Source organism: Ambystoma mexicanum, chromosome 10 (genome assembly GCF_040938575.1).
Source record: "Ambystoma mexicanum isolate Mex_15411 chromosome 10, UKY_AmexF1_1, whole genome shotgun sequence".
NCBI lineage: Eukaryota > Metazoa > Chordata > Amphibia > Caudata > Ambystomatidae > Ambystoma > Ambystoma mexicanum.
In genome coordinates, this window is record NC_090932.1 from 1351221606 (window position 1) to 1351798321 (window position 576716).

The window sequence follows — 576716 nt, forward strand, 5'->3', positions numbered from 1 at the left end:
CTACAGCAGGATATCAGGAAATTGCCCACACCATCTCTGCCACCTGATATCCCGCTTTTACCAGGATATTACCGGTGGCAGAGATGGCTGTAAGTTCCCATTATATAGGACTCCATGGGATTGCTGGAATGACCGACACTGGTATTACCAGTGCCAGTGATCCCGGTATTTCTTTGCTGGTAGGGCCTGATCTACTGGCATATCAGAGTCCCCAATGACAAAAATGCCAGTGCCGATATTACCAGCAATTTCCCAGCATTTTTCCTAGACCGTGAACATCCTAATGAGGCCCATAGTCTTCTAACTATGTCACCACCCCTAGAGGAGCATTTTACAACTTCTAAAATCACAAAGCGCATCTGTGAGATGTAATAGCATTTTTCTACAAAACGCCTTGCAACTGGTCATTTTTGATTGTGTTTCTACTGGAAAGTAGTCTTTGCAGGAAAGTAAACCAAGTGGGCCGGTTCAAAGAAGAAGAGAAAACAGGATCTGGGACCGGAAGCAAGAAAGTAATAAGAGTCATCTTCCTTGTGGTAGTAATTGGCAGGGACATGAGCCAAGTGGCTAGATCAAAGAAGAAGAGAAGCCAGGGTCATGGACCCTCCTAATACTCAGAGTTAGGAGTTCTAGGTGTGAAGTATAATGAAAAGAAGACATGGGGAAGGGGTTAATTTCCCGTGGTAACCCAGACCGGCAGGAAGGTCTAAGAAAGCATGGCGAAGGGAGTCATTCCACGGGGCTATCTGAGAATGGACATCAGGAGAAGGGAGTCATTCTCCTGGCCCACCAAGAAAGTAATGTTCAGAACATTTCTGTCAGGGGAAGAACCCATTCCCCCTGACAACGTATGAGAAAGTATTGTTTAGAACTTTACTATCAAGGGAAGTTAGCCACTCCCCCTGACAACGTGTGAGACACGAGAATGTTCTAAGAATTGGGAACTGTTTCAACAAACCACAAACCATAACTCAGGAGAATGAAATCATTCTACTGGGATGGCAACATGACTTCCTTATTCTTTAGTATCTGGTGCAAGGGACAGAAGTAAGGTTTTCTTGCCACAGGACGGCAGACACTTCTGGGTTGACAGACATCCTGAAAGACCCCTTATCTTTAGTCGAGGCAGGGAAACACCTCTTAGTAATAGGGACAGATAGGTGTTCTCTTGCATTCTTAGTTAATAAAAGTATTTAGCCCCAAACATGCCACCTTTGTGCTAGCCTCCTTCTTCTGCACCCTTCCAGGGGTCATGATCTAATTGTACATATGAAGGCTTCTCACATAAATGTGTGAGACAGCTTTTCTTATAAAAGCTTGTTTCCATAACTACCAATGCCCTGCCTTTATCAGCAGGCTAAATAGTAAGATCCAAATCTCTGGAGAGATTCTCCATTGTTATAAACTGTTTATGCTTAATGTTATATGAAGTATTTTTAGAATAGTTAATATGCCTGAAATGAATCAGAACTCAAGATTCAAACATATTCAGTGCAATGTGGTTAATAGTGGGATCAAATGTACTTTTAGGTCGCAGCTCCAAAAAGTCAGAAGACGTTATATCACTCTCCTCAATAGGGACCATATAAAAAAACATCTATTGTCTCATTGTATGTAAAGGTTTAAAGAGGCATACCCGTTCTGAAAAAAGTTGGTGTTTTATGTAGTTACAAAGGAAAGTCCTCTATTAAGAAGGGAGAGTTGTCTGTGGTTTCGAGATTTGTACTGGAGATGTTAACTATACTAAGTAACGTTTTGTCTTTGGCCTTACATTTCTTTTGTCCCCTTTGGGTCTTTTTCTTTGGTGTAAAAAAGAGGAGGGATCTAAAGAGGCTGAGGGAGTTGTAGGATGAGTCAAAGATACCTAGGTTGTTTATCTAGGTTCTTCTAACTCTGAATCACCTATTAATTCTGTTTCTTCTGTGGATACACCCAACTGTGCCCCACTGTTACCAGCACGACTGTCACTGCTAGGCTCTGTGCTACCTCGTTCTTTATTATATTTACTTTATTTATTTTAACATTTGTAGAGCGCACAAAACCCAAAGACATCTATGTGCTGGTTACAGAAAAGCGCAGTTAGGTTTAACTTGGAGCACAATTAATATTAGTACAGGTCAGTAGCAATTACATGAGCACAGAGGCAACTAGGCGCTGGTTACAGAGGTACAGTTGATTTTAACTAAAAGCAGTAACAGTGTTAGTAAAGGTGTATTTGCCATTGATTGAAGTATCTTACCTAAGTACACTGCATTGACTAAACTGAAAGGGGACTCGAAGGAAGCTATGTGTCAAGAGTCAAGTTTTGAGGCCTTTATGGAAAGAATAGAGTAAGGTTTCACCTCTTAAGTGAGATGGTAGGGCTGCGGCCTCCGGATTTTTGGTGTTTAAATATAGGTATGGATAGGCATTGGGAGACTCTGGTTGGTCTGTTAGATTGAGATTTGATGATTTTATTGGCCAGGTATTTCAGGGCAGTGTGAGCCAGACATTTGTGTGCTAGGGTGAAGGTTTTGAATTGAATTTGATCCCGGATAGGGTGCCAATGGGCATTTCTCTAGCAGCGGAGATAGGATCTCTTTTGGGATGCGCAGTGCTGCTCTAAATGCATTATTTTGAATGACTTGTAATTTATTTATTTTGCCTATAGTAGTTCCAGCAAAGAGTGAGTTGCAATAGTCTAATCTGGAGACAATGAGGGCCCTGGTTAGGGTGAGGTAGCTATTAACTGAGAGGAAGGGTCTTATTGATGAGCCTAGTTGTGTAGGCTGCAGATGTGGCTATGGCATTGACTTGTCTAATTAGCATGCAGGTAGTGTCCAGATAGACTTCCAGGTTTTTAAGTTCTTTAGAGACTGTGATGGAGTTGCTGTCGATAATGAAAGATGAGTAGCCACTGTCAAGTTTTTTAGGAGCTTTTGGGATCCGATGAGCAGCAGCTCAGTTTTCTCATTGTTCAAACACAGGGAGTGCATGGCCAGCCATGCTTGGATGTTCTGATAAATAGTATTCAATAAGTTGGAGTCAGCGTCATAATTGCCTGGTATAGGCAAAAGAATCTGGAGATCATCTGCGTAATTGGTGTACGAGATACCCTTTGAGTCCAGGAGGTCAAATAGCGGCTTTGTGAAAATATTGTAAAGCGTGGGTGGAACAGAGGAATCTTGGGGCACTCCACAGGTGACTGGGGATGGTGGGGCTGAGGCCATAGGTGAGAAGACCCTCATGGTTCTGTTGGAGAGGAAGGATTCCACCCAAGTTATGGCTCTCGGGGGGAAGTGGGCAGACAAAGCAAGGTGATGACAAAGGATTTTATGATCTAACAGGTCGAAGGCTGCCGAGAGATCGAGCATCAGAAGGATGGCTAGTTTGCCATGGTCTTTAGTTTCGTCCATCTGTATTTTGAGGTCGAGGAGAGCAGATTATGTTCTATGCCTGGGACAGAAGCCCGAATGGAGCAGTCCTAGAAGCTTATATGTTTCAAGGTCGTTTTGGATCTGTAAGTACCATGCTCCGTCCAAGATTTTGAGGAGAAAAGGAACAGTTGTGAAAGTGCGATAGTTGGTAGGTATGCATGTGTCGAGTGTTGGCTTCATAAGGAGTGGGAGGACCCAAGCGTCTTTAAGGTTGATGGGTACCATACCAGTGGTAAATGATGTGTTGATCAGTGAGGTGGTGAAGGGGGCTAATTCGTTTATGCAGTCTTTAATGGCAGCGTCTGGACAAATGTCGCCTTGACATCTGGAGGGTTTTAGCAATTTCTGCATTAGAGACTTGGGAGAATTCAAATGGGGGTGATACGGTCATGGGACACTGGGGTTGGTTCGGAAGGTATTGCATGGGTGATGATATTGTTTTTCTTTTGCTAGGATTTTCTTTTGGAGTAAGGAGATTTTGTCTAGTAGTGCGTTTTGGGTATTGGCGCACCAGGTGACATCTTTTATGCACATGGCGGTAGGGGCAACTGGTGTCTCGAGTTTGCGCAGTATAGCAAATAACTCTCTTATTCCAGATTGAGCTTCAAGATCCTCTCATTATAGGTGGCCTTTTTTTGCTTGGAGTATGGCCTGTTTGTCCCAGCAGCTCATTTGGTGGTGCAAATAGATTTAAGCTTTGAGGTGAACCACGTGTTCACCTGGGCTGGTGGTTTGGGTTTACGTAGGTCCAGTGGAGCCACTTTGTCAATAGCTTGGGTGAGCAAATTGTTGTAAAGGTAGAGGCGTGGTAGAGGCGTCACTAAACTGAGGTTGGGAGGAGGTGAGGGGGATGAGTAACAGGAGGATGTTGGCAAGAAGTGATGCATGTTTTTCTCAAGTGGATGGCAGGCAGCACCTAGGCAACTTGCATTGGTGAGTTGCTCCCCAGGATGGAGAAGGAGATCACGTTATGATCTGACCAAGGGCATGACTGATTAGCAAGAATCTTGATATTGCTATTGCATTATGCAAGCCAGTCCAAGGTGCAGCCTTTGTTGTCGGTGGGTTCAAGAATGCATTGGGAGAACCACAGTGCTTCTAAGGATTTGGTGAGTAAATGTGCATGGACATCTGGGGGGTCGTTCAGGCCTAGGTTAAGGTCACCTAGGAGAGTGATTCTAGTGGGGAGCATGGCCTCTAGTGAGAGGAGTTGTAGGATGTCTCCTCGAAGGACAGTATTGGTCCAGGGGGTCTGTAGATGAGGTGAAGATTCAGTGTTGCTGTGTGGGATAGGCTAGGCTTGTTTCTCTAATGGTCAGTACTTTTTTCGCAATGATGGCTACTCCCCCGCATTGGTTCTATCTTTCCTGTAGATAGTTTAGTTGTCAGGGACAGCTAAAGAGAGCAACGGACCAGAGGCAGGGTGTAGCCAGGTTTCTGTAATGACTAAGAAGTCTGGTGTTTCGACGTGATAAGGTCAGAAATGTCTAGTGCATGTGCCAGTAGCAATCTAGCATTAATAAGGCTACTGTAGTGTTAGGCGAGACTGAGTGAGCTAAATGCAGTGATGGTAAGGGAGTCATCTGTGACGATGTTGACAAAGGTAGCACGCAAGGCAGAGGTAGCAAGGGTAGCAGTGGTATCAATTGCAGAACTAACAATAGTAGTATGCACGGCACGGCAGGGGTAACAGGGTTAGCAGTAGTATCAATTGCAGAGATAGCAATAGTATTATGCACGGCAGGGGTAACATGGTTAGCAGTAGTATTAATTGCAGAGCTAACAATAGTAGTATGCACGGCAGGGGTAATAGGGTTAGCAGTAGTATCAATTGCAGAGCTAATAATAGTAGTATGCACGGCATGGGTAACAGGGTTAGCAGTAGTGTCAATTGCAGAGCTAACAATAGTAGTATGTACGGCAAGGGTAACAGGGTTAGCAGTAGTAACAGTTTCAATATATGTAGTGTTGGTAAGGTGGATCTTAGGTACACCAACGTCCAAGCATGAGCATGTGGGTGTCGAGCTGATCGTAGAAGAACCTTCATGGGAGGATGGGCCCTGGGTGTCAGTCTTTTGAGACGCATTGGTGATGAAGTGGTGGTATACTGTGATAAGAAAAGACTAGGGCTGATGGTGTTGGTGAGATGGTTGTTTAATGCAGGGAGCGGCAGTCCAGGAGCCGATCCGCATATTTTTCTTATGGCTGGGTAAGGGAATAGTAGGCCCCAAATTAGAGTAAATGTGACATTGGATCTAACTTTGTGCATAGGTATGTGGGGATCGGGTGGATGCTTACCCAGAGTGCCAAAGATAGGAAGGCGAAGCGTAGGACACATGTGTGGTCAGGCAGCTTCTGTGCCATGCTGATGAGCCTCAGGTAGGCAAATGGAAGGGGAGGTAGCGGATTGGATGAGGGTGTGTGACCAGAGTCTGGGTGGTGCCGGTGGGTGCTGCTGAGGAGGAGCCAGGGTGATTGAGTGGGGCGTTGGGCATAGGGATAGTGATGGCCGGCATCAACCATGATCTGGTATGAATTGGCAAGGCTGGAATATAGGAGAACTTTCATTGTAGGGCAAACTTGTAGTGAGGAGGGGCCATAGGGGGCTTACCTTCATTGCAGTTGGCTAACTTCTAATAGACCCCGAGGTGAGTGGAGCCAGTGGTTGCTTCAGCACAGCTGCCGATCCTAGTGCGGTTATTATTGGAACACAGTTTGCAGCTGGCGGCAGTGTGCAGCTGTGAAACTAAAGGGAGAACTCCAGCGAGAACTGGGAACTTGGAGAGTTAACGTACACACAAGTGGGGGGTGTTCCCATTCCGTATAACTTACAAAAAGCAGATCACAACAAATTCAACATCAACAGGATGCTCAGTGACAGTGAATCATATTATTGGGGGTATGCAGTGTGCAGCTGAGCAGTTTCTTCAATCAGCACCAATGCATAGGGTGCGGAGCAGTCCCGGCAGAGACCGGCAGAGACATTCAGGATCAACTCTCTTCACTTTAGGTGGTGGCCTTGAGGGGTGGCCGGCATCGCCTGGCGGCTAGGTGCCGGAGGTCCATAGGATGTACACATCATTAGCCAATCGGCTGAAGGCTGGCGTATCTGGTGCTGCTGGGGGTTCTGCTGAACAAGCACTGCTGCGGCAGCTATCTTACTGGAGGTTGTTTCTATTTCGGATTGTGGGACAGCAGCCCCTGTTGTAGACAGTGGTAGTTGCTGAGCAGGCACAAGGAGCAGCCTCATGTGTGACGATGTTGCAGGGAGCCAGGTCAGACCGGCAGAGACGTTCAGGCTCAACTCCTTGGGCCCTAGGTGGTGGCCTTGTGGGGGGCGGGCTTCACCTGCTGGCTAGGTGCCGGAGGTCCATAGGATGCACGCATTAGCCAATCAGCTGAAGGCTGTCACATCTGGTGTTACTGAAGGCTCTGCTGAACAAGCGCCACTGTGGCGGCCATCTTACTGGAGGGTGTTTCTAATTCGGATTGTGGTACAGCGGTCCCTGTTGTAGGCATCATTGGTTTGCTGGGCAGGCACAAGGAGCAACCTCATGTGCAAAGGTGTTGAAGGCGGCCAGGTCAGACTGGCAGAGACGTTCAGGCTCAACTCCCATGGCCTTAGGTGGTGCCTTGTGGGGTGGCCGGCGTTGCCTGCCTGCTAGGTGCTGGAGGTCCATAGGATGCACACATTAGCCAATCGGCTGAAGGCTGGTGCATCTGGTGCTGCTGGAGGTTCTGCTGAACAAGCGCTGCTGCCGCGGCATCTTACTGAAGGTTGTTTCTATTTCAAATCGTGCAACTCAGTCCCTGTTGTAGGCATCAGTGATTGCTGTCATTCACAAGGAGCAGCCTCATGTGTGACGGTGTTGCAGGGGGCCTCACCAGACCGGCAGAGACGTTCAGGCTAAACTCCCTTGGCCTTAGGTGGTGGCCTTGTAGAGTGGCCAGCGTCGCCTGCCGGCGAGGTGCCGGAGGTCCATAGGATGACCCATTGCATTTAAACTCCTGATCAGAGTTTCTGGTCTGATAATACCGTTGATAATTATAGACTATAAAATGAAGGTTCTTCCGTAACGCGCCCATGATGTGAGTCTGACACCAGTTTCTGAGGAATAGGCACTTATAGAGATGCTGCATCTGGCAACTATCGGAAGCAAGCTTTAGGAGCTAGGAAGCAGAATGTAGCTGACTGTTATGGTGCGGAATGAGGAGTGGACATTGCAATGAAATGGTCACACATACTTAAATGATGGCCGGAGATGATATTGACGTGCAAGTCAACTGTCTTTCCCCAGAGAGTTGATGATGTCTGCATTGATCAGAGCTAATCCGTGTGCTTGCTCTAATAACCACACCATCTGTGATTTATTGCACAGATCTGGTGGCTTCTTTGCCATACTCTTTTAAGATGAAGTCACAGTCTCATGTCCTGATGAAAACTACTGCATATACAGCCACAGGTTGAAACTAGACAGGAGGATACATTGCTTTTAGTGCCCCCTGAACAAGCACATATCAGAAGAAGCCTAGTATTGGTCTTGTTGTCTCATCTAGTAGACTGGACCTTGCTCATTTGATTTCCTTCATGTGATCTTATTTGTAATCAAATTCTTTCATTCAACCATTTTACACAATGGTTCTTGTTAGAAATTGTATTTTGCTTTAGTACATTTATTGTTTTTTCACTTTTGGTGTAATTCTGAGTTTATTACGCACAACAATTTATGGGTTTTAGATGAGATTCACTCATATAGGTGATGTGTGGTCATTTTCTGATATTTGGCATGTGTTATGAATTTTTGTTTGATTTTTATAGACACCAGAATTAGTGCATCTTGTATTCAGCCATGTTATTTCATTGGCACAGTCATGGTCTTAAAAAAAGTTCTCAAATTATTTATTTGATGCAAGTATGATATAAATGAAAAGCTGCTGTATGTTCATAACTTTCATGGCCTACACGTGATTGTTTATGTGAGAGCTAATTTTTGATAGCTACTTTAGGTATCATCATGTAATTGACCTTTTGTCAAGGAGTTCCCCCCTTCTCACCTGGGTCCGATGTTTGCCGGTGACTTCGATCGATGCCTTCTTGCGAATGCTCCTGGTCTTGAACAGCGCTGCTCGAGATTCGTCTGGTTCCAGGTTGCGTTTAGTTCCGGGATCAAGGAGTCCAGAAATCCGGGAGACTGGAAAAGGCTAGAAAAGCTCGGAACCAGGAAGGGGGAAAGGAAAAGGAATGGGTAATAGCACTGGGACAAGGGAAACAATACCGCGAGCTACGAACACACGTCTGGGCTACTCTGCAATAGCATTGAGACGCGCGGAGCTGTGGAAGACGTGGTCTATAAACAGACCACGCCGCGTTCAGCCCATGGAGCGAGCAAGGGCTTCAGCTCTGGACGGCCATGTTGGAAGTAGTACGGAATGCAAGCCCTGTTGAGACAAGGACAAGGAGGATCAAACGGATACGGATCAAATGGTAGGCACCCCTGAGATCCAATTTGGTGAATATTACGGCTCCTCTCACAGCTTCCAGGATATCCGAGATCAGGGGCAGTGGGTACCGATCCTTGAGAGTGCATTGATTTAAGCCTCTATAGTCGAGGCAAGGTCTGAGTTCTTTGGTATCCTTCTTGGGAACGAAGAACAATGAAGCACCTACTAGAGATTTCGAGGGTCTTATGGTGCCATTTTAAAGATTAGTGTCTAGGTATTCCCGAAGGGCCTTTTTCTCGGGTTCGGAAAGAATGAACATTCTGCCGAAAGGAATTACAGCTGAGGGATCAGTATCTATGGCACAGTCTTCGGGCCTGTGAGGGGGTAAGGCCTGGACGATGGCAGTAGAGAATACATGAGCATATCCCTGATAGGCCTCTGGAACTTGTATGATATTGGAAACCATGAGTGGTGTTTCTTGATCTCTTGGTGGTTCCTTAGGAGTTACCGAGGAGGGATCCAGGGACAGACAGTGGGACATGCAGAACTCTGAGCCCAGGAATAATGATCCTGCTGTCCAATTGATATACGGATTGTGCTTTTGTAACCAGGGCATTCCCAAAACCATGGGGTAATGGGCTGGCTTAATGATGTTGAATGTAATCCGCTCTTGATGATGGTTCATGGAAAGTTGGATCTCTTTAGTCTGCAGGCTTATGGGTCCTGAAGAAAGTGGTCTTCCGTCTATTGCTTCCACCGGCTGCATGGTGTTTCAGGTCTTGTACGGAATATGATGACTAACCACCCAGTCTTGATCAATGAAGATTCCCATAGCTCCGCAGTCCACCAAGGCCAGAATGGGATAGATCTTGTCTTTGGAGGGCGACAGGAAAGCCTGTAGTATCACCAAACTGTTTTGTCCAGGAGAGTTCAAGGATGGAATTGATGTGGAGCAAACATCTCGCTCCCGAATCTCTGCTCCATTTAAGATTGGGAGCTGGTGTTTCCCGAATGCCGAGGAGGTGCCAGAGGACATTCCCTGACTAAATGTTTGTCTGAGCACAATACATACACAAACCCGTATGGATCCTTCTCAATCTTTCTTGAGGTGATATGGGTCCACGAAAGGCTCCAATTTGCATGGGTTGAGGTTCTGGGGCTGGACTTGGGTTTGCGTCCGATCTGGCTGTGCTCTCAAAGGACGTCTTGGGTGGGTTTCCCTTGGATTTCTTTCTTTCAGCCTTCCTTTCCTGGATGCGAAAGTCTATTTGCAAGGCCAGGTCCATTAGTGCTTGGAATGAATTTGGTCTGGCCACCCTGGCCAGTTCATCCTTGATCTCTTTGTTTAGTCCTCGCCTGAACAGGGTAAAACTAGCCTCAGGGGACCAGTCTGCTTCCTTGGCCAATTGTTTAAATCTGGTCACATAAGTGAGCATATCTTGGGAGCCTTGTTGAAAGTCCAGCAAGCGTTCTTGGGCAGTATAGACCTGCTCTGGACGGTCAAACATGCCTTTAAGGGCCTGTATGAACCCATTGTAGTCGTCTAGGAGGGCATCGCCAGAGTTGACAAGGGGTGTTGCCCAAGTTAAGGCGTTGCCGGAAAGGTGGGATATGATGAAACCCACCTTAGCCCTAGGAGTCGAAAAATAATAGGGCTTGAAGGTAAAGTGGACCAGGCATGAATCCAGGAATCCGCGGAGTGTTTTTTCCGAACCATCATACTTGTCAACAATACCACCCAACAGGGCACCCTTCTTTGTAGCAGAATCCCAGGATAAGACCAATTGTTTGAGCGCAGCGTTTTCCGCCTTAAGATTTTGAACCTCGGTTGATAGTTCTTGCATGCGTAGCATTAAGTCCTGCACGGCGGCTTCCATCTCGTTTTTAGGTTTGGTCGGGTGGCGTCTCAAACTGGCAAGGAGTTCCCCCCTTCTCACCTGGGTCCGATGTTTGCCGGTGACTTCGATCGCTGCCTTCTTGCGAACGCTCCTGGTCTTGAACAGTGCTGCTCGAGATTCATCTGGTTCCAGGTTGCGTTTAGTTCCGGGATCAAGGAGTCCAGAAATCCGGGAGACTGGAAAAGGCTAGAAAAGCTCGGAACCAGGAAGGGGGAAAGGAAAAGGAATGGGTAATAGCACAAGAACAGGGGAAACAATGCCGCAAGCTATGAACACACGTCTGGGCTACTCTGCAATAGCATTGAGACGCACAGAGCCGCGGAAAGCGTAGTCTATAAATAGACCACGCCGCGTTCAGCGCATGGAGCGAGCAAGGGCTTCAGCTCTGGACGGCCATGTTGGAAGTAGTACGGAATGCAAGCCCCATTTAGACAAGGACCAGGAGGTCCAAAAGAGGCGTGATCTGAAGTTCATGACACCTTTATCTCAGTTATATTGACTTATTTTCTTCACACACCTTGTTTGGATTTAGAATAAAGCACATCATGCCTGAATCTATACACCTTGCACTGTCCCTCATATAGGAATCTAGTTTAGTGCTGATGTCCTCAAGAAGTTAATTAATCTCTGTGGCAGATTGAAAAGTCACCAATTGTATTTTTAGATGAGTGATTTCCTTATCTATAGATGTAAGTGATTTAGAAAGTTTTCCAATTGTTAATAACATTGATCTAGAGAACATTTGTTCAGGATTTGTTGCCACTTCTGTAAGAAGCTAAGCCTTTCTGTATACCAAGTTGGACACAAATAAATGCATAGACCTTTGGTAATTCTTTGTAATTTAAAGTATTGTGCCAATGTAGACACATGTAACCTTTGTAATATTTCGCTCCTCAGTAGTTTCTCTAGTTATGACACTAGTTTTGTGCGGTCATCCTTAACACCTAGTGGAGATCAGGCCTTTGATGGTTTTGGATGAGAATCTATCAATTGTATCATGGAATATAATTGCTCTAAATGGGAAATTATAGGATTTGGACTGGAGGGATTGCGAGAAAAAGTTTGACATAATTTGCTTCAAAAAGATCTAGGCGAGGGATCTTCCCACAATCCAAAGATACCACAATTTTAGAATACCTTCCAGGCCTTGCAAATTCTTTAAAATCCCACTAGACCTACAGGGCGAGTTCCTTAGTTTCAATACACAACCTAAGAGAAATGCACTTGCCCCAAGGTGACTGGTGATAAAATATTTGCCAGTGCTTTTTGTAAAATGGTGCATGTAGCCATAAACGCACTTCATATTTGATGCAATGATGTCAAGGTTTCTAAGACTCAGGCCCGCTCAGCAGTGCTTTATGGTGCAGAACTCTGGGGGCAAACAGCATTGAGTCCCATTACTTTAGGTTAAATATGCTTTTTGAAAAATCTGCTAGGTTTACCCAAGAGTGCCGCCACAGTCCCACTATGTTCAGAGGCTGGTTTGCTGGTTGAAGCTGATTTTAATTTGGCTAAGCATTAACACAAACGAAGATCTAACGGTTCATAAAAGGGTTTTACATGAAATCAGCAAGCAAACAATGGAAATGGATTACATTAATTCATTCATTTTTATTTGAACTCTAACTTGGATATTTCTGGAATTATAACTTTGATGTGTCTATTGAAGAAAGCCTTTAAGGAATGGTGTGTATGGCATGTACATTTTGGGTCTAATTTGGGACCACAATTCTTAAACTTGTAATGCATAAATAAATCAAGGGGATGTGAGGAATCTCTGCGCTATATCACAAGTCTGTAAAAATGTGAACTTTAAGGTTTTAATGTAATATTCTGCAAGTGTTGCGGCTAAGTGGCATCAGACAATATGAAATAATTCCACTCTATGCTGTTTAGGAATAGAATGGCTGCTGATTTTCTTTTCTTTTGCCCTTTTCATACCAAGTATAGAAAAAGGTTTCTCATACCTCAGAATGTTAGATATAATATAGTATGTTGAATTGATGCATTAGTATTTTTTAAACTTCTGCTCATCTGGATGTAATTCATTCAGTGACTAATTTCTTGATTGCGACTGACATTTGTGTGAGATATATGTGAATTCAGCTATTTAATGTGATGAATTTATTGTATTTTGATATGCAGTTTTTTGTATTGTTTTTAAGTGTAATAATGTTATAATGTTGATGTTGCTATGCTTTTATGGATATGTATTTATTATCCAATTAAAGCATTATTATTTTTAAAAACATGTACAAATCAGGGGTTTTAACTGATATTTTAGATATATACCTAAATGCACAGGGGTTGTTATACTCACTCTTGGTTTGCCTTTAAAAGACACAGGAAATAAACAGCTTGAGGAGATTCACCAAGCTCTGCTCCCAGTCTGTCCCCTGCTTTCAGAATCCCTCTCAGGCAATCGGGTTCTGTCTTGGGAAATTTCCCAAGAACTCACTCTATTTCCTGTGTGTTTGGCCTTAAATACTTGATAAACTCCACCAACACAGTATCAGTTGATGCAGCATTTTCCCATTGGGTGGGGCATGTGAAAAGTTTTCCTCAGACACTTCCTATTTTCTTTCCCTTTATTTTGATTGACTAAATGTATTTTTCCATGTGCCAATGGGAGGTACTTCTCCCATCTGGAGTTATGATTAAATTGGATGGTAATGTATTTTGCTCTCATAATTTCTGTTTTGGGCCAGTACCATTATTAAGTGCTGTGTATTTGGAATCACAAGAAAATTCAGAATATGTAGGCATCCTTCATGTTTCATTAACAACTAATGTGAGAAAGTTATATAATTATGTACATTTATTAATAATTTGACATGTTACTATATTGTGTTTATACGCTTGTGATGTGGAGCAAGAATTCAAATTCTTTTATTTGTTTTTGAAATGAAGCAAAGTGTCCCACAGTTATAGACAATAATATGATTTAATTTCAGTGCCTTCTAAATGAATAATTAATTTATTTTTTTCAAATCTGCACATTGCATATTTCTGTGGGAGTTAACCATTAACCTATATGCTGAACTAAAGCCTCAGGCATCACAGGTCATGAAGCAGACACACAATGGATAATGGGTTATTATTGTCTCGGGAGGATAGCTTACGGTCTCGGGAGGTTAGCTCAGGGGCAAAGTGCTCGCCTTGGAAGCATAGACGACACGGTGCAACACTGGTTCGATCCCTGGGTGCGTGCTTAGAAACCTCTGGGTATCTGGGTATCAAGTGCGTTATAAATGACCTATCATATCATATTCTGCAATAGGTCAAACCGGTGCATGGAAATTTGGTCTTTTAAAGCATAGTTTCACTAAGAAGCAGACCTTTTGACTCTGTCCCTCAAAAACTGTAAAGTTTCCACAAAATGGGGATTTTCCTACTATATGGGCCTTCATTTGTTGTATTTTTAAGGTTGTACATATTTAATTTATTTTACATTTTTAAAGCGCTCACACAGCCCGCGGGCATCGAGGCGTTGTTACAGGAATTGTTTTTTAGTTGCGTAATTGTTTTTCTCTTTGTTGTGTATTTATAACGTGCTTAAACACCCAGAGGATTCTAAGCGCGGACTCAGGGATCGAACCTGTTTTGCTTCATGTCGTCTTGCTTCCAAAGCGCGCACGTTGCCGCTGAGCTATCCTCCCAGGACATATGCTCTGACTACCCACAGTTGTTCCTGTTTGGCTGAGCTAACGGATTAGTTACTGATTAATGGTGTGTCTTCTCAAATGAGAGAGCTGACCTCTGGATCCTTTGCCTTGATAACTGAGCTTTAATGAATAAAGGACATGTTTGCAAGATTCCACTTTCAAGTGACAAACATGCAAGTAGAAAATCAATGGTCATGTTGTGCTTTTCACTTCACCAGCACTACTACTGTATGTCTTATCAGCAATTGCATAGCACATGTTAATATGCTTTTCTTGCAGAATAGTAAAATATATTTTATGGGTCTTTATGTAACATGGATGCACAAAGGGACACTGTTTTTGCATTGAACCTTTACTTGGGACCATATTTCATGTTTTGAGATGAAAATGATAGGGATGAAAATACATATACAAATCAACTTATCTAGTGAATGTGTACTACATTTATATTAAAATAAGTGACACACTTCCTTGCATCCCACCCCTAAACACAGATGGGCAATAAAACCATAACAAACAATGCATCCCAACAATGTCCCCAACACCAGATACCTCAATAAACGACACACTGAACTAAACACCATCAGCCAAGCACAACACCCAACTAGTGCCATAACAGTGACAATACAATAAAGCCAATGACCACCAAAATAGTGATAGACTGGAACCAAGAACAATCTCCCAACTAACATCACCTGAAAAGCTAAAATGAGGATCACCACCTGGCCCTAAGATTCAGGTGGTAAATGTCCAATCAGCTGTCAAACACTTTCTAGTGAGCAAAAACCTCCACGAAGAATAAAGCTACAATATGATAGGCCTGATGGAAAAGCAATCATGAAAATAACCAGTTGAAAGCTAGAAACAATGTAAAATTACTGAAGCAATGATGACAGCATGTGCTGGAAAAGAGAGAAGTGTTACTATATAGATTATTACTGAGCAAAACAATCAGGATTAATCAGATCCACATGTCACATGAGTGAACGCTACAAGATTTACAGTGACATCACATAACTTGAGTTCCTCAAAAATTATTTCTTGCTCCAGTTCCTAACATTGCAATTATTTACTCAACTCAAAAGTTGGGAAGACGGATATCTCTCTCAAGACAGTCACAAAAAAAGACAGTTTAACTCCACCACAACCTATGTTGCAGTCAGAAATGTCATCATTTACACTTATGACGACCCTGTCTGAAGTCACTAGAATTACTGCTGTGAAACACCTGAAGGAATCTTCACACCAACTCACCTTGGATCCTCTTATCAGGTGGCCAGGGAAAGGCCATTGCTCTTGGATCCTGACCCTGGGGGTGGAGATAAGAGGCAGGATCACCTGCATGGGGGGTCCTTGTGGAGTGGGGAGAGGGTGTCTTTAGGCGAGACATGGTATCCACTTTCCCTCGTGATAGTAAACATTACCCTCCCCCTACCTTCATTGGCTGTTGCCATTCATTCCCTCTTATTTCCCCTCAGTCATACCACTCTAGCACTGGGACGAGAGAGGAAACTAAGAGTTGTACACACTAACATGCAGTTGCACCACTCTGGTACTGAGACGAGGATGAAGCCTGGAAACTATTGTGAATGTCAGGTATGTCCAGAGAACACCAGTTCACAGGTACATAAAAGGTGTTTTTATTACAATGAAGGTTGGCAGGTTAAGTCAAAGGTATCCACGGCGCTTGTGCAATGATTTAGAGTTAGCACCACTCGCGCCAGAGCCACTGAGTTCAGCATTCTATCTTGTCCTTCAGATACTTACCGCATCCTCGAAGCATTAGAGTTGGCACCAATTCAGGCAATTTATGCCTTAACAGGCTTCCGAATTACCTAATTCAAATACAAGCCTCGGATGAAGAGCTATGTTTGAGCTCGAAACACGTGTCAGGCTGTTCCGACCTTCTTGAATAAATATCAGACTGCAGTAAATGCTTGCACTTCCTCGGCGCAGCATGTCTGTGAACTCTCTGTTTTGTACATAAAAGGTGGAGTTGCTCACAAGGAAGGGGGAACGAGGCAGCAGAGAAGCTGGGCTGGGAGAGACGGGCCTGTGAAGGTGGAATTCCTGCCCAGAAGGGGGGCTACCTTGGAGAGTCCTGCCTGGAGGCCAAGACACCGGCAATTGCAGGAGGGAGACCGTGAGAGGGGCGAAGCCATTGAAGTCTCCTCTGCCTTGTGCCCACAGCTGGAGCTGTGTGGCATGGAAGACTTCCGAGAGCTGCAGACCACCGGTAGCATCCATAGGAGAAGAGCAGAGCTACCGGCAACCCACAATGACGATGGCTCCCAATCAGCGTGAGTTCAGCTGATGGAAGCCAGGAGAAAGAAGAGAGAGGACGCCCAGAGGAGCCGCCAAGGACAGGTGAGTGAAGTGAAGGGAGCACTCATACCAGGTCGCTCCTGGTGCTACAGTGGGGCATATGTTATTTCTGGATGAACTGGAAACGTTGTGCAAGTGACGGTGCACCCAAAGTGAGTAGTTTGAATATTGAGCAAACGCTGAGCTACAAGCTAAGGAAACCCTTGAATACCGAACTAAAGGAAAGCTTTGATAAGCCTACAGATTAAATGAAAGCATGTGTGAAACACACGTAATTAACAGTTAACGACAAAGAGTGAATCTTTATGAATAAAGTGAAGCAAGTGATGAACGCTTATGAAAAGGATGAAAGCAAAGTAGTGAAAGAGAGTGAGTACCACGGAGTAAATATTGTGGAAGAACACACTGTGGCAAAGCCAAGAGACTGACTGTCTGGAAAAGCCAAGGAAAGTGAAGATGAAGAATATCCTCTTGTGAATAACAATGCTGAAGTGAAGACAGAAATCTGTCTGAGCTATTGAAGAGCCTGAAGTATTGTAAAGTCGGCCTGGAACTGGTTTTGAGAATTAAGAGACTGGAACTGAGTGTGAGTTGGCAAGCTGGACAAGCTGTCATCTTGAGAAAGGGAACCCTAAAACGACATTGTGAACTGTGTTGTCACCTTGGGGAAAGGAATCCTGAGGACTTCTTGGAACTGTGTTGTCGCCCTGGGGAAAAAAACCTTGAGGCCTTTTTGGAATGGTTATCTTCTTGGGGAAGGGAACCCCAAGGTCTTTTGGAACTGCTTTGAACGTGGGGAAGGGGAGATGGGAAGTAAGCCAGGAGCTGGAAGAAGCTCTGAACTTTATTTGGAACACGATTTTCTTTGTTGCTGACATCCCGCCACACTGTTTAGCTTTAGTTGTGAGGGCAAGCATAGGGTTGGGACACAGGCAGACTTTTAAGTTGAACTTACTGACTTGGACAATCCTTAGTTTCTTTAGGTAGGGAAATCCCAACTTGGCATAGGGCAAGTTAGGCCTTACACCATCCTGACATGTAAGTTAGTAAAAGTATTTTGTTTGAACTTTGAATCTGTTGTCTGTGTCTTGCTTCATGATGCCTTCACACTGCCCCATCAAACAATTGTCCACCGTCTTCACAAAAGGAGCACTTTGAAACATTCACATCAGACATCAGACACCACAGGGATGCTTAATGCCCTTTTCTACATGTTTCTTCCCCGAATTCTTCAAAGATAATAAAACATGGAGCCTTGCTTTCCTGCTGTGTCCATTCAAGGATTTGACTCTCACTATGCTCTTCCCGTCTCAAAGACTTTTCTTTCTCTGGAGTTGCTGGTGCTTCTCTTTCCTGCCTGTAAGTGGATCTGCTCTTTGTTTCCATCGTGTTCTCTGCCTCCAGGCTGTCCTGTTGGTGCTGCCTTTCCTCCATTATTCCTTTCTCCTGTGCCTGGTAGTCCACTGTGTTTTCCTGGCTGCTGTCCTGCCTTTTTCTGTTCTTTCTATGTCTGTCTTCCTTCTTAGCCCTTGTTTCCTAGCTCCCAATCTTCTTATCTTCTTGTGGAACCTCTTCAGTGTGTCTCTTCCCCTCCCCCATCCATTACCAGTGCTTAGCACTGTCGTTCTACCACTTTAATTATGGTTAAGGTCTGTGCCATTGGATGGGGCGTGGCTACATGGCCACAGGCTACGATGTGATCTCACCAAGCTCCTGTCGATCCTCCAGTGATCCTGAGCATAAAAATGCACTATGAACCTCATGTAAGACACTGAGTTAAAGCTGTGGTGGAATGAATGGTAGGAGAATTGAGCAGTCTGGAGAAAAATGCAAAAAGAGCAGTAAACTAGGAGCTGCAGAAGTTACCAAGAACCAGCCCACGAACTACACAAGATGGCGCCCAGCTGAGAACAAAGGGATGAGCCATCGGTTCGTCGCACTATAGAGCTGAAGCACCGCACAGCTGTCCGGCAAGAACAGACCCTGCTAACGGAATGGAGTTGACAAAGGAATAAAAGCACCAGCGCTGGTGGACACAGCTGATGTGCACGTGAAAGCTTGCAAAGAGTGCGGTAAACGGCTGGCCGAGAAATACAAAGTATCGATGAACAACACAGAGATCGAGCGGTTATGACACTGGGAATGAAACAGTAGATTGCCGAGACTTTGGGATGCCCGCATGTGCGAAAGCAGGGATACTTTGGGTGAAGACCGGAGTCGCCTTGTCGCAGAGGGAGGAGAGCAGAATAGCCAGCCGGCACTGCGGAGGACCCCTGCACACATTAGCGAAAGCACCGTCGCAATTATAGATCGCGAGATATGCTAACAAACACAAGACGGCGGAAGGCGGAGCTGATACAATGCCGGTAATAACATCTTAACGGGGGGGAGAAGCCTGCAGGGCGGCGGAGGCGGAATGGACATATGGTGCGGTCAAGATAACAATGGGAGCAGAATATTAGAGGAGCAGCGCTGAAGTCGAAAGCCCGCAGGGGACCCCGACTATCACGGTGACGGGTGGCATATCCCAAGTGCTTAGTGCACACACGGACCAATATAGACATCAGGAATAAAGAGGCCATGTGCGTGTAAAAGCAGAGCCACAGTGTGCTGCCATTGGACTTCAGAGCATAGCACACCACCTGACACAGCCTACAACAGAGTGAAAGGTGGACAAAATTAAAAAATAAATTAAAAAGAAAGAGAAAGGAAAGTAAAAAATAATTGTTTTTTGAAAAACATGGCGCACTGCAGGCATTGGAGGAACGCATGGTAACCCCAGGATGGAACTATTGTAGCGAAGGCACCAGAGGGTCCGCAGAACTGCGCCCGGACCTGTAGGGAAATCGACCCTAGCGCCGAAGTCCCTAGAGTCGTTGAGGGACCTGGCAGAAAGCGGTGCTGCCCCGAACGTCGCATGAAGTGGGCCCCCGGCACTTATATGTGTGCCTGCAGCGAGAAGCCACAGGTGAGAGCATAGACCCATATATTATGATGTCTGCAGCGACTGAGGGAAGGTGGCTATAAACATTGGCGAAAGGGGGAGACCTGGGCGCTGGTACTGGGGACAAAGTGAAGAGGCACTGAGGCCAACAACGTTGTATATCGGACGCTGACGCACGCCTGAGGGCTCAGCCCCTACTGGAGCCCCGGATACTGTTAACGCAGAGTCAGCGCCCACATACCAGGCTAGGAAGGGCGGATAGGCCAACGGGCCACTGGAAGGGGGCCCCAGTCCTGAGGAACCCACATTGCTCACGGAAAACCCACATTGCTCACGGAACGGGGCAGAGCGGCACAGCCCACCTTTGGGCCTACTTTCAATACTCTGAGGCACGCCTGAAGCAGCTTGCACTCACATGGAGTGCTGTGAAACTGCCACGAGCATCACTGCTGGATGAGTAGCTGTGGGGCTTAGTCGAGGCCCATAGCTGATGAGTGCAGTGCCGTTTGACGTTTCCGGGCACAAGTGACCGGAAGAAACTGGATTAAAGCCCCAGTGAACCAGCTGAGTCCGCAGCAGCAAGCGTGTGGACAGGCCCACCCCAGAAGGTCCACACGCAATCAGCACACACCCCCGACACGGCCGACTTGGTTCCAAACACCGGACACCGTTCAATACGGAGAGGGACTGCAGGAGGAGGGCTGTCTTGTTGGCCCACACCTGGTCGGAACAGTACGATGTCTAACAAGCCCATAAGACCAAAGGGCAAGCAGCCCACGCTGGACGACTATGGCAAGACATCGCCAGGGGCAGAAGGTGCCAGGAGTAAGGATAATACTGCCGCAGGGAACGCAGAGGCGCCAGGCACAATCCAGGAGGTGTTTGCCGCGATTGCAGACTTGAAAGTCACCTGGCAAACTAAATTGGGACTGGCCATGAACAAACTTAAAGTGGCACTGGACCTTAAGTTTGGGGCGGTTCAGGAAGAAGTAAACCTCCTGAGGCAAGACGTTAGGACATTGGCAGAGTGCACCGGAGACCTGGAAAAGGAGATGGCCCCGAACACAGTGGATTGCGCCACCCACAAATCGGAACTTCATGCCCTGGTGCAGCGAGTGGGCAACCTGGAAAGCAGTGCGGAGGAGGCAGAAGGACGTGCCCGACGGAACAACATCCGCATTATAGGCTTGCCTGAGGGAGCCGAAGGGCCCAACCCAACAGAATACGTCGAAACTATGTTACTTCAAGAAATAACCAGAGGGGTGCTGTCCCAGGGGTTCGCTGTAGAGAAGGTGCATAGGGCTCTGATGAGGAAGCCACCACCCGGGAACTACTCCCAGGCCAATAATTGTGAAGATCCTGAATTACCGGGATCAGGAAAGGATACTTGAATTCTTCCGGAAGGGTGGAACAATTGAAAAGGGGACAGCGAAGATAACGGCATACCCAGACTACACCTTGCAGGTGCAGCGCAGCAGGATGAACTTTGGGACAGTGAAAAGACGACTGCGAGAAACAGGCCACAAATATATGCTGCTTTACCCGGCCAAACTAAAGGTGTTCCACAGGAACAAAACCCTTTTTTTTTTAAACCTCGGAGGATGCCATGGGGTGGCTGGATATGCAGAGCAGCCCCCAAGAATTGGGTATCCAGACAGGAGGCGAAGAAGGATAAGTAATATGCAGCAGCGGCACCTAGGGTGGCGTCACGCAAAACACTGGGACTGGAATATAGACAGGGAAGGTGTTGCTTGGGATGTACATGCATGTAGGATCCATTTGAACAAAATAATCCTAAATACAAACGCGGGATCTACTGGGAGCTAACCCTTGTACCCCCATAGCATTAGGCTTAGTTAGGTCGCTGGTAGTCCGGTGACACCCTGCTGGGTTCTTGTCCTCAGAAATTCTGAGGAGGGACCAAACACGGGCGGGCCTGAGATCCAGGGATGGAGCTGGGCACTTGTTGGGGCTGGGTGGGGAGGGGGGAGGGAAAGGGTTGTGTGCAGTGGGTTGTAGTTGGGGAAGGCAGGGGAGGGGTGGCTGTTGGGGTTGGGAGGGTAAGGAGCCAGACTCAGTGTTATCAGGAGCAAAAAGGGAAGCTAAGAGGAGAGGCAGGATACCATGTCAATGGCGTCGGGTAACCTCAGGGTGTATTTGTATTTGTATTTGTTTATTTATATTGCGCAGCCTGCCCAAGGGCATCAGGGCGCATGTTTGGAAGGGTTACAATGAGGAGTTACAGAGAGACAGTTACAGGAAGGCAGTTACATATTACAAAATATAAATATACATAAGGCAAAGAAATATACATATATTTACAAGGTTGTTAGTCGACCCAATATATACAGAGGTGATAGGATTGGTACAGCGTGCAGTGAGTGTTTACAAAAAGGAGGCTGAAGCTTCGTCTAGCTCATAAAGCCATTGTTTTGCTCTATTTTTGAAGGATTGAAGGGAGGGGACATTCCTGAGATCATTGGGAAGTGAGTTCCAGAGCTTGGCTGCCAGGACTGGGAAGCTCGAGCCACTGGCAGTCTGGAGCTTGAAGCTAGGAATGATGAGTGTATTAGCTTGTGCAGATCTTAGGGGTCTGTGGGCTGTGTGTTGTGTGAAGCGCTCTGACAGGTAGGCTGGTGCAGCGTTGTTCTGTGCTTTGTAACTAAGAACCAGAGTTTTGAGGGCAATGCGCCGTGAGATGGTGAGCCATCGTAAGTTGCGTCTAGTGGAGGAGATGTGTGTGCGCCTAGGTATGTTAAGAGCAGCCCTGATGGCGTTATTCTGGGTTACCTGAAGTTTGTCAATGTTTTTTTGACTGGTTCCCAAGTAAAGGGCATTGCAGTAATCAATTTTGGATAAGATGAGAGTTCTGGCAAGGATCAAGCAATTGTCCGTAGATAAGAAGGGTCTGCAAGCAGTGATTAGTTTGCACGTGTACGCAGATGCTGAGACTACTGAGTTGGTTTGTCTAGTGAGAGAGAGGGTCGAGTCTAGATAAATACCGAGTGTTTTAGTGACCTTAGTGACCTTGATAATGTTACCATCAATGATGAAGGCATCATATTTGCTGTCAAGTTTTGCAAGTTTGGATTGAGAACCGAGGATGAGTAGCTCGGTTTTCTCATCATTTAGGCAGAGACCGTGGTGGGCCATCCACGCCTGAATGACGGAGTAGACTGCATTAAGAGCTTTGACGTCAGTTACATAGTCACCAGTGATAGGGATGAGTATCTGGGTGTCATCCGCATAATTTGTGTAGGTGACACCCAGATGGTCAAGAATATCAAAGAGTGGTTTAGTAAATACATTGTAGAGCGTAGGTGATACGCATGAGCCTTGTGGGACTCCGCAAGGGACATGCGCTGGGTCAGCCGCGGCCAGAGGTGAGAAGACTCTCATGGATCTGTTGGCGAGGAATGAGCTTATCCAAGAGGTGGCTGCATCGGAGAAGTGGGCAGCCGTTTTGAGATGCTGGCAAAGGATTTGGTGGTCCACCAGATCGAAGGCGGCGGATAGATCTAAGAGGAGTAGGAGCGCTTGTTTGCCCTTGTCTTTTAGATCCTCAATTTGTGTTTTTAGATCTAATAGAGCTGTCTCAGTGCCGTGTCTCGGACGGAAACCAGATTGCCTGAGTCCTAATAGGTTATTTTTGTCAAGATAATCTTGAATTTGGAGATATGCAGCACGGTCCAGGATTTTTAGGAGGTAAGGTACCGTGGTGATGGGCCTATAGTTGGTGGGATTATTAGGGTCTAAGTTAGGTTTTTTGATTAAGGGGATTACCCAAGCATCCTTGAGGTTGTTAGGTACTATGCCAGATTTAAACGAAGAGTTGATGAAGGATGTTATGAAGGGAGCGAGCTCAGGTGCTGCTTCCTTTATGATTGGTGCTGGGCAGGCGTCGCCTTGACAGTTAGAGGGTTTTAGCTTCTTGATGATATTTTCCACTTCCCTAGTGGTAAGCGGTGAGAAGCTAAAAGGTTTGAATGGATGAATGGGGGAAGAGATGTTGGAGGGTTGGGGGTTTCCTGCTGAGTCGCGGAGATGGGTTTTTTTTGTGTTAATTTTAGCTTGGAGTGTCGTGATTTTGTTGAGTAATGCTTTTTGTATGTTGGCGCACCAATCTGTGTCAGGGGTATAGGGTGGTGACCTGGAATGTGCGGGGCCTCAATAGTTACCTGAAACGGAATAAAGTGATGATGTATCTCAGGAGGATGAGGATCGACATCGCTTTATTGCAGGAAACCCACCTCACTAAAGAAAAACTGGAGGTGGTTAAGAGAAAATGGAGGGGAAGCATCACGGGTGCCACATACTCAGCATACGCGAGAGGAGTTGTTATATGGGTGGCCCAGCGTGTGCAGTTTCAGCTGCTTAGGTCCACTATAGACCCGGAGGGGAGAATGGTGGTGGTGGAGGGGCTCCTGGAGAATCGAGAAGTGAACATTATAAACCTATATGCCCCTAACCAGGACACAGCGGCTTATTTTAGGTCTTCATATGGAAAAATCTGCCCGCTGCTGGCCGGAGCGATACTGTGGGGGGGCGTGATTTCAATTGGACCCTGAACCCCAGGATAGACAGGTCAGATGGTAAGCTGGACAAACCAACCCCAGCAACCAAAGCACTTTGGGCACTGTCATCAGACCTCAAACTGGTGGATGTATGGAGGCGGTTGCACCCAACAGACAGGCAGTATTTGCATTACGCAGCGCCGCATGACCTGCACACTAGGTTGGATTATGTGTTCGCTCCCGAGAAGGTAGCAGGAGAAATGGTGGGAGTAGAATATAAGGCCTGGGTGCTCTTGGACCATTACCCCTTGGTCCTGGAGTGGCGATACCACCCCCCCAGGGAGCGTATCCTGACGTGGAGGCTTAGAGCTGAGGCCCTACAGGACCCAGGATTCTGAGAGGACCTAAGGGAGGCCATCACGGAATACTTCGACATTAATACTGGTAGTGTGCAATCAGTGGGAACGGTATGGGAGGCATTCAAGGTGGTGGTATGAGGGGTTTCCATATCTAAATCCAGGGGGGTCCAAGGGGGTATAGAACGGGAGTTACAGGATACGGAAAGGGAGCTAGAGGATTTGATGCATAAAGGGGGGACCACCCAGGAAGACGGGGTAAGGATAAGGGAGCTGCAGGGTGCTAGTGGAGAGCTCTGGGACAGGCCATGCAAGTTGAATTATAAGAAATACATGGAGAGGCAACATGCGGGCGGGGACAACCCGGGAAGATTGCTGGCCTGGTTATATAAAAATGAGACACCCCGATCAGTACTTAGAGTAATTAGGGGGAAGAGGAACAGATTAATGATACCCATGACAGTGTGAATGAAGAGTTCCTCAGGTATTATAACCACTTTTACGAGGATACAGGCGGAGACATGGGCCAAGAAATTTCGGAAACATTAAAGGATATGTGCCTGCCCACCCTAGACGACCTGGAACGAGTGGGCCTAGAGGCCCCAATCACTGAGGACGAACTAAACGCAGTGATCCAGCATCTGCCCACGTGTAAGGCGCCTGGGTCAGATGGACTCCGCAGCAAATTTTACAAACCGTACAGGCAGGAGCTGCTCCAGCCGCTGCTGACCATGTTCAACGAGGCCTACGAACGGGAGGAGCTGCCAGAGACCCTGCGAGAAGGTGTGATTATCCCGCTCTTGAAACCATGCAAGCCGGAATCAAACTGTGGGTCGTATAGGCCCTTATCGATGCTTAACCAGGGTAGAAAAATACTCACAGCGGGGGCTCGCCAATAGGCTCAAGCGAGTGATTCGCAAACTGATACACCCAGACCAAACAGGTTACGTCCCCGGCAGAAACATCACTGACAATCATAGGAGGCTACATCATATTACCCGAGCGAACTGGACATTGTGTCGTTGGACGCGGTCAAAGCCTTCGACTCAGTTAGGTGGCCATGGTTGATGGCGACCCTGAGAGGGTTCGGGATGGGGCCGGGGTACATGAGATGGATCAAGATGTTATACAGTACCCCGATCGCCAGGGTTAAAACAGGCACCATGATATTCGACAAATGGCAACTCAGTAGAGGAACCAGACAGGGATGCCCATGGTCGCCCATGTTATATATCCTTGCGCTGGAACCGTTGGCAGTTTGCCTTAGGCAACAATATGGGAAGGTGGGGATACAAACGGTAGGAGGCACACACTTTATATCGTTGTATGTTGATGACATGTCACTCTATTTGCGCTTCCCGGAAGAGAACCTGCAATATGTCCTGGAGGTGATAGATCGCTACGCCACCCTCTTGGGCATATCGGTAAACCCAGGGATGTCCAGCGTGTTCCCCTTAGGGAGATACAGGGGCATTCCAACAGATAAGTTGCCTATTTTGCAGATACCCTGGCAGACCGAGACATCCCGATACCTAGGCATAAATGTATACCACAGTATAGAGGCAGAGCATAAACACAACATGGAGAAGGCGATTGAAGGCATCAGAAACAGTATGGTGTTCTGGTCTAGATTGCCCCTGGCCATGATGGGAAGAGCAGCTTTGCTTAAGATGGTTGTGTTGCCCAGACTGCTACACTTTTTCGTGAATGTCCCGTAACTGATTCCTAAACGCTTCTATGTCAAACTTCATGGCATGTACAGGGGCTTCATATGGCCCTCTGGAAATTACAAGACTCGTGTGAAAAGGGGGGTATTAACCTGCCGAACTTTGAATTATATTACCTGGCGGGACAGCTATTATACGTGGCCAGGTGGTTGTTGGAAAATGAGTCGGCAGAAGTCAGGCATTTGCGGGGAGGTCTGGCCCCGTACTTTCTTAGGGAGACAGTGTGGTTGCCCTAGGCTAAGGTGGCAGGGAGGGGAAGGTTGCTGGTGTTTGGCTGGGAGGTCTGGCACAGAGCGTGGCGGACTGTGGGTGACCCGGACCCGCTCCCTCAACAGGTCCCGTTGGTGGTGCTATGCGGGGGAGACTCCCAGTTGATAAAAGGGGTTTGCAGATACTGGGAACCGGTGGGCCTGGCCACCCTAGGTGATATATGGCAGGAGGGGGAGGCAGTAGGATTCCAGAGATTGATGGAGGAGACCGAGGTGCATAAAGGCCAACATATAACGTACACTAGAATTATGAAATGGGTGAGGGAAAGGCGGCCCGAAACAGTACTGGCAGAACAACCTGACGCCACCATAGAAATGATGTACGATGTCTCGGAGGGCGGGCACGAAATATCCCGGATATATGAGTTACTGAGCACGAAGGCGGGAAGGGAGCTGCTCCAGCTGAGGCACGATTGGGAGGAGGAGGTGGGGGAACCCATGACAGACGGCCAATGGGACAGAGCCCAGAGGTACCACAGGAAATTGTTGCGGAATGCGAGACTTCAGCAGATCCAGCTGTACGTCACCCATAGGGCATATTTGACCCCCGGCAGAATAGCTAGGTTTGGGGGCTTGGCTGCACAGAAATGTCCCAGGTGCGGGGAGGAGGATGCTGGGCTGCTGCATACGATCTGGGTCTGCCCAGAAGTGAGAAGATTCTGGATAGAATTGAAAACGAGACTGGCTAGCAGTGGGATGGTGTTTGACGTTGGATCTGCTTGGGCATGCATGCTCGGGAGCTTTCCCAGGCCCCGTAACCTAAAGCATATTAGCAAGATGAGGGATCTGGCTTACATTGTGGCCAAGCGCAGAATTGCAATGGGCTAGAAGGCAGCCCACCGGCCCAGACTGGAGATGTGGTGGGCGGACCTCCTGAAGTGGGCGGAGGCAGAATCGGTGGCCTGGTATGAAGCAGCCACTAGAGGAGGGGAGGAGGAGGTAGGTCCCCTGATAGCCTGGAGACAACTGGTGGCTTCAATGGTAAACCCCCACCAGACCGAGGGCGAAACAGAGGACATGGATGAGATGATGTCAGAGATACATGAAGAGGCTCAGGTGGATGACACTGGTGGAACGGCTCAAGTTAATGGGGGGCAGGAGGGAGTACAGTAAAGTGTATTTAATAATGGAACGCTTTAATATTGATTGTGAATGTCCTAAATGGTTGTAATGTTTGGAGTGTTGTTTGATAAAAATAAAAAAAAGTTTTTTAAAAAAAGGTCTCTGCCATTGTATGGGGAGTCTGCACCATCCTTGGCTAGGTGTTGATATAGCAAGTCGTGGCAGGTCAGTATCCCTCTATGCTACACCATTCACCATGTCTGTGAACCTGATGCCACAACGTGGGCTCGCCAGGACATCAAAAGGTCAAACAAGCGGGTATAAGGCTTCAGCGTGAAGCACAGCTTGACACTTGGAACATCATAATGCTGAGCCAAGATGATATCTAAAGTCCCCATGAAACTAGTGTCATTGGATTCTTGCTCTGCAATGAGCACAGCTACAAATGTGATGAGCACAGACACATCTGGATCTTGGACACCAGCACCTCTGGACCTCCTTTAGTCTTTAAACAGTAGGCACGAGTAATAATTGAACTTCTAACAAGCCCACATTAGATCCAACACGTTGAATGCTAGATTCAGAAAATGTATGTTTCATTCTGTTTTTCAAAATGCACCTTTCAGTCTTATAAGTTACATAAGTATTTAACAATTTGCAATGGTCCAAAGCACTCACAGCCCAACTTTGCAAAGTGTCCCAAGTTAACCTTTTTGTCCGATAGACAACATATCAGTAATTTAAGTAAATAAATATATATGATTTAAAATATCCATTGAATTTTTCAAGTGGTCATTACAAGTACTAGTTTCAAAATGGCAATGCCAACTCTCCAAATATTGTGTTGAATAAATCTTATTACAAATTCAATAATTATTTATTTACATATATTTTCGGCATGCTTACCAGACACCATCAATATTATTATTTTCCTGCATTTTTAAACTCATCATAATATTGATGTTGTTAGGTAAGCATGTCCCAATGACAAGGGTGTCAAACTGTATGACATTGGTGATTCTCAATTGGGGTGAAACACATATATGCGTGTTACATCCTTCAGAGCTGTTGTTTTTGATAGATCTAAATATAAAATATCGCTTGCCAATACATGTATTACACATGATGCTACCATGTAACCATTTCAGTGTATGCCCATACAGATAGTGCATTGCTCTGAGGCTCTGAAATGTAGATGAACTTCCAGCAATGGCTCCTGGGTGGCGTGTTCCACGTGTGTCTTGTTAACACATTTTTAATCTCTCTTGCGCGCGCTTTCTTTCCCTCTTGCTTTCTGTACAGCGTCTGCCACAATGGAGAGGAAATTACAGGTCAAGTGAGAGGGCTGCCTGGGGACGCCACATATGACCAAACTATGTCCATACAAGCACCAATTATCATAGGGCATGATGTTAAAGTGCTGGATCTTTGTCTTTCACGCGTTTACATCACATAGCATTGCAGCACCATTTAAAGCAGTAAAATAACTCTTAGATTAGAAATGCTTCTATGGCTGAATCTATACGATTCACTCACACGTAGTAAATGTATAACGAAGCATCACTGATGGTGGGACTGTGCGCATTTATATTTTTGCAGGTGAGTAAGTAGCCATCGTAGGAGTGAATGATTCCGTTTTTGGTCAGGCCCTCAGAATTGTATTTCCTCTCAGATTAATCATATTGTTCTAGCTTGTGGCATTTGGGAAATGGATAAAGGAAGACGAGTCATCTGTTTTATAAGTTTCCAGACAGGTAGTTTGGCTCCAGTAAAAGATTGGATTCTTCAGCCCTAGAGCAGCCATGTGATGTAAAGCTGGCTGACTGAAAAGAGAATGGCAGTGCTACACTGGTTTTATGCATTTGATATGTCCTCAGAAATCAGCTATATTTCGGATAATTGTACAAAAATACTTTTCACATTAGCACGAGTATTGTAAGGGCTTCCTGTGCCGAGGTTTAGCACAGTGAAAAATGGGTCCAATGAATTTGTACACCACATTTTAAGATAGGCAAACCATCTGCTGAAGAGGCAGGCTTCGCACCTGAAATGTTCACCATAGAATTTTCAAAAAGGCTGCCCCCCTCCAGCCCCTGGACCCTCTACACCCCCAAATTCACCCCCACCGAAGCTGACACACCATAAGGTTAGTATTGAGACTCGAAAATTCAGCTTCTGAAATCAGTCACTCGGATCACAGAAAATTCCAGACTTCGATTGGCTACAAAGTGCATTAGCCGGCACCACATCCTGTTTCTGGGCTGCCCCAATCTCAGATAAAACATTGAGGATTCTGCCATAAGATTGGCTACAAAGTGCAAGAGCGAGCACCACAGCCTGTTTTTCTGATTGGGCTGACTGCCTCTGTTTCTCTGATTGGGCTGACTGCACCAATCTCAGATAAAACGACAGGATTCTGCTATAAGATTGGCTACAAAGTACACGAGCCAGCACCACATCCTGTTTCTATGATTGAGCTGACTGCCTCAATCTCAGATAAAACGACAACGATTCTGCTATAAAATCTTGTACCAAAGACGTTCTGCCCATGCTGCCATTCGCTTCAGCTGTACTGTGGGTGGACAATCCCCCATCCCTACTTTCATGATGTAACTGAGTTGTATAAATCAAACATGCTTTACTTTCAAATAAGTTAAAAGGGGTTCTCTATGGGAACATCTAAGTACTTTGCAATGTGAAAATGTAATACATGAAATGTATTCACGATTGTTGGGGGTGTGTCCAGATCCCCGGCGATTCCCGTAAGCCCCCAGCACATGAAGGACTCACACACAAACGTCCTTCTGGCTCGGGCTTCCCGGTCGCACTAAGCGGCCGGGAACGCCCCGTTTATTTATACTGCACGTGGCGGCGTGCAACGTCACGCCGCCGCGTGCGCGTCCCATCATCGGGCAGCGCCACACTCCTCCTTGTTCGGGAGGACAAACAACAAAGCATTTAAGAACTACACACTGCAAACCAACACAACAATACAACTTTAACACCCAACTTCAAGAACACCCCTTTATTCACATACGCCCGGGTCCCCTTACTTAATTGTCCTCAGCCTCGGGCCGACCAAATAAGTGTCCCAATACGTAGTCGCTGAGGTGAGCAGGTTTCTCTTGGCCAGTCCTCGGGGGTACCTCCCGCTCACCTCCGGCACGGGTGATCTGTCCATGGCCGTTCCCCAGGCCGGGGATCCAGGCAGGCTAGGTGCATTTCCTCTGTCCTCCGGGACCACCAATAAGTCCGGATCGGTGGGTGGGTCAGTCCTCGAGTCCCCTAGCTTCTTGAAGAAGCTCACATTGCGTCGGAAGCAGTTACCATAGAACCCTTGACTGCAATGACGTCCAGTGGCTCCGGCTCATATCGAAGGGACAGCTTTCCATGGGGGTGTCTATTTCGGATGAGGACCTCATCGCCCGGCTCCAGCCGCTGCGGTCGAAGCCCTCGCCGGATGTTTTCCTGCTCGATCTTCGCTTGCTGGTCTGCCTCAACCTGCTGGTTGTCGATCACCCCCGGCTCCTTCTCACCCACTTCTGGTAACAGTCCCCGAGGGCACCGCTTGAATAACACCTCAGCCGGTGCCACCCCGGTGGAGGCATGGGGAGTGGTGCGGTATACCCTCAGGAACTGATAGAGAGCCCTTTGGAGGGACTGTCCCTGGCCTTGGGCAATTCTGACGGTCTTGTTTAGGGTTCTCATTAGCCGCTCGGCTTCTCCGTTGGCCCTCGGCCAGAGGGGCTTTATCTCCGGCAGATTACCCAGCAGCTCTCCATCCTAGAACCGCTCGCTTTGGAATGTTGACTCGTTGTCCGAGCACAGTGTGTGGGGGAATCCGTGGGCCGCAAACACCTTTTCCACGGCCACCACGACATGTTCAAACGCCACCGACTCCACAAACTCCACCTCCGGGTATCGAGAGTATTCGTCATCCAGCACCAGGAAGTGGGTGCCCATCGTGGTGGAGCCAAAGTCTGCATGAACGACTTCCCATGGTCACGTCCCTCGAAGCATGGCTTCGATGACTGGCTCACGCTGCAGAGGAGACGCCGCCTGACACCAGATGCAGGCCGCCACAAAGTCATCCACTTTCCTTTTCAGTTCCGGGAACCATACTTTCAGCCGGAGGTGTGCCTTGGTCTTGGCGGCACCCTGGTGACCACGGTGGGCAAGAGTAATCACATCCTTCACCTTTGCCTGAGGCACAACAATGCGGTCTCCTCTGAGCAGAAGGCTGGAGGCTAAAAAGGAGAGCTTCTCCCGGACCTTCCACAGCTGTTCCAGACTGGTTCTGGCCTCCTGTGTGCGACCCGCCAGAGCCTCCAGCACTGACTTCCAGGATCCCTGCTGCATGGAGTGCCTCCACCACCACACGAACATGTTCATCTGCCTCTTCTGCACATGTGTCCTGGTCTCCCTGGACTCCTTCCCCAGGCACACCGGGGTGTCGCGAAAGATAGTCCGCTGCATTGTTCGCGCTGGGCCGATACACCAGTGTGTCTCCACCGCTCAATCCTTGCCGGCGGCTTGGATGATGACCACACCAGGATGGGAATCAGCGGCTTGTGGTCCGTCACCACCATCACTGGGCGTCCAAGAACATAGAGCCGGAAGTGTCTGCAGCTCCAGAGCACCGCCAGCGCCACACGCGAGTAGCGCTGCTCGGTGTCTGACAGTGGCCCTCATTACAACTCAGGCGGTAAGGGGTTTACGGCGCCGTAAACAGCGCCGACCCTTACCGCCTGAGTACGAGGTCCCTTAGCGCCATGGCGGATTTAACACCTGCTTTTAGCAGGTGTTAAAATCCATGGCGCTAAGGGACCATGGAGTTAATTACGCCACCGTAATTTACGGTGGCGTAATTAACGCCTTCCCCACTCCCATTATGCCCTATGGGGCAAAAATGGGAATGGGGAAGGGTAAATGGGGATTGGGGACTTACCGCCCCGCCAAGGTCGGAATGGGGCGGTAAGTCCGCCAACCACCATGGCGTAAACGTAGTTTACGCCATGGTGGTAAAGTCACGGCCCAGGCGGTAAGTTACCGCCTGGGTCGTAATGAGGCCCAGTGTCTTGCTTGCATAGGCCACCGGGCGGACACCCCCATCGCGATCAATCTTCATCAGCACGGCACCCAGGCCAAATGGGCTAGCATCCACAATGATCTCCGATGGTAACGCAGGGTCAAAGAACGACATGGTGTCCTCTGCAGTTAGCGCACTCCTGATGTCGTCAAAGGCCGTCTGCTCAAGCGGGCCCCAGTTCCAGGTGGACTCTTTCCTTGTCAGGGCTCTGAGCGGTTCCGACCTGGAGGCGAGATTCTGGATGAATTGTCCACAGTATGTAACCATACCCAGGAAGCTCCGCACATCAGACACGGATTCCGGCGGCTGCGCCTTTTTAATGTCTCGGACTTTCTTTGGATCAGGTGACACCCCACCCTCTTTGAAGACGAAGCCAAAGAATTCTATTGATGGTCGCAGAAATTAGCATTTTTCTTTATGGAGGGTGAGGCCCAGTGACTGCAACCTCTCAAACGTTTTCGCCAGCCGCTGCAGGTGGTCCACCTCAGTCTTTACAAACACCAGGATGTCATCACTGATGTTCAAGACGCCCTCCAGATCTGCCAGGGCGCCCCGGATGATGTTTTGGAAAACTTCAGCCACCGAGGACACACCAAAACTCAGTCTTTTGGAGCGGTAAAGTCCTCGGTGTGTGGTAAAGGTGGTTATATACCTCGACTCGGAGTGAAGAACCACCTGGTGATAGCCTGCACAGAGGTCCAACTTTGAAAAAACACGAGCGCCCTGCACCTCTGCAATGATGTCATCGATTGTCGGGGTGAGGTGCCTCTCTCTCTTGATCGCTTTATTCAGCAACCTCATGTCGAAACAAATTCTGACGGCATCTGGCTGTTTGGGCTTCCGTGCCACCACAATCGGGGACGCCCAGGGAGTCGGACCCTCCACCTTCTCAATTATGTCCAAATCGACCAAGTTGTCCAACTCCTTGTCCACCAGTTCACGAAGGTGAAAGGGTACCCTGCAATGTTTCAGGGCGATGGGCTGCACGGATTCATCAATATGCAGTCTTACTGGATCACCAGCCATCTGTCCAATCCCACTGAACAATGCGGCATACTTCTCCAGCAGGTCATTAATGTCCTCCAGGTAGATGGAATATGCAAAACTTACGATGCCGAGGGCCTCTGCCGCTGCACAATTTTGCAGAGTGTTGGTGCTCACCGGCGTCACGTAGAAGCGTGCCGTGATCTGCGAGCCGTCGTGTTTCACTTTCGCCACAAAAGCACCGTCCAGAGGGATGGTGTCCAGAACACCGAAGGCGAATATGCGCGCCTTCGGTGCAACCAGCTTGGGGGGCAGGACCATGGTGTCGTAATGTCCCCGGGCCATTACGTTGACTGACGCCCCTGTGTCCACCAAGACTGGGACTGGAGACCGGTTAACCTCCACCATGCACCTCGGCTGTCGCCTGTTCTTTCCCTTCAGGACAGCCACACTGGAGACAAAGAAAATGTTCTCTTCCTCCTCTTTGTCTGCTTCCACTGCCTGGGCCTCCTCTTCAACCTGGTCCACCTGGGCAACATTCAGCGGTCTACCCTGACAAAGAAGCCCAGATCGGGGCGGGCCTCGCGGCACCAGCACAGGCATGGCCGCCCTGCATACCCTTGAGAAATGGTCCGGCAGCCCACACCTTCCGCATGTTCTTCCTGCTGCCGGGCACTCCGTCGGGTGGGGCAGGTCGTACCCACACTTTTGGCAGGGCTCCCCTGCCCTTCCAGCTCTGTCACGGGGTCCACCGCCAGGCCTTCTGGTACCTCTGCTGCCACGCCACATGGCACATACCTCCTCGGTCTTCATAGGGCACAACCCAGCCTCCATTCTGGCTCCCCTCATGGCACCGTCCCAGTTCGAGGATACGTTGGAGCGTGAGCCCGGGCTCCCTTAATACCTGACGTCTGAGCTTGCCGGAGGAGCACGCCTGGATGAGCATGGTCCTAATCATGTCGTCCGCATCTCCCCATGCACAGGCCAGCGACGCGCACCGCAGACATCCATAGAAAGTGTCCAAAGTCTCGTCCTCTTTCTGCCTGGCGGACAACATCACAAAACGTTCATAGTTCGCGTTGGCAAGAGGCAGAAAGTGAGCTTGAAGCGCGGCTTTTGCCTGACCGTATGACCCATCCCCTGGTGGAAGTGATTCAATGATTTCTTGGACTGAGGGCCCTGCCGAGTACAGCATGGTTGCCAGCATGCTGTCGTCGTCTGCCACCTGAGCAGCTCGAAAGTACATGCCCAGACGGTCCACCCGCCTCTTCCATCTGGGCCCCAAGCTAGAAGGCGGGCCCGAGACATCAAACTCCGGGATGGGCTGCAAGGCCGCATGAGCACGTACCTGGGCCATGGCAGGAAGTCCTGGCTGGGCAATAGGTGCAACCACCGGCTGCGCTGGAGGTGGAGGGCCTGGTTGAGCACGTAGAGGCTGCTGAATCGGAGGTTGCTGCACTGCTGCTGCTTGGCCGCCGTCCAAATCCTCAGTGACACTCATGAGTCTGAGCACACAGGCACCCCCAGCATGTGAAATGGGGGCCGAAAACAGCTGCAACACACCACATGACGATGAAAAGGACCAAAACAGCAGAGCCACCAGTCTGATGATGTGAAAAAACACAACTGCAACACACCTCCGTGATGATGAAGAAGATGAAGAAAGCCAGGGCCACCAGTCTGATGATGAAGAGTATGAAGAAGGCCCCAGCCCTCAGCTGGCTCAAAAATTGAGTCAAGCAAGGATTGTGGGCTATGCAGGCCCAGCCATTGTAGCCCTCCTTCTTGCTTGCACTCGACCGACGTAGGAGACCCATAATTTGAAGAAAAATCAAAAATCGGGCATAGGCATGCAGGTATAACTGCCTGCTAGCAGTGTGTCCAAAAATTAGGCCTGGATGCCCCTCACCGCCCAAACCGGAGCTCTGTGAAGTTCCACGGCCTTGTCTTCAAAATGGCCGCCAGCCGCGTGGGTGATGCATGGCCTACGGCACGAAACGAAGTTTCAGCAATACTCTGTTTCAGAGAGAAAAATTGCAGATTCGTCACCGCCAGGCCCAGGCATCACATCCCCACTCGTCGCCACTGTTGGGGGTGTGTCCAGACCCCCGGCGATTGACGTAAGCCCCCAGCACATGAAGGACTCACACACACACGTCCTTCTGGCTCGGGTTTCCCGGTCGCACTACACGGCCGGGAACGCCCCGTTTATTTATACTGCACGCGGCGGCGTGCAACGTCACGCCACCGCATGCATGTCCCGTCATCGGGCAGCGCCACAACGATGATCCTTACTTCATCGTAAAGGAGAACAAAACCTAAATTAAATGAATGAGTAGAAAGAAAAAGTGAGTTTTTTTAGAGCTTTGTGAACTGAAAGAGCAATGGAGACCAGCGAGCCATTGTTAGCAGTGATGAATATTGAACCCTAGTTATTGCGCCAACGATACTCCACAGATCCCAGCAGGTCTCTGAGCAGAGTAGTGTAGGCCAAAACGGACATCATATACAACATAGGTCTTTTGCTAAATGCCCATACAAATTATGCATACTTTGTTATGCGTTTTGTACCATGGAATTAAGTTCGTTTAAGCATACAATGCACCAGCTTGTCATGGAGATGACCCAAGATAACTGCAACTTACTCAGAGGCGTTCGAGGAACGTCAATAATAAAGATGCCCTCGGTAGATAACAAAACATATACAAAATTGATCTGGAAAGCAAACAAGGCTTCTTCTTTTTCAAGGAACTCCTTCTCTCCAGCGACAATAGGGGTCTTTTCCTTGCTGCAAATAAAATGAACACTTCTATGGCTTTGGCCAAGCTCGTCCCTTCTTCTCTTGTTTTACACGAGAACTTGTTCAACTACTTCACAAGGAAGATGGGCAAATTATGGGTTGAGATTATAGTGCAAATATCATTCTTTGACAAGTCCATGGCATGCATTGCTAAATAATTACCAAGAGACCGATTCGGAGCTGTGGAAAAAACAAGAGTGGAAAGTCGATATTTTCCCCCCAAGTTTCCAGGACCACCAATCTGAGGTGGGTGGAAGGACTGGAGGGGAGTTGTCATGCTTTCCAGCTTCAAAAGCTCATAACATTATCCGTTTTGGGAGCAATATGTGCACCAGTGTCCCTGCGAGGATTTCTAAAAGGTCTGCCACTAAAGTCTCGTTGAGCATTCAATAAATCAGAAAAGCTGTGCAGCTAGCCATGGAAAAGGGAAAAACTTAACTTGATAGGTACTTTAACTCCTTTTTTGGTTTGTGCCACAAAACTGGTGAGACCATTGTTCCAGAGGAGAGAGATGGAAGGGGGTTCTGAAGTGAGAATATCTAATTGGCATAGCAAGCCGCAATGCCACGGCATGAAAATGCCAAATAACTCAAGTTTCTTTTTCCAAACTCCTCTGCTATACTACCCAATGATGAATTCCCTAACAATATATGCTCCAATCAGGAGCTTTGTAAGAAGCAAGATGGGTGTGCAGCTGTTCATTTTCCAGTTGCTCAGTGATTTGCAGGGTTGCAATATTGGTTTATGTCCTGCTCAATTGGGCTATTTACCACCCAACTGAGCTATTTCCTGCACGCTTGGGTTATTAAAAACCTTATTTGAGGGATGGTTAGATTTTGGGCTGTTTTCGGCTACTTTTGACAGCAGGTCAGTCTTTTTAGTACTATGGAGGCTGCCTCTCTACTCCTAACCACACACTGTATGCCCACTCTCTCTATGCCAACCCCCACTCTCTCAAACCCCACCCCCACTCTATCTACACCCATCCACCCCCACCCTCATTATAGATGTGTGTGGGTTGTGTTTTTTGGGTTATTGTGGGCTACTTTCTATGGCTGACCTCTTTTTCGAGTCCTCCTAAGGCTGCATTATTCTTCATGTTTTCTGCCTCCACCCACATCATGCCCTACCTCCTCTTTATCTCTAGCCCAACCACCTACCTTACCCCTCTCTCTCTAACCTTACTCCCTGTCTGTTTACCTCCACCCAATCTAGCCCTCCCTCTTTACCTCCGGTCGTTGCCCCTACCTCCCTCTCTTTCTCTACCCCATCCACCCAACACCGACTCTCTCTAACCCCATCAACCCACTCTCTACCTCCACCTACTTACCCCCTCCTACTTTCTGTGACCCTCCCACCCCACCCCTACTCTCTCTACCCCCACCCACCCCACTCCCACTCTATACCCTCCCACCCCCACTCTCTTTGTCCCAACCTACCCACCCCACCAACACTCTCTCTACCCCAACATTCTCTTTATGCACATCCATCCACCCTCCCAACTCTCTCTACCCCCAGCCACTCTACTTCCACACACACAGACAAACCCAACTCTCTCTACACCTACCCACCCTACCCCGACTCTCTCTCCCACTACCCCACCCACCCTACCCCCATTCTTTCTACCTCCACCCATCATACCCAACTCTCTCTACTCCCACCTACCCAACTCTCTCTATCACTGCCCTTCCCCCCCACCCGGCCAACCACCTCTCTCTCTATCCCACCCACCTTATCCCCTCTCTCTATGTAGCCCAGCCACCCACCCTAGCCCCCTCTCGCTCTACCCCACCCTATCCTGCTATATCTTTAGCCTTAACCACTCTACCCCAACTCTAACCATGTACCCTACTCTCTCTCGCTCTCTTCCCCCACCCTGCTCCTCTCTCTCTACGGCACTGACCCTACATCCTTCTCTCTCTACCCCACCCACCATACCCCCTCTCTCTACCCCACCTACCATAACCCTTCACTCTCTAACCCAAACCTCCTCCAATCCTTACCCTCTCACTCTCAGCCTTGCTCATTAATATTTTATCTTGCTCATCATACATGGCATCCTCTCTCAATGGCTTCTTCTCTTGCTCTATTCCCCTTCTCATTCTCTTGTACATATGAATCCCTTCTTGCATCCTCCTTTGAAACTTTGCACTCTCCTCCTTGGACCCTGGTGACTATAAATGCAAAATGCAAAGAACAGCAGTGAATGCCAAAACTATTGGCTGTACCAATGCTTGTTTAACATGCAATAGTAGGGCTCTGCAAAGGAGAATGCCCTCACAGTGTCTGCCCTGCATCAATGACAGTCATTAGGGCCATTGTCAGGCTGTAAATCATGCACGTACAAGAGGTGAGGCTTTTGAAATGCACCACATTATTTAATTCACAGAATATAGTGTTTTTAAGAAAAGTGTGGTTTCTCCACGAAACAACAGTTTTCTAATTTTACACTGACCTCTGAATTGGGCCCTTACAAACGAGATTACTACCCGTCTGATCTCTCACTTGATGCGCCCATAAGCACAAGCTCATTATCATCACCTAATATCCTGTGCAGGGACGCATGCCCTGCCAAGTTGTGCTCACTTGAGCTTGGCAGGTATCGGATGAAGTAAAATCTCTTGGCGCCTTTTATGCCATCTGCTATTAACACCCCTCCTCATCCTAACTTACCTGGAATAGTTAGGAAACCGAGGTTTCTGTTTACAATGGATCATATCCTTCCCGTTTGACAGGACACAGTCTAGTGTCCTGATTTACAAATGCATTTTTCAGTGGGAGAAACGTTTGCCCTCGTGTTGGTAGTTGGCTATATTGGAATCTTTGAGGAGAGCGCCCGGGTCTCCATGTAAATGTTAAAAAGTATTGGTGAGAGGATGGAGCCTTGGGGGACTCTGCAGGATACCCGGAGTCAGTAAGAATGCAACACGTGCATTTTGACAGTCTGGTGTCTGCCCGAGAGGTAGGAGGTAAACCAATTCAGGACAGTGCCAGAGAATCCCCTTCTGTCGGCAAGGAGGGAGAGAAGGATGCAGTGGTTGATGGGGATAAATGCAGCTGAGAGGCCAAGGAGGATGATTAGGCATGAGTCGCCCTTATCCATTATTTGGAGGGCATCATCCGCCACCTGAATGGTGACTGTCTCAATGCTACATTTAGGGCGCAACTACATTTAGGGTGCAACCCTGACTGACAGTCATTTAGGAGGTTGAGTTGTTCGGTTCAGGCAAGTAATTGTTTGGTGACTACTTTTTCCAAGATTTTGACAGTAAACAGGAGACTCTTAATGGCTGGTAGTGGGCCAGGTGGTCTGGAACCAGGGTTGTTTTTTTCAAAAGAGGCTGTATGAGACCAGCCTTGAGGGTGTCCTGGAATGACCCTTCTGTAATGATGCTGAGGAGCGCGTTGAGCATCAGGCATGTCAATTATTTAATGATGGAGGCTGGGATGATATTGTAAGAGTAAGAGGTAGATTTGAGGGAGGCAATTATTTATAGGAGACAGAGAGGAAAGAATTCGGTCCAGAGGAGCAAGGAACATTTAGAGGTGCAGGGGCGCTAATGCTATCAGAGGTTGATTAAATGATCTCTCAGGTTTTGGCTATTTTATCGCTAAAAACATGTTGATTCTGTCATATTCTTATGACCCTGGTATCATGGGGATTGGAGAGGGTTTGGTACAATGCTCTACTACTTCAAAGAGGGCTTTCCTCCTGTTAGAGGCTGCTGCATTGGCAGTGGAGTAATAAGCAGCTTTGTCCTCGGTAATCAGAATCCTACAGTTGGTGCAGATAGATTTGAGGTTGGTGAGGTCTCGTAGGGTATGATTTTTGTGCCACCGTTTCTCTAGGGCTCTGATTGAGTGGTTGTTGGAGGCGATTTCAGGGGGTGCCAAGCATTGGATGGTTTGGACATATCCCAGCTGGTTTTTAATGGGGCGTGAGTGTCCACCAGTTTCATAGTAGAGTTTTTGAATAATTCTAGAAGGCCCGAGGCATTCCCTGTGGTGTGGAAGTCTGCAAAGTTTGCTTCTAACTCAATGACAGGGGAGGTTTTGAATGAATGGTGTTGAGTGAGGGGGCATTTAGCCTGACCTTTGTGGACCGAAGTTGAGTGGGTGACCGATAGAGGGATGGACACGTGGTCAGAGAGTCAAGTGGGATAGGGTTTGCACAGGTGATGAGGGGGGATGATGTGAAGACTACATCTAGGGTGTTTCCTTTGTTGTGCATGGGGGTGAGCACAATTTGCTTAAGTTCCATGTAACTGGTCGGTATGAAAAGCATGCTTTGAGTATGATTGACTCGGGTTGTTAACATCTCTAAGAAAGACATTATTAGAATGTGCTAATTTGGCAGAGGAGAATAAGTTGGAGATGTCAGCAATGAAAGAGTCACTCCTGTGAGGTAGACGGTGATAGATTTCTTGTGCAAAAAAGGGACCGTCAGGCTAGTGTTTCAAACAAGCTTGGTCTGGCAGAGGGGGTGATGGAGCATGGACAAATGCTCCTGTGGAGGATTGCCACTCCTTTCCAGAGTCATCCAGTTTTGAGGTGAAGACAGGTGTTCCAAGTCAAAGGCAAGCTCATCCCCATGACCATGCTGCTGGAACAAGACCTGCCTCTCTGCTAGCCACAGTGGTACCCAGGACCTCACTGTGGTGAAGGAACCCTGCAATTGTGTGCCAGCCTCCGCTCTGTTTGTCAGTCGAAGAACAAGGACTCATTTTGCCCCCTGGAGTGGAAGTCACAGGAACCTGAGGAGGGACCTGCTGCTGGAGCACAACCTGCCTCTCTGCCAGCCACTGTGGAACCCAGGACCTCATAGTGTTGAAGGAACCCTGCAGTTTTGTGCCAGCCTCTGCCGTGTTCTGGAGCATGGGAAATTACTTGTAATGTCCCTGATCCCCTGGATTGTGACTCACAGCACCCTGGGAGCCAAGAAGGTTGGAATCCAAGTGGCGTTGCCATTGAACTGCTCGGTACCATGTTTCAGGGTCCATTTGACACATTTGAACAACCAGGACCATCCGGTGCTGCCGTTTGTACTCTTCCGATCTTCTAATGACTCTCAAAGTGCCAAGAAATCTAGTTATGCTGGGTCCTTCAACACTGTGAGGTCCTGGATACCAAGAACTGAGAAAGGCATTATTGACTGCTTACTGCCCCCTTGGTCCATCATTGGGCCCTAGAGGTTTTTCAAAAAAAGAAAATATCCTTTTTCGAATATTGTGTTTTTTATTGTCTTTTCTGCCTTTTTCTACAGAGAGTGCTGAATCTTGCTATCTTGCATGTTCTGTTTTCTTTCTACAAGGGTGGGTTTTTGTAGTGCTTTCTATGTAGTTATTACTGTACATAGTCTGTTTAATTAAATTATATGTATATAGTACAATATAGTACAATACAATAGTATGATTAAAGTATATATATATTTACAGAACCTTGATTGGACATTTCTTCTTTTGGACTGTTATACTTTGCTGTTTGGGTTGCTACTGAACCACATTCCCACTCCTCTTGAGAGCATAGCCTTCCCTCGGCTCTCATTACCACAAGAGATGAAGGAGGTACATCACTTAGCTCAGTCTGTTTTCCCTTTGTGATTGTGTTGGGTCTTGGTTTGTAGAAGTGTGAGGGCTGAGTAGGTGTTTTAGCCTCTACTCTTCTTTATACTCCTTCAGCGCAAAAATCAATTTGTCACACTAATGGGTAGTGGTTAGGGGTTGGAACAGACTGTGGCTAGACCATAGTCAGCCAAAATAAGCGTGTACATTTAACGTTAGTTTCATTGTCAAGGCATTTTTTAAGTGAACAGTGGAACTTGCCATGAGCTCTGCAAACACCTTGTCAGTTGCCTGAGCTGTGTGAGCTTTGTCAAGCTAGGGTTCTCCCCTTTGGCAGTAAGGTGAAGATAACTGACATGCTGAAACGCCTCCAAGCTTTTGACGAAGCTAGGAGGCTGAAAGGTGTGTCATAGGCCATCAGCAGTGCTGAGCTTCAAACCCAAGATCCCATTTCTCTGGGGTCATGGAAGTGGACAAGGAGGGGAACAGTGATGATGACTCCCACCATTCATCCCATAGAACAGGCAGCATAATCACCCAGGGGTCCCAGAGGTCCCACAGGTCCCAGGCCTCAGACAGGTCTCAAGTTTCTATAATGTCCACGGCTTTCATTAGGTCAAGGTTGAGCCAACCTGCAGCAGACCTAACTGATAGGCAACTCTTCCTTTAGAAAAAGAAGTGGGCCATATAGGTATGAAAATAAAGGGATGTTGCTGTTCTAGAAAGACAGAAACTGAAGGATGCTGCTTCTCTAGAGGAGCTAAAACCGAAAGTTGCTGTTGAACTAGAATAGCAGAAGCAGCAGAATCGTGTGCTCCTGTGCAAGATTGAGATAGACCGTGTTTGATTGGATGGCATTCCATTAAGTTTTGTTATATATTATCATCACTAGAATAGGTGATATATATATATATATATATATATATATATATATATATATATAAATATTTTATATTTTTTTCATTTAAGTAACTACATCTTTGACCCACTAACCAACATGAGGACTGGGTATATATTTTCTTTAGTTCACTTCACACTGGATTATCCATTGGTTCAGTACATCATTTGCATTTACCGTTATGTTACATGAATCATTTTCACAACACTTTCTAAGGGAGCCCATGAAATAATACAACATTTCTATTAATTAGCTAGTTTCATTTCGAAACTGTGTGTTTGTCACCCTGCTACTCTGTCCTTGCAAACCCAATGTCTGAGAACTTGTACGTATAGTTATTACTATTGATGATTCTAACTATGGGAAACGTTGTTCATTTAATATTTCTCTCTTCTGGTTGCTTCCAACCGGCCTCTATGACCGCAATCAACCTCAACTATAATTGGGTACGTGATTGACAATACTTTCACAAATAGTTTTTTTATTTATTCTTTTTTTTATTTGAATTTACTTTGGTTTTAAATTCAAACAATGTGTGATTGACCATTATGTCAGCCTTGAGAACGACTTATAGTCGAAACACGTGTCGGCTGACCTTTTATTTACAGTGTCAAAAAACGATTGCTTTGAGCAAGATTGGGACATCATGAACAATCATTTATAATCATACTTGAGTCAGTTATAGGAAGAGTGCGATTTGCATGTCACTCCACTTTATAGAGTGTGGAAGAATAGAGATGTGGGTGGAGCCCTTATGAGTACTCACAAAGAAAAGAGGACATACTGTTGAGGTGTTTGTGCACCAATATCTAAACTATCTGAGCGGGTGGTTTACAGGTAACAAAGTGGAAACATTTTAGGGAATGTTTCGTTTGATTGCATGTGAGAATATCCTTCAAAAAATGTATATGAGTTTACACCAGCATTTAGGGGATAAGACTATCATAGGCCGTAGGGAGCTTGCAAAAGCTTCCGAAAGGTATGCAAGTACTTGAGTCCAGAAAAAGGCTCAGGCACATTCATCTAAGTCAGATGACAAAGGGAATGATAACAAACACAAGAACGGAAAGGACAGAGGTTCTGACTCTTCTTCAAAACCAGACCCCCAAAAACATAAAGGAAATCCCAGTCCCATGGTTGGTCAGCCCCTACAGAAAAAAAGAGTCAAGGCCCCTGTAACACTGAGAGCCCCCCCACCCGCTCACTACCAAGAGGTTGTCTTATGTGTGGGGAGATGAAACCTGAAATAGAGAAAAGGAGATCCATCTTGCAGGGGAAGACAAAAGCAAGTCATGGTAACTGTCGGACTCCTGGAAGAAGAGTGGCCGAATGTCCTGTCATTCCCGATGGGAAATATACTAGGTCCTTTTTGGAGGCCCCAGTTCCCGCCAATACTCAGATGTTTCCGGACTGTGTGTCCATAAATGGGAAGAAATCTCCTGCTTTCAATGATATTGTTGCGAGTATCACAGCTGTCAGGTGACAATGCATGAACAAAGGGCAGTATTTCCCAAGACCAAAACAACTGGTAAAAGAGTTTGATGGTCTGGCATACTGTTCCCTGGCCATGGGAAGAGCTTAGTTGGAGGAGGGACACCTCCCAGAACTGTGTTGCAGTCAAATATTCCCTTCCTATCGGGTGTTTGTTAGGTAATGACCTCCCTGACAAAGACATGATCGAAGCAGTCACTAGAGTGTGAGCTCTGAGAGCAGGACCGGGGGAAGCGATTAAGGGCTAAAGCCCTGAGCTATCCTCAGCTAGTGATTGTGAGAGAATAGTTTCGCTGGTAGCTCCCAGTTCGGCCTGAAGTCACTTGAGGATCCTACTCTTTCGAGAGAGGGTTCAGCAGCCACTTAGGCGACTATGGAGTTAGTTCCGTATTCAGTGATCTCAGGGTTGCCTATCGGTGTAGAGGAGAAACCTGAGATGGCAGACCGGTACGTTTCAGACCTGAAGGGCTTGTCAGAACTGGAAGAGTTGTCTTCAGCTGGAGTCCCAGGTCTGGTTGATTTTTGCCAGGAACAGAGGGACTGTCCAACTCTGGCGAGTCTTTTGATGCGGACACGAGGAGCCGGTGCAGGGCAGAGGTTCTGAACCCCTCCAAAAAAGGGAACAGGTGCAGAGCGAAAGCCCCGGTCTATTCCAAAACCAGGAACCGGTGCTAGGTGTAAGGCTAGACAGGGCAACACCAGGAGTTTGTTTTTCAACCAGGCCCTAGGTGTTTCTGACTGGACCTTGCTCCTGGGATACCTGCTGGTCATTTAGATGTGACTGGGACATCTCACAGTTTCTCAGATCATTTTTACAATCCCTCTGCAGATATAAAAATGGAAACCATATGCTCATTCCTGTTCTGTCTAGGCACTCACAGGACAGGAGAGGCACACCAGCCACCTTTAAATCCATTACAAGTGGTTGGGTGGTCTAGGGAGAAGAAAAGTAACTTCTCTCAAGTGGGATCTGTTATGAAGAGGCTGGCGCAGACAGGTAAGTGATACTTAAGATTTATTTAGTATATAACAGCATAAGAAGACCCCCAACATTGAGAGACTCCTCTCCTTCAGCTCTTTCTCCAACTGACAACATTAGAACATTTATTATACCTCAACAAGGAACACTGTCATCAACATTCCATGACATCATACTTGGGCTGCAGCACACAGAAGAGAAACACCATGGAGGACATTCTTCACTCACATCTCACAAGTCACTCCAACACATCTCCCCTTTTTTTTTTTAACTTCACTTATATAATCCAAATTCCGATAACACTAAATAACACAAAATAATTTAAGGGTCTCATGTTGATGACCTCAATAACACACTTAAATATGTCCAGTACTGGCACATGCTATATATGCCCTCTCTTGACCGCAGCAATTCTATCTTTATTCCACACTTGCCCTCCATTCACATGCACAGCCCCTTTCATGACCGCCACCACTCTGACTGGATCCGAATAAAGAGAATCTCCTTTCCTTTTTACAATTCCTTTCTTGATCCTAACCCAATCTCCACACTCTACGCGCAACTCTTTCTTACCTCTCTTCAGGTTTTCACGCGCCACCCATTCAGACTTCTTCCTCACCAACGACTTTCTTACCTCATCAATAACCAAATCAGTTTCCCCACTCCTACCCAGCCACGGCGGACACGCCATGGAATATGGTTTCCTGCCCCTCATAAGCTCAAACGGGCACAGCCCTGTCGTTGAATGAGGCGCCATTCTTAGGGCCCAGATCCTATTCTGTATTACAGCCAACTTATCCAATCCACATTCTTCCCCCATGCGAATACTCTCCATCACGCATCTATTCATCCTTTCAACAACACCGTTCGATTCGGGATGATATAATGAAGTCCTTTTGTGATGCACCCCACATTTCCTTAAATAGTTGGTGAAATCCCCCCCTACAAATTGGGGACCATTGTCCGTCAACAAACTCTCCGGCAGACCTTCATTGGAAAATATCTCCTGCAAGGTCTTTATCATGGTTTCTCCAGTGACATCTCTCACAATTTTATAATTCACCCACCTGGAGAACAGATCCACCACCAAGACTATGAACTTTCCACGCCCATACCCCAATTCCACAGGACCCAGGATATCCATGGCAAGGTCACTCCATATCCTGGACGGAAGACCCACGTCCACAAAAGGTTGCTTCTTAGCCACTGATCCTTCCCACTCTTGACACAAAATTGACAATTTTCTAAACAATTTTCTATTTCTCTGTCAAAGCCCGGCCACCAATAGTCTTCCCTCAACACCCCTTTGGTTTTGGTAACTCCTATGTGACCACTGTGTGCCAGTTCTATCACCCTCTTCCTCAGTCCAACTGGAACCACAGCCCTTCCCCATCTGAACAATACCCCACCGATGACCGACAATTCATCCTTCACTTCCCAATACGGCCTCGCGCCCTCTGCCACTTCCACTTTGTTGGGCCATGCGGCGGAAACAACATACGGAATTATTTTATTTATATTCACATCGCTCCTCATCCCTTCCAACCACTCCTGCTTGGACACTATACCATCTGTGTTAACGAACACTAATTCCAACTCTTCATCTTCCACAACATCAGAATCAACTACTCTCATCCTTGATAAATTGTCAGCCAATATATTTTCCTTCCCAGGAATAACCTCCATCTTGAAACAATGTGTTTGCATTCTGGTGACCCATCCTGCCACCCTGCGGGAAACCTTATCAAGGCCCTTGTTCTCAAATATGGCTTTAAGCGGTTTATGATCAGTCCGAACTACGAACTCTACACCCCACACAAAGTTTTTGAATCGCTCCACCGCCCAGAAACATGCCAACGCCTCCTTCTCGAGAACGGAATACCTCACTTCCGCTCCCTTGAGGCCCCTCGAGGCATGAGCTATCACCTCCTCGGACCCGTTGCCTTGTCTCTGAGATAACACCGCACCTAAACCTCTTTCACTAGCATCCACAGTGATGATGGATGGCTTTCTTGTGTCAAAACACCCCAAAGGCTGGGCTAAGTTTATCTCTTCTTTTATACCATTGAATTCCGCCTCACACTGACTATTCCACACAAATTCAGCACCCTTCCTCAGAATTTTTCTCATCTCATGTACTTTATCAGCATAATTTATCACAAATTTCTAATAAAACTCCGTCATTCCTAAAAAAGAGCGTAGTTCACTCTTATCAATAGGTCTTTCTATTCTCTTTATGGCATTCACCATCTCTTCCTTGGGTCTGATACCATTTCCCGATACCTCATGTCCCAAATAGTCCACTTTAGTCACTGCAAATTTGCATTTTTCTTCCTTAAGAGTGATTCCTCTTTCCTCGAATATCTTCAACACCTTACACAAATTCCTGTCATGCTCCTCCAATGTCAATCCGCTGACCAACACATCGTCCTGAAAACAGAACACACCCTTCACCCCCTTCAACAAGCGATCCATGATTTTCTGGAACACTGAGGAAGCAGAGGCTAACCCGAAGGGCATCCTCCTAAATTGAAACACTCCTTCATGTGTCACAAATGCCGTAACTTTCCTACATCCCTCCTCCAATTCCACCTGATGATATGCTGACGTCATATCCAGTTTAGAAAAGTACTTCCCTCCACCCACCATGGTCAACAATTCACCCATGTTGGGTAGTGGGTGTCTATCCACCAACACACACTTATTCAACTCGCGCATATCAACGCACAGCCTCAGATCCCCTGAACTTTTCTTCACAATGACGACCGGGGAAACCCACTCGACCCCCCCAGCTCTTTCAATCACACCTGATTTAAGAAGTTTCTCCAATTCCTTCTTTACTCTGTCCCTTAACACAAAAGGGACTGGCCTGAGTTTCGCCACGGTGGGAACACTGCCTCTTTTCAACAATATCTGGTGCTGAAAACCCTTCACCCTTCCCAATGTCTCGTCAAATACCTTCCCATGCTCTCTCACATACTTGCTACGTGATGAACATGCTTCTGACACTTGTAATACTTGATCTGGATGGTTGGGGTCCAATCTGATTCCCAAATTCTTTTGCTCTCTCCATCCTAGCAAGGATTGACCTTTCTTTGTCACATACACCTTCCCTTCACAGCATCGTCCTTTAAATTCAAACTTACTCCAGACATACCCCAGCAATTCAATTTTTTCTTGGTTGTATCCCCCTGGACAAATGTCTGGCACCGACAATGCCGACACTGCCCCCTTCAATTCATCCTCAAATGCGGATTTGGATATCAGCGTGATCTTCGACCCCGAATCAGCCATCATCGACACCTTGCATCCATTCACGGTCAACACAGTATAAGGGCGCTCACAATCCTCCAGGACATCATCCCTACCAACAACATTGACAGTGTTCACAATGACATTTTGCAAAGTCATTACGGTGTCATCTTCTGATGACCTCCCTTCCTCCTCTTCATTCACGTATAGGACTTTCCTTTGATTCACTTGGCTAAACTGATAGTTCTTGCAGCATGTCCCAAAGTGTCCTCTCCTTTTGCATTTATTGCATATCGCCTTCCGCCCTGGACAAACTACTGAAGAAGCAAAATGTGTCGCACTGGCACATCTATAGCACAATCTCTCATCTTTCTTTTCTTCTCTTTGCGTCGACTCTTGAGTTCTTCTTTCTTCCGCATTATTCCTCTCCTTTTGTTTGTTTCTTCCCTTCCTCTTATTCTTCCCTTCATTCACCTTCAATACTTCTGGCCTGGCTTCTTTGGAGTCCCCTCCTTCGGCCTTTGATAACTTGGCGACACATGCCAGCGAATGTTCTACTCGTTTGGCTAAGTCCAATACCTCGTCCAAGTTTGGCTCGTCCTTCAACCACAGTTCTTCGCGTATCTTGTTTGACCTACAATGTGTCATGAATTGATCACGGATGTGCTCGTCAAAACTTCCCTGAAACTTACACGTTAGGGCCAGATGACGGAGGGCAGTCACATAGTCTTCAACAGACTCCCCATGGGTTTGTACACGCATGCGGAAATTGTAACGTTCTAAAATCGTGCTTCTTTTTGGGTTGAAATGTTTGTCTAGTCTCATCAGAGCCGACTCGAAATCATTCAATTCATCCCCGCTTCCATCACTTGCCAAATGAGGGAGAGTCTCAAAAATTCTTTGGCCTTCGTAACCCAAAAAATGAAGCAATAACGCTACCTTCCTTTCGCTGGAATACGCCGTTCCCCCAGCCGCCTTCATATAATGCATAAAACCCTTGCGCCATTGGGGCCAGGCAATTTTTGCCGCCCCTGGCTTAGGCATAAATATGGGTGGTCCAGATATGCCGGGTAAAGCTGCCATGTCTTCAGTTGCAATTCTAGTTCAGAGTAGTGTTTTTTTTTTTTCTTTGTTGCACTTTTAAGGACTTTATGTACTTGCTGTAGCTAAAAAAAAACTCTTCTCTGCTGGGTCGACATACAAGGATTTTCCTATCTGATGCTGGGGTAATCTGATGCTGGGAACACCTTTGCTGTCACTGTAAACCCCTCTTTGCTGCAACAGTAGGGTTACCGCCCCCTCAAAGAACTTGCAGTAGCATTTCACACAGAGGAATGCTGAATTAGTCTTGATTTACCCCCTTCTACGTCTGTTGCGGTAAAGTCTTGGCCCCCTCCTGATGTAACTTGACCCTCTATTCAGGGGAATACGGTAAATTTGCTCGACTTGGGTTCCTTCTGTTCAAGTCGAACAACCGTGGGGATGGGTCCCGTGCAGGATCCGCGGCGGAAACAAAAACTTGCACTTACTTGGGCAAAGATGCAGGTGTCCGGTGGGCGCTCAACACCCGGGGCACAGCGGCAGACTGCACCTGCGAGGGTGGGCGGCCGCTCGACGCAGGAGTGGGGCGGAGCAACCTCCCTCGCGCCTCTGGTCCTGTCAGGGCCCGCTCGCCCCACTTTATCGCCACGTCTGCCCCAGTGGAGATGGATTAGTTCCTTGTGGGACTGGAGAGGCTCCAGACGGCCGTCCCGTCTTTCACAGTGGAGGGCCGCTCAACGCGCAAGCGACGCGGAGCAGCCCACGGCGACTCGCGACGGGCCGCTCAACGCACTTGCGATGCGGAGCAGCCCCTGGCAACTCGCGGCTCCTGCTGACTGGGGGGAAGCCACCACCTCACTTCACTGGGGTTCTGGGGCGGTAAGGTCGCGCTGGGAGTCTCTTCACGCCGATGGACCTCAGCGGTTGTCCTGTCGTTCGCGCTGGGGCCCGCTCAACGCACGGATGGTGCGGAGCAGCCCCCCCGGCGAACCGCGGCTCCAACTGGCTGGGATGGGGCCGCCGCTCCTCTTCACCTGGGCTCTGGGGCGGTGCAGACCGTTCCTCCGCGGGTCCTCAGAGGCCTTCCGGAGCTAAACAGATGTGGCTGGCTGCTGGGGGTCTCCTCTCACCTATCCGCTGTGGCCTCGACATCCCATCCTCGTCGCCATTGTTATGAAGAGGCTGGCGCAGACAGGTAAGTGATACTTAAGATTTATTTAGTATATAACAGCATAAGAAGACCCCCAACATTGAGAGACTCCTCTCCTTCAGCTCTTTCTCCAACTGACAACATTAGAACATTTATTATACCTCAACAAGGAACACTGTCATCAACATTCCATGACATCATACTTGGGCTGCAGCACACAGAAGAGAAACACCATGGAGGACATTCTTCACTCACATCTCACAAGTCACTCCAACAGGATCCTCCAAGATGTCATAGCGAACAGGGGACCCAATTTCATACCTTTGGTTGTGCGGACACCACAGAAATGTCAGCACACAGTGGTACCCAGAACCTCACTGTGTTGAAGGACCCCTGCAGTTATGTGCTAGCCTACCCCTGTTTGGCAGTTAAGGGCTCATCTTTTCCCTGAATTGGGACTCACAGCACACTGAGAGCCAAGACAGCCGGGATCCTAGTGTTGTTGGAGTTGAACTGCTTGGAGCTGTGTTTCAAAAACTGGTGCACATATTTGAACCAAAGGATTCTCTGGTGCTGCCTTTTGTACTCTCCTGATCTTCGAATAACTCAGAAAGCACCAAGAAGTCTTGTTCAGCTGTGCTGGACCACCAAAACTAAGAAATATATTTCTGACTACTAACTGCCCCCTTGGTCCATCTTTGGGCCCTAGAGACTGGCTACCTCACATTAATCCCTTTTTACAAAACAAGAACATGTCCTTGTTTGAAAATTGTGTTCTTATTGCCTTTTCTCCCCGTCTCATTGCCCATAGTGCTGCATTTTGTAACGTTGAGTCCTTAATGCGGGAAATGTAAAATTCAAGGGTGATTAACACAATGCATCCTCAAACATAGGGTGTTAAAAAAAAGTATAGATAAGCTATAAACATAGTCTTAATTGCAATCCAAACACCTTCCAAGCCCATCTTGAACCCTTAGATTTGATTTATTTCTTCCAAAAATGAAGGCACAAGCAAAAGCTTCAATAATGCCAATTTTACTTGGAACTACCAATCAAAAGCTTGGTTTCTATTAGTAAATACTGCATAATAGTATAGAAAATATATTGTGGATACCGCATTGTAACTTCCAATCTCGATTATAGCGATAGCAACATCATAGTGAAGTTCACATGACACTCTGCATAGGAAAATGAGACACCTTTTTCCTCTGACATCATCCATTAAAAAGGTGACCAAATTTGGCAAGCAACTGATCTGGCCACATCTGAAATCTCATGTCCAATTTTGTGAAGTTGCATGGACATTTATAGAACATATAGAAAGGGAATGTTATAAAAGTTGTTTTTTGCGTTGAATTTTTCCATTGAATGAAAAAATCTCCCTTTTGGGATGCATATTTTGAAATTGTCCACTTTGAAATTTGCAGACACGTAACACTTACCAAGGACTGGTGCATGCCAGAACCCAGCCTCTCTCATCCACTTTAAAACCAACTAATTTGCACTCTTACTCTTTCTGCCCACGAGCGTTAGGATATTTGGTGCCAGATTCGTATTTGTGAACAAGCACAGTGTCAGGTAATAATAGTTTAACTGACAAGTGCAAATCTTGCTAGACTGGCCAGGAAGATGTCTGCAATTTAAGCGCATCTCTCTCATGCTAATTTCACCCACTTGTCATTCGAATGAAGTCTAGTTCGAAGGGAAAAATGTTGCACTGGTTCCTTGCCTCTTATTTCAAGACTATTTCTATATCAAGTAAGAAGAATTCTTTGATGAGCCAATAACAATGTGTTGCACCAACTTACAGCAACACAATACACGGCTGCAAACGTCAATGTGTCCTAACCTCCAAATATTTGAATGCGTTGCCTTTGGGGAATCGAAGTGACACAGGCAATATGTCAATCAAAAGTCAATTGCATAGTCTATCTGTTTATATCTTGGTAATGGGCCTAGATGTGCTGGACGAATGTTTGCACTTCATAAATTCCAAAACCAAAATACCATGTGATGATTCTGTAAAATATGAAACTGAAATTAATATATTCCATTTAAAAATTCGGATTTCCCCCGATACTTTCTACTTTTAATCATGATTCTCAGCACCCCAGAGGCATCGGTTGGACAGCAAGAGTTGTAAGTCTTACTAAGCATTTGATTACACAGGAAGAAAACCCATTTTACAAATACAACATGAAATGAAACTGAAACTATTTTCACTTTTTGCAGCTGTTCATTGCATTTCAAATGTATAGGCTTGAATTGGTGTCTGCCTCTTAAAGACTGGGCCCAGCTCCAAAGCGGATGCAAGCTTCTGTGCTTGTCATCACTCGAATACATCATGTGAGGTCTTAGCCTCTGCTGGCTGCTTAAATACTTCTCACATATTTTTCACATTTTACATTGGCATCTGGGACAAGACTTCAGAGCTATGCACTGACAATGTTGCTAAAATATATACTGTTTCTGAAACCATATTTATTTCCTGATGCTCACTGACAACCATCCAACATTTTGCCCAAATATTCTAGGACTCGAGAGAGATTAGTAAATTAACCCACTCTTAAAATTCTTGGGAAGTACTTTTCTGACATCAGGGAATACATATTGTTTCTAAAACTCAATTTCTTGAAACCATATTAATGCCTGCAGCTTACACAGCCCACTACAGAGGCTCATAACATGCTTATTTACCCCATGTCACGTTGAATTCAATTGCATCTTGAATCTAGCTGCTGTTTTTGAGCCACTATCGTGCATCTTTCCCACAGGGATAGGATTGTAAGGATGTTATTTTTAGAGTTGATTGCATTTTGAATCTAGTTGCTGCTTTGTGCCACTACTCTGCATCTTTTCCCATAGGCATAGTGCTTTAGGGCTGTAATGTTTGAACTCATCAGCATCTTGAATATAGCTGCTGTTTTGTGACACAGCCCTGTAACTTTGGAGTTAATTACCATTTAAAGCTAGCTACTGTTTTGTACCACTACCCTGAATCTTTTCCCAAATGGATAGACGGGCAAGGCCGTATTGTTGAATTAAATTGCTTCTTGAATTTAGCTACTGTTCTGTGACACCACCTTGCATCTTTTCCCACAGGGATAGCGCTGTAGGGTTGCAATTTTAAAGTTAACAGCATTTTGAATATGGCTACTGTTTTGTACCACTACCTTGCCCTCTTCCTCCCCACACAAGCCTCCACATTACACCACATAATATATCCTACCACCTCACACAGCTAGCCCGGGCATCGCATTAGAATAAGGCTGGCCGTGCGTAGACTGCCGCCCTCGCCCCCACCCACTACACTCAGGGCTGAAGCAACTGATCATCCACCATGCCTAGCAGCTCCTAAGTTAGAGGGGCACTTTGGTGCTCCAGAAACCTCCCCACCCTCCCTGCCAGACCCCACCACTACTCACCTCCGCTCCCTCCTCATCCCGGCCCCTTGGTGAACACATAACCACCCCCCTGCCTTCCAAGACTGACCCCACTACCCTTCCTACACAGGCCCCCCTGTTCTCCTTCCCAGTCTGCCCGCACCCCTCCCAGCCGACTCGTAATTCAATCTACCTTTAGACCTCCCTTGCCCCTTTCACCCTCCTCCACTCTTCTGCTCAGCTATTTCCCACCCTTTGCATCCTCAAATGCTGCCTGTGCTTCCCTAGCAATTACCCCACAATCCTTTGGCGCGCCAGCCCCGGCACACACGCCACTGTCACCCCAGAATCCATTAAAACACAGACAATGCACTATCCAGGCCCTTTCATCTCTGAACAACTCCCCCTATATCTCTTCCGAACCAATGAGATCCCCTCTCACTTACAACCTCACCACCCCCCAATAAACCCAACCCAGTGAAATCATTCTTTAACCTATCCCACAATGTTCCTGGCACGGACACCAGATGCCCTCTGCCCGGTTCCCCTAGAAGTCAGCCTCTCGATCCTGTAGCCGTCCTTAGAAGTCACTCCTGTGACTTCTCCCTTTCAACATTAATCCCACATTACTGGCCCATTCACAGCCCGGCACCACCTCCAAATCATCCTCCATCCCAGCTTCCACTCTCCTTTCCACACCTCAAAACAGGGGCCTATACCACAACCTGCTACCCGCTCACACACCCCCTCCACCTTCCTCTGCCACACCCACTAACCCCCTAAGAGCCTTGGCCTGACAAGCCCTCTTCTCAGACACACCAGGAATACACTCATCATTCATCACACCTCCCCGTAACAGAGACCTTGGAACATCTCATGGTAACACCTCACCACACAACAACTACCACACTCCACCCACCCTGCACCCCGTAATCCTCCTCCATCTCTCTCTGCCCTCACCCCTGGGTCACCCTAAAGGGTTCCATTTCTTAATATCCCACCAAAATATTGCGATACAAAAATATTGCCATATTTTTGCAGCGATATTGAGGCATGGACCCTGCGAGGGGACACCCCTGCAACCGCAGCATTATTTTTAAATGTGCGGAGGACACCCCCGCAACCCCCGATCCCACAAATTATCCCTCCAAAAATATTGCCTATGGCGTTCCAGACGACCATATATACTGCAATATTTTTGGTGGGGATAATATGTAGGGATACCCCCTAAAGGGGATCTCAGCTCCAGCCTTCACTCACCTCCTCACACATCCCACCCCGGCACCTCCTTCCAATCGGCAGCCACCACCATCCTCCTGGTCCCCCCTCCCATCATCCTCACAGCATAAGCACATCTTTGCAGCAGACTTTCATGCATATTAATTCATGACAGATGCGTCGCTAAAATTACAAAACATACGACCTAATATCCTCTGAAGACCCTAACATCCTTTGTATCACAGAAACCTGGTTCTCCCAGGACGTACGACCCATGGCCCAAAAGATGTTTCCCCCAGGCCACATCATTATCATGCACAACAGAACCAGGAGGGAAGGAGGAATTGGCATTCGGTAGAGATCTCACCTCACCATTTCACACTCTGAGGTACAAGTCTGCAACGTAGACTGCAAATCTCTCCTAGTGAAATTTCTCATCACCCGCTCTCTTATACACAGCTTCTTACTTATATACAGACCCCAAGGCTACAATAGAAATGTTTGCATCAGAAGTGTGCCTGAAGTGTGCTGTTCGCTGGCGCTACTCTGGGGGTGCTGACAACATTGGACGGGCAGTTCATTATCTGCACTGGACTTATTCATACATCAAGATACACATCTGAGGCCCCGCCCCCCTTCCCGAGGCACTACCTTACTGGGTGCAATCACGCATTTGGCGTGGCCATCAGAATTGTGCCTGAAGTGTGCTGTTCGCTGGCGCTACTCTGGAGGTGCTGACAACGTTGGACCGGCAGTTCATTAGCTGCACTGGACTTATTCATATATCAAGGTTCGTTTGGATGTGCTCTTTTCACTGAACATTCTATGCTTATTACTGTACCAATACACAGTCTCATTCAACGTATTCTCCTTCTGCGCAAATCAGTGCGTGCCTGTAATGTGCTGTTCGCTGTTAGCTGCCTCTGCTTCTTCATTTGCCGGTTACACTGTATTTTACAGTTTCTGTTCTCTCACCAGTCATAACAGAATTTGAGGCAAAGACGCTACTTACGACTCGTCTGCCTTGGTGCCTTTGTACACGGCACTTGTAGGGTATGGTGTAGCGTTCTTAATGCTACCTCCTATGCGCTAACTACCCTGTGATTTGATTACAACTTGGCGTGCGCAAACAAATGACAATATGATCTGATCCATCAATTGAATTGTAGGCTTACATATCCATTTGATACCCTGTTACTTCAGTCTGTGTTTCCGTAAGCATATAAGAAGGCCCGATGCTCTCATGGCTGCATGTTACACTAGTTCCAACTTCACTGATTGTGTCATGTAACTCATAATTCGAATGACACTTCTCCGCAAGAAGGTGTGTGTCCACTAAGGTGTGCCACTTGAATTACTCCATGGATTTTGAAAGATCACAAGTCGCGCAGTATATCAGGATAGGTATGGTGTACCGCGTTTGGCTTGTTTCCGACGAATTTGTGCTGAATTGACACAAGTCCATAAACAGATGTCCACTTGCACACAAATGGTGTCAGTTTGGTGTAGCTGTATTGTAATGCATCAATGGGTGTATTAACTGTCACACTCGCCTATGTTTGCTACGTGTCTTTGAAGAGAACTCAGTTCTAGATCTAGTTAAGCGTTCTGTTCGTAGCAATAGTGTGCTTCTAATTTACAAACTTGACTATAGCCTCTATGCTCTCTTTAACTTCCTTTGTATACATAGGTTTTTGAAGCATGGAAATCATTTTGAAATTCTTGGTCTTCTGAGTAACACTGAATTCACAATCCCAGTTCATGCTCTCTTTTCTATAGCACCTCACGGAAAAGAGGAAGGTAGGAAAGAGGGGAGGAGAAAAGAAGGGGGAAAAAAGATCACTGTGGTGTTACATACAAAAGGTAGTGCAAACCCCTATTTGATTAATGTTTGTTTGTCTTAGAAGTGGCAGGTGTCTCTCTGAGTCTGCTGCTTCCATGACCACAAAAATGAACGTACTTCCAAAACCATCTGGTGCAGATAAGGACATTAGTGGAACACATGGTCATGATTTGAAGGAACCTATTTTGTTATCCAACCCTCTCTGCAAGCCTGACTAATGTGGCTCTGCGCCTGCTTCAGACCTAGTCTGTCAAGAACAGACACAAAAAGATGTTCTCGCAATGATCCAATACTCTTCTTCCATTCAAAACAGACCTACCATCTTACTCGCTGCATGAAGTCATTTAGTAGTGATAATGATGCAGTAACTGCTATGGCTGATGATGCTCTATCAGTCATTGATGTCTCCATGCTGGCACCAGAAGTTCCAGCAGAGCTGGGTAAACGGGTTAGACTATCTATAGGTCCCCCCACTCCTAGGGCATTGCTACCTCGTCCTATAGATGAGATGTGTCTCTACAACAACCCAAAATCCATGGCCTCGGCTGTGGTGGATCCCCTGTCTTCTACACTGGAAGTCAATCACATCTCAACTTCTCCTGTTGCTGGCTCCTCAACTCGATATGCTAATGATTATCATCAAGAGCTGTACTCATCCAAACATGCAAATGACCAGGAGTGCCAACTATTCCAAAAAGAGTGTCCCCAATCCAGCATTCAGAGAGCTGCCGGTCTTAACTAATCTGCACCTCGAACAGATATTTCACTAGACTCCAACTCTCCTGACATGTATTCTTTTCCTGTATGAACACAAATTCTAAAACTGTTGGACAAAGGACATGAGGTAACCCACTATGAGAGCTGCAAAATCAGGCCATCTCTCTCTGAAATCCTAATGTATAAATTAGAGGGCTTCATCTACTCACAAGAGAGCAGATTAAATCTAGCACCCAAGAAGGGAACTGATATTCAAAAGGTGGTCATGAAATCTAAAATGTCCCAAACCAACAAATGCTTCTCTTCCACTCAATCATATCAAACCACGGTCCCGCATGATTCTCCACTGTCTTTAGATCTGGTGAGAGTGAACCGCATTGGGGGCTTTAATGATGAATGGCAAAGTGCAACCAAGGACCTATGGGAAACTGTGAAATCTAACTTGGCAAAAATTGCAGAGCTCAAACTAAATCTTAAAGCACTTGCAGACGCAGAGGGGTATCATCTCAGTTCCAAAATGGAGGCATCTCAAATTACTGAGCAATATAATGGCTACGACGCTGACGCTCCAAATAGGCCATCTGTTCTGACAGAAATCATTGAACAAATGAAAAAGACCTCTGATTGTATTTCACCAAACAAATCTGCTTTGGATTCTTCACCTCATTGTTCACAGACTTCGGAGGTATATTTTTCTCGAAAGAGCAAACATAGAGAGCTCAGAGCCAAGAAAAGAAGAACCAACAGTACAAAGATGACTAACTTGCCTCAGAAGAAATCTAAACACCAGTCAAATAGCAACATCTCTGGACACAATTCCCTTGTTAAGAACCTATGTAATATATCCAAAAAGGACGAGATCATCGACCTCAATCAGCTTAATGAAGAAAGTAAAAACTACCTACAAGAATCAGAGGTATCAACTAAAAAGTCCACATCTGACACAACCAACAAAAGGAAAAACCTCCAACTTGGTAGGGGCAACAACTCCACAGAAATAGGTTCTGAACCCAATCCCCAGTCATGCTCTGTGGCAGTTGACTCGATTCCCTTTCCGAATCGACTGCTCAACGGCAGACAGGGAATAAAACAAACCACGTTGTCCAACTTTTTCCTTATTAATGATAAATCAAAAGCACATGTTGCTCCTTTGAATATAGGGTATTCTGTACCCTTGAACAATCACTCTACCACCCAAGAAGACTCGATCTCCAGCCCTATCACACTTGTAAGTAAGGTCACTGAGCCATCTTCGGTGAGTGGTACAAGATGTCTTGACACAAAAAAAAAGTGTACTTCTCAAACGACACACCGGACAAACTAGATCCAGTTGCCTTGAACATGCCAAACTCACCCTCTATGGATTCTGTGGCCTCCAAAATTCTTGGGTGGGAGAGCAACACTATTATCAATGGAACGGAGAGGATCAATCGGTCTTTCATCCTCAAAGTTTTTAAGCAAATTCCATCTTTAAGGATACTTAACTCCGATGACATGGACTGGATGACTTTGTCCCTGATAAATAACAACCGCATGATATGTCCAACTACACTCCCTCATTATTACGGAATTAATATGGGAACACTGGATGGACCTCTCGATATTAGGCCTGAAAATTACCATACTGAACTCCAAGGAAGCTTCTCAGGAGTTCATTGAATTTCACGAAAAAGTGATGGTGGAAACTAACGGAAATCAGCTAGCCACCTCAACTGCGGTTTCATTAATTGAAAATATGCTTAGACAACTTTCTTCATTGGCCTGTGCTGTCAAGGACTGGTCTTGGGTCAAACCCCTGATGAATACAGTTTATCTTTCAAACAGGGTAATTCGCAACCGTAGCATGGCTGAGGTGAGTTCTGCATCGTGAAATTCCTGTGGTTTCAGGAATGTATACACCTGGTTCAACTCTTTTGAAGCCCTCAATAAACCTACAATAATTTTGAATCAGGAAACCATGAAGCTAGAATCCTTTAATTTAAAAGGATATACTACCTATACCGCCACAGCCAAAGTGGGACTAGCTGGCAGGCCATATGGCAGACTTGCTATCTTGATAAACAATGACATCAAGGCAAACACTACTTTGATTTCATGCTCTGAGCTTCTAGTTATCGAATTGATTCTGCAAGCTAAAGTTTTCACCACTTTCCTCATTATTTGCTTGTACTGGAATCCATCAAAAGTGGCACAAGCTGTCATTGTGGAACAACTTACCCATATTCTCGAAGATGCCTTTCTTTGCAATCCGCAATACTTAACTGTTATTGGCAGCGATTTTAATTTTAATTGTGTAAGCAGTGCTGTTTTTAACCAAATCTCTAACATTTGCAAGCGTGACTCACCAGATGCCTCTCATGGTCAAACTTGGAAATCCATTTTTCTGGAATGGGACAGCCACATGGTGGAATTTGAAGAAGGTGATCTTGAATTCACTTGGCAAAGAGGCAATCTCAAATCTCACATTGAATATTACTATGTCTCTGCACATCTATTAAATAAATGTGAAAAAGTGAAAATGTCTTATCCGAGTATCAGTGATCATATGATCATCAAACTCAATGTCAATTGTAGGCAATGGATACACGAAATAGAGCCTGCCCTTTCGTTACTAGAAGTTGAGGGGTCTGGCTGGATGTTAGGTGGAACAAAAATGTATGTCACAAGTTTGTTGCCATACTTAGGAGTCAGTTAAAACATAGAGAAGGAGCAATTTGCTGTGAGAATGAAAATCAATTATTTGAAACCTCAATTAATCATGCTATTAAAAGCAGGCGTATTCAACTTGCCAGGTTTTCCAGCTCTAACCTCAAATGTAACAAGCACACATAAAATTCTGAGGTTGTACGTTTAAAGAGGATTAAAAATAAAAGAATCAGGGAACTACTAGCATGTGGGTTCCCAGTTGCACAACAGACACAGTACAAAAAAACAAATCATACAGAGGCACAAGAACAAAATAAAATCCCAAAATAATTGAGACTTACATCGCTGACAACCAGAGAATGGTAAAATATCTATGTAAAAATTATAGAAAATCAACCTGATTTCTTATCAGGGCAACCTCTTGTACTCCGGCTGTCACTCTGGAATCTTCAATTTCTGCGGAAGTATGGGTTACACAATACACGCACACTTATCAATTACCTCCGGCATATGATCATATTACTGGTCCATGTTATGATTCTTCAATTCTGGGATGTGGTCCTTGGAACATTAAAGATATACAGTGGGCCATTACCAAATTGAACTACTCAAAAGCGGTGGGTCTGGATTTCATCCCATCTTGCGTCTTGAAAATGCCCCATTGTTTTGGGTCTAGATCTTGAAAATCAAATATGATCTAATTTTCAAGGCAAAATGCATTCCTGAATCATGTCTACAATCCCTGATTGTTCCAATTTTCAAAAAAGGAAATACTACTAATCCGGATTGCTCTAATGGACGCCTCATCTAAAGTGTTCTCCATTTTAATATTAAATGGTTTGGACACATTCCTGAAGGCTTACCACACCTTGTCACGGTTTCAGATTGGTTTTCGCAAAAACATGGGCACTGCACTCAATGCAACCATTTTGTCTCATCTTCTTGAAACCACAAAAACATCTCAAAGTGGGCCAATATATATGGCATCGCTCGATATGGCACCTGCTTTCGATTGTGTCATTCAAGCACTACTTTGGCGCAAAATGGCAACTTGTGGCATTCCTCGTAGTACAATCTTGCTCATCTCGATGCTCCATCAAAACACCACCTATCATGTACGCATTAATCAGGAGGGCGCATTAACAGAAGCAACTCCAATGTCAATAGGGGACAAACAGGGTTGCAACTTGGCCTCAACCCTTTTTAACCTATACTTGAGTGATATGGATGAACTATGGAATGAACAGGAGACCTTTCCCGCAAATTTAGGCAAGCTACGCATTAATTGGATGGCATTTGCTGATGATTTAATCTTGTTCGACAAGACGCCTTTTAGCCTCCAGCGCAAACCACAGATCCTCATGATATAATCACACAAAAACAACTTATGTCTCAATGCTCAAAAATCAAAGATAGGTGTATATGCTGACCGGAAGAAAATCAAAACCATGAGATGGATGATGGAGGAGAATCAAAACTATGAGATGGATGATGGAGGAGGTTGCAGTAGAAGGTGTACCTCATATACGTTATCTTGGTTATAACCTGTGTGATATATCCTCAGCAACTATGTGGAGGAAATCACTCACTCTCAAGCTTAGACCACTCCTTTCTCAATTAAAAGTGTTATATAAAAAATTATGCAAATTCTCCCTCACTCCAGCAATTGAATTTTAGAACTTAAAAATTGAATCAATTCTACTTCATTAACTAGACATGGGTCTGGTTGACATGGACAATAATCTCTATCAGTTACAGGGTCTCATATTAAAGGAGACTCTAGGCCGTGCCAAATCTTTGCCTAACCCAATTGTTAGGCACGAACCAGGGACAAAACCCTTCGCTTCCAAACTTCATTGGAGGCTTCTAAACAACTACGCGAAACTGATTAATCCTCCTAACAACTCACTGTATGAAAATCTTGGTCAAATACTTAGTGAAGCTCCTACGCTGACCCTGCTTAAATATCGGGAAAGAATGTTATTCATTCTTGCAAAGATCAGCGCGGAGGAACAAGAACGGACATTACGCCTTGGTAACGCAAAAACAAAGCTATACTGCTTGGACTGGAACCATACAATTGACGCACTTGGCAAATATCGATTGCATCGGGAACATGCTCGTTTCACAAGAAAAAGAGCTACAAAGTGTGCATATCTACAGCGCTTCCCATGAGAAAAAACTTGAAACCTATATATGAGATTTCAATATAATTTATTCCATACCAGAGAGCGCACCAAATATTGGGACAGAAATGGCTCTAAAGGAGCTGACACCTCGGGTAATTTTTGCTGTGATGCCAATTCAGTGGAAACACTGTAACATCTCGTAATTGCATGTACTCACTTTGAATTCGACAGAATTAGGCTGCTTGGTAAAATCAACATTGGTGATACCAGCTTCTCGAGAAACCTTTTATGGATGAAATGCATGTGGGGCGAAAATATGTCTCTGACAATTTCACTCACCAACGAGTCGGGTAAATATAGATGATGAATGAGCACATACTCTCAGACACTTCGATGTGTAGTATTGTAGACCTGAGTATCTGAGGAGTACAAACTAAGTAATTTTCTGCACCCTTTTGTAAAGGTTTGTCTTGAATAAACAATATGCACATAAAATATATATATATTTTTTAAAAATGTTATAAAATAGAGGGCCTTCATTTTGAATACAGCATGTCATCAAGTGGCTCACTAGTGGATGTAATAGATCAGGAGTGACCAGTTTTCCTAAAGAGGTGGGAGTCAGTGGAAGAATCAGATGTCTCCCTTAAGTCACTCATTCTGACACATGCTCTGGTATATGTGTTGTGATGTTACACATTGCATACCAGGAGTGTCTTCACCAGTGTATGCTTGGGTGACAAGAGTCTTCCCACTGCAGCCAGACCACCCTGAAGCCAACCCTAACAACCTACCAGAGTTTTGGGATATTGCATGCTATGAAGAGTTCACTATTGGATATAATAAATTATAATAAATTAGGCGTGATCAGCTCTCCCTTCCCAATCTGAGATCCGATACTTTTTCTTAATTTCTTACCCAGTAGTGTTGCATTGCAAGTATGGGCACCTTCTTTGCCTTAGATCCTACACTAGCTGTGTTTATGTATTTTTAATCTGTCACTCAGGTATGAAGATGCAAAGTGATTCCCAGTTTCCTCATACCCTCAGCATGGGCGCATCCCCAGCAGTCCCTCAGGGATGTACTCACATATTTAGGCAATATGATCCGGGGGCGAGCATTACTGGTCGGGTAATGCCCCTGGGCCATAGTTAGAAGCCCCAGCAAACCGAGGGCTTTAATGGGGCCCTGGGGGCATTAGCCTGGTGTCTAAGCCCCCATGCCTAAATTTAGGGGTAGAGGCTGCTGGAGGCATGGCATTCTTATTTGATTTACCCTTGATGCACACAGTACCATCCATCAAGGGTAAAGCAAAAATGGTAACTGAAGTGTTCTAACGTGGATAGACTGGTCTACACCAGATGTAGGACAGGCTATCCAAGTAATATCATTTACCTTCCCTTTACCCCTGATTCACAGTTACTGTGCATCAAGAGTACAGAAAACATGAGTGTTATTACCCAGCTAGACTCTCAGCATACATCTTAACTTTGCTGTTGTTACCCATCTAGTGCGTGCCACAACGAACGAGTGTTCACAGGCATCAAGCTTCCCAGATCTGCCCAGATGTGAGATCAAGGCAAAATGATGAGGAATTCAGAATGTTGTCAGATTGCTGCAATGCACCTAGCTTGTATGACTCTGTGCGCACACCACCCAACCAATCAAAGGTCTTTTTCACTGGCCTTGGGGAAAGAACAGCAATTAGAGCATGTTTATATGGGACCTACATGGGTTTTTCCGTCCTCCTAAATTGCTGATTGAAAAGCTCTTTGTGCTCTGTGTTTTATAGAGACACTCTATGTTTTAAAGACGGTCATTCAAGGAGGGTGTCCATGCATAGTAGCTCTAGGTCGAACCACCAGACAACCAGACAATAACAAAACAATCCTCTGAGGAAAAAAGCTTGGTGCACCTCTTGCAAGGATTAAAAGGTTTTAATGGGTATACAAAAAGGAAAATAGTGTCAGTTATGAACCCAACTGTCACTGAGATTTCTGGCACTTCAAAGCAGACACAGCATTTTAAGAGTCGATGTTGTCACTGTGTAAGCAGTATACAGCATTCATTTCTCATTTTCATTGGCTATCCCCTATGTACATACTACCAGTCCTCTATGGTACATTGACCGATGGGCAACAGTTGGGCTATTCCGCTCCCCTGGCACGTGGTCTTCTGCCCCGCAACGTTGAGTCTCGAATACGTGATTAGCTCATGTGATGCGCACCTGGTCATTGACACGAGCTCAGTGGCTACTTTAAGTTCAAATTAGCCCTCTGGAATAACAGAGAGCTTCTTGTGATCCCAGACAGGCAGGTGCCTCCGCCATGCTACGCTGGTGCAGTGCTCGATTTGTTGGCATCACCCCTGGCACCTGGTAGTACAAATCGCAGGGCATCGTGCCCTTTGCTCCCGCCTTGTCAGCTGCCCCTCCCCAGGACTTCACCTGCAGTTCTCTGGGACCACACTAATCAACAAACTTGAGTGGGATTTAGGAATTCTGCTTGTGGGCATCTGGCAGTTCAAATATGCTGACCATTCTCCTGGGAGGGCGATAGTTCCCTAAATCTGGAATGAGATGTATTGGCAGCTCGGGACCTCTGCCCCAACTCCCATGGGTTTGGCCTGCAGGACAGGCACAGCCCTGCCAGAGCTTTGCCATTCACACTCCTTTCAGGTTTCACAGGCTGCAACATGATACAATTAAGGTGTACCTCTCAGGCCTGACAGTCTTCTTGTCTAATTGTCTTGCTGGGAAAGAGGGGATGGGAGAAAGTTCTGAGGACTCATGGCCATGATGCGCTGCTGCTTTTCACAGCGGCCTTTGGCAGACTAGGCCTTACTCACAATATGGCAGCACTTCAGTATTTCTCGCAGCGGGACTGGGGTTGGCTGCTACATGGGTCATTCGAATATACTACATAACTACACATACATGCCCCCTACATCTACGTTTCAGTCATGAATTGTAATCCACTACGCCTTGGCGCCCCCCACTGCTCCTATAATGCATATTTCACACCCCTTTCCCCTACAGCTACGCACATCCCTTCCCACGTGTATTTGATATATTTTTCTCAACCTTAAGTACTTCTGGGGACCTGGGAACTGGACATACATCCCAACGTTGTCCATAACTAGACTCAACACTCTCTATGACAAGACAGATCAGCGCCATTGCGTCCGCCTCTGCTCTCACCACCGAACTTAAGGTTTCCATAAAACCCTTTCTAACCACTCAAAACTGCTTAACCATCACCAGAGCCGCAATAGGAGCCAGCCTTGATTACTGCAATGCCCCTTTGGCAGGCACCTCAACTAAAAACATAAACAGGCTCCAAATTGTACAAAATAACGCACTCAGAGCCGCGCTACACATTCCCAAAAGTGACCGTATATCTCAGGCCAGACGTGATGCCCACTGCCTCCCAGTCAAGGAAAGGATCAACTTCAAAATCCTCACTCTTACGCATAAATGCATCAATCTCTCTGCACCATCCTACCTATCAAAAACAATAACCAAGAACATCTCTGACCGTCCCAAAAGGAGCCACCATGCTAACCAACTCCGCGTTCCCTCTATAAAAAGAGCCAACGTCAGTGGCATCAGTTTCCCTCACATAGCACATACACTCTGGAATGCCCTCCCCAATGCACTCAGAGCAGAACCCTCTCTTTATTCCTTCCGCAAATCCCTCAAAACCACACTCTTCACATAATCTCACACTACACCCTCAGCTTCTCCACACTCCCAGCCCTGCTTAACCCTAAATTGCTCCGCAAACCACAATGTCTATGTAACTCTATGATTAACCGTAAATGCAAATTTCAATGTAACCTCTGAGCCTTCCTCTGCAACCAGCAATGTATATCTGTAACAGCGCCACAATGCCCTATGGCTGAACTGTGTTTTAAAAATACGAATAAATAAATAAATACATAAATAACTGAATGGAGACAAATGTACTTCAAAGGGCAACCTTAATGGAGAATGTGGAACACGGCTGCATATGTTCGGTTGACACCTCGCTGTTAATCCAGCATCAATAGATGGAGGTAGAATGAAAGAACCTTTAAGTCAAGTTACTGTCGGGCATATCTGGAACTGTTATTTAGGGTTAGCATCAAAACCAGTTGTGGATGTGCCACTACTCCTTCAGACCAATTCTGAATGAACTCCATTCAAGTTGTGAGATGTTTTTGGAAATTAAATGGGTCATTGGTTACCTTAGATGAACTCCTGGAGTGGGGCATGCAACACAAAATACACAGGGACGTATGTTGCTAACGTTTTACATTAAATGCATTATTTGTGTTCTACTGGATCCAGTTTTTGAAAAATAGTACTGGCCAAAAATTATTTTGTTTGTTACTGCAAGTGTACCTTTTCGTTTTTATATTTAGATAGTTGTTAGAGACCATGAGTATGGGGTTTGACGGAATATTATAACTGCCACATGTACTAGAGCAGATTCTCAAACAGTTAGGCTCCAGTGTAGGTTGTGGGACGTTGTAGCGTAGAATGAGAGTTATAATGTGTGGCCCAAAAAGGTGTAGTATTTATTTGGACGGAGTTACCTGATGCGTCAGTTGCTGTTCCCATTGTTACTCAATACATATAGGGGACCCGTCCATTAATTCAGGATTTAGGGATACATACTTTTACCAAACAGAAACCATACGGATAGTATTTATAGTATACTGCATCGTGTACAATTATTTAACTTTCCAATGTTATGCAGGGTTTGTCAAAATATGTGATAGACTAGGTATATTAGCTTAATGGCCATACGTAATTGCAGATGAAATATACAGCATGTTCCCAAATGTTATTTAGGGTGTGCTTGATTTGAACAGAATTTAGGGGCATAAAAGTCTGATATATCAAATGTATAATACACATTCATTTACTGGAATGTCGGAAAGTTGTTTTTTTGAGCATTTCATGACAAAGTTTGTCATGGGAAACTGTGCCCAGAGTTGGTGTGGGCGTATAATTTGGGGGAAAATAATGTAGTGTCCCAGTCATGCTCGCCACAATCTTGTGTGAATAGCAGATGCAGAAAATTAGTAATACCCATGTTGCATGTTGTGGTTCACACACCGAGTGTTGGGCTTTTATGCACTGTTGTTGTGAGGTGCATATGCGGGAGTACTTGAGTGGTTAGCCTGGGTGGTTTTTTGCCTGCATGGTTGATGAGGTGTACGTGTGAATTTATATCCGGTGACAACATATAGGTGTGCATTTTCTCCATTGTTTGGTATTTTGGCTTAGATGTCACACTGCACAACTGTTGGTTTGGGTTCAGGGATGTCATTTAGGGGTCTGAGGTCTCCCTTGCGACCTCTAAAAAAATGAAAAAAAGGTTTTTTTTTTGCATGTTCCTATTCTGTTGCCAGCACCATGTGACTCTTTACTTCTTGAGTGGCTGGCTTTCTTGTTCAGGCCCCTTAAAAAAAATAAGAAAAATAAGAACTTAAGTGCCACAAGTCTAACACTTTCACCACTGACCCTAAATAAGAAAGAAAAGGAATGCCAAAACATGTGTCTTTCTGGAATTCTATACAATAATTGCTAGACTCATTAAAGGTTCATTTCAGGCACACTTCAGGGGGTGAGTCACTGAGTTAGTCTGTTCTTAAACGCCTCAACTCAGCCTTTCATCCTTCAAGGGGGTCGATAAATGAGTACGAACACAGTTTGGGTGATATCGGGTTTATATTTTTTCTATATAAAGCGCTTAAGCGTAAGTGCTATATAATAACACATCCTTCTCATTTGGTCATGGACGTATGCTTGCATTCACAGTAATTTGGTAATATGGGCCTATACACACTGATCTTAACGATACATATGGCGATCCATTCTTGTATGAAATGTACATCACATTATAGTGATATCGTAACCATATGTATGTAGTGTACAATGCTATGTGCCACTTCCTGTTTTGTCAACGGGTGAAAAGTTGTGTTCCATCGCTTCCCACGATATCACTTCAGGGTGGGGTCAAATGACATCACTTCCTGTGATGTCATCGGGGGTCATGGGTCGTGTGGTGTCACTTCCGCTAGCCCTGGCACTTTGGTGAAATGACGTCCCTGTTTGTGTTTCTGGTACACCATTGGTTGGCAGTCTGAGTGACTGCTTTTCAGCTTGTTGGCAAGGGGAAGCTCTTGGGACGTGGAAGGTGTGAGTGTGTCCGGTTGTGACCAGCCCAGGTGCATTTGAATGATGCAAGGTGTGACAGGACTAGTGCTGGTGAATATTGGCACATGGTGGTACCTGTTAGTGAGATGGTTTAGTGTGTAGAAAGATGGTGCATCCACTTAATGAAACCTGTGGTCCCCATATGTGAGGAGCATAAGCCCAACGTATGCCCTAGCCAGTGTACATGTGCGAGGGATTCTGGAAGGTTCTTCACTGTGTGGTTCTCTGCGGTAGGCAGGAGCATTAAGCGTGGCTGTATATTTCTTTATGTTTTCCTCTTAGTCGTTGCGATATGATAGTTTCATGCCTGTCATATGCTTGGAGGGGATTCCGCATGAGCCTGGAGTGAGACACTATGTTAAGTGCCATCCTGTTCCTGGTCTTCCTGTTTTCTCCTGACCAGTGTATCTGAGGCTGATAGGTTGATGCGTGATGATGTATGGAAGTCCACAGAATGTAACTGGTGGGTGTCTCCTATCGGTTATGTACTAGCCTTTAACATTCCAACACTTAGCTACTGCATGCAATCACTTAATAACAACTGGCTGCATCTTCATAGCTGAAGAAAGAAGGGACAGGAAAAAGTAAAATAATAACACAAGTAGGTACAGGGCAAAGCATTTAATTTGATGGGAATAATGATCCATTAAAAAAGGCAATGATCCAGGAGGGGACCAGTTCCCTGATGAAAGTGGGTTAATAGGTCACAGCAGGCAGCAGACAGGCCAGTCCAACAGCCTTTGGTTTGACCACCAAGCTGGTGATGGTGGTAAAGACAGACAAAAGGGACAGCATGGAAAAGGGCTGTAGATGCATGTTGACATAGGAAGGACTTTGGTGGGATTGATAATCAGGTCGGCAAACCAGTGAAGTTTGAAAGGGGGACATAGTGCCAGAGGAGTTGAAAGCACCTCTCTGAGGACAAAAATCATGCAGTTTCAAGAAGAATGTTAAGAGGTCCTTTCTTCAGACTGTGAAAAAGGATGAGGCTTGCCACTTGTTTAATGGAGACAGCTGAACATTTACCTAAGCTTTATAGCTAGGGTACCCCAACACACAGTAAATTATAACCTGTCGCCTTCTTATACCAGGTTATAATACATACGTGAGGAACAAGGCATCATTCTTGAGAAAGAAGGAGCATTACTCCTCAATATAGACTTTTCTTTTTTTTTAAACTTTCTTTATGAAAGACCTTGGATTGAAATATTGCGCAATATTGAGACAAGAGTTTCCGTCGGGCCAGAGTAGAGTGTATTGATAACTGTGTAAGACTTTACGCTTAGCACGGGGACATCGTAAGCATGGATACAGTTCCCATCCAGATACATGTTCCCCAGAGAGCTAAATACATTTTGAATCCATCGCTGATCAGTAATGGCATATACCCTGGGAATGGATGAAATACAGTTCCATAAAGAGAAGTTACCATGGTAAGGATGAGAAACCCCCAAAAGTTTCCACATTTTATACCAGGCCAGAGCAGTGATGTTAGCAGGGTCAAATGGGCAAGAGTCCACAAACATAGGGGACCAAAGATCTAATATCTCGCTCACCTGCTGAATACATTTCAAGTTTAACATGCGGTGAGATGCATTCCCCAAACACCAAAAAGCTGCATACTGCCCATGTGAAGCCATGTAGGTCACAGGGTTTGGTCACAGCGTCCATTAGAGGTAACATTTCTGACTTATTGAGGTTTACCCGAAGGCCAAACAGTTCCCCAAAAGCAAAGACATCTCCCATGATCGGGCTCAGGTGAGTCTGTGGATCCCTAATGATTTCAGTCTCGCCAGTCATCTGGGTGCCCCTGTTCTTGTGTTTATGCCTAATAAGATCAGCCAAAAGTTCTATTGCCATAGAAAATAGTAAAGGTAATAATGGACACCCTTGCCATGTGCCCCTAGTTATGCGGAATGGGGCCGACACCATCCCATTAGAGCAAACTCTAGAAACTAGAGAGGTGTAAAGTAGTCGCACATATGATGCAAAATTGGGACCAAATTTAAATTTCTCCAACAATGAATCAAAGGCCTTCCCTATGTCAAGTGTGGCCGCCACAACCTGAATTTCGGGATCTATTTCAGCAAGACTACTCAAAAGACGGTGCAAATTGAGTGCTGTAAAGCGCCCAGGTATGAAGCCCGACTAGTCGGGGTGCATGATGTCAAACGAGAATCTAAAATCTTAGCAAAGAACTTGTTGATGTAGACATCAGAGCAGGTTTCTTTACTCATGTGCAACTCAGAATGGAAGGTTTCAAAGACTTCATTAACCTCGGCCAACGTGTGTATCAAGATGCGTGATTCATTCCTAATGAGCGGAATACAGCAATTGCTACTCGCATGAGCCAGCAACCTGCCAGGCTGTTCCCCTTCACCATATCTCCTCACTGTCAATGGGGTTTCCAGGAACTTCAGCCCTCTCAACACATAATCTCTAAAGTTGTCCAATGCTTCCTTAACCTGTGAGAGCGTGGCAGAAGGAGGGTGAGCTACCTTACTATTCTTAATGTATTACCTGATTGTTTTGAGAACTCCAAACTCTGTGGACATTCCCATGCCACGAATATAAGCCTTGAAAGCTTCCCATTGGGTTCCTATTGAGGAGGCTAACCCTACAATTATCTCAAAGCAGAGTGTTACATGGTCATTGAGGTTGGTTTCAAAGGCAACATCTAAGAATGCCTGAGATTACAAAATCACCAATTGATAAGGGATTTGGGGAGCCCCTGAGGATGTAAAGTAACCAGCACAGGAGAATGGCCAGAGTATGTTCTGGGGAAACTTGAGATACTAATATAAAGCATCAATAAAAGCTTAAGAATCTCGAATAGGTGAAACTCAGGTATTGACTAACCCAGACATCTAGACAGGAGGTACTCATTGTCAACAACACAGTATCACCTGTTGTAATATCAAGTGGTTCAATCCTATTGTAAAAATGGAGACTTGAATAACTGAAAGCTGTTCATATTTTTATGCACATTTGAATTGAGATCTCTAAAGGAGAGATACTGTGAAATTGCGTTTTTTGTACAATTGAAGCACATTTTGCACATTAGTATTGATGTGACGAACATCGCTATGCACTTTAGAGCACTGGAGACTTTATGGTTTATGTGATGATTTTAACAACTCTATTTATTAAAAACTGTTTATGTTATTATAATACTGTTCTATGAAGTCAGGTTGTATTTTCCTTGAACTTCTACTTGTCTTTGTTTGAATTGTCGTTCACTAATGTGTGGATCCCTAATTCATCCAGTGAACTACATGCCATAAACCTAATTTAGGTGTGGGAGCTTTGTTGTTCTAATTATATACAGGTCAGGTTTGCTCCCCCTTAGCCTATTATTATACCTGATTTCCCCCACTTTTTAAACAGAGTATGTTCTGGACAATATACTCACCCTAGTAAACCCACTGAGAAAATCGTTAAAGATGAGCCACAAGTCTATACAGGAGAATGACTCGTGCACAGAGGAATAGAATGAGTATGCATGGTCGAATGGATTAAGAGCTCTCCACGTATCTACCATACTCAAATCAGGCATTCTACCCCGTATCATTTGAGCAGCCTTTTTTAAGTGCCAGAAGCGTCTAGCCAGACTTGTCTAGATCAGCATCCAAAATGGCGTTAAAGTTACTCCCCCACAATATGGGTATCAAGGAGTAGCGACCCAGCATGTCTGTGATTTCAGTATATAACTTGGGATCATCCACATTAGGACCATACTCATTCAGCAAAATCATATCCCTGTCTGTCAGTACCCCATAGACCACAACATACCATCCTAGAGGATCTGTGTGAACCATTTTGTGTCTGAAAGGCAGTGAACTGTGAAGCAAGGTCATTACCCCTCTGGATTGCATAGAATACCTGGTGTAAAACCTGTTTTTCCCCCAGCTTCTGACAAACCCCTCACAACCGGAAGCTAGAGCATGGGTCTCCAGTGGGAGCAAGAGTTTAGCTTTGTGGCACTCAATGTGAAGCCTAGGTTTCCATCGTTTAACAGGGTTCCTGAGCCCTCGCACATTCCAGCTCACACACGTAAACTCACCCATCACTGCTAAGTGGTACAACTATTTACACCAGTCTATAAGCCACCTCCACAGGGCATATCTCCAATTACTCCCCAAATATTTTCCACAAATCAATAGTGCTTCTTTGTCAGTACCAATTGCAATTTGAACCTCCTGTATAGCTCCACCCCCACCTTCATCCTTCCCAAATTAGGAAGATGGATTCCCCAGAACAACCGCCGAAACACTGCAACATTGCATGGATGGGCCAGCCCACGGGTGCCAGCCTGTGCTCTACAACAGCGATTGAAGTACACAGTGTAAAACAGCAATATGTCTCCTGTATTAGATAAAAGAAAAGTGATAGGGAGCGATACCCCCCCTACACATATGATGCAGCTGCATCTACCCAACATTGGGACCCACAATCGGGTAATGTCGAGAATTGCTACCGCTACACCATGGTTCTTTTGACAGGAGCATGGAAGTTGCCGTGGAGAGGGCATCAAAGAAAGTGGTGCATCACTATGTGCCGTTCCTATTGGCCCCATGACCGGCACCATTAGTCATGTGGAGCGTGATGACATCATCACCATCCTAGGAAGACGTCAGGTTGCCGGAAGACCACGATTCCCATGCATAAAGCATTGAATTACCCTTGGCTCACTTCTTCTCAACGTTTTCATGGAAGAGTGTCCAATTGCTGTTTTTTCCTACGTTTCCTTGGATTTTTCAACCTTGCTGCCTGCTTTTGGATTTTCTTCTTGTTTGCCCTTATTCTTCGGTGTTTTGGATTCTGCTACTGAAACTGGACGTTGGATCTGCATCTGGATTTTCCTTTGGTTTTGGCACTTTTTGTATTTTTCTTTTCGGATTTTGGATTTTCTTGGAACTTCCTTGTGTGTTGGTACTTTAGAATTTACTGTTTCCGGTGGAGACTGGAGAGACTGGTGAATAGGCTTTTTCCTGGACCTGGATTAGTTGTCCCTTAGCATTGTCCTCCTGCCATTCAGTTAGCTCCCTGCGTATCCACCTGTTTGCCAGACTGTTCAAGCTGCTAGATTGTGGACCTCTAGGCAGTTGCACCCTTGTGCCACCCGGGGTAGTTTGTACCTTTTTTCATCACTCTTGTGCTATGGACGGTTGCCTGGTCTATGGACATCCTGCAGGGTAGGTGTACCTTAGGTTTCCAGTATACTGGCCCCTTGACTCAAGTAAGAGTGGGAACTGGCGGATTGCTTGATCTGGGGAGTTCAGTTCTGAAAAGTTGGTCATCTGCTGGTTGTTCCAAAGGCTTCCTGGTGTACCTCTCCATTTTGCTTAAACCCTCGATATGAAAGTATTTTTTCATCATTGGTTGTGGTGATTTTAAAGGGAAAGTTCCCTGCAGGTTGGTCTTCACTACAGATCAAGGTGCATTCAATGGAAACTGATAGGAACCCCCCAGCCAAAGCAATTAGTAACACTGCCAGCCTAAGCTTGTCATACACAAAATAAAAGGTAGGTTAAGGAACCCTATGATGCAGCAGAGTGTTCATCCAGGAATTTCATTGTCTCTTCACGAATTGTAAAGAAATATGTGTTGCCACTACATTCAATGGGTAGCTTTGCAGGGTATAGCATTGCATTGCATAGTTCATGCCTTTCTCCCTGAGTCCCTGCGGCCCAGCTATGGAAAAGTCTGCTGGAGCCCAAGAAGACCTCAACTTTTTTGGGGGTAGCGTTCAGCATATCGTCCCTGTCTCGATAGTTTAATAACCGGCCAATTAACGGACGAGATGATGCTCCAGTCTTCCGCTTTGGGGCTATGGATGGTGGGCCTGCTCCACTGCAAACTGTGGCAAGAGTTTGGGCTTGACAAGTAGAGTTAAGATGGTGTGCTCCACAAAATCTTCCATAGAGCCATCCACGTTGTTTTCATGGACACCCACAATCAGGATATTGTTCTGGCGCGATATGTTATTCAAGTTCGTTATTCTTTTTGGTAAATGTTTGTACTTGTTTAGTTAAGGAGGCTACTGCTGCTTTTAATGAGGAGATGTCATCGTCCACTGCCCCCACTCTGTTTCCTGCCTCTGTAAGTCATAGGTCTGCTTTCTCCATTTGTGACTTGGTGGAGCCAATCGTGCCATTAATATCATCCAGCTTAGCATGGATAGCAGGGAATCCTTCCTGAATATAAGCCATCATACATTTCAGTTTTGTAGGCTCAGAGTGTTCCGGAAGTATCTTCTGGAGACGCAGCGCCACACGTAGCATCATGGAGTTCTGTTTTCTCCCAGCCCCCTTCATAATTTCTGGCCTCCGTGTTCACCGGTTCACCCCAACTAGCCCTATGGTGAGAAGGCACAAATCCCCATCCCCTATGGACCCTGGGACAATAGATCCAGGGGTCAGGGGACAACAGTACAGGCATCTACCTTCAGCAGGGAGGGGCAGAGTGCTGCTAATAGAAGAGGTAAGCTTCTGCTCTGATAGGTGACAAGCATGGGCAACGGCCTCACCGCACCTCTACAGTATTCACTGGGCGACCTGAGTCCTGCCACACACAATATCCAGCAGGGCAATACTTGTTAACTAGCACAGGCTCTACACAACGCCCACTTCACAAGGTGCTGCCACATAAATGTTAAATTGAGAGGCCGAACACAGCAGGGGCTGGATGCCCTCCAGAGCCCGCAATGTCAATTTTCACATGTGCATGGGATAGGAGAGCAGCACTGGATTAATTTGTACTCCAGTAACCTGGCTCACAAGAAGTACTCCATGTGATATCTAGTAAGCAGGAGCGTGGAGCTGTTGTCATTGACAGCAAAGGAAGAGGGTTACCTGCATACAGCAGTGCCCTGTTCCCGGCAGAGCTGCACATGTACCCAAACCTGGAGCCGTCCATCCCGGCCCACTATGGAACCGATGTGTGCACCGCTCTCTGCGTTGTAGATTAGGGCGCCGCAGATGCAGTGCGAATCCGACAGTCCCCACCTCAGGGGAAGTCATTCAGCCCTCATCCAGCGAATATGGCGGGGCAGAGCGTGCCAGCGGGGGAAGTGGCAACCCACCAACCTGTCTCCACATATATACCGGGGCCTCACAGAGTCCTCTGCACCCCCGTCGGCAGGGCCAATTGCTGCAAAGGGTCTCCACTCCACACTGGCTAAGCAGCGACCATTCCCGATGCTGGCTATATGGCGGCTGCCATCTTCAGTTGCAATTGCGCACCATGACTTCAGACGTGCAGATCGGGATGAGGAGGTGGATTATGCCAGCAATGAATAACGCAGACTGCTGCCCACACTTTCCGATCCCGAAATCTTTGTGCGGCCACAAGTTAGGAGCAAGTAGCAGTTGGGAGCTCTGGGTTGCGGGAGCTCTAATGCAGAGTGGCCATTTTAGCTTGTGCGCAAGAGTGCCTCCCCAAAATAGGCTTTTCAAAGGGTTTCAGCATCCTCCATAGGGGCAGAGAGAGTTCAGATGTGAAAGCTTTAGTGCAGCATTGGGCCTAGATAGACAGATAGAGGGTGATCTCTTCTCTTGTCATGTCCCTGTGACCACTCCTTCACATTATGGAATGTTACGACCATATGGCGAGTTGGTTATATATATATATATATATATATATATATATATATATATATATATATATACACAGTGAGGAGGGAGGATGGATTGCTGGTGAGATAAAACTCTCACACATACTCCTCTGGGACAAATCCAAGAGTGGTGGAGTTCAGGTGAGCCTAGAGTGGGTCTGATATTAATTACATGAGTAACCTTCCTGACATTGTACTGCATGTGCCAATGATTGGTTCTATGTCTATTTGTCGCAAGCTTCAGGCCGCTCCTAAAAAATGCATCTTTTTTGGCCACCTAGGAAAAGCCTCAAACCAGCCATTAATGGGCATAGAACCCTTTTATGTAGAATGTTTCACCCCTTAAAACCACCAGCCTGCCTTCCCTAACACGGCTTCTCCTCCTTCGTACACTGGTCTCCCACCAACCCAAAGCCTACATTCTTGGGTTACCCACCTCCTGGTGCCCAACTCACCACCCATCCTCAACCCCAACCATTTTCATGCGATCTTTGCCCTTATGGTTCTCCACCTAACTGTGCCGCCTACCTGCTGGTCCTTCCTGCATCCTCCCCTTCCATCTTTACAGTCATGGTCACCCCTCCTGCGCACTGTTATACCAACTTGGCAGGCTTCTGTGTGCAGCATTTCCTGTGCTGCCTTTTTTGTGTGCGGTATAGGAAATGCAGTTCGCAGGCCTATACAGAATGATCAAGGCCACCAAAAGGGCACAGAAAACAAAGGATTTTGGGGGGAAAGGATATTTACAGATACAATGTACACCCATAAGATAATATGCAAGGCAATGAGGAGATTGTGACTGGAAGTATCAATTCCCCCACACAGAGTGCATATATCATTAAACCTTACAAGCAATAAAACAGCAAGGTTAAGTATAGTAGTTTCCTTAGTATTGCTCTCTGTATTATATAACGTTTGCATGTTATAAACACTTTGTTACTGTCATTCCCTTCTTTTATTCCCTTAAGACTGTAACTGGCATGCCAATGCTCTTTTGATGAAGAGGTGTTGTTGAATGCCTCTATTTACAGTAACAAAGGGAGATCACTCCAATGATTTCCCTGTGACCGCATCTTCCCATCCTGCAATGTAATTACTTCATGGAGTGTTGGTTAGAATGAATGTCATGATGAATGTTGACAGTAGCTGCGATGACAGTGACAGGCAGGTTGACTTGGTCATGAAAAACATTTCTACCACTTACCTCTGTACTAGCCTTTGACGTACGAAGCGGCCAGACTTCACATGTGGATGCATTTGGCTCCTGATATCTGTGCATGTGTAAGGCCGTTTGCCCTGTTGCAGCACTGCAGCACCATAGAGTTGTGTTTCAAGAACCCAATGCATTCAGCCTGTATCCCTTGTTCCCAACACCTCAAATGTCTGACCTGCAGGGGACAGTTGCCATCACCTAAGCAGGATGAGGATGAAGGGCTTAGCAGTGCCTGCAGACATCCGAGATGCAATGTCTGTAATAGATTCTGTAGAAGAACGTCTACAGCTTGACCCAGGAGGCGGACATGGTGAGACAAAACTCATAGGGATGTGCACATGTTTTATCGGTCCAATTGAGCTGCCTGATTGGAAAGATCAGTTATTCCAAAGTTCCTAAAATGATTTAGGAGGCTCCGGGGTGCCTATATACTAAGCTTCCATAAGCCTACCCCCAAGAAGGGGTTCAGAAGGTCAACGGGAGACAAAAAAGGTACACAATGGGCTAGTAATAGGTCTGGCAGAAAGTTCCTCTAGCTCCTCTTGCTCCATTAACAACCAGCCAAATCAAATTGTAATTGATTTTAAAATCTCCACAATCACCTGTAAAAGAATTCTTCCATAACCTTTTCAGCCAATCACTTACAAGATAAACCTCTGAACCACTGTGACGAAATGACTCTGCTCTGCATGTGAACAAGGGTAAGTAGTGGCTAACTTCTCACCTCCTACACTTCTAAAAACCAAGAGTGATCCAAATCATAAAGGTAAAACAGGCACATGAATGTGAGCCAGGAGCAGCCCAAACAGCAATAGTACTACACTTCCAAAATAAAATAATGTCCAATCAAGGTTCTATAAAAAAAGATATGCTTTAATTACACAAATAAATTGTACACTTATCCATCAAAAACACGATCAAAAACCCCTCCCTGTAAAGGAAGACAGAGAAATACAGAATATAATGATGTAGCACGCAGGATACTTAGCAAAGAGGGGAACCAATTACATCTTTTGTAGGATAAAGGTGCAACAGGGCTTTAACCAGTCTCTATGGCACTAAAAGGTGCACCAAGGAACAGGGGCACTTCAAAGATTCAGATTCCATATCCAGGCAGTTAGATGGTATCGAGGCAGGCTTCAAGATGCTGCAGATGCGGGTCAAACCAGGTTTGGGTGCAGCAAATCATGTTAGTCTAACTAGCAAACTGGCATTGAGACGGTTTGAAGCAGGTGGCTGGTGCGGTCCAAAGACAGCAGTCGAGTGATGCAGGACAGATGGTTTACCAAGATTAGTTTGAAGGTCGAGTCAGTTCAAGACATTGGTAACCGCTGGTTCGGTTTGGCATCACAAGCAATGCTCCATCGTTTCAAGTAGAGATCTGGCAGTTCAAAGCAGTGAACATGATGGTCTGATGCAATGTTTGAGCAGCGGCAGTTCTGTGGGGAGAAGTAAAGGCAAATGAACACTGTCTGAATTGAAAGTGAAAGGTGTGGAAATAGTGATAATGATAATTATGTGTTATTTATATATCACTTACACCTAAGTGCTTTACATAGAGCATATATACATACCATATCACCAAACCCGTTTATTATATAGTTCTTCCATTGTTATGAATCAGATGCATTTGAGGGATGCAGGAATTCACCTGCACACCTGAGAGATGGCACTCAACACATGGTATGGATAGTGCCACAAACTAAACCATCTCAGGAACAACAATGGCCCTTGAGTACCTTTCAGCCAATTTAAAGTTAAAACAAGGGAATTGTGCCTGCCGCACTGGAAAATATGACTGACAGCAATATACAAACTTGAAGTACTGGAGAGATACAGAGCATCTTACATTGCAACAGATACTGCTCATCCCTTACAAATCATGGACGTGTACTATACTATATATATCTTCATTTTCGAAAAATGCAGTTTCCCTGCTGTACCTGAAAATGAATCCCTCACAAACTCTTTTTATTCAAAGTCTCAAAGTGTCAGGAATATTCCATTGTAAACATGGTATTTATTTAATCCAAAACTGTCAGATTATTGAACAAAGCTTTTAATAATATGGTGGGCTTTAAATAATATCTTACAATTTGTATTTATTTATTGCACATATAGTTAGAAAGACAAACCGTATTGAAATAGAAAGACACAAAATACAATTTCCCTAAAAAAGAAAGTTGACATAAATTTAAAACCACCACGATAACATGGCCAATTTACATAGGACCATTAACATGAATTACCACACATGCATAGATTCCATCAGGTTAATACCTTGGTTAAAACGTTTGAAACTGTAATACATAATGCAATATTGTGTGCATTTAAAATTTGAAACCAGATAAAGTAAGAAGTTAAAAGTTCATAATGCTGTACACATTTCTTAAAAGATTCAAATCTTATCTGCCAAAGACCAGGGCAAAAAAATATTAGATGGTGTAGAGTCTTCATTTGTGACAGAACCTTCCTTCCACCCTAACCATGTTCAAGCATGCTCCTATTGTTTCATTTGCCAAATACAAGTGTAACCGAAATCTGAGGAAGGTGTTCCTAAATGTCCTAGATGGACTTAAACTCCACTCCGACCAATTTCATTCTTGAGTGTACGAGATTGGCCATGTCTGAAAACTTCTTTCTGTTCCAGAACCAAATCTAAAAGCAAACAAAGGGAGTGAGTATGGGGGCCACTTTTGCCCCGGATATTGCTAATTTGTACATGTCGAGTTACGAAAAAAACAATGTATTTACAACAGAGAACCCTTTTTTGGAAAACATTTCCTTATGGAAACGATTCATTGATGACATCATCATCGTCTGCAAGGGCACATCCCACAACTACAAAGTTTCCACAGCTGGATCAACACAAGGAATCCACATATAAAATTCACGATGCATTGGGACCACCACCAAATAGATTTCTTGGACCTCCACATCTGCAGAACTGGTGACCTGCTAAAAACTGAACTATTTCGAAAAACCCACTGACCGCAACAGTCTATTGCATTTTCAAATTTACCACCCGATGGGTTTAAAGTACAATTTACCATAATGACAATTTCTACATGTATACGGAGAAACTGCACAGATCTAGACAAATTCCAACAACACACAGCGGGATTGACTGAACGACTTACAGAAAGAGGCTTCCCTAAAAAATCTATCAGCCAAGCAAAGAAAAGGGCCAGACATACACCAAGAGAAATCGGTCTAGAGAACAAAACCAAAAAGGATCTAGGCAGGATAGTCTGCGTCACCACCTTTGGACCACTGAGCCAATTGATCCAGAGGACCATCAAGAAGAATTGGCACCTGGTGAAACATCCCGGCACACTAAACAATGTGCTTTGTTTTGCTTTAAAAAAGAACAGGAATCTCAAGGACACATTGGTGCACACTTTCATAGAACCACCTCTGCAAGCACCCAACATGCTGTGGGAACTACCCCCGTTAGTTGGACACCACAAGTGTGGACACTGTGTGGCCTGCCCTCTGACCTTACAAAGAACATGACAAAGTGAAATGGAAAATGCAAGATTTCACCAACTGCAACACGAAGGGAGTTATATATATCATACAATGCCCCTACAGCCTGCTTTATGTAGGGAAAACAATACGCGCCATAAAAATGCGCATTTCAGAACATCTCTCCTGCATTAGGAATAAGGTAGCGGACAAGCCCTTAGTTGAACATTTCATCCATAAGAACCATAAGGATACTGATTTGAGATGGTTCGTCCTTCAAAAGGTTAAACCAGCAAAACCCAGTGGAGACCTGAATAAAACACTAACACAACTAATACAACGCTGGGTTCACAAACTCAATACTGTACAGGCCGGGCTGAACATCTCAGTGAAGTGGAAATCTTTCCTATGAAATCCCATTCCTTGGTGATAGAACAGAACTGTGATCCTATATATATGAGCATAACAAATTCTGTCTGTCCATCTACAGAAATCTAAAAATGAACATGAAAGAATGTATACTGTGGCAATTAAGAACAATAGTCACCTGATGTACGACTTCTATCTTTACAAAACAACATGTCCTAATGTTGTCTGACCATGCATCTGTACACGAAGTTATCTAAGACAATGCAAAAAGTAAATTGCACACATGTGTATTTGTTGTATTAGACTCCATATGGGACCCTTCTGTATTATCTAGTTGTGTTTTGCTGTGATGCTGCTTTAAGAACTTCACTGGTACTAGTTAAGCATACACGTACAGCATATCAGTGTCGGTTGCCATGGCAACCGTTACTAACTCAGTGTCTAAATCACACATTTGGACCCCGGAGACATGGGGATCCATGTAAATACGTTCTTTTTACAATCCGAGCGATTGATGGAACATTATTGCTTGTTTATTGCATCGGTGGCGACCCAACCCTATCTAAGATGGCCACCGTATAAATGATCATGGAGTCCTAGAAACAGCGTTACTAACGCCTCAGCCAGGTCTCTGTGAATCGTAGAATGACTCAGCAGTTCGAACGCTACAGCGGCAGACTGCGAGCAGGTCCTGCACCCTGACAGGTATGGCCATTTTGCGCGCACTCGGCAGACATTTAGAACCATTGAGGTGTCTTCAGTGCCACAAAATATTGACTAGATATTCCGCTACCTGAAAGAAAAAAGAGAGGTAAGAGTCTGTTTTATGAAAATAGCACCCGCCTTGACCGAGTTGTTTCCAATCCCTATGAAGGTGACCTTCATACCAATAAGAAACTCCATTCTTTCTGTTTTTTCACAATAGGTTCAGACAGTGATTAGCCCTTGTGGCTTATACAATTTACAAATAACAGAACCTGTGGAATTAATACACCCATAGGTAAGCTGTGTGTGTTTTCAATACTGCACAGCGCTTGATTTATTCTTCTTTAAATAATCGGAGCATGAATACTCCCCTGACAACTGTCTCCATTCCCCCTGCAGCGCAGACATCATACAGTACAGACCCCCGTCCTGATGAAGGCCGTACACCAGATGTGGCATATTAAGCACACCTAGAAACGGCTAAAACACCATGGTGTAGACGCACTATCCCCAACTGCAGTATATTTATGCTGCTTTGCACAGAGAAAATGACTTATTTTTGTTGAAATGTTGAAGTGATGTTATAAATGTCCAAATGTTTATATGTTGGCTATTCTCATGTGAACTTCATGACAAATGATACTTGAATTTGATTTTGTCTTGCACACACAAAGTTGTTTTACCAAGAAAACTTTCGGTCCTGTGTGTTGTAAATATTTTCTGTACTTCCGGTCAATGACCTCCCCCTTTCTTTGATGTTAACTCTGGAGCGTCCATTTTATATTGAACTGTATAACCTTAGATAAAGAATGAGATTGATTCTACAACAGAACTTGAATAAATGTTTTCTTTCTTTAAGCAGGGTGACAGAAAAACAGGAGTATTCTGAGAGCACCTTTTTTCTTGAACCTATTCAATTGTAATTATTGTTCCCTAGATGGATGCTTCAATGAATATGCTGGTAGAACGTTAAAAGCTTTTATATCCCGGTGAAAATGGTAAAAGAGGTGATAGTGGATTATCTGGGCCCTATTGTTGAGCCAATCCAATTCCTTAATTTTTTGTTTAACTGTGAGTGGAAAAGCTATCAACTCCCTCTCACTGGAATCCGCTGCAACAAGGCAAGCCTTACAATATCTCAACCACTCCTCCAAGGCTTGACAACTGTAAGCATTAATCTTCTTAATAAGCTTCTCAAACAGTGAAGCAGGAGGAGGGTCTAGAAATGTACCATATAGTTGCAGAACTTTCCAATCCCTGCAGGCTTTCAGGGATATCAACCCTAGCTTGTGCCAGATGACCTCTACAGGTACATCATGGGGCAAGACCAAGACTCTTTGCCATATAACTGCTTCTATTCTTGCCCCGTCAACTGTATTCAGAGAAGTCTCAGCCCCATACATTAATTTTGGACAAATTTTCTGCAAATAAAACGGCACCAAAGTAGCAATAGAACATTTCCCAGTTCTGCATTAAAAAAATACCCATTTGCAGGCTGCCATCCTTGCATTTGCATGTACGTTTTTAAAAAACATGACATTTGGATGTGACAGATTGAAAGGTCACGCCCAAATATCTAAAATGGCTAACTGTTTCAGTACAAGAATTATTGAAGAAGAAGTTAAACTTGGGAAGCATACCTCTGGACCTCACTGATTTCAGGATTCATGTTTTGGTTTTCACTACATTCATTGTAAGGTCCAATAATGTCAAATAGTATTCACACCAACTAATGCACGCTGAAGGCCAATTGTTGTTTGGTCACAAATGACCAAGTCATCGGCATACACCCTGTATTGAAAGGGCAACAGGATTAGTGTGAATATTTACAAAAGAATCAGCCAAATCGTGAATGCAACAGTTAAACAAAAAAGGAGCTAAACGCAGCCCTGTCTCAGGCCTCGATGTGTCCCGAAAAACCATTTTACATGTAAATTCTTAAGAGTAGGTAGGGGCACCAACTTTTTCGGTCCCAAGTACAGAAGTTATAATCATCCAATAAAGGTTTGGAGTGTGTGTATGCAGTAGGAGTATCTGACTAAGAGGCAGGCCAATGGAAAGAACAGGCCAATCACAAAGTGTGACATCATTATGACAAATGCACATGGGAATATCCATGCTTCAAAAAGTGTGAGCAAAGTTTCCTGACATTGGAAAAAGATGCAGGAAAGAACACCACCTGGAATTATGATTGTGGATGAATGAATCAAAGAGAGACCAATTTAAGGGCTGCAAAAAGGAAGATTCCTGTTACAGGGAATCTGAGGCAGTTCTAACTACATAGAAGCAGATCTCAGGAGGGGCCCTACTGACTGGGAGATTTCCAATCTAAGGGTTCAGGCATCTCCTAAAACTGAAAGTATATTCCCAAAAGTGAATGAGATTTCTGTAACTATTATTCTGCTACGTCCAGAAAGGTGGTGGTTTGGCAAGGTGTTGTCAAAATACATTGATATAAATATTGATACAATCTCATTGCATGTCAAATTAAGAGAGATGTCAATTTGCACCACCCAAAGTAAATTTTCGAGCTCGGTATGTAATGACACAGACAGTACTTCTGTGCAATCTGCGTGTAAGTCTTTGTAAATTAAAATCTCCCTAAATTGTACCAAATTTCTTTTTTTCACAGAAATAGTAATTGCTGAGCTGTTGTATGAAAACATCCATACCTGAGCCTAATGGGAATATATATTTGATCATTTGTGTTCATTGAAAGCCATATCTAGTTAATATGGAATGGTAAATGATGTGAATGTGTATCCCATGCAATTCCCTCACTCTTAAACATATTATACAGAAAAATGATATCACACCAGTTGTATTTAATCTGTGATATAAAAGGGGATGGAAACATATATATTACTTTTAAAAAAAATCATAAAACCATTCTCCCAGGTTGGGTGGGTAAACCTAAATTCTGTGCATTCTGGATCGATAGCCCAGTTTCCATAACCCAAAACCTGCAGAATTCTAATTCAAGTTATTGCATACATATTTTAGACTGCACACCCATGTTAGCAGTCCATAGAACCATACTTACATTGGAAGTATGAGACATGAAACAGTTCTTTGATTCTAGCATGTATTGGTGTTATTGGGGAAAGCAAAGTTATTTGTATAATTTTTAAATGTAACTTCTTTGTAACTTCTCTTTCGTAATCTGGAAATGTGTTGATGCAAAGGAAAAGTTGATATATTGACATATTGATAGACCGAAGTGAAGTTATAAGGCCTATTATAATTTAGATATTAATGCATATTTGTGTGTGAGAAATAGTGAAATTCAAGCAGGCAGGTTATTTTCATTTTTGTGGAAAAGCTTTCTGTGACTGTGTAATATTGTAGTGAATTCCCCAACATAAAGTTTGGGGAACACCTTAATGTATTTATATAAATTCAAGTTTGTATCAAATTGCCTGTTTCCCCAACATAATGTTTGGGGACCACCTTAATGTATTTACATAAATTCAAGTTTGTATCAAATTGCCTGTTTCTTACCCAAGATTGTGTGGTAGGGCTGTATATTAGGGGGTATTATATCAGGGTTCACACTTAATTAGCCACCAAATTATCAACATATTAATCAAAGCATATCTTACAGTCTGAAGTTGTCTGCAGCGGTTGCAAGATTTTAAAAGCCCGCTGAGAAGGGTTCAGCTTTTTAGGTTGGGCCTCTGCTTCAGGGTTCTGGAGTCTGGATATGGGTTTTGGAGTCTGGATCTTCCTTCAGAGTGCTTTGCCAGTCGTTCAGTGATGGGTGAATGTGTGTCTGTCTTGCCTGTCCTCAGCAGTCCCTATTTATCCATTTTCCAAAGGGGTGGGGAGGCTGATTATACTATGCCCAACCCTCTATGAATCTGATAGGTCAGAGAATTCCCTCTCCCCTGATTTGAGAAGGAACAGAGTGTCATGATGTGTCATGGTGAAGCTGCCATTTACAATCTAGGGAAGAACCTCCCCTTTGTTCCTAACCAGAAAATCTATTTTCCATGAAAAACATATTTCCAATACCCAACTTGTTAATATTACATATACACATCACAGATTAATTAAGGCACGTCTCTGTTCAAGTCCCATCTTCATAAGAGTTTTGGTTCCCAAATGACAATTTTTCACGCTTTTGGTGGGTTTCTCAATGTTAAATCTATACAGATTTTTCCCCATACATGCACATACCCTCTGGACATATTCCTGTAGATCTTCATATTTTTAGCATCATCACAACTTCTACAAAGTCCACATTTTGATAGTTCAGTCTCTGAACATCGCATAAATTCCAGAGCAGTTTCTACTTGTGAGCAATCTGTTCATTTTAATAATCTCTAAATTCCATATTTTTGCCAGTTCGGTACAATTTTTTATAAGTCTTTTCCAAAACAATATTTTCTGTGCTCTCTGAATACACACAATGGTTTGTCTCTGCCTCCAAGGTCTTGGCTGGGCTAGAGAGTCACATGGGCTTGACTTCCTGCCAGGGCGGGTTTCTGTTCACACCTGAATTAGCATTTCCATTCAGTTCAAGGGAGTCCTTTGTCTGCTAGCAGAACAACAGGCCAAAGTCCCCCTCCCAGTTCCTTTCACACCAGCCTTCCAGTTTCTTAACAGAGAGCAGGGGGAAGGATTCCTTTGTTGGGTAAAAGGGTGTGGAATGTCTTTGAAACCCAGTGTAGTTGGCTTTACTCACTTTGAAACCCAAGTTTAACAGTTTTGCCCTAAAATACAAATAACATTTTTAACAAATATCCACAAATCTCTTAATTGCAGCCTTCTTCAAATATAGGGATTGAATTATAGCAACCCATCTTGCTTTTGATAGGAAGTCTCTTCTTTGGCATATTTTGATTCAATGTACAACTTTAAAATGACAGGTTTAGAGATCGCCAGCTTCTGACAGAGGCGAGTAACGGTATTGCGCCCATTTTTGACATATTTCTTTCAAGCAAGCATCTTTAAATGTGGATTTTGTTCTGATAAAATATGTTTCTGCTAACATTGTGCTCAGGTGAATTGTTTATATAAAGTGATGTTTCACACCCAACAAGAAAGTTCGATCTCTTGTGATGTTTCAGAACCATGATTTTTGCACTTTTCACAGCCAAGGAAAAACGGATTTTTAAAGCAGTTCTGTGTTTCCCTTGCAATGATGTTGCTCAGTGGGCAGCCAAATGATAAGTTTTGGCAGTGGTCTTCTGTGTTACCACTGACATGGGCGAAAGTGGATTGGCGGCCTATTTTTCAGGTTCTCCTGCGCACTTCTGGGTGATTTTTAGCCAACATCATGCTTTCCAGCAGCCATTTCTGATGTTTCTGATGCAAGCAATGCACAGTGATGTTGCAGGGCATGGACTAGTGGGTTATAACATCCCACAGCCCAGGCTCCTGCATGTCCAGTTGACCTCACACTTCCTCCGGGCTCCCCAGCACTTAAGGGTCTGTATCTGCAACCCTACAGTCCCTTGTCTCTGCACTTATGAGCCACACGCTGCCTGCACTTGTGAGTTAACTGCACTTCTCCCCTTCCCTCTTCCCCCGCACTTGTGCAATCTGAATAACACAAGGCCTAGATAGTTATTTTGTCCTCCCTTTGTTTGCCCATCCTTGTCTTGTGGCGCCTAGAAACACTTGTGTACAGGCGTGTTATAAAGGCCATATCATATCATATACTGCGTGGCCATAGCATGGATATACCATCTACTGCTGGTAAAGCAATAAGTTGAGTTGGTGATTTTACTGTGGTTCCAATAGGAGCTAGGTCCTATGCTTTTACGCTTCCATTTTCAACTTTAATCTCTATGCCAAATGTTGCATCACCCGTGTTGTCTATCTTGCTAGATATTCCCTTGTTCTATTAGACCTTCGTTATGATGTTTGCTTGAAAAATAAATGAACTTGAGTCATACGGCTGCATTACCTGCATCTTCTAATAGTTTTATGACAATTAGTGCAAAGTGGTTTTGTCAAACCAAACAGATGTGTGATGATGAAAATATGATTATATGCCTGTTTTATTTCCCAAAGTCGTCCTAATGTTAGAGAACAATTGGTTTTAGAGAATAATGCCGTATGTGCATTCATTCCCTTTGAGGACTGTGCGCATAATGGGGACAAGAAAGGTTATATTAACGCTCTAAATTCGGGCCTTGAATCGCTGATTGTGAATTAATGTCGGACTGATTAAAGAAAATCGTTATGTGAACCAGGTAACAGCTTTGTATTTTTATCACACGTCTTTATCATATATTAACATAACATGCATATATTAGCATATATTGTTGATATTTATTAGGGAGCAGAGGAAAGTCAGATGTTGAACTAGAAAAGAGATGATATTGCAGATGGGAACACGTTCACATTCTAAGCTAGCAATGCCCTGTTTAAAACCGCTATGAAAAGGACTGAAATCTTCTTTTCGATAGTGAAAACTTTAAGTTCAAAGTGATCATTTTATAAAAATCATAAATTGCACTGGAGGGGCCCGTGAAAGATTACACTTAAGTGCAAAATGTACCCTCCGTGCTATTTGCATTTAGAAGTGCAAAAGAAGGTGAAAAAACAGACTAAATCACCTTTGCACCATTCTTTTACACTTCTGAATACAAATGAGTATACATGCCTGCCGCAATTAACGCTTGTGGCAGGCATTTACAATGAATTTCAATAATATTCACCTTCTTTTACCAGGTGGATTCTATTGAAATAAATTGGATCGCAACCAGCTTGAAAAGCTCATGCTGGTGGCAAGCATGGCGGATTTGCCATGGGCAGCGGGAAAGGGGTCGGGCATGTAACATCTGCACGGCTCCCCAACTCACCTGGCAAATCGGGTAAAATCCCCTGGAGTGGTAAAAGTGGTGCCAATCATTATCAGCACTTTTTACCTGTTTTGTGGTTTAAAAAAATACCTCAAAGGTTTATGTTTAAAACAATTGTGTTACGCAAAAAAGCAGCCAGCTATAGATTCAAGATGATCATGCAAGGAGCCGTACCTAATAAGTGGGAATATCTGAACAAAAACAGAAAACAATTGCAGCAGGGTTATTTTCAGGTTGGACCAAAACTGACTGTCAAAGCCAGCAGATATGTTCCTTCCAAAATATTTCGCTCTGTTAATGAGTCCTTGCTAACTAGTTCCCCTGGGTAAACCAAACACTGGAGAGAGAGGCCTGTCCCCTTCCTAGACCCCTCCATCTGGTACTCCTTTGCATGCTCACTTTACTTACTGTGTTCTCACCGCCAGCATTTTCATTGCTGTCCATCTTCTCGTTGCACTTTCAGTCCTCAATGGATTTCCTGGTCTTCCAAGCAACCACTGCACTTGCTCTTCTTCATGGAGTTCCTGGTCTTTCTCCCAATGCAAACTTCCTCGGCATCACTGCACTTGCTCTTCTTCATGGATGTCCTGGTCTTCCTCCTGATCCTTAATGTTTCACCCCACCACACTCCCTCTTCCTCATCTTTTGGTCATCTTCTTCATCGCAGTATTACGTATCAAGGTAACGCAAAGCAACGCATTTTAAGCTCTGTCTGGATTAATCAGAACATGGAGGAGCATGATGTGTGGACCATTTAGGACAAAATGCCTAGAAAGTTAGAGGGGCCTTACAAAGTGATTTATGGTTTGCACAAGGGGGGAGAATTCGTGTATTTCAGAGATGTGTGTAAGTGGGTGCGGTGGGGCCCCCCTGCTTATACAGGTCAGGGGTTACAATGTATGTTAATCATTGATCAACTTTTTCAGTGAAAAGACAACCTTACATACTGCCACGAGTAGAACCAACACTTTTAAAATGCTGTCGATGAAAACCCGTGGAACCGCTCACTTACATTCCAAGGTAATCTAGGGTTGCTTTGGGAATTTCAGATCTGGGTATTTTCTTGAGTAATTTCTGCTCCCTTATTCTGAGGTCTGTGCAATGGTCTTGCTGTCAACAAAACTTCTGGATACCCATCACATGCAAGTGCACCCTATAAATTTAATTAAATAAATGAAACGCAAATAAATAAAAGGGCGTCCGTTCTAACTGTTTTTACATTCGGAGACTGAATGACAGATGCTTGCATAATAATATGATAAAGATGATAGGAGAGCCAAGCAAGAGAAGGAAATTGGGGCTGAGAAGAGACGAGAGATACCTTGCTAGGTTATGCACTGAGTGTATGCAAGACCCGGATTATATATGGACATGTTATCATTAATTTTCAGTATGTTTAATTTTAATTTTAAATTTATATTTATTTGAAAATTTGAAAGAACATATGGGGAACATATTTGGAAAGGAGTGAATAGGTGCCCTCTAAAAGGCAGAGCTGATCCTGTCAAGTTTAGAACATGGATTTCTCAATCTGCATACAGGCCTCCCGCCACCGGGGATATCACACAGAGGCGGAGTCTGGAGAGAATTTCAAACACGTCTTTATTGATCAGCAGCATAACCATAACTGACATTTCTTTACCATCGCCCGCCCCTCCCCTTCCCGTGTTCCAGTTTCCCTCTCCATGTGACATGAGGTGGTGACGACCCCCCCCCGACCTCCCCGATACTAATTATGAAGTCCCACTTAAGTTAATTTCCTCAATGAGCCGGTGAGGTTTCTTGCGAGTTCTTTGTGGTCGTTGGTCCATCTGCTCCATGCATTCCTGAGATGGCCACGGTGGTGCTTCGGCGCTGGAGTCCTCTCGGTCCCCTTCATAGGATGCATCCTACTCAGTGAGAGGAGATGGTGAGGTGGGGTTTGTGAAGGGCACGATCCCAGGCATCCGCCTGAAATATGAGGAGTTCCTTGTTGTTGTCTTTCTGTCACCTTCGGCTGTGATGAGGGATCCCTTCAATTGGACGACAGTGAGGGGCTCTTCTCCAAAAGCAGCCATGTTTTTGTTTGTTTCACTATGAACACATCCCCTGGTTCAACGTCATTCTCCTTCACTCTCTTCCTTTCATTGGTTTCTCTTTTCATTTCAGATTTCCATTGAGAGTCCTGTTCTCGCATTTCCTGATCGCCGCTGTACCTTTCGTCTTCGTGCATTATGTGTGGGAGCCGGGTCCTTATGCTTCTCCCAAACATCATTTCGGAGGGCGCTTTTCCTGTGGTGCTGTGCGGGGTATTTCTGTAATCTTGCATTAATTGACATAGCATCTTTTCCACTGGTTCACCTGTCAGTCGAACAATTTGTGTTGTGTGTTTAATGTTGGTCATGAAGCGATCTACGGTGCCGTTTGCCTGAGGCCACAAAGGTGTTATTTTCCTGTGATGGAATCCCATGTATTCTGAGAATGTCTTGAAGTCTTGTCCCGTGAATGGGAGCCCATTGTCCGTTTTCACAACTTAAGGGATGCCATATGCGGCGAACATTCTGTCGAGAGCGGGAATGGTGTGGTATGCTGATGTGGACGGCACAATCTGGATGTCTGGGAATCAAGACTATTTGTCGACCGCTACTAGTATGTGCTCACCCCCTTCTAGTGGTCCGAAAAAGTTCACCGCGATTTCTTCCCAGGTTCCTTCCGGCAGTGTGTTCATGCACAGTGGCTCTGGTATAGTGTGTGGATTTATTACGGCACATGTGGGACAGTTTTTAAGTAGCTCTTCTACCTGGATGTCGAGATGAGGGAATCTGAGCATCCTTTTTGTCTGAGCATCCTTTTTGTGGACACTATGCTCCGCTGCCCTTCGTGTGCTAGTTCTAAGACCTTATGTCTTAGGCTGTGAGGGATCACTAGTTTGGCGCCCTTTAGCAGTAGTACTCCTTCGGGCTTTGTGAGTTCTTCTTTGACGGCTAGGACACAGGTGATATGTTATTTGGTATTCTACCCCGTGCTTTCTTTTAACTGCCGTGCTTGCTTCCAGTGTCCGGTCTCCAGGCATCTCAGGATGATCTGAAGTCCCTGATCGGCGATTGTTTCTAGGGCTATTTGTTGCATGTCAAGACCTCTTGGAGTGTTTCATTGTATCACATACCTAATGTACTGATCTGCTATGGATGGGTTGGACGAGCATTTCTTGCCTGGATGTCATGACAGGAAGTCCGCTCGGTTGTGTTCCTTCCCCGGCCTGTGAATTATGTTGAAGTGATAGTCTTGTAACCTCAGAGCCCATCTTGCGATTCGTGGAAGCATTTTGGGTTGAGTGTTACCGTAGATGAACAGTAAAGCCTGGTGATCCATGACGATAGTAAATGGTTTCCCGTACAGATAGAAGTGAACATTTTCACAGGCCCAAACTACTGCTAGTCCTTCCTTCTCGGCCTGTGAGTAGGCCTGTTCAGTTTTGGACAAGCTCCGGCTTGCGTAGGATATGATGTGCTTGGATTGGTTGTCCCTCTCATCAAGTTGGGTCAAGATGGCTCGAAGGCCTACTGGGCTTGCGTCCACTATTAGTTCCGTGTCCTTCCTGGGGTCGAAACATGCCATGTTCTTGGAGTCAGAGATGCAGTCCTTTATGATTTGGAACATCTGTTGGCACTTTTCAGACCACTTGAACTCTGCATTGTGTTTGGTGAGTGCCCTGAGGGGTTCACTGACAGACGCAAAGTCTTTTATGTATCGTGTGCAGTAACTAGCTAGTCCTAAGTAGGACCTGAGATTGGTTATGGAGCTTGGTGGTTCCTCGTCCGTGAGAGCGCTGACCTTTTCCGGATCAGGCGTCATTCCCTTAGAGGAAAAGATGTGGCCAAAGAAACAAAGTGTTTGTTTCCTCAATTCACATGTGTCCGTGTTTAGGGTAAGGTGGGCCTCTACTATTGCCATGCACACTCATGCAAACGTGTTGTCGTGTGGTTCTTGGGTCTGACCGAACACCAGAATGGCGTCACTGTAGTTCAGACAGTTGGGTATGTGTTTGATGACATTATGGATCTCTAACTGAAAAATGTCTGCCACTGACGAGACTCCGAAGCTAAGATGCTTCTATCTGTATAAACCCAGATGAGTGGCGAAAGTGCTGATATATCGGGACGCTTTGTGGAGCTCCAATTGATGGAACCCCTTGTTAAGGTCCAGCATGGAGAAAATAGTGGCCACGTTGAGGAGGTGAACCATGTCAGTGATGCGCGAAGCTTGGTGATGTTCTCTCATGATTGCCTCATTTGGCTGCCGCATGTCCACGCATATGCAAATGTCTGATGAGTCTCTTTTGGGCACAGCAACTATGGGGGACACCCATGGTGTGGGGCCCTCTGCTGGCTCACTGATGTCAGCTTCAAGCAACTTGGTTAGTTCTTCTTCTACTTGTCTTTGTATGTTGATGGGGAATCCCTGATAGTGTTGTGCCACAGGAGTGATCTTGGTGTCTATGTGCAATTTGATTTGGCAGCCTTTCAATTTTCCAAGACCTTTGAAGAGTGCTGGAAATACTTGTTCAATGTTTGTGGTGGGATCCAGGTATGTGTGCACCATGAGTCTATAGAGAACATGGATAAGGGCCATTTCAATTGCGGCCTTGTAGCTTAACATGCATCCGCTCTCAGTGGCAACTTCCAAGACGTGCATGGGGATGTCTCTGGCTTGTACTTTGTAGCTGCAGGACGCAGTGAAAAAACCCTTGCAGGCCAGGGGTATCTTCGAGCCGTAAGGGAATATCAGTGCTTTTGCGGGTTGTAGACATGGGTGTGGAGTATGTTGTTGTATAACTCTTCACTTATTACATTCACGGTGGCTCCAGTGTCCACCCAGAATTCTGTCGCTGCCTTGTTGATTGGTATGACAAGAGTCAGGCTGTGCACTTTGGCTGTCAGGTTGCTCAGTGCATATAGGCTGCGAGGGATCACTTTATCCACAGTTCTTCCCTTGTTTTCTCGCTTCTTCTGGCGTTTTCCTCTGAGGATGCACCTGAGGCGCTGTCTGACTGTGAGTGTTCAACTAGATACCTGACATATCTTCTGGGTCTTCTCCTTGGCCTGGATGTAGTGGGTTTACTGTCTATCCATTCACCCGAGGTACGTTCCCGTCTTTGGTCTGTCTTGTCGTCTCTGTACCTGTGATGGGCGGTGTCATACGTCTGGCTTATCATTCGGGGGTGGACTTTGCAGCATTTGGTCCCTTTCTTGTGTTGATCTTCTGCTTCTTCCTTCACCTGGTATCTTGCTGCAATATATGAGGCATACTGCTCTGTCTTGGTTCTCCCTCCCGCAGGCAGAACACTGTTGACCCATGCTGGACATTGTCCCTCATGCGGGTACAAATGGCCACATCTGTAGCAGAATGGGTCCGTGTTGCCTTTGGAGGCTCCTTCCAGCTTGTTGGCACATTCCTGCTTGCCATGGGTGATTTTGATGTCTTCCAGTCCTTCTACCTTTGATGACAATGCAGCGTCTGAGCGAGCCAAACGTAGGATTTCTTCTATTCTTCTAGGTTGCGTGGTTTCTGTACAGTCATTTTCTAAAATCTGCGCTCTCACACTCAACTCTGATTTGCGAGTGCAATGATTTTTCATTGGACTAATTGTTAAAGTCACAGTGCTTCATTTTAAGTTTCAAATGCATCACAAACGCGTCCATTGTCTCCCCTTTGGTTTGCTTGGTGGTGTGGAAGATGTGTCTTTCGTAATCTGCATTTTTGTGTGGCGTGAAGTAGTCCATGAGGGTTACCTTCAAATTTAGATATTTATGAATTTTAGGTAAAGAGTATATAGTTGGTATCAAGTACCTTAACACAGGAAAAAATAGATTTCTTTAAACTAATGAGGAAGTTGAAACTCAAGCTTTTCTCTGAAAATCTGGAATGGACAGATGAACCAGAATTACCTGAATTTTGGGAAATGAAACCGAAGAACTATTTTAGCCCCGAGTACAAAACCCGATTTGAGAAATGAGTCCTTGAGGATTTGAGCAAGATCAAATTTAGACAGAACACATGAATTTCACCAACAGAGAGAGAGAGACAGGCACTAAAGGCACTTTTGGATAATCAAGATATTATTTTCAGACCAGCTCACAAGGGTGGTGCAATAGTCCTCATGAATAAAAAAGACAATCTAAAGGAAATTCATAGTCAACTAGGTGATTAGGAGACATATAGAGAAGTGAAGTCTGACCCTACAGAACAAGTGAAAGCTCTAATAAAAGAAGTGGCAGAAGAGGCAGAGCAACAAATTGTGATAACGGAGCATACAAAAACCTTCCTGACTATGGATCACCCGATAATACCAGTGATATATATATGCTACCAAAGATTCATAAAAGCTTAACTGGCCCACCGAGAAGACCTATTATTGCAGCAATGGGTAGTGTACTGGAACCAATAGCACAGTATCTTCACAAAGCTATACAATCACTGATACAAAACAGCCCGACTTACCTTCGAGATACAAGTGCCTTTTTATTGAAACTTAAAGAGTTGGAATTTGTTCAAGGATGGGACATACTATTTACCATGGATGTCTCATCACTATATACGAACATTGGCCACGCAGCAGGATTGGAAGTGATGGAGTGGTTATTACTCTCGAATGGTGACTGCAGGGCGGATAAGGTATTCGTTCTGACGCTATTGAACTAGTACCCACCAATAACTTCTTCATGTTTGAGGATCGATACTTTGTACAAATATCTGGTACAAGTATGGGGGTAGCAATGGCCCTGAGCTATGCTAACAAGTACATGTATCTGGAGACAGAATTTGTTTTGAAATCAGAAAGGTGGCAAAGGAATCATACAGAGACGACATATTTGGTATCTGGAAGGGTCCGGTTAATGAGTTGGAAGATTTCTTCATGATGATGAATAATATACATCCTCTGATAAAATTCACAATAGCACACAGTCTAAACAAGGTCCATTTCCTGGATGTGGAAGTGTACTTAGAGAACAACAAGCTGAACACTAACATTTTTACAAAGAATACCGACAGGAACAGCTTACTCCTGGCTACAAGTTTTCACCCGAAACGTGCTCTTGAAAGTGTTCTAATCAGCCAATGTATGAGGTATAGAAGAAATATCATGTCAACAGAAGAATATAAAGTGCAGGCAAAGGAACTGAAAAGGAAATTTGTGGAGAAAAAGTATGACCCAGAACTAATTCGTATCAAGCAAGGTGGAACAAATATCTAGAGAAGATCTACTTAAATCCAAAGCAAGCAAAGAAAATCCAGCACTTGTGTATGTTACTACCTACTCGGTACAAAGCAGTAAGATCAAGGGGATCATCAAAAAGAATTGGAAAAGTATGAAATTAGACAACACACTAGAGAGACTGTTTCCAGAACCTCCGGTGTTTGCCTACAAGAGAAATCTTGCTTTAAGGAACATGTTGGTGAGAGCGGATTTTGAAGAACATTGGAACAAGGCCAAATTTACAGACACACAACCGTGCCACAACTGCCAGCATTGCAGTAACATTATAAAAGGAGATTATATTACACTCCCTACACAGAAAGGAAAATTGCCTTCAGACACTCAAGTACTTGTGACTCTGCCAACGTGATTTATGGCATAAAGTGCCCCTGTGGCCTTTATTATGTAGGAATGACAGCTCGAAAAGCCAAAACACGTTGGACAGAGCACAAATCAAATGTAAGAACTATGAATTTGAAATGCCCAGTAACAAGTATTTTTCTGGAAATGAAACATACCATAGCACAGATGAAGTTTGTGATATTAGAAAGAGTGACATAGGCAAAGAGAGGAGGAGATCTGAAGAAAATATTTCTGTAGAGAGAGATTAAGTGGATAGAGGATCTGGAGTCATTAACCCCAAAGGGGATGAATAAAGAATGGTACCTGTCATGCTTTCTCTAGATCGTGAACAGAAGAGTAAAGTACAAAGGTACATAATGTGATGGGACTATGGCTTGTGGAGCAGGACAATTAATATTAGAAGGCTAAGATTGTGACTGAAGTCCTGGTCTGGGAGATGAGCAAACTGTTATGTATCGCTGTATTGTGCCACTAAGATCAAGCAGGAAAGAGTGAGTATTGGTTTATAGTGAGAAATGTTAGGGACACAGGAAGAAAAGCCAAAAGGTGTGTGTTAAATGTAGAATGCAGTAATTTGTGTCTGAGAGAAGGGAAACAGTGTCAACGTACAAGAAAAATAGGCTCACAGAAGCTTTCCGGAAAACAGGCCCTTTGGTCCATTAGATGTGTACAGAGGTAAATGAAGTGTGTTGCATTAAAGGCACACATGAGAATGTACAAAGAAGAGTCTGAGAGCGCACAAGCCCGTAGGATTCTGCAATAAGAATAGGCGCAGCTGGTGCCAGGCTCCATCTGAGGACAACATAACGGGAATAACAGATGGTCAAACTATGAAATGCTAAAGACTGCATAAACATTTTGGGACACTCAAGTGTATTAAGTAAGTCTCTTCCAGAAAAACACCTTAAGAATAATGTGCAAAACATATAAGGACATTGAAGAGTTGTCTTGAATATTGCTGAAAAACGGCCTTTGGGGAAACGTATGGTTGTGTGACCTGTGATGGGTGGACTGTGTGGTTTGACAAATGCTCCTAGACAAGGAGATTTCCTAAACATTGACATTGCCAATATCAAGAGTCAAAGTGCAAACAAGGCATGTTGTTGCTGGTTGCGTGACCTGACACAGACTTTCCTTAGATTTATTTAGGCAAGGAAAATCCCACCATAGCAAAGGGTTAGTTAGGCATTACACCATTCTAATTATTAATAAAGTTTTGTTTAGAAATATACATCTGTTGTCTGTGTCACCTCTCTTGATACCAGGCCTGTCTCACATAAGGTATGCCGATCGTCAGGCACCGCAGTGAACCAATGACCACTCAATCCCGAAAACAGCACTGAAAAAAAAGAAACAGGCCAAAGCACGACAGGTCGAGGCCGAGAATGATTCCTCACCGGCCGTGTCAGATGATGAAAATGACAGAACAGTGGCAGCAATTGTAAATTAGCACCCTGGAAAAAGGAAAGGGAAGGTCCACCTGATATCCGTGCTGGAACGAGGAAAGGGGAAAACAAAGAAGACCTTGATGCACCATAAAGGTGCGTAATCAAGAGGTAACAATGGCCATTGACACGGGTGAATCAGTAAACGTTATGCCCCTGGAGACACTACTGAAAATGAAGCCAAATCCAACGTTAACGAACCCTAACACACAGCTGTGAGTGCCTACTCAACTGAAGATCAGTGGAGGACCTGGGGCTCATCATATTCTTCTGCGAAATCACAGACAACAATGACATACGTGACTTCTTGGCCAAACACCCAAACCTACTCTGGGGGATCGGGTGTCTCAAAGACAAAGTGGTCAAGATGCACATTGACACAACCATAAACCACAGGCGGTGAGACACCACAGAATGCCTTTCCACATGAGGGACCTACTGCCAAATAACTGCACAAATTAGAAAAGGCCTGAATAATTGAGGAAGTAACAGGTCCCACACCATGGGTCTCCCAATGGTTGTGACAAAAAAGCCCAAACAACCAGGGAAGATCCAGATCTACATTGATATGCACCTCCCAAATACCACAATTATCCAGGAGAGAAACGTTACCCCAACACTGGACGAAATCATTGCAGATCTAAAATGGTCCAATATGTTCACAAAGATAGACCTGAATGCAGGCTACAACCAACTCAAATTACACAAAAACTTGATGTACATCAAAACATTCTCAATGCACCTGTGGCTGAGGTGATATAAAAGGCTAAACTTTAGCATCTCCTCTGTAGCTGAAGTCTTCCGGCAGACAATACAGACAGTAGGAATTTCTCAAGGAAAAGTTGACCTTTTCCAGCTAGGTGTTCAACAGTAATGGTATATTGAGATCCCCTCAAGGTTGCCACATCAAGGGAGCAATACCCCCAGCACACCTACAGAGATGCACAGTTTCTTAGGGATGGCAATGTACTCCGGGAGGTTTATCAACATCCTGGCCACGATCTCAGAACCACTGCAGGCTTTGACCAAGTCGGCCGCCAACAGGGGAGTGGAGTAAAACATGCCAGGAAGCATTTTAATGCATCAAAGAATCTGTGTCAGCCAGCAACACCATGGCATACTACGAATCCCGCCTACAAACTGAGCTTTACATGGATGTGAGCCCAGCCGCACTGGGTGCCATTTTAGTACAAAACTCCCTCACAGGAGAGATTCAGCCAGTAGCATATGCCTCCCGGGCATTGACCCCCACAGAACAACGCTACTCTCACATTGAAAAGGAGACCATCGCCGTTCTGTGGGAGAGCAGGCACTTCCGCCTGTATCTGTACAGAAGGAATTTCAGGACATACACTGATCACAAACCTCTAATCCCAATCTTTACTGGCTCAGCACCTCACATGCTGGTGTGGGGTACATTGACCTACTCAGCAGAATTCCCATCCATGATGAAGGTGCACTTCAGCATCCAACAGCAAAATGGCTGTGCTGACCCCTTCAAGCACCATTACACCAAAACAGTGTTTTGCAGCTACAAATGGATGGCTGCACCATCTTGCGACACACCTATTGGGCGAGCTGGAACAGGGAGCACACTGAGAAAGGTGCCCGTGTATGTTCTTGTGTGCACCAAAAGAAGTGAATTAAAAAGCAGCGCTGCTCAGCTGCTTGCTTCCGATTGAAAAGGGAATATTTTACATGAAAACGGATGCTGCCCTGATGCTATTTTCATCTGTTCATCATCACACTACTTTTATCAGTGAGACCATGGCATGCCCTCCCATATCCAGATTGTGCTCCAGCAGAAGAAAGCCTTATCCCTGAATGACGGGCCATGTCAAGCCAAATATGAGAAATCAAAAGAAGCTTACTTACAGCCGCACAGGAAAACGCTTGACTTTTGAGTTACAAAATGTCAAAAATCAATGCTGCAAAAGAAACCCTGACTCTCTGGGCCTATGTCAATTTCAGTGGATCTGTGTCTTAAACAGATTGCTGCAAAAGAGAAACTGACTGGAGCTGCAGAACAATGTGGGAAATTCAGATGTAACTTTTTGAAAGGAACATGCCAGCAGGCTTCATTACGTGTTTAAATGTACTTTTGCAAATAAGAAAAATACCTGTTTCAAAAGTGTATGTTGGATAAGGCCCTGTCCTGGCGCCTAGCAATGTAAAGGGGTTTGTGCTGGTAAACACATATGGGATGTTTTATTCAACAGGCTTGCTTCTGATGCGAAACAAAATCAAATAAAATCAAGAAATAAAGGGATTGGCTACACTGGGGAAATCCGCCCAAACAGGTTTTTCTGCCATGGCTCAAGGGACATTTGGCTGACAACAGGAGTGGCCTAACCCCTGAAAGAAGGAGCCACAATAGATTCTAGGACATATGCATGTTAATTTCTACCTTTGGACAAATTTGAATGGGCCAGAAGGCTGCATTTCACAGGCTCATCAGACTTTTGTCTGTGCTCCAGGCTGAGACAATAGATTCTGGGCCACCTACCTGTAAAGTGGGGAAGTGGCAATAAACAGTCAATCAAACTGAGAAACCTCCATGGCCACCCTGGACTGAATTGACAGATGGTGGTAGCTGAGAAAAAATAATGGGCCGAGTTGAAGAACAAAGGCCAGCCCCATTTGGCTCAAGATACTATTTGATAAATAAACTTTTAAGACTGTTAATTCCATAACCGGACAGCTCAGAAATGTAAAAGTTGTACAGTTTAAATGTGATGTCCGTGGCTTTCAAACAATATATTGTGGCTGTCCATAACATGTATGGGACACAAACGCCAGAAGAATATGAATCATGGGGAAAGGACATATGATGGAAAGTTAAAAATTAATGGAAAGATGCCTTATGGTAATCTATACACATGTCTAAAGTTGTAGAATTTTAGGTCGAATATTTCTCACTAACAATTGTGAAAAATTATTAGACGGGTGAAACAAAGTCCTACAAACATGAGAATTGGACTGCCATGCTCTGCGTAAAATAGGTAATCTGCATATGTAATTTGTTAAAATGCCACAACTGTAAAAATGTGTCATGTATGTCAAAACTGGGTTGGGGCAAAATTAACTGTGGGAGGTTCTGGACATAGTAAACCCACATCATAAAGCTGATGTCATGTCTCTAAATGTCCAACCAACTGACAGGAAGGCGGTAACGATCACCCCTGTCCAATCCAGTTGTTAGAGGCCTGCCTAGCTTAAGCCTGCCCCACCATATAATCCTATGATGTCATCATGCCTTATAAATAAGGGAGCCTGACAGAACTCTGGAAACTCTCTTCTGAATTTTCCAGCGCCTGTGAATCCAGATATTCCACCTTCACTCTGCAAGATTCCAGACCCCACTGCCAGAAAAGGGATAGTTGACCCAGGCCTTCCTATCCAGGCAGAACCACCCTTCAGCACTAAAACCCCATAACAAATTCCCAGTAACTTCAGGGAACAAGGGAAAAGGTGGCTGAGCCCACTTTGGGATTCTCCAGTGCCGCCTGCTTGCCCTGCTTACCCACTCCATCCAGCTGGGGTGCCACTGTGCCGTGACCAGACCTTTGCCCAACTGTCTTTTGCCAGGAGAGCCCGCTATCCGGTGACCAGAACCTTTTGAGGGCAGAATTCAGTTGGCCTTCCCAAATTCCAAACTCCGGCACTGATTGTGAGTATTTCCCCATCCCATAACAACACATAGCATACCTCATCTTGACCCCTTTGTCTTTGCCCTATTTTCTAAGTAATCCTATCCATATCCTGATTACTTGTCTAAACTGTTCTAATTCTCTGTGCACCCTGTCCTTGTTTTTCTAGTGTTAGCGCCATTCTTTCAATCACCCCATCTTGTAACTCCTTAGCAATATTTTGATAAAATTAATACATTTTCCCTAAAGAAAAAGGGTACACTGCGTGAAGGGTTACAACTGCAGCATAACTTTTATATTCACGGGTAGCGTTCCTCTTTTCTAGCCATTAAATCTCATGTAAGTAAAACTTTTCCTTTCCTTCCAAACCGATTTTCGTTTTTAACTGCTTTATTTTCCTAAAACCGAACCTCATTCCACCTTGAAAATCTCATTCAATTCTTCAGCTATAGCCATCCATTCACTTCTATATTGTCCCAGTGATGTGCCTCTATCCCCAGCCCAAAAACTGCATTCCAATTCAGTATTTCACCCGTTTTTCTGAAAAAACATTTTTGACATTTAAAACTGCAAACTAGAAAGAATGCAATTTTTTCATGTGTGATTTGAATGCACTGTGTTTTCAATTTCAACCTGCTTTGTGAACTTTATGCCTTTGGTGATATCTTAACTTATAGTTGCTAGTGATATGACTCCCTGAGACTGCGATAAAACATACGTATATCATTATTTAATTACACATATAATTAATTATTTGTTAAAATCCAAGTGTCATTTTAGGCCATTGCAAAGGGTTTACAATCAATTTGTGCCTCTTATTTTGTGAGGGAAGACCGGATTGTGGGTTGAGGGAACATTAAAGGGGGAAATCGAAACTCTGGATCTATCTATCCTAATTCAAAAAGTGCTCCTATTCATTTGTGCTTTGGATATGTTCTTGTAGAAGGTTACCCAAGTGTATTTTTATCACCCCATTGGTGATTTCTGCCCAATATAAAAATTGTGTCATTTTCTTTGAAATTAAAATAAATAAATATTGTGTTACCACCCACTGGCCTGGTTCATGGTCCATAGTGAATTTGTAAAAGGGGGTGTGAGATGGGTCGGGTATCGGCTCAATTCGAATTTGTTGAAATTCAAGAAAAAGCATTCTAATCGCGTGCTACATCTAAGGCTGAGGGCAAAAGTCCTGGTCCGGTGTGTGACGCCCAATTGAAATCCTTAACAAACTTGGGGGCTCGTCTGGGATTGGGTCTGTTTATTCACCCCTGACAGCTTAACACAGCAGGCTAACCTTCAAGGTAGTGATACCTTGTGTGGTTGGAACACTGTGTTACTCTGCAGAAGTGCTTCCCCAAAACAAAAATCCTAAGTACCAGTCCTGTGTATAAAATGAAAACTAGACAAAAAGCAACAGAATACAGATTCCCCTTGCATAAAAAAATGAATAAAGAAAGAACACTTTCCAAAATGGCCACAGTAGAGATCAATATAGCTAGGGAGCACCTTCTGTGCAAATTATTTGTCAGGGGGGAATGGCCAGAACAAGATGAAAAAGTCTGGCTAGAAGAAATGACGCAACAGGTCACTGCCATAGACATGAACACATGGCAGGATGGTGGCCTTTTACATCAAGCTTTGAGCGAGTTATACCTGACTCCGAAAATTAAAGAGGAGCAGATTAAAATTGTCAGAATCACAGCCTACATGTATCTCCATATGGGTGTGATGCAGGAAAAGCATGAGGAAAATAGAACTCTTGCGCAAAATCAATCCGATGTTTTAGCTCAAATCCAGTCTGAACTAAAATTAGCGGGACAAAAATTGCAAAAGAGCCAAGATTCTGAGTCAGAATCTGGAAATTACATTAAAAAGCTAAAAGAGGACTTGGTTCTCCAGCAGCAAAATAATGTAGACCAAGAGGCACAATTAAATGCCTTAAGAATGGAGTGTCAAGAAAAGGTTAATTCTTTGGAAGAGAGTCAACTGAAATTAAAATAACAAATAAAATATAACAGAGCCTGTTCAGAGCAAGTAATTGCTTTACAAAAACAGGTTGACAAATTGGAAGAGGAGATTAAGGAATTAATAAATAGAGAGCTTCACCTCCAGACAAACCTTGATCAAGAACGCCAAAAACGAAATGCCATAAAGCAACAAAGGGATGACCTGGCCGAACAGAGGGGCACCTTAAATCAGGAGAAAGATGCCCTATGTCAGAAAGTAAGCCATTTAGAAACAGTTTTACAGGAAAGTGAGTTGGGCCTCCAGAAACTAAATGAACTCAAAACAGAATATGGAAGTTAGTGGAGCACACCCAACGGGTAGAAGGTGATCTGGAAGAGAACACCCAAACTAAAAATGCACAAACTCAGGAGGTGAGTCTCCTGCAACACAAATTGGCACAGTGTTCCCAAACTATACAGGCAGCACAAAGAGATAATGAGGCCCTCTGTGAGGAGAAAGATGGGCTCCACAAGGAAGTGGCAGCTCAAGAGCGGGTCATAGAGGCCAGTAAAGCCCTGATAGCCGAGCAAAAGGCTCAGATCTTTGCCTATTATCAAGAGATAGGGGCTGAAAAGGAAAAACAAGTGAGGTTGGAGAAAGAGTATCCTAGATCAAATCCAAACTGGAGGGACCCTGAACAGGTAGAAAGGGAAAGGGCAACCCCTGATCATAGTATGATGACCTCTGTACTAAGGGACTAGGGCCCATTTAATACTTTGTGCACTGCTGGCATCATGGCTACCAGTTCACATGAGCCAGAAACCATGAGGCCATCAGAATTAAATAGGCCTAGCATGATGGAGCTGACAGGTCAGCGCCCCGAAGAAATTGATAGAAGGGCATCCCTGGATAGATACAAAAATATAATGGCTGATGTCTCTGACCCGGAAACCTCCTATGAGTCAGGGAATTCGATCTGCAGAATCACTACCTCCAAAGGGACCAGTAGGTTCAATTTGCACAAGAACAACAGGAAAAGAGGCCCAAAAAGAGCATCCTGAAGCCCTCCACCCAATCATGGGTGCACCACTGAGACCTGAGCTGATGAAATCTGCCCTGAGAGGAACCTCGGTATGGGAAGCAGTCAGCATTGCTTTTCCACAGTACAAGAGGGGACCTACCTCTTTGTAGCTATCAACGAGTACTCCCGCTATCCTGAAGTGGAAGTAGTCTCCTCAAAGGCAACAGAGGCAGTGTTGCCGGCACTGGAGAAAATATTTACGACACAGGGTTATCCAAATCCATAAAAAGTGACAATGGGCCCCCGTTCCAAAGCAGAGAATTTGCGAGATACCTGGACGACCTCCACCCAATCAGGGCAGTGGGGGGGATACTCTGCCAACCCTGGAAGCAGGGAGGGTTCAGAAGACTTCCTGGACGACCTCCACATACACCACCACCTCATCACACCTCGATGACCCCAGGCAAATGGGGACACTAAGCGATCCATGAGGATGATCAACAAGGTCCTCCAGAATGCAAAAGCCCAGAATGCCCCCTGGAAAATGGAACCATACCGGTTCCTCAGGAACTACCGGGTAACACCCCATGCATCGACCAACACCTCCCCGGCAGACCTAATGTCCAGGACAGTGATACACTCATCCATACCGCATCACTGCTGCAAATGAGTGGATAAACTAGACAGCCGGTGCGTCAACGCAAAGAGAGTCCAGTCGATGAACAGATGAGCAACAAGCGACGGGTCAAGAAGTCCCACCACAAAGTCGGGGACCAGGTGCAGGAACTCAAGAACCAAATTATTGAGTCTGTTCGACACCATCCCCTTGACGAATCAATAACAAGAAAACGATTCTGGTTCAAGAGGATCCCAACGACAGTGTGGTATGAAAACCCAGACCAAACCGAAGGGAGAGGGTCTGGCGGAAAACAACCAATGGAAGGAAACCAATGCCAAGAGGAAGGATGGGGGCACACCCCTGGTCTAGAAGGCTGGGATGAGAGAACAGAGAGACCAGACCTGTCCCCAGAGGAAGCACAGCTGACCAACACTCACCTGGAGACAGAGACTCGACAGCATGTGTTAGGCGATCCTCTGCACACCAGGCCACGACACATCAGAACACTGCTCACATTCCCCCAACATCTCCTCCCAAGCTTCGAGGCTCAAGTGATTCGGTGAAGCCACAGAACCGAAAGCTCCGTACCGTTGTACGGGCTCGATTGCAACCCTTTCTGCATTGGCAACTGCCTTGGAGAACGTATTGCAGAAAGGGCGGCCTTACGTCTCCACGCCGGTCACGTGATACGCTATGGCGTTCCCCATGTGATCTTGGTGGACGTCACATGATCCAGAGAAGTCACGTGACCCAGGGGCGATCAGTATAAAGGTCTGAGAGACAGAACGCTCATTGCTTCTCAGCTGGCTTCGGACACTGTTTGGCGTTACATCTTGCTCCTTGTTACCTTGATCACGGAACTCTATCTCGGACTCCCTTGGACACCCCTTGGTACTTTTGCTTGGAACTGTTTACCTGTTGCCGGATATTTGGACTGCACCTCGACTTGTCTTTGGATCATCCCTTGGTACCTTGCTGATCTTCTATGCCTTTTCCCTACTGGGGATTCAAGTCAAGCCCTGACTCCCACAGGTGGCTACCCTTCATCCACGCTAACCTGCGGTTCTACTATTCCAGGGACCGCCGCATCTAATGAGCCTCGAACCTCCCTACTAGGTTACCTGGGTCTCCCTTACACCAGATAGGTAAGACACTTTAGATTCTCTTGTTTACCTGCCTGTATTGTGATTGCCTGGTGCTTAATCTCCTTCCTTCTTGACAGCAGCATCGGTGTTCCAGAGGCTCCGTGGATCTGGGAAGACATCTCTCACCTGTGGCCTCAAGGGTCGCACAGCGGGTTTCTATTTCGTTCCCCTGTGCGTCACTTGGGGACGGAGGTCTCATCGGTCTACACGACACTCAAGTCAGAACAGACTGAGAAGCCGTATAGTCGTGTTAGACGATGCAGGGATCCACGGACGAACCCATAACTGCTTTAGTTCAGGCAATTACAATACTAAGGGCAGACATGGCCGCCGCGAACACAGTGATCCACCAAAGGCTGGATACCATACAGAGCGTTCAGCATCCCCTTCCTGCAGACCCGGAGTTTGGAGAGGGCAGCTCCTCCCCTACACCGCCAGTACCGACTCCAATAGTCCTCCCAACTCCTTCCCCCCTGGCTGCTCCTGAACATTACCAGGGTGATCCCAAGACATTCAGAACCTTTGTTAACCAGTGCAAGTTACATTTCTTATGCAGGCCTTTGGCTTTTCCCACGTCCACTGCTAAGGCCGCCTTCGCCCTTTCCCATTTAGCTGGAACAGCTGCCGCTTGGGCTAATCCCCTGTTAGAAAACAATAGCCCGGTTCTTTATGACTTTGATTTGTTGGTCCTAGAAATGTCCCGAGTATTCGATACTCGGCACAAGGCACAGTCTAGGGATTTGGAGTTGTTGGAATTGACTCAGGGCAAAAGAACGCTGATAGATTACATCACCAGGTTTAATCAGCTAGTTGCGGAAACATCATGGCCAGAAAATAAGCGGGCGGTGGTCTTTTACAGGGGGTTGAGTAACACCATGAAAGACGCTTTAGCAGTAATCCCTTCTATGCCTACTCAGTACCAGGAATTGGTTGATCTCGTCCTGCAGGTAGATGCACGCCGAGCGGAGCGTAGAGCTGAATCGGGGGCCTCCTCCTCTCCTCCTCTTGTTAATACTCCCGTTTCCGTTACTGAAGAACCTATGCAGGTGGGAGGGGTACGCAGTCCTATTACAACATCCGAGAGGGAACGAAGAAGGGTTGATAATGCGTGCTTTTACTGTGGCACCACTGGACATTTCGTGAAAGAGTGTCCTCGACGTCCCAAGAAGAGTCAGGTTTTTCGGAGGGCTCGACCTTAGAACCGGAGACCAGGTCGAGTGTCCCATCTTCTTCTCCGGGAACCCCTCTTACCTTTGCTCGTGTTCAACCTATCTCTGTAAAGGCTACTCTATGTCCCTCTACTGGCCTTCTGCATGCAGTCAATATCGTTATTGATTCTGGTGCCACTGGTAATTACATAGATATTGATTTGGCCCATTCCCTCAATCTACCTTTAGTGGTAAAAACACGACCGGAACCTGTCCAAGCCGTAGACGGCTCCGCATTGATTTCTGGTCCTGTTAGACATCAAACCGCACCCCTCTTGTTGAACATACAGGACATACACACAGAAACCTTGAGTTTTGATTTGATCACCGCACCTCAATTCGGTATCATACTAGGGATACCTTGGTTGCGTGAACATAATCCATTGATCAATTGGCAAGCAGGCACTGTACTCTTTGAGTCCGATATTTGTCAGAATTATTGTCTTCCGATCCATCAAGCCCCTGACACACCCTCTCGGGTCTTGGGAGCCCTAGCACAACTCACACTGACGGTTGACGATCCAGAAGTCATACAGTCCCATACTGTTGGGGGGTTGGTGTCTGGGATCCCGCCAGAATATCTGGCTTTCGAATCTGTTTTCGATCAAGGCTCGTCTGAGGTACTTCCTCCACATAGACCTTATGACTGCCCAATCGAATTGCTTCCTGATTCCACCGTTCCTTCGGGCAGGATCTACTCTCTGTCTCCTTCGGAGGAACTGGTGTTAAAAGAATATGTACAGAATGCCCTGCGTTTAGGACACATCCGCCCCTCCACTTCACCAGCGGCAAGTCCTATCTTCTTTGTACCTAAGAAGGAGGGGGATTTACGTCCTTGTGTGGATTATCGGCGTCTTAACGCGATCACCAAGAAGGATAGATATCCCATCCCGTTAATCACTCCACTTTTAGATCATTTAACACATGCTACCGTTTTTACCAAACTTGATCTACGCGGCGCATACAATTTGGTACGCGTTCGTGAGGGAGACGAGTGGAAAACTGCTTTCTGTACACGTTACGGGTTGTACGAATATCTTGTCATGCCCTTTGGCTTATGTAACGCCCCGGCCACGTTCCAACGGTTCATGAATGACATTTTCAGGGATATTCTGGATGTGTACATGGTTGTATATTTGGACGACATCCTGATCTTCTCTCGTGACCTGGATGATCATGTAAAACACGTCCGAGAAGTATTAACCCGTTTAAGCAAACATTCCTTATTTGCCAAACCTGAGAAATGTCAGTTCCATAAGACCTCGGTTGAGTTTTTGGGTTTCCACATCACCCCTGGGGCGGTATCCATGAACGAGTCTAAGGTCAAAGCAGTCTTAGATTGGCCAGTACCTCAAACACTCAAGTCCTTGCAGGCCTTTTTAGGATTCGCCAACTTTTATAGGCGTTTCATCTCTTCCTTTTCCACGATTGTAGCCCCACTCACGGCCCTGACTAGTCCTCGGGTGCCATATCAGTGGCAGAGAGAACAGCAGGAGGCTTTTGTGACTCTGAAAACCGCCTTTACTACCGCACCGGTACTCCAACATCCCAATCCGGATCTTCCGTTCATAGTCGAGGCAGATGCCTCTTCCTTTGCCCTCGGGGCGGTGCTGTCACAAACGTGTCCTAATACCGGCAAGTTACATCCAGTGGCATTCCACTCCCGTAAGTTTTCCAGTACTGAGTCTCATTATACCGTTACGGAAAAAGAACTCTTGGCGGTCATGGACGCGTTCCGTGTTTGGCGTCATCATCTTCTGGGGGCTAAGTATCCTGTCACAGTATACTCCGATCATCGGAACCTACAGGATTTGGCCTCCCTGAAATGCATTAATAGCAGACAGGTCCGATGGCATCTTTTCTTTTCCTCCTTCGACTTCCGTATTATGCACCGTCCTGGAACGGCGCATGGGAAGGCGGATGCCTTGTCACGTTCCCCGGGGGGGGTCCAATTGCCTATTTTCCCCGACACTGTTCTCGAAAAGAGTCATGTGATTTGTCTCTGTACACCCTCATTGTCACTGATAGACTCGGTTCGATCCTGGACTAGCGATCATTCTGACCAGTTGCGAGAATGGGATCCGGTATATTCTGATGGTTTACCTTTCGTACATGAACGCCTGTTCCTTCCTACACCTGATACACGTAATCTTGCCCTTGAGTGGTCTCATGACGCCCCCTTTAATGCCCATCCCGGACAAGAGCGCACTTTAGACCTTCTCAAGCGTTGGTGTTGGTGGCCTTCTATGAAGCGCGATGTGGAGTGTTACGTCAGGTCTTGTGCGGTATGTGCTCAGGCTAAACATCAAAGGGGTCGACCGATTGGGTTGTTGCTTCCGCTTCCGGTACCTCCCAAGCCCTGGCATACATTAACGATGGATTTCGTTACCGATCTCCCCAAGTCGAAAGGCTTCGATACCATCTGGGTAGTGGTGGACACGTTCACAAAAATGGCCCGTTTTGTCCCTTGCAAAGGTGTCCCTTCGGCCCCTGTCTTGGCTGACTTGTTTTTTGAACATGTGTTTATGCTATTCGGCCTCCCTTCGGTCATTGTTTCCGATCGAGGTTCACAGTTCACCTCTCGGTTTTGGAGATCCTTGACGAAACTATTGGGCATTGATACGAGGTATTCTTCGGCCTACCATCCGGAGACCGATGGTCAGACCGAAAGGACGAATCAATCGATGGAACAGTACCTTCGTTGCCTCATATTGCAACACCAGTCCTCTTGGTTGGCCGTTTTGCGGCTTGCGGAGTTTGCGTATAACAATGCGGCTCATTCAGCTACTGGTTATTCTCCTTTTTACGCCCTCTATGGTCAACATCCCAAGGTTTTGCCGGTCCCTGATGCCTCTGGTTCTTCGAATCCTGCGGCCACGACGTGTCTTAGGGATCTTTCTGCTGTTCATGCGAGTACAGTGGTTCATCTCACTGAAGCAAAGGCCTCTATGAAGGCCCGTGTGGATGGCAAACGTCGTGCTGCTCCCCCTCTGGTGGTGGGTTCTAGGGTCTGGTTATCTTCCCGACATCTTCGCCTAGTGGGTTGCCGGAAATTGCTGCCTCGCTTTGTCGGGCCGTATGTGATCTCACAGGTTGTTAATCCGGTGGCTTTCCGTCTAGTCCTCCCCAGCTCTTGGCGTATCCATCCTGTGTTTCATGTCTCCCTCCTCAAACCCTGTCCTGACTCAGTCCGTCTTCGTACCCCTGTTGCGCCGGTGTCCTTGACCTCTCCTGATGTTTTTGAGGTATCGGCCATTTTGGGTTCTAGATGGTTTAGGGGCAGGCTCCAGTATCTGGTGGATTGGACGGGTTACGGCCCGGAGGAGCGTTCGTGGGTTTCCGCATCTGATGTGAACGCCCCGCGGTTGGTAGCCCGCTTCCATAGGGATCATCCGTCCTGCCCACGGGGTCGTGGGCCGTTAGGGGGGGGCTATGTTAGGCGATCCTCTGCACACCAGGCCACGACACATCAGAACACTGCTCACATTCCCCCAACATCTCCTCCCAAGCTTCGAGGCTCAAGTGATTCGGTGAAGCCACAGAACCGAAAGCTCCGTACCGTTGTACGGGCTCGATTGCAACCCTTTCTGCATTGGCAACTGCCTTGGAGAACGTATTGCAGAAAGGGCGGCCTTACGTCTCCACGCCGGTCACGTGATACGCTATGGCGTTCCCCATGTGATCTTGGTGGACGTCACATGATCCAGAGAAGTCACGTGACCCAGGGGCGATCAGTATAAAGGTCTGAGAGACAGAACGCTCATTGCTTCTCAGCTGGCTTCGGACACTGTTTGGCGTTACATCTTGCTCCTTGTTACCTTGATCACGGAACTCTATCTCGGACTCCCTTGGACACCCCTTGGTACTTTTGCTTGGAACTGTTTACCTGTTGCCGGATATTTGGACTGCACCTCGACTTGTCTTTGGATCATCCCTTGGTACCTTGCTGATCTTCTACGCCTTTTCCCTACTGGGGATTCAAGTCAAGCCCTGACTCCCACAGGTGGCTACCCTTCATCCACGCTAACCTGCGGTTCTACTATTCCAGGGACCGCCGCATCTAATGAGCCTCGAACCTCCCTACTAGGTTACCTGGGTCTCCCTTACACCAGATAGGTAAGACACTTTAGATTCTCTTGTTTACCTGCCTGTATTGTGATTGCCTGGTGCTTAATCTCCTTCCTTCTTGACAGCAGCATCGGTGTTCCAGAGGCTCCGTGGATCTGGGAAGACATCTCTCACCTGTGGCCTCAAGGGTCGCACAGCGGGTTTCTATTTCGTTCCCCTGTGCGTCACTTGGGGACGGAGGTCTCATCGGTCTACACGACACTCAAGTCAGAACAGCATGACAGGTACCACATGTGGGCGGTGCCGAGGCCTCCTAGAAAGCTAAGTGACTATACTACCAGCACAAATAGCATTACAGCTGCTCGGTCCGGCGCTGTTAGCGCCAGATCACAAGTAGCGGTACAGCAGTAAGTTCCCATTCCCCATTGGCTCCATTGGAATGGGAACTTACCACTGGGGTAGTACATTTCATTCTCCATATGCTTAAGAAGGCCAGAAGTGGTGCTGCAAATACATTGATTGATTGGATTATCTAACTATGACATATGGTATGTAGCTAGGGGTGTAACGTTTGCTGGAGTTTTCCCTTCTTGGTGCCTATCCTCCATTCAAGGCCTGTCAGCAGTTGCAAGTGTGGTAATGGACCCACAATCTCTGGAGACAATCAGGACAATCTAAACATATATATTTGTGAAAGTGTGTTTGTATGTTTGGGGTTTGGCCCAAGGTTGGCATACCAATCAGGGGTGTACTGGCGATCGTGAAATTTAACCAACCCCACCAATTAGGCCTGCACAGGGCGGTCCGGACCTGTGCTAGCAGTATAGGTGATTTCAGGAGATCGTCGATTTTGCAATTTTTGTCTCCAGCCCCACAACAGAAAGTGGGCTAAAATGTTGGCCTGAGGTCGGCATACCAGGCTGGGGTGTACTGGCAACAGTGAAATTTGAGCAATCCCACCCATTCGCCCTGCACAGGGGTGGAGCGGGGTCTGGTCCTGAGCTATCAGTATAGGCAATTCCGGGAGATTGACGATTTTTAAAAAATAGGCAGTTAGGACACAATATAACATATACAAGGCTATAGCAGGCCATCACGTGCATGTCAGTTACAGACCCGGGCAATGAGGGGGGTGGGGTATGGCTAGTATATCATACAGACTCCCGATTTGTCAGTGAAAAAAATGTATATTCTCCCGCCTAAATATAAATATATATAACCCCAATGGATTCCTATGGGAAATTAAGTTCTCCCGATTTCTTTGATGAATTCTCCCTCCTAGGTGCTTCAGAATGTTGGCATGTATGATATATGCAGTACAGTAATATCATATGCAGGAGCTATCACAGGCGTAGGAGGTGGTACATGTTCACTGATATGGAGGTGTAGGCCATTTGATGCAACTGTTGATGCGACCTATTGTGAACATGTATACTGGTTGCATACATGTCAACTCACTCCACACATACCATCTCTCCCGATTTAGACAGGAGACTCCTGCTTTTTCTTTTTAAAAAAAGTTGCTATTTTTTACTTTCTCCCTCCTGAAAGTTCTAACTCCAATGCAGTCCTATGTAAGAATTCAATTCTCCCACTTTCTGAGCTCACCAAAAAGTGCCTTGTATGTCACCCGCTTTTGCTGAGTGACATCCACAATACATTCAGTTCCCTCAAGCACCAATCACCTTGCCGGCCAGTGCACACCAGCAAAACGAAAACCGTGTTTTTTCACCCACATTTTCATTTCCAAAGTTTGACAAGTATGTGAAAGTGACAATTGAGGTTCCCCTTGGGGACAAAATAATCTGTGATAACTGATATGTGTGAACAGTGTATTGAGCTTTTAATATGCTGTGTCCCTCCCAAGTGTATTAGCCTTTTAAGATGGGCCATGCCTGCCTCATGGCCCGATCTAATCAAAGGAACAACTGCAGACACGTGCAACAGAACGGCTGCAGGCTCCAACAATGGAAGTCCTGTTGTGTCTGTCTCTCACTTTGGGCCTGACGGCCTACACTGTGTAATCACAGCCCTGAAGCTCTGGCCTGCAGGCCCCACACCAGGTGATCACAGTCCTGCAGGTCCCTGGTAGTCTGGGCCCCCCTGACCACCCTGGTTCCCTGGGTCCTGCCCAGGCACCCACCATTCCAGGATGCTGCCGGCATCCAAGGTGACTGTGGCACCCAGGCCGTGACCCCTGCAACCATAGCTCTCAACGCACACGCTTTTGGCGGGTGTCACCCGCCTTGTAAAGGGCTGACTCACCCGCCAAGCCTCCTGCACGCCCATTCATTCCAATGGGCGTCTCACCTGCCAAAAACAAAATCGGGTGATTTCACCCACCTTTGCGACACAAATGGTTGAGAGCTATGCCCGGCAACCCAAGTAAGTCCGGGTGACCCCGGCAATCCCAACATGGTGCTGGGCCCCCGAGCACCTGTAAGCCGGCCACGTGACCGCCGCTGGCCCCACAATAATAACTGCTGATGGTAACACTGTGCTCCATCTCCTGTTGTTTCTTTTTTCATTGCAGTGTGCCTAACATGCTTTTTTCTTGCAACTAGACTGGAGCAGGATATGTGTTATGTGTGGGTCTAGTGGTCTAATGCGAGAGAGCGTCATGACATCGTCATGATGCCGCTCTAATAAAAGGGGCCCTGCTGGCACGCACAAGGCAGTGCAGCAGAGCCCCAGGAAGCGGCAACTTGTGTCTGTGTGCAATCATTGGAGTACCTGTTGCCACGTGATCATGGCCTGTGGAAGCTGCTCGGCCCGGGTGACCCCAGTGCCGAGGCTGCCCAGCTTGGGGTGATCCCTGTTGTGTTCCGACAGGAGACGCATGCAGAAATAAATCAATACAACAGATCAAATGACGCAGATGCAATAATACATGGGAGCCGGCCAAGTAGCTTCTTATCTCTTTAATCATCGGCGCAAAACTGGCGCCTGAGGTGGTGACCCTGCCTTTTCCTACCTACCGTGGGGCGCGGCCCACAACAAAAGAACAACAATAGAAATGGGACTTAGCTCCCATTCAAACAGGGTCATTAACATGGATGAGGACACAACAATCCCCAAGCAGCTGGTACCTGGTCCGGTGATCCGGACGCTGCAGGGTGTTGCCTGCCCGCAGTCTGTTGGGTGCCCCTAGCGTGAATGCCTTGTCGGGTGATCCCGACACCATCAGTGGCCCGCCCCGGTGAGTAAGGGCCTCACAGCGCATACATGCCAACCCTCCCGATTTAGGCGGGAGACTCACGACTTTTAAGTAAAAAATGTATCTATTTTTCACATTCTCCCGCCTATAATCATTCTAGCCCTAATGTATTCCTATGGGGAAATTTACATCTCCCGATTTTCATGACGAAATCTCCCTAACAGGTGCGTCGGAATGTTGGCATGTATGTCACAGCGGGTCAGAGAAAATAAGCCTGGGCTATATCCAGCTAATGGAAACGTAATTTAATAAATCATACGATTAATAACCCATTTCTTAAAACAAGAACCATGCTGCCTACATGGAAAGTTGAAGCTGTAACAGCTGCTTTCTCAATCAGCATGGTGTCTAGCGAGGTAACATTACGAAAGCAAAATTACCCTTGCAGTTCTTTAGTAGAACTATGAGATGCTGTTTTCTATCCCTAAAAAATGAAGATGCCATGTTGGAAAGGGAGTGCTTATAATAAAACTAACACTTATATGTGTTAGTTTCATTTTCTAAATAATAATGGGCACTAACGCCCACCTATTTTACAAAGGTATACGTTAGTCATCATAACTATAACTGCAACGTGATTAAGACCAAACACGGTATTTAAATTGCGGCCAATGTCGCAACTAATCAGACGTTTTTAAAGGTAAAGATGATTAAATAAGAATACGAGATAAAACGTGTGTGAATTTAAAATACGAAAAGATGTCAGAAGCATACTGACTTCTTAACGCATTTTTCTTCTACAAAAAGATTTTTAATTGCTGCAGACACATTTAAAATTGCCTAATGTGAGTACAATAATTTTCTTCATCGAAGCTTTTAATTACAGCCTCGCTTCACTCGGTGTTCATTGTTTGAAAAAGACGTACCCATTTTCTAACATGGCGGATATATTCGTCTGCTTGAAATAAATGGCGTGTGCTTGTGTCCTCTGTCTCTTTCTCTTTTTAAGCGGGGGCGGCGGTTCATTATTTATACTGTGCCAGGGCTTTCCTTACAATCAAGCTTTTAGCTGGTAAAAATGGTTCAACTTTCGCGGATGTAGAAGGCAGACTGGTACTACGGGTTTTGCATCCCGTTATGGCAACGTAGGTTTCTGTAGACATTGACGCTTTCTACAATCCTTACAGTGTTAACAGAGATAGAAGCACGAACTGTTGTCTTGACAGCCAGTGACGTGGGCTCCGTAGCCTTGAGAAGGTACAACATAGAGTCTCCCTGTAAACACTTAAATATGGGGTTTTGCAATAAAATTAGCTATCGTTTTATTTTTACTTTGAAAGGAGGGTTATATTAGGGAACGGAACCTAAAAAACAAAAGTACAGAAATAGCAATATTTTAACTAAAATTTATATTCTCAGTTGTGATAATCCTCACCAAAGCCTTTGCCGCCCACTGCTAGGTTAACAAAGCAGAGGCCAGTGACAGGCTTGTTTACCTGTATGAGACTAAGCCTTGCATAGCCCTTGACATATGTAGTCTCCAAAGGAGGTGCAACCCCATTGAGATGCAGTGATCGAGGCATGTTTTGCCATTGACGCTGATACAGCCGTAAAGGGACACAATAAGTCTTGTGTGCAGCTTTAGCAAGATTGTGAAACTTGAATACTCCTCTGATAATGTAAACACTTGAACAATGTTAAACATTAAGTTTCGTCCAGTGTAAGCGGGTAGTCTATCACCCTAGGCTAAATGGCCAAGAGACTCTAATTGAATCTCAGGCCGCAGTAACACAAGTATTTCGTGCAAATGCAGGTTTAGGTCCAAACGCATCACATCGCACACCTGTGGGAACCGGACCTTCAGAATTCCTGGGTCACCATGTATGTCCTGGGGGCAGTGCTAGTTGCCCTCCTCTGTACCTTGCTGCTCAGGCACCTGAAGGCCAGGAGGATCTGCTTGGACATCAGGAGATTGGATGGGAAAACTGCCTTGATCACAGGTAAGATGATCAACTTTAATGGCATGGGTCTTAACGCGTTTGTACCTTCTCAAACACGCTTTGAGGTTGTTAGTTTGGAAGAAATAAGGTCGGTTTCAAAGGTATGCCTACATACGTGCGTGGATAAAGTTCTTTAGATTGTCTTTGAGTACATTAACGTGCTGATTTTGGTTTTCTTCACGCAGCATACATTTTTTTACGTGGGATAGCTAATTCGTTAAAATAATTCAGCATTTTTTTAATATTCAAGTTTGTGTACGTTTAAAAATATTAGATATGCATGGTTAATTTCACCCTAGAGTCGATAAAAACTATGATGCGTTAGCAATGGCTATGTTTTCCTAAATTCTGCCTGAATTGTATACACCTGCTGAAAATGTGTGCATTTGTATTTTTAGTTCATCGCCTGTGTAGATGCATGCTGGATTAAGTGCAGAATCTTAGTTGTTGGCATGCTATTCTGTGATATAAACTTATGAAACTTAGAATGACTAAGGTTTGCCCCTTTCAAAACTTTGAGCACGTATGTGTATCCTCTTCTTCTCCCCCTCCTTCAAGAGAGAGAACTTACCTTACGTATAAACAAGACTGCAGTGGACATGATCAGCAAAGAGTTAGGACCCAGATAGGCATCACGCTATACTAGTGGCTTTTTAACAACTGCATGAAAGCTTCAGCTCACATTGTTTAGTCCTTCTCAGAATAATTTCAGTTATACGCTGATTACTCCCAGATAACCTTTAACATAAGGACTGTTGTCATTGGTACCCAAGCCGTTACAGTCTGCACCATACAAAACCAGGATTGGATGAGTGACAACTTATGGTTAAACGTCTCTAAGCACACATTTCTTGTCCTGGGGATAGCAACTTCTCAGTCTCTCCCTTTCACTTAGCTGGACTCATTGGTCTTCCAACTATTCCCTGTCGAGCAAACCTAGAACCTTAGGAGGATTTTTGATGGGGAGCTAGTTTTTCTCCCACAGGTAAATGGTATGGCAAGAAAAACATGCTTCCAGTTACAACACATAAAATGCATCCTATCTGTTATGTCGTGTGAAGCGGGCAATAACGCTACAACACTCAGGTAGTGTTGTTCACAACCTCTTCCATTCTTCGTCTTACAGTGTACGGTCGCCACGTCACAGCCGGTCATGTGTTTCCTGTCAGTGTGATCATAGACCGTGAAACAGAGCCGCGTATGATGCCCCCTAAAACACTAGAGCGTTATATCTCCCCCCCTCCCCCCACGCACTTCAATCACTGCCTGGGCCAGTCATTCCATCTCTTCAGTCCACCTCCTAGATCTTGTTACCAATCACTTGGAAGGACTGCATTTATCTGGAACTCTTTCTGTCTCAAAGTTGCTGCTGTCAGTAGTATCCACGTTGCCATCTCTAAACTTTGAGTTGCTCTCCTGCGAGCTGGAGTCTTCAGAACTATCTGTGGGAAAGAATTAATTTGCACTGTCCTGTCCAATTTTCCAAAAGAATGACATGTTTCTAGTAACAGAATGCTCCTCATTCTCTACCAATATCATGCAGCCCTTAGTTTCCGTTACTCACAAAGGACTGGGGTTGAAGGCAGGTGTTTCTGTGACTGCTTCTGTCGTACCAGGACCATGTCCCCTACATGAATATTGGATCCTTTAGGCTTTCTTCGATCATCAACGTAAATCTTCATCTTTCGTTTGTTGACTTCGTCTCTCTCATGCCTTGCGAGTCAATGAGTTTTCTCCCAGATCTTGGGGTGTGAGTTCAGAGGGACATACACCCCTGATGTTGTGAGAGGTGTTTCTAGAGTCCCTGAAGAGTGTACTGATGGCTTGCATAAACAACCCTTTGATCATGGTGCAAATGTGTAGTGCGCTTGTTGGCCATGTAGCGTTCCACTGTGCCGTTGGCCTGTGCGAAACCAGGTGTCTCACCCACTAGTCCCTGGGATTTGTCATCCAGGTGGCCAGGACACAGCCATCTCTTTTGATTCCAGTTCTTGGAGGTGGACCAGTGTGTGAGGATCACCTGGATGAGGGGTTTTGTGGGAGTGGGACACTGGATTGTGAGACACTGTATCCCCTTCCCTGTAACACATTTTTCCCATCCTACCAGGTAGGATACTTAAGAACTCAACCACCCCACCCTGTTTCCCAAAACTAGCACTTTCTCATGGACAGCTCACCGTGAGCAAAAACGGACCTACACCAGAGCCGTATACCTGATATGTCCCAATACAATGGTCAGGAAAGGTCAGGCGATTACTGATTATTACACACACACCTAACTTTAATCACACTTCCCCACACGGATAAAAGGCAGAGCACAAAAGCGCACTCTGAGCAAGGCAAAGCACACAAGGAAGCAGCAGTTCCACGATGGCAGTTTAATATGAGGAGAAAGATGGCGAGACCAGAAAGGGTTGCAGGGAGGGAAAAGCCCTTGTCCTTTTCAGACCGTTACTTTCGTGAACCTTAGAAAGTAAGAAATCTGGGACTAAAGCTGAAGAAACCTGCATTGTGTGTCTAAGGTAACCGGGGCTCTCCCACATTGATAACCAAGGTGGGGAGGAGCATTTGCCACCATGGTACTGTTGTTGGCTCGTACAACAAAGCAGCGCCAGTAAAGACAGCACAACCGGTGAGTCGGAAAGACTGTTACCAGACCAGCCTGTGTTTGAACCAAGGTTGCAAGCGCCAAAAATGTATGAAGAAATCTAAGGAGAACAGTGTGTGAAGCAAATGTGACAAGCAACGTGATCATAATTGAAAACCAGAGGAGTGACAGAACTTTGGAGGCCAGGAAAGATACCGTAGACAGAGTGGTCCGGCGCAGGTGGTGCTCATTTGAAGGTCTCTGTTAGGTATCTAACTGGTTGGCAACTGTGAAAAAGAAACTTTGAGATCAAAGTGGTCCTACAACGGGTCAAGCTAAACCCTGTGCACATTCGAAAGTCTTCGATAATTTAATGCGAACTGAAATTGGTCCGAGCCAATTGTGTAAGAGGAAGGATTGGAGCCAGGCTGATGGGGATCCAGGGTGATCCATGAGTCACCCGAGAAAGAATAATCTCTGAACATTGTAAATAGGGGGATCTGAGCCCAGAAGAGGGGGATCCACAGTAACAATCGTGAAATAAAAGGGATATGAGCACGCTGAGGGGGATCCAGTGTGAATCACCTCAATTGAGTATTTATAAGAGGAGAAGGTACTTTTGTGTTTTGTTTTGGTACATCGACTCGGGGGATAGCTCAGGGGCAACAGGCTCGCCTTGGAAGCAAGGCGACACAGAGCAACACAGGCTCGACCCCCGCGTCCACTCTTAGAAACCTCTGGGTATTAAGCACGTTATAAATGACCAATCATAATCATTATCATAATCATACATCAGGCCCTCTGAATCAAGAGACTTTGATAAATAAAGAGACTTGGGCACAGAAGGCCCTGATGCTGGTAATGGAACTGTATCATCGTGCCGAAGAAGCCAGAGTGTGTGCTTTGTTCGAGTGAACCTCCTTGTCCCTTGCTGAAAACGTGGGGAAGGGAGGACAACAGCCTGAACATCCTGACAAATCATTTTGTGAACACTTCGTACTTTTTCATAAACCCTACCCCACACAATTTGTATTTAGCAGTAAGGATTGGCAATCGTTTTGTTTTAGTACATGCCCTTTCATTTTGACGAGTCTCCAGTATGACTGAATTATTATTATTTGATGGTCGTAGCTCGCTCCCATCTGTAGATTTAGGATTAGATAGGTGTTTATCAAACCCTTGTTGAAGTTCAATAACACCTTTGAACTGTGGTCACTTTTGTCTGTCTTACTTTTGATACTATGCCTTCCTTACAGGTCACAGTGGAGTGATCCGTCTATGTTGAAAACCTAGGTGTTCGGCGAACATGGCAAACTCCTGTCCACTGAAAGGAGGCCCGTTGTCGGATTTGACAAGGGTAGGAACCCCATAATCTGCAAACATCTTGTCAAGTGCAGGAATGACTGCAGGATCACTTGTGAATGACACTAGATGAACCTCATGGTACTGAGACACCTCATCCTCAGCGACTAGGACATATTTAACATTTGTGAGGTGTCCAAAGAAATCGACAGCTACCTTGTCCCACACCTTTAGTGGCATCACCATCATCTTCATTGTTTCTGGAAATGTGCGTGATGCCACTGACTTGCAGATGATGTACCTTGGCATCCATTTTAGGAAACCATACTTACTTTCGCTGTTGCCGTTTTGTGGACAGGATGCCCCTATGTCCTGCATGTGCAAGTTCAATTATGCGCTCTTGTAGCAAGCAGGGAATTACAATTATGTTTTGGTTCAACAGTAGGCCTTGCTAGGATATGGACAGCTCATCTTTCATGAGAGCAAAAGTGTGCCTTTTCCGACAACTCTGGGCTACCATCCATTAAATCATGCCATTTGCCTGAGAGCAGTTTCTTCTTTACCTGCGAGATGCAGGCATCTTTGTGTGACTCTTGTACCACTCACCAACCTGCAGATGTATGGCTCTGGGAAGGGCACTACTGATGAGATTGTTTACGTACTGATCAGCTTTAGAAGTTTAGGCCTCGACCACTACCGGCAATGGGAACCGGGACAGAAAGTCAGCCGGATTGTTGTCTTTCCCTGGTTTGTGAACAGTGTCAAAGCAGTATTCGTGTAGGCACAAATCCCAGCTTGTAATGCGGGGAGGCATTTTCGTGTTGGGCTTCCCATAGATGTTAGTAAGGGCTTGGTGATTGGCCATTATTGTGAATAATGTTTCTAACAGGATCAAGTGATAGTGCTCGCAAGCCCACACCGCAGCCCAACTTTCTTTTTCTGGTTGCGAGTAGGCACACTCGGTGGTAGAGAGACTTCTGCTTGCATAGGATATGCTTGATCGAGGTGGATTCCTGTTTGGATTGAGCCAGAATGCCCCCAAAACCAACAAGACTAGCATTCACTCAGGTCTGTGTCTAGTTCAGGCTCGTAGTATGCCATGCACGGGGCTGATGAGATGCGTGACTTTATTTCTCTAAATGCGGTCTCACATCCCTGGGATCAGTGAAATTCCTGTCCTTTACCTTTAAGCAGTCTCAAAGGTGTGCTGATATCAAATCTTTAATATATCTCATACAATAGCTGGCCATTCCCAGGAAGGACGGCACTGCAGAGATGGATGATGGTGGGCATGTTTCGACCAGCGCATGTACTTTGTCAGGGTCTGGTTGGAGTCCGTTGCCTGAGAAAATATGGCTAAAGAATTTTAGCGTTGATTTGCTGAATTCAAACTTTTTGACATTTAGTGTTAAATTTGTATCCTCCAGGGTCATGCATACTCTTCTTAATGTGTCGTCCTGAGCTTCTTGAGTGTCTCCGAAAACTAAAATATTATCGCTATAATTTAGACAGTGGGGAATATGACGAATTACTTGGTGTATTCATTCTGAAATATTTCAGCAGCTGATGAGATACCAAAAGTCTGTCTTTTGCAGTGAAAAAGTCCTATGTGAGTCGCAAAGGGGGTTATGTATAGACTATCCCGGTATAGCTCATATTGATGGTATCCCTTATTTAGATCTAGTTTCAAAAACACTTTGGCTCTGTGCAAGCGGTGCATGATATCCGTCATTCAAGGCAATACATGCCTTTCCCTTACTGTGGCATGATAAGGCCTCTGCATGTCTTCACAAAGACATATATTGTGTCAAGGTTTCTTTCTTGGGTGCAGGTACAATTGGGGAGACCAAAGGAGTCGCCCCTTTTACGTGTTCACTGATGTCCTCTGCGAGCAGTGACTGTAACTCGTCCTCTACCTGGGACTGACTTTTTAGGGGAATCCCTCTATAATGTTGTGCTGTCAGCTTAATTTCCTTGTTGATGTGTAATATGATTTGTCTCGCAGCTTTCTCAGCCCCTGAAACAGCAAAGGGATCAGCTTAACAACCATTTCCTTGGCACTTGACGTAAATGCCGACATCAATTTGTACATGATGTGCACCAGCCCCATTTTCATGGCTGATTTAAAACCATGTAGGCTCCTGACAGTTACGTCTCCTTTCATTACATATATCTTCAACTTCTCAGTTTTGTCTTTGTATGAGCATGATGCTTCAAACATGTCTTTACATGACAGTGAGGTACTTGCGCCATATGGGTATATGTCAGTATCTGGTATTCTTAATCGAGCAGTGTTCCGAAGACTGGCGTAGGTTTCTTCACTCATCACATTTACGATGGTGCCTGTGTCTATGAGGAACACTTGAGGCATTCCGTTTACTTGTAGAAGTAGAGCAGGGCTGAATTCCACTGCCGTCTTGATTCCGATGGCGTGCACTTAACCTCTTTTCCACTCTGCACTAGACGAGTCTGAGTCCGTTTGCCGCCTGAGATTCAGTTCAATGTAACGTATCTTGTGATGCGTTGATCTCTGCTTATGATTCTCTGGGGTTGCTGTTCAATGGCATTCTTGGCACCTTCCTGACAAACATTTGGGGCTTCTGTGTGATGTAGTATGTTTTTCCAGTGAACCTCATCTTTGTTATACCAGAGATCTTCATTTGTTCGATCGTTCTCTTTCCGAGTCTCGCCCTGAGTATCTTCTCTGTGGACTATGTTGTCTGTTTATTGTTGTTTTGCACATGGTTCTGAAATGGTTTTCTTCTCCACATCTGTCACATCTGTGTCCCATGGCTGGACACGTTCCTTCATCAGAAAAATCATAGCCGCATCTGAAACAGTTTAGTTACTCTTTCTTGTGTGGCTTGTCAGTCATCTGTACCTGACATATCGGGGTTGGTGTGGCTTGCAATATGGTTATATGATTATTTTTTACACATGGAGTCAGCAGCATTTTGTTTGCCATATCAGATCTTGCGAGCATTAGGATTTCTTCCAGTGATCTCCTATTTTTTAGTTTCTTCCGCAATTCGGCCACCACACAGCCTGCAATTGCTGATCTGAGTGCTTGCTCACTAGAATTGCTATAAAAGTCACAATATTTCACACTTTTTTAAAGTCTCATGGCAAACATGTCGAGAGTTTTACCCTTCTCTTGGGTGGAGGTGTGAAAACTGTGCCTCTCGTAGTCCATGTCTCTCTGAGGGACAAAATATGCATTTAGAGAGTCCGTTGCATCAGTATATGAGTCCATGGTGTCTTCTGGCATTTCATCCACAATATCCCGCACCATGGGGCCCAGGGAATACATCAATAGCCCCATGAAACGTTGTGGTTCACACACACCCATGAAATCTATGAATAAATAGAAGTCCTGCAGTCATCTGACCCATCTTGGAACTAAGCTGCTAGTATCTGTGATGTTGAATGGTGGCACCCTTGTAGTTGCAGGTTATCTTGTGGGTCCTCCAGGCAGATGGGCGTAACGGTCAGTGAGGTGGAAGACGTGGACGTCGCAGAATCTCTGCCGACATGGTCAGGCTACGGTACGCTTCTCACGTGGGTTTATTTATTCTCTTTTGTGGTGGACCACTCATGGATTGATCTCCACCACACAGTGTCCTCATGAGCCCAAGGTATGTGAAATCCTCTTGGGACTGCTGATGTGTCTTGGCTGGCACATGATTCAGGCCGTGCTGGTGAGGTTAGTGAGCCCTCCTGGGGCAGTGATGCACACTTAGAGCGGGTTAATTCGCTCTTGCAACCTAGAGGGCGCAGACCAACGTGACATCGTTTTTTTTATACTTCTCTTTATTTAGTTTAAGTTACACATTACGTAAAAAAACATAACATTTCGACTCTGACAGAGTCAACCAACCACAACAAAATGCACTGGATCCTGATCTAAAACTGTCACATACATTAAACATCATACAAGCTCTTGCAGTATTATCACTTTACTATTGCCGTTTGCACAGCATTCTTTTCTCATCAGTCTATTGGGCATCTTCCCATTTTTGCCATATCTTTCTAGTTTTTCCGGGGCAACCTCTGATATTGTATACTCTTTGCTCCATTGCTAGGGCCCTGTTCACATTTGTGATCCATTGTTCATGTCTCGGGTTTACATCAGATCCCCACAATTGCGCTATGTTCCGTTTAATTAGAGCTGTGGTGGTTGAAAAGAACATTTTTTCATAACGTGTCAGTGTTCCTTCCTCTTCTACCCCTAATAGCAAACTCTTTGGGTCTTTGGGGATCTCTTGTCCCAACACTCTTGAGAGTTCATCACAGCACTGCTGCCAGTACAGTTGGATCTGGGGATATTCCCATAATATATGAAAGAAGGTGCCCACTGCCTGTTTGCATCGCAAGCAATTTGGATCTGTAGTTTTGCCCCAGCGGTATAACGCCACTCTTGGGTAATATACCCTGTGCAGTATTTTAAATTGTATCAGCCGGAGTCTAGATGAAATGGCTATTTCTCTGGGGTACATCAACACTGTGACCCATTCCTCTGGCTGGATTGCGCCCACATCCCTTTCCCACTTAGTTTTCAGGCCTCGCAGTTCAGGTGTTGCAAAGGAAGTTATTGTGTTATACATCACCAAGGTGGTTTTCCTATCAATGTTTTCTAGAACTATGTTTCTCTCTATGGGGGTGTAGTCTGGCATGTCCGTGAGGTGAGTCTGTAATGCATGTTGTAGTTGTGTATACCGAAAGCGCTCTGTGTTTGGGAGGTGAAATCGTGTAACTAGGGTCTCTAAGGGTAGAAGTTTACCATCTGCGTTACGTCTTCTATTTTTGTTACACCCATCCGTACCCAGCTCGGCCATCTCAATACTTTGGTTACTTCAGGGAGGTTTTTGTTTCCCCATATGGGCTGTATTTGAGTGATTGTTCTTGCCCCAGCCAATGTAATTATGTGCTTCTGTTCATATTAGTTTTGAGTGTGCTCTCATGTTCCATTCGGATGTAGTGCGCATTGCTTGATATAAGTGTTCCCCCGGGTTCCCTCTGCCCTATTTATGACATCTGCTTTAATATGAGGCAGTGTTGCATCTCCATTTAGTATGTCATTAATCACTGCCATCTGGCTCGCCCAGTAGTATGTCTGCAGGCGGGGCAACCGTATACCTCCTTCACAGATTGATTTCTGAAGTGTGCTGAACGCTATACGCGGGTGTCCGTCTTCCCATAATAGTTTCCTGAGGGTACTTTAAATTTTGTGAAATTCGGCTGTCGGGATGTGTAGGGGGCATTCTGAAGAATATAAAGGAAACTAGGCAAAGCTATCATTTTGAACAACGCAGCCCTCCCCAACAATGTCAGTGGCAAGGAAGTCCAGTATCTTACAACCTCTGAAAATCTTTCCACGATTGGCCGTAGGTTTCTTATCGCGTATTTGTTCAGGTTGTGTGATATCTATATACCTAAATATTGGAAATGACTCGTCTCAGCCCGATAAGGGCAGTCAACCGGGACTGCATCCCCCACATTCCCAATTGGAAATAATATTGACTTGGCCCAGTTTACTCTTAGGCCACTAAATTGCCCATATCGCTCCAGCATTGGTGTCACAATGGGGCAGGAGTTAGCCGAGTGTTTCAGGTAGATCAGTAGGTTGTCACCATATAGGGAGACTTTATCTTCCCATTCTTCCGCCCACTGAAAACCCCTCCATGTGTGTGTGTCTCTTAATAATCCGCCAAGGGGTTCTATTGCTATCGCAAATAGCATTGCCGATAAGGGAAATCCCTGCCATGTTCCTTTCCCTAGTTTGAAGGGTTTCGATGACCATCTGTTTACCCTGGTTTCTGCCTCGGGGAGCTATAGAGGAGTTTGACCCATCCCATGTATTGTTCCCCGAAACACATTTGTCGCATTATCTCCCAGAGTGCCTCCCACACTACTGAATCGAAGGCTTTCTCAAAGTCTATTGCTAAGAGGGCCAGTGTGTCTTGAAGGGCCGGTGATCTTTCCAGTGCCGAGTGTAGTCTATGTAAGTTAATCCGTGTGGATCTCTGTGGCATAAATCCACATTGGTCCGGGTGGGTGAGTTATGTTATGACTTGCTGTAAGCGGTTTGATAGTGCTTTTGCTAATACGTTGGTTTCACTATTTATAAGGGAAATTGGCCTGTATGAGCTGCATTCTTCTGGTGGTTTATCTGGTTTGGGTATCACTATCATGGACGCTTTCCTAAGATCTGCAGGTAGCCGACCTTGTTGTTTCGAGTGTAGGTACATACTTAGTAGATGTGGAGCTAGCTCGTTTGTTTCTATCGGTTTCCAGGTTTCTATTGGGAAGCCGTTTGGCCCACGGGTCTTCCCAGACTGTAATTGTGTCATTGCCTGGGTCAGTTCCTCTTCGGTGATGTCTTGTTCTAATAGGGTCATTTGATTAGTATTGAGACGAGGAAGGTTAATCTCATCCAGTATTGCGTTGTCTATAGGATCAATTGGGGCCTTATACAGTTCTGCATAGTAGGCGGCAAAACCTTCTGCTATTTCCTGATCAGTTAGCAGCGGTTCCGCATTTTCACTATTCAGTTTCCTAATATGCCTGTGTGCTTCCTCTCTTTTGTGCAATCTAGGGTCACATTTTGCAGTCGTTTTTGGGCTAGTGTCAATGTTCGGTGTGTATCGGGTCTGTCAAATTTCAGATGGGCTTATTCTGCTCGTTTCACCTCAGTTTCTGCTTTGGCGAGTGATTCTTTGTGTTTTTTCTTATGAGCCGCGATCCAGGAGATAATTTCCCCCCTGAGCACCGGTTTATATGCTTCCCAGAGTTTCCCAGGGTCATCTTCCGATCCTGTGTTTATTTCGAAATATCTTTGTGTAGCTGTCTGTATATGTTCCACCAAGTCTGGAAAGCCCAAGTAATAACTATTGAGCTGCCATTTTGAAGGGGGGAGTGGTCTTGCTGTCTTCAGCCCCATCAAAAATGGGGAGTGATCTCAGATACCCCTTGGGAGCAGGGTCGCTGTGGTTGCTTTGTGTATATTTACTGTTGGCAGGAAAAAATAGTCCAACCTCGACATCGAGGCATGCGCTCCCGAGTTGAATGAGTATTCTCTTGTGTCAGGGTGCAAGTCATGCCAAACAACCCTTAGCCCAAATGCATTTGTGAAGGTAGCTAAATTGCTGTGGGTATTAGGGTTCCTCCCTGTTAGGTGTGATCGATCGAGTTCCACGTTCATTACTTCATTGAAGTCAGCCCCCAAAATCAACACTTCAGATGTATCATTGGTGATTATGTGTGTAATCTCCTCTAGCAGCCCTGTCATCAATGCTGGTGGTGAGTAGACCGCCACCATGGCCACGGTTTGGTTCCATAGTGTCCCTGTTATATAGACATTTATTTATTTATTCGCATTTGTTAAGCGCACATGCAGCCCGGAGGGCATCGTGGCGCTTGTTACAGACATGACTTGTTATACATACAATGAAGTCATTACTTAGTTGCAAGAGAGTAGTATGGAGAAGATAGGAGAGGAAGAGGAGATGATGTCGTAGGAGGAGCTAGTTGAACAAGGTGGTTTTCAGTTTTTTTCGGAAGGCAGTGAGAGAGGTTTCTGCTCTGAGTGTGCTAGGTAGTGCGTTCCATAGCTTCGGGGCAATGTATGGGAAGCTTATTCCACCTGCTCTAGCTCGTTTGATGCGTGGGACCCTAAGTTGGTTGGTGTGGCATTGTCTGGTTGGTCTAGTGGAGTGCGATCTGACTAGGGTATCAGACAGGTATGAGGGTGCGGATAGGTTAATACATTTGTGTGCAGTGGTAAGTATTTTGAATGTAATGCGCTCTTTGACAGGTAGCCAATGTGCTGCCTTTCTGGCTTGCGCGATGTGGTCCCGTTTAGGTATATTGAGGGCTGCTCTTAGTGCATTATTTTGTGTTGTTTGGAGTTTATTGCGATTGGTGTTCGAAGTGCCAGCCAATAGCGCATTACAATAATCTATCTTGGCTCCAATGGTGGCTCTGGCAATAGATAAGCAATTATCTTTGGTTAGGAAAGGTTTAATGGCATTAATGAGCTTAGTGCTCAGGGCGGAGGCAGAGACAATGGAGTTGAATTGCTTGTCCATGGATAGTGATGCGTCAATGTGGACTCCTAGTGTTTTAACAGAAGGTAGAACTGGGATGACACAATTGTCTATGCAGAAGTTTGTGTAGAGTGGGTCGAGGTTCTTGAGAGTGGATTTTTGGCCAAGGATGAGAATATCGGTCTTATCACCGTTAAGACATAGGCCGTTCGTGGCCATCCATGCTTGGATGGTGGCGTATATATTCTGGAGGGTGGCTTCGTCCTGAAGGTAGCGTCCTGTGAGCGGGAGGAGTACTTGGGTATCGTCAGCGTAGTTGGTGTATGTGATCCCAAGTGCGTCCAATTTATCAAAGAGAGGTTTGGTAAAAAGATTATAGAGGGTGGGAGCTGTACATGAGCCCTGAGGGACTCCATACCTGATGGTGGTAGGCTCTGCGTTGGCTATATTGGAAAACACTTTCATCACTCTACCTTCGAGGAAGGAGGTAATCCAGTTTGTGGCTTGTTTGGAGAAATGAGCGGCCTGAGTTAGGTGGTTCGTGAGAATGGCATGATCGACTAAATCAAATGCTGCCGAAAGGTCTAGGAGGAGCAAGAGGGCCGGCTTGCCTTTATCTAAGATTAGGGTGATTTGATTCTTCAGATCTAGTAAAGCGGTTTCAGTGCCATGACCTTTACGGAATCCAGACTGCCTTTTACCTAGGACAGAGTTGTTTTCCAGGTAGGCCTCTTATCTAGGATTTTTAGGAGAAATGGAACCGTTGTAATGGGCCGGTAATTGTTAGGTTGAGCGGGGTCCAGGGTTGGTTTCTTTAAGAGCGGGCGTACCCACGCCTCTTTAAGGCTGTCAGGGACATTACCCGTCTTAAATGAGGCATTAATGAATGCTGTGATGATCGGTGCGAGGGGTGCCGCACACTCTTTAATTATGTTGGGGGGGCATATGTCGCCTTTGCATTGAGATGGTTTGAGCTGTTTGAGGATGTGGAGAGTGTCCGACTCGTGATTGGCGAAAAATTGAATTTTGAGGTGTGCTTATCTTTGGCGGTATTGACAGAGAGGGTCTGTTGGGGGTGTAGAGCCTTAAAGTGTTCTGCTATTTTATTTTGGAGAAGGTCTATTTTATTTAACATCGCTGTTTGGATGCTATTGCACCAGGCTTCATCCTTAACAATCTCATCTGTGCAGATTGGGGGGATAGTGAGCTCTTTAAAGATGGTGAAAAGCTCTTTTGAGTGGGAGTTGGCTTCCATGATACGTTTATTGTAGGTTTCTGACTTCGCCTTGAATATGGCATTTTTGTATTTTTTAGAGATACAAAGAAAGTCTACTTTGGTGGCCTCACAGGGATTGACCTGCCATGTTTTGAGGGCTTGGCGCTTACATTGGCGAAGATTTAGTAGGTCGTCCGTGAACCATGAGTTAGAGTGAAACGATTTTTTTTCTTTTTTGTTTTCAAGAGGGGCTGCGGTATTGATGGCCAATGGGAGGGTGTTTTTGAAGATCTCTGCTAGAGTGTTGGGGTTGGAGGAGAACGGGGGTGGTAGGCATGGGGTGTTGAGAAAGGGACGTATATTGTCAGCTGTACGTTTTTTGGCACTTCTGGCTAGCGTGGCCGGAGCATGTTTTAGAGGTTTGGAGTAAGATGATATGGGGATGCAGAATTGGAGGCAGTTGTGATCAGACCATGGAAGGGCTGTGTTAGAGTTGAGAGTGGATCCACAGTTGTGATCTGCCACCCAGTCTAAGATACGGCCTTTATTATGGGTCGGGGCAGTGACTATTTGTGTGAATCCTAGATCTGTGAGGTTTCTTGCGAGAGTGGTAGCTTCTTTGTCAAGTTTATCATTATATCCAAGGTTTAGGTCTCCTAGAAATAGTGTTTTGGAAGTTTGTTTGATGTGTTTTCCAAGAAGATGGTTGACTATGCCTTTGAAGTTATTAGCAGGGCCTGGGGGTCTATATATGACGTGAATGTTTACAGTATTTTTGGGAGAGAGGGTAAGTTTGGCTGAGAGGATGTCAATGGTGTCTTCCCCGGAGGTGGGAGTCTGTCTTAAGGCTAAGATGTCTTTAAAAATCAGTGCAGCTCCACCTCCTATTTTGGTTAATCTATCCTGTCTTAGGATCGAGTATCCTGATGGTACAGCAAAGCTGATAGTCGGGCCAGCGGCCGAGTGCAGCCAAGTTTCTGTTATGGCGAACATATCTAGGTCCTGGTTGGTAATAATGTCATTAACTTCTAAAGCGTGGGCGTTGAGTGAGCGAACATTTAATAAAGCACATCTAAGGTGTTGGAACTTTTTTGGTTGTGGTGGCTTGAGGTCGGTAATAGTGATGGACTTTTTGGTAGTGTGTGTAGGCTTGCTAGTCAAGTGGTGTCTGACTTTACGCTGGTCATTTGAGGTTGGAGCGAGCGTTGGAGCACTGTTAGGGTTTTATGGGTGATAGTGTATGGTGGCCAGGTCTTGGTGTGAATGCGAGAGCTTATGCGTAAGTTCCTGAGTGTTACCTGCATTGGTGTTGAGGGGAATGCTAATGGGAATGTCCGTGTTCTAAGTCTGTACTGTCTGAGTATGATCTCGGGGGGAGTAGCGTGTGTGGTGGTGTATCTAGGTTCCATGATATGGTTGTTGGGTTGCCCTGCGGGCATAGAGTAGTCAGTAAGGTGTGGACTAAGCCTATGTGTGGCGTACATATTTAGGTGGGTAGGCGAGAGTGGGTTAGATGCAGTATCAGTTGGGCAACACAGTATCACAGTAGTCTCTGGCGACCATAAGGCACAGCACAATGTCACAGTAGTCTCTGGCGACCATAAGGCACAACACAATGTCACAGTGGTCTCTAAGCGACCATAAGGCACAACACAGTGGTCTCTAAGCGACCATAAGGCACAACACAGTGTCACAGTGGTCTCTAAGCGACCATAAGGCACAACACAGTGTCACAGTGGTCTCTATGGTAGACCGTACTGCAGATACAGTTATCAGAGGCAGCATACAGCAAGGCATGGCCAGGGCAGAATGCAGGTGATGATACATGTTGCTAATATGAAGCAGGAGAGGGTTGGATAATAATGCTAGTGCAGTGCTAAAACCATTACTAATGGCTGCACAGGACTAGTGGTCTGTAATTGGTTAGGTGGATGCAAGTATGGCACTGAAGCATTTTGTGGCAGATCAAGTGCACCACTTTGCAGTGGAGACCTCGGAGGTAGCAGTGATAAGAGGTTCATGTATACCGGGTCAGTGATGGCTTGAAACAGTTCAGTTCGCTGGCTAATGGGTTAGGAGAAGGTTGTTGAAAGGGGCAGTATGCTTACCCCAGAGAAGGTGGGCAGGGGTTCTAGCCCTATGCTCAACGGCGTAGACAGGCTAGAGACAGGCACAGTGCCTTTGTGTGCGCCTTCGTGGTGGGCCGGCTCGAAGCCTGCCGGCTTGTGGTTGGCTCCCAAGTAGGGGAGGGGGGCCAATCACGATGCTTGCAGGGCTGTGGGGCCGAGTAGAGGGGTGAAGATGTGACATATCTACCCCCTGTGTCTTTTGATACCTTGGATAGGGTAAAGGGAAGTTTCTTGTGAATAAGTATAAGCACCCCTCGAGAGCCCATGGTAAAGCCAGCATGAATTGATAATTGGAGGGTTTAAAGAAATTACAGGTTGTACCTGCTAGGTGAGTCTCAGTAAGGAATATTACATCAGGTTTATGCCTGTTCAGAAATTGCATGACCAGCCTCCTTTTCAGCCCATTGCCTAATCCATTCAGATTCCATGTCAGGAATTGTATGGATCTCTCGGCGTATCTAGGTATGGTCGTTTTCAATCGCATACAATATTGTCATTATTGCTTCGTGTTCACAATACGGACAAGGACCTGCCGTTTTATTGATGCTGTGCCGTTTTAAGGAACTATTTGTGTAGTGACATCTGGATCCCTGCATCGGAGTGGGTAATAAAACCTCTTCCCCATTCCTCAGTGCATCTAACCACCTCACACAATAAATCATGCAAACTTTTTCCTCTTTTCTATAATCCTCTTTCCTATTAACGGATTCAAACAAAAGATCAACTTGCTGTCCCCCGACCCCATACTCCTCCCCAACTTGAAGTATCTGTCGCCCAAACATTGCTAGCGACTAGGAACTTCGTTGCCAGCTCAAGTTAACTAACACAAACTGTCCCCACTCCAAGCAGACTTACTACTCTTGGTGAGGTTCTGAGGTCCTGGGGTGGGGGCCGTTGTGGCCGCTGGCACTGTAGTGGCTTGACAAGAACGGAATGTATTATCGTTTCTTTGGTGTCGAGGCCGAAGCTTCGTCTCTTGTCCATCTCTATAGACTCATTGTTCCCAGGAGTGGCATTGTTCGGTTGTTGACTTCAGGGATTCATTTGTCATTTCTGTCTGGGCTGTCGTGTGTTAATGATCGTTCTTAAGGACGTCAGGGGTCTGCTTCTTCACCTTGGTCGTTCTGCCCCTGCGGTATGGGTCGTCATGCCAATCGGTCCCGGTTCTGTCGGGCTCTGGGTCTTCCCTTGGGATTTGGATTATCCGCCGCGCAGTCCCCTTCAATGTGGTTTTCGGCCCATTTCCAGGCCACTTGCGGATCAGTAAAATGCACAGTGGTGCCGTTGTGCTGGATCCTTAACTTGGCCGGAAAGAGTAGCCCGTATTTAACATTCATCACATGGAGCTTCCTCTTCAGATGTTCAAACGACTGTCTGGCCTTCTGGATTTCATGGGTGTAGTCCGGAAAGAAGGTCATCCTAGTGCCGTTGTGTGTGATTGTTCCCTTCGTCCGGGCCGTTTGTAGAATTGCATCCCTGTCTCGATAGTTGAGAAGCTTAGCAATGTCTGTTCTTGGGGGGTGTCAGGGATTGGTCTGCCCGCCGGCATTCGATGGACTCTTTCTATCGAGAAGAAGTTTGAAAAGGATTTTGTCACAAACAGGTCTGCCAACCATTGCTCCAGGAAGAGCTCCATGCTGGACCTCTCCATCTGTTCAGGAAGGCTGAGGATCCGAATGTTATTGCGGCATGATCTACCTTCGCCCTCATCCACTCGTGCCTCCAGGGTTTTCAGCCGGGTTAGTGCTTGTGAGAGTTGTTGGCGCACCCCTCCGAGGTCATCTTCTACACCAGCTACTCGCTGTTAGGTCGTGATGATAGTTTCTGAAGATCATGACGGAGGAAGGATACCTCTGCTGAGATGCCGTCCATCTTCTTCTCAATCCACGAGCGAGAGTTGCCGATGGCGGCCATCACGTCCTTTAACGTTAGAGATTCAACCGTAGAAGAGGAGGCATTCTGTGGTTCTGTGTCCGCCATTACAATGGGGGTGCTAGTGGCGTATTGATCCATGATACTCTGTGTAGACGCATTTTTGTTTTTGTCTTTGCCCATGGTGTCGTCCAGTGCTATCCCGGGAGCTGAGTGCCTATGGTGGCGTCGTTCCAGGAGAGCTCAGCATAGTGGTGTGGCAGGGGTCAGGGTTCAAAGTGCTTTCCCAGTGTAGTCCCAGGCGTATCACTGTGTCTCAGGGGTATTTGCTTATCATTGTGGGCCACCCCGAGATGTTGAGTTGCCCCACCTGATTCCTCCGGGCACCTCTGCGTCCTCCTTGTCACACAGGTGAAATTGGGATGGGAGGGGGGGAGTTCCCTTCGTAACCGGGGTGCTGATATCGCCGGGCCCGGCGCTTCTGAGGTGGAGTAGCCCGTATCTTGTTGCCTCGCCTCGGTGCAGCTACTGTTGTAACGGGGCCAGTCCCTTTGTCCCACTTCTCTTTCTCTTGCTCTGCTATGCTGTGACGGCAGACTCACTCTGAGGAGTTATGTAAATAATTCTGCCCCAGGGAACAGTTTGGGCGTCTCAGGTGCTTAGCCTGTCTCCTGCACTTGGGGTGCACAATCTCAGCGCCTGCCGCGACTCCTTGCACTGCCATGCCGCTGGGTGCGGGGGTGGGAGGGGCGGTTGGAATTTGGGGCACTGACCTGCGGGTCTTCCAGCGGTATTCCGTTCGAGGCTGATAGTCCCCCTTTCTTGCTTTTCTGCTCCAATAATCCGCTCTGGGGTTGCAGTCTTTACTCTGTGCCGCTTCCCGGTCTTGGCCGTTCCTCTTCTCACTGCTCTCAGGTTGCGGCAGCCATTTTACTCTGGCACTTTCGCACTTGGGTGGCTCGGGCGCTCGCGTCTTGTATCTCTAGCAGAAGTTTGATTCAGGAGCTGCAACTTCGGTCGAGTGTTCAGCTTACGTTTTCTCTTCTATGGGTACATTTTCAGTACATTCTGTCTCACTTAGAAGGATGTTGTCCCAGGATATTTTCGGTGGCCCTCAGAGCTCTCAGGACTCGCGTCCTTACTGCTTGCATGCTGGCCACGCCCCCCCAACGTGGCATAGTTGATGGAGGAGCGCTGGGCCGCTCATGGGCGATGAAGATGCCCTGTAGAATGAGGTCCTCAGGCACGTCCTGCCGATACCAGTTTCAGACCTCCCGGACCTACTAAACACACATCATCCAGACCCACCAGAACAATCTACAGCCACTGTCTGACCACCCCATGATTTATGCGCACGAAAGCTGGAGGATCTAACTTCCCTACCATTGCAGCCTGTCTCTGGAACGCCTTGCAGCCACACCTGCGGGTCATAAAATCCTACTGGCCGTTCTGGAAACAACTCAAAACTAGACTGTTCAACTGAAACCACTCCTGTATCCTATGTATCTTGCTCTCCCTTACCTCCCCGCCCTCCTCATTCCCACACCCTTTCCGTAACCAGCGCCTGGATGCCTGCAGGCTTTGCATGCTTTACAAATGCAAAAGAAATAAAATAAATATGGACAATATAACACAATGCTTGTGGGGTGAAACCTGCAGGGGATTAGAAGAACAAGACAGCCATGCAGTGATCACAGTATTATTAATGCTCCTTGCCACCAGAACTAATGTGTTATACAATTGAATGAACACCCTCCGGAAAGACTACTTCAAATGCTTTCTTTAAACAATTGCTGGTAGTCGCACTTAAACAGTTATATCTTTATTCTGGAAGTTGCTGTAGATCTGGCAAAGGGAGACCTTTATGAGGTGCCTTCAAACATCTGAAAGGTGTACCCAATACTGTAACTCCTTTAGCTTAACAGCCAATGGTGTTGCATACACAACAGTGTAGGGCCCGTTAAATCTGTGTTGATTCCAATGCCTGGCAAAGTTCCTTACATAGATTGTGTTTCCAGGCAGGAGCTACAGGGATGGTAAGCTTATGTTGTTGGGCGCTTTGCCGTCCTTCTCTTTTTGGTGCTGTCGAGAGAGAAATTTTATGCATCTGGTTTGCTGACGCAAATACCTTGTACACCCGTTCCCCAAAATACTTGCAGACCTGTGAACATCAGATGCACTACCTGTAGGTGAAAGTGACATGTGCATTCTCCTCCCCGTCACAATTTCATGAGATGAGGGGTAATATTTGCAGGATTGCGTTCTTAAACTGAACAAAGCCAGGTGCAAACAGTGGACCAGTATTTTTTGAGGGTCACGCACAACTTAGACAATTCCCCTGAAGAAGTGCATTTATCTGTTCAACAATTCCGTTTGCATGAGGATGGTAAATGGAGCACACCTTAAGATGAATGCCTAACAATGCAGCTATCACATTAAATAGCTTGTTGAAGAAGTGAGTTCCATTATTATATTTAAGTAGTTTGCACTCTCCCCAGTGGGGGATCACTTCTCGAACTAGAAATATGGCCGCTGATTTAGCGACTGATGTGCACATGGTGCTGCCTCCAGCCACTGGGAGAAAGTATCCCAGGTTTTCCTTCACCTGAGGTGCAATATGTCCAAAGTTCCCAAAACAACACACCGTTCTTTTAAATTATATCTTTGGACCTCTCAGTGTTCCCTTCCCCAAGCTTAGGCCGCTTTCCAAAGAAAATATTGAAAGTTGTTCAAAAAAATTGTCTCAGCCACAAGTTCAAATAGACTCAGGGTTTCTCTTCCCCCAAGTCTCAGCTTATTCAACAAAGAAAATATTCTAAGATGTTCAAATAAATTGTCTTAGCCACAAGTTCAAACTGACTCAGGGGTTCCCTTCCTCAAGTCTCAGCTTATTCAACTCAAATTCATACAGCATACAGTTCCTGGAGGACAGGGTCTTGTCAGAGACTTTTGAGAACGCAGGGCATTTGTTTTCCTTCCTACGAAACCACTCTGACAGCTTATCACTGGTTATTCACCTCTCCTTTCCCTTCTTTTACTCTGGTGCTTCCTACATCTTTTCTCTTCTAACGGGCCACTTGCCCACCGTTACTTGTTTGTGCATTCCTACACCTAAAGGACACTTGCCCGTCCGGCCTTCCACTTTGCTTTTCCCTCGGTACCATTTGTGTTGAACCACACCTTTTTATACCTGCCTTGAAAGTTAGTTGGAGTCATGTGTGGATGATCAAGCTGAATTGCCTGACTCTGCGTGTCCTTGTTAAAGGGACAAAATGGAGAATGCCCATAGGAGTCCATTGCCCATTGATTCCTTTGGGTAATCCTCATTACTCCCAGCATGATGTTCTTTGTCCCAGTGATGTGAGAGAGTGAGAGAGAGAGAGATGCGCTTCGAGTGTAAGTAACCCCTGACAACTGTGGGAGGGGAGGGGATGGAGAAAAGGGATGGGAGGAATACCATGTCTCAACCTGAAGGAAATCTCCCACCAGTCCTCGGAAGTCCCCACTCAGGTGGTCCTCCCTCGCTTGTCCACCCCCAGGGTCGGGATCCAAATGCCATGGCCCTTCCCTGGCCACCTGAGAAGAAGGGAGAATACCTGCAGGTTTCTCACAGCTGCTGCTTTGGCTGCCTGATCTGCTGCCTCGTTGCCTAGGGAAATTGGGTCTGTGTTATTAGTATGGGCGGTGCACTTGACCGCTATAAGTGTGGGCCGCAAGAGGGCATAAATCAATCTGTCTAGTAGTTCTGCGTGTTGTACCGGGGACCCATCAGCACTTCGAAAACCTCTCCTCTTCCGTCAAGATAATCCACAGTGGTGGTGACATAAACTGAATTGTATATTGTCACTCGACCCCCTTGGGATGCTTTCAGCGCTTCAATTAGGACAATGAGCGCTGCAGCTTGGGTAGAGTAGTGCAAGGGCAATCTTTTCTGAACCAATACCTCATAGTCCGCATCTACTAAGCGGACCACTGCCTCGCCCATATGCCTTTTGCTGGTATCCTGGTCTATGGTCGCTGAACAAGAGCACAGTCCCTCGCCTTAGGTATGTCATCCTCTGGGCCCTCATAGGTAACTATGATTAATCTGAGGTGATTCACGCACGAAAGCTGGCCTTGGATCCCTCACATGAGGCAGGGAAAGGCAGACGCTTTTTGATCCTGACCTTTGGGGCGGTGTTATCTGGGAGGATCACATAGGAGGGGAAATAAGTCAGGAGAATTAGGAATTTTCCCCAAGACCCCAATCTCCTAATAGCTTATTGTGAAATAGAAGCAGTTAAAAGGTGTGACTTTTGTGTTAGGAACTTCAAGTCCCAGAATTCCCAGAGTGCTGAGACGAAGAAGAGGGCTGCAGAGGCACAAGTTTGCAGCGTGCAGCCCATTAGGGCTGATGACCCACACCTGAGGGTGTCTGAGGCATAAAAGGCCTCCTCAGTTGCAGGCCATAAGACCAAGGCGGAAGAAGGTGAGGAAGTCGAAGCAGAAGCAGCACAAGGGCAATAGTAGAAGTGTGTGAAGGAGTTTTGAAATCTCCATGAAGCAGCAGAGGAGGAAATCGCGTAAAAGCCAGGATGCCAGGAACAGAGTGGCGAGAGAAATGAATGCCGGTCCTGAGAGGATCATATGGGCTCGAGATTTCAGCTGCATAGGTCGCGCAGCGGAAAGAGCACTATTCTGTGACTTTCCCCATTGTGATGAGTTCAGCGGTGGCAGGCGGGTATCGCATCGCTGGGGGAGCCGCGCAGGCTATGAAAGTTGCGTCCGCGAGACTAGAGAAGCCGTGCAGGAGAACTGAAGCAAATGAGATGGAAGTAGTGAGGCATACAGATGCGCATGCCAAACCCGGTGAGCTCACTGTTTTATTGTGACCCTGTAGCGCTCCGTGACTGCTTGTTGCCAGAAACCAGACTCTTTTGAATACCATACTAATTTAAATCAAGTTAATAATTGTGATGCATACCAAGTTGTTGGCATACAGAGACTTTAAAGATTCCACCTGAAGGAGGTGATTGTTATATAGTGGGTAATAACAGCGAACCGCACGAAGGGGCAACATCTCGAAAAGGGAACCCAAACTACTATTGCCAAAGCCAAAAGAGATTCACACTAAGGCAATTGATAAACAACCAGGGTTGCCTAAACCAAGAGAAGATAACTGAGCATGTATGTGAAGAATATTGTCCTGGTGTAGAGAATGTCTTAAACCCTCATTGCCAAAGAAGTGAGGAGAAGAAAAGAGTTATCGGCATTTGGTTAACAATACAAAAGTGGAACAAGATTGGCAGGAGGGCTGCCCTTCTGATAAAAGAGGTTCAGGAGGAAGGAAGCATTGCCTGTCTTCCATGTGGCAAACACTTAGGTGTAGTACACAGAACCAGGGTGATTCTTGTTTCCCTTGAAAAATTCTCATACCTAATTGTGAGAAGCAGAAGACATTGTTAAAACCTTTTGAAGTTGACCCATACCACAGAAGTATTGAGAGTTGGCAGCTTAGCCTGACAAGGGAGTAAACCAGGTCCTAGAACTTTGTACCAATGGGTTCTGCTTGGGCAAGAAGTATACCCGAACAGAGAACTGCAGTAGTTTGTTTTGGCTGGCAGGAGATTATACCGAACAGAGAGTTTTTGTAACCATTGCTTCTGTTCTGGCAGGAGTACACCGCAGTTGTAGTAGTAGTAAACCTGGCATGAGAGTAAAGCAGGTGGAAATTCATGAAGTACTGTGGTAGGGTAAAGATTATGACAAAGAAATTGGAGAATCACTGAAGTGTTTTGGTGAAGTAGTGCTGAAACTAACATGGTGCCAAAAGGTCCTGACAAAGACATTGGTTTTGAAACTAGTGAAGTCCTGAAATATTCTTTGATGTTGACAAGAAACCGTTTTAATATCTTTAAGTATGCATTGTTAATGACAAGAAGCTGTCTCAAGACCTTGACTACAGGTAGAAAGAGGAAAGCTTGGTTAAGAATTGTGAATCACCTTTCGGATTCCAAATTGGAACTTTAGTTGGATTAGAAAAATAACTGAAGTGGACTTTTTGTTATAATACAGTATTTCCTTAATCTTTGTGAACTTTTAAAGAAAAGCCTGCTTGAATCTGGGGAAGGGGAATTCGCCCAGGTTATTAGAAGAAGAAGCTATGATGGTGTAAATTATACTGTTATATTTGTTGTTGTTAAACTGCCAATATATTTCCTTATTGATGTATTGTGTATGTAAGTGTGAGGGACAGAAGCCTTTTGTTAGTATTTCCTTTATTTTAGGCAGGAAAATCCTCATCAGGATAGAGATAGTGAGGCATTAATCCAACCTTTTGAGTTAATAAAATGGCAACATTTGGAAAACCTTCACAAAGTTGTCTGCCTCCCATTTCTGTCCCCTCACATAACACAGTCATGTACTTCATCCCACTCATTTATTGGTTCAGTGAAAAAAGAAGCTGGATTGACAGTTCTACACCTGACGATGTGAATGGATGGGCTTTATGAAACCACTTTGAAGCCTGAAGCTCTGTGTTGTCAGTGTGGATTTGGACCTCTCAAGAATTGCCAATACTGCATGTTCACACACAAAGTTACTGAGCACCCCATCGTAATTGTGGCAGATCTTTCAATGGCGAAAGTCGCTGCTGCTGCCGCTTCCAAAGCCTGCTCACGTGGTAACTGACCTTGCATCTCTGAATCCAGCATCCCAATATAATAGGCCAAGGGTTTGTGACCCATAGTACTTTTGTGTTTCAACACTGCTGTCATCATTTGTCCATTTGAATGGGAAAACAAATAACACTCCTGTGTGTAGTCGGGGGTTGCTAAAATGGGGGCATTACTGATGACACCTTTTCTTGGAAGCATGTGACCACCTCTTCTGTCCATGTAATGGGGCTTTCCGCCTTCTGGGCCTCCTTCAGTCCTTGTAATAATGCCCTTGCTTATGTGGTATAGTCAAAGATCCGTGCCCTGCAGTAATTGCACAACCCCAGGAACTTCTGCATGTCTTTAACTGTGACTGGCTGTGGGGTTCTGCCCACTGGATCTGCACGCTCAGGTATGACTCTCTTACCGGCAGCAGAAATAGGTTGTCCTAAATATTACACTTCCTGTTGACAGTATTGCATTTTATCCATGTCCACCTTGTATCCTTTGTCTGCTAACAATTTCAACAGTGTGAGGGAGTCCTCTCTGCACTGCTGTTGTCTTGCACTGCATATCAACACATTTTCAACATATTGGCTTATGATGCGGGGCATGTGTATGTATCCTAAGTCAGCATGGAGTAGCCTGTTGAAAATACTGGGGAACTTGCAGTACCCCTGTGGGAGCAGAGTATCCTGGAATCTCATCCCATGATAGGTAAACACAGTGAGATATTGGGAATCAGGATGCAATGGGATGGAGAAAAACTCATTCTTTAAGTTAATGACAGTGAAGTGGGTTGCTTTGATAGGTATGTTACAAAGGATAGTTGCTGGGTTCCGTACAACCAGGAATTCATCTTGAACCGCACTATTTAAGGGGCATATGTCCTGAATCATCCTCCAAATAGACTCCTTCAACTTCTTAGCAGGGTATGCAGCAGTGTTACAGGGGTACTCTGAGGGCACTATAATGCCCTGGTACAGTAGCGCGGTGATGGTGTTATATATTCCCTCTACTGCCTCCTTGGACAACGGGTACTGCTTTACTATTGGTAATGTTGCTCCTGGTTTGAGGGTTATGTGCACTGCCGCCACACTCTTTAACATTCCCAGATCATGAGGAATACTCGTCCATGGACCATCTGGTACTTGGGCCAAATGATGGCATACTTCCAGCTACCATGATGAGACTTGGGAAATTGTAATACTGGATCATTATTTCACATGGGACACATACTTCCAATATTACTTTCCCATCAATGTTAGCGTCCTCAAACGGTGCCCGTGTGGCACCCCCTCAGTGGTTGCATTGGGTCAATGCATAGAACCATGCACCACTCTCCTCCCTCTTCATCGTCCCCTATAAATACAGTGCTGTCTCCTGTGACCCCCACCCCTTCCAGATCTAATGTAAGGATTGTCCCTGCTTCATTTTCTTGGGGCATAGCTGGTCGAAATAAGAATTCAGATGGTACCCTTCACGGTCTACTGGCCTTACCTGGCACTGTATTAAGCAAAACTGTAACCCTGTATGTAAACAAATCTGGATGTACAGGTATTCCTCGGGTTGCTCCCTTATTTCCCAATACGTGCACAATGACCATGGCCCTCACACACCATATTCCTGGGGTCAAACACACATATTGAGTTTACTTAATACATTCTTCCCTAACAAATTCACAGGGGACGCGGTTGAAAACAACAATGGGGCATGTACTTATCTGTTACATACCTTTGTGGTTAATATGTGAGTGGAACAGATTTGATTGCCCCAGAGAACCCTTGCATGTCCATTACTTCACCAGATAAGGAAAGATGCTCCTCCCTGATACATGACTGTCGCTCCGCTGTCTACCATAAAAAAAATTCTTTGTTTCCTATCTACATGCCCACCAATGGTTCCTCTTCTGGGTTAGCAGTGACTGACAGGACTGGGCATGCTCTCTGTGGGCTGTCCTAATCTGGGTAGGTATTCGTTCCTGGAAATGTGAACGGGTTCCAACCCACCACACTGACACCTTGGTAGTTAGTGACCGTACCATGAGGTACCGAAATGTTATTTGGCACCTGAGGGACCTGCGCTGGCGGCTGATATATGGCATAAACTGCGGTGCTGTTGGTTGTTGTTATGGGCACCTGCGGATACTGGGGAAGGCATTAGGTGGGGTCGTGGGCAGTACACCATACGGAACATTCAGGGGCGCAATAGCATATGGCTGTGGATAAGGCAATGGTCCTTCTTGTGCGTATAGGGGCATGCATGGGTGATGTGCAGCTGCTTGTCTGCTCCTACATTCATGTGAGAAATGGCTCATTCTTCCTCATGTCCAACACTGCCCTGCGCTCCCAAACCTTGGGCACATTCTTCTAAATTCTCCTCTGCCCTCTCTGAATCGCACAACCCCCCTTCCACTTGGGTAGCTCCCCTTGGGGCCCTTCTTGGTATGATCTGCGATACCCATCATTCCAGTCATACCCTCCTCCCCAAGTGGGGGCTGCTCGTACCTCTCCCAGTATCGCCCTCTGCTCCATCTGTCCTCCTTGTGGTGCAGTTACTACTGCTCCGTCCACCCTCAACTTCGCTGACTTCTACTGTACAAGTTTTGCTTCTGCTTTCTGTGCCGTCTCTGCCACTTCCTTTGCCTTCTCCCTCACCCTTTTACAATGGTGCACAATGATTGACTTCATCTCTGCCCACCCTTTTGCTTCAATCCCTATCACCTTGTCTAAAGCTTTCTGTACCTCTTTGCAGGGCTTCCCAAATAGTAAAAGAATGCTATAGACCGGTCCCATGGCTCGACCGTTTCTGCCCACCACATATCATGTGTTTGCAATATATACTGCGCTGGGTCCTCATCATCTTGCATAGTTCATGCCATTATCAAATGAATTTCTAGTGTATAGGAGTACAAGCTCACCGCGCGCCCACACTCATGCCCTGCAGTCATTCAAATAGGCCCTGTCATGGCTGTCATCCACTATCTGTACTCAGGGATACCCTGCTTTGACCCAGATGTCCTCTGTTTGGTCTCCCAATACTGCGGCAAACAAACTTTTGAGATCGCCCACAGCTAGTGTAATTGCAACAGTCTATTTTTCAAAAGCATACATCTAGTGTGGCTGTGAGTGTGCAGTCTTTGGCAGTCACTCTACTCTTTCTACAGTTCCAGTGGGAGGTGTGCTGACTCCCTCCACCTTACAAAACCTTCACTCTCCCGCGGAGCGGCGGGGGAGTGTGGCTGCGAGTGTGCAGTCTTTGGCAGTCACTCTACTCTTTCTACAGTTCCAGTGGGAGGTGTCCTGACTCCCTCCTCCTTACAAAACCTTCACTCTCCCGCGGAGCGGGCTGCGGAATGTGGCTGCGAGTGTGCAGTCTTTGGCAGTCTGTGCATGGCTGCCATGGTGCCTATGCTGGAAATCACGCCTACTTTGGACTCTGAGCATGACTTTATGGAACCTGAGGAGGGCCGCTTGCTCAGAAGTGCGTGCCCGCGTATTGAAGTAAAAACTCATCAAAACCGCTGCGTGCAAAACCTGCACCCATCCGGCCCGACTCAAAGACAACTCAAGATTCCAACAGTCCAATCCCGCCTCAGGCGGGTGGAAAACAACGAACATCCATTCAGTAAAAGCAGTAAAAGCACTGCCATTATGAGGAGAAGTTGTTCAGCAGAAACGGAGGACGACCAGCCCGACGTACCTGTCTGTCCGCAGCCGGCGCTGGTGTCACCTCGTCTCTCGCCCGCGTTACACGCAGCCGCAGATTCCACCATCAGAGCTCTGGGACCCGGTGGCCTCTGGAGGGAGGACCGAGGCTCGTGAGCGGGGAGGGGGGGAGCCCGCGATGGAGTTGACAGAGGCTCGGCAGCCGCAGGCCGTTCCGGGGGAGGAGTCAGTGGACGTCTCTCCTCCCTCGGTCGAGGCTGATTCGAGCGCAGAGCGGCCAGGGGAGAGCGTGGCCATGTCCCCCTTCACGGACGTCTTAACCCAGCTGCAACTGCAGGCCAAACTGGTCCAAGGGCGCCCCCCGCGTGATAGGGGGGCCTCAGCAACTAAGGACCCAGCTGAAGCACCAATAATTAACGGACATAACTCCAGGATGCAAATTGAGGCTGAAGTCCACACAACGTGCCCAATCCAGCTCACCCCCTCCAAAATGACATACCGCCCCGGTCCCCCGCGGACTGCAGGGGTTTAGATCAACAAGTTAAGGAACTATCTGTCCCCAGTTTGGTAAAGCCCTTAGAGGCCTCCTAACCCCCCCCCACCCCCGTAGGAGTTCCAAACTCAAAAACACACCGCAGGAAGGAGGTGGAGTCTCCAGATACCAGAAAAACCAGAGCCCCCAGAAGGAAAGGGCCTCCAAAAACGAAAAACATAAAAACATTTTTTACGAGTCTACAGTCCTCTAAAAGCAAAATAGGTGGCCAAAGAGCCAATAAACCATGGAATCCAGAATCAATAAAGCCCTCGGTTGCAAGCCTAGTAACAGACTTTTTCCACGCTTTTGCCCCTGATCCACGAAACAGGCAAGAGGATCTCACCGATGAGAAAAACTTGGAGGCGGTAAAAACGTGCAAACCTCCGGATAAAGCAAGAAAATTGGCCCCGGCGACAGCAGCGCCCCACGGGACGCCACTAAGGCGCAAAAAGCTCCTTCTTCTCCAGCACGTTCTCCGGGGGTGACGACCCCAAAGCCAAATCCTCCTGCTCTCCAACGTGGCCCTTTACCTCCGGCCATCTCTGAAAAGGGCCCAGATTACCCACCAACTCCCCACCCCAATAGTGAGTCGGCCAAGGTGGCTTCCCTGGGAAACACTGCCCCCGCCCAACCAAAAACCACGCAAATTTCCATTCATAGTTCTCCGCACTCACACATGCTGACAAACAACGAGGTCCCAGTTATTCCAGATCTGGCCGGGACACAGAATCCCCAGGCATCAGCATCCCGAGTTCAAAGGGCGCCCCCTCCAATTGATAATGGACAGCCAGCTCGTCCCCTGCAGGATGGTGTGCCCCCTGACCACCACCTCAAACCGCTGCCGCCCGATCGGGCTAGTCGTGGCCCCTTAGACTTACCATCTATGCCTGTAGTCAGACGGCTTCTAAACGAGAGCCATATATCAACTCCTGCTCCTAAAAAGCGCCCTCAACCACCGGGCTCTCCAATGGATCCTCCTTCGCAAAACAAGCGGGACATCCTATCAATAATGTCTGCAGTCACCATTGCCTTGAACCCGTTCACTAAACTTTACGAAGGCATTAATGAAAACTTGAAAGATCACACCTCGATCCAAGCATCAATGTACTCTAAATTAACTTTTTTAGAAGGCTATATCACTGCCTTAGAAGGTCAACTAAAGTCCCTCAAGTCCGATGCGGAAAAAGGGCGCAAAGCTGCCCCGCCCATTCTTTCAACGAACTTAACGGAGGCTATAGTAGGTGCTCCAAACTCGCCCGTGCAACTTCAACCGCCAGCACCCTGCCCCGTTACCCAACTGTCAGCAGGATCCGGCAATTGCAGGCCAGTAAATCAAGTGGTCATTGACATTACGGACGACCCCCTGCAACTTCCTCCAACTCATAAAACAACCTTGAGGGTAGAAGACAGCGCATACCCTCTGTTCTCAACAATGAGATTAGGAAAGCCCAAATCAAGATGCTAGACCCAAATCCAAAAAGAAAAAACAGCTAAAGCCACCGGCTCCATGCTTAAACAAAAGAGCAGTGAAAGCAGGAAACTCAGTCCAAAGCTCGGACCTCCCACCCCCAGTTAACCGAAAGGGAAACAATGTTTCTCCTCGAACAACGGAAGACTTTTTTTTGCAGAAGAAGATCTGATGCATTTCTCAACACATCGATGACTCCCAAGACCCACTGTCCTGGGACCCCACTTTTCGGTCTCGCCTGTGGATTCCGGCCGCCAGGTCGAGCCGGAAATCATTGAAGATCCGATTGAAGAAGATACAGGCTACAATTTCATCACCCTGGAAGATCGTAGAAAAAATCTCCACCAGCGGCTAAAACGGACGTCCCTTAGCCCTCCCAGATTCCGAGTGGTGTCGTTTGCATCTTTGAGGACCCGCGACTCGCCAGGCCGTAAAAGGCTGTCCTCCCGCGACCAGTCCGCCCACCAGAAGTACGGGGGGCGGGAGTCTGATTGCTGCCCAAAGAAACGAGGGAGACAAACCACAGGGGCAAAGTCGAACGACAAAAGGGGGTCGTAATCTACTCTCCACTATACTTCGAGAACAGAGCAATATCGTAAGTAAAAACGAGTGAGTCCCCCATCAAGCTGGAACAACACATAGATAATGAAGACGATATAATTCTGAACAGAAGAGGTATCCTCACACTATTCAGCTTCATCCCAGCTTTACGTGGGACAAAATCCTCAGACTTAAAGATAGTGGACCCATAGCACTCGAACGACAGAGCTAAAGCCTATATTGATGCCGACTCTAAGAGTGCCAAAAAGGAAATTGCCCGAGCAAAGGAGGAATTGGCCTCTCTAGGTTATGTCGTGCATAACCAAAGTCAAAAACTCCATCTCCAGAAGCCAGGTTACTCGGAGAGAGAATTGGGTCGCCAGGCCAAAAATCCAGACAACTAGAATGGGTGTGAAAGCAGAACCACCACTGGTATCCACCGAACAGCCGATAAACACAACTCGGAGCTCTCAGCAACTTCTACCGCCACTTCACAGGAAAAACTAAGTTGACAAAAACCTTTCAGTCAGGCAGCCAACTCTTCTAGGCTCAACACCGAAAATGCTGCATCGGCCTCTGCCCTGCACTCTGCGCAGAGAAACAGGGAAAGGCCTCGAGCGATAAAAGAAAGCTCTGGCTCTAACTCAAAACCAAGAGATAAACTAGAGGGGCTCTGGGCTTGGCTTCCCAAGGCACTGACACAAACGAAAAAATAGCAATCCGCAAGTCGGCCCAAAGGGTCAACAGACCGTCTGACTGTCGACCACAACCCTTCCCCCCTTCATCTCTGCTCATGGAATACTCGTGGACATCTCCACCTGACAACGATGGGCGACACACACTTAACTTCATTTGACATCATCTGCCTACAAGAGACTTTGCTGCGGCAAACACCGGCAATGGATGGTTACGACATCATCTTGGCACCGCCAATAAAGGTCTATTGGGCCGTCTGACATCGGGCCTCCTCATGGCCTGCCGGCAGGGAATTGGACTGAAGTTCAAGGCCACACTTCAAGCAAATCTCTCAATCCTGGCAGTGTTACTCGACTGGGTAGAACAACCGCATTCCAGAATTTCGCAATTAGCAATTGTTAACACCTACTGGAACCCAGCAGCCATAAATCAACAGACTTATCTATCTATGATGGAGAACCTGGTAGACGATATCCAAGCTACACACCAGGTTCCTTCAATTATAATTTGTGGGGATTTGAATGCCCAATGCCTTGACAGGCTTGTAAAGCCGGATGCAATCTCAATCACGACGCCTGCCGCTAAAAGAGGGGGCCTTTGGTCCTCCCTAATGTCTTCCAGAAAATTGGAGAACCTGGTCTTGGCCTTCCCAAACGACCATCGCCTTCCTACTTGGGAACAAGGTTCCCTCCACGCCACCATCGATTACATCTTCGCCTCTCGACACCTCCTGGGAAAGGTGAAAGACTTTGAAGTCCGTAAGACAACAGCCAGCGACCACAACCAGCTTACCATGACCGTGGACAATAATTTTAAACAGCCTGCACCGTACGTCATGGGGGTTGAATCAAATTTTCGGGGAACCCCCTTGAACTTGACAGCGCAAGCAGTCACAACTCTGCTGGTAAAATACGTGTACGATGGACGCACAGAGGGAAACGGAATCTTGGATTATGTTCCCTTATTAGTCCAATACAGGGCAAAATCAAAATAGTCAGTCTTCACATTTATCGCGCCCAGACACACTTTTGATGCTACACCGGAAGCAACAAGACGTGAACTCTGCAGGCTGGTGAGGCGGCTTGCAAACCTTCCGCAAAACAAAGAACAACTAAAGCTGGCAATATCAACTTATAAAAACTGGGTGAAACACCATCGAGACCAAATCTATCAGCAGGATGCCAAAACTATGCTAAAGGCCATATGTGGAAATAAAGTGAAAGAGTTTTGGTCCCTGTTAAAATCTTCGGTACCCTCACACAACAATTCGACCATTAATGCCATGGCTGAGCAAAAATGGATAAACCATTTTACTTCCCTTTTTCAAGCCCCCGAAGCCAACGTTTCATTCGGAAAGAAATCGTTCGATGCAGATTGGCTGAAATTGGACGACCAAGCAGAAATCAGAGAACACGTTAAAAAGCTGAAGACCTCTAGAGCAGCGGGCCCGGACGGAATCTCAAACATAGATTTGAAATCAAACCAAGTGGAATGGGCCTCGCTGATTGCGTCAATCCTCAGGAAATGTTCGGATCAGAAATCCCTGCTGCCTTCATGGACTAAAGCCATCATCGTCCCGATTTACAAGAAGGGCGACATTACAGACCCATTAAACTATCGCCCCATAGCCCTCTTGGACTGCATTGGTAAAGTCTTTGGGAGTCTGCTTCTGAAATGATTCCAAGCGTGGGCAGAATCGCCCCCCTGTAACGACCGGTTCCAAACGGGCTTTAAAAGAAATATGGGCACGGCGGCAAACATTTTAACCATCAGCACCCTGAAAAGCAAGGTTTTGGGGGGCAAACCACGGATCTTTGTCGCTTTCATCGACCTCTCTCAGGCCTTTGACGTAGTCGATGGGCATTGCCTGTGGAAAAAACTAGAGGGGTGGTACTGCCCTCAGGAGATTCTGCAGCCAATCAAAGCCCTACATTCGGACACCACTCTCAGGGTCTGCCTGTCACAAAGGGGCAATCTCTCAGGCGCAATCCAGACCGGGCGAGGGGTAAAACAAGGTTGTCCCCTAGCCCCAGCTTTGTTCCTTGCCTACATCGGCGACTATGGGGCCTCAGAAGATCTGGCGCGCACCTTTCCACCGTCAGTTGCTACTGTCAAAATAAGCCGCCTACTGTATGCTGACGATCTCATTTTACTGGATCAGACCCAGATCGGCCTCCAGAGACAGTTATCCAACTTACTCATCTATACCGCGGAAAACAACTTAAAAATAAACAAAGAGAAAACTAAAATCATGATACTGGAAGCCGGCCAGAAAAAAAGCACAGACAAATACAAATGGTGCTTAGAGGAAAACGAGATTGAGAGGGTTACCGAATACAAATACTTGGGTGTTTCGTTAAACAGCTCGAAACACAAGTCTTCCATGCAGATAACCCTGCAAAACAAAATCAAGAAGCTGGCTTCTCAAGGCAAGGCGATCGACATAAAATTTGGAAACTTTTCATGCATCGCAGTGATAGAATTCTACAGGAAAAAAGTCGTCCCTTCTATCACCTATGGTTCTGAAGCCATGCCGTCGATCCCAACCAAAATCTGTCCGAAACTAGAAAGTCTGTTATGAAAGGTGGTCCTCTCTCTCTCTCTCAAAATCCACATCCATTGCTGCAATTCGTCGTGAGCTTAGTCTTGTGTCATTAAAGGCCACAGTAAACATCAATGCCCTCAGGTTATACAGAAAATGTATCATGGACGACAGCGATGACATTTATGGATTGATAAATAAAGAGCTACATTCTGGTAAGGTGAAAATGCTAGAATCTTGGAAAGAATCAAACAGGGCCTTCCTTCAGTCAGTCACCTGTTCGGAAGCCGACCTCAGTGCAAACCCGACTAGAGTATATAAGAAACTGAAAACTGGATCCAAACACAAGAGGCAGCAACCAACAACAAACTCCTCCTTCACCTGCCCCCATCGTTCTGTAAACTTAAAGAGCCAATGAAGTACCTTCAAAAATCTCCCAGCAGGGGGGCGAGAAACTCTCTGCTAAGGATAAGGATGAATCTGCTCGAGACAAACGAAATCTGCAACATCAGAGGCCTTTCCGTCACAATCACTTGCCGCTTGTGCGAGTCCGAAACCGAATCAATTCGACACCTGCTTTTGGCATGCCCGAAAACTTCAGCTTACCTCAAATACTTAATCGTGGATGAACAAGGGTGGGATGAAGAAAAATGGTGGATGAGACTGATCGGCGGAGACCGAACAACCTGGCTTCTAGCAACTATAAACATTTTAGAACACACAATGATTATGTTATCAGGTTCAGGGTCCCACCCTGTGTAGCAACTTTTGATCTTCAGTTTTTCTACTTCCTTTTTGTAAAGTTCTCTATTTGAACACATACAAATAAAACAAAAAAAACACAAAAAAAGCATACATCCATTTACCCGCACCTGCAGTGAGGGATTTTAGCGTCTTAATCAAATTGTTCCTGTCCATATGTGGCCAGGCGACGTATTGTGGCCTCCCTGGACCTTTTTTGCAATCACAAGAACTGTGCCCCTATCGGCCTTCCCATCGTCTCCCCCCCTCATTTCCCTTTTACTACCACCATGCGCCCATGCCATGATCTCAATCAGGGCCCCCACAAACTGGGCCTGGCCTCCCCCTGCTCCTGTGTCCCACTCTTTCTCTTCCGCAACTGAGGCAATATCGGCAGTGGACCGAACCAATCCATAATCCAAGCTCACCTCCTGTGGTCTTCCTCTATGCTGCCCTTCAGAGTACTACTCTTTAACTTCTGTCTCCAGATGCCATTCATCGGTCCCTACAGGGGCTCTCTGTCTATCTCCTTTGTTCAACTTCAACCTCACTAACCCTTTTCTGTCTTCCTTAAAGCTGCCTCTAAATCCCTCTGTGACCTCCGCTCTGGTTCCCTGTGCGCTTGAGCTCAAGCAGCTGCAGATGCTATAGGGTTTGGGATATTCTCATACTTCGCGAGCGCTGAAGAAGGAGGGTCAGTGGCAGGCAGTGGTACGTACGAAGGATTTGTGTACCCTGCCGCTGCAAGTGTGGGATAAGGCCCTAGTGGGGGAGGCAGCGCTGTGGTTAGTGTGCTCTGAGGGATGGGGTACCCCTGGATGCTTGGGCAATAGGAGTGAATTTCTTCCCCTTAGACTTGACTGCCATAAATGTGTACATGTGGCCCAAAACCTCTCTATGATTAGTTCCCTGCTCTGGTCATGTCTTGTACATGCCTCCTCTCCTCTCGGCCACCCACTCCTTCTGGTATTTCATAATTATCTCCTGATACCAAGGGAGAGCCGTACACATATACTCCAATAGAGTCGACGGCTCCATTTTGGTGGTCCCTATTCACTTCTAATCAACCCAGGCTCTGATCCAGCAGTGCCGTAACACCCCTTCCCATCCCTGTTTCTGTCCCCCGTTCCCCACTCGTCACTCTTCCCACACCTCGTTTCACCACACTACTGTCCTATACTCTTACACTAAACTCTCTCTCTCTCTCTCCCTCTCTCTCTCCCTCTCTCTCTCTCTCCCCCCCCCTAACCCTCCCTCCTTAGGTCTGCAGCGCTGCCCGGAGAGGATTCTGTTACTCTCTTATCATCCTTTAAGCTCATACTATATACCATGACGTCAATCCATATAACTAAAAACATATATAATACCACATAGTCTTTCCACTCCACATCCACTTCACCATCAGCACAAATCCACTCCCTACACTCTCACACCCTTTCCCCTTATTGTTTTCTCCCCGCAAAGGTACACTTACATTTGCGTGCTCTCCTGAGTTTCTCCATCACAGGGTCCCATCAACAGCCTCCACAGTCCGGGAGCAGCGCCCCGCTCCAAAGAACAGACAGTAATTCAGGCATCAAAGCTGTCTGTTTATGTATACGTCTTTTGTTGTTGTGTCTGCCCTTTCCTAGCTTGTTACTTTTCTTTTATTGGACCCTGCCTTTTGAGCCTGGAGGATACTGCATAGGTGTAAGTGCACGATATAGAGAGTTATGGTTGCTCTAGCTTTTGTATCTTGGAATGTTAAAGGGATTGGTAATGCTGTGAAGAGACACAAGGTTTTGGCAAGGTTATGGAGAAGTAGAGCTGATGTGATTTTTCTTCAGGAAACTCATTTGGATGAACAGACTGAAAAATATTTGACCAATTCACGGTACACTAGGGTGTTCTCGAATGGTTACGATTCTAGGTCTAGAGGGATGAGTATTTTATTTAGAAAGGGCCTTCCGGTTATGATTGAAAAGTCGGTTATGGATGAGGAAGGTAGAATCATATTACTTGATATACTCCATGACGGAAAAAAAATGACGATTGGAACTGTGTATGCACCGTGCTCACCAGCGGTGTCTTTTCTCAGTCAGTTAGGTCTTTTACTAGATGGTATGGATGGTGAATCATTGGTGTTGGGGGGTGACTTTAATATGGTGTTGAATAGTAGGAAGGACCGGAAATCGGACTGTAAATATTATAATGAGAAGATAAGTGATGAATTTAAGGCGTTTGTGTTTAAATACAAACTTGTGGATATCTGGAGGGAACTTCATTGTGATAAAGAGGAATTCTCCTTTTATTCACCTGTTCACAACTCATACTCTCGGATTGATTATTTCTTTTATAGCGTTCGGTTGAGTAGTCAGACGGTGTCCACGAATATATTGGAAAGGGGAATCTCTGATCACGCCTTATTGGATTTGCAGTTGCTTTTGGATAATGTAGGTGTCAAACCAAAAAGGTGGAGAATGCAGGCTAATACACTAAAAGATAGTGTGGTTACAGAGGGCTTAGAAGCATTACTTGCCCGCTACTTTGAGGAAAATTTAGATTCAGCCGGCATTAAATCTGTTTGGGATTGTTTTAAGGCAGTATTGAGGGGTGAACTAATAAGTAGGACTGCCCATGCAAAGAATAATAATCAGGAAATGATTAGAAATCTCGAAAAAGAGATCAGAGAATTGCAGAGGGTTTGTGCGCATGATGCCTTAGGTCAAAATAAACTGAAATTGCATAAATTGGAAGCGGAATTGAGGACTTGTGTGCAAAACTTTGCAAGTAAGAGTGTGTTTTATTCAAAACAGAAGTTTTGGGAATCGGGGGATCGGAATGGAAGATTGTTGGCTTGTAAATTTAGGGGGATGGGGCAGATAACTGTGTTTCTTCTATTCAGACTACTGGAGGTGTTACATTACACAGGAATGGAGATATTTGTGAATATTATGAAGTTTTTTACGAGAAACTGTATAGGGAAGATGATGATCCTACGGTAGAGAGATTAGATTCATTTTTGGGGAAAATTTCACTCGCTAAACTGGCTCTAGAGAAGCAGACTTTACTTGACTCTGCAATTGAAGAGGCTGAAGTTAGCACTGCTATATCTGAAATGAATGATGGAAAATCGTCGGGTCCTGATGGTATAGTCTCGGAATTTTATAAGACATTTGTCGTCCAATTGGCGCCAGTTTTGAGTAAGCTCTATAATGAATCCATGGCTACAGGGGAGATGTGTGAGTCAATGAAAGAAGCTTTGATTGTCGTAATCCCGAAACCCAATAAAGATCATACTCGGTGTGGAAATTATAGACCTATTTTGATGTTGAATGTCGATCTAAAAATGTTCACAAAAATTTGGGCCAATAGGCTGAGGTTATGTGTCGGAGATTTGATTGATTAGTCTCAGGTGGGGTTTGTTCCAGGGCGGTATGGTTATGATAATATTAGAACTGTGTTAAATGTGGTGGGTGAACGTTTTGGGAAGGACTCGAATGATGTTATTGGGTTTTTTGATGCTGAAAAGGCCTTCAATAGGAATTATGGTGGGCAAAGTTGAAGTTAAAGTTTTATCGTATGCGGATGACATGCTTATGCTGTCAAACCCTGAGGTGTGTGGTGATGTCATAAAAAATATATTTCAGGAAGTGGAGGAACTGTCGGGACATAGAGTGAATTGGGACAAAACAGAGATCTTTCCATTGTCTAGCAGATGTGATTGTAATGTCTTGCGTTCGTGGAATTGTAAGTGGTCTCCGAAGGGTGTTAAATATTTAGGTATACACATTATCGGAGATTTGAAGAAATTGCTGCAATTTAATTTGGACTTGGTAGTCACGAATATGTCGTTATTGATTAAGAGATGGGAAAGGTTGCAGTTGAATTTATGGGTGAAGATTAATGCAATCAAAATGGTCCTCTTACTGAAGATTTTATATATTATTCAATCGATTCCGTTGTTGTTATGTAAGAAGCAGTTAATCCTAATTGAGAAGTTCTTTTCTTCTTTTTTGTGGGGTCCGGGAAAAAGGCCTCGGGTTCCAAAATATATACTGATTCAAAAGGTTGCGGATGGGGGGTTTGGAGTCCCGGATTTGACAAAATATTACAAAGCCTTTTTGCTGAAAAAAAGCTCATATTACTTTAGGGAACGGAATGCAAAAGAACCTCTTTGAGTGCGCATGGAAAGAGACGTTTGTGCACCATTTGAACTGGGAAACGTATACAGTATGGGTAAATTACCGAATAAGAGGTTGCAGTTTATTCCGATTGTGGCGACTAGAAAAGTGATGGGAGAGTGGTTTAGGGAAAACGATCAGAGTTATGGTTTCAGCCCTGATGCTTCTATATGGTTTAATGATGTTATACAAATAGATAATAAATGTCTGAATTGGGTGAGTTGGATAAATAGGGGTATTCTAAAGTTGGAGGATGTGATGGATGGGGACAGGTGGTTGACTTTTGTGGAATTACAAGATAGATATGGATTGAGGCTGGGTGAGAGGAATAGATACTTGGCTTTGGTTTCTATGTTGAATAGTAGGATGGATATGGCGGATGGTTCTATTGGAAAGAAGCCAGAGATTAGTAAGCTGTTAGAAGGCCAGGAGTACTGTGCGAGTACTTATATGCAATTTATACCTATTGATGAGAAACTCCAATTAGCATGGTCTAGATTGAGAGAAATCTGGTCGGAAGAGGTTCAGGATGACATTTCTGAAGTGGATTGGAAGAATGTTCTAAGGGTTACTTTGAACTTGGGACCAGATATGGGTTTAGGTCTAATTAGACAAAAAATTGTAGGGAGATTGTATTGGACACCGGTTAAGATGTTTAAGCTGGGGTTACGACCTAATGATTTGTGTTGGTGTTGTGATGTTAATAGGGGCACTTCATTGCATCTACTGTGGGATTGCCCGAGAGTGCAGATGTTTTGGAAAGAGGTACTTGATAGGATTGATCTAATTTTTGGTGTTGTCTTGCAGAGGTCTGCAGTGAATATAATGTTGCTTTCCAAGAAAAATAGACGTGGAAGCACTAGGAGGCATTCTTGTTGGATTGATAGAGCTATAATGATAGCGATTAAGTTGATACTCAGGATTTGGAAAACAAGGAAAAATGATTCGTTGATGGAGTTGCATGTCTTGGCAAGCTATGATAAGGTTTCATTTCATAATAAAGATAAAGAAGAGGATTACATGCAGCTGTGGGGTCCGTTTATGGCTCTCTATGATTGATGTGTATGCAGGATTACTTTGATAGCAAGGGATGTTTGTGTTGTCTTTGGAATATTCGGGGTAATATGTTGAAGATATCTCGCTTGAATTGGTCATTTGTTGGTATGAACTCTTTATAATGCTTATGTTACAGTTTTGATTTTGTTCTTTTTTGATTAATGTGAGATATTGTTAATTTGCTGATCTATGTGTTCTGTGTGGAATTTAATAAATTGTTTTAAAAAAAAAAAGCTTCTGTAAACCCCTCTGGTTTGTGCACATGGTGTGCACCTGATTGTTAGCATGCGCTCAGTGGACAACTCCAAGTCAAATTGGCCCTTTGAGATAATAGTGCGCTTCTCTTGATACCAGACACGCAAGCGCCACTGACATGCCTCCCCAGCACTGGACTAGATTTGTTGGCATCACCTCTTGCTCTTCGTATCACAAATCACAGGATGTTCTGCTCCTTGCTCCCCCCTTATCAGTTGCCCCCCGTAGTGCACCTCCTGCTCTCTGGAGGACCACAGTAATAAGCCCAATTCTGATGGATGTCTGTACTCTATTTTCTAGCCACATGGCAGTTTAAATAGGACAGCCATTGTCCCGGGGTGCTAGTGCCCTAAATCTAAACTGAGCATGCTGGCAGCTTCAGACCGCTAACCTGCTTCCCATGGATTTATCCTTTGTGAAGGGTGCAGCCCTACCCTCACTCTGCCATTCACATTCCACTCTGGTTCCACGGGCCTACAGCTTGATACAATTAAACAATGTCTCTATTCTCAGTTTCACTCCTGAGGCTTGGGAAAGGGAAAACAAGTTCAACTCGTCATTATGCCATGCAGCTACACCTCCAACAGGGAATATAAAACGCTAGTCCCCGCTTCCAATATGACGATGCATCAGCATTTCGCGCATCTCGGCCCTGTGTCTACATCATCATCGTTACACATTACATTACACTACTGCTACAGAATATCACCTGTGCTGTATACCTGGGCCTACTTAAGCCTCTATAATTACTTTGAAAATACATGTGTCGCTCCCAACTGTGCTACCCTCCCCTCTGCCGCCGCGCAGCTTCACTTTCTCATGCACTAATAGATTTTTCATGGCCCGAATCGTTTGGGCATGTATGCACGTGCATTCCAACAATATGCTGAAATGTTCTGCATGGAATTTATGTTAAGAACTCAAAGCTGCAGTTAAACAAAGTGGCAGAGCTCCAGACTAACATTTTGTTTTAGGAGCCATTGGTTCCCAAGGCCATCGTTTTAGAAGCCAAAGCACTATATTATTTAATATAGGAACCACCGAAAATGCTTACCTACTCACTGTTGTACCCTCATAGAGTCTATTGAGTTAAGCTTTCAAAACAGTTCTGCTGTAGGTTTTTAGCTATCTGGCTTGCATATGAATGTGACGTCATTTAATTTGTCATTTGTATAGCACCTTTTCCCTATTGGTAGGGTCTCAAAGCACTGTAGGTGAACGCACTCGGAGGACCAAAGCCCAAGGTGTGGGGAAATTGGTCAGCGGAGTTCGGAATGCGTGTGTGCATTTTAGCCAATGCGAAGGTGGGTAGGGCTGCCCAAGTCGCTACAGAGCTCAACAGAGGAGAGTGGCTGAACACTTGCTGAGGGACTAGGGGAGCCCACACTTGGAGATTTCAGACAAAGGTTGTGATGACACCCACAGACCGGATGTGACCCTGCGTTTCACTGGATAAGAAGCCACTGGTGCCACCAACCTTTTGTCGACCGGAGCGGGTTAAGATGTGCTTGTGACAGCAGCAGGAAACCGGCTACCAACCTTCTTTGATTGCTTTGTGGCAAAAAATAGAAACTGCTCACTGCGGATAGTGGCCATCGCTGTAAGGCTGTTGACGAGAGGCACAGGAGTGACTCATGCTCGCCACACCCGGGAGATGGCAAAAATGTGCAACACTAATACGATAATAGAGACTAGGGAGACTACACCCTTCTCGCTGTATAGCAAAGAACATTGCCCACCAATCGTGTAAATCGTGACAAGTCCGAAAAAGAGAACATGGAGCTGATAGGGTCCAATAGAGATTTACAATTTACATAGGTTTTCAGATTTCTTCTCCTCAGAAGTAAAAGGAGAGCTGCACAGCTGGATCTCAAACAATGTGTTGCTTCATTTGACAGCATGTCCCAATCGATTTTTCAAACTTTAGCCCAGCCAACACCTATTTCTGGGCTGGCTGTCTCCATTCTCAATGTGTGATGGGTAAAGATTACCTGATTACCCACAGTTTGACACTCCTGTATGTATAGAACTCTTTTCAAACAGTTATCAATTAAAGTCAAATAAAACATCATCAACGAAAACAAGTTTAATAGTTTACTAGATTATTTCACATCAAACCAAATAACACAATCTAGAAATCGATCCTTTTAACACTAAATTAAACAAATACTATTATTACAAGTTCATTAATTTATGCTAGTCTTTCACAAACGTGAATCATTCTATTGATATTCAGTGAGCAAGTTTTGATGCACAATTATTTTAAATGTTTAACATACATTTTATTCAATATTATGAATATGCAAGCTTCGCAGCCAAATTAATTTCAGTGAACTACTGGAAGGTATCTTCTTATCACAAGCTGACCTAAATTCTATCTGAAATAAACAGAGCCGCAGCTCCCTCTACTGTTAGGCATATAAGAATTACAATAGAACTGAATTCCCTGCTTAACAGAAAATACTCATCCATATGGCCACTAGCGAGCGCAATTGGCGGCCAAAGAGAATGTTTGGGCGCTTTGGCGACTATTTGGGACGCAGTCCGGAGGGTTCGGAGTAGTTAGATTATAGCACCGCGCTGTGAATTTCGAAACTACTTGTACATAGTCAGGGCTTGAAAAAAACATTTGCCTTCATGGCTGGGTCGACTACCTTAATAAAGTCACTAGATCCATGAGGTCTTCGCTCCGCCGTTTTGTTAAATGTCATGTTTGGCAGTTTATAAATTAAGCTATGCATTTAATTTTTGTTCTGAAAAATACTGCTGGGTTCCTGCCATGTGAATGGCTCTGCACATGCGCTACGTGACTAGTCGGAAATAAGACCAGTCAGTATGTGGCAAACTGTGCACAGCTGTGGAAGTGTCAGTCACTCATTTTGCGTGATGGGCACTGACCTGCCCCAGCAAGCCTGTTGAAGTGGGGACATGTGATCGAGGCATATTTTACCAGTCACTAGCCTCGCATATGACGACTAGTATGTGGCAAACTGCGCACAGCTATCGCCGTCACGCGTCAGTCACTCATTTTGTGTGATGGGCACTGACCTGCCCCAGCAAGGAAACGTGATCGAGGCATATTTTATCAGTCATTAGCCTCGCATATGACCGACCTTGCAAAAAGCCAGCGCTGTTCTTCAAAAACACGTCACGTAGCACTCTCCACTATTTTATTGCCAGTATATATCAGAGAAAATACCCCAAAGGTATACCAATCGTCACATATTATAAACAAATTTGCAACGCTGCAGTGCAATTTTGCATGTCGTTTGCACCATGGAAGAAATTGTCTTGTCAAAATATGCACCACAATTTTTGACTCTGAAAATGCAGTGCAACGTTTAATATGGCACATGGAATCCTCATAGTGATATGTCAATAATACCAGTGGCGGCACATCCATTATGAGTATGGGCGTGCCACACCGGTAGGTCCATTACCATTATGGAGGAGCTAAACTAGCCCAGTGTAAACACTGAGCGCTCACACCAGCTGAGGTAGAGCTTCTGGGCTCGCTCAATCTGTCAAACGGGATTTCCCTGTGACACTTTCTATTCCCTAGCATGCATGTTCAATGGACCATGCAAGGCCCAGAGAGGCAGCCTGAGTACCTCTGAATGTGTGTGGGGGCACTAGCAGGTCTCCAAGCACATTCAGACAGCCTGGACTGTTGACATGGTAGTGGTCTGGCTCCTGCGCGCATGTACAGGAATCAGGAAGCACCCTTTGTTAAATAGTACCTCACATGTGTGGGTGCACCTACCTGGGTGGAAAAGAATAAGTGTTGACCGTCCACAAGTCCAACAGCAGTCCCAGGGAGCCCTGGGAGGGTCTCCGTCCATTCCCCGAGGGAAATTCTGTAATGCTGCCTAGCCAGAGCTCCAGGATGGTCGGGGGTGATGTCCCTGGCCTTGGGTCGTTGTCCCTCACATGGGTTGACCATCCACAAGTCCAGCAGTGGTTTCAGGGAGCCTCAGCAGGCTCCCCTGCCTTTCCCAGAGGGAGAAGGTGTAACGCAACCCAACCAGAGCTCAAGGGCACCCGTCACCCATGTGGGTCGACCATCCCCAAGCCCAGCCTGTAGCTCTGGCTGGGCTACGTTACAGCTTCTCCCTCCGGAAAAGGTTGGGGACCCTGCCTGGGCTCCCTGGAACCGCTGCTGGGCTTTGGGATTCTCGACCCACATGGGAGACGGGTGCCCAAGGCCAGGGACATCCCCTCCGACCATCCTGGAGGTCTGGCTGGGATGCGTTACAGGATTTACCTCCGGGAAGGGAGGGGGACTCTGCCGGGGCACCCTGGGACTGCTGCTGCACTTTGGGATCATCAACCCACACTGGAGACAGCCGGCCAAGGCCAGGGACATTACCCCCGACTTGCCTGGAGCTCTGGCTGGCCTGCATTACAGCTTCTCCCTGCGGTAAAGGATGGGAAATGTCCTGCCTTGGCCTCCCTCAAACCAACGCTGGGCTTGGGGACATTCAACCCACATGGGAGTCAGCCACCCAAGGCCAGGGATATGACCCCCTACCACCCTGGAGCTCTGTCTGGGTTACGTTACAGCTTCTCCCTCCGGGTAAGGTCAGGCACACTGGCGGGGCTCCCTGGACCCGCTGCTGGGCTTGGGGATGGTCAAACCACATGGGAGACAGCCGCCCAAGGCCAGGAACATCACCCTGGACTATCCCGGAGATCTGGCTGGCCTGCGTTACAGCTTCTCCTTCCCGGAAAGGTCGGGAACCCTGCTGGGCCTCCCTGCACCCGCTGCTGGGCTTGGGGATGGTCAAACCACATGGGAGACAGCCGCCCAGGGCCAGGGACATTACGCTCGACTTTCCTGGAGCTCTGGCTGGCCTGCGTTACAGCTTCTCCCTCTGGGAAAGGTTGGGGACCCTGCCAGACTCCCTTGACCCGCTGCTGGGCTTGAGGGCAGTCAAACTACATGGGAGACAGCCGCCCAAGTCCGGGGACATCACTGTCGACCACCCTAAAGCGCTAGCTGGGCTGCGTTACAGAATGTCCCTTGGGGGAGGGAAGGGGTCCCTGCCGGGGCTCTCTGGAGCTGCCGCTGTGCTTGGGACAGTACACCCACATGGTAAATGGATGGTCAAGGCAGGGAACATCATGGAGTTCTGGATGGCCTGTGTTACAGCTTTTCCCCACCAGGGAGCCCTGGCAGTGGCCACTACCTCACCGAAGGGAAAATCTGTAAAGCAGCTCAACCACAACTCTAGGACAGTTGGAGGTGATGTCCCTGGCCTTGGGCATCCATTTCCCATGTAGATGTACTGTCCACAAGCACAGCGCTAGCTCCAGGGACCCCCAGCAGGGTCCCCGTACCTCCCTCAAGGGAAATTCTGTAGCACAGCCCAGCCAGTGCTACAGGATGGTTGGGGGTGATGTCCCTGGCCTTGGGCGGCTGTCTCCCATATGGTTTGACCATCCCCAAGCCCAGCAGTGCTTTCAGGGAGCCCCGGCAGGGTCCCCATCCTTTATCTGAGGGAAATTCTGTAACACAGCCAAGCCAGAGCTTCATGATTTGTTGGGGGTAATGACCCTAACAGGGTCCCCGTCCCTCCCTCAAGGGAAATTCTGTAGCACAGCCCAGCCAGTGCTACAGGATGGTTGGGGGTGATGTCCCTGGCCTTGGACGGCTGTCTCCCATGTGGGTTGACCATCCCCAAGTGCAGCGGCAGTCCCAGGGAGCCTCGGCAGGGTCACCGTCCTTTCCCAGAGGGGAGAAGCTGTAACGCAACCCAGCCAGAGCTCCAGGGTGGTAGAGGGTCATATCCCTGGCCTTGGGCGGCTGAATCCCATGTCGGTTGAACGTCTCCAAGGCCAGCGGTGGTTCCTGGGAGGCCCAGGACATTCCCTGTCCTTTCCCGGACGGAGAAGCTGTAATGCAGGCCAGGCAGGATACCAGGATGGTTGGGGATCATGTACCTGGCCTTGGGCACCCATCTCCCATGTGAGTTGACCATCCCCAAGTGCAGCAGCAGTCACAGGGAGCCCCAGCAGGGTCCCCCTCCCTTCCCGGAGGTAAATAATGTAACGCATCTCAGCAGACCTCCAGGAAGGTCGAGGGTGATGTTCCTGGACTTGGGCACCGGTCTCCCATGGGGGTCGACCATCCCCAAGCTCAGCCTGGAGCTCTGGCTGGGCTGAGTTACAGCCTTTCCCTCCTGTAAAGAGTGGGGACCCTGCCGGAACTGCCACTGGACTTGGGGATGGTCGACCCACATGGGAGACAGCCACCCAAAGCCAGGGACATCACCCACGACAAATCCTGGTGCTCTGGCTCAGCTGCGTACCAGAATTTCCCTCGAGGTAGGGATGGGAACCCTGCTCTTGGGAATGGTCGCCCCACATGGGAGGCAGCCGACAAAGGCCAGGGACATTACACCCGACTGTCCTGGAGCTCTGGCTAGCCTGCGTTTCAGCTTCTCCCTCCAGGAAAGGTCGGAGACCCTCCCAGGGCTCCCTGAAACCGCTGTTGGGCTTGGGGTTGGTCAAACCACATGGGAGACAGCCGTCCAGGGCCATCACCCCCGACCATCCTGGAGCGCTGGCTGGGCTGTGTTACAGAATTGCCTTGGGGGAATAAGCCGCTCCCAGGGAAACACCAATATTACGCTGGCATGGGGGACAATTTGTTGCCTGACCCTGCAATTGTGTCCCAGCCCACTCCTGCCCACACCACCAACAATACAGCCCCAGTCCCACCCACCCCACTGACAATGGGCCCTAACCGTAGAATAATAAAAAACAGTACTCGCATAACATTGCAGCTGCTCGCGTAGAAAAAGCTGTAAAGGAAAAAAAAAACATTTCTTACCTTTGGTCAGCCCAGCAAAAACAAATTATAACTACTACTCTCTGATCACGGCCCCCCTTTCAAAGCCATCCCTGGGTGTCTACTGACTTTCACCCCCAGTAAAAACACATGTGCCCCTTCCTAGGGGCAGATTGCACTAGCAATCTGCCCACAGGGAGAGCTATATAAAAGCCCCCTCCTCCATTTTTGGGTGGGGGGAGAGTGCCACCCCCTATCCATTACAAACATCTGTGGTGGTTTAGTGTCCCCCACACTCCCCCCAACCAACTCATGTATATATTTATGATTTTCTTTCTGTTTTGCCCCTTCCGTTAGGGCAGATGGGCACATTAGTGTGCCCATCTGCCCCCATGGTGGGCAAAATGTACTGCCCCATTCTTTGGCGGCCATTCCAATGTTTTCTGGTTGCCCCCCCCACCCCAAATGGATGGGGGGTATCTCATGTACTCCTTCCTAGGGTCAGATTGCACTAGCAATCTGCCCCCAGGGAGGGCATCACCTACCATTAAATTGCTCCTATAGTGGTAGGTGGTGGCAAAGGTTCCATTTGGCCACAACATGCATTGGTAGACGAAAAATGTTAGTGTGTTCTTTTGTTCTGTCTTTTTTACAATGCTTTCCTCCATTACACCACCTCCTAGCAAATTTGTACAAATCGCAAACACAACGATCAGGCAGCCTTTCCCACCAAACTATGCAAAGTGCATACATTTCAAGTATAACGACTGTTTCCACCCGTACGTCATACATAACAACATCATTTAAGCAACAAAAAATGTTATCACCTACCATTAAATTGCTCCTATAGTGGTAGGTGGTGGCAAAGGTTCCATTTGGCCACAACATGCATTGGTAGACGAAAAATGTTAGTGTGTTCTTTTGTTCTGTCTTTTTTACAATGCTTTCCTCCATTACACCACCTCCTAGCAAATTTGTACAAATCGCAAACACAACGATCAGGCAGCCTTTCCCACCAAACTATGCAAAGTGCATACATTTCAAGTATAACGACTGTTTCCACCCGTACGTCATACATAACAACATCATTTAAGCAACAAAAAATGTTATCGTCACGTTCAAAACAGTAACATACGTAAATGTGCGTAATGAAATGAAAACCCCCGAAGCAATGCCCGCACTCGTGTACTAAGCATACATATGCACAGAGCTGCATGCAAATGGATGCCCAAAAACATTGTGCTTTCAACTCTGTACATCTTTCTGCACCTTTGTCTCATCCTTCCACACTGCACAGTACTGCATTTGTCAAGGAAATAGGCCTACACTAATCCACACGTTTTTCATCACCTGTGATACACTAAACTCCCAAGTAGCCTACCTACTCCCTTAACAAACACGCTTATACATCCAAGCGCCCTTCATATTGTACACCTTCCATTTATACACACACATTTCGTCTTCCTGCCAAGACATCCCCCTACAGTTCTGAAGAATGTAATTTGCAAATGTAAGCACTATGTCATTAGCCAACATATTTTCTTACCGTCTTCTTATACAGCAGTAGCACCCACCTGTCTCTGGAAAGCTACTTGAGCATACACTTCAAAATGCAGTCTAGAAGACACCTACTGTCTGCAATCAACAAAGTAAGTACAATACCAGCGTACTCTTGTATTTCTTACTAAACGAGTGCACTAATGTTCTACTGTAGCATATAGATGTGTGCCCATCCAGCAGTATGTACTTCATTGTCACTGATCACACCTATACAGGTGCTATGTGTTTCTTATGTCGCCACCATTAGAATAATACCCACATACTAACATAGTGTCCCCAACCTAACTTTACACACCACTGCACAGCCACACACTTGCACTTAAATAATTGCCTACCCTCCCATTCACCCACTGACGCACATTGCACACATATGCATGGCAAAATTTGCACACCCACACTTCCCTTTCGTCGCCAACAGCTACTACACAATGCCTACCAAACAGCAATTCCATAGAAAGCAACGCAGAAAGAGAGCCATGCAACCTACAAACACAGAAAGTAGCCATCCACTGCAATCTCAACGTAAACAGAAAGGTGCAGGAGAAGAGGTAATGCAGTAATTTCAGAAAACAAATCTATCTACCACTGAAGACAGTGTAGGTGATCTGGTAAAATGTGAGAATGTACAGCAAACCACAAAATACAGTCCAACGCACAATACTCCTAAACAGCACGTACATCTAGTATAGTAATCACAAGCAAGCATTCAAAAAATTAATTTTACAACAACAAACAAATCCGTCCTCCAGAACATTACAAGTAGAGGGCAGAAATCCCGCTCAACCCTCAAAACATACCGCAGAAAAGTCATCCTAGAAGCTCTTGTAGACACTGCTATAAGTGTGAAGTGGAAATTGTTTATAGTAACTTTGAAGAGAATGAAACCACTAACAAGATTAATTGGTAAATTGCAAGCACTACTTCGAAACAAACGCAATGTGACCATAGATACCTATGGCCACATATGTACATGTGAGTGGAGTCACACCACCAACACAGAGCCAAACTTCAATGAAGAATCATACAAACAACAAGAAACTAACCACATTGCCTTACATCAGAGTGGATGAGGGTATGAAAAGATAGACAATACCATAATAGAAAAGGAAACACTTCTTTCAAAAATATCCCATCAAACTTAGATGGCACTCTCCAATCCACCAAACCAACACGCCTCACCTACAAATGGCCTTGCACATCAATGTGCAACGTTCACCCATGCCTAATAAAAAATTAGCAGAAATTCCTCAATCAGTATGTCAAAGGCACCGACAAAAGAAAAATGAAAATACTACAAACTATGGACTCCTGTCCAGTGCGCAAGTACACTGGAATACAAGGAGATTCCATAGCCTGCATTTCTGGAGAAGCTTGCAGAAGCACCTTTCACGTATTAAAATGTTAACAACCCACCATTCAACAATCAGAAATCTAGTGTACAAACTGTACTATGCAGCTTTTGCACTTCAACATTTAAATGATATTCTCCTGCACGGTACAGCCAAACAAGTGCTCGATGAAATTGAGCACATCCAAGGGAAATATTGTGAAACTGAAGAGCACTTACCCACTCCAACATTGTCAGACAACAATACTGACAACAGTGCAGTTATCAACATTTTACATCACACATACAGAAAAGAAATATAAAAGTTCAAAAGCACTTCTGCTGAAATGCCAAACCAAGTATGTGTGTGTTGTTGTAGAACCTTCTATAAAAAGAGCACCAAAACTGTTGATATAATGCAGAAAATAGAAGGCAATGAGGAATCCCAATGGTTTCAAATAGTTCTGTACCTCCTAGCAGAAAACAAGTATGACATTACCAACACCTCCAGACTGTGCACAAACTGCACTGCAAAACTTGACAATAACCAAAGGCCGTCACAAGTAATTAGTAATAATTTGGAACTGTTTCCACTGCCAAACGCACTGCAGCAGCTTAATTTGTCTGAGAGCTTTATAATGCAAACAGTGCACCCATTTCAAGCAATAATACCTCTACAACCAAAAACTGCAAAATTACCTCCCACCGAATTACTGAAAGGCATACGTGGTAAAGTAGTTTATTTACCGTTAGATCTCAAAGAAAATGTAGACACTCTACGAGTGCAAATGCCAATGCACAAATCTTTGATTATCCTGGTAAATGGTGTTCCTACAAAAGATAAAAGAATTTGGCAACACCTAGTGGACTTAACCAAAGTTAGAGAGGCGTTGCAGTACCTTAAAGAAAACAATGAATACTACAAGGAAATAAACATTCAAGAAAACCTCAGAGAATCAACCGAAATAATTCAGGACTCCTCAACAAGTGGCCAATTTGAACGTCTAGGTCTTAGTGCAGCCTCCAGTATTTTAGACCACTGCACAATTCACCCACTGCATTCCAAAGACACCATAGACGATGCACTAGAAACATATCAAATGCAGCAAGCCAAAGGAGCCCCAATCAGTATATGGGTAAAAAGTGTGGAAGCACAAGCCTTTCCTCTACTCTTCCCCACTGGAAAAGGTGGAAGATATGATGAAAGAAGCACACAAATAACAGCATAAGAATACCACTGTTTATGAATGTATTTGAAAGACCCTAAATTTAGATAGAATGTGGAGTACATATTCCACCTGCTCTTTGAAAGCGAACTAGCAACGCTATGTTATGGAGTTGCCCACACATTAAAAACAGGTTCCCATTTCCAAAACATGTCTGCTACACAACTACTTCAAAAGGTGCAAGAGAAGGTCGAAGTTTTACAATCAAGTGTTACAAATCTCTTGGCAAACATGCGTGGTACGAGAGTGTACTGGTTCCGACGACACACAGATGTACAGTGTATGCTACGCAATCTTGGCCCTCCCACATGGTTTGTCACTTTAACTTGTGCTGAGTATGAATGGGAAGACTTGCACACTTTCCTACGCATAGCAAACAAAAATAGAACAGGTGTACACATGAAAACACCTGGAGAGCTGTGCTCTCTCGATCCAGTAAATGTTTCACGCTACTTTCATCATCGCTTCCTTGCCATTCTGCACTTCATTTGCAATAAAGCACTTCCTCCCCTCGGAGAAGTGGAACACTTATTTTGGAGAAAAGAATATCAAACTAGAGGAGCACCACACATCCACATGCTTTTGTGGATTATAAATGCTCCTAAATTTGGCGAAGAGAGTGATAAAACTGTTTTGCAGTTCATTCACAAATATGTCATTTGCGAAATCCCTTCGGAAAGTACCCATAGTGATCTACGAGCACACATTCTGCAATTCCAAAGACATAAGTGTGGCAAGTAGTGTCGACCAAATATAAGAACAGAGGCAAATACTACACCAAATGCCACTTTGGTTTCCCTAGACCAGTTTCAACAACAAACCAAATAAACAGCTTCATGTCTTTGGTTCGACACAGTGTGAAAGGAAAATCTCCTAAAAACACATATTGCATAAAAAGGAGAGAAGCATCAAAGTACATCAATGATTACAATACAATTATTGCCCTCTTACGGAATGCCAATGTTGATGTACAGTACATTGCAGACAACTCCATTGCTGTTGCACGATATGTCAGCGCCTACTTAACCAAAGCAAAGAAAACAGAGCTGAAAGACCTCTGGGATGACATATCCTCTGACAAAACACTGGCACAAAAATTGTACAGCTTTGGCATAAAAATGCTGTCCCATAGAGAATGTGGCAGCTACGAAGCCGCTGACCGCTTAACCAGCACGGCCTTATATGGGAAATCTGACAGCATAGTGTGGCTAAGCCTTGGGCTTGCTGCATCCAGAAGAAGAGTACTTGCATCGTACGAAGACATACAAACAATAGCCAAAAGCAATCCCAACAGCCAGGACATTTTGAAGAACAACTTATTGCACACATGCTACCCAAACAGAAGTAGTACTTTAGAAGCCTTGTGCTTGTACCAAGTAGCCCATAACTTCTCATACAAAAACAACATTACACCACATGAGGAAAAAATTAAGATACAGAGTGGAAATTTGTGAACACAGCCTCGTTAGACTTACCCAATGCAGCCTAATGATTCATATAAAATTGTCCTTAAAAACTCAACACAGAGAACTGTACTACATGGCTCTACTCCAACTTTTCAAACCATGGAGAAAAGAAGTTTTATTAGCCACATACACCTCCTATGGAGATGCTTTCAAAGCCACTGAAAGTACAATTACAGATTAAAACTTTACTCGGTACAAAACCTTATTGGACAATGAACGCCAACAAGAAGAAGAAGTTCAAGTACAACTAACTGTAGACACTTCTGAGTGTAGTGAACCTTTGCAAACAGGCAGCCAAGAACCACTTGGAGAGCCACTCATAGGAAATGAGGCAGAATTAGCCATGACATAGGTAACCACCACTATGCTTCAGTATGAGCACTCTACAGAAGAGTTGGCAGTACTTAAATCCCAACTGAACGATGAACAGCGTACCATTTTTGTAGAAGTGAAACCATTGAGCATGGTCTACAGCACGAAAGTTAAACTTACACCTGTGAAACCTACAAACCTGTACTGCTATATGTAAGTGGTGAATTTGAGTCAGGTAAAACATTCTTAATAACAATGATCAGTAAATACGTCCAACAATTAACAAACAACATTCTTTCTGCGGTTATAATCGCCCCTACAGGTTTGGCTGCCTACGACATAGGTGGAGTCACTCTACACTGATTGCTACTCCTTCCAGTAGAACGCCAAAACAAATTAGAGTACTACAAACTTTCACCACAATCTGCTATGGAGCTATGCAGAGTTTTAAAACAATGAAAATTCTCCTAATAGATGAAGTGGGCATGGTCTCCAACCTAATGTTGGCTTTGATTCACCTCAGATTGCAAGAGGTGCTCAAAACAGACTACTAAGAACTCTTTGGAGGAAAACATGTAATTGTTTTCGGAGATCTCCTTCAGTTGACACCAGTCAAAGGTGAACCTATCTTCAAAACCATAGGACACAAACAGTTCCGTAAAAGTCTAGGAAACATCAGGAATGTTCATCTTTGGCAAAATTTCCAATACAGAGAAGTAACTAAAACATGCGTCAGTCTGCAGACCTCTCCTATGCCAACATTAATAAAACGTATGCATTGGTGTACTATCAAAGGAAGCACAGTCTACCCTCAATAGTAGACGCATCAATGAGCTGTACGGCCGTAACACATGTGCTACTGATGTCATGGAACAATTAACTCAGAAAAATGTCAGCTGTTTGGCCTTAATGCCAACTCTAGCAAGCTGTGCACCATTTAATGCAACAATGCTGCAAAAAGAAAAACACCCACTAGTGCACATTCATGCCACTGAGAAACTGGACGTACACAGTATGACAATACCTATGTGTCAACAAGGCATAGAATGACTACAAGCCTTGGAAAACTCCATCTCCAGCACAGCAGGTTTGGAGAAAATTTAAAATGTATGTGTCAACTGTAGAGTTATGCTGAAGCGTAACGTTGACGTAGAGCAAGGTTTAGTGAATGGAGCGCTTGCCACAGTTGTTGGCTTGCAGACATACCCACAGGACAACGGCATTCAGTTTGTAAACATCAAGTTTGATAAACTTTCAGAAATCAAAAATATAGGACGCATAACTGCGAGGTTCCTTCTTTTCAAAGACATGTATGTACACAGAGGGCAGTTTTCTCTGTCGCTGGCTTATGCAGTAACTATTCATAAATCGCAAGTTCTAACCTTAGATCAAGCATTGATTGATATTGGCAACACAGTCTTCAAAGAAGGCATGAGTTACGTAGCACTGTCACGGCTACATACACTGGAAGGACTGTATCTAGTTCATTTTGATACAACCTCAGTCAGGGCAGAAATTCCTTGCATCATAGAGTACAATAGACTACGTGCACTATACACACCCCATCTAAAAATGTACTCTATTCCTCAAAAACCAAAATCTTTGAAAAGAAGGCTCATTTCATCAGAAGTACCAAATGATTTGGGCACAATACCATCAAAGAAATTAAAAGAAACTGATACCACAGCAACTACCAAAAGCAAATACAAAAGGAGTAAAATAGACAAACCATACCCAACTCCACCCACAAAAAACATGCCTCTGCAAAGAAACCACGTACCCTTCCACACAGAAGTAGCTGAACCATTCAAAATTTCCAATACAACAGGTGTTAATTGCTATGCAAATGTAACAATCAATGTTCTATTCCAAATACCAGCTGTTGTTGAAAAAATGTATTTAAATGGTGCAGTCCAGTTGATTTTGCAAATGCTGGTCCTTCACAGAAATGCAGTTAGTAATCCTGACACCATTTACAGTGTCTCAGGAATAAGGCAAGAATTGGACTATAATGCTGGAATGGTGAAAATCACTTTTAACCGACAAGAAGATCCGCAGGAATTTCTAATGTACTTACTACAAATACTGGAAAGAAAAAACATACTTATAAGTGAAATCCTTCAAATTTCCTACATGTGGAAACATACATGTACTCTGTGCAACCATGTCGTTCAGGAACAAGTCCCTGACGAATGCTTTGTGTATGTATCAATACCTAACTGTGACCCCATTCCATTTCAGCAAACCATAGCATGTTGTGTACGTCGTGCAATTCTGATATCCGTTTGATACTATGTATACACTTATATAGCCAATATGTGATATTAATGCTCTTAAGAGACAAAGCCGACGGTACCAAAAACAACTGCAAACTTACTGCCTTCACGCATGGACAGGTATCACTTGGCAAAAAAGCCTTCACAAATGTCGCCATAATTTACCACACAGAGGACTCCACCAATGGAGGCCACTATACTGCATACATTAGAAAGCAATCGTCCTAGTGGGAATTGAATGATGCTTCCATCAGTCCAAAGCACAGACTACCTGCAAATCTTTCAAATGCCTACTTAATATTCTTGAAGCCAAAATGTACTCATTGATGTACAAACCTACTATACCTTACTCCCCAGCACCAAGCAGTTACTTTGTAAGTGGACAAAAAATGTTTTTCCTTCCACACTATCGACCTAAAGCAACATACCATATATGAAGCATTGCAAAATGCACTAAAGTGTGTGTTTGACAATTTTATCCCCAATGATTTCAAGGAGTACAGTCACACAAACAGTACGTGTACACAAAACACAGTAGCAGTATTTTCCACTGGATACGTGTAAGGGAAAGTGCTAAGTGTGAGGGTTCAAAACTATCCTCTGTAACCTTTAAAATCGGCACTAATGCAAATCAGTCACAGCTCTCCGAGAATAGTCGTACAACTCCAACACATATGGACGTATCAGCACGTAAATCTGCAAATGGACAGTACCACTTCAAAATGTACACAGATGTCCAAGTAACCACAGGAAAGCACAAGCTTCTCTATGTACCCTTTACAAACCAGACACAGTAAATAGTTAGAATACGCCACCTGGTATCTATCTGCAACATGAATACGACAATGTTATTTGCAGCATCACAACTACCCAACTCAACCTTCAACAACTACTGTGCTACAAAAATAGCGTCAAACACTTCCAAAGTATTAGCAGTTACAGTACGCCAACAGGTACGTAACTGCCGTCCAAATTCTGCACTCGTAGGGACTCAACCAATGGAGTCCACTATGCTGCATACATTACAAAATAGTCGTCATGGCAAGAATGCAATCAAACTTCCATCATTCCAAACCACAGACTACCTGCAAATCTTGGAACTTCCTACTTAATATTCTGGAAGCCAAACTTTACTCATTGATGTACAAACCTACTATACTTTACTCCCCAGCGCCAACCACTAGTTTCCTAAGTGGATAAAAAATATTTTTCCTTCCACACTATCAACCTAAAGCAACGTACCATACTGAAAACATTGAGGAAATGCACTACAGTGTGTGTTGGCCAATTTTATCCCCAATAAACCCAACGAGTACATTCACACAAACAGTACGTCTAGACAAAGCACAGTACCAGTATTTTCCACTGGATACGTGGAAGAGAAAGTGCTAAGTATGATCGTTCAAAACTATCCTCAGTAACCTCCGAAATCACGACTTACGCAAATGAGTCACCAGCTCTCCGACAATAGTCATACAACTGCAACACATATGGACGTACCACCACCTAAATCCGTAATTCAGCAGTACCAATTCAAAATGTACACAGATGTCCAAATAACCACAGAAATGCACAAGCTTCTCTACGTACCCTTGACAAACAGGACACTGTAAACAGTTAGAATACGCCACCTGGTATCCAACTGCAGCCTGAATATGATAATGTTATTTGCTGCATCACAACTACCCAACTCAACCTTCAACAACTACTTTGCTACAAACATAGCATCAAACACTTTCAAAGTATAAGCAGTTACAATACGCCAACAGCTACGTAACTACGGTCATAATACTGCATTACCACAGAACAATGTCATAATACTTGCAAACCACCAGCAGAAACCAAACGCATAAAGAAACAATGGTAATAAAAGGAAGCAGTAAAACATTCACAAATCACTACCTGCCATAGAACGCCACCCATCCTACCAACAAGTATAGTTCAGATATAGTACACCGTTACGTGTCCTTCTACTGCAAGAGTACCCCTTCAAAAGTGCCGTAACCACGCCAAACGTCGCTATCATTAATTGTGCATCATAGTAGCAACAACATTTTGAATTTCTTTTTTTAAATCCAGCATGGACTTTTTTCCCCCCACAGACCCAATGATTATGCACAGAACCACAGGAACTGCGCTAATTGAACAGTACACTGGTTCAAAGCATAGTACCTAACAAAGTGCTAGTTATGAGGGTCCACAAAATAAAGAAATATATGCCATGTAGTGTACTGCAAACTAACAAAATACCTGCGCTAACATATTGTGTTTCCCACAGATAATGCAGCAACCAGTACGACAACATTTTACACTCCATACACAAAACACAGTGCAGGCCTTCCTCAATGCAAACAGTAAGTCTTCAACGATTGCTATTATACTTGTGTACAATATCCACAGTGCAATAAGTGCACTTATCTCTGCTACACCCTTACCAATACCACCACTGACAATGCACACCTATATTACACTATGCAGCTTGTGGCCACGCCCTACACGCTTCACTATATGCTGTACATTGTAGGGCTTCTAGCCATACACTAAACATTGTACACCCCGCCCACTATTACTGCTGCACTGCAGAACTATATATATAAACATCTATCCACGTACGACTAACCCCACACATAACACAGCCACCTACCCCTTACCCACTGCAGTTAACATTGCCTGCTATTTCTTCCACAGAATACATAACCTGTTTCCTACGTACACTGGTCACCTAAGCCTATCATAAGTGCACACACTGAATTAACAAGACTACAGCAACCTGCCCTACAATATGGACAATCGCAACAATACCACTTCATGCATACATCAATACATCTTACGTAACTGTCCTAACTTCTGACTAAAACCGAAACAACAATAAGACAAATGACTCAACAAAAAGGACCTTGACACAGGGGCCCACCTGCGAGACCCAGGGAGACGGAGGCAACGACTCCAGCCAACCCTCACCATCCCCCATCACCCGTACAGCCACAACTAGGTACCACGAGCTGTGGAACGGACAAGACACAACTAATCACCACACAAACGGAAGTATGGACACTAGCAGCTGCGCTAGTCATGTGGGGGGGTGAGGAGCATGCAAAGTTATTAAGGGAGCGGGCGGAGGGGCAGCTAAATCCTCAAACGGCCTCGAATGGAGAAAAAAAAAACGAGCACGTACCTCCTGAGGCACAGGGTGTACAAGCATCCCGTCGTGTAAGATTACACGAGCCCAACCGGCTCAATCCAGGATAGAGATGCCAACTAACCAATACCACTAACAACTTCCTTCTCTGCATACATCTCTCAAACTCCAAACCAAACACAACCACTAACCTCCAGCACAGCAAACCGCACGAACTTCACTACACTGCAACAACAAAACAAAAACACACATAGACTCGCACATCAGCACACGACGACTACCGGCCGCATACACCCCAGGCCCAGCCGACGGAACCACCGGGCTGAGGCTGCCAACAGCACATCACTGCAATCTTGCACTTTTCCAGCCTCCACCCACTAACCCACCCCTCCCTCTTTCAGAGCCGCCAGAGCGCCAGGGGACCACTCCGGTGGTGATAGTGCGCGGTACAAATGACCTTTAACATTAACATTAACATTTGGCTCCTTGCTTTCCACTGCCACCATGTAGGCCATTATGTCACTTTCATTGTTATGTACACCATTTCCCAAAAACGTAGCCAACCCATATTTCACTACAGCACATACATCATAGTTTCCCAGCCACATTGCAACCACTGCCTTACTGCTTAACATTTTAAACTTCTGTTACCCTTTTTTTGTGTAAAGAAAACACCATTTAAAGCCCATAACCTCCTTACAATGTTAGACAGACGTTCACACTAACTGCTTTCCTTTCCTAAACAGTAGCCCGGAAAAAGGTCATGCACTACAACACCAAACTGCGTGCTATGGACCACCCACTCACGTGTTCTGAAACAGCAAACACAGTCTCACATTACCCATCGGTGCCTCGTAACACACTGCACATCTAACTTGTCCTTACCCACTGTAAAAGCACATTTTATGTATTTTGCCATCTGTGCATTCACATGACCATTTGTATGGCACCGTCATATCTACTTGTACGTTGCACTACTGTCATCGTAATGACACTACCAACATTCGCAAATACATGCCACAATCGAAACACGTTGCTGGCTGATTCCTTCCTTTTTTTCCTTCATCATCTCTGGAAATCGAAACCTAACATACCTCTCCTTAAACAGGACACACGCTCATTGTAAAACAGCCTTGAGGGGGAAGCCTGTTTAGCTCCAACGTCAGATATTGTATAGACATCTTGCAAAAAAAGATACATAACTTGCACTGCAGTTCCTCTGTGCATGTGCCCCAAAGGTACTCTGCAACGATCTCATACGCTGTACACCGCAATTTCACACCCTCCCAATAAGAAGCATGGAATTTGCTGAAATGATGTAATACACCTTTACATCATATGTGTATTAGCATTAACAGTTATTAACGTGCTCCTCGGTATGCATATTTAAAAACTTGCTCTACCGCTCACTTTCTCTCCATACATCACAGACCTTCGTGACGGCAGTAAAGAAACGCTGTTACACTGCCATGTCTCCACCATTGCCAGTAAATTGCAACTGTCATTGTCATTTCTTTTGCTGCCATTCTTCCCTACCCCCTCCAAAGGCAGACATAGAAGGCACGGCGAACATGGAACGCAAGTCGTACACTAAAGCACCTCACCTTCTGTGCACTCGTACACTGCTACATTCCGTGTTCTCCCCTTTGTATGCCCTTTCACACAATTACTGTGTCTACGCACTCTCAGTGTACTATACGTTATAACGGACACAGGTGCACGCAGTGGTCAACCGGCACACAAACATGCATAGCTCACATTTAATTGACATGCTTCTTACCAAAGCAGCTCCTCCATTCTCCATCAATCCACAGTGACCCCCATTACGTTTCTTATTGTATTACTTTCTTCGTAGACACACAGACACATTGTGCCGTGGGTCCAACTACACTCGCTACCACTGTCAACTTTTGTAAAACAGCAACACATGAAAACATCATCTAGTCCCAACGGTTCCAAGACATTTTCTTGTCTGCAGCTGTACAATCACAGTATTACATACAAACCATACACCAAGGCAGTGGGTTCACATATGGTGCTACGCACTAACACACACTTCATGGTTCATCAGTCATGCAGCTATTACTACATTATCCTTCCCGCAAAGTTTTGTCCTCTGCGCTGCAACTAATACCCGCTACTTACATCTACTCTTATTCCTCTTTCTACTCAGATATCTGGCACCCTACTGCGCGTGCCACACCTTCCACATTCCAAAAGACAGCTGGTGGACCAACCATTGGAAGATAACCATCAGCAATGTTTTTTCCATCGTTATTATCTGGGCCGACCACTATGGGCTGGTATGTCCACTTGCGAACCAACCTGCTAACCTTTATTCTATAAGCCATGCCAGAGGCACCAGATGTTACCTTTGCTACCTTTCAAAGAAAATGTATTCTTCCACACAGGCCACCAAGCAGCACTATGTATTCCTTTTCCCACTGTGCTACACGAGAACAGAAGAACAGAATTGCACAGACTTCATTGGTCACTGGATATTGTTTGCAAAATAAAAGAGCAGTGATTCCACCAACTGCGTTTACATTCTGTGGCAAAATAAAGCACTTCCAACCACTCACTGTATTGTTACTAAAGTATGGAATGTTCTGGAACCGTATACTCTGTGTGCACATGTCCGCTTTTGCTTTTATTTGTTTTGTTCCTTTGTAGAGCTAGGTGCTCACGTGACATAGTGCGCTAAACTTGGCACGCAAATAAATTAAATACCTGGAGTGCACGCCATGACGAACGACTATCCACAAGTGAATCCACTAATGCCAGTGACTGCTGCGATGGTGTAGGTGGCACACAGGTATATCTAACGGAACCGATGCACACATTACAATTCCACACACTTAAAGCTCCACCCGCTTCCTTTCGCCATCTGAACAAGTACGCCAAACAAAGGTAACAGTCAGATGGCCTGCCATCCTGTATATAGCTCCACTTAATGGTGTTCATGATGTTGCTGGCTGCAAATGTATGTGTGTTGGACTCTACATTCTCCATAGTTTTCATGTATAATACTTATTAACTCGTGATGTCGCACTGCCTTCCTTGGCTCTCAAAGTACAGGGTATTATGAGAGGTGAAGCATACTGTACATTCATGTGTCATCTCAGTATGTGAATGGCAACAAGGCCAATAACGGTCACCATATTCACATGCTGTCACTTCACGCCACCTCTATTAGTATGCCAACTGCAAAATTTCCTCCACAACCATGCTGCGACAGTGAGCACCTGCAGGAGACATACATATTTCTAGCCGTATACGCTGGACTTGCATTTCTGTGTAAGAACTGACCCAATGTAGGGAACATTCTTAAAGCTACTTCCGAACAATGTCCGCATTGTTACGTCAACGCCTGTAGCCATCCATACACAGCAGTACGCGATTGCCACTCCCAACACAACATGGTACACCGATTACAACACTCCCTATACCATCTGCAATACACTCCCCATCTCCAATAGCCTTTGAAGATGGTCGCCTGCGCACCTACCCCACAACGCCTTATGTGTTAGCATCTGCGTACATGGGCCATGTCGCAAATATTACGCAGTAAAACAATCCGTGCATTTCCCACTTTCTTACTGCACTCCCTGAACGGAAGCTCAGTTCACGCCCACACCCCTCCTAACGCAAATGGTGGGTTATCTCACCAATGCCCCTTTTACGGCCTGCACCATGTCCTCCACATTGAATCTGCAAAGGCGCGGATCTTACCACACTTACATATTTACAAGTGTGTTGTATGTCGCAAGCTATGCTTATAATAACGTATGCAAATGACCTAAGGCAAAGTGAAAGTACTTTCTGTACATAAGTCATCAATCCACATACCAATATCACAGTATTCCGATACACAGCAGCATTCCGTTGCAGGTTTCTTAGCAAGAGCCTACTCCTTTGTCACACCCACTGCAGAGCAATACCCCCATGCATGGAAACATGTCAGCACTTATCCTTTCTGTCCACAGGTACATATCGGTTCAGTAATGAACCCAATGAAGTAAACTTTCTCTTACCTACTTCCAACCAGTGCCCACCCTCTTATGTCCAAGGCCCCCAGCCATGCACACAAGGCACTATGTGTTTTGCAAGCGCAATACAACATAGCACTGCGGCTGCAAATATCGTCATATTCTCTCCAAAGCACTCCCCATCCCTAATGGAGTCTGCCTGCACTCACCAAAAAATGATACCCGCTTCCACAACTACCCACCAATTAACTATCTGTGAGTAGCTGCATACAAATTCCTTCCATCTGCCAATGTCTAACGGCCCCCCTAAAGCAAGGCTGTGCCCATGCCCTAGGCTCCTGAGTACATGGGCAGAGGCCTACGGCCTCCGCCCATGCCCACAGTTGCCTAGTCTGACTGCACACCCACTGGAAGGCAATAAAGTAATACATGTTAACATTTACCACAGTGCTTTACTGCCTACAAGTACGTATAGATACAGCAACGGACTTAAACAAGGCAACATTCTCACACCTACTTCCAGTGCCCACACTGTTACGGCCAAGGGCCGTACCCATGCACACAAGCCAGCATGGATGTTGCAGGCACAAGACAACATGGCACTCCGACTGCAAATATCCTCATATTTTCTTCAATGCATTGCCCATCCCCAATAGTCTGCCTGCACTCACCAAAAATGATACTCGCCTCCACAACTACCCACCAATTAACTATCTGTGAGTACCTGCATACAAATTCCTTCCATGTGCCAATGTCTAACTGCCCTCCCTAAAACAAGGCTGTCCCAAGCCCTACAGTCTTCGTTACATAGGCAGAGGAATACGGCCTCCGCCCATGCACTCAATACCGTACTCCTTCAACACACCCACTGAAATGCAATATAGACATGCACACTACCATGTACGTTTCCTGACTACCAGTACGTGTGGGTACAGTAACGAAGTCACACAATGCGACATTCTCCAACCTACTTCCAACCACTGGCCACACTGTTACATCTAATAGCACACAATCCAGTACACCTTTGCAGGCACAACACACCGTCATACATCAACTACAAATACCCTCATAATACCTCCAATTCATTCCCCATCCCCAATGGAGTCTACCTGGACTCAATGCACTCTTTCTACGCATGTGTGCAATTCTCACACCATTATCGCAGTCCTCCCATACATGCCTACAATGCGTTTCAGGTAGTGTGCCCAACACCTACTCTACTCTTTGTACATATGTGTGCTATCCACATATCAACAGCACAGTACTCCCATACATTGCAGCATTTTGTTGCGGTTTCATTGCGAACAACCTACTCCTTCCCCACACCCATTGCAAAGCAATGGAACCATTCATTGAAACATGTGCCCACTTATCTTTCCTGTCCACAGGTACATATTGGTACAGTAATTAACGCAATGAAGGCAACATTCTATAGCCTACTTCCAAACAGTGTCCACCCTGTTTTGTCGAAGGGCCTCAGCCATGCACACAAGCCATTAGCGGTTTTGCAGGCACAACACAACATAGCACTCCAATTGCAAATATCATCATTTTGTCAATTTCTAACTGCCCTTCGTAATGCAAGCCTGTGCCGAAGGCCGAGATTCAACGGCACGTAGCAGAGGCCTATGGCCTCTGCCCATGCACTCAATTGCCTACTCTTACTACACACCCACTGTAAGGCAATAGAGGCATAAATACTAACATTTTTCACAGTGCTTTCCTGCCTAGACGTATGTATACCTACACTAAAGGAGCCAACCAAAGCAACATTCGCACACCTACTTTCAACCAGTGCCCCCACTGTTAAGGGCAAGGGCCATTGCCATACACACAAGGCAGTAGGGCCTTTGGAGGCACAACACAACATAGTACACCGACTGCAAGTATCCTCATATTATCTCCAAGGGACTGCCCTTCCCCTATACAGTCTGCCTACAGTGACCAACATATCATAGTCCCCTGTGCACCTAACTACCAATCCAGTGTATGTCAGTAGCTGTGAGAATGCAGTCTACCTGGACTTAATGCACTCTTCCTACGTATGTGTGCATTTCACACACCATTATCACAGTCCTCCCATACATGCCTACAATGCGTTTCAGGTAGTGTGCCCAACACCTATGCTACTCTTTGAACATATTTGTGCTATCCACATGTCAATAGCACAGTACATAGCACTCCAAATTTGTCATATTGTCAATGTCTAACTGCCCTGCGTAATGCAAGCCTGTGTCCAAGGCCGAGGCTCTTCAGTACATAGGCGGAGGCATTGCCTAGTCCTACTCCACACCCACTGGAAGGCAATAGAGGCATGCATGCTAACATTTCCCACAGTGCTTTTCTGCCTGCATGTACGTATACCTACACTAAATGAGTCAACCAAAGCAACATTGACACACCTACTTTCAACCAGTGCCCAAAATGTTACATCCAAAGGCCATTGGCATGCACATAAGGCAGTAGGGCCTTGACAGGCACAACACAACATAGTACACCGACTGCAAATATCCTCATATTATCTCCAAGGCACTACCCATCACCTATACAGTCTGCCTACAGTGACCAACATATCATAGTCCCCTGTGCACCAAACCACCAATCCAGCGTATGTCAGTAGCTGCGAGAATGGGCAATATCGCAACAGTGTACTGCCAAACAATTCTTCATTTTCTCTGTATCGTTATGGTTTCCCTTGCAGCAAAGGTGTGAGTGAACTCGCCCGCCTACCTAATTGCTAAGTGCCTCACTGCTCTCCCATGCATACAGCCATTACATTACGGGGGTGGTACCCAAGCCCTGGGCTTTTTCTACATGGCATGGCCATGCAGTGACAAGGCTATGCCTTACCCAGACCCACTGCAAGCCAAGTCAATGAAGCAGGTTAATATTTCGTCACAAACCCACCGCTGCAAAATAACGCAAATGCATGACGTCAACATAACCAACGGCAACCGTAGCCTACAGCACAAAACATTGCCAATATCTTTGCTTCCCCCTCTTTCACCCAGCCAATCCTGCAAACCATTCTTTCCAAAACCTTTCGGTGCGCCACTATCCTCCGATACACCATGGCAGCGTCTCCCAAAAACTTTGATGCACAGCACGCTTCCCTCCAGCCAACCACCGGCTGCGTCCACTGATCGCCGACAGCACGGCGTACCGCCAGCCAATGAGACATCAGTCCGCGGAGTGAACAGGGAAATGGGTCCCAGATATCACAGATGTTTTGGGACATACATTTCAGTGTTTTGCAAAAAATGTACCAGTCCGTTTTTCACAGAACGCACATAAGCACGCTTCCTGGCCCAAGTCCCCGCTCCTGCCACAAATTTGGTGAAAATCCATCCAGCCGTTCGGCCTTTAGCCGTGCGCAAAGTTTTTCCCGATTCAGTCTATGGTAAAAAAAAATATTTTAGGACCCTCCTATAACTCCCCCCACTACCTCCACACGAAACCTCGCCCAACTTGGTGAAAAAATTCAGAGCCGGCCATATACCTTTTTTGCAAAGTTTGGTGAGGATTTGTCCAGGGGGAACAAAGTTATAAGCTGCCGAAAAAAAGTGCTCTTCCTTTGAGTTTAGCAACTTAACCAGAACTACACGGCCGCTACAGTGGGCCGTGTAATACACCTGACTGGGAGTGATTTGTAAGTGTCCTTAAATCTGTGTGCTCATTGAGGTCTTTCAGTCACCCTCACCCCCCGTGAGACCTAGTCTTGACTGCCGCCAATGCTACCTTGATTGGTCTGGCTTGTCCAAGAAATTAGAATGGCCTTCTGAACCTCTGCCCACCAGGTCAGAGTTCAGAAATCTGTCTTAACACCTGTTCTGGGATAGTGACCTCTTTTCCCGTTTGGACTTCAACTGCATACGGCAGCAATTGAGCTGACCGTAATGCTTTCTCAGGGTTTACCCCCCAGTCGGGACCAGGCTTTGTAATTAATTAGGTACAAATTAATTGCAAATCAATTGAGAATGTCAAAGCCTAAGTAAAAGGCAGCATGGACATCTCTCACAAACCCACAATTATGTTCTATGCTTTTGTTGCCAATGGAAATTTTTAGCATGCACCTGCAAGGCAGGAAATGTTTGGAATTTGGAGTTTCCAGGCCCATTTCTCACTTATCAATTAACTTAAATGTGGGAATGGTCTGATCTTTTGCTTCGCTGATGAAGCTTCTTCCGTTATTCAGGCATACTGTGGCAAGAACAGGCTCCCCCCTCATTTACCTGAATGGGGACAAACAGCTGTTCACCCTTCTGCTGGATGTCAGTCAAGCTTTGAGCTGTTTTTTTTCATCATCTTTTATCATGGGATTTGGGTTTTCTTCAGATTGGGGATTGGCATAAAACTTCAGAGTATTTCCTTCCAGTGTGGAATGCCACTTAAAACTAGGAGGAAGGTTGATTTTTAAAAATGGAGAAGGGTTCCCATCACCAGATTGTTCTCCTACAGAGATGTCAGTGATGTCTGGGACTTGATTGTGTCTAAAGTGAAATTCGATTTGGTCAGACCGATGTTCAATCATGCGGCATGTGCCATTTAAACTGACATAATTTGTGCTTTGTTTTAATTTGATTGGCTGGTTAGTCTGAGTCCAGAGGACCTTGTTCACGCAGTCAATCAGGGGTGAAAACCTCCGGGGGAGGTCATTCCCCAGTAGACAAGGGGTGCCCTTTGGAGTGACAACTATTGCCGGGTGTTTCACCCTATGTCGCCCAATTTTGCTCTCCAGCGAAGAGGTGTGAGGAGAATTTGGTGACTCACCCCCTTTCCTGAATTCATTTGGTCAAAGGCCTTTTTGGACAGTAGGGTGGCTTGGGATCCCGTATCCACCAGCACTGAAAATGCACATTGACCCTGTACCTTGATGGAGGTATACAATCTTCCTTCCCTCTCTTCAAGGGGGCAAAGAAAATGTGCATTTTGTGCCAGCTTGGCAGTTAATTTCTTTATTTTGAACTCCGACACTGTGTGATCTTGGACAGTTTTCTGTGTCGGAGTCTGGGAATCTGTGAAGAAAATTTGCACCCAGCACCAAATGGGCTGGGCAAAGACCCCTTTTTCCCCTGAGTCTTTGCTGTGCCCCTTTTCCTGGAGACAGTTACCCGAAACCTGTTTGGGGGGAGGATCCCTCATTGCTTTCAGAGGCATCTGGGTGACATTGTTGGGGTTCAGGAATTGGTGGTTCTGGGTCAGTCTCCATACTTACCCAGTCTAAGTTAGGGTCTTTTGGGGCCCATTTTTCCTTCGGCGGGATCCCTCCATCCCTGAAAGAGAAGATTTTCTTCCCTGAATCCTTCAGGGATTCTTCCCCTTCAAACGGGATGACGCGGACTTCCTCCACAAAATGGGTTTTCTTTTTCCCTTGATTTCTCCTACTTACCCTCTGTTCCCTAGGTTCCAGCGTTCCAGCTTTTTTGGGGTAGGGGATTGGTGTTTATGTTCAGAGGTTTCTAGGTTTTTTTGCAGGTGAGAAATTAAGTTTCCTCTAGGACTTTGCAAACCCCTTGCCCCGATCCCCCTCCTCTGGAACCTGTTGGTTGTCAGGGTTTTCTCCCCGGCATTGCTCCGTGGCACCAGACACGTGTGTTTCACTGTTCTGGGCAGCCATGTTCATTTGAGGGCTCTGCTGAGCCCTCCACATGCGACCCAAGTCTTGTGTCAAACTTTGGACCTGGCGCTCCAGTTAAGACAATCTCTCTGGTTGGTATGGGGGTGTGGAGCCGTACCTTTGCTTCTCTTGAAAGGGGTAGCTGTTCCTTCTCCCATAGTAGCTCAGGTATTGAGGGTTTCCCTGATAACCCTCCATCCTTGGTCTCCCTTCTCCCTGACTTGGGGCTCTATTGTCCTGAAAGTGGGGACAGAGAGGAGGATTGATCTGGAAATTGGGGTTTGGAGGGTATCTGGGAAAGAAACTTAAGTTGCAGGGTGGAGTATTTCTTCCCTCCTGAGGGAAGTTCTGAGGGAGGTTTCCTTGGGCAGTGATTGGACACCCCCCTTGTGCCAGCTGAGTCCATACATACCCCAAGATGCGTCTGTTACCCTTGTATCTCAGGCTGATATAGGTGGCAGGGCCAGATGGAGCATTTGTCGGGTACCCTGCCGGGCTACCACACGATTGGGATGGATCAGAGGGCCTCCTCTGCCTCTCATTCTGCTTATTAGAGGGAGGAGTATTTCTAGGCCTCCCCAGTTCCAAGTACAGCATGGGGGTATTGTTCACCTCAGCCACTTTTGCAGCAGCGGGTGTATTAGATGGGTTGTAATTTTTTGGGGTTATTTTTGTTCTCAGCTGGCTTTTGGACTTCATAAATCCGGGAAGCATGTTCTATCACCCAAACCAGGGCCCTATGCTCGTGGAAGTCACTAACCAGGTGGGTCATTATGTATTTTGGGAGTGCATGGAAATAAGTATTAATTAACACTTTGCTATTTGTGCGCACCCACGTAGAGGTCTGGGAAAATGCCCGCTTCAGTTCTTGCACAAACTGTCTAGGTGCCTGGTCTTCTCCGCACTGCAGGTTGTAGTCCGCCTTGCGTGCCTCCTGAGGGTTCCTGTGCACAGAGAAATTATTTAAGATGGCCGCCTTATAGGTAGACCATCTTTGGTGATCTTGATCCTTTAGCCCAACAAAGAAGCTGTAGTATTCCGGTGAGAATGTCCATTTGACAAACTCCATGGAATTGTGATAATTTTTTATGCCAAATGACATCATCATCTGGTCGTACAATTCGAAATGCTCCCGTACTGAGTATTTGGCATTTGTGTGATATGGTGTCATCAAGCTTCTGATTGGTTTTATTTGCCAAATTGGGTCTTTTACAAGACCTCTCTTATGTTTGGCAGCCTTCTTGTTCCGCTGCACCGGAGTCCACTCGCCCTCTGACTCAAAGCTGCTACTATTGGTGGTCCCCACTCATGTCCTCTATGCGCTCCCTGCATCCATGAGACTGGGAATCCCTCCCAGAATGACAGTCTGGTCTCTTCTCCCCTGTGGTACCGTGGGCTGTCTGGGTCACTTCCCTTGGGCTCCCCTTTTTGCACAGGGGAGTACTCATCTTCCTCATCCCTTCTTCCGGGTGTGGTGGCGAATTCCCCCCACCTCCCTGAATGTGTGAAGGTTTTTAAAATACTCTTTTGAGACCTGGACTCTGGTCCTTCTCTGTCTGCAAAGCGGACCAGGTGGTCCCCTTGTAACTTGCGTTTTTGCCAGTCTGACTCCTTGATCTTCTCATCATAGGAACCCTCCTGGTCAAATGTATCTGCTGGGGTATTTTTAAATCTGGGTAAAGATGAATATCCGTCAATATACGATGGGGACTGGCCTTCCGGCTCAGTTATACTAGGCCTAATTGAGACCCGCGGCCTTATGTTTCGCTGTTCTTGCAAACTGGCTGGCATGAAGTTAGCAGCACCCTGTGCATATAATGTGGTGAGTTGACTTGAGGTCCCTGGTAAGGAGGTCATCACACTGTGGTTGGAGGGTGCCCTTACATACGCTTAACTGTTCGGTGTGACTCAGAGACGGTTTGTATCTAGTCATTTCCTTCTCCAATCCCTCAGATTTGTTCTTCCCAGCCCCTATCTCTTGATGATATATAGAGGCCTGAGTTTTCAGCTCTGCTAGCAGGGCTTGAGTAGCTTCTATTACTTTGTTTTGTGCCTCTACTTGGTCACAGAGTCCCTTGTTCTCACAAAGGGACTCATTTTCCTTCTGTGAGGCTTATATTATCTGCGTATACTCGGACCTCTTGCAGGAGAATAATCTCCTCACTTTGTGCATTTTCGACCTGTGTTGCCTGCTCTAGGTCAAAGTGTGCTTGACTCACATGTCCCATTAATTTTTCATGTTCTTTGCTCATGTCAGTCAGTTCCTGAGAACAAACTCACTTTTCTCCTTATCCTTCCTTAACTGGTAGACTTCCTGACACAGGGCACTTTTCTCCTGACACAATTTGATAGTCTCTTTGCTGACGTGTTCTCTCTGTCGTTTCAGAGCGTTCAGATTTTGGCACTCCTGATCGAATTCCGCCTGGGAATTGACCTCCTTAATGGGCAACTGGCTATTCTCATCTTTCGGTTGTTTAATCTGCATCTGAAATGCACAAATGTCCACTAAAGCAGGCTCTAGTATGCACCACTTGCTCACTTAATTTTTGTTGACTGTCTCTCAGGTTTTTCACACTTTCCTGATATTCCTATCTCAGTGCAGAAAATTATGACTCTTGCTCTAAATTAGTTTGCTGCTGTGCTACTAACTCATCTTTTAGCTGCTGAATAACGTTTTCTAATTTTAACTCAGAATTTTGACTCTGTTGCACTTGGTGGTCTGTGTCATATAAAAGGCTGCCAGGGCCTGATGTAACATGCCATTATCCTGCCACATATCCCCATTCACATAGGTAACCTCCTGCATCATTCTAGATTGCCACGTTTCATGCTCCTCTTCTACCCATTCACACTTAATAAACTATTTGGATAGAATGTGCTTCCTGGCCATATTCATTTCTACGGTGCTCATTATGAAATGTATTCTGCATCTACTATGCTCTCTATGCAAGGGCAAAATCTCAACCCTGTTCCTGCTTAGTTTATATTCGCAATGACTCTCAATGATTATTTTAATCTACACACACAGCCCTGAAACCCAGGGTACAGGTTTGGATGGCGCCTTCACAATGCAATACAACTTTCTATCCAATAAAGGGCAATCCACCTTCAATGAATAGTCTGTTGCAGCTGCACTGTTACAAGGGAAAACTCTCTACCAATCACGGCCTGAGCCCCCAGTTTTGCCGCGGTTTATTACACAGTCACACCCAAGTCAGGGAGCTCCTTCCCCCACAAGGAATGTGGCGCACAATGAATCACTTTTGTCGATTTCAGGTTCTTTTTGATAAGGCCTCCAACCCGTTTTACACACAACCCCAACAAATACCCGGTGCCACAATGGACTAGGAACCAGGCCTGTGTGTATTAAGAATATATTAATTAATTAATGTATTTAGTCAAATATTACATTAGCCACCAATGTTGTGGCAACACTAAAACAAAATAACTTTGATAAAGTACCCACACAGAGATATGCTGTCACACTTAATTCCTTTTACATCACCCACCAAGATGGAAGAACAATTCACACACAGTGATAGCAAACAGGGTTATGCTTTTCTCTCAGCAGCCCTCACACCCCAAACATCAATCATGCTTGACCCTTTTGAATGGAAGGCAGTGGCGGGGAGTGGGAACACAATGAAAACATCAGATTTTCAGTATTATTCTCAGAATCAATATGGGAGACAGAAAGGTAATGGTAAAATTTGTGCACAGGGGAAATTAGTTTTTCAGAGCACAATGAGTATACCGAGGCAGTTTTGTTTTGCACCTTGCATATGCACAGCACTACCGGGCTTCCCACTTTAGGTTTAACCTGAAGGGGATCAATGGGGAATTTCATTTTTACACCCTGCGCACTCACATGGAAGCAGGTTTGGGGTTAATTCTTCCCGGAAAATATTTTTGACTATACCGGCTCACAACACACTGGGAAAAGATTGTTGGTTTTGAATGCCAACAATACACATCCTGTGAATTAAATAGGGGAATTAATTGATTTTCTTTAATAAATATTTTAAGGATCTACATAAGCAAACCAGGGATTTTTCAATGGGGAAATAAGTAAAACAATGCTGTAAAATAAAGAGTCTATATAATTTTGGGGTAGTTCTACTTACAGGAGAGGTCTAGACTGGGCATCAGGGAGCCTCAGAACACACCACTGGGACAGCAACTGGGTCAGTCAAGGGTCTCCTCTCTTTCCTCCAAGGGTCCCCAAGCAGTTTCTATGTCTCCTGGCACCTGTCTCCACTGCAAGATTAGGCCACTCTCTGCTGGGATGTTTGTCGCCAGATTTCGGCAGCAGGTCACCTCTTGGAATTAGTGAAAGAAGTCTAGCTTTCATGCAAACTGACTTAGTTATAGGGCAAATGACATTATTTTTGTGTTATGATTCTCGCGAAAGGGATTGGTTGATTATCCATACCGCCCTCCCACCTTGGTGCTGATAGGACAAGGAGATGGGAATGCTTCGGGTTAACAGTGGGTGGAGAGAGCTTCATCAACCCACTTTGACAGGTGGGCTTGGTCATGTTTTTGCACTAAAAATATCTCCACATGGCAAGTACCCTTAATTTCCAAAACCTTACATGCATGAACACATTTATGACAACTATATTTTATGGCGAATCAGATTAGACTAGTATGGACTCCACACTCCCTTCCTGTGCAGAAATACCGTTTTTCTTCATTTACTTCGGAACCATATCAGTGAAAAATATGCCGCTTTTAGGGGCGTCATATTAATAATTACTGGCACGATCATACCAACTTTTACATCTCTGGCAATCACGGGAAGGCCCAAATGACATTTTCATTAGTAACTTTAGTTGTGTTTATCCCACCAAAATCGTTTTAGCATGATTAGAATGGGTTGACCGTCATCTTTAATAAAAGCATGTACACTGTCCATTTTATGCAATGAAATGCGTTTCTATCGTTTTAAGTCAATGTGCAGTCTGACTCCTCATCTGCTGGGGCGCCCCACCTTTTTTTAAGTTGCATTCCTCTTTCAGGCAAATGATGTCAGCAGAGTTATCTGTGTTTAGATTTCTTTTGCCTCCCCTTCAAGGTCTATTGGCCACACTAATGCACTTTATATGGGACTTAAGTGCTGCAGACCAGACCTGACCTAATCTGGTCTTCCCTGCATCTCTGATTTCAAAAATATTCCGGCTTGTATTTTTTTTTTTTAATTCTCTTTATTGAATTTTTCAACAACATTAGCAATCCCCATAACTCCCTTCCCCCCTCCCCAGGTGCTGTTCCAAAGTCTCCATAGCTCCCTGTCACCACAAAGTGTCTAGTGGGGGTTATTCCAGGTCCAGAAGTCTTAGACGTTGCGGGCGCCATCCAATCCTGAAATCGTCTCTGAGAAAGGAAAGGACCTCGCCCCACTCGGCCGCACATTTTTGTATTGTGTTGTTCATTGCATAGGAGGCCCATTCCGTCGCTACTATCTCCCACACTTTACGCAGCCAGTCTTGAAACGTTGGTCTGATCGAACTCTTCCATTTCTGGGCTATGATTGTCATTGCTGCCAGAGTGAGCATCACCTTCGCTCTTTCCCTGCCCCTCGAGCCCGTTGGCCCTTCTGCTGGCCTCAAGCCTAGTAGTGACCATTCTGGGGGTATGCCTCCCTCTGCCCCAAACACTTGTTCCATCGCCTGCTTGATGTCTCCCCAGAACGGGACTATTTTTGGGCATCGCCACCAAATGTGTTCCGCAGTGCCTTCCTGGCCGCATCCCCTCCAGCAAGTTCCCAATGAGTCCAGGTAGATCCTGCGTAGCCGAGCTGGGGTATAGTGCCACCCATATAATATCTTATACCAGGCCTCCCGGGTTTGTGAAGTTGTGAAGCTCTCGCTAGTTTGGGGATCTTCCTCCAAAGATTTCCCCACTCTGTTTTCTCTATTTCCCTGCCCAGAATTTTCTCCCACCTTCCCATGTATGCCCATTGCGGCCTCGGGGTAGCCTCATCCAAGATCTTGTAAAGCTGCGAAATAAGGCCTTTCGAGCCGTCATTGGTCATCAGGAATTTTTCAAAAGGGGTCGGTGATCTAGTGGCCGCCTCTTTATTTATGGGGTGTAGAAGCCAGTGTCGAAGTTGTGAGTATCTCAGTCGTTCGCACTCCCCCAGTGCGAAATCCTTTTTACAATCTACAAATGAACTGATCACCCCTCCTATAAACATGTCCCGCATCCAACGGCAACCCCCCCTCCTGCCAGTTCCGGAATGCCCCTTTTTCCAACCCGGGGGTGAAGTTTTTATTATTGAAGATGGGGGTGAAAGGAGACGGGAAGGTTGTAATTTCCTTCCGTTGGACCAGTCTGTCCCAATTATCTGCCACTAGTTTAGTGATCGAGCTAAGGTACATATGGACCGGGTGGTGCAGTCTGGGTAGCCACAGAACCTCTCCCAGTTCGTGTCACGTAACCGCTCTATCCATCTGAACCCAGTGTTTTCCTTCCCCCTCCCGCAGCGATTCCCTGATCACCCTTAGTTGGGTTGCTTCGTAGTATTGACGGAAGTTGGGAAGAGCTAGTCCCCCCCCCATTTTCTTGGGGCCATAAGTTGCATCTTACTCACCCTTGCCCTTTTTCCCTCCCATATGAAGTTGTTTGTTATTACCTGGAGCTCCCTGAAGAAGCTAGCTGGGACTGCTTGAGGGATAGCTTGGAAGAGGTAAAGCAGCCTCGGCAGGGTAACCATTTTAAGTGCCTCTAGCCTCCCCAACCAGGAGATCTGCAAGTTCCGCCACTTATGGAGATCTTTCTTAATTCTTTGCAGGAGTGGGGGGTAGTTTGCTGCGTACCATCCGCTCAAAGCTGGAGTGATTCTCACCCCAGGTACGTGATTCCCCCCGGTCACCAGGCAAAGGGCGTCATCCCCTTTAGCTCCTCCCTCCCTTCCCTTGCCAATGTTAGGTCCATCAATTCGGACGTGTGCATATGAATGCGTAGTCCGGATGATTCCCCAAAGTCTTCTAGCACTAACCTAGCTTGTGAGCTCGACTCTATGGGATTGGTCAGGGCGAGCAACATGTCGTCTGCAAAGCTGCCTCCAAACGCTATTCCCTTTATTCCTTCCGATTTCCAGTATTGCCTGTAGGAGGGGCTCCAGGTAAATTGCGTATAGCAGGGGTGATAGGTGACATCCCTGTTTTGTTCCTCTTTGGAGTTGGAATGGTCTAGTTAGAAACCCGTTTACCACCACCATCGCTTGTGGGCCCTCATAGTTCGCCTTGACCATCTGTAAATAAGCGCCTCCCAACCCCATCCTTTCCATGGTTTTAAAGAGGAAGGACCACTCCACCCGGTCGAACGCTTTTTCAGCATCTAGGGATAGGAGTGCTACCGGTGTGCGAGTCTTTTCTGCCTTTTCCACCAGGTGGGCCTCCCTTCTGATATTATCCGCTGTCTGCCTCCCCTTTACGAATCCCGCCTGGTCCTGGTGGATCAAATCGGGGAGGAGCCCCTCGAGCCTGTTCGCCAGGATCTTAGTGTAGATCTTTGCGTCTACGTTAATGAACGCTATTGGCCTATAGGAGGATCTTTCAAGGGGGTCCTTGCCTTCCTTCAGAATCAGGGAGATCTTGGCTTCTTTCATGGACGGGGTGATTTGCCCACTATCCAAAAAGGAGTTGAAAAGGTAGGTCAGGTGTGGAACCAGCACGCCCGCATAGGCCTTATAAAATGACGCAGTGTACCCATCGGGGCCGGGGGCCTTACCCGCGGGCAGCTTCCGAATAACCCCCCTCACCTCCTCCTCCGTTATCTTTTGTTGTAGACCAATCTGGGCATCCCCCTCGATTTTACGTAAGTTAACCCTTTCCAGGAATTTCTCTTGGGCTTGGCCGCAGGGGTACTGTGAAGCATATAAGGTCTCGTAAAAAACGGCCATGGCCTCTTGGATGTCTTCTATTCGGGTAACCCTTTCCCCCTTTTCTGAGTTTAGCGCCGTGATTGTGTTTCTGGAGGCCGCTCCCCGAATGAGGCGGGCTAGCAGGGCATCCACCTTAGTCCCTCTTGCATAGAATTTTTGCCTCACAAAAAGCATGACCCCCTCTGCTTTTTTGGTCCTAAGGATCCCCAGTTGTCCTATTGCCCTCCTATAGTCCTTCTGGTTAATCCTGCTGGGGTTCGCCGCTACCCTGCCTCTCGCTTCCTCAACTTCCGCTTCCAGCCGGGACTCCAAGGCCTGTAGCTGTTTTTATCTCTGTGCCCTAGCTGCTATAATTTCCCCCCTCGGTGTGGCCTTAAATGCGTCCCATCTTGTATCTTCCCTCGTGTCCCCTCTCTTGTTATTGTCGAAGAACTCTCTCATCTTGCCCTCTATTTCCTCTCTTACCACAGGGTCCCTCAGTAGATGTTCCGGGTATTTCCAGCCCCACAGCTCTCTCCTCCTCTTTCCCAGTTCCAGCTGCATTGACAATATTTTATGGTCTGCTATTCCCATGGGCCCAACCTCTATCTCTTTTACCTTACCCACCGGGTTGGCCGTGATCCAGATGTAGTCAATTCTGGACTGGGTCCCATGAACTTCAGAAAGGAATGTGTAGCCCTCCTCATCCCCCCTCAATTCCCTCCAGACATCCCTCAGCCCTATGCTCTCCACTTTGTCCCGGAGTTCCGCTGAGGCTACTGCCCCTCCCACGGCTTTTGGTCCCTCCTGACCTGTCTTTAATCTTGTTCCAAGCTATATTCAGGTCCCCCATTATGATTATCTGGCCTCTTGCCCAGCCACCTAGTTTCCCCAGGAGATCGCAGAGGAAGGGGTCTTGACCTGTGTTGGGCGCATAAATCACCCCTATTGTGTACGATTCTTCCGCAATTGTGCCTTTTACCACAATAAACCTACCCTCTTTGTCCCTTAGGGTGTCTTCTAAGCGGAAGTTCACCGTGCCCCTGATGGCCAGCACCACCCCCCCCCCCGATTTCGTGGGACCAGACGCCTGAAACACCTGATCAAACCCTCTTAGCCTTAAGCGACTCTGATCCTTGCGAACCAGGTGTGTCTCTTGTAACCCCAGAAAGTCTGGCTTTCTCCGCTTCGTAAATTGTTCCAGCTTTTTCCTTTTCAGCAGGGTATTTAGGTCCCTAACATTGTGCGTTACCCACTTGAATTGTAGTTAGACAATTGTCCCCGACGTTCAAGACCCTCCAACAGTTCTCCACTCCCACTCATTTGCCCCATGCCTGTTGCCCGCGTGCGTGGGCCACTTCTAGTTCGTCCCTCGTGCAGCACCTGAGGATCCCTCCCCCCTCTCTCCCTTTCCCCCGCCCCCGTCCCCTAATGACCTTAAAACTTGGTCCTCCCGCATCCCCCCCCCCCCCTAGGCTTCCTTGCCCTTGATGATCCCATGATGTTTGCTCTTAGCACCCTCTCCCCTCCTTGTATACAAAAGTGCCTTTGTGTCCGCCACCCCCTGAAATTATTTAAGTACCCAATTAGTTCTCCTCTGGTCCGGCTCACTCCACCGCCGCTGGTTCCGCATCAGTTCCCTTCCCAGGGGACCTCCGCCGCATGGGCCTTCTCCTTTTCCCCTCCCCGACCAGTGACCATTCCCATGGCCTGGCTCGGGCACCACTCTTCGCCTCCGAGGGGCAGCTCGGGCACGCCATCCTCGATTCCTCGACCAGTTCTTGGTTCAGTTCAAGTTGAAGTAGGTCCGCACCTTCCTGCATCGTGGTTATCCGCTTCTGAGAACCAGCCCAATCGAATACAAGTCCAAACGGGAAGGTCCACTTATATCTGATCCCCTTTTCTTTGAGCTTCAGGGTAAGGGGACTCCATTGTCGCCTCTTGAGCAAGGTGCAGCTGGCGAGATCCTGGTACAGCTCGATACGTTGGTCGTTAAAGGATATCGGCTCTTTTTGTCTAGCGGCCTTGAGTACTGCCTCTTTTTGAGCGTATCTTGTAAACGCCGCTAGCACGTCTCGTGGCCTAGACTTCGGGTTCCTATTGAGGAAACCCACTCTGCGAACCCTGTCCAGTTCGATTCGATCTGGTGAGGACTCGCCCAATAGTTCCGCGAAGATTCCTTGAATCGTTTCCTTCAGGTCCCTATCTTGCACCGTCTCCGGCAGGAGCTTCAACCTGATGTCGATCCGTCGAGACCTGTTTTCCATGTCCTTCATTCGTATTTCCAGGTCCGCGTCGCCATGTCGAGCCTCTCGATAGCTTCGCTGTTCTCCGTGGTCTCTCTGCCTATCTCCGGCAGGCCTTTTTCGACTGTCTGTTCTCTCCCCCAGTTGACCCACTTCCTGCTTGATTTCGGCCAGCGCTTGGTTAATGTCGGATCTTATTAGTTGAAATTGCTCTTGAAAGGTTTTTCCCAAAGATGCTTGGAATGAGAGCAGCTCCCCGTGCAGGTCCTGGCGTGTGATCTGGGCGGACGCTTCCAGGGCCTCGCCGTGCTCCTGCTCCGTACTCCCCCCCACCCCCCCTGTGTGGCCCTGCGTTCCTCGGTTGCATCCTTGCTTGCCCAGAGGGCCATGATGGGGCCTGAGGCGTCCGGCTGCGACTGGCCTCCCTTATTGGTCTTGCCCTTGTTTTTAGTCGCCATATTTGTAGCTCGGAGGTCGGGGGATCCCCCCAGTCCTGCCTTCCCAGGGAGTGTCCCCGCCCGGTTCTGAGTTCCTTGCCTTGCTGTTCCCAACTAGGCCTGAGTCCCCGGCCTTGCCGTGCTTGACGCTGCCTGTCAGGGTTACGTGTAGTAGGGCAGTACCTCCGTGAGGCCACGCGGGACACCGCCACCAGCCCCACAGCCCGGCGCAAATGTCGCCCGGGCCCCGCTCCCTTCGCCGCTCACCGCACTGCTTCGGTAGTATCCTCTCGCCGCCTGGGGCCGTGTACCACTTAGCAGGCGGGGCCACTGCCCGGAGCTCACCACCGCTCTAGAAGGCTTGCGCGGGCCCCCCGATCCGAGGCTCCGCCGCCGGGCCGATATCAGGTCCACCGGTGCGTCCCGGAGGTGCCTCCTTTCGCGGGGTCTCCTCCTCCTCCCCGGCTCAGGCAGCCACGTCACCCCCCGGCATGAGGACGGGACGGGGCTGCGATCTCGCCTCGCCTGGAGCGCCCCCTCTCCCGCTCCGCCCTGCTGGGCAAAACGGCAGCTACGAGTGGTCGGGGGTGCGGGAGGGCGCCAGCCGCTGTTATCCTGAGTTCCTGGGCTCACAATGGGTGGTGGAACCGCTTAAATGAGTTGGAGGCTCTGGAGCGCCATCGACACACGTCTACCTGGTGTCGGCGGCCATCTTGGAATCCCCCCGGCTTGTATTTTTAAGGAAAGGCACTTGATGGATGAGGAAAACTAAGCCTGAATCTCCAGGGCAACCAAGTGAGGCCCTGGAGTTTAGTTCACATCTGAATAAATAGCCAGCAGGTCATGGCCGCCCATGTACCCTGCAGAAAACACCCTGTAAACTCGTACATAAATGCATATTAAAGGACCTCTCATAAGGCACGCAATTTAACTATGTATGTTTGTTTTGAAATTGTCCATGTTGAGGCGCTTGTGATAGGCAGAAATCATGTTCACACTGTGAAAGTCTGGCGAACATTTTTCTGAGCATATTATTAATCTTGGAGGGAAAACTAAATGACCTTATTTTGTTTAATGTACATGTGAAATGCTACGTTTAACTGCGGCTGCTTAAAATACAGTTCTGGCATCCCATTGAAGAGACTGTGCACTGCGGTTTCCATATCTGTCGGTGCAGCTTTCCACAGATTTGTCAAACATCAGTGCCATGTGTCTTTCCCTTTATTAAATGCCTTGCGCACATTTTAGCCTCTACAACTTGAGGCACACTTTCTTTCCTTTTCATTTGTGTTCCATAGGCCTTATGTCCAACATCATTTCTGCGCTGGCCTTTTATTTTGGTGAGCCCTCATAACTGACTCTGGCCTCTGTATTTCTGGCATCCATGGGCTATATTTCACCCCACAGTCCGTCCTAAGCACTGTCCCATGCACAGACATGGCATGTACACCCCAACCAAGCTATGCTTCCTGCAGCCTTAATTAGTCCACGCCAGTCACTGTCTGCCACTTCATCTGTGTTTTGCACTTTTCAGCCATGTTCTGAACCCTGTGAACATGTTCTTTGCATGTTAATCCAGCTCCCCTGTACTGCACAGGGTCTGAGAATGTATCTATTTGGATTTGTGATGGTTGAAACTGGACACATTTGAGAGAGACCCACGAAGTTGCCTATAGCAATCACCCCAGAGTCTGGGGAGGAGGGGCATGAAGGGCCTGTAACGGCCCGCCAGCCCGAGCCTAGCCGCGGTGATAGCTATTAGAACACTGGGGTGGCCCGGGGTGAAAATAGTTTACCTTTTATTTTTTTACGGCACATGGGCTTTGCCCGTATTGCGCAAGCCTAATCTCACGTAAATAAAACAAGATGACCGCTGCCATAGGAAAAGGGAATACGTCCCTTTTCTATTTCCATGTCGGCCATAGGAGGGAGGAGTGCCAGGACCAGATCACAATGCTCCGGTCCAGCAGGTAAGTGGGGAGAGGGTGGGGAAAGGGAGCAAGGTCTCTTTGGGGTGGGGGGAGGGTGGGACTGTGGGGTGACAACATGGAGAGGCTCCCCACAATCAAGATGGAGCCTCCCGGGTTAGGGCCTTGGGTGGCTAGAAGATGCAGCGGTATACTGTGTGTTCTCGTCCACATTTCCAGCCACCTGATTGGCTGAGCGCCCTTCCCCGGGTCCAAATAAAGATTTCAGAATGAGCTATGCAAAGACATCAATAAGAGGTTTTACCTTTTATATTGCTGCTTCCATCCACCCTGTTTGCATCTGGAGGCGTCAGACTTCCTGACAAATTATCCCACCCTTCACATCCCTGTTTAGACATGTTGCTCTTCCAGGCTGATTATATAGCCGGCAGCTGGGCTCCTTGTCACCATAGCTTTTTCACTCCTTTTTTTGTATGAAATTTAGATATTTTTTTATATCCTTACTACCTTTTGTCTGGCTGTTATTAAGATCAATTTCTACAGATGGCCCATCCATTTCAGAACCCCTTTTGTTGTAGTGCACCTTCCCACAAGGTTCCAAACTGCTCCCATGCTTGTTATCATTACATTGAGTGACTGGGAGTTCTGTTTGCCAGATTTGGTCTCTCGATGCGCCATTATGCTGATGGAATACAACTGTATTTTAACGTGCATAGTATCATCCACCTCCTGAATGGTAGCCATCTTGCTGCTGCACCAGGGGCAGAGACCAAGTTGATAGACCTGCAAAAGGGAGTGCTTGAATAAGTGTGATAGTTGAAGTGTTGCACACCTCCCAACAAATGTACCCAACAAAGGTAGGGCTGTGATACCCAGGGAATCGATGCCTGTGTTGGAAAGGGAGAACTGGGCCATTCTTTAATGTATCGAGGAGAACAACAGAAAAAAGGAGGCATTCGTCTACATATTCTGACCTAACATTCATCCGAACATTACTGTCAGGCAGTTGCTGGAGTATCCTAGTTAGTATTGGCAGTAAGCTGTAAAAAGAGCATAGGTCCCTAGCCACCTTCCCCCAGCGTTCCCTCGAACCAGAACACCACTGGCCACATGGATTCTGCCATGCGCCAGTACCTGGTGACAAGCAGATGCTTCCTCAGTCTCTCCTTACCCGACTACTGCACTGCAGTGATAGCAGGCTAAGAGCAGCCAGCATCTCCACTGCCAAGAATCCAAGTGACTCCCTCTAACCGTGCTCTGAACATACTCCCACCTGGTGCTAAACCATGCAGTGCAAGGACGCTGGCATTGTTTCTTAAAATCACACCCCTAACTCAGACACCTATCACCCCAATGATAAGCAACCAGTCACCGCCAACTGTTCAAGCATTTCTCCACTGTTGGGCTGGTAGCAAGGTGGGCAGTATGCCAGCAGGCAGGCGAGGGAAGTGAGTAGTGCCTGATCACAGGGACTTCAGCCGTGAGGTAGGTTGACATTGGAAGCAAAGACTGTCAAATTCCATTTTTAGATTCATTGAAGTTGTTGTCCAATAAAGTGAGTTGTTGCCAACATTTCTCAGAGTGTGCACTCTGATTCATTTCAGGAGGTATCTCAGGCATCGGGAAGGAAACCGCTGTTGCTCTAGCACGGAGAGGCGCCCGTCTCATAATCACCTCTAATGATGAAAAGAAGGGAGAAGAGGCGGTGCGGCACATTCAGAGGGAGAGCCATAACCTCAATGTTCGTTTCATGCAGCTAAACATGGCCAACCTGCAAAGCATTCGAGACTTCTGTAAAGACTTCATACGCAATGAAAAGCGTCTGGATATTCTTATTAACAATGAAGGTGAGAAAAAAACTAGACGATTAACACATTCTTTTTACTGCATATATATTTTACTATCCTTTGATACCTGGTGATATGTAGGAAAACCTTGTTTGTACCTAACTGTTTGTGTGTTTCTTATATTTAAGTTTATTTGGCTACTTCTCAATTGCTTATTTTCCTTTTCCATCGGCGGTGGGTCGTTACCATTCAGTTCAGCTTTCCAAACAAGCATTGTTGCTATTAGTACCATTTGCTAATGTTGGGGGTGCTAAGGGAAAGTTTTCAATGTCGAAAAGTGGGCCAAGCCAGCACGCACACTGTAGTTTCACATAGAAAAACTAGAAAAAAGTGCGCCCAAGGAGACCGCTTTAGGAATAGAGGCCAAGACTGCACAGAGCACCTCTTCCATTTGCATGGCAGATGCCGTTAGGAAATGGCGGGCAGAAAACGGGAGTTGTGGGAGCGGGAAAAGGGCAGTAGCAATGCCATGGAGGCCCAGTTAAGAAGGGTGCCAATATTTATAAAGTGCAGGGGCAGGGAGGATAGTTTGTGGCAGGATGGAGGGGTGTAGCAGGAGGCAGTGAGCAGCACAGAAAACAGATACAGATTGTGAACAGCTTCCAGATTACTCTGAATGTGGGTTTAGGCTGAAAGGTAATGTATTTGTTTTGAGCGTCCTGATTGGCTAATGCACACCACACCAACAGTAGTAATACAATTCGAATATTTTCTCTTGAGAATTCAAGGATATTAGCGTATCCAGAATGATCGCAGTGTGTAAGAAGAATTGAGGAATGCATTCTTCGATGATACATCTGCGCAAGTGCTTCAGTCATGTTCCCACCCCCGATCCATCCTGCACATGCATTGGTGGCCCTCATCACAACGGGATATGCCATTGGCTTGTTCGTGACATCGGTCAGATTTGGCAAGTGCAAGGTGGTATAAAAGGCAACAGAATTTTAATTCCATTGGCAGGAGTGATGTAAGTTGAGTTTGCTGGATGAATAGCTATCTTTTTATTGCTTCTCTGTTCATGATTATTAGTATTTCCCTTTATAATGGCCACTAGTGATAACAAAACATCCAAATAGTGTTGGCGCAGTAAATAAAGCCTTGTCCTAATAGCTTTTTGATTAAACCATTCATAAAGTCTAAAGCAACTCGTAATCATGATTGCTTTTTGGTGAACGAATGTTGCCTTTGTATTTAATGTTACATGGTACTTCCATTTTACATGCTTACTTAAAGACAAAGAAAGTAGTTCTCTAGCTGTACTAACTCACCGAGAAAGGGTTGCCACCCAAAATGTATTTCAACATTGCGTTCTTTGGCTAATAGAAGTATGTTTGATCACCACAAGTCATCCTAAACTCTATGCACTTCTGTATTAACTAGACCTTACATTACAGCATCTTAGTTTTGGATATTAATTGCATATTTGATACTGACACAATATTATAAACTCAACCGTTTGGATGTCTGGAAAGTTAATATAATATAGATGAATGGTACAAAAGCACACACGCATTACAACACAACTTGACTAACTTTAGCATTGATGTACGCTACTTAACTTTTAAAACAAGTGTTGTGAAGTAGTGTTAAAATGGGATGGATTTTGTACTAAGGAAAATAGTTCATTTGAACTGCATGAAGTGCACCTTAAAGTTGACATCCCCAAGATTTGAACATTTTAAATGTGTATAAGTAGTAACCTAAACGCTAAACAATTAATTCCCCCCTCACCGATTTCTTCTGCTTATTTTTGGTGAGTTTTAAAATTTGCATCTATACGTGTGCGTTACTCATTGTGTTTCCCAGTATTTGTTGGTATATATTTTAGTGTACGTGTTTGTGTTTGTGTGTGTGTGTGTGTGTGTGTGTGTCTTGGGGGTGCAATGGCACTGGCGTTTGATGCAAATCCTGGAACCATTGTTGGTGTGAGTGTGTGTTTGTATTCAGAGTGCATCATCAGCACATACTGTGACAAAGTCACAATGGAAGGGCCTTCTTCAGAGTTTGCAGGGACTCAAGTGCTGTGAAGTGCTACCTAGAAGAGGCACATGGTTGATATTCTGGAGTCCACCTACCTCTGCTCAACCTCCAATGTTCAAAAGGAAAGCAGACAGAGGGTTTGAGTAGCTTCCAGTTTACTCTGAATGTGGGCTTACCGTGGTAGGTAACGTCTGTGTTGTGAGCAACCTGATTGGCTGGTGCACAGCACACCTGAGGTGCTAATACAATTTGAATATAGGAAGGCTAATATTGAATTGAGTACCAGAGCCCACGTTGCATCTCTGGGCCGCAAAGATTCACAGCTACAACATTTTCGGTAACGAAAGGTCTGTCATTTAATGTTTTCCTTTAAGCTCCCCGCCCTTTCCCTGCAGTAGCTTTAGAGCGGAGTGAACATTGCTTTGTTCTCTGTAGTCATATCACTGGAGTAACATGCTTACACTGAGCCTTGCGGTCGTGGGTAGTCCAAGGAAAATTGGCATCTCCTTCACAATTCCATTTTCCGGAGAGTGTCACTGACCCAGATATAGAAAACCACAGACCACAGCAGCAGTGCATGGAGCCGAAAAAGTGCTGAAGCTTTTTCTGTCTTACTTCAACATGGGGGACCTGAGTTTTAAACCATCGTCACTCAAAATTAATTTTAGTCATCTGGCCAATCGGAATAAGGAAGTAAAGGAGGACCAACACCTCGGGCTGGCAGGTAAGGGAGGCAAAACGCCCAAGAAGCAGGAGATGAAAATGAGGTATGGCCATTTGCAAAGGAGCTGGCCAATGAGGGAACCAATCCAAGAGATTATTATGTAATCTGAATAATCGCTAAGCCTATAAAAGAGCCACGGGGAGCATAGGCAATGGAAAAACAAGGACAGCATTTGAGCAGAGATTAAGCGAAAGAACCACAGAAGAAACAGCCCCTTACACCTGATGAAAGTGGTTACCAGTTACAGGGGACTATCCAAGCCAGAGGCAAGAAGATCCACACACGCCTTCTGAAAGCTAGATCTCAACCCCTAGCAGGAGGCAGTGATCAGAAGGAGAAAGTCTCAGCCTGGTGAAGGCAGGTCGTTGAGAATAACTTCACCCTGGCACCAACCCTGGCCAGGGGGGAGGAAATAATGGTAATACTTGGTGCTAATCTGCACACTAATACCCTAGCAATGTAGGATGAACATTTCACCTGTAAGGTAACGCCAAATGTGAGGGGGGTAAGATGTACTTTCTGATAGATGTGTGCATGCATCTTACAAAGGACCCAGAGAGGGTGACCGTATCGGACTATATCTGAGCCCAATTTTTCCACTTCGAAGAAGAAGCCTGAAAGCATGAAGGGGCGCTAAATACCTTGAATTGAAGCCAGAATGATGAGGATGCCATGCGTGAGAGAGATAAAGCACTCTCATTTAGAATATACTTTTTTTCTGATATATTGTATCCTTGTAGTTTACGGGCATGTCCGGGAACTACATCTCCCAGGCACCCTTACTGCATTAATTGGTATCCCAGGTGCTTCAGCGCCAGCGCTTCACGGCAAGCCGGTCTTTGCCAGTCCTGCCGTTCTACTTAAATAGCATAACACAGACTGCGACTGTTTAAACCCTAATTCACCCTCGCGCGGTCACCTGCCGGGCAGGGCATTGCTTATTGCCTTACTTGTCCGCGCTGTTGTTAACTTGCACAAGCTCTGACTAAAATTGAAATTGTTGGGACATCCGTCCTTCTGCACTCGCTTCGTTCTGTGTGTTTGTATTGCACACATAGACATTTTTGGAACGTTTGCATATTGTATTTCTGCCGAGAAATAAAGCACTCTCATTTAGAATATACTTTTTTTCTGACGTACTGTAACCTTGTAGTTTACGGAAGTGTCTGGAAACTGCATCTCCCAGATACCCTTACTGCATTAATTGGTATCCCAGCCACTTCAGCACCGGCGCTTCACGGCAAGCCGGTGTTCGCTGGTCCCGCCGTTCTACTTAAATAGCATAACATACCATGCAACTGTTTAGACCCTAATTCACCCTTGCGCAGTCACCTGCCGTGCAGAGCATTGCTTATTGCCTTACTTGCTGTTGTTAACTTGCTCAAGCTCCGACTAAAATTGGAATTGTTGGGACATCCGTCCTTCTGCACTCTCTTCGTTCTGTGTGTTTGTATTGCACGCATAGACATTTTTGGAACATTTGCATATTGTATTGCTGCCGAGAGATAAAGCACTCTCATTTAGAATATACTTTTTTTCTGACATACTTTATCCTTGTAGCTTACAGGAGTGTCTGGAATTTACATCTCCCAGACATCCTTACTGCATTAATTGGTATACCAGGCGCTGCAGCGCCGGCGCTTCACGGCAGGCCGGTCTTCGCCAGTCCTCGCCATACTCGCTGTGGGAGCGTGACACAGAGAACTCCCTTTTGGCTGTTGCCCTCATAGTGCTTCCACACCTATGCCAACGCCTGTGTGTCACTGTGAACAATGGACCATCCCAGAACCATTGACCTTCTTATCACCTGGCAAAGGGCTAAACGGCTGGATATAGTCTCCCGCTACTTGAAATAAAGATCCAACGCCCGGGTCACTTCCCCGCTATCACAGGTAATTAACTCGCCCTTAACAGACTCAAATCTCTTGATTAGCTCGCCTCCAGACAAACATGAGGAGTCACCCGTAACATACTGTTCAACGGACACACACCAAATCCCTGAGTTGATCAGGTTGATCAGCAAGGCACCAACATCACTGAAAACTATTGATAATTCTATAACTGAGAACAATCCTAACCCCTCCCCCCCTGCCAAGGCCCCAAAAATAAACTGTTCTACATCAGGGAATACAACATTTCGGGTCATTGACAACACCCTACGTTCACTTACCTCGCCATCATATGCAACCAAACACCAAACTGCCCTCATTTGGCAAGCTTCAGTTAGACGAAGGATCGACAATCAAAACACTTAAAGCACCATTGCTGAATACACGTTCCCTAACTAGGCACACCATTGATATCCATGACTTATATCACTGACAACAAGCTAGACTTACTATTTTTGACCGAAACTTGGATCTCTGAAACTAGTGGGCCTATGATATCCCTCGCAGTCCCAGATAGCTACACCATCTACTGCAAAAAACGAGAAGAGAGGCAAGGGGGATGTGGAGGGTGGCAATTATCGCCAACAATCATCTCTCTCTCTCTCTCTCTCTCTCTCTCTCTCTCTCTCTCTCTCTCTCTCTCTCTCTCTCTCTCTCTCTCTCTCTCTAACCCACCCAGCTATTGCACTGGATGCTAAATTCTGCATCTTAAACTCACCCTAAGCCTCTGCAGTTGCATACATTTGGTCCTAATCTACCGCCCTCCAACCACTATAGAATCCTTTAATGTGGAAATCCTGCATTTAATAGCAGACCTCAAAGGGACAAATAGTGCTACCTTATTCCTAGGAGATCTCAACAATTGGTGAGCCAATCCATCTGATAAAGAAGCCACCTTACTACAGTCCGATCTAAATAACATTAACCATCATGTTTTGAACTCTGACCCCACCAACATCAAAGGGAACATCCTAGATTGGATTGGCTCACAAAACCTTGAAGTCCAGATCACTAATACCACCCCTATATGGTCAGATCACTTTCTGGTCAATATCAACACCTACCCCCTACACATCCCTCCAAGCCACCAAACCCCCCAAAACAATCATTAATCGGAACTTGAAGAAAGTCTCAACCTCTGATCTTAATGAATGCATCACAAACGCCATGGCGTTGACTTCGGAGTTAGACTCCCCTGATGCATTAATCAAGGCGTTCAACATAAACTCCACTGAGCTCTTGGATAAGCTCTCCCCACTTAAGCAAAGAACCGCCTGGGAAAATCCCAAACATGGTTTTCACCCGAGCTCAGATCCCTAAAGTCCGATAAGAGAAGGGCAGAGAGGTGTTGGCTCAAATGCCCCTCATCTGACAAGATAAACGCATTGAAGCCACCTGAAAAAACCTATAAGGACTTAATCATAGAAACAAAAATAACTTTTACAACCAACATATGGTAAAAGCAAATAACAAACCTAAAAAGCTGTTTGAGATAATAAAGCTTCTCGAAAAGCCCAAAGCCCTATTGACACAGTTCATACCTACAAATGCAGACTGTGCTAAAATACAGAACACCTTCCAAGGAAAAATACTTAAAGCAAGGGACAACATCTAATCACAGATTGTTGCACGTCCCAACTCACCGAGCACATCCCCATTACGATCCCTGCGCCCCATACTGCCAGTACACTCACACAAGGGTGCCTCCTTTTTCTTTACAAAGGTATCTAACTTGGACCTGCTGCCTATTCTAGGTACTATGAGCCCGACAACCGGCCCAGATAATGTAATTCCCCCAAAAATGATTCTGGATAATAAGGATACTTTTGCCCCTTTTTTAGTATGATTTATCAATGCCTCTTTTCGGACTAATGCAGTCCCCAATAGCATCAAAAATGTCATAGTGACTCCCCTCCTGAAAAAGCTAGGATTGGATACCAACGGCGCTGCCAATCTAAAACCTATTACAAACTGCAATTTCTTCTTGAAAATCCTGGACAAAGTAGCTACTTGTCAGATTCAAACCTACATTGAATCCATGAATATCCTGCCCCCAAGGCTGTCTGGTTTTCGCCCCACCTATAGCACAGAGACTGCCGTCATAGATCTTCAGTGCCAGATGCTAAGCATTATGTACCTCGGTAATTCTGGCCTCCTGGTTTTATTGGACTTATGAGCCACGTTCAATTTACTCGACCACAAACGACTCCTCATCTTAAAAGACACTTGCCATTTCTCTGACTTAGCTTGCAAATGGATACACTCCATCCTGACTGGAAGACGGTCGAAAGTCTGCTGGGGTAATGCCTCAGCCTATCCCATTCTTTCCACTTGTGGGGTGTCACAAGGAACATGTATGTCCCCATCTTGTTAAATCTGTACATCTTATCTTTATGGAGCCTGCTAGAAGAATCCAGAGTCATTTGGACCAACTACGCAGACGACACCCAACTGGTCCTAGAGATTTCGGTGGACTGTTCCTCCGAAAGCTCACTTCTCCAAAATATTTATAATCAAGGAGACACCTGGATGGTGGACAATTGGATGTGCCTCAATAAGGACAAGACTGAACTACTTATCTTTGGCTTCCTCCAAGCTACGGCCAAACTTACCAACTGTTACCAGTTCTTTTCCATCCAGGACTGTAACATCTCAGTAAAGAGGAAAATGAAAACTCTCGGCGTACAAACCGACTGTACATTGAGTGCAGAATCTCAAGTGAACCTAGTTGCCGGAAATTGCATGTAACATCTAAAGCTACTTAGGAACATTTTTCTGTACCTTAGGTTGGACAACTCGGCTACCATCGCCCAGGTAACTATTGTTAGGCAAAGTTTGCATGCAGTGCCCTCTGGGGCCACTACACACAACTATGACTACAGGTGTAAGCAAAACCATCCTTTGGTATAAGTCTGTACCACGCAGTTTGTGGTAGTGAGCTGAGCAGCCAGGCTTATCTCAAGAGGGAATGCCCAGCTGTAATGTTGTTACAAAGAGGTCTACAATTACAAGTACTCACATAGACTCTTATACTCAAGGTTTCTTGATAAAACACTTATTAATTTATTACACAATCAGTTAGAAAACATTCACTAAAAGGAGTCAATCAATACCACACAAAAATATTCTACAGTACTTCACACTATCCGGTTCTGAGGCATTTAAACTACTTTGAAGGAGGAGCAAAATGGCATTCAGAGCATTTGAAGTAGGACCAAAAAGGCTTAAGTTAATAAAACAAATAGTAGAGTTATTCTTAAACAGTGCACATAGTTTGAGTTCACCAGAGGAGTTGGTCCAATGCAATAGGAAGGCCAAAGACAATGTGTAGAGAAACAGAGGGAGGGTGAGGCGCACACTCTAGTTCCCAGTGTCAGGCCAAAGTCAATGGGCTAGAGTCTTATATCAGTACAAACGATTCTGGTAGTTAAACGGAAAAGTCTTTGTCACGGTTCTCAGACGTAGTTCACAGAAGAAAGATTCATATGTCGGGTCACAAGCTGTCTAGGCCTGCAAGTTGCCAAAGTTTCACGCACTTTCGCAGCGAGAGGTAAGTTCTCTCAGTCGGGTTTTCACAGTACGTTATTTTGAAGAAAAAGATTAAGCTGAAGATTTCTGTTCCTGGCAGTTCATGCAGATCTCTCTGTTCCTGAGCCTCAGTCCTGGGGACAAGAGGGAGGACGTTGGTGGACTGGTCACAAAGCTGGCAAACTGGCAAATCTTCGATTCCGGTAGCTGTCGTAAAGCACACAAACTGGTGCCCTTCTCCCTGGCTAATCGGTTTCCTGCACCACTCTGAGGAAAATACAACCAGCTCCGAGAATGGTATCCAGGTGGCTTACGAGTTGATTGGTCCCACCAACTCAAAGGGAGAAGGTGTCCCTGAAGGGCTTCTCTGTCGAGATGAACGTAGCGATTCGGACCTGCAGCAGGGCTTCACCGGGCAAACCAACGGTCCAGGAGTTGCAGCAGCCGTCCTCTTCCTGCTCGTCTTTGGTTCTTTCGTTCCATTTGTCGACTCTGCCTTCCAAGCCAAGAGACTCGCCTTTTAAACAGTTTTCTCCCATTCATTCCAGCTAAGCTGCCACTCACCCAGCAGGGTGGCTTTCCTTGCCAGACAGTCAGCCAGCCAATCGCGCAAGAGTGGATTTGGGTCTCCTAGGAGACTGAGCACAGGGAGTTTCGGGCACCTCCCTCACTTCTGCCCACCCCAGACACTCGGGCGTCAGAGGCAGTCTTCAGTCCTGAAGCCCGCCAAAGGCATAGGAACAAAGGGACCAAACCTAGTTTGGCGCGCAGAGACAAATTCTAGAAGGACCTTTCCAAAAAGAAATGGTGAAAAAAGAAGACTGGGACCTGTTTAAACAAAGGAGGCTCAGACGCCATGTTGAAAAACATGGCTCCCACGATTTTACGCTACCGGTGTTCGTGTTCGGGAAAAATCATTGTAGTTCGTTGTAAAACCACTGCCACCAGCCATTTCGAGAGGAAAGGGTAGCATTTGACTTCTACATGAGTTTCTAGACATGGGGGGGATACTAAGTAACCCTTCCAGCACTCTATTGTGGCAATAAGACCCGAAGCGGCGGGCCAATACCGCCCCAGGTTATGCCCCCGAGGCCGTAGTTACAGACCCAAGCGTAGCGAGGGCCTTAACGAAGCCCCGGGGGCCTTACCGTGGGCGGTATTGGCTCGCCGCCAAGGGTCTTGTAGCCATTAGTACCCCGGCCCATTAGACCGGGGTACTAATGGCATTTTTTTCTGTTTTGAAACACTGCTGCGTTTCAAAACAGATAAAATAAAGTGAAGGAAATGGCCGCAGGGAAAACGTAGTCCGTTTTCCCTTTCCATGGTGGCCATCGGGAGCGGACGCGCTGGGAACAGAAGTGTTTCCAGCGTGTTCGCTCCCAAGAAAAAAAGAAAAAAGAAGGTAAGTGGGGTTGGGAGGACAGGGAGGGGATAGTTTGCGGGGGAGGGTGGTGGAGGAAAAATAAAACGTACCTGAGTCCCCGGCGGGGGACGAAGGCAGCCTCCAGCCATGGGGAGGCTCGCAGCGCAGATTGCCCCGTTTGGAGCCTCCTCATTGGCTAAGGGGCTGCCACGCCCCTCGCCGGGAACAGAGTACCCGGCACGCGCAGGACGCACCGACATAGAAGGGAATACTGTGTCGTATGGCTCGCAAAAGAGCCAATCCACCACACGTTGTATTCCCGGTGTGCAGCGCGTGCCGGGTACTAATGTAAGATATTGTGTGCTGGGTCTAGGAATTTGGAAAGACTAGTAAGTCAATGTCACTTTACTTTCTCTGGGAAACAGTAGTTTATCCCAGAGAAGGTATTTAAACCTTGGGAAAGCCTACAAGGCTTCCCTGTGCCACTGAACTGAGGATGCTGTGTGACACACATGAACAGGGGATGCCTATGGAGTTGTCTAAAACTCCATAACCAAAGAAAACACAAGAGTAAAACGCACAGAATTAAAAGTTCAAAGTCCCAAAGTTTAGCAAAAGAGTTGGAGGGCTCTAAGGTGGGAGGAATTGGCACATTTATGAGAATTCTTCCTAACACTCGTCCCCCCCCAGACTAAGTGACAGGAGGATCTAATCCCCACCAGGATGTATCTCCTGTTGCAAGTCAGTTAAATGGCCTGCTGAGTTCACCAGCAACCTTTTGTAACCCTTGCTATGACACTTTTTATCAGTGGTTTTCATTTGTAAGCTATATGACCTACAAACCCTGTTTGGTACATCTCTTTTATTTAAGGTATAGGGGATCTGCTCTAACAGCCCCTCAGAAGTTGTAACAACCTCTGAACCTACAATAGGTTTTTTCAAGGGATCCTTAGAAAGGAATCCCTTAGATCTAGAGGGGCCTCCATGATTTCTCACCACCTCTCTCACAAGAGCAGGTTGGGTCTCAGGTATCTTGGTTGGAGGGGCTGTGGTCATGCAAGGTGCATGCTGCCACTTCCTCTGAGATTTCAGTTTACCTGGCTTCGAAGTGATTTACACTGGAGTCTTCAGTAGAAGATCCAACAGTCTTAAGGTGTTTAGCCTTAGACCTAGGTGTCCTGGTTTTCCACCAGCTTTGAGAATTACCAGTTCTCACTGGCCTAGAGAGGGGTCCAGTTTGTCTATGCACATCTTCCCCTGAAGCAGGGGTGGTCAAAGACTTTACAACTGGATGGGCAATGATGGAGCTTGGTTGGGGCACCATTTCCCTACTATGCTAGCCTCAGATTCGCCCTTGTTAGAGGTTGACTTACTAACACAAGGGGTAACAGTGGGGGTCTCTGTAGAGGTTCCCACAGGCTCAGAGTGGTCTCTTAAGGTTGCCTCTCTAGCCAATTTGGTTTGGTTCTGTTTCTGCTTACTCGGAGGCCTGAGGGTACTGGACACCACTCCTAGAGTTTTTAAATCATTCCCCAACAGGACTCTCCCAGGCACCTCACTCTGAATACTGATAGGAATCCTCACTGTCATATTTGTACACTGAATGAGAGCTGGTAGAGTAGGAACCAATTGGACAGGGCCTCAGGCAAATCTAATGGGACCTTTGGGTGCCTTAGCAACATCCTCAGGCTTGAAAAAGCTTTCATCCACAACTGTTCTGCTGGCCCCAGTGTCTCTCATGGCAGCGGTGTCCTGGCCATTTACAATAACACTGTCCATATAGTACCCTTTGGAGTTCTCTGGAATGGTGTTGTACACATCCATATTCGAAGGGATTGTGTTCTCTGACGTATTCCTTATATTTGATAGATCATCTCCCAGCTTGCTGGCCTCAGAATTTTTTTTCAGTAGAGAGCGCTGTGCGTCGACGTCCCTCGAGCCGATGTCCCTCGACAGCCTCTGTATCGGTGCCAACGTCATCACGTGTATAAATAGACCCACGCAGCGTCCGTTGCTCAGTACCGTTTTTCCGCGCTTCGTGGGGCTTCGGAATATCGTTGCTCAGTTCTTCAGTCAAATATACTTCATTATTCCTCGTGAATACCGACTCGTACTCGATGGCTTCCTCATCTGAACCGACGACTCCACGGTCCGGCTTCAATAAATGTCGAGACTGTGGAAGAAAATGTCGTTGACGGATCCTCACAGGATCTGTTTTTGGTGCCTGGGCGTCGAGCACCATTGTTGGGAGCCGAGCACCATTGTTCGGAGTGCGAGGACTGCATGTCCATGACGGCGAAAGCCTTGAAGGAGCGTAAGGGGAAGCTCGAGAGCGGTAAGGCAGTTAAAACATCTTCGAAAGTTTCCTTGGCGGAGTCGAGACATTCGTCTCCTCGCCATCACAAAAGACATTCTCGTTCTAGGTCTCGAAGCAGTTCCCATCACTCTCCAAGATCTAAGCATTCAAAAAAGAGACGTCGAAGATCTCCTTCCTCGTCTTCTTCTTCTGTTTCCCCGAAAAGGGTCTCCTGCCCCACAAAACATAGCTCTCAGGCCGAGTGGGAGGAATTCAGGAAAAAGATGCTTAGCGTCTTTGAGAAAGCGGCCTCGACCCCCTCAAAGACTGCTGAGGGTGATACCCTGGGTGAAAGACCCGAAAAATCAAAACGCGGTGAGTCGCAGCACCCGGCGAAAGAAGCCACTAGAGAGCGTCACAAACCCTCGAGTAAAGGCAAAGTCACGTCTTCGTCGTCGACGCCGTCGTCGAAGATCCCTTCGACGCATAGATCGGCGTCTTTGACGCCGTTATCGAAGGGTTCTTCGATGCACAGGTCGGTCGAGTCGACGCCGTCTTCGACGCCGAGAAAGGACATACCCACGGCCACGTCACAGCCAGTGCCATACCCAGAGCCTCGATCACGAGAATATCGTCGACAACCTTGAGTAGAATTCTGATTCTCTCGAGTTCATCGAGGCCTCTACCACCTTTCTCTATGCCTTTTTCGATGGCTTCGAAGCCTTTAACGTCTGCCTCGACGACATCGACGTTTTCTCAGCCAATCATGACAAATTTGGCCCCTTCTGCCCTGGAAATAGGATTTATACCATTTTCAAGACCTGATCACTCCAGAGTCTTATCATCTATTTATGAAGAAGGGGAGGATTCGGATCAGGAAAGACCTTTTGAGTTGCAGGGATCTGCAACTCCTGTACCAGAGGAATTTACATCTGAGGAAGGTAGGTTGAAAGACCTCCAAGAATCCTTACAGGAAGCAAGTGGGTTGGACACTTCCCAAGAAGTGGAATTTGCCAGACCAGACCCAGGGGAACATGCTGAAACCCCTTATAGAACCTTGATGGCAAGGATAATAGAGTTTATGGGGTGGTCCACGCCCTCACCTGCTTTTCAGCAAGACGACCTCGCAGACATCTTGGTCAAAGGCCCACAGGAGGATCCTGTGGTGCCATTTCATGCGGCATTACAAAGGAGAATATTGGCAAACTGGGAAACACCTGAGGTAATCCTGACGGTTAACAAAAAATTATCAGCTAAATATAGGGTGTGTACTGCTGACCCTGAATATTTATCCAAACACCCAACTCCGGAGAGTCTGGTTGTTCAGGCAGCTACTTCATCAGGTAGTAAATAGGCTTACCCTACTGTTCCACAGGACAGGGATGATAAGAGATATGACTCTATGGCCAAAAAAGTCTTTTCTGCATGTAGCATGGCGTTGAAATCCATCAATGCTACGTGTACGCTCGCAAGGTTCAGCCACACACTTTGGGAGTGTGCTTCATCTGCGGCTGACTGCCTCCCAGAGGGAGAAGAAATGGAAGCGTTCCTAAACATCATCAAGGATGGTAAAGACGCTATGTGCGAATCCCTTCAAACTGGCATCGATTCTGATGACAGCATCAGCAGGGCCATGGCGGCAAGTACAACAACCCGGAGATTTGCTTGGTTGCGAAAGTCTGGTTTTGCTCCAGATGTGCAAAGCAGACTCTTGAATATACTCTTTGACGGCTCTTCTTTGTTTGGTAAGAAGGCGGATGACAGTTTAGAAAAACTACAAACATCAAAGGCAGCAGCAAAACCCCTGGGAGCTGCAATCTGTCAGACACCATATCGCCCCTCAGGAACCTCTTGGAGAGGTAAGTCCTTTCGTTTCTATTCCGCATTCGGAAGAGGCAGAGGACAGCCGGTTCAAAGAGGTCAGAAAAAATTCACCCGAGGTGGACGGGTTAAAAATACAAAAGCCGCAGCAGCAGCAGGTGTCTCTTTACCCCCGGCATCTGCATCAGCCGCCTCCAAACCGCTCTGAGGACTCTCCTCACAAAACACCAGTAGGGGGCAGGTTAACTCAACATCTGACGGAATGGCAGGCTATTACGTCAGATGCTTGGGCATTGGAGACAGTTGCCCAAGGTTACTGCCTGCCTTTTCTACGCATTTCTCAGAGTCATCCACCGGGGAACAGCTCTCTGAAAGTTCCAGATCCGTTCCTCTTGCAGGAAATTGTAGACCTGCTAGAGAAAGGTGCCATAGAACCGGTACCTGCAGCGGAGAGGAACAAGGGCTGGTACTCCCCCTACTTTCTCATACCGAAGAAAGACGGAGGACTGAGACCTATCTTAGACTTACGAGAATTGAACAAGTTCCTCAGGAAGGACAAGTTCAAGATGGTAACGCTCTCTCAGATCCTTCAAGCCCTCCAGCTCCAGGACTGGCTGGTATCTGTGGACCTCCAGGATGCTTATTTCCATGTGCCAATCCATCTCAAACACAGGAAATACCTGAGGTTCGCAATTGGCGGCTCCTGCCATTTGGGCTGACCTCCGCCCTGAGGGTCTTCACCAAGCTAATGTCGGTAGTGGCTGCAACTCTAAGGAGGGAAGGGATTCACGTCTACCCCTATCTGGACGATTGGCTGATCAGAGCTGTATCTCCGAAACAAGCTCAGATTCAGCTGGATTATGTCTGCCACTTCCTTCACAAACTGGGCTTTTCCCTCAATTTAAAGAAGTCACAGATGATACCATCACAGAGACTCCAGTTCAGTGGAGCGGTCCTGGATACTTCCCTGGGAAAAACCTTGCCACCAGAGGTGAGGGCTCAAGATATTCTGCAGATGGTCACCAAGTTTCAAAATGCCCAACGTCTCCCAGCCTTCGACTTTTTGAGGTTGCTAGGCCTCATGGCATCCTGCATCTTCCTTGTACCAGAGGCTCGCCTGAGAAGGAGATCTCTTCAGTGGGCACTGAGAACTCAGTGGTCTCAATTCTCAGGGAGAATGACAGACCTCCTTCAGGTTCCGGACAAGGTGGCTCGAGACCTTCAGTGGTGGGCCTGCCAGGAAAACATCTTGAAGGGAGAACTGTTTTGGCAACCATGGCCGGAGATAACAGTAGTCACAGATGCCTCACTCACGGGGTGGGGGGCCCATACCAACGACTTGACCATCAGCGGTTGTTGGTCTCCATCGGAGTCCAGACTACATATCAATCTGTTAGAGCTGAGAGCAATCAGACTAGTGCTGAAGGCTTTTCTGCCATCTGTACAGGGGAAAAATGTCCTGATATTGACGGACAACACAGTGGCCATGCACTACCTCAACAAAAGAGGAAGCGTAGGATCACTGCCACTGTGCAGAGAGGAAATGCAGCTCTGGTTTTGGGCAATTCAAGAAGGAATCTTTCTATCGGCAGTTCACCTTGCCGGAGAGAAGAACTTGACGGCGGACGCTCTGAGCAGGCAGGGCACAGTCTCCCACAAGTGGGAACTAGCTCAGGAAGTCCTTCAGGAGATCTTCGCCCTTTGGGGAACCCCTCAAGTGGATCTGCTCGCCACCAGTACCAACAGGAAGTGCGATCTGTTTTGTTCAAGGGAATTTCCCCCGAGAGGAGCTCTAGGGGACGCGTTCGTAGTGGACTGGGAGTTTCCACTCCTGTACGCGTTTCCACCAGTCCCTGTCATTCCTCAAATGATCAGGAGGTTGAGAAGATTCAGGAGGACCATGATCCTAATTGCCCGAGACTGGGCCAGGGGAACGTGGTACCCGGACCTTCTGGACATGTCCATCTGCCCTCCAATTCGTCTTCCACTCAAGGAGAATCTTCTCTCACAGAAGGGAGGTCAGGTTCTCCATCCAGACATCAGAACCCTCAACCTTCACGCTTGGCTTCTGAAAGGTTGAGATATAAGGATTGGGACCTCCCTGATGACGTCATGGAGGTGTTGCTTTCGGCCAGAAGGCCAGCAACTAAGTTTTTATACCGCTGCTGTTGGAACACATTTTGCAGCTGGTGTAGAGAAGAGAATATCGACCCCTTTTCATGTGGTACACCAACGGTGTTATCCTTTAATTCAGGCCTTCAAGTTGGCACTATCAAAGGCTATCTCGCAGCGCTATCGATCTTCAAGCGCACTGCAGAGGAGCCATCGTATTTCAAATTACCCTTAGTAGTACAATTTCTACAGGGATTAACTAATGTCTATCCTCCAAGACCGTTCCAGGTTCCTTTATGGGACTTAAATTTAGTCTTACATTTCCTGATGGGTACTCCTTTTGAACCACTCCACTCTTGTTCGCTAAGATTTCTCACCCTTAAAACTGACTTATTAGTGGCTTTAACATCTGCTAGAAGGGTGAGCGAATTACAAGCTCTATCTTGTAAACCTCCTCATATTCATGAAGACAAAGTTGTCCTACAGGTGAAGCCTAATTTCCTCCCAAAGGTGGTTTCTGAAATCCACATCACTCAGAAAATTACCTTACCTTCATTCTATCCGCCTCCCCATCCGTGGGAAAGAGGAAGAAAGGCTACATAGGCTGGACTCAAGGCGGGCTTTAAGCTTTTACATCAGCAGACTTGCTAGGATTAGGCAAGCAGACCAACTGTTCGTAGGTTACTCAGGGCACAAATTGGGACTACCGATAACAAAGCAAACCATTTCCAGATGGATTATTTTGGCCATTCTGGAATGTTACAAACTAGCAGGGAAAGAGCCTCCTCAAAATCTTAGGGCTCATTCAACCAGGGGTATCGCAGCCTCCTCGGCCCCCCAAAGAGGGGTTTCGGTTCGAGACCTATGTGCGGCTGCCACATGGTCGTCCGCACATACCTTCACAAGATTTTACAACCTGGATTCCTCCTCTAGTCAAGAGAGTAGGTTTGGCAAAGCCGTATTACATTCTGTTCATTCCTAAAAGGAATCATGGCGTTTTACTCCCACCTCCAATTACACACCACTGCTATGGGAGTTTATCAAAGATCAGGAATACGTCGGAGGACACAATCCCTTCGAAAGAACAAGTTACTTCTTACCTGGTAACGTTCTTTCGATGGGATGTTCCTCCGACGTATTCCTTATCGCCCCTCCCATGCATCCCCGCAGTAATACTTCCCTTGTGGTTGCAGCTTACGCTCCTTCAAGGTCAATAACCAATTCATGTAAAACAACTGTTGACGTCAAAACGGAACTGAGCAACGGACGCTGCGCGATTTATACGCATGACGTTGGCACCGATACGGAGCCTGTCGAGGGACATCAGCTCGAGGGACGTCGACGCGCAGCGCCCTCTACTGAAAAAACTTGCCGAGGCCAGCAAGCTGGGAGATGATCTATCAAAGATAAGGAATACGTCGGAGGAACATCCCATTGAAAGAACGTTACCAGGTAAGAAGTAACTTGTTCTTCTGTTTCTTACCCAGACCCAGGGGCTCTAAGGATACATTGGTTTGAACACCCAAGGGTTCTTCAGCCAATATGTGAAAGTGGGCACTAGCCATATGTACTTCTTCCTCTGGGGAGAAGGCTAAGGAGGCAGTGCTGACCCCTGCAGGTTTACCATGGCATCTGGCATCTCGTTTCAACTGGTCTACAGACCCACAGACATAGTATTTACCAAATGTTCTCTGGATTGGGGGTTTCTGCTGACCTTCCTCTGGTTTGGCACCAGAGGTTTCACTAGACCTACCAGATTTCCCAGTGGATCGACCCTTATGTGGTTTGGGGGCCTCTTCTGGTTGGTTGGAATAGAGATATCTTTATACTAACCTTGGTGCTGCTTCCTCTCATCCTTTTTATGAGTGGCACCGGAATCCTTATGAGTGGCTCTGTTGGCTACCCATGAGTCAGCTGCTCTTGCTAACTTTTTGGGATCAAGCTCTTTAGAGTCAGCCAAATACTGTCTCAGCTCAGGAGAGCAGGCATCAAAAATAGTTTTCCAGTAAACAGATTTCTCATTCCTTCAAAACTGTTAACTCTGTAACCCTTTACCCAACCATCTAAGTTCTTCAAACATTCATACACCCAGGTAGCCCAAGGGGTATCATCATGCTTTTTGAGGGTCCTAAACCTCTTAAGGTACTGAGAAGGAGTTTTCCCAAATCTAGCTATCAAAGCTAGCTTCACATTTTCATACTTCAATCTTTCAAGTTCCCCCCACCTCTGTTACAGCATCAGTTGCAACCCGGGGGAGCCTAAAAAAAAGCCAAGGAATCAACTAATTCCCGGTGAAACCCTGAATCCCATAGTTATACTCAAAAGCAGACAACCAATCCAAAATATCAAGCTTCACCTCATACATACTCACAGCTTCCTTAGGCATGTAAGGTCTCTTAGGACTGGAAGAGCTAGAAGACATTTTCAAGAGACAATTTCTTCATTTCAAGAGCTTGATGCATTTCCATTTCTCTGATTTCTTGATGTTTACTTTCAGTTTGCATGTGGAGCCTTTTGAACTCTAACTCCAGTCTCATTTTTTCAAGAGTGACACATTCTGGACTCAGTATTGGACCTGGTAGGGTCCCTGTGGCTAACGGTTGAGGCCCAATAGCTTGTTGAGGTGCAGAGGGGCTCACATCCTGATACTCCTCCAACTCTTCTTGCTCATCAATAACATTAGAGTTAGACTCTGAATCATTATCATCCTCATCAACATTTCCCACATTTGTTGAAGGAGCAGGTGTAACAAACCTACTTCTCAGACTTTGAAATTCTAACAATCTTTCGATCAGTTAATTTTTCTTTCCTTTAACAGGGAGGTTCCTGACCTTACACATTTCCTTCAGTTGATCTACTGTTAAAATGATCAGGGCCTCCTGTCTGTAGTTATCCATATCGGGCATGATAAAATTGCATTTCTAGTGGTGCTTAGCCTTGTGAAGGTTACTATTAGAACAAAAGTAACACAGAACTCTCAATGTAACAACTCTACGATTTATCCTCACCGCCTGCCACCAGTGTTAGGCAAAATTTGCATGCAGTACCCTCTGGGACCACTACACACAACTAAGACTACAGGTGTAAGCAAAACCAACCTTTGGTATAAGTCTGTACCACACAGTTTTTGGTAGCGAGCTGAGCAGCCAGGCTTATCTCAAGAGGGAATGTGAGCTGTAATGGTGTTACACAGAGGTCTACAATTACAAGTATTCACATAGACTCTTATACTCAAGGTTTCTTGGTAAAACACTTACTAATTTATTACACAATCAGTTAGAAAACATTCACTAAGAGGAGGCAATCAATATCAAACAAAAATATTCTGAGGCATTTAAACTACTTTGAAGGAGGAGCCAAATGGCATTCAGAGCATTTGAAGTAGGAGCAAAAAGGCATAAGTTAATAAAACGAATAGTAGAGTTATTCTTAAATAGTGAAAATAGTTTGAGTTCACCAGAGGAGTTGGTCCAATGCAATAGGCAGGCCAAAGTAAATGGGCTAGAGTCTTGTATCAGTAAAAAACGGTTCTGGTAGTTAAATGGAAAAGTCTTTGCCACGGTTCTCAGACGTAGTTCAGAGAAGAAAGATTCATATATCCGGTCACAAGCTGACTAGGCCTGCAAGTTGCCAAAGTTTCACGCACTTTTGCAGTGAGAGGTAAGTTCTCTCAGTCGGGTTCCTTATTTTGAAGAAAAAGATGCAGCTGTAGATTTCTGTTCCTGGCAGTTCCTGCAGATCTCGCTGTTCATGAGCCTCACTCGTGGGGACAAGAGGGAGGACGTCGGGGGACTCCTGCACTGCACAGGGACTGGTCGCAAAGCTGGCAAAGTGAAAAATCTTCGATTCCGGTTGCTGTCGTCAAGCGCACAAACTGGTGTCCTTCTCCCTGGCTATTCGGTTTCCTGCAGCACTCTGAGGAAAATACAACCAGCTCCGAGAATGGTATGCAGGTGGATTACGAATTGATTGGTCCCACCAACTCAAAGGGAGAAGTCGTTCTTGAAGGGTTCTCTGTCGAGATGAACTTGGCGATTCGGACCTGCAGCAGGGCTTCACCGGGCAAACCAACGGTCCAGGAGTTGCAGCAGCCGTTCTCTTCCAGCTCGTCTTCGGTTCTTTCGTTCCAGTGGTCGACACTGCCTTCCAAGCCAAGAGACTCGCCTTTTAAACAGTTTTCTCTCATTCATTCAAGCCTAGCTGCCACTCACCCAGCATGGTGGCTGTCCTTGCCAGACAGTCAGCCAGCCAATCACGCCAGAGTGCATTTGGGTCTCCAAGGAGACTAAGCACAGGGAGTTTCGGGCACCTCCCTCACTTCCTGCCCACCCCAGACAAATGGGCGCCAGAGGCGGTCTTCAGTCCTAAAGCCCGTCAAAGGCTTAGGAACAAAGGGACCAAACCTAGTTTGGCAGGCAGACTCAAACTCTAGAAGGACCTTTCCAAAAAGAAATGGTGAAAAAAGAAGACCGGGACCCGTTTAAACAAAGGAGCTCAGACGCCATCTTGAAAAACATGGCTCCCGCAATTTAACGCTACCGGTGTTCGTGGTCGGGAAAAGTCATTGTAGTTCATTGTAAAACCACTGCCACCAGCCTTTTTGAGAGGAAAGGGTAGCATTTGAATGCTACATGATTTTCTAGACATGGGGGATACTAAGTAACCCCTCCAGCACTCTATTGTAAGATAGTGTGTGTTGGGTCTAGGAATTTGGAAAGACTAGTAGAGTCAATTTCACTTTACTTTCTCTGGGAAACAGTAGTTTATCCCAGAGAAGGTATTTAAACCTTGCGAAAGCCTTAAAGGCTTCCCTGTGCCACTGCACTGAGGGTGCTGTGTGACACACATGAAAAGGGGATGCCTATGGAGTTGTCTAAAATTCCATAACCAAAGAAAACACAAGAGTAAAACACACAGAACTAAAAGATCATAGTCCCAAAGTTTAGCAAAAGAGCTGGAGGGCTCTAAGGTGGTAGGAATCGGCACATTTATGAGAATTCTTCCTAACAACTATTCGATCAGGATTAGACTATTGTAATGCACTCCTAATAGGGGCCGATTTAAAAAAAAAAAAAAAATTTAAAAAAAGCACCGAAAGCCTCCAAACCATTCAAAATGACGCCATCCAGATCATCAAAAAGACGCCATATCGCAATCCATCGGCAGGAATTACACTGGCTACCTGCCAGATGTAAATTCAAAGCAGCGACCCTACTTCACAAGTTTCTGTATGGGAAATCACCCAGTTACCTAAAGTCTACTATTTCATGGTATAAGTCACTACCATAGTTAATACCAACAAACACCAGTCTTGTTGCTCACCCACCTTTTAAGAAATCAAAGGGGTTGGGCAGAGCATTTGTTGACTGTTCTTCTAAAATTTGGAATGGCCTCCCTTTATATGAACATGTTTAAGAAAGCACTCAAAACATTAATCTTTGTCTAGACGAGTAGGACCTGCTCCTGTCTGACATTGTCCTGTTCTTATCTGTTGTCCTTTGTGTTTGTGTGCACCCTGATGCCTGCGGGCTGCGGTGCGGTACAAATAAAGAAAGAAAATGAAAGGAAGTGTACGTGCCGCTATATCCTTTGGACTATGTACCTCAGGATAGAGACATTTAGACTCGAATTAGGAGTACACATAGGTCTTTAGCACCAAATCAGTTTTCATATCCTGACACTTTGGGCATAGTTATATCTTCTTTAGTTTTAATTAGAAGCCCTAGATTCTACTGACATTCAATCCCATCTTGTTGGAGAATGGAGACAGAAGGTCAAAACCAAGGTATCCTGATCCAGAGAGGATATTTTTATACTAATGTAGCATGGTTAGCCAGGAAAGTATGAGACCATTTCTTTCTGTCTAGCCACACAAACTCATGTTTAAGATAACCAAGCTAGATAAGACATTGTTTTAAGCTATTCCTCTACCCAAAAGGGGTTCATCCAACCCCAATCTGGTGTAATTTTACCCACACAACGTTATTGAACTATATTGTAAGTGTATTAAGAGCTCTGTTGGTCTCACCCCTTCACATTATTCCTGTTCTGAGTGAATTTTATGTTCATATTGTGCTTGTATATCTTCAAGGCCAGGTCCTATAGACATATACATAGTGTGGCCAAAAACATTTCCCAAGCAAAGTGTCTACTGAGCATGGCAAAAAGGGACATCTTAGTGTGTGATGGGACATGTACATAGGCCATGTCCCCAGCAAAGAGGCCACTGTATACCCAAGGGCCATATGGGGAGTTCTGGAAGTGACAAAGGCATGGCTATATCACTCTGTTTAGAATCTTATATTTTTGGCCAGACATTTGCATTTTTCTGGGAAGGCATAATCTCCTAAAGGCTGTTTTCGTCCCCTGTGAGGAATTGAGTCAGTTCTGGGGTATGTTTTAGATCCTTCAAACTAGATCCCAAGATGAGCAAACAAGACAATTCTGGTTCCAAGATGGTTTTATAGTCACTTTTTCAACAGTCATAGTGTCGAATTACAACAGTTTCAACTCAAAAGCATCGAAACAAATGTTTAGAATGCATTTCTTTTTTTTGGGGGGGGTTGGGGGGGTTCCCATCCCAAACCCCAATTCTTTTGGGAACAACCACTAATTTTACCATACGAAACAAAAACAAAAATTTACATTCAAAAAAATGTTAAGAATTAATTTGCTTCCATAAATTGCGCATACATCAGAGAATTGTGAGTGCTCTTTTGAGCAATATTTAATCAAAAAACACAGCCGACAGTGTTTGGAGCAACAAAGCTCTTCTTCCAAGGCTGTCAACATAAAACACAAAGTTTTTATACATATTTGGCATAACCATATGTAATGAGCCAGAAAATAACAGATAAACAGACCCAAAAACGGGAGGGCAGCGAGGTAATGCAGTCCAATCCAAAAATTAATCAATGCCCAACATAGTATTCAAAAATGCATTAGCACAAATAAGCAATAGTCAAGAGTACCACATATGATAAAGCAAAACAGTTTGCATCAAAAGGATATAGAATGTTAGCAATAACAATAGACACACGTAACAGAACATAACAAAACAAAAAGGAAAAAGAAAAGATGCAATTGGTTAGATAATACAGAACTATACTGAGACCTGGTCGTGTGTGTTCAAAACAGTTTGTTCACCACATGTATTATGCAATTAAAGGGCAAAAATGCCACATGAGAGAAAGACTTTTACCTTTGGAGGCTTGAATAGGAATTGTTTGCTAAAGGGGAAAATAAAACCCTAAGTATTATTTGAATGAAATAGGTAATTAAGCCATGTATATTTGGCTTGTTTATCTTGTGGTTAATGACAATTTATAACAAATAGAAGCCTTACCAGTTAAATATTGAAATTAAGGGCTGCAAATATACAGGGTGATTTCACCAGCTCCACTGTAAATATAAATGAATTTATAGATTTAGGCGCTTGCCTTCAATTGTGCACGGCAAAAAACTAATAAAATCAATATAAGCATGCAACCACATACCTATAAAGTTGCAATTGCAATAGAAATCTTGGCCAAAACGAAAGCAATTGTGAACAATGAACCGGCCAACAAGGAGGCGGCATCAGTTGCAGGGGGAGACAGAAACAAACACTCATATTAATGGTGTACCAGTCTACCTAGTTCAAGCAAACAAGAAAAATAGTCACATGCGCATGGCCCCTGCTTGGTGCTAGTCTGCAGGGGTCTGCGCGAAAGACTAAACTCGCCGACGTTTCCACACGTCATCTGGAAAAACAGGAGCCTTGTGTGTGTACGCGAATGCTCCTGTTAAGTAAAGAGATGCATGCAGCTCGAGAAACCGCACTCCTACAGAAACATGGCACAGAACGGCGGCCATGTTGAGAGTATTAACTCGCTATGGACGGAATAATATAATGCTAAAGAGCAAGCTTAGTGTTGAAAGGATTAGTTAATAGGAACTAGCATTTTAAACTTATTGTTCAGAAAGGAAGTTGGGGGAAAACATCCATCTAGCCAATTAGTGGCAAAAAGAAATTAAAGACCATGACAAATTACACGTGTTGCTAATTACGAAAAATAGTTAAACGGTGAGGCAAAAGATAAGCCGATGCCGTGAATTAAAAACATCTAGTCCTCCCCTGGGTGGACGGAGCCTCCATAAGTGCGATCAAAAGTTAAACAATTAGTTTGACAATGTATTGGAATTAACCTGAGGTGAGCAGTATTGAACACACAAAACAGATCATGTTGCAACCATTAATTCAAAGTGTATGTAGCATATACAGTCAGTTAGTCATGGGCATATGAACAGAATGACTTCAGAGGAACACAGAAAATTCATGGTCACTGTTAAGGCCAATGGATACAGTACGGTATTGGCAAATTAGCCTTGCTTCCAATTGCCTGAGTTTGAGAGTCAGGTTGCCGCCACATTGTGGCAGGGTTACTTTTGCCATGCCGGCAAACCTGATGTCGGACTTGTTGTCCAGCTGATGATTACTTTGCCAATGTGTGGCCAGAGGATATTTAGATTCTTGACTTGAAATAGTAGATAAATGCTCACTTATCCTAGTCTTGAGAGGTCTAATGGTGCTCCCAATATAATATTTTCCACAGACACACAATATGCAATAGACACAACATTTAGAGTTACAGTTAATGAAGGTATTCACTTTGAACATTCCCAATTTGCCAAAGTCGATTTGTGAGACCTCCAGTGCATAACAACACATGGAGCATTTTCCACATTTATGAAAACCATGATGAATGTTCTGGCTTAGCCAAGTAGTAGCAATTTGGTGACTGGGCATAAATGATGGTGATACCAAATTTTTGAGGTTGCTTGCCTTACTGTAGGTGAAATTAGATGTAGTATCCAACCACGGTGCTATCTCTTCGTCAAGCTGGAGCAAATGCCAATGACACTGAACAATTTTAAATAGATTAGAGCTGTCTGCATTGTAATGTGTAATAAATTTTAGTTTATTACTCTGGTTGGAATTAGACCTTTTTTTTCGGTATGAGTAGCTTCATGCTTTGGGCGGTACGTTCAGCTTTAGATACTGTGTCAGGGTTGTAACCTCTAACAAGGAATGTTTCTCGTAAGAATCCACATTTATGTACAAAATCTTTATCACTAGAACAGTTTCTACGTGCTCTAATAAATTCACCTTTCGGTATGTTGGTAATGATAGATTTTCTGTGACAGCTGGACGCATGTAAAATTGCATTGACCGCTGTAGACTTGCGAAATGTTTTGGTTACAATTGCGTTATCATGCAAACTGATGGTAAGATCTAAAGTTGATACTTGAACTGCTGTATTCATGAGTAAATTGTATGCCCCAATCATTATTATTCAAGTAATTCACAAAATCATTCAAACAATCCACGGTGCCTGTCCAAATCAGAATCACGTCATCAATATAACGTTTCCAAGTGTAAATGAATTGAGTAAACCTGTTGTCAACCAATGCAAATTTGTCTTCAAAGTGGTGCATGAAAATATTGGCAAAGGCCGGGGCATAGCTAGCACCCATAGCCACCCCAATGTTCTGTTTGAAATAGCAGTTATTGAAGAGAAAAACATTATTACTTGGAGCACAAGTAAGCATATCTTTAACCATTGCAATATGTTCAAAGAAGGATGCAGAGTGTTGGCGATAAACATAATCAACACTTGCAATATCTTGGTCATGATTGATCGAAGTGTATAATGCTTTAACATAAAGCGTAACCAGCAGCATCCCGGGCACAACTTGTAATTCAGAAAGGATCTGTAATATATGCATAGTGTCACGTAGAAAAGTTGGAATCGTGACAACCAAAGGTGAGAGACACTCATTGATGTAGATGGAAATAGGTTCCATGATGCCACCACCACCACTCAAGATAGGTCTGCCCTCTGGTATCTTTGTGAACTGTTTGTGTATTTTAGGTAGGAAATATGCGGTTGGCCTGATGGGACCATTAACAGTTAAAAATTGTTTTCCCACATCAGTCAATAAACCTGAGGAATGCCACTCATTGATTAGTGAGTAGACTAGTTGACGAAGCTCAGGTAGCGGGTTAGCAGAAAGTTGTTGGTAACAACCAGGGGAATTCAAATGTTCTAAGCCCATACTAATGTAATCTTTCTTATCCATGAGTACCACATTCCCCCTTTTATCTGCTTCTTTGATAATGAGTGAGTCAATGGTCATTAGTTTGCGTAATGCCTGTTGTTCTAGAGTAGACAAGTTATGTTAGTACAAAAGGGAATAGCCTTCCTAGTGGCACCTGATCTGGCCCTAATCATTTCTGGCCCAGCTGTTCTACTCCTGCTGCTGTAGGCCACAACCACTGCTGCTTCATCATTAGAAACTAAGAGGACTCAACTGATATCAATGTGGGACATATTTGAATGATTGTTTCTTCACCCACACCTTAATATTTATAAAAGAAACAAGCATACCTGAACCCTACTGTACAACAACTGTTTGATCACCATTTTCAGGGCCTTATTGCACAGAAATGCCTGATCTCCAGTTTTCTAAAACACTCAGAATCAGATCAGCTCCTTGTTATTCGTTCACTACTGTGGTCACAATTTTAAGCCAGCCTAAACACATCAGCCTGTGGTCAGATCTGTGACTAATGCACTTTCTAGATGTTCTCTTCACAAATCCAAAGTGCATCCACCTATTCAACTACTGTGACTCTCACAGCTCTGAGTGTTCACTGCCTATGAAGTATATGCCTGTATCATGTCCTGTGACTCCCACAGATAAGATTTAATCTGAATCATATGCTGTCCTAAGAGCTAAATCCATGCAACTGGATTGGGTTCTTCTACCTTGGCCCAGAAAACTATGCGCTCTTCCAGCTAGGCTAGTAGAACGCTGCATACTACAAAGCTATTGTTCTAGATAGAAGATAACCTCACTAAAGTAATACGACCACAAAGGAATACTGCAATCTCCTTCCAGAAATCAATCCCCTTCAAAATGAATGGAAAGGACATACTGACACCATGAAAGATCGATTTGGATTAGGCCACAAATAATCCTCCCTACTGTGGAGTGCCCCCCACTCATCTGCTTCTATCACTCATCCTCACTCAAACTTTACTTTAATCAATGTGTAATGCGCACCAGTAGCCCAGTGGCTTAAGGGCGCAGACAAAAAACATAACAAAAGTTGAAAATGTGGTGCTGGAAATGCATTGGAGGTACAGGGCCTCCATGTCCTTGTCCTGTACTCCCTTATCATGTGTGTTCTGTGTTATATTCCGCACAGGAGTTCAGTTGGGACTACTGGCAGTACAGCTCTTGCTCTTTTTTGGTTGTGGTGACCAGAGACCCTTGGGATACTCTTATGGCACTCATAGGCGGGGGTACAACCCTGTACCCCGAGTGTATGTTTTTGGCCACCTGTGTGTGGCCCACAGAGGAGGTTATAGGATGGTGGCAGCTCCATGCTGAATTTGACAGGTGCTCTGAGTAGCCTCCATTTTGAAATCCCCAGGTCCTGCTATAGGAATCAGTGGATTCCTGATAGGAGACACAATGGCCCCTGGGGCCTCTTGCTTTCTATTGCCTGTTACCTTGTTTTCCCAAGTTCCTGGTAAGCCCTGACTCTGTCCCTTCCCCTGACTGGCTGTTGAGTGGAAGAACCATGTGTGGTATTGTGGGGGGAAGTCCAGGCCAGACTGGCTGGAGCCTTCCCAGTGACTGTATATTTTGGGTACACCCTTGGGTGGGACCTGTGTGAATAGAGTGTGTGACCAATATGAATTCTATGTTATGGGTGTCTGGTTTCTGTGTGTATGACACAACAAATGGGACAGCCCTGCCTGAAACGTACATGATTGCAGTGTGGTGTGCTGAAAGGATGGGTGCTTGCCCCAATTCACATTCCTTGTTATGGGTGTCTGGGTGGAAGTGAATGGCCTGAATGCCTGTGAGCCTGATCTGCTGCCTGCCTGCATGAATGCCCTTCTGAGTCTGGCTCAGCCAGAGTAAATGAGGGACAGATGTGTATATCTGGGGACCTCTCACTTACCAATTTGTTCAGAAGCTGAAGTTGAAACTTGAAGCTGCTTATCCTTGAAGCCCAGCTAGAAGAAGAAGAATTGCTGCTGCTTTCCTTCGACAAAATCTAAAAGCTGTCGAGTCTGTTGAGTACTGATCCGAGAGAGGACCTGGTTAGGAGACCTCTCCCCGAGCTACGAGGGACCATTGTGCAAAAGCTGATCGTCATCGAGGTACCCTGGAAGCCAGTCCTGAAAGGCTGTCGTCAGGAGAAGGGGTCCACTGAGAATCTTGAACTAAAGCACCAGGACATTGAGGCCATCGAAGTCCATTGCTGTCGACCGGAAGCCAGCCGAGTGGTGTCACCCAGAAGCTGCTCGACGACTGGAGCCGCAACGCTCCACCTTACCTAAGAACATTGAACAAAGGGCTCTCTTGCCATCACATCGACCACTTTGTCCCGCCGGAGAAAGTCGAGGCCGTCGGCTACTGTGGAAAGTCCGCTGGTGGGATTCCCGCCACCAGAAGCTGATGAAGACATCCCGAGGACACTGACTAAGTGAAGATCCGAAGTCCAGCCCATGGTCGAGTCCTGATCGCCGAAGCTATCCCGAGGTACGTGCTGCAGCTGCAGCACCGACATGCCAGAGGACCGCCGAAGCGCTTCCCGGCACCCGCAGCTGGGCCTACACCCATCATCGAATCTTGTTTGCGGCACCAAGCCCTTTTGCATCGAGGTGCACCGCACACCTCATCTTCACAGGACTTCCACGATCGATCGTCGAAGAGCACCACGAGGGTCGAAACTGCTGTCTCGATGCCAGTGTTCACATGTGGCTCCTGCTTTAAAGGGAGTTCACTCCGGAGGGCATCGTCGACGAACCGTCGGAGAAACTCTTCTATCTCAGTTACAGTGGGGTTGTTGAGCTTTTTGAGCAGGAAAAAAGACTATTTAAACATTAATGGACTGGGCTTGTTAATACACTTTATTACAGGTTGCCCAGTTGGGTGGGGTCCTCGCCCAGAATTGTGTCTTAGTAGCTAAAAGAAACATTCTTCCATTATTTCATCTAACTTTTACCTTCCTTCCCATGATCTCTGCTGTTACACTTTGCTGCATGATTTGTATGCCATTATAACTGTCAGCAATTGATGCATTTTAAAGGAATCTATAGCTAAGTGTGGTACCACATAGACATTGTATATATTTTTCATATTAGAAGTTCCAGAGTACAAAGTGTGTTATTAATGTATGGCTATACCTTGAACCTTAATTTTATAAAAAACACCTATTACAAACAATTCCAGATGATAATAATAAATGCAACATCAATTATCAATAAAACTGTGATCATTGCATACCTTATCTGCAAGAACAACCCTAACCGTACCGAAACCTGGCTCTCCAACCATATTCTCAGTCTGCCATATGGCCTAGCTTCAGGCAACTTCACCTACCTACTGTAAGGAAGGCATGGTATCGTTGTAAGACAGACACAAGTGATCACAGTTCAAGGGGGTTTATTGAACTTTATCCTGGGGGTGAAAAACTTCTATCTAAACCTAAATCTAAGATGGGAGCAAGCTACAACCATGAAATAATAATACAGTCCTAGTGGAGTCCTTACTGCTATGCTACAGAATAGTGTGGTATAATGAAAGAAGTGTTCACAAAATTATAAGTCGGGATGTTTAGGCCATTGGCCTTCCTTCCCCACGTTTTTAGCACGGGACAAGGCGGGTCACTCAAGCACAGCACACTCCTGGGCTTCTTTGGCACAAAGTCACAGTTCCTTTCACTAACACCAGGGCCTTCTGTACCCAAGTCTCTTTTGTGCAAAGTCTCTTGCCTCAGATGATCTGATGTACCATAAACAACAAAGAAAAGTTCCTTTCTCCTTATTCACGTCAGGCGATTTACTCTTCACCCTGGATCCTCCTCAATCGGGCTTCAATCCTTCTTTCACTGTTATCCTCCCTTAGTCGGGTTCAGAACAACTTCAGTTTGAAGTCATCCCTCAGTCGGATTCACATTTGCTACAACAGTCTTTTCAGGTGTGTTACTGTTCACCAAGGATCCCCCTCTTCCGGGCTCAGACCCCTTTTCTACAATTAGTCCCCCTCAGCCAGGCTCAGTCCAATTTCAGTTTACGGACAATCGAAGACTTTTGAGTGTGCACGGGATTCAACGTAACCTGCTGCAGGGCCACTTCAATTTCACAGTTCAATAATTCCTCCCCACTCAAGGGCTAGGGGGGGCACCATACAGAGTCCTTCGAGTGAGCACCCACGTGGCACCGGACCACTCTGTATCTGGTACCTATTTCGGTTTCACAAAGTTCAATTCTATACAAGTTCTCTTTCTTCATGCAATGTTGCTGCTTGCAACCTTGAGCATAACACAGTCCGGCCTGCTATCAGTTTTCCCAACTCACCGGCTGTGCTGAACTCATTGACGTTGCTTTGCTGTCAGTGCCAGTGGTGAATGCTGTGGATGAAAATATTAATTTCTTTTTTTTTTTTTTGTAACTTCTTTTTATTGGAAAATTTGGCACATGTAAGATCATTTAACAATATAGACCATTAAATATGAACCATCATACTCTGAATCAGTATTGTCTGTACATTCTTGAAAGGGCCCCCGATGGGGCGCCACCCTGTTCCTTTGAACTGGAACGAGTTTTTCTTAGTTTGTGCCTCTCCACCGCCCTCCCTACCCGAATTCAACCAATAATCCATGTTAACCGAATAAAATAGAGATAACTAAAAACAAAGTACTAAAAGCCTCTGGTACCGGGGGCCGTATCTGCAGCTGGTGTCCTCATATTACTAGTATAGGTGCGTGGATAGACTAATTTGTTATTTTGTTATGTGATGGGGTCAGGGTGTTAGGCCAGTGAAGGGATTTGTCAAGGTGAGTAATGGGGATAAGGGGATATTTCGGTAGCTGGGGGGGGTCTCGGCTATCCCTGGGGGGGATGTGTTCGCTTCCTGTGGGGGGGTCAAAGAGGTCCCAGTATTTTTGGGTCCGAGCGGCTCTGGCCGGGTTCGTTCTTCTTTGTGCGCTGTGCTCCAGGAGGTAAATCCTGGAAATGAAGGCTTTCGTTTGTGTTTTTGTAGGCGGTGTTGTGCCCCTCCAATTCACTATTAGTTGTTTGCGTGCTGCGAATATAAACGTGTGTAGGGTTCCGCATGCAGAGGCGTCGGTGTGCCATTCCTTGCAGTTAGCCCTGAAGAGCATGTCTGTCGGAGTTAATGCGATGGTCGCTTCTGGGAAGTAGGTGATTGACAGCTTGTGAATCATGTTCCAATAGGGGGTTATCTTAGGGCACGAACAATTCAGGTGTCCCATGGTGCCCGATGTCGTACACCCACGCCAGCATTGTGGGGAGGGAGTCAGCCCCATTCTATATATTTTGGATGGTGTGTAGTACATGCGTTGGATTATTTTAAACTTTATCTCCCTCTGTTTCAAATTCTGGGACATTGCTGGGATGACGGTATAAAATTGGTATATGTTCCCGGTCTCTATTGGCATATCTAGGTCCTGCATTCATGCTGTGGCTAGGGCCGAGTTCCTGCTACCATTGTTCGGTATGGCCATGGAGTAAAAAATACAGAGCCGTGGTTAGGTATCTATCCTGTGCTCTAATTCTAGCTCGCAGGGAGCCGGAGGGCCTTGTCTGGAGGATTCCGTGGTATGCCGCGCTATCTCGGCACGAATCATGCTGTATTGCAGCCAATGACCCGCGTGGAGGTCTAGAAGCTCCGCTGCCTCTGAGAGTGTTTGTATATTCGGGCCTTCACATAGGTCCAGAATTCTGACCTGCTCCCACTGGGTGTTCTGAAATGGGTGGAGTGTGGGGAGGCGGTCCATAGTCAGTAGGCCCCTTACCGTCATCCATGCGGGTGCAGCGTTGACCTCAACCCCTTGCTGGGCACGAAGTTTGTGCCATGCGGCAAGTGTCGGTCCAATCACCGGGTGTAATCTAAGTGAGCGCAGTAATTTCATTGCAGGTGTAGCCAGTGTATTAATGTGGTATTAAGTGTTGTGTTTGTTTTTAGGTAAATTATTTAATGGTGGTTACAAATGTGCACTGTTGGATGTGATGTGTTCGGATATCTACCTGGGTATAGGGTATTTACAAGGTGTTTTTGAATTGTATTAAATTGTCTATGATACTGAATGAAATAAAAATAAGAGTATATTTTTTACTACTCAAAAACTTTATCTACACTTGTTAGTGTTTTGAAAAAACAAGCGGGTCACCTTTGGGAAGAAAAAGGTAATGTTGTTCTACCTCATTTTTTGTAATTATTGTATCTTGTCTTTCCCTAGACAGTGGAGTTAGTTGTGTCTTGCAATAGACTAAAATTAGGGAAATTATACAAACTTGTATGATACTAATCGTTACGTACACAACATCCAATGAACAGTACTTGCAGTTTAAATAACTAAATCAAATACCAGTCAAAGTAAGTTGCTGTGCAAAAGATCATAGATAGAAATTCATCTTGCTTTTACCTTGTAAGCAACAGTATGTAATTAAAACTAATTTTATCCAATAATTAGATGCTCCATGCGAGAAAGAGACCTTCAAGTGCTTCAATTTGAGTATCCATCTTTTCAAAAATCTTGACTAAGAATCTGTACAATAGCGTAGTCCTATAGACAGTAAATCCATCCATTAATGACACCCACAGAGATTCAGCCGCTAACTCAAAAGAACTGTTAACAAACCTGCTGAAGTAGTATGATCTATGGTTTTTAACAGCAGTACAGGAAATTACCAGATGTTTAAGGGTCTGTGGCCCATCGGTTTCTAGGCATAACCTGCAAGCAGTAGTTGCCGTTTTCCAGGCTTCCCTGGAGATTAGATGCTCCAGTGTAGGAAATAAATTCAGTTTTTAAAGTACACATAACAGACCATGGGACAAGGGAATACCTAAATGTACTTTGATAATTGATTCCTCCTTCTAGGACATTTTTAGTATTAGTTATATAATTTGTAATCTTCCAACTTTCCCAGAGTGTGTCTGCAGTCCTTTGAAAACAATGTATTTTTTGTTTCATGTGGGTACGAGGTCAACTCATCTGCACTCAAGTCTGTTACTTGTGTGAGCATCCTGGCACTAAAACGAGTAATACAACCGACCAAATTGGCTTTCTTGATCTTATTCAGGTAAAAATATAAGTGATTTGAAGGCGGTTTAGTAATTTAAAAAAAAATACATTGTTGCCTCCAAACCACCTTAGCGTTAAGAGAAATTACACCGTATAATGGTGTTTGGGAATGCCATTGGTAATCTCAAAATGTTTTCCATAATTTCCCTGAACAGTGTTCAGAAAAGTACCCAAGACAGCCAGTACTGTCTCTAGACCATAAATAAGCACAGGTTCAATGTTTCCCAAGTAGAAGCGTAAAAGAGGTAACCGAGTTTATCTACACGTCATGTGGTATATTCTCTTTAACTGGGCAAGCAAAGGTGAGATGTTGGCCGTCAAGCTAGCTTTAACATTGGCGATTGCCACTGAGTTGGACATAGTAAAGCATAGGTAGCGCAAGGAAGAATCCTGCTCCAGACGTTGTTCCCTCACCTTCAATATCATTGTTTTTGGCTCCCTCTTGTTGGTGTAAATTACGACTTTAGATTTTGAGCCATTAACTAAGAAGTTATTCTTAGTGGCGTAGCTCATGAACATGGTCGAAAAAGATGAGATGGTTCGCAAAGACAAACCAATTTAATACAGCCCAGTCGAATAGGATAAGTTACTCCAGAGAGCTACAGTTGCTCTATGTGCGAGATATAGAGATTGAAAAGCAGTGGTGCCAATATGCACCCCTGCCTAAGTCCATTGTGCGTTCTTCATATCGCTAGACAAGGAGCTCTCCTTTGTAAGTCTGACCCTAATGAAAGACTTGCTGTAGAGAAGCGTGAGAATGTGTACTAAATGTGCTGGTATCTTCCACGCTAATAGCTTGCCCCAAAGTTTTCTTCTATTTACCCGGTATAACGCAGAGCACATATCAAGTGACGCCATATAGGCTGTTCCAATGGCTTCCTTCTTGACTTCATGAAGTATATGAGACATAACTGTTCTGTTTAGGGGGTTCCAAATAAATGCCTAAATCCCACCTGAAAGCAATATAAGAGTGCCAACCAGGTCACCCAATAGTTGAGGTACCCCAGGAACAATGTTGTGAAAATATGACTGGACTCATCTAATATGGCTATAGGCCTACAGTTAGCTGGGTTCAGAGAGTCACCTTTTTTGAAAATTGGTATTATTATGATTGCAGTGTGCCATGAGCTGTATGAGTATATGAGACCAGGTATCAGGTCATGGTTTATTGTAACGGGCGACAAATAATCTGGCCCAGGCGCTCTAGATGCTTTGACCTTGTTAATTGCCAGTCACACATATTCCTGTGACCATGTTTTCCCAACAATTTCACGGTACGGTGAGTCTGGGTAAGAGATATTAATTTGTAGATATAACTTGGCGTACAATTCCTCACGCGACCCATGTTTGTTCGTTAATGCAACATGAAGTTGTGGGTAATTGCGGTTTTGTGACTTTTTTGGTCAGATCCCAGAATTTTTATGAACAGGCCACCTTCAAAGGTGGTAGTGTTTCCTGGTTGTCGCTAATGTACAGATGATATCTCAAAGATTTGACATAGTTCCTGTTTCTTTTAGTAATCTTTCTTATGATAGATATCTTGGCTCCCTGATCGAGAGTCAAAACTGATGTCTGTGTTTCTTGAAGCCATTAGGTTGACATTTACCTGTTATGCTCCTTAGACAGGAAAGGATGGTTTATTTAGAATGGCAGGCTGAAAAAATGTTGTCAAAAGCCTAGCAATCTATATATTCTATCGTATTCAACAAGGCCGTCCTCAATCGATTACACATCCTTTGGTTCCACTTAACAGTATGTCCGCCTCTACCCACTTCCATCATCGCTAGCATAGGAGACAGGTCCTGAGGAATATGAGGAACTTTTACAGTGAAATTTATAATAGCATGGCCACTGACTTTATCGGCGTGCTATCGTTAGAGTAGAACAGATTGATTTTATATTCTTGGAAGTATAGATGTAATCAATACAAGAAGATCTTGATCCTATCCCCCATGTTTTTATGTCTGATGATGAGCCAATCGTTAGGCAAACAGATAAACATGTCCCTGTCTTCCATTAAATAGTGTCAAAGCTGCCCCCTGATCTTTTTCTCTGATGACACCAAGCTCTTAGTCACAGGAAATGTTGAAACCACCAAACTCTCAGCGCACTCAGAATAGTAATCATCACTTATGATTTTTTTATTATTTTATAAACAACACTTCAAACATTACAAACAAATAGGACGTTCATGATTAAGCTTCAAACATTATATTGCAGAATGCACACTTCAGTCCTCCCCCCACCCACCCCACTAACTTGAGCCATTATACCCATGTCATCACCTATACATCTTCGCGCGTGTCCACTACAAGTATCTCTTCCATGTCATCCTTTCTGTGGTTGGATAGGGAGGGGCCCGCCATTAAGGCCACCAATTGTCTCCATGCTATTAAAGGGGCCACACCCCCCCCCCCTGTGACAGCTTCATACCAGGCAGCCGTTTCAGCTTCTGCCTGCTTTAAAAGGTCCGCCCACCACATCTCAATTTTGGGCCGATGGGCCACTTTCCAGCACATTGCGATTCTACGTTTGGCTAAGATGTAGGCCAGGTCCTTTATCTTGCTTGCGTGTCAGGTTACGTGGTCTGGTGAAACCTCCAAGCATGCATGCCCAAGCCGACTCCACATCCAGCGTGACCCCTTTGTCTGCTAATCGTGTTTTCAGCTCTGTCCAAAACCCACCCACCTTCGGGCAAGCCCAAAACATATGCAACAACCCAGCCACTACCTCCCCGCACCTAGGGCATTTCTGTGTCTCCGGGCCGCCAAACCTGGCTACTTTGCTGGGGGTCAGGTATGCCCTGTGAGTGACATATAATTGGATCTTCTGAAGTCTCGCATTTCGGGACACCTTCTTATGATACCTTTGGGCTCTATCCCATTGTCCATCCATCATGGGAACACCCACCTCTTCCTCCCAATCTCGCCTTAGTTGGAGCAACTCCCTCCCCGCCCTGGTGCTCAACAGCTCATATATACAGGATATTTCGTGCCCACCCCCCGAGACATCATACATCATCTCTATGGTGGCATCAGGTTGTTCCGCAAGCACTGCCTCAGGCCATCGTTCTATCACATATTTAATGATTCTAGAATAAGTTATGTGTTGGCCCTTATGCACCCCGGTGTCCTCCACTAAACTCTGAAAATCCACTAGCGCCCCCTCTTGCCATATGTCGCCAAGGGTGGCTAGACCACCGGTTCCCAGTATCTACGGACCCCTTTTATCAGTTGGGAGTCTTCCCCACACAATGCCACTAACGGCACCTGCAGGGAAAAGGGGCCGGGTCCCCCACATTCTGCCATGCCCTACGCCATACCTCCCATCCAAGCACCAACAACCGCGCCATTCTTGATACCTTTGATTTCGCGAGCCACACCGTCTCTCTGAGGAAGTAGGGAGCCGGATCCCTACGCAACAGCCTAGCTTCAGCCGATTCCTCTTCGGACAGCCACATCGCCACATATTGCAGCTGACCTGCCATGTAATATAACTCAAAGTTCGTCAGGTTTATGCCCCCCCTGTCACACGAGTTTTGTAATTTCCAGAGGGCCACCCTGTTTCTAGAATCGTGCCAGATGAAACCCCTGCACAGGCTGTGAAGTTTAACAAAATAACGTTTAGGGATCACATACGGGATGTTTACAAAAAAGTGTAGCAATCTGGGCAGGACTACCATTTTAAGCAATGCCGCCCTCCACATCATGGCCAAGGGAAATCTGGACCAAAATCCCATGCTATTCTTAATACCATCAACTGACTTCTCTGTATTGTATTTGTGTTCTGCCCCCGTTGAGTGGTATATATCGATACCTAAGTATCGAAACGTCTCGGTTCGCCATGGTATTTGCAAAACGGGCAGGTGTCTCCCTGGGGTGCTTTTATACCTCCCCAGGGGCAATACACTAGACTTCCTAGGATTCACTGCTATGCCCGAGAGGATAGCGTAACGTTCCATCACCTCCAAGACATATTGAAGGTTCTCCTCCGGGAAGCGCAGATACAAAAGCATATCGTCAGCGTACAGTGATATAAGGTGAGTACCTCCCACCGTACGGATCCCTACCTCCCTGTATTGTTGTCTGAGGCACACTGCCAATGGCTCGAACGCTAGGATATATAACATGGGCGACCAAGGGCACCCCTGTCTAGTACCCCTGCTAAGTTGCCATTTATCTGAAATTATGGCACCAGTTTTAACCCTTGCAATTGGGGAGCTGTACATCATCTTGACCCATCTCAGATACCCCAGCCCCATCCCATTTCCTTTCAAGGTCGCCAGCAACCAGGGCCACCTCACTGAATCAAAGGCCTTGACCGCATCCAGCGAGACAATTGCCAGCTTGCCGGGGTCTTTCTCCGTTTGGTCAATAATGTGATGTAATCTCCTATGATTGTCAGTTATATTCCTACCAGGAACATAGTCTGTTTGGTCAGGGTGTATCAATTTGCCTATGACTCGCTTAAACCTGTTAGCCAGCACAGCTGTGAGGATTTTGCTGTCCTGATTAAGCATCGATAGGGGCCTATATGAGACACAGTCTGTGCTTGGCTTGCCTGGTTTCAGGAGCGGGATGATCACCGCTTCCCGTAGGGATTCTGGCTGCCCCCCACGTTCTTAAGCCTCATTAAACATGGCCAGTAGCGGCGGGCGCAACTCTTGTTTATACGTTTTATAAAATTCACTGGGCAGCCCGTCCGATCCCGGGGCTCTGCACGTGGACAGGTGCTGGATCACTGTCTCTAGTTCATCTGAGGTGATTGGGGCATCCAGGTCAGCCCGTTCCAAGTCGTCTAGAGAGGGCAAGCCTATGTCCTCTAGTGTTTCCTGCATCTCCTGGTCCCTATTTTCCCCCCGTCCTCATACAGGCATTTATAGTATCTGCAAAACCCTTCGTTTATACCCTCTTGAGTATCCCAGATCTGGCCCTCCTCTCCTCTAACTTCTCTAATCACAGGTTGTGGGGTTTCGTTTTTGTATAGCCAGGCCAGCAATCTGCCTTTCCACGTATTTCTTATAGTTCAGCTTACATAATCTATCCCAAAGCTTACTGCTAGTTTGCTGCAGCAATGTCATCCTCTCCCCCTCCTCCCGAGAGTCTCTGCCCTTACGTAGCATGGCCTCCAGTTCCCTTTCCGTTTCTTGTAACTTCTGTGCTATGCCTCCTTGGAGCCCTCTGGATTTTGATATGGCTACACCCTGCACCACCACCATGAATGCCTCCCACACTGTCCCCACCGATTGCACGCTACCAGTGTTAATTTCAAAGTACTCAGTGAACGCCTCCCTCAGGTCCTCCCAGAATACCAAATCCTGCAGGGCCTCCGCTCTTAGCTTCCACGTCGGGATCCGCGCCCTAGGGGGTTGGTGTCGCTACTCCAGGACCAAAGGAGAATGGTCCGAAAGCACCCTGGCCTTATATTCCGCGCTCACCATTTTTCCCGCTAGCTCAGCCGCGGCGAACATATAATCCAGCCTTGTGTGCAGACCATGTGGCGTCGCATAATGTGAGTACTGCCTATCTACTGGGTGCAGCCGCCTCCAGTCATCTTCGAGCTTAAAATCCGTCAGCAGGGCCTGTAGCGCCTTCGCAGCTGGGGTGGGTTTGTCTAGCTTGCTATCTGATATGTCCATCTTGGGGTTCAAAGTGCAGTTGAAGTCCCCCCCCCCCATAGGATCGGGTCACCCACCAGAGGGCTGATTTTGCCATATAGAGTCCTAAAGTAAGCCTCTGTATCATGATTAGGGGCGTATAAGTTTACAAAGCTCACTTCTCGGTTTTCCAGCATCCCCTGCGCTACAATCATTCTGCCTTCTGGGGCCACTCTCGACCGAGTCTGCTGAAACTGTACGTGCAGTGCCACCCATATGCTGACTCCCCTAGCGTAAGCTGAATATGTGGCTCCTGTGACGCTCCCCCTCCATTTCTTCTTGATCACCTCCAGTTTCTCTCTAGTGAGATGGGTTTCCTGTACATCATTACTTTATTACGCTTTAGGTAACTGTTTAGGACCCTCACATTCCAGGTCACCACTCAGAGACTACCCAACGCCATTCATCTGGTGTCCGGCCTCCTCTCCCAGTCTCCCCTCCCGCCCCTGATGACACAAAGTTTGGCTTGCTCCCCTCCCGCTCCCAACAAACGCCCCTCCCCCCATTCCCCAACTTCAAACCAATGCACCTCGACCCTAACCCAACCTCGACCCCAACAAGTGCCCAGCTCCATCCCTGGATCTCAGGCCCCCCGCGTTTGGTTCTGCCCTGGAATGCCCAGGCCCGGAACCCAGCAGGGTGTCACCGGACTACCGGTGACCTAATTAAACCTCTCGTTATGGGGGTGTGAGGTCTGGCTCCGTAAAGCTCCCACACTAATGTCAAAGTTTCCAGTGCCAACGGATCATACTTATAACTTTAGCCTTGGGCGTACTCCCCAGCAGGTTATATGCAGTGCTATATTCCAAGTCCCATTGTCATAAGCTGTGGCACCCTGGGTACTCCAGACATATTTTACTTATCTTCGCCCCCTTTTTCCTGGATACCCGGTTCTTGGGGGCAACTCTGCACGTCCATTCATCCCATGGCGTCCTCTGGGGTTTCAAAAAACAAGGTTTTACTCTTGTGGAACACCTTCAGTTTCTCTGGATAGATCAACATGTACCTGTGGCCCGCTTGTAGTTCTACACATTTAGGCAGTTCTGAGGTCACTGAATGTGGCGCCACCGCAGTAGGCACCTCAGTGCCTTCTAGGTCCTCTCCAGTAATAGCAGGCCCCTCTTTGGACTCAGGATCTAGACTAGGCAGCACCGGCAGTGCTAGTCTTTCACCATCTTCAGCTGGTAGCGCCCCTGGACCCATGGCAACGAGAACGCTGCAATTATTTCAGCATCAGGTTTGTCATTTTCTAACAGTCCACTGGAATTGCATCCTTGACAGCGGCTTAAAGTTGACGCTCAAAGCTGAGAGGTTTCACCCCTCCAGCGAAACTCTACAATTGCCAGTTAGCATCGGGTGACGCTATCAAATCCTGTGACAGGAAAGATCTGGTCCTCTCGCACCCACTGTAGTCGGTCAGCAGTGATTCTCACAGCTGTATCACAATGTGCTGGGGTACTGTCCCCATTTATGAATATATGGTCCAAATATATTGCACTGCTCGTGGGAACTAGGGCCTCAGTTGGAGGCAAAGTGCCCTTCTCACATAGCAATAGCATGGTACATTTGGCCAGCCCATGGCCTAGTGGGAATTCATCTGCCTCCTCCATGAGGTTAGCACTAACTAAGTCCTGCTTGGGTTTACCCTTTCAAGCTGGATATTCTCTCCTATCTGTCATGTCCCCACAATGAACGCAGCCTCTTGGGGCTGCCCCAGTGCTGGCGATGTTCTCACCACTTCTTTCTGTGGGTGCTGACGAACCAGGTGTAGTGGATTTTCCTTTGTACTTTTGGGGCTCTTTCTTGGCAGGAGGGTGAGAGCCTGTGCCCTTGTCCTCTTTGGATTTGCTTTTATCAATTTCCTTCTCATCTGGCTTAGATGTGGTATCTTGTCCCATACCTAGAAGCCTTTGCATGCTCCCTTGGGTCTGTGATACTCTTGTCACTACATGCTGTTATAACTCCATCTCACAATCCTTAAGGATATTCCCACATGCAATCGCTAAAGCTCCTGAGTACCTCAGGAGCTTTAGCGATTGCATGTGGGAATATCCTTAAGGATTGTGAGATGGAGTTATAACAGCATGTAGTGACAAGAGTATCACAGACCCAAGGGAGCATGCAAGGCTTAGGGGTCTTGCAGAACTTCATGAGGACTGCTGCCTTTATATTATTATAAATGGGCCTCTCCTCAGGAACCAACTGAATAATAACAGTTTCAGTCGATGGCTTACAGGGGCTGCATCCCACAAGTCTTCCTCCACATTATGCATGCGGAAAGTGAGATCCCATCCCTCAAACAAATCAGTGATATATTTCCCCATCTCATAGGGTGGGACCTAGGCATTGGGGATATGGCACCTTGCCTACGCTTGGGTGCCAACTCTAGAGGTACTCCCTTACCCACTGGAAGTCCTTAAAGCTTTCCTTTGACTCTCAATCTCCAATTTGCACAGTAACACAAAGTCGCACTGTTTTGAGGAAATGAGGGAAGAAGAGACCTGAGGGAAAAAACCAACATGGATGGATTAAAGTTCCTAAGATCATGACAAGAAAACAAGGTGAGGGAGAAAGAGGGATGGAAGTAGTTTTAGGAAAAGAAAGAGAAAAGGAGGGGAGGAAATGGTCAGAAAAAGGGAGGGGAATGGCAAAAATAGCAGAATAGATGGGAATAGAGTAAAACATCAAATCTAATAACCAAATTAGTGGGAGAAAGGGGTGGGCAGCTGTTATAGATGATAAGATTCAAGATTTGAAATGAGAGGACAAGAAGTATGAGAAGGTGAAGGTTAAAGTCACCAAGCACAATAGTAGGAATAGAAGAAGAAAGTAAGCAAGAACAAAGTGCATCAAGGTCGTCACAGAAAGATGCAGCCGACCCCAGAGGACGGAACATAAGGAGTAGTTTCAAGGAAAAGGGACACTTGAGGGAGTTAAAATGGTATTTGAAAATGGGAAAACATTGCAAGTTTGGCCTCGGAAGAGATGGCAGCCAAGAATAATGTGTATGAATTCCGGTACCTCCACCACGGCGAGTAAGACAAGTGGAATGAGAGAATCGACAAAGAGAGGTAGATAAAGCAGCAGAAGCAGTATTAGAGGGAGAAAGGCAAGTTTGAGTTAAGCAAAGAAATTGTAGGTTAGCCGGAAAAATGTGTTTAAGATGGAATGGGTTTTAAATTGAACGTGCGTTTGAAAGAGCTGTGGAGATAGAAGGGTCAAGATGAGAAGTAACAGGAGGATAAGATGCATTTGTGAGGTTGCGAGAACAAGGAGAAATAAAAGAAGATTGAATTGGTGGATGCAAAGAACAATGCACAGGTATTGGAGTAGACATGCGTATGCAAAAGTAGAAGAGGACGATAAAGCGACGAAAACACAGGAAACTAAGCAAAAGATAGGAAAGTAAAACTGTAATAAGGAGTAATGTGAAAGCTGTGGACAACTCATCAAGGACTTAATCCATTCTCTAAGAGGCGGTTAGAGCGTGCTACGGAGCTGTGATAGAGCAGAAAGGCAGTGAGGAAATGGCTGCGATGGCGTTTGCCCCTGAGGACATAGAGCAGAGTCAAAGCATTGTCAGTGCGCATACGGTCAAAATACTCTATCCATAGGGCAAGGCTGTAGAATTCTAGGAAGTCCTGCATTCGCCAGGAAGTAGATCTTTTATGTTCCGTTCTGGTGTCTGCTGTTCACTGCAGCTGGAGCCGCCAATCTCCATCAATATTTCCTTTTGTTTCTTTGGGCAGAATCTGGTTAACTGTCCCGGTTTCCCACAAGCATAGCGCTGTATGTCCTCCGGTCGGGTTGGTGGTCCAGACTTCCATTCCATATTGGGAGTCTTTACTCTTGGTCCAGGTGGTTGGGCTCTCCACACTTCCTCACACTGAAGGTCTACATACATGGCTTTCTTGTGGCCCCCACTGGTTTCCCGGGCGTACATGACACACTGGTGGGTATTAGCCATTTGAATGGCCTCCTCTAGAGTGGACTTGTGTAACTGCCAAATTGCCTTTTCTAAGAATGAGGGAAGAGAGTCTATGGCCCTCTTTAGTTTTGCCTGTATCCTGCTGGAATTACCGGCAGGATACAGGTAAAACCGCTGTACCTTTTCTGCCACCTGATATCCTGTATTGCCAGAGTATTAGGGGCGGCGGAGACGCCATTAAGTTCCCATTCATGGAGTCCTATTGAACTCCATGGGATATGATTGCCGGAATTACCAGCACTGATAGCACCAATGCCGGTGATTCAGGCCCCTACCAGCAACGAAATGCCAGGTATACCGGCTGGTTGGGCCTGCCTGTAGATCTGAACCCTTACCGCCAAACTCGGGTTTCCACAGTGCAGTAAAAACTCTGGTGCTGGTATTACCAGCAATTTTTCCGGCATTTTTACTGTACTGGGGACCTCGTAATGAGGCCCTATGAATTTCTCCGCTACCAACCTCTCTTTTACCTCTTTATAGATCTTACCTTTTAACCACTTATTGAGTAAGTCTCGCACTTGATAGGACAGTGGTTTAGGAGTTGCACCCGGACGAAGGTAAAGGTGCCAGGGACAAAACCGATAATGCTCTCAGTCCTCATGTAGCAGCTCTAAAACGCTGTCCTTTATATCTTCATATGTGGTTTCTCCATCTAGTTTTAGGGCTTGGAATGCCTGCTGTGCTTGTCCTGTCAACAGGGGTCAAATGGTTGCGGTGCCAACCTGAAATCTAGGCAACACTTTGGAAGTTGATGAGGAAGGCGGATGTGCCCTCCCTTGTGCTGAGCTTTTGTAAGATCGTTGATGACACTGCAGGCTATTCCTGCCTTTCTGCCATCACTCCATGTAATGCTGCTGAAGTCTCCTGTTGCTAGCGACTGACGGTACGTTTTCCACCTACGAGGGTTCTTAATAGGTCTCTCATCCTGCTTGATTGAAGGCTTATTAAGACACCTATGGGAGTTATGGGATCAGGGAAAATAGATATACTGGTTGGGACTACTGGTTCAGCTATCTGTTGGTCCTCTTCTGAGGAAGATGGCTTTCTCCACTGCTGATAGGTCAGTCCCTTTTCAAGGATTCAGAATCAACTTCTGCTAACTTGGGCTTGTTTGAATTGACAGCTCTTCTTATTTTCTCCAAGAGACTTTTCCTGGACACGTTGTCGAGGGTGATGCTTTCTTCAGGCTAATAACCTTGGGTGGGAGTATTTTCTGGTTCTGTTGACTCAGAAGAGTGCCCAGAAGCCCCTGTTATGCGCTCAAGGCTTCAAAACTCCAACTCTTCTCTGATCTCCCAAACATCTCTATCCCAGGGCTTGCTACTGGCAGTTACCCAGGTATTTCCATCTTCTGATATCTCTTCCATGTTTCCTTGAAGTAGGTCGACCTCTGTTTCAGGATCTGGAAGAATCCATCTCTGACACCACATGACACAGATGGTACAAAAATCACTCCAACTCTCTGAGGCTATTTAAGGGTTTTTATTGAAGTTTTGATGAGCCCAAGGGCCGTTCATCTGTCTCTCTCTCGTCTGGTAATGAAGCTCCTACTTATCCGAGATGCTCCAAAACCACAGGTTAGTACTACTTAATGTTTACCCCTAATGTGTACAAAGCTGGCTTACGCTAAAGCTGATAAATGAAAAGCTGGCTGTCTAAACTCCCTCAGGGATTTGCTAACTCCCCCTACTCTATCCATTTGTTAGTGTTCTTATGGGATTTAAGATGGTGCCTTTTAGATACTCTTATTGATTCAGGCTTTGTCTAACATGCTCACTCTCACCTCTCCCTCTTCTACTCTTTCCTCTTGTCCACTGTGCCTTGCTCCTCCCACCACTCTTCTGTCCCTTCAATGTTCTCACTCCTCCTAGGTCTTGCCTCCACCCTTTCATGTTAGTCCCTCTTCCACTACAACTACTACTACTACCACCCCATTCTTAGTTCTTCTACCTAACCAAACCACTGCTCCTCCCTCCAAATCACTACTTCTTCCATCATACTACTACTCCCTCCAAAGTACTCCGCCTGCCTCCAAACAACTCTAAACTATAGCAACACCGTCCTTTCATACCATAACATTTGCTTTACATCTGCTGCTTACACCAGCTTTCCTACATACTCTCCACACAAACACGCACACTCAAAATGCAGATCCACTCTCACTCCTTAGCCATTACCTCATCAGTCCAACAAATGGGCACCTCTCCCTGGCCAATCTGTTCTTGCCTTCCCCAGCCCGGGCGTATATATGTGTAATGAAAAGTCATAAGCAATGATCTAAACCCCACCCACTTTCTCTGCAGTGGCTTACCACGGATGGCCTGGGAAGGCCAATATTCATGCCTGTGTTTTGGCGCCCCGTACCATGTGGTCTCCCAGTTTTTCTGCCTTTTCGGTCCCTTGTTGTTGCACACACTTGTTTGCATGGCTCAGAAGCTCTACGAGTCTTGTGGTGTTGCAGCCACGTTGGGAAGTTATCTCTGTCACCGTGGCAGCTGGCTACCGCGAGTCTGCTGCATAATAGGCCTGCCTCTCGGGGGGGGTTATCTGTCTGTTGTTGTTCCTTCTGCTCGTCTCTCCGACCTTGTTCAGGCACAATGTTTCTACAACATACAAGAGAAGACTGGTGAGCAATTTGTCAGGGCATTGAATTTGTACAGAGTGGTCTGCACTGAAATGCTTTGGCTCGAGGGGTGCAGGAAATGGGGCCTTCTCTGCTGTCATTGTTCACCTCAGGGATAGTACTAGCTTTGGACTCTTCCCTCTTCTCTGACCCCCTGCAATGAGGGGCTCTTACCCAGTCTTGACAATGCCAGGATATGGGCCTTGTCACCAGGTAATCATTTACTCCCAATCCTCCTGTTTTATTTTACCATCCTACTGGACATTGTTCCTTCGAGTGGGACCTTGCAGGCTTGTTTTCTCCCATGTTTACTTGCCCCCCTCTCTAACTCTGGGAAAGAGCTGACCTCTTTGACTGGGGGGCGGGTAGAGGTCATGGGGCACAGCATGGGGGATTGATGTCATGTTTCTGAGGTTGCTGAGGAGCATTGAGAGACAAATGAGCAGAGCCAGACAAATTGGAAGCACTGACCTGCAGCAGTAAACTGGTGAGGAAATTGAAAGGCCAGCACCAGTGTGTAATGAAGCAGGCACAGTAAGACCTGCAAGCAAGAGCACAGATGCAAATGTTGCTCATTTCCAGAGTAACAGTTTTGCCGGATGGAATTTCAAGACCTCACTAGCACATACTGCAAGTATGGGGAATTTTATTGAGAAGCAAAGCCACAGAGAACCTAGCTTCTCTTCCTCATCCACATCCACATCCTGTAGCTCACCTCTGAATGCCCATCCTGGGAGACCCTCCAGAAGGAAATGAAGGAAGCTAAATTAAGATCTAGAGAAAAGAGTCACAGCACAGGGTTACTGTTTCCTCTTCCTTGCCCTCCTTCTCCTCTCTACCCTCCTCTGATGAATTAAAAGAAGAGCCCAGGGAAAAGCACTTGGATTAAAAGGCTGTGGAATCTGTGATGGTACATATATCAGAATGTATACATTTCCACTAGACTGCTTGGGTCATTCATTCAGTCCTGTGCTCGGGCAATTGAGTGACCTGTCCAAGAAAGGCCTTTTCGCTGCTATCTAATGCCAGAAACTGGATCCTCAGAGAGCGGAAGGACCCAAGTACATATTCATGCCTAGCTTCGTGGCAACACTCTACCCACACACTGGTGCAGAAAATATCTCACAACCTTCACTAGAAATCGACTCTGTCCTCATTGCTGACAGAAGAGGCAGCAGTCCACGATTCCATTGTCAAAAAGGTGGACTCTGCCTTTTGTAAAAAATGACCAGAGTGCGCACACATCCCTGCAAAGTACCCCCTATGTTGCGTATCCTGCACATACATAAATGCCGGTAGCTATGTCACTATCTCTCATATTTTCTCTAACTGCTTCTCTATTTCCTATCCCTCTCCTATCATATAAAATCTGGTCAGAAGAAACTTAAGAACATACTGGGCTCCAACCCAGGCCTTCCTATTGCAGACACCTATGTCACTGCTTCTGCCAGAGAGAATCTCACCGACATCCTCTTTGTCGTTACCTCACTCCACCTAAGGAGCCGGTACATGGTCGCCTTGCTCTCTCCTATCCCCTCTTCTCCCATTAATGGTGCCACCCGCTGGGCGGTCCTCCTTGACCTATTTGCCATTTCAAGGGTTATCATTATGCCTATCTGAATGGAACCATCATGGTTCAGGGTCCTCAACCCAACCTTCTTCTCTTTGACAGACTCCTACCTCGCCTCTCAAACCTTACCTCACCCCCTGAACAGGCTCCCTTGCCTGCTGTGCCTTACTCATCCTCTGCACAGGCTCCATTGCCTGCTGTACCTTACTCATCCTCTGCACAGACTCCCTTGCCTACTGTGTCTTACTCCTCCTCTGCACAGGCTCCCTTGCCTGCTGTGCCTTCCTTCTCCTCTGCACAGGCACCCTTTCCTTGCCTCACTGTCCCGGCCCCCTTGACAACCTTGGCTCCTCTGCCATCTTCCACTATCCCTCCGTTTCTCTTACCACCCTCGGGGGGACCCCCCCCCCCGCGGAAGACCTTCAGAGATGGCAAGCTACTCCATATTGCCACGTTTAACTCTCGCTCTGCTGTCAAGCACTCGTCTGACATCTGCAAACTCCTTGAACACATGGATCCTGATGTGCTCTCCATCACAGAGACATGGTTCAAGGATAGTTCTGTCACTAGCTTTGACACACTCCTCGTTGAAGGATACAAGATCCTCTCTGTTCCCAGGCCCAAGGGGTCAGAAGGAGTGGCCCTGATCTTCCCAGAATGGATACCTGTGTCTATCATCCCCACTCAGGCCTACTCCTCCTTCTAATGCCTCGTCAGCAGGCTCTCACTCTCTCCAGAATCTTATCCACCACCAGGACAGTCCACTCTCTTCCTTTCAGAATGGTCTGACCTTGCTACCTCTCTCTCTCTTGGATGGACCACTCTCTTCTCTCTTCACCCTTGAAGCTCTCCGCTTCTCTTGCATCGGCACACCCGGCGCGGCCACTCGGTTTCAAAGTCACCAGAGCCATGAAAAGAGTGACAGCGGCTGTCTTTGCTTCCACCTACTCTCCGCCACCTACTCCTGCGGCTGACTCCCACCCTGACACAGCTCTTGCTAACTTCAATCTCTCTATCTCTAACACCCTTGATACTTTGGCCCCTGTCATGAGTGCCCGTCTGAAGGCTCCAAAAAAAGCAACTCTTGGTATGACTCTGATATGGCTGCCCTTAAACGCAAGTGTAGAGTAGCTGAGCAGAAATGGAATCCGTCAGGCGGACCCTCTGACAAAGGCAATATATACTCTGCACCCACACCAAGAAAAGAGTCTTTATTCAAGCCTGTATCGCTGCGGCATGTAACAACACGGCCAAACTTTTCAAAGTCTGTAAGGAACTGGCCAATCCCGCAGCAACCTCCTTTTCTGTCACACTGACCCAGGACCTTTGCTCGGCCCTGGCTCACACTTCACCGCAAAACCCTAAGACATCCTTTACTCTCTCACTCCTACACCACATCATACAGCAACACCTCTGGAGCTTCCGTTTGCCTCTTCACCACTTCTCCTCTCTTCTCTCACTCCCATCTCACATGATGAAGTCGCCAGAAAAGTCTGGTTTATGAAGGCCTCGTCCAAACAAGTGGACCCCTGCCCCTCCAAAACCATGAATGACAACATTGACCCTCTCGATCCAGCCTTGGCTGATCTCTGCAACCTCCCTTTTGCCACTGGAGTTTTCCCAATTTCTCTTAAGGACTCCCTTGTGCACCCTCTGCTTTAGAAACCCTCTGCCGACCCCTCCAGTCTGTCAAACTACCGCCCCATCTCTATCACCCCTTTCCTTGACAAACTCCTGGAGAAGCTGGCTATCTCTCAGATCACCCTCCACACTGAATCTGCTGTTTGCCTCCACAACCATGAGTCTGGCTTTAGAGAATCCAGGGGCAATGAATCCAACTGCTCTTTTGAACACCTGTGAAGACCTGCTCTCAAATCTTGACACTAACACTCCCTCTGTCCTCATTCTTCTTGACCTCTCCTCTGCCTTTAACACGGTAAACCACAACATCCTGATCGCACATCTCTGTGAACCCCTGGGAATCACAAGTCAGGGTCTGGCATGGTTAACCTCCTTCCTTTCCGACCGCCCATCCCAGGTGTAACCTGGGTCCTTTCTTTCTACTATCACTCTTTCAATCTGTGACATTCCCCAGGGTTCTAACCTCTCCCCCTGGTTCTTCAATGTCTACATGGCTGCCCTGGCACGTGTGATTGCCACTTTCATCTCTAACTTCCAGTGCTATGCCGATGACAAGCAACTCTCCTTCAGGCTACCCTCAGCCACCTCCTCTACCTGGGAATGGAGCAAAAGACCCTCCTTAGGCAGGGGGGAGTAGTTGATAGAACTTAATAGCTGAGCGTCTTCAACCCTAAACATACCCATGTCCTCCTGTACATTCAATACAGACTTTCCAACCCCTTCCAACCCTACGCCTGGGTCTAGTTGTAAGTTATCCATTGGAGCGGTTGACACCCCCTTCTCATCATTCACATTTGAAGGACGCTCCTTGGAAATCATAAGCCATGAGGGCACCTCCTCCCTTCCCATACCATCACTTATATTCATGTGCTCTGGAGGTGTCAACAGTTCAATGTCCGTAATCTCTCTCAGCAGGTTTTTACTGGCATAAAGCAAGTTATTAAAAGAGTCGTCCAAAACGTTATTGCCCCCTGGAACATCACCAGGAGCAAAGAGACTCTATAGTAGCCATCAGGGGGGACTCTTGACACAAGTGTGAACCTTGTGAATTAGCCGTCCAGCTACTAAAGGCCGGCTTCAATGTCGAAAGTTAACTTTGCTTTGTAGGAATAGGAGTTGAAGCTCAAGGCTCCTTATGTTGACCTTCTACGCTTCCCCTGCGGGAGATGCAATGTTTGCACATGTTAGCTAAAAAGTACGCTTTTGATGCATGCAGGGATACATTGTTACCCCTAAAAGTATGAATTTGGGCCGTTGTGGTCATTGGGAGTTTTCCAGTACATGCTGGGCTCTTTGTTGCCATAGAATTATTGTTCAGAACTGGTACAGGGGTACTTTTTGCTGGCCCTTGAACCTCCATACCCCCATTAATAGAGGGAGGGTTCACATCACAACCTAGACCAGAACGATCTCCCATGCCAGCTACCACATCCCCAGAAAGACGCTCATTAACTTTCCAAATGGTCAAATCTGCTACTTTTTTGCTCCACAGTCCAGGCTGCTTTTAAAACAAACTGTGCAAACACAGTTAATGTCCAAAAAGATGAAGGTTTCCACTCACCGTGTGAGGAGAGAGCCTCCCCCTTCTCCCTGTCACGCATGTCCTAAGGTAACCCCTGCTATCCAGGGGTAGGGCCTATTCCCCTCGTACTCCAAACACACTGCACACTCAGTGCATTTGTTAGGTCTTTTAATGGAATCAAGATCTGCTGCGCTGTCACCAGTAATGGCAATAAAGAACAGACTCCAATCACTATCATTTTCCTCCGAGCTCCGTAACACCTGACACACTGCCCTGCACACCTCTATTTCATTATCCTAAGATGCAACCGATATTCACCTTCCATATGTCTCAGTACATAAGCATCTTGGGACTGTCACTGACCCATCAACTCCATGGAGGGTGAAGATGTGTGGTTTGCCCCTTCACCTATGGGGCTGTGGGTCGGGCCACAAGTTGTTTTATCTTCCTTTCAGCATATGGCTCAGTAACATCATTTAAAGAAATGGAGATGGTATCCAATGACTATGATACCCCTGTCACCTGTACTGGTACAAACACCAGGCAAAACATTTACATAAGTAGAAAGTTCAGTTGCCATATGGTAAAGACAAATAAGTCAAAATAACTTTCAAATATACATAAAAAGGTCTGAGCACTCCGATCTTTTATACAAATGTTCTTCATATGTAACAGTTCAGGCTCAATGTGTTTAGGGAAATGGGAGTCCCTTCATCAGGAGCAAAAAGTACCATCTGTTAATCAACATAAATAATGTGGTGTTTTCATTCCATTCAACCTGAAAGTTTGAAAGCTGTATCAGAAAAGGATACGTTCCAAGATAACGTCTCCATAAAAGGTATTACAGTACACAATTCAAGAATCCCCAAAGAGTAATGGGAATAAAATGTAAGTTCATAAAGATTAAAACAAAAGTTAGTTAAGGTGCCTAGTTTTAGAATGACCCCATGTAGAACATGGAAGTTAACCCAAGTAACTAATAAACAACATGCCATATAAAAAGCTACCTGTGTCATAAATCCTCAAGGAGACAGTATCTGTCAAGAGAGGTAAAGAGAGAAAAATGGTGGTGTCAGATTAAGATCAATCATTGTGGTTTACCGCGATTCAGAAGACCGTAAAGACTAGTTGAAAAACGAAGGGTAATAATGGAAAGTAAAGTCCAAAAATCAAATGTTGGAAAAATAGCAATATCTGATTAGAAATAAATTCAATTTTAATTTAGGGAAATAACTATAGAAATTGGTTACTTTGAATAAATTATCCCCTGAAAACTTCAATGTAATACATTCTCAATCTGAATATGAGGGATAAAAGAACGTGGTATACAAAATCAAACTGGTTTAATCAATTTCCTTGTAATTCGATAATATAATTAAATTGAAAAGTGTATTCCAGATATGCAGTTAGAAAAGTAAGAAGATCCATTAAAGAGGTAATTGTGAAATGTTGGAGGGGTATTGACTCTACTCTCCCCCAACCTTGTGATACTATGATTCACATAAGGGCTTGAGAAAGGGAAGCTCCGGAAGGGGGAGGAAAATGAACCGGGGAAGCGTGGAGGGAATGCATGTAAAACATGTTGGATTGGGCAAGGAACAAGAAAAGCTAAAAGGCTTAAGGACCCAGAAGACGCAAGGGAGATGACATGAAATGGTATGAGATTCATAGTGACTAAAGCAGGTTGTCCAAGCCAATACGCAACAAGTAATAGAATTTGAAATCACTTCCTATAGTTGGGGAGGGAGAGGAAAGGAGGGGAGGTTGATGGGAAGAGTTTCAACAAGTATGTATATTAGTGTGGTGTGATGTTTTGTAAAACTGCAATAAAATTAATGTTTGAAAAAATTAAGTAAGGAGAAGAGCAAGTCTCGATAAAAATTTGAAGCCAAATAAGTGGACTCATAAAGTCAATCTGTGTATATGTTCATTCATATCTTCAATCATAACTAAGACAAATAATTAGTTACTACCCTAGAGATCGTTATGTATGTATGGCTATAGTGTCAATAAAGATCCTAAACTGAACACTCTAAATCATTATAAGAAAATACAGTTAACCATACTGTTAAGTAGTGTATAAATATCATAATGAATCTAAAGGTGACTCAGGTGAAATGATTAACATCTCGCAATGTTCACAACCACAACCAAGTATGCAGTGCAACCATTGTACATCAAGATAGGAGGAATTGTTTGTGTAAGGAGACAGAAGTAGAATTCTCAGTAGTTTAGACTGAATAGTAGTGTAAACTTCCTATTTAACGGTTTAGATGTAATAATGTAGGCTTCATTTTTCATTCATCCCTCTGGGCAATAATGTATCCAGTCGATTAATCCAATACATTTCTCTTTGGGCACATTTTTGGCTATGTCTCTGCCTCCGGTGGGGATTTGTGACACTTCCAAAATTATAAATCTTATCTGGGCGATATTACGGGTCTTTTCCATGAAATGTCTAGCAACTGGTGGGTTATGTTACATGTCCGAACGTTGGATTGGTGTTAAATCCACCTCTCAAGTGCACTCCTGGTAGTTGGACCGACATATGATTGATTATAGGGACCCTTAATGGCATACATTAAATTAGGAGGGTTGCAAGTGGCAAAATCCCTCATTTTAATCTTCCAACCTGTATAAGGATATTGTATTGAAATTCTTTTCATTATATTTTTGCAGTTAATGCAATTCAAACAAGGAAAGTGCCAGTTTTGTGTTTTCCTAAGAACCATTGTGCATTGGACGGTGGACATCCAGCTTTAATCAATCTGTTCTTAAAGTCTCACCCTCTCTTATAAGCCATCATGGGTGGCTTGGGAAAAAGCCAAAGTAGTTGTGGATCAAAGTGTAATAACTTCCAATTATTCTTAATGACCCTTGCTGTTTGGGAGCTCTAATTAGAATAAGATGAGATGTGTAGCAACAGAATGTTAGTTTCCTTTAATTTGTGTTTAAGATGATCACACCTGTTGGTAGTAGATGGTTTAGAATGTGCTTCAGTAATTAGTTCCAAATGGTAACCCCTAGATCTAGATCTGTTAGTCAAAGTCTCAATCTCTGATTCACAAGTCTCGGGTTCAGTAGTGATCATCTTTAGTCTAAAGAAGTGGCTATATGGTAGGCTCTTTACCATCGAACAAGGGTGATAGCTTTCAAAATGAAGGTACATTGTTGAAATCTGAGATCTTTCAGAAAATAGTAGTTTTAAAACCATCATCCAGAAGACTAACTTCAACATCCAGGAAGTGAAGGGTATGTGTACCTACTTCAAGGGTAAATGTCATCCTTGAGTGACTGGAGTTGACATATTTAAAAAAATGAGTCAAGTTGTGTTCTAGTTCCGGCCCAAATGCTGAAGATGTCATCAGTGTACCGTCTCCAGGATACGATCTTTTCAGACCAAATTGAATTATCAAAAATGTGTTCTTTCAATGGGATGCATGAAAATATTGGCATAAAATGGGGCCATTGCTGACCCTATCAACATTCCAGATGCCTGTAAATAGACTCTGCTGAAATAACAGAATGAATTATTAAAGATAATTAATTATATGTAATCATTCTCTTACAAACTGTTCACTGGAAACTAATCTTCACAAAATAATGCTGATTCAACTGCTTCGATTCCCTCAAAATGGGGAATGGAAGTGTACAGGCTCTGGACATCCATTGTGAAAATAATGTAATTTGTTGGAGTATCTTTAAGGGTTGCCAGTCATTTGGTCGAAATCAATTGGTCGACTGGACAACTGGTCGAATCAATTTGGTCGAAAACCAAATGGTCGAATTTTTTTTTTTTTTTTTTTTTACCCCTTTTTTTTTTTTTTTGGGGGGGGTCCCCCCCCCCAACCCCCTTTTTTTTCTTTCTTTTTTTTTTTTTAACACGAAAACCCACAAAACACATATATAAATAAAAAAAAAAAAATTCGACCATTTGGTTTTCGACCAAATGACGTCGACCAAATTGCAGTCGACCAGTTTGTAGTCGACCAAATGACTGGACACCTCTTTAAGTTCTTCTAAAGAATAAAAAAAATGTGTTGTAGATAAGTACTAGTCTTTTGTACTATAGATTGTAAGAGGCAATCAATGTTGTTCGCTAGAGGATCAAAGATACTGTCTCTTCCTGCGCAAGAGGTCTGAAAAGAGGTTGTGTAGTGTTCTTGAGTATGTTTGGTAAGGCGTAAAAGGCTGGTACTATAGGAAATTTACTTGGAGAATTTCTTTGGTTTTCGGTGTACTCGATTCATTCTCTTCTGCTTTGTCTAAAGTGTTTTTTATGATCATACAAATATCATGTGCTGGGTCACTGTCTAGTTTTGTATATATGGAGACTCATCTAGTAGGACTGTAAGGCAGTTCTCATTATAGAAGCTGGTGATCATCACAACAATGGACCCACCTTTGTCCGCAGGTTTAATTGTTAATGATTCATCCCTTTCTAGATTGTTGATAGTCGTGAGTTGATTCCTCTTGATGTTAAACAAGGTTCTTCGTTCTTCTGTTGTAATTTATATGCTTTAAATGATTGAGAATGTTAGACTGAAACATATTTAGAGATTTGTTATTGATAACTGGATTGAAGGTGCTCTTTGGACGTATTTCTAAAAAGTCCAATGAAGCTGTATCATCACTATTCATCGGTAATGAGTAAAAAAACATCAGTAGTATCATTTTACGGAGTAGTTTATAGAAACACTCTTTCAGTTAAGAAAATGTGCTGTGAGTAGGTACAAATGAGAAGCTGCTATTCAGTCAAATCAACTGCTGCAAATTGAGGTCTTTAATAGAGATGTTAACTACCATATTATCCCTGATTAACTTTTCGTGTTTGACCTCTGGTTTCTTTTACCCTCTTCTTGTCTTTTGCTTCAGTGTAAAAAAGACGAGGTCAAGAAAGTAGTTGGATCAGTTAGGGGAATGATTGATAATTGCAAGAAGATGCTCCCTCTAGAGGTCCTATTATGTCAGTGACCAGAGTGAGTCGATTGTCACTATTCCTTGAACTACTCGGACAAGTGCTACCCTGTTGTTTGTTCTGTCTATTACAATACAAATTAGTTGTTTTTGATTGATAATGTTCCTCCCAGTTATAAACTATACTATGAAGATAGACTAGGGTGTTACGACTGAATTTGCAGACCTTTCTCTGTTTTATTTCCTTTTGATGTGAGTCCAATTTGTGATTAATATCCTGCAGTATTTTTTGAACTTGAGTTTTAGGTTGAAGAGTGATGATTTGTGTTTTTAGACAACTATTTCTCTGTCTAATGAGGAATGAGATTTAGATAATTCATTTATGGTCAAAAGAATAAGGTCATGGGAATACTTAATCAGAATGTCTTCCCATTTACATATGATGTCTAATCTATATTTGCAGAGTGTAGGGCGTAGATAGATTCACAATCCTCTTGGTATTCTTTAAAATGTGTAGTACTGCCCTATAGTGGAGGTGTGTCATTTTTGTGATACCTCTCCTAGTCACTGGATGATACCATCCCCCTTTCCTTGTATCTACAGCCTATGCGTCAAAGCTGTTTTGCCTCCCCTGCACCCAAAGTAATATTAGGTCAATACTAAAATGTGTGCTGCCTTCTGATATTCTGGCATGCATTCAAACATTTCCAAATTTGCTCAGTGACTTCATTTCGCTGCCATACTCCATCTCCCCTCAGGGGTTCAAGGTTGCTCCACCCAAGTTATGGAGAAACCCTGGGCAAAGTCTAGAGCAGCTTCTTGAAGAAGGTGCTTCAAGCCAAACCTCCATGATTTCAAGAGGACTGTGGTCAGTAAATCTGTCACTGGGTGTGCATTATCCCCTTGGGCTGTCCATGCTTTTTTGTGGTGTGGGATGATCTAAATGATATGGACATTTGGCCCACTGCACAATTAGTATTGAAATGAGAAAAAGGGGGGGCAAGGCCCGGATTACTTACCAGTAATCTTTATTTCTCCTAGTCCTACTCTACTTCATCACAGTACTCATGTCTGCCTCTCCCACCTAGGATCACAGATCACCCCAACTCCTTGGGCATGGCACAGGTTGGGATGATTGGGGTAAGTGACTTACTTTTGTATCCAGATGTGGATGGAGCAACACAAAAAGGGGGTGGGAAGACAGACTGGCTTTCCATAGTTATTGCTTTGACGAGAAAGAGTAGGAATAATGAATATTACTAAGCAGTTACTAAAATAAATACCCAAAGCCTCACTTTTGCCCCCGTGTGGACGCATTTCCCTTTGAAAAATTAATCCTGTGGATAGGCAGGTTTTCACAAATAAGAAACACATTATTGTGCTTCAGATATTGCAGGCAAAAGCTCAGAATTCAATCATAATCTATAGTGCATCTCAGTTTAAACACTTTTGTCCAGCATGGAGGTGAAAGCTTTCATTGTGTCCTGCCTTCCCAACAGAGGACTGTTTAAAAGACAGATCTCTTAGTAAGTTAATTATTTTCTTTATGCAGTCTAGATCCACCATGCTTCCTTTTGTAATGTAAGTAACCTTGTAAGGAAGGTTAGAAAGGTGTGGTGTGGGGCAGTATATGTTTGTTATGTTGAAACTAGTTAGTTGTTATTTTGTTCGTCCTAATTTTGGTGGGTCGACCTAAAGAATATATGTAGTGGTGAAGCGGTTGTCCGCAAGAAAGAGGGTATGAGGTGGGCACCCATTAAGAGAAAAAAATGTCAACTGCTCCAGAGACAACACTGGGATTGGGCGTCCAGTTTCCACAATACCACAAATGCCCACTAAAAAAGGCTACTAGCAAGATATAAAGACTGGTGAGCAAGCAGCGCCAATGCATTGCTCTCATCAGTGCTCCTGAAATCTGAAGTCCACCCTCATCAGAATGTTTCCTCAGTGTTGTCCAGATAATCTACGTATCAAAACAAGGTATTGAGAGGTTTGAGAGGTCACGGCTCACTATATATTCCTTTGTTACCTTGTGTTGACTTTGTGGCCTGATGCTTTCTAAACCCTGCTATTTTCTGCATGCTTGCAGTGTCTCCGTGGCTGTCAAGCAGCCACAAGACATCTGTCTAAAACTAGAAAAAGCACATACACAAAACGCTGTCTGTTAAGGATGGTAAACAATCACAGATGCATTTCACACAGTTCCCTCCAGTAGGTTAGCCCGTTTGGCTAGCCTCATTTTAAAGTCCATAGAGACTTAAATAATTTAAAGCAAAACAAGAAACAACAAGCATTGGGTAAGGTCCATAGGTTTTGGCTGTCATGTCTCAGCCTTAAAAGTACCATTATGTAGAGATGTAAGTTCAAACAAATGGTATATATTAACTTAAATGTCAGGATGGTTGAAGGCCTAACTTGCCCTATACTAAAGTGGGATTTCCCTACCTGAATGAAACTGAGGACAGTCTGAGTCAAAAAGTTCAACTTAATATGATATGGCATTTATAACGCACCTATACACAAGTGTTTCAAGGTGCGACGAGGCAAGGGAGGGGGAACAGAGGGAAGACAGACAATGATCCTACTAGGCCAGGTGTCATTCAGATTGCGCAAGTGCATGGGAAAGGGAAGGAAGACAGTGTGGAGGGGGAGGTGGGAGGAAACAGTGCAGTACATGGGATAGTAAGATAGATAAAGTAAAAGTACGGCCAGCAGGTTTTAAGTGCAAGGGTTTGTGCAGACAACAGGTGTCAAGTGCTGTTAGTGGGACTGTAGCGATACAGAAAACAGTCCCCCAGGGCGGGGTTTGCCAGGAAGGCAGTGCAGGAGTGCGACTGGCGGGGGCGGGAACCTGAGCCTGAGATCAGAAGGCGGCCAGGTAACCAGTGCAGTTTCAATAGTGCGTTTGTGTCCAAAACATATTCTTGCCCTCACAACAATAACAAATAAATGTGTAGGGATGTCAAAGCCAAAAGAAACCCTGTTTAACTGAAAGTTCTGAGCTTCTTCCAGCTCACAGCTTTCCCACAGAGACCTGCTCTCTAACCTTGACTCTAACATTCCCTCCATCCTCATCCTACCTGATCTCTCCTCTGCTTTCGACACAGTCAACCATACCATCCTGCTCAATCGTCTCTGTGACAACCTGGATATCACCGAACAGGCTCTGGCCTGGGTGACCTTTCTTTTCTGATCGATCCTCCGAGGTAAAACTGGGGACCTTCCTATCATCTATCTCCCTCTCTACCTGTGGTGTTCCCCAGGGGTCTAACCTCTTGCCCTGGCTTTTCAATCAATACCTGGCAACTCTCGCCTACTGCATTTCCATTTTCTGCTCAAACTTCCAGTGCTATGCTGATGACACCCAACTCATTTTCAGGCTTCCCTCAGGCACCTTCTCTCCTTCCCTCATCTCTGATTGCCTAATCGCCATTCAAAATTGGTGTGCCACCAGCCATCTTTGTCTGAATGCCAACAAGACTGAGATTCTCCTCATTGGTACACCTTCACCATGCTTTCCACTCACTCTCTGGCCGGCCTCCCTTGGCCCTCCTCCTCCTACAACTACTTGCAAGGCTAAGAATCTCGGGGTCATCTTTGACTCCACACTTTCCTTCTCCGCACACATCTCTGACGTCTCTAAAAAGTAAAACTTCTTACTTCACCTCCTTAGAGGTATTCTGCCTTTCCTCTCCTTCCCTCAGAAGCTCACGGTCTCCCAAGCTCTGGTTCTCTCTTGGTTGGACTACTGGAACAGCCTTTTTCTAAATTTACCTGCCTCCACTCATCGCCCTTTACAACTAATCCAGAACAGGACTGCAAGACTCTTCTTTGGCCTCAAACCCTGGGACCGTATCTCTCCAGCTCTGAAATCCCTTCACTGGCTCCCAGTGGATGCAAGGATTAAATTTAAACCCCTCTGTATTGTCCACAAGGCTTTCTGGGGCCGCGGCTCAAAATACCTTCAATTATCCCTCTGTAAATACTACCTCCTCTCTCAAGCCCTTCGCTCCTCTACTTCTAACTCCCTCAGGGTCGGTCGTTTTTCAAAGAAATGCACTGGGGGCAGATCTCTCTCTTCGGCTGGGGCCTCCCTTTGGAACAGCCTCCTGACCACCTTGAAACTTGAGGAGAGCCATCTACGGTTCCGGAGCACCTCAAGACCTTCCTCTTCGCTTCTGCCTTTGCCCCTCCTTTCCCCTGCTGATCTGCTTCTCTCTCTCTCTCTGCACCGTGCACCTGGCCACCCTCTCTCCCTCGGGCCCAGGTACCTGCTCACCCTGCCTCCCTCCTGGCCACCCCTGGCACTGGTATCTGTTTCTGTACCCATACAGTCCCCCTGTAACGCTCACCTGATTCCCGTAGAGGCGCGGGCTTGACTGGGCGTATACCGTATCTTCAAAGGTGATGTGTAACACACGGCTGGCTCTTTGGGCTGGACCTCTGGGCACTGTATGTCTGACTCGAAGGGTAAGATGTCTTAGGTAAGTGAACGCCGTGCTCTCCATCTGCCTCGGGGCAGGGTGCTGTAACCAGTTTCTTCACTGGATAAGGGGAGCAGGCCTCTTGACTTCAGAGGACTGCTGTCCGTCGTTTCCTGCACGAACGGTAAGTTTCGAGTAATTCTAATGTCTTTAAAGTCTTTAGTAATGATGTCTCTTGTTTTGCAGGGTTCCGGCGATGGTGGATGACGGGCTGAAGTGAGTTGAAGATGGAGCCCGTGTGATGAATAGAAGCGCCTGGAAGCACGTAAGTAAGCGCTTGTTGCCTGCTTCACGATGCGCTCTAATTGTCTTTTTATTTTGCAGGTACAAGTTTCGAGCGGCTGCAGGGTGCCGGAATACCCACTGGGTTAGATGTGGAAAGGAGTAATGGCACGTGAGTATTAAAGTTCCCCAATGTCTTTAAACGCACCTTGTTTTGTCTTTCAGATGCGGGATGCAGCGCCGAAGGCCTCCGGAGCGTGCGAAGAGTTGGTAAGCTTTTGTCTTTCAGATGTTGGAATGCAGCGCGAGGCGTTGGTGACAGCCGATGGACCAGGTAAGTGAAGAGCTGTCACTGAAGACCGTAATGCTAACCTGTTCTTTCTTGTCTTTATAGGTGTTGCTGAAGACTGGATTCAGGATGGTAAGCCTTTTTCCTTAGGCCCAGGATCAGATGCAGAAGACACGATGAGCGTTCTGCTGCAGAGGATGCAGAATAACACAAAGCAAGATTCATCCATCGGGTGTGGTTTAAATACCCTCCTGTAGTGCTTAGGTGTCTCCTTCCACAGCCACGCCTAGGTAAGAAAAGAGTTCCTGCTTTCCAGAAGAGTTCCAGTGTTCTGAACCTAGGGAGTGGCTCCTGCCCCACCCAACAGGAAAAGTAGTTCCAAACAGAAGAGGATCAGAGGCTCAACTGGCAGGCAAGTAAGCAGCATGGTCTGCTGCAGGTAAGTCCACCCAAGCATTATGAGCCCGGTGCTTCCAGCGCTGGGACTGGGAATATTTATGAGCCTGGTGCCACTGGCGCCAGGAATGGGTCCAAAAGGTCCCAATTGGGACTGGTTGGCACTCGGAACCTGGGTTATGGATCTGCTTCCAAGGGATTTGGGAAAGCCCTGACCTTTTGGCAGCAGAGATCATGACACCCCCATTCTTCTTCTGCACTTATCAGATTTACCCTATCTGACTAATCAAGCACTTGCCACTTGATGGCTGCACTACCACTTTTTCACTGCATTTATTTATTTATTTATTTATTTCACTTATTATTTATTCTGTTCTCTCCTCTGTTTCGCACTTTCCACTTCTCCCCCTTCCACGCACTTTCCCCTTTTTCCCTTTTCCATGTCCTTGCGCATTCTAAATGTTATTGGGCCTAGTAAGATCGTTTCTTTTTGTTCTCCCTTGTTCCCCTGCCTTTGCTTGGTCGCGCTCTGAAACACTTGTGTATGAGCGCTATATAAATAAAATATCATATCATATATCATATCTCAGCTTCCCTTCCCCAAGCATAAGAAAGTTCAGTGAAAAATAGTCTTAAAGTTTACCTTTCTCCAGGTCAAGGCAATATAGTTCAGAATCAATCCTGGGGTTCCCTTCCCCAAGTTTCAAATAACACAATCCAAACAAAGGGGTTCTTGAGACTCCGTTCCCAAGACAAAAAATATAGACCTGCCAAGTCCCAGTGCTCCTTTCTCCAAGACTTCAATGTCTCACACATGTTCCATGGTACTTGCGCCTGTGCAGCAAATCACCTTTACTTGATTCCCTTTATTGATTTCTGGGCTTAGGGTTTGCTCCTGGGCTCCTCTGGCTTCTCCTTAGTCGCGTCGTGGCTCTGCCACCACACGTCACACGCCCCTTTGCAAAAGGTGGCCTAATCACACTGCATTAACTCATTAATGTTCACTGTTTGGGCTTCCTTCAGCCTTTAATGTCTTCAGCTTCAAAGTTTGAGTTCATTCTTTGTGCAACATGCATTCAGTATTATTCAATTGCAGTTCAGGGTTTAATGCACGCTTATGCTGCTTAATTATATTCAGCTTAATTGTTACATTTCCCTTTGAGTTGGTATTCAGTACGTGTTGGCTTTCTTTAAATTTCCCTTTAGTTCGGTATTCAATATGCATTGGCTTTCTTTTACATTAGGATTCCCTGTAGTTTGGAATTCAACATGCATTGGTTTTCAGTAATTTCACAGTTCAAATGTTTTACATGTTTTACTTTCGTTCCTTATTGAAGACTTTCAATAACATTCCTTCTTTTCTTTAAGGCATGCGACCTCTTCAACAACACGTTAACTAATTAAGAAGGAAGTATTCATGACGTTCAGAGACTTTGAAAAACATGCTTGTTTCTTTAACAAGACAACCAACCACTCTGATACATTGTATAAGTCTCTGGTCTTATTTAACAATAGCGGCTCACTTCGTGAGGCTCGCGGTTACAGTAATTCCGGGTTTCTCTAACTTGGAAACTCACTGGCTCACTTTGAAGTCCTTTCCCATATTGCACTTGCCACAAACTTGCCAGCTTCCTTCCAGGGGGGGTCTTTCGCCGCCCCTCAGACACTCCCGCGTTCTTGCAGTGCCACAGAAACAATTGTGTATGAGCGCTATATAAATAAAATATATCATATCCTACTAATGTGTATTAATGCTAGAATTGTTAAACTTTACACGCACATCCCTGTGGTAAACACGCACATTTGTGGAAATTTGCAGACAGTTTGGAAAATGTGTTCATGGCAAAATTGCCAAAATTCTGCAGAAAGGTGAAACAAGGTCTCTCAGCTGCGGGGTTTTGATGAACAGATGCTACATAAAATATGGAATCTTTGTGTGTGCTTTTTGTAGAGGTTATCAATGTATAAATATGTATTTAGGGCAAAATTCGATTTTGATACTAGTGGCTAGGGGAGGTTTCTAAGGACTGTAAAGCCAAACCATAAAATCGGACGTCATCCGTCCTTGATCCAATCACTCAGAAGCAAGGCAGAGATGAGGTCCTGGTCCAATCCCAGTTCACAGAGGCAAGCTTAGTTAATCCGGCCCATACACTCATTTTTGTGATGTCATTTGAAAGGATAAATAGAGACAACTGACAACACATAGGGACTGACTCACTCACTCACTCACTTTCTGATTACAGCGAAGCACTTTGTTCCAGCATTCAACATCCAGCCTTTAACATCCTTCCAGATCCAGATGCCAAGAATCTTGCCAAGCAGTAGCTGAATCATTTTCAGCAAGGCCTCAATCCTCAAACTTATTCTCGCAACCCGGTGGAGCACTGTGGTGTGGGAAAGCATCCTGAAACTATTTGGCTTGCTACCATAAGGCTTGCCTGATGAACTCGCTATCCCGCTGATTTGAAATACCCAGAAACAAGAAGGGCAGATCCTGTGCAGTCCAGTGACTGGCCTAGCTGATCCAGTCCCGCGCCTGATATGCTGCCTTTCATTGGTAGACCCAATCCATTGACCAGAATCGTGAATGTCCAAAAATCTTAAATCCCAGTGGATTGTGAGCATTAATAGGACGCTCGAGAACTATTGTATGCCTCGCTTATCTTGTTGTACTCTAATCTCTGAACTATCCCTACTTTCATAACCTTTAACAGTGTCAAAATCGGTAGTGCTATCTTATTCTGTCTAGTTGCTAAAGCGCCATTTTCATAGTCATCTTTATTGGTGTAACTCTGATCCATAAGTCCCACTTTGAGTCTTTGGACTGGTGCTGCCGGGAAGGTGATGGGGATCTGTTACTGAAGTCATGAATCAGTCTCAGAGCTTACTGTGACCCGACTTGGTTGCCTAGCCAAACGCTCTATATAAGCATAAGCCCTATTTTCCAATTCTAAACTGAAATCCTTGTCTAGATTTGTCTTTATTTTCGAAAAACACCTCTCACTAAAACCTCCATAACTCCCTCATTTTTTAAGATCGAAGTGAGATTTCAATTCCCACTTGTACCTAACATTCTTAGCTATCTCTACAACCCGAAACCGCAGTGCGAAACAGTGCGATTGACCCGTTATATCAAAGATTGCTTAAGGAAAAGTTTGCCGCAAATTGACATTTGAAAGGTTTTACACGTGTGAACAAGCTTTAAATTATTTCCCACTTTGACTTTGAGATCCCAACTGTTTCCTTTTGGTTAAATCATTGCTTGTGTTTGCTTGTATCTGTTCAAAGCGGCTCCCGTAGAAATTTATAATAATTTAAGCAGTTTTTAACACATTTGGTGTTTTTGCTCAGCCAATTTCAAAGCCATGCTGACAGTTGAAAAGTCAATTCCGTTTTTCTCTTGTGTTTAAAGGGGGAAGGTGGGAGTGATATTCTGTTTGATCTGTGTTATTGCCGAGTACCTGCTCGCTCCTCAAATATATTTAAATTGCCTATTGGTGGGTTGAGGGGTGTTGCAGGGGGGACCCCTAACCATAGTGCTATCGGTTCCAAACCAACCCAAAATCTCCTTTTCTGTGCTGCATTTTGTTTGTGCTAATTACTTGATTCCTACTGCATTAAAGATATTATTCAGTGTTCTGTCACCCCATTGGTGATTGTTGTTACCTATTAAAATATATTGTGATTTAAATTCTAAATACATAAACAAATATTTACCTTTGCAAACTAGCCTGATTCCTGGTTCAGTTTGACCGTGGGGGTCTCAGGAGAAGGGTGTGATATGAGTGGTATATCATTCAGAATATTGAACTTATAGATACAAATAAATAAGGGTTTAATTTGCGCACTACATGCTGAGCAAGACTTGGGTGTGTGCCAGATTAAAATCACTTACAGTTTGGGGGATCGTGACCGGGATCCTGAATTTGACATGCCACTCGTGACAGTCTAACACAGCATGCTAGACGGCGGGGTACATACACCATGTTGGGTTGCCATACTGTGCTACACTGTACAAGCACCTCTCAAAAGAAATACAAAAAAGAATTGGGCCTGTTTGCAAAAGTAAATTCACCCTGAGGTAAGTCAGAAGGAAATTATATATCTGGAATGGCAACCCCAGTGGAAATTAATATTGCTAGATTAATATTGCTAGGGAACACCTAATGCACAAATTGTTTGTCAGGGGTGAATGGCCAGAACAGGACGAACAGGTCTGACTGCAGGGAATAAAACAGCAAATCACTGAACTCGACCTTGATACCTGGCAGGACAAGGGTCCATTACATCAGGCGCTTGCGAACTATACATGGCCCCAAAAATAAAAGAGGAGCAGTGTAAAATTGTCAAAATAGCGGCCTACCTGTACCTCCACATAGGAGTCATACAGGAAAAGTATGCAGACAATATAGATTTGACAAAGAGGCAAGGGAAGCACTGCAGAAAATCCAGAGCAATCTGGATTCAGCAGAGCAAAGGGTCCAGGATATCAAAGAATCAGAAACAGAGGCTAGGCAGTATATCACCAAACTCCAAGAGTATATGGCTTTCTTACAGCAAGAGAATGCAGAACAAAATACCCAGGTACAGACACTGCAAAAAGAGTGTCAGGAAAGGTTTGACTCTTTACAACAGAGTCAACCAAAGTTGGAACAGCAATTGACCTTTAACAGAGCCTGCGCAGAGCAGGTAGTCACCCTACAAAACCGCCTAGAATCCTTGAAAGAGGAAAATAATGCTTTGGAAAAGAATACTCAGACCAATAAGGACCAATCTCAGGAGGTGAGTCTCCTGCAGCAAAAACTGGCCCAGTATTTCCAATCTAGGCAGGAAGCTCAGAGAGACAATGAGGCTCTTTGTGAAAAGAATGACAGGCTCCACAAACAGATAGCCGTGTAAGAACAAATCATAGAGACCAGTAAGGCCTTAATAGAAGAGCAAAAGAGTCAGATTTTGACATGTCATCAGGGAATAGGGGCTGAAAGAGATGAAGTAAGATGGGAAAAATAAACCCCTGAGCGTAACCTCAGGACCCCTGGCATCAGGGACTTTAATCCCTTCAGTCCCATGGACTCTGCCACCCCCATGTCCACTGGCTCATATGAACCAAGGGCCACGGGGATGGTAGGCTTCAGCACAATGGGAAAAATGGGACTGATAGATCAGCGCCTATGGATGGGCGGGCATCTATGTACAGATTCCCAAATATTAGGGCCAGCCTCTATGATCCGGAAGACTCCAGTGAAGGAAGAATCAGAGAACTGGATCCTCAAAAATATCACCTACCAAGGGATCAGTCGGTCAAATTTGGTGGGGAATTCCATGAAACTAGGCACACAAAGAGCATCTTAAAAACCTCTTCCCAGGTAGGGCAGTGGGGGTGGGGGTACTTAGCCAATCCTGAGAGCAAGGGAGGGCCAGAAGACTCTTCTGAGTGCCACAGGTCTCAAGAGACTAAGCCCCCACATTCTGCAAGCCATTCCCAAGCCCGCAGAATCAAGGAGAGCCTAGAGGATCAGACAGCCACCTCCTGTAGCAGTGCCTCCGAGTCAGAGGATGAGTGGACAAGGGTGACCAAAACTAAAAAGACCAACAAAATTAAGAGGGCCCTACTGAAAGATCCCCTGAAGCAAATCAAGGCCATTAGGAGCGCCATAACGCCCTATCATAAAAATGCCAAATATTCAGTTTGGGAGCACCTCGAGTTGTATGAGCAAATTATGGATACTTTCCACCTGAAGGATAGCCAAAGTTGCATGCAATATGTCAAGTGGACATTTTCCCCTGAGTACTCCAGCTTCTTTGCGGGACTGGAGGATCAGAACCACTCAAGATGGTCCACCTATAGGGCGGTCATCTTAAAGCATTTCTCAATACATAGAAACCCTCAAGAGGCCCTTTAGGCGACCTACAATCTGCAATGTGGGGAAGACCAGGCCCCACAAGAATGTGTACAAGAGCTGAAACGTACCTTTGCGCAGACCACCTGTAGGGTGCGCACAGACAGTAGGGAGTTCATCAATACCTTCCTTCATGCACTCCCTAAATACATTATGACCCAGCTTGTGAGGGGCTTTCATGAGAAGTGATTGCTAGACTGGGTCATTGAACAAGCAACTCGCATTTATGAAGTGCAGAAACCGGTAGAAAATAAACTTGTCAATAAAAGCCCGAAACCAACCAACACCCCTGCTGCTGCTAAGGAGACGGAGGCGTAGGTTGCCCCCAGTTTAGATCTGGAGATTGGGGGCCTAAAAACATTCCTATGCAAAATCCTCCTAACCCAAGACCCAGAAGTCCCTCGGGCCGATCCCAAATAGGTAGTCAGGGAGATAACCCCACAAATGGGACCCCTAACTCCCCTGACTATATCGGCCCCCGTTACAAGGGCAGCAGACCCATCCTGGGCCATGTGTGGACTCCCCCAGCGCAAGAGGGGGGGTCCAACCAGGGAGCTGCCAACCCAGGAAACGCCCCTCCTAACTTTACCCAGGAGGGCAGTAATCCCCCAAATGCCAGGTTGAGTTTCTTTCCCCGGTCCCGCAAAACATCAACCCCCAAAACAACCCTTCTTTCTTTCCCCACTTTCCTGAGCCCAGACAGCCCAATCCGGGCGAGGGGAGGCCAAGGGTGGAGGGGTACCAAAAATATCCCAACCAAGGGCATGTTGAGGGCTCAGCAGAACCCTCAGATGAACATGGCGACCCAGAACCCCTCAAATCAAGGGTCTGGTACTCCAGAGCAAAGACAGGGAGAGAACCCCGACAACCCACTGGTTACCAGGGAGGAGGCACAGGGGGGAGGGGGTGTAAAGCCTTACAGGAAGCTTCCTTCCCCACTTGTGAAAAGCCCCTGGAAACCCAGGAACCAGAACCAGAATCTCCTACCCCCAAAAGTCTGCAACCTAAGGAACATAGGGCAGGTAGGAGAAATAAAGGGCCTAAAAAGACCCATTTTGTGGAGGAGGTTAGAATCTTCCAATTTGAAGGAGAGGCGTCCTCAGAGGATTCAAGGAAAAGGATCTTCTCTTTCAGGGATGGGGGAACTCCTCTCAAAGAAAAATGGGTCCCGAGAGATCCTGATCAAGACTGGTTAGATGTGGGGACCGAGTTAAAACCATCCATCATTGAACCCCAGAATGACCAGCCAGAAGATCACCTTCCCCACACCAATTCTGGTGACTGCCTCCAAAAAGGGGGGGGAGCCCAGAATCAGAACCAGGGGAGCCCAAAACTCCCCCCATATCCAACTGTCACCTTTTTCATACAGGTTCCCAAGATCCCAAACAAAATCCTGCCCAAATCACTGCTCTGTCAGAATCCAGAGCAAAGAAATTAACCCACCAATTGGCCGAAATCCCTGTCACCCCTCTTCCTGGACAACTTCAGAACTTCGATGGGAAGGAAATTCCTGTCGAGGGGACTGCAGATTTAGACCTTAAAATTGGGCGACACAACTTGAAGCACCCGGTCATAGTTGTGACTCCAGAGGGCACACCATGTTTACTAGGGAATGACATCCTGTGTAGATTGTCCCCCCTCATAGATTGTGTAAACAAGGTCCTCTGGACCCAGACTAGCCGACCAATAAAATTAAAACATAGTGTCAACCATGTTAGTTTAAATGGCACATGCCACATGGTTGAACAAAAACCTGACCAAATTGAATTCCATTTTCAAAACAGAAGCCCTGACGTGACGGTAGTTGCAGTAGGACAAGAAACTGGTGATGGGAAGTCCTCTCTATTTCTGAAAATCAACCTTCCTTCCAGTCTCAAGTGGCATTCCACACTGGAAGGGAATACTCTGCAATTCTATGCAAATTCACAATCAGAAAATCCCACTCCGATAATGATGAAAAACCAGCTCAAAGCTTGGCTGACATTCAGAAAATTGCAGAACAGTTGTTCATCCCTATTCAGTTAAATGAGGGGAAGGACTCTGTTCTCGCCCAAGTGTGTGTGAACAACGGTAAGAGGTTCATCAGCGAAGCCATGTTCTGAAACCTCCCAAAAGATCCAGCCATTCCCACATTTAAATAGTTAGACAAATGGGAAATGGACCTGGAAACGCCCAATTCCAAACATCTCCTGCCTAGCAGGTGTATGCTCACAATTGCTATAGGCAACAAGAGTATAGTCCATAATTGTTGGGCCGTGCGAGATGTCCCTGCTGCATTTTATTTAGGCAGTGACATTCCCAATCGCCTTGCCATTAGTTTGGACCTAATGAACTTCAAAGCCTGGTCCCGATTAGCGGGTAATCCCATGGACTTTGATGACCCAGAGAAAGCATTTCGGTCAGCTCAACTGCTGCCATATGCAGTTGAAATTCAGATTGGAGAGGAAGTCGCCATCCCAGAACGGACCTGACAATTCTCATTAACAGTACAAATTAAAAGAGGACAGAAACTGAAAAATCCTAATGCATATGTTCACCTCAATGCCCATTTCCAACAGCAAGGGTTGGGGTTAAACCCAACACCACTAGTCAATACAGAACACGACACCATTCCAATAGAGGTGGATAACGGCGACCTTAGGAGTATCACTCTGGGCGAAGGCACCATTATTGGAATGGCGGTTGATGACCAACATTTTTCCATAGATTTAGGTAACGAACTGGTAGGACCAATCCCCAATGACTGTTTTGACAGTGATAGCGACAATAACACAACACCAGACATGATCTTCACCCGGCATGGGGGGAATTTCCTGGTGTACTCTTCCTGCCCTTATGGTAAGGAAGAGGCGACCTGTGACTTCAGGAGGGATGAGGTGATCTTTGAAGTCCACCAGGACTGCCTTCCCCACCTGAAGCCATCAGTCCAAGTCAGTACTTTGACCAGGGACCTCTCCACCGAGCTGGAGGAGGCCGCTGAGATAGCCAAACCAGAAGTATTTCCGGGCTTCAGGCAGATGGTTGAAGAGAGAGTCAACCTAGCTGATGCCTGTGAGACTCTGGAGCAAAAGCAAAAATAGAAACAAGTTTTCTTAGATTTTCAACATCTCTTTGCGGTGGACTCATATGACTGTGGTCGCACCGACATCCACACAACAACAATTCCCACGGACCCTGGCATGACTCCAGTGGTTCAAAAGCAATATCGCTTGCCTCTCGCATCAATGGAGTCGCTTACAGAAATAAAGAACCTTGAGTCCCGTGGGATAATTCGTCCAGTCCACAGCACCTTCAATAATCCGGTGCTGGGGATTTTGAAACCAAACGGCCAGTGGAGACTCTGTGCTGACCTAAGGGAGCTCAACAAACGGGTTCACACTTCCCGATGTCCTCTTCCCTACATTGACCAAGGGCTGGCCCAGATCCAGGGGTCAAAGGTATACACTGCCATTGACCTGACCAATGGGTACTGCACTGTTCCTGTCAGAAGGGAGGACCAATACAAGCTGGCCTTTACCTTTGGGAGGCAACAGTACACTTGGACCCGGACTCCCTTCGAATACATCAACTCCGGCAATTAATTTAATATCTTTCTGCATAAGGCCATGCCCGACTTGGGTGAAAGGGGTAACCTGGCCTATGTAGATGATGTTCTAATCAAAAGCTCAACTGTGGAGGAACACATAGCGGAGATCTGTTATGTTCTGACACAGTTGAGTGCTGCTGAAGCAAAACTCTTTCCAAAAGGCACAGTGGTGCAGGACCCGTGTCAATTTCTTGGGGCATGAGATAACTCCTGAGGGTCTCTGTCCCCAGGAAAAGAAAGTAGAAGCACTCCAGAACCTAAAAGACCCCACAACTCTGCGGGAGCTAAGAAGCCTCCTTGGACTGACTAATTACAGTCGAAAGTTCATTGAGGATTACGCAGAGATCACGAGACCCCTTATCCATCTGTTGAAGGGGGGGTCAAGTGGGAGTGGGGTGCAGAACAAGCAGAGGCAGTAAGGCAATTCAAAAGAAGCCTCTCACAAGCACCTTGCCTAGCTTACCCTGTCAAAAACAAACAAGGAGTTCTTGGAGATAGGGCTCTCAAATACATGCTTGACTGCAGTATTATACCAAAAGCGTGACAAGGTAAATAAAGTAATCTCCTATGCGAGTAAGACTTTATCCTCTGTGAAGGAAAAATTCATTGATTGTGAGAAGGCACTCCTGGCAACAGTGTGGGCATTGAAGAATTACTGCCAGTTTATCCAGGGGTACCACATCATAGTGGAGACTCCACACCAACCTCTGCAATATCTCATAGTGACAGAATCCGGGCTGTAAATGTGAGTAATTCCCGAATTACTTCCTGGATTCTGTCAATGCAGGCTTTCCTGTGGAGGTCAGATATGGCCAAAACAAGAAGAGTCACCTCGCGCAAGGTCTGGCCGACTTGCATGATTGTGCCAGAGAAAACTGTCTCGAGGACGAAAGTCTTAAAATCAAGGGCAACATAGAGGCATACCTTAATTCCCCACACAAAGTCTATGAAGAAGATCAGTGTGAGGGAATGCCCACTGTCTATGTGGATGGGTGCCCCTACCATGTTGACAACAACGGGGAAAAGGAACTTGTGGCCGGCGTAGGGAATGCATGGGTGAATGATGCCCCAGAACCCTCCGCTGGGTACAAAATCGGTCCCTGGAGTAGTGAAGTGGCAGAGCTGATGGCTGTGCATCAAGCCATCCTCACTGCTGTCCAACCCCAACTCCACAAACTGGTCGTAATCACTGATTCAGATTATGTGCGGAACGGGTTCGTGGAGCACCTGGTTAATTGGAAAACCAAAGGCATGCTATGTGCTAACAAAACATCACTAAAACATGGACAATTAATACAGAATATTGATGATCTGGTCACCCCGAAGGGGATAGCCATCTACTGGGAAAAGATTAAGGGTCATTCTAAAGTAGAGGGACCAGACAAAACTGGAAATGACCTAGCTGATCAGCTGGCCAAAACCGGAGCCATCCAAGGGGATCTACTTGAGATCGAGTCCCTGTTGGGGGAAATCCAGGTCACTGCTGGCATTAGGTCCAAGACAAATGCTCACAATGAACTCTCAACTGCCCAATGGAGTAAGGAGACCCCAGATGCTGATTTGATTACGGCTCAAAGAGGGTATCCAATAATTGGTAAGTTTTATCAACACATTGAGGGCCCTGAGAACTTTCCCCTGATGGATACCGATTGCATTGGGAAAGAGGACCTCAGAGTGTTAAAGAAATGTCCAAAAAATGTCGGGGGTTTCATACGACATTAGAAATCTTGCAAGAGGTTGCATACTGGCCACACATGGGGCAGGACCTCGACCAATACTTGAAGAGGTGTCTTGTGTGTCCACAATTTCAGCCAACATCCCTCACACACCGTGCTTCCCTCCAAAAGAGGGGGATGACACTGCCTTGGTCAGATTTGCAAGTTGATTTTATCAGGCCCGTGATTCGCTCCTCTTGGGGGAACAAGTACATGTTGACCGTAACATGCTTGTTTACTAAATGGGTGGAATGTCTCCCAGCCCCAAATTGCAAGGCAGAAACGGCAGCTGCCGTGATAATCACATCTTCTCACGTTTTGGACTACGCCAAAGGATTGAGTCAGACCGAGGTAGCCACTTCACTTGCGAAGTGATGACAAAGATGTGGTACAATAAAACTATTGTTAGCTTGGCTGTCCTCTACTGGTGGAGTTGAGAGGTACAATAAAACTATTGTGAGCATATTAAAAAAGTTTGTGGCAGATTCTGGGCCAAGTTGGGACATTCGATTACCCCTTGTCCTGATGGTCATCAGATCTACACCTTCTTTTGCAACAAAAATGTCTCCATTTGACCTGATGACTGGACGAAGGATGGTGCAACTCATGAGTATGTTGAGAATGTGAGAAAACACCTTCAACATGCTTTTGCCTATGCTCAGCGGAATCTAGAAAGATCTGCAGACAGTATGAAGACCCAATATGATCTTAAGAAAACTAAAAAAGAATATGGAGTAGGAGACCGGGTCAACTTGTACAATTTCCAAAGGAACCAAGCCAAAGAGCGCAAATTCCTCCCAACTTGGCGGGGTCCTTTTGAAATTGTGGTCAGAATCTCACCAGTCGCCTTCAGGATCCGCATCCTCAAGGGCAGTTTGACAGAAGGGGAAGACAAGTGGGTTCACATAAACCAGCTAAAGAGTTGCCACCCCAGGCATACTTTGCGGAAGCTAGAAGGGCTTACCGGAAACCCAGAGGGGGAATTTCGGACACCTAGAAAAATTATTAAATCTTCATTGATTACAACTGAGAAAATGAGTAAAGGATCACTGAATAATAGATGGGGAATATTGCCAATCGTTAAGGAATGCAAGTGTCTTTCCCACTGCTGACATCCCCCAAAGATGTGTGGACACAGTAGTGGGAACATTTCCATAACCATGCTATGTTCTGTTTTCTAGCATTTGAACTAAGAATTATCCCAAGAAGCACCAATGAGGACCACTCGGGGACCGGAAGGAAAAACCCAAGAAATCCAGAGTATTGTCCCATCCTAACCAGAACCGGCGAGGAGAGTGTGTCGCCTCACTCACTGACGGGAGAAGCAACTGAATTTCTCCACATGGACAGAAAAGAACATCCCAATCTCCCGACTCTCCCTCGACTGGAGGCCAAAACAAAGTGGGGAGGGAGGATTTGTGGGATTTGTTGACCCACTCTGCTATACTATGCAGCATCACTAGGCTATTCATGGTGCAAGAAACAGCAAAAATGGCAGCAAAACTCTGGTGCGCGCCAAAAACCTCCAAAACCGTGTTCCTCAACACACAAAAAGATGGATGCACAACCTGCCACCCATGGTGCATGTGTGGTGGAATAGAACACACACTGCAGAACATGCAAGCAAAAATAGAGTGCAGGGGGAAAAGCAGCACTTTGCAAGTGAAACTCCAAAATTTGTCTGTAAATGACATTTGCTTTGTTGCTTAAAACTCCAAAATGGCTGTACACAACACTTCTCAACATTCAAAATCTTGCTTGGCGCTAAATTTCCGTAAATCTAATGAAGCATTGTGAATGTACAAGGTCCTAAAATCTGAAGAGCAAAACATGTTCTCAGAAAAACTGGATTGCCTGTGAATGACAGCCCTGTCAGATGAGCTCTCCTGATAAAAACTTCAAAGTATCTAAACTAAAAGTCTGCCGGAATAGCAAACATAAAAGGATTGTTGCTAAAAGGAATACAGATCTCAGTTGTTTTTGATCCCACAGGTTTAAAGCTAAGAAAGGGATTTATTTATGTCATTTGATGCAACTAGTTTGGTTTCTGCTGGATTTTGAGTCAAGAAATTAAGAATAAAGTAGCCTGGCTGGGCCTGCAAGAAGTGGAAAAACAGGTTTCCCCCTAGGGGAGGGAAATCCTCTCAGCAGAAACTCACTGATTGATAAATGTGGGTTAGGCCAGACTTTTGTCTACAGCCAGCAGATCCCCAGGTCAGGAAATGGATTTGTGAAGGGGTCGTAAACTGCTCCTTGAAGGAATTCCCCAAAGGAGGGAGCTGATCCTTGAGCTGCAGGGAGAGACAAAAGGGTGGACCATTTGCTGCTAAGAATAAATAATGAGCAATTTCCAGAGACTCATAACTTGTTATCCAAAGTGGTGAAAAATATAAAAAGGACAGATTTTTTAGACTCATTTTTGGTTTTACGTTTCAAGAGGCGGTGGAACTGTGTAATATATTCTGGACAGGAATGGCAATATATGTGGTTTTATGTGAACTGTATTAATGCTAGAATTGTTAAACTTTACACACACAACCCTATGGTAAACACACACATTTGTGGAAATTTGCAGACAGTTTGGAAAATGTGTTGATGGCGAAATGGACAAAATTCTGCAGAAAGGTGAAACAAGATCTCTCAGCTGCGGGATTTTGATGAACAGATACTACATAAAATATGGAATCTTTGTGTGTGATTTTTCTAGAGGTTACCAATGTATAAATATGTATTTAGGGCAAAATTCAATTTTGATACTAGTGGCTAGGGGAGGTTTCTAAGGCCTGTCAAAGCCAAACCGTAAAATGGGACGTAATCCGTCCTTGATCCAATCACTCAGATGCAAGGCGGAGATGAGGTCCTGATCCAATCCCACTTCACAGGGGAAAGCTTAGTTAAACCGGCCCATACACCCATTTTTGTGATGAAGGATAAATAGAGACAACTGAGAACACATAGGGACTGACTCACTCACTCACTTTCTGATTCCAGCGAAGCACTTTGTTCCAGCATTCAACATCTAGCCTTTAACATCCTTCCAGATCCAGATGCCAAGAATCTTGCCAAGCAGTAGTTGAATCATTTTCAGCAAGGCCTCAATCCTCAACCTTATTCTCAAAAGCCGGTGGAGCGATGTGGTGTGGGAAAGCATCCTGAAACTATCTGGCTTGCTACCATAAGGCTTGCCTGATGAACTTGCTATCCCGCTGATTTGAAATACCCAGAAACAAAAATGGCAGATCCTGTGCAGTCCGGTGACCGGCCTAGCTGATCCAGTACCGCGCCTGATGTGATGTCTTTTCTGGATAGACCCAATCCATAGACCAGAACCGTGACTGTCCAAAAATCTTAAATCCGAGTCGATTGTGAGTATTAATAGGACACTAGAGAACTATTGTATGCCTTGCTTATCTTGTTATACTCTAATCTCCGAACTATCCCTACTTTCATAACCTGTAACAGTGTCAGAATCGGTAGTGCTATCTTATTCTGTCTAGTTGCTAAAGCGTTATTTTCATAGTCATCTTTATTGGTGTAACTCTGATCCATAAGTCCCACTTTGAGTCTTTGGACTGGTGCAGCCGGGAAGGTGATGGGGATCTGTTAATGAAGTCTTGAATCGGTCTCAGAGCTTACTGTGTCCTGACTTGGTTGGCTAGCCAAACGCTCTAGCCTTGAGTATAAGCATAAGCCCTACTTTCCGATTCTAAAATGAAGTCCTTGAAGTTTGAAGTTTTGTTTATTTATAAAGCGCAAACCAGGCCCTGAGGCAACCGGGCTTGTGTCATGACCCTTCCCCCTGGCCCTCACTGGCAAGTCAGCCTTCCAGTTAGGGCCAGGTCAAAGGCCTTAAAACCTCATCAAAGACTCTCTTGAAGACCAACATTAGAATGGGACATTTACTTGGGACTATTTAACTTGGGGTGGGGGGTTCAACCAACATGGAGGCACACACATAGCTCAGTAACAAGGAACTGAGCTATGCGGTCTAGTCGTTTGGGTGTGGCAGGCCTGGGACTACTTTACCTGGACTACTTTGGGTGTGGCCGGCCAGGGACTATTTTACCTGGACTACTTTACCTGAGACTATTTAAACCACACCAAACAGCAGAACATGCTTTGCGTTATTCTGCTGTGGGCAGCGTAACGCTCACCGTGTCCAGTTCTTTGATGCCAGTTTACCTGAAACCAATGACCTGCAGAGAACACTACGGAACTTACCTGGAACAGTATCCTGTCTTCAATCCATCGCCGACTTCAGTTCCACTCACCTGAAGGTACGAACTCCATCATCCGGCACCACTTGCATCCTGGAACACCATAACCTGGAAAGAGGAGAAAGAAAGACAGCATTAGTAAGCGTTTACTCACGTTTCCTTCCGAATGAAGAAAGCCACTTAATTCTTACCTGGGTAGTCATCTCCTGGTCAGTATCATTGCTGGAACATTACGGCGCTCGCCGAGGAAAATCGCAACCTGCAAGGAGAGAAAAGACACTGGTTAACAATATAAAAGGCGAAACAGCGCCGCGCATCGCGCATTACTCACCGGACAGCATCGTGCACACTGCGCTTTCGCCTACCGGCCCATGCTCATCTTCAAACTGCATGACAACTCCAAAATACCTTTCCATACCTAAAAGGAAAGAAGCAAGACATTATTCGAACTAAGAGGAACATAAGAACTGCATATAAAGACTGTAAAGCAGCAAACCTATGGAGTCGCAGAAGGCCTGGATTCCCACAGGGGGGGGGGGCTTGCACCAGTAAAGGACCTTGGTCGCTGCTCGCCCCCCACATCTAGCTGCCCCTGCCACGAGGAGCAGGATCGAGAATACACCTTCTACAATATTAAGGTGATGAGAGGCCCAAGGGAGAGGAAGGAGTTGAGGCAAGGGAGGTGGGAAAACATAAAGACAATCTGGTATTGAATCCAGCTCTCCTATATTGCAGACCCATCTTTAACCAGAGGCCTTGCCAAGGGACCTGGAGAGGGTTTGAGAATGCAAATCATCCAACCAGGGCTGGGTGGCGTCCCTGTTCATACCAGGTGAGCGTAACACCTTGTCTAGATTTGTGTCTTTATTTTCGAAAAACACCTCTCACTAAAACCTCCATAACTCCCTCAATATTTAAGATAGAAGCGAAATTTCAATTCCCACTTGTACCTAACATCCTTAGCTATCTCTTCAAAACCACAGTGCGAAACAGAGCGATTGACCCGTTATATCAAAGATCGCATAAGGAAAAGTTTGCCGCGAAATGACATTTGAAAGGTTTTACACGTGTGAATAAGCTTTAAATTATTTCCCACTTTGACTTTAAGATCCCAACTGTTTCCTTTTGATTAAATCATTGGTTGTGTTTGCTTGCATCTGTTCAAAGGGGCTCCCGTAGAAATTTATAATAAATTAAGCATTTTTTACCACATTTGGCGTTTTTGCTCAGCCAATTTCAAAGCCATGCTGACAGTTGAAAAGTCAATTCTGCTTTTCTCTTGTGTTTAAAGGGGGAAGATGGGAGTGATATTCTGTTTGATCTGTGTTATTCCTGAGTACCTGCTCTCTCCTCAAATATTTTTAAATTGCCTATTGGTGGGTTTAGGGGTGTTGGAGGGGGAACCCCTAACCATACTGCTATCTGTTCCAAACCAACCCAAAAGTATCCTTTTCTGTGCTGCATTTGTTTTTGTGCTCATTACTTGATTCCTAGTGCATTAAAGATATTATTCAGTGTTCTGTCACCCCATTGGTGAGTGTTGTTACCTATTAAAATATATTGTGATTTAAATTCTAAATACATAAATAAATATTTACCTTTGCCTGATTCCTGGTTCAGTGTCACCGGGGAGGTCTCAGGAGAAGGGTGTGATATGAGTGGTATATCATTCAGAATATTGAACTTATAGATAAAAATAAATAAGGGTTTCATTTGCGCACTACATGCTGAGCGAGACTTGGGTGTGTGCCAGATTGAAATTACTTACAATACGTCATCCCTCCTGATGGGGTCACCACATCTCCATGAGAGCCATCTCCTCCCATGTGATCCTCCCTCATAATGCCACCCCCAGGGTCAGGATCTGGTAGCGGCTGCTGCTCCCTGGTCACATGAGAGGAGATTTTAGGCTGGGGATCATTGATGACTTCACAGGATTCATCACAACAGCCAAAGCACTGTATTTATTGCCCATTGCCACTTTTTCCTCTCCAAAATGTAGGTGCACAGTATTTACCCCTACGGAAGATGGTGCAAGCTAGAAAAATGAATAAAATGAAAATAGCATTTGTCCCTTGTGATAAACTGCCATCTGGTCAGGGTGTGAAAGCCCTGGGATTTCTTGATTTTTATTAAATAATAAAATGATGTAGGTATTTCCAACTCTAAAAGGTTAATCTGCTGATCGATTACAAAATCTGCATCCTAATTTGCAGCGCCTGCTCTACCAGTGGCACAGAGCGGGTTCAGATGTCACAGGTGCCCTCTTAACAGCTGCAGTGACAGCCACGTCTCTGCAGCTCAGGGGCTGAATTTAGAATATGCAACCCTGTTTCAAAAATGTTATTCCTCTACCTCTGAGGATCCTGTCTTGGTGGCAAGGTAAACTGTAAATAAAAGCCATACCTGAGTTAGGGTGTGGTGTCCTATACTCTCCTAGTTATCCCAGTCACATTAAATTGATATCACATGTGGCAGCCCTATGGGCAGAGTTCAACTGTGGAAGAGTTGTGTGTATTCTTTTCAGACAAGGCTCCCGTACCCATTGGCTGGTCTGTAGCCTTGTTGGATTGCCTCCCTTTGTTCCTTTTGTAATGGTAGTTTACACCCTTTCCTCAAGGACAGCCATTCCACAGGAAGCTGGCCTGGGACCAGTAATCAAAGGGCACACCCATTCACATCGGGTTAGGCCTCACTGAAGGGTGCTGCATTTCTAAAGGCCTTTGAATCTGTTGAGCAGGAAAGGGGCGGGTGTTAGGGTAGCTAGGGAGACATGTGTACAGTTTAGGGAAGATTCTGCCATCTGGTTACTCTCGGATACTCGCTCTCTTTCCTGTCCCCTCCACTTCCTGTAGCACAAAGCAATTCGAGTGTAATGCCAGGAGGGCAGAATCCCCTCAATTCAAGGAAAGGCATTGGACCCCTGTAGCAGGCTAGCCTTAGTCCAATCACCTGTGGACGTTCACCTTTAAACAGGGGGGGTCTCACAGCACTTCTTTGAGTCATCTCTGGAATCCAACCCTGGAAGATTTCACTGCACCCCTGCCAAGAGAGCAGTCCTTTCTAAAGTCCTCCAGTTGTCGGGTGAAGACAGATGTTCCAAGGCAGAGGCAAGCTCTGTCCCCTAACCATCCCCAGGGACCATTGGTGGTGACCTTTGCTGCTGGAACAAGACTTCAGGTCTGCCTGCCACCCTGTTGCCTGGCATGTCATGGTGTTGCAGGACCCCTGAACGTTTGTGCCAGCCTCTCCCATGTTTGGGAGCTTGACAAAAGGACTAACTTGGGCACTTGAGACCCTGGAGTAGGACTCATCGCTCCTGAAAGCCAGAACAGCCAAGATCCCTGAGTTTTCGACTCCAACCCACTACACGCCATGCTTTGGGTGTGTTCAACCTCCAGAGAACCATCAGAACTATTCAACGTTGCCTATACCGTTCATCATTCTCTGAACCGCTGTTGTTGTTTGACTCCGTTCACCACTGCACCGTGCCAGCTGAAGTACATCATTACCTCTGCTCGAACCAACAAAATACTGCTGCCTTACATTGCTCAAGTCACCATTCAAAGCACCAGCTTCTTCAACGCTGCTCCTGTAAGTCTATGGACCGACCTTCGTGTCCCCGAACAGTGGCCTCCGAGCCTCTGCATCAAATTGAGTCCCCTGCGCATCCTGGTACCAGCTCAACCGCCATCGAACCTTGACCGCCGGCCGAACCTGGTGACAATCTGATCCGCACAGCTCGAGTATTCACTTTGAGACCTCCGCTAACGTCCGTTCGACCCCGACTCGACCCAAGCTTGCCACTGGACCAACGCAACTGCCACATCCTCCACCCGAGACAAACCCATGATCAACAACGAGAAGCCTGTTCGACAGTCTAACCACCAAGATCTTTGCATAGGTACTATTGATTCATATCTGCCCCCTCCCCACCCCTGGTCCATCGATGGGCCCTAGATAATGGATCGTTCTTTTAGTCACTTTTTGCAACCTCAAGAACATATCCTTTGAAAATGCTGGTCTTTTATTATCTTTTGTCCTCCTGTCTGATTTACCCAGAGTGCTGCATCTATTCTATCTTTGCAGATTCTGTGTTCCTTCTAAAGGGATGGACGATTTTTACAGTGTTTTCCAGGTTGATCCTTTTTTATAGGTGTTTGATTAAAGTATATATTTTATAGAACCTTGTTTGGACATTTCTTTATTTTGGACAGTTATACTTCACTGTTTGGGTCGCTACTAAACCACATTTACAGCCCTCTTGAGAGTATAGGCTTCCCTTGGCCCACGTTACCACAAAAGGCAAAGGCGGTATAGCTCTTAACTTTGCTTGTGTTACCTTTATGATTGTTTGGGTCTTGCTTTGCAGAAGTGCAAGGGCTAAGTGGGGGCTTTAGCCTCTGCGCATCCTACTCCTGCAGGGTATATTCGTCACATCCACAAAACAGGGTTGCATTTCGTTTACATTGAAAATGATTAGCGACGCTTAAAAGTGAATTATGGTGAACAGTAGTTACACTTTCCTTCTGTGCATTGTTTTCAGTTATCCATTTTTTATACATCCTTTTTTTTACACGTAGTTGTCTATGAATTGCATGATGTAGGAGAGGAATGCAGATATACGAAAGATGATAGTAGTGATACATTTCAAGGTAAAGTAAAAGCGCATTCTGTTCTTTGTAGAATATTTTCTACTTCAGCACAAACCTCAGAATCTGTTATCTAGGGAATGCAGTCAGCCAGCATACAGATAAAGGACCGTTACTAAGAACTGTTGCCATGTGGACAACATTAATTCGGTTCAGTTCAGAGCTTTTATCAGATAAGAAGAGAATACATTTTTATTAAATGAAACGGTGTTTGTATGTACAAGAGGCGCTTTTGAAGTTGGAAACATGTTACTGTCTCAACCACAGATCCATTCCTTATGTAGTGTCAGTTTAACCACTCCACTGCCAGCATACTGGGCTATTGTCGGCATGCTGTTTTCGTATACTTAAATCAATGTGCAGTCACTACGACCATGCTGCCTTTCCCTGTTCTACTGCAAGACCATGATGTAAAAATACATTAGTAGTTTGAGAATTTCATGAACTTAAAAAAAAAAGTCTGTACTTTATATTTTTAGTTTTGACTATCAACCTATAAACCGAAACTTTAACATTCTACTGCGGAGAAGAGAGGTGACCTGAGAGGAGGGACACACAGCTTGTGGGTAGTGTTTGGGGGTTACCCACCCATTGACTACCAATGACCATGTTAATCCCTATGCCCTATGACCATTCCCATGCACTACTTGGCCCTTCCCAGGGGGATCTTTTCAGCTAGCTCTTTCGAGCAGTAACGTCAAACGTTGACCTCCAGTGTTATTTCTAAGCAGCAGTCTGCTCACAGTTATTTTCTTAATAACAGCTGTAAATACGCTATTGATGCAATAAAATAAATACCTCCCGCTCGACCAAATCCTCGTTTTGCCACCCTTCTGCCAAGAGTACTGCGCTACTGTTTAAAAACGCCATGCCCAACATTGGCTTCCAAAATAAAGCACTGCTGCTCTCAAGCTACATTTGAGCTATAAACGATAAAATAAATAAAAATGGCTTAACCAAGTGTGCCTTCATCCACTTGATTTATATATTTATATCTTTTTAAAAAGAATTATTGTGCATTTTGGTTAACAAAATAACCTTAACACAAAAAGTAAAAAGACGCACATTACATTGTATCACATTACGTCTTGGGACGCTCGCATGAAAACAAAAGAGGACATTTAGTTAACAAAATAACAAAACAGCCTTGACACAAAAGAAAAGGACACACATTACATCATTTCACAGTATGTCCAAATTTGTATATATAAAAATTAAGATGAAATACACATAAATAGCATGACCATCCTCATTAGTAATAACACGTATGAATCCATCAACTCCACAGGCTTTATATACATGCTTTAACATCTGTCTCCCACTTAGAACAGCCAAGAGCTTCACCGTGATGACAAGGCCCCATATAATGTGCTCCAGACTTGGTCCCCTTGGATATTCTCCAAGTTTTGTACCAGGCTAGAATATGCCCTACTGTTTTAGTTGACAAAGGCAGCTGCATTGGGTCAATACCTCACGGCTGGATTCAACCTGCTTTGCACACAGCCGACATGATCTCTCCTCAAGTGCGACACCAATCTAGTTTCCAGTGTATTCATAGGTAGGTAGGACATTGAAGCGCAGGTATGTTATGAATTCTCGCATTTATTTAGAGCATGGTTTGAGGTGGTAAGAGCACGGGGTATCAATTATAAATGCCTGTTGTGTAAACTCCTTATGGCGCCTTTTCTGGGCTAGTTTTTGAATAGAAACAACTCTGTCTGACTCTCACGTCTTTCTCTTAAGTAGATTAAGGTAATCGGGCATGTCTGGCAGGAGCTAGAGCTGGAATCCTATCTCTTCACAGTGTACCACTACCGTTTTACTTAGTGAGACCAGGAGTGGATTTAAGTGGGGGCTCTCAAAGTTGGCTGCTACCAAAGACAAGAGTTTAGAATCACCCGAGGGGCACAGTCTTAATACACAATAAAGTTTGCAATGCTTGAGGAGCCAGTCTGCCCGGAGGGACCATACACCCAGCTCCAGTCTTAGGGCTTCAACCAGCACTGCTCTGCAGACGTTCAAGGTGGACCTTAATAACTACCCTTCTAATTTGTCCAGACAGGACAAATGGCTCCCAACAATAGTATTCACACATTAGAGGACTCAGGTGAGTCTATTGTATATGGGATATTTTTAAGGGTTTTTCATAATATTTTTGGTTCACCGTCCTCTCAGGATTTTTTGGGGGATTTCGTGTTTAAAACTGCTACACAGATGAAAAACGTTTTTCTGATTTTATTCCATTTCTCAAAGGATAAAAAAAAAATTATGTATATTTCCGTCCAACGAAAGCCATTTCTAAATTGTCAGAATGGATCTGTGTACTATATTTTGTTTCTCAAAACACAGTATTGAAAAGTGCCGTAATATTTTGTTCGGCTCTCCTGTGCACTGTGAACTAGTCTTCCAGCTCCGACAATAGTTCCAGGCCATATGTGAGAGCTGGGACAATACTGGACTTGTATATCTTAATCATAGCCTCTATGTTGTTGCGCAAAACGTCTTATCAGGAGCCATTTCTTAAATATTCGCTTTGTAAAGCCCTCACAATAAAACCCCTTTGTGGGGTGTGAGCAGATGGGAAATTCCAAATAAGTGTAACACTCCACAACCTCTAGCTTAGTCCCATTTAGCATTCACGCATAGGGGACATGGCATTTTGACCTTCTGCCTATGACCATGACCTTCGTCTTTTGTGGATTTATCACCAGGTTATTCACCCTGGCATATTTCCTCAGTGCTTTGATGGCTCGTTGAAGCCCAATTGAGGTCCATAAGGTTGTGTCATCTGCATACATTACCCAAGGAACTGCCTCGCAACTAACTAATCCTCTGTGGCAACATTCTAAATCCCTGCAGGTGTGGATCCAAGTCAGTAATTTTGAGATTATATAGTAATGGGGCCAGTGCACATCCCTGTTTCAAAGCAATATTAGTAGAAAGAACCCCATCCTGTGTTAAGCGTATGGCTACCTGCGTATCGGTATACAGTTCTTTCACAAAATGCAAGAGAACTGGGTCCAGAAACCCCCTCGGATAGTTTATGCCATAGCATTTCTGTAGAGACCGTATCAAAAACCCCAGAGTAATCCACAAAGCACATAAAAATCACTTGCTTGCAAGCTATCATGTCGGCCAGCAAGAACTGGACAGCACAGTTGTTGTGCAGAGTGCTGAGGCCCTTACGAAAGCCGGTTTGACAGCGATACAAACAACCATTCGTTAACACCCATGCATTTAATTGCTTCAATAATAGAGTAGCGAATATTTTCACACAGGAATCCAGCATGGCAAGCAATCTATAATTGGAGGGAGCCCCAGGATCTCGCTTCTTGAAGACGCTATCAAAATGGACTCCCTCCAACTACCTGTTATTACTCCTGAGACCAAGATTCTATGGAGTGAGCCAGGATAGAAGCCTATGCAGGAGGGTTTGCCTTAAACCCTACATTCGGGATTGAGTTGGGTCTCGCCGCCTGCAATGATTTTAAGTTTTTTATGACTGCCTCAATGTCCTCTGCCTCTGAGGCTCCCAGCACTGTCCAATCCACGGTCTGGTCCATCCCCCCTGAAGGAATGATCGACAGGTCATAAAAAAGTGCCCCCATGTGGGTTAACCAGAATGCTTCAGGTTGCCCCACAGATCCTGACAAATGCAAACATAGTCAGTGCACGAATGGGATCTGCCATTAGTCCAAGTAAACCGGGTGTCCCCAGCGCCGGACATCTTCATGTTCAGACACACTAATTTATACAGGTCCAGTTGTTGCGACTAGCCGCTTCGACTCCACACTCTCCTTCTCTCTTCACATCTCCGACAGAAGTCCCAAACTACCAGCTGCACCTCCTCAGAGGTATTCATCCCTTCCTCACTTTCCCCCAGAAGCTCACTGTCTCCAGAGCTCTGGTTGTCCCTAGGCTGGACTAGTGCAACAGCCTCTTTCTAAATCTTCCTGCCTCTACTCTCTGTCCTCTACAACTCATCCAGAACATGACTGTTAGGGAGAATTCTCTGTTTAGGCTGCATTTCCTAACCTAGTGAGTCCCCCAGCAGTTTTGCTGGATTTTTGGGGTTTATTTTTTTCTCCTGCCAGGAGTGAGACTCTTTTACCCTCACTCTTGGGCATGATTTGAGTGTGTTTCTTTGACTCTAGATGTGTTTAATGGGCTATGGGGTCTTTTACTCCATAGGGCTTCATGTGTTTTTGTGATGTGTGTTACACAGCACCCTCAGTGCAGTAACACAGGGGTGTCATAGTGACCCCCCAGTATAGACTCCATACCCTGGGACTGACTACTGTCTCCCAGGGCATGTAAAGTCACCATTGTCTTTACTAGTCTTAAATTCTGAACAGAACCAGTACAAACCATCATATTGTGGACGTACTGGCTGGGGCAATTCGATTTCCCCGGGGTCTGTTAGTCGAGGGGGCACGTCTCCGTCCCCCCTGATCGAGGTTTGGCTGGTGGCACTGGATACTACTTTTTATATTCGACCGTGAATATATCCCTATGGGATTTCCCATTGTTCGAGGCTACTATCTTTATTTATTTAATTACGATAGCCTCAAACATACCGCCGGTTTATTTAATTATTATTAATTCCCCGGTTGGTATTTTTTGTCAAAACTCGGTTCTAAAATGGAGTTTGTGTTCTCTTCTGTGACTCCAACCCAAGTCGAGCCCTTTGTTCCACTTTTTGGCGGGCTTCTCCATAGAGGCCCTCCAAAGTGGTGCCACTCTGTCTGGGCTACTTAGGAGGGGTGGAGTGGGATTTAGGCACCCTGGACTGAGTTGCCTCGGCAACTCAAGTCGCAGTCCGTCCTGATTGGCCCAAGTGGTGAGCCGGCCGGCTCACCACTTAGCATGTTTGAGTGACAGCTAGGCTGAGTGAATGGGGGTTTTCTGCATAAAAGCAGGGCTTTGGGGACTGGAACTTCAGAAGTCGCCACAGGACCTAAGAATCTGACGAAGGAGAAGCTGAGCCGACCTGCCACGACGACACCATTGGTGGAGCCCTGCTGGACCGTCTCACCACTTTTCCCAACGACAGAGGAGATCTCCCGCCGGAGAGTCTTCTTCCTTTGACTGGTGGGGATAACCAGTTTCACCGTCTTTTTGCCTTCCCGACGCATCTCGTGGCCGCCTTGCCTGTTCCAAGCACCCCGGCAACCGGAATACCACGTTTTACCACGACCGCGAAATAAATGGTAATACCTTTAACCGGAAAACTCAGCGGCTGGTTTCTTCCCTGGCAGTGCAACGACCTTCATCTTTCCTCCAAGTCTAGATCTTGTCTTCCCCTGGACGACGACGAGACTTGCACCCGCTGCCAGGAACAACTGACACCGCTGGAGGATCCTTCCCACTTAAGGTACCGTGTCCCGCCTGGCTTCCCTTGCCACCGACTGTATGGGGTAGATTTAGCCCCCGGCTTTCCAACCTGGGTTAGCCTGGAACACCCTGGCTAAACTTTTCTGAGCCTCTCTAAACTCTTTTCGAACTCTCTGCAAGACTTTCTAAGCCTAGTGTAACTGTGTGATCTTGGGCGCATTTGTGCTCTGCTCTCTCGAAGAGTGGGCCCAGCCTATGAACTTTGGCTCACAAGTGACTTTTGCTCTTCTGCCTTGCTAATAGTGTTCCTAAATCTTAGAGTGGTGTATCTGTCTTTTTCCCTCCCTTTTTCATGAACTTATTGGAGTGCCATCTATAGTTAAGCGCTCACCTCTGTCTGGAAATAAGTGGTGTTAACTAAGACATGTCTGATAAGGAATAAGGGTTGTATATATCATAATAGTAACTGTGTTTAGAGTGTTTTACAAATAAGAGTGCTGGAGTGTTTCAAACAGTGTGTGTCTAAATAAATTATTATATACTTTGATACCAAAGCTCTGGTCAGTGTTTGCTTGTGTTATTGTATCTGAGTGCCTATTGTGTATACTTTGCATACTGCCTAACTCTTCTTGAGGGAAGTCTGACTGCTCAGCCACAGCTACCAGGTAAATCTGGGTGGTACAGACTGCTACCAAGTGGGTTTACTGCTAACACCTGTAGTCCTAAATCTTTTGCAGTGTTCCCAAAGGGAACTGCACAGGTTTCTGCCTAACAATGACTGCAAGACTTGTGCTTGTCCTCAAGCCCAGGGATCGTATCTCTCCAGCTCTGAAATTCCTTCACTGGCTCCCAGTGGCAGCAAGGATCAAGTTCAAGACCCTTTAATTTGTCCACAGGGCTTTCTGGGGCCTGGCACCACATTTCCTCCAACTTTCTCTTCCTAAATATCTGCCTTCTCAAGCTTTCTGCTCGTCCACCTCCAACTCTCTGAGGGTCAGTCGCTTTTCTAAGCAAAGAGTTGGGGGGCAGATCTCTTTGGCTGGGGCCTCCCTCTGGAGCAGCCTCCCCGCCTTTCTGAAACTTGAGCAGAACCATCTCTGGTTCCGAAAGCAACTCAAGACCTTTCTCTTTGCTTCTGCCTTGTATCTTCCTCTCCCTGCTGATCACCTGCCTGTTCCATGCATTGGTGACCTGGTCACCCTCTGAATTCGGCCCAGCTCCCTGCCTATCCAACTGCAATCCTGCACTGCCCCTTGGCTCTCCTGCACTTGTGGTTTGTATCTGTAACCCTACAGTTCGTGACAAATGGAAACATAGTCAAAGCATGAATGGAATCTGCCATTAGTCCAAGTAAACCGGGTGTCCCAAGCGCCGGACATCTTCGTGTTCAGACAGGCTAAGTTATACAGGCACAGTTTTTGGAACCAGCAGCCAAGGTGAGCACGAGAAGACGACCTACTCATTGCTGGCTGAGAAATCCCTTGAAATGCTTTGGCCACCAGCCCCTGTGATGTGAGCATATGTTCATTAAAATCTGCCGCAATGAGGGCCCCAGCCCCCAGGGCTAGTAATCTTTTCCCTTCCCCACAGATAGCACTGGAATACCCCACCCTAGGTGGTTTATAGACACCATGTCTCCTGTAATATAAACACATCAATGGAAGTCAGCAGTTTTAGGCCCTTAGGGTTTAGTAGGAAAGAATTGAAACCCTGCCATTTTAAGGTCACCTTTTCCTTGGGTAATCACGCATAGGCCACCCTGTAATCCTCAAAGGTGTCCAAGCTCCAGGAGACCACCTTAGGACCCATGCCCTTGTGAGCCCCCGTCACGTAAACAGGGGGGTCCTGGTATGTGGATCTCCTAGGCGCAATCCCATGGGGGATTAGTATCCGAGCCATTGGCATCACACACTTGCCTACACACTGTTAAACGAAAGCCAAGTTGTTTTAAGTCCAGATGGTGTAGGCTCGTCAAGACTGAAATAGCTGGGGTGGAAAATTCTACCACTGCCCAATTAGTAGCACTGTTCGCCTAAGGTAGCACAATCCTGGTGATATCCCTGCTGCTTATGTTTCTAATTGGCAGGACACCCTGAAAAAGGTTCAGCAAGAATCTCTGGTTCATAAAAGGACTCATATTCAGGGGACCTGTTCTTTCAATTTGATTCCTTTCTCATAAAGCGGCATCTGGGCCAAATGCTCTACCTCCCCATTGTCAACCCAGGGATTCCAGAGGCCCCCTGTTCAGACTGGAGCTTTTGCAAAGTATGTTGCGTCGGTTCCCATCCTGTACAGGCTTTAGTGTAGTGACCCTTTCAACCACCTCAGCAGGAGCTGCACAGACAGGCAGGTACAATTGAGGGTTCGACACCAGGTGGTCGTCCAGGGGCCTAGTTAGAGGACTAGCACTCTCGCCAGGACCTTGCAGGTCAAGCTGTCTTTTGAAGCCACCAGCATGGGTGTTGGAAATCATTGTCAAGGGTCAGGAATGTCTCTCCAGGGACCCTCTGGAAGACTTCTGCTTGTATTTTATCCCAACCATGTTCTTTTTTGGCACCGAGGGGGATCACTGCTCCTTTGGCCACACCTACTGGCTGGAGAGCACCCATCACTATCGCTAAAGCGGTTTCCCCCACACCACGCAACGTAGTTGGCCCTCTTGGGCTGTCGTTCTCCAATTCAGAAAAATCTGCACCACCTGCCCCCAAAATACGAGTATAGCAGGTCAGAATGGCCCTCATTCATCTGATTGAGCCAGTCCACAAGTTGGGTCTGACTGGTGAGATCAATAGTGGGACCAAGAAGGCTAGGAACCAGATTAGGACCCTCTGGGACCTTCTTAGCCGGGGTGGTAGTCTACTGGCGGACGGAGCGGAGGTATGGACCACTTCCCACACAGGGCTGGATGTTTTAGCAGGGACATTAAGCGGCTTCTTCTGGACGTTGGTAGTTAGTAGGGATTATATTGGGTTTTGGTCTTTTGCCATTGTGGTTCATAGCTGTAGTAAGACATCCAGGGTAGCGCCAAAAGTTTCAAGCATCCTCTGAGAGCACGTCATGTACTTGGAAGGCCGAGTTGGCAAGAGGTGCGCCTTGGGGGTGCCCTTGGCCTCTGCATCACACACACCCCCACTGTCTTAAAAATAGCTGCTAGATGATTATAATGAAGAGAGCAGCTGTTGCATGCTCGGTGATGCAGATAATTGGGTTCCTATGACGTTGACATAAGGTAGAGGGAAAGTGAGGGCCCCAGTGTTTTGAGTTACTACTCCCAAAGAGTTCCGATGGAGATTCAATACTAAATTAAGTAGGGAGTTGGTATTATCAATTGATGTTGAACAACCATCAGGATGTGGTAGTTCTTCCAGCCCATCCATGGCCGCTATCAAGACCGTCGGTACAGCTGGCCCCAAACCAGTCGATGATGAACATGAGAGAGGGGTAGTTTTCTGGGTGGGTCCACAAATTTCCTCCTGCTCCCCAGGGGGTGACAAAGGCTGTGGAACCACAAATTCAGCTAGGGGATGCAGGGGGGTGGCCTTGACTGGGGATGTATTGGCCCCCTTTGTCCGAAATATCCCATAATCAAGTTAGCTGGAATAACAGCCGGGATGGCAGCAGTACTCCAGGTAGAATTCTTGTGGGGCGGAGGGGCAGGACTATCCCTCACTCTTGCCAACAAAGCAGACTTTGACACTTTAGTGCTGCACAGCCCCGATTTCCTGCCCCTCGTCGCCACCATCGTGTCGATATCGGTACTAATGGCAATGTGGAAAATAGAAGTTGTGATGTTATGATGACAGCTCCACTCACCGTTGGGGAAACGTACAGCAGGTCACCAGTGCTCTGGCCAGTCGGGTTGGAAGCTGGGGGTGCGGCCGCTGCCCCCACAGCCCCAGACAACTAGAGCAAACCACTCCTCACACCACTCTACGCGCCACACTCCCCACAGCAAGTGGAGACATATGGAGTCTCCCAGTTAGGCAGGTAGCAGGACTCCTCCTCCACACAATAGAAACAGCGGACAGACTCCAAGAACAGCGAAGGACCACAGCTAACCACTCCTCGCACCACGCCCGATATTTATATCTGTTCTGAAGTCCTCTTAACAGGAAGCATTGACAAAGGCACCCGTTTTGGCTTGTACTTCGGTATTAGAAAAACATTTGCCAGGCACCGAAATTATATGGCCAGGTTTTCACACCATTTTACAGCTGTTGCCATTTTTTGGCCAGGTTGTACCATTATGACAGTGCCCCAAACGTACACAGTGATGCCTTTCTTTGTTTAAATATCAGGGCTGCCCATGTTCTCAATCCTTTTTTCCCCTACTCTAACCCCCACCGGTCACTTGTTTTTCTCTTCCTGTTCTTGTCTAACCCCTCCTTCAGCATGCCCCCTTAACATCTTACACTTGGGCAGCCCCAGCCCCTGGCTATGGAGTGCTGAAGCCCTCCCACTTTGAGGAAGAAGGCATCTTTCTGATGTGACTCAGTGATGCTAGAAATCCTTGAAGGGAGAGGGCATCATTGTCCTTGTCCTGTACCTTCTTAAACTGCATGTTCTGCTTATTTACTGCACAGGAGTCCAGTCTGGACCCTGCAGCTCTTCATTTTGTTTTTGATGAACAGTACTCATTGCATACTCTTAGGGCACCCATGGGTAGGAGTGCAGCCATGCACCCCTATTATATGTGTTTGGGCACAAGTGTGTTACCCACAGAGCAGAGTATGGGCTGGTGGCAGCTACATGCTTATGTGACAGTGGCTCTAGGTATCCTCCATTTTTGGAATACCCAGGGCCTGTCATAGGAATCAGATCCTGACTCTGTTCCCTTCCCCTGAATGGTTATTTGGTGGAAGGACCATATATGGCTCTGGGGCTGTCCCCTGCCAAACTGACTGGACCCTTCCCAGGGGCTGCTTGTTATGGTTACACCTTTGGGGTGGAGCCTAGCTGAATAGAGTGAGTAGTAAATATGCATTCTGTGTTGGGGGTGTCTGGTTTTGGTTGTTTGACACAGTGCCTGAGCCAGCCCCGAATGAAACTGGAATGAATGCAGTGTGGTGCACTGAATGGCTGTGGAGTAGCCCCCAATCCACATAGCCTAAATGCCAGTGAGCCTGATTGGATGTTGCCTGCATCAATACATGTGTGTGTGATTGGCTTTCCTGAGCCTGGCTCAGCCTGAGTGAATGGGGAGTGTTTTGTATAACTTTTTTTATTTTTTTTATTAACATGGTTAAAATAAATGCAACCTTTCAATGGTCTTTTAACAATAAAGCCAACATGTTTAACATTATCCATCATTGTTATAAGCTAGTATCAGCAAAATGCATTTAAAACAATTAAAATAACAGAGTTCAATCAACTGAAAAAAAGAAGTTCAGAGATAAGCTAACATATGAATATATAAATGAATAGCACACCATATTGGAATGTCAATTAGTAGCAAAAAGAAAAGAAAGCTGACAGTCACTAGACATAGCCTAGAGGTAACATCATCAGTTGTTTATGTTCAGTGCCTTCAAGAATCTAACTGTGGCTATTCTAATGGTTATACGAGTGGAGGTAAATATAGATCCCCACAATGAGGTAGATTCCATTATTTTTCAATCTTAAAACAAGGCTTGAGATAAGTACAACGTTTATCTTTAAGCTTGCAACATTCAGTGATTAAGGGCCTGATTCATGGAAGTGGCGCAATCCCATAGGAAAACATTGGATTCATGGAAGTGGCGAAGTCCCATAGGAAAACATTCCATGAATCAGTCTGTAAATGTTGTAAGGTCTCAACGTAATTGTCAATTTTACAAAACCTACATCTTTCAGCATTCTTGTTAATTAGGCCTCGCCTGACTAGTATTTCGTTTGTTGGCCATAGGTTGAATCTGAATCTGATGTATGAACTTCTGAATTTAGCATAGGTAGTGTTAATAAGATAGTCTGCAGGAATGCACAATTTATTTACTCCAAATGGGATAAATTTAAAATCTAGATATGAGTTGCATTTTTGCTGAGTCTCTATCCAGTCATATTGATGCAATTTGAGTTTGGCTCTTACAGGATTATGTAGCAAAAGGGCTATGGTGATGTCTGCATTGACTAAGAAGAACAGGGTTGCTGAACGCCAGGAGGTAGCAAACTTACAAGTAGGGTTCAGCATGAAAGTTGCTAATATAATTCAGGGCCAGAAGACATTTTCTAAAAAGTGCACAGACTTTCCAAGCATAATTAGCTTTCAAAGAAGTTAGGCCTAGTTCAAAACAGATTACTGCTACTGGAACACAATTTGGTAAGTGTAAAGCTCTTATCCAGAATTTCCCCTCTATTTTGTCCCAAAATGTTGTTCAAAATATTTCCTTTGATTCCGAACCATAGAATAAGATTGGAACATCTTTCTGAGCATAGTAAGTGAGGGCAGGTTGACACATGAATTTGCCATACTTGAATAGTATGGATTTCACTTGTGAAATGGTGGTTGAAAGTTTTTTCTTGATATCGTCAAGATATTGGTTATCATTGGGACGATCATTGATGTTAACACCTAAATAGATGTAGTGGTGTACCAATTCTAGGCATTCAGTTTGCAATGTCCACCCCATGGTTTGGTGTGAGCGGTTGAGCTTGACGCAGTGCATAGCTTTTGTTTTTGATAGATTAATTTGCAAATGGTTGTCATGGGCATTAGAGTCTAGTTGATCAAGCAGTCCTTGGAGACCAGGAGTTCCTGAAAGGAGGACAAGGTCGTCCCCGTACAGTAGCCATGCAATTGGTTGTGTACATAGTCTAGGGGCGTCGGAAATTGTGTTGGTAAACCTCTCCTCCATGTCACAAATGAAAAAATTAAAACGTGCTGAGGCCAGAATACAGCTGTCATGGTCATGAAGTCAGGGGCACAGGCATGCAGGGGTCGCATGCACAGGAGACCTGGGTGGACACTGTCCTGGTGCCTTTAGCGCCAGGCTCATGAACAAAAGTAAACAAGAACATCCATTTAACACCAAAAAGCTTTTATTATTGACTTAGCACTTCAGATGCATTAACCTTGAACATTCCATACATTAAGCAGGATGCATTAACCTTGAACTTGAACATTCCATCCATTAAGCAGCCCCAAGTGTATTCTTGGGTGTGGCTGCTAATGGATTGTCTTTGCACGTGCTCACTCTCTAGGAGTGGCTGGTAAGCCGGCCCTAATGGGCGTGCCCACAATCTCAGCTATATACGCTGCCCCGATCCTCAAAACAGAGGATTCGAGTTATTCCACTTGCAAGCAGCGTTACGCTCACCATCGCCTGAGGTCAGACTTACCTTTGAAGATCCTGCTTCCTGGACATCCTGCTTCCTGTCAGCATAGTTACCATCTGGGGGAAGCTGTTCTTACCTGTACATCTCTTCGGCGAACCAGGTATTCATCTTTACACTTTACGGAACGCCGAAATCTTCATCTTGGCACCGCAGCACAACACGCTCCATCGTCGACAGCAGTGCCTGCAAGGAAAAACAGAAGACAAGGTTAGATATCCAAAAAACAGTCAGTTTAAGGTTGCGCTTTGCCATACTTCGCGCTTTTCCTTAAACCATCACTTACCTGCTGTCGAACATTGCAGTAGCATCCATCTTCCATCCGGCCGCGTCTCGCGTCTCACAGCTGCATTGAGGACGCATTTCCATCTAAGGGAAGAAAACAGAAGGGAGACATTATTGCGTGCATAAATAGGAGCCACATATAAAGACATTAAACAGAGCGAACAGCATCACAAGAGCTGAAGAAAGGCTTACCAATCATAAGGAGAAGCGTAGTCGCAGCTGGACTGGACTAATCCTTATCAGGGATCAGTGAAGGAACTAGATCCCATTCGATGCGCCCCTGCCAGAAGTAGCAGGACAGAAAGCTTATCTTCCATAATTCACAGGTGAGCTTTATGGGCCGGCGTATGCTCACAGAAACCGTACTTAGGGGTGAAGGGTTCGAGAGGTACAACAATCACAGATTGGCGCACTCACACACTCTTATCTCCACGCAGGAGCAGTATCACCATGTACCAACGCTCACAGCTTTTCTTCTGAGGGAGAGGCCAGAAGGGGGTGATTCAAGTTCAGGGAGGGCTGCAACCGTGCCCCAACGCCTCCGCAGAGACCAATTGAGCGTAACAACAGCCTTGTTTGAGGCCTCTGTAAGTCGGGATATGTGTTGAGAGAAGGCCAGCAAAAGTGAGACGTATTTGAATTGTCGTATCTGAATGAAGAAGATTGATCAATGTTACAATAGAAGAAGGGCACTCAGCGCGTCTCCGTTTGACTATTAATAACTCCCTTGACACTGAATCAAAGGCAGATTTAAAATCTACGAAGGCCGGATATAAAGATTGCCTAGTTTGGATATAGTGTTTTTAGGGCCGTTATAGTCAGGACATTGATGCTAGTGCCCAGCCCTTGGATGAATCCTGTTTGAAACGGATCACGATGATGTGTTTTCAGGGTCCAGTCAGTACAATCTCTAAGAATAAATCTTGCAAATATCTTCAGCACAGCTTCAAGAAGTGCTATCGGCTTGTAATTTACAGGCGATTGGCCTTATTGTAAATGTGGATGATAACTGAATATCTCCAAGAGAATGGTAGACACTGTGCTTGAATAGAATGATTAAAGACTTTGAGGAGAATCTTGGACCAAGCTTGAGGATATTGTTTAAACATCATGTTTGACAGGCATTCAGGGCCGGGACCTCTTGATTCACTTAGTTTTTAAATAAAATATGAAATGTCACTCTCTGAAATGTGCAAATGAAAAGCTTTAGTTGGTAATATAGAAACAATCTGTGAACTCAATGGTGGTGCATAGAGCTGTGTAAAATGTGTGATCCATTGTGCTTCGGATACGGCATTAACTTGTGATGAATTCTGAGCTATGAGATTGGTAGGTTCAGTAGGAGCCATGTTTGCGCCATATTTTTATGAGATATTGCCTTTAACATGGTCTCTCCATCACTTTGATACAAGTGGGCTTTCCGACTACGCAGCCAGTTATTTTACCTGGTTTTAATATTTGCGAGAGCGCCTCTCTGTAGGACCGAAGGCAGTGAGATAGCTAATCTTTTCTCACACGATAAAGCGCTTTCCTATTTTGTACTTGGGCATCATAGGTGTGTGTATTTTTGTGAATATGTTTTCCCAGTCTAGATGGATTACATTTAAACATTTGTAAAATAGTGCAATACTGAAGGTCTTCAGGAGCAGAATTCTTTGACGACAGAGTGTAGTTTTGCATAAGTCGAGTATTTAGAACGTATAAAGACAAAGGAGTCCATCTGAAATGATTTTGTCTGTTACTGAGAGTAAGAGAACCTTTATAGTTATTCTTGTCCAGATGAACATTAGTTGTGTGCCAAATCCACTTAAGGGTGTGTATCTCATGATCGCTATTATGTTGATATATGATTCTCATAGATTCAGCTTAAGCAAAAAGAGGGAGTCATCATACACATAATCTATAATAGACTGTAGGTCTCCTCTTTTCCACATACTATGTGGGGGGATGTCACCCAGGAGGGATCATTTGTCATAATCGTGTTCCTTTCGTCCATCAGTGTGGTCCACTACATTCTCCTTAAGAGTTGAGAATCTTGAGCAGTGGACACGCAATGTAAATTCAGGTCAACAACAAGAATCAGGTTGGTAATTAGTGGTGTTTGGGAAATGAGTACAAAGATGCTCTCCAAAAAGGAATCCGTGGAAAGGCTTGCAGGATTCCAATATATGTTAATTAAAGCGATCAGATGATTGGTGGACTGAATTCTAACTAATTGAATATGATTGTTGGGAGAGGCCCAGGGAGAAATAGAAAGGCCAGAGCTTATCGGCACAGCCACTAATAGTCCCGACATAGGCCTGCTTTTGGCAGGGCAATAGGCAGGTAGGAGAGCGACAATGTGGTTGTCCCACAAAGGGGTTTGCGACAGCCAAGTCTCTTGTAACGCAACAATATCATAATCGTCTCAATGATTGTTAGTGTTATCTAGGAGGTGTGTAAATCCCAGCGTATTCCAACTTGCTAATGAAAAGTGTGTTAGAGATTGAGCAGTGAGTTGTTATGCATAGTGAGTCTGCCAATTACAGGTTTGAGGAAGGGTTCTGGTTGGGCAGTTTATTGTAGATATAGGATGAATAGGAGTAGAGATGTTTGAGCTAAGGGGTAAAGTCGTGTTATTTTGATTTGGAGTGTCACAGACTAGTTTAGAAGAGGAATCATGGAAAAGCATGAAGCCAAGTTCTTAGAGATCTGACTTGGCCTTCCAGATGGTGTTCAGCACCATTCCTGATTTGATCCAGAGCCTAACCAATGTTCAATTGAGGTCATCCAAAAACTCGATCTGATCAAGATCAAAAGAGCAGATGTCCTCCAAACAAGGAGCATCAACAAATTTAACCAGTAGGGAAGTTCTATTAAGGTCATAAGCGGGATACGGGGCTGGACGGCACCTTAATATCAGGGTGTGAAATTGTAAATGTTGATTATTGATTCGTTTGTCTGGTTTAGTATTGGAATGAGTGGATATCAAATGATTAGTATGGTTCTCTGCCCAGGATTCAGATGCGTTGGCAATTCGCTGATTGTGCTTAGATTCTAGGAATGCAGAAGCATGTGAGATTCTGCAGCAGGCATTGGGGCAAGAGCACTAGAACTACTGTTGCAATAGGAGGTCATGTACTGATCTATTTCTTTTCGAATTTCCACGCGCCTTAAATCAATGATATCCTGAACAGAAGTAGAGGGAAGAGCAGGGCAGGCATCAGTGGTGTTAATTACTGATGCCAGTACTGGAGCTGACGCAGTAGATAAGCAGGGATTCTTGCTGTAAGAGTCAGGAACTGCATGGCGAGGATCGCAGTTATAGCAACTACAGTTGGACCTCTGGTGTCAGTGGTAGAGATGCGATTGGTTGACATATATCGATCCACTTCCTTGCAAATGTCTGTTCCTCTTGTGTCCAAAATACTCTGTTGGTTGCTGGGAGGGACAGAGAATGTGGTGCCACTAGAGTGAGGTAATGAGTTGTGTAGCGGCTTGATGCTAGAGGGTGGCATGAGGTTTGTATGTTGTAATTGTGAAGCTACATCAATCAGTTCATCTAATGGCGCATAAGGTTCAACGCACAAAGTAGTGCAAGATGTAACACTTTTCTTGGATTGTGAGATTTTTGCATATTTCTTGATGACTGCCGATAGGGCTTTAGCAGTCTGTATCTTGGGAAGGGGTATCTTCCTTCTGAACTGTTTAGCGCTAGCGTTTGAGAGCTGGCATGAACTTTTCATGTTGTTTGTTTTTTTCTCTTGGTTACAAGGCCATCCAGGATTTTTTGGGCTGGGCCTTTGGTCTTTTTGGAAGAGAAAATGGTGTAGGTGCGCTTGGAGTGCACAGTTGCGCGATCAGATGAGCCCACTGCAGGAGTAGCACGCAACGCCAAAGAGTGGTTGCTAGCTGCATTAGGATCATATTCAAAAGCTTCCTTGGGGTGAATCACCTGATTGAATGCTGGAATGGCAGGGCTCATAGAGACCGATGATTTAGGGAGTATAGGCGCCACATCGCACTTAGAGCCAGAGTATGAAGGAAGTGAGCCATTGATGAGTGTTTTCATCAGGGGAGGATGAGTGAACTTGTTATTGGTTAGTGTGGATAAAATAAGGGAGTCTCGTTCTAGGAGTGTTGATATATGAGCTGACTGTTTGGTTATCTTGGGCTCTAAGGTGTCAAAGAGCTTGACCAGAGACAGAATCGTTGTGTTCATGCCACATAGCGAAATGTCAAAAAGTCTAGAAGAAGGTGGATGAGCAAAAGAGGCTACAACTGGCTGAATCGGAACAAAGGGCTTACGTGGAATCGGACGTTAATAGGAGAGTGACAAAGCAGAGGAATTGTGAATTGAGTTTCCAAACATGATAGGGGACTCAGAGAGCTTATTATTTGTTTCTGGAACTCTAGAGGTATGATCAGCGACCTGTGAAGGAGCACTAAGTTCCAGCAATGAGCCAGGAGTGTGAAGATCTATAGAATCAACAAGAGGGTCAGCGTCCTGAAAATTGTGTTCGGGTGAGCATGACTGACTGGAGGACGCTGGCGATATTAACACACTAAGGACCTCATCACGACTTGGGCGGTAAATGTGGTGGATTATCCGCCGAACCTAAATAGCGCTAACGCCAAGGCACCCAGCGGATAATCCGCCAGATCACGAGTTATCGTGCACGTGCCCCGGTCCAAGGCGTTAGCTCAATTAGCGCAAACCATTAAAGCCGGCGCACCGTGCGCTACCGCCACTTCGCGCTCATAGCGCGCGGGAAACGCGCCACCGCCGGAACGGGAAATAAAGCGGCGGCCATCTTGGAAATCACAATCCATCAGATATCAGAGCCACTGGAAGCCATCCACGCAATCTGAAGCCTAATAATTAGTCAGGAGCGCACTAGGGGCAAGTCTGCACTGGACAGGGTCTGAAAACCCAAGTTCAGTGACCAGGATCTTGAGGTGCTTGTGGATGAGGCACTGACGTACCACCATGAGCTGCAGCAGCGCAAAACCAGCGGCGAGGCCAAATATGGCGATCTGTCGCAGAAAGGGTCAGTGCAGTGGGGCGCATGCCCCGGGATGGGGAGGACTGCCGCAAGCGGCTGAATGACCTGCGCGTGCGAGTGCGAGGCATCCTGTCCCAGCACAGGAGTGCAAGCAGGGGCACAGGAGGAGGGCCACCCCCCCCCGACCTCACACCATGGGAGGAGAAAATGACGGGTGTCATCAATGTTGGAACCATTGAGGGCATTGGTGAAGCGGAGGCAGGGACTGGCATCAATCCAACGGCAGGTGAGTCCCATCCCCGAATACATGCATCCGAATGAGAATGAAGACATGTGTCTGAGGCTCTGCTTACACCCGTAAGTGAGGGCCACATCCCTAGAACGGTAGTGCTGCCTAGACGACCCTGTACGTGCAGTGCATGAATGACCGGGGCAGGGGATAGACTCCCATAGCCATAGGACAGCTACGTAGAGTGGTACTGTGCATCAACACAACCACAAAAGCCTGAGTGCAGTCCACCACAACCACGCGTTCCCATGCAGTGTACCTCCATGCACATCCACAACAAGCACCACATGGTGACTGAACGGAATGCAAATTGAATGCGTCATTATTACTGTCTTCATTCACACTTGTAGGCATTACCTGCATCACACAAATATAACTAGCATTGTACTCAAACCACCGCCTATGTACCCCACAGGCACACGTCGATCCCAACAGCCCGGTGATGATGGCGATGAGGCCACACAGAGAATGCGTCCACAACACTGTGCCTCCACCAGCACCCCCAAAAAAGGCCACACCCATGGGAGACAACACCGGGGAACACCCACCTCACCCCGACGCAGCCCCGCCAGACAGCACCGGCAGCCACATGGCCACAGGGAGGCGACCGTCAGCTCACCAGAACCCAACATCCACAGCCTCGATGTCGAGGGAGAGAGGCCGGAATGGGAGCCCAACGTGGGAGCAACACCTCCACGTGTGCATCATGCCACCGCACAACACTCCCACAGCAGTAGTGATGGGGAAGGGGTGTCCACACCCCATGGAAGCCCAAGCCCAGGCAGACAGCAGGCACGGAGGCCCCATGTGCCTGTGCGTGGCTGCAGCACACCACAGCCCGATGTGGACACTCCGTCCTATGGGAGCCCAGAGGGCCATCGATTGGATCCAGGCAGCCCAGTCCAGCCTGGTGGCATGTCGCCATGCAGCCCCCCCCGACAACGCCTAATTCGCGGTCCACCACCTGACGCACCAGTAGAGGCCTTTGTCACAGGGGCAGCAGTCATGGGCCGACTGGATGTCATTGAGGCAAAACAGGCCAAGGTGGAAGCAATGGCAAAGGTCCAGAGCCGGCACATTAAGGCCGTGAGCACTTCCATCCGGCATGGGTGCCGGTACATTGCGCGGGACAATGCCCGCACACGACAAGTTGTGCAACAATGCACCGCTGCCCTGACAGGCTTTGGGCAACGAATCCGCAAGTTCACGGAGGCAGTGTCTGCACTTGCAGAACAGCAACGCGAGGCCAATAACCTCATGCGCCAGCACATGATGGGCAGCGCTTCCATACCCTCAACTTCCACCACACCTACAGAGGGATCACTAGACCCATCTCCAAGGCGCCGGTCCTTGCGCCACCTGAGGGCACGCACACCGGAGGGTCCTGGGAGAGGGAAGCGCCCGTGCCCATCCTAGTGGTGCATGGCATCATTGTTGTTGGCCTGATGAGGCAACTGTACAGTTTGGGGTTGTACACTGGGGGGAGGAGGGGGATTGTTGGGTGTTCACTGGGGGGGGGGGTTTTGGACGGAAAATAAATCACGTTAAAAAAATCACAATACATGGACAGTACTGATTGTTACAAATGCAATTTAATGTTGAAGTGACATATGTACAATTTACCTATTACCCATTTCTAAAAGAATCCATCCATCAATCAATCAATCCCTGTCTGGCCAACCTCCCTTACCTCAGCCCAACCCTTTGTGCATGTGCAACACCTTCTGGCACGTCATCGCCCTCACCACCATCCTCAGGTGGCTGCACATGAGCATCTGGGGGCAGTGGCACATTTCTGCGACAACCGATATTGTGCAGCATGGCACATGTCAGTACAATTTTTCCAACTTTTTCTGGTGCATACATCATTGCACCTCCCGTGCGGTCGAGGAAACGGAAGCGTGCCTTCAGCAGGCCAAATGCCCTCTCAACGCAGATCCGTGTACGGGCATGGCCAAGGTTGTATGCCCGCTCCGCCGCCGTGTGTGGGTGACGCACAGGGGTCATGAGCCACGTGTACTGGGGATATCCCGAATCACCTGCAGGGGAGAGAATGCCGCTATGGGGACAAGGTAAGTCGAGTGGGTGTACAGAGCCCTGTCATCAGTGTGATTTTGCCATATTTGTCATTTGGCCTATAACATTCTAGAGTGTGCTGTCCTACGGGCATGATTGAATCAATGGGGTACTCTCCACTTGGTACACCTATGTTTCTGTATGTAACAGTACTCATTCACTTGTCGTAGGAAGATGGGGCCCTTCCATCTACTTCTGCTTGAAAGAAGTGGCTGCCTCATGTGTCATTGCAAATCCATTTGGCTACAGTTGCATTTGCTGCTCTTCACTATTCTGTACTGTTATCCATGCATTTCCATGGCCATTTTGGGGACAGTGTTTGTGGGATGTGCATTGTCATTACTCGGCCTACTTATGTGTGGAGCATTCGTGGATGTGCCAGCTCATGGATTGGATTTTCATTACTGTCGGATGGCCAGGGTGGGATATCTGTACTGTGTCAGTATTGGGAGCCATGGTGCTACTCACACAGGAGGCCTTGTTGTTTTGGGACTTCCATATGTCACTGTGCCGCCACATGTCTGACATCCTGCATGGGTGTGTTCTGCTGTGTTGGACATGTCCAAGGTTCATCGTGCAAGGTGCTTGAATGTGTATGCTGCTGTGATGCTGCTTACTATTGGGAATGATGGATTCTGTGACAGGCACCATCAGTTGTGGATTGACATGCTTTGTGGTATACATTTGTACTCACCCAGTAGCCGTGTGTTTTGGTCTCGGTGCCTTTCCATGTACGCTGGCAGGTACTGTTGCGTAGGACCATGGAGTCGTGGGTGGATCCTGGGTAGCGGGCACAGCAGTGGCTGAAGGTGAGGTCAGGGCCACATGTCATCTGCACGTTGAGGGAATGGTACTCTGTACGGTTCCTGTAGGCAACCTCATGTGTCTGGGGTGGTACAAGTGCCACATGTGTGCAGTCCAGGGCTGCTATTACATTCGGGACTTGGGCAATGGCATAGAATTGACCCTTAAGCTGGTGCACCTGTGCCTGTGTGGCTGGCAATGCAATGTGTTTGTTCACATGATTCAACAGTGCATCAAGCACCTGTCCCAGCATGGCACTGAATGTGGACTGGGCCATTCCATGCATCATGGCAACGGTATGTTGGTAGCTGCCAGTCCCAAGAAATTGAAGCACAGACACGAGCTTCACTAGGGGAGGTACTGCCGTGCTGGTGGCTATGCGGCTGCATATGTCACCCTGGATTGTGTCCAGCAACTGGGTGATGGTTGCCCTGTCCAGCCGATATTTTGCCACCAACTGACCATCAGTTAGGGCCCAGGGAGTTGGCCTGACCCTGGGGATGGCTGGCCGCCTTGCTGGTGCTGCTCTCCTCCTCCTTATCCTCATCCCCACTGCCCCCTGCACTCCCAGGGCCCTGGCCTGGTTGACTGGCCTCTGTAGCTCCAGGCGCAGCAGGTAGAAGTCGACATCAAGGCTCCCAGCTCCAAATGGCAGCATGGTGTTGGGGAGGGTGTGTTGTGCATGGGTGGGTCCTTTGTAGGCCTCTGATTTGCATTGCCTCCACCTGGGCCCTCATTGCTGTCTCCTCCCTGCTCCTGCTGGTATAATGGGGTTGGGGAGGGTGTGTTGTGCATGGGTGGGTCCTTTGTAGGCCTCTGATTTGCATTGCCTCCACCTTGGCCCTCATTGCTGTCTTCTCCCTGCTCCTGCTGGTGTAATGGGGTTGGGGAGGGTGTGTTGTGCATGGGTGGGTCCTTTGTAGGCCTCTGATTTGCATTGCTTCCACCTGGGCCCTTATTGCTGTGGCCTGTGTTCTGTTACCTCCAGCTTTTTGCTGAAGGTATTTTCGGCGGATTATCCGCCGCTTTTCTGGCGCTAATAGCGCTTACGCCGGACTCGTGATTGATGATGTTTTAGCGCTAAGGGTTCCTGGCGCTGTTATGGCCGGCGCTTGTACAGCCGGCTGTCCTTGCGCCGGCTGTTATTGCGCCGGCGGTGTTTGGAGTCGTGATCCGACAGACCCTTAAAATCGGTGCTAAGAGCGTTACCGCCGATTTTAAGGGTTACCGCCCAAGTCGTGATGAGGTCCTAAGAGGAGAAGGTAACAGGTTTCGTGTGGTCGAAGCAGCGTGTAGATTTTAATGTTGGCCAGAATGGGAAAGAGAAGAAGCAGTGTTCGGTTCTGCAGGTAGCACAGAAGAAGGGACTTTCGAAAGTTTCAGCTGCAAATGCCGCGAGGGGAAGGTTAGTGTGTTCGTTTATGATTTCACTGGAACAGTAATCTTCCGGAGTAGCTGGGAAGCCGGCTAGCATAGAAGTCTGTTATTACGATTGCGCTATCTTCCTCCGAGCGGGGCAAAAAAGTCAAAGACGGAAGAGCAGTGTTGTCGGAGGGAGGAGCGAGGAATCTTACCTCCTCCGAACAGCAAAACTGCCTGATGTCAGAGTCATAGCCAGCATTTTGCATTTAGTGAAAGGGTGAGCTCGGCGGAGGGATCAGCCCACAAACGTACTAGTTGAATGTGTACGCTGCATAGTTTACTTGTTTGGCAGTGATGCCATTTAATGTGATGGGCATACCTGATTTCAGGGAGTTAGAGTCCTTGGACATGTCGTAGGCTGCGAGTCCCACGAGGAGTGAGGAGGACTTGTCACAGTGGATAAGGCAGGAGCAAACGAAAATTAAACCGAAACACAATATGAATGAAAACAAGTTGTTGAACTGAGGAGGAAGGCCTGCTCGCCTAGCAGCCAAGCGGGTAAGCGGTAGTTCCACGGTACTTCGCTAGGTGCGCACGCGGCCACCTGTTTTTATGGAATTGTGTGTAATGGTGGGCAGAGTTTAGGAAACTAAGCAAAATCAATGCAGATAATCACTGAAGTTGTAGAATGGAGATCAAAAAGTCCAGCGGGTCCAGCTGCTAAGCAGTGCTTCCACAGTACTTGGCTAGGTGTTTTGTATAACAGGGGGCCTCGCCCTCCACCTCCTTGTCAGAAGCTGAAACAAGAAAACTGAAGCTGAAGACATCTTAAGCTTGCATTCTGGAGTCCAGTTGGAGAAAGAAGTCTGCAGCTGCATTTTTTCACCAAATCCAACAATGGTTGTGCTTACTCAAGGACTGAACTAGAGAGGACCTGTACAGGCAACTTCTTCCCGAGCTACGATGGAACATCGTGCAACTGCTGCTCTTCAACCAAAGTACACTGGAAGCCAGTCCGGTGTGCCTCCCGTCCGGAGAAGGGATCTTCGTGGGTCCATAAGAGGAGTGCCTGTACCTATTGAAACCAAGAAGTTTGCCTGTGTCACCCAGGGTCCGGAGGAGTGTTTGGGACTCCTGGAAGCCAGGTTGCTGAATATCCCGGAAAGAGAGGCTACCCTGGCATAGTGCTGCTTGACATCCGGAGCTTCAAAGGTTCTGAATCATTGAAGAATCCTTCAAGGGGCATCCCTGCCACAACCCATGTCCACGCCAGAGAAGGTCCAGGGTCGCTGCTTGCAGTAGAGGGTCTGCTGGTGGATTTCCCACCACCAAAATCCAAAGAAGATGTCCCGAGTATCCAGACTTGGTGAGGGTCTGCAATCCAGTCCATTGGTCTTGTCCAGGTCACCAGAAGCCATCCGTATTTCTGTGTTGGGACTGCAGCACTGAACAACCGAAAGGCAGTAAACTGAGAAATTCCAAAACCTGACACTTTCTTCTGCCACTGCACTGGTCGCCACCGAATGTCATCCAAGGCCACCAAAGGTATTATCTTGTTCAGCCAGTCCTTGTCGGGGTCCACAGCAAGTGTCACCTTCGTGGCACATCACCTCCCTTGAGTCTTAGCCTTTGGTTGCTCGTCCATTCTACCATATAGAGAAAATTGGCTGGGATGCTCTACCCAAACTGTAGAGCTGGCAGAAATACAGATAACCCCCTCCAGTCTCTACAGAGGCCCATGGTTCTGATACTAAGAACCTTTGACAAGGTGTTGTATTTGCTGGGCAAAAGCCTGCAAAGGCGATATCAACAGACCCCCTTTGATGCAGCCAACGTCTTAACTGCTGGGCTCAGCTTTTAGATGGACCACGCCTCCAATGCATAGCATGGCATTGTGAAAGTAAATAGCCTCTGAATTGGGGTGAAAAGTGCAACTAATGGACAAATGAAACGTGAAATAGCTATTCAGCCTCCTAGCTGCGCTCAGAGGAATTGGGGGTAGGTCCGACTGAAGATGTGTCAGTGCTGGTGGGGGCCCTTTCTTGGGGGCTTCCCCTTGGCGTATAGTTCCAAAAAATCGGCTGAGGCACCCATGGAGTGCTTAAATTAATAATGAAGTCAAAAGAATGCAGCAAGGGGGCTAATAGCTGCAGTATGTTTCTGTGCTTGCTGCTTGCGGGCACATTTCAACTGAACAAGTTGAAAGGCCCAGAGCCGTCACTGGGTGTGGAGACAGATAGCACAATGGGTTTATTGGCCTCCCTCACTACCAGCTCTCAGCTGTCATTTAGGACCCCAAAATGTTGAGGCTGGCTACGTCCCTATTCTTACACGTGGTTTTAATGTGTTATTACTTACCTTTCCTTTTCTCTATCTTTCTCCAGTCATCTTTGTACTAGTGTGTCAAAGTGTTTTTTTCCGTCAAATTCTGTTTTTCGCAAGTGTCTGAACACGGTGTACATCATATGCAGGGCTCCAGGTAAGATTGAGATGTGTAAGTGTTGTACTGCCTACCTTTGGACGTTGGGGTTTAAAGGTATTTTCTTAGGTAAACAATTAGTAGTTTCCATTGTTGACTGGGGAATCTATAAGCAAGTAAAAACCCATTCATAATAGAATAACGTTTGCATTTTTGATGCAAGATATGCTTTCTTTCTCCCCAATAATTACCATAAATGAAAAGATGTTTATTTAAAATTTTGATCGTATTGGTCCTCTGCAGATTTGATAAAACAATAACAGCCTGATCACATTAGTGCAGGCAGCAGCAAGGGGTAGACACCTGCCTGTCTCTTACACTGCTTTTTTGGCAGTGTTTGTCCAATGTCAAGGCGTAAGTCATGCCAGCACAGCATGGTGCTGTTTTGGAGAACTGTTCATAAGAGGCATTGGGAGATAGTGTGTAGGTGTGTGTAAGAGAGGTAATGATTGACAGACAAATACTTACTTTTAAACGACTTTACGGTTGCAATGCAAAACAACAGAAACACGGAGATTTTCCAGTTACTAGGACACCATAACTGAACCTTGCTCTGCAGTGCTCATGGCGTCCCATGTATAACTTCACTGCAGGCACCCAAATGGCATGGCCGCTGGCACTATGTGGCGGCTCTGCGACCCTACCTGCAGGGCACTAGGTACCATGAAATCAGTGACCCTGCTTACTGTCCGCACACTATGGCCATGACTTGCTCAATGTGCACCATTCGGCATTTTCCACAGCATACATTGCTTGCTAGCTGGTGCTCCGACAGTTCTGCTGTTTTTTCAGTTGGTGCCCACTTGGCACCAGTGTTGACAGTTAAACACTTTGGGGGAACTGCACGCCCCCATTTGTGAAAAAAGGAAAGCAGAAATGTGCAAAGCCATGCCCTGTGTGTCGCTCAGTTGCTGTTCTCTGTTGCGAAATGTGTCTTTACTGCATGTCACCCCTTTGGGACTTCCCTAGAGCTAGGACACATGCAGAGAGGCACACTATACCCCCCTTAGACATTCCAAGGGCCAGACCCTCAACACAAAAGGGCTATTAAATATATTCTTAGTTTAGCATCCACTGATCTGTTCGATGCCTTGCCATTTGATTTCACGAACAATTCAATAGGCGGTCAGAAGAAATATTTCTCAATTTAATTTCCTATTTTTTTTCTTTTTTTGGGTGGGGCAACTCTTTTTAAAAGTAATACATTATAAGCTGGACACAGCTTTTCACCAAACCAACCTAAGCGTACATGTTGAACTAGAGGTAAACTTAGTTCTAGCCTGTCTAGAGGGATTTTACGGTATGCTTCAGCAAAGAATCTCTGGCAGTTTAAATGCGTTTTGGTATTTTACAACATGCCTCCACCCCATTAATTAACTTTTCCTCCACCTGGAAAGAACTTCTCGAAACCTTACCATAAAAGCCTCCAAAACTCCCTTTTTGCTCAGGGAGACTATCTTACCCATAACCACAGAAGTGCTACCGCCACTTGATCAAAATCAATAACTATGGTGGGGGAACGGGTTAAAGAGAAGTTCAATCGCCCACCTCGATGCTATTAAAAGGGAAGTTCTGGGAAGCAGTTTCATAGGAAGCTGGCAAAGAGGTTTTATCATTAAGTGGACGAAGCAATTTTGTAATGGCCAGTGCAGTTCCTGGTAGGGGTGTACCGAATAGTAAATTGAATACCGAATAGATAGCCTAAGTATTCGACCGGAGCCAAAAAGTGAGCTGAATAGTAACTTACTAATAGAAATGTGTCAGTATATGCATAACCAGCCACGACTGTTGGCTTTGCCACTGCTTCTTTGAAAAGGATTTCAGTGAAGGACATGCATAGTGCTTATAAATAGATCATAGCTGTAACTAAGCTTTAGAAGGGAAGTTTTATTATTGCTTGCTTTCATTGCCTAATAAAATGTGCCATCAAACTGGGTCGCCAGAACTAGCTAGGAAGTAATGAGTTCTATGTCCCTGGCACATTTAGTCTAAAAGCAACATTCATTATTCAGCATTTCCTTTTAAACCCAGCATTACTGAGAATGAGTCAGACCATAGTTTGCAAGAACTCTGAAGATCCGTGTTTATGGTTAGTCAGAATGTCAATGTGAGAGTGTCAAGCTTTAATTACAAAGGCTGTGCCTTTTCTTTGCAGTCAAAGCAGGTGTCAGCAGAAGAGTGCAGGGATAGTTACACCTCAATCTTAAATTCAAACCATGAAGGCATCATGAAGCAAGACACAGACAACGATTCAAAGTTCAAACAAAAATGGTTTATTAACTTAAATGTCAGGATGGTTTGAAGGCCTATCTTGACCTTTGCTAAGGTGGGATTTCCCTACTTAAAGAACTAAGGACAGTCTGAGTCAGAATGTTGTGAGAAACACAAAGGTGTCTCACTTACTAGTCCCTGAGGATCTGTCATCCAGATGGTCAAGACACAGCCATCGCTACTGGATCCAGCTGCTGGGGGTGGACCAGTGGGGGAGGATCACCTGGGCGAGGGGTCTTCGGCGAGTGGAAGTGGGGCACCGAGTTTGAAATGCATTATCCCCTTCCCTGTAACACCTTTTCCCCATCATACCCTGTAGGATATTTATAAACTACACCCCCATCTTTTCGCACACAAACACTTTCTTACATGGTAACAGACAACGGACTAACGCCATTTACCTGACATGTCCCAACGCACAGGTCAGGCAGAGTCAGGTAATTAACAATAACCACGCACACCTGACAGCCCTTTACCTTTACCTTCCCCACAGGGATAAAATGCGGAGCACTAAAGCACACTACGAGCAAGGCCGAATGCATGAGGAGACAGCTACACCAAACCGGCAGTTCAAGCGGAGAAGAAAGGTGGTGAGACCTGGAAGGACGACGAAGGGGGGGATTACCCTTGCCCTTTTTGACTCAGACCCACAAACCCACTGAAAGGGAAATCGTAAGACCGGGAGTTACAGCTGGCGTGCGGAGCAGCAGATGTCAACAGTACACAGGGGCCTCCCTCATAGATAACGCAGCCGGAGAGGCAAGCTATCGGTCGACTCCAGAGATTAGAGAAGCCAACAGGTTCAGCACAACCGGTGAGTCGGAGGGAACTGATAGCAAGCCGAACTGTGTTGAGCCCAAGGTTGCAAGTAGCACCGTTTTGAATGCAAGACATTTGAAATAGAAGGAACTTGTGTGTGTGTTTGGGCTTTAAAGAAAGCCCAGTTGAGGTCCAGGTGCAGAGGGGTCCGGCGTCATGTGGGCACTCATATGAAAGACTCGGACCGGTTTTGAAACTACAAGAACCAGAAGGCCCTAGGAGGGGTTGGTCGAGAGGCGTCAGAGTGGTCCTACAAGGGTCGCGTCAAATTCCTAGTACAATCGAAAGTCTCTGGCCCATTGCCAGAGGAAAGCTAGCTTTCCGATAAGATTGTGAAATGTCAAAGAACGCAAGTGTGAACCCGATAGAGGGATGCCGAAAAGAAGCTAGGAGTAGGAACATTCTGCTTTCTGATGAGAATGAGCAACACATGATAGAAATACATGAACTGTGTGTTAAAGAAAGGCCATAGGTGGGAGGCCCAAAATGCGAGGTGGAGACTAATACACCCGTGAACATTGTGTCGACAAGAGTGAACTTGGCCGAGGGTTGTCCACAGTGAGAAGTTGTTTAAAAGGACATTAAGACTCTAGAAAATTACAAGCTGCCCTGAAAGGCCATAGTGAACCCAACAGAGGGAGGCCCGAGTTGTAAGGAGGATCCGAGCCCAGCGGAGGGAGATCCTGGGGGAAAGGAGAAATCGCCTAAGATGCAAGATCACTGAGAGAACGTTTGTTTGTTTGTCGTTGTGAATCAGCAGGCTTTCTAAAGGCAAGAGACTTTTGCTGGAAAGAGTTAGCCTTTGAAGGTCTTTGAAACTTGAACTGTGAACCTCGTGCTTACAAGGCCATGGAGTGTGTTGTGCTCAGAAGTGCTGCCTTGTCCCGTGCTTGAAACGTGGGGAAGGGAGACCTAGCCATACCATCCTGACTTTTCATTTTGTGAACACTTCTTTCGTTTCTGGTGAACATTATCCAACACGCTTTTTGTAATTCAGCAGTAAGGATTGGCAATACGTTTTTTAGTATAGGCCCTTTTTATTTGACAAGACGCCACTAGGGATGGCTTATTATTATTTGATGGTCGTAGCTTTCTCCCATTTAAGATTTAGGTTTAGATTAGGCGTTTATCTCACCCATTTTAAAGTTCAATAAACACCCTTGAACTGTGATCACTTGTGTCTGTCTTTACTGTTGCCACCATGAGTTGCTTACAATGTTCAGCCCTCACAACTAAAGCTAAACAATGTGTAGGGATGTCAGCAATGAAAGAAATAGTGTTCCATAATAAAGTTCTGAGCTTCTTCCAGCTCCTGTTTTACTTTCCAGTTTACTTTCCAGTTCCCCTTCCCCAGGTTCAAGACAGTTCCACAAAGTCTTGTGTTCCCTTCCCTAAGAGGATAACACAGTTCCAAAAAGTCTCAGGGTTCCCTTCCCCAAGAAGACAACACAGTTCTAGGAAGGGATCTTGGGTTTCATTTCCACAAGAAGACGAGACAGTTCCAAAAAGGGATCTCGGGGTTCCTTTCCCCAAGAATACAGCAGTGTTCAACATTGGCCTCAGGATTCTCTTCTCCTAAGGCCTCACCAAGCTTACCAGGTTCTTGGTTTTCCCTTCCCCAAGATGTCAGCTTGTACAGCATGTACTTAGTCTCAATCTCTCAATATTAAAAAAAGAGTTCCAGGTTAATTTCACACTCCTTTTGGTTTCTTGACAGTTCAAACAGATTGCTTTCCTCTGCTTCACTTCAGCAATCTCTTTCATACATTTGCATTTGCTCTCTGTTTCTTTGGCTTTCATTGATAGGGTAACCCCGGTCTAGGTGCAGTCGTCGGACTGCACGGTCCACCCATTACAGGTCACGCAACCAGTAACCCCGGGCTTTCTTGCCCACACAGGTTGTTTTGCTACTGCACCTGTGTTCAGGTTCACATTCACTTGACTTTCTCCTCACCAGCCTTTTGCCTTTGCCCCAATGTGTTTTCCTCTTTGCTAGTCTCTTGACTTTGCTACAATGTGTTCTCTCATACAGTTCACTTTGTGATGCTCTCTTTCCTGCACCGCGTTGTTTTCACACCCTAGCAAGATCCAATACTTGATTTTCATTGCATTTCACAGGATTTGTTCTTTGCTTTCACTATATTGTACGTATGTTTCACACAAACTTATCATCTGTTCCTAGATTTGTCAAAAGCGTTCATGTAGTTCGGTATTCAACAGTTGGGAGCTTTTATTCTGTTTCTCACAGTTCATCTTATTTTTATTATTCATCATAACCCTTTGGGTTTTAATATATCTTGCATATCATCTTTCATTCATGCAGCCTTTACTTTGGTTCTCTAACAGCTCCCAGGAACGCCCCTGTGCAAGTGTTCTCTCCTGTTCACTCACCGGTCCCTGGCATCCCCTCCGGGCAGCTTCTTTCTCTTCTTCCACTCTGCCGACACATTTCCTTTGGATGTGAGCCCTGCTTGCACTTCGCTCCTCTCTCTGTGGGTTGCCAGCAGATCTGCTCGCTTTCCACAGACGCTGCTGGTAGCTTGCAGCTATCAGATCTCTTCTGTGCCCAGCAGGACCCAACGTGGCCGCTTCCTTCTGCACAGGATTCTCTACTCAGACCCACAATACTAGGCCTGGCTTCTCTCCTACTGGTCTCTCCATTCTCCTTCTCGGCTTCACATTTTTAAAACCTGCATCCATTTGACAGGTTGCAGGTGTGAGTCTTCAGACCCAATTGCCTGACCATAGTTAGTGGAGTACTTTGGACATGCCTGACACTTACAACAGTCTCTAGGCCTCTTCCTCGTCTCAGTACTAGAGTGGTGAAACGACATGTTAACGTGCACTACACCTAGTCGCCTCTTCCTCGTCCCAGTACTATAATGGTATGAATGAGGGGATTTGAGGTGAAATGCTTCACAATAGCCAATTAAGGCTGGGGGAGGGAGAGGTTAGTTCTCGCAAGGAAAAAGTGGATACCATGTCTCACTATGGATATTCTTCCCCCCCCCATATCCACAAGGACCCTCCACCCAGGTGATCCTCCCTCTCATCTCTGCCCCAGGCTGTCATGATTCCTGCCCCTCATGTCCCCAGCCCTCCAAGATGTCAGGCTGAAGCCAGGCCACGATCACCTACATGGCCCTCAAGGGCCTCTCCATCCCTCCAAAGACCCACTTGGAGTCAGATTTAGCGCTTGTGGCACCAGACTCACGCACTCCCATAGGATAACATTGGGAATTGGACTTGTAGTGCATTGATGGGGACAAGATATTTCAGTTCCCAGAACAGTGTAGTCTTTTAGGTGTGGTTCAGCCCAGAGACACCTGGGATACCCAGAGACTATTTAAGCCACGCCCAGGCTGAGAAACATGCTTTGTGTTTTCTGCACCTGCAGCGTGACACTCACCGTGTCCGGATCGGTCTCCAGTAGGCCTGTATCTTTCTTCTGCGCTCAGCTCCTGCAAGAACAACAACACCGTTAGGAACAGCCTTACCTTGCGGCGCTTCTGTCCATCATTCATCGCTTCTTCTGTTCTGCAGGCATCTTTGGCAGTGTCATTCCCATCCCGGCACGCCGCTTCCTAAGGAAAAGGGAAAAGAACAGAAAAAAGGCATTCGTAAGCATTCAACAAATCTTCGCTTATTTTTAAAGACTGTACGAACTTCAAACGCTTACCTGAATCCCAGCCGCTCTGAGGGAACTCTGTCTCCGGAACTTCTCATCCATCGGCAAGAGGGAAAAGACACTCCAGGTTAGCGTGGAAACATCTAGGGGCGTTGCATACCGCGCTTATACCGCATTTCTTCTTCATAACCGGCATCCACGCTGAAAATGTCGCTGCACCTAAAAGACACAGAAAAAGAACTCAGTTCAATACAAATACAAAAGAGTTGCATTGCGCATCGCGCTCTCACTCACCTTCTGCGCTACTCATCTCAGCAGCACATCGCCATCCCCGGACGCTGGCCATCATCTAAGGAATGAAAGGAACTAAGGAAGAGAACTGTTCAAAAGACTCATTATACTTACCTGTCGGACTCTTGCCAGTGAAGTAACTAGGCAGCAACTAGCCCGCATCAATCAATACGCCCCTGCGCTGAAAGCAGGACGGAGAGCACACTTTCCAAGAAAACAAGGTGAGCTGTGGATCAAAGGGAAGGGTTGGACCCCGGGGAAGAAGGGGTTCAAGACACAGAGACAATAGGGAGTTAAACTCTACCAATCCTGTGTTTCAGGCCCAGTCTCCAGTCGAGTAGACTGCAGGGAAGGGTTCGAGGTCGTAAGAGGTCAGAACAGGCTGAGTGACGTCCCCGTGGATACCAGGTGAGCGTTACAAAGGGTCAGGATCCAAAAACGATGGCCTTTGCCTGGCCACCTGAGAAGAGGATCCAAGGGGAGTAGGTCTGAGAATACCCTCAGGTTTCTCAAGTGAATGTGTTTGCAAGTGAATGAAAGTGTTTATGCTCTTGGGTTTGCTGCTTTCTCAATAGAGTGCTCGTGACTGAACAGTTTGACAGTGGTGTACGTTCAATGAGTGACACTGTCTAAAAAATCAGTCTTAACGCTGAGTCAAGTAAATCTGACCTCAGTGGACGACAGTGTTGTTCATATCCAGTCGGCTACCGTCTGAAGCAGACTGCATTTGAGTGTACAATATTAGGGTGTAGCACTGCAATACATCAGGACCCCCTCCTGTCCTGAGATGAATCACAGTGTTTTAGAAAATAGCATGAGGCATTTTACAGGCATCATGGAGTGGACTCCAGTGGTGGGCACCTATTTTTGGCAGTCCTATCACAGTTGTGGTACCACGACCTTCTCTATGCAGAAGAGTTATCGTGGGCAGCTGCAAATAACCTCCCAAACATAGCTACCCCTCCTGTGCAGTCGAGCAGCGCTAACAATACCTAAGCTTGCAATAATGTTGGTGCTTGTAAGCATCGCGGGAGAGAGTGAGCTGCCACCACGAGTCCAGCAATTTGCCAAGGCAGCTATTTCCCTAACACTTTAGGTAAAGAAACATCACATAACGGAGAGGCCGGCATTACAGCTAGACAAGCAACGCTTCGCAATCAAGAGTCCTCTTTAAGGGTTCAAAAGGATACGCTAGCTCTCCTTTACCGCTCTCCTCTAAACGGGGACAGCGGTTAATGTGATGGGCCAGCCCGAGGGCTCCAGGAACTGATGAGCACAGCTGAAGGGAGCTTGCAAGTGTGCCGCATTCTAGCGAGACGGGGAACAAAACAAAGTGGTGATGAGGGCGAAGCAATGTTCATGCGATGGGAGGTCTAGTGGCTCCACTCAACAGTAACAAGTCAGTAATGAGTAGGGGTGTAATTTCGGCTTCGAATAGGGATTTGAGTAAATATTTGGCTGAAGCCAAAAATCTGGTTCTCAGCCGAACTCCGGCCGAATACTTACTCGTAGCCAAAGTTCGGTACACCCCTAGTTCCTGGCCCCAATAAGTTGTTAGTTGTGACCCTTATCTCTGGCTTGTATCTGGGGACTCATTAATAGGTTATGCAGTGCTTGGACACCTTGCTGTAGCACAGATGGTACATTCGGGCACTGTTGCCTCTTATTAGCAAGCATGAAAAGGTTTCCAAACAAACAGTGCTTGTGATGTGCCTCTCCCATGGTGGAAGTTGATGCACTGCTTCTGCCTATGCTATACCTGAAGTACTTGTGAGAGGAAGCTTGTGCTGAAGCCAGGGGGTTACGTGGCATGGGAAATTGAGCCAGGGCTGCTCAAGTTCAGCAGGGGATTCCCGCCAAGCAGCCCTTTTCAGAGATCTGCTGCACTGTACCTTGGGTATGTGAAATTGCAATCATTACCTCCACGTCCCTCTTCCTCGTCCCAGTACTTGCCTCTGAGGCCCCGCCTTTCACACATGAACCCATTTTTTCTTATTTTTTTTCTTCCCCCATGGAAGTTTGTACCTCCTACTTGCCCACAATCCTCAGTTTCTTATTTGCTGTCTCCTGACAGGACCCGGTTTTCTTCCCTGGGGAGCTCCTTGGTGTCCCCTCCATTATGGCATCACCAGCGGGGCAGCGAGGCTCGGTCATGTCCTGAGGGTGGGCTCTTGTAGTCCCTGTGGGGCTGGGGCTGTTGGTTGAGCTGGACTTCCTGCCCGCCTTCATCCCTCTCTGCCCCCCTGTGGGGCAGGCGAAACCACAGAGGGCTCAGTGTCAGCATTTCCGCCCTGGGCCATCGGGTGCAGGGTTTCTTTACTTTACTTTACTTTATTACATTTATATTGCGCAACCATAAACCAGACAAGACAAAAAAAGACTTGGCGAAACCAGGAGAACAGGGGTCGAAGAGAGAGAACTAAGGATCGTATACTGCTACTTGAAGAGGAAGGTTTTTAGGTCCTTCTTGAAGTTGCTCAAGGCTACGGAGTTTCTCAGCTGACCTGGTAAGGTGTTCCAGATAGCCAGTGCTGCAAAGGCAACGCACCCCATTGTGCTTTTTTGGTTTTGAATTTGGGCTGGTGAAGCAGGTTCTGATTATTGGAGCGAAGATTTCTGAGGTTGGGTTTTATTTCTATATGCCTTTGTAGGTAGGTGGGTATAGTGCACTTGAGGCATTTAAAGGTGATAACCATCTGTCTGAAGGTAATTCGTGCATCCACGGGCAACCAGATCAATGCGCAATGTGCCTCGGATCCATGTGCTCTGTAGGTAAGTCCAGAAATTACTCTAACCGCTCCATTCTGAACCACCTGAAGGCGTCTAATGGTCTTTTTACTAGCACCTGCTAGTAGGCTACAGCAGTAATTCAATTTTGATCCTATAATGGCACGAGCGATGAACTCTGCGTTAGGCTGAGAAATAAGTGGTCGCAAATGGGATAGCAGTTTAATATAATAGGTGGCAGAGGACACAGTACTGGCCACATAAGAATTCATATTGAGCAATTGGTCCAGAACCACCCCCAGAATCTTCACCTGGGAAGAGTGGGGATTAGAGCATCTCCCAGCTGAAAGTGTTTATAAGCTGGGTCTAATTTAGCCAAAATGCTATCAGAACCCACGACCATGAGTTCCGTCTTTCCACGGTTAAGAGCAAGATTATTCAACATCATCCAATGTTCAATGATGGTGACTATGCGGTTAAGTTCTCTTTCGTCCTGGTCATGCTGGCCAGTAAGAGGGATGCACATTGTGTCTCATCTGCGTAATTAGAGAATAGTATGCCCTCCTGGGCAAGGTGGGCAAAAAAGGGCGTCATGAAAATGTTATATATGCAAGGCGACAAGCTGGCTCCTTGAGGTACACCAAAATGTATTTGGATAGCCGAGGCTTTAGCATTATGGGCGCATACTCCACTAGATCTGTTAGATAAGAAGGAGAGTAGCCAATTAGTGGCGGCCCGTGAACAGTTGGCTACTGACATAAGCCTTTCTGCCAATATGGCATGATCAACGAGGTCGAACGCTGCCGATTGGTCCAAAGAGATAAGGAGAGAGACACCTTCTGGTTGTCCACTCTTTTGAGCAGTTGCGACTTAAGATCCAATAACGAGGTCTCGGTACTGAAACCTTGTCTGAACACTGACTGGAAGGGATTAAGGATCGAATGGGAGTTAAGATGTTGAGCCAGTTGAATATAGGCAATCCAGTCCAATAACTTTAGTAAGAACGGGGTATTAGTTATTGGCCTATAGTTAGTAGGTACGTTTTGATCCAAACTGGGTTTTGACAATAGTGGGGTAACCCAAGCTTGCTTCATGTCATTCGGAACCATACAATTCCGAAGTGAGGCATTGACATTCTCGTAACTTCTAGCGTGCTTGCAGTTGGGTGTCGGTCGTGGGGCTGTGACAGACCCTCCTTTTTGCCTATCGAGGGGAGGGGTTTGGTGGGGCCTTCTCCAATCCCTTCTGGTTTGGCGCCCTCTCTGTTCCTGGACTGGTTCCGGGGGTTTTCCGGTTATTGACTTTGGTTCAGCCACAATGTGGCTGGATGTCGCCGGGTTATTTCCTTTCTTCCAGAGCGGGGCTCTCTCTCCCCCCTCTGCTTCCCCCCCCCCTCTCTCTCTCTCTCTCTCTCTCTGTCTGTCTCTCTCTCTCTCTCCCCTCTCGCTCCCCCCTTTCTCTCTCTCTCTCTCTCTCTCTTCCCCCTCTCTCTCGATCACCCCTCACCCTCTCCCCCACTCAATGACTGTCTCACTCAGTGTTTCTGTCCTTACATCTGGGGATGAGAGTGGATTTTAAGATTCACATTTGGTAGGTGCGCACCAACTGTCGCTGAAAGAAGCACGATCAAAAACACACACACCTTTATGTAGGGCGATGCTGTGTTTTTATGATTTAAAGTAGAAGGCCAGCAGTCACAAAAGATGCTTCCCCTTCCTAGCCTGGCATTTGGAGACAAGAATTGCCATCAAGCACTTCATGCAGGAATGTCATCACACAGCGAGTCAATTGTTCTATCAGGAAGCTCTGCCGAGGGGTAAGGGTTTCGATAGACCCTGTTAGCTTCAAGAGAACCAGGCTGCAGTATCAACAATGGCTTTTATTTTATATTTTTTGTTAATCATTAGTAGGATGGCCAACTTTACAAAATGGTTTCGCAAGACAAATTAAATGTGGAGGCGCATTAGAAGTAGTTTGTGGTACGTGCGGACTCTATAGTGTCAATCGCGCCCCTGTTTCCTCAGTATCCATTTGTAAGGTAACATGAGTGGCATAGGCATTATAACAGATTCATAGCACACAAATAAAACTGTAGTGTTCTTAGGCACGCATAGGTCAGACCTGTTAGATTTCTTTTAATGGCCTATCCAGAGATTTCTGAGGCCCTGTATGGCAAAAGCCATGTGACCCCCTAATTGGCATAGCTACGGACATCACAGAAACATATTAAAAGGTGTGTCTATATTTGATACTCTAGAGCATCATCGGTAGTGACAATTAAAAGAAGTGTTCATGTGTAGGTCAAGAGACAACTACATTTCTGTTGTGCAGTATATGAAATGCTCACTATTATTATATATGTAGGAGGTCTATATTCTAGCAAAACATGAGGGCAGATATTTTGAATTACTGAATGCTACAAACTGCATCACATTTGGAGGGTCCCAAATTTGGCAGGCAAAAATACACAAAGATTACATTATTTGCCCAGTTTCATGCACTCAGGTTAAGTATTGAGAACAGGATTTGGGCACACTGTTCGATTTAAGCACTTGACCAAATATTTTCCCAGCTATAATTCGTATAAAATGTTATTAAGGTTTAGGTTTCTAGAGGTTGAAATACTGGGCAGGAAAGAAAATAATCTTACAATTTTACAAAAATGACATAAAGGGTATAAAAGCTGAGCTGTACCAAAGTGACAGTCAAAGATGGCTGAAAGTACTCGGTACCCACGATTCTCGTAGGGTTTGGACCTTGACCTCTTCTGTCTATACATTTTCTAATGAACAGGTAAATGTTATTCCTAAGGATACTTGGGTTGAATATTATTCAGATATTTTTCAGCCATCCTCGCTACTGAAATGCGATTCGATCCTTGGTACTTCTTACTCCCCAAATTGGAAACAATTATTTGTTATTCTATATATTCAGAATGCCATTATGAAGCTAAATCCCTCAAGGGCACCTGGGTCTGATAACCTAGCCTGTTACCACTGAAATATGACCATCTATGCTGGTCACAACCTTTGTACAATCTGTTTATGGAAATAATTAAGAACAAATCTATTATGTTCCCTTGGCTTGGCAAGAGGCATATATTATACTTATTTTTTTTAAAAAGTAGGCATTCAGCCCTAGAAAAGTATCGACGGATTGTAATTTTTCCTGAAGAATTTAATAAAAGGGTCGTACATTTGGAAATATTATCTAAATACCATGTGGGCTTTTGACGAGGGATGGGGACCTCTCTAAATGGAATGATCCTCTCTCATCTAAAAATTCAGGCCAAAACCCAGAGTACATTGCCCATCTACATAGCCAGCATTGACCTTTCAAGGGCTTTCGACAGAGTGGATAGGGGCAGACTGTGGAGGAAAATGTGGCAAAGGGGTTTTCCGGAGAGTTTAGTTGGTTTGATAGCTCTTTGGCATTTACACACTAAAATACGGGTGCCCTTAACATCTGAAGGGCACTTAACAAGAGCTATTGATACTCATCTGGGAGTTAGACACGGGTGTTTATTAGCCCCATTACTTTTTAATATGTATCTCTCCAACATAGAAACATTATGGAACGACTCGGCATCTCTTGCAGTTCGATGGGTTCAAATGAGAATACATTAATTGCTGTATGCTGATGATAGTCTCCTCTTTGACGCAATTCCCTTGGGCCTTCAAAGGAAGATGACCCTTTCTTTCGAGTTTGCTCAGGGTAATAATTTGGTAATGAATGGCCAAAAAAACAAAATTCTAAATTTTAATAACAAGAGAGTAACTAAACATTTCTCCTGGACAGCGGAAGGTGAAACTCTAGAGACGGTTAAAGCTTTAAACTACCTTGGCTTTGAGCTTCATCAAGCGTTTGCAATTGCTGCTGTCAAAACCATGGTTTGTTCTAAGGCAGATGCTCTCCCCCCCACCCCAGATGAAGAGAGCGTTGATAGCTTATTGTAAGTTCTCACTTATTCCATTGAGGTAATTGCATATTATGAAAGGAGTGCCCAGTTGGACGTATGGTCTGGATATTAGTTTATATTGTTTGGAGGAATTTTTAAATATGATTGAAGGATTTTTGTGGAAAAAGGTGCTTGATCTGCCTTTGGGAGTACATAATGAGATTATGCGGCACAAACTGGGTCTCCTTTCATTGGGAGGTATAGTTCTTTGGAAAATTGTGATTATTAGTTAAAATTTTAGCAACTGAAACTAGCATGTTAAATCATGATATTAGGAACAACACGATTACAAATCGTCCTGTGACTTCTTTGAGGAAGGATGTACTTACATTGCACTAAATCCTTGTAAAAATTGGTAGTAATGAAAAAGAATTAATAGCAAATAGGTTGAACGTTAAATTGAAACGTCAAAAATGGGATTGGTGTTGTACGATTAATGCACTTTATTCTTATAATCACTATATTGAGTATGTTAAAATCCCCAGAAGGGGGTCATTACCAAGGTATTTAGTATAAGAGGTATACTTATTTTAAATTTAAGTTCAACCTCTTGCCAACATTGGACATCGTTGGGGCAAGGTCTGGTTTTCTACGAACTTCCAGACTGTGTAGAGGTTGTCATAATAGAATTGAGATATTAAAACAAAGGGTCATTTATTGTCCTGCTTTTAACATGGGACGAATTAAGCATTTTAAGGATTTTTTGTACATGAGTTTTCAGGATGCTTATGAGTCCTTATGGTTTAGACTGTTAGAAGGAAATGATATTACATTGATTTTAAAATTGTGTAGCTTCTTAAATGAAGTATTTGATGTTTTTACTGGTTTTCCCCGATCCCTCATTGCACTAAATATAATTTTTGGTTGTCTTCTCCCTGTGTCGGTCAGAAAATGTAGATAATTTCGTACATATTCAGTTGGGTGTCATTATGAGGGGTTGATGGGCTACTTTACTATTATAATAATTTCATAGTGAATTGTGTGATTAATTTCATGGTTATGATGAATTTGATATAATAATGTACAACTTTTTTTTTGTTTTTTGTGTTTTTTTATTGTCAAAGGTTTGCATAAATCATAACACAATAATAAAAAAATGCTTCGTTTTCAAAGCAATGCCTTGAAAAATGCAAACATTACTTAAGCAAATAACCAGACCAAATGTGAATTGTCGCAGAAATGAGTCAAGCAAAACAAACATGTTCATACATTTATTTTCTGCGCCCTGAATGCAACATTACAGTAGCATCCTGCAATCGTATGGAGACTTAAACACATCGTTTGTTTTTTTAAACTATTCACGGTGAATATAAATATAACAAACACAATGTGAGGTGAGCTGCTTGAGTTATGCTGCACAGCATGCAGCCTTGAACATGCCTCCCATTTATTCAAGAGGCATTCACACCTCGTAGGGGACAATACCCCTTCCCCAAGCCCTGTGGTGCGTGGGCCATCAGCCACTTATCACCTCCATTGTAGTTCTAGGTTGACACAGACCAAGACCTCAGGGCTGGGACTGGTCTAACCTGTGCTTTGAACCATCACACGAAAATGTATGAGCTCGGTCTTTGAACAGCTGATCACAGGCAGACAGACCGGGTAGACTTTTCGTAATCCAACGAGGGACAGTTGGCCACCGTGTCACAGTGAGCAGGCATGGCAAGGTTACAGAAGAAACACATCACTGGTTTTAATAGGAGTGCAACCCAAGGAAGGACCTTTTGAAAGAAGCAATGTCATATATTCTCGTCAAAAGAAGCTAATAAAAAGGAAGTAATGTAACTAGTAACATTGCACCCTGCCTCTTTTTAAAATGTGACAATGTTCTTTTCTGTTGATCACTTCCAGTATAAATTGTAGTCCTAATAAGAACCATGTGCATTATTTTATGATAGAAGGTTATCTTTCCAGGATTGATAGCATGGTTTACTCCTATTGTACTCTTTTGAAACACCCTTACGAGAAAGGGAAAGAAGACAAATAGCCCCAATCAGTGTTTCTGGCTTCCTTCTTTACAATGTGAAGGCATTTTGGTAACTCAATCACAGAACTTATTTGTCTGTGATTTTTAAAAAAAAGTTTGGATTCTTGAATCACTAACTGCATAATGAACACTGAGCTTGGTGCTCATTTCATTGTTTACAACGTTTACCCTAACATTAAAGTGTTTATGGTTATGAACCATATTTGCTCAATCAGATTGGCTCAGTATGTAAATGCGAGGATACAATGTTTGTGACATCTCAGGATCGACCTTCTTCTCATGTCCGAAGTTAATGTTTTCTCTGGAACACATTTAGTGAGAACCAATAACTCAAAATACGTTGTGCCATGAAATACTGTACGTATTTAATTTCGACCTCTTTCATAATTCTGCACAACCAGACATTAACAATACATTCACCAATGTGTGATAGAGCACATAATTCGCTGTGTAGGTGAGGACGAGTCTCTCATGGGTGCACAGGTTGTGAACCAAACGCTCTCCTAACCACCTTGGTAAACGTCCAGTTCCAGACTAATGAACACATATTACATATCTCCTATATTGTAACCAGTCTGCAAATAAATGTTCCGCCCAGTGATGTCTCATTGTAAGTAATAAGTTAAATGCCTGACTATGCAATCATCCTGGCATGTGATACCTACGATCGGCCACTTGATGTCCCTATTGTTCCTTTGAGTGACATTTTGGGTTCATCGTCCAGGACATCCTTTTGTGAAAGACTGTGTTTTGTGTTTGAAATAATGTTCTTTCGTTGTTTAATTTTAGACGCCGATGATTTGTCTATCATTCTAACAGCGAGTGGTGCAATATGAGGTCTGTTTTCCTTCATGACGTACCTATCTGATCTACTGAGTGTGGCATATATTTATCCTTTATACCGGGAGAAAGAGGGATTGGCTGTGACTCTGAGGCTTCCCAACAGGCCGTGGGGTGATTCCATATTGTTATGTTAGTATAGAACAATAACTAAGGTTATGGGTTCAAGCCTGCAAAGGGCATAGGTGAGGTGGGCAGGCTGCCACCCCTGCATAGGCAATGTGTGAGCAGATCTGCCCCAGAGGGAAATAGAAAACCGTATTTCATATTTGTAATGTGTACTTTTTTCTATTTACACCGTTGGGAGTCATGGAAAACGTATTTTTCAATTTCTACCACAGATATCGTCCGTGGAAAACAAATGTGCAACCAAAAAAAAAGAGTGCCAGGGAGCAAATGCTCTCATCCGCGTGCCACACAATTAAGGATGCACAGAAAAGGAGGGAAGTGGGGTAAGAAGGCAAAAGTGCCCACCAGAGTGACCAGCTATAATATTCAGAGGTCGTGTATTCTTTTAAGGGGTGACTCCTGAAAATGTACAGGTCTGTTGCAGGGTGTTTCAAGAACCCCTAGTAGTCCCATCCTTACATGACACCTTCATGGCAATATGCATGCCACTCCCGAAACTCCTACCAAGCTTTTCTAAAATATGTATTTCATTTTTCTGTAACTAAAAATAGCTATGACTCGCTATCATACCCCAGATGTCCCAGCCAGTTTATGCTAACATCTACATCCCCAGGCTACCAAATGGGTATATATTGTTCATGGATACAAACACTTTAAACTTGGGCTGTGTTGTAAAATATGAAACGAGCACTAAGCTCAGTGTGCATAATGAGCTTAGTGATTCAAGCATCGAACTCTTTTATCACAGACATATTTATCAAATATAAAGATCTGGTAATTTTTGGATTTAAAAAAAATGTTCTTTGGTTTTATGCCATGCGGCCAAGAACCTTGATTGGCCATATCCCCCTTTCCCCTTTCTGAAAGGCGTGTTTCAAGGGTATAATAGAAGTGTACCAGGCAGTCCACCTTGGAGCGCAAACGTTCTGTCCGAAGAAATGTGTATGCCTAATCTAATGTGCGTCAGTATGCCAAGAGTAACATTCTTGTTATGGCAACAATTTGCCTGCAAGTGATCATGAAGTATTAACATCGGACGATATTTTTTTTTCAAAGAGTAAATTGCAATGTTAGTACGCCAGAATCATTCCCCTTTTTATCAGCTTCTTTTGCTCAGAGTACAACATATTTTGTGTTTCAAAATGTCCTTCCTTCTTAGAAAGAGTTGCGCTTGGATTGAAAAACTGATCTGCTTCTTCTATAGCCCTATTCTATACGCGCAAACTCTAATAGAAAATTGAAAGCACCAAACTCAGTTTTAGAGCCTGTGGCCTAATCCTCTGGTCCCTTCCAAGGAGGCCTCTTCAGGACCCCAGCAGAGTTTCTCCATGTCCCCTTCCTCTCCCCTATGTAGATGAAGCACCATCAGTGTGATTGTAGTATTCCTGCAAGACACACTGGATGACAATGCATATCTCCAAACACCAGGTTCGAGAGATGCTTCGGTTGCAACCGCTCACATTTCTACTTTGAATGAAGAAAAAAAACACAGCACCCTCGCTCTTTCAAGAGAGTAAGAGGAGGCAAAGAGTTAGGGCGAGGTCGACATATGATAATCAAGACATAGCTAGTTAATATAAATTCAGCAACACTGCTGTCTATTAAATCATGTATGAAGTGATCACAGTTTTGGCAGATAGCGATTAGTGTGGTGTGTTCAGATATATGCGTATATCATTCGTCACATAACTAGGCATTCAGGACAGTGATGATAACATAGCTTGGTGGGTTGGATGTCCGCTGCTGTGTGTGTGATCTTGAAGCCACAGTTTGAAATCCTGGTTGTGCGGTCCTCCTGTGGGCAACAGAAATATTACCTTTATATCGGGTAATAATAGTGCTTATAAATGACACACAGAGACAATAAAGATGTATGGCCTGTTTATAATGGGAACATTCTACATACCTGCCAATGTCTTTTTCACACACTGCCTTTGCCGAGATCCAATCATTCATGCTTATGGGAAGAGACAGGGAGAGTCCAGTCTACTGGGGGATTAACTGCTGACACTTGCATATCTTAGCCTGTGGAGTCATCATGATTACATTTCCCAACTGGTAGTATTTGGCAAAGGAATAATGTTATTGTTTATTCGCACAATAATAGTCTGCATGCAAGAACATGTTAGCCACTCCCCACTCTTGTCATCTAACATAAGTCCTTCATTAAAACACATTTCTCAGAAAAGTGCAGGAACAGAGCTCCAGTTTTGTCCCCTGTCGTATGAGCTGCTCTGCCGGTCTTCTTGTTTAGCTCATGTCATGTTGTTTTCTTATACAAAATAAAGTATCATTTTCCCATTGTGAATGTGGGGCTACACGTAGCGCTACACGTAGCGGATTTGCAGAGTGATATGAGGGTGGAGGCCAGGAGTAACGCCTTCCATGGAGCAGATTGAAAGATCTACTTCGAGAGAACTAAATACAAAGAAGACTTTTAGTATCACTTACTGGTCTCCTGACATCTCAAGCCAGTAGTGGCTTTTCAGTCAACACCAGCTTGTATTCTGGGGTTTTTAGTTTTGCTTTTCCCATAAATTGGGACCCCAAAATCTGCAAATGAAAATTTTCATTGGCTAAAAGGCAAACTGGGGGTAAAGCACAGCTATTCTCCTTCCCCCACCACCTATGCCAGGCCTTAGTGATATATACTCTACTACTCGCATAATCAAGTCGTTTTTGATGAAGGTGTAGAACCATTTAACTGGTACTTGACCATGCTGGTGAGCACAATGACATTCTAGGACTTTTCAAACATATTTGACATTTACTGCAAACAAACCTTCTTTGGAGTAAAAGTCAAATAAAGGTTTCACTGTGCGTTTCTGTCTTCTGTGTGGTAGCAGTGTACCAAACATGAAGTGGGTTTATGGTGACATACACTATTTCACAGAAAGCATTGGTTACATTTCTGGCACCCGTTGCCATGAGTCGAGTGTATTTCTCTTCAGTCTATTTTATTTTTATTTTATTTTTATATTTATAAAGCGCTCACACAGCCCGCAGGCATCGAGGCGCTGTTACAGGAATTGTATGTTTTTCTTAGTTGCGTATTTTTTTTTTGTTTGGTTGTCTTAGTTACGTATTTATAACGCGCTTAAACACACAGAGGTTTCTAAGCGCGGACCCGAGGATCGAACCTGTTGCTTCGTGTCGTCTTGCTTCCAAGACGCGCACGCTGCCGCTGAGCTATCCTCCCGGGAGGATGGTCCAGTGGATAAACACTGTTATTCGACCTACGGGTCTGGCAGGATTTTAGAGAAAGTGCAAGGCCTGTTTGGTGGCTGAAAAGCAATGATGCAATCCTCCATATAATCTCTGCCATTAATGGTACAACCTGCCCCGTTCACCTCTTTGCACTCCTATACTCATACGTTATGCTTTTTATGCAGACTGTACATACCAGAATGCTTAGAGAAAAGGATATCAGGGCGGGATTGGCAGTTCACACGTTACGTCAGACAGCTTAAATTGTATGCTATATTTACAGATCTTGGTGCAGAGAAAAATTAAAAGGATGATGTGTGTAACAAGGGTAACCCATTGTTAAATAGACTTTCTTTTGAAAGTCCACAGTTTGTTTGTGCGAATCTTGTCAATACGACCAATTACTTATCACGTATGTGTATGTAGGGAGTAATGGGTTGAGCGGGGTGTGGGCTTGGGATATGAAGGGTGAGGCATTGGAGGGACCCCATGGAAGAAAAAAAATGGTTGAATTCAGGTAGACCATAAATGATCCACCAAATTGCAAACTTTCTAACAAAAAAAAAGCACATAGACCCGTAGCAAATTGATAACCCAAGAGATCTAATGATGCCCCATTCCCGGTGCGAGTGGCACATCGTATACGGTTTCTTTCTCTCATACTTGTCATTTGGTTTTCCATTATATATGCTAGCACTCAAGTGCCAGAATGGAAGGAAAGTCTGCACAACTGGATGTGCTGCTATTCACACATGATATGAGAAAACTTATTTGTTTTAATTGACGAACTAGCAAACCGTTTTGCAATGAATTAGTTTACTTTTTGTTTTCCAAATTAATCAATTTCGGGCTAGTGTAGGAATGTGACTTTAAAATGAAAACTATCCATGACACAATGAAAATTAGCACTTTTTTTTTGAAGATTCAGGATTTTACGAACAAGAGTCACTGAGAAAGATTTTGCCCTGCAGTATTTTCTCATTAATCTCTGACTCCCTGACTCTGGGCAGGCCTTTACCCACAAAAGAGCATGGCACAAAGGTTTGATGTGGCTGCATCAACATCCTCTTGGGCCTGACAGAGCTTGATAAACCTGACCAAGCTCAACGCCATAGGGCTGCGAGGTGACGCCACCCAATCTACACCCTACCCATGAAGCTACGTCCCTGGGGCCATGTGACAACCCCGTTTTTAAAGGCATGGTCTAGTAAAAAATGTTATTTAAAAAATAGATAGGCAACATTAACAAAAAAAATACTAGCATTCTATTTTTTAAAACTTCCTATGTAAAATTATTCAAGCTCAAAATTCGCAAAAGCAAGCACATGGGCGCATCCATTTTGTGAAATGGAGGCCCTCCTGTTCTGGCTTTTGCAGCACTAATGAAGGAAAAGCCAGCCAGCTGTAGTAAACAAAAGCTACCGCTGGGTGGCTTTCCCTTCATTAGTGCTGTACGGGGAGGACGGTAAGTGCTATTTTTTTTTTTTTTAAATAAGCACTAGCTGCGGTTTTTTCTCTAAGTTTTCCGGGCTGGAGGAGCCCGGAAAACTTAGAAATAAAACCGCAGCTTTAGAAATGTATTTATGTTTGCGGTCGCTCAGAGGAGCCTGAGAAACTCGGAAAGAAAAACCGCAGTGTTTTCCAACACAACCGCGTGTGTTTCTGCCTGCTGTGGCTATCACTTTGGGACTCCGGAGCTCCCAGGGGAGCACCGGAGACGTAAAGTGAAAGCCACAGCAGGCAGAAACACAACGCGGTTGTGTTTACATGCCGCGTAGTGTTTCTACCTACAGCTGATTTCCCATTTGGGGCTCTCGGGCTTCCCGTTGGGAGCCCGAGAGACCCAAATGGGAAATGCTAAATGCTGCGTTGTGTCTGCCTAAATCTGATTTCCCATTTGGGGCAGATTCAGGCAGAAACAATGCGGTTGTGTTGGAAAACGCTGCGGTTTTTCTTTCCAAGTTTCTCAGGCTCCTCCGAGCCGGAGCAGCCTGAGAAACTTGGAAAGAAAAACCGCAGCGTTTTCCAACACAATAACGTTGTATTTATGTTTGCAGTCGCTTCAAACGCGACCGCAAACATAAATACAACGTTTTTAAAGCTGCGGTTTTATTTCTAAGTTTTCCGGGCTCCTCCAGCCCGGAAAACTTAGAAAGAAAAACCAGCTAGTGCTTATTTTAAAAAAATAAATAAATAGCACTTACCGAGATTCAGCTGCAGCTTTCCTGCTCTGGTCTCCGGTCCCCGTCCTCCGCCTACAGCACTAATGAAGGGAAAGCCACCCAGCGGTAGCTTTTGTTTACTACAGCTGGCTGGCTTTTCCTTCATTAGTGCTGCAAAAGCAAAAGCCAGCACAGGAGGACCTCCATTTCACAAAATGGATGCACCCATGTGCTTGCTTTTGGTAATTTTGAGCTTGAATAGCTCAAAATTTTACATAGGAAGTTTTAAAAAAGAGAATGCTAGTATTTTTTTTTTCATGTTGCCTATCTATTTTTTAAATAACATTTTTTACTAGACCATCCCGTTAAGTAAGGAATTAGTCAATAATCAGTGAGACTGGGCAGGCCTTTACCCACAAAAGAGCATGGCATCAAGGTTTAACGTGGCTGCATCATCATCATCCTGGGCCTGCCAGAGCCTCATAAGCCTGTCCAAGTTCAACGCCAGAGGGTGGCAAGGTGGTGCCGCCCTATCCCATCCACACCCTACCCATGAAGCTACGCTCATGGGGCAATGTGACTGTTACTCACTGCCGTCCTGGCTGGGTCTCAGGAAGTAGAGCCCCAGGTCGATCAGTAAGAGGTAGTAGTAGAACAGGAACTCACAGAACTCTAACTCCAGCCTGGGTTCTTCCTGAACCCAGGCCTCCTCACCTCGAGGGAGCTCTTTCTTATGATACACCCCTCTGCTGGTAAGAAGTAACAGTCAGAAGAATGACTCACACCAAAGAGCGGGGAACACACGCACTGCTTACACCCAGCCATAAATAAACAAGTACAAATTAGCAGGATAACAAAACCAACACCAGCAAAACTAGAGTTCCCGGAGTTTCCCAGTCTACCTTAATATGAAGAAGTCGAAACCCAGAGCCCAGACCTAAAGAAGACAGAACAGACTCATTACCCTTCTACTTCTATCAATGTTAATAGAGGTATACCGAATAAGGAGAAGTAAGGCTCACCACAGCAAGGATATTCGGATGGCAAAGTATAGACAACTGAAAGGAAAACAACCGCATAGATAAAATGATAAACAGGTAGTTAGTATAGGGAATCGAACACGGACGGCACAAGGGTCGCACTAGAGCTGAGTTGGTGCACGTAATCAGCAAGGCGTTCAATTGTGGACTTTGAGGATCAATGACGGTGATGTCCAAATTGTCAGAAGGAGCGTATGTAGCAAATGAGGATTGGTTGGTCTCTTGAAGATATTCTTGGTGGTTTCAAATGCTGGGTGAAAAGTACTAATAGATTAACAGTACTGGCTTAAATGTACATATGAGTACCAAAGGAGTTAAGGAACGACCAATAGCCTTATGGAAATGCAAAGAAACACATGTCCCAATAGATCTTACTGTATGCCGTTAATGGCGTTTGGTCATAGCCACCAACGTTGAACAGAATGTAGTCTGCTTCGGTTCCGGGACGGCAGTGGAAGCGGAATGTTGGTACACGTGAGAAGTCAAAAGATTGTAGGAAAAAGCGGCAACCGGGATTCAGCAGAGTTGAAAGGAGTTATCATGAGCAGTCAGTGAGGCTTGTCCGCGTCGGCAATAGGAAGTCAAAAGCATTTGGAGGAAGATCCGTAAGCAAAACGTGAAAACGGTGTCGTGAGTCGGCAACAGGAATTCCAAATAGTAAGAGGTGAGGGATGAAAGTCCGTAGGAATGGTACAATTGAGTACAAAGGCAAAAGACGTAACGCTACAAAAAGAAGCAGCGTTGTTATTGCGCACACCAGTTTTATGAGTTGTGTTTAGGGCAGAGATCCCAAACTCGTGTCACTGATGAACTCATGTGACCTGTCAGGTGATTTGTCCCACGCTTTCTACGTCTATGGGTAACAGAACCTAGTCTCCATGGCAACTTCCAATGCTGCCAGGCTGGAGCGGACAAGTGAAGTGAATGCAGTAAGATCCGATGGTTAGCGTGAGTTCTGCGTGTAACAGTAACAACCCAGTCAATAAGAAAGGAATTGGTCATTAATCGATGACTCTGGGCAGGCTTGACCTGCAAAAGAGCATGGCAACAAGGTTTGACGTGGATGCATGAACATCCTCCTTGGCCTGACAGAGCCTCATAAACCTGACCAAGCTCAACGCCAGAGGGTGGCGAGGTAACGCCACCCCAACCACACCTTACCCATCAAGCTACGCCCCTGAGACAATGTGGCAAGCCTGTCAATAAGTAAAGAATTAGTTATTAATCAATGAATCTGGGCAGGCCTTTACCCACAAAAGAGCATGGCATCAAGGTTTGACATGGCTGCATCAACATCCTCCTGTGCCTGACAGAGCCTCATAAACCTGACCAAGCTTAACACCAGGGGGTGGCGAGGTGACGCCACCCCATCCACACTCTAGCCATCAAGCTATGCCCCTGGGGCAATGTGACAGCCCAGTCAATAAGTAAGGAGTTAGTCATTTGGTGGAAACAGGGGACGGCATGCATGCATTTTATGCGGTTTGACGTTTCTTTAAATGAATTGAAACATTGTGCCCTTTTGTCAATGCTTATTCATTCATGCTCCCACGCATATGCCGGCTTTGAGACACCTCAGAAACTGTGGACATCCTACTGATTACTCAGGAACGTGTGGTGTTCTTGTCTTGGTTAGTTGGGACCTCTCAAAGCCAGCCTCTATTGTGCTTTAGTACTGTCAGCCAGCAAAAGGTTATCGCTAAGAGAAAAAGATATAGATTTCAGAAGACCAGTGAAATATCCAATAGAGTCATGCAATGTACTAATTAAAACACACAAAATAAAACCAGAAGGTCAGAAAACTGAGCTCCAACTAGACACAAGTCATTTGCTGCCCAGGCATTCTCCCACGTTGCAGGAAGGTGTGTTGGGGAGTTGGCATGCACGGCTGAAGCAGCATGCTGCAAGAGAGAGGCAGCCTCCCGGTGTTCCACATCTATCCTCACTTCCACTGACAGTACATCTATCCTCGCTTCCACTGACAGTGGGGCCAGGAAGGCCGGCGAGGTCAATAGTGCAGAACTCTGAAACATGTCATCCCTGTGCTCCTCGTGCCTTACCTGCATCTCTGGCCCCACTGCCACTAATAGCAGGACTGTGGAAGCATGCATGCCATGGGCATCGCAACAGTTGTTATGGAGATCAGGCTGAAGGAACAGTAACAGTGTACCCCTCTTCTGATGGTTTCAGTGAGATATGGGCAATGTATCGCTTACTGTGCCCTCCCCTCCCCGCTTCCATAGCCCTGCTGAGTTTCACAGTGAGGAGAGAAGTGTGTGGGGCATGGACACCATGTAGGGCAGGACCAGGCAGAGCAGGCGTGTGCTGTTAGGGAGAATTCTCAACAATGTGCTAATTCCCTCCACCTTAGAGACCCCTAGCAACTTTGCTGGATTTTGAGGACTTGATTTTTTTTTAAACTGGAGAGAGTGAGACCATTTTTCCCCCTCTCTCATGTATTTTAATGTGATTTTATACACTGTGTTTCTTTTTGGTTCAAATAGACCACCAACCCTTGAGATGGTTAATTCAGATGAAGTGAGAGAATCCTAAATTGTTAAGATGGTCAATCAGCCTACAGGGGGTTGATTTTGCCATTGAACACAGGTCAGGGTGTAATCACCAAAATGCTGATGGTCTCTCCAGAAAGTATCACCGACTGGAGTAAGGAGATTCCTCCAGGTGTGGATTAAATCCTCCTGTCCCTTAGTCTGGGGGGGGATGAGTGTTAGGGAGAATTCTCAAAAATGTGCTCATTTCCTCCATCTTAGAGACCCCCAACAAGCTGGATTTTGAGGACTTGATTTTTTTAACCTGGAGAGAGTGAGACCCTTTTCCCCCTCTCTCATGTATTTTAATGTGATTTTATACACTTTGTTTCTTTTTGGTTAAGGAGTCTAACCAACTCCATAGGCATCATCTTTTACAATTGTGTCACAAAGCACCTTCAGTACAGTGGCACTGGGAGTCTTCCAGATTTCCCAAGGTTTAAATACCTTCTCTGGAATAAACTACTTTTTCCCAGAGCAGTAAAGTGAAATTGACTTTACTTAGCATTATAACTTTCTAGACCCAGCACACACTATCTCACAATAGAGTGCTGGAGGGGTTACTTAGTATCCCCTATGTCTAACTTCTTATGCAACATTTTTTATGTTACCCTTTCCTCACTGAATGGCTTGTGGGAGTGGTTTTCGTTTTTTTAAGTACCGTGGTTTGCATTTACTGCAACCGTCCGCGGCTCCGGTAATGCAACCGCGCAAGCCCTCTTTTTCAAAATGGCACAGAGCCAGCTTTGATAAAAAGGCCCCCGGTCTTCTTTTTTCGCCATGTCTTTGTGGAAAGGTACTTCTAGAGAGTTTCTCTGTGTGCCAAACCAAGTTTGGTCTCTTTGTTCATTTCGCCTTTGGCAGGCTTTCTGAGTGAAACCCGCCTCTGTTTCCAGAGTGTCTGGGGTAGGCAGGAAGTGAGGGAGGTGCCCAAAACTCTCCGTGCCTTGTCTCCTAGGAGACCCAAATGCACTCTGTGGTGATTGGCAGGCTGGCTGTCCAGCAAGGACAGCCACCCTGCTGGGTGAGTGACAGCTAGGCTGTAATGAATGGGAGAGAACTGAATAAAAGGCGAGTCTTTAGACTTGGAGGGCACTGGACGAAGGAACCGAAGAAGAGCTTGAGGAGGACGCCTGCTTCAACTCCTGGACCGTTGGTTTGCCCGGTGAAACCCTGCTGCAGTGCCAACTTGCCAAGTTCGCATCGACAGGGAAGCCCCCCAGTTTTGACAGTCCCAGTGCAGTGCAGGAGTCCACCGACGTCGTCCTTCTTGTCCCCACGACTGAGGCCCAGGAGCAGTGAGAACTGCAAAGCTGCAAAGGAACAGAAGTCTTCAACATCTTTTCCTCTTCACCAAGGTACTGTAAAACAAGTCTAAGAGAACTTACCTTTTACTGTAGAAGTGCTTGTAACTTCCACAACTCACAAGTCTAATCAGCTTGTGGCCCTACATTTGATTCTTCTTTGTATCAAAGACACCTAAGAACTTGTGCAAAGACTTTTCCATTTACTTACCTGAAGTGCTGCATCCTATACAAAGACTTGTGCCCATTGACTTTGGCTTAGCCTATTGAATTGTATGACTCTTCTAAGAGGATCTGAAAGTAATTGCCTTGCTTAAGAATATTTGTGATCACTTGTGTTCTAATAACCTATGCTTTTTACCAACTTTTAAGAGTGTTCTGAATGCCAACAGTAAGATATTAATGTCCCCAGCACCCATGTTACTGAAGTCACCTGTGGGTGTAGGTTGTCTGTGGGCCATCCCAAAAGGGTCTTGTCTGATTCAGAAACTCAAAGTGTACAGTATTGAAGTGTATTTGTGTGTTACTATTATATTGCTCCCTTCTAAAGAAGGCTTTATAACTGACTGATAAATAAATTAATAATTGTTTATGCAAGAAACCTTGAGTGTAAGTGTTTATTTGAATACCCGTAACTGTGAATCTTTGTGTAACTTCATTACTGCTCACATTTCCTGTCTTGAGATAAGCCTGGCTGCTCAAAACGCTACAAAAACTGTGTAGTACAAGCTTATACCAAAGGTTGGGTTGCTTATACCTGTAGTCATAGTTGCTTGTAGTGTTCCCAGAGGGTACTGCATACATACAAACTTTGCCTAACATGTGCCTTGTCTGTTCTGCCTGTTTCAAGACGGGAGGGATTTAGTCCATGCCCTTCTCGTGTGTACATGTGTGACAGAACATACAGGTGTTGACATAGATTTCAATGTTTATTTCGTTTTTTTGTTAACACTGAGTCCTTGCGTCCAGCCAGAAAGTCATATTTAGAAAGCACTGGCACATTATTAATGGGGGTGAATTGTAATTTGGATCAATATTGAGCTTCATAAGGGCTGTGTGCCTCCCTCGGACGTAACACCTAATATCTACATTATAACAAAGTCCCTTTTGACAAAAAAAAAGGTTGAACACCAAAGACTGCACTCTACGCTAACCATGCACTCGGACGCTCAACTTGATAACATGTCCTTCCCCCAGTAAGTGTCACCAGGTACTACACAGCAATAGAAAACAGAGAGCGTGGCGAAAAGAGTAACCACAAACTCAGCCATGCTAACTCTAGAGGCTACTGCTTGCCTGCATACCAGCCTCCATGGCCACCCTTAGCATCCTCGCGGTATTGAGTTGAGTCCATCCTTGTAATCGGCTTTTCCCAGAATCATAATATAAACACATAGCTCATTTTTGAAGGAGTACATGTTTAGCGGCCTTCTTTCAATCGAAAAACTTCAGGCTGTTTTTCTTGCGCAACGCTTCCGACAGGGCTGATGTTACTTGTTATAAAATCCAGAACCCATCAATGGTCATAGCCGTCCACAACCAACGCGGGAGAGCAGGAGTCCGAAAAGTTCCCACAGCGCATGTGGCGCGGCCGTTGTTTGCGCGCTCATTTCTCAAGCAGTCTGTACTCTGATAGCCAAGTGCTTCTCTGCATGTCTCGCTCGAGGCATAGATAACAGAATGAACTTTAGCCCCAACTGTGTCTTCTTGATTCTCTCTTCCAGGTCGTTCTCTGTGCTGTGATTTTGGGGTTAGACGCACTGTTTCCTGTATTCTGAATGTTCATTTTATTCTGTATTAGTAATGGACTGAGTACCGCTTAGCTATTCTTAAAATAACACTTTGTCAAACAATACATAATTGCCATGGACCTACTAAAAGTGAACACTTGATTATTACACATCACAGAAACCTAGTTTCATCCTTAAGACAATGAATTTAATTTCAACAAAACCTTCTAAACAAAGTTACTAACAATATAGCAATTATTATATGGCAAAATTAGCCAGATCTATCGATTCGTTTCCTACCTAAGTCTAGGCAACTTAATTTGTTCATTCTTTAAAATATAATTTACAATTGAGAAGTACATGAAGGAGTGATTTGATGGACTCAACAGAGGGACATGACATATACCGTCGAAAGCAATACGGGGTCAGTGCAGTAAGGTACTGCCACTACAATGGAGTGTCAGGTCTGTAAATTAGACCAGTCTGTTAAGAGCTGGACCAAATTGCTTTCTGCAGAGGAGAGCTGGGTAACTGAAGCTAAGTTCTTCTGATTCTGGTCAGCATCTGTGTGCAACAATAAAAGTCACTGAAGTTCTGTATTTGTTTTTTTTAAAGGGAGGGCGTTACATCCTTAATGATTTTTTTGGTTTTGGTGCAAGGAAACTCCAGTAGGCAAACACTTGTTATGTTCGCAGTCAGAAGCTAGAACCCTGCGGAAACAGCACAAGACACAACACTTCCTGCAGCCTGTTGAGGGACAGGAAGTGGAAAATCTGAAAGGTCATTCTGAGCTGGGCTAGGGAACGTTAAGGGTAGCACAGTGGGAAATTACCTTCTTCAGATATAGATGACAAGAGTGCCCAAGCAGACCCATGACTGCTGCATACTTAAAATATACAACACCTTTTTCAGCAGCCAGGTAATCGCATATAAACGAGGCTGTTGCTGCATACTGATAATAACATGTGAAGTGTATTTGTGGAATATTGATAAATTAATTTTCATTTTAACTAGCCCGTGGAACTGCTGAAGTCAAGGGTTGTCAATTTGTTTATCAGCTTTAAGCATGATATATTTTCATAAGTATCGAAATGTATTGCTTCAATGCCATTTGTTCTGCCTTTCCTTTTAGGGGTCCCAGCTATCCTTAACTGGACTGAAGATGGTTTTAGTATGTGTTTTGGAGTTAATCACCTGGGACCATTTCTGCTCACCCACCTCCTCAGGGGCCTTCTAAAAAGCTCTGCGCCGAGCCGGGTGGTCACCATTGCCTCTGATGTTTATAAGTATCAAAAGCTGGATTTCCAAGACTTAAACTATAACCTTGTTCCCATTCTCACCTACTGCCGCAGTAAGCTTGCCAACATGTACTTCACCCAAGAAGTCGCGAGACAGATGGAGGGGAAAGGCGTGTCAGCATTTGCAGTTCACCCAGGTTGGTTGAATGCTTTTGATGTCAAAAGCCTGTGGTATTCTATATTATGCTGTTGGATTCCCTTATTATTTTCATGAGTGGAACCAGTGTTTAGTCTGTCAAATCATTCATTTGGCTGAGCAGGACATTTGGAAATGTTAGGCAACTTTTACAGATGTTTTGGCTTCACTATTGGTGTTACGCTTGGATTAGTGAACATAACATCTCCCAGTTACCAGTCACTGTTTCATATCTGGTGGAGACTCTAAGCATCCTCAGTTGCTAATTGTAGCTCGTTTGCTAGCCTTCGAACAGATCCAGTGGTGATGGCTGTCCACTGACCATACAATAATCATTAATTCTAATTGGCAGCCCTGTTGTCATCCTACGTAGCACAGCAGAGAATTGAGCCAGCCTGACAGCTAGAAAGCTACAGACCTTCATGAGCAATGTTGCTGCATTTTGTTTTTCGGTGTGTGGAATCTTGCCTTGTTGTGTGGGAATATACACTCTAATTTCCTGAAATTGGTTATTTTTTCCCACAAAAGCATCATTCATGTGGTTTACCATACTGGCGCCTTTCACAATCAGGAAAGTACCACACTGCATAGTGCTTGGGTCTTCTCAACTGCCCATTTCAGTGAGACACATACATGACATGATCAAGGATAAGTCTCAAAGGTAATATCGCTTATAGCCGGTCAGATAGCACAGCGAGTAGAGTGCTTGCTTTGGCATGCTGCTCTGCCGATGCAGGTTTTAGTCCCGGCAGGGAACTCATCCTTCCGAGGTCGATAAATCAGCACCAGACATAACGGGTGAAAATAAGCAGCGCTCCGATGCCTGATGGTTCGCAGCACTATATAAATGCAAATTATTATAAGATGTCAAATAATTGGGCTATTCATTTCTGTGTCTGAAATTACAGGGCAGCAACCATATTTTTTCTTATTTTTTATCTGGAGTTATTCAAAATCAAAATGTTATGTTTGTGTGTTCATTTTTTCTGGAAAAGTGTCACGTTAACAGCTAAAGACCAGCAATGACTCTGTTAGATTGCATTTTCGCTCTGGTGACCCCCTGCTTGCAGTATTGGCAATACTTATCTAATCAATAACAATAAACAGTAATCGTTACAGGGCCTACAATAACCATGTCCAATCCAGAAGTATTGCAATAGTTGCCCAAATCATTAATGTAATAATGATCCAGGTATAATTGATAATTAACAAAAGCTGTACTAGCAATAACAACCAAAGGCAGTATTAGCAAGAATGACCCAATTCAGAATTTGCATTAAAGATTCCATTTAATGTAACTAGAATAGAGTGAGGCTACAGTCAGTATCTGCACTTGGATATAAAACCATCCAGTATGCCTGCTTCTCAGTGTGGTGTAACCTGACCTGCCTCAGGCCAAAACTGATAGATAATGGAAACAATTTGATGCACCACTTCCTTAGTGCATGGCAGTATGAATATTAATATATATAGAAGATGAGTCTATTTAGACCAGATATTGGTAAGTGCTAGTAAGTAGCTTTTATTTCGATATAGTACCTTTTAAGTAGTGTAACTCGTAATTAATGTAATTCACAATTGATATAGTCCATTGGTAAGCCATCATTTATAATTCTTCCTAGACCATCAATGTGATGGTGATCCTAGCATTATTGACACATCAATCCGTGTAGCCCCTGTGTCTAAATATTTCTGAAATCAGTGAACACTCCTGTTTGTATTTGTCAGACTCGCTGCAATTTCTGCGAGCTCTGATACATTTGCCCACAGGAATGTTCTTAATAATGCTCTGCCGGTGACAGCTTTCTGCTTGAAAAGTCGAGTTTACCTCTGTAGGTTTGCGAAACGTTCATGACTCCAATTGCCCCTTGTTAACATAAATATGGAGGTCTAAGAAGTCTTAACTCAAATGCATTAGCTACATAAGTGAAAGAGATACCAAAGTTATTACTATTCAAATGTTCCACAAACAGCTGTAATTGAAAATCAGTGCCCTTCCAAATCATAAATACATTGTCTATGTAACGCTACCATAGCATAATTTTGTCTAAGTAAGCATGGTCTCTATATAAATGAGATTCCTCAGTGTCCCATAAATAAATGTTCCAGCGGCGGGGCATATCTGGCCCCCATCGCTACGACCTTGATTTGTCTGTAATAGTTGTCATTAAATAAGAACACATTATTGTCCAATGTGAATTGCAGCATTTCTTTCATCATTTCGACATAGGTCAAATACGATGCTGAATTATACTTGTATGTATGATCTATGGTCTTACTAGACAATTAATGTCCAATTGAGGTGTATAGAGCCCTAACACCTAGGGTTACCAGCAGAAATCCTCTTCCCCACTTAGTATCCTTCAGAATTTGCAAAACCTGAGTAGAATCCCATAGGTATGATTGCAGTGTCACAACCTTGGGTCTGATTCCTATGTCTATATATAATGACTTCTTCTCTGTTACCCTTCCAATAGCACTCATAATAGGCCACATTTCAGGAAGGTGAGTGTATGACTTATGAATCTTAGGTAGAAAATAAATAATTGCCATTATTGTTTCTGCTACATACAATAACTCTTTCTCCTGGTCTGTGATTAAGCCTCTTCTGTGCCATTTGTTAATAAGTTCTGGCATTTGTGTTTTAATTTCACTGGTCTGGTTAGACATTAGTTTGACATAACATCCTGGTGTATTGAAATACATGGACCCATCTCAGTGTAATCCGTTCTATTAAGGACAACAATATTACCACCTTTGTCTGCCTCATTGATGATAATGCTGTCATATTTCTTTTTTTTTAAAACTTTATTTTAAGATTATAACAGTAACAAATACGAAACATTTAAAGAAACAACAATATTAAAAAAAACACATTAGCTCACAGTATTTAACCTGTACATATTTACATACCCCTCCCCCCACCCACAACCAGGGTTCACATCAAATCTTCAATTAGAAATCAATACATGGCGAGGAATTTCCCCCTTATTTTCTCAAATGCAATAAGCTTCCTGTTCCTACGAAATATAACTCTCTCCAACTCAGCCATATCGTGCATTTCATCAATCCATACTTCTATGAGAACTGGGTTTGTCGACTTCCACCCTCTCATAATAAGTTTCTTACCTGCCATCGCACCACGATAGACCCACTTCCTTTGAGATAATGACAGGTCCTCCAAAAGAACATAGCTACAGAGTATCAAAGTCTTAAAATCAAAGTTTATTTTCTCACCCAACACTGCATCACAAATCCTACCAAATTCAAACCAAAAGCCCTGCACTCTGCTACACGTCCAAAGCATATGTTTAAAAGTCCCCATGTCATGAACACACGACCAACATTCTGAGTTGTCTGACATTCCTCTGTTGAATAACCTTTCAGGAGTCCAGTATACTCTACTGATGATTTAAATGTGTCGGGACCTCTCCAATAAACTTAAAGAGCATAATATTGTATTAGCACAAATACGTAACCAGTGATCTTCAATAGCACTCCCAATCTTTCTACTCCATTCCTCCCTCAACAAAGCATTGTTAAAACTTTCCTGCAATCAAACCATAGACTCGACTCACCAGACCACTTCCACCTACTTTAGGCTTCTGTCTAAGCAAGTTAACATCTAAACCTTGCTCTAAGTCAATTTCTCCAACAGCTCTTCGGATTTTACGGTAATCACTCGCATATTTCTTGAGATTGCTCAAAGCTGGTAATTCTTCTAATGTCATATTGTACAATTGGGGTTTCCTCTGTAGTTTGTCTATAATCTTGTTTATGTCAAGTATTACAGCATTGTGAAATTTTTCAATGAGGCTATCGGTGGGTGTTGGTGGGATACATTTGAATGGGGGTCTGCATTCCTCAATATCTAAGTTTCTACTTTAAACTTCAAGATCTCTAAGGATTGTTGTATGTTCAACATCAGTTTGCCCTTCCAGGGACAGAAGTATTCTAGTATTTTCTATGTCCATCATGGTGAAATCACTGATTGGACCAGGTTCCTCCAATTTAAGCATCTGGTAAGTCTTAACTTGTTTTCTGGATACACTTAAATAAGTCTATCTGTAGTTTAATCATATCATAGGACTTTGATGGTGCAAAAGACAGCCCTTTATTCAAAACTTGAATCTCCATACTATTCAGTTGTCTGTCTGATAAGTAAACAACTAAACTTGTAGTCTTCTTACTGTCTGTTGTTTCCTGGATTCTGTTCGTATTAGGTGTTTGGATTTGCTTCTGAGCCTCTTCTTTGCCTTTCCTCCCTCTTTCCTCTCCTTGTTGTGTTTGTGTTATAATATTCCCTCCAGGGGCTACCTGAAATTTTACTTGTTTGACATATGTGGTTCTGTTGCCCTGTTTGTACCTTTTGATCTGGTCTAAAAAAAAAACTCTTTTGTATAATATTACCTTCTGTTGTTTTGAAGATACTGTGTATTGTGGCGGAGGAAGCAGATATTGGTTCTGGTTCCAGATCTACATCCAAGCTCCCTGGTAAGGAAGCTGACATGCTTTCACTTGAATGAACCTTATTGGTCTACGGACTTGTCTGTAATCTTTATCGTCCCTGAAGAATTTGTGATTTTTGAAAACTTTACCTCATCATTATAGTCCTTTAGTATATCATACAATAATTCTTGGCCTTTGTTGTTTCAGGAGACTCCATATTGGTTATTTCTAATTTGAGAGGCTCGATTTGATTATTCACTTATGCTCCCTCCTAGCATGTTCAATGAGAAGGGTAATCAAAGTTTTAGAGCTTTGTGTCAAATTCACTTGCCATCTTTCTGCTATATCAGTCTTCTGGGTTACTGAAGGCTGGTAAGACGAGAATCCTCAGACATCAGGGTATTTTACCATTGGCCAGATAATCAGTCATGGTAGCTTTTTCCCAATATGTGTTGATCTCTTCCTTAGAGAGTCTCTCTTATCTTACAAACGTCTGCCTGAAGTCCTCTTAAAAGGGTCTCCTATCTTTAAATGCAGGCATGGTACTCCCTTGTGGTGTGAGCAATGCCACAGTGCCATCCTCCCTTATCATAAGGTATTCTGCCATTCCCAATATAGGATATAGAAGCAGTCTGACTGAATAATGAGTAACTAGAATTGAGTGAGGCTACAGTCAGTATCTGTGCTTGTAAACAAAACAATCTTGTATGCCTGCTGCTCGATGTGGTGTAACCTGACCTGCCTCTGGCCAGAACTAATATTTAATAGAAAACATTTGATGCACCACTTCTCAGCACATGGCAGTATGAATATTAATAAATAGAAGAAGAGTGTATTTAGAACAGATCTTGGTAAGTGTTAGTAAGTAGCTTTTATTTCAATATAGTACCTTCTAAGTAGTCTAACTCATAATTATTGTCATTCACAATTTATATAGTGCATTGGTAAACCATCAATTGTAATTCTTCTAAGACCATCAATGTGATGGTGATCCTAGCATTATTGACAAATCCGTCCGTGTAGCCTCTGTCTCCAAGTCTTTGTGAAATCAGTGAACACTCCTGTTTGTATTTGTCAGACTCGCTGCAATTTCTGCGAGTTTGGATGCATTTGCCCACAGGAAAGATTTACCAAGATCTGGTGTAAATAGACTCTTCTTCTATATTTTAATATTCATACTGTCATGCGCTAAGGAAGTGGTGCATCAAATTGTATTCCATTGAATGTAAGCAATCTTTGTCAGCAGCAATAACAGCATAGTGGATGTCTTTTTATGACTATATATTGGGCACATTTCTCTTTAATAGGGAAGGGTTTTATTGGTTAGATCGCTGTAAATTAGTAACTTTGAAGTTTATGTACTGATTGTATCAATCCCAAGCAAAACTACATCTGTGATTGCCTTTGATTATGTCATATCTCTTTGTAGATGCCCAAACTGGCACAGTATTGGGGATAAATGGGGTTATTTTAAAGGGTGCATTGGTCTGATCCTGGTTCACATATTTATTTGTAATAGTCTTTATTTTTGTTTCATAAAATGAAAACAGCACCTTAGATAAGCACCCTAATCCAGCATCTTGACTGCTAAAGAACAAAATATGTCATTGCCAGAGCACGCAACCCACAGAACACACCAACATCATTTATTGTATTTTATTTTATTCTGAAGTTTTGTATGTTGGCTCCAAATTACCATGTGTTGCTTCAGGGTGCTATAGGTGGTTGCAGAAAAAAGTGGAGAAAGAAAAAGAACACACATAAAGGTGAGACCTTCCCAAATTACCTGATGGCGAAAGAAAGGCTTGAGAAGTGGCAAAAGAAGGATACATATAACAAAGACGTGGGAGGTTTCAAGTCAACAATCAAAGTACAGCAAAGCCTTGCACATTCATTGTTGACCACTGGACTATATGATTGATGGGGATGTATTTCTCTTAGCTGAGAAAATAATTGTTTGCAACTAGTGGGGGAAACAAACGTTGAAGACCCCTCACAGACTCTAGCTTTCTGCTCTTGGTAAATGGAAAGAAATAGAGGGACATCGACATGATAGGACTGTGCTGTTCCTGTCCCTTTAATGGGTGTGCTTCCATAAACAAGTTACCAATTTTTTTTAAACTTGAAAGACTGTCCCTGGCAAATATCTAATGTTAGGATATTCCTGTTTTTACTTCCAACACTGCCAATATTCTTCCTCCAAATTGCCCTTTGTCATACTGAGGGGTACACCAACAGGTTTCGGGGGGAGGATCTGCAGTTCTTCTTTGGGATGTGTTTGGTGATGCCTATGTTGAGGTAGGATGTTCCTGTGGTCAAGAGATTGTGTATGATGCATACTTAGGGTGCGGTTGCTTGATAAGAAGCCATTGCAGGGATTTTAATGTTGGTGAAATGGAGTCATGGAGTTTCAAGAAGAAAATCATACTGGCTGCCTGGCTCTGAAACAATTCCACTTGATGGATGAACCTTTGTTCAAGACCATGAATGTTGTGTTACAAAAGACCAATCGTGACAAAATCAGGGCCTGCATCATCTCGCTTTTATGCTGAATCTTCAGACAATGTGTACATTTTTGGACCATTTGAAGTTCAAAGAGTGTCTTTGCGAATTGGGGTTAACTTGGGCGATGTAAGATAGCTGGTCATCGAATAGTACACCCAGGTTTTTAGCTTTTGAAAGATGAAGATCGGGTGCACCCAAGACTGTAGGCCAGTTGAAGGGATCTTATTTAGGATCAGGGTTCTGATTTTGGTGCAGATATGGAATAGACATTAATCTCAGTTTTAACATAAAATTAAAGGTAAGTGACTATCAATTAAGGGGAAATATGCCACCTCATTGTTCTCTGTCACATCATATACACCTTGAACATCAGTCTCATTGGGCCTCATTACGAGTTGGCTGGTAAAAATACCAAATAACCGGCATGCCGGTGCAACCGTGTCCGCGTTGCACTGCTGCCGGTATGAACGGTTGATTCTGAGTCAGCGTGCACGCGAATACCGGCATGCCGGTAATGCCCTCCAGACCCCTGATAGCAGCATCATCCATGCCGCAGGCATGGGCACCGGCATCCTAGATGCTGTAAAGAACGGTACCGTTGATACCGACATCGTAAATACCAGCAACGGAAGAGGCGGTACCGAAGCAACGTCATCACGCCGGAACTGGAAATGCACCGGCGGCCATCTTGAAAAACACAATCCATTGCAATCCTCTGCATACAGGACCTGGATTTGCAAACTGTGTACCCTGCCAGCAAAAAGATGTCTAAGGCTACCCGTAAAGGCACAACTCGGCTGCGTAAGCCCTGTTTTAGCGATGATGAGCTAAACATGCTTTCTGACACCCTGATCGAGCATGCGGATGTCGTGTTCTGTCCTGACCTGCGCCGTGCCGCCCAAATAAGGAGGAAAAACCTCTGGGAGGAGGTGGCCCAGAAGGTCGCCGCGATGGGGACAACCCCACGCAGTGTGAAAGACTGCAGAAAATGGTGGGACGATCTGCGGCTGTGTGTTCGAAACATCTTGACAGCAAACCGCAGCCAGGCCCAGGCAACAGGTGGTGGAGCAACATCACCCATAAAGCTAGCACGGTGTGAGGAAACCTGCAGCTCTGTAATGGACATGGAGGCCATAGAGGGATTCGGGCATTCAGAGATGTGAGTCCCATCATTGGAAAATTATGGTGAGTGACCCTTAACTAATACAATAGTCACTGCACACACCTAATACCCCAAGTATAATGTTGGAGTCCAATTGGCAAGTAGATGACAGCAAATACATGGGCCATCACCTCCCACCTAAACTCAGCCCTAACTCAAACCCTACATCTCTGCCCCAAAAATACACTACAAACCCCACTGACACAAACCACATGAGCCCACAATTGCAAACACAAGCAACATATGCATGCACACACACATATACATCACCGTTGAGATGCAGGCCCCTCTCCACTGTGCCATCTCAATGCATGGTGCACACATCTCCACTACCGATTGCACACTTGAGACACAACCAAACAGCACATGGCACACAGCCCCTGAGGCATGGCTACTGCATGCAAGCCATGACACACCTGTAGGACACCAAACAGACACCATGGACGACATGGCTGCACCAGAAGGATGCCCAAACAATACACCCCCGCCCCCAACTCCTGAAAGCACCATGGCCGCCCCTCCAACATGCACATGACAATGCACATGACTTGAAATGTACTAACATCTATGTATGTAGGATGTACGGTCACCCATGACTGATGCCCTGCCTCTCCGCCCCCCACAGGCATGGAATCAGACAGCGTTGTGGAACACACCATAACTACCAAAAAAACACCTGCACGCATGAGCAGAGGGGACGATGATGCTACCAGGTCGTTGACGCCAAGGGCTTGCCCAAGGAAAACCACTGTTCCCAAACCATAGCCCACCAGCCAACCGGGCGCAGAGGCCGGAGAACAAGAGGAGCAGCTAGCTCCGACACAGTCAGGAGCCCCATCCCGGACACATTGTTGCCATCAAGGCACGCATGCCTAAAGACACACCAGCTCCAAAGGTCACAGCCAGGAAAACTCTGGCCCCCCAGCAGACACCTCATGTGTAGGAGGATGCATGACTAGCGTCCAGTGATGTTGAGGGGCCGCAGTCAACGGCCACGAGTGACATTGGTGAGGCGGCACATAGCGCGGAGGACGACGAGGTACAGGATGAGGCGGACACAGCAGGCTACTGCATGTCGGAGGACATGAAACACACACTGATCATGCTGCACACACCACAGTACTCTATGGGACATGGATCTGGTGGACGCAGTTCTGCGGAGGAGATGACTGTAAATGAGAGCAGCCCTGGAAGAAGTCACCCACCACCACCTGCTGGACCAGCCATACGGGAACTTGAGGGGCGGCTGAGCCGCATGGAGGAGCGCCTGCAGTCCATGCAGGATATGGCTAAGCAATGCCTTGCAGCAGAGGGGGCATGAGAACACCCAGACAGTTACCCGTGCTGTTTACCGTGTGGCCAGGCGGGTGCGTGAAGGCATGGCAGCAATGACTCAGGCTGTCAACCAGTTGGTCGCCACCATGGTGCAACATCATGCTGTACCGGCCGACCCACAACCCCTCCACCCCGACCATCTCAAAACAGGCGAGTTCCACTCAGACAAGCCGGTGCGCAGGTCAATGCGCAGTCTGCGCCGGCCAGGCGGACAAACCCCTCCCCCAAAAGGGAGCATCAGTAGCCTGACACAGTTGAACTTCAAATGGGTGCAGGTGGTGGGGGGCGTGGGTGTGTGGGGATGTTGGGGAGGTGAATGGGGGGTGTGGGCGTGTGGGGATGTTGGGGGGAGGGGTTGTGGTGGGCGTGGGTGTGTGGGGATGTTGGGGCGAGGGCGGTGGGGTAGTTTGTTGCACATTGAGGGGTTCCTGTTCACTGTACATAGTTTTGAATCATTTAATACACCTGGTGTGCATAAGAAAAACGCATGACTAGACATTGCTTTTTGAGTGTGTGTCAATTTATTTCTTAACAGTGCCCAGTGCTCCGTGTTCCCCACTCCTCCCCCATTCCAAGTGCCTTGTCTAACCCAGTCCATCAAAAATAATGTGCAATCAAAGTTTGGCGTACTACACGTCCTTCATTCACATTGTGCCGTGGTCGATATGCATCTTCTCCACCTTCATCCTCCTCTTCATCTGAAAACCAGTCGATGGAAATAGTACATAAAAAATGCCGAAGACAGTGAGGTCAAACAATCCAACAACTGAATGTAATCAGTTAAGTGCTGTGAGCCTTGTACATCATACGTATAGAACAGGTCAAAAGAATTTGGAACATGAATCACAGATGGCGTTTCGGTGCTGGGTCTAAAGACTGGAGGTGGGTGTCTGTACTTCGGCTCTCTATATGGTAGAGGAGAGACACATTGGACCCCACCCAAGATTCTCTATCATTGATAAACGTGGTTGAGCAATCAAGGCCTAGCTTCTCAGGAGGTGATGCAGGCTGGTTCTTAGTGTAGTCCCCGAACCCCCACAAAGGAATGTCCACACACTGTATTACTGAAAACACAGTCTTTATATAATTAATATTCAAAGGTATGTACACTATCACAATAACGCACTTTGTGCTCAGAAATCAACAAAACAATGGCAAATATATACAATTCTAAAGTGGTACCACCAATATTATCAGATCGCATTAAAGTGCATCAACTATACTGTTAGAATGTCACACAGATCAATAACAAGGAAACCAGCAATAGAGATAGGAAGGGAAGCAAGATGGTTGACACAATTGGCAGAATACTGGCCTCTACCGTTAAGCACAGTTCTGTGTGGAGATCCCCCCACCTGGGCAACCTGTAAAATAAAGATGTATAGCACAAGCCCAGTCCATATATTGATCAATAGTCTTTTTCTCTCCTATAATGTTTTTACCCCCCTATGTACCTGGTGGAGTAGAGTTCTTCAGAGAAGCGTCAACGGATCCTTCTTGAGTGACTCCCTTTAAAGCAGAAGACACGGATCGTTGAGAGGCGTCGAAGAAGGTGAACTTGGCGTTGACGACGTCGATGAGAAGTTCGAGGGTGCCGAGACCACAACGTCGATCCAGGTGGTGCTCGTTGGCGACGTCTTGCGAGGATGAGGTGTGCGGGGCACCTCGGCGATTGATTCTTCAGGAATGCAAAGAGTTTCTGCAGAACTGTGGCCCAACAAGGGCGTCGAGTCTTCGAAGTCTTTGTGTTCTCTTGGTGGCGGGAAACCCACAGGCGGATTCTCCTCGGCGCGTCGGCGGCCTTGACTTTCTCCGGCGGGACAAAGCGGTCGACGTTGCGGGCAAGGGAGTCCTTCGATTCAAATGTTCTTAGGCAAAGAAGCGGGCAGCTCTGGTCGTCGGCGGCACTGCATCAGGCCGTCCCCTCTTCTGGGGCAACACAACTTTGACGGGCCTCCAGCGGTTACACAAACCTGCGAACCCTGGTCGACGGCAATAGACTTCGACAGCTGCGAAGTCCTGGTGCTTCACTTCGTTCTCCTCAGCGGTCCCGTTTCGGGTCGGCAGCCTTCCGAGGGTCTGACTTCCAGGGAGCTTCGGCGAGGGTTAGCGGTGCTCAATGGTCCCTTGGAGCACGGGAAGAGGGCGCCTTACCAGGTCCCCTCTCGGATCAGTCTTCGACGATTTCGGCAGTTTTCAGATCAGGTCGAAGCAAATGCAACAGCAAGTCGTCTTCTTCCAGCTTGGCGTCGAGGATCAGCATTTCAAGTTACTCTTCAAGTGTAGACACAGCTTCTGAACAATTTGCAGTGGTGAGAGGTCCCCAGATATATTATCCTGTCTCTCATCCACACTGCTGGGTCACTCTCAGCAGCCAATCATACAGAAGGGCATTTATGCAGTCAATCAGCCAATCAGGCATACAGTGCATTCAGGCCATCCTCCTCCCTCTCAGACACTCACAACAAGGAATGTGGATTGCGACAAGTACCCAGCCATCCAACACAACACACTGCATTCAGGCCAGTTTCGGGCAGGGCTGTCTCAGTCTTTGTCTCTCATACCAGAAACCAGACAGCCACAACAAGAAGTGCATATTGGTCACACACTCCATTCACCCAGGTCCCACCCACAGGGTGTACCTACATCATAGTCACTGGGAAGGCTCCAGCCAGTCTGGACTTGACTTCATAACAACACCATATATGGAACTTCCACCCAATCGCCAGTCAGGAGGAAGGGACAGAGTCAGGGCTTCCCAGGAATTTGGGAAAACAAGGTAACAGGCAATAGAAAGCAAGAGGCCACAGGGGCCATCTTGTTTCCTATCATGAATCAACTGATTCCAATGGCAGGGTCTGGGTAGCCCAAAATGGAGAATACCCAAAGCATCTGTCAAATTCAGCATGGAGCTGCCACCAGCCCATACCCTGCTCTGCGGGCCATCCACAGGTGCCCAAAAACATGCACTAGGGGCGCAGGGTTGTACCCCCACCCATGGGTGCCGTAAGGGTATCCCATGGGTCTGTTCACCAAACCAAAAGAGAGAGAGCTGCACCACCAGGAGTCCCACATGAACTGCTGCGTGGAAAACACAACAGTACAAGCGATAAAAAGGTAGTAAAGGACACGGAGGCCCTGTCCCTTCGATGCATTTCCAGCATCACACTAGGACACCCTGTCAGTATACAAATTATAATACAAATACCGATGGCAGTGAGTGAGAGCAGCCCAATAAATCATTGTGAAGTATTAACTGCTGACAGCCATTTGCATCGCGTGTATGGAACCAATCAGTTCTCAACAGGGCTCTGATGTATGCTCGATTGCAAACCATGTATGAGTTACCTTATTTCAAACACAGGCCTTGGTCATAAAAATACATAGAGAATAATTACATTAAAAATGTAATCGGCAACATAACAAATGAGAAACATCAGCATTGTTAAGATCATCTGCAGTAGGTGAGGAACTCTAACCCTCTACATTGTTATCTTTGCTAATAAGCATAGTGAGATAAAGAGGGGAAAGTAATCTAATACCAACTACTTAGTTCCTAAACTGTGTTATTTAAGTTTGTGCCACTCAATTGAGTTGTTAAGACCGTTTAAATCACTCCTCATTCTGAAAATAATGTATTGTTCTATTTTGAGTAGTTTACGGTCCGAGTTAGTACCTGTGCCTCCTTTACATGTTTGTAAGATTGTCCAAGTGAACTCTTCCAAGCCGTGGTTCAGAGCCATAAAGTGTTTCACCATAAGTGCATTTTCGATTTTACTTTTTTAGGCAACTTCTATGCTCAAAAATACTTAGACTTTCTGGTAGTGATACCCACATAAGGTAGCCCGCATCTACAGCGGATAAGGTACACCACATGGTTGGTGTTGCAATTGGACATCGTTTTTTGTTTCCAGGTTCTGGTAGTTCCTATGTCGACTTCTGTTGTCCTCTTGATAAGTTTACACACCCTGCAATGACCGCAGGGGTGTTGTCCAACAATGGGATCCAAACCCCACATGGCAGTAATACTTGGCTGTGGATTGCATATGGATTTGAGCTTGCAGTTGCTGACCCTGTTCCCAATGGATGTGCTTTTCTTGAACGCAAAAATAGGTTTATTCTTCTCAGGTCATTCTCGTCTCTTGCCCACTTGCAAAGGTTCCTTTTACAGGCACCAAATATGGATATAGAAATAGGTTTATAGTGTAAAGCTTTAACAAGCATGAACAACACTAGACACAAAGCTTTGAACTTGGATTTCTATTTTTCTTGAGCAGCACATTGACTAATAGGCACTCCTAATTATTTGGGGATGATAAAGTCACCACACAATGCAAATACAGGCTCAGAGTCCTACACCATGTGTTTGAATGGTGCATTTGGAGCGCTGCATCCAGTTCAATATGCAGACTTCTCAGCACCAAACCTATGTATGCACATTGGCACCAGTTAAGTCCAATGTGAATACTTGTAGTGGAACAGCTTAAATTTGAAAGTAATAAACTCCTCTTGGTCCGTTGACCATCTATAAATGGTGTCCCTAAATCAGAGCCCGATTTACTCTGAAATGTTGGATTAACTTCAGGTAGTTCCAGAAAGCTGGCTTTATGTTATCTAAGGAAGGCATGGTATTAAAGTAAGACAGACACAAGTGACCATAGTACAAGGGTGTTTATTGAACTTCATCAAGGATGTGAAAAACGCCTATCTAAACCTAAATCTAAGATGGGAGCAAGCTACGACCATCAAATAAAAAGGGCATATACTAAAAAACCTATTGCCAATCCGCTAAGTTAAAAATAGTGTGGGGTAATGTCCATTAAAAAGAAAGAAGTGTTCACAAAATGATGTTAGAATGTTCTGGTTGTTGGCCTCCCTTCCCCACGTTTTTAGCACGGGACAAGGCGGTAACTCGAGCATAGCACACTCTTGGGCTTCTTCAGCACGAGGACACAGTTCCTTTTCCGACATCAGGGCCTTCTATGCCCAAGTCTCTTATGTTCAAAGTCTCTTGATTCAGAGGGCCTGATGTACCAAAAACAACAAAAAAGTTCCTTTCCAAATATAGAAATCGGGCAAGTCACTATTCACCCTGGATCCTCCTTATTATACTTCCTTATACAATTAGCTGGGCTCAGACCAGTTTTAGTTTGCAGGCATCCCTCAGTCGGATTCACATTTGCCACATCAATATCTACTCGGTTGACTCACGACTCATCCCGGATCCCACTCTTCCGGGCTCAGATCCCCTTTTATTCAATTAAATCCCAGTTCAATAATTCTCACACGCTCAGTTGGATACCAAACAGAGACCTTCGAGTGAGCACCCACGTGGTGCCAAACCACTCTGTATCTGGTACCTACTTCGGTTTCATAAAGTTCAATCACATATAAGTCATCTTTCCTCATACAATGTTACCACTTGCAACCTTGATCGCCACGCAGTCCGGTCTGCTATCAGTCTCTCCGACTCACCGGCTGTGCTAAATTCACTGTCGCTGCTTTGTTGTCGGAGCCAAGGACAGTACCACAGCGACAATTGCTTCTCCCGCCTTGGCTGTCAGTGCAGGAGGGCCCTGTGTACCTTCGATACACACTGCACTGCTCTCCAGCTGCAATTCCCACTCTTATGTTTCTCTTCCTCGAGGCTTCTTGAAAGTCACAGTTCTTCTCCAAAAAAGTCAAGGGTAGTTTCCTTCTTGCAGCCCTCTCTGGTCTCGCCGCCCTTCTCCTCGGTTTAAACTGCCATCTCTGAATTGCTGCTTCCTTGTGCGTTTTGCCTTGCTCAGAGTGTGCTTGGCCTTTTATCCGTGTGGGGAAGTGTGATGGAAGTCAGGTGTGTGTAATTATCAGTAATTGCCTGACTCATGGCCACATAGATGACTGATCCCCGGGGACTAGCGGGTGAGACACCTTCAGGTTTCTCATAGAAGGCTTTAGGGCTTATTACATGTTTGCTAGTAATTCCGGCACGATACAGTTAAACTGCCCTTACCGTTACCTGCGCCTGATATACCGGAATTACTGGATATTCTAGGTGCCGGCAACAGCTGTAAATTCCCATTCCATGGTTTGCTGAAATTACTGGCACCAGTAATTTTGGCATTTATTTGCTGGTAGGGGCCTGATTACAGTGATATTGTAGGTGCCAGCAACATAGGACTCCATGGAGGGGTTTGCTGGAATTACCAGCATTGGTAAGACCGGTGCTGGTAATGTTGGCATTTATTTGCAGCTAGGGGCCTGATTTACCACCAGCTATTGGCTGGAGGTAAATCAGCACCCCCACCGACAAACTTGTGTTTTGGCGGTCTGGAAAAAATGCTGGTGTCTTTAATTGGCGTTAGTTGCACAAGGTTCCTCTTATAAGCACCTGGGAGAGCAGTACAAACAATAGGCACAATACAGAGGCATGGCATATAAACGAGATTTAGACAGTGTAGGATGGAGTTACAAATCCAAGTAGTCTTCTCTAGTGGTATCAGAGATCCACATTGGTAAAGTACATTTCACATTGTGGGTGATGCTTTTGCTCCAGCATCATGAGGTACAGGAATCTTTTGTATTTTGAGTTATAGATATTTTCATAAACCGGTATACATAGGTACAGGTCAGGTAACCTTTTGCAGGACCAAGACAAGGAGATCATAGGTTAACCGGTAATAACTCTATGCGGCTTCAAAAATGGATTAGAAGAGTTTGCTAATTTTAATGTTCTTGATTAGCAAAAAAACTCGTTTGAGTAGCAATTTTGTACATATATTTTTAATGTCGCCCAAAGTTATTTGTACCCATGACATAAAATGAGCAACAATACAGCATTTCTGTGTACCGCTGAAGTAACAAATTAATGAGATGACTGTTTGTAAAATGTAAAGGGTAGCAGCATGAATGGACAGAAACAACGGCTCTGAAAACAGTTTTCTGTGCAAGGCTACGAGAAACTGAGTGCAGTCTGTGTTGCACAGGGCACTGCCGCGTATATTATATGCTTGACTCATAATTTGCTACGTAAGGAGTTTAGAAGTTTCATAAATCAAAAAGTTCACAAAATTTTAAAGGAAAGTCATAGCCTGAGACAAAGTATGGTGTTGCAGCAGGCAGGGTATATGTCAACTTCAGGTGGACAAGATGGCCCATGCCTGTCATTGATCTGTTATTGATATCACTGGTTTTCAATATAACGTTAAATACCACTTTTGGATTAGGGCAAGGCCTCTAGAAGTACTCAAGCCCGAGCCAGTTAGGCCTAAGTGCAGCATTCAAGCCCTGCGCACCCTTTAATGTGGTATTTATCGCTGTTGGCACTTAGTACCCCATTTGGTGTGCTGATACTTTTAGTTTTGTTTTTAAGGGAACCAGGCTTCGCGCAATTTGTGCTTCCCTTAAAATTAAATTACACATATGTGCGCAGTGGAAATCACTATTTCCAGGACCTGAATGAGAGGTAGGAGGTGTGATGGGGAATCATTATTGGATACAGCGTTTGCTGAGCACATTAGGAAAATGACAGTGGTGTTTATTGCAGTTAACGAGGGAAGCATGCAGAAGGTGGGCACTGTCTGGGAGGCATGTAAGGTGGTCATCATGGGGGAAATGATAGCAGAATCAGGTGGAGTTCAAAAAACGGTAGTCAATGACTTGGTGAACATCGGGAGCAAATTTCTAGCAGCGGAGAGGGAAGGGGAGGTAGATGGGGAACATCTAGAAGAGGTAATCAAACTGAAACAAGCATGCTGGTGCAATGGGATAGGTTGAGGAAATATAATTACGCAAGATATCTTGAAAGGAGCCACGCACGGGGTGACAAACCAGGCAGAATGCTGATCTGTCTGTGTAAGCGGCAGGATACAAGATCCCCTATATGCTCCATCTGAGACTCGGACCAGGAGGAACTAAATACGCAGGCTGGCATAAACAGAGTCTTTGCTGAGTATTATAAGGTGCTGTATGCAGATCCCCAGGTGGATTTAGAAATAGACTTACAGGATACCCTAGACCTTATCGCCCTGCCACGCCTAGATGCACAGCAGTCGGATATGTTAGAGGCGCATGTAACCCTAGAAGAGGTGAAAACCACTATCAGAATGGATGGATTAACAGGTGAATTTTATAAGACCTATGCTGACACGTCACCTCTTCTTGCCAGGGTGTACAACAAGGCGTATGACGAGATGGTCCTCCCGGATAGTATGAGGGAGGCCCTGATGATCCTGTTACTTAAACTTAATAAGGTAGAGACTGACTGCAGGTCTTACAGACCGCTGTCACTGTTAAATCAAGACAGCAAGATTCTCACAGCAATTTTGGCCAGTATACTCCGTAGAGTGATACCAACATTAATTAATCCGGATCAGACGGTGTATGTACCAGGGAGGAGCATAACAGAGAACCTGAAAAGGCTGCACCATGTGATTTACAGTACAAGAGACAGCGCAGCACAGTGGCTTCACTAGATGCAACTAAATCATTCAATTCCGTACATTGGAATTGGCTGTATGCCACAATTGTAAAGATGGGAAAAGGACCGCAGTATCTGAAATGGGTACGCTCCTATATACCAAACCAATGGTTAGGGTTAGGACGGGAAGCACGTACTCAGAGAAATGGCAATTGTATAGAGGCACGCAACAGGGATGCACCCTATCCCCATGCTATATATCATAGAGGCGGAACCTGTAGCCGTGTACTTGAGGCAGAAATATAGCAACGTGGGTATTGAGGTGGACGGGGCGAGGCATACAGTGTCCATATATGCTGACGATATGTTACTGTATCTGCGCGACCCACAGGTAAATTTGCCACATGTGCTAGAGGCGTTAGATGGCTAGATAAACAAGAGCAAGTCATGTCTGTTCCCACTAGCTAAGACTTCCTCTGTGTTTGGCAGCTCCGGCTGCCCAAACCATAAAAACAGTGAACTTCTCCCAACCTGGCTCCTCTACACACCTTTCCCATTGGCCTCTGCGCTGCACTCTGCAGTCTGCTCGTTTTAGGCGTCCTCCACAGTGTCACCATCTGTCAGGTGCTTCTCTCTCTCTCTCTCTCTTTCTCTCTCTCTCTCTCTCTCTCTCTCTCTCTCTCTCTCTCTCTCTCTCTCTCTCTCTCTCTCTCTCTCTCGTGTCTATTTTAAAAGTCCCAGCATTGGCCAGCAATGTCCAATGTCTAGACTGTAGCTTTGGTTTGCTGCTCTTGGCGATCTTCCTTACTTCATCCCTCTTCCTCTTCTCAGTGTTTCTATGCAATTGATTATTATTCATACTTGTATGTTCTGCTCTTCCATCATAGTATGCCACACAAATGTAGGAAGGTGACCGATTATTATTATTGTCATCATGGTTCTTTAGGGAAAGGGGGAAATGCCATGTCCTATGCAGTGAGTCTCTCTACTCCCCTGAGATTGGGCCCCCAGGTGATCCTCCCTTAGATAGCCACCCCTAGGGTTGGTGTCAGGTAGATTCTGCCCCTCCCTGGCCACTTGAGGGGAGACTATCTTCGGGAAATTGGTTGCAATTTTGCTGGATTCGTCACAGTACACTAACCTAAACTTTACTCAAAAACAGAGACAATGCCTTTTTTTACAGTAGTAATACTGTAATTATGCATTATGTATCAACTTACATTTTTAGGAATTGAATTGCAGGTAGGATTCTAAAATAATTAACACATACTGGTCTTTGCCAAACAGGATATAGTTTTCTTAATAAAAGTATCATCCAGATTTACTTCTGGTTTGCAAATATTTGAAAAAGAAATAACCTTTCTTGCCTAGCACTCCTACGCAAGCACTTTTCAGAGTGGGATGATTACTGCTGCGCTCTCTCTCAGTTGGCTCCTTTGAACTTGCAGTGAAGAGAGAAAAGAGGGTGGAGAGAGCCCTAAGGGCAAGAGAGGAATGCAGGTTGAGCTCTGCTTTCATTGGACAGGGTAATTTGTATTGCTGGGTCTGCTAAAAAAGTGTCAATTTAATCAGCAAACATACCGAATTACATAGCAAATTGCTATGCGACACTGCCTATTTTATGCCTTGTGTTACAAATAAGTGCCGCAGTGTGATGAGTAATCCTTGAATGGAGTGAGAAAGGGTAGTGTGAGAAACCAGAAGGTCTCTCACCCACTAGTCCCCGGGGATCTGTCATCCAGGTGGCCAGGACCAGGCCATCGCTTTTGGATCCAGTTCCTCGGGGTGAACCAGTACAGGAGGATCATCTGGGTGAGGGGTCTTGTGGGAGTGGGACACTGGATGGTAAGACGCAGTATCCCCTTCCCTATAACACCTTTACCACATCCTACCAGGTAGGATATTTAGGAACTCTACCCCCCTACCCTTTTACAACACAACCACTTTCTCATGGACAGCCCTCTATGGGAGAAAACAGACTAACACCCGAGCAATATACCTGACGTGTCCCAATGTAATGGTCTGGCGAGGTCAGGCAATTACTGACCATGACACACACCTGACTCCCAATAATCTTCCCCACACGTATAAAAGCATGAGCACGAGAGCACACTCTGAGCGAGGTAAAGCACACGAGGAAACAGCAGTTTTGAGATGGCAGCAGAATGAGAGACGAAAGACTGCAAAACAGAAGGGTATTGCAAGGAGGGATGTTCCCTTGACCTTTTCGACAAGGAACCATTATTTTCCAGGAACCTCGAGAATAGAAAGCGTAAGACCAGGAAACCAGGCTTAAGAATCCTGCATTGTGTGTCGGAGATACCCGGGGCCCTCCCACGTCAATAATCAAGGTCGGAGAATTGTCAGCCGCTGTGGTACCGTCCTTGGCTCCAAGAACAAAGCAGCGTCAGTGAAATCAACCCAGCCGTTGAGTTGGGGAGACCGATACAAGACCATTCTGTGTTAAAGCCAAGTTTGCAAGCAGCAACATTGTAGGGTGAGAGCTGGAATGTACATTGTTAAAAAAGTGAGTGATAAAAGACGCAAGTAGAGTCGCACTGCTAATGAGTGATTGAACTTTGAAACCAAGATACAATACCTTTGAGAGAGTGGTCTGGTACCACGTGTGTGCTCAATCAAAGGTATCTGTAAGGAATCCAGCTGGGAAGTGACAGGAGTGAAGGTTGAAAGAATAATATGTCTACAAAGAATTGTGAATCGGATTGTGGTCCTACAACGGGTCGAGCAAATTCCCTCGCACACCGAAGTAAAGAAGGTTTGAAAATTAGTTAAATTGGTCCGAGCCCGACGCAGGGAGACTAATTGAAGGTTTTGTTTTAGGGTGGGTCTGACCACGGAGGGGGAGCCAGGTTGAACAGTGAACAAACTGAGAAATTGTATACATGGAAATCCTGAGAATATTCTGTTAAAGTGGGTCTGAGCCTGGCAGAGGGGGGACCCGAGGTGAACCGTGAATCATCTGAGAAATTGTGTACATGTGAAATCATAAAACGGAAGGAACTTTAATGTTTGTTTGTGGCAGCTGGCCCTCTGAAATAAGAGGCTTTGAATGGCAAAGAGACTTTGGCACACAAGGCCTACTCCTCTTTTCGAATGCCTTGTCTGCAGGCCCTCTCTCTCCTGGCTACTCTCTAACCGTGGCTACTATCTATAGACCACCTGGTCAGATCACCTCCTTCCTCTCTGAGTGAACTGACCTCTCCTCCTCCCTCCTGGCCTCAACCACTGAACTCCTCCTTCATGGAGACTTTAATATCCACCTGGATGCTTCCTGTCCCTCGTCTGGACTATTTTGCGACCTCTGCGACTCTCTCTCTCTTTCTATTCTCCCCTCTGGCCCGACTCATTCTGTAGGGCACACTCTGGATGTTCTAATCTCCTCAGACCTCCCCCTCTCTATCACCCTCCCCGCTCCTCTCTACTAGAGTGATCACTTTCGCCTTTCCTCCCATCTCTCCCTCTCTACCCCTCAGGCCAATCCAACTCCAGCACTGCCACCTACTTTCTCGGTCTTGAAACCCATGAAGCGTGTGTCAGTAGCGGCTTTCGCCGCCACTTTCTCTCCCCCTCCTCCTCCTCTGGCTGACTCACATCCTGACACAGCCCTTTCCATGCTCCACTCTTCTATCTCCGATACTCTTGATATTCTTGCCCCTGTCATGAGGATCCGCTTGAAGACCAAAGCCAAGTGCATCTCCTGGGATGACCCTGACCCCGTCACCCTTAACGCAAGTGCAGGGTGGCTGAGAGGAAATGTCTAGCTTCTGCGCTTCCTCTCACAAATTGGCCTGCCACCTGCTCCAAAGGCAATACCAGATCTCTGTCCACACCAAGAAGAGAGCCCACATCCAAGCCTGCATCTCTGCGGCATCTAACAACTCAGCCAAATGCTTTAAAATCTGCAAGGAGCTGGCCAATCCTGCTGCAGTCTCTACCTCTCCTGTCCCCTCCAAGGCCCTTTGCATGGCCCTGGCTTCTCATTTCATCTCTAAAACCCGGGACATCCTGTCCACCCTCTCGTTCTCTCCTCCTCCTCCCTCTACTCTCTCCTCTACCTACTGCCCCCTGTGGCCACCTCTCCTCCCTTTTCTCTTCCCTTCCTCGGTTCTCCCCTGACGAGGTTTCTAGACAAGTCTGATCTATGCAAGTCTCGTCAAAACAGGTTCTTCTGTGTTCTTCCAAAACCATCAAGGACCACGTTGACACTCTCACTCCTGCCCTGGCTGGCTTCTGCAACCATTCCTTCGCCACTGGAGCCTTCCCTTCTCCTCTGAAGCACTCTCTTGTTCACCCTCTTCTCAAGAAACCCTCAGCCGACCCCTCCTGCCCGGCTAACTATTGCCCAATCTCCACCACTCCTTTCCTGGGCAAACTTCTGGAAAAGCTGGCCATCTCCCAGCTTAATTGTCACACTGAATTTGTTGGCTGTCTCCATGACCATCAGTCTGGCTCCGGAGCAGCCAGAAGCATGTAAACTGCTCTCCTGAACATCCGAGAAGACCTGCTCTCTAACCTTGTTTCTAATCTCCCCTCTGTCCTCATCTTAGTTGATCTCTCTTCTGTCTTTGACACGGTCAACCATGCCATCCTGCTCAATCGTCTCCCTGATGACCTGGGTATCACCGATCAGGCTCTGGCCTGGGTGACCTCATTCCTCTCTGATCGACCCTCCCAGGTCCAACTTGGGTCTTTCCTTTCCTCTATCTCAGTCTCTACCTGTGATGTTCCCCAGGGGTCTAACCTCTCTGCCTAGATGTTCAACCAATACCTGACACTTCTCGCCCACCACATTGCCGCTCTCTGCTCCAACTTTCAGTGCTATGCGGATGACACTCAACTTGTTTTCAGGCTCCCCTCTGCCACCTCTTCTCCGTCTCTCATCTTTGATTGTATGTCTGCTATCCAGGAGTTGTGTGCCGCCAATGATCTCAGCCTTAATGCCAGTAAGACAGAGATTCTCCTCATCGGCACACCTGCACCCTTCTTTTCTGTCACTATCTGGGCGGCCTCCCTTGGCCCTCATCCTGCTCCCACCTGTGAGGCTAAGAACCCTGTGGTCATCTTCGACTCCAAACTCTCCCTTTCTCATCACATCTCTAATGTCTCTAAAAAGTCAAACTAGCAACTGCACCTCCTCAGAGGTATTCTTTTTTTCCTCTCCCTCCCCCAGAAGCTCACTGTCTCTAGAGCTCTAGTCCTCTCTAGGGTGATCTACTGCAACAGACTCTTTCTAAATCTTCCTGCTTCTACTATCTGCTCTCTGCAACTCATCCAGAACTGGACTGCAAGACTTGTCCTTGCCCTCAGGCCCTGAGATTGTATCTCTGCAGCATTGAAATCTCTGCATTGTTCAAGACCCTCTGCATTGTCCACAAGGCCTTCTGGGGACTGGGTCTTCAAGACCTCCAACTCTCTCTTCATAAATACCTTCCTTCTCGAGCTCCTCACTCCTCCAACTCCCTCAGAGTCAGTCGCTTCTCCAAACAACGAGTTGGTGTTAGATCTCTTTCTTCGGCTGTGGTCTCCCTCTGGAGCAGCCTCCCTGCCATTCTGAAACTCGAGGAGAACCATCTCCAGTTCTGGAAGCACCTCAAGACCTTCTTCTTTGCTTCTGCCTACTCTCTTCCTCTCCCCTACTGATTTCCTGTCTGATACTGCACTGGTCACCTGGCTACCCTCTGATTTTGGGCCCAGGTCCATACCCGCCCAATTGCACACCCGGACTCATAACCCTTGCACTTGAGTCTGTATCTGTAACCCAACAGTCCCCGGACCTGCGCTTTTGGACACCTGCTGTCTGCACTTATCCTTGCACCTGCCACCTGCTGGCCGCACTTCTTGTTATTGTTTTGATCCCATGTACAGCACTACACCCTGCCCTGCACTTGTGCGATATGGCATAGTAAGATCGTTGTCTCTGTCCTACCTCTGATCCCCCATCCTTGCCTCGTCACGCCTTGAAAAACTTGTGTATAGGCGCGTTACAAATGCCATATCCGATCATATCAAGGCCCTGATGCTGAGGTTTTGAACTGCATCCTCGTGCTAAAGCAACCAGAGAGTGCGCTAAGCTCCAGTGTGCCACCTTGACCTGTGCTGAAAACATGGGGAAGGGAGCTAGCTGCTCAGATATCCTGACATATCATTTCTTGAACACTTTTCCTTTGCACAACATTGTTTCCCGCACTATTTGTATTTAGAGTTAAGGATTGGCAATAGGTTTATTAGTATAGGCCCTTTTATTTTGACAAGACTCGACTAAGACTGCGTTATTATTATTTGATGGTCGTAGCTTGCAACCATCTTTAGATTTAGGATTAGATAGGCTGGTTTCAAATTGAAGTTCAATAAACACCCTTGAACTGTGTTCAGTTGTATCTGTCTTACTGTTTGATACCATGGCTTACTTACAGTAGTTGTTCATGCGTGTGAAGAGGTCTGCATTAGACATTCCATTTGAAGAGACAGCATTTCAAATCTCTTGAAGTTGAATCCTGTTTTGTGGGGTGAAAGGAGGTTGTTCCAGATTTGCAGACTTAGCACTGCTGGGTGCTTCCCCAGTGTTTCAGTCATTAGAACCCGAGTACTGTTATGTTGTTTCCCATATTCGTTTATGTATGAGTTAATCAAGTGTTTAAGACCGTTGTTACTGTAATTCGGTAAGTGGTGCAGTTCACTTTGTGTGAGATTTTGTTTTTTCTTTATTTCCTAATGGAGAGAAAATTCAGGGCTTTGAGGCCAGGTGAGATACTGTCCCAGGTTGTTAGTCCCAGAATAATGCTTGATACTTTTTTTTGGATATGTTGTATTAAACTTAGTTTATTTTTGATTAGCACTTGTTATAAGCTATTACAGTAATCTAGGCGTGTGAGGAGGAGGCCCCTGGTGAAATGTATGTTTGTTTTGTTTATTGCAGCAATTCAAAATGTTGTACTTGTCCTAAGGAGCTGGAAGTGTTGATTATTGTTTTTCTGGTACAAAGTCTCTATTGGGGGTTGTAGTGAGAGTTTGATATAAAACAAATTCCTCTAGGTATTCAACTGCATTGTTCTGTATCTACGGTTAGGCTGGTAGTATTGTAGGGGAAGGGAGTTACAAAAAGATCATCTCTGTCTTAGAGTGATATTGAGGCAAAATGTATTATCAATGGCCCAATGCTGGCTTTTTGTTCAGGGGTTCAGTGATTTTAGGGATGGTATCCTTGCTTTCCATGTCCAATAGTGCCTGTGCATCATTAGTGTGTAGTTGGCGCATTTTTGAGAACGATTCATCGATGTCTGCTAGGGACTTGACATAAACACTAAATAACCATGAAGGTCAGATGGAGCCTTAAGGAACATCACACTTGTTTTTCTGTGTTATCCATTATATACTCTTCAGTGTCTGAATTAGTGTTATCAGCCAGAGTGAAGCAAGTGCCTCTGCGAGGGCTGCGGGCTGTTACCGGCCATGTACATCCCCGACAACGGCGTGATAGCTAGTCGTACCCCAGGGTTCGCCCGGAGTGCAAAAAGTTGTATTATTACAGTTTTTTGAGAGCTGGGTACTGTGCATATTGCACAAGCCCAATCTCCCACAAAAAATAAACCAATATTGCCAACACCATAGGAAAAGGGACTTAGTCACTTGTCTACTTCCATGGTGCTGGCCACAGACTGGAGGAGTGCCGGGACCAGAGCACAAAGCCCTGGTCAGTCGGTAAGTGGGGAGTGAGTGAGAGAAGTGGGGAAATTGGGGGGAGTGAGAATGGGGATGTAGGGAGGCAACAGGGAAAGTTTGTAGCAAAGTAGTTCTTTGTAGATTGCCCCTATGGTGCAATCTGAGATTGATCTTTGAGAATAGGCTTTTTTAATGAATTTAGCAAAGCTTGCTTAGCCAATCTGCAATGTTTATCATACCAGCTGGGACTATATGCTGTTAATGTGGGCCGACTGGCTGCAGTTTTAGATAAGAAAGATTTTGATATACCGACCAGTTTTGCTGTAAAAGCCCAAAGCAGATACAGCAGGGTTAGCATCTACAAATTCTGCCAAGAGTGCAATCAACTTTTCATAAAGGCTAGATAGGAACAAATCCCTTTTTAGTGAAGACCATTTTAGTGTACATAATTGGCCATTCGATCTCTGCTGTTTGGTTAGGCCTAGTTGTAGGGACATTGGTATCTGAATAGTCAATAGTAATATATTTCCCAATTCATGGAAGAAAAACATTATACTTACTATACACAAAAAAGGTGATTGTAAATAACCTAGTAATTACAGGATGCTAGCGATGCTAGACATTCCTGGTAAAATCTTTGGTAAAGTCTTATTAGAAGAATTAAACCAGTGGATAACCAGGTGTAGAATCTTGCCTGAATATCAATCTTGATTCAGATGTGGGTCCTCCACAGCTCACAATATAGCCATCCTAGTAAACGCAGTAGAATATTCTTGGAAAAATCGAAAGCTGCCTGTGTATGTTGCATACATAGATTTTTCTGCTGCCTTCGATACCATAGCACGCAGCAAACTATGGGTCAAATTAGAACAATGGAAGATACCAAGAGGCCTTCTTTATATGATCCAACAACTATATAAAGATACTACGGTCAGAATACGGCTAGACGCGGAAGGACAACTTTCAGAAAATATTCAGACTTTACGTGGCGTAAAGCAAGGGTGTACTCTAGCAGCCACTCTGTTTAATTTATATCTTGCCGATTTCCTCCAAAATATGATTAGCACTAACATGAATGACATCAAGTTAGGTAAACTCATGCTAAGATGGCTGGGTTATGCTGACGATCTGATTTTGCCAAAGGACTACAAGCAAAATTCAACAAACTCAAAAAATACACAAATATTAATAATCTTGTTGTGAATATTAGCAAGACTAAAATCATGAAGCTCGAAACACAACCAGCTAAGAAGAAGAGCTATACAGGAGGTTCGAAATTAAATAAACAACAGATCGAAGTAGTAAACGTATACAAATACTTAGGAGTGGTCATAGACGACAAGCTTACATGGAAGACACATTGGATAGAAACTAAAAGGAAATGTATGACTGCAATTATGGCATTGAGCAAATTTATAGGTAACCTGGGAACTTATTCTATTGCAACAGTCATGAAACTATATTCAGCTAAAATTGTTTCATGTCTGACTTATAGTGCTGAAATCTGGAGCAGTAAATATGGCAATAACATTGATAAATTTGAAGCCAAGATGTTAAGAATATTACTGCGAATGACGAAAACATTGCCATATGAATACATGTTACTCGAATGTGATATACTGAGTATAAGAAGCAAAGTATAACTGTCCTCAGCGATTTTGTATGTGAAACTCACACGACTTACAAATGATACCTTCATGATACGAATGATGGAGCAATATAAGGGACTAGATCGTAAAATGGATTTCATAACAATAGATAGATGGAGACTAAACTACCTTAAACTGATTAAAAATGAGACTCACTGTTGGTTGCTATATTCTGTAGCACAGATAAAAAATAAATTGAAAAAACTGATCTGTGAAATAGACAGAGAACAAAAAATAGTAAATCTGGCAACTAAGTCGAACAGTGGAATTTGCATAGAATCTATCAGAATGAGGATGGTCAAACCAAAATACCAAATATCCTACCCTAATTGCTCCACCATTTGATGGTATTTGTTGTTTAAATTCAATTCATGTGAGGTTTTAGAAATCCTTGGGGCGCGACTGGGAATACCGCGCAATCTTAGATTTTGCCGATTCTGTGGTGTTAACGTTATCGAATCAGCATACCATATTTTATGTGAGTGTGAAAGTCTACAAACAATACGTATCCAATTTTTAATGAAATACGATAACTCGATGTTCATGTGCAATATGAATAACATATGGGTGAAGCTAATGGAAGGTCATGACGTAAATCTGATGTTCTACTTAATGAAATTTTATGTGATGATTTTAGTAATTTTAAAAGAACTGTCTCAGGACATTTTATATTATTAATCGCGTATAGAATTTGTGATATGTATTTTAAAAGATACACCTAAGAGATGTGTAGATTTTAGTAATGTGATTTTATGTGATGTTTTGACGCAAAATATGTAAAACTAAACTGTTATATACATATTATCAATAAATAAAATAAATAAATAAACAATAGTAATATATATTGATTACAGTCTGGCCTTGGATAGACCATAAACATGCTTACAACAGGCCATGTTATCAGACCAACTAATATATAGTCAATTTAAGTATGGGCTTTAATAGCTCAAAATGTCGGTTTGGGAGGAGTATCGTCATCGGCTCGACTACTACAGACTCTCCGTAATTAAAAAACATATTAGCCAAATGGTGTGAGAAAGGATAACAGCTCTGTATCACATTTTGGTGGAGCTCAGGAATCCCCCAAATCTCATCTTCTAATATAGAGGAAGGGAAGTATAAGGAATGAGGTTCGAACTGGCAAATTGAATCCTCCGCAATAATGATCTGGCTTTGGTTTTTTTCGACTAGCTTATCTATTGCCAGATCTAGTTCCTGGATGGCTATCCGGTCTTGCCAAAGATAGACATGTTGTAGGTACTTGTTCAAACCTCCTTTCAATGACACAAATATCGCCAATAAATCATTTGAAAACAACATCTCCATGATTTCACATTAAGAACCCAAACAAGCAGGTATCCAAATTAGAAGACCTCCCCCCTTCGGCCATCCCCTTGGGCCTTTGGTTACAGGTCGAGAGTAGGATGTATACCCTGCTTTGTGGACTAAGTCCAATCTCCAGGTTTCCTGCAAGCAGATTATTTGCACTTCTTCTATTAATTCATGCCAGCCTGGGTTGTCCTATTTTTTCTTTTCCCAGGCCACACACATTCCAGGTTATGATTTTAATATACTGGAAGATCTTAACTTGGTTATCATTATCAACCTCCGGTGCCACGGGCTGGTGACAAAGGGGCATCAGTCAAAGGTTATTAACAGAGCTTCCTAACTAGTGGAATTAGGTACTGATTAATTTGATTGTGGTGGTATAGCAAAAAATGTTGTGCTAGCAGGACGGACATTTTGTAAATCAGGAAGAGGGTATGTGGCAATATTTGGATCTGGATATTGGATCCTCTTGGTTGGAAGGTACTAATCTCAATAGATAAAAGACCATCTACCAAATCACCATGACTTAATCTTTATGGCATCCCAATAGAGATTATCTATATCCGGGAGATGATTTTCTTGCATAATATCTGAACATACTATAGCAAGACAATCTTTTTTGTGTCGCAACCAGTGAAGAGATTTATTAATGACTGAGTCCTTATACTCTTTGGCATCAGGTGGGCTTTCGTGGCACCACTGTAAAATATACTTCATGAGGAGATGAGTGATTCCCATTTCTCATATTCATTGGGGGTGCTTTGATGCCATGTCGTCACTGGGACTCCTGTGGGAACCTCTTAAAACTGCTGCATGTGCATTGTTATCTGCCCTTGCTATGTTAAGGATTTTTTGCCTCTTATCATTGGTAGATTATACTAACTTTTTCGGTATTTAAGGCCAGGGATTCGTCTCTTATCTTACTAGTTACAACACACAAAGTGTGTGAAGGGACGCTTTATTGAACTACTGATTTTACCTTATATGAAATAGGAGGTGTGATTTAATTTATCATCTTCAAAAGGACCCTCAGCGGTTGACTATGTGTGGCTTTCATAATTAGAGACTAAGGCACTTGGGAGGTCTGTTATTTTGACATTCAAGTTGGTATATTTTCCTGTCATGCTAGCAGCCAATTCGTTATTGGATCGCACAAGATTATTAAGCAAGTTAACCACAGATGTCAGTGCATTTCTTAAGCAACCAATAAATGTCACTTATTAAATCATCACTTTTGCCACCCGTCCTCTCACACAATAGGCAACCCCCACATGTTTGTCAAGCTAGAGTTAGGAAATGGCAGATATCTGCTTGACTGCATTGGTCCATCAGAGCCAAGACCAAGATCTGCTTTAGAGGATATATAGTCAGAGGCGGCTATTGAATGTTGGTTTGATGATCTGCTGGGCTGGACCCTGCTTGTAATACAACAAACCTATTGAAACAAGGGATGGCTGGACGAATACAGGTTTTAACTGCCACTTTAAATTCGCTGCTTGCTTCTTGTCCTGGTGTATGTGAAATGTCCGTCAACAAGGAGCCAAGGATTCCTTTGTGATGTGTACAGGAACCGGAAAGGATTTTACGGCCACTGGTGTATCTGCAACACTGGGGCAAGGTAAAGAAACAGTCTCAAGTTGAGCATCTCCATTGTAACCTGCAGGGTTAGCGATAGAGGCTATACCATCGGGATCAATATCAATGAGTAAAGTCTCAATTTCCCTAATTTTCTTTTTTTAATTAGGTCTTTAGTATGGAGTACTGGGGAAGAGGGAACAGAGTCTAGCGGTTTCCTTTTTAGAAGGGATGTTAAGTCGAAAACACTAGCCTTCCTCTTTGACATATTTATTCATTGAGTACCACATGTCTGATCTTTGTAACTGGCTTGTATGAGTAAATACCTGCCTGTGTTTGGCAACAGCCAGTTGGCTCAAGAGACTTTACTCTAGCCTTTCTCCACCTCCACAAACCCCAGGCCAAATTTCACCAATCAATTGCTGACCATTGCTCTCCTCTGACTAATGACAATTAGGCTCCACACAATCCCAGACCCACATGGCCGACCGCCAGCTTATCCTCGCATTTACTCACGCTCTGGTGACTCTTGTGTACATGGTAGTTTGTTCATTAAGAAACCCAGTAAACCAGGTAACATCCTGCAGGAGTCTGCAGTCTCCAAACTACTGAGGCTATATATAGTAATCGTCCAAGCAGGTATCATGGCTATTAACCACATGTTTTAACCCTTTGCACGATTAGGACCACCATAGCGTCACCAAGCCACAGGAAACGACGCTGGTGCCCCTAACCAGCAATGCGCTCAGTCAGTATCAGTCAGCCTCGTAAAGTGTTTGGCTGTGGTGCCCTTTGCTGCAGCGGGCTTTGTTAATCAAAAATGCCTGTACTCTAACAATGTAAACAGCAACAACGACAGGAGTCCTTTTGAGTTTGCAGTGCTCGATGATACCATGGAGGGGCTTCAGTTAGCATGCAACTTGCACATCCTCATGCCTCTTCATGGCTCCCTATGCCTCCAAATCAGGAGAACTGCAGACAGACTTCATTCCAATAGGGGGTATGCAAATTACCTGCACGTTACAACTGTAAATTACAACTTGTAAGCACATGGGTAGAGCAACATGCCACCTGCCTGACTATATCAGCGCCCCTTGGACCAGACTCGCCGCCTTCCTCTTTGCCTTCACGTCCCATCCCGTGCACCATGTACACAAACTGCTGGAGAAAATGCACACGCTGTGCGGCAACAGTGCAAGCCACTATAAGTGGGAGCATGCACCCAAGAGGCACTGATCCTGAGATCCTGCAGAGGTGAGTACGATCTCGCCAGCAAGCCGCCCGCATCATGGACCTCAGCAACATGCGTGCTCTGCGGCGGTTGCTTCTGCCAGCACCTTTTTAACTGTGCACCCAACTTTAACGTGGACTGGAACATCCTGTGTGCTTTCCTACCCCACAAGGGGTAAAGCAGGACAGAATCCATTTTTTTTCAATGAGGTTTGTGGTGGGTCGGAGGAAGGAGTTGGACATGCTAAGGACGTGATTCAATACCTTAATTAAACTTATAAGAAAAGGCCTAACTTTCCCTATCACTAAAGGGAATACCTTACCTCTAAGGAAACTAAAGGGGCTCATCACAATCCAAAATAAAAATGTCCTCCATCTAAACTAACTCTATCTGAGCCTACCACAATATTTAACAAACTTAAATCGACCAATAGAATGCCTTATACCTGCTTGGTCTTTTCCTTTATCTTCCAGCAAGCTTTTATTTATAGTCATTTTCTATAGTTGAGATATTTCGAGTGGATTGCGTCCTCCAACGTATTCCTCATCTTAGATGTATTCCATCCAGCTTTGCTGCTCTTCGGAAATTTTTTCGGCAGAGGGTGGCGTGCGTCGATGTCATCGAGTCGATGGTCCCTCGAAGGCCTCCGTCGAGCGCGACGTCATCGGGTGTATAAGTAGCACGCGCGGCGCCCGTTGGCCTCAGTTCCGTTTTTCCGCAGTTACGTTGCTTGGGACATTCGGCGCGCCTCGAGTTCTGTCAAGAAATATAATATAACGAGAAGTAATTATGTCCTCGTCATTGACGCCGACTACGACCCCGAGATCGGGTTTTAAGAAATACAAGTCGTGCGGCTCAAAAAATGTCGATCACGGACCCGCACCGTGAGTGTTTGTGGTGTCTCGGGGAAGGCCACGACATGGAGGCCTGTTCGAAGTGTCAGGCGATGTCGGGGAAGGCCTTGCGAGAAAGGAGAGGAAAGCTACAGGTAAGTCAGAAGGATCGAAAAGCCTCTAGCATCGAGTCGAGACCCCATGGGGAAAAATCTCCTCGACGCAAAAGGCATCAATCTAGATCCCGAAGCGATTCTCGTCGTCTTTGTCGAAAAAGTCGAAGAAACAACGCCATATGTCTCCCTCCACCTCGTCGTCAGAAGAGTCTCCGAAAATGGAATGCCCCACAAAACATTTGTCTACCGAAGAGTGGGAAGCATTCAGGGTCAAAATGATGGAGGTGTTTGAGAAGGTGAAGCCTCGGTCCGCACCTTCTTCGGAAGCCGGCCGGGAGCGTTATCGCTCCGACACTCCGACACTCGCGCGCCCTCGAGCCCGGGTGATCGTAAAAGGAAGGATAGGGAACCTTCCAGGACACCGAGCTATAAACGCTCAAGTCGAGTCGACCGCTCGAGGTCTCCAACGCCGTCCGAGACCTATCACACCTCAAAGGGGAAACCGTCAAAGGCCGCCTTGACGCCCTCGAAGCATACCCTGTCGACGACCACTATGTCATCGACGCCGTCAATGCCTTTATTGACGTCGACGCCGAAACCTTTGGCGCCAAAGGCTCCAACCAAGCCAGGGCAGCCAGAAAAAGAGAAGGAGAAAACTACAAAACATGTATCTTCTTCAAAACCTGGTACTATACCTCTTCCCCCTCCTCTCCCAGAGAAGGTTTTCAAGCCTCTCCCTAGGAAGGAGTTTTTCAAATCCTTGACCTCAATTTTTGAGGAACAGGAGAGATCCGAGGAGGAAGATGTACCTTTTGGACTGGAATATGGGACCCACAATGTCCCAGAATGCTTGATATCAGAGGAAAGCAGAATGAAGGATTTGGTGGAGTCATTACATAATGCAAGTGGCATTGACACCTCTCCTGAGAATGACTTTGGTAGACCAGATCCAGAAGAGTATGCAAGTCCATCTTACCGTCAGTTAATGACCAAGGTGGTAGATTACTTGGGATGGGCTAGACCACCAGCCCAAGTCGTCCAGGACGATTTAACAGACATATTGGACCATGGTCCCACTGAAGACCCAGTACTACCTTTTCATGTAGCCTTACAAAACAGGGTGGCCAAGAATTGGGAAACTCCGGATTCTATTCCTCTGGTAAATAAATCCCTTGCATCAAAATACCGCCCAGCCAGTAGCGACCCCGGCTATCTGTCAAAACATCCAACTCCCGAGAGTTTGGTAATACAGGCAGCCACAGCTTCCAACAAACTCGCATACCCGTCTATCCCTCCAGACAGGGACGATAAGCGTGTGGATTGTTGGGCACAGAAGCATGGCATTAAAATCTGCCAACTCCACATCTGCCTTGGCAAAATTTTCGTACACTCTGTGGGAGTGCATCGCAATGGCGGCAGAGCACATACCAGAAGGGGAAGAAAGGGAAGGTTTCCTAGCCATCATTAGAGATGGAAAGAAGGCCATGCAGGAATCCCTTCAATCTTGATTGTACACTGCGGATAGTGTAAGCAGGTCCATGGGCACTAGCACAGTAATACGCAGGTTTGCGTGGTTACGGAAGTCGGGTTTTGCACCGGACGTACAGAACCGCCTCCTGAACATGCCTTTTGACGGGTCTCACCTTTTTGGCAACAAGGCTGACGAGAGCCTTGAGAGGTTGCAGACCTCAAAAGCAGCGGCCAAATCTTTAGGAGCTGCTATTAGGCAACCTCAGCCTTTTTGTGCGCAAGGGCAATCATGGAGGGACGGTCCTATCGTTATTACACCTCATACGGGAAGACGAGGGGAATGGCCAGTCAAAGGGGCCAAAGAAAGGCCACTCGTGGTGGACGAGGAAAACGTGCTAAGCCAGCTCCAGCTGCAGCCTCTTTGCCATCAGCAGCTGAAACATCCGCCACAAAACCACTTTGAGGACTTGCACCACAAAACACCTGTAGGAGGCAGACTGTTGCAGCATCTGCAAGAATGGCGAGCCATTACTTCAGATGTTTGGGCTCTAGAAATAATAGCTCAAGGCTATTGCCTTCCTTTTCTAAAGCAACCTCAAAGCAATCCACCAGGGAGACACCCATTGAAACTTTCAAACCCGCTCCTACAGCAGGAAGTTCTAACCCTGCTGGAGAAACGTGCTATAGAACCAGTACCTGCAGTGGAGAGCAACAAGGGTTGGTACTCCCCGTATTTTTTGATCCCCAAAAAGAACGGAGGACTGAGACCCATCTTGCACTTAAGAAACTTGAACAAGTTCCTCAGGAAGGACAAGTTCAAGATGGTTACTCTTTCTCAGATCCTTCAGGCCCTTCAACTCCAGGACTGGTTGGTGTCAGTGGACCTCCAGGATGCTTATTTTCATGTGCCAATTCATCTCAAACACAGAAAATACCTGAGGTTCGTAGTTGGCGACTCACACTATCAGTTTCGAGTCCTGCCATTCGGGTTGACCTCCGCCCGAGGGTGTTCACCAAGTTAATAGTAGTGGTGGCAGTGCACCTCAGGAGAGGGGGGATTCATGTCTACCCCTACCTGGACGATTGGTTGATCAGAGCGCGCTATGCCGAGCAAGCACTGGATCATCTGAAAGTCACCTGCCACTTCCTCCACAAACTGGGCTTCTCCCTCAATTTAAAGAAGTCTCAAATGACACCTTCCCAACAGCTTCAGTACATAGGAGCTGTTTTAGACACATCCTTGAGAAAGAGCTCGCCTCCCAAGACGAGGGCTCAAGACATTCTTCAGATGGTTTCCAGATTCCAAAATGCCCAAAATCTCCAGGCTTTTGACTTTTTAAGGTTGCTCGGCCTCATGGCATCCTGCATCTTTCTGGTGCCAGAGGCACGCTTGAGGATGAGATCCCTTCAGTGGGCCCTAAAGACTCGGTGGTCCCAGTTCTCGGGTTAAATGACGTATCTTCTTCAGATTCCGAACAAGGTCAGACAAGACCTTCTATGGTAGACCTGTGCAGAGAAAATCCTAAAGGGAGAACTTTTTTGGCAACCATGGCCGGAGATCACAGTAGTGACGGACGCCTCACTCCTGGGGTGAGGAGCACATGCCAACGATTTGACAATAAACGGTTGTTGGTCTCCATTGGAGTCCAAACTACATATCAACCTTTTGGAGCTGAGGGCAATCAGACTAGCGCTGAAGGACTTCCTGCCATCTGTCAGGGGAAAGAATGTCCTGATAATGACGGACAACACAGTGGCCATGCACTACCTAAACAAAAGAGGAGGTGTGGGGTCACTACCCCTGTGCAGAGAGGCAATGCAGCTCTGGTATTGGGCGATTCAGGAAGGAATCTCTTTAACGGCAATTCATCTAGCCGGGGAAGAGAATATGACGGCAGATGCTCTGAGCAGGCAGAGCACGGTGTCCCACAAATGGGAATTGGCTCAGGAAGTCATTCAAGAGATCTTCGCCCTTTGGGGAACCCCTCAGGTAGACCTATTCGCAACTAGTACCAACCGAAAATGCGAAAGGTATTGCTCAAGGGAATTTCCCCCGAGAGGAGCCCTGGGGGACGCGTTCGTGGTGGATTGGAATTTCCCACTATTGTACGCGTTCCCTCCGATTCCCGTCATTCCTCAGGTCATCAGGAGGCTGAGACGCTTAGGGAACCGCATGATCCTAATTGCTCCGGATTGGGCCAGGAGAACGTGGTATCCGGACCTTCTAGATATGTCCATCTGTCCTCCAGTATGTCTTCCTCAGAGAGAGAACCTTCTCTCTCAAATGGAAGGTTAGGTTCTCCACCCAGAGGTCAGAACACTCAACCTTCATGCTTGGTATCTGAAAGGCTGAGATACAGGGATTGGAACCTTCCAGGTGATGTTATGGAGGTGTTGCTTTCGGCAAGAAGGCCAGCAACAAAGTCTCTGTGCCGTTGCCATTGGAAAAAGTTTTGCAACTGGTGCAGGGAAAAGAATGTCGATCCTTTTCTATGTTCTATTCTGGAAGTACTATCTTTCCTTCTGACCCTAGCAAATAGAGGTCTGAATATCGGAACAATAAAAGTTTACCTTGCAGCGCTTTCCATTTTCAAGCGCTCATCGGAAGAATGATCCTACTTCAAAATTCCTTTGATAACACAATTCTTAAAAGGTCTCACTAATGTGTTTCCTCCGCACCAATTTCAAGTACAGATTTGGGATCTAAATTTAGTCTTAAAATTCTTAATGTGTGCCCCTTTTGAGCCTATGCACACGTGTCCATCAAGATTATTAACATGAAAAACAGCCTTTTTTAGTTGCTCTAACATCAGCAAGAAGAGTGAGCGAATTGCAGGCACTGTCTTCTGGGCTACCCTATACTGTTTCCATAAGTACAGAGTTGTATTGAGGGTTAAACCATCATTTTTACCGAAGGTAATATCTGATTTTCATTTGTCAGAAAATTGTTTTACCCTCATTCTATCCTCATCCTTCTAAGGAGGAAGAAAGATTACACAGACTGGACCCAAAAAGAGCTTTAAGCTTTTACATCTCTAGACTTTCTAGGCTTAGAGTGGACAACCAGTTGTTTATAGGCTACACAGGAAGAAAACTGGGTCAATCAGTAACAAAACAGACAATTTCACACTGGATCTTGCTTTGCATTTCAGAATGCTACAGACTAACACAAAAAGACCCACCAGAAGGGTTAAGGGCTCATTCCACCAGAGGCATCTCCTCTTCCACAGCCCTTCAAAGTGGTGTCCCAATAAGGTCCATTTGCGAAGCAGCAACTTGGTCTTCACTTCACACCTTCTCAAAATTCTATAGCCTGGATGCTTCCCAGTCTAGGGAGCTGACTTTTGGAAAAGCAGTGCTTTATTCTGGCATCTAAAGGCATTGGTGGAAAAAATCTGACCCCTCCTCCAGAGGAACTATGCAAAATACTGCTTTGGGAGCCTATCTAAGATGAGGAATAAGTTGAAGGACACAATCCACTCGAAGAACAAGTTACTTACCAACTGGTAACGTTCTTTCGATTGGATGTTCCTCCAACGTATTCCTCATCGCCCTCCCAACCGACCCCTCTGTAGATTTTTTTCGGGTTATTGCCATCTCAAATCTTGCAAGGCTGATACCTGTCTGCCGGCACAATCTACACAGTACAAGATCACAGATACAAAAGAGGGGAAAAACAGAACTGAGGCCAACGGGCGCCGCGCGTGGTACTTATACACCCGATGACGTCGCCCTCGAGGGAGGCCTTCGAGGGACCATCGACTCGACATCGACGCACAGCGCCCTCTGCTGAAAAAATTTCCGAAGAGCAGCAAAGCTGGATGAAATACTTCTAAGATGAGGAATACGTTGGAGGAACATCCAATCGAAAGAACATTACCAGTTGGTAAGTGATCAGTTCTTGTATTTCTTCAAGAATAGTCTTGGCTTTTGTATTTTCTGTACTCGTATATTTGCAACAACTTCCCTTCAGGTACTTTCTGCCACTCTTGTCATCACGTGTAGATTATTTTCTCATTTTTCACTCAGGCTTCCTGAGCTGGGTTTATCTTGACCCCTTTTTAGACTTTCTTCATTATAACAAGATCTCTTTTTTTACCTTGTTAATTCAAGATCTGTATATCCTGTTTCTCATTACATATTCTTATGTTAGACTTGCTGCAGTCTTCAAATTTGAGGGCATACGGTTTCTTCCGCCCAGTGAATTTCCAGTTTCTGCTTGTTCCCCACCTGGGTTGCTTCAATTCCTCTGTTACAGTCTTCTCACTTCTTTTCTTAACTGATTTCTCTTTTGATATATCGTCCTTCGGACTGGGACAAGTCTCTCTCTGCATATGAGGATAACCCTCTTCCTTATTCAGGCTATTAGTTACTGGTCTATAAGTCCAATTACCAATTCTTAATGTTAGTTTCTCTTTCTGTGATGAGTTTCTCTCCCTGTAATAACCCTCTTCCCTGGTTATTCGTCACTTCTTTCCAACTATGCAGTCGTAATCTTATTTTCTCATCCTCAAGACTGGGATGAGTTTCTTCGGGTTTATAACGATGCCCGGGCACCCTCCGGCTTCTCCCAGTTCCCTGGTATGTCTCTCTCTCCGAGGATTGTGGCGGGTTTTGGCTCTTGCTCGGGTGTGCTTCCTCATTCCTCTCTCTCACTGGATTCGTCTTCCCGGTTCCTCGCCTGGTTACTTCTCTGCACTTGCGCTGGCGGTCAGAAGCTTTCCATGCTTCCCGTACCGGCGGTCTCATCGATTTTCTTTGGGAGTCCTGCCCACCATGCTCTACCTGTAGTCACGCCACCGCCAGATAGCTTGTTCCTCTTCCTCTCCACATGATGCCTTTCTCGCATTTATACACGCCGGGCCTCTGGCGTCTCATACTGACGTTTTCTGCCTTGTTGAAAGTCGTGGGCTCCATGATTTGCTTTCGCTCCACCTCCACAAGGCATAATGATGTTAGGGGGCCGTCCCTGTGCACCAGACTCTCTTCTCTCCTACTCGTCCCAGTTAAATGGCAGGTAGATGGCCTAGGGAGTCCCCCCCCCCTTGGGGAGAAGGGACGAATACCTGCAATTTGTCACAGGAATCCTAAACCTTCTTGGAAAATTGTAAATGTCTACACTACCTGGGAAACACCATCATCTTGTTAATAGAGTTGTTCCACATAATCTAAAAATGGTGCTACCCACAAGCCAGTTTAATTGGTTGTATACTAATTGACCTTTTCACAATTGACTTTGGGAGAATTGACCTAATTTAGAAGGTCAATTAGGACATATAGGCGGGGGGAAACCCCCCGCAACCCTCCACCCAATCGAAAACCCCCTTCAAACCTCCACCCAATCCCCTTATATTATTTATATATCAAGTACATCTCATAACCTTCTCATCATTAGCTCTGCCATTGAACACTCATGGCAGCGGCGCAAACTTGATGTATATTGCGCTTTCATTGATTTTTCCGCCGCATTCGATACTGTCTGCAGAAATCGTCTGTGCCGCAAACTCGATGCATGGGAGATTCCACCTGGCTTGCTACGCATGTTAATGTTATTACAGGCAGACACAACTGTCTGTGTCCGCATCAACGCAGTAGGCAAATTATCAAAATCATTGCCAACTAAAAGTGGGGTAAAACAGGGTTGTATGATCGCGGCTATATTATTTAATTTATATTTAGCCGACATGTTTGAGTCCTTTAATATTCAAGGTGCCAACCCCATAAAAATAAAGAAGGTGTCCTTGGGCTGGCTTGCATACTCCGACGACCTTCTACTCTTAGACTACACTCCCGCAGGCTTGCAACTAATGTTAAATGCTCTTGTCTCATATTCGAAGGATAATGGCCTTAAGATCAATACCGCAAAAAGCAAATAATGCTGTTTACGCAGAAACTTAGGCCAAAGAGACTTCATTGGACATTGGCCTCAGAACCTCTCGAGCAAGTAACGTCCTACAAATATCTAGGCGTAACTATGGATGACAAATTAAAATGGGACGCACATTGGGACGAATTGAAACAGAAATGTATGATATCACTAAATGCTCTTAGTGCCTTTATTGGTCGTATAACGGCTTTTGTGCATCGGCAGTTTTGTCCATCTATAATACCAAAATGTTGGCAATGTTATCATATGCTATTGTAATTTGGGGCCAAAAATGTAAAACATGTATCATCAGGTTCGCAGCAAAACTTTTGCTCAATGCATTAGTGTTGAATACTTATATCTAGAATTTAACATCAAGGGTATTTGGAACGTTTATATGGCCCAATGTGTCCTATTCTACCACCGCCTAACGACTGTGCAAACAGAAACTATCATTGTCCCCTATATGAAGGCCTTCTTAGCTCTTGATGATATAATACCAATTGGTACAATTGGCGTTTTAAAACAGCTACATAAGAAATGGTTACATGAGGGACCGAACACATTCCTGTTTGGTGATATAAAATACTGGCTGAAGGGTAAAATTGTCAAGTGTGCTTTTCTAGAAAATATTCACCACATCGAAAATGTATCATTGACTGTTGACTTTTGTAAGGAGAGATGGTCTCGTACGACCATTCCGAAATATGTATCTGCTTACCCTGCCCCACACATCTTTCGGACATATTTGCTACTCAAATTTAATGTATCGGTAGCTTTATCACCGAAAAGCTGGCAGAACAAACCAGTATACAATCACACAGATTGTCGGTTGTGCAGTAATCTTGTCAATGAAACAGTTTATCACCTGATTACGGAATGTGTTAGAAATACCTTCACTATGGTTAACTTTTATTCAAGGCAACGATATCAACCTAATGTACTTTATTGTTAAGTTTTATCTTCATGTAGCTGAAATTTTAACATGTCTTCGATAAGCTGATTTGTGCTTTTTAATCAGACTGTAATGAATATGCTGAATGTTGTTACTAGATGTATATCAATAAATACATTATCAAATTATATTATTTATAATCCAAAATCAACCCAATACATATATAAAATAACTATAATAATATAAAGGTCAATTGTGCAGAAGGTCTATTAGGACCACTATAATTAGGTCAATTGTGCAAAAGGTCAATTGTAAAAGTTCAATTTGGGTAATACTGTTTAATTAGCTTCTCTGACAAAGTGACCATATGATCATGATGTACTTTGGAAAAGTCTGAGTAAACCAAAATGCCAAAATAACAGAAGGAGTTGCGTGTCAGGCATAAGGGTGTTGCCACCAATCAGTCTGAAAGTGGAAGTAAAATTGATTTTGCCCAGTTAATAGAATCCTGAGATCAACCATGCTCCCTTCTGGTCTCCAATAAACGCAGCAATTCCTAAGATATGTAATTCACCTACACTATTGTATTCTCCAAATAGAGAGATACCACACATGGTAATCCTATTAGAGAAATACCCCAATCACTGCAAATGGTACTACGTTTACATGTGTGTGCTCCATGATACGAGCATATAATAAAAGTGTTAATCTGCAGCCCTGCCTAGGGATGTCCAGTGAAAAGTTTGCTGCCAAAAAGTCTGTTTCCACAAAGAATTGCAGCAAAAAAGCTCATCTTAGGAATTGCTGCGGTTATTGAAGGCCAGAGGGGAGCATGGATTAGCCTTTTTGGCGCCAAGCTTTTCACATGGCACCTGCCTAGGGCCATGCCCAATTGGAACAGCAAGTGAGAGTGTGGTCATTTGTTCTAGCCCTAGCAACAAGCTTGCTGTACAATAGGTTAATCATATTGTGCATAGAAATGCTAAACTCATACTGTACAGTACAGTTGTTGGATCCAAGAACAGGCAGTTCAAAGATCGGAAGCGTTTGCTGCATTCAAACTCGCCACAGCATAGTCCACTGGTGCTGCATCTACAAAGTCAACAATTATGTATAGTCTCCTGAGTTTTACTATCCTTTTACTACTATGTACAAACCCAGTATGGTTATCGGACACAAAGTTGCAAAAACCCAACTGCAGTAATCTTATAAATATTCCTCGTATCTACGTTAATCACAGATAAAACTCTGTATAAATTACATTGGTCCTCAGAACGTGGCTCTGACATTCATCATAAGAGGAAGACCAGGTCTCCCCTTTCTTAAGGATCCATATGGACACCATAAAGGCGAGTCAAGAGGATACCAGCTAAAGCAGGGTATAGTTCTGCTCGGTGTCAGATTTTTTCTGAGATGTTACATTCTCCAGCAAAATATCATGTTCACTAAGCTGGGATTCAGGGAACTCATTATTTGTATCATTAATGAACGCACCCGCACCCAAAATAATTACACATTCTGCTCATGAGACATTCTCGTTAGTTGTGTATAGAGGTTGTAAATGTGTTATTTATTTCTGCAGGTTCAGTAGCAGTTGAACCACTCTTATGCTGCCATGATAAATAGCCGCTATTTTCAGATTGCCCAAGTCCTTCCCTTCCCTGATTAAGACAGTATTGTTTTTACAAAACCAGTCCTACAACTGACCATCTCCTTTCCTAGTTCACTGACCTGAACCTCAAACACTGTGATCTCTCTAGTCAATGTTTTCCAGACTACCCATCGTGGGGAGTAGGGTTGGGGGATATGGACCAAAAGTCATATCTTGATATTTTTGGGCTGAATGGCAATATGATATATATCTCAATATTGTTTGTGAGTTAAATGCTCAGTTCTAAGCTGCCAACTACATTTGAGATGTCACAAACACCTTTATTTATAAGACATTGATCAAAATAAAGTGCAAATACAGGGTTCCTCTTCCTGTTTGAGAATACACACAGCTGTGTAAATATCAAAATGTAAATCAAGAAATTGTAGTATATGTAATAATGTATAGTATATATGTGTGTATATAGCTCGATGTTAACAATACTGTCTCATCCTATATTGATTTTGAAACTATATCGATATATCTCCAAGCCCTAGTGGAGAGATATGGACATCCTTTACTATGACCTTAAATGTTTCTCAAATAATGCTCCTGGATTCAGTCAAACTACATTTGCTTAAAAACATTCCTGGATTTGGTCTTGCTTCATCCTGATGAATGCTGAATCACAAAGCAGGTAGCTTAAAATAAAAATAAAATACACACCCATTCCATCAAAGGTGAATGATTGGAGAGTGAATGACTTCAAATAATATCTCCCTCATGCAACCTATGTCACGCCCACACATGTTATGATCTCTTAATATGATCATAAAGTAATATTTTCCTTACCTAAAGGCCAGATACCCCAGTCGATTGCCACCTCCTGGCAGACTATCAACCACATTAAATGGTTGTTATGCCACAAACCTAAACATTCTTCTAGCGCCCAGTATAATAAAACCTTGAAGAATTTGCGTGAGCCCATTCTTTCTCTGAAATCGCTCCCAGAACACTTTCATTATCTGATTCTACAATGTAGACCCTGCCCTTATCCACAATATGACTTGAACAGATCAAGCATCTTGAACATCTTTAACGACATTCCAAGTTTAGAAGATATTTCCTCCACTAATATCAACCAAGTTGATTTTCTTAAAGATACTAATTTGTCATTGTTAAGACTATGGATTCACTTGGGTGTCGTTCTTAATACAATATGGCAATCCAAAGTGGACCTGTTCACCTTGGGCTTTTCTCTTTGCTAAGACACTTTTATAGCTACTGTTACTACAAGTGCAATCTGTAACATGCTGTCGAGTGTCAGGCAAACGGAACACTCTTTGCGCATTGTGTGTTCATCGTCAAATCGTGTGGTGGACCAACAAGCACAAATGCCTATTAATCAGCAACACCTACGACAAGTCTCCATGGAATAACATATAGAATGCAAACACATCCCACTACTTATGGTATCTAGTCTGACCATTTAAAATGTTTTTTTCTCATTTAACCGATTGTCTATTCATTCATATATGCACTTTTATAGACCATTTGCAGCTTTTTGCCATATAGCTAAAGTATATTCTTTGCAGTAGGTGTGAAGTTCTCATGGAGGTTGCACAGCTGGATCCTTTCCGACTTCCTCCTGATAAGCGTTGACCCAGCAGAGTATCCTGGGGCACTCAAAATAGTAGTCTCACTTGTTGTCTTTTCCAGTTAGATAATAGGCACAGACATGCTATGCTTAATTGAAAATAGGAGGATTTCAAACAGGAGATTGCTTCAGAAAGGCTGGTTGGGCAGGAAACAACCCTGTAGCATTACATTTAACTGGGATATGCCACAGTCCGACATGCGTGATAGTTCAGGCTGTCAGAATTACACCAATTTTTTTAAACCAAGAAAAGTTAACAAAATTGTGCATTACTCAAGAGAAAAACTCAAGAGAGGTTGCAAAATACATGCATGTCCTCCTTAAAAAAAGATGGAGAAGGAAACAATATGCAATTTCTTGTGCTGCTGCCCTGGAGGGTACAGTATGTATGTGATCTTTGGCTTTCTTCAGTCAGAGGGGAAGTGTTTTTCATGCGGACAGACGTGTTGGGGGAGGGTCGTTTGACTGTGCCCCCTACTTCATTTTTATTGGTATGACCACTTTGTGAAAATAAGTTGATTTTCTGTTGCAGTTGTGTGTGAACTCTTTATCCTGTCAGTTGTTCAGAGAGAGTGTGAGCGATAGGGACTGAATTATACTTCCTTTCGCTGTCCACAGTGAAGAACAGAGAGGTGTGCCTGTGTGTAGGAGGGGAAGAAGACTGTTAGGATGAGGCCAGAGTGTAAAAAAGAACTGGGTATAGACAAAGAATAATTAAGAGAAAGGTGAACGAGAACATACAATTGAGAGATCATGAGCAAGAAAAGTAAAATCATAATAGCATAAGAGAGAGAAGTCATTGGGAGTTGGATAGGAAGACCAGACAGAATGGAAAGGAGAGTAAGATAAGAGAGATGGACCGATAGAGAGAAAGGAGAAACTGAATGGACAGTAGGAGAATATTGAGGGAACCAGAAGGGACAATTGGACAGAGAGAAATAAACAGAACAGGGAGATACGAGGAAAAAAGCCAATGAGAGAAGAGACAGAACAGTGTTAAAACACAGTTGGTTGTCGCACGCAGCAAGAATTCTTCAACCAGATGGGTATAGTGCAGATCAGGGTTATTCCTTATGATACATCAACCAGTACGTCTCAAGTACATTGAGGTATCTAGTAAATTAACAGACAGCCATCTGGTACCTCCTCCAACCAGGTGTGCCAATTGTAGCTGATGTCCCGCAGATCATACCCATATAGTCCACTCACTCACTGAGGCATGGCTTCACACACAGCAGCAGCATTCTCACACACATGAATATTCTCTAAGCAAGAGCAAGGATGCCACACATCTCCATACCTGTAATGGGTGAAAGGAATATGGCACACATCTCCCCATTTTTCACAAGGGTGAAGCATCCATTGCAGAGTAGTGTCGCAAAAAATTAGATACCTCTGTGGCCTTCTGGGAGATTACCCCAAGAGGCAAATATAGAACAGCTGAGAAAACACTAGCCATACAAACTGCTGCACCTGTGCAATGCCGCAGGATAACATAAATCACTTATGACCAACATTGAAGCACCCTGGGAAAGCCCGAAACATATCTAACAAGTAACATCTTAGACTGATATGGAAACTGAACTGTGACCTGACTACATACCCAGAACTTCATCCAATAGGTCTCACGCTCTCCAAAGTCTCATGAAGACAGAGCATACATTTGTAATTGGATTAGATCCAGGGATGTGGACATAAATGCTCTTACCCAGCCCATGGGGGAGGTGCACTTGCTGTCCCAAGACACACCTAAAGCCTTCTGATGTTCCCAAGCCATTATAGGGGTTACCCGTTCCTTGGCCACTGACACATTTCTTGGGACCACCTGTTCGCAGCTTGCTCTTTAGTGTGAGCTGGAGTCCCGCAACACTATTTACTTTCAGTCCCCAATTATATCCAGGTTGAACATTGGTTTCCTGCAATGGCATTCCCTTATTCCAGCTTGAAGCATGAACATGCTTTAAGATAGAACGCATGGCGCCCATATCCACTAGTGTTTCCACATGCAGCCCACCCCGTTCATACTCACCACAGCCTTGGGGCTTGTCCACATATACTCATATTACTCCATCAATGTCCCCATTGGAAGCACCTGACGTTCCTTTCTCAGTCCCTGCCTTTGCAAAGTGTCTCGCAGCGTTACATAATTGATGTAGTTGTCCAGGCAAATCCACTTGCACTTACCCCAAATGCACCAATCTTCTGTTTTTGCCACTAGCAAGGTTTTAACAGTTTTGCATTCCTCTGCAGATCTTTCCATCTGCACTACTAAGTGCCTTCAATTGCAGTTCAATCATCTGTAGGCTCAGCTAATTAGATGTGGGCTGTCAGCCCCTTCAGCATTATTTGAAGGACCCTTAATTTCCCTGGCATTCCTGGCCCCATCCCCACATTTGGTTAAAAACACCTAGCTAACCAGAAATGTGTCAATCAAAGCTAACTTTATTCACTCCCAAAATGATAAGTAAATCTTAGTACTACTCAGCTGTCCTTGGGAACAAGCACACCAGCCCCCAGGTACACTTTAACTGCAAACCTAACTAGCATGACTCTCCATCCATGGTCTCAACTCAAGAATGATTAAGAATGATTAACACGGGTAGAACCCTATGGTGTGTTCGAACCCTCGCATAGATTTGTGAGAAAGTCATGATGTCAGACCTACTATCTTATGTTTCTGAAAAGGTCAAATTTGCAGCACTGTTATACAAGTAAACTATAGAAAGCATCTGATCTGGTATACTTGGCTCCCTAGTCGGGATAACTTGGATAGGAGGAGAAGCAAATGTGACTGGGCAACGCGGTATGTTGCTGAAACTTTCATTTACTCACTCAGTACAGTGATGCATCTTTAAAAGTTTAGAGAACAAATTAAGAAGGTTGAGTAATTTTAGATAAATATTTATAATGACGACTGCATGAGCTTAAGGATTAACACACACAACCTCAGCTATCCACAGTTACAACTCACCAAACAAAACGTGGCTTGCGCATGCCCTCCATAGTAGGAATTACTGATCATTTGTGGCGCAACTATGATTATATAAAACAAAGGGGTGGAGGGAAGAAAAATAATAATATTAAATAATTAAAGATTCACCAACCTGCCCCTCCAGAATGCTTCAGTTAACCTTCCTCCTGCTTGGCAAGCAACTCAGCAGCTTTACTCGGCGCAGCATACTTGCTCCGTCAGTTCAATAGACCAGTGATAATAGGAGCGGAGTACTCGCACCTGCCCCTTCTTCTTTGCCATATTTCACTTTGCAGCTGACTTGGTCGCAAAACTATCAGCAACAGTGTTACTCTCCTTCAGTCTAGATCCCTCCCTAGTGTTGTTTTGGCCATTATTTGCAGGTAGCCTTGGCATATTATCAGGTCACAAGCAACAAATGTGACTCTGCAAATGGAGAGAAAAGCTGATGTATAGGGCAGAGTTGGTGTAAAGCATACCGGATAAAACCAGGAAATGTATTGGACACCCAAAGTTCACATCTGTGCCCTTAGGCTGCACATGTTATAAGATAGGAATGTTTCCTATTCTCTGTCCTCATCCAAGATGGATGCCACACTGTAATGCTGTTCCAGACCTTTTTCTGTGTCAGTGACTTGCAGGTCCAAACATAGTTCAAACTGATCAGTTCCACAAGAGACCCGAAAAATTGCACCTATCCTTAAAAGCGTGATGCACCAGGCAGAGACTGCAAAGACCCAAGCACCACCATACCAGACACACAAGTCTGCCATGCCAGAGAGAGCCAGCAACACACCAAATTCAGGCTCCTACAAATCTGTGCTGTTCAAGAAGGGCAGCTGTTCTGGTGCAACCCATATGCAGAGCAGCACTGATTTCAGGACAACCGCCGGAACGGGCTGTGGCGTCAGTGTAGCTCACCTATCTATACATCTCCAATTTGGAGATGGCACACATACTGTCGAAGACAGACACTAAAGTGATGTGACTCTGGTCTGGAGCACCATTTCCTAACAGGCAGTTAAGCACCCAACAGCTCATGACAGAGACCTACAGAGTGCTCCTGTTCACACCACACACACCACATAGGCGCATCAGTCACCAAAGAATCCCCAACACATAATCTGTTGGTTTTGATGGACAGCATCAATTCATGATATGCCGAAAGATTGAATACACATGTGCCTCACACGTGGCCCATCTTTACGCTACCCAATCCCCCCTACCACTTCAGCCATTTGTCCCATGGGAAGAGGAACAGAATTCTCAAGACAAGTATGTAGATGTAATACAAGTACCTTTTGGTCTTAGGACAGACAATGTGTGTTGTTATAAACACCAGAGAGCCATCTTGGAGGGTATAAAAGTGTGTTTTCACCTTCTTTAGATCTCTGACCCTATCTTTGCCTGTCCATGCCTAACAACTCTTCTCCATATTTAGACTGGTAAAACCAGCGTTGGGTAAGAGATGCTCTGACAGGTGTTAAGTGTACAGCAACTAAAACATAAATAGGGGATTTTAATAATACAGTTTCGGGATGGAGCATGAAATCAACTAGGGACACGGATCTAATCTAAAGGATTTAAAATAGAGTCCAATATTCATCTCCCTAAAGAAACAAGAACAGACCATTCACTCAGTGATATCTGAAATGTGAAATCTTCTATTTTGTTTTGAAGAAAGGGCTTGGTTGGTACAACATGGGTTGCTCTACATCCGGAGAATTACCTTTTTTTTATCAGGTGGATGTCTTTAACCATAGGAACAGATTGAAATAAACTAAGGATTCGCCTAGCTATAGGTTTTCTATGCACTATGGCACTGTGGCGAAAGGGATAACTCCCAGTGCTGTAGTTGTGTTCCCTCTCTCGGATGGATCTGGTTTCCCTGGGTTGAATTTCCCCAAATGAATCCTTTGCTACCTTTTGATCAAGTCCTGGGGTCAATGTAAGATGAGGTAAAATCCTATGGGACCTTTGGAGGTGTCTAATCAACCAAAGGAAAGGGTGATTCTGAAGTAGCAATGTCAGGATGGGGGAATACATCTAATCTAGTGCAACGAACAGAAGCTAAGAGAACCTAATGTCCTGAGCCCAATGTCCAATCCCTATTGTATTTGTAAGCTGCACAGTTCGGGGGGGGGGCAGGCTTACAGAGGAAAATTACTTTCAACAAACTCGGTCTCAGGGAGGTTTAAGGTGCCTGAGCGCACATCTTGATTTGCCTTTGAGTCCAATTACTCAGAAGTCCACCTTAGACGTAGCTTTGGAACACAATCCTACAGGGGCACAAATATTCAAATTACATCCTTCCCCCTTTGCCCTTGGGGTTCCTCGAACACCAACAAAAGCAAGACCTTTTAGTTTCCCTCTTCTTGCCCCTTAGATCTCGCTAAGTAGAATATTCTTCCCACCCACCTGGATCCTTTTAAGGCTGCAATAATCATAACCCAACAGGCCAAGGATCTTCCTCCTTCTTAGGGTCTCATGGTTGGAAACATCAGCTTCTTTGTGAGTTTGGTCACATTACAGCTACCACCAGGATCTGGGCATGGGGTAATCTCTTGCTCTTTGTTTTTTGCAGTATCCTTTGAATTTTTCCTTCTTCTGGGTCCAGGCCACAAGCGTAGACATTGCTCTTGCCTCTCCTACAAGCCTTAACTGTCTCACGGTATGGCCTATTTTAATTGGCCACCTCCTGCTGTCTCCTTCTGCTTCTCCTACTCCTTTCAGTGCTACAACACCAACTTTATGAAACGCAGTCCGTAAACCAATACCGAGGGCTTTCTTCTGCCTTTGTTTATATTGTAGCTTGTGGAACTAATTGTTCCAATGAGAGTTGTGATTAGTGGTTCTGTTTCCCCATCTGCATGGGGTTGTGCAATTGGTGTGGGCAAATTGGTTCTGCCTCCTCCCCAGATAGATGTCCCCCTTTTCCTAGTGTGTTCATTGGTTGTGGCATTCTGTTTGGCCCATGGTCCATCCCCGCGGCCAAAGAGCTCAACCATAACATTTGCTATCTTGGAGTCAGAAAGAAATATTATTGTTAAGTGAATGCTACGAAATCAAATGTAGTTGTCTTTGCAGACGCCCAACACAGTGTACACCAATACATGGGAAGGGTGAAAAGCTCCAGTTTGAACTGAATTAGAATTATCTTGGCTTACGCTATAACCAGAGATTACATTGAGATGGTCACTGGAACAAAATAGCATTAAAATTAATGCAAACAAATTAGAGAATCAATAGGTTTGCGAGGAACATTAAAAACTATGCAGTGAAGCACAACACCTCTCTTTGTAATGCAAACAGTGTGTCAACAGTGACTTAAGGAGTTTCAATATGTGGACATATCAATAATACGAAGCTGCAAACAGAACAACATAATTGTATATCTCAGCTATTGGGCAATCACAAGACACTTTTAACTTGCATCATGCATATAAAGAACTGCATAATGAGGTACTTTACCTTACAGCAGTCAAGAGGGTAGTTTTTGGCATTTTGGAAAAGTTAGGAAATTTGCTGTTTTTAAAATCCCTTTTGATAGCTATATTAACTTCTCTATCAAATGTATCATGTGGCTGAAATATGCAAGTCCCACAGATGGCCTTAAGAACACGCCAACTCTCGAAGAAGGTTCAAGGGAATTTTTTATTAAATATTTTTTCAGGTTCTCACTAAGGGCCAATCAGGGATGTCATTTCACCAAAATGCCCAGGGGTAGCGGAAGTGGCATCACATGACCCTTGACCTCCCAAATAACACCACAGGAAGTGGTGTCACTTGACCCCATCCCAAGTGACATCACAGGAAGTGATGTCATGTGACCCTGCCCCCAAGTGACATCACAGGAAGTGGGGGCACCCGACCTTTCGCCACTTGACATCACAGAAAATGGCATCATCTGCTTTAATACACAACTTGAATGACAATTTGCACAACACTTCTGCCATAAAAACCGAACCTTTCATGACAAAAATTTGAATTGTAGCTACACACATAATGACTGTCCTCTTGTATACTGCCACTAGACTACCTCTCTAGAGTACCTATCTCCATGCAGCCACATGCCAACTAGACATGGGTGGCTAGAAGGGACTTGGCCACCCCTTCATATCCTCATATTGGCTATAATGCACACACGCATGCTGTCTCCTCCAATTTCCCATACCTTGGACTTCGGTCCCCCCATAGGGTGTTCAAACCACAGCGTGTTGTGACCATACCAATGGTGAAAGGTGCTATACAAATGGCCCATTACATTATATAGCATCGTCCCTCAGTACACTAAGAAAATTATGGTTACGATATCACTGTAATGTGACATACATTTCATACAAAAATGGATCATGAAATGTAGCATTATTATCAGCATACCAAGGCCCATGTTACCACAGGAAGTGTATCAACCCAAATCCCCCCTTTATGCGCCAAGGCATTTTCTCTTTGTACTAAAGTGATCCTGAGAAAATAGCTTCTTGCATATCACAACTGGCCTTTAAATGTGGCATTCACGCACTATTTTGTATGGTTAAAGGTGGGCTTGCAAGCATTATTGTCCCTTTCATTCGACAATGACAGAGGTGTAGACCGCCAGCCTGGAGAAGTGCTTTTCTCTGCCTCTGGCTGTCCTTGTTGAATTTCAATAGTCCATCTCTTCCTCTTAGCTGCATCTCTAATAATTGCACATCTCATTAACTATCGGATGTTAGATTGACTGCAGGCATACTGCCTGCCACAGAAAAAGGAGGCCTGTGTTTACTGGGCATAGGGGAATGGATAGTGTGTATATGTACTGCTTTGTGAGCAGTGTTGTTATGATGCATTTTCTTTTCTCTCATCCCAAAATGTCATGCTCCCCCCTTTTTTTTTTACCTTGCCCTCTGAAGTATCACCTATACATGCAGCCTATACCGAATGATAATTTTATATAAAGATAATCGTCATCCGAAATGTCTACTTCAGCTCTTCTTCCATGCACATCTCAAGTTCAGCAGGACCCGCAGAATTGTGTACTGAGGTCTTTCACCAGCCTATCACCGGACGTTGTGCGGCTGACCTGGTAGAGTGTGAAACGTGTAGCAAAGCGAGATCTGATAAGGTACATAGCTACCCATACTCCTGGTAGCATCACTAATAACCTACTTAGAGCCACGTATTGATGGTGCATAAAGCAACAGGGTGCCCAGTAGTATATGGAATCTCACCAGTGATATAAATGACAAGGACATCAATCATTTGTTCCAGTGTGCTCTGGTTCCGGTGCACCATAAGCACAGATGTTCATGGCAGAGCTTGGGGTCCTCATCTACCACGGGGTGGACTTACAAGGAAATGTCACTGCAATAGATGTTTTGTTGTTATGTTATGTAAACTTATAGCGCGCACATACACCAAACGCATCTTTGTGCCGGGAAGTACATAGCAAAGCCATAAAAAAGCAGGGGAGAATCAGCAAAAAAGAGTAGTCTTAAGTAGGCGACGGAAGGTTAAGTGATTCTCAGTAGACTTGCGTTTAAGAGGACGACTGAGCCAGCTTACCAGCCGCTACAGAGAAGGCCCTGCCACCCACTCTGTGAAGGCGAAACCTTGAAACCACCACAGCCAAAAGCCAGTCATGCAGACGAGATGACACACTGTCCCGGTTAAGATCTAAACGGGCCAGAATTTGCATGTCGTCAGCATAAGAATAGCACCTAAAGCCATGGGAGCGGATAAGATATCAGGTAACAAATGTAGGTGTTAAATAACATTGGGGACAAGGCGGAACCCTGGGGAACCCCACAGAACAAAGAGTAAACAGAGGGCAGAAAAGGAGGAAGAGATACAGACTGTCCACTACCGGTCAGAAAAGAGGTGAATCAGGCTAGCACAGGACCAGATATTCCAAGCACCACCACCCGGGACAAGAGGAGGGGGTGATCAACGGTATCAAAAGATGCTGACATGTCGAGCAAAATCAGGGGCACCACTCCTCCACTTGTCAAGCACCCTGGCGAGGTTGTCCATAACTGAGACTAGAACACTCTCTGTACCCCTTCCAGGCCGAAAACCAGACTGAAAAGGGTTGAGTATTGCAGAGGACTCCAAGAAAGAGGAGGAGAAATCAGTGCTTCAAGAAGCTTCATGAAGAATGGAAGTAAAGAAATAGGACTGAAGTTAGACAAAAAAGTAGAGGCATTCAAGCATGGTTTCTTAAGTAGAGGGACCACAATGGCTTGTTTTAACTCAGCCGGGTTGAACCCACGACTGCAAGAGAGATTCACAGCCTGGGTCACCAAGGGAATAATCCTAGGCAAAAGTTCCTGCAAGATAGATAATGGAACTCGGTCCGACGGTGCTGCCGATTTAATACGCAAGATGGCAGTCAGGACAATCTCATCTGTGAACACCGGAAAAATATCCTAGCTAACGGTGGCGGGTAGACTGATGTCAATGACCGGTGCCCCAGACTGTGTAGATTCAATATCAGCGCAAATGTTAGAGATTTTTGAGTGAAAGAAATCCGCCAGTGCTCGCAGTGAGACTGGGATGGCAAAGCCGTGGGAAGAAAACATGCGGTCGAATAGAAAGATATTACAACCGAAAAGGTTCCCTAGACTGATTCAGACTGATTCAGGGCAGCTTCTATGCTGCTTGTGAATAAGCTGTTTAGTAGATTTAATCAGCAAATGGTATTTTCTCGATAAAGAGGAAAATGTAGCTTTGTTAGCCTATAGGACAAGCGCCATTTGCGCTCAGCTTGACAAACACTAAGTTTAGCTGCTTTAAGTTAATCTGAAAACCACGGTTGAGAGGGGCGACAGCGAACACTTGCAGACTCCAAGGGTGCAAGTTAGTCCGCAACTTGCAGCAGTGATGAAGACTGGATGGAGAAATCAACAAGACTATCCGTAGGGCAATTTGCCATGACAGTAGATGCAAAATGGGATAAATTCACATTGTCCCAATTTCTCCTGAGAATTGAGCACTTAGCAGGAGGCAGAAAACGATTCATAAGAAGTACCGTAAAAGAGACCAGAAAATGGTCTGTCCAAATTAGTGGCATAACAGGGAAAACCACCACTTCTGGAATGGCTGAAAAGATGAGATCCAGGATACCGCCCAACTGATGGGTGGGTTCAACTATATGTTGTTTAATCCCTAGATCTTAAAAACTGTCTAGAAACGTCTCTAGAAATGGAGCTAATGGCACATTAACTCTAATATTAAATCACCAAGACCAATAAGATTGGGATATTTTGCAGTGAAGCCACTAATTCCAAAAATGGATGTAGAATGAGGGAACATGCCCCCAGAGGACGGTAGACCAAAAGGAGTTGATCCGACTGAAGCAGATAGTGTCACATTGACTAATATCGACTCCATAGCCAAAGCAAGAGGTACCAAGCTAACTTTTAGCGTTGATTTAAAAATAATGGCCATCCTCCTGAGTGAGCCGCAACTCTATCCACATGCACGATATTAAACCCATCGGGTAAGAACTGTGTAAACATGGGAGCTGAAGAATCGGTTAGCCAAGTTTCTGTTACACAGAATACATCAAGCTCACCAGAAGAGAGTAAATCATGAATATGATTTGAATTCGCTACCATTGACCGAGAGTTGACTAGTTTAACCCTTGAAACCGGTCTAGCACCAGCCGAAACCAATCTGGTTATGGGGGGGGGGGGGCAGGACCAAACCAGCTGGTAGCACCGTTTTTACAGGCGCCAGTTCCAGCAATAGGCTACGTGTATAAGGCTCTGAGACCACCCCACCAGCGGGCTTAGCTTTGGTGCAACTTCGGTGTGCATTAGGCGCGCCTGCTGCGCTGTTTGTGAAGGAGTGGCACATAAGTGTTGTCTTGGGAGTCACATGACCGCGTGAAGAGCGGCAGCAGAGGAAGACTGCTTAGAGTGGGCGTAGGAAGCAAGACTACGCAGCACCTAAAATACACAAAAAAATCATAATCGCAACACGAACAGCAGATGGGAAGGTTTCGGAGTTGGAAACATCCACACAATAGGTAAAATGAGGATTAGAAATAGGCAATTAAAATCAAATAGCAGGCAACGCTTTCAGCGGCAATAACATATGCACAACAGAAGGAGTGGAAGTGATTCTGGAGTGGAAGAGGATACCGTGATCTGGGGCACACAGAGCAGTCTGTCTGACTCTAAAACGAAGAAAGGAAGTGACTAGGAACTAGGCAAATTGTGTCCTAAGCACCGCGTTCCATGGATGACTCCAAGGGCATTGACTCCTTTTAGCCTGACATATTGAACAGAGGAGCGTGACCGTAAGAAACAAGTCTGTTTTTCAAAAGTGGACACACTTATGCTACAGGTGACAATGGAGATGCAGGATTCGTTAATGGGAGGTTTAGTAATCTGTGGCGTAATGTTACCACCCAAATCAGTGATACTCATTTCATTATCCTCAGAAGGAGTCATTTACTTCATCAGATTGTTTATAATGCATCTCTGCAACAGGATGTGCTCACGCCCCCCTCCCTTCAAGATGCAGTGTTGGGAAAGGTCCTGCTCTAACTGTGGGAGTGCAAAGTTCTTTCCGAAGCCTCCTCCCACCTTCCACAGAAGCCAGACACGTTTGCCAGAAGTCGGTCAGGATGCCCTTTTATCTATCTAGCGAAAAAGGAGAAATAAATCAAAAAGATTGATTCTAGCAACCCCCTGTCCCGTGTTCCTAGGAAGCAACGAGATTTCTCGGTACAGGGGAGGCCTGTGACGTGTGCAAACCTGGGACATGGATAGTGCTTCGTAGCCCCTGTGCAGTTAGCAATATCCAACTGTGCGACTCGGCCCAGCAAGAACAGCCATATAGAAGCACCGATTAATAAAACCTCTTTTTATTTACTTGTCCAATTTATTTAACACACCCGCGCAAAAAGAATCGCCTCTAGGCGCTTTGACGTGTGTTCTTGAGACTACCCAGTTATTAGTGTGGATAGTCGGTTTTACGATTCATTTCTACAATAAAATGCACGTTTCTTTACCCGTGGACGCACACCCGACCCCTCCCCCACCGCCTATAATGTTAATGTCCTTCTCATCTGAAGAACAACTGCTTTCAGACAGGATGGAGCTCTGCCTAAAAAGTCAGCAACTAAGAAAGATTTATTTTTGCATAATGACCACATCGTCCACACGCGGTTCTTGTGTACATCAATGTAGTAAAGCCTTATACTAGACATTCAGGATGCATCACTGAAGCACAGACCAGCTGTAGTCTAGATTAGCTCCAGGTAGGCTTTATTTCACATATGTACAACCTGTACATTAATCCTGTTACTCTTGTAGGCATTTACAGTCACATGTAGACACTGACAGGAACATGGATGGGTATAGACATAACTAACAAAGCAGTGGACCCACCGCCATCCAGCCATCCTCAGCTCAGGCCCCAACTGACACTCACAGAACATTCACACACAAATCCACCCAACATTCTCCTGAGCTGCATGCATGCACCAACATTCTTACAGCAATCGCCCAGGCCAGTAGCAAGACAAGACAAGACTACACTACAACAATCAATCATTCCTTGGTTTTCAGAAATATGCCGAACTATCATGCAAACTCACTTTCAGATTTTAACCTACAGGTTTATTGACTTTGAAAAGGAGTGTGGGAGCCCCTCTACTGAGAACAAACATGGGTCAAATACCCTGTTCTATGGAATTTCATCCACTCAGGCGGGTCTACAACCACGTGTTACTTCACTGCAGCCTTCACAGAGGAGGAATAATATCCATTTGCATATCAGTCTTTGTCCCACCCACAGGTTTATTGACTTTGCAGGATTTTTAGATTGTGATTGCCACTGTAGGGGACCGGAATTTATATTAATTGCAGACCAACACAGAGAACGGAAAATCACATTGTGGGCTTTGTTGCCCCCAGTAAGTGGCCAAGGTAAAAGGCTGAACTGCAGGATGAGCCCCTACGGCTTCCTATGCCCACATTCACACCTGGATCCAGGGGGTCCCTACTCAACTTCGGAGTTTATGTAGATGGGCTTGCCCCCCACACCCTCCGCAAGCGATTCACAACAAATATTTACCAAGGATATTGTTTGTTATACAACAACTATGCAGGTTGCTCACGTGGGACTTGTAGACATGCAGCTTTGCGACGCTATAAACAAGCGGCATAAATATCAGTCAACCCCAGGTTTCTGGTTGCAATCATCTCAGAGAGGTGAAGGGCGGAGCCAGCTCAAACAAGCAAACTGTAAGGTGCGCACACACCTGTGCAGCAGAGTTCTTAACCGAGATACCCCACTGGCGCCAACTACCAGCGCTTGGTTACAGCTTAAAACAGGGATTTTTTAACGCATCCTCATATGGCGTCCCTGCAAATCCAGCACCACAGGTGCATTTTTTGGAAAAGGCAAAGTTTTGTTTACCCTCCAATGTGGTGGGAGTGGGGTGATGGGGAGGATTGGGTTTCACGTTTCACATTTGTGTGTCACGCAAACCTCATCCTGTGCGATGTATCAAAACAGCACTTATCTAATTTGTCACACTCAACTGGGTTTGCAGAAACTTTAAACAAGAAGATGGGAACATTTTACAAAAGACTGTCTTGATTCCTGTCCCTCATGTCCCCAGCCCTCCAAGATGTCAGGCTGGAGCCAGGCCACAATCACCTACATGGACCTCAAGGGCCTCTCCATCCCTCCAAAGACCCACTTAGAGCCAGACTTGGCGCTTGTGTCACCAGACTCACTCACTCCCATAGGATAACATTGGGGATTGGACTTGTAGTGCTTTGATGGGGCATGATGGATGCCCCCACATATTTCGGTTCCCAGAACTGCATGTGCAGTCTAGTCTTTTGGGTGTGGTTCAGCCCAGACACACCTGGGATACCCAGAGACTATTTAAGCCACGCCCAGGCTGAGAAACATGCTTTGTGTTTTCTGCACCTGCAGCATGACACTCACCGTGTTGGATCGGTCTCCAGTAGGCCTGCATCTTTCTTCTGCGCTCAGCTCCTGCAAGAACAAGAACACTGTTAGGAACAGCCTTACCTTGCGGTGCTTCTGCCCATCATTCATCGCTTCTTCTGTTCTGCGGGCATCTTCGACGGTGTCATTCCCATCCCGGCACGCCGCTTCCTAAGGAAAAGGGAAAAGAACAGAAAAAGGGCATTAGTAAGCATTCAGCAAATCTTCACTTATTTTTAAAGACTGTACGAGCTTCAAACACTTACCTGAATCCCAGCCGCTCTGGGGGAACTCTGTCTCCGGAACTTCTCATCCATCTGCAACAGGGAAAAGACACTCCAGGTTAGCGTGGAAACATCTAGAGGCGCCGCATACTGCGCTTACACCGCATTTCTTCTTCATAACCGGCATCCACGCTGAAAACGTCGTGGCACCTAAAAAAGACAGAAAAATAACTCAGTTCAATACAAATACGAAAGGGTTGCATCGCGCTCTCACTCACCTTCAGTGCTACTCGTCTCTGCAGCACGTCGCCATCCCCGGACGCCGGACATCATCTAAGGAAGGAAAGGAACGAAGTTAGAGAACTGTTCAAAAGACTCATTATACTTCCCTGTCGGACTCTTGCCAGTGAAGTAACTAGGCAGCAACGAGCCTGCATCAATCAACGCACCCCTGCGCTGAAAGCAGGACGGAGAGCACACTTTCCAAGAAAACAAGGTGAGCTGTGGATCAAAGGGAAGGGTTGGACGCCGGGGAAGAAGGGGTTCAAGCACACATAGACAATAGGGGGTTAAACTCTACCAATCCTGTGTTTCAGGCCCAGTCTCCAGTCGAATAGACTCCAGGGAAAGGTTCAAGGTCATAAGAGGTCAGAACAGGCTGAGTGACGTCCCCGTGGATACCAGGTGAGCGTTACAGAACTCAAAGCCTCATATCAAAATCCACCTGGGCATCATGGAAATGTCAGAAACCGACCAGTTAGCCCACATGTTGGGGCAGCTACGCTCCGAAGTACATGCAGCCAGGCAGGAGACCAACACCCTGAGGAGAGAGCTGATGGTAGCCAAAGAAGGTACTGATAATTTAAGCCGGCAACTTCTCCAGTCACAGGCAGGGCATGCACCATCCGGGAAGTGTGCCCTCGATGCCAGCACCACCAGCCAATACGGTTCAGATAACCCTTCCTGGGGCAGTTCCCTTGGCCCCGCCTGAACGATTTACGGGGGATCCCAAGAGGTTTGCAACGTTCATGAACCAGTGCCGCCTGCACTTCCTTTGTAGACCGGGGGCCTTTCCGAATGACCAATCACGGGTCGTTTTTGTGCTATCCTACCTGAGTGGTAGCGCCGTGGACTGGTCTGTACCCTTTGTGGCCCAAGACGATCCTTTGCTGCATGACTTCAGGGGCTTTCAGCAGGATATGGAAAAGCTGTTCGCCCGTCGTATTCATGGCAGGCATTAAACAACGAACTTCTGTCCCTACGCCAAGGGAATCAAGAGCTAATAACATACATAGTCACTTTCAATAGATCCGTAGTTGAAGCAGAATGGCCAGTGAAGACAACCACGTTATTTCATCAGGGGGTGCAGGGGGAGCTCAAGGATGTTTTCCCACAAGTAGTGAACCCCCCGAAAGACTGCTCAGAATTCATTGACCTTGTTGTTCAACTGGATCATAGGTTGCAGGACCGAAGAACAGATCGAACCAGACCGGACCCTCGCCCTATGTATGTGCGTTCAAAGGACAATACTGCCCGCACAACGGAAGGTTCAGGAGAACCATTGCAAATCGGGGGGGTCAGATCCCCCTTGACTAAAGCGGAAAGGGATAAATGGAGACAGCAGCAGTTATGTCTGTACTGTGGAAGGTCAGGTAATTTCCTTAAAGAGTGCCCTGTGAAGCCACCGAGGAGGACAGTAGGGGGCCACGGACAAGGAAGATGCCATCAAGGAATCGGAAAACTCCCCAGCCCGGCAAGTGTAGGGGTCCACTTGTCGAGCGAAGAAAGTGAACTACAGACCTCCCATTTTGCACTGTGGTCTTGATCAATCACCAACAACCATCTTGGATGCACGCAGTAAGAGCGTACATTAACAGTGGAGCCGTTGGGAATTACATCGACCAGGATCTTGCGGCAAAGATGGGGCTTCTGTTACGCCCTAAATCAACCACTGACACTATTACCACTGTCGATGGCACGGAAATAGCTTCTGGTCCAGTGTCCCAATGCACTGCAGCTTTAACCCTGCTGTGCCAGGGTGGACACCAAGAATCTATCGTTTTCAACCTCATTAAGGCACCACAGTTCCGGTTGATTTTGGGAATGCCATGGTTGCTAGCTCACAATCGTCGAATCGATTGGCGAGTGAAAGAATTGGCCCTTCCCGAGACGTGCGCCCACACATGTTATCGCTAAGAGAAACAACCAATAGACACCAGAACCTCCACACTTGCGACTGTGGCAATCGGCACCCTACCAAGTGAATACCAGGACTTTCAAGATGTCTTTCAGAAAGAACAGGCTACTACCCTGCCACCGCATAGACCATACGATTGCCAAATCGACCTGATACCTGGCGCACAAATCCCTTGTGGGTGAATTTACGCTCTCACGGAAACAGAAAACCAGCACCTGAAGGCTTATCTTGACCAATACCTGGCCAACGGGTTCATCCGTCCCTCGAAGTCTCCAGCAGCCAGTCCTCTATTCTTCATACCGAAAAAGGAGGGGGACTTCAGAACGTGCATTGACTATCGCGCACTGAACGAGATTACCATAAAAAAACGCTACCCCCTGCCACTGATCCCTGAATTGCTTGATCAAGTCAAAGATGCCCAAATCTACACAAAACTAAACCTGAGGGGGGGGCATATCACCTTGTTCGCGTAAAACAGGGAGACGAATGGAAAACCGCTTTTCGCACCAAATACGGCTTGTACGAATATCAAGTAATGCCCTTTGGCCTTTGCAACGCGCCTGCAGCATTTCAATACTTCATGAACGATGTCCTACGGGAATTGATTGATGTCTGTGCTCTAGTGTACATTGACGATATTCTAGTATATTCCGCATCAAAGCAGGACCACGTTAAACACGTCCGATCCGTATTGGAGAATCTCCGCCAACACCAGCTCTACGCCAAGCTCGAAAAGTGCTGCTTCCACGTCTCCGAGGTGGAATTCCTGGGCTTTATTCTCAGCCCGAATGGAATCCGAATGGGTGTACACAAGGTAGATGCTATCCTGAACTGGCCATCCCCAAATTCATTCAAGGGGGTTCAAAGTATGCTGGGTTTTGCAAACTTCTACCGCCAGTTCATCCCAGGATTTTCGCAAATCGTGCATCCCATCACGTCATTGCTAAGGAAAAACAACAAAAAGTTCCAGTGGACAACAGAAGCCGAGGAAGCTTTCCAGGAACTGAAAGCAAGATTCACATCTGCCCCAATCGTACGCCACCCTCGCCCTGATCTCCCTTACCTGGTGGAAACGGACGCCTCAAGCATGGCTATGTGAGCCGTCCTCTCACAAAAGGACCCCGAAACGGGCCAGTTACATCCTGTTTCCTTCTGGTCTCGTAAATTTACACCCCCTGAACTCAATTACGCTATCACAGACAAAGAACTCCTGACCATTAAGTCAGCCTTTAAGGCATGGCGGCACTACCTCTTGGGCGCCAGACACACAATCACCGTAATAACTGACCACCGGAACCTCCAGTACCTAAAAACGGCAAAGTCCCAATCCTCACGACAACTACGTTGGGCTCTTTTTTTTGCTCAATATGACTACGTGATTACATTTCGACCAGGGGTGAAAAACGGGAAGGCCGATGCCCTTTCCCGTATGGGGGTGGAAGAGCAAGGGTATCAGACCCCTGACCCAATAGCAATCATCCCGAATGACAAGCTCCTAGGAATCACAGCAACCATAACTTCGAAAGAATTACATGAAGAAATCCAAAACCTGATGAGTCCGGAGCAATTACAAGCGTGGAGTGCACAAGGAGAACATTACATGATAAAAGATCAGTTGCCCTACTTCAGGAATTGTTTATTCTTACTAAATGAAATGAAATGATATTTTATTTATATCGCGCTCGTACACAAGTGTTTCAGAGCGCAACCAGGCAAAAAGGGAGGGGAACAAGGGAGAGAAAAAACAGAGATCCTACTAGGCCCAGTGACATTTAAGAAAGTGCAAGTGCATGGGAAAGGAAAATGGGGGAAAAGTGTGAAGCAGAGGAGAGAAAAACAAATAAATATTAAATAGAATAAATAATAAATAAGGGCTCTAAACCATTGTAGTGCAGCCAGCAAGTGGCAGGTGAAAGTTAGTCAGAAAGGTATATCTGATAAGTGCAGATGAAACGTGGGAGGGGGACTGTATGGGTACAGATACAGAACCCAAGTGCAGATGGTGGCGTGGAGGCAGTTCAGGAGGGTGGCAGGTTGAGCAGACACCTGTGCCCGAAAGAACAGAGGGTGGCCAGGTGCACAATGCCATGAGAAGAAACAGATCAACAGGGGAGAAGGGGGGCAAAGGCAGAGGCAAAGAGGAAGGTCTTGAGAAGTTTCCGGAACCGAAGATGTTTTTCCTCAAGTTTCAAGGTGGCCGGGAGGCTGTTCCAAAGGGAGGCACCAGCCGAAGACAGGAATCTACCCCCAGCTCGTTTTTTTGCAAAATGACTAACCCTGAGGGAGTTAGAAGTAGAGGAGCGAAGGGCTCGAGAGGGGATGTGTTTACGGAGGGATAGTTGAAGGTATATTGGACCCAGGCCCCAGAAAGCCTTGTGGACAATGCAGAGAGTTTTAAATTTAATCCTTGCATCCACTGGGAGCCATTGAAGGGATTTCAAGGCTGGAGAGATACGATCCCAGGGCTTGAGGCCAAGGACAAGTCTTGCAGTCCTGTTCTGGATTAGCTGTAGAGGGCGGAGAGTGGAGGCAGGTAGATTTAGGAAGAGGCTGTTACAGTAATCCAGTTTGGAAAGAACCAGAGCTTGGGAGACCGTGAGCTTTTGAGGGAAGGAGAGGAAAGGTAGAGTACCTCTAAGGAGGTGAAGTAAAAAGTTAGATTTTTTGGAGACATCGGAGATGTGTGCGGAGAAGGAAAGTGTAGAGTCAAAGATAACCCCAAGGTTCTTAGCTGCGCAAGTGAGGGTGGGAGGAGGGCTAAGGGAGGCCGGCCAGAGAGTGAGAGGAAAGGATGGAGATGGTGTACCAATAAGAAGGATCTCAGCCTTGTTGGCATTTAGACATAGATCATTGGCGGCACACCGATTTTGAATGGTGATTAGACAATGTGAGATGAGGGAAGGAGAGGAGGAGGCTGAGGGAAGCCTGAAAATGAGTTGGGTGTTGTCAGCATAGCACTGGAAAGTTGAGCAGAACATTGAGATGCAGTAAGCGAGAGTTGCCAGGTATTGGTTGAAAAGCCAAGGCGAGAGGATAGACCCCTGGGGAACGCCACATGTGGAGAGGGAGATAGAAGATAGGAAGGACCCAAGTTGTACCTGGGAGGGTCGATCAGAGAGAAAAGAGGTCAGCCAGGCCAGAGCCTGATCAGTGATACCGAGGTTGTCACGAAGACGATTGAGCAGGGTGGTATGGTTGACTGTGTCAAACGCAGAGGAGAGGTCAAGTAGGATGAGGACAGAGGGAATGTTAGAATCGAGGTTGGAGAGCCGGTTTTTACGGATGTTCAGGAGAGCAGTTTCCGTACTTCTGGCAGCTCTGAAGCCAGATTGGTGGTCATGGAGGGAGCCAACAGAGTCAGAATGGAGATTAAGCTGAGAGATGGCCAGCTTTTCCAGGAGCCTGCCCAAATAGGGAATAATGGAAATTGGGCGGTAGTTTGCCGGACATGACGGATCAGCAGTGGATTTCTTGAGGATCCAAGGTTCCAAGAACTACGAGAATAAGTCATGTCCGGTTATCATGATTCCTTGATCGAGGTCCACCCCGGAATCGCTAAAACCCTAGCCAAGGTAAAACAAAATTATTGGTGACCCACGTGGCGTAAAGACATTATCCAATTCATCCTATTTTGTGGAGTGTGTACTCAAAAAAAGTCATCCAAGCAGAAACCGGCTGGGCTATTACAACCATTGGAAATCCCACCAGCACCCTGGCACACGTTGTCCCTCGATTTTATTACTGATTTACCACCCAGTCAAGGGTTTAACACTATTCTTGTGGTCGTGGACCTATTTTCAAAAATGGCATATTTCATTCCTCTTAAGGGGCTCCCCAATGCTTCCACTCTGGCAAAGGTATTTCTTGAAGGCATCGTATGGCTCCATGGGTTTCCTTCAGTTTTAGTCTCAGACCGAGGTACTCAATTCGTATCTAACTTCTGGAGAAAATGCTGCTCTATGGCCCAGATCGACATCCGGCTATCCACCAGTCACCATCCCCGAACGGATGGTCAAACTGAAAGGACAAATCAGACGCTCGAGCAGTATCTGCGTTGCATGTTACACCAAGCTGAAGGAAGCTGGTTCGACCTATTATGGATAGCGGAATATGCTTATAATAATTCCCTACACACCATGTATGGCAGGCACCCACGTACTTCTGAGTTGGACGTTCCTACAACCCTGGAAATGCCAGCAGTCAAAACCTTGCACATGACCATTTCTCAAACCTTTAAAGGGGCAGCTGAACACCTACTTCAAGCTAAGAATCTGAGGACTCTGCCCGTCGGCGGGTCGCTTACTCCACCAAGCATGCAACATCGGATCAATGGGCTTCCTTCGGGAAGAAAATGTTGGCGATTCTCGAATCGCAGGGCACTGCTCCGTCCGCGCCTCCGAGTGGGGTCGGTCGTGATCAGCCGGGAGATGCCGCTTGCACGCCTTCAGGCTCGGGTGGTCATCACGATTCGCGGGAAAGGTCCCCTCGGACAAGGGGAATCGTTCTCGGCATGCCCGGTCCAGGTCCCGGTCCCCGACGCGCTCGAGACCGAGTGAGCCTGTGAAGTCTTCGTGGAAGACATCGACGCCTGTGGCGCCAAGGTCGTCGACAGACTCTCTCAAGGCTCTGCCTCCGAGGAAGTCGTTGACGCCGTCGGCACCCAGGATGTCGAGGGACACGCTCCGGGCTCCTCCCTCGAGGCCTGTGTCAACGCCGTCGATGCTGTCGGCGCCGTGTCTTTCGTCGACGCTGATTCTCTCGACATCGGCGCCGATTCACTCAACGCTCTCGACGCCTTTCGGGGCTGTGTCAACGGGTGTACCCTGTGGCTCGGGGGAACCACCTAGGAAGGCTCTGGCCAAGGTCAAGCATGGCTTTGGTTCCAGTTCTGTGCCTTCTTACCGCCATCTGGAATTCATTTCAGAGGTGGATGAGAGCTCTGATGATGGCATGGTGCCTGACGAGATTCCCTCGGGCCATAGCCAGTTTGAGGACCTGAGGCAATGCCTGCATGATGCTAGTGGGCTGGACACCTCTCCGGAGGTGGAGTTTTGTAGGCCTGAGCCTGGCACTCATGCCGATTCTTTGTACCGGCGACTTATGTCACGGGTCACCGAGTACTTAGGATGGTCTGCTCCCCCAGGGGAGTTTGTTCAGGAGGACCTTACGGATATCCTCGACATTGGTCCACCAACTGACCCGGTACTGCCATTCCATATGGCTCTGCAAAGAAGAGTGGCAGTGGCTTGGACTTCTCCGGAGAGTCTCCCGGCAGTGAGCAAGTCTTTGCCGCGAAAATACCGCCCAGCCAGTAGTGACCCCTGCTACTTGTCCAAGCACCCTACTCCGGAGAGTTTGGTGGTGCAGGCGGCTACGGCCCCGGCAAAGCAGGCGTCGTACCCTACCATCCCCCCTGATAGGGACGACAAGCGTTTCGATGGCTGGGCGAAGAAAGTGTTTTCTGCAGGGGGTATGGTGCTTCAGGCGGCCAACTCCATTTGTGCCTTGTCTCGTTTCACGCACACTCTTTGGAACTTTGTTTCCTTGGCGGCTGAACATATTCCAGAAGGGTATGAACGGGATGGTTTCCTTGCCATGGTTCAGGATGGCAAGGATGCTATGTGTGAGGCCGTTCAGTCGGGTTTGGACATGTCAGATTGCGTCAGCCGGTCCATGGCGGCGAGCACTGTGATACGCAGGTTTGCATGGTTGCGGAAGTCGGGGTTTGCTCCTGATGTGCAGGCCCGGCTCCTCACCATGCCTCTTTTTGGCAGCAAGGCTGACGAGAGCCTTGAGAGGTTGCAGACCTCCAAAGTTGCAGCAAAGTCGTTGGGCGCTGCAGTTCGACAACCTCCGCCTTTTCGTCCTAGGGGACAGCAATGGAGGGGAGGTTCATTTCGTTATTACTCATCCCTTGGTAAAGCGAGGGGAGCTGCCAGTCAAAGGGGCCACCGTAGGAGTGCCAGAGGTGGAAAACAAGGTACTCGAGGTGCCAAGGCCGCTCAGGCTGTTGCCTCTTTGCCCTCAGGCAACGCCGCAGCGACTTCAGCTCAGTCATGAGGCCATGTCCCATGGTTCACCGGTTGGGGGAAGGCTGGCGCAGCATCTTGCAGAGTGGCACGCCATTACTTCAGATGTGTGGGTTCTGGAGATCAAAACCCACGGCTACTGTCTTCCATTCCGGCAGAGGCCTCAAGACAATCCACCGGGGAATCTCTCTTTGAAGAGTCCGGATCCGCTCCTTGCACAGGAAATTCAATCCCTGCTGGAGAAAGGCGCCATAGAACTGGTGCATGTAGCAGAGAGGAACAAGGGATGGTATTCCCCTTATTTTTTGATTTCCAAGAAAGACGGGGGATTGAGACACATCATGGACTTGTGCGGTTTGAACAAACTCCTCAGGAAGGACAAGTTCAAGATGGTTACTCTTTCTCAAGTCCTCCAGGCCCTTCAACTTCAGGACTGGTTGGTGTCTCTCGACCTCAAGAACGCTTATTTTCATGTGTCGATCCATCCGAAGCACAAGAAGTACCTGAGGTTTGCGGTTGGCGACTCGCACTTTCAGTTTCGGATCCTGCCGTTGGGATTGACATCCGCCCCGAGGGTCTTCACCAAGCTCATGGTAGTGGTGGCAGCGCACCTCAGAAAAGGGGGGATTCACGTCTAACCCTACCTGGACGATTGGTTGATCAGGGCGCGCTCTCCCGAGCAAGTCCTGGATCATCTGTCAGTCACCTGCCACTCCCTCCACAAGCTGGGCTTCTCCCTCAACTTAAAGAAGTCCCATTTGACACCAACTCAGAGGCTCCAGTACATCGGAGCAGTGCTCGACACGTCCATGGGGCAGTGTTTTCCTCCCCAGGTGAGGGCTCATCACATTCAGCAGATGGTGCACAAGTTTCAACTTGCCCAGACTCTCCCAGCGTTCGTATCTTGAGACTGCTCGGCCTCATGGCATCCTGCATTCTTCTGGTGCCAGAGGCCAGGTTGCGGATGAGATCTTTGCAGTGGGCACTCAAGCTCCAGTGGTCTCAGTCCTCTGGCAGGATGTCGGACCCTGTTCAGGTGCCGTCTTCGGTCGCCCGGGACCTTCTGTGGTGGGCCGACAAAGGCAATCTGATGAGGGGGGCTCCATTTTGGCTGCCCTGGCCGGAGGTGACGATCGTGTCGGACGCATCCCTCACGGGATGGGGAGCTCATGCCAACGAGTTCGTCTTCGTCGGAGTCCAGAATCCATATCAATCTGTTGAAGCTGAGGGCCGTCAGGCTAGCCCTGAAGGCTTTTCTGCCGTCTGTGTAAGGAAAGAATGTCCTGATCCTGACGGACAACATGGTGGCCATGCACTACCTCAACAAAAAGGGGGGGGGCAGGGTCACTTCCTCTGTGCAGGGAGGCGATGCAGCTCTGGTTCTGGGCAATCCAGTAGGAAGATCCGATCTCGGCAGTTCATCTGGCAGGAGACGAAAATGAGACGGCGGATGCTCTGAGCAAGCAGAGCGCGATCTCTCACGAGTGGGAGTTGGCTCAGGAGATTCTCCTGGAGATCTTTGCCCTTTGGGGGACCCCTCAAGTGGATTTCTTCACCTCCAGTGTCAACCGGAAGTGCGAGAGGTTCTGCTCACGGGAATTTCCTCCAAACGGAGCCTTAGGAGACACGTTCGTGGTGGAGTGGTCATTCCCACTGCTGTACGCGTTTCCTCCAGTCCCTGTCATCCCGCAAGTACTGCGGAGGTTACGGAGGTTCGGTTCCCGGATGATCCTCATTGGTCCGGCATGGGCCCGGAGGACGTGGTACCCGGACCTTCTCGACTTGTCCATCTGCCCTCCACGTCGTCTTCCCTACCGAGACGATCTGCTCTCACGGGAGGGGGATCAGGTTCTCCATCCAGAGGTCAGGTCCCTCAACCTTCACGCTTGGTTTTTGAAAGGTTGAGGTATAAGGATTGGGACCTCCCTGAAGACGTGATGGAGTTGTTGCTTTCGGCTAGAAGGCCTGCAACAAAGTCCCTGTACCGTTGACGTTGGAGGAAGTTCTGCGACTGGTGCAGGGTTAAGAATGTGGATCCTTTTGCATGTGAAATTCCCATGGTTCTGTCTTTTTTGCTTTCTTTGGCCCACAGGGACCTTCAAGTGGGTACCATTAAAGGTTACCTGGCGGCGCTGTCCATATTTAAACGCTCGTCTGAAGTGTGTTCCTATTTTAAAATTCCTTTAATTTCTCAGTTTTTGAAAGGGCTCACTAATGTGTTCCCTCCGTCACCTTTCCAGGTGCCCGGTTGGGATTTGAACCTTGTTCTCAAGATTCTGATGGGTGCTATGTTTGAGCCTTTGCATTCATGCCCTTTGAGACTGTTAACTCTGAAAACTGTATTTTTAGTTGCGGTCACTTCCGCTCGCAGAGTGAGTGAGTACAGGCACTTTCAGTTAAGCCACCCTTCACTGTGTTTCATAAGGACAGTCCTTAGAGTGCGTCCTTCTTTTCTTCCGAAGGTGGTGTCGGAATTTCATTTAGGCCAGAAGGTTGTTCTTCCGGCATTTTATCCTCCTCCACATCCTGTTAAGGAGAGAAGAGGCTCCATAGGCTTGATCCTAGGAGAGCGTTAAGCTTTTATATTTCACGCATGTCCCGGGTCAGAGTGGACAATCAGCTCTTTATTGGTTACGCTGGAAAGCTTTTGGGACAGGCTGTGACGAAACAGACTTTGTCTCGCTGGATTATTTTGGCTATCTCTTGAGTGTTACCGCTTGGTGGGTAAGGACCCACCGGTCGGCTTACGGGCCCATTCTACCAGGGGTATGGCTGCCTCTACTGCCCTGCAGAGGGGTGTTCCTATTCGCAACATCGGTGATGCAGCCACCTGGGCTTCGGTACATACTTTTGTACGTCACTATTCCCTCGATTCCATCCGGGGGCAGGATCTGGCCTTTGGCAAGGCGGTCCTTTACTCTGCAATTTGATTGGCCATGCTACATTTCTGTTTTCTAAATTTTTTTCCCACCTCCTTGCATTGGTACTGCTTTGGGAGCCTGTCATAGATATGGAATACGTCGGAGGACCCAGTCCCCTCGAAGAACAAGTTACTCTCTTACCTGGTAACGTTCTTTCGATGGGATGGTCCCACGATGTATTCCATATCGCTCCCTCTCTACCTTCCCCACTACAGAATTTCTAATGCGATTGCAGCTTACGTTTCTGCAAGGCTTTGTGTGTCAGACTGGCAGAAGACTGGTGGCACACGTTCTGGAAAAAAACTACAACTGAGGCTACGGGTGTCGTGCGTCCTACTTATAACATCCAGTGACGTCGGCCGTTGGAGGAGGCCCTCGAGGGCAGCGTATCAACGTCATAGACGCAGGACGCAGACGCCAAAGATTTTCCAAAGCAGCACAGCTGTGGTGATTACTGTCATAGATATGGAATACGTCGTCGGACCATCCCATCGAAAGAACGTTACCAGGTAAGAGAGTTCTCCAGCATGGGGTCTGGCATGGATTCACATGCTCATGAATATTCCCCATCGTCAGGCTGGGAATCCTCGGTAAAGAAAAAATCAGTATCAGTTTCGTTTCTGATCTGTCTTTCTTAGAGGTAACCAATCACTGATCTCTGGGTCATACTGCCCCCAGCCAATGACTGCCCTCTCCCTAAGCCCCTCCCCTGGCAGCCATCCTCAGATTTTTACCGCACGTTCAAGTGTTGGGAGTCCTCGTGCTTTAGCTCTCGAGCTTTTACTGCGTTTTCACGCTTTTTCAGGAGATTTTCTTATTTTTTGGTTTAATCGAACCTCAAGCTCCACCGTTTATACTTCCGATAACGGGGACCCGTTTCGGAATTCTTCTACGCACCTGAAGGGTGAAGTTTTTCGTTGAGTTATGCTTCTTGGACGTTTCCAGAAGATCTGTGGCCTACCTCAACGGACATGGCCCAGGACAAGGGAAGCTCGACGCCCGGATCCAAGCTGTTCAGGAGTTGCCCAGGATGCGGATTGCAAAATGTTTTCAAGGAGGACGAGCATTTGAGATGTCTCTACTGCCTTCATGAGGACAAGACGCACGTGGAGAAGGACTGTGCGTTCTGCAAGAACCTGTCGGAACGGACCAAGCAAGATCGTCGTTCCCGCCTCACCGCCTGGCTGGAGAAGGGCACAGCAGGTGAGAAGACGAAGAAAAATTCTGAGCGGTCTTCTAAGTCCTGTGAGGGCGCCCCGGCAACGGGGGCCCAACAGAAGGCCAAGCACCGCGAGTCCGCGGGCACCGGGAGCGCCGAAAGCTCGGGCTCTTCGGCTGCCAGGCAGGGCGCGACTTCCCCGGCACAATCAACCACGAGCCAGCACTCTGGTTCGGGGAAGAGGAAGTCTGAGAACCCGGGTAAGCTTCTGGAGAGGCCCCGGTCGATCTCGAAGGGAGCCGAGGGGGAGCGAGGCGATGACCCTCCCCCCAAAGTGAAGGCCCCGGACGCACCTAAGGTGGTGAGGGCCTTGATCCACCCGGCAAAGGCCTCTATCGAGGTTGTCGCAGTGGCCCTGGCAAAACCGGCAGAGGCTATGCCAGTGGAGGCGGCCTCGGGGCCCAGAGTTTCCCTGCCACCGCGGAGGGAATCCTCTTTCCAGACCATCGTTAAAATCCCCATGAAGACCCCGGTGGAAAAAGGGGGGGGGCTGGTGGCCATTACGGACTCGGATTCAGCCACCGAGGAGGATCTGGTGGAAACCTTGAAAGGCCTCAATGAGAGGTTCGAAGGCCTCAACAAGAGGTTCGAGAAGTTTCGATCCCAGGGGAAGGTTCCTGCTGATGTGATCGAAGATAGCGACGATGAGGGCCCAGTGGAGCAGCCATCCCGCCCGTCGCAGCCATTGCCCGTGCCCCAGGATAGCTCTGCGGCCATTTTGTTGGCAATCCAATCCTTATGTACTGAGATAAGGACGAGGTTACCACGGACCCCGACGGAGGATCCAGAACCAGGACCGTCGGGAAGCCCTCCGAACAGGCGGAGGAGAGTCCACCCCGCACCGCCCTTCGTGCCCACGAGGCCTGTGGACCCCTCATCCCCCTCGCTGGACCCTCGGGATGATACGGCGACGGTTACAGCGACGGGGACGGACGACGACGGTGGCGATCATAACAGACATTCCGTCATCACCCCCCCCTCGGGCCTCTCCGCCCGACGAAATTGGCTCTTTCCACACCATGATATCCAGGCCATCCGAGCTCTTCCAGCTCTGCCCTGAGGAACAGAAAAAGGAAGGTTTTCTTTACCAACGACGAGAGGCCAAGAGAAAGACGGTCCTTGCGGTACCGTTGCTCGACGACATCTGGGACGAGGGACTGGCTATCCTGAAGAACCCTTCCACGACACCCGCCAAAAGGTACAGGTACGAGAAGAAGTACCGGGTGCCCGATGCCGCTCCCTTGTGCCTCAGGGCCCAGCCCACGCCGGACTCGGTCGTCTCGGCAGCGGCTAAGAAGACAGCGGCGGGTGCAGCGGCTTCAACTTCCACTTCCCCGCCGGACAGCGAGGGCAAGAAGTTGGACTCCATGGGACGACGAGTCATCTTGTCGGCCGCAACGACGATTAAGGCGGCCAATGCCTTAGCGAATGTGGCCCATTACGACAGGGAGCTTTGGTTCAAGATAGCTCCCCTGCTAGACTTCCTACCGGACGACAAGAGGGCGGAGGCCCTACAGATTCTGCAGGAAGGTGAGGTGGCGTCAGCTCATGCCATAACGGTGGGAACGGACATTGCCGAGACCGGATTTCGCCAGCTGGGCAACGGGGTTTGCCTCCGACGACGAGGATGGCTCAAGGCGACAGACTTTTGCCAGGACGTCCAGACCTGAGTGTTGGACATGCCGTTCGACGGCAACAACCTGTTTGGGAAGACGGTGGATGAGTCCCTCCAGGCCATCAAGACCGACACGGAAACAGCTCGAGCCCTAGGAGTCCTTCAGCAACGGCGGCCCTTTCGGAGCTCCGGAGGCAGACAGGGAGTCTCCAAGGGATCCATCGTTGGCTCTTCTACTTAACGCCAGGCGGCCCGCTCCTCGTCCCAGGAGGCCTACAGAGGCCGCGGCAAGCAAGGAGGGTCTCGCCGCCGTCGTCAAGGAGACCAAGGCGGCAAGGCCTCTTCCAAGCAGGACTGAACCGGCCGTAGCGTCGGGCCCCCACCAAAGCACCCCGGTGGGAGGCCGGCTGACGAAGTTCGTCAGCGTGTGGGAGTCCATCTCCACCGACCGTTGGGTGCTGGACACCCTGGCCCGCGGACACTCACTTCAAAAGAAGTTTCCTTGCATTCCTCCCGTGACCAGGAAGGAGAATCACATCCCTCAACTGCTGTTGGAGGTAAGGGCGATGCTCAAGAAAGGTGCAATCAAGCTTGTCCCCAAGAGGCTCGGGGCTCCGGAGTATACTCAAGGTACTTCCTCGTCAGAAAGAAGACAGGCGGTTGGCGCCCCATCCTGGACCTGCGTCGGTTGAACAGGTACATCAAGGCACAGAAATTCAGGATGGTCACCCTCCAGCACGTGCTGGGACAGCTGGAGGAGGGTGACTTCCTATCGTCTTTGGACCTGGAGGATGCTGTATTGCTCTCTCTCTTTAAGTGCACGGAAGAACCATAAATCACCAATGCAATTATAGAGCAAATACTTCAACCCATAAACAGACGGACACAATAACTCACAGCCATGCACTCTTTAGAAGATAATCAGCTCTTTACGGCTATTTATTCAAAGATTACATGTACATAGAAATAACTCATAAAACTACTATGGACATAGATCACAGAAGAAATAAAGAATTCAAAAGAAATACATCACTGTGAGCGTAATCCAAGTCCTCATCTCGTCCAGAAGCGGCTGGAAGACTCTGTGGGCAGCCAGGCCGAGAGTGCCACAGCTCACGGGTAGGCCAGACGGAGCGTCCTTCTCTGGCTGAAGTCTCACCTGACCCCCTCCGGGTTTCCGCATATATAGAAAGTCCACAAAAAGGGGAGTTAATTCTCGAACCTTCTGGAATTGCACCTGCGCAGTTGATGAACAGCCGTCGGTTGCCAGCTGGGTCAATCGAGAGCTCCCCCCAAGGAACGCAGGGGCTCCCTGCTCTAAAAACATGCTCCACAGAGAACAGTAGCAAGTCATAACAACATGAGCTTTTCCCAGCAGAAATGGCCTTGACTGCATACCAAGTGTGAAAAAGCATGTTTGTCTCAGCACTGTGAATCTAACACTTAAGCAAAATGTGTGCAGCCTTTCACTGCGGAGTGAAGTAAATATCCAACATGGCTCTGAGCGCTCCCAGAATGCATTGCGCGCCCGCGCCATTTTGAACCAAGCATAAATCAAGCAGAACAGATGCTTACTTCCACATCCCCATTCTAAAAGGACACAGAAAGTTCCTCAGATTCGTAGTCCAGGGGTGTCACTACCAATTCAGAGCCATGCCGTTCAGATTGAAGTCGCCACCCAGGGTGTTCACCAAGTGCCTCGCACCAGTGGCGGCGTGGCTGCGCCTGCAGGGGATCCACTTCTACCCCTACCTGGATGACTGACTAATCCGTGCAAGGTCAAGAGAACTCACCATCGAACACACAGCGAGGACCGTCCGCCTGCTCTCGGAACTGGGATTCGCCATCAACTACCCCAAATCCCACCTGGTCCCTTCGCAGGTGGCACTGTTTTTGGGAGCGAAGCTCGATACAGTGGAGCGATTGGCATCTCCATCGGAAGAAATGACGAAGGCCATTTTGGGCAAGGTGCAGCGCCTGTTAGCCACGGACGTGGCCAGGGTGAGGTCCATCAAGTCCCTCCTCGGGATGATGTCCTCATGCATCTACCTTGTGCCCCTTTGCAGACTTCAGATGCATCCGCTACAAGAGTTCCTCCACGCCCGCTGGATTCAAGCGGCGGGCAGCTTCGAAGACAGGATCCCGCTCGACGAGGAGTTCCGTCGGGCGATTCTATGGTGGGGTACCCGTGCGCATCTCATGGCAGGCATGGACTTCCAGACCCCAGCGTATCAGGAGACGGTGACGACGGACGCCTCGCTGGAGGGATGGGGTGCCCACACCGGAGATCTCCACGCAAGAGGCCTCGGCTCCCGGAGGAGAGGTCTCTCCACATCAACATCCTGGACCTACGAGCCGTGTTCTGGGTGCTCAAATCGTTCCTTTCGTGCTTCAAAGACAAAGTGGTGAGGATCTTCACCGGCAACACCACCACAATGTTCTACATCCGGAAGCAGGGCACCAGATCCACAGCCCTATCCAAGGAGGCCCAGGATCTGTGGCACTGGGCTGTTGCCCAGGGGATGTTTCTGGTTCCCTTCCACCTGGCAGGAATAAAAAACACAATTGCCGACTCACTCAGCAAGGAGCTGCGCTCGTGCCACGAGTGGGAACTACGCCAGGACCAGGTGGATCGGCTCTTTCAACGATGGGGCAAACCCCAGATCGACCTGTTTGCGACGGCGACGAACTCCAAGTGCCAGAGGTTCGCCAGCAGGTTCACACAGCCGAGGAGCATGGGCGATGCTTTCTCGTTCCCTTGGGAGGGCCTGTTCCTGTACGCGTTCCCTCCGTTGCCGTTGCTGCTCCGTCTCATCAACCAGCTCAAGAGGTCCAGGTGCAGGGTGATCCTCATCACACCGGCGTGGCCGAGACAGATCTGGTTCCCGGACCTTCTGGACTTGTCAACGTCCCCACCTATCAAGCTGGCGACGGATGCGGATCTTCTTTCCAGAGGAGGAGGCGCCATTCTTCATCACGACCTGGAGTCGCTGAACTTGCAGGCATGGCTGCAGAGAGGTTCTTGCAAAAGCCAGGGCGTCCTCAACCCTCAAGTGCTGTCCACTGGGTCATACTGCCTCCATCCACTGACAGCCCTCTCCCTAAGCCCCTCCTCTGGTAGCCATCTTCAGATTTGGTAAGCACATAACGTGGCAGTATGACCAAGAAGAGCCGCAGAGGGTTTGAAGGGAGGGTTTGCATGTGAATCCATGCCAGAACCATGCTGGAGAGCAATAGTTACAGGTAAGTAACTTGTTCCTTACTCAACGGCTCTCTACAACCAACTTGCATAACATGCCATGTGCCAGAGCACCATATGGACACAAATCTCCGATCTGGGCACAAATATATCTATGCTGTTGATCGACCACCTAGAATTAGACCTCCACAGAGAACTTTGGTGCTTTCAAATTGCATGCATAAACAAAGCAGCAAAGGTACCTTGCATTTTCCCTTACTAAGTGAAGTAATCACTCTGTTGAACCCTTCCTACTGCCCCTACCCACCTCAGCTCCTCTTCACCCTACTTGTAACACCTGGTTGAGTCCCCCATGTACATCGCTCAATTGCTTCCCAGCTAGGTTTGCACATTTTACACCGGATTGGCAGTAAATACTATTGGACCATGCAGTGTGCTGTAAGGTGGAGCAGGCAGATAGGCAGTGAGAATCGGAAATTGGCGTTGCACATAATATACGTTATTTACAAATTTGTTCATTTAGGGGCAGGTTTGACGGGCAGGTGAACGAGATAACAGTCTGCATCCCAGGTGCTCCCTCGTGGGTAAGAAATTGATTCTTGAGAGCATGGTTATAGCCCTGAAGCGTGGCTGTTTTCGTTATTTAATGGTAGGGAGCAAGGAGGGTAAAGGAGTAGAAGCAGGCGACACCGCGAGAAGGACAGTACAGGCAGATTGAAAATGGTCGTAGAATCACTGGGTGTGAAGTCGGGAGCAGAAGCAGTCCGAGGTAGCCAAGCTTCATGGGCGTGGGTGCAGTGATTGGCAGCACATGAATGAATTTGAATGCAAGGAGAGAGAATTTGAAGAGAGAGATTATTGCTGCTTGGAGAGCCATTCTGCGTGAAAGTTGAGGTCACTGGTGGGAGAGGAGCATGGGAGATTGTATTAATCATCCTGTGCATTATTACCAATTATAATGGATTGCGTTATAATAATGGGCCAGGCAGTTTAAACAGTAATGACGCAGTCAATAAAAGAAATAATGCAGCCTTTACATACAACATTCGACTCAGCATTGTAAGCAATAATGGCTCACATCAGTGTAAGTCATGATGTCCCCTGAGTTTAATGCACCAGCCAGTCTCCAGAATAATGTGTTTTCAGATATAATTGGTGCTAATCCGGTGGCCTTAGCGTCCCGCTAATTATGCAGTGCCTGTTGGTGGTGTTGGTCTCGTTATTTCACCAAACCTAGAGCAGTAACTGTAAAGTGGAAGGTGGCCCAGTGATGGGGTGGCTCCAGGTGATGGCAGAGGCAGCTAGTCTAGTTAAGCCTATTTCCAACCTCCGCAGTCCATGAAAGGTACTGTTGTGGAGACCAGAGATTTATCTCTCTTGCCCACACCCTTACCACCTGAGGCTGAACTACTCCCTAATCCAGACGAACTTCATTCCCACTTGGGTACAGGCTTCAGGTGCATATAAGCAACAGTGGCAGTCCAGTCGTCACTTTTGTTGCACGAGACAGAGGAGAAGCAGTTCCACTCACTACTAACAGACAAGAAAACAAGAGAAGAAAATACTTGGAATCTGCAGTGCCATCATAAAATATACCAACGTGCTACACCTAAATGTTATAGGTGCCTCAGGACATTAATTGTACTCCTCAAAGCATGCTTAATTGTTACATCATGAGTTAAAAGGAATTAGCCATAGTGAGGGCTATAGGTGTAACTCTATGGGGCAGATTCCCAAAATATTTATTGGCACAAGTGATGAGGTGCATCCCATTACTTGCGCCACCAAACACTGCTGCCTATGCACAAAGGGCATTTGAATATGAAGATCCTCGATGCACAGATTCAAATGCCTTTTTTCCGCGTTGCGCATTTGTGCAACTAAAATGGCATTTCTAAGCATTTTAAAGTGCATCCCTTATCCACAAACTGGATCCACAGTTATACTCATGAGCCTATGGAACACAAAGACGGGAGTTAACAGGGGGAGCAAAATTAGGACAAAACTATCGTTTGATGCTCCCATACATATATGTATGTAACCTGTGCTCTTTGAACTGTGTGTGTTCTCCTGCCACTGGTGCCTGGAGGCTGCCTGGTTCCCTCCCGGATGAACGACGGAATTGGGGAGGAACAAGGCCGGCCCGCAGGCCCCGACCTAAGGCAAAGACAAAGCTTAATAGAAGTAAGGCCAAGACTACTGATCAGTTCTTGTGTACAATGGGAGAGAGCACAGTTTGTGACATTTAAAGCAATTATCGTAACAAGTGACTGCTGCATTGCTGAACGTGTAGTTCTAGGAAGCATCGACAGAGAAAGAATCCTGTGTATAAAATGTTGTGAAGCAACAGAGTGGTCCGGCGAAGATAAAGTAGCCTTATTGAAATGACAAATGTGAAAGGAGACTCCCAGAGAAAGGGGAGTTGTGATGGAAGGTGTCTAACGTGAACTTTTGAAACCAAGACAGACTCGTGCCCTTCTGAGGGAAGCCTGAGTAAAACTACCCTGCTAATGAATGCTTGAACATTTGAACAATACAATACTTTTTACAGAGTGGTCTGGCACCGGGTGTGTGCTCAATCGAAGGCCTCTGTAAGGTATCCAGATAAGAGTTGACAAAAGTGAAAGAGTGGCAAAGGATTGTGAATCGAAGTGGTCCTGCAACGGGTCAAACAAAATCCTGCACACAATCAAAAGTCTTGATGTTGATACAGTAGAGAAAGTTCATAACAAAGTAGATGCAGTTGGTCTGAGCCCGGCAGAGGGAGATCAATTGAAAGCTTTGTGTTAAAGAATTAAAATTGGTCCTAGCCCGGCAGAGGTAGACTGATTGAACATTTTTGTGTTAAAGTGGATATGATCCTGGCAGACGGTGACTGAGGTGAATAGTGAAAATCCTAACAAAATTGTGCACATGCGAAATACTGAAGTGAATGTAACTTTGTTTGTTGCGCTAGGCCCTCTGAAAGAAGAGACTTTGAATGCCAAAGAGACTTTGGCACAGAAGGCGATGATATTGAAGTTTTGAACCGCACCCTTGTGCTAGAGTAGCCAGGGACTGTGCTAAGCTCGAGTGTGCCGCCTTGCCCCGTGCTGAAAACGTGGGGAAGGGAAACCAACGGCTTGAATATCCTGACACAATTTCTTGAACACTTTTCTTTTGCATAACATTGTTTCCCACACTATTTGTATTTAGAGGTAAGGAATGGCAATAGGTTTATTAGTATAGGCCCTTTTTATTTTGACAAGACACCACTAGGACTGCGTTATTATTATTTGATATTTGTTGCTTGCTCCCATCTTTAGATTTAGGATTAGATGGTCGTTTTTCAAACCCAATTGATTGTTCAATAAACACTCTTGAACCATGATCACTTGTCTGAGAAGGGCATGGAGGCCATTCCAGAGGGAGGCACCTGCGGAGGAGAAAGATCTACCCCCACTCTATGCTTTGAAAAACGTCTAATCTGCAGAGGGTTGGAGCTAGAAGACCAAAGGGCTCTAGCAGGGAGGGATTTAGGTAGAGAGAGTTGGATGTAGTGGCGTCCCAGGCCCCAGAAAGCCTTGTGGATGATGCAGAGGGTCCTGAACTTGATCCTCACAGCAATCGGGAGCTAGTGGAGAGATTTTGGGGCTGGGGAGATGCAGTCCCAGGGCTTGAGGCCAAGGATAAGTCTTGCGGTCCTATTCTGGATTAGTTGAATGAGGCGAAGGGAGGAGTTAGACAGATTAAGGAAGAGGCTGTTGCAATAGTCCAGCCTGGAGAGGACCAGAGCTGTAGAGACATTGCGTTTCTGGGGAAAGGTGAGGAAAGGGAGAATGCCTCTGTGGCGGTAAAGCTGAAAGTGGGCCTTCTTGGCAAGGTCCATGATATGTGGAGAAAAGGAGAGAGAGGAGTTGAAGATGACACCAAGGTTTTTTGCCTCACAAGAGGGGGGTGGGAGGGAGCCGTGGATGGCGTCCATAGTGTAGGAAGGAGCTGGGGTCCCAATGAGAAGGATCTCAGTCTTACTGACATTAACGCGGAGATTGTTAGCAGTGCACCGTGCCTGACCAGACACAGTCAGGAATGAGAGAGTGAGAGGAGGAAGCAGTGGAAGGCAGCTTGAAGGGGAGTTGTGTGTCCTCCTCATAACACTGGCGATTAGGAGAGAAGACAGAGATTAAATGGGCCAGAGGGGCAAGGTAGATGTTGAAATACCAATTTGAGAGGCTAGAGGTCCTCCACCAAAGGTGGAGAGTGAGATGGCGGAGAGAAAAGGTCCCAGTTGAACCTGGGAAGGTCGATCAGAGAGGAAGGAGGTCAACCAGTCCAGAGTGAGGTCTGTGATGCCAAGGGTATCACAAAGTTGATTTATAAGGGTGGCATGATTGTGGAAGAGAGTGTGGACAGGATGTCCTGAGTTTTAGTGATGAAGTGAGAGGCCAGCGCAGTGCAGAGGGCCAGAGAATGCAGAGGGGAAATGTAGACTGCAGTAGGATTGTCAAGTTCCTTGCAGATTGGAAAGGTTCAGCCATGTTGTTAGTGGCCCCGGAGATGTGGGCTTGGATATAAGCCCTCGTCGTCGAGTGGATGGCTAGAGTGCATTGACTTTGGAGCAGGCAGCAAGCCAGTCTGTCGAGGATGTGCTTGAAGCCCGTCACTTCTGCTCAGCAGCTCTGCACTTGAGCTTCAGAGAGGCCAGATTGGAGTCATACCAAGTGTTTCGCTTGGAGGTAGGCTTTATGCAGATCCTCATGACGGGGGTAAGGATGTCAAGAGTGTTGGAGATGGAGAGTTGAAGGTTAGTAAGGGCTGAGTCAGAGTGAGAGCCAGCAGCAGGAGCGGGAGGGCGAATGAAGATGGCACCATAAGCAGCAACTGACACTTGCTTCATAAATCGGAGAAGTAGACTGGCAGTGCATGCTGGGGCTTAGCCGGGGGACCGAGGTGGTCCAGGTGAGAGGACAGAAGAGCATGATCAGACCAGGAGAGGGGTGTAGTGAGAGGATCGGAGAGGGGGATGTCTACTGAGATGAGGGCATCCAAGGTGTGTCCAGCTGTGTGCGTCAGACCAGAGAAAAGAATGGAGAGGGAAAGAGTCACAGAGGCCGCATCAGGTGAGTCAAGGTGAATATTGAAGTCTCCTAGGAGGAGAAGTTTGGAGTTGGAGGCCAGGAGGGAAGAGGTGAGGTTATCCCTCTCTGAGAGGACGAGGGAGACCGGACCAGGGGGCCTGTAGATGGTGGCCAGAGTCAGTGAGAGGGTAGGAGAGACACCAAGCCTGCAGATATGGCATTCAAAGGAGGAGTAGGACTAAGTGGGTATGATAGTAGCAGGGACCCATTCAGGGACTATCAGGGCCACTCCGTCCCTGGACCGTTTAGGCCTGGGCTTGGAGAGGATCTTGTGGCCCTCTGGGAGGAGAGTGTCAAAACTTGTGACACAGCTGCCCATAAACCATGTCTCGGTGAGGGCAAGAACGTTGAGATCTTCAAGGAGGTGGCAGATGTCAGAGGAGTGTTTGACTGCAGAGCAAGAGTTGGGGGTAGCTAAGTGGAGCTGGTTGCCATTTTTAAGGTCTTCCACGCAGGGGTATGAGAAGGTGGTGCACCAGTCGGTGGTGGTAGAAGGAGGAGTGACAGTAGAGTGGCAGAAGTTGATGACAGATGGAAGACGCCTATCAAGAAGGAGGTGGTTTTGGCTGAGAGCTCTGGACCATGTCAGTGCCATTCCGGTAGACATTAATGATGGCCCTAGAGGAAGTATACCATGAGTACTTCCCAACATCTGGCACCATTAATGGGTGAGTAAGAGAAAGGGCAGAGCACTGAGACCATATGGGTAATCCACAAGTCCGGAGAGGGAACGACAAAGAGGATGTCAGTGACAGTCTACCTGGAAGAAGCGTTGACATAGGGGTCAGCGATGGGTAGGGCTGCATTGGAGACGAGGAGATCCTTCTTGAAAATCTTCCTTCCAGAGTTTGAAAGAGAGATAGGATAGGTGATAAAGTAGCAGTTTGAGAAGATAGGGGAGTTTGAAAGCACCATGGAGGGAGAGTGCAGCGAGAAGGAAGAGGGGGAGAGGGAGAGAGGGAGAACTGCAGTGCACAATACCCCCAACTTCATCACAACAGCAATGCAACAATCTAGATTCAAGTGTCCAGGATGAAGGGAAAAGGTCTAGGTAGAGGGAGGAGAGCCTAATTTCAACACACAGCAATGCAAAACACCTGGATTCGACTTTCATAGAAAGAGGGGAAAATGCCTAAGTTTCACTCTCATTGTCATCAATTGTCAATTGGAATCCCTCTGTGGAATGTATTCCTGTTATACATATTTTTGCAGACAACCTCAGCCATAAATATGAACATAACTTTATTTTGGAACGTAGCATGATGGTCAGTGTTGAATCTTGTTTTCAAGTCTTCACAGTTCTGTCTTTATTGTGGTACATGTCCTTTGGTTTGGATCTTCTTGGAGTAGTGGTGCATGCATTGTCTCGAAGTGGCTTTTCCTCAAATGTTGGAGGAGTAGGAGTCGCGTTCGAAATTGAGATTTGATGAGCAGGAAATAAAACCAGCTCCTGGGTGTCGGGCATCACCCTGTAGGCTAGAGCTACCGCAGAGGGCCCAGGAGCTGTTTAAATGTGTATTAGATGTGTTTTAATTCTTCTTTACTAACATTCTCAAATACTCAGTTAATGTCACATTTACATGTTTGGAAGGCACTAGTTTGCCCTAAGAGCCAAAGGTAGCTCCTGGTAGCTGTTGGTTTCAAGCTAACCACACTCTACTATGCTAGAAGCAGGAGCTAAATAGCTCCCAGCTCCCTTCATTTTCGAACCCTTAGGAGACTTCTGCTCTTGGCATTATTGAATGCCATTGCTCTCCGCTCACTCTTGGTGGGATTTGCTGTATTCTGTCAGGAAGTGTTTTTCATGGCTTTTTCCAGTATGGGCTGGGTTTTGGACTTTGCCTTCCACCAGGCACTGTTGTCCCACATGGAGTGCTTCTTAGTCAGCAGTTTAGGACTCAATTTCCCAGTGAACCACGTTGCACCGCATTGAATGTTGCTCCGTTTGCAGCTTTCCCAGTATGCAATGTTGTCATTTAACAAATTTCTCTATTTGTTCTGGCTCTAAGGGGACTGTTTCTCAGCATGCAGCATTATGACACAGTGGGTCACTCTGGGATTTAAGACTCTCTACAATCAGGCAGAGTTTTCACCCAGCTCATGACTCCTGGTTCACTGTGGGTTTTAGGACTCCTTTTTCTGCTACGGCACAGTGAATACCTTTCAATTTTACTTGCCAAGGTGCTTTCTGGCCACTATCTTTGAACCCCCGACTTTCAGCTTTACTTCTTGGACTCATTTGACATTCATCATTGTCACTGCTTCCCTCACCTCTCTTTAGAAAAGATCCCATCATTGGCCTGTGTTAGACTGTCACGAGTTGCTGACTTCCCATTCTGTTTCTCTCTCTAGCGCTGCAGTTATAATGGGGTGTTTTTTGTGAAAACCTTTCCTGACTATTGAGGTTCGAATCCCAGACTCTTTCTCCGAGATCACCTTCAATATGCATTTGGCTTGTACCCTTCCTCTTGAAGGAGATGTGTTCCTCATCCTCCTCACTGGTAATATGTTTGGTTTCCGATATTCTGCAAGCCCTCTGACATTAGCATTGATTCCTGGACCGAGCAACCGAAACGCAGCAGGGCATGATATCACAGACTCCACTTCTGGTCGCGAAAAGTGCACTTCATACCTCAATTGCGCATGGCATAAATTGTTCTGAGGGTGAGGACCATGCCCTTTTATAGTTATTGGAAGGTTCTTGAATTACCCACGATGCCACCAGTTGCATCAGTTGACCAAAGCCAGGAAAGAAGGACACCTGAGAATGACGCTCTCCAGCAAATCCTAGTGTTGAATAATCACACCATCTTTATAATTATTTTTGGAATACCACCTAATTTTGAGTTGGAGGTCATAGGGACACTTCTAAGCATGGGCTAAATGCAGACAACTGATCATCTCTGCCAAGACCAGGTACTCCCAAAATACCTTTGCCAAACCCAACAATTAAAGCAGAGCCCTCTTCAAAGCCATCAATCACTACAGCAGCCCTCTGCCTGACCCACCTGTACCATACTCTATCAAAAGATCCACTGCCATCAACTATTTCTTCAATGAGATCAGCATGATCCGCAAACACATAGACACCAACACTACAACTGACAGCACACTACATATCCCATATCGCAAAAACCACAACTAACTGGACAGTCTTCAAGACACTCACAATGGAAAACCTCACTGCCTCCCTAGCATCCCACAAGGCAACATGGTAGTCAGACGTCTTCCTTGCTCCACACAACATCCACATCCACCAATACGCAGATGACACACAACTCTACCTCAGGATATCCACCATGAAAAGAAAACACAGTCTCAAGGCCTGTCTTGTTAAATAAAAGCGCCTATACTAAAAAACCTATTGGCAATCCTTACGCTAAATACAAAAAGAAGTGTGGGATAATGTTCGCAAGAAAGAAGGAAGTGTTCACAAATAATAAGTCAGGATGTCTCCCTTCCCCACGTTTTTAGCACGGGACAAGGTAGGATTCTGGAGTACAGTACACGCTCAAGCTTTCCCAGCACAAGCCAACAGTTCAATTCTCAGCAGGCAGGGCCTTCAGTGGTTAAGTCTCTTTTCTACAAAAGTCTCTTGCCTCTGAGGACGTGACGTGTTTCAAAATAATAAATAAAAGTTCATTTTCTCTGTACGTTGGGTGACAACCTTTCACCCCTGGATTCCCCTCTTCTGGCCTCATATGTACAAAGAGTTTCTAACAGTATCGGGACCTTCGGTGGTCATGTATCTTGTGGTTCCAGGGGTCTGATATAACAAAACAAAGTGTCCTTTCTTGATTGCACTCAGGGTTGTGCTTCTTCACCCCTTGGTCCCCCTCTTCCGGGCGCATACCCTTCTCGAATGTCAGCCTCCCTCCATCGGGTTCACCCTGGACTATATTCAAAAGATAATTTCCGTTGCATTCATATCCCGCTGTTGGGGTGATAGTTTGTCACCCTTGGATCCCCCTCTTCCGTGCTCAGACCCTTTTCCGAATGTTAGCTTCCCTCTGTCTGGTTCACTACTGCTTACAACACAGTTTCAGCTGAGGCAGTCACTAATCTTAATATCTTTTTAAACAGTTGACTGTAGCCATCCCTCTGCCGGGTTCACTCTTATCAACACACTGTATATCGGGACTTTAGACTTTGCCCCCCCCCCTTTTTGTCGGCATCCCTTCTTTGGGGTTCACTCTTGCCAACTTCGTCAGTCGCACGATTTTTCAATCAGTTCTTACGACGAATGATTTCCTTCCCTTAGCTTCACAATCATCTGTCGGTGAAAGACTTTCGACTGTACAGAGGATTTTGCTGGATCGCCTCTATGACCACTTTGACCCTTTTCTCACCTTTCCAAAGGCCTTTTGGTCACAGTAGTTTCAACAATCGGGTAATCGCCCAGAGTTTCCTGAGTGAGCACCCATGTGGTGCCTGACTCCTCTGTTGCTGGTTTTCCTCCTTCTGTATCAACAGTTCTTTGTATTCTTTCACAATTCAGTTAGCCGTTTGTTACTTTAGTTCAACACAGTCGGTTTCTTGTCGGCTCGCCCCTCGACTCACCGGCTGTGACGAACCGCTTGCCTTTTCTTCTCTCTGGAGTCAAGTTTGGTACTACAGAGACAAGCGTCTCTCACCGGCTTGGTTATCAGCCGAGGAGGGCTCCATGTACCAGTGACATCTGCTGCAGCATACGCTGGCTATTGTTTGCGGTCGTACGATTCCTTCTGCAGATGTTTCACGGGCCTTGGTTGGAAAGGACAAGGTTGCTTCTCTCCTTGTCACCCTCTCAGTTTGCGCCGTCTTTCTCCTCCTCTTGAACTGCCGTGCTGAGTTAGCTCTCTCGTTGTGCGGTCTGCCTTGCTCATATTGTGCTCTCTCGCTCCACCTTTTATCCCTGTGGGGAAGGGAAAGGGCCGTCAGGTGTGTGCGGTTCTGGTCAATTGCCTGACTTTGCCTGACCCTTGTGTTGGGACATGTCAGGTAAATGGCTCGGGTACACGTGCTCTGCTCACTTGGAAGTGAAGCCACGCCTCTAGTGGCAAATAATCAGACAATGTTCTCCCCAAGTGTTTTGTCTCCCCACACATATAGGCATGTTCTCTACCTTCGAAGAAGTGATCGATCCCTGTGTAAACCCAATGTAGAGTTGAATAAAAGGAGAAGCCCAATGTATCAGGGTGTTCAGTTCTCCAAGGGTGTTCAGTTCTCCACAATTCTATACTTTCCCTGCTAACTAGATATTCTCTCAGCGATCACGGGGCCCTACACCTGCTTTCCATATTTACAGACCTGTCCAGGTTGGGGTCAGTCGTAGAGTTGGACTCACTACCCCATAACCAAATCAAGTGTCTGTAGATCGCACATTTCCTCAACAACTTAGGGGAAAAGTCACATTATCGACATTGGGTGCATATGAGTTTTTTAAGCACAATTCCTTGCCTTCTAACTGTAAACTGTATGGTAGTAAACTGGTGTGTACTACCATATATCTCCCTTTCAGGTTAGTGTGTGCTGTTATAACTTTGAATGGAATCTCCTTTGCCACCCATATCAACACTCCTCTGGCATACATGGAATAGGAGAATCCATAACCAATACCACCCCGTTTCTGTAACAACTTGTCCAGTTTATCCGAGCATAAATATGTCTCCTGGAGGAACGCTCTGCCCACCTCGTTTTTCCTCAGATATGCTTTGCATCTCTTAGTGAAATTATTCAAACCTCGTACATTCCAAGCTAGGCATTTAACCGGTACCAACATTGTACTGTGTAGAACTTGTTTCCATCATTGCATCCATTCATATCGCATCACGGCGTACAAGCTACCTGTGTAGAATAGAAAAGACGCGTGTACAACTCACATAGAGCTCCCGATCGACCATAGCAAACCCCATATGAAAAGTACTCTTCCCTGGCAATCCCCTCCATAGTGGTACTAGGTGTAGAGAAAGTTCCAACCATAATAACAAAACCTTAAACAAATAACAAAGTCTCAATGACAAACGGCCATCCAAGTGTTCCAGAGCTACATAGCTCATTTCCACTACACTTGGCAAACAAGGGATCCCAAAATAAAAAGGTTTAAGGCCTTTTCCACCTATAGCGAAGTGTGCATAGTTGAGCCAATGTAGATCAACCCTCAAACTCAAACCAAACCGCAGTTAGGGTGAAGGTAGTTCCGGCAGGGCTTTTCCTGTCCCCAACCCGCCAACCTGTTCATTACCATCATCACTTCTGTTCCCGACACTTCTCAGTATCTCTTAGATCATTCTATTTTACAACTCCGGTGTCCGAGATTGATGTCCCCTGCCGCTCTCCTGCTGACAATCGAAAGTGACTTTGTAGAGGAAACAATCAAGAATCTGGGTGTGAACCTGGAGAACTATTCCTGTTGCTCGATACAGTGGCCCTCTAACAGCCCTTTATCTCGTATTTCGACTCTCCAGGGAGGACCATGTACTGTCACTCGGATTAAGATCAATAATCTTTGACCCAATATTTCGCTTTTGAAGGCCTCTATCATGCTGTTCTTCTGACTCTACCTCCAGTTTGTCATACAATCTTGTTGTTGCACCCAAGCCGTGGTGTTTTCCGGTGTAGAGAAAGACAGAGACTTGTATGACTTTAAGTTTTGTGGGAAACATGAGCGCATGTAGCAGAGTTTTGCCCCACGTAGTATGGATTTAACCCTTTGGTAGGTACTACTTTGGGATTGAATTTGGGAGTGATCTTGCCATGTTTAGTCAGGGATAATCATCACATGTTTTACCTCTGCAAATACAACCCCTTCCCTTGTGTGCCGAAGGATCACTTTTTTCTTCCTTTTAGTTCATGAATCTGGCGATAATAGGTCTTGGGGCGGCACATGGCAGGGATTTCTAGCCCTAAATTCGGCATCTTCCACTTTATATTCCAGTAGTCCTGAAGTTACTTCATCAGGGCTTGCAGGGTGGAAGTGGACGTCGATATCGCTGCAATTGACCGACCATGTTCGGTAACTGAGTCTATTAACTTGAGTAAATCCTGCTGTAAAAGTTACACATCAGTTCTCACTTTGTCCACTTTCGATTCCAAGGAGGCATACTTGCCAACCCTACCGATTTAGGCGGTAGAATACCGCTTTTTAAGCAGTCCTACCGCATACCGATTTTTTGACACCAAATACCGATTTTTAAAAATGTAAAAATTTATTTTTTTTTGCCCACGCCAGCTCGGGGGAGTCTTTCAAGGGCTCCCCCGAGCTGGCGTACCGGGAGAATGCGCGGCATGCAGGCTTTTAATGTCAAAGGCACCCACGGCGGTGGGCTAAAGCGCCCCTCCGCCGCGGGTGCCTTTGGCAAAAGGCGCCATTAGCCCCCCACCACGCCAGCTCGGGGGAGTCTTTCAAGGACTTCCCCAAGCTGGCGTAGTGGGAGAAGGCGTGGCATGCAGGCTGTTAATGTCAAAGGCACCAACGGCAGTGGGCTAAAAGTGCCCCTCCACCGCGGGTGCCTTTGGCCAAAGGCGCCATTAGCCCCCCACCACGTCAGCTCGGGGGAGTCTTTCAAGGACTTCCCCGAGTTGGCGTAGCGGGAGAAGGCGCAGCATGAAGGCCTTTGATGTAAAAGGCGCCCACGGCGGTGGGCTAAGGGCGCCCCTCCGCCGCGAGTGCCTTTCACAAAAGGCGCCATTAGCCCCACCACGTCAACTCCGGCGAGTCTTTCAAGGGCTTCCCCGAGCTGGCGTGATGGCAGAAGGCGTGGCAGGCGCCTCATTGTCATTGAATGCACCCGCGGCGGCGGGCTCATCAATGACAATGGGCTGCTGATGCGCCCTATTCCTATCATTACCTCCTCGCCTGACTATTTTTGAAACGTTAAGATTCCTACAGATTTTTGGTCACAGAATGTTGGCATGTATGAGGAGGTGTGCGAGGCAACTATTACATTCAGCACTCAATGCTCCAATCCAGTATGCTTTGACTGAGGGGGGTGCATTTGTATCTATTTTCTCGCAATATTGTGGCAAAGTTGATTTCTTGGATGACGACTCCCCCTGTGTAAAGTGGTCCATCCTGGTTTGTCTTTGCTGCATGCCTGTTGGGTCACAGGAGACCACCGTATTCATTCACAATTACCAGCTGCGCAGCGTACTGCTTTCCACAACAGGGGTTACCTGATCAATGTCCGGGCAATGTCAGGCAGTGGCTCAGTTCAGCCATGTGCACTGCCACTATACGTGTCCCTCTGCAGTGCTGCATGTCTCTGCCAAATCTACAGCCGTTCCACCACAGTCCCTCCATCCAGTTAGTTGAGCAATTTCAGTGTATCCAACGTCACAAGCGTCTAATAGCCCTCGATATCAGCAGGCGAACGCTCCTTTCCTCAGCGCTCTCAGGGCTCAGCGGCCATCTTGTCCGTCCCAGCCACAATCACAACCTGGGAACTGTTTACCTAGTAACACCTGCTCGATCAATGAAACAGAGAAATTCTGCCAAGACCTCCACTCTGGCTCGCCAGTCACCAGGCTTCCTTGCAGTCTGATGCGCACAGATTCAATCTGTAATATTAATCTATGGATCTTCAAGTCTGCTGGGTGCTGAGCGCAGATACCTGCTCTGCAGCTCCCAGGCCAGGCCCCTCGCATTTCCACATAATTGACTCTACATTCGCGTACATAGTATTCTTGCTTTACCTTAACTCTCTGCTTCCTTAAAATGTAAGTTCCTTTCTGTCCATTTAATACTTAAGTCATCAAACAAGGCCCGGTGACATGATGGGGAAATCCGCGTTTCTCTTGCTCATGTTCACTTTAAAATAAGAGATTAACCCACATCTATCCAGCAGCTCAAAAACATAAGGATCATATGTCACCGGGACAGAAAGTAAAACGGACAAGTCATCAGTATAAAAGAGCACATCCGAGGTATAGCCTTCAGATTTAATCCCAGCAATTGCTTCTTAGCTGATCCTTTGTGATATTAAATGGACGCAGTGAAAGAGGGCAGCTCTGACAGGTTCCTCTGTTAGAGCAGAAACTAGCCGAGAACAGTCCATTAAGCGATCAGATCAAGCGGGTGATCATACAAGGCCTTAAACAATTTAACAAAGAGGGGACTGAGGTTGAATCTTGCTAAAACATCAGTAAGATATTTCCAACCCACTGTATCAAATACTTTCTCTGGACCAATGCCGACCACGGCACATGGGGCTGTGTCGTTTTTGTGGAGTTGGATTGTATTCAAAAGCACGCACATATTATCATTCTGTGCCTGCCTATCACGAACCGGCCCTGGTTGTGATGGAGCAGCAACAGTATTAAAGCTTCGAACCTCACAGCAAAGATTTTAAGTTGGAGCTTCGCATGCACATTGAGTAAAGATATTGGTCGAAAGTTGGCACAAGAAGTTGGAGATTTGTCTGGTTTGGATATTAATGTGATAATGGCCTCAGTCGTGTTTTGGTGCAGGGTACCACGCCAGCAGTTTTCACTGAAGAGCCTAAGACCAGAAAAAACACATGACCAAATTAACTGTAGAAATTGGCAATCCTCCCATCCCAGCCATTTATTAGGCCTCATAAACTTTGAAGACATCCTCACCTCATCCACAGATTTACTGGCATCCAGACTTGCCCTATTCTCCTGATCTGGCACAAGCAACAGCAAAGAAGACCAAATGAATTACCTCTCTGTAATATTCTTTCTGATGGATGTTTCTCCCATTGATTCCTTATACATGATATCTCATCCACTGCACAGCTGCTCCTCGTCAACTCCTCTGCCACCATATGAGGAATTAACTGCCATCGGGGTGACATTACTGTTGCATTTGGGGTTATGCTTGGCATGTGATGGTAACACATGTATGTGTGAGGCTTGCATGGGTCCAGCCTGTTCCTTTGCATTTTCGAATCCGGCGGCAGAGCCAACTTAACCGTCCATCCTTTTCAGGTTGATTGGTTGCATAAAGTCAAGTTGTGAAAGCACCTGTTTTTTATGCGCTTAGAAGCAGGAAGAATCTGGCCTGAAGTGCTATAAAAGAACCAACATTATTATATCATGCCTATGAAGGATTAACTGGAGTTGGATGGTATTGCGCAGGCATTTGAGGCTGCACATAAATAATTCAAAAGCTAAACCACATGGTTCATCATTGCTTATCTTATTATTTAGTATCTTCAGCTCTCACAGTATATATATATTTACATGTTTAACTCTTATTAGTTGTGGCTAACCGCCATGTAAGCAGGACTCTCTCCTTGCAGCTCCGCATGATGTGCCCTTGATTCTGCTGCTGAACTGCGGTTTCACCCCACCACTGCTGCTGCAATTCGCCACGCCCGAGGCTGGGCACCCAGAGAACCTGCACACCAAGTCTGGAGACGCTACGACCACCAGGCACAATGATATTCGATTAGTGCCGGAATACGTCGGCACCAGAAAATGGCGCCCACCTAGCCGAGGACGCCGCACAGGAGACACGGCTCGCACAAACTGGAAGCACCGGGACTGGCGCTGCCTGCGGCGCCCGAGAGGAAAGCAGTGCACCCTCCGCGGCGATGTCCTGTGCTCCGGTGCCCCCCCCCCTGAGTCCCGGCGGGACCCCAACGCAGAGCGGCCAGCGACGCATCGCAAGACCCCCGGGAGGACAAAGAGGCGCGGGCGGCCCCATCGAGCCCGCCCACGAAGGAAGGACCCGCACTCCGAGGCTGCTGGCAAGAGCGAGGGAGGCCAGACGGTAATCCGGCCCGAGCGGCCCGAGACGAGTCACCGGAGCCTCCAAGGACCGGACCAGCACCACACCCAGAGCGGGCGCGGGCGCGGAGAGGTCCGCCCAACAAACGGGGTAAGGAGAGGGCGGTAAGGGGATCCCAGCCGCCATCACCAGCACCTCACAAGAGGATAAGCGCCCCCCCCACATAGGCGCCCCAGCCCGCTGCACTACAACATCAACAAGGACTACTGGGGCCCGCGCGGCACCAACAAAAGAACCTGCCCCGGGGTAAACGCACCAGAGAGAAGTGCCCCCTGCGGGCAGTGGCCAGCCCTCAGCCCAGCTTGCCGCTGACCCACGAACACAGCTACTACCCGGGGCACGTACGCCAAGCCCAGAGGCACTGAGATAGACCAGGCGCGCCCCCCCTCCACCGAGCCAAGAGGCACAGCACCCATAGACTAAGGGTGTCGCAGCCAAAACGCTCCACCGGCCCCACAGCACGCAGCGGCCTGCCTGGCCGATTGAAATGTCAGCAAGAGGCAACAAAAATAAACAGCGGCAAACAACCATGGAAACTTATGCGGCCTGTGGCCCAGCCAACCAGGACACCGGCACCACCAACACAACAACACCACAGGAAAAGACCCAGGAACCGGCAAACTCACAGCTACTGGAAGCCATTAAGGCCCTACAGAAGACCATGGAGACCAAAATCGACGCCGTAGCAATCGACCTAAACCTACTACGACAGGATGTCCGTGCCATAGCTAATCGTACCGAAGCACTGGAGACCCAGGTCCGCGAAAACACGGAGGCGAAAACCCAGATACTCAATGATATGGACGCCTTGGTGCAAAAGGTAAAAAACCTAGAAGACAGGGCAGATGAAGCCGAAGGGCGGGCGCGCCGCAACAACGTTAGACTCCTCGGACTTCCCGAGGGTATTGAGGGGAGCGACCCCACGAACTATATTGAAAACCTCTTACTACAGGAAATTGGAGCCGGTAAGCTGTCACAGGGCTTCACCATCGAACGGGCGCATCGTTCCCTCACCAAACGACCACCCCCCGGAGCCCCACCCAGGCCTGTAATAGCCAAGGTACTCAATTACAGAGATAGGGAGGCGATCCTCGCATTTTCGAGAGCGGGTGGCGGCATACAACGAGACTCAGCCAAAGTGGCCATATACCCGGACTACACATTCCAAGTCCAAATGGCGAGAGCCCAATTCATTACCACCAAGGCACGATTGAAAAACGCAGGCCTACGCTATATGCTACTCTATCCGGCCAGGTTGAAAGTGCTACACAACAGCAAAGCGCTACTGTTCGATACAACAATGGAAGCCAGCGAATGGATGGACAGGGAGCAGATCCCAGACATTGAACCCAGAGAGCACAAGCCGCGGAAGCAATGCCCCAGGTGACACAGGCCGCCCAGCCCTGGAGCTAGACCGACATGAGAATCAAGATGCACCGCACCGCAGCAATATCGATACCCATAGGAGCGACATGGGAGTCCGTTAATTCCCCACAAGGCAACAACCGGAGAGTTCCTGCTGAAGGACCCCTGGAATTTTGGGTGCATTAAACCCGCCCGTAGGGCGCCTGAAGACCTTCGGTCAAATGGTGCGGAAACGGGAAAGTCAGAACGAGGGAAACCTCGCTAGACGTGTTAAGTTAAAGGACAGTTTAAGTTTGTTGGGAAGGGGAACCCAGTTTAGGGGACCCAGTTGGAATTTAGCGAACAATCAAACCGGGGCCTGGTCCAGAAGGAAGTTGGTAGTTATTGTTCACTTGGAAGGGTATCCCAGAAGAGGTACCCAGTTAAGGTTACATGGGTTACAGACCAAGTCCATCCGCTGCAGGATCACCTTAAAGTTAGCCGAGGCCACCCACAATCCCACCCCAAAACCACCCACAAGCCCACAACAATGTATAGACCATATTTTTGAAAAAAACAGATGTTGCAGCCAATGTCGGCTTGAGTTCCTATCTAGAGCGAAGCCTTTGTGCCTCTCTGGTTCCTTTCTCAGATGGCCAAGGGTCTGCACCAGGGGTGCCTGTATTGTGGCTGCAGCAATATATGTACAATTCCGAGAAATAAAGTTGGTACCCTTTAGTGCGCTCCTTGGGAAGAATTACTCAATCCCTTGGTTATGTTAATTCCAATTTGTTTATTCAGTATAGGTTCTGGATACTCCATACACTTAAAGTTTCAATAAACAAACTTTGTCTCCCAACACGTGTTTCCCCATGACTTTAGCCACGGTTCCTCAGGGGAGATTCCTTGTCATGTTTCTGTAGCTTGTTGTTGACTGCTGTGGGTTTGATATACAAGTCTGTTAGTATCTTGTCACCATCTGTGTACAGTTGTAGATCTAAAAATTCTATTTCTTCTGAGCTGATTTTTTCTGTGAATTTGATATTATGATTATTGTCATTAAGATAGGCAATATATTTCAGGAGGCTTGTTTTGTTTCCATGCCATATCACAAGGATATCGTCTATGTAACGACCCCAGTAGACAATTTTATTTTCTATGAATGCCTCATGTTGCCAGGCATGGATTAGTTCAAAATGGCCCATAAATAAATTCGCATATGATGGGGCAAATTTCGCCCCCATGGCAGTTCCTTGTTCCTGCTTATATAGGACTTGATTAAACAAAAAAATGTTGTTTGACAGAACGAAGTTTAGCATCTCTAGAATCATATTATTCTGATTAAGAAATGAAATAGACCTTGTTTTCAAGAAGAATTCTGTTGTTTCCATTCCTTTTGTGTGTTGGATGCTGGTGTAAAGTGACACCACATCCAACGTCACAAATAAATATTCTGCTTCCCACGGTATACACTCCATTTGTTGTATCACGTGTTTCGTGTCTCGTAAATAAGAAGCTAGCCCTGTTGTTAGGGGCTGTAGATATAAGTCTATATATTCTGAGATTCTTTCTGTTAAAGAACCTATCCCATTAATGATGGGTCTACATGGTGGAAACGTCTTATACTTTTTATGTATTTTTGGAAGGAAATATATTGTTGGCATGACAGGTTTGTCTATTACCAAATACTTTGTTTCTTCTTCCGTCAGTAGGCCCATTTCTTCCCAATGTTTTGCCATTTGATTCCATTGAGCTTGTAGGTCTCTAATTGGTTTTTTTTGTAGTATTGAGTAACATTTGGTGTCCTTTAGTTGTCTGGTTCCTTCTGTTATGTAATCTTGTTTCTTCATAAGCACAATGTTCCCTCCTTTATCAGCTGACTTCACAACTATTTCCTCATTTTTGGAGAGTGTATCTATTGACTTTTTCTCAGCTTTCGTTAAATTGTATTTGATGTTGGTTTGCTTTTTTTCAAGGTATTTTTTTCGTAAATCATTGCTTACAGCTTTTTGAAAAAGATCTATGGCATTATTTTCCATTAAATTGGGTATGAATTTCGATTTAGATCTTAAATGTGTTTCCTCAGTCTGGAACGGATCTATATTTTGTTCCGCCATGAAGGTATCCAATGAGAAATCCGTTTAGAAACTTAGAAAATATTTCGCATAATCACCTATGAAACTCAAAGAATGCAATATCCAAGACATTTCACCCCTCACTGTGGAACTAGCAGAAGGATCAGTAAACATAATGAATTTAACAGAAACGGATTTCTCATTGGATACCTTCATGGCGGAACAAAATATAGATCCGTTCCAGACTGAGGAAACACATTTAAGATCTAAATCGAAATTCATACCCAATTTAATGGAAAATAATGCCATAGATCTTTTTCAAAAAGCTGTAAGCAATGATTTACGAAAAAAATACCTTGAAAACAAGCAAACCAACATCAAATACAATTTAACGAAAGCTGAGAAAAAGGCAATAGATACACTCTCCAAAAATGAGGAAATAGTTGTGAAGTCAGCTGATAAAGGAGGGAACATTGTGCTTATGAAGAAACAAGATTACATAACAGAAGGAACCAGACAACTAAAGGACACCAAATGTTACTCAATACTACAAAAAAAACCAATTAGAGACCTACAAGCTCAATGGAATCAAATGGCAAAACATTGGGAAGAAATGGGCCTACTGACGGAAGAAGAAACAAAGTATTTGGTAATAGACAAACCTGTCATGCCAACAATATATTTCCTTCCAAAAATACATAAAAAGTATAAGACGTTTCCACCATGTAGACCCATCATTAATGGGATAGGTTCTTTAACAGAAAGAATCTCAGAATATATAGACTTATATCTACAGCCCCTAACAACAGGGCTAGCTTCTTATTTACGAGACACGAAACACGTGATACAACAAATGGAGTGTATACCGTGGGAAGCAGAATATTTATTTGTGACGTTGGATGTGGTGTCACTTTACACCAGCATCCAACACACAAAAGGAATGGAAACAACGGAATTCTTCTTGAAAACAAGGTCTATTTCATTTCTTAATCAGAATAATATGATTCTAGAGATGCTAAACTTCGTTCTGTCAAACAACATTTTTTTGTTTAATCAAGTCCTATATAAGCAGGAACAAGGAACTGCCATGGGGGCGAAATTTGCCCCATCATATGCGAACTTATTTATGGGCCATTTTGAACTAATCCATGCCTGGCAACATGAGGCATTCATAGAAAATAAAATTGTCTACTGGGGTCGTTACATAGACGATATCCTTGTGATATGGCATGGAAACAAAACAAGCCTCCTGAAATATATTGCCTATCTTAATGACAATAATCATAATATCAAATTCACAGAAAAAATCAGCTCAGAAGAAATAGAATTTTTAGATCTACAACTGTACACAGATGGTGACAAGATACTAACAGACTTGTATATCAAACCCACAGCAGTCAACAACAAGCTACAGAAACATGACAAGGAATCTCCCCTGAGGAACCGTGGCTAAAGTCATGGGGAAACACGTTTTGGGAGACAATTTGGGAGACAAAGTTTGTTTATTGAAACTTTAAGTGTATGGAGTATCCAGAACCTATACTGAATAAACAAATTGGAATTAACATATAACCAAGTGATGGAGCGCACTAAAGGGTACCAACTTTATTTCTCGGAAATGTATAGACCATGGCTGACAGAATCAGAATAATGTCCTGGAATGTCAGGGGTCTAAATAGTTATGTCAAGCAACACCGCATCCTTTCCTTCATGAAGCGCCACAAAATTGGTATCGCCCTCCTACAAGAGACACACCTTAACGCACCCAAACTCGCCGCACTGGCCAAAGCCTGGAGAGGAACCTGTGTCGGCACCACGTTCTCCACATATGCAAGAGGAGTCCTGATTTGGATTGCGCCATCTGTCCCCATCACCCTATCACACACCAAAACAGATAACGAAGGCAGAATGGCCCTAATACAAGGCACCATAGAAGGAAAAGACCTATGTCTAATCTGCACTTACGCCCCCAACCACAACGCCACCATCTTTTTCCATTCACTATATGCTCGCCTGAGCCCTTACAGGGAAGACCTAATACTATGGGGAGGTGACCACAATTGCACCCTAGACCCGCGCATAGACAGAGCAGATAGCAAACACTCCCACCCCTCCCCCCCAGCCAAAGTACTCAATGCCCTCACACAGCAATTCGCCCTGAAAGATCTGTGGAGAACACAACACCCCGACGCCAGAGCCTACTCTTTTTACTCCTCACCGCACAACGTGCACACTAGAATCGACACTCTCTTTGTCAGCGAGGAACACCTGCCCTTCTTTGAACACACACAATACTTGGCTAGGGTGCTTTCTGATCACTCACCACATGGTCCCTGGCAACCCCCAGGCCCCCCGTCCCGACATGGAGGCTCAGAAGCGAAGCGCTCCTCGACAAATCCTTTAACAAACAAATCCGACAAGGTACAACGGACTACTGGCAAACAAACATCGACAGTGTCCAACATATAAGCACAGCGTGGGAGGCATACAAGGTGGTAATAAGGGGCGAAATGATAGCCGCCACGGGAGGAGCCCAAAAGCACATCACATCCCTGCTCGAGCGCACTGAAACTGAGTTGAGGGACCTGGAATCTGCACCATCCCCTGATCCCTCCCACTTGCATAATACGATCGAACTCAAACAGGCTTGTCTAAAACACTGGGAGACACTAGGAAAGCTAAGCCATGCGAAATACACCGAAAGAAATCACGCTCTAGGTGACAAGCCCGGCAAACTACTAGCGTGGCTATATAAACGTGAGATCCCCAAAACACCCATCTGCCTACTCCGGGGCGAGGAAGGCCAGAATATCTACACGCAAGCCGAGATTAACCTAGCGTTCAAAAAGTACTATCAGGCCCTATATTCCGACCCCACCCCCCCCAGAGATACGGACATAGAGGATGCCCTCGACAGTATCAGGCTACCGCACCTAGACGAGCACGTTACCGAGGCCCTAGATGACCCCATCACGCCTGAAGAGGTCATGGCCTCCATCAGATCAATACCCTCGGGGAAAACACCAGGACCTGATGGGCTCCCGGGGGAGTTTTATAAGAACTACGAAGATATATTGGCCCCCTTGCTATCCCAGGTATACAACGAGGCATACGAAGTGGGCCACCTCCCCGACACCATGAACGAAGCGGTCATCATTCCCCTGCTGAAGCCCAACAAAGATAGCCAGGACTGCGGTGCATACAGGCCCTTGCCCATGCTCAATGTAGACTATAAGATACTAACAGCATTGCTGGCTAAGAGACTACAGGCGGCCATCCCACATCTGAAACACAAAGACGAAACCGGGTATGTGCATGGACGTTCCATCACTGAAAACCTACGGAAACTACACCACATCATACACAGCACAGGCAACAAACCCGATAGAAGTGCGGTGGTGTCCCTCGATGCCTCTAAAGCGTTCGACTCGGTCAGGTGGGAATGGCTCTATGCCACCATGACCAAGATGGGAATCGGGCCCACCTTCCTAAACTGGGTCAAACTCACCTACGCACATCCCACCGCCAGAGTTCGAACCAATAACACCTACTCAGATAAATGGTGCCTCTCCAGAGGAACCCGGCAGGGGGGCCCCCTATCCCCCTTACTCTACATCCTGGCCATCGAACCTGTGGCGGCATACCTTAGGCTTGAATACGGCGATGGGGGCATAACAATAAACGGAGTGACCCACTTGGTGTCCATGTACGCGGACGATATGCTCCTCTACCTGAAAGACCCCGAGCACATACTACCATACATACTTGAAACCCTAGAAGGATTTTCTAGATGCACGGGGATCCTAATTAACCATGATAAATCTTGCCTATACCCCTTGGCAGCCCTAAGTAATACCAGGAAAGAAAACCTCCCCCCATTAGCACTTCGGTGGGAACCCACCACATTCAAATACCTGGGCATCAATATCCACCGCGACCCCAGAACGAAGCACATAATAAACACAGTAAGAGCTAAAGAGGGCCTAGCCAAATCAATCGACTTCTGGAGCAAACTGCCCCTTTCGGTGGCCGGAAGAGCGGGGCTGCTCAAAATGGTGGCGCTACCTCGACTTCTGTACTACTTCACCATTGCTCGTTCTACATCCCGCTACAATTCTTCAAAGAACTTAACAAACTCTGCCGAAAATTCCTATGGCATGGGGGACGATGCAGAGTAGCCCTAGAAACCACACAGAGACCGTATGACAAAGGAGGCCTCAAAATCCCCAACTTCGAGCTCTATTATCTGGCAGGCCAACTGAAACATGTGGTACAGTGGATGGCGGACGACGCCGCCACGGATACTCACCTACTACAGCCCAGGAACTCCACGTGGCTGCTTAGAGACTTACTTTGGACTGAGTCGGAGCGGGGTCACCGAGACTCATACCTAATTCACCTGGGCATCCGTACTTGGAAGAGGGCCTGCAGAATCGCCAACCTGGCGGACCCCTACTCCCCACAAATTCCAATAGCCGCATTGATGTCACACAGACCAGAAGACCTGAAAGTGATCAGAAACGTGTGGGAACCCCTTGGCATAGCCACCCTGGGAGACCTGGTGGACGACCAGGGCATTCTCAGATTCACCGAACTGCAAGAAACTACGGGAATACCGCCCGGTCAATTCCTCCTACACAGGGCTGTAGCGAACAGACTCACAAAACGATGGCCAGAGATGGAGACCCTCGACACCGGCCACGAGGCCATCGAGAACCTACTATGTGCGGCGGAGGGAGGCCACGAAACCTCGAGGCTCTACGAGACCCTACTGAACTGTGCTACGCAACAAAGTCTCAAGAGTAGAGATAAGTGGGAACTTGAACTTGGCGAGAGGTTCGAAGACAAAGAGTGGGATGCAGTGACACACTACCACAAAAAAGTATCCCGGAACTCACGGTTCCAGCTCATACAATTGTACATTATTCATAGGGCTTACCTCACCCCACGCGTCATCTCCAGATTCAACGACACGAGCACCGCAACATGTCCCAAATGCCTGGATCCCTCTGTGGGAATGACTCACATGTTCTGGGGATGCCCGGCAGTCCAAACCTTCTGGTCACAGATCCAAACCAAAGCAGCCAACGCGGACATAACGCTAGACGTGCAATCCCCCAAAGCCTGCATCTTGGGGCGGTACCCCAGGAACAAAAAGAATAGGTCGCTGAACAAACTCAAAGACCTCATGTACATCTTAGCAAAAAGAAGGATTGCCATGGCCTGGAAATGCCCCAAGGCACCCAATGTTGCAACGTGGAGGGAGGACCTACGCAAATGTACCACGGCCGAGACGGGAGCATGGGAACTGGCACAAAGACACCAGAAAACCGACACCTCCGACGACCTATTACAGTGGGTGGCCCTTACGGTATCCTTGTTCCACCCTGAGGTAGGCAGCTCCACCGATGGAGACATAGACAACACAAACTAACCCAGATGCGCAGAGACTGCAGCGCGTGATTGTGTACTTGGTCTGGGGGGGAGGAGGGAGGGAAAGGGAAGTTACTACCAATCCTCCATTGGCTTGGAGGACACTATGTTTGTATATTCTTATTGTTAAGAAAATAATAAAGAAATTTAAAAAAAAAAAAAAAAAAAACTCTTATTAGTTGTGTCCATTTACCATCCATGACTGTGGCAGACTGACATTGTTCCTTGACCCCGAATTCAAAGTTGATGGTAAAGTAAATAAAACTTCAAGGTTTCAACAGTGATGGTCTGAACTCATTAAACAAGCCCCGTATCAGATTAATTTCTGAACGGCCTCTTTCCAGTAGAGGCAGAGAAAACTGAGGCCGGGGCTGGGAGGGGTACGGATAATGGCTTGAAGGGCCTCCAATGGACCACAAGTCTTATCATGAGTATGCCTGAATTAAAAGGAAAGCCACATAGGAAGAAAATAGAAGGTATATGACAATACATCTGAAATTAGTAGCCCCTGAAAGGGTGGATTTAACTTTAAACCAATGTTTCCACATTACCACCCCTTCCCAGATTACGAAAGTGCTACGCAAATTAAAACAGTGTGAATAATCATCTGTTCATGTTTGCACCCCAGTACCCAAACAGGATATTTCACCTGAACCTGTTAATCCAGCATCCCTTTCTCTTCTGTGTGTATCTTTCCTCTCAACAGTGGGAGGAGGCTGATTAATCATCCATCCCCAGACACTGTCGTCTGCAGTTTAGTCCCTGAGGAACAGATTTATTCAAATTTAGGTTTTTTATAGCACAGATTAGAAGTCCTCAAGAGAGCCAGGGCAGTCCACTAGGTGACAATACTCAAGCAAATAGACCTGCTCCTGTAAATGGTGAGTTGAAAGGGATATTCATCCATTAAAGGCTTCCTTATACTAGAGTTGGGCGGGGCTCGGGCCAGCCTGAGCCTCACCTAGGGCTCTGGCCTGACCCCCTTGTCGGGTCAGGTCCTGCCAAAAGCAGGAGTGGGCCGCGAGCCCCACTGGGTGCCCACCCACTCCTTAGATTTATATAAAAAATAAAAAGACTCACTCCTGGTGTGCTGACAGCACTTGCAGGAGAATTTCTGGCCATCTTCCGGTCCTGACTGCCTGACTGCCAGTCCCTCCCCAGCCACTCATTGATTGGCTGGGGCTGGAGAGGAAGTCAGGCGGCTGGGACGGTAAGTTGGGCAGACGTGCTCCTGCAAGTGCTGCCAGCACACCAGCAGCGCACCTTTTCTTCTTTTTTTTTGTCCCGCCCCAGCCACTCAATGATTGGCTGAGGCAGAACTGGAACACTTCCTGATGGTACTGTGAGGCAGCTGCGAATTCGAAAAGGTAAGTGAGCCTCTTTGTTGCTTACTAGCTCCTTTTCCTGCCCCTTCCAGTATCCTTCAAACTCTTTTCTTGCAAAAAAAAACCTTTGCCTCTTTTCTTGACCCCATCCCATTTATCCCCCTCTTGTTGCCCCAGACCTGTTTTGCCCCTTTTCTTTCTCCAGCACGGGGTCTGGCATGGATTCACATGCTCATGAATATTCCCCGTCGTCAGGCCGGGAATCCTCGGTATAGAAAAAATCAGTATCAGTTTCGTTTCTGATCTGTCTTTCTTAGTAGTAACCAATCACTAGTCTCTGGGTCATACTGTCCCCAGCCAATGACTGCCCTCTCCCTAAGCCCCGCCTCCGGCAGCCTTCCTCAGATTTTTACCGCACGTTCAAGTGTTGGGAGTCCTCGTGCTGTAGCTCTCGAGCTTTTGCTGCATTTTCGTGCTTTTTCAGGAGATTCTTCTAATTTTCTGGTTAAATAGAGCCTCAAGCTCCACCGTTTCTACATCCGATCAACAGGGATCCGTTTCGGAGTTTTCTACGCCCCTCAAGGGTGAAGATTTTGTCGAGTTACGCTTTTGGAGGATTCCAGAAGTTTCCGAGGCCTACCCCGGACATGGCCCAGGAGAAAGGAAGCCCGACGCCCAGGAAGCTGTTCAGGACCTGCCCTGGATGCCAGCTTCAGGATGTTTTCAAGGAGGACGAGCATTCGTTATGCCCCTACTGTCTCCATGAGGACAAGACGCACAAGGAGAAGGACTGTGCGTTTTGTGGGAACGTGTCGGAGCGGACCATGAAGGATCGCCACCTCCGTCTCGCCAACTGGCTGGAAGGGAAGAGCCTGTCAGGCGAGAAGAAGAAAAAGAAGTCCGAGCGGTCTTCTAAGTCCTGTGAGGGTGCCCCGGCGACGGGGGCCCAACAAAAGGCTAAGCACCGCAAGTCCGCGGGCACCGGGAGCGCCGAACGGTCGGGCTCCTTGGCTGCCCGGCAGGGCGCATCCTCCCCGGCGCCATCAACCACGAGCCAACGCTCTGGCTCGGTTAAAAGGAAGTCCGAGAACCCGGCGAAGCTTCTGGAGAGGCCCCGGTCGATCTCGAAGATTCCGGCAGAGTGGGAGCGAGGCTCGGACCCTCCCCCCAAGGTGAAGGCCCCAGGCGTCCAGAAGGTGACGATGGCCTTAATTCACCCTGCCAGGACCTCGATTGAGGATGTCGCCGCGGCCCTGGCTCAGCCTGTGGAGGCTACACCAGTGGAGGTGCCCTCAGGACCCAGAGTCTCCCTGCCACCGCGGAGGGCGTCGTCTTTCAGGCCCATTGAGAAGACCCCCACGAAGTCCTAGTTGGAAAAGGTGGGGGAGGGGCTGGTGGCCATCGTGGATACGGACACGACCTCTGAAGAAGAGCTCATCGAAGTCGTGGAAGAGGCCCAGCCCATCGGGAGGGATCCTGACGAGGGCGACGACGAGACCGACGGTGTCGCCGACAAGGCTCCTCAAGAGCCCTCGCGCCTGTCGTTTCCGGCGCCGCAGGACACCTCGGCGGCCATTTTGTCAGCGATTCAGTCCTTATGTTCGGACATAAGGACAAGGTTGCCCCTTCCCCCGACGGAGGTACCTGAGCCAGACCCGACGGGGGAACCGGAGCCAGGACCTTCGGAGAGTCCACCGCATAAGAGGAGGAGGACGCATCCTACGCCACCTCTCCCACCTCTGTGGCCTGCTCTGCCTTCCCCCCCGGTCTACTACCCACGGGGATGATACAGGCACGGACACGGCTACGACAGGTACAGATGACGACGGTGGCGACGACGGGACGTGTCCCCCGTCACCCCCTGCTCGGGCGTCCCCGCCCGATGAAATTGGATCCTTTCATGCCATGATTTCCAGGGCATCTGAGCTTTTCCAGGTCTGCCCAGAAGAAAAGAAGAAAGAAGGGTTCCTTTACCAACGGCGCAAGGCTAAAAGGAAGACGGTCCTCGCCGTACCGCTTCTTGATGACGTCTGGGATGAGGGGCTCGCCCTCCTCAAGAACCCTGCCACGGCGCCGGCAAAGAGGGACCGGTGCGAGAAGAAGTACCGGGTCCCCGACGCTGCCCCCTTGTGCCTTCGGGCACAACCTACCCCGGATTCGGTCGTCTCGGTGGCGGCAAGGAAGAAAGCTGGGGGGGCATCGGCCTCGACATCAACTTCCCCGCCGGACGGTGAGGGCAGGAAGTTGTACACGATGGGACGATGGATCATCTCATCCGCAGCGACGACTATCAAGGCCCGCTACGACAGGGAGTTGTGGTTCAAAATCGCCCCTCTGTTAGACTTCCTTCCAGACGCCAAAAGGGCTGAGGCCTTTGAAATCCTACAGGAGGGGGAGATTGCTTCAGACCACGCCATCACGGTGGCAACGGACATTGCCGACACCGGTTTCCGTCAGTTGGGCAACGGCGTTTGCTTGAGATGACGAGGATGGCTCAAGGCCACGGATTTCCGCCAGGACGTACAAACCAAGGTTTTGGACATGCCCTTCGACGGGAACAACCTGTTTGGGAAGGCGGCTGGGAGTGCTCCAACAACGACGGCCGTCCTTTCGGAGCTCCGGAGGCATACAAGGTGCCTCCAAGGGATCCGGCAGTGGCTCCTCCACTTACCGCCAAGCGGCAAGATCTTCGTCCCAGGAAGCCTACAGGGGACGCGGCAAGTCAGGTGGTGCCCATCGTCGTCGACAAGGAGGTCAAGGAGGCAAGGCGGCCTCCAAACAAGATTGAACCGACCGTGGGGTCGGGCCCCCATCGAAGCACCCCAGTGGGAGGCCGGCTGGCGAGGTTCGTCAGCGTGTGGGAGTCCATCTCCACTGACTGTTGGGTGCTGGACGCCCTGGCCCAAGGGCACGCCCTTGAGTTTCAGAAGAAGTGCCCTCGTGTTCCACCCGTGGCCAGGATGGAAAATCACGTCCCTCAACTACTGTTGGAAGTAAGGGCGATGCTCAAGAAGGGTGCCATCAAACTCGTTCCAAAGAGGCTTCGGGGCTCCGGAGTTCACTCAAGGTACTTCCTCGTAAAAAAGAAGACAGGAGGATGGCGCCCCATCCTGGACCTACGACGACTGAACAAGTACATCAAGGCACAGAAGTTCCGTATGGTCACCCTCCAGCATGTGCTGGGACAGCTGGAGGAGGGCGATTTCCTGTCGTCGTTGGACTTGGAGGATGCGTACTTCCACACCCCCATTCTAAAAAGACACCGAAAGTTCCTCAGGTTCGTGGTCCAAGGGCGGCACTACCAGTTCAAGGCCCTCCAGTTCGGATTGAAGTCGGCACCCAGGGTGTTCACCAAGTGCCTCGCACCGGTGGCTGCGCCTACAGGGGATCCACGTCTACCCCTACCTGGACGACTGGCTCATCCGGGCAAGGACAAGGGAGCTCGACGTGGAGCACACTGCGAAGACCGTCCAGCTGCTCACAGACCTGGGATTCTCCATCAACTTTCCAAAATCCCACCTGGTTCCGTCGCAAGTCGCCCTGTTTCTGGGAGCCAAGCTCGACACAGTGGCACGGCTGGCCTCGCCGTCGGAGGAAAGGACCAGGATCATTCTGGGCAAGGTGCAGCGTCTGCTGGCAAAGGACATGGCCAGGGTAAGATCCATCAAGTCCCTCCTCGGGATGATGTCCTCCTGCATTTATCTGGTGCGCCTTTGCAGGCTTCGGATGAGACCCTTAGAGGAGTTCCTCGACGCCCGCTGGATCCAGTCGACGGGCAGCTTCGAGGACAGGATCCCTCTCAACGAGACGTTCCGTCAGGCGATCCGGTGGTGGAGTTCCCGCTCCCATCTGTCGGCGGGCACAGACTTTCAGACCCCAGCTCACCAGGTGACGGTGACGACGGACGGCTCCCTGGAAGGTTGGGGAGGACACTCCGGAGATCTTCACGCAAGAGGGCTTTGGCTCCCAGAGAAGTCTCTCCCCATCAACATCTTGGAGCTCCACGTGGTGTTCTGGGCCCTCAGGTCCTTTCTTCTGTCCCTCAAGGACAAGGTGGTGAGGATCTTCACTGACAACACCACCACGATGTTCTACATCCGGAAGCAGGGCGGAACCAGGTCCCCGGCCCTATGCAAGGAAGCCGAGGATCTGTGGCATTGGGCCGTCGCCCAAGGGATGTTTCTGGTGCCTCTTCATCTGGCAGGAATAAAAAAACACGATCGCCGACTCACTCAGCAGGGAGCTGCGCTCGTGCCACGAGTGGGAACCACGCCAGGATCAAGTGGATCGACTCTTCTGACGATGGGGCGAACCCCAAATCGATCTCTTCGCGACGGCGACGAATTCCAAGTGCCGGAGGTTCGCCAGCGGGTTCCCCCAGCCGAGGAGCATGGGCGATGCTTTCTCGTTCCCCTGGGACGGCCTATTTCTTTATGCGTTCCCTCAGCTGCCGTTGCTGCTCTGGCTCATCAACCAGCTCAAGAGGTCTCGGTGCAGGATGATCCTCGTCGCACCGGCGTGGCCGAGGCAGATCTGGTTCCCGGACCTTCTGGACTTGTCAACGTCCCCACCAGTCAAGCTGCCGACGGACGCAGACCTTCTCTCCAGAGAAGGAGGCGCCATTCTTCACCACAACCCGGAGTCGCTGAACTTGCAGGCGTGGCTCCTGCAGCACTAGAGTTTGGAGGGTACGACATCCCGGCCGACTGCAGAGAGGTTCTTGCAAAGGCCAGGGCACCCTCAACTCTCAAGTGCTACGGACATAAATGGAAAAGGTTCTCTGTCTGGTGCCTTGCACAGAAGATTAACCCTCTGCGGATTACGGCCCCTCAAGTACTGCCGTACCTACTGTCGCTGGCCAAAGCTGGACTGGCTCACGCCTCCATCAAAATACATCTGGCTGCAATCTCCCGATATACCAGGACGACGGGACGGGTGTCCCTATGGTCTTATTGCCTGGTGAAAGAAATTCATGAAGGGACTATTCCGATCATTCCCGCCGGTGAAGGCACCTGCCCCGGCGTGGGAGCTTAATGTGGTGCTGACCAAGCTCATGGGGGCCCCATTCGAGCCTATGCATTCGGCGCCTTTGAAGTTCCTGTCGTGAAAGACAGCTTTCCTCGTGGCCATCACCTCCGCACAGTGAGTGGGAGAGATCCAGGCCCTATCTTGCAAGCCTCCATACTTGACTTTTCATGACACGAGGGTGGTGCTGAGGACACACCCATCCTTTATGCCCAAGGTGCCGTCGGACTTCCACCTCAACGAGCCCTTGGTGTTGCCAGTTTTCTTCCCGTCGCCTTCGTCGCTAGCTGAGAGGACTTTGCACTCGCTGGATGTAGCTAGAGCGCTGAAGTTCTACGTGGACCGCACGAAGAGTTTTCGTAAGACGTCACAACTGTTTTTGAACTTTGGGACTGTGAATCAAGGGAAGGCTCTCTCCAAAGATTCCATTTCCAGATGGCTCTCAGGCTGCATCATGCACTGTCACCGGTTGGCAAACTGACAGCTGCCCGGCCGTCCGAGGGCCCATTCGACCAGAGCGATCTCTGCTACCACGGCGTTCCTGTCTGGTGTGCCCCTGCTGGACATCTGCAGGGCTGCGACGTGGAGGTCGACGCACACCTTCACAAGATTCTACTGCGTCGATCGGAACTCCAGAGAGAAGTCCAGCGTCGGCCAAGCAGTGCTGCGCAACCTGTTCGCCTAAGGTGAGCCTGGTGAGTAGGTAAGAGTTGCTTAATGTTGAGTTGTTGTATTGCTTAATGTTGAGTCTGTTGCCACCTCCCATGGTTATGCATGTGTGTACTGCTATGTATTCTCTTATTCATGAGCATGTGAATCCATGCCAGACCCCATGCTGGAGAAGGAACAAGTTACTTACCTGTAACTGTTGTTCTCCAGCATGGGTCTGGCATGGATTCACATGCGAACCCTCCCGCCTACCCCTCTGCGGCTCTTCACTTGGTCATACTGCCACTTTACGTGCTACCAAATCTGAGGATGGCTGCCGGAGGCGGGTCTTAGGGAGAGGGCAGTCATTGGCTGGGGGCAGTATGACCCAGAGACCAGTGATTGGTTACTACTAAGAAAGACAGATCAGAAACGAAACTGATACTGATATTTTTCTATACCGAGGATTCCCGGCCTGACGACGGGGAATATTCATGAGCATGTGAATCCATGCCAGACCCATGCTGGAGAACAACAGTTAAGTAACTTGTTCCTTACCCCTCTTGTAGCCCCTTTTGTTGCCCCTTAACCCTTTTAGTTGCCCCATACTCGTTTTGCCCCTTTTCTTGACCTCAGTCCCATTTAGCCCCTCAACCCCTTTAACTGACCCAGACTCGTTCTGCTTCTGTTCTTGACCCCTTTAGCCCCTTTTCTTGCCTCATTTTCGTTTAGCCCCTTTAGCCCTTTTTGTTGCTCCCAGCCACTTAAGCCTCTTTTGATGTCCCAGAATTGTTTAGGCCCTTTTCTTGCCCTCTATCACTCTTTCTTGCCGCAAGCTCCATTGAACCATTTCTGTTGCCCCAACACCTTAAGCCCCTTTGTGTTGCCCCCAAGCCATTTAGCCACTTTCCCTACCCCCAAGCCCCTGACAGAGGCCCCTCCCTCGTTTCGCATGGGCATTTCCCTGGCTTGGCTCCTATTTGGCCCTGAGAGGCAGGCCAGATCCCCAGGCTCGGCCCTGGATCAGCCCTTCCTATGAATTCCCCGGCTCTCCCATGTCGACCAAGTCTTGTCCTTCATTTCAAACTTGGCTGAATCCAACATTAAAATAGATTCCTGCAGCACTTCGGTCATTTGACTTGACTATTGCTGAAACAACGTCACGCTCTCAAACCCAGCTGTCAAAAGACACTTAAATTACGTTTCAAGGTGATATCCACAAATTATAGATTTTCACCTTTAGTAGGTCTTAATGTGGTGCTTTGGACATTTTTTTATTTGAACACATGGCTTCAACTGATCCTTTTTATATGGAACTCTGCCCTTTGGTAGAAGTGACCCCATACCAGTGAGTGGAGGAATAAAGATTTTCCATATTAACTTACTAGAAAGTCTTAATTCTATTAAAGACACGGAGGCAAGCATTATGCTTCTATTTCTTTAATCGAACATCATAAAGAAAGCTCAGCAGCAAGATATTTTTTGTGTACCTGAGCGCAGCAGGTAGTATGCATAAGAAGGTACACTTAAAAAATATTTAATAAAACATGATAAACATATTAGACCATGCCTATTAGTCTCTGGGGAAAAGACAAGAACAAGAACTCCATTTCCCAGAGGACTTTAGTTAAGGTTCATTAAGAGGTACCTAACATGTGACACTAGTCCTCCAATAGGTATGCAGGTCCCCTCATAAACAGTCCTGAATATGATTTAACTTCCTCTTTCGAGGCTGCAAACTTGGCGGTCCATCAATGGTAAGTAGTAACTGTAGCCGTCTCGTAGAAGAAGACAAGGTTGAGTTGCAGATCAGGCAGACTTGTCTGCAGGCGCTGTCAAGAGATAGATAAATTAATGTTAACACATGCATATGACAACCGTAGTTCCCTTTGTAGGGTGGGAGAGAAAATGGTTGTGTTATTTAGAAACATAACAAATTTCAAATCACCAATAATTCATAGCAATGCACATGATTTACTATTAAGGGTGCTACGCGCTAGTATCTCTTTCTCTCGTTATTATGGAAAATCTTTATTCTATGTCAAGACCAGAGGCTCACATTATGCCTGTTTAAAGCTTACTTACCAGAATAGATGCCTGCTGTTCTACCGGTTTCAGGTAGAATTGCTTATTGATTCGCTTGCCCAGTCTGCCATCCTCATGATGTCCTCTAGGCGAACTCCGGCTTGAAAGGCCTTGGAAGCCATGGCTCCTCTCACGGAGTGGGCTCCGAAGTGCAGGGTATCTATCCCTGCTTGAGTTTGGGTCCAACGCACCCAGCGTGCTAAAGTTGGAACGAAAACCGCCTTGTGCGGTTTGCGTAGAGCTACCAATAGCTGCCCATTAGGAGAGGTCCTAACCGGAGCTGTCATTTCTTCGTAAACTTTCAAGCATTTAACCAAGCAAAGCTTGGGCTGGTCTCTAAAAGCAGGGTAAGAAATCACCTTGGAGTTGCATTTCGGCCTCCTGTGTATATGAAATACGATGCCATCAGGAGAAAAGGTCCTGCCCGCTAGATTGAGAACTTTGACATCAGAGATTCTCCTGCAAGAGACCAAGCAAAGAAGGGTAGGAAGTTTGCCGGATAGGGTCTTACGGGATAGCTCCTCATTATGCGGCCATGACAGAAAAAGATTCAATACTTTATTAACGTCCTCCCAAAGCTTGTCGTAGCGGGACGGACGTGGGACTGTAAGTCTGATACCCTTGAGTAATCTGAAAACGAGGTGGTGTTCTCCTGCTGTGACCCCCTGGACGAGGTCATGTCCAGCAGAAATGGCTGAACGATAGGCGTTCACTGTCCTGTAAGCAAGACCTCTTTCAACTAAGGAGGCTAGGAAATTCAGGATCTCCTCTACAGGTGCTGAAACTGGATGTAATCCTTTCCCTCTGCACCAGGGGCTCCAGGTGCCCCAACAGTTGGAATACCTCTTAAGGGTAGCAGGAGCCCAGCTTTCCTCGATGAGACTGACCACCATGCGTGACATTCCGGGGACTCCATCTTGACCTGAAATCCTCCAGACCGCTAGGATCAGTGACCCGCTGAGAAGAAGGGGGTGACGCTGCCCTGATGGATCTAGTAGGAGATCCGGAAACTGGGGTAGTAGGATTGGAGAATCCGAGGAAAGTTCCAGAAGAACTGGATACCAGGTCTGAGAGGTCCAGACCAGCGCTATGAGGACTAGATCCGAATGCTCCCGACGGACCTTCGCCAGGGTCCTCGCTATCATGGTGAATGGAGGAAAGGCATAATGGAGTCCCTGGGTCCATTGCTGCAGAAATGCGTCCGTTGCAGCTGCTGCCGGATCCAGCCTCCAGCTGTAAAACACTGGTAGTTGGGTGTTGAGTCTGGATGCAAAGAGGTCTATGGACATGGGACCCCAGCCTCTTTGGAGGCGGACAAAGACTTCTCTGTTGAACCTCCAGTCGCTGTAATCTGTGGAATGACGGGAATACCAATCAGCTAACACGTTTGTAAAACCAGGGAGATACTCCGCTGTGACTGAAATCCGATGCTCCAGACAGAAATGCCAAAAGTCCTTGGCTAATCCGGTTAGAGGCCTTGATTTGTTGCCACCGAGATGATTGATGTACCTTACTGCACAAATGTTGTCCATTTTCAGCAAGATACAACAACTCGCTCTGCATTTGGCAAAAGAGCGCACCGCGAAGGAGCCCGCAAGGAGCTCCAGGCAGTTGATATGCAGATCCAGCTCCTGAGGAGACCAAGTTCCTCCCGTGGTGACAGAGCTGCATCTCGCTCCCCAACGGGAGCGACTGGCATCTGATTCGATGATATCTGGGGCGGATCCAAAGATCGCTCTGCTGTTCCAGGCTTCCATGTGAGTGAGCCACCAGTTGAGCTCTGTTCCCGCTTGAGGTGACATTGTCAGGCGTTGGGAGTAAGAAAGGCTGGGTCTTAAGTGCTGACCCTTCAATCTTTGTAATTCCCTTTAGTGAAGGGGGCCAGGAAATATTGCCTGGATGGAGGAGGATAGCACACTTATTGCACTTGCTAACTCTCGAAGAGAGAAAAGACTCCTCTGTAGAAGTCTGCGTATCTCCCGTTTGGTGAAGTGAATCTTGGCTGTTGGAAGGCAAATTTGAGAATTCTGAGTATCCACCACGAATCCCAGAAATTCCAGGCTCCTGGATGGATGAAGAGTTGACTTTTCCCAGTTTATGAGAAAGCCGAGGCTGTCTAGTAAATCTATGGCAAGTCTGGTCTGCCTCTGAACTAGCTCTTGTGATTGCGCCATAAAAATGATGATGTCCAAATAAATTATACGTCGAACCCTTGTTCTCTTAGATGAGTTTACTACTGGCCTTAAGAAGTTTGGCAAAAACCCAAGGTGCTGAAGAGAGCCCGAAGGGTAGATTTGTGAACTCCCAGTCTCGATTTCTCCATGAGAATCCTAGATAACCTACGTGTGCCTGATAAATGGGCACTGCGAGGTAAGCATCCTTCAGGACTAGGCGCATGAGCCAATCGTTTGGTCTCAGGAGGTCCCTGAGCATGTGTATACCTTCCATCTTGAAATGGTGGTAAATGATGAATTCGTTGAGAGATTTTAAGTTTATTACTGGGCGCACCTTTTGTTTCTGCGTACCAGAAATATGGGGCTGAAGAGGCCTCCTTGACTTGAGCAGGGACGAATTGCTTGTTTCTGACATAGGTTGTGTATTTCGTTGTCTAACGCTATCTGGTCTGTTTGGAACATTACTATAGAGGTAGGGCGACAGACTTGAACGGGCTACGTGAAAAACTCTAGGCGCAGACCACGAGCTGTGTCCTTGACCCAGGCATCTCACGATAAGGTATCCCAAGCTCTTGCACACATAGCTAGCCTCCCTTCTATAGGCGTTTGTGGCGCAGGCGCTGTTATAAGTACACTGACCTGAGGATTGTTGTTGGGCTCGGTGTCTAGCTGCTCTTCTCCAGGCACACCCTCTTCCACGTCCTCTTGAAGGGAAGAATGTGTTGGTGCGTTCTTGCCAGGCGTTATGTTGGTCCCTGGAGTGCTGAGGTCTTTTATCAAAGAAATAACGGCCGGAGGAGCGACCTCTACCTCGGCCGGCCCTGGAGAAAATTTTGGAAGCAAAGACTCTCTTGATGGAGTCCTGAGCTTTGTCCAATGCTGGGAAGGTACCTACAAATGTTGACATTTCCTTCATGAAAGGGTCCCCGAAAAGCAGGCCCTGAGCAGTAGCACCTGACTCTGTGTCCGCTAATTCGATCAATTTGGCATTTATCTTAAATAGGATGCCTTTACGACGCTCCGTTGATATGGCGCAACTAGCATTTCCTAGTAGGCAAATGGCCCACTCAACCCAGCCTGAGATAATCACTGGATCAATGGGGTCGGATGTGTCGATGGCTGCTTCCGCTAGGTCCAAGATCTTAGCCAGTTGACCCGTAACGTCCAGAACCTTGTCCTGACAGGACTTCCAGGCGCGGTCTATGCCTTTCCTATGGTCCTTCACATTTCTGCCCAAAAATGTAATCATTTTAGAGTCTAGCTCTGGTGTTAGAGCTACTTTGTCTGCCATATCTGGATGGGGGCATTCGGCTCGGAGTCTGGCTCTGACCTCCTTATCGAGGGGTTTGCACAGTCTGGAGTAAATGTATTTAGCTATTCTGGAAGACGGTTCCCAGTCAGTGGATCTGGGATGTATTAAATCCTCCGGCGCGAACATCCCCTTTGAAGGAGCCTTGTTCCCGGTTGTCTTCTTGGGGATAGGGGCTGCCACAATCCCAGAGCTTGAGGGCTTCGAACCCTCTGTTTGAAAGTCCTCATCAGAGGATGTGTGGGAGTGATCAGCGTCGTACACGCGTCTGCGCTGATCCTCTTCCGTGCCCTGTCTATCTCCCTCCGGGCTTGAGGGTCTGTTACCCCTGTTATCCTCCTTGGTGTAAGAGGGTCAATCATGGGCAGGGGTTAACTTCCCATTCATAAAGGCTTTCTTTAGCCTGGAGAAGGCGTCAGATACGGCTGCAGTGGCAGGTTCTGGCTGGCTCGGGGTGGTCAGAGAGCTTCTGCTCTTGCGAGCCGGGATACATCCCCCTTCAGTAAGGTGCTTCCTTTTTTGGGTCTTTTTCCTCCCAGGTGGAGAGGTTTCTCCTAGGTGCTCCTCCATAGTATCTAGGCGGTGTTGAATATGTAAGAGCATGTCAGTTACTGCCTTCTTAATGCTGGTTTCAACTGAATATCCCAGCACTTTCTACAGGCTATTAGCCATTGCCACCTCATCGATATAACAAGTATCCTCCTCACACTCAGACCAAGCCTGATCTGATTGAGGGGAGTACTCTACTGCCATTGTCAATAATAAGCACCTTTCTCACCTTTTGTTTTTATTTCTTTTTCTTTTATGCGCTCACTGGACACCTTCTCTCTAGCCCAGCAGTAAGGGTAGAGAAGTTGAGCTGATCTTACTTAGGATCTTGCTGTAGATTGATTTGCTCTTCTCTACTTATCCCCCTTTTTTTTGTTGTTGAATATATTATAATATTAATCAGTGTCACTAATGAAGTAGAAAAATCTCCGGCGCTCACGATCGCAAATTTGTTGTAATTTGGAACGTAAATGCGTTCGCGAGCGGCAGGAAATAGAAGAAAGGACCAGGGAGAGCAGGAGATCCCCCTGGTGGATTGTGGACTGCGCCGCGTGTGTGCCTCAGCTGTTACGGCTTCCCCGAGCCCTGTGAGGAATACGCTGGGCCGGGGAAGCGTGCACAAGTGTCGGGAAGGCTCCGCTCGAGCAGAGTCACAATCAGCTGAAAGAAAAAATTCTGGAACGCTGGGCGAGCGCTCGATTGCGCGCACTCTCTGACGCCAGCAGGAAGCAGCTGGCATCGGAGAAGAAACAGAGAAATGGATTACGGAGCCGATGCGGGCCCGAACAGCAGATAAGCTAAAACGTTAGCTAAGTAGTAATAACACTAAATATAACAATATTATCAATGAAATTCTAATAATAATAACATAAATAATAATCTAAACACTTCATAAACAGTGCTGAATATGAATGTACTTATCTCTTGCTGTGAGCAGCAAAGAAAGAGGAAGTTACACCATATTCAGGTCTTTTATGAAGGGACCTGCATACCTATTGGAGGACTATTGTCACATGTTAGTGACCTCTTAATGAACCTTAACTGGAGTTCTTGTTCTTTCCCCAGAGACTAATAGGCATGGTCTAATATGTTTATCATGTTTTATTATATATTTTTAAAGTATACCTTCTTATGCATACTACCTGCTGCGCTCAGGTACACAATAAATATCTTGCTGCTGAGCTTTCTTTATGATGTTTGATTAAAGAAAGAAGCACAATGACTCCGGTCTTGACATAGAATTGCAAACCCTATGCTACAATGATCCTTTCCTGATTTTATACAAAGTCATCATAGATCTAGGGTACGTGTGTATGTCCTTCCTGCCCAAAGTGATGTTAGACTTTCATAATCAAACACTGCACTTAAAAATGCTTGCATGCTACAGTAAAGGACATTATTACAGGAACAGAGGAACAAGTCCTCAGCAACATGCGTGTCCCTATCAGCATGCCTGGACATTTCTCATGGTTCTTCACATTGCAATTACTCATGGACATCAAAAATACTCACAGGTAAGTAGCCTGCAGTCAAACGCAGCTGTCCGCACTAAACATACTAAAATGAAGGTGCAGTACATGATTACCTTTAACAAAGAAACACCTTTTCGTGAACACGTGTTAAATTTTTAGAAACCTCTAGGCAATCTCTCACATCTAAGTAAGTCATTGTTCACCCTCTGATAAACTGGCCTGTCGCCTGCTGCAAAGGCAATACCGACTCTCTGTCCGCACCAAGAAGAGAGTCCACATTGAAGCCCGTGTCTCTGCGGCATCTAACAACTCGGCCGAACTCTTTAAAATCTGCAAGGAGCTTGCCAACCCTGCTGCAGTCTCTACCCCTCCTCTTGCCTCCCAAGCTCTCTGCAATGCCCTGGCCTCTCACTTTATCTCAAAAACCCAGGACATCCTGTCCACCCTCTCCTCCCCTCCACCTCCTATTCCCTCTCAGTCTGAGCTTGCTGACCCTCTTTCTACCTCTCCACCACCCTCTTTCTCGTCCTTTACTCTTTTCTCCCCTGACAAGGTCACTAGACAAGTCCGATCTATGAAGGCCTCATCAAAACAGGTTCATCCCTGTTCCTCTAAAACCATCAAGGATCACATTGACACACTTGCTCCAGCGCTTGCTGATTTTTGCAACCACTCCTTTGCCTCAGGATCCTTCCCCTCAGCTCTGAAGCAATCCCTTGTGCAACCTCTTCTCAAGAAACCTACAGCTGATCCCTCTTGTCCGGCAAACTATCGCCCTATTTCCATTACTCCCTTTCTGGGCAAACTCCTGGAAAAGCTGGCCATCTCTCAGCTTAACCTTCATTCCAATTCTGTTGGCTGTCTGCATGACCATCAGTCTGGCTTCAGAGCTGCCAAAAGTACGGAAACTGCTCTCCTGAACATCCGTGAAGATCTGCTCTCCAACCTTGACTCTAATATTCCCTCTGTCCTCATCCTACTCAATCTCTCCTCTGCCTTCGACACGGTCAACCATACAATCCTGCTCAACCGTCTCCGTGAAAACCTGGGTATCACTGATCAGGCATTGGCCTGGCTGACCTCTTTCCTCTCTGATCGACCCTCCCAGGTCCAACTTGGGTCCTTCCTATCATCTATCTTCCTCTCTACCTGTGGTGTTGCCCAGGGGACTAACCTTTCGCCCTGGGTTTTCAACCAATACCTGGCAACTCTCACCCACTGCATTGCCATTTTCTGCTCAAACTTCCAGTGCTATGCTGACGATAATCAACTCATTTTCAGGCTTCCCTCGGCCACCTCCTCTCCCTCTCTCATCTCTGATTGCCTAACTGCCATTCAAGATTGGTGTGCCGCCAATCATCTCTGTCTGGATGCCAGCAAGACGGAGATCCTCCTTATCAGCACACCTTCACCATCCTTTCCCCTTACTCTCTGGCCGGGCCTCCCTTGGCCCGTCGCCTACCCTCACCTGCGAGGCTAAGAACCTCGGGGTCATTTTTGACTCCACACTTTCCTTCTCTGCCCACATCTCTAAGGTCTCTAAAAAAAGTCAAATTACCTAATGCACCTCCTCAGAGGTACTCTGCCTTTCCCCTCCTTCCCCCAGAAGCTCACCGTCTCCCAAGCTCTGGTTCTTTCTGGGCTGGACTATTGTAACAGCCTCTTTCTAAATCTACCTGCCTCTACTCTCCGCCCTCTGCAACTAATCCAGAACAGGACTGCGAAACTTGTCCTTGGCCTCAAGCCCTGGGATCGTATCTCTCCAGCTCTGAAATCTCTCCACTGGCTCCCAATGAACGCTAGGATTAAATTCAAAACCCTCTGCATTGTCCACAAGGCTTTCTGGGGCCTGAGTCCAAAATACCTTCAGCTATCCCTGCGCAAATACCTCCCCTCTCGCTCTTCGCTCATCTACTTCCAACTCCCTTAGGGTCAGTCGTTTTTCAAAGAAACAAGCTGGGGATAGATCTCTGTCTTTGGCTGGGACCTCCCTCTGGAACAGCCTCCCCGCCACTCTAAAACTTGAGGAGAACCATCTCCGGTTCCGGAAGATCCTCAAGACCTTCCTCTTTGCTTCCGCTTTCGCTCTCCCTCTCCCCTGCTGAACTGCTCTCTTGGCACCGTGCACCTGGCCACCCTCTGTCCCCTGGGCCCAGGTACCTGTTCACCCTGCCACCCTCCTGCACTGCCCCCTGGCCACCCCTTGCACTGGTGGACTGTATCTGTACCCAGACAGTTCCCCACACCGCCATTTTCTTCTTTTTTATGCACTTATCAGACTTACCCAGTCTGCTGCCTTAAACACAGCACTTTCTGACTGCACTACCACTGTTTATTGCCTCTACTATTATTTTTTTATTTAATATTATTTGTTTCTTCTCTGCTCCGAACTTTCCACTCTCCCCCTTCCATGCACTTTTCCCCTTTCCCTTTCTCATGCACTTGTGCGTTCTCAATGTCACTGAGCCTAGTAAGATTGTTTTGTTCTCCCCTGTTTCCCTCCCTTGCCTTGTCACGCTCTGAAACAGTTTGTGTATGAGCGACATATAAATAAATTATCATATCATATCATTACCAAACAGAAATGCACATACTAACACTGAACATGTAACAGGATTAAGTATGCCCCTTGACCTATCTACTTTCCTTCCCAGAATTCTCTGGATGTGTGCAGGACCTTCAAATCATTACAAAGGATTTCCAATACACAAGCCACATGTGTGTGACCTGCGGCATCCTCCATTGCTCATTGGATCGTCTCCAACATGTTTGAATGTTTAAAGTTAATGAAGCTTTGAAACTTCCTGCTCCTTATTTAGAGCCAAGGCTGCATGTGTAGGTTTCCAGAAATCCATCCCCTTAGATGAATTCCATGAAGCGGCTTTGTGGGCTGCGATAAATGCATTCTTTGAACACTAGCTCCATGGAAATTATTACATTTAAGGGTATGGCAAGGATCCCCTAGAAGACGTTCGCGTTACTGCTTTGACCTGTTCCCACAACAGTTTTTTTAAAAGCAAATTTGTATTGAATTTAACCGTACAGAGAGATATCTCAGCAAACAATGTAGTAAGGAGAAAGAAAGCACCTTACCATGAACAATAAAGCACAGTCAGTTGCCCCCCCTATCACTCCTTTAACCCTCCTCCACCAGCAGAACACCCAGCTGCTCAGAAACAAATCAAAGTTCATTCATCTAAAGGGTTGTCCAAGACAAAGGGATCACCTAACATCACTCAGTATGGGTCAAATAGTTATAAAGCTCTCAATCTATTAGAGCATGTAAGGTCTCTGTTGTTCGGTGCCATGTAATGTAATGGTGAATGCCACATCTCCCAGATTTATGAGAGTCTCTCCTGCACCTTAGCAAACCGCCTTTCCATCACCATTACCAGCCGAAGCTTTCACAGCCACCTGGTCTCGAATGAGGCTTCACTCTTCCTCCACTCAGCCCATATCTATGTGCTGGATAAACATTAGTCAATGGCTTCTTGAATAATAAAACCCCCGGATCCCACGGCAAATCCCTCCCAATCTAATTTTTCTTTCAAAATCAAAACAAGAATTGAAGTACAGGATATGACCACCACACACATAGCAGAGTTCTCCTGTCCCCACACTGGTTCCAACACCTATCTAATGCATTGTTACTCATTGCGTATAATCTCATTGGGGTCAGGTACCACTGTTGGACTCATTTATGTGATCATTCTCTGTGCTGTACTCAAATTGTTGAGATCCTGGCCCTGCCCTTCATAGAAAGGTGCACACCCTGCTCTCCCTCTGACTTATCCTTAAAGTCCCATCCAACATCTGTTTTTGAGGAGCTCAGCACTTTGTATAGTAGTGAAAGTAAGCCCTACTAACCCATCAGCCCCTTCAGGGAGCATTCAAAAGGCATCAAAGTAATTGCAGCCACCACTTTAATCTCTTTATGTAGTACCTGGTGTTGGAGTTGTAGCTATTTCCATTTGCCACTCTCTTGAATCCCAAATTCCTGTTTGCACACTTGAAACAAATTGATCCTCCCTCCATTAAACAAATCACCAACACGTATCCATTCCCCCTTTTTCCAATGCACAAAGCTCCCTGGCCTACCTCCCAGGGAAAGATCTATGTTCCCACCCAGGGAAGTAAAAGAAGAGAGAAAAGAACTTAAGCTACCCCTTGTGGCTATAGAGTCCCAGATCTCAAAGACAGATTTTGTTACCGAGCTGACATAAACCAAATGGGACTTGGATGGTTTTGAAACATATTCTTCCTGCAGTCTGTGCTGTCCGTTTCTCAGCATTACTTTGTCTGCCACCTTTTACTCCATACCCCCACAAATTTGCAACTGTTCAAATATATAGTATCAGCATAGGTAAGGGCATATCAGACATCCACCCATTCCATCCCGTCAGCATCATTCTCCTCGAGGCTCTTGGTCTTTTACCTCCCCAAACAAATGTTATCTCTTTTTCCAACATAACAATGGGCCTCATTACAGGTTTGCCGGTCCGGTAACTATGGTACGAGTAAACTTGCAGGTACCATTCGAGGGGATTGGGTCCTCCGACGTATTCCATATCTATGACAGGTAATGTCCACAGCTGTGCTGCTTCGGAAAATCTTTGGCATCTGCGTCCTGCGTCACTGCGCCGTCCCCGAGGACCTCCTCCGGCGGCCGACGTCACCAGATGTGATAAGTAGGACGCACGACGCCCATAGCCTCAGTTCCGTTTTTTCCGCGAACGTGTTCGCTTCGTGAATCTCGGTACGCCTCGACTCGTTGGAGTTGCTGTTTTCTATTCTCGGTTCGTTGAACCTGTTCGGTTTGTTGTGAAGACCTGTTCGTGGCGATGTCTTCCTCGTCTTCAACCCCGCGTCCGGGCTTCAAGAACTGCGGAGACTGTGGGTCCAAGATGTCGGTCACGGACTCGCACGACGCCTGCCTCTGGTGCCTCGGGGAGGCCCACGATACGGACGACTGTGTCGACTGCCAGTCGCTCACTGGAAAGGCCTTGTGGGAACGCAAGAAGAAGCTGTCGGTAGGCCGGGTGTCTAAGCCCCGGAAGTCGAGGTCTGCGGGGCTCTCGACCGATGACTCGAGGGGTGACTCTCCGCGTCATCGTCGGAAGTCCGGTGGGTCTCCTTCCAGGAGTCGGTCTCGCCACTCCTCCGCCTCTTCTAGGCATTCCAGGAAGCGCCGGCATAGGTCGCCTTCCCTGTTCTCCTCCGAGGACTCCGCCCGTCGGCGGGTCGCTTATCCCTCCATGCAAGCGACACCGGAGGAATGGGCTTCCTTCGGGAAGCAGATGCTAGCGATTCTGGAATCGCAGGGCACCGGTCCGTCCGCGCCTCCGAGTGGGGTCGGTCGGCATCAGTCGAGAGACACCGCCCGTACGCCTTCGAGCTCGGGTGGTCGGCACGGCTCGCGGGAGAGGTCCCGCTCGGACAAGGGTAGCCGTTCTCGCCATGCCCGTTCCAGGTCCCGGTTCTCGACCCGCGTGATCCTGTGCCATCTTCGAAGAAGACGTTGACGCCTGTGGCGCCGAGGTCGTCGACGATTTCTCTCGAGGTTCCGCCTCCGAGGGGGTCGTCGATGCCGTCGGCACCCAGGTTGTCGAGAGACACGCTCGGATCTCCGGCTTTGAGGACGGTGTCGATGCTGGCGGCGCTGCAGCTGACGTCGACGCTGATTCGCTCTACATCGGCACCTTTTCTGTCGACGCCAGCGCCGACTCGTTTGGCGCCCTCGACGCCTTTTCTGTCGACGCCGGCGCCGACTCGTTCGGCGCCCTCAAAGCCTTTTGAGGCAGTGGTGTCAGAGGGGCCCCGTGGCACGGGGTTTGCCCCTAGAAAGGCTATGGCTAAGATCCAGCACTGCTTTGGTCCGCAGAAGTCTTCCTCTCCCCGCCTGGTGTACATTTCAGAGGGTGATGAAGGCTCTGATGGCGGCCTGGTTCCGGTTACGGTTCCAGATGACCTTATCTCGGGCCATAGCCAGTTTGATGACCTGAGGCAGTCACTGCATGATGCCAGTGGACTGGACACCTCTCCGGAGGTGGAGTTTTGTCGGCCGGAGCCTGGCACTCATGCCGAATCTTCATATCAGCGCCTTATGTCTCGGGATACCGAGTACTTGGGTTGGTCAGCTCCCCCAGGGGAGTTCGTTCAGGATGATCTCACGGACATCCTTGATCTCGGTCCACCCACGGACCCGGTTTTGCCTTTTCATATAGCTCTGCAGAGAAGGGTGGCGGCGGCGGCTTGGACTGCTCCGGATAGTCTCCCGGCAGTGGGCAAGTCTTTGTTGCGAAAATACCCTCCGGCCAGTACCGACCCCTGCTACTTGTCTAGGCACCCCACTCCGGAGAGTTTGGTGGTGCAGGCGGCTACGGCTCCGGCAAAGCAGGCGTCGTATCCTACCATCCCTCCGGATAGGGACGACAAGCGTTTTGACGGCTGGGCGAAGAAAGTGTTTTCTTCGAGGGGTATGGCGTTTCAGGCGGCCAACTCCATATGTTCCTTGTTTCGTTTCACACACACTCTGTGGAACTGTGTTGCTTTAGCGGCTGATCATATTCCCGAAGGGGACAAACGGGATGGTTTCCTTGCTATAGTTCAGGATGGCAAGGATGCTATGTGTGAGGCCGTTCAGTCGGGTTTGGACTTGGCGGATTGTGTCAGCCGGTCCATGGCGGCGAGCACCGTAATGCACAGGTTTGCATGGTTGTGGAAGTCTGGGTTCGCTCCTGATGTGCAGTCCCGGCTCCTCAACATGCCTTATGACGGTGAACACCTTTTTGGCAGCAAGGCTGACGAGAGCCTCGAGAGGTTGCAGACCTCCAAAGCTGCAGCGAAGTCGTTGGGCGCTGCAGTTCGCCAACCTCCGCCTTTTCGTCCAAGGGGACAGCAATGGAAGGGTGGTTCCTTTCGCTATTACTCGTCCTTCAGTAAAGCGAAGGGAGCTAGCAGTCAAAGAGGCCATCGTAAGAGTACCAGAGGTGGAAACAAAGGTACTCGAGGTGCCAAGGCCGCTCGGGCAGTTGCCTCTTTGCCCTCAGGCAATGCCGCAGCCGCTACCACTCAGTCATGAGGCCAGGTCCCATGGTTCGCCGGCTGGGGGAAGGCTGGCGCAGCATCTTGTAGAGTGGCAAGCCATTACTTCGGATGTGTGGGTTCTGGAGATCATAACCCACGGCTACTATCTTCCTTTTCGGCAGAGGCCTCACGACAATCCACCAGGGAACCTCTCTTTGAAGTGTCCGGATCCGCTCCTTGCGCAGGAAATTCAAGCCCTGCTGGAGAAAGGCGCCATAGAACTGGTGCCTGTAGCGGAGAGGAACAAAGGATGGTATTCCCCTTATTTTTTGATTTCGAAGAAAGACGGGGGATTGAGGCCCATCATGGACTTGCGCGGTTTGAACAAACTCCTCAGGAAGGACAAGTTCAAGATGGTGACTCTTTCTCAAGTCCTCCAGGCCCTTCAACTTCAGGACTGGTTGGTGTCTCTTGACCTCAAGGATGCTTACTTCCATGTGTCGATCCATCCCAAGCACAAGAAATACCTGAGGTTCGCGATTGGCGAATCGCACTTTCAGTTTTGTGTCCTGCCGTTCGGATTGACCTCCGCCCCGAGGGTTTTCACCAAGCTCATGGTGGTGGTGGCAGCGCATCTCAAGAAAGGGGGGATTCACGTCTACCCCTACCTGGACGATTAGTTGATCAGGGCGCGCTCTCCCGAGCAAGTCCTGGATCATCTGTCCGTCACCTGCCACTCCCTTCACAGGCTGGGCTTCTCCCTCAATTTAAAGAAGTCCCATTTGACACCAACGCAGTGGCTCCAGTACATCGGAGCAGTGCTCGACACGTCCCTGGGGCAGTGTTTTCCTCCCCAGGTGAGGGCTCTTCACATTCAGCAGATGGTGCACAAGTTTCAGCTTGCCCAGAATCTCCCAGCATCCGATTTCTTGAGACTGCTCGGCCTCATGGCATCCTGCATTCTTCTGGTGCCAGATGCTCGTCTGCGGATGAGATCTTTGCAGTGGGCACTCAAGCTCCAGTGGTCTCAGTCCTCCGGCAGGCTGTCAGACCCTGTTCAGGTGCTGCCCTCGGTAGCCCAGGACCTTCTGTGGTGGGCCGTCGAGGGCAATCTGATGAAGGGGGCCCCATTTTGGCTGCCCTGGCCAGAGGTGACGATCGTAACGGATGCATCCCTCACGGGATGGGGAACTCATGCCAACGAGTTGACAGTCAGCAGTCGTTGGTCTCCGTCGGAGTCCAGACTCCATATCAATCTGTTGGAGCTGAGGGCCGTCAGGCTAGCCCTGAAGGCTTTTCTGCCGACTGTGCGCGGAAAGAGTGTCCTGATTCTAACGGACAACACGGTGGCCATGCACTACCTCAACAAAAAGGGGGGGGCAGGGTTACTTCCGCTCTGCAAGGAGGCAATGCAGCTCGAATTCTGGGCCATCCAGCAGGAAGTTTCGATCTCGGCTGTTCATCTGGCCGGAGACGACAACAAGACGGCAGACACTCTGAGCAGGCAGCGCTCGCTCTCTCCCAAGTGGGAGCTGGCTCAGGAGATTCTCCTGGAGATCTTCGCCCTTTGGGGGACCTCTCAAGTGGATCTCTTCCCCTCCAGTGTCAACCGGAAGTGCGAAAGGTTTTGCTCGCTGGAATTTCCTCCAAAAGGAGCCGCGTTCGTGGTGGAATGGTCATTCCCACTGCTGTACGCGTTTCCTCCAGTCCCCGTCATCCCGCAAGTGCTGCGGAGGTTACGGAGGTTCGGTTCCCGGATGATCCTCATTGCTCCGGTGTGGGCCCGGAGGACGTGGTACCAGGTCCTTCTAGACTTGTCCATCTGCCCTCCACGTCGTCTTCCCTACCGAGACGATCTGCTCTCACGGGGGGGGTCAGGTTCTCCATCCAGAGGTCAGATCCCTCATTCTTCATGCTTGGCTTCTGAAAGGTTGAGGTATAAGGACTGGGACCTCCCTGAAGACGTGATGGAGGTGTTGCTCTCGGCCAGGCGGCTGGCAACAAAGTCTCTGTACCGTTGCCGTTGGAGAAAGTTCTGCGACTGGTGCAGAGTTCAGAATGTGGATCCTTTTGAATGTGACATTCCCATGGTTCTGTCTTTTTTGCTTTCTTTGGGCCACAGGGACTTGCAAGTGGAGACCATTAAAGGTTACCTGGCGGCGCTGTCCATATTTAAGTGCTCATCTGAAGAATGTTCCTATTTTAAGATTCCTTTAATTTCGCAGTTTTTGAAAGGGCTCACTAATGGTCAAGATGCCCGCTCCCGGGGAGCCGTTTCAAGCCCTGCGTCCCCGAAAGCAGACATCCAGTCCCCAAGGAAGGACCCAGCAACCCCATATAGGGGCCCTTTGGACAGTGTCCTGGCGCCTATGGCGCCAGGCTCATAAAAGACATCAGTCCTGGCGCCATAGGCGCCAGGCTCATTATGGAAGTGCTTGGGTGCACTTACCTGATGCAGACCATGCTGCAGGATCCCGGCCTCCTTGAGGCCTGAAAGGAACTACTTTACCTGTGGGACTAATTTACCATCCGGACGTGGTCAGGGAAGGATACATACCTGATTGGAGGAAGGATACATACCTGGAACTTCTTCCAAGGCTATTTAAACCCCACCCGAACAGCCACACGTGCTTTTCGTTGTTCTGCATCTAGCAGCTGGACGCTCACCGTGTCTGCACCTGCATCCTGACTTCTGCGACGCCTGCCAGCATCCTGGATCACCTGCAAAGGAAGAGAAGAAGAGAACAGAAGAAGGAAAAGTCCTTACCTGCTAAACCCGCATCCCGGAGACATCTCGCCGACAATCCTGAAAAGGAAGACTTTTATTTAAAAGCTCATTGCGTCGATCGCTGCAGCGCCGCATTCCACTCACCTTTACAGGGCGCCTCCATGTTCAGCAGCGATCATCCGGATTCGCAGTCACGCCCCAGCGCCTAGGGAGAAAAAGACCAGAACAAAAGGTGAGAGAGAGAGAAGGGAATAAGGAAAGCTGAATCTCCATGTTAAGACTTACCTGTTGATTCATTCCCTCTTCATTTCGGGTCCGCGCCGCATCCTGGCATTTCCGGACCCCGGCCACTAAGGGGAAAAAATGACATCAGCGTTAATGAGCGAATGAAAAGACATTACCAAAAAACGCTCATTAAAGACTTACCTGATTCCAAAAGGATTTCACCTCTCATCTCGGGTCGGTGCCTGTTCCCCGGCATTCCATACCCCGGCCCCTATGGGGAAAAAGACACTAGCATTAGTACATTAATGCATGGACACAAGGGTGACCTCTTATCAAAAAAACTTACCTGGAAGCCAAGCAAGTTTGGTTCTCACCAATCCGAAAATCCAGTGAAGTAACTGGATACCAACGCGCCCCTGCATCAGAAGCAGGATGGAGAGCTCGTCCTTCCAGACCCTAAGGTGAGACGCTATGAGGAATCACAGAAGGGTTTCGAGGAGGGTGAGAGGGGAAAGTGGGAGGCTGATTGCATTACCCCGCAGACAGTTAATCCCCTATTTTCGCCTACAGAAGGATACTTCTGCGAGCCAGACGAGCCAGATTTGGGGGCCCGGTCCAGTCCGTCTTCCGAACCCTGCGCATCACCTTAGAAGAGGTCACAGCAGCGCGAACCAGGCCAGCGCCTCTGTTGGAGTCAGGTGAGCGTAACACTAATGTGTTCCCTCCGTCACCTTTTTTGGTGCCAGGTTGGGATTTGAACCTTGTTCTTAAGTTTCTTATGGGTGCTCCGTTTGAGCCTTTACATTCTTTCCCTTTGAGGCTGTTGACTCTGATAACTGTGTTTTTGGTTGCGGTTACTTCCGCTCGCAGAGTGAGTGAGTTACAGGCACTTTCAGTTAAGCCACCCTTCACTGTGTTTCATAAGGACAGGGTTGTCCTTAGAGTTCGTCCTTCTTTTCTTCCGAAGGTGGTTTCGGAATTTCATTTGAGCCAGAAGGTTGTTCTTCCGGCGTTCTATCCTCCACATCCTGGTAAGGAAGAGGAGAGGCTCCATAGGCTGGATCCTAGGAGAGCGTTGAGCTTTTATATCTCGCGCATGTCCCGGGTCAGAGTGGACGATCAACTTTTCATTGGTTACGCTGGATTATTTTAGCTATCTCCAAGTGTTACCGCTTGGCGGGTAAGGACCCTCCGGCTGGCTTGCTGGCCCATTCTACCAGAGGAGTGGCTGCGTCTACTGCCCTGCAGAGGGGAGTTCCTATTTGTGATGCAGCCACCTGGGCTTCAGTGCATACTTTTGTACTTCACTATTCCCTTGATTCCATCAGAGGGCAAGATCTGGCCTTTGGCAAGGCAGTTCTATATTCCGCAATTTGATTGGGCATGCTAAATTTGTATTCTAAATTCTTTCCCACCTCCTTGCTTGGTACTGCTTTGGGAGTCTGTCATAGATATGGAATACGTCGGAGGACCCAATCCCCTCGAAGAACAAGTGACTTTCTTCCCTGGTAACATTCTTTCGATGGGATGGTCCGACGACATATTCCATATCGCTCCCTCCCTGCCTTCCCCGCTGCAGAATTTCTTTTGCGATTGCAGCTTGCGCTCCGCAAGGCCTTGTGTGTCTGACTGGCAGAAAACTGGTGGCACACGTTCTGGGAAAAAACTATAACTGAGGCTATGGGCGTCGTGCGTCCTACTTATCACATCGGGTGACGTCGGCCGTCGGAGGAGGTCCTCGGGGACGGCGCATCAACGTCATCGACGCAGACGCCAAAGATTTTCCGAAGCAGCACAGCTGTGGACATTACCTGTCATAGATATGGAATACGTCGTCGGACCATCCCATCGAAAGAACGTTACCAGGTAAGAAAGTAACTTGTTCTTCTGAATGGTGCCGGTGCATCCGACCTCCCCATTTCCATTGAGCCCTATGGGGCTCAAATGGGAATGGGGTGCATTTAATTGTGGCGCCCGCGAATGGGCAATTACCGGGTCCGGCTGGGCCGTAATGACCTGGTAATTGCACATTTGAGTGTGCCGGTAAAAATTGCAAGTTTGGCGGCAGCCTGCCGGTTTTACCGGCAAGGCTACCGCCAAACCTATAATGAGGCCCAATATCTTTTTTTGGGAAATGTGTGGGGAGAGCTTGAAAAAGATGCGAGAGCTTAGGGAAAAGATTCATTTTGAGTATGTTCATCCTTCCGAACCACGAACCACAAACCCGCCAGCCTTCTGCACTATACCATATCTGCTTTGCATATTGCCAAGAGAGAGGGATAATTGGATTTATATAAGTTTTCTAGTTCAAGGGGGACCTTAACACCCATGTACAAGAGCCCTGATTTGTCCAATACGAATCCCACCGTCTCTGTAATACCCATGTACTTCCTGGTACGAGATTTAAACCAAACAACTCAGATTTTGTCTCATTTACTCTAAAGTCTGAAACTCTCAAATATTCCTTTATTTCCTCCTGAAGGGTTTTAGAAAAGACAGTTGTCCATTAGAGAAACATCTTTATATTCCCTGTCCCCAAACCTGACCAAGGGGAAGATCGCCACCCCTCCCTTTTGATTGGAATATTCTCAGACAGCGTACATTTTATTCTCACTTTTGTGGTTGAATGCGACTAGAAACCCAGAATCCCCATAGCAAAATTAGATCTGTTGCCAAATCGCCTGAGGGTCAGTTCCGTGAATACCCTATCCACCCTATCATATGCTTTTTCCACATCAAACATGAGTAGGGTGACTGGGTTCACTAGGAACCTTGTATTCCTATCCATCAAATGGATTACCTTCCTTACATTATCGAAAGGTTGACAGCTATGCACAAAACCTGCCTGATCCTAGTGCGCAAGCAGCAGTATATTGTGCTCTAAAATTGATGCCAGAATCTTGTTGTAAATGTTAACATCTATATTCAATAACACTATAGGCCTATAAGGAGCTCGAAAGCTCATTGCATTTGGGCCTAATCACAAGTCCAACGGTAACCCTTAAAAGTGGCGGTAATGGAATTAGCACCAACAATACCACTCTGCCGGATCATGAGCCGGCGCAATATATTGCTGACTGTAAAATCAGACGGCGCTATCACAGCCTGCGCAATTACTGCCAGCGCTATTACATCCGGTCCTATTACAGCTGGCGACACGAATCGCAAACACAGCCGCATGACAAGTCCATGTCGAAAACCAGGGCTAATACTGCCGGAAACACGGCCAAAAACACAGAGCAGTTACCTCCAGCTAATAGATGGAGGTAAATGAAGTAAATGAACACAGATGCCTGGAATGAAGCCAGAGGTGATCCAAATACATCGCAGAGGGCTACATAAGGCACACCCCTACCGCAAACACTGTTTCTATCACCATGCTGCCACTTGCCACTGTGATCTGGACAGGCAGCTTCTCATGATGCGCTTGGAAGTAAAGAGGCTGGACAACCAGGACAGTGCACATGGAGTGCAGGTCGGGTGGGCAGGCGGAGGAAGAGGGGGAGGAGGAGGAGAGCACAAGCAAGGCGTGCCCCAATCACCAGAGTCAGGCCCTCACCTTGCACACTCACTGACAGCCAGTTGGTCACCCTGTACCGCCTCAACAGGGAGACCATAACAGAGCGCTCAACACAATCCAGGACGAAAAAGGGAGCAGGATCAACATCAGACCGCTGTGCCCCCAATGCTGAAACTAGTGTCATTCCTACAATTCCTTGAAATTGGCACCTTCTAGCACTACGTAGCCATGATTCACGGCATGGCACAGCCCACATTGTATTTTTATGTGCAGTGCTGGCCCAGGTGCTTGAAGCCCTCCTGCGGCAAGTGCAATGCCACATCTCACTGCCCACCACCCAGCACAGGTCAATGCCATCAAAGGCACAGTTCTATGCTGTTGCCCAAATGCCAAATGCCCTGGACTACACCTGTGTTGTGCTGGGGGCCCCTCAGGCCCACGAAGCAGTGTACTGAAAGCAAAAGCACTACCACTTCCTGAATGTGCAGGTGACCTGTGACCCCAACCACATCATCACCCACTGCTGTGCCCACTACCCTGGTTCCACCCACACTGCCAAGATACATGGAGAGGCACAGAGGGCAATGTACCTGGATAGTGGGTGAGTAGGAAAGCTAGCACACATGTGCTGCAGGTCACATGGCCAAAGGGGGTGGAGGGTGCGAATGACCATGCAAAGGGTGGCATGACAAGCAAATGTGAAATCGGCACTTTACCACCTCCCACACCAATATCACAGTACAGTCCAGGGAGCATGCATATGTCGGACTTAACTGCATGGAGAAGCAGCAGTACACATACATCATCGATCAAATAGACCAACATGACTACAGGTACAACAATGCAACATGCACCCACCAAAGCAATGCAAACAAATGGCCATATTGCTACGCAGAACTACATCGCTGCCAGTGCCATGGTCATGCACCCATGTGCGGCCAGCCCAAAATGCCCACCCATTGCCACCAGACGCCCAGGGATAGTCCATGGGTAACCCAGCATGCCACATGCACAGTGTAAAGACACAGCCACAGGAATTCGGATGCCATTGCTGCAGGTGGAAATGGATACAAATAATTTGTTTAAGCTGCTCCCGCCCCTTACTTCCATGGTGGGAAAGTGGATCTATGCTTTTGAAAAACAGACAGCAGGGATTCCCTTAGCTGTGGGGGATATAAAAAGTTTGCTAGTCGCAATAGTGGAGGACCAAGCTGGAGACGTGTGGGTCAAAGCAGGATATACTGGATTAATTTCTTCAGGGAGGAGCTCTTTGGGATACGTTCGTAGTGGACTGGGGAGTTCCACTTCTGTACACGTTTCCACCGAACCCATCATTCCTCATGTTCTCAAGAGGCTGAGGAAGTTGGTAAATCCATGATCCAGATTGCCCCAGACTGGGCCAGGAAAACGTGGTACCCAGAACTTCTGGAAATGTCCATCTTCCCTCCAATTTGTCTTCCACAAAAGGAGGATCTCCTCTTACAAGAGGAAGGTCGCATTCTTCATCCAGAGATCAGGACCCTCAACCTCCACGGATGGTTTCTGAGAGGTTGAATTACAAAGATTGGGACCTTCTGGAAGACGTCATGAAGGTGTTGCTTTCGGCCAGAAGGCCAGCAACTAAATCTCTATACCGCTGTCGCGGGAACAAATTTTGCAGCTGGTGTAGCGATAAAGGAATTGACCCATTTTCTTGTTACACCCCATCGGTTTTGTCTTTTCTCCTACATCTAACCCATCAGGGGCTACAGATTGCTACGGCCAAGGGCTATCTGGCTACACTGTCCATTTTCAAGCACTCTCCTGAACAAGGTTCCTACTTCAAGGTTCCTGTTGTCATCCAGTTTTTAAAAGGAGTGACCAACATCTTCTCGCTGGTTCCATTCATTGTTCCGGTCTGGGATCTCAACCTGGTTTTAAGTTTCCTGATGGGTTCCCTATTCAAACCATTACATTCTTGTCCACTTAGGATGCTGTCTTTGAAAACAATGTTCTTGACGGCCATTACCTCTGCTCACAGAGTGAGCGAGCTTCATGCCTTATCTTCTAAACCACCATTCACAGTCTTCCATAAAGACAAGGTCGTTTTGATGGTTCGCCCTTTTCTTTTCTTCCCAAAATAGTATCAGAATTTCATTTGACGCAAAGAAAGGTTTTGCCGGCTTTCTACCCTCCTCCCCATCCACCTAAAGAGGAGGAGAGGTTACACAGACTTTATTCTAGAAGAGCCTTGAGATTCAATATTAACAGGGTTTCTAAGAGAAGACTGGACCACCAACATTTTGTTGGTTACACTGGCCACAGAATGGGACAGGCGGTTACTAAACAAACGCTGTCTCAGTGGATTATACTGTGTATATCCTAATGTTATAACTTGGCTGGAAAAGAGGTTCCCGAAGGTCTAAGGGGTTTCGCCACTTCTTCAGCCCTCCAGAGAGGGGTACTTCTGCAGGACATCTGCAATGCTGCCTCCTGATCTTCTGTGCATACATTTGCTAAGCACTACTGTTTAGATTCCCTTTCAGGCGAGAATACAGATTTGGAAAGGCTGTTTTACATAGCTTAAATCAAAATTTTACTCTTCTTTCGAGGGGACTGTGTCATCAGATGTATTCCATATCTATGACAGGTAATCACCACAGCTGTGCTGCTTCGGAACATTTTCGGCGTCTGCGTCGGGAGACTCTGGGCATGTTGAAACTTGTGCACCATCTGCTGAATGTGATGAGCCCTCACCTGCGGAGGGAAACACTGCCCCAGGGACGTGTCGAGCACTGCTCCGATGTACTGGAGCCGCTGAGTTGGCGTCAAGTGGGACTTCTTTACGTTGAGGGAGAAGCCCAGCTTGTGAAGGGAGTGGCAGGTGACTGACAGATGATCCAGGACTTGCTCGGGAGAGGCGCGCCCTGATCAACCAATCGTCCAGGTAGGGGTAGACGTGAATCCCCCCTTTCCTGAGATACGCTGCCACCACCACCATAAGTTTGGTGAAAACCCTCGGGCGGAGGTCAATCCGAACGGCAGGACCCGAAACTGAAAGTGCGAGTCGCCAACCTCGAACCTCAGGTACTTCTTGTGCTTGGGATGGATCTGCACATGAAAGTAAGCGTCCTTGAGGTCGAGAGACACCAACCAGTCCTGAAGTTGAATGGCCTGGAGGACTTGAGAGAGAGTAACCATCTTGAACTTGTCCTTCCTAAGGAGCTTGTTTAAACCACGCAAGTCCATGATGGGTCTCAATCCTCCGTCTTTATTTGAAATAAAAAATAAAGGGAATACCATCCCTTGTTCCTCTCCACTACAGGCACCAGTTCTATGTCGCCTTTCTCCAGCAGGGATTTTATTTCCTGCGCAAGGAGCGGATCCAGACTCTTCAAAGAGAGAGTCCCTGGTGGATTGTCGTGAGGCCTCTACCGGAAAGGAAGACGTTAGCCGTGGGCTATGATTTCTAGAACCCACACATCTGAAGTAATGGCACGCCATTCTATAAGATGCTGCGCCAGCCTTCCCCCAACCGGCGAACACGGCCTCATAACTGAGCTGAAGCAACTGCGGCATTGCCTGAGGGTAAAGAGGCAACTGCCCGAGCGGCCTTGGCACCTCAAGTACCTTGTTTTCCACCTCTGGTACTCCTACAGTGGCCCCCTTGACTTGCGGCTCCTCTCGATCTACCAAAGGATGAGTAATATCGAAAGGAACCTCCACTTCATTGCTGTCCCCTATGACGAAAAGGCAAAGGTTGGCGAACTGCAGCGCTCAACGATTTTGCTGCAGCTTTGTAGGTCTGCAACCTCTCAAGGCTCTCGTCAGCCTTGCTGCCAAAAAGATGTTCACCATCAAAGGGCATGTTGAGAAGCCGGGCTTGTACATCAGGAGCAAACCCCGACTTCTGCAACCTCACAGGCTCCGGCGGTCTCGAGGGCTTCGAGTACCGGAACCTGGAGCGGGCATGGCTAGAGCGATCCACCTTGTCCGACCGGGACCTCGCAGGTGTCCGGTGATCGCGACGACCGCTTGAGCCCGAAGGCGTGCGAACAGCGTCTCTAGCACGTTCCCTGCCGGCGTCTTTCGACGGCACGGTCGGAACGGAGACCTGCGACTGAAAAATCGCCATCATCTCCTTACGAAATGAATCCCATTCCGCAGGAGTGGAATACTTGTTGGGACAAGCAACCCGCCGACGGGCGGAGTCCTTGGATGAGGACGGCCACCTGTGACGGCGCTTCCGTGAGTGCCTCGAAGAGGCAGAGGAATGGCGGGATCCACTCCGGGACCGAGACCCTCTGGACTTACGCCGACGATGCTGTGAGTCGCCCCTCAAATTGTCAGTCGAAAGCCCAGTGGATTTCGACTTCCGGGGCTTGGACACCTTACTGACAGAAAGCTTCTTCTTACGCTCCCACAAGGCCTTCGATGTTAACGACTGGCACTCGTCACAATCGTCCGTGGTGTGGTCCTCACCGAGGCACCAGAGGCAGGCGTTGTGCGGGTCCGTCAGCGGCATCTTGGAACCGTAGTCCCAACACTTCTTGAAATCCGGCCGCGGGGTAGAAGAAGACAAAGACATCATGGAAATCTTCACAAACGAACAGGTTCGAAGAACCGAAAGAACAGAACTCAGAAGAACCAAGGCGCGCCGAGATCTCTGAACCGAACACGTTTGTGGAAAAAAGGAACTGAGGCTACGGGTGTCGTGCGTCGGCTCAACGGAGGCCCTCGAGGACAGCATATCGACGTCATCGACGCAGGACGCAGACGCCGAAAGTTTTCTGAAGCAGCACAGCTGTGGTGATTACCTGTCATAGATATGGAATACGTCGTCGGACCATCCCATCGAAAGAATGTTACCAGGTAAGAGAGTAACTTGTTCTTCTCACCTCCTGAAAAACACTGCTATGGGAGAATATCAAAGATGAGGAATATGTGGGAGGACACAATCCATTCGAAAAACAAATACCCTGCTAATATTTTATGACTGGATGTTCCTCCCACATATTCCTCATCACCCCTGCCAACCATCCCCTCTGTCAAGAAGGAGTTTCCGTGATTTACACCTTTGTTTCTGTTAATACTCAAGTATTTCTCATTTTCGAGACTGCTGGGCTGGTAAGAGGAAAAACACAAACTGAGGAAAACACAAACTGAGGCAACGGGCACAGTCTGTGTCTTTTTATACCAGCGTTGACGTAATACTTGAGGAGAGCGGAGGCCCTTGATGGACACGATGCACGGCGCCCTGTGCTGAGAAACATTTCCGAGCTGCAAGCACGATATTGCAGTATATCAAAGATGAGGAGTACGTGGGAGGAACATCCCGTCGAAAGAACATTACCAGGGGTAAGTAATTTGTTCATCTCAGGGTTGACCATTCAATGTACAGATCCTAAAGGCAGATTCAAAAAAAGCCCTCAAGCTAAATTAATGATAGGCTCAATTTAGAATATACCCTAGGATTGTGTGCTTTTTCTCAGTTTAAAAAATACCTGTATGTGACCTGCTCATACAAAGCGAGAAACCCTTGTACACTTTGTAGACTATTCTCCCCTCGTTAATTATTTCCTGATTGCTGCTCTTGATTTTTGCCCAATTCAAAGTTAGTACTCTAAGAGATGGCCTTCAAGTTGCAGTTTTCTTGTTTAAGGGCTCCTTGCTCTGTTGCCATCCCTCCACTCTTCCACTAGTCATACATGTCTGCTCACAGCTAGCTCCTTCCTCCATATCCTCCTCCCCAACTGATTCATCCACCTTCTGCTCACATTTGGATGAATTGCATGCTTTCAACAAGGGTAAAGAGTTCAAGTTGCAAGTTGCTAACCAGGCATACAAAGTCACACAACTGCTCATGTCTCAACATGTACACAGCACACCATTGCTTTTTCCACTAGCGTCAATCATCACTCACCAATGGCTAGTGGGGAGTGCACGTTTTGGGCCTAATTTCAAAACATAATGAAAGGGTCCTGCAGCCAGGAAGACAGGAGCCAAGCTTGGAGGGGAAAGAGGAAAAGGCTATGTTCTCTTGACAGTATTTCCTCAAGCAAGATGTCAATCTTTTTCGTGGGTACCCAAATCGATCAATTTACCTGTTGATCTTGGTTCTTTCTACCTTCACAGCTGCAAAAAGTGTACGTAAAAAGTGCAGTAATTGTGGGTTGTCAGGCAAAAGAGTTAAACATTTTGACATCAAACGTAAAAGACCTAAATAGTTTGATTTAAAGGACAAAGAATCTCAAAATTAAGTGTGTTTTATAGGCATCTTTGCAGTCAAATATACATGGGACCAGGACAAACACAAAGGTTATGGTATATATTCTAAATGTGGTTTTGAGAATGACCAAGGTATTGTTTTTATCTCAGCACGCATGACCATGACTGAACCTCTGAACTAATATTTAGACATTGCTGCAGTTTTCAACACAATTGTAACATATCTCTTCCCTTGTTTAGGTTATGTCGTCGGTGACTGGACCTCTCAATTTTCTCTGCTGTTCCGAATCGTGACATACGTGTTTATGTCCATGTTCTTCATTTCATGTGAAGCTGGCGCTCAGACCGTAGTCCACTGTGCTGTTTCTGATGAGGTGCTCGAGCACAATGGTGGGTATTTCTCCGACTGTCGTCCCCGAAAGCTACGTCCTTATGCCCAAGACGCTGGCATAGCCAAGAAGCTCTGGGAAGCAAGTGAGGGGATGGTTGGATTGACAGCAGCGCCTAGAGAGAACTAGAATGCTTGAACCTAATCAATAAAGAAATGTAAATACAAATGTTATTGCATCTGGGAGGCAAGGCAAGATGAATGCATAAGATTGGACACTATCGAGGCTATCTGAGCATGTGAGCGGTGTTTTTTATTTTTGCATTTAATGCAGGTTAAGTTGTTGTAGGTACCTTGGTGTTTGGTAACTATACGTCCAAGGATGGAGACTTTTGGGTGTTGAAATCAGGCCTCAAGATGATTATAAATGCATGCACATTCATTTCATAATTAATAATGCGGGTTATCGTGAAAAACCAACATCTCTGCAGCCCTCGAGGTCTGGAGTTTGACACCCGTTTGTGTGCTAGAGGGAGGCATATCGCACAAAAACCAACATCTTTGCAGTCCTCGAGGTCTGGAGTTTGACACCCGTTTGTGATCTTTGCAGCCCTTGTGGTCTGGAGTTTGACACCCGTTTGTTTACTAGAGAGAGGCGTATCACACAGTGGCAGACAAGGGGGGTGGAAATACTAAGAACAAAAGAGGAATAGGAGACCTACTTAACATTACATTTGACTAAGGCATTGTTCGTATACTTCCATGCCAGACCTTTACTATGGGGCCCGTAGGAAGCTGCCACTGCTTACCCTGTACAACAGGGGAAGTGAACCGGAAATGTCAATAACACTGTATTTTCACCCTGAATAAATCATATTTGTATTTCAGAAATGTTGTCTGTCTCATTGATCTGTTTTCATGAAGTGGAACTGGAGATGTGTGTGGGGCTATTAATATCTCCATTGAGGGCCATTGGCGTGCATGCCACCCACACCAGGCGGTGACTCAGAGACCAAGCGTGTGCGAATAAATGCTGAAAAGGGCAAGCTCGGGCAGATGGACCGCTCTCATTAGAATATACTTAAATCAACTCGTTAGCGTAAATCAAGCTGTTCCTGTTTTTTTCGTGGATTACTTACTGAAACGTTAATTGGATTTGTATTCATAAAAAACGAAGAGGGGGGTTAGCTGTACTGTTCGATTGTTACCTGCAGTACCGGAGATGAGATTGATCACACACCACTGAACGGGCATCAGTATAAAACAGAACGACGCGGAACATAGGATTATAAAGTATTAGAAAGTCGTGTAGGAGAGGCAAATAAAGGGACATTCTAAAACCTTGCATAAGGGCGCTGACCCACTTCCTACTCCTGTTTTTTTGTCTCAAGTTTTACAGGGGAAGGACAAAAACTGCTTTATCTATTCCACTATTTAATATGCTTTCCATTGAGGAAAATTTGATTTTATTGTATATGGTTACTAGTAGCCCTAAAGGCATAGCATTCATCCCGCCCCTGGTGTGCAGCTGTGAACACTTGACATATTCAACTCGAATAAACAGCGGACGTTGTCTGAAACAAAATCATGTACCTAGAAGTGAAACGTTCATACCACTGTGCCAACCGATTGTGAGCCACTGCGCATCTGTTTATTGGTAGGTCCAGGCGATGTAAGTCAGAGTTATTACATTAAATAAAAATTGAAGCAAATATCAAGAAATTGGCTCATGTTGAAAGATTCACAAAAGGCTGTCGGAACGTGTATTGGTTTTTATTGGCTGTTCTGTTATATCCTTCCATAAAAGAATCCATGTGAAAGGGTGGGGGAATGCATAAAGAGAAAGACAACCATTCATCTTGCCATTGGCTGGCTGCCTCATCCCGCCTTTCCGGAATGAGTGTCTTTTCTGCAGCCATAACGACCCCACGCATGGTTACGGCCAGGTGAGTGCCTCGGGCCGCCTTGTATCCACACTCGCACACCCACACAGAGAGATCCGGAGACGCATCTGGTGCTGGCAAGGTCCCGGCGGTAACTGCCGTTCGGGACATGTTTATTAACTCAGCGCATGTGTGATCCCGAATGAGGCTCGCGCATGCGTACACACATACTACTTTGTAACATCCATCCTTTTCTTTAAAACAGAAACCAAACATTACATAACAAAACAGGACCCAAACTTGTCTGTTGATGGCTCAGCTCTCTGAGTCCATGACATAGTCTCTGAATCGAGCAGGGGGTTGTCGGCCCTGTCTGCTCGGGTACCGGCTGCTCCTTCCGAAGGTCCGCAGCAGTGATCCGTCCTCGGGTCCATTTTCATCGGGGTCGGTGACCTCTTGCGGGACGTCCCTTGTTCCCGATTGACTTGTCTCTTCCGGCGGCTCCTCCCTTGAGCTCGCATCGATCTTCTTGAAGAACCATTTGTTCCTGGTTACCGTTCCCCGCTCATTGGCCGCTGTAAGCATTGACCCTCTCACATGTGTCACCTCAAGCGGTTGTGGCTCGTAGGTGAGTGAGAGCTTGCCCTCCGGATAGTTGTTCTTGACCAACACCGTGTCACCCACGGCAATGTCTTTCTCCTGTAGATGCCTCCTCTCACTCTCTCGTTCTGGGCCATTCTTTCCTGTTTGACATGTGCATCATCAATTGTTCCAGGTGCTCTGCCCTCCAGTTCTGGGATGAGACCCCTGGACATCTTTTGAATAATGCTTCCACTGGAGGAACCTCAGTGGACTTGTGTGGAGTTGTCCAATATTCTCGAAAAAATTCAAAAGGGTTCCGCTTTAGTTCTACCCCACCATTCGCCGAGATCCGAAATATCTTGTTTAAAGTCCTCATGAATCTCTCGGCCTCTCCATTGGCCCGGGGCCATAGTGGTGTCACTTTCCTGTGCTGGATTCCCTTTTCCTTCATGTACTTTGCAAACTGACTGCTTTGGAATGGTGAGCTGTTGTCTGAGCAGAGGATCCGCGGAAACCATGGGTTGCGAACATCTTTTCGAGCACAAGAATCGTGTGGTCACATACCGTGGATTCTACCAGTTCTACCTCGACCACTGATCTACGACCGCTAGGAAGTACATTTCCCTTCCGGTCGATCCAAAGTCTGCATGGACGGTCCCCGACGGTTGCTCGCTCCTATCCATGGACTTGATAGGGGGTGCTTTTTCCGCCGGACTTGCTGCCTAACATGATATGCATCTCCGCACAGGTTCATCCACTCTCTCCTCCAGGTCAGGAAACCACACTTTCGGCCTCAGTCGGGCCTTTGTTTTCACTGACCCCTGGTGTCCTGTGTGTGCAAGCCCTAGCACCTTTGCCACGAGCAGGCTTGGTATCACTATCTGGCGGCCTCGTAGGAGCAGGCCTTCCTCTGACATCGATAGCTCATGTCTCACCTTCCACAAGTCTTGCGTGTCCCGTTGACCTCCCCTTGGTCCAGCGCCCTACCTGGGCTTGGGTGGCGGGACAGGTAGTCCGCGGGGTTGTTGGTGCCTGGCCGGTACTGCAGCTTTGCGCCATACTAGTGACAGCATCCAGCCTTCAATGCGTGGGGGAGGCTTTGTGGACGCTCCGGCCATGATGGAAATTAGGGGTTTGTTATCAGTGATCACCCCCACTGGTTTTCCAAGAATGTAGAGGCGGAAGTGCTGACAACCCTACAGTATCACAAATGCCTCTCTTTCTATTTGAGAGTATCTTTTCTCTGTCTCCGAAAGCGCTTTGCTTGCATAGGCGATGGGGCGCATGTCGCCTTGTGAGTTTGCCTGCATCAGTATGGCACCCAGGCCCACAGGACTAGCATCCACCACAATCTCGGACTCTCTCGAGGGATCAGAGTAGGTCATGGTGTCCTGGTCCGACAATGCTGATTTGATGTCCTGGAATGCCTTTTGTTCATTCTTGTCCCATGTCCAGGCCACATCACATTTCGTTAGTGCTCGTAGGGGTTATGAGAGTGATGCAAGTCCTTTGATGAAGCGACCGCAGTAGTTTACCATGCCGAGGAAACTGCAAAGTTCTGCTGTAGACTCCGGGGCTGCTGCGTCACGAATGTCGCAAACTTTGTCTGGGTCAGGAGAGATCCCTCCTGCGTGAAAGACAAACCCAAAGAACTCTATACGGTCCTTAAAGAATTTGCATTTGCTTCGGTGAAGGGTAAGTCCTAATTTGCTCAGCCTTTGCAGGGTAAGTTCTAGCCTCTTCATGTGTTCCATTTCAGATGCAAAAACAAGAATGTTGTTGCTCATTTTGAGGACCCCTTTTAAACCAGCCAGCGCTCCCCTGATAGTGTTTTGAAATACTTCAGCGGCGGACGATACACCGAAACTCAGTCTCTTAAATTGATACAACCCTTCATGTGTAGTGAAGGTTGTGATGTATCATGATTCCAAGTGTAATTCAAGCTGGTGGTACCCAGACCTCAGCTCTAACTTTGAAAACACCTTGGCTCCTTGTAGTTCACTGATAATGTGAACCAATTTCGGGGTAATATGACGTTCCCTTTTTATAGCGGCATTGGGCATCCGCATGTCCACACAGATGTGGACTGCACCTGGCTGTTTGGGTTTTGGTGCTACTACGATAGGTGATACCCACGGTGTGGGTCCTTCAACCTTTTCTATTATATCCATGTCTATCAGTGTTTGTAACTCTTTCTCCACCTGCGCTCTCAAATGAAACAGAATTCTCCTGTGCTTGAGAGTGGTAGGTCGCACAGTGTCCTCAATGTGCAAGCGTATTGGATCGGCTTTCAGCTTGCCTACACCCTGAAAAAGGCTTTCAAATCTTTCCACAAGCTTTTCTATGTCCGACTGGTACACATCCAAAGTAAAATGAACAATGTTTAGAGTCTCCCATGCAGCGCAGCACAGGAGCGAATGTGGGCTGACGTTCGTCACAAAGAAACAAGCTTTAATTGAATTGGGTCCATGAGTAACCGGTGCAACAAAGACACCCTGTATTGGTAACAAAGTGTTACCTCCGAACGTGTGCATTCTCGCTTGTGACTTTTCGAGTTCGGGTGGGCCAGGGAGGACTTTGTAATGTTCAGTGGCCAGGACACACACCGACGCTCCCGTGTTGATTAAAACTGGTGTGGGGGTGCCTTTAATGTCCACAATGCAGGTGGGCTGTCTCCTCTTTCTGGCCCCTGTGGCTCTATTGGAGATAAAGAAAATTTCCTCCTCATCTTCTTCTTCAGCCATATTAAGCCTCTGTTTGTCTTGCTCCACCGTAGCCATGTTCCGTGGCCTCCTGAAGGTGCCACCACTCGCCCTCGCCGGGCCCCTCTGGGTCGCCACTGGCATTGCAGCTCTGCACATTCTGGCGTAGTGTCCTGGTGTGTTGCACCTTCCATACACTCTTGATTTCTCCAGGCAGTCTTCAGTGTGCGGCAGGTCGTATCCGCAATATTGACACGATGCAGGTTTGCCCTGGGTAGCAGATGTGTCTTGCCGCTTTTGGCTCTACCCAGATTTAGATGTGGTGGCTTTCCCTATAGCAAAAGCCTCTTCACTTTTGCCCGGCCGAACTGTGACATCCATCTTCGCCCCTCTTCGTTCTGCAAGTTCATATACCCTGCCAGTGTCCAGGATCTGCAACAGCGTTATTCCGGGTTCCCGCAGGATCTGCCTCTGCAATTTGCTTGAGTTGCACCCATGTATTGTCTGGTTTCTCACCATCCCTTCTTCATTTTCCCATCTGCACGTGCTCGATAGTTGGTGCAGCCTCGCGCAAAATTGGTCAAGAGATTCTTCGTGTTGTTTTTCCCCACACATCACCAATCTATCATAGTCCATATTTGTCAGCGGGATGAAATGATTCTGAAGAGCAGCCTTAACTGCAGCATATGTGACTACTTGGAGGTTTAATGACTCATAGATCCTGTGTACCTCAGTCCCTGCTGAGTACAGCAGCGTCGCAACCTTTGCATCATCGTCGTCTTCCCCAGTTGCTCTGAAGAACATGTCCAGTTTCTTGACACAGATCAACCACTTAGGTCCCAGCTTGGAAGGTGGACCTGATGTGTCGAATTCTGGCATTGGTGCAAGGGTGCCTTGTTGTCGACGTGACATTCGTGCAGGGGGAGCTGGCGCACCATCTTGGTCACTCATCTTCCCGGAACAGGTCGCACAGGCACCTCACCGAAACTGTATGAGGCCGCAAACCTTCCCCACACAGCCTTCACTCCGCTCCCCTGGCCACTGACCTTCCTTACTGTATGTAGTATCCTTGCCAGGGATGGCACAAAATCACGGCTTCCCAACGTAGGAAACCATGAAGGTTGTTAATTGTTATCCACGTGGATAGCGCACAAGCACCCTCGCGGGCCGCAACTATCTCAGGTGAAAATTAAAAATGGCCAACATTGCTCTGTCGGATTCGAGCTGCGTAGTGAGAGGGAATGCCACGAAATGCGGATGTAATCTCTCGTTGCTCCCGCTCCCTCACCATGTGCTTTACCCTCGTCGCCAGTGTTACGGCCATGTGAGTGCCTCGGGCCGCCTTGCATCCACACTCACACAAAGAGATCCGGAGACGCGTCTGGTGCTGGCAAAGTCCCGGCGGCAACTGCCGTTCGGAACGTCTTTATTACCTCAGCGCATGCGTGAGCCCGAACGAGGCTCACGCATGCGTACACACATACTACTTCGTAACACCCACCCCTTAAGCTTGCGTGCCTACGGTCCTCAACCAATGAGAATTTGAGTGTGTGGGCCTATGAGTAGGCGTCTGAGGATTGCAAAGGTCAGTTTGTCTTCTGCACTTGACCATCTTCCCCACTGAGCCAGGTATATCATAGGGCATGTTGTCATATGGGATATGTCTACTGAGAAATGAGTGAATTGTGGTTTAAGTTATGGTAGGTCAAAGTGATCTGGACTCTCCTTTTGCCAACTCTGTTCATCCCCTTGATTTTTGGCTGGTCTGTTGATATCCTGATTTATATTTGCTGACAGAGAGACTTCAGAAATCTGCTGTATTTTGGTCTGCTGCCCTAAGTGGCCGTAGGGCTACCAGTCCAGTGGTACTAAAGTTCCCAATCTACTACTAACTGGTACTCTGTTCTCATACTAAGCTATTGTCTAGCTGTACACCATCAGCTCTCTATAACTAGCAAATACTACATGGTTTCCAAAATGTTCATTTTACAAGATGTTTTAGCAATATACTTCCCAAATAAACAAAAAATCTCATTCACAGTTCTGAAAAGTCCTTATTTATCACCAATAGGGTCATTTTGTAGAGAGTGGTAATTAGTGCTAACTGCTGAGTCCCCCTTGCATGCAATTTCCAACTTTTACAAAACATGCAAAAGTATAGTGTAAAAACAGGCAAAATCGCCTTTACTATTTAGTTTTAATATCCAGTTTTGTAAAAGATATAAATTCTGCCTACAAAGAACGCTTTGTAAATGGTATTTACAATCGATTTCTATGTAATCGCTCTGCTTTTAGCAGTTGCTAAAATAGGCAAAGTCCATGGGAAATCCATTCCCTAGTCTCCTGCATGAAAATCTCCTGCAGGTATAAAAGCATGATTCCTTTTAAGTGTGAGGAGGAAGGAACGGCGGAAATGTTAATTTCATTTTGTTTTAAGGTTAGTCGGACTCCCATAGGAACCCTTCAAAATTCTATTGTTAATACCTTTTGATCCGAGTAATGGTCTTGGCAAAAATTTCGAACGTGATTTAAAAACCCACAGGCCCCCCCCCAGACTGCAAAGTTTTGTACAGATTTGTTTAGCGTGCGGCCACTTCCCATTAATTTTCCCATAGACAAACAAGGTAAATGTTTGCCAAAGCGCAAAGTCCAAACTGCTGGACGGATTTGGACCAGATCCGAAACAACTTGGACACGAAACGTTGACCCGCGATCCATGTTTGGTTTGGGGTTATTGCATGCAGTAGTTTTTCAAATATTTGACAGAGAAAATAGAGATATTTAGTGGATTTACCCGAAACCGGGTTTTTTTAGAAATGGAACGACTGCTATCTTGTTTTTCTCTCTATGAGAGAGATATCCGTTGCTATAGCCGAGGATACGGGAAAATGAAACGCAGGAAAAAAGCTATTTTCAGGTCAAAAACATGCAAATGCAATCAGGCTAGAGGTGAGGGTGTGGGTGGGGTGGCTAGAGGGCACCCAGTGAAATTTTGGAGTTGGACGGGGTCTAGGGACCGAGTTTGCAAAACAAAGCTTTCTGTAGCCTCGGCATAGCCACCATCTCAAAGCAAACTGTGTCAGTGAGTAGGTCATCTAGGGAGTGGGTGGAGCTGGCACAGATGAGGGCCTGAAAGCATTTTTTTTCATCCATTTTAACGGCTTCCGAACAATAATTTTACACCTATTGTCACATCGGGGTGAAAAATTACTGGCCAGTGACACGATTGCCATCCAGGTCTTCATCCATGCAGTAACCAGTAACAACCCTGCTTGGCTTCAAAGGGAGTAAGGGGGCAGCCTCCTCAGGCCATGTTGCCAGATAAATGAGCCAAAGTTACAAGACCATTTAGAGAAACAGGCTGGCACTTTCATTGCTTTGGAGCTAAGCAGGGTTAGTCTTGTTACTGCATGGATGTGCGACCGAATGGGTATCCAAATTTTTACATTTTTTAAAACTGTGCTTCTGTCAGTCCTTGAAAGTTTTGCACTCAGAGACTATTTTTTGCCTTTTGCTGAATTGCATTCTGGTAGTTGTGGTATCCCAGTCATTAATAAAATAAGCTATTTTTACAGCGACAGTGGGTTTCCCATCCCGGCATAAACTGAGGCGAACCCTGCTTAGCTTCAAAGCGAGGGAAGGGTCAGCCCCCTAATGCCATGGTGCCTATGAAATGAGCCTACCTTACAAGACCACTTGGAGAAACATGCCCTCAGGGGGCTGGATCCTTCCTCGCTTTGAAACTAATTGGGGTCAGTCCTGGTTACTGCATGGATGGGAGACAGTCCACAGTCCCGAATGCTGTGTTTTCTTAGTTTTAAGTATTTCATAACACACGCCATCCAGATTATTTTTTTAAACCGTGCTACTGCCATACCTTGAAAGTTTTGCACTCAGAGACCATTTATTGCCTTTTGCTGAATTGCATTCTGGTAGTTGTAGTCTCACAGTCAAGAATGGGGGACTAATGCAACAATTGTACACTTTTTGCCTAAAGGCTCTATAAGAATTTATATATTTGAGTGACACTATAGTGTGTGTACGTTTCAAGTAAGCTTTATAAAGCAGAGTATTTTTGAAAGCTAGACATGGGGGTGAGGAGAGGAAATGATGAGCAGGAAAATAAGTCATGAGAGTTTGCAATCCTGGACATTGGTTCAGTTATTTTCCCCTGATTGGGGCTGCTTTTTGTGGCACCAGTAAAGGACACATGTGGGTGCACAGCGTAACTTTGTTTCAGAGGGTGGATGCAACCCCTTGGATTTTCTCAGGTTGGCAAGCTTGCTGAAGTGTTTGACAACCAGGATTTTAAACAAGTTATCATGTTCCCAGTACAGACACTTACTCACAAGACCTCAAGCATTAAGTTTCCAGTGAATATTTCACGACAGATTTCTGGGTTTAAAAGGTGAGCACCATTTATTCTTTGCCAGCATATTTATTGGAATATTTCCTCTCTCAGGTTATTTTTCTGGTGTGCATTACTTTATTTAAAGTCCAATGCTATTTTGTCTTGTGCACTTACATCTAAGGAGTAGGTCTATTGAACTACATTTGTATAGTTCACTTTAGAGACCAGACATAAAACAAGGGGCTTGTAGCATGCTTTTTAACCAAAGTGTGGGATCCTTGGGAAATAATATAGTCACACGGGGCATTAACTAAAATCATTGGGAATTCTCAAAGCCTGCAATCTTGTATACATAATTTAAAAGAAATAGATATTTTTACAGCTACAGTGACATCAAGGGTGAAAAATCACTGGTGACCCAGGTCTCCCATCCATGAAATTAGCAAGAACCACCCTGCCTAGCATCAAAGTGAGGAAAAGGCTAGCCCCCTCAGGCCATGGTGTCTAATAAGTGAGGCAAAGTTACAGGACTACTTAGAGCAAATTGGCCTGAGGGGCCGATCTCTTACTCACTTTGAAGCTAAGCAGTACTATGTGTATATTCATGGGTGCCAGCTTTTGATTTTTGCTATGGGTGCAGAAAGTACCTGGGCATATGTTATTCTTGCCGCTGGGCATTTTTTTCCCGTTTCCGTGCTGCTTAAATGTGGTTAGTTGTGGTCGTGCGATGTAGACTAGTTAAGCACACGCCGTCATGGTGCGACCATTTCGCTACACGTCCCGTTTGGGCGTGCCCAGTTAGACGCAGCCGGTTGGGTGTAGGGACCTCTCGGCACAAGGATGTTTTGGCACGAGAGGTTGCAATTGGCATGGCATGAACCGGCAGGCATTTTGGTCCCTCTCAGCGGCACAAGGATGTTTTGGTCACAATTGGCATGAACCTGCAGGCACTTTGCATGCAGGAGTTCAAGACGCAGCACTTAACCATTATGCTGCAATTATATTATTGAACTACATTTGATTACCATTTAGGTCAGGTACTTGAACTTGCAGCACAGTGGAATGGCAGTGTTTGCAGGGGACCTTAGTGATTGATAATTTCAAATCTGGTTTTAGACCGGGCCATGGAACAGAGACAGCCCTGGTGGCTGGGTGGGAAGATATTCGTAGGGCCACTGATGAAGGAGACATGAACATGCTAATCATACTCGATTTGTCAGCGACCTTCGATACGGTTGACTTTGCACAGCTGTTCACCAGATTTACTGAAATAGCCCGGGTCTCAGAGGACGTGCTGAAATGGTTCTCTTCTGTCCTGCAAGATCGAACTCGAGCAGTAAAACTGGGAACTTTCTACTCTGACAATCTTCACGTTTTACATGGAGTGCCTCAGGGGTCCTCTTTGTTCCTGATACTGTACAACGTTTATCTTGGGCCATTAATGGATATCTTCGCAAGCTTCAATTTGAAATATATCTATGCTGATGATACTTAAATCTATGTTAGACTAAAATCCTCGCCTGAGGCCATTGAATGTATCTTGGCTTGTGCCAATGCAATAGAAAGTTGGATGCTTGAAAGCAAGCTCCAACTTAATCCCTCTAAAACGGAGGTTATTGTGTTTGGCTCAAAAACCCATTAACGGACGTCCATGCCACAACCTCCTGTCCTGCCATATTTGATGTTACAACCACCTTCTCCGGTAAGGTTTAACATGTGACCTGTATATGGCAGGCATCTGTGGACTGTAATGCTCATGTTGCGGAAGTTATCAGATCCGTATATTACCAACTCAGGCTTTTAAAACCTGTTCTGCCATTTAACCCTGAACCGGAACGTGCTTTGGTGGTTGAGACAATGGTCACCTCTATGCTCGGCTATTGTGGCACTCTTCTCTTAAGAGCACCAGCGAGCCAGCAACATTGTCTTCAAGTAGCTCAGAATGCCACAGTTAGACTTATCTACAATCCTTCTAAAACAGTATCTGCCTCTGTGTATCAGAGGAAGCGACATTGGTTGCCTGTTCAGAAGCAAACTGAATTTAGATCTTTATGTTTAATACCTAAATGTATGCAGGGTGTGACATCAAGTTACCTGGTTTACAAAATCAGGCTCTATCACCCATCTTACTCTCTCCGCTTGATGGGGCAAAACCAGTTGGTTGAGCCACCATCCCATTTTGTCTTTCGGGGTGACCAGTGTTTTTCAATCCGGAGCCCCTGTCTCTGGAATGCACTGCCTGCTGATCTTCGGGAAACATCCTCCATTATTCTTTTTTTGCAGAAAACGGAAGACTTACTTGTTTCAATAATCTTCCAGTGCTGATAGGGCTAACACTGGTTGTGTAGAAATGGAACAGCTGCGCCAAGATGCAGGTACCATTCTTGGTTCCGAAAGGATATGCGCAATACAAATTCCGAATTAAATCAAATCGGAATTGGGACATATCAAGTTCTGAGTGGTCTTGCAGACTGAGACAGAGTTTATTCTGGAATATGTAGTGCTTGGTGGAGTTATATATACTGTTAGGCAGAGTTTCTCATCTAGTATGTTGCACTTTTGGAGCGATGGGGGATTCTAAGGTATGTAATTCTGCTAGGGTATCTGCCCTAAGTGAGCCAGAGTGTAGTCTAGTATGTGTTGTCTGGTAGAAACCTCTGTACCAAGCAAGACAGTGGGAATTCGTGAACATGTATCCTTTTTGGAGGGGGGCTCAGAACTGAGTAACACTGTATTTTTGAACTAGTAGTCTTATGCGCGCACCTGTACTGTGTGAGACAGATTACATTAAAATAAATCTATAGTTAAGTGGTGGACTGTGTATTTCTTGTGTGTGTTGGGAGTGAGTGGAATCAGGAAGAGAGTAACTCATGAAATGCAGTTCTATAGAGGCATCAGAATTGAAGTGGGATGGCTGGTTTATGGGGGTCACCGTTGCATGGATGCCTATTATTAAGTGAGCTGCAATGCATTCTGAGACCTCTGGGGACAGGTGCACTCAGAGAGAATTCTGGGGCATTGAGTCCGCTTTGTAGGCTTCTATACTTCACGGGATGATGAATTCTGAGATATGCAGCACTCAGCTTGAATGTACACATGATGGTGGAAATGTAATGCTTCATCGCATCATGTGTGTTGAATGTCAGTGGTGACATCAGTAATGAGTGAGGCATAAAGCATTCTGGAATGTATAGTCCTACCTCAATATCAATGCTGAGTAGTGCATAGTGCATTCCTGGAAATTAAGTCCTCTGGAGTCTCTGAACCCTGTAACCCAGGGTGCAGTGTGGGACATGTATACCTGTTGTGCATTTCTTCGGAATGAGGCAGAGTGCATTCTAGGACATGTACGAACTTCTGCAAAGTATTAGCAGAGTGCATTTTTCGAAATGTAATCCTGTGGTGCCTATGTACTTTGAAGGCGCATGAATTCTGGAACTTATTCAGGGTACCTGGGCATACATTGGATGGTAAGACCTGACATGTGATTTGAGTGTCTAGGCATGTGAGGTTACACTTAATGAATCAGATTGTATGTGACATATGCAGCGTAACTGATGGCTTGTACCTGACAAACAAGGCAGGACCAGGACATAGGCAGACTGCAAATGGTCATGTGTGGCTGCACTCGTCATTTATGTTGAACCTATCACATCTCATGACAGAATCGCACCATATGAAAGTGAATTTCACCATATGAAAGTGAATTTAGCATTGAATGGTGGCATCTGTCTATCTGAGTGTGTTGTTTGTAGGCATATGATGACGTAGCTTGGCCTATGAAACAGCGATTGCCATTAACCTATTGTCTTTTTTAATACTTGTTCCTTCTGACTTAAATGTTTGACTCCTGGTCATTCCGCTGTTTGCATTAATTTGTTAGACTTGTGTTTAATTTGTAGGCGTGTTATCTGGCAGAGGGCCATCATGTGTTTGCAACTCGGAAAAGTATGGTTTTGCGCCCCTTTCTCGAACAACATGAGTGGAGTGACAGGCAATTATGATTTTGATTTTGAGGATTTCTAACGCGCACCAGGCAGACTGAACTGCATTCGGGAGCAGATGATTACTAAGAGTTGTATCGATCAGGGTGACCAGAGTATTCGCAATGTATTGGCTGGCATATAGATTTCTTAGTTTACTTAAAGAGGAAGGTTTTTAATGCCTTTCTGAAGCTTTCCAGCGATGAGCATGAGCGGATGGTAAGTGGTAGATGATTCCATACCTTTGGGCCAAAGGCCAAGAACCTCCCATCCCCCTTTGAGACCTGCTTAGTCCGGGGTATGGACATTAGCATTTTATCTCCCGATCTGAGATCTCTGGATGGCTCAAGATGGTAAATCTTAGCACTCAGATATTTTGGTGCATTATCGTAATAGCACTTGTGCATCAGGCTAGCCATCTTGAACTTTACCCGATCTTCCACCATCAGCCAATGAAGAGATCTCCGTGAGGCTGACACATGATCCCATTTTCCCAAATGTGCTATCAGCCTAACTGCTGCATTCTGTGCCCTTTGAAGTCTCATCATCTGTTTAGTGGAAATCCCTGTCAATAAGCTATTACAGTAGTCAAGATGGGAGTAAGTCAACGCCCCTACAACCACTGCACGGTCTTCCGCTGCCACAAACTGAAGCACATTCCTAAGCATACGTAGCGAATAATATACGGCCTTCACCTTGGTGCCTACGTGGGCTCTGCTGCCTAGGTTTTCCTGACATATACATCCCATATTCTTTACTTTCTTTGAGAAATGGATATCTTCTCCTAGGATCTGTGGGGTTATCTCTTGTTTTTCGGCCCTCAGCTTACTTCCTGCACTGAATAGAATTACCTCTGTTTTAGCTGCATTAAGTTGCAGCTGATTCCATGCCATCCCTTTTTTAATTTCCTGCAGGCACTGATCAATTTTTTCAAAGGCCTCCTCTATATTCTCTGTTTCCACATAAATCTGGGTGTCAGCATAAGAATGGAATCTCAATCCACACTTCCGTAAAATGTCAAATAGTGGCCGGATGTATAGATTGAAAATCAATGGTGACAGTGCTGATCCCTATGGGACTCCACGTTTTAACCATAATAGTTCTGATAGGAACCCTCCCATTATTACCCGCTGGGTCCTATCCTTCAGAAATGAGCTGAACCATTTTACCACTACTTCCGAAGCTCTTCCCACCATCCCAATCCGTTGGAGAATGATTTTATGATCGATCGTATCGAACTCCGCTGATAAATCCAACATTAACAAAATTGCCGATCTTCCTCTATCCGCAGCTTCCAGTAGATCGTCCTGAACTGCTAATAGAGCAGTTTCAGTTCCATGATTGGGCCGAAACCCCGACTGACATTCAACCAGGATATTCTTATTATCCACAAAGTCCTGAAATTGGCCACAAACAAGTTTTTCCAGGATCTTAGTCGGCCAGCATAAATTGGCTACTGGGCAGTAGTTTTTAAAAATTGTTGGATCTAAATTTGGCTTTTTCAGTAAAGGTTTGACCAATGCTCCCTTCAGGGCATTTGGAACATAACCCTCCGTTAGAGATTTATTTATAAACTTTGTTAAGAATGGCGCAAGATTTGCTGCCAACCGGATAGCTGTGCACGCCAGTATAGGGAATGCCAGATCCTTAGTAGGTTTCAATTGGAGTATCTGGGTCAGCACAGTTTCCTTATCAATGCTTTTAAAGTAGAAGCTCTCAGTTTCCCCCCTTGGATCTTTTAGCTCTTCTGGGGGCTCCTCCCAGTTTTCTCACATTTTCACTTTGGAGATATTTTCCTGGATATCCAGAATCTTTTCTTCAAAAAAATGGTTACATTTGTTAGCCTGTTCCTAGGAAGCAATGGTAGGGGCTGCCATACACATAGGATTCCTGAACTTTGCTACTACGTCAAATAGTGCAAGCATTGGCAATACCAACAGTTTGTGCTTTTGTGTAGGCATAGAAAAGGCATTTGCTAGCTACTGCCATATGGTATTAACTGGTCATTGATGGTAGCAGGTACAAAAGGGTGCAAGTATCTGGGCATTTTTTAGCTGTGCCTGGCATATGCCTAATAGAGATATACAAGCCACAACTATTAGCTATGGCAATGGTTGCTTTTAACAGGACTTCAGTGAAGGACATGCATACTGCTTATAAATGAAGTGGCTGCAGGGAGACCTGGTTATGACATTTATATTATACCAGTAGCTCATTTACAGCCCACATTAAGTCATTAACTCTCAGAAGACTGTTTTGTAAAAACACTGGCAGGCCCTTCAATTGCAAAGTTTGATGGTAAGGCTTGATTAAAGCGTGCACAAAGAGTTCTCATGGCGATATGTTTTGGGCGGAGAGGGGCAAAAACTGTGCTGGGAATGGCCACAGTGATTCTATGACGAGACTGGAGGCGAGCATTATGCTTCAACTTCTTTAATTTATTACTCCTCAGCAATTTCAACAAACCAATAAAACCAATAACAAAACACTGAAAAGAGTCTCAATAGTCTTTTCTTCTTTTGGAATACAATCCCCATAGTCTCTGTAGTCCATCTCCTTTCAGCTCAGGTATGACCACTTCCTGTCTCTGAGCTCCTCCTCTTCTTTTACTGCTCTTCAAGCAGATAAGTACCAAAATATTGTACCTCCTTATGAATGATAAATGTGTGCGAGTTTAGCACATGTAAGTTTAGTTTAGTAAGGGGTAGCAAGTTATTATAAATGACAGACAGCTGGCGTATTAGTAGGCATACCATAGATGAGAGGTACTCGTAAACCGAGCGTATTCATTACAGCGTTTTATTGTATTAAAAGTATATTTACATTATATGCAGGCAGATTGCGATGGGTTTCCGATTGCGCGTCGTACAGAAACCCCAGAGGTTAGCAGCCCCACGGAGCGCACGACCCGTGCCGCATACCCAACACTCCAGGGGTGGCTAGGTGCCTGCAGGGCTTTGTTCAGAGCCCTTGTACGAGGGAGAGCTGCCGGCGCGCCCCGGCCCCCACCTTTGTGGGGCTGAGTCAAGATACAAAGCCCCGGATCTCCGCGTCGCATTAGCATGGCGAGGCAGAGAAACAAAGAAGCCCGGCCCAGCGGTGAAAGCTCCCTCATGGAGCGTAATTGAAGTAACGGGGCCTGGAACCCGTTGTAGCAAGCAGGCTTTGACCTGACAGGCAGCCCGCCTTGCGATCGTATCGCTCGCGCTCAGGAAAGCTCGCTGAGCAGGGAAGGGAGCGACACACAGAGGCACCAGAGCTCGTGCCTTACATAATATACAGGCAATCTGCACTGACAATACAGAGCCCAATTAAAGGGATTTATATGACAGCCCATCACAAGCTTGAAGAAACACAGAGCCCAGGTGCAGCCACATATATGACATAAAAAAATAAATGTTAAAAAAGGAGCGAAGAGGAGCAGTCGCTGGATTTAGCGGCCATCTTCGACGAGGTGCTGGAGAACTCACTAGTGGATGCTGTGGCACAAGGGGTCAAGCCCCTTCAAGAGAGGCTGGAGACATTGGAAGCGATACTGCATCAGCCCAGAGATGGCACCAGAGGGGCAGAGCGCACGCCCACAGAACCCTCTGAAGCAGGGTCTAAGGGGAGTACCAAGGCCCAGAAGAGGAAAGCCTCTTGCGACCCCCAGGGCCCTTCAGATGGGGCAAAAGAAAAGGCCCCGGAGGTAGTCGACGCTTTGGCAAAGCGCAGAGAAGCATATTTGCAGTGCCAGACAGTGCCGAACCTCACGACCCCCACTCCTGGGGAAGAAGATGAAGGAGAAGAGAACCCAGGCTCGGAAGGTGAGCCAGTAGAAGGAGACCTTCCCTCCCAAGACGAGGATGAGATAGAGGAGGAAGAGGAAGTCAAGCCCAGCGGAAGGAAGAGAATCTGCAAGGAGAAAAACCTTGAGGAGGTGGAGGAGGATATGTTCGATCCGGACAGCATCTGGAACCCGAGGTCATCGGACTGGCACCCATCACCAAGGGTAGCGCAGTATATGACCATGAGGTTAAGAAAAGCGCTAGACAAGGAAGTCAGACAGCGCCTTCGAGCAGAATGCCCAAGACCAGACCTTCCAGGCAAAGTAGTTGAAACACTGGAGCTAGACCCCAAGATGCCGACATTCGTGTCTAAAACAAGCAAGGATCCCGTCTTGGAAGAGCTGCCAAGAAAAAGTGCTAGACATAGCCGGTCCACTCGCAAAGATCATGGATCTAGCGAAGAGGGCCAGGGATGCAGGAGAAGAGGTGGACCCTGACGCCTTAGCAGGATGGGTGCAAAGAGCAGTCTGCTTACTGGGCAATGCCAACTGCGCCATAATGTCAGAATGCAGAAGAAGGCTATTACTGAAAATTGATGCCAAACTTGGCGACCTCGCATCATACGAGGCAAGAGAGGCAGCGCAGGGGCTACTCTTCGGAGAAACCTTCGGGAAAGAGATGGGCCGTTTCGTCGCTACCTACATCTCTTTGGAGAAGGCGCAAGCCTCAATTCACAAGATCTTCCCTAACCGGGTTTTTGCCGGGACAAGCCGCTACAGGGGTTGCTCAACTGGTCGAAACCAGGGAGGTAGAAGACCCCCGAATCCCAGAGCCCAATACTGGGAGAACAGGCAGCAGGATTCCTTCTTCCCATCCAGAGGGCGTTTCCTGAGAGGGCGCAGAGGAAGAGGATCCAGACGAGAACAAGGATTCACTCAAGGAGAGAGCAGCGCTTTACTCTCCAGTAGGGGGGGAGAACTGGTATGTTCTGAAGAAACTGGCGCACGCTTTCCAGCGATGCCTGGGTGTTGCAAACCGTGTTAGGTATGCACCTAGAATTTGTAGAGCCACCCATACAAGAGCGCAAGCTGCACCAGCAGCGATTAGAGCGCACAGAACAGAAACTGCTAGATCACGAGCTAGATCAGCTGGCGCAGAAGAACGCCGTAGAGAGGTGTCCAAGAGACCCCAGCTTCATAAGCAATTTGTTCCTGGTGCACAGAAAGGAAAAAGTGGGTCCAGTCATAAACCTCAGGGAGCTGAACGGCTAGGTAGTATACCGGCATTTCAAGATGGAAGGCATCCATCAGCTCTGAGACTCCCTCAGAGAAGGAGATTGGTTGACGAGACTGGACCTGAAGGACGCCTACCTAACGGTTCCAGTGGCAGAGGAGTTCAGAACCTTCCTTGCTTTTCGCTGGAAAGAGCAGTTTTGGCAATTCAAAACAATGCCTTTCGGACTTGCTTCGGCCCCTTGGGCCTTCACCAAACTAATGAAGCCAGTAGCGACAGCGATAAGAGAGAAAGATATAAGGTTGATAATTTATTTAGACAACCTCCTACTGTTAGCCGAAGACCAGGAGGCACTCATATTTCAGACGAGATGGGTCCAGGACCTGCTGTCGTCGCTAGGATTCCTTGTCAACATAGAGAAATCGGACACCAAGCCAGCACAGAGGCTAGACTTCCTGGGTTTTGTCCTAGACACCAGGAAAGCCACGCTGGAGCTCCCAGCCCGGAAAATACACGACATCAAGAGGGAAATAAGAGTGTCTCTTCAGAAACAAGTAGTTTAGCTCAGAACGTTGGCAAGAATAATGGCGCTGCAAAGACTAAAGATAAGACATCCGAAGCAAGGCTTGAGCTATCATCAGTTGGTACTTTTGGATCAAGAATCTGTGACGGAACTGGAATGGTGGTTGAAGAATATGGACGCCTGGAATGGGCAAGCCATTTTCAGAGATCAACCAAACCTGATCATAGAATCTGACGCAAGCCGCTTGGGCTGCGGTGCAAGATGCAGGGACCTACAGACAGGAAATCGAGGGAAGAGGAACTCTGCCTCCACATAAACTGCCTGGAGCTGTTAGCAGGGTCCTTTGCGATCAGAGCCTTCATGAAAGGGAGGATGAAATCATGCGTCTTGCTAAAGATATATAATCCATCTAGGCGGCACCAGATCCAAGATGCTAGCAGAGCTGGCGAAGCACTTTTAGCATGTCTGCCTTCACTCACAGACATCAGTAACAGCGGAGTACCTGGCCGGGAGTCGGAACGTAGTAGTGGATTGGAACTTGCGGTACCTCACAGACTCTAGCGATTGGAAGCTGGATCCAGTAGTGTTTCAGAAGAGGAACCAGAAATTGGGCCTGCTACACAAATGGATTAGCTGGTGCAAAGGGAGAGGTGTTCATCCCATTTCGGCACCTGTAGTGATGATACTAAACTTTCTAGCGCAATTGTTACAGGACGGTATACAGGTCTGCGATATCTGCAGGACATCTGCCGATCAAAGGAGTACCAGCAGGGGAACACCCAGTAGTGGTTAGACTTATTCGAGGGGCCAGATTTAAAGCACCCCCGGAACCTAGATATAAAACAGTCTGGGATGTATTGCTCGTCTTTAAACTATTAGAGAGCTGGCCCATAGACAGATACATATTTCTTAAGCAATTATCAGGTAAACTGGCAATGCGTCTGTGTCTAGTGTCTTGCAAGCGCGTATCGGATGTGAGAGCGCTGGAAGTACATAGAAAGTCCTTCGGGCCAGAGGGAGTGACCTTTGAAATAGTGAGGGGGACTAAGACAGGTACTTCTTCAGTACACTATCCATACTTTCCGAACAAGCCTAAGTGGTGCATAGCAAGCTGTGTCAAGGAGTATGAAAGCAGAACAGCCGAATACAGAGCTGTCAGTACCACACAGTTGCTCATAGCGCGTAGGAAACCTTTTCAAGGCGTGTCCACAGCTACTATTGATAGATGGGTCAAGGAGATCATGAAAGAGGCAAATATTGACTTAGAAAATTACGGAGCACACTCAGTGAGAGGGGCTATGGCTTCTAAAGCCTTTACGACAGGAGTGTCTCTGAGAGATATTATATTCGCAGCAGACTGGGCAAATGATCGAACGTTTAAAGAGTTTTATTTTAAGCCGATCAAGAGTTTATCGGTCGCTGTGTTTGGAAGCTTTGAACAAGCATAATGCTCGCCTCCAGTCTTGTCATAGAATGAAGATTACCCTGCTAACTGCGCAGGGAGTTTTAATTCTATTAAAGACTAGGAGGCGAGCATTAAATTCCCACCCAAGTTATGTATTGTGTATATCGTATTTGTATATTGTGATGGATAAAACTGTATATGATTATGGCAATACATGGACACCACCCTGAATCTTCTGCTTTGTATTGTTCCTAGGGGAAGAGCAGAAAAACAACTGAGATAGGAGACTAGCAACTGTAGTCGCCTGGAGTCGAGGAGGATGGACATTCGGTTTGGAGTGGTTTTAAGTCTTCGCTCTGTTGGCAGTACATAGTGTGGAATTTGGGAAGTGACTAATGAGAGCGAGTAAAAGAGAGGAGGAGCTCAGGGACAGGAAGTGGTCATAGCTGAGCTGAAAGGAGATGGACTACAGAGACTAGATATTCTTGTTTTGTTCCAAAACAAGAAAAGACTATTGAGACTCTTTTCAGTGTTTTGTTATTGGTCATATTGGTTTGTTAACACTGCTGAGGAGTAGTAAATTAAAGAAGTTGAAGCGTAATGCTCGCTTCCTAGTCTTTAATAGAATTAATACTCCCTGCGCAGTTAGCAAGGGTAATCTTCATTAGCATGGACATCGGCAGTCAGTGGGTGGGCACATAACCAAACAACATCTACAAACTGTGTTGCTGATATGCATTTATCCCTATCTGTACTCTAATGCAATTGTTTCAGTTTATAGGTGGTGCAAGTGCCACCTAATAGCCTAAACTAATTAGATGAGTACATATCGCATGGAAGCAAAGAAACTGATTGGGATATGATTTTGTAGGGGACATGTTTGACGTTTAATAAGACTCACAGCAGTCACATTTAAATGAACACTGACAAAACTGATTTAAAACTATGACATTGTTCTGTGCCTTTATATGGAATTATTGATGCTAACATTTAGATATTTCTCCTTAAAAGTGCATACCCACAACCTTCGGTAATGCTTAGACTTTGGGGATTACATTTCTTATCAATATAACACCTATTATTTCACTTTTTATTACAGTGCTTGAAGCAGAATACATATGCCATGGCACACTTCTTATGAATGCAATAATATTAATGTTATATTTTGTATTGAAAAAGGACTGAAGGGAATTGGGGTCAGGAGAAGTTGCGGGCAAATAAGATACAAGTTTCTTTTTATCTGCTCTAAGTGTATAGCTCAGTGAGGTAAATGCTCAACTGTGACATGTGCCTGCCTGCATTTTCCAAATGAATATCTCGTCAGCGCCTAATCATCCTTCTGAGGTTGATAAATTAAGTACCATTACATTTGGCTGTAATCCCACTGTTACAGCACTTAGAAGTGTGAGGGTTCAAGCATGAAGCACTGTACATAAACATGTGATATAATATTCTCGCAGCATTAGGGAATCTCTAGTCCACAGTAGCATCAAAATTGAGTATTTTGGCATGCCTAAAAAGATAGGCCATATATAAAACCGGCAGGCTGATTATATATAAGAAGCTCTTGAAGTGGAGCATCCAGTCTGCTAGCCCTAAATAGATAACCCCTACTCTCTAGCTGTATCCTTGCAAAAAAAGCACATTAGCCACTGTAAGAAAGCCAAAACCTAAGTGAAATGATTACAATCTGTAACAAACAGTGTCTGTGTGCTGCACGTCCCCAGTGCCAGGTAGGGAAGAGTAAAAGGGGTGAGCGCAGGCTTTATGGAAGGCGTCCGCCTGGCCCTTCCTAGAAACTCCACTGCACCAGCAACAGCCACTACTGTACTCCAAAAACTAGAAGTACTCCCAGAAACCAGTTCTACTCAGTCACCAAGCAACCAGCCTAGTGAGGTTACTCACGTGGTGATAATGGGTCATGACTCTCACCCAGAGGAAGCCTAGGGATTATGGGTCCATGTATAATGAATTGCCAGACTCTGGAAATCACAGTCTGAAGATTATAAAATGGGATAATAAGGGGATTCAGAAACAGACCTGGCGTCGGGGCCTTTCAAGCTATTCAGCAATAATAGACTCTTCTCTCCGAGCCCCCCTTCGAATTTGACAACAACGCATAATAGCTTTTCTTAAGCAGACATTTGAGGGTTAAAGCTTCCCTTCTGGATGTCTTTCTTTGTTTTGCTATGAAGGGGCCAGTAAACATGCACCTTTAGCCAAAAACAGACCTTTCCCTTCTTTTAGCTTGTTGTAGTACGGTATGTAATATGCTGGGAAATTAATAAAATGTAACAGTGGAACTCATCAAGCTATCCAGCCTTAAAGCTAAAACCAGGGAAATAAAACATTCAATTTGCATTAGGGAACATATTCTCCTTTTATAATCTATCCACCCTACAGCTACCTCCCCTAACAGAAGTTTACCTAGGTTGCACTGAATTCACTCTTCCCATTCCTAATGATATACAGATTTTGGATCAGATATGTGTTACTGAGTTTTAAAAAATAACCTGAACAACTGAAACTGTTATACCCCAAAAACTATACCAGATCAACGCCTTTTTATTATGAACATATACAGGCAGGTTTTCACAGCTGAGGTAAGAGGGCCTCAGCCAGCTTTATGGATGCACCGCCGCCACCCCTGCACAACGCGTAAGAATGGCATGAAGAATGGTAATGGGGACGATGGAGGCAGAGCTTCCCTATGAAACCTCTAAATTCTTATACATCGAGTGGCTGAGGGTTTGATGGATAGAGGATAGAAAGCAAGTTGGACCCGGTGTTACATGAAATTGTGAATGCCCAACTGCTCTATGATATGATACTGAAGGGAGACCTCTAATGTTAGATAGTTGGGGACTAAATAGCACAACAAAAATGTACCTAACATAAAGCTAATACATTCAAATTCTTATCTCCTTTCGTCAGCAAGCAATAAATGCTAAATAATTAAAGCGCTCTATACATTTTATAAATACAAATAAATAGGGCAAAATGCTGTTTATTCAGCAATTTGTATTCATTAGTTTTTATTTCATTTCCCTTTTGGCATAATTATTATTCCTGGCATACTTGTTCAATTGTAGTCAAATTCTAAATCAACATTAAAAAAACTTCAAATTTCTTTTGTAGAAATGAATGATTTTAAACACACCTTAACCAAAAACCATTAGTGCTACAAGAAACACAAGACACCAGGAGATAATCCATAAATACAATCACAGACCCTGAACCAGCTCCTCCTTGGCTCAACCGAAGGAGAAAACGACCCCGTCTATGGGTCATTCCCTAACGAAAGGACACTCGTCCATGAAGCAAGTCGCTACTGACCATGAGACGCTGACAACGCCTAAGTCATCCACGGGGGAGTGCTCTGAATTGCTCAAAATACCCTCGTCCACGGGGAAATCCCCATCCACAACAACGAAAACCTCGTCCATGGAGAAATCCCCATCCATGACGAGGACCTTGTCAATTTCGTCCACGGTAACCATTGAATCCACTGCCAAGAGTCAACTTCTCACGCTGGTGACGTCTACCGCAGCTGGGACCAGAATCAGCTTCTCCCATTAAGGAAATGGTAGAACTACCGGATTTCATGCTTCAGGGAAAATTCTCTGACATGGAGGACATTCTAGAGGTACAACAGTCGTCACCGTGGGAACACAGCCCACCATGGCACCCCTCAACAGAGGATACTGATCCTTTCCCCCCAAAGCTGTTGCAGTCCATGAGAAATATTATAGATGAGTTCCAGTGAAGGCAGAGAGTATGTCTAGCTGTGCGAGACGCCCGCGGCACACCTACCACAGAACAGGAGGCATAGTCCAAGAGGCGAAGGAGTATCTCTAACCCAACAGAACCAAGCAGCTCACCCAGGAACATGTCCCCATGGCGGAAACGCACCATCACACCCAGAAGTATGTCTTTGTTGAGAAGGGTCTTGCACCCACTTGGTCCTTTGTGTAAGGACACCACAGCCCCTTCCACCTTGTCTTTGTCAGGTTGTCAAGATGACCCTTACGGTCAGGATCCTGTGGACGATCCGTACAAGGATTTCACAGATCCAGATGCCCAGGAGGATGTGGAGGGGGAACTTCCGCGAGATTCACCAACATGTCAGGGCGATGAATGAGACGAGTACGACATTGAGAAACAGCAGAGAAGTGACTCCCCAGGGGCTTCTCACCACCAAACGATTTAGCTTCTTTCCACACGATCATGGCTGAATTGTTTTACCTACAGGTGTCCGGTGAGGAGAAAAAGTCTGTGTTATATGAACACAGGGACAAGTGGAGGAGGACGGTTACAACCATCCCGATCCTGAACACTATATGGGAGGCGGTGGAGAAAATACTGGTGAACCTCCCTCCCACCCCCATCTTGGCCGTTCTGCCTGAAAAGAAGTATTTGGCACCTGACAGTGCATCTTTATGCTTGCAGGGGCATCCCAAGCCCGATTCTGTCATTAGAGTAGCAGCAAAGAATAAGCTGGCTAACCCTGTGTTGCCGCTAATGACTCTGCCTTGATAAAGAAGGAAGGAAGATAGAGGCTACCGGCAGAAAGGTATCGGTTGCAGCATCTCTATCAATAAGAGCAGCAACCGCTATGGCAATGTTGGCAAGATATGACGGGGATCTTCGGCACAGTGTTTCAAAGCTTCCTAAAAAGAATCTCCCTCTAGAGTTTCAAGAAAAGGCTACGGTAATCATTTTGGACGTTGAAGCCACTTGGGAGCACACAATAGACATGGCTGTAGATGTAGCTGAGTCTGGCTTCAGACAGATGGCCCTCGGCACTATCCTAAGAAGGAAGGCTTGGATGAAAACAACTAATTTCAGGCCGGAGGTTCAGGCCCAAATTTTGGATTTGCCGATCGACGGGTAGGAGCTATTTGGAAAGAAGGTGGACGGCCATCTAAAAGGGATAAAGACTGACAAAGACAGGGCCATTGGACTGGCGTCCTTATAGTTCCTTTTGGCTCTCTTCCTCAAGGTACAGAGGCTATTACAAGGCGTACACCTCGCAGAGGTCCTCTTCCTCATCTTTTCAGTCTGGAAAAGATACCAACAATCATCCACCAGGTAAAACACACAGAAAGGCCGGCCTGGACCCTGCCAATCCAGGGCCCAATCGAAGCAAAATTGACAGGGTAACCGCTCCACCCCACACTGCCCCCCTTGGAGGGAAGGCTCAGCCAACATCTCAACCACTGGCTAGAAGTAACTTCAGACAAATGGGTGCTTCATGTCGTGCAGAACAGTCACACCATCAAATTCATGGACTGTCTGCTGACATCACAATAAAAAAAATCCACCATTTGACGCAACTCAAGTTGGAGATAGACACACTTCTTCAATAAACTGCCATACAAATGGTGTCCATAAGCCAAAGGGGGATGGGATTTTATTTTTGTTTCTTCCTTGTCAAAAAAGAAACATGGACAGTGGCGCTCAATATTAGACCTACAGGCATTGAACAAGTTTATGAGAGGAATACAATTCAAAATGACCTCACTTCAACAGGTCTTACTGTGGCTAAACAAGCACGACTTCCTGGCTACTCTCGATCTGAAAGATGCGTACTTCCATGTCCCCATACACCCAGCTCACAGACGCCACCTCAGATTCAGTCGGAGATATGCATTTCCAGTTCTGCGTGCTCCCTTTCAGACTAAAGTCAGCTCCAAGGGTTTTTATGAAGTGACTACGTCCGGTGGTGGCACATCTCAGGCATACATGAATAGAGGTTTTTCTGTACTTGGACGACTGGCTGATAAAGGCAAAAACAAGGGCTGTCAAGCTAACTTAGTCTACTTTAGGAGGTTAGTTTCTCCATCAACAAGGCCAAGTCAGCACGAACACCAGCACAAACCACTCTCTATCCCTCGGAGCAGAACTATACACTTGCATGCCCAAGATGCGGCCTTCTGGAGAACGAATATTGACAATTTGGAATCTTTTCAGCTGGTTGCTCTGATTCAAATACCTCCTGGGCAGGATGTCCTCTTGTATATTCCTCATCCCCATCTGCAGATTGAGACCAATCCAGGAGGCCGTGTTCCAGCAATGGGATGATGTTTTTTCACTTCTCACCCTGTTTTCACACTGCACTGAAGTGGTGGAGCAGGGAATGCAACCTCAATCAAGGCATTCCTTTTCAAGCTCCAACCTCCACATTACTCCTCAGAACCGACGCCTCCCTGTCAGACTGGAAAGCACATCTGTGAGAGCTGCAGACAAAGGGCATGTGGTCAGATCAAGAAAGGCTACTCCACATCAACATGCTACAACTCAGAGCCATCCGGTGAGCACTGAAGTCTTTTCAACCAGTCCTTGCAGGACAAGTGGTCATGATTCAAATGGACAACATGACCTCCATGCATTACACTAACAAACAGGGGTACCAGGTCAGCGATGCTCTCTGTAGAAGCTCTGGGAGTGGGCTCTCCCACACAAGGTTCATGTCAGGGCAGAGCACGTCCTAGGGAAGGACAATGTCCTAGTGTCAGATACCTGATAAGTTCTGGGAGGCGTGATGATTTTGCTCCCATAATGTAGGTGAAGAATTCTTGCCCTTGCAGTGTAGGTGAGGAATTCTCCCTACCAATATAACTCTCTGATAATACAGACAGAGAGATCTATTAGTTGAGAGCTGGATACTGGCTACACCCTTGGGATCGCTGGCAGGATGATGAGGAAGTCAGCGGCACCGGAATACTGTGTGGTAGAAAAGAAGAACTTTTAGCAACACGAGATGGAAAGGTCCAAACCCAGGCTAATTCTGTATGGGCTAAACTGTGTATGCAACACGTTAGATCTTTACAGATAGACTAAATCTCCCTCCCTTAAAATGACAGAGTAGGAACAAACAAGGTATAACACAGAGGGTCTTACCAGAGGAATGGTTTCTTGTAGAGATATCCAGAGAGTACACTCAATATGCCTTGCCCACAACGGTACTATCCCGACGGCACAAAGACGCCTGGTTGCGGTTGTGGTCAGTAGTCTCTAGTCCTCTAGGACCACCTGTCACGACAGCACACGGATGCCTAATGATGTTCGCGTGCCAGGGTTGGAAGTCCGTACATTCCTGCACTGTATTATGTAGGCAAGACAGGTAAGTGTAGGTTTTAGGAATTCCAGATGTTAGGGGAGGTGCAATAGTATTCCGGGGAGTTGGTGAGCGTGGATGCGGGAAGACCTTCAGTTGACAGTGTGGGTTGCGTGGAGGAATGTAGACAAAATCAGCAGGCATTTGGGTAATCGAAGGACGTAGGCCAAATCAGCAGGATATCGGAAAGTCGAGGTAAGCAGTCCGGGTCCGTTAGCGTTCGTGGAGAGATCAATGACAAAACCGGTATTGCAAAACAGCGGTCTTCCTTCCGTGGGCTTAATCTGAAGGAAGGCAGTCAGTAAGCACAAGGAAGGGAAGACAGGAACCAAAAGGGTAAGGACAAGGGAAAAGGGGACAAGAATACAATAGACTTCAAAGGTTCTTTACAGAATTAAAAATCAGAAGTACCATTTTCCAAAACCCAGAAGTTTAAATAGCATTGTTACGCCTCTGCAACACCGAACGTTGCGCCGTGACCCCAACGGATGCCACAGTCGCCATAGTAACTTCCAGGCGTCTATTCTGCAGAACCCTGTACATGCAAGGACGGGAGTCCTGGTTGTAACTTGGCGTAATGGGGGACATTTGTGATGTCATCTTTGATGTCCTGGGTGTTCGTCTTAGCAATGCACGTTGGTGGCGCGAGTTATGGTTGCTTAGCTTACCATAACTAGCGAATTTCAGGGGTTTTTCGGTTTTACTTTGAACCATAACGTCCCTTTAACAAAGTATTTTTTACTGAATTTCATAGGTTTTTAGTAGCGCAACTTAACCATAACCTCCGTTTATCAAAGTTTTTTTTTACTGAGTACACATATACATAGTGTGAATTTGATAATGTTTACTAGGATTCCCTTACTTTATATACATGTAACATATAACATACCAAACCCCCTGCTAGTGATTTTGATGTCCGCGGACTGTGCGTATGTCCGCGGACGGACGCAGACAACAGCAACACTACCCAAAAACTTAGGGGGAATCTTAGAATGTTCTATCATGCTATATAAACACTGACACAAGTTCAAAAATCAGCATATAAACATATTTACTTCTACGTCCCGTCCCCTTTCCTCCATACTTATGGGACATTCCTCCGTCCTGTGGGACGGGACCGGAGCACTTTGTAAAAAGCATCCAAAAATGTTGCAAACATTTTTAGTTCTTCCTCTCTTTCTGCGCGGGGCCCGGCACGCGGCTGTAACCCTGCGCATCTCAGCTCTGTCCCCCGCATCGCCCATCAGTCCTTTTCTCAGCTCGTTCGGGACTGGACACACTTGCATCCGCGGAAGATCTTCTTCCCTTTTTTCTTCTCTGGCTCTCGCTAGCGATCGTGTACTAGTTGTCACACATCGGGGCCTCCTCATCACGCCAGGTGAAACAGACCACTTTCAAGGTACCTACCAAAGTCATGACGCTTCGCCACAGTATCCGACGTTTCTCAGACCCTTACTTCTCTCGGTGGTGGTTACCCTGGAGAATGGGCTCAACAACATCAAAGGTATGGGCAACCCAGCCTTTGCCTACAACTCCCAGGAAAACTACTTTTTGCGTGTAGTTCCAACTATTCAGAACATGAGCTCTGACGGGTTTACGGCGCTCCGCCTCCTGGGTATATTAGGCACTGCAGCGGGAAGGACGCTGCTTCTGATTAAAGTTGCAACCGGCATCCGAGGTTTCATCTTCTGTGCCTTCCCAATCATTGCCTTCCCATGTACCAATTCCTGTTTTTCCAATTACAGACTGCCTTGAGACTTCTCAATTATTCTGCCTTCCTGTGTACCGGACCTTTGCCTGCTGTATGGTTTGCTTGCTTCCTGATTCTGTACTGTCTTCTGCCTTCCTGTGTACCGGACCTTTGCCTGCTCTACGGTTTCCTTACTTCCTGATTCTGTACTGTCCTTAGCCCGCCTGTGTATCAGATCTCGCTGCCGGTTTACTGGATTGCCTTCCGTTAAATTCTTACCGTACAGAAACTTCTGTCCTGATTTACCTACCACCGCCTTCAACTGGTTTTCCTCACCTTCCCAGCTGACTCCAAGTACTGGGTACTGTTTCCTTCTTCAATTCCAGTGTTCTTTTGTGGATTCTGACTCCATCCCGTTGTTTTGGATTTGCTCCCTCAAGTGTACGCAAGGACGCTTTGCTGATTGTACACAAAGACTCATTTCTGAAAGTACACACAGGGACGCCTTGCTGAGAAGTGCACCTACCCGTATCTAGTGCGCCCCTCGTGCCGCCCGGGTATAGCATCCCTACTAACCTTCCTATTTATTGTTTTGTACCTCCGTTGTTCTAACCTGGATTGATTAGGTTATTTCAATTCCTGTTCTGGTAAGACTTCCTTAACTTTCTTTATTAATTCCTATCTGAATCATCAAAATAGAAGTTAATCCCTTTTCTGTACTTACAGGGGACATTCCATTTCTGTTCCTTTCCGATTACAAGGGGAGTGGTTGACCCAGGTACTTTCTGCTTTTGAGAGGCTTTTTTCTTGTGGTGATCTTTGCTCTTCCCAAATATTTACCAATTGCCTTTTTCTTTTAGTTGGGTCCGTGGCGGTGTGTTCTCCCCGCTCTTTTGGGTGATCGGTCTCTCAGTCTGTAATTTAGTGCAGCTGATCATATCATCAAAAAGAACTTATTTCCCTCAACAGAGAGGAGGCTCAGGTGTAGGCTCCATCTCGAGCTCTTCAAGCAACATCCAGTACAACCTTCCTGGTCGCTTGCCCGAACCACTCGCCGGCCGGTGAGTAACCCTAGTCAGTCGTTCAACCTAGACTTTCCAGATTGTTCATTGTGTCACCGACGCTTCGCGAGGGTGGATCCCCATCCTCTTTGTCTTGAGGGTTTGGGTCCGGACCACCGTTGGGACTCCTGTTTTTACTGTGCTTCCCTTTCAGTCTGGGCACTTCAACGTCAGTTGGACCGGTGGGAGGAGGTGTTTCGACGTACTCATCCTTTGCATTTTCAAGCTTTTATCGATGAAAAGAAGAAACGCCCGGTAAGTTCTTTACTTTTTATTGCACCCCGACTGGGAGATACCTTTCCTGGCTCTTCCCAAGCCGGGAGGAGCATTAGCTGCTCTGTCACCGGGGATTGCCCCGAGGTGCCTTCTGGGCCTAATAATTGTACCAGAGTTTTCTCAGAGGGTCGCCGTAAGGGGCCTGTGGATACCGGAGTACACTCCGAGGACCCTACTGTGGGGGCTGCTTGTAGACCCAGTTCTACTGAGTTGTGGGGTACCGTAGCTCGCTCTGAGGCCTCTTTATCAGCTTCCCTCAAAAGTACTGGGGTGCGCCCCGAGGCCTTGGTTGGGCTTGGTGTTACCGAACGGATGTTTGAGGCCCGTGTTAGTATGTATTAGGTACACTAAAAGTAAAATATTTTTTACACAGAAATGTCCAGTACTTTGGAATGGCTTGAGGAAAATTTCCCACGTGAGGAAATGTCTGAAGACAGTGATACTAATGGTAGACACTTCTCTTTATAAGCAAATTAATAATCATTACTTTATGTGCACTTAACATATATATATTTAATACACCAAAAGAGACATTAGAAAATACTCTGCATCGCATGGAACAAAAAATGGACATGTTTATGGGAAATTTTAATCTTTTAAATCATTTTGTGGAGGATCACATAAAATAAAAAATTAAATATCATTGTCCCACATGCACCTGTTCCCCCTCTCCATGTCCCAGTCAAGTATCCCCAAACCCTCAACACCAAGAAAAACATTTTGATGAGACTTCCATCCCTTCACCCCCTCCCATCCATCCTCTCCAAACCCCTAATGCCACTATATTTGTGTCAGTTTCTGCTTCCCCCTCTTTCATACATTTTGTAACTGTATATAATAAAAAATATATTATGTGTCTTTTAATTCAGTCCTTTGTGTCTTATTTTTTTTTTTTTAAAGGCAGTTGGGATGTCCGCAGACAGCGCGGGTGTCCGGGATGTCCGTAATTAACCAAAATGGGGGTTTTCTAAGGACACTATAACTGTCCGTACCGTTTGCAAGCAAGATGGAGCTGTTCTTACAACACACCCGGTGTCTGGGATGTGCGTAAGTAAACAAAATGGAGGTGTCCTAAGGACACTATACCTGTCCGTACTGTACGCAAGCAAAATGGAACTGTTCTTAGAACACACCCGGTGTCCGGAATGTTCGCAATTAACCCAAACAAGGGTGTTCTAAGGACACTATACCTGTCCGTACAGTCTGTAGAACATCTACGCACATGCGCACCACACCCATAAGTCCTACGAACATTGCGCCTGTCCGTAGCTGTCCGTCTCACTTGTGTCGCACTTTTAATTAGTTTAAGGACCCGAACACTGTCCGTAGAACACCCACGCGCATGCGCACGACCGTTCCTGTGCATTTGGTGTCCTGCGGACACCCGTTCCCTTCGCGGATGTGTTTGTGACATCATCATGTGACCGCACCCATGCTGAGCATGTGTGCTGATTTGCGGACACTGTCCGGGTCCCTGAACATTTTAAAAATACTTTTTCAAACAATCCAAAGTATTTTACAGTAAAAATTCACCATTGCACATATCCCAGACAAATACCCTGGCTTTCTACATACTTTTTGGAACTTTTTGAGCCTTTTTGGGATGTTCGATCTGTCCACGGACAGCGCGGCTGTCCGCTGAGCATGCACCAGCACCCCTATAAAAGGCCACACCCCAGAGCTGATCTTCATTGTGCTTCTGGCTATTGCGGATTGACATTTGCTGCCTTTACTGCTTTTGCTGAGATTATCTCATCAACCCTGATGGCATCCTTGGCTGCTGCTGCTCCAGCTGGTTCTACATCTACCTCAGAACCACCCCCAATCCCTCCACCACCACCACCTCCCCAAAGACCTGCAGAGGGGAACAGGCGTGAGGATGTAAAGGCGGAGGATGAAGAGGATGAACAGGATGAGTTAGTGGAAGTCCCTACTACCAGCACTCGCCGTGAGTCTTGGGTGTGGCGGTTGTTTATCATTCATGGTGATGTACCAAAAGCATGTGCGAACAAGGTCACCTGCAACCAGTGCAAAATGGTGCTGAGGCGTGGTTCGTACAGCTTTGGTACAACATCCATGAAGCGACACTAAAGGTCGTTCCATGGTGGGGCCATTCGCAAGGTTGTACCATGTGATCAACGTAGTAGGTTGAGTTCCTCTACCACATCCTCCGTTTCCGCTCCTCTCACCACAAGAGACACTCCTGTGGGAGAGCGCATCCCTCCAGCTGCCTCACAGGCCATTCACAATGCTGTTGGCCCTTACCTTTCGAGGGTCACAATATTGTGTATGTACTGCGACGTAGTACTCTGCAGGGGAGAGAATCTTCAAAGTGCTTTCGAGACTGTGGTCAAGGAGCACCAGAAGGTCTGCTACCTACCTAAATAAGGCCCACCCTACATCTTCCTCTCTCTACCTGCCCTTTATTATCCCTGTGGTTGGTGTCCCTTCCTTACCCTCCTTTCCCCTCCTCTCCTAGTGTGTCGTGTGTAAAAAAAAAAATATATATATATATATATATAAAACAACAAAAATCCAACCAAAAAAAAGGCTCTTTTCAGAGCCGCCTTTAACAGTTTAAAAATAGAAGTGGCAAATAAATGGTGCAGGGCCCTGTGCATTTTTTAGAAGTCCGCGGACATTTAAAATTATAGGGTGCTGCCCTATCAAAACCATTGCCCTTTCTCTGGGAGGAAGTGGTGGCTCTGAATAGAGCCTTTTGGTGGTGTTTTTGTGTGCTTGAAAAACTTGAAATGGTCAACATCTACTGCAAAATAGATGGCTGTAATTCCAAAAAAGGTTGCAATGCATTTTGTACATTTCTCAGAAAAATCTGATTGCCAGCATAAGTAAGATGGACTCCATCTCTGTGAAAAATGTATGTGCTACGAAACATAATATTTTCATTGTGAAAAGAGGACATGCCAGCATCTCTTAGAAAGGCAAAAACAGCCTTATTGACATTGTGCCTCGCTTCCTCCATTTGTGGACCAAATGAAGAAGAACACAGCCACATGTGTCTATGCGCAATACGAGAAACAATTACTTGGGAATTTGGAAACATGTCCATGACCTTCGCAAATCCTTCTTTCATTGCAAATTGCAATGAAATTCCAGACACATGTCCTAAACTGTTCCCTCCACAATTAATTATAATTATGTCTGGATGATGCTCTGTCTCCAAAGTAGCACAGAGAGGTACCAAGTCCAGCCACTTCATTCCACGCACTCCATGCCAGTGCACTTCCACACGTGGGAATCCAAGATCTACAGCTACTCCACAGCGTTCTGCATGCACCTCCAACCAATGTATCCATGAGTCTCCCAAAATCCAGATAATCTGTTTTCTGAAACACACAACCATAGCTACCTGTTCTTCTCTCAGGAAAAATACTTTCTGACAAACCCTCTCCTTCCCCAGCATGGGGTCTGGCATGGATTCACATGCTCATGAATATTCCCCGTCGTCAGGCCGGGAATCCTCGGTATAGAAAAAATCAGTATCAGTTTTGTTTCTGATCTGTCTTTCTCAGTAGTAACCAATCACTGGTCTCTGGGTCATACTGCCCCCAGCCAATGACTGCCCTCTCCCTAAGCCCCGCCCCTGGCAGCCATCCTCAGATTTTTACCGCACGTTCAAGTGTTGGGAGTCCTCGTGCTGTAGCTCTCAAGCTTTTGCTGCGTTTTCGTGCTTTTTTCAGAAGATTTTCTAATTTTTCGGTTAAATAGAGCCTCAGGCTCCACCGTTTCTACATCTGATCAACGGGGATCCGTTTCGGAGTTTCTACGCCCCTCAAGGGTGAAGATTTCATCGAGTTACGCTTTTGGAGGATTCCAGAAGTTCCAAGGCCTACCCGGACATGGCCCAGGAGAAAGGGAGCTCGACGCCCGGGAATCTGTTCAGCACCTGCCCTGGATGCCAGCTTCAGAACGTTTTCAAGGAGGACGAGCATTCGTTATGTTATGTTACGTTATGTTTTGCATTTATATAGCGCCTTATATACCATTGGTATGGTCTGAAGGCGCTGGTAGGTTGAACGCCCTTGGGAACCGAAGTTCGGGTCAGTAGAGAGAGTAGAGAGAGTCCAAAAAGTGCGTGTGCGCACCAGGTATGTGTGCAGCTGGTGCGGAATTCAGGTGGTAGCTGCTTCATAGCGGTAGGTGTGGTGGATGAGAGATCAGGAGTATGTGTTTGCTCTAGCCGGCTTTATCCAGAACGAGTGTGGCTGCGTTAGGCCGGAGGAGAACGCCTGGCTGGGGGTTGTGAAACCAGCAGTGTTTACATAGTGATGTGGGGTGAGCGGGAGATGTAGATATGAGAACAGTTATACCGAATGGTGTCATAGTATCTCTGTATTCTAGTTGAGTGGTGATGTAAGGGAGAGAGTAAGCGTGGGGTGTGGTATGGTGTATGTTTTTCAAACGTTGCAATTGGGTACACTTCTATATTCAGCTTTCTCAGGGAGGCTATTGGGCGTAACTTCTAATGCAATTGGGTACACTTCTAAATTCCGCTTTCTCAAAGAGGCTGTTGGGCGCAACTTCTAAATGCAATTGGGTACTGTTGGGCGCAACTACTAAATGCAATTGGGTACACTTCTAAATGCAATTGGGAACAATTCTAAGTTAAACTTTATCAGAGAAGGCTATTGGGTGCAACTTTCTAGATGCAATTGGGTACACTTCTAACTTCAAGTTTCTTAGAGAGTCTGTTGGGCGCAACTTCAAATGCAATTGGGTACACTTCTAAATTCAACTTTCTCAGAGAGGCTATTGGGTGCAACTTCAAAGGCAATTGGGTACACTTATAAATTCAACTTTTTTCAGAGAGGCTATTGGGCGCAACTTCAAATGCAATTGGGTACACTTCTAAATTCAGCTTTTCTCAGAGAGGCTATTGGGCGCAACTTCAAATGCAATTGGGTACATTTCTAAATTCAACTTTTCTCAGAGACGCTATTGGGCGCAACTTCAAATGCAATTGGGTACACTTCTAAATTCAACTTTCTCAGAGAGGCTATTGGGCGCAACTTCAAATGCAATTGGGTACATTTCTAAATTCAACTTTTCTCAGAGACGCTATTGGGCGCAACTTCAAATGCAATTGGGTACACTTCTAAATTCAACTTTCTCAGCGAGGTTTTTAGAGATTCCATCTAAGTGTGGCGTATGCTAACAATCATTGGTTGACATTATACTGCGGGCTATTGTGAGGTAGGTTACAGTGGCAGGAGCTTTCTGGAGTAGAGTAATTGCTCTACCCCCCACCCAAGCCACCACTTAGCTTTTGTTGGTGTCTGGTGGCTTCCTTGGCTTCCCCTGCGGACACCTGCTGACACTCTTGGAGCCGCCCTTGGCCTTGGGGCCCTTAGCCGCTTGGGGCTGCCGGGCAGCGGGCTGCCGTGGGAGAACCAGTGATGAAGGGCGGGATGGGTGGGTCGGGAGGCGGGCTGGGAGGTGGGCGGGCGAGCGAGAACCAGGAGGGGAGGCCGGGAGACACAGGGCAACGCAGGGCCTGGGCACACCAATTACAGTAAAACTACAGTAAAATTACAGGCAAGAGGGGCGCGGATGGGTGGGCGCACTCACCTGCTCCTTGATCGATTGAAAGGGAGCGGGTGCTTCAGCACGGGTCGCTAGACCCAGGGAACAACTTGGATGCAGCCAATTAGGGGTGGGGGCGGTCTGGGAGGAGGGCAGGCGAGCGGGAACCAGGAGAGGTGGCCGGGAGACACGGGGCAACGTGGTGCCTGGGAACACCAATTACAGTAAAATTACAGGCAAGAGGGGCGCGGATGGGTGGGCGCACTCAGCTGCTCCTTGATCGATTGAAAGGGAGCGGGTGCTTCAGCACGGGTCGCTAGACCCAGGAAACAACTTGGATGCAGCCAATCAGGGGTGGGGCGGCGAGCGGGAACCAGGAGGGGAGGCTGGGAGACACGGGGCAACGCGGGGCCTGGGCACACCAATTACAGTAAAACTACAGTAAAATTACAGGCAAGAGGGGCGCGGATGGGTGGGCGCACACACCTGCTCCTTGATCGATTGAAAGGGAGAGGGTGCTTCAGCACGGGTCGCTAGACCCAGGAAACAACTTGGATGCAACCAATCAGGGGTGGGGGGCGGGCTGGGAGGAGGGCGGGTTAACGAGAACCAGGAGGGGAGGCCCGGAGACACGGGGCAACGCGGGGCCTGGGCACACCAATTACAGTAAAATTACAGGCAAGAGGGGCGCGGATGGGTGGGCGCACTCACCTGCTCCTTGATCGATTGAAAGGGAGCGGGTGCTTCAGCACGGGTCGCTAGACCCAGGGAACAACTTGGATGCAGCCAATTAGGGGTGGGGGCGGTCTGGGAGGAGGGCAGGCGAGCGGGAACCAGGAGGGGTGGCCGGGAGACACGGGGCAACGCGGTGCCTGGGAACACCAATTACAGTAAAATTACAGGCAAGAGGGGCGCGGATGGGTGGGCGCACTCAGCTGCTCCTTGATCGATTGAAAGGGAGCGGGTGCTTCAGCACGGGTCGCTAGACCCAGGAAACAACTTGGATGCAGCCAATCAGGGGTGGGCGGGCGAGCGAGAACCAGGAGGGGAGGCCGGGAGACACAGGGCAACGCAGGACCTGGGCACACCAATTACAGTAAAACTACAGTAAAATTACAGGCAAGAGGGGCGCGAATGGGTGGGCGCACTCACCTGCTCCTTGATCGATTGAAAGGGAGCGGGTGCTTCAGCACGGGTCGCTAGACCCAGGGAACAACTTGGATGCAGCCAATTAGGGGTGGGGGCGGTCTGGGAGGAGGGCAGGCGAGCGGGAACCAGGAGGGGTGGCCGGGAGACACGGGGCAACGCGGTGCCTGGGAACACCAATTACAGTAAAATTACAGGCAAGAGGGGCGCGGATGGGTGGGCGCACTCAGCTGCTCCTTGATCGATTGAAAGGGAGCGGGTGCTTCAGCACGGGTCGCTAGACCCAGGAAACAACTTGGATGCAGCCAATCAGGGGTGGGGCGGCGAGCGGGAACCAGGAGGGGAGGCTGGGAGACACGGAGCAACGCGGGGCCTGGGCACAACAATTACAGTAAAACTACAGTAAAATTAAAGGCAAGAGGGGCGCGGATGGGTGGGCGCACACACCTGCTCCTTGATCGATTGAAAGGGAGCGGGTGCTTCAGCACGGGTCGCTAGACCCAGGAAACAACTTGGATGCAACCAATCAGGGGTGGGGGGCGGGCTGGGAGGAGGGCGGGTTAACGAGAACCAGGAGGGGAGGCCCGGAGACACGGGGCAACGCGGGGCCTGGGCACACCAATTACAGTAAAATTACAGTAAAATTACAGTAAAACTACAGGCAAGAGGGGCGCGGATGGGTGGGCGCACTCACCTGCTCCTTGATCGATTGAAAGGGAGCGGGTGCTTCAGCACGGGTCGCTAGACCCAGGAAACAACTTGGATGCAGCCAATCAGGGGTGGGGGGTGGGCTGGGAGGAGGGCGGGCGAGCGGGAACCAGGAGGGGAGGCCGGGAGAAACAGGGCAATACGGGGCAACACGGGGCCTGGGCACACCAATTACAGTAAAATTACAGGCAAGAGGGGCGCGGATGGGTGGGCGCACTCACCTGCTCCTTGATCGATTGAAAGGGAGCGGGTGCTTCAGCACAGGTCACTAGACCCAGGAAACAACTTGGATGTAGCCAATCAGGGGTGGGGGGGGGGCGGGCTGGGAGGAGGGCAGGCGAGCGAGAACCAGGAGGGGAGGCCGGGAGACACGGGGCAACGTGGGGCCTGGGCACACCAATTAAAGTAAAATTAAAGGCAAGAGGGGCGCGGATGGGTGGGCGCACTCACCTGCTCCTTGATCGATTGAAAGGGAGCGGGTGCTTCAGCACGGGTCGCTAGACCCAGGAAACAACTTGGATGCAGCCAATCCGGGGTGGGGGGCGGGTTCTGGGAGGAGGGCGTGCGAGCGAGAACCAGGAGGGGAGGCCGGGAGACACGGGGCAACGCAGGGCCTGAGGCACACCAATTACAGTAAAACTACAGTAAAATTACAGGCAAGAGGGGCGCGGATTGGTGGGCGCACTCACCTGCTCCTTGATCGATTGCCTCTACTGTCTCCATGAGGACAAGACGCACAAGGAAAAGGACTGCGCGTTTTGTGGGAACATGTCGGAGCGGACCATGAAGGATCGCCACCTCCGTCTCGCCAACTGGCTGGAAGGTAAGAGTCTGCCAGGCGAGAAGAAGAAAAAGAAGTCCGAGCGATCTTCTAAGTCCTGTGAGGGTGCCCCGGCGACGGGGGCCCAACAAAAGGCTAAGCACCGCGAGTCCGCGGGCACCGGGAGTGCCGAACGGTCGGGCTCCTTGGCTGCCAGGCAGAGCGCATCCTCCCCGGCGCCATCAACCACGAGCCAACGTTCTGGCTCGGGTAAGAGGAAGTCCGAGAACCCGGCGAAGCTTCTGGAGAGGCCCCGGTCGATCTCGAAGATTCCGGCAGAGGGGGAGCGAGGCTCGGACCCTCCCTCCAAGGTGAAGGCCCCAGGCGTACAGAAGGTGACGTTGGCCTTAATTCACCCTGCTAAGACCTCGATTGAGGATGTCGCCACGGCCCTGGCTCAGCCTGTGGAGGCTACACCAGTGGAGGCGCCCTCAGGTACCAGAGTCTCCCTGCCACTGCGGAGGGAGTCGTCTTTCAGGCCCATCGAGAAGACCCCCACAAAGTCCTCGTTGGAAAGGATGGGGGAGGGGCTGGTGGCCCTCGTGGATACGGACACGACCTCTGAAGAGGAGCTCATCCAAGTCGTGGAGGAGGCCCAGCCCATCGGGAGGGACCCCGACGAGGGCGTCGACGAGGGCGACGGGGTCGCAGACGAGGCTCCTCAAGAGCCCTCGCTCCCGTTGTTTCCGGCGCCGCAGGACACCTCGGCGGCCATTTTGTCAGCCATTCAGTCCTTAGGCTCGGAGAAAAGGACTAGGTTGCCCCTTCCCCTGACGGAGGTACCTGAGCCAGACCCGACGGGGGAACCGGAGCCAGGACCTTCGGAGAGCCCACCACTTAAGAGGAGGAGGACGCATCCTAGGCCTCCTCTCCCGGCTTTGCGGCCTTCTCTGCCTACCCCCCGGTCCACTACCCATGGGGATGATACAGGCATGGACACGACTACAACGGGTACAGATGACGACGGAGGCGACGACGGGACATGTCCCCCGTCGCCCCCTGCCCGGGCGTCCCCGCCCGACGAGATTGGATCCTTCCATGCTATGATTTCCAGAGCATCCGAGCTCTTCCAGCTCTGCCCCGAAGAAAAGAAGAAGGAAGGGTTCCTTTATCAACGGCGCGAGGCTAAAAGGAAGACGGTCCTCGCCGTACCGCTTCTTGATGACATCTGTGATGAGGGGCTCGCCCTCCTCAAGAACCCTGCCACGGCTCCTGCGAAGAGGGACCGTTACGAGAAGAAGTACCGGGTCCCCGACGCTGCCCCCTTGTGCCTTAGGGCGCAACCTACCCCGGATTCGGTTGTTTCGGCGGCGGCCAAGAAGAAAGCGGGGGACATCGGCCTCGACTTCAACCTCCCCGCCGGACGGCGAGGGTAGGAATCTGGATGCGATGGGACGACGGGTCATCTCAACTGCAGCGACGACCATCAAGGCGGCCAACGCCCTGGCCATCGTAGCCCGCTACGACAGGGAGTTGTGGTTCAAGATCGCCCCTGTGTTGGACTTCCTTCCGGACGCCAAGAGGGCTGAGGCCCTGGAAATCTTACAGGAAGGTGAGATTGCCTCGGATGATGCCATTACGGTGGCTACGGACATCGCCGACACCGGTTTCCGTCAGTTGGGCAACAGCGTTTGCCTGAGACGACGAGGATGGCTCAAGGCGAGGGATTTCCGCCAGGACGTACAGACCAAGGTTTTGGACATGCCCTTTGATGGGAACAACCTTTTTGGCAAGGTGGTTGATGAGTCCCTTCAGGCGATCAAGACGGACACGGAGACGGCCCGTGCACTGGGTGTGCTCCAACAGTGACAGCCGTCCTTTCAGAGCTCCGGAGGCAGACAGGGTGCCTCCAAGGGAGCCGGCAGCAGCTCCTCTACGTACCGTCAAGCGGCAAGATCTTCGTCGCAGGAGGCCTACAGGGGACGCGGCAAATCAGGTGGATCCCGCCGTCGTCGCCAAGGTGGTCAAGAAGGCAAAGCGGCCTCCAAGCAAGATTGAAACGACCGTCGGGTCGGGCCCGCCGAAGCACCCCGGTGGGAGACTGGCTGACGAAGTTCGTCGGCGTGTGGGAGTCCATCTCTACCGACCGTTGGGTGCTGGACGCCCTGGCCCTGGGGCACGCCCTCGAGTTCCAGAAGAGGTGCCACCGCATTCCTCCCGTGGCCAGGAAGGAAAATCACGTCCCTCAACTGCTGTTGGAAGTAAGGGCGATGCTCAGGAAAGGTGCCATCGAGCTCGTCCCAAAGAGGCTTCGGGGCTCTGGAGTTTACTCAAGATACTTCCTGGTAAAGAAGAAGACAGGAGGATGGCGTCCCATCCTGGACCTGCGACGACTGAACAAATACATCAAGGCACAGAAGTTCCGGATGGTCACCCTCCAGCACGTGCTCGGACAGCTGGAGGAGGGCGATTTCCTGTCGTCGTTGGACTTGGAGGATGCATGCTTCCACATCCCTATTCTAAAGAGACACCGAAAGTTCCTCAGGTTCGTGGTCAAAGGGCGGCACTACCAGTTCAAGGCCCTCCCGTTCGGATTAAAATCGGCGCCCAGGGTGTTCACCAAGTGCCTAGCACCGGTGGCGGCGCGACTGCACCTGCAGGGAATCCACGTCTACCCCTACGTGGACGACTGGCTCATACGGGCAAGGACAAGGGAGCTCGCCGTGGAACACACTGCGAAGACCGTGCAGCTGCTCACGGACCTGGGGTTCTCCATCAACTTTCCAAAATCCCACCTGGGCCTCAACGTCGGAGGAAAGGATAAGGACCATCCTAGGAAAGGTGCAACGTCTGCTGGCAACGGACATGGCCAGAGTGAGGTCTATCAAGTCCCACCTTGGAATGATGTCCTCCTGCATTTATCTGGTGCGCCACTGCAGACTTCGGATGCGGCCCTTGCAAGAATTCCTCGACACCCACTGGATCCAGGCGACGGGCAGCTTCGAGGACAGGATCCCGCTCGACGAAGCGTTCCGTCAGGTGATACAATGGTGGGGTGTCCGCTCTCATGTGACGGCGGGAACAGGTTTCCGGCGGGAACAGGTTTCCTAGCCCCGGATGCCTCCCTGGAAGGTTGGGGAGCGCACACAGGGGTCTCCACACGAGAGGCCTTTGGCTCCCAGAGAAGACTCTCCACATCAACATCTTGGAGCTCCGTGCAGTGTTCTGGGCCCTCAGGTCCTTCCTTCCGTCCCTCAAGGGCAAGGTGATGAGGATCTTCACCGACAACACCACCACTATGTTTTACATTCGGAAGCAGGGCGGAACCAGATCCCCTGCCCTATCCAAGGAAGCCCAGGATCTGTGGCATTGGGCAGTCGCCCAAGGGATGTTTCTGTTACCTTTTCATCTGGCAGGGATAAAAAACACCATCGCCGACTCACTCAGCAGAGAGCTGCGCTCGTGCCACGAGTGGGAACTGCGCCAGGATCAAGTGGACTGACTCTTCCGACGATGGGGCGAACCCCAGATCGATCTCTTCACGACGGCGGCGAACTCCAAGTGCCGGAGGTTCGCCAGCAGGTTTCCCCAACCGAGGAGCATGGGCGATGCTTTCTCGTTCCCCTGGGACGGCCGGTTCCTTTATGCATTCCCGCCATTGCCGTTGCTACTCCGGCTCGTCAACCAGCTCAAGAGGTCCCAGTGCAGGGTGATCCTCTTCGCACCGGCGTGGCCGAGGCAGATCTGGTTCCCGGACCTTCAGGACTTGTCAGCGTCAACACCAGTCAAGCTGCCGACGGAGGCGGATCTTCTCTCCAGAGAAGGAGGCGCCATTCTTCATCATGAACCAGAGTCGCTGAACTTGCAGGCCTGGCTCCTGCAGCACTAGAGTTTGGAGGATACGACATCCCGGCCCACTGCAGAGAGGTTCTCGCGAAGGCCATGGCATCCTCAACTCTCAAGTGCTATGGACACAAATGGAAGAGGTTCTCTGTCTGGTGCCGTGCACAGAAGATTAACCCTCTGCGGATTATGGCCCCTCAAGTATTGCCGTACCTATTGTCCTTGGCCAAGGCTGGCCTATCTCACGCTTCCATCAAGGTACATCTGGCTGCCGTCTCACATTACACCAGAACTACAGGACGGGTGTCCTTGTGGTCTCATCGACTGGTGAAGGAATTTATTAAAGGACTGTTCCGACCATTCCCGCCGATGAAGGCCCCTGCCCCGGCGTGGGAGCTCAACGTGGTGCTGACTAGGCTCATGGGGGCCCCATTCGAGCCTATGCATTCAGTGCCGTTGAAGTTTCTGTCGTGGAAGACAGCATTCCCCGTGGCCATCACCTCTGCATGACGAGTGGGAGAGATTCAGGCCCTGTCTTGAAAGCCTCCATACTTGACTTTTCACGACACGAGGGTGGTGCTGAGGACGCCCCCCTCCTTCATGCCCAAGGTGCCGTCGGACTTCCACCTCAACGAGCCCTTGGTGTTGCCAATTTTCTTCCCGTCGCCTTCGTCGCCGGCTGAGAGGACTCTGCACTCGCTGGATGTAGCTAGAGCGCTGAAGTTCTACGTGGACCGCACGAAGAGTTTTCGGAAGACATCACAGCTGTTTGTGAACTTTGGACCTGTGAATCAAGGGAAGGCTCTCTCGAAGACTTCCATTTCCAGATGGCTTTCCGGCTGCATCATGCACTGTCACCGGTTGGCAAACCGACCGTTGCCAGGCCGTCCGAGGGCCCATTCGACCAGAGCGATCACTGCTACTACGGCATTCCTGTCTGGTGTGTCCCTGCTCGACATCTGCAGGGCTGCTACGTGGAGGTCGACGCACACCTTCACGAGATTCTACTGCGTCGACCGGGATTCCAGCGAGGAGTCCAGAGTCGGCCAGGCAGTGCTGCGCAACCTGTTCGCCTAAGGTGAGCCTGATGAGGAGGTAAGAGTTGCTTATTGTTGAGTTGTTGTATTGCTTGATATTGAGCCTTTTGCCACCTCCCGTGGTTGTGCATGTGTATACTGCCATGTATTCTTATATTCATGAGCATGTGAATCCATGCCAGACCCCATGCTGGAGAAGGAACAAGTTAATTACCTGTAACTGTTGTTCTCCAGCATGGGTCTGGCATGGATTCACATGCGAACCCTCCCGCCTACCCCTCTGCGGCTCTTCACCTGGTCATACTGCCACTTCACGTGCTACCAAATCTGAGGATGGCTGCCAGGGGTGGGGCTTAGGGAGAGGGCAGTCATTGGCTGGGGGCAGTATGACCCAGAGACCAGTGATTGGTTACTACTGAGAAAGACAGATCAGAAACAAAACTGATACTGATTTTTTCTGTACCAAGGATTCCCGGCCTGACGACGGGGAATATTCATGAGCATGTGAATCCATGCCAGACCCATGCTGGAGAACAACAGTTACAGGTAAGTAACTTGTTCCTTTCACAACACATCCAGTAAACTTTACTGACCAATCCCTTGCTCTGCTCCTTCTCATTTGCATACCTCTCCACCCCAAAAGCCCTTTATGTAATACGCACTGTCCGTGGACTACCGCCATGTCCGCGGACATATCGAAAATCTGAGCGTGGTGAATCGAAATTTAAATAGTGTGCCCCATTTCCCCTTTGAGTTTGGCTCTGAAAAGAGCAGTTTTCTTAGTTTTTTTTGCAGATGCTTGACAGACACCTGTTATTTTGTATTTTTTTGGGGGGGGTTCTTACTTACTCTTAAAACCTTCACATAACCTTCTCCAAAGCAACCCTTACATTCCAAAACAGAATGGCATTTCCCATAAAAGATAAGGAAATGCCATCTTCTTTAAAATAAACAGCATTACTGGAATCAATATTCTCATTATTACAGAAGAACATACCAGCTCTAAGCATGAAAGCACACATGCCTCGGTTGATTGCACACCTAGCAATGTTGTGCTGAGGACAAAAAACAGAACTATTGTCCCATATTGCCACTGGTACCAATCCAGAAAAAATTACTTTGGCATTTGGAAGGATGTTCATTACTGCTTGAACCAAGTGTTCCAAATCTACCAACAAAGTAGGGGCACTGCCATAGCCCAAATGGAAAGCACCATAGTGCAAAACTACCACATGGGGACTGTTCATCCTGTCCATATCTTCACAAACTTGTACAATTCCCTGTACATTGCAATCGGGCACAGTGCTCCACACCACCTCCACTCCTGTAACATCAAAATTGTTTGCCACATGCCTGCATTGAGCATACTGCTGTAAACCATGCACAAACGAAGCACCAACACCCTGACTTTCTCCACCTCTGCCATCTTCACTACACATAGTTTCTTTCAACACAAATCCACAACCTCAACATCTGATTGGCTGATCCCTACAGTCCCCTTTCCATGCTGGATTTGCTGGAAAACCCTGGATGTGGTACGTGCTGTCTGCGGACCACGTAACTCTTAGACAGCCCTTCTACCCTTTCCACTTCACTCTCTCTGCTATTCCCTCATTGGATACAGCTAAAACAGTCACACAACCATCCACCAATCACATCCAAGACCTCTACATCTAACTCCATCATCAGAGTTCAGCACTTCAAATGTACAAGTACAAGTCTCATATCATTGGAAAACACCTACTACAAAAACTACTCTACAAGTCTCCAAGATTTCTACTTGCAGCTGCATATCCTCATGCATGAATACAAACTGCAGGTATGCATATTTTCTGCACTGTCCATGTACAACTCTTATGAATGCATATAAACAGAGTAACTGCCACTTAACCTGTATAACCTATAAAATGAACTTACTGTTATTTTTCCCATCTGCTATAATCAACTGTCCCTTCTAAACCTCAATCAGTATGTGAAAGGCAAAGACAAAATCAAAATGAAACTGCTACAAAATATGGATACCTGTCCAGTGTGCACACAGGCCTACAAGGACATTAATTAGCCTGCATTTCAGGACCTATTTGCAAAAGCACCTTCCATCATATCAAAATGATATAAACACATCATTCAACTATACGAAATCTAGTCTATAAACTGTACTATGCTAAAAGTCCTGCACTAGCCAATTTAAATAACAATCTTCTACATGGTACAGCCAAAGACCTACTTGAAGAAATAGAGCATATCTAGAGAAAATATTTTGGAAGAGAAAGCCACTTACAAAATGCAATAGCTTTACAACAGACTAGCAACAATTGCACAGATGGCAACCTTCTACTACACACATACAAAAAAGACATATTAAAATTTAAAAGTACATCCGCTGAAGTACCAAACCATGTGTGTGTGTGTGTGTGTGTGTTGCCGCAGAACGTTTGATAAAAGTAACACAAAAACTATAGACGTAACATACAAAGTAGAAGACAATGAAGATTCCAAATGGTTTGAATTAGCTCTCTACCTTATAGTAGAAAACAAATATGAAATAACTGACCCCTTAATACTTTGCAGTTACTGCACTACAAAACTTGACAACAACCAAACTCCTTCACGTGCCATCACAAATAACTTAGAATTATTCCCACTACCAAAACCCCTGCAACAACTCAATTTATATGACAGCATCATAATTCAAACAGTGCACCCGTTTCAAGCAATAATACGCCTTCGACCAAAAACAGCATAATTACCTCCCTCTGAATTAGTGAAAGGCATTTGTGGCAAAGTCGTTTTTTTACCATTAGATCTAAAAGAAAATGTGCACACTCTCGGAGTTAGACAAGCCTTGCAATATCTAAAAGACAATAATGAATACTACAAAGAAATCAATATTGAAGAAAACCTAAGGGAAACAACGGAAATAATTCAAGAGTCACCAGAAACTGCTCAATTTGAACTTCTAGATCCTGCTACAGTATCCAATATTTTAGACCATTATACAATTCATCCATTACACTCTAATGACACCATGGATGATGCACTAGAAACGTACCAAATGCGACAAACCAAAGGAACACCAATCAGCATATGGGAAAAAAGTATAGAAGCACGTGCTTTTCCTGTACTCTTTCCTACTGGGAAAGGAGGAAGGTACGATGATAAACCCATTCAGCTAACAGCATCAGAATACCGCTTGTTATGAATGTATTCTGAAGATCCCAGATTTAAACAAAATGTGGAATACTTATTCCACCTACTCTTTGAAAGTGAACTAGCAACTCTATGTTACGGAGTTGCACACACATTGAAATCAGGAACCCACTTTCAAAATATGTCAGCTACACAATTACTACAAAAAGTGCAAGAAAAAGATGAGGTTTTACAATCAAGCATTACAAATCTGTTAGCAAACATGCGTGGTACTAAAGAGTACTGGTTCCGACGTCAGAGATGTACGTTGTATGATAAGAAACCTTGGCCCACCCACTTGGTTTGTTACATTAAGTTTTGCAGAATATGCATGGGATGATTTACATGATTTCCTACGCATATCAAACAAAAACAAAACAAACATAGATATACTAACACCTGGAGAACTTTGTTCTCTAGATCCTGTTAATGTTTCAAGATATTTCCATCATCGCTTCATTGCTATGCTACACTTAATAAAACTGTTCCTCCCCACGGAGAAGTGCAACACTTCTTTTGGAGAAAAGAATACCAAGCCAGAGGAGCACCACATATCCACATGCTTTTATGGATTAAAGATGCTTCTAAATTTGGTCAAGACAATGATGCCACTGTTTTACAGTTTATCGAACAATATGTCACTTGTGAAATTCCATCAGAAGCAACAAATAGTGATCTTCATGCACAAATTGTACAATATCAAAGACACAAATGTGGGAAATATTGTCCTCGCAAATACAAAAACAAAGGGAAATACTACACCAATATTACATAAAAAGAACAGAATAAGCAAAATATATCAGTGATTACAGTGCAATCATTGCCCTCTTATGGAATGCAAACATAGATGTGCGGTACATTGCAGACAATTCCACTGCAGTTGCACTATATGTTACAGACTACTTAACCAAAGCAGAAAAAACAGAGCTTCAAAACCTCTGGAATGACCTATCATCAGACAAAACACTGTCTCAGAAATTGTACAGTTTAGGCATAAAAATGCTCTCTCATAGAGAATGTGGCTGCTATGAAGCTGCAGATCGTTTAACCGGTACTGCTTTGTATGGAAAATCTGAAAATATAGTATGGCTAAGTCTTGGTCCTGCTAAATCTAGAAAAAGAGTTCTCAAATCATACGACGATATAGAAACAATAGCCAAAAATGATCCCAACAGCCAATACATTTTGAAAAACAATTTACTAGACACATACTACCCACACAGGAGTACCGCTTTGAAAACCATGTGTCTATACCACATAGCCCAAAGCTTTACATACAAAAATAATATACAACCCGATGAAAAAAAGGTAGATACAGTGTGACAAATTGTGAAGGCAGCTTAGTGAAACTTACCAAACGAAGCTTAATTAATCATATCAAATTGTCATTAAAAACTCCTCAACATAAAGAACTATATTACATGTCCCTGCTACAACTTTGCAAACCATGGAGAAAAGAAGAAGAGATACTAGATATCTATGACTCCTATGAAGACGCTTTCAAAGCAAATGAAAGCACTATGACCGATGTAAACTTTACACAGTACAAAACAATGTTGCACAATGAACAGCAACATGAAGAAGAACTCCACACCCAACTAGATAAGGACACTCCCGACAGTAGTCAACCTTCTGTAACAGGTAGCCAAGAACCACTGGGACAGCTACTTACAGCAAATGAGGAAGAATTAGCCATGACATAAGTAGAAAACACCATGTGTCACGATGAAGAAGATACAGAAGACTTAACTGTACTACAATCAAAACTGAACAAAGAGCAGCGTACCATTTTTCAAGAAGTAACAAAAGAAATTGCACATGGTGTACAACATGCAAATAAAGAATGTACCTGCCAAATATACAAACCTATACAAACCTATACAACCTATTCACTCCTAAAGGTAGCAATGTTCATGCATTTGGAAGCGGGAATCAAAAACGTGAAGACTTACGATATAAATTAATAAAATTGGAACGGGCATCACGTAAAGAAATAGACAAATATTGGGAAATCATTTCTCAAAAAAATTATCTAAGCAAACAACAAATACCAAGAGGACTACGAATTTTGATCTTTCCGGATTTTAACAAAGACGAGGATAAGGCTCTTGCGGAAGATTGGGAAAAAAACTTGAACACATGCTCCAAACAAATGCTTGAAATGCTGATAGAACACGCAACCCGAGAACAGAAAAGAGCATCAGAACAAATTGAAAATATTAAAAAGGAAATCTCAAATGCAAAAGCATTAGAAGCAACCAAAGAAAATAATTATCTCAAGATGTACGAGATACTAAAGGGGTACCAAGATGACATCAAGTTACGAAAGCTCTTCAGAGATGAAAGAGATTACAACGAGGACAGAGTTTATACTTTCCATGAGGATTATAACAAATTAAATAAACCAACTTCTAGGGAAAGTACGCCCGATAACTCCCCTGTCAGCTCAGAGACAGAGGAGTCCTAAGAAGGCGAGAGACTTACTGCAGATAATATACCCAAAACAGGACATGGTTTCCTCAACCAGATTAGGAGATATAAGAAAGGCAACAGGACACAAATTCAAAATCAAGTCCATTTTCAGATACCAAACTGACCAGACAAGACGCAGCCTTTACTAGGAAGAGAGGAAGGAGGAGGGCAGGTAGACTTCGGCAACCCCGACGCATTAGACGATTATCGCAGATTAACGAGAGCGGCGGCCAGGGAAGCAGCGAAAAAGACCAAATAAATAATTTGGTGATGAATTTACGGAAGATCAAATAAGATTGCTTAATAGGGGGGCCCATCATTTGCACCGACATCGTATCTTGAACCTGTACAAGTACACATTGACCTGTTCAAGTTTGTGAGAAAATTAAAACTCCAAAAAATGTTTGCAACACAAGCTGGCAAACAGTACAAGCAAAAAGAAAAAGTTACCATCAGTGAAGTCACCATCGAAGACCTGGAAAACATACACCTACTGAGATCACTCTAAGAACCAGACACTTTTCCAATACATCCAACTTTGCGAGAATTGGACATTCACCCAATCGGTTTAATACAAAAAGAGCTTAGATCACAGTCCAAATTCCTCCCACAACTGGCACCTGACAACATGATAGACGCTTTCTACAAAGCAGTGACACAAGATCTACACAAGTCTCATGACACACAGGGAAGAACTAACAAGAAAGGGAAACGAGAACATTTAACAATACAAGAAAAAGAAGCACTTCTACTTCTAAGAACCAACAAGGAATTAGTCATTAAGGAAGCCGATAAGGGCGGGAACATCATTGTGATGAACAGAGAAGATTATATCAAAATGGCACAGCAACATTTAGAGACACCGAACTGTTACGAGGTACTGCCCTCCAATCCAAGGAATGGTATCATTACAGACCTGAGCAACTTAATTCAAGGGTGGAACTGTTAAGGGCTCATTTCGGATGAAGAAAAAAGTTTCCTACTCATTCCCAAACAGACCATTCCAACAATATACTTTCTCCCGAAGGTATACAATCCATTCACCAACATTCCGGAGGGGAGACCCATTCTCAGCGGAATAGGCTGGGCAACCGAGCCTTTAGCAGAATATCTTGACCACATACTGTGACCTAGAGCACAAACAATTCAAGCATATTATAGGATACTACAGCAGCAATCCAAATGGTAGAAGAAATTGAATGGCTCCCAACATACCACCTTGCCACCTGGGATGTCAAAGCCCTATATACATCTATTGGTCACAATTTGCCATTGGACACAATAACCTACACATTCATGAAGGAATCAGCATTTCATTTCCCCTATGTGTGCATGATAAAAGAAATGTGTATGGCGACATTAGAAAATAACATCTTCATATTTGAAAATCAGTTCTATAAACAGAAAAGAGGCATTGCAATGGGCATCAAATATGCCCCAGCACTGGCAACCTGGTCATGGGAATGTTCGAGGACCTCCTGATCTATACAACATATTGATGATGTCTTTTTCATTTGGAATGGTACCTTTCAAGACTTGGAAGACTTCAGACTCCAGACCAACAACAACAGTTGGGGTACTGAATTCACAGGCACAAGCAGCCAATCGGAGATTAACTTTTTGGACCTAACAATTTTAACACAAAACAACCGACTCATAACTAGAACTTATCGAAAAGAGACAGAAGTTAACTCAACACTGTTTGCTACCAGTTGCCATCATGAACCGGTGATCAGAAACATCCCGAAAGGGGAATTCATAAGAGCGAGAAGGAATTGTGCGGACCCAGCACACTTCAAGGAAGAATGCAATCTCCTAACCATTAGATTTAAAGCCAGAGGTTATTCACAGAAAAGCTTACAAGTCGCCCAAGACAAAGCACAACTAATACCAAGATCACAAACTCTGATAAAAAAGGCCAAACCTACTCAAGACAACAAAGTACAATTCATCACAACCTATTGTGCCAATAACCATGAGATCAGAAAAAAGTTTTTTAAAAAAGTTGGTATCTGCTCAAACCTGATCCGCACGTAGGGATCTTTATTCATGATCATCCTTCTATAATTTACAGAAGAGCGAGAACACTCCGCACAAGCCTAAGCCCATCATTAAGCCCATCATTACTACTGGAGAAGACAAAATAAAAAGTTCAGACCTGGCTAGATGACCCAAGACCAGGTTTTAGAAAATGTGGCACTTGCACCATGTGCAGATATGCAACAACCAGTACAGACACCTACAGAGACTTAAATGATATTCAAATAAAAATAAAGGAACAAATTAATTGCCGGACCAGGTACGTGGTCTATGCAATTATATGTATTTGTAAACAAACTTACATTGATGGCACAATCATAGAGCTACGGACAAGGATCAGAGAGCACCTCTCAACAATCGGCAGTCAAGATAAGAACTTACCTCTGGCAGACCATTGGCAGAAAGCTCATCAATTGCAAGACCAAAGAGACATCAGATTCATAGGTTTAAAGAGAGTATCATTGGGACCCAGGGGCGGCAACCAAGAACTGCTCCTATGCCGTGAAGAGGCCAAATATATCCGTCGTTTCAGAAGTGTAGACTCTGGTTTTAACACGGACAATGAGATGGCATGCTTTCTGTAATATTTACTGTAATGATTTGGCCATCTACACAAGTATATAGTTAGGGACCAGCACATGATGCCATACATGTAGTACAATCACATGGACCCCTTTATCAAGCAATATGGAAATGTTCTGTAACTTACAAAGTATATTACTTATGAGTTTCGGGTGATTCCAAGCATCCTTAGAAATGTTACCTTTACATGACTACGATTCCCACAATACACTGCTTTGGAATCACATGATACGAATGGGCATCCTTATTACCAGACCCCATGTTTAATCTTCCCACTATAACTAGGATTTATATGTTAACCAACATTTCTATCCCCTACACATGAGATACAGTCAGGGACTAGCACATAATGCTATACATATACAATAATTGCACAAATGACATGAACTTCCTTATCTAACAATATGAATAAGTTATGCACCTTGCCAGGGTTACCACATATGATTTTTAGGCAATTCCAAGCATCCTTAGAAATGCTACCTACACAGGACCACGATTCCCACAATACACTGTTTTGGAATCACATGAGACGAACTGGCACTTTTATTATCAGACCCCATCTTTAGCCCTTCTATTACAATGAGGCTTTATATGTTGACCAACATTTCTTTTTCCAAAATATTTTGAAACATTTTTGACTTAAGGACGTTTAGAAACCTTTTTTAAATCTCAGATAGCAGCCAAAACGGAATCTGAGCAAACTTTGCCCCTACCATTTTCCTTACATTTCCAGGTAATCTGTTACGCACATTTATTCCTTTCTAGTGACTGTCCACTATCAGGACGTACAACGCCTAGGCATTTTTATTTCTCATTTCCTTTTCTAAAACAACGCCCGAACACCTTTCAACATGGCCGACACTAACGCATACATTTACAGACAGTCCCATTTGACACAAACAAGGGACCAAGTTACCAGGAAAACCATTCATTACATGACAGCAAGTAGGATCACAGCTCTACTTCGCCACGACGCGGGACGCAGAAACGAAATTTTCAGTAAACCCTGGGGTCTATGGTAGCCCACCCACCCTTATATCCAATCGCATCTAGATGCATTAATTGCAATATACGGACGCACGGTCGTGTTAATACAGTAGCACTCTTTCCACTTATGGCAGTTCACATTGAAATAATAAAATAATTAAAACATTGTTTACACACATTAGTGCCAATTAATGACTTGTTTAGATACCTAAGTCCAATTAAGCATGCTCAGAAACTGTGCACCTCAATAAGGCAGTAATTAATAACGCACTTGCCAGTTCATGGCTTTTAACATTCAAAGAAGTGCTTAAAATATTCATACGCATGAGTACTAAACAATGACTCTTTGATACGTAAGTGCAATGTAGCTTGCACAGTAATGGTGTATCTCAACAAGAACCCTGAATGGATTTAAAAATGCATTTAAAAATGCATTTTCACCTATATAGGTGCAATGTCAGCGCGAGCAACAAGAACCCTGAATGGTTCTAAAAATGCATTTTCACTTATATAGAGCCAAGGGCAGCGCAAGCTTTTCCCCCTGACACAACAAGATCAGGATCTTTAGGTCTGAACTGAAACTGAACGGAATGAGCAGACTTGGTATAACTAATGATAAAAACCGCCACTTTTTTTCCTCCCTCCCCCATCCTTATACCTCGCAGTTGGGATTGATCCTAGTTATTACATCTTCAGTAATGGTTACAAGAAACAATGCTGGGTAAGAAAGGACCCTTTACCTTACTGCACATTTAGCACAAAATGGATTCATCACAACCACTCACTAATTTATCATTTTTTGTATATCTCTGATTTTCTCTACCCCTATTCATCCTCCCCTATCCCCCACCCTTTCTCTCTGTCATTTTTGAACTCTAATGGAAATGCATATGGGTAATATGTCAATTGCTGAACTTTTCTTTTCTTTTCTATGTTATGACTGACTGCACTTTTCTCTTGACTTTCCCATTTTTGATCTTTGCAATGTGACATGGAATATGGTGTTTTTTGAATGCATACATACCATTTTCACTTATGATTTAGTGCACATAGATATGCCCTGATTTGAGAAAGGCACCTTGCCGAAATACGTGTAATCTATTGGGCAATTTAATTTAACCTTCCTATCACATAACCCTACCTGGATTCAGCCTTATTTTCTTCTGGCGCAGTAATATGGTGCAGTCACAGCAGCTTGTTTTTTGAGTTTAACAAACGGAGTCGAGGAACTCAAAGTCTCCGTTCTATGACACACCAATGCGACAGCGCAAATATTTGCAATTAACCAGGTCGCAGAGGCATAAAGAGATATCGACCCAAAAGTTCCTTCACATTAGTCTATACTACTATACGTCAGTGTTGAAGCTGGTTCAGGCAAAACATGCTTAATCAAAATCATCAGCAAGTTCCTTCAACAATTGACAAACAACAAACTGTCAGCTGTTGTAACTTCCCCCACAGGTTTAGCTGCCTACAACATAGGCGGTGTCACTTTACACCGATTACTACTCCTTCCAGTAGAACAACAAAACAAATTAGAATAATACAAACTTTCTATAGAAGCTGCAATGGAACTACGCAGAGTGTTAAAACAAATGAAAATGCTACTAATAGATGAAGTGAGCATGGTCTCCAACCTAATGTTGGCTTTGATTCAACTCAGATTACAAGAATTACTCAAAACAAACTACGAAGAGCTCTTTGGAGGAAAACACATTATTATTTTTTGGAGATCTTCAATTGCCACCAGTGAAAGGTGAATCTATTTTTAAAACCTTACGACACAAACTCTGCCCTAAAACTGTTGGCAGCATAGGAAATGTTAACCTTTGGCAATATTTCCAATACAGAGAATTAACAGAAAACATGTGCCAGTCTGCAGACCTCAACTACGCCAACATTTTAAAAAGTATTAGAGTTGGTGTACTATCTCAAGAAGCACAAGGAATATTAAAAACCCGACACATCCATGCACTCTATGGCCATAACTCATGTGCTACTGATGTCATGGAACAATTAGCACACAAAAATGTCAATTGTATGTCCTTGATGCCAACTCTTGCAAGCTGTTCCAAATTCAATGAAACAATGTTGAAAAAAGAAATGCAACAAATAATTGAAATTTGCTCATAGACAAACTGGGCGTACATGGTATGACACTACCCATGTGTCAACAAGCCACAACAAGACTAAATACGTTAGAAAACTCTATCTCCAACACAGCTAGTTTGGAGAAAATATTAAAATTATCTTTAAACTGTAGAGTAATGCTTCCACGTAACCTTGACGTGGTGCAAGGGCTAGTTAATGGAGCACTTGGTACAATTGTTGGTTTTCAAACATACCAACGTGACAACAACATTCAGTTTGTCAATATTCTCTTTGACAAACTATCAGAGGTAAAAAGGATAGGACACTGAACAGCTCGATTCCTTCTTTTCAAAGACATGTATGTACGCAGAGAACAATTTTCTCTAACTCTAGCATACGCAGTCACCATTCACAAATCACAAGGTCTTACCCTAGATAAAGCATTGATAGATATTGCCAACAAGGTCTTTAAAGAGCACTATCACGCTTACGTACACTTGACGGTCTATTTCTAATCAACTTTGATGCAAGTAAACGCTGATATTCCTTGCATTTTAGAATACAATAGACTACGTACACTATACACCCCCATCTAAAAACCTATCCTGTTCCACAAAAACCAAAAGGTTGTAAAAGAAAACTACTTCAAACATAAATGCAACAGGATCTCACTGCAAATCCTCCAAAGAGAATAAAATAAGCTAATACTGCATCAATTACTAGAACCAAAGAAGAATGTACTGCTCAAAGTAACTTGGGTACTTCTTCAAAGAAGCAACACACACTCTGAAGAAATGACTTGCACACAGAACTATCTGGTCCATTCAAATTTTCAAATATAACTGGTGTAAATTGCTACGAAAATGTAGCAATAAATAATCTATTTCAATTGCCACCAATTGTTGACAACATTACACAATACAGACCAATTGTGTTTGCAAATGTTAGTCCTCCATAGAAATACAAGAAACAATCCTGACAACACATATAATGTTCATGGAATAAAACAAGAATTGGACTACTGTGCTGGAATGGTGAAATTCACTATAAACTCACAAGAAGATCCACAAGAATGTCTAATGTACTTACTACAAGTACTAGAAAACAAAAACATACCTATAAATGAAATCTTCCAGATTTCATACATGTGGAAACATACATGCACTCTGTGCAACAATATGGCACAGGAACAAATCCCTAATGAACGTTTTCTGTATGTATCCATACCTAACTGTGAATCCGTTTCATTTCAGCAACTTGTACAAAATGCAAACCATGGGTCTCATTACACGGATGGCGGTAAGGATTTACCGGTACCGGTAAAATACCGGTACCGGTAAATCCTTACCGCCTTACTACGAGGTCCCTTTGCGGGTTGGGGGATTTAACGCCTGCTTTTTGCAGGCGTTAAAAACCAACCCGCAAAGGGACCCAGGGAGCTAATTACGGTACCGCAATTTGTGGTACAGTAATTAGCGCCTTCCACATTCACACTATGCCCTATGGGGCAAAAATGGGAATGGGGAAGGGCAATGGTGGAAGGGGGAATTACCGCCCTGCCAACCTTGGAATGGGGCGGTAATTCCCCTTTTCGCCAAGGCGGTGCCGGTATTTTATCGGCATGAACCATGGTGCTAATAGCGCCATGGTTCTCCACCATCCGTGTAATGAGGCCCCATGTCAGATTATGTACTACCTGCAATTCAGATAATCGCTCCACCTCACAAATACAAACACATAGTAAATACGTAATACTAATGTTTTTACGTTACAATGCAGATGGTACCAAAAACAACCGCAAGCTGACTGGATTCACATATGGTCAAGTATCACTTGGTAAGAAAACCTCCACAACAATCGGTATAATCTACCATGCAGGTCACTACACTGCATATATAAAAAAAGAATTGTGGATGGTTCGAATGTAATGATTGTACCATTACTCTAAAGCAAAGATTACCAGCAAATCATATAAATGCTTATTTAATGTGCATAAACATTAATAAAACTTCAATTAGAAAACTATAAACAGTTTGAATACGCCAACAGGTATCTAACTGCCCCAAGATTTTGCAACAACCAAACACATAAATCAATACCACCAATAACTAATCTGTTCATAAACATTAATAAAACTTCAATTAGACAACTATTAAGAGCTACAATACGCCAACATGTATCTAACTGCCCCAAGAATCTGCAACAACCCAACAGATAGATTAGCAACTTGAGAATATAAATAAAAAAACGATAACCAGTTACAATTTGAAAACCGGTATCTAACAATCAGCAACAAGCCAACAGATAGAACATTAGCCAGAAACAACAAGTAAACACTGAAAACAAAGAAACAAATGTACTGTACCATAACAAAAAAGGGTCTTTTTAATCCAACATGGATTCTTTTTCCCACAGACCCAATGATTTAAGCAACAAACACAGAAACTGAGCAAATTGCACAGTACACTGGTTTGTAAACTACTAAATATGTGGGTCGAAATAAAGCAGAAATGCCTACTATTAAATGTAATAGGTCTTTATAAACTACCTACACTAGCATGATATTTTCTTTTATCACAGACATTGACAAAGAATATATCTACTCCAGTTACCCACGTCATGAAAAAAATATATCCAATCATATAAAATCAACGGCCATAGGCCATGCACCCAAGACTCCAAACACCGCAGCATAACACACCCATAGAATCAAACATTTTAACTGTGCTATATGGGCTACTGCAATGCATTTGTTATGTCCACGCACAGGCGCGGTGACCGCGGACATGACAAACACATCAGGGGTGCCTGCTACTTAAACAAAGACAGCATTTGACCCATCTCTTAGTCCCCCAGCCTCCCCAAGCACTCTTACACACCAACACACTTGCCAAAACTTGTATTTCTCCCCTGTTCATCGCTGCGCTGTCTGCGGATGTCCGCGGATCCAAGGTGGCGGGCTCATCGAAACAATACGACGCACCTCACGCTTCATTCCAGCCAATCAGCGGACACGTCGCATGTCTGCGGACATGACGCAAGCCGATTAACCAATCGGTGTCCTATTTGCAGAGCGAACAGGGAAGTGTGTCCGCAGAGCGGACAAATATATCAGAATTTTTTTGTGACCTACTTTTTGGTCATTTTGAAACAAAATACTGGATGGATTTTCACCAAATTTACAAAAGCCCGCTTTCGGGACCAAGCCGCTGCTCCTGCCGCAAATTTGGTGAAAATCTGTCCAGCGGTTTGGGCTTTAGGCGTGAGCAAAGGTTTTTCCCCATTCAGTCTATGGAAAAAAATATATATATTTGGGACCCCCCTATAACTTTGCCCCCCCTGGACCAAACCTCACCAAACTTTGCAGAACAATTCAGACTAGGCCAGGGGAGGAAAAGTTATAAGCCGCCCAAAAAGTGCTGTTCCTATGGGATTAGCAACTTAACCATAACTACACAGCCACTAATGTGGCTGTGTAATTCACTGAAAAAACTTTGTTAAAGGGACGTTATGGTTAAGTTGGACTAAGAAAAACCTATGAAATTCCATAAAAAAAAGTTTTTAAAAGGACATTATGGTTACAAGTAAAATCGAAAACCCCCTACAATTCGCCAGTTATGGTCAAGTGGGGGCTAAGTTACATGACTATTGTATGTACATATATTTTGACACTTTTCAAAAAAATAAAACATGAGCGGGTTTCGAGCAAACTCGTGAGGAGCATTGGCAAGGACATTAAAGCATGGTTTTGTAAATGTGCCCGTGTTTTATTTTTTGACAAGTATAATAATGTAGGTAAAAAAAATAGTCATATACCTTTGGTGACTGAGGTATAGCCTGTGGCCATGGGCAGTTGTCAGATTGTCTGGGTCATGTCATAAGGTCATGACGCGGACAATCTGGCTACTGGCCATGACTGATAGGGTGGAAAAATGGTGTTAAAGTAGCTATGTCTACCTGGGACTGGCTATGTGGTAGAGTTATTCGAAGGTAGGATAGGTTTGAAAGGGAAAAAAAGTGCTTGTGGTAATATGTTCATAGGGTTGTGCAGTTTGCCATGGCAAGGGAAGAGGGGCTGTGTACGGAGCCCCGCCTTCTCTTTCCAGGTTGGCTGTCTTGGAAACTAGCCCCCATTTGACAAAACCCATTCAGTCTTTACACAAACATTGAAGGTTGGGTCTAAAATCTTTCTCAAAACTTTTGTCCACATTCGTCAAATAGCAACAAAGTTATAAGCCGTCTAAAAATGTCGAGACCTCCCTCTAATTTCGCCCCCTCTTGAGAAAATCCCACCAAACTTTAGAAAACCATTTATATCTAGGTCCAAAATCGTTTTGCTAAATGTTGTGCAGATTCATCAAATGACACCACATCTATATGCCTTTACAATATTTTGGGACACCCCTTCTAATTTTGCCCCCTCTTGACAGAATCCCACAAAACTTTGCAGTACCATTCAGGATTAGTCCTAGAAGAAAATTACATGCAGTTTCACTGAGTGGCGCAAAAGTTATAAGCCATCCAAAAACTGCTTTTCCACAACCCTGTAATGCAGAAATAGGTACAGATGTCCTAGGACATCTGAAGTGTCCACGAACACCACAGGACTGCCCCAGGACATCTGGTGTGTTCGCAGACTTTTGGGGGGCTTCTTAAGGCCATATCCCATCCCATCCTCACCCCCCCACCTCCCCAGAGATTGTTTGTTGAGTTTGACAAGGGAAATGTTGCTTTTTAAAAAAGAAAATTCACTGCGCTGTCCGCGGACCCCAAAAAAGTCTGTGAATCCAAGATGGCGGGCATTGCAGGAAAACTGACGCATTTCACGTTTTCCCACCAGCCAATCAGCACGCAAAAGTCAGCAAATTTTTCTGCCAATCAGAGGCCAGTCCGCAGACCGAACAGGCGGAGTGGACATACATATCACATATTTTTTTTACTTACATTTTTGTCGTAAAAAAGAACTGGACAGATTTACACCAAATTAACAAAAGCACGCTTTCGGGACCAAGCCGCCGCTCCTGCCGCAAATTTGGTGAAAATCTGTCCAGCGGTTTGGGCTGTAGGCGTGAGCAAAGGTTTTTCCCATTATGGCTATGGGAAAAAAAATAATTTTGGGACCCCTCTATAACTTTGCCCCCCCTTGACCAAATCCCACCAAACTTTGCAAATTCAGAGTGGACCATATACTTTTTTTGCAAAGTTTGGTGAGGATTCGTCCAGGGGGAGCGAAGTTACAAGCCGCCAAAAAAGTGCCCTTCCTATAGGATTAGCAGCTTAGCCATAACTACACAGCCACAAATGTGGCTGTGTAATTCAATGAAAAAACTGTGTGAAAGGGACATTATGGTTAAGTTGCACTAATAAAAACCCATGAAATTCAAAGAAAAATTGTTAAAGGGACGTTATGGTTACAAGTAAAACCGAAAAACCTCAGAAATTCGCCAGTTATGGTAAGCTAAATAACCATATCTCCCGCCACCACAGTGCACTACTAAGACTAACACATCACAAATTTCATTGATGACATCACTGATGACATTGTATCTGAAATAAATTTTGATGAAATGTCCCTACAAGGGGTGTTGTAATAAGTAGCTAACAATTCAAAACTTACTACACACTTGTTTGAGTACAAACAATACATATGATGACCCATAATGCATACAAATCAGAGGCACATACAGGGAAACTAAAGTAAGGAAGAAAGAAACGGCATCATCAGAAAATGTTAATAGTATTAAAGTTTATCTTCATGTATACAAATGAATTGTGTGTTTGAGGCCTGACTATTGCCCCATGTACGTGCACCATGAGCTGAGACCAAACCCTAAGGAAAGTACTTTAAGAACATATGACAAGGTTAACATCTAGATATACGGTACCTTTTGAATTTTAGTATTCTGACTGTTAGTGAACAAAACCACCTGACCTAGATAATTCAGTGAACAAAAACAAGTGGGCCAGATATGTGATGTCATCAATGTCATTTGTGATGTCATCTTTAATGTCCTGGGTATTAGTCTTCTCAGTGCACAGTGGTGGCAAATTTCTGAGGTTTCTCAGTTTGACTTGTAACCATACCGTCCCTTTAACAATGTTTTTACATTGAATTTCATAGGTTTTTATTACTGCAACTTAATCATAACGTCCCTTTTAACAAAGTTTGTTCAGTGAATTATATAGGTTATTATTAGTGCAACTTAACCATAACCTCCCTTAAACTAAGATTTTTCATTGAATTTCATAGGTTTTTATTAGTGCAACTTAACCATGACATCCCCTTTTCTGAGAATTCCATGGGTTTTTACCAGTACATGCTATTTTCCTACAACTTACTAATATCATACTTACCCGAATATAACAACGTTTTAGTCCAATTTACAACATTTCACCTTAAAACCCAGCCATTTGCCACCTTCTAGCAGCATTTTTAACACTTCTATACTTTTTACACTGTTTTTGCTTCCGTCGACGTCCGCGAATGTCTGACGTCATTGTGCACCTTCCGGACAGTGCCACGTGACCATGCGCTTGCGCGTGGGATGATAACGTGTCCATGAACGCGTTTGCACTTCGCGTTTGGGTCCTTGCTTCAAGGGCAGTTTGGAACTGCATTTTCTACTGATCTAGGAAATTTCAAACTCAAAATGTACCCTTGCACAGCTCCTACACCTATTGTTACTCATTATCCATTAACAATCTAGTACAAAGCACATAATTGGAAGAATAGTAGTAAAACTGCTATTTATCTTACAAATGGCACCAGCTATTGCCATCCCTCCTCCCCAAGAGCCTCCACCACCACTAGCTGGAGGACCCACACAACAAAAAAAGTGCAATATTTCCAAAGACAATGAAGAGGACCAAAAAGATGAGGTAGAGGAAGTGCCTACCTCTTAACACCCAGAGAAAATCATGGGTGTGGCAGTTCTTTACCACTGTTGGGAATGTACCAAAGGCTAAAGCTACAAAAGAGAAATGCACTGCGTGCAACTTTGTAAAAAGACTACTAGACAAATTTACACCAAATGTACAAAAGCATGCTTTTGGTACCAAGCCGCAGCTCCTGCCGCAAATTTGGTGAAAATACGTCCAGCTGTTTGGGCTGTAGGTGCAAGCACAATTATTTTTCCATTGCCTCTATGGGAAAAACCATACATTTTGGGACCCCCTTATAGATTTGCACCCCGTTAACAAAACCTCACCAAACCTCGCATATTAAATCTGATGGGTCCATATACTGATTTTGCAACGTTTCGTGAGGATTCGTCCAGGGTTTGTCGCAGTTATAAGACACCCAAAAATTGCTCTTCCTATGAGTTGAGCAACTTAACCATTACTACATGGCCACTGCCTCAGGCCCTGTACTATAGAAATATATATTATTTATTTATTTTTAATTTACTGAGGATTCCCAGTCAGATGACTGGGAATATTCAAGCATGTGAATCTATGAAAAATACCAATGCTGGAGAAATACAGTTACAGGGAAGTAAAAAAGACTTATGTTTATCCTGCTCTCTAGGTGATGCCTGATTATGGTGAGCAGCTCATCTATGGTCTCCCTGTTCGGCCGGTACAGGGTGACCAGCTGGATGTCAGTTAGGGTCCAGGGTGAGGTCCTGACCCAGGGTATGGGTGCTCTCCTTACATGGCGTCTACTCTTCGCCTGTGCACCATGTGCTGTATCTCCTACCTCTGTAGGTCAATGTGCAGCATGAGCAGCTGCATGTCCCAGTTCTCAATGGCTAGTTGTAGTATAGTGCGGAAAAGTGTGTTTGTGGAAGGCGTGTGCCTTATGTAGCCTTCTTGAGTGGATTGGGTCAACCTGTGGCTTCATTTCGAAGGGATTGTGTCCTCCGATGTATTCCTTATCTTTTATAATTCGTCTCCAGCTTGCTGGCCTCAGATTTTCTTTCTCTGTAGAGGGCGCTGCGTGTCGACGTCCGCCGAGTCGATGTCCCTCGACAGCCACCGTATCGGCGCCGACGTCACCATGCCCATAAATAGCCACACTCGGCGTCCGTTGCTCAGTTCCATTTTTCCACGCTTCGTGGGGCCTCGGAATATCGTTGCTCATTTCAGTCAGATAAACCTCTTATATTTACTCGATAAAACCAACTCGTTCTCGATGGCTTCTTCATCCGAACTGACGACTTTGCGGTCCGGCTTCAAATAATGTCGAGACTGCGGAAAGAAAATGTCGATAACAGATCCTCACAGGATCTGCTTGTGGTGCTTGGGAGTCGAGCACCATTGTTCGGAGTGTGAGGACTGCATGTCCATGACGGCGAAAGCCTTGAAGGAGCACAAGGGGAAGCTCGAGAGAGGTTAGTCAGTCAAAAAAACATCCTCGAAAGTTTATTCGGCCGAGTATAGGCATTCGTCTCCTCGCCGTCGAAAGCATTCCCATTCTAGGTCTCGAAGTAGCTCCCACCACTTGTCGAGATCTAGACACTCAAAGAAGAGACGTTGAAGATCCCCTTCCTCGTCATCTTCTGTTTCCCCAGAAAGGGTCTCCTGCCCCACAAAATACAGCTCTCAGGCTGAATGGGAGGAATTCAGGAAGAAAATGCTAAGTGTCTTCGAGAAAGCGGCCTCGACCCCCTCGAAGACAGCTGAGTGTGATACCCTGGGTGAAAAACCCAAAAAATGGAAACGCCGTGAGTCGTTGCACCCGGCGAAAGAGTCAACCTGAGAGAGCCACATGCCATCGAGTAAGAAGGCACCATCTTCGACACATGGATCAGCGCCATCGATGCCGTTGTCGAAGGGTTCTTCGACGCATCGGTCGATCGAATCGACACCATCGTCGACGCTGACATTGACGCCCATAAAAGAGAAAACCACGGCTACTTCACAGCCAACGGTTATACCAAGAGCCTCCGGCACGATGCCGAGAATGTTGTCGACATCCTGTAGTAGGATCCCGATCCTCTCGAGTTCTTCGAGGCCTCTTCCAGTTTTCTCAACGCCTTTCTCGGTGCCTTCGAAGCCTTTCACATCGGCGTCGACGACATCAACGTTTTCTCACCCAATAATGACGAGTTTGGCTCCTTCTGCCTTAGAAATGGGTTTTACACCATTTCCGAGGTCAGAGTACCCCAGATTATCTTCAATCTATGAAGAAGGGGAGGATTCTGACCAGGAAAGACCCTTTGGACTGCAGAGGACCACACCACCTGTTTCAGAGGATTTTACCTCTGAGGAAAGAAGGTTGAAAGACCTACAGGAATCATTACATGAGGCAAGTGGGCTGGACACTTCCTCAGAAGTGGAATTTGTCAAACCAGACCCAGGGGAACATGCTGAAACCCCCTATAGAACCCTGATGGCTAGGATTATTCAATTCATGGGTTGGTCTGCACCTTCACCTGTTTTTCAACAGGATGACCTTACAGACATACTAGACAAAGGTCCACAGGAGGATCCTGTGGTCCCCTTCCATGCAGCCTTACAAAGGAAGATTTCATCAAATTGGGAAACTCCTGAGGTTATCCCTGCAGTCAATAAAAGATTGTCAGCCAAGTATAGGGTAGCTGCGGCTGACCCTGAATATTTATCAAAACACCCGACTCCAGAGAGCCTGGTGGTTCAAGCGGCAACTTCATCAAGCAGCAGATCCGCTTACCCTACTGTCCCACAGGATAGAGATGACAAAAAGTATGATTCTATGGCAAAAAAAGTATTTTCTGCTTGTAGTATGGCATTGAAGTCCATCAACGCCACTTGTACGCTCGCCAGGTTCAGTCACACACTGTGGGAGTGTGCTTCATCAGCGGCTGACTGCATACCGGAAGGAGAGGAAAGGGAAGCCTTCCTTAACATCATTAAAGATGGCAAAGATGCCATGTGTGAATCTCTTCGAACTGGCATCGATTGCGCTGACCGTATCAGCAGGGCCATGGCGGCAAGTACTACAATCCGCAGGCATGCGTGGTTGCAAAAGTCTGGCTTTGCTCCAGATGTACAGGCCAGACTTTTGAATATGCCCTTTGACGGCTCTTCTTTATTCGGTAAAAAGCCTGATGACAGTCTGGAAAAGTTGCAAACATCTAAAGCAGCAGCAAAATCTTTAGGAGCTGCAATCTGACAAACTCCTTTTCGCCCCTCAGGAACCTCTGGGAGAGGAAAGTCCTTTCGCTATTATTCCGCATTGGGGAAAGGCAGAGGACAGCCGGCTCAAAGAGGCCAAAAGAGATCCACCCGAGGTGGACGGGTCAAAAGTACTAAGGCCGAAGCAGCAGCAGGTCCCTCTTTACCCTCGGCATCTGCATCAGCCGCCCCCAAACCACTCTGAGGTCTTTCCACACAAAACACCTGTAAGGGGCAGGTTAACTCACCATCTGACGGAATGGCAGGCTATTACGTCAGATGCTTGGGCATTGGAGACAGTTGCCCAGAGTTACTGCCTACACTTTCTACACATCCCTCAAAGTCATCCACCGGGGCACAGCTCTCTAAAAGTTCCAGATCCGCTCCTCTTGCAGGAAATTGTAGACCTGCTAGAGAAAGGTGCCATAGAACCGGTACCTGTAGCAGAGAGGAACAAGGGCTGGTACTCCCCCTACTTTCTCATTCCAAAGAAGGACGGAGGACTGAGACCCATCTTGGACTTACGAGAATTGAACAAGTTCCTCAGGAAGGACAAGTTCAAGATGGTAACTCTCTCTCAGATCCTTCAGGCCCTCCAGATCCACGACTGGTTGGTATCTCTGGACCTCCAGGATGCTTATTTCCATGTGCCAATCCATCTCAAACACAGGAGATACCTGAGGTTCGCAATTGGCGGCTCTCATCTTCAATTTCGAGTTCTGCCATTTGGGCTGACCTCCGCCCTGAGGGTCTTCACCAAGCTAATGTCGGTAGTGGCTGTAAGTCTAAGGAGGGAAGGGATCCACGTCTACCCCTACCTGGACGATTGGCTGATCAGAGCTGTATCTTTGGAACAAGCTCAGATCCAGCTAGATTATGTCTGCCACTTCCTTCACAACCTGGGATTCTCCCTCAATTTAAAGAAGACACAGATGATACCATCACAGAGACTCCACTTCATAGGAGCGGTCCTGGACACTTCCCTGGGAAAAGCCTCGCCACCAGAGGTTAGGGCTCAAGATATTCTGCAGCTGGTCAACAAGTTTCAAAATGCCCAACATCTCCCAGCCTTCGACTTTTTGAGGTTGCTAGGCCTCATGGCATCCTGCATCTTCCTTGTGCCAGAGGCTCGCCTGAGAATGAGATCTCTCCAGTGGGCACTAAGGACCCATTGGTCACAATACTCAGGAAGAATGCCAGATCTCCTCCGGATTCCGGACAAGGTAGCCCACGACCTTCAATGGTAGGCCTATCCAGAGAACATCTTGAAAGGAGAACTGTTTTGGCAACCATGGCCGGAGATAACTGTAGTCACAGACGCCTCACTCACGGGGTGGGGAGCCCATGCCAACGACTTGACCATCAGCGGTCGTTGGTCTCCATCGGAGTCCAGACTACATATCAACCTACTGGAGCTGAGAGCGATCAGACTAGCGCTGAAAGTTTCCTGCCATCAGTACCGGGGAGAAATGTCCTGATAATGACGGACAACACGGTGGCCATGCACTACCTCAACAAAAGAGGAGGCGTAGGATCACTGCCACTGTGCAGAGAGGCAATGCAGCTCTGGTTTTGGGCAATTCAGGAAGGAATCTCTCTATCGGCAGTCCACCTAGCAGGAGAGAAGAACTTGACAGCGGACGCTCTGAGCAGGCAGAGCACAGTCTCCCACGAGTGGGAGCTAGCTCAGGAAGTCCTTCAAGAGATCTTCGCCCTTTAGGGAACCGCTCAGGTGGATCTGTTCACCACCAGCACCAACAGGAAGTGCAATCTGTTCTGTTCAAGGGAATTTCCCCCGTGAGGAGCTCTAGGGGATGCGTTCGTAGTGGACTGGGAGTTCCCACTCCTTTACGCATTTCCACCAGTCCCTGTTATTCCTCAAATGATCACGAGGTTGAGAAGATTGCTGAAAACCATGATCCTAATTGTCCCGGTCTGGGCCAGGAGAACGTGGTACCCAGACGTTCTAGATATGTCCATCTGCCTTCCAATCGGTCTTCCACTCAAAGAGAATCTTCTCTCACAGAAGGGAGATCAGGTTCTCCATCCAGACATCAGAACCCTCAACCTTCATGCTTGGCTTCTGAAAGGGTGAGGTACAAGGATTGGGACCTCCCTGATGACATCATGGAGGCGTTGCTTTCGGCCAGAATGCCAGCAACAAAGTTTTTATACTGCTGCCGTTGGAACAAATTTTGCAGCTGGTGTAGAGAAGAGGATATCAACCCTTTTTCACGTGGTACACCAACGGTGTTATCGTTTCTACTCTACTTGGCAAACTCAGGCCTTCAAGTTGGCACTGTAAAAGGCTATCTCGCAGCTCTATCAATCTTCAAGCACACTGCGGAGGAACCATCGTATTTCAAACTACCCCTAGTAATACAATTTCTCAAGGGATTAACTAATGTTTATCCTCCAAGACCATTCCAAGTTCCCTTATGGGACTTAAATTTAGTCTTAAATTTCTTAATGGGTACTCCCTTCGAACCACTCCATTCTTGTTCGCTGAGATTTCTCACTCTTAAAACTGTCCTATTGGTAGCACTACATCTGCTAGGAGGGTGAGCGAATTACAAGCTCTTTCTTGTAAAACCCCCACACAATTTTCCATAAGGACAAAGTTGTCCTACAGGTGAAGCCCAATTTCCTCCCAAAGGTGGTTTCTGAATTTCACATGACTCAGAAAATTACCTTACCTTCGTTCTACCCTCCTCCCCATCCGGGGAAAGAGGATGAAAGGCTACATAGGCTGGACCCAAGGCGAGCTCTAAGCTTTTACATCAGCAGACTGGCTAGGATTAGGCAAGCAGACCAACTGTTTGTAGGATACTCCGGTCACAAGTTGGGACTACCCATAACAAAACAGACCATTTCCAGGTGGATTATTTTGGCCATTTGGGAATGTTACAAACTGGCAGGGAAAGAGCCACCCCAAAATCTTAGGGCTCATTCAACCAGGGGTATCGCAGCCCTTCGGCCCTCCAAAGAGCGGTACCGGTCCGAGACATATGTGCCCATGGTCATCCACACATACATTCACAAGATTTTACAACCTGGATTCCTCCACTAGTCAAGAGACCAGATTTGGTAAAGCCGTATTACATTCGGATCATTCCTAAAAGGGATACATGACATTATTACTCCCACCTCCAATTACATGCCACTGCTATGGGAGTCTATCAAAGATAAGGAATACGTCGGAGGACACAATCCCTTCGAAGAACAAGTTACTGCTTACCTTGTAACGTTCTTTCGATGGGATGTTCCTCCGACGTATTCCTTATTGCCCCTCCCATCCATCCCCGCAGTAATACTTCCCTTGTGGTTGCAGTTTACGCTCCTTCAAGGTCAATAACCAATTCAGGCATGACTTATCTTATGCTACAAAATGGAACTGAGCAACTGACGCCACGCATGGCTATTTATGGGCATGGTGACGTCGGCGCCGATACGGTGGCTGTCGAGGGACATCGACTCGGCGGACGTCGACGCGCAGCACCCTCTACAGAGAAAAGATTTCCGAGGCCAGCAAGCTGGAGACGAACTATCAAAGATAAGGAATACGTCGGAGGAACATCCCATCGAAAGAACGTTACAAGGTAAGAAGTAACATGTTCTTCTGGCACCTGCCTGCACTGTGTTTTCAGCAGAATTACCGGCCATTTTCAGCAGTATTTCTACTTATAATATGGCGGAAATACCGTTTTGGGCAGTAATTCCACCAGCAATATTAGTGCCGGGAGTGCATTTGCTATGTGTTGGCTTTAATTCCGCCAGCAATATATGTGCTGGTGCCAATTCCGTCAGCATTATTACTGCTGACTCATAATTCAGCAATACGCTAATAGTGGCAGTAATTTTGTTAAGGCCACTTTTACCATAAAACGTCAATCTGGTAATGAGCCCCAATGTCTCTGACCAACGACAAGCCAAACATCATAGTCAAAATTAACCAACCCATGAAGTAGTCAAGGTTCACATGACTGGCCCAATTTTAAAGGAGGTGAAGGAACTTGTTTATTTTGTTTGATGGTGGATGCTGTTACAAGTACAAGATTAAGTCTACAGGAAATAAAACAACTGCTGTACCATGATAGAAGCGATTCTTAGAGCCAACAGAATTGAAGTATGTCAATTATGATTTATTAACAGACCAGTCTCTAAGCACTGACCAGGATTCGAACCTGTGTTGCTCTGCGTCATCTTGCTTGAAAGATGCATTGCCTCTGCGCTATCCTCCCGGCCCTGTATGTATCCTGAAACAGACTTAAAGAACATTGAAAGTGCCAAGAGACTTTTGATATTATTTATAACTAATAATTGTGGGGCGACTGAGAAGCCCAGAACAGAGAAAGGAACAAAATCACTAAAAGTCCCATTTTCGGTTCAAAATAAATAAAGTAATATTTTCTATGTATGCTTCGGATGTTGAGCTTTTGCCACAAGAAATTGTTAGTTAATATTCCAATTACCTGTTTGGGTTCTATATCCTTTTGAAACAAAAGTGCCCTTTTTAGCTTTGGGCAAAGATTCCACTATTCAGCCAAAAATATTGGATTGGAAGTCAGATAGGAGGGAGATGGGATGTGAAGAGGAACACAGCTTGTGGGCAGTGTTAGGTTGTTTACTATGAGTGATAAAATAGTTGTATGGTATGGGTATAATTAATTTGTTTTCTGACCTTGGACTTGAGAAGAAGAGTTTCACTGAAGCACCCACGTGATGGAAGACGGACGGACGGACTTGGCTGGAACCAATGGCCTATTTTACAAAAAAGGGGAAGCCCCCTGCGTGTTCAGTGAGAGTTCGGGGCAACACAAAAAATAAACACAGGGTTGTAACTCTCACTATCATATGACCAAACAATTTATGGTCTAGGTTAATAAATTCATTTTCCCAAACAATTAATGTTCTGCTTCTTGAGAAGTCAGAAAAAAATACGAAACTTCCAGAATGAACAATTAGGGCAAACTACATGTATATATTTAGTCATACATATTGTTTATTAATGTAAACAAAAAAAGGGAAGTTTAAAATGTTTTCATTATACATTGAATTTAAGTAAAGAGTAATAGTTCTGAACAGTGCCATGAGAATGTACACATAAGATATTCAGACAAAAACTTAGACAAAAGGAAAACAAAAGAGTGACCACTTAATTTGTTAATGTTTACAAACAGGATAATTCAAGATATAAATGCAGTAAAGGGTAAAGAAACAAAGGAAAAAAATACTTTCATATTAAAGCAAACAAAATGCACAATTAAAATCAATGTTTGAAATGCTGAATCAAACTTTCTTGTGGACAAAGGTACCTATCCTTTGTATGTACTCATGATCAGCATTTGATCATGTTTTGAATAAAGCTGCCTACGTGTCAGTTTTTAAACTGTAGATAGATAATGCATACACAGATCCCCAGTTTTACAATCAAAAATACATGGGCTGTGCTAAGGGCACGTTTCGGCTTGTGGCCATTAATGTTGGCATTGATTGAAGAGCCTTCCTCAGGGCAATCGGATCTGTAAAGAGTCCAAGAACAGGAAACACAGTAAAGGTTTTTTAGTGTAAAAGAAGTAAGGCAGGTATGTGACAAAACACAATCCAATAAATGGATACTATAGGCCCAAATATGTAAACAGGAATTCCTATTTTTATAGAACATTGTGGGATAATGGTACTGATGATACTTTTAAAACCAAAAGATGAAAGGATTCTTGCTGCACTGTACTTACCCTGTATAGAACACAGGGCAGTGCAGAGATTTCAGCCTATGGGGTTTGGCGGTGGCAGATTCCTTTACAACCTGTGTCTGCAAGATTAGAGTCTTCGAGTAGGGACCCGGTTTCAGGAGCAATGTTTGGGCACACTGAAAGGGAGAAGGTGAAAAAGATCCACCGTTGTTACTGAGAAAAATTTAGAATGGTGCAAACAATTTGAAGAACATGCAAAATTGCAAGAAAAAGGGGGAGACAGGTAGATTCCTAAGTGATTCCTAATTGATTCCTAAGTGGTCTATACCTTAAAGTTGTAATACTGGAGCCAGCAGTTTGCTGTGGACCCAGGGCGCTCATGTAGTGCAGAAGTCGCTGTTTGTGAGAGTGCTCGTGGTTGGAGTTAGGTGCATCCTGTATAGGCGCTCACCAACCAGCCACGTGGGATTTTACCCAATTTAATTGCATTATATATGATGATGTTTTGCTTTATAAGATTCTGCTTGTACTAATGTTTGCCAGATAGTTCTTAGAAGCAGAGTTCTTTGGTGTTGCTCTCACCTGCGTGTGAGATTGAAAACCTATCCTTACAAGATCGACTTGGGCCTTTCTTCCCTAGCAGGTTTTATTCTCTCTGGTGTGAGCATTCAGGGACTTGCCTTCACTATCTAGCTCCACCTCTAAGAGGGGTTTCCCTGCCTCAACAAAACTAGCTAATAAAACTGTCAGTGTCAGAATGTCCAAAGTAATGTTTGCTGTCCCGTGTCCAAATCCTAACCTATCCCTCACAAACTCAACTCAACAAAAGGTGAAAAGGTAAATATCTCTGACTTCCAACCTTAAGCCCAACTTTGTAGCTCAAAACCAAATGTTCCAAAAAGGTGTACAAAAGCAAGTAAAAGTTCCACAAGACTCAAGGGTATGATTCCCTTTCCCCTGAATCTTTCCACTTTATCCAAGATTGTCTCTTTGTCTTTAATAGTCAGTATGAGTCTTTATCTTTAGTAGGCCTGACTCCCAAGCCCTCCACAAGGAGGAATGGCCTGGACACCTTTTCCAAGCCGTCTTGAGGGTTCCGGACCCTTGATGGGCAGACCCGTCTCCCAGGTACTGCGCTGATGAAGAATTGCCTGGCTTTCTATCCTGAGCTGTGTTATGAGCCCCTGGCCCTTTTCTCAGTACGCCCTTCTTGGCCCACTCTCCTGCCAAGTAGGGTACTCAACATTCACTTCCACCCACAGCCTCGGTTTACTTGCATGACAAGTTCTCTGAGGGTCAATTATATATATATATATATATATATATATATATATATATATATAAAGTTTGTGTTCCTATTTATTACGGATTGGGGTGCTTTTCTCCAGCATGGGTCCCAGACCCCCTTCACTTGGGTATTCTCCCAGTCTGATCTTTCTTCAAGCCACAGCCTTGGTTTACTCCCCAGCGAAGGTCTGTATCATCGGTATACCCTAAGTTTTGTTTGTTCTGCTATTTCTCCTCAATTTCATTTTTATCGATTTATCGTCCACCGGGTCCTGAACCTCATTTTATGAAGACAATAATGTATTGTTGTCTTTTTGCTTCCCACCACTTTTCCTATTATAGTTCTTGGTGATTTTAACCTTCATCTTTTGACTACTCATTCTTCTCTTCCATTTGTCTCTATTCTTGATTGTCACTATCTTAAGCCTCTCTGTACTCCACTGTCTCATATTTCTGGTTCCAGTTTAGATCTTATACTTATCTCCTCTATTTCTACATCTCCTGTGTCTTCTTTTCCAGTCTATCTATCTGACCATCACTTTCTTTTATTTTTATTTTTCCTACTCTACCATCCAGTTTCCTTAGGTCTGCAACTTCTCCTTCTTTTGCACGTCATGATTTCCGTATGTTTCATACTACACTTTTCATTTCTACTAGCACCTCTAGGCTGGTGTCTCAAGCATCGTTCACCAATTTAATGGCCAACAATGCTCCTACTGCTCTTTCTTCTTCCCTTTCTGCATCTCTTGATTCACTTTATCCTTCCACTCCATTTCACCCGTCTCGTAAACCTCCACAGCCATGGCTTTCCTCCCATCTTCGCTCAATGCTACACGTCCTTCAACGCCTAGAAAGACGCTGGCTAAAGTTTAAAACACCTGTGAATTACTCCTCTTATGTATCGTATCATGCTCTTTATGATAACTGTATGTTCTTAGCTAAAGAGTCTTATTTCTCTGATTTACTTCAATCACACTCTTCTCATCCTAGGTGGCTCTTTCAAACTTTGTCTTGTTTACTTTCATCTCCTATTCCTGATCCTTCAACTAATTCTACTCTAACTGCCACAGATCTTGCTCTCTATTTTACTTCTAAAGTTTCTCCTTTTCGTTCGGCTATAGAATCCTCTCAGTCGGACCTGTTCTTTGCCTTCTGTTTCACCTTTGGTACCTCATAAAGAAATATTCTCTGGATTTACTCCTATTTCTAATGATGATACTCTTTTTCTTCTTGCTCGTGCCCATCCAACATCTTCTCCTTCGGATCCTATACCATCTGCGCTCATATCTAAAATGTATCCTTTACGTGTTTCCTATCTTACTATCTTATTTAATTCTTCTCTTTCCTCTTCTGTTCTTCCATTATTATTCAAGCATGCTACTATTATTCTAATTTTGAAAAAGCCATCTGATAATGTATCTTCTGCTTTTAACTTTCATCCTATAGCTCTCTTGCCTTATCTCTCTAAAATTCTAGAACGCATAGTTTACACTCAAGTTTCTACTTTCATTTCTTGTAATTACATTCTCCCCTGTTTTCAATCTATGTTTCAACCACCATATTCTACTGAGACAACTCTTCTGTCTGCCCTGGACTCTTTGCATTCTGCACGTCCCACTAAACAGTCTTCTCTTCTTATACTTTTGGATCTTCCTGCTGCATTCAATACTGTCAATCACTGCCTTCTATTGGCTGCTCTTTCCACCTTTGGTTTCTCTGGTTCTACTCTAGCTTGGTTTGAATCTTATCTATCAAAAAGAACCTTCTCGGTTTCCTGGGTGGGTGTTTCTTCTGATCCACACTCACTTACTTGCAGTGTTCCTCAAGGATGAGTTCTTGTCCCTTTGGTTTTTTCTCTCTATACCTCCTTGCTAGCAGGGGTTATTTCTTCTTTTGGGTTTTCACATCACTTTGACGCTGATGATACACAGCTCTTTCTCTCATTTCCTCACTTTACAGATGATATTCACTTTAAACTTAGCTCCTTTTTGCTGGCTATCCAATCATTGATTTTTAATGCTTAATTCTGCAAAAACTGAGGTTATCTTCTTATTTGCCTCGAATATTTCATCTTCTGTCTCACCTTCTTTTATATCCTTTCCTCCAGTTCACTTACTCATTTTTTCAGTGTCTTATGACTCAGATCTCTCTTTTGTTCATCATATCTCATTATCTGCTTGTTCCTGTCGATTTCATCTCTATAACCTTTGCAAAGCTCGTTCTTTTATGACATTTAATGCCATAAAGTTATTGGTGTCTGCTCTAATCTTTTCACAGCTTTTTCATTGTTTTTCTGCACTTTTTGGACTTCCTATTTCTCGTTTAGCGCCATTAAAATCAGTTTTCAATGCTTCTATCCGTACTCTTTGTCTGCTTGCTCCTTGTGACTCTGTTTCGGTTTCTCTCGCTAAACTTGGATGACTTTCTTGTAACTTTTTGAGCTTAGTTTTTAAAGCATGGTCGTGCTCCTCCTTATCTCTCTTCGCTTGTTTCTTTTTATCTTCCTTTCTCGTTGACTTTGTTCTGCGTCTCATTACCTTCTTATAGTTCCACATCCTCCCCACAATCTCGTTTCTGTTCTTTTTCTCCCTTAGCACCTCTAAATTGGAATTTGCTCCCACTTTCTCTTCGTTCTATTTCTGTTTATTCATCTTTTCGGGTGACGCTAAGATCTCATCTTCTGCTATCTGATTAATGAAGGTATTTGCAAATGTTGTTTTAAGCATTGTTTGTACCATTATTTACTCCTATGTTCAGTGCTTTGGATTAAAGCGCTATATAAAATACAAATCCCAAAAAGATGAATACTGTGGCTCTCAAGAGGGAGTCACCACTCCTCCCATGTGATCCTCCTGGATAATACCACCTCCAGAGTCGGGATCAGGTAGTGGCTGCCTTCCCCTGGCTACGTGATAGGAGTCTTTAGGCTGGGGATTAGTGATGCCTCTGCAGGATTAATTATAAATAATGATATGCAAATTTATCTCATGAATATTAATGAGGGGTATCCTAAAAATCTGACCTGTTTCTGGCCCTCAATGCCTGGAGTTAGATAACGCTGTTCTAAGAGGGCAATATGCTGGATTGGAAGAAAGCATTGTGGGGTTATATTATCACCTGAGCGCCCGGGGACCAATTCCGTTGGTGACGGTGCGCTATATAAGTACCTTTAACATTACATACCATAACCATTGTAGTTTCTTGGCATTAATTTTCACGATATCAAAACACAATCATGGATGTCATTCTTGGGTCGCCAGGGGTCCGAAGAGCGACTCCTGCCTGTTCGTTTACAACCACTAGCCAATCGCTTGTGACCCATGTGCTGGGGCATGGCTACAGCACGGCAAGACGTGCTGTGTGTAGTGCATGAGCTCCTCCATTTTATTTAATTGTGCTAGCAGCACGTAGCAGCGCCTTTGGCTGAGGAGCCCTGTGGCCTGTCCCTGCGACTGCCTCAAATCAAAGAGCTAAATTTCAAGTTTAGGGGTTTAGGAATGATCGTGTTTACAAACCTACATGTTGAGTCGCAGGATGAACAATATGCACACACAGATAACATTTTGTTAATCTATTTGGTTGATCACCATATGTGGTGAAGGGATTCCCAAAATACCACTGGCAGTAAATAGTTCAATGCTCGTGATTCCAAACCCTGCATATATTTACCAGGAAAAGTTCACTCCATTGCCCATCACTGCAGCCTCCGGTGATAATTCATCAGTTTGGGGCTGCTTAACTTGAAAATAGATTTCTTTGACCTCAGAAAGGGGTGCATGTTCAGAAGAGGTGCCCTTTGTGTTCTGTAACATGGGGGTCAGGAATCAGTGATACACCTCTGGATATGGAAGGGAGTTGACCAATGACCTGCACGTGTATGACAACACCCACTGCCGGCCAAGATAATATTATAAGCAATGGACATTGCCATAATTTATATTGCGGGGCGACTCCCCTTTTTGTGATTTGTGGCAAACAGCAATTAAAGATCAGAAGCACTGGAAGATACACACATTGAAATATTTTCTCATCCTGCTGAGCAGAGTGCTTGATTTTAAGAGCTTGGAGGCTTGTATCTCAATAATAATATAATATTGTTATACAGCACCCCAAGGCAGATTCTTCCTCCTTCTAGGCGCTGTACTAATAAGTGGTATCGTTACCCAGTTCCTGTGGGGGTATCAATCCTGTTGCTGTTGGTAAGATGAAGAGGTCTGAATGGAACACTCACCTCAGTGGTTCAAATAGAAACCCCCAGCACTGCATCACTCATAAGAGGGCAACATCGTGGCCCATAATGTGTGTAAACCAAATGTAGTCACAGTCTAAAAATCTGCCTTCTACTTTAAATGATTGTAATAGATACAGTTGAAATACAATGGGCCTCATTACGAGTTTGTCAGTAAAAATATGTCATTACCAGCATGCCGGTATGAACATGTCCGTGTTGCACTGCGCCCGTAATGAACGGGAGATCACGAGTCTGCGTGCACATGCGTACCGGCATGCCGGTAACGGCAGCACCGCCATGCCTGTAAGGACCATACTGCCTCGATAGCGGCTTCATCGAATGCGCAGAGACCTCCACCGGCATCGTAGAAACCGCTATGAACGACACCATTCACACCGGCATCGCTACTACCGGTACCGTCATTACTGCTCCGGAAGCAACGTCATCGCGCCAGAACGGGAAATGCTCCGGTGGCCATCTTGGAAAAACACAATCCATTGCAATCCTTTGCCTACAGGACCTGGAATTGGTAACTGTGAACTCTGCCTGCCAGAGAATGACTCAATCCACCCGCAAAGGCAAAACTCATCAGCGCAAACCACGGTTTAGTGACAACGAGCGAAACATGCTTGCAGACACCCTGGCTCAGTATGCGGATGTGGTGTTCTGCACAGACCTGCGCCGTGCTGCACAAATGCAGAAGAAACACATCTGGGAGGAGGTGGCCCAGAAGGTGTCCGCAGTGGGGACCACCCCACGCAGTCTAAAGGACTGTTGCAAAAGGTGGGACGATCTGCGGCTGCGTGTCCGCAACATACTGTCAGCCAACCGTACACAGGCCCAGGCAACAGGTGGCGGACAATCCTTGTCCATTAAGCTAGCACAGTGGGAAGAAACGTGCAGCTCTGTGATTCACGTGGAGGCCAAAGGGTCCAGGCATGCCGAGCCGGGAGTACCATCATCGGCTGATGAAGGTGAGTGACCATTAGCACAATACAATAGTGAACACACACACAACACCCCAAACACAATGGTGGAGTCCAAATGGCAAGTAGATGACAGCAAGCAGATCGCCCATCATCTCCCACCTAAAGTCTGCCCCAACACAAATTCCACACCCTGTCACAGTAACACACAACCAACCCCACTGACACAAACCACATGAGTCCCCAATTGCAAACACAACCACCATCTACATGCAGACACACACATGCATCACCGTAGAGATGCAGGCCTCACCACTGTGACATCTCATTGCATGTGGCTGACATCTCCACTACCAAGTTCACACCTGAGCCCCAACCACACAGCACATGGCACGCAGACCCTGAGGCATGCCTATTGCACACAATCCACGACACACGTAGGCCACCCAACAGACAGCATGTACAACATGGCTGTGCTAGAAGGATGCACAGACACTGCTCCCCACCCCCAACTCCTGTAAGCACCATGTCCACCCCTCCATCATGCACTCTGCAATGCACAGGACCCAAAATGTACATACATGAATTATGTGGGATGTACCTTCACTCATGACTGATGCCCTGCCTCTCCATCCCCCACAGGCACAGGATCAGACAGCGATGAGGGGCCCACCACAAAAACCAAGGCAACACCAGCAGGAGCAGAGGGGATGATGAAGGCACCAGGCTGTCCATGTCAAAGACTTGCCCGAGGCGAACCACCACCCCCAAGCCACAGCAGCCCAGCAAACAGGTCCCACAGGCCGGAGGACCTGAGAAGCAGCCACCTCTCAAACCTGGCAATGTGCCCCAGCCAGGGAAAACTGGTGCCATCATGGCACACATGCCACAAGGCACACCGGCCCCAAAGGCCACGGACAAGACAACCCCTGCCCCACTGCAGACACCTCATGTGGACGAGGAGGGTTCACCAGCAGGCAGAGATGCTGAGGGGCCACAGTCAGCGGCCACAAGTGACCTAGGGGAGGTGGCCTAATCCGCCCCACATAGCACGGAGCAGGACGGCTAACAGGACGAGGCTGACACAGCAGGCCAATGCATTTCAGAGGACATTGAGCAAACACCATCCCTGCCGCCCACACCACAGCACTCCCTGGGACATAGGTCTGGTGGTCGCAGCTCTGGGGAGGAGATGCCTCGAGACGTTTTCAGCCCTCAAAGGAGTCCTACTCCACCTCCCGTGCAACCACCAGCTGGAAACAACATGCGGGACCTAGAGGGCTGCATGACCCGCATGGAGGAGCGCCAGCAGGCCATGCAGGATATGGTGCGACAATACCTGGCAGAAGGGGAGACCACACGCCAGGCCCACTGTGACAACACCCAGGCACTCACTCGTGCCATGTACCGCATGCCTAGGTGGGTGCGCAAGGGCATGGAATCTGTGACGCAAGGGCTCACACAGTTGGCTGCCACCATGGCCCAACGTCATGCTGCACCGGCCAAGCCACAACCCCCACCATCGGCGAGCACCAACCCGGCAAGCTCGACTCAGACAAGCCCGGTGCATAGGTCGCTACGCAGCATCCGCCGGCCAGGGGAGAAACAGCCTCCATCCAAAAGAGGCTGTCAGTAGCCAGACATACATGTAGGAGGGCGTCTAGTTGGACATGTATTGGGTGCAGGGACAAGGATGTGTGGGGGAGTTGAGGGATGGGGGTGGTGGGTGGGGGGCGTGGGTGTGTGGGGGTGTTGAGGGATGGGGGTGGAGGGTGGGGAGCACTTTGTAGAACAACAAAGGTGCTTGGTGCACATTTATACTTGTTTTTTGTACATATTTCACTTTTCCTTAATACAACTGGTGTGCACATGAAGAACTCATGACTGGACATTGATCATTGCGTGTGTGTCAATTTATTTTTCAACAGTGCCCAGTGTCCAACATTCAAAGTGCCATGTGTTACCGAGTACATTAGTAATATTGTTCAATCAAAGATTGGCATACAGCACATCCTTCAGGCACATTCTGCTGTGGCCGATATGCAGCTTCTTCCCCATCATCCTCCTCATCTTCCGGTGGATTTACGTCCATGTCAGGTGGCAGGGGTACATTGCGCCAGATGCACATGTTGTCCAGCATGGCACATACCAATACTATCTTCCCCACCTTATCAGGGCCGTATATGAGTGGCCCACCAGACCTGCTGACGCAGCGAAACCGTGCCTTCAACAGCCCAAATGTCTGCTCATTCATCACACGAGTGTGTGTAAGCGCACAATTGTAGTCCTCTACGTGCCTGGTGACTGGATGCCTGACAGAGGTGAGCAGCCACAGCTTCAGGGGATACCCAGCATCACCTGTATGGGAGCAAATGTTATTTTAATTGTGAGGGTTTTTGGCATTCCTTGTATACACTGGCTGTACATTGTTCGTGGTCGGATGCAAGGGATCTTCACTGCCAGCTATTGCCATTTCATTAGAGCAACACTCAGGTCGGTGCACTCGATGTTGGTCCACGGTAGGGGAGCATGGGTCACGACCAGGTTGTAGGGACCTTGACACCCGATACAGCACTCGCACAAATGATGTCAGTAGGCCCATGATGTGCTCACATGTGATGTCTGTGTTGCAGTGGTGAATCCAGTATGCATGTAGGGCACTGGATGATGGTTTTCCCTGATGTGCAATATGATACACGTTGTTTTGCCAATCATGCTTCAATATACATGATGACGCCATGTACATGTCCATCACTGCCTTCACCCAAGTGACCATGGCATAATGTAATTGGTGGTATGGTCCGCCAGTGTAGGGAGACAGTTCTGTGATGACGCTGGGTGTCAACTGGCATGGTGGAAGTGAGGTGTTGTGTATTGGTCCTGCAGCAGTCGCACGTGTCAGTGGTGTTCACCATTTGCTGGAATCTATTCTGTACAACCATGTCCCATTGGATTTTTGTGGTGATGTGCAGTGCACTTGTCGGGCAGGGGCAGTGACAGGGGATTCCCTTTGAGGCAGTTGGATTAGGCTCAGTCATGTCTGCATGACCTGCGCTGTACTTTGCTGCGCTCATGTGAATAATGCATTGTGACTGCAGGTTGGTGCATTGTCATACCTGTGGTTGAGGTCTGATGATGTACCTTGTGCATGTGAAGGGGTGAGTGCTGTGTTTGTTGCGACCATTTACACATGGTTGTGCGGTCATGGCACGTCTGCATCCATTGTCAGTCTCACGCATCCCGTCATATTAATTGGGGTCACAGTGGTTGGCACCCAGGACGGTGTCCCCCCCCCAACAACAACCCCCATGGCCCAGCCAGCAAACAGGTTACGTATGCTTGTGCCCCCCCAACAACAACACCCATTGCCCAGCCAGCAGACAGGTTACGTATGCTTGTGCCCCCCCACCAACAACCACCATGGCCTTGTGATTGGACTTACCCAGAAGCCAGGCACCTCATGCAGCGTGACGTTCCATGTAGCGGAGAAGTGTGGAGTTGTGCAGCACCATTGCAAGGAAGTGGAGCACAGACCTACCTTCAGCAGAGGGGGGGGGGTGTCATGAATGTTGATCAGGCTGACCAGGTCATCGTGAATGAGATCCACAATTGTGCGTATTGTGTCCCTGTCCAGGCGGTACAGGGTGTGGATCTGTGCATGGGCTGGCCTTTATGCGGTGGCTGCCTGCGGGGTACCACTACCTGCACTGGTGGTATGTGCTGGCCCAGGCTCACCCTCCTTCTCCTTCTGTGCCTCCCCTGGTTTAGTGCCTGCTGGAGTAGTGGCAGTGCAGGCATGTCCTCCAGCCCCTGTATGGCAACTGCAAGTGGTATCATTTTGGACTTGGAAAGGGTGTGGTGTGTGGGTGTGCTCCATATGTGCATGCCTGCCTCCATTGCCTCCACCTGTGCTGATTGTGTGCACCTGTGGCAGTTGGGAACACAGCAGTTTGCTATTAACGGGTGATGCGCGATGCCGGTGTTGCCGGCATCATGGTGGCCCTTCTGTGCATGTCTGTGCGACTTGTACTGTCCTCTTCCTTGCGGCATGCCAGTGTTACTGGCACAGCGCTTGCGCGCCCACGCCGGTATGGTGGTGCACGGCCACAGCAGGTCCCTGTCAATGCCGGTAGCACCGGCAACAAGGGTCATAATACACCGGTCCGGTAATGGATGCCGGTATTGCCTTACCGGTATCGTTATTACGGGAACGCCAACCTTGTAATGAGGCCCAATGTATTCCTGTTAAACTGTCATTTACTAATGTGTGTTCACGAACATCCCTTGGCAGATTGCTCACTATGTATGGGGGGGCCCATATATGTATTGCATCCATGTCTAGGAATGTCAATTGCAATTAACAAATGCTCCTAAAACTGACCTGCCCATGCCAAGCTCTGTGGCATCACATTATGACCCAGAGTCTGTGTGGGGGTCCGCGTATAGATGTAATTCTGTATGAGGCCATGTGCTCACAGACGGAGCTTTCCATCTCTAGCAAGGCAGCCGTGCAAATGGGCCTAAATCAGGGACGTCATTTGGGTGTTGCCAGGGGTAGCAGCTGCTATCTCTGTCTCCCCCTCTGCTACCCCTACACCTATCCTTGCTACCCTTGGGCCACTGGACAAAGAGGCAGTGACAAGAGCAGATATATGTGTGGCACCTGAAAAAGGCGGTTGTAAATGCCTCTAAATGTGCCAAAACCTTTTGCCTGTGATCTCGATCTCGTTAACTGGAGAAATAAAAGGGATACAGGAAAAACCATGAAGCTGCCATCACTAACAGGTTGGCAGTCCATTAGTGAAAAATGCCTGAATGATTGGGTTCATAGCCGGGACTGTCTGTGCAGCTCATACTTAGTACTGTAGCAACAGGAAGGGTATGGGGGCTAGGTCTAGCTAGCTGGGAATAGGTAAGAGCAGCCTGCACTACTCAGTGACAGCACAGCATGAACACAAATCTCATCAGTGTTTCTCATCTGCTTTGCACATCCAGTGAACCACTGGGCCTGTGATGAGAGGGGTGTGCCCCAGTGGCTCCTGCCGCCAATCCTGCCTCTGCATTGTGTGACCTGACTTAGATCTGCAAGATCTGCATCACATGCAGGGCCGGCCTTAGTGGTAGCAGCGCGCTGGGCTGGTCAGAAAAAATTGGAGGGCGGGGGGGTGCAGGAGCGCCCCACTTTTTGTTTTCTAACTCCCCACTTTGGCGACTGCAGAGAGTTCATCACTGGAATAGGCCGCTCATACTAATTGCTCCCGCGTCGGAGCGGGGTGGTAATCATCTAGCATCCTATTGTTATTAAATGCGCACCACCGCTGCGGGTGCATTTAATGACAAAAGGGCGCCTCCCGGGCCTTCTCCCACTACGCCAGCTCAGGGGAGCCCTTGAAAGACTCCCCTGAGCTGGCATAGCAGGGGGCTAATGGCGCCTTGGGAGGTATGACGCCCCAGGCCGTCGCCCGGTCCGCAATACCCTGAGGCCGGCCCTGATCACAGGCACACTGTAGATAGATGCCCTCCTTTGAAGTAAACCATATGTTGCTCCCTCAAGCAGATAAAAATGTATATTTGGAAGGATAGCTCAGGGGCATGCACTTGCTTTGGGAACAAGAGGATGCAGTGCAACATGGGTTCAGGTGCCGTTCCAGTGCATTGAAGGTGGAGGAGGCTAGCATTAAGCAAGTTATTAAGGACCAAAGAAAAAAATACAATTGTCCTTTTCTAGGGGTGATGTCATGGAGCTGCTGCTAATGTTTATATATTTATTTTAAAAACCTGCAATTACTGTGACGTGCAACACATCCTTTTCCCTCTATCTCCAATATAACAAATAAAAATGGGGGTTACTTACCAAGTAAGCACAACAGAAAGGTGGTGGCTGGAAGGTTATAAATCATTCATAACCACTGGCAGAGCTCTGGGCAACCCTCCAGACCATTGTATTTCTGGTTGGACTTGTGTTGGTCAGTTGCTGTTTCCAGTTTGGGACCAGACACTTGGCAGGCACTGAATGTCTGCGCTTTGGGGTTTAGGCTTCTTTGAGATGCTCTGTCTGTTTACAGTTCAGCCCAGGTGATGTACAGTAGTCCAGGTTGTTGTGTTGGCATCTGCTTAAATTCACATTAATTTGGTAATATGGGCCTATACACACTGATATTAACGCTACATATGGTGATCCATTCTTGTATGAAATGTATATCATATTACAGTGATATCATAACCATATTTCCCTTAGTGTACTGAGGAACAATGGTGTGTGATGCCTCTTCCTGTTTGTCAAGGGGTGAAAGGCTGTGCGCCATCACTTCCCGTGATGTAACTTGGGTGCGGGGGTCAAATGACATCACTTCATGTGATGCCATCAGAAGTCAAGCGTCATGTGAAGTCACTTCCGCTTCCCCTGGCATTTTGGTGAAATGACATCTCTGAACACAATAGAAAACATATTTTTATAAAGTATTCATATATTAGACCCCATCACAGATTGTAGAGTGTACTAAATGGGTTTGTGTGTGTTGACTTTGAAGAAAGCATGCAAGCTCAAGTGAATGCGCACACAAGGAAACCGTGCAATGAAGAGCGAGTGAAACAGACCGCCCTCATTGAACAGACAGCCCTCATTGTTGTAACCTTTTAAAAAATATTGATACAGTTCGTCAAGCAAAGTTATTTCGACCACACCAGATGCCTAACTTGCACTGTGAGAGAACTTTAAAGATGCACAATTAAATCTAGTTATCCTTTGTCAGATGCTGGCCGTTCATATGTGTAAATTCCACTGAAAGTAAATAATCCATTCGATAAATTACCGAACAAACCATCAATATAAGAAAAGCTTCAAAAGAAAAAATCATTCGAATCCAAAAACGTTGGCGAAAAATAAAGATTTTGCTTTTAATCATTAACAGGTACACACATGTGTTGCTCCAATGCACTTCGGAGCTAACTCCTCCTTCAGGCTGAAAAAATATAATCATAAAATCCTAACTGCCTGCCTCAAAAACGAAAGCACTCAAACCAGGGGTCTGGAAATGTAAGTGACAAAAGAAAAACATCAAACTGCTTGCAAAATAATGTCAACATGTAAAAAATAAAAAAAACTACCATTGGTACAGAAATGAACAGTCCATAAAAGTGTATTTAACATGCAAGTATATAAATCCACCTACTGGAGTTTCTTCAGCAAAGTCCTGCACCAAAGATTCTTAATGTACCAAGTAAAACATAGACATGTTCTATGTATCTAGCTATAGAATAATAGTGCATGGTTAATGCTTCACTGAGAAATGACACTGTAGAGAAAGTACTGAAAAAAGATCAATCACTCTAGAGACCTAAGTCCCAAACACTTAAGAACTGAGAAAGGAGAACTTTTTTTTAATTTATGGGTATCAGACACACACGTACGTAGTTACATGACTACATAATTATGTTTCTGTTTTCTTTTTATTTGAATTCTTTTATTTGGTCAGTTGATATATCAACTTTTCAAATTATTATTACAAAATACAGGAAAAATGTCATTACAGTAATTTAACTTATTTACAATAAAAGACATCATAATTCATAAAAAATAATATACAAATATATACAGTACAGAATAGAAATACAGAGATTGAAGGACTGATTTCATTCCCAGACGTCTTCAGTATCATACATTCCTCAGCAAAAAAATGGATTACAAACAGACAAAGTTAGGTAATGATTCACATTTTCCTATTTTCTTCAAGAATAGTCATTTGTCTATTGTACTATTAAGGTGTAACATCTGATTATGAGCTCATTCTACATTAAAATCATTGAGAGGTATGTTACACATTAAAGGTTGTAGAATAATGTTCAAGAATTGGACAATTGCAATCTGTATTGTAACTCTAGGATTAGAGAATAACATTTGCCATTTTTCAAGCTGGGTTAGATGATTCTGAAACACCACTTTGTCCTTGAGACATTTGCTTCTTATGCTGTTTATTGCCTCACAGTCAACTAGTAGATGTTTAAAGGTTTCTTTTTGGGTAGTATTTAAACAGTAGCAGCAATATTTTTGTTCCTTCAGTATAACTTTTCTCCAAATAATATATTGTGAGTTGTCCACAAATTGAGCCTGAAGCTCATTTATTTCCTGCAGAAGATCATGCTTGGATATTTGATTAAGTAATCAGCTGTTATCCAATGTCTTTTAGTGCCGAACAAATAGATATCAAAATCTTTAAGTGACGAGCATTTCAGGAAGTTTGCTGCCCAATCGTTTTGGAATATTTTGGTTTTTGCTCAGTCGGGATTTTCTATCAGTAATTGGATAGTAACACCTGCATTACTTAGAGACGTCCATAAGGTGCTCACGCCATTTCTGCGGGAATTTGCCTTTCAATGTGACTAGGTTATGGGCTGTAATTTGCAATATAGATGGTTTACTCAAATTTTCCAGAGGCTTTCGAAAATAGGCACATAGCTTCCACGATACATGCGAATTGAGTGAGTTAAGCCCTAATTCATAATGAATTAACGCAAGCGGTGTACCAATTTGTAGTTGTAAAACTTGTTTCCAGTAAGACGCCTCTATGTGGTCCCAATACTTGCATTCTTTTGGCAGGGTGGCTTCAATGCCATACAACAAAATTGGGGTGACTTTCATTTTGTAATACATGATAATATGTTTCATTGAAAACTTGCCAAATGTCTTAATTAGTTTGAGATACTAGTGATTGTAACTTGATTTTCAATTCACATGTATATTGCGTCAATTAATTATTGTGTTGGATTGTCACACCAAGATATTTGTATAGGCATGTATTTGTTAATTTGTGCTGCTGCAGATGCCATTTATATTTTTGCGTTCTGGATCCTCGACTAAGATTACAGTTAAGAATTTGAGTTTTCAAGTTGTTAACGCTAAGATTGTTGGCCTGGGCATACGCATCTAGCCGGTCCAACATGTTTTGTAGACCCATCGGTGTCTGTGACAAGAGGACCAAATCATCTGCGTATAGCAAGTATGGTAATTTCTGTGTTCCAATTTTTGGGGGATCCCCTACACAATCTGTAAAATGATCGCTGATGTCCAAGATGTAAAAATTGAACAAGAATGAAGCTAATGCACAACCTTGCTTCAGGCCGCAATGTGTGGCGATTGGTGGTGTAAACATGCCGTCTAACAAGACTCACACACGCATTGATGTATTTGTGTGAAAAAGAGTGATTAATGAAAGTAAAAAAGAGGGGCAATTGTGTTTTCTTAGTTTTGTCGCACAGACCGATCGATCGAGTCGAACGCGGCTCTGAAATCTACAAATCCTAAATATAGAGGTTGATTCCGTGATAATTGATGGGCTTGTATCATGGAAAGTGCAAATATATTAGGGATAGTTCCCAAGCCCTTCACGAAACCCGCTTGGAAAGGATCCAGTAACAAGCTTTCTTCAGCCCATACCTTCAATTCCTTGAGTATTATTCTACAAAATGTTTTCCCGGGTGCGTCCAACAGTGAGTTTGGGCGATAGCTGTCTGGTGATTGGCGGTCACCCTTTTTATATATTGGAACAGTTATCGCTTCAGTCCATGTGCGTGGTAGTGTTTGGTACTGAAAATCTTTAATAATGTGGAGACCCATAACTCCGGATGCATTTGCATGACAAAGTTGAACGGGCCATCCGGCCCGACTGCTTTCGATTTGCTGGCAGTTTTGATCAGGTCTAAGATCTCAATTTCGTCAAAGAGTAAATTGAATATGACTAGTGTGTTTACTACTTCTAGATGAGGGTAGTTCTTTGGTGCGGCATAGAGTTGACTGAAATGTGTTACCCACTGTTGCATACTAACCACAGTGGTCTGTGTAACAATTTGATGCTGACCTGTTGTTTGATTAATTATTGACCACATTTTGGAGATGTTCTTGCTGGCTTGCGTGTACAACATTTTGGCTCCATCTCTTTGATAGAACGCAGATCTATGCCCCTTGACCCAGTTCCTATACTGATTGCGTAATTTATTGGAGACTACCGTTCTGATGGCCGGAGGTTGCTTATTAAGTTTCCTTAGCTCAGCTCGATATGCAGTTTTCTTTATTCGGATCATATTGTCAAAAATGCAAATGATTTTGTCTTGTTTTACTTGACATTTTAGCTTGCTGAAATGTCTGAATTGCATCACTATATATGATGCCCACATTTTCTAGTCTGTTGTTATCTCCAGATTTTGATGTTTCTAAAAGTTCATTAAAGTGTATTAGAGCATCCTCTGACCATCAAAGATGGTTTCCCCCTGTATTAGCCACTAAACAGCCTTTTGCAAGTGCCTTTGTAACGCAATTGTGCCGAATTTGTGAACCCCATTCCATTATCAGCAAATTATGATCACTGGCGTTGGTATTAGTGACTTTAAATTCACAAACATCCGGCCACAATTCCGTATTTACGTAAATATAGTCTATGATTGAGACTAGTGGACCTTTATGCCAGGTTGGAGCTGGAGGTATGTCAGATGCAAATGTTCCATTGAGGACATGCAAACCTCTGTCAGAGATTAAACAATTCCATCGTAAAAGTGTCTGATTGACTTGTTCACTCTTGATGTTCAAACACTTTAAATTCAGATCACCGGCTAGTATGAGATACCTTGTATGGCTATCTTCCACCACCATGTCCAACAGGTTATTCAGGTCTTTAAAGAAGCAATCATCACTTATGGCTACAGGATTCCAGTACACGTTTAACACAGCATATTTATCCATGCCCGCGTCAACTCTCACCAACATCATGCAATCATTCGGCAACTTAGATGTAAGACCATGTTTAATTTTTACAGCAGTTACGAGCCCTGACATGGGCTGTCCCAATGTTGACTTAATGGCTGGATTCAAGAATACCTCATAACCCATCCAAATTGGGGCAGTGAGTAGCCATGTTTCCTGCAGAAGTACTACATCATGATTATTTTGTTGATGTTGATTGGTATTCGCCAAGTGTTTGAAACCTCTTGAGTTCCAACTGATGAGGGGAAAAAGGCTGGGTGTTTACGTTGTGGCTTAGTTACTTCTGCTGCATGTTGTGTTGGCAAGGACACTACCCACTCGGAATTACATTACTCCCTTTTTTGGTTATTTGGGTACTCACTTGGGGTTGACTCTGGGTAGATATGGGAACTTGTTAGGTGGATTGATCAGAGCTCAGATTAAAACCCAATTTAGACAGAGGTTCTTTTGCACTCCAAATTAGATTCTGTACTACTCTTGAGTTCATCCAGAGTTTCACAGCATTCAACTTTCTTTTGTCAGGAAACTCGACCAAAGTCAAATCATCCGACCTGATGTCTTCCAATATTTGGATTCCCGAAAATATGGCCATTGCCACCCTGCGATTTAAATCATATTGAATGGAGGGAGAGGGTTTGCAGGATAACACTAGAGAGAAGGGCGCTGGATTTTTCTCTCTGCTGGTAGATTTTTCTTTTTTCAGATTTTTACTCTTAGGTATTTCAGTTTTTGGTACACTCTGATTTGGCAAATTGATGGTCTTAAAGTTTCCCAGCGCATTCTCAATTAGGCGAGTGACCTACCCAGAGAGATTATTCGTCAGCGGTAAGTCATTTGCACATGTACTTGTTGATTTAGCCTGATGTGACCCACTTTGATTAACTATTTCCGATTCAGATTTGGAGGTATTATGGCTGTCAGGTACCTCCGAGAGTGAGTTTGTAGCACTCGCCTTCAAAGATGAGTTCTGACTCTCAGGGGTAATGCTGCATGACGGGCAGGACGCAGTTCCAACGGGTGATGTAGACTCGCGAGTTTTATTGTGCATTTCAAAACGTGGTCTAGAGTGCCCCGACATGTAAGCGTCAATTGATTTTCTCATTTCACCTTTTTCTTGACTATGAGTAGACACTACCTTTCTGTTGTCATTTTGTTGGGTCACCCCTTGACTTGAACTACAAGAGTTTCCATTGTTAATGGCTGGCATATCAGTTGAATTTGATTGCTTCAGCATTTTAAGGAGTTCATCTAGGGGAGGATAATTTAGTGCATGGGAAGGTTGAAATGTCCCTAAGTTCATTTTCTTTTTAATGAGCGTTTGAAGGTAATATTTCTTTTTGATGGCTTGTGACACAGTCACATTATTGTTTTTGGGTAAGGATATCATTTTAATAAACCGTTTTATTGACCAATTACCCAGTTGTTTCGGGACACTCATGTTTTTAGGTAGTTTCGAATCAGTGGTTTTATTATTCTTTGGTAGCTTTTTGTTTTTTTTGGCTTTTGCTTTCTCTCCATTGAGACCTGTATTCGGTGACTGATTTTCGGCACCTGATTTTGTTTCATTTCTTTTTTTAGGGAACTTGGATGTGGCCAAATTAAAGATAGAATAAAGTTTCCCCTGGTTGGTCACTGCGAGTTCCTTAGGTTCACTTGCATTTAGTTCTTGAGGCAGCAAATCAACGTTCCACAAAGGATCATATATGATGGCACTAATGCACGGAAGAATACTCAGGAGTTTGCTGCTTGCTCCACTTTTTGGGGGCAAGATCGCATGCATCCTTCCCTCATGCTTATTGTGTGTTTGGCACGCAATAGAGCTCACAGGTGCTTTAAGTGGAAGGGCAGACAGATTGGAAGACGAGTAAGACTGTGCTCCTAATTTTGTCGACACTCGTACGATGAGTATTTTAAGCATGAGCACTTCTTGTACTGATAATCGTTTGTCAACCGAACTATATATTTTGCCAAGTGTTTGGATGGCCAAATTCATTGCTTGCAAAGTAACCTCTATTGTAGAGTCAGATTTGTATGTGCCTATGGACGTACTGGTTCCATGTGTATTGGTTTGTGTTCTACTAATCTCAATACTTGAGGTAGAGGTGACTGGTTCTGATGTTGAATGTGAGACCTCAGTGAACATTAAAGGGGATTTTGAAAGGTTTTCAGATAACTTTGTCAGAAAATACAGAATCATTGAGATCTAAATCGATAATAGCAACGTCCTTTGCGGACAGAGTTAAATAGATAGATTCAATTGGTTGGGCAGTGACCATAATACTCTCTAGCCTTGCCGTATCAGAGATTGAGTGCTGATCACTTAGTTCCTTCATAGAATTTTCACGTTTGATTTAGTTTATTTTTTTTTAATCAAGCAGGGGCATGTTAGGCAGTTTATTAGCTTGCTCCCTTTGTTGGACATGTGGCGGGCCCATTTCTAACCTACTTTTGGCTCTATGGGCCAATCAGGAGCCACTACAAAACATTCTGATGTCCATATTGAGCGATCCCCCTCTAGCTGCTTTATTTCTCACTGGCGTGGAATTCAGAAGCATTGAGGAGTGACAGGGTTGCAACATGTTCGTCGTACTAGATTGAACCAGAAGGCTAGATGGCATACCTGTTCTCAAGGAGAGTACCTGTGGGATGTATCAAACCACTCATCCAAGCCCTGCAACATCACTGTGCATTGCTGGCAGCAGAAACATCATAATGGCCACTGGAAAGCATGCTGCTTGCCAGAAATCACCAGAAAATGCACAGTGAAAACCTGAAAAATAGGCCACCATCCCATTTTGCCTATCTTAATGAGCACAGGCGATCAATGCCAAAAACCACCATTGGGCTACTCACAAAGTAGCCTGAAACCACTTGGAAATAGCAATGCTGATTGAAAAAGAAACACAGAGCTGTTTGAAAATCTGTTTCTTGATTGTCAAAAATTGCTAAAATCCTGGCTCACAAATCACCTAAAAGATCCAACCTCTTTGTTGGGTGTTCCACATCATTTACTGCATGAATCCACATCAATACAATGTCGGCAAGAATCATATGTTCTCAGAACAAAATCCTATTTTAAAGATACTTGATGGAAAGACAGCTGTCAAAATGGGTTTAGTACCGTTACTCACCTCTGTCAGGTGCTGGCGATTTATAATTCTGACAGGAGAGCTGTGTTTCAGAAGTTAAATATGCTAAAGATGAGAATTCCATCAAAATGCCATATAGAGTGCCACACATTGATTTAATGTGGAAAAAGACTGGATTTAAAGATATGTTGCTTATTTTAAATGTATAAATGTATTTTTTTTACAAGGAACTATGTTGCAATTGATCAGAAAGTAACCTGATGCAGTTAAAACTCCAAAAGGCTTGCTTCCCCTGAAAACCCTTCACACCTTGGGCCTTCCCACCAAAAGGGAGGATGTTGCATGGACATGTTTATCAGATGGGGAGGGGATTTTCTCTGCTGGCAGGAGAAAGGGACAATAGAGTCTTTCAACTGAATAGGGAATGCTAATTTCGGGTGTGACTGACCTCAAACTGCTAGCAGGAAGCAAGACATGTGACCCTCTGAGTCAGCCAGCTCTAGGAGGCAGAGACAAACCATTGTGTGAATTGAATTGAAAGCAAATGTATGTTTTATAAAAATGCTTATAACAAATTGTACCAAGCTGACAAAAATGGGAAATTCCCTCACTATTTAAGACTAAGCTGGACGCCGTGTGATGTTCTGAGACCAAACCCCGGAATTTATTAATATTGCAGCTGCAGTGTTTTTGCTATGACCATAAGAAATTACAGAGATATGCTCAGATGGAGTGTGTATGACTGTGTAAAATCTGGTGCAGAACCAATATTGGAAAACCCACCAAAAGCACGAATAAGTAGTCATTTCTGAACCCAAGCTCGTAGGAACATGGGACTTGAACAGGGACGTGCCTTAATTAATCTGTGATGTGTATATGTATTATGAACAAGTGGTACATCATGGAAATATGTATTTTGGGAAAAATAGATTTTCTATGTAAAAGCAAAAGGGGGGATTTCAGTTAAGCCATAAAACACAGCATCACTCTGACACATATGACACACTGCTCCAGTCTCAAATCAGGGGACAGGAAATTCTCTGACCTATCAGGATCCTTAGAGGGTTGGGCATAGAGAATCAACCTCCCCACCCACTTTGGAAACACATAAATAGGGACTGCTGAGACCCAGATAGGACACACTCTTTTCCACTATTCAACTATTCTTGGCAAAGCACCCTGCAGGACTCCAGACTCCAGATAGGCCCAGACTCCAGATAAATCCAGAAACAAACTCTAGAACCTTGAAGCAGAGAGGCCTAACCCACAAGCTGAACCCTTTTCAGCAGGCTTCAGAATTGTTTGCAAACCTGATTCTAACCCCTAAACTTCCACTGGGCCTAACCAAACCATTCAACAGCCTGGCTGAGCTGTGTTGCTTCTAGCTAAGAACCCTGTGCTAGAACCAAGATCCAGACCCAGAGAGAGCAGTGCTGTAATCCAGAACCCATCCGATCCAGTCTGAGAGACCGAGCAGACCAGAGGCCGTGCTGTGAGCAGAACCCAGTGCCTGATCCTGAACGGTGGCGGGTGAAGCCAAACCCTTGACCAGATCTTGACGTGGCCCATTCCATTCCAAAGCCTAGCAGTGAGTATTAAGTCTAGAACCGTACATAGCCAAACCCTTAGTTTAAAGTAATTCTATTCCATCCATTTCAACCTGTCCAGAACTGCATTATAGAACCTCTTTTGTCCATCCTGAATCCTCCACATAATTCTTGATAATTGTAGCAATAATCATCTTTGCGCTGATATTTCTGAAGTGGGACAGGTGTTTTCACGGACAGAGATCAGAGCGGTGGTGCCGCGGTTCTGGTGGCTGCCCGTTGAATGTCTTGCTTCTTCATAGCTCCTTTAGTATAAGTCCATATTGATTGCTACTCTTTAAAGCCCGATCTGTCATATTTGAAATCTTGACTTTATTTTTTTTTAAATCTACTGTCACAAAAACCTCCATAACTTTTGAACCGCACGTCCTAGAACCGAAATTCAACTGTCATTTTAAAGCTAAGATCCTTATAGTTTTTCCGTAATCGCGATTCACGCATGCGGAAAAGTTGCTGCGAATTGCAATTTGGCTCAATTTCATTTTCTGTCAAAATATCTGTTTCTTGCTTACCACTGCTGAAATTCGTTTTCAATCTGATAATCATTCATGAATTATTGCTAGTGTTGACCTGTACCAATCCAAAGTAATTCTCACTAGTGCTGAATATCCTTTAGTGAATTAAAGTAATTTTAGCTTAGTAGATTTTCCCATCCATTGCAATCACATTCAAAAGCATTTTTGACCTGTGTTTTAAAATCAGACCTGTTCTCTCTAACTTGCTGGGGGAACTGGAATTGAACTGCATTATTGAGTGTATTCCTGAAACCTGTGTGCCCTCATTTCTATCTCTCCATATTGCATAGTGGGGGGTGTGACTAGTCACAGGGGAACAAGTGATTATAATGTCTTTTGATTGAATTCATATCAAGTTTATTTCTGTGTTGCATTTTTCCCATTATTGCATTTCCTTGAATCCATATAAAGTATTCTCTGATACAGTATCCTTCCCATTCCTACTCTTAAGTGATTAAAGAAATAGTTGATTTTGTAATATTACCCATTGTTGATTACCGTCCATATTCATAAGTGTGCTATACAGATACTTTTTTCATAAAAATGTGATATATATATTGTTTAATTCTTCAAATAAACCTTTTAATTTGCAAAAATAACCTACTTCTTGGCTCAGTGAGGTCAGGGGGATTCAAAGAGAGGGGCGTTATATAAGGGTCTATCATCCAGATTTAAAGAACTTTAAAATTTATAAATAAGGGCTACCATTGGGCATCCCATACTAGGCATTGATTTAGTTGGAGTGCTGGATTGAAGTCACGTACAGATTGGGGGCTCGTCACGGGACTTCTGGATTAGAACTACCACTTGTGCAGCTTAATACAGTGTGCTAACTAATAGGATACATAAATCCTGTTGGATCACCACGCTGTGTTACGCTGTAAAAGCACCCCTCAAAAAGGAACGCTCTCAGGAAACTGTCTGTTTTGCAAAACAAAATAATAAACTTCTGTGAATCAGGAAGGAAATCAATTTCCAGAATGGCGACATTGGTAGACATCAAGATAGCTAGAGAGCACCTCTTACATAAGCTATTTGTGAGAGGTGAGTGGACTGAGCAGGACCAGAATGTGTGGTTGCAGGCGATCACACAACAGGTCACTGCAACTGTGTTAGATATCTGGAAAGATCAGGGTCCTTTACACATGGCCCTGAGTGAACTATATATGGCCCTAAGGCCAAGGATGAGCACGACAAGATTGTCAGGATAGCGGCATATTTATATATGGGAGCCATACAGGACAAATGTGCTGAAGGCCAAGATCTGGCAAGTAGGCAACTGATGGCATTAGAGAAGGCCCAATCTGATCTGGACTCTTTTGAGCAGAGGTTGCAGAGGAGCCAGGAGTCAGAAAACGAAAGTAGGCAGTATATCTTTAAAATAAAAGAGGATATGTGTATCCTGCAACAGGAAAGGGCAGACCAGGATACCAAAATTCTGGCATTGCAGAAGGAGTATCAAGAAGGTTTGGACTTCCTACTGCAGAGCCAGAAAAAGTTGGAGCAACAGATAGATTTCAACAGGGCATGCACAAAGCAGGTAGCCACCCTGCAAAGCCAATTGGATAAAGAAAAAGAGGAGAGCAATAAATTGATTTTGAAAAACCTGGATACCCAGGCAGAGTTTGATGAAGAGCGCCAGAAAGCTGATGCCATCCAAAGGCAGAGGGGATGACCTGGTGGCACAGAGGCAGGCTCTTGCTCAGGAAAGGGACACCTTAGGCCAGGAAGTCTGCCACTTAAAAGGGAAGCTGGAAGAAAATCACCTGGCCCTCCAGGGACTGGGTGATCTCCAAAAAGAGCATCAAAACCTGTTGGAGCACACCAGGAGGGTGGAGGATGCTCTGGCAAGAAAGGAGCAGGCCAGTAGCAAAGACTCTCCTGCAGCAAAGACTGGCCCAGTACTCCAGGACACACCAGGAAGCACAGAGAGAAAATGAGGCTCTCTGTCAGCACAATGATAGGCTCCAGCGACAGGTAGCCATGCAAGAGAGAGTGATAGAGTCTAGTAAGGCCTTGATTGAGGAACTGAAAGCTCAGGCTCTTGCATGGCAACAGGGAGCTGGGGCTGATAGAGATGAGTTTCGCTGGGAAAAGGAAACACCTGAGCATAACCTCAGGAGCCCTAGTACCTGAGGCCTTCATCTCTCCCAGTCCCTGGACTCTGCCACCCCATGTCCCCTGCCGCACATGAGCCCAGGGCCACGGGGATGGCAGGTTACTATCCAGTCAGACATATGGGACTCATGGACCAGTACCTCCCAGGCATGGATGGGCGGGCATCTGGGTATGGGCACCCAAGTACTGTGAAGTTTAATGGGGAACCCCAGGAAAATAGGCTTACTAAGGGCATCCTGAAAACCTCTGCCCAATTAGGAGAGTGGGGGGGTACCCATCAAATCCTGGGAGCAAGGAGGAATCAGAAGACTCCTCTGAGCACCCCAGGACACAGGAGACTAGGTCCCCACATTCTGCCAGCCATTCCCAGGCTTGCAGAATCTGGGAAAACTTGGAAGATCAGACGGGCACCTCTGGGAGCAATGTTTCTGAGTCAGAGGATGAATGGACCAGGGTTACTCGAACCAAGAAGGCCAATAAGGCAAAAAGGGCCTTGCTTAAGGACCCCTTAAAACAGATTAAGGCAATAAGGAGTGTCATCGCGCCTTATCACAAGAACGCCAAGTATTCTGTGTGGGAACACTTAGGGCTCTTTGAGCAAAGGATGGAGACTTTCCATTTGCAATACAGCAGTAGCTGCATTCAGTACGTAAAATAGACATTCTCCCCAGAATACTCCAGTTTCTTTGCGGGGCTGGAGGACCAAAACCATTCAAGATGTTCCACATATAGGGCGGCCATCTTAAAGCACTTTTCTGTTTATAGAAATCCGCAAGAGGCTCGTAAGGCAGCCTACAATTTGCAATGTGGGGAGGATCAGGCCCCAAAAGAATTTGTGCAGGAGTTGAAGCGTGCCTTTGCGCAGACTACCAAAAGGGTACGCAAAGACAGTAAAGAATTTGTTAATACGTTTTTCCATGCCTTTCCGAAATACATCATGACCCAGCTAGTGAGAGATATTCATGAGAAAAGGTCACTAGACTGGGTCATTGAACAGGCCACCCCAATCTATGAGGTGCAGAAGCCCATAGAAAATAAAAATAATGCTAAAAAATAAACCAAACCGACCAGCACCCCTGTTGCCCCCATTTTGGATTTGGCGATGGGGGGCCTAAAAACTTGCCTGCACACAATAATTCCAAGCCCAGAAGGCCCTCGGGCCAGTCACAGGCAGGAAGCCAAGGAGGTAGTCCCACAAATGGGGTCCCTCACTCCCCTGACTATGCAAGTCCCCGCTACAAGGGAAACCGACCCATCCTGGGTTATGTGTGGACTCCTCCAGCCCAAGGGGGGGATCCAACCAAGCACCTAACCCAGGGAACTTCCCTCCTAACTTCCCCCGGGAGGGCAGAAATTCACCAAATCCTGGGCAGAACTTTTTCCCCAAGTATACACAAAATTTCCAACCCCAAAATCATCCATCCTTCTTTCCCCACTTCCCTGAGCCCAGACAACCTAATGCGGGAGAGGGGAGACCAAGGGTGGAGGGGTACCCAAATCTTCCCAACCCGGGGTACTACCAGGGAAGGGATAGCTACCCTTCCCGGGATCAGCCCAGGGGAGAAAACAGAACCCTGTATCAGCCTGAGCGGGTTTCACAGCTTGAGCGCCAGGCCCAAAATATGGCACACGATCTGGGTCGCATGCTGAGGGCTCAGCAGAATCCTCAGATGAGCATGCCGGCACAGAATGCCCCAAAATCTGGATCTGGTGCTCCAGAACAATGACGACGGCAGCACCCCGATAACTCACTGGTTCCCAGGGAGGAGGCACAAGGGGAAGGGGGGTGTAAAACCTTGGAGGAAGCTTCCTTCCTCTCTTGTGAACAGCCCCTGGAAACCCGGGAACCAGAAACAAAATCTCCCACCCCTGAAAGTCTGCCACCCAAGGAGCAGATGGGGGGTAGCAGAAACAAAGGACCCAAACAGACCCATTTTGAGGAGGAGGTACAGATCTTCCAATTTGAAGGAGAGGGATCCTCAGAGGATCCTGGGAAAAGGATCTTCTCCTTCAGAGATGGGGGAACTCCTCCCAAAGAAAAATGGGTCCCAAGGGAGATGTGGGAACGGAGCTAGCGCCGCCCATCATCCCATCCCAGAACCAACAACATCAAAATCCCCTGGTTCAAACCCATCCTGGTGACTGCCTCCAAAAAGGGGCGGGGGGGTCAGCCCAGAACCAGGGGAACTCAAAACTTCTCCTATCTCCAGTTGCCAACTTTTTCTTTCAGATTCCCAGGACTCCCCATAGAATTCTACGCAAATCTCTTCTCTCGCAATGCCAAAAACCAAAAAACTAGCCCACCAGTTGTCCAAAAATGTGCATTATCTGTGCCCCCTTCCGGAGAAGGAGGGAAGATACTATGCCCCAGTTCAAGTACAGGGGCAGGGTACAATTTTGGCACTGGTGGACACTGGATCCCAAGCTACCCTTCTATCCAAAAAGGCCTTTGATGAACTGAATTCAGGAAGGGGGGAGAAATACCAAATTCCTCTCACCTCTCTTCCTGGACAACTTCAGAACTTTGACGGGAAGGAAATTCCCGTTGAGGGAACTGCGGATTTGGACATTAAAATTGGGTGGCACAAGGTGAAACACCCGGTCATAGTAGTGACTCCAGAGGGCACCCCTTGTTTACTAGAGAATGACCTCCTGCAAAGGTTGTCACCCCTAATAGATTGTGTAAACAAGGTCCTCTGGACCCAGACTATCCACCCAATAAAGTTAAAACAGAGTGTCAACCATGTTAGTTTAAATGGCACATGCCACATGGTTGAACAAAAATCTGACCAAGTAGAATTTCACTTCCAGAACAACCAAATTCCAGATGTGACAGTAATAGCAGTAGGACAACAGACTGATGATGGGGGGTCCTCTCTATTTCTGAAAATCAACCTTCCTTCCAGTTTAAGGTGGTATTCCACACTGGAAGGAAACACTCTGAAATGCTTTACCAATCCACAATCAGACATTCCCACTCCAATAGTCCAGAAAGATGAGAAATCAGCTCAGAGCCTGGCTGACATTCAGCAAATTGGAGAGCAGTTGTTCATCCCAATTAAGTTAAATGAAGGGAAGGACTCTGTTATCGCCCGAGTGTGTGTGAACAACGGTAAGAGCTTCATCAGCGAAGCCATGTTCCGCCAACTCCCGAAAGATCCAGCCATTCCCACATTTAAACTGATAGACAAATGGGAAATGGACCTGGAAGCACCCAATTCCAAAAATATCCTGCCAAGCAGGTATATGCTCAAAATCTCTATTGGCAACAAGAGCATAGTCCCTAGTTGTTGGGTCGTGCGAGACGTCACTGCCGCCTTTTACTTAGGCAGTGACATTTCCAATCGCTTTGCCATTAGTTTGGACCTAATAAACTTCAAAGCGTAGTCCCGATTAGCGGATAATCCCATGGGCTTTGATGATCCAGAGAAAGCATTTAGGTCAGCTCAATTGCTACCTTATGCTGTTGAAATTCAGATTGGAGAGGAAGTCACCATCCCAGAAAGGACCCGACAATTCTCCCTGGAAGTGAAAGTTAAAAGAGGACAGAAATTGAAAAACCCTGACGCTTATATTCATCTAAATGCTTCTCTCCAACAGCAAGGGTTGGGGGTAAACCCAACACCATTAGTCAATATAGAACATGACACCATTCCAATAGAAGTGGATAACAGTGACTTAAAGAGTATCACTCTAGTCGCAGGCACCATTATTGGAATGGCGGTTGATGACCGACATTTTTCCACTGATCTAGGTAATGAACTGTTAAGACCAATCTCCAATGACTGTTTTGACAGTAGTGATGACAATACAACACCAGACAGGAGCTTCACCTGGCATGGGGGGAACTTCCTGGTGTACACTTCCTGCCCTTATGGCAAGGAAGATGTGACTTGTGACTTCAGAAGGGATGAGGTGATTTTCCAGGTCCATGAAGGCTGCCTTTCCCACCTGAAGCCACCAGTCCAAATCAGCACTCTGACCAGGGACTTCTCCACTCAGCTGGAGGAGGCCGCTGAGATAGCAAAACCAGAAGTCTTTCCAGGCTTCAGGCAGATGGTTGAAGAGAGAGTCAACCTAGCTGATGCCTGTGAGACTCTGGAGCAGAAGCAAAAGTTGAAACAAGTTTTCTTGGATTTTCAAGATCTCTTTGCGGTGGACTCATATGACTCTGGTCGCACCGACATCCACACAACAACAATTCCCACGGACCCTGGCATGACTCCAGTGTTTGTGAAGCAATATCGCTTGCCTCTCGCATCAATGGAGTCCCTGACTGAAATCGTTAAGAACCTTGAGTTCTGTGGGATAATCTGTCCAGTTCACAGCACCTTCAATAATCCGGTGCTGGGGATATTGAAGCCAAATGGCCAGTGGAGACTCTGCGCCGACCTTAGGGAGCTCAACAAACGGGTCCATACTTCCCGATGGCCTCTTCCCTATGCCATGCCCGACCTGGGTGAGAGGGGTAACCTGGCCTATGTAGATGATGTCCTCATCAAAAGCTCAATTGTGGAGGAACACATAGCGGAGATCTGTTATGTTCTGACACAGTTGAGGGCCACCGGAGCAAAACGTTCCTTTCAGAAAGCACAGTGGTGTAGAACCCGTGTTAATTTCTTGGGGCATGAGATTACTCCCCAGGGTCTCTGTCCCCAGGAAAAGAAAGTGGAAGCACTCCAGAAACTGAAAGACCCCACAACTCTGAGGGAACTAAGGAGCCTCCTTGGACTGACTAACTACAGTAGAAAGTTCATTGAGGGCTACGCAGAGATCACCAGACCCCTGATTCATCTTTTTAAGGTGGGGTCAAGTGGGAATGGGGTCCAGAACAATCCAAGGCAGTAAGACAACTCAAAAGAAGCCTCTCACAAGCGCCTTGCCTATCTTACCCTGTCAGAAACAAGGAGTTCTTCTTGGAGACAGGGTTCTCTAATACATGCTTGACTCCAGTATTATATCAAAAGCATGACAAGGTCAATAAAGTAATCTCCTATGCGAGTAAGACTTTATCCTCTGTGGAGGAAAAATTCAACGACTGTGAGAAGGCACTGCTGGCAACGGTGTGGGCATTGAAGAATTACCGCCCGTTTATCCAGGGGGAACACATCATAGTGGAAACTCCGCACGAGCCTCTGCAATATCTCCAAAGTGACAGAATCCGGGCCGTAAATGTGAGTAATTCCTGAATTACTTCCTGGATTCTGTCAATGCAAGGCTTTCCTGTGGAGGTCAGATATGGCCAAAACAAGAAGAGTCCCCTTGAGCAAGGTCTGGCTGACTTGCATGATTGTGCCAGAGAAAACTGTCTCGAGGACGAAAGTCTAAAAATCAAGGACAAAATGGAGGCATACCTTACTTCCCCACACAAAGTCTTTGAAGAAGACAAGTGTGAGGGAATGCCTACTGTCTATGTGGATGGATGCTCTTACCATGTTGACAACAACGGGGAGAAAGAACTTGTGGCCGGCGTAGTGAATGCATGGGTGAATGAGTCCCCAGAACCCTCCGCTGGCTGTATTTGGATTATGTACGGAACGGGTTCGTGGAGCACCTGGTTAACTGGAAAACCAGAGACATGCTATGTGCTAATAACAAACCCTTGAAACATGGGAAGTTAATCCAAAATATTGATGATCCGGTCACCTTGAATGGGATGACCATCTACTGGAAAAAGATCAAGGGTCATTCCAAATTAGAGAGACCAGACAAAACTGAAAATGACTTAGCTGATCAGCTGGCCAAAACCGGGGCCATTCAAGGGGATCTAATAGAGATTGTGTCCCTTTTGGGGGAAATCCAGGTCACTACTATGACTAAGTCCCAGACAAATGCTCACAATGATCTTTCAACTGCACAATGGAGTAAGGAGACCCCGATACTGATTTGATTACGGCTCAAAAAGGGGATCCAATAATTTGTAAGTTTTATCAACATATTAAGGACCCTGAGAACTTTCCCCTGACAGATACCGATTACATTGGGAAAGAGGACCTCAGGGTGTTGATGAAATGTCCAAAAATGTTCCGAATCCAAGACGGTTTGTTGGTAAGGAAATCCCTAGCTGGCCATGATCAGTGGGTGGTTCCTACCTCATTCCGAAGCCTCATGTTAAGTCACACCCATGATGCGGCCACAGCCGGTCATAGGGGGTTTCATACAGCACTTTAAATCTTAAGAGAGGTTGCATACTGGCCACACATGGGGCAGGACCTCGACCAATGCTTGAAGGAGTGTCTTGTGTGTGCACAATTTCAGCCAACATCCCTCACACACCGTGCGCCTCTCCAAAAGAGGGGGATGACACTGCCATGGTCAGATTTGCAAGTAGATTTCATCGGGCCCGTGATTCGCTCCTCTAGGGGGAACAAGTACATGTTGACTGTGGCATGCTTGTTTACTAAATGGGTGGAATGTCTCCCGGCCCCAAACTGCAAGGCAGAATCAGCAGCTGCCCTGATGATCAACCACATCTTTTCCCATTTTGGACTACCCCAAAGGATTGAGTCAGACAGAGGTAGCCATTTCACCAGCGATGTTATAACAAAGATGTGGGAGATACTTTGGGTTAAAAGGAAGCTACATATTGCTTACCGGCTAGCCTCTAGTGGTGCAGTAGAACGTTACAACAAAACCATTGTGAGCATATTAAAAAAGTTTGTGGCCGATTCTGGGCCAAGTTGGGATATTCGATTACCTCTTGTCCTAATGGCCATCAGATCTACCCCTTCATCTCCAACTAAAATGTCACCATTTGAGCTGATGACTGGACGCAGGATGGTGCTTCCTCAGCATCTGCTGTACAGGACCCAAGAGCAGACATTGATCAATGCCTCAACAACTCATGAGTATGTTGAAAATTTAAGAAAACACCTTCAACATGCTTTTGCCTATGCTCAGCGAAATCTAGAAAGATCAGCCGATAGCATGAAGACCCACTATGACTTAAAGACTACCAGGAAAGAATACAATGTAGGAGACTGGGTCTATCTATACAATTTCCAAAGGAACCAGGTCAAACAGCGGAAATTTCTGCCTACCTGGAAGGGACCTTTTGAAATTGTAGACAAGATCTCACCAGTCGCCTACAAGATCTGCATCCCCAAAGGCAGTTTGGCAGAAGGGGAAGACAAGTGGGTCCATATTAATCAGCTGAAGTGTTGCCATACTAGGCACACTCTGTAGCAACTGGAGGAGTCTTCTGGAACCCCAGAGGGGGCCACTCCAGATCCATAAAATTCTATCTCTAAAATATTCCACATATAGTCCATAAAATACAATAATAAAAATGTCTCCTGATTTATAAAATGTATATGTCCGCCCCACTACATTAATAGTGGTGGGGAAAGGTCTACAAATATATTTTGCTTTGTCATCCTAGGAGAGAAAGAGAGAGAGATAAACCATGGAGACTGACCAAGGAGGATGACCCGTGGACTGTGAGCAAAGATCCGAGGGGCCCGAGGTATCGCTCAATACTCCCATCAGGACTGGCGAGGAGAACCGATCGATCCACCCCTGATGGAGGAAAAGATGCTGAACTTTGCTAATTGTGGAATCCGGAGAGATGAGGCTGACATCCCAGTCTTTCAAAGTTCCATTGATGGAAGTTCGAAGGTCATCGCAAGAGGGGGGCTTGTGGGATGTATCAACCCACCCAGCCAAGCCCTGCAACATCACTGTGCATTGCCGGCAGCAGAAACAACATAATGGCCACTGGAAAGCATGCTGATCGCCGGAAATCACCAGAAAATGCGCAGTAAAAACCTGAAAAATAGGCCACCATCCTCTTTTGCCTATATTAGTGAGCACAGGAGATCAATGCCAAAAACCACCATTGGGCTACCCACGAAGTGGCCTGAAACCACTTGGAAATAGCAATGCTGATGGAAAAAGAAACACAGAGCTGTTTGAAAATCAGTTTTCTTGATTGTCAAAAATTGCTAAAATCCTGGCTCACAAATCACCTAAAAGATCCAACTTCTTTGTTGGGTGTTCCACATCTTTTACTGCAAGAATCCACATCAATACAATGTCGGCAAGAATCATATGTTCTCAGAACAAAATCCTCTTTTAAAGATACTTGATGGAAAGACAGCTGTCAAAATGGGTGTAGTACCGTTACTCGCCTCTGTCAGGTGCTGGCGATCTATAATTCTGACAGGAGAGCTGCGTTTCAGAAGTTAAATATGCCAAAGAAGAGAATTCCATTAAAATGCCATATAGAGTGCCACACATTGATTTTATGTGGAAAAAGACTGGATTTAAAGATATGTTGCTTATTTTAAATGTATAAATGTATTTTTTTTTTACAAGGAACGATGTTGCAATTGATCAGAAAGTAACATGATGCAGTTAAAACTCCAAAAGGCTTGCTTCCCCTGATAACCCTTCACACCTTGGGCCTTCCCACCAAAAGGGAGGATGTTGCATGGGCATGTTAATTAGATGAGGGAGGGGATTTTCTCTGCGGGCAGGAGAAAGGGACAATAGAGTCTTTCAACTGAATAGGGAATGCTAATTTCGGGTGTGACTGACCTCAAACTGCTAGCAGGAAGCAAGACCTGTGACCCTCTGAGTCAGCCAGCTCTAGGAGGTGGAGACAAACCATTGTGTGAATTGAATTGAAAGCACATGTATGTTTTATAAAAATACTTATAACAAATTGTACCAAGCTGACAAAAATGGGAAACTTTGAGGTTCTTAAAATGAAACATTTCCTCACGATTTAAGACTAAGCTGGATGCCATGTGATGTTCTGAGAGCAAACCCCCGGAATTTATTAATATTGCAGCTGCAGTGTTTTTGCTATGAACATAAGAAATTACAAAGATATGCTCAGAACGGAGTGTGTATGCCTGTGTAAAATTTGGTGCAGAACCAATATTGGGAAACCTACCAAAAGCGCGAATAAGTGGTCATTTCTGAACCCAAGCTCGTAGGAACATGGGACTTGAACAGGGACATTCCTTAATTAATCTGTGATGTGTATATGTATTATGACAAGTGGTGCATCATGGAAATATGTTTTTTGAGAAAGATAGATTTTCTATGTCAAAGCAAAGGTGAGGGATTTCAGTTAAGCCATAAAACACAGCATCACTCTGACACATATGACACACTGCTCCTGTCTCAAATCAGGGAACAGGAAATACTCTGACCTTCAGGATCCTTAGAGGGTTGGCCATAGAGAATTAGCCTCCCCACCCACTTTGGAAACACATAAATAGGGACTGCTGAGACACAGATCGGACACACTCTTTTCCACTACTCAACTATTCTTGGAGAAGCACCTTGCAGGACTCCAGACTCCAGAACTTAGGCTCCAGACTCCAGATAGATCCAGAACCAAACTCTAGAACCAAAACTCTAGAACCTTGAAGCAGAGAGGCCTAACCCACAAGCTGAACCCTTTTCAGCAGGCTTCAGAATCATTTGCAAACCTGATTCTAACCCCTAAACTTCCACAGGGCCTAACCAAACCATTCAACAGCCTGACTGAGCTGTGTTGCTTCTAGCTAAGAACCCTGTGCTAGAACCAAGATCCAGACCCAGAGAGGGCAGTGCTGTAACCCAGAACCCATCTGATCCAGTCCAAGAGACCAAGCAGACCAGAAGCCGTGCTGTGAGCAGAACCCAGTGCCTGATCCTGTCCGGTGGTGGGCGAAGCCAAACCCTTGACCAGATCTTGATGGGGCCCATTCCATTCCAAAGCCTAGGAGTGAGTATTTAGTCTAGAACCGTACATAGCCAAACCCTTAGTTTAAAGTAATTCTATTCCATCCATTTCAACCTGTCCAGAACTGCATTATAGAGCCTCTTTTGTCCATCCTCCACATAATTCTTGATTAATTCATAATAATTGATAATTGTAGCAATAATCATCTTTGCGCTGATATTTCTGAAGAGGGACAGGTGTTTTGACGGACAGAAATCAGAGCGGTGGCGCCGCGGTTCTGGTGGCTGCCCGTTGAATGTCTTGCTTCTTCATAGCTCCTTAGTATAAGTCCATATTGATTCCTACTCTTTAAAGCGCGATCTGTCATATTTGAAATCTTGACTTTATTTTTTTTTAAATGTACCGTCACAAAAACCTCTGCAACGTTTGAACCGCACGCCCTAGAATCGAAATTCAAATGTCATTTTAAAGCTATGATACTAATCTTACCATCCATATTCATAAGTGTGCTATTCAGATATTATTTTGTTCATAAAAGTGTGATATATATATTGTTTAATTCTTCAAATAAACCTTTTAATTTGCAAAACAAACCTACTTCTTGGCTCAGTGAGGTCAGGGGGATTCAAAGAGAGGGGCATTATATAAGGGTCCATCATCTAGATTTAAAGAACTTTGACATAAAAATATATAAATAAGGGCTTCCATTGGGCATCCCATACTAAGCATTGATTTAGTTGGAGTGCTGGATTGAAGTCACATAGATACCTTCATGCTGATAAAACCCAAACTATTTGCCTTATTCACAACCGTCAATAACTAGTTTTTTCACACTCAAAGTGAAGTAGAAGTAGAAAACTTCAGGAAGTCCTTCCTGCCGCTCCGCCGCGACTCAGCGAAGAGGCAAAGAGGTACTTGCTGGTACTTCGCTCGGTGCGCGTACGCAGGTGCGCGCGCACATCTGATTATGTAGACGGTAGAGATGGAGGCATGGCTTCTGACACTACGAGGATATAAATGAACAGTAATTACTGTGTGTCCCCAGTTATTTAAACATTTAAACGTTTAAGTTCTTCAAGTTCTTTCTAATGCGGTTTAATTACCGTCAGTCCGTTCAATCGTCCACGCAAAAGCAACGAGGGAGACGTTGAATGCACAGGGTAGATGCAGATCCCGAGTCCAAGAGCAGCATCCCGAGGCAAAGAGGTACTTGCTGGTACTTCGCTCGGTGCGGTTTCTGTTTTCTTGTTTCCTTTTTGTCTACGTTTGGCTACACATTTGAACTATGGAATGTACATGTATACATTATTATCGATTTGATATAAGTTACGCCACTATATGATCTGATCAAATTATGGTTTGATGTTTTAATACTATAATGTATTATGTTCACAAAGAGGGCTTGGTCGGGATGAAGGAGTACATTACGCCGAAATGCATTGGCATAAGAGCTCTTGATATATTGAGGCTACAGCTGGCCTCCCTTCTGTTTCAGAATAAAATAACTCATTTATTTGAGCATAAATAAGTCTATATTTACTACAAAGCAACTACTCACTCAGAAAACATTGGGACTTTTTCACAGGATATTTGAACCTGTTTTTGAAGATTATAGCAACCACAGCTGTGGTGCAGCGTGTGAGCGACTGAGTAGCTGAGTGGATTTGCACTCAGTTTTTCTTTTGGTAACTGAGAATGGATGCACACATCCGCTCCAAAGATATACAAACCCTACGGGAAGGAGCTGCATGTATATTTTCAAATGGTGCCCTATTGCATGATGGCATGTGATAACGTCACCACAATAGTGACATCACCAGTACATTGACGTAGCTTGCACTGTAGCATGTCACGTCATCATTGAGTCAATGGAAAAAATAAATGGAACGTAATTAAAAAGGTATTTAGTTAAAACGGGAGGGCTCGAGGGCTTCCTTGAAGTTTATAAAAGGAGTATTACACGCCCTGCAAACCCTCGGAGAAAAACATATATTAGCGTTTAGCAAGTTGGAAGGAAAATTGTGGAGGGCGGTCCTAAGACAACCTCGATCCATATTGGTGGAAGCCATAAGATACGAGCTGAGCCTCACCTCGCTTGTAACCCTCTGGAAAATGTGTTGCAGTAAATTGTATGTAAAGATTATGCATGGCCAGGCCTCGCAAGATACTTTGGGCCTGATTCATGGAATTATTTGCACGGTTCAAAGTGACTTTGCCCTGCTGAAAAGTGACTTTGCACTGCGACACAAACCCTGATTCATGGAACTGTGCAAAGTAATTTTTGCAGTGCAAAGTTGAGCCGTGCAAAAATGCCATGAATCGGACCTTAGTTTGGCATTATTGCTAGCGCAGTTCGCGGTGGCCACTATAATTCTCTGATGCAGTATTTGCACCTCATGGTTCACACCTTTCTGCAGGAAATCCATTTAGTTATCCCCCAGGAAAATAAAGCACCCCAACCAGATTTTCTGGCACAATTGAAAAGAAAAGCGCTAGAATGGGACAAGATTAATAACTTGGAAGGATTATGCACAAAGAAACATTACACACTTGATATTACTCAGGGATTAATTATGGGGAAACCATGTGAATATTTACTGAAACCCTGTAATTATGATTTTAAATGATGTATTATATATCTCTGTTTTAATATGTTATCCTGTAAGGACTATGTTGGGGCATCCCATATGAGGATAGAAAGTGCTGCTATTGTAAATGAGACATTGAAACGACTAGCCAAATAATGACGGCATGCCCTACTTTCTCACATTACTACTATAATTGTTGCAAGAACCTGGTTAGCCATCTTTCTATGGTTGCATCTGATCATTTCTGGTCGGCCATGTATGGTGTAGAATCTTTGGTCATTACTGGGACTGTATACTATATCTGGAAAAGAGTTATTAAGGACTTAATTGTGGGGATAGGAGGGGTTTTAATGTGAAATCTCTTTTGTCATTTGTACTTTTTTTAATACTTTGCATAATTATTACTGTCAATATTTATGAACTGGACAACAAAACCAAAAAACCCTTTGTATTTATTATGTGTTTTAGCTGCTCTTACTATGGTATATGTAACCTGTATTGAATAATTGACTGTTGTTTATTTCCGTATGTATGTTTCGTGCAGAACATTTTAATCAACCATAAGCATGTAAATAAATGTTTTAAAAAAACAAAAGAACAAAGAAGGTTAAAACTAACTTAAAATAGAAAAAGGGAAACATAACATGGTCCAAATTAAAACATTTCTGTTATTTATGTATGAATTCCAAAAGGCTCTATGATTAGTCCAGATGCGGACCCATGGTGTAATTGCCGTAATGTTTGATGTCACAGTAACCAATCTAATAGAAAAAAGTAAATAGCTATTGTAAGGAACATTCTCTTTAAAAGATTTACGCAGTTGATTTCCATCCAGACTGCCGAGTTTCACAGAAAGGAAAACACGTTGTTGAGAGCTAAATACAACAATATCATGAAAATGCAGATACGCTCATGTGCATTACTTTAAAATCACATAAATTGTTTCTGCACTTTACA

The 576716-nt window shown here is 46.0% G+C and overlaps 1 protein-coding gene across 1 annotated transcript; it reads left to right on the top strand.

The window, feature by feature from the left end:
* The first annotated feature begins 116032 nt into the window (after positions 1-116032).
* LOC138492321 (retinol dehydrogenase 14-like) lies at positions 116033-469091 on the top strand. Its single transcript, XM_069619370.1, has 4 exons — positions 116033-117052; positions 198293-198535; positions 333499-333801; positions 468113-469091. Exons 1-4 carry the CDS (start codon positions 116932-116934, stop codon positions 468388-468390), a joined length of 945 nt encoding a protein of 314 aa, XP_069475471.1. The 5' UTR covers positions 116033-116931; the 3' UTR covers positions 468391-469091.
* Positions 469092-576716: the final 107625 nt, after the last annotated feature.

Excerpts from the sequence above, each read along its gene's own strand:
- LOC138492321 (XM_069619370.1), top strand. The coding sequence starts at position 116,932 with ATGTATGTCCTGGGGGCAGTGCTAGTTGCCCTCCTCTGTACCTTGCTG. Across the intron at positions 117,053-198,292 it reads GAAAACTGCCTTGATCACAG|GAGGTATCTCAGGCATCGGG; the intron begins GTAAGATGATCA and ends GATTCATTTCAG. Across the intron at positions 333,802-468,112 it reads AGCATTTGCAGTTCACCCAG|GTTATGTCGTCGGTGACTGG; the intron begins GTTGGTTGAATG and ends TCCCTTGTTTAG.